This window comes from Aphelocoma coerulescens, chromosome 20 (genome assembly GCF_041296385.1).
Source record: "Aphelocoma coerulescens isolate FSJ_1873_10779 chromosome 20, UR_Acoe_1.0, whole genome shotgun sequence".
Classification (NCBI taxonomy): domain Eukaryota; kingdom Metazoa; phylum Chordata; class Aves; order Passeriformes; family Corvidae; genus Aphelocoma; species Aphelocoma coerulescens.
In genome coordinates this window covers 11266952-11730233 of record NC_091033.1, presented here as the reverse complement: position 1 = coordinate 11730233, position 463282 = coordinate 11266952, and the positions used below count along the sequence as shown (strand labels likewise).

Here is a 463282-nt window from a genome sequence, read left to right as displayed (position 1 = left end):
CCTCGAGTTGTGGGTAAATAAACAGGTGCTCTGCTGGCTGTTATGCTCAATATCAACACAATGACCAGAAAACAGGAGAGTATGGCAAAGAAGGCTGAGGATGTTCCCTGCTTTCAGGAGCCAGAGCATATCCAAACAATTTGGACAGGTATTTTATTCTGCAGGACATTGAAGTCAGGGATGTTTATCACATCATACTGAAAGAACTTGTTCTCTGTATTGAATTTTAACAATGTTAGCATGAACTTTCTAACTTTGGGGGTATAAAGAGAACTAATCTGTGTTTAGAGATAACAGAACTTATAATAACATCAATGCCTGGAAAATTAAAACAGACAGATAGACACCCCTTTTCTCACCAAAACTCCCTGAACCTTCCAGAGGGATATTGTGCTGTCATACTACAAAGCCTGCTTGGATGAGACAAAAGGGAGCTTGATCAAGACACATAAAGTAAAATTTGCTGTTTGTTTTCAAAACACATACTGGACAGGCAACAGCAGGCTACAGACTTTAATTTTAATGGCACCATCTCTTGTGCCATCACACTGGTTTTATTTTTCTGACTGTTTTTTACAGATATGACTCTCTTCAAGCCACAGATTAGCACAGGATGGCTGTAAGTGAATACAAAAGCAGTAACAGCAGAGATGGCAAATTCTGTTCTTACTGTAAAGCTCCTCACCAGCTTTTGCAGTTTCTTCCCAAAGCCCCCTCAGCTGTCCTACTTCTGGCCGTGTGCTCCACATCAGTTATTCCAACAGAGTACTGAGAAACAATTTTTTCAATCAGTTACGTGTCCAAATTGCAAAGGCAATGGCTCACAGAGTTGTGTGTACAATTACTGAGATTCCATGCGTGCATTGGGTAATTTCTCACATAAATGCACTTAATTAGTCATCTGTGCATGAGTTTTCCTATTTGCATACATACTTAGGGCAATTTTGCATGCAAATTAAGCACTTTATATATATATATGTAAAAGTTTGACTCTCATCATGTTTACTAAACAGAAGCTTATGTTAGATCTGGAAGAAAATAATTGAGTTGTCTGACAGCACACAATACAATGTGGTAGCTTGCATATGGATTATTACGGTGTCTGCATCCTGCTGAGGTTTTCCCAGAAAGGTTATTAGATTTATCTTTCATAAAGTACTTAAGGATCAGCTTGCAAATGACTCTTCTGGTGAAATATCTGCATAGGTGAAGTCCAGGTTACCACATTCAGCCCACAACTCGCACCAGACATAATTTGTAGTAACTATTAAAACCTTAAGAACGTCCCAGTTAATCCTGTGCTGCTTCTGGCCTACAATCAAACCTGTTCCATGATCCTGCCATTTCCTGTTGATGGATTAGCACAATCAGAATCAGTTAAAATGAGCTTTAGTAGAACACGAGTCTGCCTGTAGCTCATACCAAAAGATTGTGCAGGAATATCTCCCATAGATTTCTCTCTCAAAGAGACCAAAACCACTCTTTAGCTGGGGGTTACCCAGTCTTGGATATACCAACATTTTTAGCACCTGTTTGTGTGTCCTGGACACGGTTCCAGTCTGACTTGAAAGCCTGTGTGCAGCTGGGAATGGATTAGGGGATGTGAGGCCACAGGATCTGCTGGTCAGAGTTAATAGGATAAATGCAGATAATCTCGTTAGATGAATGCATGAACTTGAAAAATTAATCTTTGGAGTTCAGGCATTTCTAGACACTGGCAAAAGCAGCAGTTACTTCATGTACAGAACTCCACCAACATCAAAAACAGCCTTTATCAGCTGAGCAGGAGTCAGGTGGTGACTACCAATGGTAGCTAATAAAACTTTAACCCCTATGACTCTACACTTTCTCTTCCTTTCTGTTTATGCATGTGTGGAACACTTTGGTCTTTATTATTCTTGGCTGGCAGTCAGTCCATATTATTCACGGATATGGTGTTCCTATATAGTTCCCTTTCTTTTATTTCTAGGCTTTATTTCACTTAGGAATGTAATTTGTTAGTAGAACATCATATTATTATCCTCATTTGTAGCTAAATCATGGATTCAGACATTTAAATAAATTTCATATACATCTTTAACTTGACAGGAGCTGCAAGGAGGCAAACACTGTAAATTTCTCACTATTTTTTCTAATTGGAAATACGTTGCATTACTTTGAGTGTGAGATATTTTATCACAAAGTAATCTCTTACAAGAGCACATCTCTCCCTCTCTCCCCTCTCTTCAAGTTTTCTTTTCTTATCCTTTCAATTCCACTATTAAAATCCATAGCTTGTCAAAGCTGTCCCTTGCAAAGTGCTTTGTCTTCCAGGTGGTTTTTGACCAAAAATGCTGACAGCCCCAGAAAATTACTTCGTATTAAACAGGTAGCTGGGGCTTTCTCTGAGGAGTTCTGCCTCAGCATTTACCAGGCACACACACACACAGTTTAGAGTATCTGCTGCAGTGCTAAAACTGTTGTTGGATATATTTGTGAGGAAAAATATTTGTGAGGAATACCAACAAGCTGGTTGCCACAAAAGGCTGAGAGAGCTGAGAGCATCATTTCTATTTATGCTTTACCAATCTGTGCAGAGGAAAACGTATTTTTTTACTGATCAAGAAGAAAAGAATGTAGTGTCAGTGATATTAGAAAGGCTGATCTGGACCTCAGGTTTCTGCTAGGTAAAAGAGTGATAGTTTATTAGTATTGCTGCTTGTAGCAGGGTAACTTAGTTTGAGGTTTGGGCTGGAATAAGTTCTATTACTGTGAACATTTCAATGTATATGGGGCCATGTCTATCAGAAGGCGGCAATGGTGATGAGATTTGCTGCTATAAACAATAACTACAGCACAAGCTGCACATTTGAAAAATTCTAATTTTCCTTCAGCAATCACTTTAAAAAGATATTATTTATGTTGATATTAATTCAGAGTTTTCTGGTGTGTGATGAGTAAAAATTACAATCCTGTAGAGTTTCACAGGTCAGATGCTGGATCACAGATCCTGCCCCCTTCCCCTGGTATCTCACTGAATGTGTGAGAGTGAGCATTCCAGTGGCACAGGAAATCACAGGCACAGGACTTTTTAGGAAAGGCTTCTCCTGAGCTGGTGAGAAGCATGCACAGAGAGGGTGGGGAGGAATCCCTGGGTTTATATTGTATTATATTATAGTGCTTGATAATGTTCCCTTCTCTCATTGCTGTTCCAGGTAAAGCAGATGATCACCCTTCAGGTAACTCTCTGTTCCTGAGGTGATGGCACAATATTGCTTAAACAGGTGCTCATATGAGGAGAGCCTTAAAATCAGTAAGTTTTTGAAGGCTTTGGGGAAACTGGGAATCTGTGGCCTTCCTCCTGCTTTTAAAATCACAGACTGGCTATTCATCTCTTTTCTGTACTATATCTGGTGAGATTTCATTGCTTCCATGAATATCAAGCACTGCCTCATGGAGCAGCCTGGGAGCTGCCTGCCTGCTGTGTCAGGGAGCTGTTGCAGTTTATTCTCCTTGGTGACTCTGAAAATAAACCTAATTCTATTTTTCTGCTTTTTTTTAATACCTGTTCTTTAAACTGCCATCCACTGCAAAGATACAGATCTATTAAGCCTCTCAGTCTGCTTTTCTCTTTTTCCTTTATTTTTGCAAGAATACAAAAAAAACAAAAAGACAAAAAAAAAGAAGAATAGAACTGTTACTTGTTTTGCATAGGTCACTTTTGTTTTACAATATTTTACAAAGAGTTCCATCAGTATAAGGTGTGTTACCTCACCTCAGGTGAAAGAGACATAGAATTGGGAGTCTCAAATTGCTTTTAATATAGCCATTGCTGGCATGCTGCCACTAATGCCTGCACAGCTCAGTGAGGAGACCACAGTGTGCCTCATAATTGGAGGTCAGAGTGCACCAAAGTTGGCCTCCCTTGGCCAGTGTAATTAAGTGAGCAGGAAGGGTTTGTACAGGGCCTCTGAAGTTGTGTTTTCCTCATTGCCATTCGCATGACCAGCTGGGAAGAAGAATCCCTTGGATCCACAATGTGCGGATGAGTAGGTTGTGTAAAAGAAAGAAGGTTAAAATTCCTTGGCATTGCAGCCCGTCTGGCAGGACTGAAAATGTGATTTCAAAAGAGCTGTTTAACCAGGGAGATAGCTGTGTCATTCCCACCATTCCAGCACACAGGGAGCACGTGCAGGGATGGAATCAGCTTGGGCTAAAGCATATCCCATTCCTGTTCAGTGCAGCCTTTTCTTGTGGATTCTTTCTTCAAGTCACTTCTCCTCTGTGATTCATCATTTTGTCTTTAGATTTTGTACTGGAGCCAGATCATAAGCAATCCAGAATGTTGAGCTGTGCCCAACCATTCATGTAGTTCCAGTTGCTGTTACTTTAAAAACTTACATTAATGTATCAAACTCTGGCTTTTAGCATTAGTTATTTTCCTTCTGTGGTTGTGGTCTTCCCACTCAGGAGCATCCTTTTTTTCTTCTATTGGTTTCCATCAAGATCTGGTAGAAGTTTTTCTTTTCCTGATCATTAATTTCTCCATAGCTTCAATTTACATTTCACTTCACTGTTCAGTTTCATCTTGTCCCCTCTTCCCTACACATCCCTAAAAGATCCCAAATGCAGATTAAATCTGAAGGCCTTTCTCATACATCTTATTTTTGAACTGTTGTCACAAACACATAATTTGCCATTATCTATCAAACTAGAATCATCATTATTTCCTGTTGTGTCCTTTGTTACTGCTTCTGACACAAACCCAAATTAGTAATAATGACTCTGAACCACTGGTCATCCAGCTCTCTCCTGCTTGAAAAGCAAGAATCATCAGATCACACAGAAGAAACCTACAGTAAGGCCTGCACACTGTATTAATTTAATTTCTTCTTGTTTTTTAATAAAACCCCTTTTTATCCTTGGCATCTGGGCCACAACTATTTACTCGAGTTCAGAGAAATATTTACTTGTCAGAGAATTAAACGGGTTAAGCCAGCAGGAATATTTCCCAGATAAGGAATTCAGATATCAGCCCTAAGCTAGGAAGGCAAAAGCCTCTTGAGACCCTGTTTTCTCACCTCCTGTCCATTTAATTTGTTATTCCCATGCTTTCACATACTTGATGACTGCTTGACAATTTTATTGTATGTTGTACCGTCCCTCAGTGATCACACCTCCCTCTCCCTGGTTCCCTCTCCGTGGTCACACAGCTCACATCCGATACTCATCTCCACCACTAAGGGTTCTATTGTCCCCTTGGTGTGGATGTGCAACTCCCACTGCTGTCAATAGGAATTACATGTGTGCACCAAGGAGGGAAAAATCCCTCGTGTGCTCTGCGCTCCTCATTATCCTGGCACAGTCAGCTCTGGAGATGTCTCATCTATGAGCCTTTTATTCTCTTGAGTGTTGTGCAGTACAGAAAGTTGCCTCCTAGGATCAGCAGTTTTGCTCTTGAGGTGTTTAGCAAGCTGATTTACAGTGCATGTGTACACCCTTAAATGTCTTCATCCCGCCAAACCCACATCTTGTAGCATTCCTGTGTTAGATGGTGGAGCTTCCTATTTCCTTTTTGTGCCAGAGCACCAATTCCTAATCAGTCTCCCAGCAGACTCCAAGTGAAGCAAACCCTCCCAAATAACATATGTTCAGGCCCAGCTCAGGCCTGCAATCTTAAAGTTTGGGAAAAATTCAGTAGGTACAAAAATGTAAATGGCATATTTTAATTTTCCTTAAAGATCTGAAGGAAGACATTTTATGAGCATTTCATGTGACGTGCCACCAAACAAGGAGGTAGTTCAAATAGTAGTTAATCAGTTAGAAAAACTGTAATTCCTTCCAAAATTAATTGGAGTGTCAAGAGTTGAAGGAAAATGGTAGAGTGAAAGCAACCACACACATAAACCAGAAATTTCCACTGTCTGAACATGGATCTGGATTCTCCTCTGCTCCTTCTGGAAACACCTCAGTTTGGGAGGCACCTGCTGTCTCACACCGGGCACTGTTACTGGAAACACAACTGAGAATTCACTCCATTTGCAGCCTCATTCCTTGAGCACAGAGTTTGTTACCACAGCTTAGAAAAGCAGGATGGCAAACTAGTTTGGGAAAAAAATCAATTTGCCATCAGATTAGAAATCAACTGTAAACATGTTGAAGAATTCTATTTTTTTTTCACTACTGCTCTGCCTTTTCTTCACAATCTGTTGTGGTGTCAGACTTATTTTGACAATACTTGTAGAACTTGTCATATTAACAAAGTTATCAAGCAGAGCGAGCACTTGCACAGCAACAGCTGTAGTCCAGCAAGAGGCAAAATAACTGGCCATAGGTATTCAAAAAGGAACATCCACAGTGTATTTTGCTCAAATCCAAAATATCCTCAGTAGTCTCCAGAGAGTACTTGTAGTTTTATTTAAATAGCAACTGCCCTTAAACCTGGAACAATCTGCTTCAAGCTTTGAAACTGAGGATAAAGATAAAAGGAAAAAAATTTAGGTTTTTTTAGATATATAGGGATTTATTTTTGCTGTGATAGTGTCACTCAATTATTTCTGCCTCTGTGGAAGTGCTTCGTAAGAAAGGGTCTACATTAAATTCAATACAATGATGGGATTTATTTCCTGTTATATAATAAACTCAGAAATACTTATTTAAAAACAAAATAAACCCCATAATCCACTAAGACTGTAAATTGGTGGGGTTGGAACAATCTTTTCATTATTCTTGTCTACAGAGCTCAGTACAATGAGGCCTCAGTTCTTTGCAAACGTCTCTAGGTGTTAACACAATGCCATTAAATCTACTCAATAGCCAAAGATGCAGCCAGTGGATTGATGGGTCTCATTCCTTGGGAAACGTGCAAATCCAACAGAATAATTTAATGGCTGGATTTTTCAGCTGCAATGTCAGATTTTGCACGTACATCAGATAATATGCATCTATTTATGCAAATTGCTGTTGGATTTATATGCACAAAACACTCGTGCTTGGGAATTCCTATCTGTGGCGTTGAGCTGGAGAGGCAGAGGATGGGGTTTGGGTGCCAGGGTCGTGCTGTAGGAAAAGAGCAGGAGCCACACTCTGCTTGAAACCGCTGCTTTCAGTTTTCTCTGAGACTGATGAAGTTTCACTTTCTGCCCCTGCACTGATCTGCCTTTATTTTTGCACCAGAAATTTGCTAGTTTAGTGGAGTTAGCTTTCTCTGCTACTAATGTGGATGTGGATTAGGCCTGACAAGCCTATTTTCCTCTAAAAAAAGCAGGGCCAGGCTCAGGCTGGTTCACAGATACAGTAGAGGAGGTAATTCTGGCACTACCCATTTCTCTACCCTATCCTGAGATTTTTGTCTCTGGATAGATCATTTTTTTCCTCCCCAATATGTAATTTTTTGTAGATTTGCTACTACTCCCTCACGCCACCCTTCCCTCACAGCCTGGGCTCTGCTCTCCTCAAGTGATATGCTCATCAACCACTGGACAAAGATCTTTTCTGTTGACACACTTATTTTTCCTCACGGGCTACACTTGATTTTCACCTGGGCATGTTGTTTTTTTGCCCACTAAGCACATCTTTCCAGGGCTGTACCAATTTTCCCCTGGAAATGTACTTATACCCTTGTGGGCACACATAGAGGGCACTAGAGGAAATGACCTTAAACTGAGACATGGCAGATTGAGATTAGATATTAGAAATTAGATATTAGAAAAAATATTCACTGGTGGTCAGGCATTGGAATAGGTTGCCCAGGGAGGCAGTGGAATCACCATCTCTGGAGGTGTTTCAGAGGTGTCTGGATGTGCCACTGGGTGATGGTTTGGGGGTGACAGTGGCAGTGCTGGGTTAATGGTCAGGGAGTCAGAATCTGAGCTGGAAGGAACACAGAGGATCTTCAAGTCTAAAAGTCCAATCCTTAAGTGAATGGCGGGGATCAAACCACAACCTTGGCATCATCACCACCATGCCCTAACCAGCCTTAAAGGTCTTTTCCAACCCTGATGATTCTGTGATCTCCCTCCAACACCTCTGGATGCGCTGGCTGGTTGGTTTGTTTGTTTTTTCTCCCCACGAATGTATCAGCTTTTCGCGACAATTCACACATGTAAGTTTCTTCTCCGGACTGACGAGGCTCCCGCGGGCCGCGGAGCTCGGCACGGCGCGGAGCTCAGAAGCGGCGGCGGCGACACCGCCGAACCCCTTTCCCCCATCCCCACCACCACCATCATCACCATCATCATCATCATCATCATCACCATCACCACCACCACCACCACCATCATCATCATCACCACCACCATCATCATCACCACCACCACCTTCCTCCCCCCGCCCCGCTCCCCTCCCGCGGGGGGCGGTGCCTGTCGCTTTAAGCGGCGCGTGCCCGCGCGCGCGGGGCGGGGCGTGGCGGCGGCGCGCGCTTCACCTGCAGCCCGGAGCGGGCAGCGAGCGGCGGGCGCGGGGCGGCTGCGGGACCCGGCCCGGCTCGGCGCCCTCCGCACCGCATCGCACTGCCCGCCGGGGACATGAGGCCCGGCCCGAGCCGGCGGCTGCTGCTGCTGCTCTTCCTTCCCGTCTGGGGCTCGGCGGCGGTAAGTGGGGCGCCCCGGGGAAGCGGGCGAGGAGCATCCCCGCCGCGGCTCCTCCGCGCTCGCCGCGGCAACTTCGGGCTCGGGTGTGAGGATGGCGGTGGCTGCGCGCAGCTCCTGCCGCTGCTCCGCCGTTTCGGCTCCTTTTTAAATTCTAAATCGCCGCTGTGCAGTTTTAAATTGTTGTTTTTTTGAGCCGGGGCTCAGGTGCCGCCGCGGTACCGGCACAAGTTGCCCTCCGCGCTGCGCCTCGCCGGAGAAACTTCGGGGGCAGCGGCGCGTCCCGGAGCGGAGCCGCTCCGAGCCCCGCGGTGCCCCCGCGGCCGCGCCGCGCTCCCCGCCGAGCCCCGCGGAGCCTGCGCCGCGCTGCAGCGCGTAACTTTTTATTTTGACAAGCCCTAGACCCACCGAGCGGACCCGGATCGTGCTGGGGGGTGATGCTCTGAAAAGTTCGCGATTTTTAGGGTTTTATTCCCACGCCGCCTGAAATTGAGAGGTTTCTGTAGAACATCAACAAGCGCCTGAACGCGTGGCTGCAGTGTTACAGAGCGAGCCGGGTGGCTGCTGGGTTTCGGGCTTGGTTGGCTGCAGGAACAAGAGCCGCTTATTCCTCTGCCTCAATCCCCCGGTGCCAAGTTGAATCTGTGAGGATGTCCCGAGCCCTGGGGAGGCTGGTGGGTGCGCAGGAATAGCCCCGATGCCCTCTCGTCTAGCGAGCATCGCTCTAATAACGGGGCGATCTCAGATTCAAAGCCCGCTATCCTCGGTGAGACCCTTTGAAATGTTTCCTAATGGCAACATCTTGCCAGCCACGGTCAGAGTCCAACAGAGCCGCCGCTTCCTTGCGCTTCCCATGCAGTAGCTGGCATCCGTCTCCCGAGCGTGATTTTAAGCCGAGTGCATTGGCTTGTGTTCTGCTTACTAAGCTCATCCGAAAGGACCCTTCTCTCCGCTTCCCTTCCGTCTGTCTAATGCAGCGCTGTCTGTGTGCAGGAGTGTTTCGGGGGACCCAGGGGGGCTGCGATGCTCCCCCGGGGAGGCAGGTGCACGCTTGGAGTTGCACTTTGCCGGGGAAGCGCCGCTCCCGGTCCCCCGGCTTCAGTCGGCGCTGCCGGGTCTGGAGGCGTCGGAGGTGCCGCCAGCATCGCTAAGCGATGCTCTGGCTGGCTCTGCCGACAGCCCGGGCGCGTTAGAAATCCCCTGCCACCAGCACTTGTTAGTGCGTAAATCACCTGGCACTCGCTAGGCATAAATCACGGGCTTGTGTGCTGTCAGCGAGTTCCTTTAGAGCTGGGGTCTGGGACCTTCCCTGCCGGGGAATCCCAAGGAACCTGGGCTGCTGTGACTGGACTGCCCTGTCCCTGTGGCGGGGGCTGGATCCTCTGCACAGTCCAAAGTTGCAGCTGAGTGTTTAGTTGGCTGCTTCCCTCTGGGTGCTGGCACGTTGTGTGCGAGACTGTGCATGGTTACGTTTTTAATTGGGATCCCCTCCATCCCCGCCCACTGCCGGGGCAAGTGCAGAGCCTGGAGGGTCCCAGAGGCAGCAGCAGGCAGAGCCTGGGATGCTGCTGCAGGGTGAAGGGGAAGGAAGGGTGTCCTCACCGGCTCGCAGGATCCTGTGTTTCTCCCTCTCCCATCCTGGGGTCTGCCCAGTTTCTCAGTAGCAAACCTCAGTGATTTGGATGTTGCAACATCAGGCCTTTGCGTGTCTCCAGTTCGAGCACAGCGCCTTGATGAATTGCTGCTCTTTGTTTCCTCCCCTATTCTGACAGTGCCCAGTATTCCAGCCTTCCTACAAACAATGCTCTCTTGTAGTCAGGCAACTATTGCTGGCCCATTTTATTTTTTGCAGCTACAGTGTGGATCCCCTCCAACAGATAGGCACTCTAACACAAGCAACTTCTACGTGCACACTGCTTTACTGTTCAGGTTTGCTCATGCCTAAACACTTCATCATTGGGTGCAAAACGTTTTCCCAAATGACAAAAGTCATGGTGTGCATTTTCCTTGTTTTGTTTTTGCAGGCACACAATGGGGATCTTACAGTTAGACCCACATGCAAGCCTGGCTTCTCAGAACAAGACTACACAGCATTCATCTCCCAGAACATCAATGAAGGGCAGAAGTTACTCAAAGGTAAGTGGAATAAAAAGCTTAATAGCTTCTGCAATAACTGTATTTTCAGGAGGTGAAAGGAGGCTTAAAGATGCTGGTTTTGATGGTGAAATTGTCTGCAGAATTATGTTTGTAGGAGGATGAAACACTAAGTGGTTTACCTGAGCACAGTTTTGAATACAGATGAATCATTCCAAGTCCGCGTGCTGTCTGCTTCAGGTGGATTGTTTGTTATACTATGCGAGGTCATCACTTCACTCTTGAGTCTCCCACTCCCACCCTGTCTGAAGGAACTCTGCATCTGATATTTTAGAAAGTATTTTTATGTATGAAATTCAAAGATCCTTAAATTATCTCTGCTTTGAAATGGATGATAAAGCAGACGTTGTTGTTGGAAATGTGGTAAACAAGCCTACAGACATTCTGTTCACAAATGTGGCATTCATTTTCATTACTGCCCCACTGACAACATGAAAACACAGGCAAAAAGAAACTACCAATTAGCTTTATAGTAATTGCAGGATTATAACCACTTTTGTGATTGTAAACTCTAAGATGTCTTCGTAATCCAAATAACAATAGATTATCCTGTGTATTGATCTGTCTCCCTTTCAAGTTAAAAATAATTAAACTTTATATTTGCATGATACAGAAAAATATTTTATTCCAAGAGAGTTTTTGAAGATCAGAATCCCCTCCCAGCACCCCAGGAAGTTGGGAGCACATCAGGACTTGGTGCTCCTCTCCAGGCTTTATAAACCCTTTGCAGTGTTTTCCTGAGCACATTTTGCTCACATGCATGTCTCTCTGCCAGAAAGCTGGGATTTCTGTGTTCCTCCAGAGCAAACACCTGCTCCGTTACTTTGATTTTTCTCAGAAGAGGGGGAGAGTTGTCAGTGCTCTCTCTGGCTTCAGCAGAATCCAGGACTGGACATTTTTGCTCTGCATGAGCTGGCAATCACTTTTCTTTCTGTGCCCAGTTTTCTTAGTGTTGCTGTTCAGGAATTCTCTTGACTGGCCTGGCATTAATTAATAGACCTTGGGGAGTTTATTTTTAGTTTGAAGGGTAACCAAAGAGGGAATTGAGATGGACAAGCCCAAGAATATGCAACTCTAAAGAGACCAAATAGCAGTAGCTTACACACTTTGTAGCAATTTTTCCCAAACGTGAAGGCGGCCTTACAGGTCAGTCTGGAAACTGAGTAGATTTCATGCTCTTTTAGCTTTGCAAATTATTTGATAAAAAAATGTTCTCTGAGTACTGTAGAAAGCCACATCATAAATACATTTGCTCAGAAGAGTGTTTTTCAAGTTCAGTGCTTGATATATTGTGCTGTGTTTATGGAGGTGGACAACAGGGATGGAGCAGAAGGGTCTGTTTTGAGGCATTAGATGGCCGGGACTTTCAAAACAGCACACTGGCTGTCATTTCATTTCTGGTTTAACTGATAATTTTTAAATATGAAATTATATTTACACAGGCTGTCAAGTTGATTTGAATGAAAATATATTTCTATTTGATTTTATCCTTTAGGGACCAGTTGTAGTTCTACATTAGTCATGGCAAACCTGCCTCTGATTTAAGGCTGAACTCACCCTGGGGACATTACGTATCCATGCCCCACTTGTAAGATTCATGTCCTGGTAACATTGTTACAAGTTCTATGATTTATAAGCATTTTCTCAACAAAAGGAGGAAGAAAAAAGTGCAAGCACTGTGTTTGCTAATAAGCAAACTATCATCTTTGCACCTTTTAATCTACAGTCAAATACATGCTGTTGTTTATCATAGGAAGCAAATATATGTAATTAATTTATACAATAATGGGCGAGAAAATTCTTCTTCATGCCTGTGTTGTTCTTTATATATACTCTAGCATGTAAAATTGGTAGTTTTCCAGTTTAGGTTTAATTTTACTTCCTAGCACTTGATGTGTCTGAAGCATAAAATGTTTATCTCTTTCTTCCATCTGGGTGAAGTATTGTACAATAGTTCAGACCAAAAATGGGTTCAGATTGCTTACATTATCATGTTTGATAGATTGACATATGTACTATTTCACACCATCTTACCACGCAAAGCTTTGCTGCCAGCTACCACCATCTTATTCATCAGCATTCAGTAATTCATCTGCAGGCCAAATGGGACTGTTTGCCTGAGCAAAAAAAAAAAAATTAAAAAAAAATGTAGGCAGGAATTCACCTGTCAGTGCTTTCATGGAATTTGGGGGGCGGAAAAAGCGTGTGTGTAGTTGGGATGGCTCTCGGGGGATTTCATGGAGCAAACATGAGATTTTTATGGATAATACTCACCTTGTCCTTAGAAGGAGAGGTGGGCAGTCCTGGGCCAGTTTATACCTAAAGGTTTGTCCGTCAGAAATCAGGGAGCATGCAGACCTCAGCATGGTGGTGAAATTCCTCCACACAGGGAAGTTTGGATGTTGCATGGCTCGGGATGAGCTGCGTGGCAATAAACTCAGCATTTCCCCTTTAAGCTTTGCAACATCCAGCTCTCAAATGTATGCACTGTTATGAATGCATCAAAATGAAAGTGTTTATAGTATTCTAGGTTTGAATCAAGTTAAACAGATAATGACTGCTTATAATTGGTTTATTCCAATGGAAATAGCTTAGCCTTAATTTGACAACAAGAGCTTTTACAGAGTCATTGTTTTATTATAAGTATGCCGTAAGCTATTAGCTACTACTTTGTGGTTCATCTTATTTGCCTGAGTCAGCTCTCTAACATGCTCAAAAACATACAGATTCTAGCAGGAGCTATTTGTTACACAGTAATTAACTTGTTTATGATAAATGGATGGGAGAAATGTCACGGCATTTTGTTTTATGTATAAATGAAAAGCATCTGCATTCTAAAAATTTCATGTTAATTAGACTTAAAATAGTTTTCCCCAGTAGTGCCACAAATACCACACACTGCACATCACTGCCAACACTGTGGCCTGATGATGGGGTGTGAGCTGAGGTGATTTGTGGAGCCATTGCCTCCCTTAGAAATGCCATCACTGCATCTCTTAATGAAAGTTACTGGGGTGTAATCTGTTCTACTTTTTTTTTCTTGGTCTTTGTTTTTGTTTGCAGGATAATAAACTTAATCTTGATCACTGATGCATGATAATGTTTAAGATATGTTCACTATGAATTTTCTTCTTTAGCCTAAGGGAAAGATCTCCATGTCTGCAGTATGGCAGAGGATGATTGCGGCACAGGGATCTTTTCCTCTTTGTTAATTATTCATTTTAACTGATCATGGTGAGAACATTGGTCCTGAGGGGTGGGGAGCAGGGACATGTAGGGCTGCACTTCAGTTCAGCAGTGTCCCAGGGGATCTGATTCCTGATGTGAACTCAGTGTTTGGGAGTGATGATCACCAGTGGCCTCTTGGGGAAGGAGGGAAAGAAGGAGTAGGATGCTGAAAGTGGCGTGCAATATGATATTCTTGCTATTGGCTTTATGCCCTTTTTTACTTTTTTTTTGGTAGTGTTTTTTAAGATGATAATTAACAAAAAAAGATGTTTTTCAGAATTAGAAGTTTGGGTTTAATTGGCATGCTGTGGGGCTGTGGCAACTGGGAGTGGGGGGAATGGTATCAGGGTGTTGAAGGTATTATTTCTTCAGTGTAGTCCCACCACAGCTCCAGCGCCTCTCAAACACACCTAAACAAAACAACTCACAGCAGACAACACAAGCAGATGAGAAGTACAGCCACTTTTTCGTTTTCCTGTGCATCTCTTCATCTGCAGTGATTCACATTTCTTTGCCCAGCCCAAGCAGGCCTGTGCTGATGGAGCAGGGTAACTTCACTTGCATAGGCAGCTACATTTGGGGACAAGTGCGTGGCAGCACTGTTTATTTTCATAAGGGAAGATGAATAAACTCTGCCAGCCTGTTCTGCTCTAAGCAAGTGTATGAAACCAAAGGTAGCCAAGCTCATGCAAATGCATAAAAATGTAATTGCTTCCATTCTAGGATTTTTACTAGCATGATTTTTGGTTAAAAACAAACAAAATTCATACAAGCTTTATTGAAGTATCTATTTTTTCTTTTATAAGAGTTCACTATGGAGACCATCTCTTGTAAGTTATTTAGAGGTAGGATGTTATTCACAGTCCAAAGCTTTTTGTTCTCCCCACTGAGGTTTCAAAACCTCCATCCTTTTCAGCCCTCACCACATCCAATATTAAAACTTAGGAAGGCTGTGAATAGTGTTTAGAAAGCATTGACTGCATAGACCAAAGAACCCCAGCATCCACAATCCCCTGGGATAGTTTGGAACAGTGTAGATGGTGTAGGCTTCCCACTTTTCCTGGGTTTAGAGTCCAGAAAATACCCAGGTATCCCTCTGCTGTTAATTTTGACAGGAGCTTGATTCCCACAGGCAGGTCAAGGTCTATCTGTGGAGCGTATGAGGGGATGTGTGAGGCTTCCCCTGCCCACAGTCATGCCTGTGTCTTCCAGGTGCCCTTTTGTGTCTCCTGCGGGTGCTTTTGGAAAGGGAAGAGCCTGAGGAATGTTGTTCTGGTGTTTGGTGGGGTTGTTGAGCACCTCTTGAGGATTCCTCGGTGCTTGCAGCAGCTCTGCTGCAGCCTCCTGGAACAGCCAGTACCTTCTCCAAGCTGCTCAGAGTTGAAAAAAACAGAGAGGTTTTTCCATTCATGTTTTCATTATTTTCTGGTCTGTGATTCTGCATGGAAAGCAGTTACTGAAGTTATTGTACATGTAATTAGCTTCACAGTTCCCTAATAAAATCTGCAAGTAGGAGAACATCTATTGGGAACCCAGGACTCTTTGCCTTATCTTCCTTCCTTCCTTTCTTGGAGGAAGGAGAGGCAGACAGGCATCAGCTCCCTGAGTTCAGCTTGTACATGCTCCAGTGAAACTGCCTCTCAGAAAACACTTCTCGCATTCTGCAGGACAACTTCTTTTAAAAGCAGCTTCTTGTGATGGGCATGTTGCAAATCAAAACCATAATTTCCATCATGAGTTCCAGGGGAGACCCCAGAAAGAGCTGCTGCAGATTGGGGAACTGCTGATGCCTATGTATTTTTAATGTTGTTCTTCAGATCTAACTTCTGACACAAAAATGATGTTTAAGATGACATTTTTATCTAAATAAAATTGCACTTAATGAGACTGGAGTAGTCAATAACACTCTGTAGAGTTAATCCCCTTACACTGTTTAATAACTGTATATATTGCTTTCTAGTTCAGAGCTTTGAACCAAATTCTTCAAACCCAAGCAAAATTACTTTTTTCTGCATTCTGGGGAGTTAACTGATTTTTATCTGAATAAATCTGCTTCTCCAACAACAGATTTGAAGCTTCTCTCTTTTTTCAGGGATTTGTCTGTTAGAGAATTGCACTGCTTCAAATTAGGCACTCTAAATAGGTATTAAGGAAGAAAATGAAACAATAATTTCTGTTGAATAATTTATTCATTTCTTTATTTATGCTTAGGCTTTTAGGAAATAAGCTATGTCTGGAACAGTATCAATTAGTTATTTATTGTGAAATACCTGTTGTTTTGAACTCTAAGCTGATCATTTTAAGTCTTTTAAGGTTAGAAAATGTTAATTTTAAAGTCAGTTCTTTGTACAGGAATTGACTGTCACTGACAGAGCTCATGAGCTCTGATCTCCCTGAGCAGATGCTGAAAGCATTCTGGAAATTACGGTTTTTGCATGTGGCAATTCAAACTTATTTATTCTAGCAGTGAAATATTTTCTTACTTAATTTTCATTGACCTAATGCCAGTTCTCATCACCTAATTTCATTGATATTTATGTGCAGGCCTCCTTCTGCCTTAATTTCTACTCTGGAAATGAGTCTCATGTTTTTTTAGAGGGAGCTTATTTCGTTGCAAACTGAAGGAGGGGAAGTACTTGGTTTGACAGCAGCATGGGCCATGTGCACAGCTCATAGAATATTTTAGCAGTATAGATAATACTTAAAAGTCTTATTTGAAGGGCAAGAAGAGATTAAAACTACAGAGGATAGGATTTCATTGGAAATCTGATGCTTAATGTTTCTCATAGAATGAATTTGAGTAACATAAGGAAAGAAGGGAGTTTCTGTTTGATTTGAGGTTACTGGTATATTCAAAATTAGGGCCATTGCTGTATCAAGTGGAATTTTTTATTTTCAGGCAAATGGAAGTAGTAAGAGCTAAGACTATAAAGTGCTGTTTGAAAAGCAAAGTCCAGTCCTTGCCTCTGGGATCTCCAGCTTTGAGTGCTTTGACAAGGGGGTTGGGATGAACCTGTGCCAGTGATTCCAGACAGATTTCTCCAGGATCCTGATGTGGAGCACTGCAGGAGGAATTGACCTGTGTCCCTTTTTGTGTATGTAAACCTTTTGTGCTCTAGCCAAAGCTTCTGAAGAGGATTTGGCTTCACATTCAGTTTTCCTTTTGGTGCCTACATGAACCCCAGGGTTGCTTTTCCAGGTAAAACCCAGAAGTATCCTTGGCCAGCCCTGCCTGGGCTTACTGCTCAGGATGCCGTGATATATTGATATATTGATATTTTGTTTTAATATTTATTTATTAGTATTTCTGAAAGGAGAGGCTGAGAGTGCTGGGATTGTTTAGCCTGGAGAAGAGAGGTCTCAGGGGGAGACTTTGTCATTGTGTATAAATTCCTTGTGAGAGTGTGTTGAGATGAGGTGCACAGAGCAAGGGCAGAAGAAAATGGGCACTGACACTGCAATGCAGGACATTGCACTTAAATGTGGGAAGAAGCTTTCAGTGTGAGGGTTGTCACACTGGGAGAGGTTTCTCAGAGGCGCTGTGAAGTCTCTGTTCTTGGAGATACTTGGAACCCAAGTGGACATGGTCCTGGAGCCTGCTCTGGCTGGCCTTGTGCTGAGCAGGGACTCGGGCAAGCAGCTCTGCAGCCTCCACTGGGCTTTGACCCTGGCAAGCACTTTGCAGGGGAAGAGATGAGAAGGCAGAGGGATGAACTGAGCTTTTCCGCAAATACAAATCAAACAGCTTTAAATAAAAACATTGCAACAGCCTGCAAAACATGATCCTTACTGGGAAATCATGTTTCTTTAATTTCTTGGAAGCACAACCTCTAAAGAGAGAATAATTGAAACACCAGGGACCAGCATTCAGCTGTTTGCTTCCATTAATGTCCAGACTTAACCTAGGCAGAGTTTGTCTCCTGGCATAAGGAAATGTTACACTTATATTGAAAAAGCACTCAGTTTCCTCTTTAGTTTTAGTAGAAGGAAAGAGAACATGCAGAGTTTCTGTTTTCCCAAAATGTTTGTCTTACAACCGGCTACTTTGTTTCTTTCAGGAGGATGTTTGTTTCCTGAGCAAGTTCTCTGCAACATGAAAAATACTTGGGTTGAACAAGATCTCTTTTTGCCACAGGCTTGCGATTTTTCTTGTTTATGTTCATTATCCCTAATTTATTTATTAATTTTGGATTGCAGTTGCACAGAGGGAGTGGGAAGTGGCAAATGTTCTGGCATATGGGCTGCACTGTCGCTGGGAACAGTCAGCCGTGCTCGCTGCCCTGTGCCTTGTGACCCCAGGCTGCAGCATCCAGATTCCCGTTTCCTGCTCCCTTCCAATACAAAATCCTAATGATTTTTTGCTGTGCCCTCACTACTTTGCTGCTGCTGTTCCTCCCCACTTGCCAGCATTCTGTAACAGAGAGCCAGTGGCAGTAATTCAGCCTGTGCTGGTTGTGCTGCTGCTCGGAGGGGTCTCATCAGCTGCAGCCCATTAACATGAGCGTGGTAATGGCAGCCGCTGTGTGCAACGCACAGTGGGGGTGTTGGAAGCTCCTCTGAGGACCCTGAAGATATGTATGGGCCACCCATGAAGGAGGAAAAAAATAAAATAGATGCCCTTTCTGCTTTGAAAGGAGCCAGTCTGTTTTCATTGATACCCAGAAGCACTGCAGTCATTAAAGGCTATTACTATGCCTATTATAAATCACAATTTCCTAGCAGTTCAGAGGTTAGTCACAAAAATTACTTTTAGTCTAAAATTTTCTTACACTGGGTTTGTCCTGTAGTAATTCCAGTCCTTCTTAAAATAATTATGAATGTAGCAATTATCTAAAGAGAAACAGTCAAGATTCCAAAAACTGTTGCATACAAAGCTGTGTATCAGTGCTCTCTGTCAGTTCATGTCTAGAGAATCATGGAAGGCAGGTCAGTGAAACAAATGTCTGTTACTTCACCATGTAGCAAGAAAAGCATATTGGAACTACTGGTATATGAAAGAAAAACATACAAGCTTGGGAAGATGGTGGAAAATAAAGAAATTGCTCCATGTGATAAAGTGCAAGTCAGGACTAGTTTAAAGTATAAAATTTAATCACCTGTTTGTTCCTGATCTAGTCAGTGGGGGTGAATAGATAATTCCATATAAATGCCACAGTTCTGTCAGTGAGTCTCACAGATGTCACTGAGAGCTGTTTGTGGTGTCTCCTGGGTCTGTGTGTTGATGTTTCCTGGACTCAGAACCAGGGCTGGAGGAGTCCAGGAGGATTCTAGTGCACACTCCTTCCCCAGGGCATGAGCAGCTCCTTTGGAACAGGTTTGTCCCTGATGGGGACTTGAAGATCTGTTGGTGGGGACCAAAGCCACTATATTACATTGCTTCCCTTCCTCTGTGTTTAAGCTGGAGCTCTCTTGATGCAATTTAAACCTGTTTGTATTTGTCATAGGCACAGAGAACAGTTGCTGATTATTCTTCTCCCCCCAACACACTTGATATTTTTTCAGGTTCTGTAGGCTGAACCTCTCATTTGTTCCCTTTTGTGTGTTGTGCTTGGCTCCCTCCTCTGAGCCCTTATCTTTGCTACTAACTTGATGCTCCAGGTTGATGTGACACTGCCAGCCACGTCTCACAGTGCTGAACAGACAGGGAATATTACTTTGCCTGTTTTGCAGGCAATACTCCACTAGATTTATCTAATGTGATGATTGCTTTTTTTCTTACAGTATGATACTGTTGACTCATGTTCAGCTTGTGATCCAGTATAACCTCCCACATCATTTTTTGATGAACTGCTACCTACCCAGTCATTTTCTATATGTGTAGTAGATTAATCCTGCTGAATCGTGTTACCTTGCTCCTCTTCTGTTGAATTACATGTTATTTTCTTTTATCATCAGCCTTATCTAACTGGTTGGGATTGTTTTGAATTCTTGTCTTGCCACCCAACAGCGTTGCAGTTGCATCCTGCTCGTGCATGGCTTGCAGATGTAACAGACATATGCTGCATTCCTTTATCTGTTCTGTTAATAAAGGATTGAACAAACCCAGTTCAAAACAGGCTGTGGCAGAGCCCATGTGACAGAGCCTTCTGCTCTGACCATGCACCATCAGAACATGCTCTGGGTAAAGTTATTTCAATAACTAAAGTTGAAATGGTGCCTTGGTGAACTGAGCCTTTAAAGCCTTCATGTCATCTGTCTGGGATCTGTAGGACCACAATTCCAAATGTCTTCAGTTGTCAGTACTTCTCCTGACTTTTAAGGGAATTACAAACACTGGGACCTTTGAATTTTCACCATCTACATTAAAAGCCTAGGCTAGGTTCATGGAATTTAAGTAAAATGCTGTTGCTCTTGGAGGGGAAGGACTGCTGCAATTCTCTGCCCACTGGGTTGTTTAAATGCCCCAACTCAGCTGCTGGACCAGAGGTGTGTCCAGGCTACAGGACAAAATTTTCAGGTTGGCTTTCCTCTGGATGCTGGAGGTCTGCTAATAAAAGACATTTTTATTGACAGAGCTGTTACTAATCCCAATGTGAGCTGAAAAAATGGGATTAAATTAAAGTTGAAGCAGTAAATGGCACTGTTGTACCTGTATGTGGAGTATGGACTCTGGTATAATCTATTTCCACTGCTGGCTGGGGATTTCCACCTTTCCTGTGTTCCCATTTCCCAGTTCATCTTGGAAGGTGTGGAAAGCAAGGTGTTCACCCTACACAAACCAGCTGGGTGTTGCACTGCCTGTTTTTACAGATCTGTATTATTCACAGACCGTTTTAGGAGGCCTAGCCCACACTTAAATATTTTACAGTTTAGTATCTCTGTTGAATTTTGCCCATCACGCCTGTGTGTTTTGGTAACTGAGGAAAGGCAGATGCCTGCTGCTCCCTGTGCTGGAGGAAGAGATTCTCTCTGCTGAAATCTTCTGGAGCATCTCAATTTAGAGGGGGAAAAGAGCTGGGCTAGAGAATTTCCAGTGGTTTGCTCCCAGTAAAAGTCCTTCCCTGGGGAGGCAGAGAAAGTCATTGTTTCAGACCCCGTGTGCCCTGCTACTTATCTTTTAGGAGCCTGATGTTGCTGGCTGGTTGCTTTGCTCCCTTCAAAACAGGTTTACACAATTACACATGAAAGGCAACTGTTCTGCTCATCTCCATAAGCCTTAAGTATTTTTATATTGTGCCTGAATTATTTTGGAAATTAAACTTTCACTTGTTTACCTTTTTATGGGCTTCGGAACATTTTTCAGTTGATTCATCTTCCTTTTGGCTCTCTGTAGAGGATAAAGCAATGTGGGTAAATGGCATTATATAAAAAAAGGATTTTTCATGTTGTTTGGATTTTTCCTTTGCCTGTGGAGAGAAGGGACAGGTTAAGGATGAAGAAAAATATGTGTATGGTTGATAGGATGAAGGAGAATCAATAGGTCAAGGCAAGATTTGGAGTGATGAAATATTCAAGGATTGCAACTATCAAAAATGTTTGGATTGCACCCAAAGATTTCCCCATCCTCTTTTCAAACTGCACAAAGAGACCCTCATCAGGACAAGTTCAGTGATCTCTGGAACGCTGAACTCTAGATGCCTGTTCAAATAACTGAATAGGAGATTGATTATCTCTGAGCAAAGTTTACTGAAAGATTTTTCTGCTTTTTTTTTGTTTGCCTGGAGTCTCAGATATAAGAGAAATTCAAAGTTGAAAGGCTGGTTGCTAGATCTGCTAACAAGCAAACTACTCCAGTTGTACTGGTGGTTTTGAGACCTCCTGATGAGAAGAAAGGCAGGAGGTTTAGGCTGGGCAGTAGCAGAATTTCATCACCATGGAGGTCGTTAAACACTGGAAGAGGATGCTCAGGACAGTGGTGGAGTCACCATCCCTGGGGGGATTTAAGAACCATGAGGATGTGGCACTTGGGGCTGTGGGTCAGTGAATGGTTGATGATCTCAGAGGGCATTTCCAACCTAAGCAGTTCTGTGAAGCCCCCAAAGAAGGGCTGTGTGGGCAGTTAGAAATGCCTGGGTTGGTGTTAGCAGAGGTTTAACCCTCCCTACTCACTGAGCACACAGGGCATGGCACTGAGGCAATTCCTGTGAGTGCTGAATTAACTGTGGTGTTTTGGCAGAGATGAGGCGTTTGACCAGAATGAATTTTCCTGGTATTTTCAATAAACAAAAGTTTTATTTTCCCTTTCTGCTGGAAATTGAGACATAATGTTGTCTGTATCCTGTTAAAGAGCAGCAGAACCGAGCAATGGTGGCAGAGCCGATTTTACCTGTGCAATAATAGAGCAAGTTTCATTGCCTGGAAGATGTGATGATGAAGCAAAGTTCTGTTAATGCAGCAGTTGTGTCCTTTTGCAATGCACCTGTAGGAGGGAGAGTTCAACATCTGTGGAGTGGGGCTGTTCTGGAAAAAAAAAAATAGAAAATTAAAATAAGGGTGGGAGGGAAAAAGAGATGTGGATGCCTGGAGCCCTGGGGACCCCACAAAACTGCTGGGCCAGGGCTCCTGTTGGGTCTGGACAACACCAGAAATGGTGCATATTATGGAGACTTAAAGCAAAGGCAATATTTCTGCAACAGTTTATTAACAGTCTAAGTGGTTTTTTGACCTTTCATCTGCATCGGGGTCCCTTGTGAGCAGTCTTTTATTGCAGTGTATCTGTCTGCACTTCCAGGAGAAATTTGTAGGGAATCCACTCACTGAGAAATCTGTTCTTAGGAGAGCTGTCCTGAAAAAGGAAAAACAAAAAACCAAACAAACCTGGCAACAAAGAATAAAGAAAAACCTCAAGGTTACATATCAAAACCTGTAACACATGCTCAGAAAGAGTTAATATCTGGTGAATGTCAATTAAGTACTTCCTCAGCTAATAAATAGCTTAGGAGGTATAAAATGTAATACTCCTAAAATTGCAGAAGCCTTTGAAGAACACGTTTAAATTGGACTCGTTGGAAGAAGGAGATTTAAAACTGACCTGTTCAGAGGTGAGTGGTGAAAAAGGTACAATGGAAAGAGGCTGCATTTCTTCAACACAGAGGCATTTGGGCTTCAGTTTTGCTTTCCTGAGGTGGCTTCTTGACCAGTTTATTTTTAAGTTCTTGTGTAACACGTCAGCTGAACTGCACTGGTAACAGTGGCCTGTTTATTTATGGGCCTATTTTCAAGTGTTTCTCAGGGCTCAGCTGGGCTGGGAGTGGGTCACTGTGCCACAGAAGTAGCTTGAAGAGCATCTGTGTAGTTCTGCCCGTGGCCATACCTATGGGTCCTGCTCACTTTCAGTCTTAAAGCATCAATCTGTTCCCCATTTCAGGATCTCAGGCACCAGATTCCCACTTTTCTATTCTCTCCCCATCATGGTCATCTACAGGAAACAAGTGAGATGTATGCACGTTTCTGAGGGTGGTTTTAGGCACATTTTCCAAAGTTTATAATGGATCTTTCTTTGAGGGGTAAGCAGATGAGCAACAGACAGTGCTCTGAGGTCACAAGACACGTTGTACTCGTTCTGAGTTTATTTGGAAATCAGAGCAAACCAAACTTTGCCTAGTTGGCTTGCTTCCTCAGGAGCAGTGCCCCCTGGTTTTTTCCACTTGTGTGTTTTTTCCTAATCCCAGTGGCAGTCATTGTTTTGGCACTTGCAGTTAGGAGAAGAAATTAAGTAATACATGGCATTTATTTTGGCGCTGGTTGTGACTCATAAATAGGGATAACATCTGTGCTGATAGTTTTTTGTGATATATAACCAGACTGACTGAACAAAGTTTTCATTTATTGCTGTTCTTTTGCCATTGTTATATTTAGGGAGCTCCAGTGTAAAGAGTGAAAATATTTGCTTATGTATACTTCTTGTGTATAGATCAGAATTTATATACATCCTGTGAATTTCAATTTGGCCACTGTACCTTTTTAAACTAAAAATGGCTTATTGCCATTCCCTGAGCCTAAAACTTTTTCAGGATCCTTCCCAAATCTCAGTCTCTTGAAGCTCATACTGCCAAGTCTACACCATTCTTTTAATTAAAAGACCAAAAAAGAGAAGTGAATCTTCCAGTGGATGTAAATCCTTATAATCCTGAAATGATGTAAATCGGTGCAGCTCCTTAAGTCATTGGAAGTATTCTGACTTACATCTACTGAAAATCTGGCACATAATATTCCTGCTGGTCCTTTCTTTTGCCCAATAGTTGCTCTACACAGAGTTGGCACCGTGGACAAAGCACTCTCTTACGAGCTGATAGAGGGTGGCACGGCTTCCAGCACTGCTGATTCAGCACAGCAGAGGCCATTTTCCTGATCTCTTTGTGAGTTAGATTAAATTACTCTGCAAGCTGGACTGGAGCCACAGGCCATAGTTTTACAGCCTTATAACATGGTATCCTAGCCCATGGCATCTGAGAGGTCTGGCTGTGTGTAAAGCTCTTCTGCTTCGCTGCAGAGGATTTTTGGATTTGGTGATTGGTCCCTTTGTGAGGCTCACGGCAGCAGGACTGAAAATATTTTGATTGTCTTGTTGAGATACACTAAAGTGGGGCTCTTTTAATGGAAGGAAGGGACATCATGGGGATCAAGTTAGTATGAAAACTCCACTGTGTGTGTTTGTCATGGCAACGTTTCTTTAGATTTGCCTTACAGAAATGCAGGATAATAAATAACGAATGCAGGATTTAATGAATATAACGCAACAGGAGCACCACTGAGGCTGGGGGCTTGTGCCATCAAAGCTGTTCCAGCTTACCAAAAGTGGGGGAAATCCATTTCCCTTCGTGTCTCAGTACAGGTACATTTCTGATCTAATCTGAGCAGGTTTGGAGTTGAACCAAGGGGAGATGCCCTTTGTGGTGAGCTGTGCCCCGTTCACATCCTACAGAGCTGGGATGCCTGTGACTGCTGTAACAGGCGCATGGGCAGAGGCAGAAGCATGTTTTCTGTTCTCTGGCAGCTGCTGGCTTTGTGTATTTCCAAAGCAGAGCCAGCTCTGCTGGGCTCTGCAGTTGGGCTCCACGACTGCTGCTCGCAGTGAAATTGGTCCGACTGTCTTTGGCCAAGTAGTGCTCTCGCTCTGATTTACCCTTTCCCCTCCAGCCCTCATGATTGCAAAAGGGACTCTGGCAAACGGAGAAAGCAGCTGTTAACGAGGAGAGAAAAGGTCAAACGGATCAAGTAAAAGCCACCCTGCTTCCAGGATCTAAGCTGATCCTGTCCAAGCCAGGTGTTGGAGTGAAGTTGAGATCAGGCTTAAAGAATTTTCAGCGTAAGTTTAGAAGCTTCACTCTGTCCCTTCTCCCTCACCTGACTTCTCATCACGTTGTTTTATAGCTTTAAGGGGCTTGCATTATGTCAGGATGGGCACCCCACATGTGGTTATCTTGGAGTTGCATTATTGCCTTTCAGATTTAACTCTGTAGTTTAAAAATAAAAAAGAAAAGCACCACCAGACAAAACCCTCTGATTTTAATACAAAGCTGAATATATTTTTGCAAATAAAAAGTATTCTTGATTCAGAACATCAGGCAGTAATTCTCTGGGTGTGATACAGAGGTGAAGTTCATGTTGCTGGTTTCAGTGCAAAACCAAAAGTGGGCAGATAGGAAATTCGTTTCTGAGTGGTTTGTTCTATTTTCTGAGCCCCAGTTCAGTCTCATGGACTCGGGTAGAGCTGCTGCACAGAGGGTTTATCTATTGATTTCTGAATGTATTGTGCTGTTAATCTAAAACCTCTTTCCCCAGTGGAATTTCTATTCAGAAGGCTCTAGCCAAGCTCAAGAAAGTTATTTGATTTGGGAAGTTTGAAAGAATAATAAAAGAAGGATTGATGCAGTTGGATTTTCATGAGCTCAGTCTTCTAGTAAAATAGACAGGCTGCTTCCTCCTGTGTGTGTCTGTGGTGCTTGGCTCATTATTTAGGAGGAAGGCAGAGTATGGAGATCACTTAAGTTTTACTGTCTGAGAATTTGCAATTATGAAACTTGTTCAGAAGAAAGTAATGAGAACAGTTTTGGTGATATAACAAAATATAAAAATTAATGGGTTAGTGTGGCTTTATCTTTCCATAAATTTGTGTGCTTTATTTCTTAGCAATTGGGCCTTTTCTGCTAATTTTTAAACTACTAAAAAATTTAGTGCCAGTATTTGGGAAATCCAAGTAATTTCCCCATAAGACATATGTGGCAAGGGAATTGCACCATATAAACCAGGGAACTTTGTCCCTTAGATATTTCCTTTATAGGAATACCCTTTAAGCACTGAAGATCAACTAAGCCTTTTAAAAGAGCTGTGACAGGAGAGAAGATGGTGCTTTATGAATTTTCTTGTTATTAAAATATTCATTCCTTTTTCTGAGAACTGAATATGGGAATAAACAGTCTTGTGTTACAATAAAAAAAATCCCAAAAAATACTTTTTGCCTTTGAGTGCACTGGTGTTGTCTGTAGTGCAAGAGTTAGGGAAGCAAACAAATGAGATGAAATTGGTGGTGAAATGAAATGAAATAAAATTGAGAGGTTGTTTTGGCTTTTTGGGACTAAGGTCCTGTCCAGTTGAAGTCAGTTCCCTTTGACTTCCCAGTGCCCATAGCTGGTCCAATAATAGGTTTATTCTGTGTCATTAGGATGTTGTCAAGTTAAGGAAGGTGGACCTGTATCTAAAAAGGGTTTCCTTGTGAGTATTCCATCTCTCTGGAGCACTGTAGTTTATTAGACATGATTATTTCTTCCTTGGGTTTGGAAGCACACTTGTTGCTCTTATTTATGCAAAAAATGCAGCTCTCTGGAGGTATGTGATTAACCTGAGGCATTATTTCATTGCAGACCCAAGTGGGAAGCTGGTAGTTCAGAGTATGCATGAAGAATTACCTGGGTATGAGGCAAAATGCTGTATTAACTGTGCAGTTAGTCTTTGTCAGCAGCATTCAGAGTTTCTTCAGCCCTTGTGGTGAGTAACCTAGCAGAATTTTTTGGTGAATAGTTCAATTTGCTTAAATGGACTGATTTTCTTGAGTAGGCAGAAAGTACATCTTATTTCATGTCTCAGATTTAGTTCAAATGAAAGGCCAAATCCAGATTTGACTTGTGTTTCTTCCCAAATGTCTGTTTAAGCACTGGGTGAATAGGATACCCAGGATTTGGCTGAGGGAGCTGTTCAGAAGGACTTAATTTGCTGGAGCTGGGGTAAAGAGTTGCATTTAAGACCTGTCTAAAAACTCAACTTTGAACCAGATGGCAAACAAGAGATGCTTTTTTTCCCTTTTTTCTTTTCACCCCCATGTAGAAATAAGCGCTTTAGAATATCTGAAACATCTACCAGTATCATTTCACTGCTGAGAATTGGGTAACTGTGTAAAATTATATTGACCTGAGGGGATTGAAATATAGAAGTGGCCATGAGCTTAACTGTGCAGGAATCAAACTGTTTTACTGATAACATTTTATTGATTCATCTTCTCTTGGTGTTACAAGTAGCCTGAAGCCTGGCAAAATGAGCTGGCAATGTTTCTGTGTTGTGGACGTTGCAGTATTGCAGCTCTTCATAGATATTGAAATTTTATATATGGGCTGAGAGCTCACGTAATTATTGTGATTTGTAATGACTGAGACTGCAGATGGGGCTTCCCAGAGGCTTCATTTCAAGCTAGATAACTGGTAATTTCTCTTTTCTGTTTAAGAATCTGTTGTCCCTCCTTTTCTCTGCAGCTGCTGAGGTTTTTCTCTGTGAAAAGCTGAACCGTATCTCTGACTTAATGAAGATGCGTAAAATGACTGAAATTGCCTTAACAAGGCAGTGCTCTATACAGAGCAGCAATGAAAATGTGTCTTGCTGTTTGCAAGGGATACTTTGTCTTTTTCATAAAGGAACTGTGGTTTCCCAACATATTATAAAAATAATAACAATAAAAAATATCCTTCTTATGACAAAGCTTTAAGAAAATGAACGGCTTAAAAGACCACAATGGCAGATTGTGAGTTCAACCTGCATGTGTTGACTAATTAAATTCTTTTGAAGGAGCTAATTTCATGTATTTTATTTAATGAAAGCTTATTTAAGATTTTAATGATGTGGGTCTTTTCTCTTCAGTAGAATGCCATATTGACTCATGACATATTTTTACACAGGCTTCATTCTGCCGTGAACAACAGTGGTTGGAAATGTGAGTGCTTGATAAAGTATCATTAAATTAGCTTGTTGTAGTTGCAGATTTTTATTACGCTCCTTCACCAAGATATGAATTGATCGTGTTGTACTTGCTGGTTTTAAAGGTGCAGCATTGTTATTGATTATGCTACTTTATCTCAAGTGTTTCATCAGCCTGCTGGCAGGCTGGTTCCCTCTACAATTTTAGAAAGTACTGGCTTTGTGCATTTTTTTAAAAAATTATTCTGTGCCTTTTGTCTGTGTGCATGTCTTTTTCTGTTGTAAGTACCCTAAAAGAGATCCCCTTTTGGGGTTGTACCAAGTCCTTGTGCTCAGCAGCTCTGCTCTGTCCTGGGGCTTTGGGTGCTGCTGGGGGGAGGTGAAACAGTGGGTGTCCTGTGTGGAAGCACTGCTGGATGGGCTGTTGTCCTCAGCTGATTTCCAGGGAATTAGTTTAGAGATCTACCAGTGCAAAGGGAAAAATCAATTCTGCTCAAACTTTATCGCATGTACATATGGAACAGGGGTTTCATCTGTTGGTGTAATTGTTTGTAATGTGATGTATTTCACAAATAAAGTCAGAAAAACAAGAGCCTACATCTTGGTTAGTCAAAACTTTCAGATATTTTTCCACGTTAACTTGAGTAGTGGATTTCTTCTACAAATCTTGGAACTCCCAGACCTATTTCAATACTAAGTGTATTGGAAACGGATTGCTGTCAAGGCTTGTCCATCTAATTAAATTCCCTTATTAGCACCAGAGCTGCAGTCTTCCAGAGAAGACATTAGTTGAATAATCTTTCCAACTTATCTAGGTTAAAATGAGATGGCCTTTCGTAAAATGCTGAGTTGAAAGTCCAGCAACAAAATATGTAAGTTCTAGTCCCCCTTTTTGTGTGATCTGTGGTAATTCAGTATATTCTTTAAATATAAATTGGTATTTCAGCTGTTCTGTGAAATGTTTTCAGACTTCAACTATCACAAGCTCTCGATGCCACGAGGACTCTGTCACCTCACGCTTCAGGCTGAGGGCAGTCCAGCAGTGATGGCTTTTATGCATTAATAAAGATTGTCATGATTCATTTTGGCATATGCTTAGCCAAATATAAGAACCTTCTTGTCACAAAGTCCTGATGATCCACAGAGGTTGTTGTATCCTTGCGGAAGAAGGGAATATCAAGATTTTGACAGAGAACCAAAGCACTCGAGGTTTAGTAAGAGCCCTGATGGATTTTCCAACAGGTGGGGGGTCTTGCCCTTGGAGGGAGCTACCAAGTGAAATGAAATATGCTTTGACCTTTGAGCTTTGCGAGTGGGCATTGAGTGACTCCCAGCAGATGTGCCTTAGCCTGGTAGAATCCACTGACCCTCTGGAATGTGAGAGCATCCTGGAGTCCCACTGCCCCTCTGCTCCCACGTGGGAGGGCAGGGATGGTGCTGGTGGGAATGCCTTGTTTCCTCCCAAAAATGGAAGAGAAAAGTGTCTTTGTGTCAGACAAAAGACCCGCAGTAGCTCGGGGTTGGGAGTGGAGAGCTTCGTAGTAACACTGAGCAAGAGATGTTTAAAAATTGCTGGAAGTTTCAGGAAACAAGATATTTGTGCTAATTAGAGTATTTGCCTGTCATCTTTATTCACTATTTAAATAACAAAAAGCCCTTGAGTGAAATCAAAGCGTGGTAGAACATATTTCTTGAGTCTCCTTGATCAAAGCTTATAGAAGGAGGGGAATACTGCTCATAACTATTTCCTCAAATTCAGATGTGAGATACATTCTGTATTGTAGTCCTCTCTGTGGAGGACTTGTGTATAACCTGTGGCAAAGTGGTGAATGTCTGTCAGGTATCAGACATCCTGCTCCTTTCCAGGTGTGCATGCGATGAATTACTATTAGTTCTGTAAGGATGTGACAGAAATAAATGTCTTCAAATTAAAACAACCCGCAAACTAAATGTGTAATTTTTTGTTCTTACTTATTGACTAATCCTGGTTCAGTTGTGCACTTGTCTTCCTCTGTATCTACCTCTTGATCTTTTCATAGATTGCAAATAATCTCTGAGATGGAGATCACCATTTTCCTGGCCTGAGTTTATAAAGCAAATGGCATAGTGGGATCCTGGCCATGTGTGGGGTCTCCCAGCTTTTATCTTGAAGTCAATAATTAATAAAACAAACAGGAGATGCCTTTGGGTGGCTGTTCAGTCTCCTGCTCAGATGATGTTTTAGAGCAGGGTGATACAGAAATCAGTTCAGGTCTTTTTTGGTGTGTTATTTTTTGGTTTTGGCTTGGAGTTTCTGTGTTATTGTTGTCTTTAAGGACGTGGATATTTTCAGAAAGGGCAGGAGAAAGGCACCCGCTAGACCTGAATAATTTGAAAAGAAGATTCTTCAAGCTTGAACATCTATGAATGGGAGGAAGTAACAGAAGAGAAACGGAAGCTTACCCCTCTCTGGAGCCAGGTGGGAGGCAGTGGTCACACACACGGCCTTTAGAGCGGACAGACAACCCGAGCTGGCTGGGACACTGCCCAGGTCAGCACAGCTGCTCCTGAGGCACTGGAAGTCTTCCCTGTCTCGTGCACTCCTGAAGGAGGAGAGGAAAACGCCAAGGAAAATGGAAAAAGCGTGCCAGTATCATGACATGAGATAAGGGGAAATAATATCTGCAGTGGCAGCGCTCATGTGCTGTCAGCCACTGATGTGCCTCTTACTCCATTCTCAACTTCATAATTGGCACCGGAACATTTAGCAGAAACCAGCTGATTTCTTTGTTTCTTTTCATTCTGTGCCTTCTCGATAAGGGAATGAAAGGATTCCTCCCTAGATATGTTATTCAGATGTCGACGTTGAGGCTCATTACAGAACCCAGCACAGCCTGCTGAAGAGAACAAAGCATCAGCGTGATGCCCCATCTGATCACCCACCCAGACACTTTTGTAAGCTCGGGAATACCATCAGCCCGAAGGATTTCCTGCTGTGGGAGTTCCTCACCTGTGCTTGTGTAGCTGACTCCTTCTGAATTTGCAAGCCACAAATTGTGTCACTTCTGCACAGGTGACTTTAAAGGATTTTTTAAAATTCACATCCTTTAGTCCACTACTCCTACATCACGTTTTAAATAAATTGGTCAAATCAGTTGGAAGAACAGTAGTCAGAATGTGTTTATTAATCTGTAAAGAATAAAGATGAAGGTTCAAATTCGGATGCTCTAAGTGGTCTTGGACTGGCCACAACCTGATTTTTAGGTCTGTCTTTTGAAACTTGTCACCATTAAAAACTTTAACTAAATGTCTTTCAAATTTATGGATTTTCTCTTCTTTCTCTTCTTTGCTTAGCTAGATGAATGCTTAGAGAAGGGTGTGCACTCCTGCTCAGAGGCATGCCTAAAACTGGAGATGAAAAGGAGCAGGGGGAACTAGGAGAGTTGTTAAGAGTCTGCTGGGTTTCAGGAATAGTTTAATTTATGGTGATAACTTCTCTTCAGCAGTTGACTTGCTGTGACCTTAAAGAAAGCTCTTGCAGACGGAGCTTTCACTATTTCTGGGAGAAGTTATGTACTTGGTGCATGTGTGTTTTACTGCCACAGATGGGTCCCCCTGAATTTGGAGGCCAAAGGCAGTAGCAGAAGGTTACGAGATGGCACTGCTGCATAGTAAGTTCCTAAAAACAAACACAGCAGTTTTTACCAGCACCCTGTAAGGTCTGGTTCAAAAGATATTTTAAAACTGTAAAAAAAAAAAAAAAAACAAAAAAAAACCACAAACACACAAGAAAAAGGAAAAAAGGATGTGTTTGCTTGCTTGCATGCAAGTATCCCTGAAAAGTTGATGGGTTCATTTTTACTTATTTATGGGCAAATTACAGAGGTGCATCTGTTCCTTCTCTGTATACAGCCAGGCATCTCAAGTTCCTAAGATACTTTTTGACATTCTTTGAAGATTTAATGCCAGGTGGAAGATCAGTTAGAATTACAGATATCCTGAACTTTGAAAATAGTGCTTGTGCTGAAAACTTTTTTACTTTTGCTCCCAACTTTAATGAGGCACAGTCTGAACATCATAGTAACTCAGGCAGCAGAAAGGGGAAAAAAAAGCCAACCCGGCAATTCACAAGAAAATATTTTCACGTGTTTACAGTAGAGCCAAAATATTTGTGCTGTGTTTATTAAATTCAAATGCTTAGAACTATGTCATGTTATAAAAATAGTATTACTGGAATAAAATAGTAGCCTGCAAGTTAGATATCTGAACAGGGAACACTCAGCTGGAGTCCAGTTTTTACAATTTTTACAAGTTGCTTATACTGCTGTCAGTAGAGAGGGCAAATAATTGCAGATAAAGCTCTCTTTGCCTGTTATTAATTGTGAGAGTTAAGAAGGTGTCTTTAGATAGCAAACAGCCTGATTTGCATGTGCAGTCAGGTACCCTGTAGCCCTTCTACATCTTAATTGTGTCTGCTAAGGGGGAGTTTTGGTTTAGAGATCACGCCTCTAAAAGTGGAGAACACCTAGACTGTGCCTCACTGGGATTTTGCTTTGTTTTGTCTTTTTCCCTTAAATTCAGTCACTCGTTCAAGTAAATGTATATATACACTCTCTGAAAGCATGGCCTGAGGAATCTGACTCTGGCCATCAGTTAGTGGATTTTGCTTAGTAATTGTTTCATCTATTCAATACTATTGAAAATACCCTTGAGCAGAACATAGCTGCAGGGGAACAACACTCTAAAGCAGCGACCTAATTAATGAATCTTATTGCCACTTAGATGAGCATTATACAGTTGGCCTTGGCTGTCAGGATGGATCTGTTCTTGTGCCATTATGTGTTTGTCCAGGAAACTGGTGCCATTATTAGAGAAAGGAATGAAGTGGGATTGGGGAGTTTGGGTCTGTGGAGGCAGCAGGTTCACTCCCAGCGTGCAGTTGCCCTCCTGGTGGTACAGGTGTCACCGGCATCTCGTGCCTGCGTGGGACAACAAATGAGTTCTCTTGGCTTTTATCTTGGTAGCCATGACCGAGATTTTTCACTGCATTCAGAGGACATGAAAACAAAGTAATCACAGCCAGAGTCTGAAAGCAGGCAAATTGTTTTCATACAGTAGAAGGGAGAGCAAAACAGAAATAGGAAAGGGTTTTCTTTTACATTTAATATTAAAAAAAATCAGAAGCTGTTGTGTGTGTCCAGAGAGCACCTGGGCTTTTGTGGATGGTGGTGTGGGATGTTTGTCTCCAGTAGAGTAATTCGAGTGGCAATACCTGCTGGTGATGTGCCTTTTCTGAAGATCTTTTGAAGGAAGTTTTTTTATAACTAATTCTAAATTCCTACCTTTAAAAGTATTGAATGCTATGTTTGGGACCTGTATTGCTGAAATCATTCTACCAACAAAAAATGTAGCTCTGGATGCAAGTCAGAGCTTGTGTTTCTCTTTGAAGTGATAGACAATTTACTGAGTGATCAACAAATAAAAATTCCAGGTTGCACCAGCCCATTTTTTGATGTCCTTCCAACCTTGGTTATTCTGTGATGCTGTGGAAAAAGGCAAAAAGACTTCTAAGAACTTTCTGTTCTATCAAGGACTACAATAACTTGCTCTTCTTTCAGAAGATCTTTTCTGAATGATGCTGAGCCTTTTGCAGAGCCCAGTTCTGCAAGTCCCCACTTTCACATGGCTCCTGTGCATATGAGACCCCACGTTAAGGACTCCCATATTGCTTATAAATCCTTTAACTTTCTGTGGTGTTTTAAAATGTAATTTTCTGCTTCTCAGTGGAGACACGGAAACCTGTGATTTGCCTTAGGAGACCTCTTCAGATAAAATAGTTTTCATTAGTAAATTCCTCTGATGGGCTTATGAACTTTTAATGTGAGATCATCACTGAACCTTTTTTGTGTTCTCTGAAGTGACCTTGGCACGTGGTGAGTTTTGATCCTGGAGCACCTTTCCTGGCTTGCATGTTGGTGATTAATGTGGCAGCTTCTCTGCTTCAGCCTGTTCCTGCTGCCCCCAGCTCCTGCCTGAACTGCTTGGCCTGGCACAGATCTGCCTCACTTCTGCCTTCCCTTTATAGCTGCTTCAGGCATTCCTTGTCTATGTTGTGGTGTCAGCTCCTTACTCTTTTTTTTTTTCCCCCTTTTTTTCCATGTAGGGCAACACATGAGCACACCTCAATGTGAAATTTTCTGAAGAATTTTTAATGCCTGCAAGTGGCACTTGAGTGGCTAATTCCAATAACTCCGGCAGTCAGTTGATGAAGCATTCTTTGCCTTATGATTTGAGTAATAGAAGTAGTTGCATCTGTGGTTATATATCAGAAAAATAGCTTATCCAGCTCTTTTCAGTCCCTGTGATTCATTGGATGTGGCCACAACACTCTTTAGTGCTGGTCAGTCGTTTTCAAGTCAGTGAGCATCTGGGTTGGTCATTAGCCAGCAGAGAAATCAATTAGGGCTGGTGGGGTGTGTTTGGAGGAGAGGATTGAAATACAAGGATTCTATTGATCCATTGTCCTGGATAATCAACATCCCCACAAGCAGATCTTAAAGCTGTGTGAGGACTCCATGGAAGTTCTTTTCTGCTCTTGCACCTCTGTTCAACCAAGAGCGAATCCTCCAGTCAACAAAGATGGCAACTCTCTGAGGTTCTGAATTCCAAACTTTGATAAAGCAACAAGCTAATTAATAAAGCATAAATTGTTAGCATTTTTCTGTGGAGCACTGCCGAGGATCCATTATTTTATTTAGTGTATTTGTCTTAAAGTGATTATGTTACTAATTATAAGGCTCACTAGTCTGTTTAACAGGAGTCCAAATAATTATAATTTGTTTGCATTCCCACCCTGTGTATTTTCATGAAATAAGAAAAACATTTTGTTGAATGATTAATCTTGTGCATGCTTCTCTGTATGTTTAGGAAAATTAAATGTCTCATTTTTGTTCTAAATGAAAGATTTCTGGTTTTGCTACTCTTGTTCTCAAGGTGCATTGGTAAATTCTGAAGAAACTTGAGGATGAAGCCACAGGGGGATGATGGGCTCTTAAGGAATGTTCCCAATAAAGTCCATTAAAAAATTCCTTTTGGTGTCAAATTCTTTTGCATAATTTATTTTGTGTTAAAAATAAAAAACAAACTTGAAGTTCTTATTTACAGGCTATCTTGAAGCAAAAGAAACCCTTCAGCCTTGGAAGCAATTTGGCAGCCAAGTTCCATTACTCTTACTGGAGTAATTTGAAGGGCAAAATTCATAACAAGCTTTTCGATAAATGCTCAATTTAGGGCACCTTGGAATCAGCAGCAGCATCAGAAAACCTTGTGTGAACTTGGAACATCCAAAGAATGTGTTATTTAACGTTAGGAAAAAATTTGTCAAGATTTTATAAAAAGCTCAGCAAATTGAGGCAAAAGTACTGAAGTCACTCTCAGAGCTGTACTTCAGAAAATGGCTTAAATGAGAAGTCAGCATTGTGAAGTTAACTGTTTGTTTTATGGCAAAAAAAAAAAAAAAGAGCTGCGTCTAGGAATCTACTTGGAAGTTTGCTGAAGTTTAGGTAGTGAAATGCTTGCTTGGAAAAAAGACACAGCAGAAAAATCACAATTTCAAACTCAGATAATAGTTTCTGAAAATAGCTGGCCTGCCAGAATGTCAGAGTCTGGAATGAGAAGATTGCTAAGGGGAAATGGCAGAGTAACAAGGGGCCTGAGGAGACGTGAGGAGCTCGTGGCTTCATCTTGGTTTGAGGGAGAGAAAATTGCTTAGTGCTACTTAGAGCATCTCTCATTCAAAGATCTCAAAGCTTGCTGAACCAAACATAATCCTTTGAAGCCAGGTACAGACTGATGATCACTGTGCTTGTCATCATGGTGCTGCTGTCCCTGCCCTGGAGCATCCTGATCTCTGGGCAGGATGGCACCGTGGAGCTCAGCACGGAGGGAAAAGTGCAGTTGGGAAGGGGGAGAATGCAGTTGGGAAGAGGCCAGAGTGACAGAACAGACTGAAGTGCCATCACTAAAAGTGTGGACACCACCATGCTTCTAACGAATAAATAAATAAGTCATCAAGTGCAGGTGAAGATATTTCGTTTCTTCTGACATTTGTGTTTGTTATTCTGCCAAATATTTCCTTTACTTGGAAGAAAATTGGAGCAGCCAAGATTCTTAGTATTAAAAGACCTCAGCAGAACTGTTGAAATTCCATTCTGTTCAAAATTTTAATGCCAGTTGGCTGTATTATCTCTTCATAATTTTCTTCTTCAGTGCATACGTAACTGCATTAGTTGGTCATTTACCAACAGACTTGAAAGACCAGTACTATTAGCTGGAAAAATAGATAGATTTTTTTTTTATGTAGGAGAAAAATGGACGTATTACTTGCTTTTTGATGATGGTAGTAGTAGTATTATTTATCTTTTTTCTTTTATTTTTCCCCACACTTCCCCCATAAAGCATGAACTCCAATTTTATCTGCATTAGTGTGAATAAAAACAGTGCATCCTCAAGTGAGATGCATAAATATAACCCCTTTTACTATGCAAGTAATAACTGCACTTGTAACTCTCGTAAGAGCTGTTACAATCCATGAACAGGTCCTGAGAGCACATTTGTCATGGTAATTTCAAACACAGACCTTCCCTCCAGAGTCTGCAGCCTGCAGAAGGACCTGGTGTGTGCAGGGCCCTTCCCAGCACTGCACTTGGGGTGCAGGGAGCAGACGTGGAGAGGGGGAACAGCTGATGAACGCTGGTGTTAGTCTGAATCCTTTTCCCGAGCCTTGGAAAGCCCTGCAAGCAAAACATTATTTGATCAGTGCTGATAATACATTGTCAGGCGTTTAGGCAACATAAAACTGCTTATGCCGAGCTCCCTGAACCAAAAGGAGAAGGAAACTTCCTAATGAACCTCCTGGAGAGCTGAGCCCCAAGCGTTGGGTCTAGCACTGTTTTTTCATCTGATGCCAGACGGCTCTAAATAGGTCTTAAAGCAGCTCCAACAGTTTATGCTATTTAATAAATCTAATCTGTAAAACAGGTCACGTAAAAAAACCTAAAAACTTTTCTTCTAATTACAGTAAGATTTTATTGAATGCACATTATACATATAGATCATAATACTTATTAAAAAAAAGACTATTAAGATTTTACAGTTCAAGATTTTATAGGCAATGGGAACAGTGGAAGCCTAATGCTTTCTGAGAATCATATCTGCATTAGCAAGATAAAGGACAATTTAGGAAGATTACAAAAGCAATGATTTAGAGTACAACATAAAAATCTGCTGAGAACTAATTCGCAATGCCAGCTGCTGCTAAGCTTCTTAATCTTTATCTAGTTCAATTAAAATCTGAATGTTTGGGATTTCATTAACAACTGGGGACTTGGAAATTACATGCACTTTTACACTGTATTCAACTCCTTATACACGTTACTGGAAGTTGCCTGAAATGTCTTCAGGTAGACTTGAGATATAATTAAAACTTAAGTACTTAAAGGATAATGCAGAGGTAAAAGAGGATTATTTTAATTTTTCTGTCAGATCCAATTGACAAAAAAAGAATCTCGCACGAGTTGAAACGAGTTGCAAACCAGTCAGAATTTTAATGCAAGGGATATTTATGGACGATTGTGCAATCAGATGTGCAGATCAAACAGCTTCATTGGAGGGCGGAGTGAATCGGATATTGTAATTGTGCCCTGTGCTGCTTGTGTTTTTTTGTGGAAAAACCACTTCACATCTATCATTCACTTCTGTACTGATGTAACCACGCTGCTATCAATTAATTATGCATTTCAAAGAATCTGCAAGTAGGCCTTTCTAAAATTAAACTAAGCAAAGTGATGAACAAGCTTTTAATCACTTAATACTGTGTATTAAAAAATAGTTTCTTTCCATTAATTCCTCAAGAATAATTCTTCTAAAAGTTTTTCAGAAGTAGAAAAGGGCTTTTTTTTTTTTTTTCCTTTTCCCTTCTTCATTGCTTGTCTCCCATTTTCCGTGAAAAATGTACCCATCATTGGCATACCTGCTGATTTAAAGGAGGGAAGTGAAATAGCATTGAGCAGCTCTGTGTTTTGAAGCAGCTCATTGAAAAGGCTGAAGATTTGGATATTTGTTGGTGTACAAGAACCCTGACTTTTTCTTGCCTGCATGATGGAGTAGATGTCATGCTGGCTGTAGATGTCGTGCTGTATTTCCAAGGAGAGCTGGCTGCTGATGGAAGTGCCCCTGGGCACTTATTTATTTATTTATTCATTAGAAGCATGGTGGTCTCCAGGCTTTAGGGTTTCACGGGGTTGGGGGCAGCACTGTGGGATCTGCTAGTTAAGCTCTGGGTCAGATCCTGAGCTGGTTTACATTTTCAAAGGTTCAAACTGGAATGGATTTCTTTCTCTTTAATTAGTCAGTTCTAATGATCTTAGGTGCCACTATAGGATGTGCAGGTAAGAATATTTCCAGCATGAATGAGGGTATTTAAGGTGGTAATGTTTCTCTTGGAAATGTTGAAGAGGTATAGTGCTGCAGGATAATTGGTGCAAGCCTTAGAGACCGCCTGGACATGTTTAAATGGTGTGTTTTGATCAAATTAACTTTTAAATGGTATGATGATAAGAAGAAATCATTCAGTAGCAAAATTTCTTAACACGTTTGGGGAGTTGGTGTTAACTTCAGTCATGGTGCTGTTCTTAGCAAATGAAGACAGTGAGGTTTTGCCTGCCTGGCTACTTAATGTTTTTTTTTTTCTTTTCCCTTGGGAAAAAAAAATAATAAAAAAATCATGCTTAGAAGGCAAAACCAGTGTGTAGGATTATGGCTATATATATAACTGTAAATAAAAAACCAAACTTTTTTCCCACCTCCCTTCTTCCATCATACTTTTAAGTGGAAACATGTGACCAGGTAACCTAAGGCAGGTGGAGAATGCAGGAAAAGAAAGTGAATTTTGAGTTGGGCATAATTTGGCCACAAGAGTAGTTAATGTGTTCTGCTGTCCTGTGTCCTACTTGTGCCTAGAAACTTCTTCACATGCCAGAAAAAGGGATGCAGATATCCACTGAAAGTTATTTTTCTAAGCAACTTAGTGTCACAAAGTTCTGTGTTTGACATGAAGGGAAACTTATTTCCAGAAATTTCTATTTGGTGGTTTTCTTGCCCCTGCATGTTTGGATGTTCTGTTTTATATAGTGGTGCCTTTTGTATTATTTAATAAGGTAAACTGTGGTTTCAGAATTAAAAATAGGCCTCTTGCATTCTCATTTAAGGACTGAAGCAAAGATATGGAGCTTGCAGGAGTTAAGTACTCCTGAAGCATCACTTAAGTCTGTCCAGGGCTGTGTGCTGGTACTGCAGAGGGAGCCTCGCAGCTGAACCCAGTGAGATAGACAGTATTTCATCTTCAGAGATCTTCATTTGCCCTGCTGCCTGCTGGGAGAGTTGTCCTCAAAGAAACAGAGAATCTGCCCTTTCCTCTTGACTGTAGAGTACATTGAGGCTTTAGAGGCATTTCTTTAGCTCTAGAGTTCATTATGTGCTCTTTACATGGATCAGCCATTATTTAGGGAGCCTGGTATGATGGTCTGGACATGGGCTTTTACTCCTTGGATTTGGGTCCTGTCAGAAATGGAGGGGTTGTTATCAAAGATTAAAATCAGCTTCCTTCTTTTTTTTCTTGTAAAGAGAAAACTGAAATAAATAAAATGAAGGGTACTGATATATCACAAATGGAAATAGTAAATGTGTCACTGGGGAGATGAGTGGGAGTTGAGAGCAAAGATAACTACAGACATGAGAAATATCTGTACGTTTGGCTTCTGGTATTGAAATCTGTGCCACGGATTGATCCTGCAGGAATAGTAAATACACATTATCTGTAATTATTCTCAAACTTCATAAACCTTACTTTAATAACATCCTTTGCATAATTTTTTTTTCTGAGATCTTTTATTTTATGACACTGTCAGACTTTTTAATTTTAACTCCAAGAAAATTGCTCCAGCTGTTGCGGATTTTGTCCCACTTCTGTTCTCTGGAGGCCGGGAGTTCCCTTTGGAGAGTTCAGATAGCAGGTTGGAAGGTTTCTATGTCTGAGATGATTTTGTTTTTTTTTAAAGAAGATCACAGGCAGTGAATTTGCAATTTTTATTACAAATACAGTTTTGGATGTAAAAAATATTTATTTTTTTAACTTACATCCTACAGTTATTATTTTTTTATTTAAAAATATGATGTCAGATAGGAAAAATATTCTCATTGCATGTGTTGTAATTGCCGCGGGTTCGGTTCGTAACCGGGCAGAAACGCCAATTTAGTGTAGTGGTTTGGTCTAAAATACTCATTACTGTTTATCTTCTGTGAGATAAGAGTTAGGAGAATGCAAAGCAGGCACCAAACTTGAAAGAAATATAAAGAAGTTTATTAACAGACCTAAAAGAAGGAAAAAAAAAATTATACCACCTTCAGAACTCTCCTCCCTCCACCTTCTTCCCTTCTCCCACTGACAATGTAAAGACAACCCTTAAGATGTTCAGTCTGTTACCACTTCCATAATAACCTTGTTCAGTCCATTTAGAAAGAGAAGTCTCTTTTTGCTCGTGCTATGAAAACAGTATCACACCGAGACAGCCACCCACTTCCAAATATTGTTCAGTCCATTTAGGAAGAGGAGTCTCTCTGCTTGCATGTGAGTCCCTTCCCCCGACTTGCAGCTTTTCCCGCAACTGCTTTCGAGGGTCCACTCTTGAAGTTTTTTGGGGTACAATTTTAAGGTTGAGCCGTTCAGAAACAAAAAAACAGAGGCCCTTCTCCTTCCCTGGGAGCAAAGAGTCTTCCTCATCTTCATCGTTAGGACTATCTCTGGGAGCATCTCTAGGAACTGAGGTTTCTCCTTTCCTGTATGGAGCAAAAGTCCTCATCGCTTCCATCTCTCCCTGTCCAAACTTCTCATGAAATTACAGCTGTGTCAGCATCTGCCTATCTCAGCGCAGGTGCTTCTGCTTACGAGCTGAACACTCCACCCCCCATATCTTCATGAAATTACAACGGGATACTCTGATATATCATAGCTTCACAACAGAATTTCAGCTTTAAGCATCTCCTCTCTCTTCCCTCAGGTTTTCAGCTCTTCACAGCAATAAAAGGGTTAATCTCACCCAGGCCTTGCAGCTGGAACTTTTCTTATCGCAGTGGAGGGGGCGGTTCCGAGCCTCTCTGGCCGCCCACGGCAAGGCAGTGGGGGGGGTTCCACGGCTGGAACAGGCCCATGGCTACCAGGATGGCCGTGGCCTGGCCCCCGCACGGGGCCTGCAGCCACCTGTCCCAGCGCCGGAAACGAGAGAGAGCTTGGGGGGGAGTTTGTCTATTCTTAAGTGTGGATCACAGAGGCGGTCACAACTTTAAGTGGCTTAAAGAATTGTCCATATTCAAACTGGCCAGCTGATAGGTTCTATCAGGTCCCAGAGGAAGCTGTAAGCACCCCTTAGCGAGGACATCCCTTCTGGGACTATGCTTGCTAACCCATGACAGTAATGTATTCTTTTATCAGTGGACACAACAGAGTGGTGTTCGAGTTCCCAGCCCTCCCATGGTTGCACACTGAGCTGGGATCAGCATGGATATTGAAACTGTTTATTGGGTTTCTTCTGCTGTTATAAGTGTGATCACATTTCATGATGTCCTGAGGTCTTAAAATATCAAGAAACAACAGTAAGCAGAATTTCAAGTTCAGCTTTTCTGAAGAGCAGGAATTAAATATAGGCCAGAGCGCTCTTGTGCATTCCTGGTGATGTGCTGGCCACATGTTGTGAGCTGGGGATGCAGTTGAGTTTTAAACCAAAATTTGAGTGCACATTTTTATTTCCTAATAGCAAAAAAATACTCAAACTTCTCTCGTTTCCATGACTCGGGTCTCTCCCCTCCGTCCCTAACAAGGTGGATATCCAGCTGTGGACTCTGGGCCACATCTGCCCAAGTAAAACTGGCCAGGCTTTTGGCCCTGTGAGGGACTCCCCAGGGAGCAAGAAACAGGAGTTTCAGTGAAAACCTCAGCTATTTCACTTGTCCAGAATAAAAGATTCAGTTTTCCCACTAATGTATGTCTCCATACTGCTCTTTCTTTAACTTGTCTAAAAAAAAAAAAAAAGTTAATTTTTAGAATGAAAATTAAAACCAAACCAATAAAAAAAATTCTCTGTTCTCATTTTATCTTTTATAAAATGAAACCTGAGTGATTCTGAATAACTTCTGAGGAATTTCAGCCCTTGAGTTTTTTTTTCCTCTCCTACAGTTTTAATTTGAAATTTTGCATTTGCTAATGACACAATTTTACTCTATCTGTAGATTGCCATCTACTGGCATATAAGAGCTTTTGGGGTCTGTTATTGTTCGTAAATTTGAAAATTCAATAAAGTTTGTTATTTTCTCAGTTGATTTTGTTGATTGCATTATGCTTTGCAGGGTAGGGGCAATAGCAGAGGAAACATTAGCAGCATTTACTTGATCTTACCAAGTGCTGTGCAATGTCTGCTTAATTAAAAGCACATTATAACAACATACTGATGCTTCCCACATGAATGAGCTCTCTACTCCTCCAAATGAAGCCATATTTCATATTTCTATCCTATAAGAACAGAAGAACGCATTAATAAAAGGTTAAAAATACCCTTTTTTTCTAAGCATTTGAAGTGATTCTGACCTTCTGGCATGTAACAATTAAGTAGCTCAATAAACTTAAAGGGGGTAGAATTTAATAGTGTAATTCCAAAATTATGGGAGACACCTCTTCCTCCTCAAGTAAATTCATAATTAATCCTAAAATTTTTTAAATATTTTGCTCCTGATGCCTCCCAGCATCCTCCCTGCTCAGCAGAGCACAAGGATCTCCAGAGGCATTTAATTTTCCCTCCACCAGCTGCAAACGGGCTGATGCCAACCCCCCACGCAAGCTCTGAGCAGACACGGGGCAGTGACCCCCTGCTCCAAGGCTGAACATTGGCACCTGGAACCAGCACCACCTCCCAAATTGGGGGCAGCTGTGGCTTTATTGGTGATGGATTGCAGGTGTGTGACCTGGCTGTAAGGAGGCCAGTGGGTGCTGGGAGCTAGGGTTTGCTGTGGGTTCAGTCTGCGTGTCTGGCAGGGGTTGTGGCTCTGGAACAGGTGAGAACACCTCCAAGAAATCAGAATTCTGTTTTCTTTGTCTAGGTCTTTGTTAGATTTTGATGGTGAGGTGCTCAGTGTGCTGCCTTGTCTGTATTTTGTTATTTAGATGCCTATTTTCTGCAAGGAAGGACTTGGGTTCCTTGCATGTGGCTTTGCTCTCCTTCCCAGGGTTTTGGCACCTAAAACTCAGCTTTAAGGGAGCTGGCTCATGTCCTGACCTGTCAGTTGTGACCAGTATGGAATTCCAGCTTTGTAAGTGAAGGTTTTGTGGTTGTGTAGAAGGGACTCTGCTGGTTTTTGGTGAAAGTGGTGGGCAGTGTTTTTGCTTGTAGCAATGCTGACCACAAAAGCATCAGCACTGAGCAGGTGAGATTGGAAGTGTGAATGTGCTGCTGCTTTTTCAAGTGCTCTGAAGAGTACAGAAGCCTGTGTTGTTTGGGGAATGTGTTTTTGGGGTGGGGTGTGGGTAGCATGTGATGAGGGAGCTGTTGCTGTACTGGAAAGTAAACAGTTGTGTAAGCCCTGTGTAACTTGCTGAGATGTTAACTAAAGCTGCCCTAGGGCTGCCTTCACACACGTGCACTATGGTTGTTGATTTCCTGTCTGCTATTCTGATCTTATTTGGGAATTTGTTGCATTTATCTAAGTCATCTTGATGGAGTTCACCCCTCTTAGTATCTGTTGTTTCTTTCTTATATAAGAGAGCTGATCTGCAGGGAAGGATGAAAATAATGGTAAAACAACATGTACATTTACATAAAAACATGTCTTCAGGTTCTTCTGTGTGAACTTCATGAAGGGTTTTTTATTTATTCTGGATGTTGTTGGCACTACAGTTTGATTTCTGCTGGATAGAGAGTTGTCAGTTACATGCTGTAGATGCATTTGCTGCTAATTATAAACAGCCTTCTTGGCTCCTGAAGGCAAGCAGGCTTTCCACCATTTGCTCACATAAGCCTGTTTTACAGTTCTTTGGTGTATAAGTATTTGGAGTGTAGAAGAGTGGGGAGATTTATTGAGAGGCCATAAGGCACAAGCCTCCAACCTGCAGCTAAGCTGACTGTGAAGATAGCTGGATGCAAAGAGTGAGAACAGAAAGCTGCCTTATCTGGGGTAGATTGAGGGTGTTTCTGGTGTGCACCAGCTTGTGCAAGTACCAGATCAATGTCATGGTGCTCCTGACTGGAGACCCTTGTGCCTGAGGAATGTGGCAGTGTGAGCCCAGCCATCAAACCAGCTGCTCCTTGTTCCATCTCCCTCCTAGTGAGAAAATTTACCTCAGGTTTTTTTTTTTTACCTCTCATCAGATAAATATTGACTTTCTCAGTTCTTCAAGCAGCACCCTCTGAGAGGCAAATGCTGATTCCCCCCCTCTGTAACAATCTCTACAAAGTAAATGCATGTTTACAGTGGAAAATGGAGCAGCACATTAATGCAGTGATTGATTGACATGAAAATGCAGTTCTGTGATTGACGAGACAAATGCACGTTGCTCACAAAAGCTCCAAGGAAATGTGGTCTATACCATACTTGTTATTACAGATTTTTTAGTGCGGGGATTTTTTAAATTTATTTTTATTATATGCAGTCAATTTACTTCCAATTATAGAATGGGCTGCAGTAAATCTTGCTGTGGTGGTTAATCACAGATCAACAGGCATAAATCATACCAGACAAGTCTTGACTGTTGAGATGGACCATTCATTAACAGAAGCAACTGCATTGTTCTGAACTCCTCCATGGCACACACAAGTCTAATTTCCCTTAAGATATTCACAGTGCTGGTGTTGGCCTGTAATCCATTGCAGTATCATTAGATGTACTGTGGAATGAAAATTCCTTTACCTGTGTGAATTAGAGGAGCAGTTTGAAGTTTCTCTGCTGCTGACTTGCTCCAAAATTCCTGTCAAAATGCAGATCACGAATCATTCAGACATACACCTCTTCTGTGGATAAGTATATTAAAAGGTGGTGGGATGAGAATGTTAAAAATGGAGAGAGACTCTTAACATTTTTTTCTTGGTAGTGATAGAATCTTACCCTTGGTGTGTCCTGAGCTGAATCTTAGCAAAAACTTCACACAGATCATTTCAAACTTGTGGATTACTGTTGCTCTTGTTTAGTTTTTTTTCCTAACAGTTGGGATGATTTTGCATTAAACAAATCCAGTTGTACTCATATCTGCTGGATACTTAGTTCTTCTAAAAAGTCAGTGCACAAGCATGGCTTTTATTTTGAATTAAACTGAATTAAATTAAATCTTTGGCTGGTGTGTAGTGGGGGGAAGAATAGAAAGAGTAAAATACTCATCTCCTCAGCTGCCTGATTTTTAATTTTTTTTTTTTTTTGAGAGGTCCTCTTCTTGTTGAAAAATGCTCTATCTTTTGAGAAAACAAATTCCTGTGCTTGCTAAAGGTACAGCAGGCTGCCTTTGGTGGTGATGATTTAGCAGGGTAGTCACGTTGTTGATGGATTCCAATGTTTGATAGTAAATAAACTTGTTGACAAATGAAATTAAACATGAAACAATAACTGAAGTATTTTCCCTTTGTTCAATGCTGTGAAAAAGCATTGATCAAATGACTGTTGCAATCTGTGGGGGTCTGTGACTCTGAGGGATTTTTGGAACAGGATTAAAGCTATTTACAGCTTTTGGCTGAGTTTATTTACAGGAAGGTGTGCTCACAGATCGCTGTGTGCTTTTCAGGCCCTTCAGGTGTTTGACTGGTGACTGTGCCCATTAAAGTGACCTTTAGTAACAAACAGAAAGGTGGGGGAGCTGCTTGGTCTCCAATGCCTGGCCTCTCAGTAATACCTGCAAGAGCAGGAGCACTTCTCTCAAAAATAGAAGTTTTCTTGCTGTGTGTTGTCTGCCTCAATAGCTCCTTGTCTGTGAGCCCACGAAAAATGAGTCTGTCATGGTTCATTTACCATTTGTGTTTGGATTTGCATTCTGGAATGTGGCTCAGATCTGATAATGGGTTTCTCCTCTAGCATGGCATCTCTCCCTGGCTACACACTATTACCTCCTTGCAGGCTCTTGCTGGGTGGGGATCTTAGGGTTGCCCTGAACACTCCCTTTTTGTGGGTCTAGAAATTACGTGTATGGCCTTGGGAGGTTTTTGTACAGTTCTTCTGTAAGTGGCAGAGGTGATTAAGCTTCCTTTTCTCATTGTGGCATTTCATGGATAAATTCATACATCAAATAACCTCCTTGCTGGTGCTGCTTTGTTAAACAAACCTGGCAATGTCCATCTGTGTGTTTAACTCTGTTCCATGTTTCCTTGGGTGGAGGTTTGTTCAGTGAAAGCAGTTTGTACATCTTCTATGGAACAGACATCTCGTTCTGCACAAACCTGAACAGCTGTGAGTTAAAAAAGGAATAAAAGATTTGCATGACTTGTGTTAAAATTAGGAACTATAGCAAGTTATGCAGCTTTGTTCCTTTTACTGGTAAAATAGAAAAGTTGTCTACAGTGTTTATTTTACCTGTCGATGAACCTTGCATTCCTAGATCTGTAAAATAGTCCTTGCACTGTAGCATGTACCCACAAAAGGGCATCCCAGGTCATGATTTGATAAATCTATATTTATGCAATATATTGTTTATTGTATGAAGATTTGACCTTGTTAGCTGTAGTCCCTTTCCATCTCAGTTGTTATCTGAAGTGTATAATAATGAGGAGAACATCATCTCAATCTATCAGTGCAATCAGACAAAGAGATTCTGTTGCAAACTCAGGGAAGACTGTCCCAGATGGGAACAGCAATTTTAATTACTGACAATGGAATGAGTATGAAATGTTTCTGCACGCACAGTTCTGGACAATGCCCTGCTTCAAACCCAGGCAACTTGGGTTTTGCAACATTAGGCTGGGAAGAGTCAGAGGATGGTAATTCCCTAAACTGAGGCTGAGAGAGTATGTGTGTGACTGGAAAGCTGGGGAAATGCTAATGAATTCATTGAGCCAAGTCAGTGAAATAGCTAAACATCTAAAGAGCAAATATCAAGCACTGATATTTATGTAGAGATAGCACAGGAAAACTTGGCCTTGGAGAGGCCCTGTAAAGAAGGGTTTTTTTTTCTAACAGAGAGCCTTGTTTTGGGTGTCTGCCTTACCCTGAGAGCTCACCTTGGTGGTGGCGCTGTGGTTTTTCCTCTGTAGGAAATGAGTGTGGGTGTGTAAGGTAGGAGTCACTGAATAAATACTGCAGATATAAACCCAAAAATCTTACAGTGCTGCTACTTAAAAGCTGTAGTTGGAGGCCATGTATCCAGGCTACAGCTGTGAAAAAAACCAACTGACCAGAAGTTGATTACAAGCTCTAATTCTTCCAGGACTTGCCAAACAGCTGCCCGTTGGCATCTCTCTTGCAATCCAGGAGATGAATCCCCCTGTGTGCTGGAGGTAACGACCTTCTGGATGCTTTCTAATAAAACAATGAAGAGCTGACTTTATCATCCTTAAAGCAAATTACTTCTGCAAAATGCTTTACAAATACCAAGGGTGCTCTTTAGATAGGGATGTCTTCTATTAAAAAGTCTTGAATATTTTTCTGCCTTTAAGTGGAGAAGCTTTTTCAGTCCAGTGAGGTGTGTAGGAATAGCTCATAGAGAGAAGTCAGGGGTGTTTTCTGCCTGGATCTGTCTGCAGGAGCTGTGCCATAAGATTGGTTTGGTTTACGTTGTCTTGAAGGTGCAGTAAATTAAGATTTATATTTTAACTTTGTCCTCTTCGGCTGATTATATCATTTTCATTTCTGTATATAAGTGATATTGGGTAAAGATGTCGTGGTAAGTCCACCAGTGCCTTAAATAGTAAAATGTTTGTGTCTCTGTGTGATGGGAAGATGATAGTGATAACACTGCAGTGCTGGGGTTTGATGGGATGGAAATGGACGTGTTTCCTCATCAGCTGGAATGCCAGAGCCAGCTGTGTGCCCAGCCCCTGTCTTGGGGTGGATTCTGGTTCTGCTGGTGCTGCAGGCAGCTCTGTTCCCAAGTACTTCACTTATCTGTTTATGTTAATATTGGATAACAAGGAAAACAAGAAGCCTGGCCTCAGTGTACTACCATGGGCTTCCTGCTGGCTTGTTTACGCCTTCTCATCCCACAGGTTTGTCTGTTGTCATAGTTTCCATTTTCTTTCCGTTTTCAAAAGCAGGACAGGAGGTCTCTATGGAGACAGGCATCAGTTCCACTCCGTGCACTAAACTGTAGGGGTTGCTGTAAGAGCAGAGCTGTGAACATGCTCCATCCCCTGTGGAAGCCACGAACATTGCCACGCTGACATCTCCAATCCCCAGAGTCACCGGGAATTAACATTTCAAGGTCGCAGCAGCTTCGCTATAACAGCACTGTCTGCTATTACCTTCATTGGAGCAGCAACATGGTCACAGAAACATCATCTCTGCACAGCACAACTCCAGCTCTCAGGGCTTTTTCATTGACTGCAGAAAAGGCACTGTCCCAGTGTGTTCTTAGAATTAGTACATGTGAATTTCATCTGAAATTAGGAAGTTAAATGGGATTCCAGTGACTGGGTCAGGGGAGAAGGAACTTTCTAGAGATGGCTTTGCCATAGAGGAGGATGTTCATGAGATCTCTTAGCCTGGTGTGTGTATGTAGCCACTCCAGATCTTACCCAGAGGAGCTGGGTTGCTGAGCACTCTTGTATAAAAGATGTGACTTATGTCTCCAAACTCCTCTGAGCAACAAATCATTGGAGACAGGGAGGTATCTGTCTCACCTGCTGTCCTTGTTTGGGGCTGAACATTGTTGTTGTTGTCAGCCCTGTGATGGATGTGATGGGAAATGCTGTCAGGTCTGGCTCCAACACCTTTTATCCCTGTAATGATGTGGTAGGTGTTACAGGTGTAATTTTCAGAAGTACCCAGGCAACTCAGGAACCCAAATCCATCAGCGGTGTAATCACTGAAGTTCAGGTTCCTACATTACATCACTGCTGCTGGTGTTGCTCTGTCACAGTTTTGGTTTGTGCATATCTTCATCTGAAGTAGAACTGAGGACTTAGCAAAGCGTGTGTACGTAAATATACACATATATACACACATATTCCTCCCTCACCACCTTTCGTGTGTGCTTATCTGTAATCACAAATAGCTGCACAGGAAAAGCCTTTGCTTCCAAGGCAGATAAAAAGGGGAAATGATAACTGCAGATGCTGTGAGAACAGAAGGATTGAATTGAGGGGGCTGGGTAGAATCTGAAAACTCCTCCAGACAAGGAATGAGAGTTACCTATTGTTACAGGTTTCATTCTTTGCTCCCAGAGGGAACAGTACTGACCTATGATGTTTACTTTGGGGTCCTGAATGAACTGTTAGTCCTGATGCTGACAGAAATACAATTTCTCGTGAGTTTACTGCATGTGCTGTGCAGTTGAATTTCATATCCAGTTTCTTGGATAGCAGTCATTTGACTACCTTGGTGTAGTTTAAATAGTATTCTGGATAAGTGGAACCCTAAGCAAAGTTTAAAAAAAAAAAAAAAAAAATCAGTGACTGGAAGCTGACATACTATCTTGCTCAGTGTTAAGACTCCAATTAAAAAAAAAATTAAGAGTTCTAGGCTCTGGTGTCACATAAAGCATCCAAAACTTGTAAAAGCAGATGAGTAGTTTCCTGAGATGTCACCTGAAGCTGTCCTCAGCCTGTCCCTGGTACCACAAAGCTTTGTAGCACAGTTCCAGATTCAGAGGTAGAACAGAGAGACTGACTGTACAGGATTGGGTGTGAAGTAAAGGTCAGGTTCTGCTGTCTGATAAATCTGCTTTCTGTTAACCTCCTCGTGGGCTATGAAATTAAGGTTAATTCAGATGAAGTCATCAAGGAATATTTAGGTGGGCAGAGGGTTGGTGTAGTGACTCCAAGCCTGTGCACAGGTCACGAGAGGGAGTCCCTGTGGGCTGCTGGCAAGAGATGAAATCCTCCTTTTACTCCTGGAATCTCAGCCTTGTGCCTGTGCTCGTTGCTGCCCACCAGGCACAGGTTGTTGGGGCTTTCTCAGCGTGGAAGTGGATTGGTTTAATTCCAGGTCCCTGGGAGCTCAGCTTTTTGGTGTGTTGTCACGAGCAGAGACAATTAGGGGGATTAAAACCACCTTTGTGTTGTAATCCAAGTGCTCAAGACTCCTGTAGTGCAGAGAGGGGAAGAGTCTCCAGGGGGATTGGTTTTGTCTCAAGCTGGGTGTCCAGTGTGGGTCATCCTCTGGGAATGTCTGTTGGAAGGGTCCACTGGGAATGGTTTTTATTTTATTTCTTTATACTTTTAGGCTATCACTGTTCCTCTGCTATTGATGAAACATTATTTAAAGTGTAATGGTTGCTTTAGGCAGTGACTTTGGCCTGTGTATGGCATTGAAGGAGTGTCATAAGGTGGGGTGGAAAAAAATGAGCAGAAAACTCTTCTGACTTACTGACATACTTCCATTTTCTACTCATTTTTATAGATATGATCAAATATAAGAGCTGTAGGTAGGAGCAAATAAAAATCGGCACCAAATCAAATAACAAAATTTTGAAAAGGTCAAATTAATATATTTTTACAGCTGTCTCTCCCAGAATGAAGGAGGCATTAAAATTCTGATTATAAGTTCTCGTGAGAATGGATTGTAATGAGAACAGGAACCAGCACATTATAAATCCACTCTCCTGGTAATAATTTAACTAGAACAGTAACTGGTACAAATGTAATTCATTAATTCATTTCTATCACAATTTAAAGGCTGAAATCTGGTTGTTATCATGTGGTCTTCTTATGCCATATCTGGGGTGGGTTATTTCTCGCTAGAGTTGATCCATCATAAATCAGATGGATGCAAACCTCCTTGGAGTTTACCTTGCCACAACTGCTGCCTTCTATGAAGCTCCTATTTCACTTAAGATTGGGTCGAAAGAATATTAAAAAGTAGTTCTGATTTGTGTTTATTTAGGACAGATGGCTAATTTAACTAGGCTGATCTCAGTTTTTTTATTGGACTTCATCCAGCGGTCCTTGATAGTCTCATATCTGAATTCAACATTTCCCAGAGTCATCAGATGCAAATAACAAAAGTAATTAAAAGACTGCCTCGAAGTGTAAATATCCATTAAAAAAGTGTGAAATTTCTGCTAATAACATTTGTGGAGCTTTCGATATTTTGAAGAGTTTTAGTTGCATTGACAGTAAAGACTGACACCAAATATGGTGAGTGGTTTTATTTGTTTATTTGCTTTTTTTTTTCCCCCCTGCTGCTTCCAAAGTATGTTGAAAAAGATGCTGTAATGTGCCTGATGGTCTTAAAACTTCTTGCCCTTGTTTTAGCAGGGCAGTGAAGGGAGGGATGATGGGATTTCTGGAGTCAGAGTTGTTTCAGGATGTAGGACTGATGCTCTCAGCATTGGCTTTTATCCTCTGCAGCTCCTGCTTGTGGCCTTTTGACAGGTCCTTAGAGCTTCCTGTGCTCCCTCTCAGGAGCTGCTGGTGGATGTGGCCTGTGTGACTGTCACAGAAGACATTGAGATGACAAAATTATTGTGATCTGTCAATTTAAGACAGCTAGTTTTGCCTTGTGGATTTTCAGGTTACTTTAGAATGTATGCTTTTTCTGCCTTTGTCAAAACCAAGGAGTATAGCTCATTATCAGTAAATACTTGTGATTGGGGGAAACCCTAAAACAATTAAAATCTATATTTTAATCTGTAGTGCTTGGACATCATGAGCAAAACTTTGGCTCTTAACAGAGCAAGTCAGCAACAGAGCTCCTCATTGATTGGAGCTGGATTGTTACTTATGCTAAAATAGATGGATGGAAGATACAAAATTAGAAATCCCTGTTATTTGATTCTTTTTGTTGTTCAAATTGTCTCTCCCCACCCTGCCTGTGTCAGGTCCTCAGCTTGTATTGGCTGCTGGTTTGCTGTAACTGGATTTTCTGGCATCTTCACCATGGGATGTGTAGCTTAATGTTAATAAAGATGTCCCCAGGAGCTCCTGCACGAGGAAGTGCCCCTGGAGAGCTTCCCTCTAACACCCCTCTCACCTGTACCAAAAAAGCAGGGCTTCCAGAATCTTCATTAATATTATCAATATTCAGAGACATTAGTGATGGTCCTTGTCCTAGGCATGGGCTTAATAAAGATTGTGCAGATAGTGCAAGAGATGTGTGTACATGGGGTGTTTTTACAAGGATTACTTTAAAAATTGATTGGATGATAGTAGATGTAGTTATTAACTGTAGATACTAATAGATCTTCCATGTAAATAAAAAGGTGTTTTCATGAAGTCTCTCTTTATTGTCCTCTTTGGAAGCTTAGGTTCTTCATTGTCTGCTATGTATGCAGTGCTAATTTCATCAGTGAAAGTCTATTTAGACCACAGAATTCCCTAGATTTTATATCCAAACTCTTTTTGTCCTTCCCACTCCTTCAGAGACAGTCTGTGTATTATATTGCAGGTTTTCTATTTGAACGCTCTTTTAAAATATGATAATGCTGAGTTCCAGGGGGAAAAAAAAATTAGAAAGGAAACATTGCAGTAAACAAAGCTGAATCTGAACGTGTGCTGAGGGATGCTGAAGTTCTGAGTGGAAGCAGTAAATATTTCCTATGAGCCACAGACTAATGGAGCAGGGGCTGTAAACGACTTGTGGCTGCAAGAAGCAGCAGTGGCACTCGAGTCAAGAATTGTATGTGCAGGTTTCCAGCAGCAGGGAAGGGTGATTTGCTGGGGGTTTTGTTTTTGCACTGCACTGCCTGTCAACAGAACACTGGTGGTTTTAATTTAGATTTTTGTGGCCCAGGACAATTTTCATTGCTCAGGCATTACCCCAAGGGTAACTCCTTAAGGTGCCTTCCAACACAAACCGTTCCATGCTGGTGCTTCCTAATGCTCAATTTCCTTTCTCCTGTAAGTCAACATAACTTCATTGAAATTCAGGTTTCCAGATGGACAAAGTGGGAAATGGCTTAGAATGATTGATTTTTGGCTTATGGAGAGTTCCAAATTCTGTGAAGGTCACTCAGTTGCTGGGAACTGGTGTCAGCTTGGATGCTCCAGCCAAAGAAGCTGCAGAGCAGAGGACCCTCCAGTAAAACCTCTTGCTTTCAGCTACTTTCACAACTAGAGGAATTTAACTGTGGACTACTTCTGTGCCTCAGAAGAGTGATGGAAGGTTTGTTTCTGTCAGATGCAGAAAAAAAAAATAGGAAATGCTTGAGCTTCCCCTCCAACCTCAAAAGAACTTACAAGGCATTTTTGCCATGGCAGTGTTTTGCCACATCAAATCTCCCACAGTTTTCAACAGGGTACAAGAACCATTTGTATTTTAATAAACATGATGACTGAGATTATTTGCTGAGTGAAACTAATGAGATGAAGGATGTTGACAAGTCATGGATTTGTATTGTTCAGCCTGAGTATAACTTGAAAGCTCAGCAGTACTGGACAAGCACAGCTACTGACAATATGAATATATTTACATGATTTGATATGAAATATTGAAGCCAATTTGTTAATGGGCAACTTCAACGCTTGTTTTTATATATTGAATAAAAAGCAGTAGGTCAATTGTAATGTAAAAATGCACATTTTATTTTGGGTCTCTGTTTTTAGTGCTAAGCCACATATTTAGTATGACAAGAAGAGAGCAATAACCTTTTGATTTGATGATATACAGCACCTTTTATGTAAACCCATGAAAAGTGATTACTGGTATCATGAGGAAACAGCACCTTAGGGAGATTGCCAGGCAAGGCAAACAGCTGGAACCCATAATCTCTTAAAACTCTGATTGTCTGTGGATCACCATGTCTACCCTAGGGGGCTATAAGTAATACTTGTTTTAATTATGCAAAACAATAAATTCTTTGAAAATTTTGAATTTAAAATTTTTTTGTAACCATGAAATTTAACTGTGTGTTAAGCCAGAGGTTCAGCAGAAGCCCTAAGTTTAGGACTCTGCAAAATTTGGTTTTGTGTATAAATGACACTTTTCCTATTGTTTTCTTGACATTTAAGATTAACTATTCTAGCAGTTTACCTGAAGTTTAATTTTACTGGAGGAAAAAAATATTTCTAATCCATTTGAGGGTTTTTTTTTCAACTTGAGTTAAAAGAAATATAATTGCACTTTTACTGAAACAGGCTTAGATTTGTAGGTATTTGTATTGCTGTAATTAGATAAGCTTAAAAAAAAGGGGGACAGCTTGAGTGCAGATAGAGCAATTGTATTTTTTTTCTAGAGTACAAATCTCTTGGGAAATGTTCCTGCCTGTCTGTTGACCTAGTGATTGTGCCCTGCTGTTGCTGCTGTGTGTCAGTGATTGAGAGGCTGCAGTCTGACTTTCCTATGGGCTTTAGTCCATGCAAATTTCCTGAAATTAAGAATCATGATCTTTGCTGTAAAAGAAGTGAGATCATTCCTAAAATCCTACCCCAATCATATTTCAGTCTGTTACTAGGAAGGTAAAATATCCAGATCGCTCCTGGCACATGCAGTGATCCGAATGACGATGTTTTAATCATGACCTGGGGCCTGTGCAGTGCCCTGAGCTGCATCTCTGTCTGTTCCCAGGGATGTGGACGGTGCTGCTTCCGTGGAGGGAGCATTTCCCTCGGTGCTAATCACAGAATATCGAGCTCCTGGGGTGGTGACACAGTGCAATGAAACAAAAGTTACTATTTTCAGCCAGGCATGCTGCTCCCTGTTGACTTGAAAGCCCTGATGTCAGGCTGCATGCTGCTGACTCCAGAAGTGCTTTGGAGAGGGATTATCATAAATTCAGATACCTGCTAGAGATACCTGCACGGTACATTTGTGTCTGTCAGCTCTTTCAGGATGCTAATTTTCCTGGCGGTTTGTATCACTTCTTTGGATCTCTGAGGGAGCTGTCCAAGAGGCACCTGGAAGAAAAAGGTGTTGGAACTTCTATTGTTAAAACTTTTTTCTGACTCTTCCAGGAGGGTGTTCCATTATCTCTGCAGCTAGAGGTGCTACTGAAATCTTCAAAGCCAGCTGTTGGACTTAACAATATAATTTTCACCTGAAACTTTTATTCTAGCAGGTGATAATGATTAGAAGTTGGATATTAAAAATTTTGCCTTTTTTATCCAGGATGAGGTTTTAGCCAGACATCAACACAGACAGAATGACTGTGTAGCTGAGTGCTGCCTTCTCTCATCTCAAGTGCCCTGTTGCAAATAGCTGCATCATTCTTAAAATGTCATCATAAAGCTTGTCAGACAATTTCCATCCCTCAAAGGCAAATTTGAGGTGATCTAAGTGTATAATTTGCATGTTAATTTAAATGTGTGAACTGGTTTGGGGTCAAACCCACAGGTTTGATGAAAGCATTGAGAGAAGGTTATCAAACATTGAAGATGAGTGATGAACAGGCATTGTGTAAGGTAAACATCCACAACTTGTTGTCACTTGTGGGAGTTTGTTAGGAAGCCTCAATTCCAGGCATTTACATTATCTGAGTTGAACTGGCATTTCCTTAAAGACAAGTAAGTATCTAAGCATGTTCTTCAGGAGTAGCTATGGTTGAATTTCCAAGTAGCCATCTCAGTTTATGATCAGTAAGTTTGACAGCTGATGTGTAAATTTAATTTCAAATACAGTTTTGGTGTGTGTGATTCCACCTTTTTCTCACTGGTGGAAGTATCAGTTACTTAAAAAAATTTTTGAGCTTTCTTTGTATCTGAAGTTCCTCTGATTAAGTAGCACTGAGTAGAGAGAACAGTTGAAGTTCTTCATCGTGTCTTTCTGTTGGCAAATTATAACACTGAGAAGTTAAATTTTCACTAAACTGTACTCAGAGGTCAGGGTAAAAGGTATTGCTATTGAATGTTGGGATGCGCTTTTTTTTTTTTTTTAAAGCATTTTAAATCCATCCTGTTTTGGTGGGGGAAGGATCATTTGGCCTGATTATTCTTGCCTGCCTCTAATTTCTCTAGTTTTATCATAGCTAGGACATTGAAAATCATTATGGGCAGAAACTTCACATGCCAGCTGCTGGACTACTCATAAATTCTACTCTGGGACCAATACTTTTCACTTGTCTTACTTTTAGTCTGTAATTTTTGTTAATTCTTCATTATTCTTGCTTTTAAGTGTTTCTCCCTTCTTTTTCAATTTAACATACTGTGTGATGTCCCAGTTGGAATCATTATGGGATGTTAGAGGGATCCTGAGGTAGAGCAGGACAGACACTTAACCTCAGAGGGAGGGATGGGTGGTAATGATGGTTTAATGGCAGTAATACACACTGAATTTTAATCAGTTTGCTCCAGGTTTAGTATGCTGATCTTAAGTAACAATCATTCCTACAGTATTGTGTTGAAATAGCGCTGTAGGGGTGTCATTGCTGGGCACAGAACAAACCCCCAGGAAGATGTGCTGGCTCTGGACTAAGGGAGCACTAATCCAGCTGTGAGATCTCATGGATACCAGCAGAGGGAAGGCATAAGAAAAGGAGCCAAAGCTGGAATGAGTCCATTTCTTTGTTAGGTTTTAAATATTGATAGCTAACTGATACAATCACTTCACAGTAAAATTCAGTTCTTTCTGACGTGACCTGGGGAGCTACAGAATCACCAAGCAAGGTTTCTTTGAGGTTTTGATGCCTGGATTTGTGGGAGAACACTTACAGGAATGGAATTGTGAGTTACAGCTTTTTTAGTACTCCAGTTTTTCTTGCTTTAGAAGGTCTGGAAAAATAAAGCAGAGGTGTGGAAATAACTGTCCCACAGGAGTCCTGAGCAGCTGCACTCCCTTTACAAGGATCTGCAGTCCTTCTGAGATCTGGGATCACAGAATGACTAAAGTTCTGTGGCACCTTGAGGTCATCTCGTGGCACTGCTGCTCAGTAATGCAGGTGGTGATGAAACTAAAGATGTTCCACGTATTTGGGGTTGTTGCTTCTTGACTGGATAAACCAAGAAGGGTCTGCTCTCACAGCCTTTGTGCTCCTTTAAGCTTGTCTGCAAGGTTGAGATTCGTGGTTAATGCAGACAATGGGAATGTGGATTGCAGACATGGATTATGTGCATCTGTTGTATGCACAGTGTCTAAAAATGACTGGGATTACGATGATGAACATCTGTGCTGTTGTGAAAAGCTCCTGAAGCTTTGTGTGACTGCAAGAACTGGGCATTTTCACTCTCATCTTGGAGAGCAAGACCTGGCTGGGAGAAGGAGGGTCAGGTGATGCCATGAGCTCAGTGGTGCAGAGTTGTCACCAGGTTTCCAGTGTGTCACACTGACCTTTGGCTGTGTTGGCAGAGATGTCCTTGCTGCTTACAGCTGCCAGGGCACCAATGTCTCTGTCTGTAAGCTCATCCAAACTCCTCCACATCTCTCTGGAGCCTCTCAGCGTGCTAAGGTGCCCGAGGGCTTCAGATGCACTCGCTCTTGGGTGTTCCTGGTGCTGTGTGGATTTAGGGGTGTCCTGCACCTGCTGCAGGCACAGCAGGGCTGGTATGAAGCTGTGACATTGCTTTCCCTTCAGGAGGGACACTTCAGAGGGTGTTGGGAGCAGTATTGATCTAGTTCAGTCTCACTCACTTGCTTAGTTCATGTGACGAGATTTTAATCTCTTAAAGAAATACTGAGGTTACAAAGCTTGAAAAAAGATGCATAAGGTGTCTGTAAACCACTCTGGAAATTTTCCATCTGGGAGACTACATGATATGGTGCTACTTTTTTTAAATTTTTATTTCTGTATCTATAACCTTATTTAAAAAATCATCTACATACCTGGAGAAATTGTTCCAGAGCACAGTTTTTGTGAAATGTTAATGCGATACTGTCTGTGACTAGGTCTGTATTTCTCCATTCAGGATCACAGCAGAAACTCTCTTTAAAAACTAATGTTTGATTTTTATGACAGCATTTGGAGAAGAAGAATCCTGATTAGGCTGCTCCAGCCTTGCCCTTTTGCTTTACTCTTTGCTTTAGTGACTGAAGGGCAGTGACAAAGATAACTGTAAGGAGCTGCATGCTTCCATATTCTTTGAAAATAAACAAAAAATCATGCCCTTATGCTAAATGGAGCTGAATCAGCTTATTAAAATAACCAATAGTCTGTTAAGTGTTTTTATTTGGAGCAGGGAATTAAGTAATTCTGGAGTCAGGTTGGTAAACACTGCGGCCTGGCAATTAGGAAATTGATTGGGGCGCTAATTCACTATAAAACAGTCCATCTTTTGCTGGCCCTGTAAATATCTCCTTACTGCTTAATTCTACAGTCTCCTTAATGGGAAACCTGGTCATTTGTGAGGAATCAGCTGCACATGTGGTAGGCTCATCTGTTGGCCTTACTCTTTCTCCAGTGCTGATTTGCAACAAAAGCAATTTGGTGCAGATAAAAAAGAGCAAATGGTAATGGGCTCAAAGCTGAAAGCTCTTAGCTTTTAACACTCAAGCACTCAAAGTGGAGGATTTGGGGATAAAGAGACTTTACTTATGGGTTAGAGATCCTTTGTTCTGTGCTTGACTGGTTGTTTCTCTTTGGCTTGGTTTTGCTATAGTATTAGTAGATGGCGGGTTGCTTGCAAAGTAAAGATACTTAATTCTGGGGTCTTGAGCTCATAAAACATTTTTAAAAATGCAAAGGCAGCACTCATTGGAGGCCCTTTGGCACCCATGACACTGTGTCAGGATTATGGATTACTGCCAGTCATGCATTTCAGTCTGAAAAATTGCAGTTTAGCTTTCTGAAAACATGCTGATTTTAAGAGCTACCCATGCTGCTTAAACTGCTTGTACCAGGACCTTGGGCCTCCTGCATTCATGGGAGCTATACCCATTGCCCGAGTTTTGCAGTATAACTTCCAAGTGATTTCATGAGAAAAGGAATAAAATTAAAATGTAATCCTTGAAAAATATATATACACCAAAAAGATCATGTGTTGCTTATATATAATGCTTTCTCATCAGACTTGAAAGTAGCCAATTTCAAGGTTAAGCAAAGCTTATTATTGGATCCAAACAGCATCTCAGTCAATTGTAAAATGAACTTTTAAACCCTTGGCTTTGGAAACCTATATTAAGCAACAAGGAAAAAGTATTAATTGCTATGAAAATGCAAGCATGGGCTTCATTGTTAAGGGGCAGGACTGACATTTACAGCATCTTTTTAGACCTTTAGGAGAATCATTTGTGCCAGCTTCAGGCTCCTGGTGGAGTCAGCTCTGCCTGAGCTGAGGGAAGGGTCAGTAAATGAAGTGGTGGCTCTGTGTTCTTGTGTTGTCTCTCTGCTCCTCTTGATGGCCCTGTGGGCAGCATAAAAAGCTGATACCTGATACAGCCTGAAAGGCTGGCACTTGTGTACTTTACACACACCACACATAAGGAAGAAGTTCTTTGCTGTGAGTGGGGAGGCCCTGGCACAGGTTACCCAGAGGTGATGGCTCCCCATCCCTGGAAGTGTCTAAGGCCAGGTTGGATGGGGCTTGGAGCAACCTGGTCTAGTAGAAGGTGTCCCTGCCCATGGCAGGGGGTTGGAACGAGGTGAGCTTTAGAAGTCAACTCAAATCATTACAGAAGGTGCACCCCTGTCACTCTGTGGAAATACAGAGAGAAGTGGTTTTTGGAGAGGAGTTAAATGTGTAAGGTGTTTTTGTAACACTTGACGCTTACTCTACTTATCCTTAACAGAGGAAGAACAACACAGGATGTGGACTCCTACGATCCATCTCAGCACTGCCTGAATATAAATATCTGTGACAGGCTGCACGAGGATGCTTTAATGGCAGTTGTCAGAGCCATTTAAAATGGATTAGACCTTTCAATTTTTTTCCTCCAATAATGAATATTTAGTGAGACTTTTAAAGCTGTTAGCTATTAATTATAGAACCTAAAAATATGATCGTGTTCAGTCAAGTAGGAATCAGCACATGACTGTATGCAAAAGTATGTTCCCTGTCTAGCTTTTGTGACAGAGCTTACTACTTTACATTTGCTTTATAAATACAAGAAATGATTTTTTTTTAATGATGACAGCTGGTGATGAAGCAGACTTGCCCTTGAAAGTTGTAAGCAGGCTGGGAATATTAACACTAAGGAGGGAGAAGGAGAGATTAATAGGTAAATGTCCTGATACTTAAATAATGTATGATAAAATTAGGTTACCATAAATTTAGTTCCATTGTAGATAATATTGTTCTGAGGCTAGAAATCCAAGTGTGGCAATAGAAGGTTAATGTTTGCATTAATAAAAATGCAGACCATTGTCCTTTGCTGGTGTTGCTGCTGCTTTCTGCAGATAAGAAATCGCCTTTCTCTTTAAATTAGTTTATACTACCAAGGGTTACTTTTGCATATTGGAAATAAATAGGGTTATATTTCTACAGCTAAAATAGATGTTTCTACTGTTGAAATAAATGACTTACTCCAACAGTAGAAAGCTGATTATACCACTGATAAAGAGGCTGTCAGTCAAATAATTCTCATTTATGTATTCAAAAATCTTAACTAATAGTGCAATGAAAAAAGCTCCAGTGGCTTTATTAAATTCTTGCTTTTCAGGGTGATTTTTTTTTTTTTTATTCGTAGCTGGAAATCATCTTGTATTTGTGGCTTGCTGTCATTTCCCTGAGTAAAGTGTTAGAACAGAGTGAGCAAGCTTTGAGTCTGTTTTGGTTTAGTTACTCTGTTTTGTTGGTGTGATTTTTTTTTTTTTTCCACCCAGGTTATTCAAGTGGTTGCAATCTAGCTTGTGGGATCTAGTTTTAGGCTTTGCTGGTCTGTTTCTTTGGAAGAAATTTTATTTTTAGGAAAGAGCTTGGTGGTACCTCTGTACCCCAGTGAGCGCTGGCCCGCTGACCTCCTTTAGTGATCCATCTCAGCCTTGCTGAGATTTCTTGGCCTCCCAGCTCCATGGGGAGCAGGAACTGCTCTTGCCCCATTTTCCAGGCTGAGGGATTGATTTCCCCTGTCACTGCCATGAGAAGTTAGACATGGAGCCAGTGTTAGTGTGGTGAGCTCCCCTTGCTCAGCAGGGACAGGGAGAAATGCCCTTGAATGCTGTTTGTCCTCTTCAAGCTCAGATTGAGATGAGTCTTCATTGAGACTTGCATGAAATCACATCAGAAATGTCTGGTAGACCAGTGTCCTACACTTGATTTTTTTTTCTTTTTTTTTTTTCTTTTCTTTTCTTTTCTTTTCTTTTTTTCTTTTTTTACCTTCCCCTTTCCTATTGTGGTTTGATGTCCTGGCCATGGATCTTCACTTTGCTGTTGCCTGAGCTGGGGCTGTGACTGGAGCAGCCCTTTTGGCACATCTTCACTGAGGGTCAGCATCCAAAGAGTTCAAATTCTCCCTTCCAGCTCTTTTTCTCCATCAGCCTTGCAATTCCTGTCCAGTGCAGTTACACCCTGGGTGTGGGGTGATGACCCAGACTGAGTCCCTTCCCAGAGGTAAAGTCAAGGTTCATGGATGTTGGTGCGAATAGGACTGGAGCCTTGCCTGCCATCCCAGCAGAGCACCCTTTTAACTTCAGGAGAACTATCACAGCTCCAGGGAGGGTGGGGGGTTACAGTTTAAACTTGTCTTACATGGATTTGATTGCTTTTTCTCAAGTAGCTTTTACAGTAAGAAGTGTGAGAAAATGAGAGCAGAGATCCTAGAGGAGAAATTTGATGGCCAAAGGAGGGGAAGATAGCCTGGGGATTCATTCTGAGTCCACCTGTGTGCATGTGCATGCATTTATTTCTGCTTAGGCATTGACATTCCTCAAAGTACTCTCAGTTGATAGCTCTGAGTGCCCTAATGATAATTGCATTTACACTAAATGTGGAGCAGCATCAATACTGATATACAAATAATTTAAATCTGCCAGCCAGCCGTCCTAACTAATCAAATGGAGATTGCCCCCTGTCTCAGTCAGGAAAGACAGGGAAGAATTCATCTTTAAGCAAGAGCTTAAAGAAGGGTGAATGTGGGTGGCCCTCCTGTAAAAGGTGTCCTTCTAGGAGAAGGGATATGAAGAGGAACAAACACTGTCTTGGGTTCTGGAGCATAACTTACAGCACAAATACTTAGCTTTTAAAAATGTAAGCAGTGATTGCATTTTTCAGCTCTCAAACAGAAGCATCTCAGATTCCATCCCTTGATACAGTTATGCTAAAAAAATATTTAATTGCTGTTATTAATTGCTATTATATTTAGAAGGAAAATAGGCTTTAACCTTGAGGTGCTGAAACAGCAAATAAGATACTGTGTTCAGGTAAGGATCTGTGACCTGTAACAGGTGTGAGGGGCTGCAGAAGTGACCTGCTTTTACTTCACAGCATAGAGTAGAGGGAACCTTGCTGAGTGCTAATTAATTGTTGCTTTCATGCAAAATAACTTTTACCTTCAAATAGCCTTGAAAAGAGTTCTCCCAGTTTTCTCGTCTAGGAAAAGTTGATACAGCATCAAAAAATAGGATCTAACCCCAAGAACTGAGCTCTTCAACACTGAGGTTTGAACTGAAACAGGTTTGCTACTTTTTAAGCAAGCCATACACAATTTAAAAGTAATCATGTCTTTTTCAGGGCATTATTGTGAAGGGGTTTGGGGGTTTTGGTTTTTGTTTTTTTTTTTTTTTTTTTTTTAGGGGCTTTGTTTTAACTATGGAAATAAGTATTGCAGGTGATTTTGTGGGTTTTTTCTGCATGCAGTATTTCTGCTGAAATAGGAATATCCCCTGACCTTTTCACTGACTTGCACAGACTTTCCTCGTGGGATGGGATGTGGGATGCAAGCAGTGTTCTGGGGGGAAGCTCATCTGTGCTGGGAAGGTGCACAAACACCTGTAGCACAGGTAGCACCATTGCTCTGGCACCTGGAGGGTCCCAGCTTCCCTCCAGGTGTGTGCCATGAGTAGCTGGGTGGGAGAACCCACGTTTGCATTTGTTCATCCCCCTGCACGGCGCATTCCATCCTGAGAAATGGAAACAGCTTTGTACAAAAGCAACCACCCACTCAAAATACATAAATAAGGCTCTTGGATATGTAACACTTTAAAATACAGCACAGGGGAGATTTCCAGGGAGTGTTTATTACAGTGACAGGTAGAACTGAGTAAGTAAAAGCCTCTCTTGGCTCTCAGTTCTGGAAGGCCCCCATTTGTGATTATAGTTGTGATGATAAAGCAATTAAATGCCAGTGAACATATATCTTCCATGGCTGTGAGGCTTCTGGGATAATTATATAATAAAAAAATGCCATTAAGAGCAATAATGTTATTAGTATATCACTTGGAAGAAGTGCACAGCTTGGATGCTAAGAGCACAAAACAACCAAAGCCCAAAACAAGCCCTGATGTTCCCAGGTATGGAACTCAGAACAGAAACCTGCTCTGTGCCTGTTGGTGTATGTACGAGATACTCTGATGCACCAAAAAAACATTTGCACCTCCAACTGGCCAAATCCTTCTTGCTTTGAATCCTTTTAGCTTAAAAAATCGAAACTTCAGGTTGGATATAATCAATTAAAAACCACAAGACATGTCAAGTGGTAACTCCTGGGTCCTGACTCACATCACCTCCTTCAGTAAAACTTGTGAGATTAAACCTTGCAAAAATGTGGAAATATATTCCTGTGGTGCAAAGCCTATTTTATTAAAAATTCTGTGTGGATGTGTATCTCTGTTTTTAGATTTTATACATCCAGTCACAGGCACAATGCTGTCTTGCATCCACCAAGATGTGCCATGTTGTTAATGAATGACCTAAAGGCTGCTTTGGTCCCATTGGTCCATGGCCTGGCTCATCATTTCTCAGTGCTTTAGGAGTTAGATTAAGGCAGCAGACTTAGGATTCCTGATTCCATTTAATCAAACAGATCAAAGAGTTCTTGTTTCATAACTTGCATTGTATTTCCTGCTTTTAACATTTAGGTAATTAATTTGCTCTAAACAGTATTGAGGAAAATCTTCCAGAGGTAGAAGCATGTCAGTAACAGCTGAAACTAGTTATGTAATAGAACTACGAAATATAAAATGTGTATCAAGATCTATCTGAAGGAAAAATGTTCCAAAATTCATCTTTTCTGGTTTGATACCTGAGACCATGGATTGATCCATGGCCTGGGTCACTGCTTGCTTGGTATCACTGTGCTTTTGTACAAGGGAAGGGTGCTTGGGTATGTCATGGCTGGTAAGTGACTCTGAACAGGCTGTGACTCCTGGCCATAAACTCCAAATCACCTCTGGAAACTTAATAGTAACCTGTGTGAAAAGGGCAGAACGCTTATGAAGGAGGTCAGGCATGCCCTTAAACATAATAGCTTTGCTCACAGTCTTTTTGAAGTTAGGATTTAAAAATCTATTATTAAAAAAAGGCAAGAAACAAATTACAGCTGTAATGTTTTGTTTTCATGGGTGGCAAAGTGCCTTTTCAGAAATACTTATTTTAGGAAGAAACCCACTGCCATCCAAGTGAGTGCATGTGTTTATTTCTTTTGTCTGAAGTGTTTTTGAATGCTTGAGAATAACACAAAATTACAGCACAAAAGGCTGAAAAGAGTTGAGTTAGAACAATCTGCCATTAATCTGTCTCAAAAGTCCAGATAATATTTTTGTGGGAAAGGTGATTTTGCTCAGTTCCTCACTGTATCCCCAGCCCTTCTACTGTGTGTGGAGCCTGGGATTGTTTCACCACTGAGTGGAGAATGTGCTGCCCCTAACCCAGTGGTCTGAGCAAACTCCTTGTCAAGGAAAACCATTACAGACCCATCAGGGACACTCCAGCCCAGCCTTTGGAGAGGATAATGAGCCCTGTGTGGGTTTGGAATAGGGGTGGATGCTCTAGCTTGGGTTTATAACAAGCCCAGGGCAAGCACCAGCTTTATTTAGACAGCACTCACTCTCACATGTAATGAGCCCTTTAATTAGGTTTTCACAATGTGACAAAAAAATGTCTCATCAAAATATTTATAGTTGGGTTTTGATTTAAGTCTTCATTTCATATATAAAACAAAACTTGTCATCTGAGGTAAAGCATCTGGCAAGTCGGTAAGTGTTAGCTCATGAATCGAGCGTGACTATTCTGGGACTGGGGAGTTACTCAGATGTAGTAGGGATGTATCTAAGGAGGGATGTGGATGAAAAGAGGATGTCAAGTTTAGGGTGTGATTTTTCTTTTTTTTTCCCTTTTTATTTTTTTTCCCCCCTTAATGTTTTATTCAGGCCAGCAGGTTTATACACAGCTCATCCTGCTGTGTTTCCAGAGTTTATATCAGTGCCCATGGGAGCATCCTGATAGCTCATGGATGGCATTTATTGAAGTTATACTCATGAGGTGGGCTCTCTTAGGGCAGTGGAGATCACAGGTACACAAACTAGTAATTTGGTTCCTTCCAAATGGGGAAAATGTAGAATTCTTAATTGTTTAGGATTTGAAAACTTGCTTGTTTAAGCTGGTGGCAAAAGTTAGCAGAGGGAGTGGGCAAAGAAATGTGCTGTGAAGTTAAAGCTGAGGAGCAGCATGTGGGGATCAGCTCTGGGCCCCCCAGTCTGTGTCCCCTGCTCCAGCTGCATGGATCTAGCTTGGACATGCAGGTCCCCAGTAAGTGCTGGAAATCCTGGAAAAGCAGAGACCTCCTTGGGCTTGGTGTTTGGGGAGGGAGGGGAAGAGCTTATTTTCCTCTGGAGTTTTCCCACGCTAATTTTGCATTTTGAAATGGAGCAGATACCAACTGCATGGTTCACTTTAATTTTGGTGGAAAAGTTTGCCAGTGTTTCTGCTTTTTAATTTTTTTAGCATTATTTGTAAACCCTTGCCAAAAGCCTCTTTCCTACAGCAACTCTTTTAAGAGAACTTCTTTGATCTGTTGTCTTATCTAAGATTATGGCTAATTACTCAATAAAGAACTTTTTTTCCAAGGTCTTTTTCCCCCCCTTTTAAGTATCATCTCATGGGGTGAAATTTCTTCCTCTTTTGATTTTGTACCACCACAAATGAGCTTTCATCAAGATGTGTCTCAGAATCTGAAGGGAGCAGTTAGTGCGAAACGAAGCCTTTAGATTTTTCCCTTTCCTTTTTATGCTAAAGCTGAAAGATGAAGCATATGGAAAAGAAAATAGCATTAAATCTCCCACTCCAAAAAGAAAAGCACTGAGGATCTGGCCGCTGCAGGAGAGGTTTGAGCTGCATGCTTCATTTACTACTTTGTGCAGACATAACAAAGAATTTACTTTAGTCCCCGTGGTACTCACACAACCTATTGCATGGCAGGCAGAGGGAAAGCAATGAGCCTTGTGTTACAGTACAGCAGCAAACTGGGGATTCAGGTGGTTTAAAGACAAATGTTTCCTTAATAATCTCATTGTACAGACCTAGTTCCTTTTTGGTTTGTTTCCCAGTTCTAAAAAAAGGAGCTTTTGAGCATTGTGCAAATAGTTTTGTTTGAATGAATTGTACAATAGGGCCCATAGCAGAAATTTTATTTAATTCAGAAAAGAAAGAAGAAAAGCAAAACCAATGAAGTCCTGTCAGAAGAGATCTGTCTTTTAGTAAACAAGGCAGAGGGGGAAATGTCAGAGACCTCAAGTCAGATCTCACTTGGTATTTGTGGACTAGTTCTGTTAAGGGCAGAAAAACACTGGTATGTTGCTTAGTCTAAACTAAATTTTGGATTTGAGGTTTTCTAATTTTGATATCTTATGAGCCTCTTGGAAAAATCTCAAAGATGAAAAGTTCCAAAAAGGGCCTTTCCCTATTAAGGACGGGAGGGGAAACCTGTAAAATTCCAATCTAAACCCAACCTTAATACCCCAGAACATGGAAATGCAGAGTGTGGCTCATCATTGCCACGTATTGTAGCACTGTGCTGTTAGGTCACAAAACACAGCACTGCCACTGAGGTAATGGGAGTAGATAAAAAGGCTGCTTAAGAGGCAGAGGTTTTTGTGTGCACACATCTCCTTACACTGACAAGTGGGAAAATATTGAAAAGCGCTGGAGCATTTAATTGAGTTTGTGCAGAATGTCCAGGTATGTATGGCTGGGCTGTGGGGGCAATTTAAGTGTTTGTGCCTGCAAATGGAGTGGGCACAGCTCTGTTTCAGGTTGTCTTTGTGCTGGGTTTTTGGCATTAGAAAGGCCAGGTAAAGAACCTGCTGCTGTCTTGCCCCTGCCCCAAGAACCACAACAGTTTGATTTTTTTTTTTTTTTTTTTTTTTTTTTTAATGAAACATCTATTCAGACTTCAAAAGCAAAAAGGAGGGAAAAATGGATTTGTCTATATCCCCTTGAGAAGAAAGAATGATGGAAATAAGAGAAGCTTAATAAAAAATAAAAGCCAAATGGATTCAGCTTTTCTCCTGCCCAGGCTACAAGTGTATCTTAGGTCAAGGTGGGTTTTGGGGAGGGAACTTAAATTAATTCACACACAGATGAGGTCAATAAATACTGAAGGTAAAAGGGAGTTATTTTAAAAGCTCATGTTTATTGTCTGATCTAGAAATCCTCTGTAAAATAAATAATTAAAGTTTTTTATTCTTTGTATTCTGGCAGTTCTGAGTAGGCAGTGTTGCATCAAGAGCTTTTCAGCCTGTTCTAAGGAGACAAAGCTTGAGTGTCCCTTGTCTCTTTCCCTGACTTCCCAGGAACTTTTCAACCAGCTGGGCAGCTTCACTACCCTGTTACAGATTTTGCTGGCAAGAAGTAGAAGTGTCAAAAATAAGGAAGTACCTGCAAGGGTTATAGGTGGGCATAAGAGGAAAATGCTTCTACCAAAGGGAGAAATCTTTAACAATCTTATACCTTGTTTGACATTGAAGCATTGAGGCAGCAGGCAAAACCTTATTAAAAAAAAAAAAAAAAAAAAAGAAAACCAAAAAAACCCCTTCTCTGACCAGAGGAAATGTTGTTTTAATTCATGTTAAAATAATATATTGGTATTTCATATGTAGGTTTTGCAATGCAGAATATGGAAATGATTGAGTTCAGTGTATTGTCTTGTCACAGCAATGCTGTGATTTTACCAGCAGCTAAATTTACTCCCAGGGCTGCTCTCTGATCTGAAATGGCAACATGCCTCTTAATTTATATGAAGTTCTCTTTTAAATTTTCACACAATTTGATCACCTGAAGAGGTCTCTTTCTCTGAGGGAATTTTGAGGTAGACTTTTGGTCTTGCCCAGTCCTTCATTGTGATATTAGCACTTAATTAGTTGTGTCTGTGTTTCAGTAAGAAAAATTGAAAAGCTGATGAATGAAATGAACAGAAGAAGCAGGTGTGGAATGTCCTTTGTGGGCAGAGAGGTATTCATGGTATTTAAATTGTAAAGGAATTTTTCTGGAATAGAATAATGATTGCTATCAGCTGGCATCACTTCATTATTCAGAGGACTCTGCTATTCTTATCAGGCTTATTTCTTAAAATTTTACTTTTTTCTTGCATATTATTAGAAGCCAGGCCTGTTTACTGAGGTCTCCAGGGTTGCCTGCGATCTTGGAGGTGTTGCTTTATTCAGACTGAAAAAAGCTACAAGTCTGAGCATAAGGATTTGCAAACCTAATTATTGCTTAAGTGTGTGTTTGCAGAGTGAGACCTGGTGAATAAAGGCTCCAACCCCTCAGGGAGTGACTTTGTGACAGGAATGGGGCCAGGATTCAGCTGAGCCTGGGGCTGGGTGGCCACCAAGCCTGGGCCAGGTGGTGTGGCAGGAGAGCATCTGTCCCTGGTGCAGAACTTCTCCTGGTTGAACGTCTTGAAGCACACATTGGTACTAGGCGTGGAAAAATCTGCTTCATTTTTGCACTTAACCAGATTAAAGACAGTGTAAACTTACAGTTGGCTTTGGGGAAAAGATTGCCTCTTTAACTGTACCCATTTTTAGCAAGTGAAATCTCCATTTGCCTGTTTAGCCCAGTTTCAGATGCTTTCACTTTCATTTCTGGAAATGAAGTTGCATCCCAAACAGTTCTGTGGACCTCTGTGTTGTGTTTTCTAGATAAAACACTGAAATTGTTTGGGTTTTTTGGGTTTTTTTATTGGGCAGCAGCTGTTTTTTCCATCCTAGACTGCAGTTTAAATCTTTGTTTCATGATCTTTTGCAACAAGAAGGTTAAATGTCAGAGGCCTGATTTCTTACATAACTTGAAGAACTACTTGCAAAAAATGTGTATGGATTTTAAGCCTCCTATTTCCTCAAGCTTCCCAGAGTGGTCTTTGGCTCTGAGCATTTCTCACTTGTGGCCACCAGAGTTTCCTTCCTCTGCTGTAATACTATTATCAGCTGGTGGGTTAACTCCACTAAAAAATAAAGAGTTGAGCTGTGGTGGCATCAAGACTATGGGTCAAATGTGACAGACTGTGCCAGGAACCTGCCTGAGCTCAGCAAAACCACCTCAATTTGCTTATTCAATTCTCCAAGAAAAAGACTAAATATGGTTATTTCCTCCCAAATCATAACTTGCATCTGACATACAATTTCTTCTGATTTAAAGCTCGAATGTGTGGCCAGAGACAATCCAGGCTGTGGGCTGCTAGAGCAGCAGCATAGATATCTTGAAAAGCACTTAATAAAGCGATTATGGAAAGGAAATGCGAACTCCACCTGAATTCTGATGACACCCCGTGGTTTCTGTTGTGGCGGCCGCGGTGGCAGCCGGCACAGACACTCCTCTGCCTGATTGTGAGCTGCAGGAAGCTGCTGTTCTCATTTATCTGCGTGCCACCAAGTTTCCCACAAACACTCCACACCTGTGCAAGCTTGTTCAATAACTGAAAATTAGTTAAAGCCAGCTGTTGGGGTAAGGAAAGGCACTTTGTCATCCTGCCTTTATTTTTGTCATCTTATGGTGGGAGCTTTCTTCAGGCAGCTACTGAGGAAGTATGTCAAAACCAAAAGATGTTCAGGGCGAGCACTCAGGAGTTTGGGGAGGTTTTTCAAGGAAGGGCAAACACATCACCTCTGTGGAGATGGCCATGTGGCCTGTTTTTAAATAGAGGTGCCTGATTTTATTATACCTGCCAGTGGAGTTACAGTAGCCAGGCACTGCTTATTTGGAGTAGGAATTTCACTTATACATGTGCTTAGGGCACAAGGAATTTCTCAGCAAAAAGAAGCTTGTTCTGATGGTCAGCAGGAGCTTTGTCTCAACCCACTTCTGACAAAACTGCTCTTTGTTTTACTCCCTAATTTTGGCTGCTGATGTCTAAAAAAGGTAACTGTTTAATTTAGATTAAAGTTTGCTAAGAGGAAGGCTTCTCATGCCATTCCTGTTCAGGCATCACTGTGGCATTCCTGAATTTCCTGAAGTATTTCAGACAACCCTATTTACTTGCTCTCAGGAAATTGCTGCTTCACAGACAGAGCAGTTGGTCCTGTGAGTCATCAGAATATTTTTTTGATGACAATTTTTTTTTTTTTTTTTGCTCAGATTTCAAGCGTGGCTGGAGGTTGAAGCAACTCATATTGAGTGGTGACAACCAAGGCCTCAAACAAGCTCCAGAACTGCTGATTGCATTGATTGTTTGGAACCTTTTAACAATGATGTTTTACCACAAATATAATGAAGGCTTTCTTTTTTTACTTCACATTAAGTCTTTTAATTAGAGGACAAAATTTAGTTGCTACGTGTAACTTACTGTACCACAAGCTGTGCTGGAGTTAATACTGTATTAAACCAGTAACCGTTTCATTAACTGTATTAACAGACCCATAATCGGTACGTGGAAGTTTGATGTCTTCCTTTTAATATCCCTGCATTCCAGCTTTGTTTACAGCTTTATTGCCAGAGCTGGTGTGTCAGCAGGTATTCTTACTTTATAGTATGCAGACCTTTTAATTGCCCTCATTGTTGAGAAATTAATTTCTATTGAATTTTGAGAAGTGATAGCTGCTGAAGCGTGTAATCAGGTTGGGAGGTATTTTGCAAGCATGAGCCCACAGCCCCTGTTGTGACAGCTGCTGGGCCACTTTTGTGTCTTGCTGTGTGCTGCAGAGATATGGACATGGTGAACATCAAGAAAAAAGAAATATGTTGGCTGGGTCAGCAAGCTTTGCTCCTGCATTTGATGAGTAATTAGGTGATGTTAATGCTGTTGTGGTAGTTGAGATTACTCTTGCACTGAATGAAAGTAAACACCTATTTATCCTGCAGCAGGGTTGGACTCTGTGGGTTTATCTCCCCCAAAATTACTGTTCTGGAATGAAATTTCTAGTGCTGAGTCATATTTTTTGAGATTTTTTTTTACTTTTCCTTCATATGGATTTGTACATTAAATGGTATTTGGTTTTGTGGAGCATGCAATGTTATATTGCTGTGTGTGCCTTGAAAGTGAATGCCCCACCTGCTGTTGGTCAAGGACAGTTCTCCACCTGAGTCAGGCAGTCAGAGCTGTTGTATTTTACTTTTGAGTCCAAACCCCTTGAATTTGGGTGATTGCTGATACTAGTTGTAGCACTGTGACTGATTAGTGTAATGGCATTTCGTAAAACTGAAAGTGCCTGGAAGATATCCAGCGATTAAGATGTTTGTGTGAATCTTTTGTAGGAAATGACTTAAGAAGGGATCTGAATAATTGGCTATAAATACCTTAAGAATCCAAGAGGCTGGGGAGAGTAGTCATGGGTGACTGGAAAGGCATGCTGATAAGTTTTTCCAGGCGACTTTGTAGCTGATGAATAGGTGTCCTATGGTAAAATTTGCTGGATTTTGAACTTGGTAAAAACCCAAGTTCCCTGGAACACTATAGGGAATATACACTCGGTTAATCTTTATTCCTTCTCTTTTGCATTGAATATGTAGGAGTTCTGGGAGCCAGCGTTCACAGTAATTCACCAGCTTTTCCATTTGATTTCATGCAGCCTGGCTGTGTGACTGTCAGCAGATCCCCTGCCACCCTCTCCCGTGGGGTGACCTGGCTGAGCACTCTGCGCTGGGTCACTTTCCTGCTGCTTCTGGAACTTGTGGGGACTCAGCAGAGGGGATCAGTGACTCTCAGGCACCACTGAGAGAAGGGTTTTTATCTCAACCCACAAATTTTCTCACTGTTACTTGCTGGATTCTCTCCCCCATCCCGCCGGGGGAGTCTGAGCCATGGCCAGGGTTAAACCACACCATGCTGGGAAGATTGTTAATCTCCTTCACCCATTGCTGCTGTTCTGCCTTCTGTCATTGATAAAACCTCACTTTAATACCAGAGACAGGGAAATCACCCCCCAAAATGCTTTACTATCTCTGGAGGAAATAGGGGTTTTATTTTCTGTATAAACATTGAAGAAATGTGTGCACTGCCACAGTGAGCACCACCTGTAGTTAAATGGCTGTTGTTTCTGCAGAGAACCAGGAAAGCTCTATTTTCCAATTACAAATGGGAAAATCCGCAGGGTGATATTGGATTAATTGACAGGCAGCCATGCATGAGTAATCCTGCACTTCCAAATGTAAATAACAAGTGCTTTGGAACAGTTAGAATAAAGATTTTATATTTATTGAAATTAATCCAAAACTCCGAGCTGTGTCTGTACACAGTAAAGAAATAAGTGATCATTAACAAAACCCACAGCCTTGTCTATGCTGCACAGAACCTGTGTACCAGCCTTTTAAAAAATCATTGTTAGAGTAATTGCTTTTCTTTCTGCTTTAGCATAGAACAGCTCCAACATCACAGTTTAAAATGGGAAGAAAAATGTGCTTTAAGTGGTTTTTACTTAACTAATTACATGGTTAGGCACGTAATTTAAATAAAATGGCTTGATTTGTTAATAATTTGTTTAAATTACTGGGGGGGAAAAAGTGCTCCAGCAGTTCATCTTATGCCCCTGCAGTTTCACATGGAATACCATGTTTAATGTGGCAACTGACTTTGAGGGAGTAATACACCACCAGCAACAAAAAAAACAACAAAACAAAGAGATGTTCTAGCCCTGCTAAGATGTATTTCTCTTCCTCACAAAAATAAGCCAAGGGAAGGAAATCACACTACGTGTGCACAGTTTTATTCTGTTTACTTTTATGCAAATCAGGCTGTTGCAGGGAAGTTTGTTGTAAATGCCAAGACAGACTAATTTGATATTGTCCCAGAAAGATGTACACTTGAATATTTAACAAAAGCAACAATTCCAGTGAATAGATGACATTAAAAGTATTACTTTTGCATAATTTATGTTCAGTGGTGCTGATATCAGGCTTCACTTCATCACCTGCTTACACAGAGAGTGCTGGATGTTTCAAATCTCATTAAGCTATTTATTCATTGTAATGAATGATTTTAATGTACTGTATTAAGGTTATGCCACACTGCATTGTTCAAAAATCCATCTTACTGTACATATTTTAATGTTTGCAGTCAAATTAATACCTTTATTACTGCCTCAGTGGTTGAGTGGACACTGTTCATACATTAATCATTGTTGTCTCTGCTTCATCCCATGCCTTTGCTTAAGTTTGTAATGCCCCATTCCTTGATAGAGATGTAATGATCTACCCATCTGTGTGCAAAACCTAATGCCAGAGGCTGGCCATCATGTTACTCAGGTGTTCTTAGATCCACAAAACGTATGGTATTTCCATGCACCTTGTCAGAAATACATTAAATTTTAAGGCAATAAAAAGTGCACATCATCCAGCACCCTCTGCTGACTTCCCCTCCAAAATCCTTCATATTGTTGTCTGTGCACAGCAAAGTCAGGCAATAATACTTCACGGCACCAACAGCAGGCAGTTTAAATTTAAGTTCTTCTAGTCCTACAATAAATCTGATCAGATTTTAGATTTAGATGCATTTTAAAAACATGCCAAGTGCCAATATTAGTGTGGCTGATAGGGATTTTGTACCTTACTGTTAACATAGCAAAGGGCAGGTGTCAGCCTTTACAGCTGAACTTGCAAATTATATATGTTCACTTGATATGCTTTAATAAATAATGTCTTTTGAGTTGATTGTCAGTCTCTTCCCTGGAGTTTTTTCACTCCTGGTTCTTTATCACCCACTCCGTGTTTGAAATTCCAACTGTGTAAAAGGCGATTGAAAACTGCTCATCTGGGAGGGGGGAAAAAAAGAGTTAAAAGTTGTGTTTTACTGGAAAATGATTGTGGAAAATTTGGTTAAATGGGCTTCAGATAACTAAATACTGATTCTGGTCCTAAGACTGTGAATGATTGTGTTGGCAAAGACTTTAAGAAGGCCAGAAATGTCAGAACATGAAAAGCAAAGCCTCAGCTTGGATTGGAGCTAAATTGACTGCCCAAATGTTAATTAACCAAAATCTGAGTTTCTCTCACAGTAGTTAAAATTAGTAGTAGCAGCAGCTTTTAGCCTAAATGAATTCCTTAACTTCATGTAGTGCTTGTGTGTTATAACAATTTGAGAATAATGAAGGTTTTCCCTCAGAAGATTTTTCCCATCATTAGACATCAAAATAATGCTGGAATGGGTGCACTGCCCGTGGGACAGGATATTCCATCCCTATGCAAGAAGTAAATGCTGTTTCTGTCTCAGCTCTTTCCAAGGCAGATTATCAGCACCTGGTTTCTAGGTCGTGGTCTGACATACAAATACACTGCTGTAATTTAACATAAAATACTTCTGAAGAGCACAAGGAAAACCTTGGAGACTGGCAGGTTCCATAGTTTGCATCTCACTTCCCAGTATGTGTAAGTGTTGGTGATGCTCAGCACTGGCAGGTTGAAATTGGATCCATATCTGTGGTGGTGTTGCCCATTTTGGTCCAGGAGGACTGCAAGCCACTCCAGTTGGGGAAGGACAGTGAAATTCCTGTTCTTCTGAGTATGCCAGTAAAGTTTGGAGGCAGGGAGGTGCAGCTGGGCTGGCACTGGTGTTTTCTAGTTCGGCGTTATTTATGCCTTTAAAAGACCAGAGAGAATTAAACCTTCTCTGCCCAAAAGTTTCTCCTAATTTCTAAGCAGTGTGCTGCTAAGAGGCATTAGTGAAGTTCTTGGACTCCTGACAGTTTGCAGGATCAGGCTCTTTGGGAGTTTACCCTGGGCAGATGCACACAGCATTGGCATGCTGCTCAGAAAGCTGAAATAAATCCCAGCGATCCCAAATTTGGGCCAGGTTTTCTCCTAGTTGACAGAATGTCAGCGAGCCAGGGAAGAAATTTAAGGGGGTTATCTTCTCAAGATATTAAGCGCTTCCAAGCTGACAGCTTTGTTGCAGAGGTCAGCTAGGAGGAACAAGTAAGAGGCCCTGTGATCCAAAGATGGACTGACAGATATGATTTCTTTTCACTTTATTGAATTATAATGTCAGTGGTTGTGTCCCATTACTCCTACGAGACTGGAAACCTCCATCTGAAATTGGAAAAAAATGGATTTCACTTGTTAAAGACAGATTTTATTTTTTTTTGTTCACAGCCACTCTTCAAGGTAGCTCAGGTGTGAGGCAGCGTGTGGGCTGGGGCTGGCTGATGAAATCTGAATTAACTTGGCATATGGAACAGAAACAGAGTGAATGCAAACCCTGAGGATGGGGTGTTTTTCCAGTGATGAATCTGCAGAGTCATCCTTGCAGCCCCCAAACAACGGGGTTTGTGTAGCTCAGTTCAGAAAAGGCAAAAGAATAAAGTTTTTGTCTGTTTGGTTGTGACTGTGTTTGAAGGCAAATCAAGTACAGTTTTCCTATGTAAAGTTTCTCCCTGGTTGCATGGTTGATAAAAGTCTTTTCCTAGTCTGGTTTTCTGTCTCATTCTTTCACTTTAGTTGCTGCATGTACAGCAGAAAGGTCATCTTGCCTTTTGTGCTCTGCTTTTGTTGGTGTTGACTCCATTTTGACAAAGCTGCATCATCAGCTATGAACAGCAGCCTTCTAATGTATTAGAGAAGAAAATCCTTGGAAAACTGCACTGAATGTACACAATTACTTTGGGTAGCATTATGTTCATCAAAGATAATTGACAAGTTTGAGGGTGCCTTTTTGAGCTATATATGAAATGTCCAGTACAGTATGGCTAATACAGTAAATATGTGTAGTGTTTAAGCTTTCCCAGTGACAGCTCTGCTCACTGAGTAATGGAATCAGAGAAGAGCGAATAGAACCACCCAATTTCTCTTCTCCAGTCCTAAAGTCTCTTCATAAAACTGGAAAAGCAATTTCAGCCCTCAGAACAAAATGTGTGAATTAACTAGTTATATGTCAGAACCATTTTTTATGACCTCATTTGTTCATATTATGGTGTGCTTTGAGTTGCAAAGGTGCCAGAAGCTTATAAGAGGAGGCTTATCTGGTTGAGTGTGGTGGCAATAATGTGTACAGTGGCTGCCTGGAGCAGCTGAGCTGAAGGCAACCTCATTCTGTAGGGTTCCTTATAAGAGAAGAACTTACTAAAAAGACTAATAAATTCACACCATGTTGTTGTTCTTGAAAGAACCTATATAAATATTTGAACTAATGAAGAATGGAGAAGTTCATTAGAAAAGTAAGTTGTGTGATCTAATTCTGAGACCCAGGATTTGTGGATAGGTGAAAAAGTCCTGACTTTTCATAATTCCCCTACTCTCCCCAAGAACATTTTGTTAATTGTGTAAGTATATGATGTCCCAGCCTTTGAGAGCTCTTTACTCTCCTTTTCAGAGAAAAAACCCTAAGTTTTTTCTGGAATTTTCAGTTATCTGGTCATCTAATGAAGGTAAACATCCCCCAAGAGCTGCAGAGAGAGGCCAAGGTACAACGCGTGTTACAGCATTTTCCATTGCTGTTGGAGCAGCTCGTACAAACAGACAAGAGCCAATGCCATGGAACATGGGAGAAGGTGGGGAGGAGGTTTATTTGAGGGAAAATGGGAAGTGTAAGTGCTTGGCTTTGGCTCCTGGAGGACACTAACTCTGACAATAGCAGGTGATGAAGACAGCCCCGGTGCAGGCGCGTGGCCCCTCTGGATTGTTGGCAGAGCACTGCTGGGAACACCAACAGCTTCCATGGTGACTGATTGGGCACAGGCACTTCTGTCATCCCTGCAGTGGACCAAAATGACAACCTCCTGTGCCCTGTAAAAATGGGGAAAGCTCTTTATCAGAGTAAGAAAAAAAATTAGGAAGGAGTGAAATGAGTCCTGTGTAACCTGGACTGCTTTTCATGGATGCTTTCAGTACAATTTCACCTGTATGGCTTGAGAGACACCACACAGGACTTTTTGAAGGCAAGGCAGTGGATGTTTGTAATTAGATCTCAGACAGATATTCTATAGAAGAAAAATCTTGCTTTTTTTTTTTTTTTTGTGGGGAGGCCAGTAAGTTTGATTTTAGGAAAGATGATATATAATTGTTTCTGATACGTGCAAAGCTAAAGCAGGAAGAACATTATTGCATCTGTGGAGCTCCTTACCATGAGAAGAATTCTTGCATAACTCTCACAGTACATCCTGGCTGCTATTCAAGCTAACAGGGATGTTTTACTAAGGCACGCTTCTGGGAATTGAAAGAAATGTGGCATGAAAGAGGTTAAATCAATACCCAGATTTTCAGAAATGTATTTCAAAAAGAATTGTAGCAGTTGATTTTCTCCGTTTTTCAGGGAGGTAATGAAAAATAAGTAGGAAGACTACTTAGTAGTTCATGTCTGATAACTCAGAGCATTTATACAAAGCTATAGTCAATTTTAAAGGCATTTGAGGAGTGATATATTTATGGATGAAGGCAGCATGGACGGTGTCCTTGGCTGTTCTGTCTGGAGCAGAGTGTGTGGGTGTGGCAGTGTATGCTGAATTCTGGTTTTTTATACTTTCATGCCACTGACCAAACCTTCCTGATGCTTTTTTTATTTTCTCTGATATTCCATCTTGATGCAGGGAGGTATAGACAGAGAATTGGGGGCTACTCTTGAACACTTGCAGGCAGATACTGTTTACAGAGCTAAATAAAAACACTCTGAAGTTAAGAGATGACTGACAACCTACATCCATAACCTCAGTTTTAGTGCTTCCTACTTTTTGAGTGTTTCACTTTGCGATTTTTACATTCTTTTAATGCATCTTCTTCTGGATGTAGGTGGACAGGAATAACAGACCTTACAGGCATTATTTGGGAGTGAAGTTACTCTGAGGATGGCTCTGTTTTATTTTAGTGTTTTTATAGATGTTAGTGTCCTTTTGTTTACTCTAGCATGGATATTAATTGCATATTAATGCACTATATGCACAACATAATACATTACTGTTATGTATGTAATGTTATATTACATATATAATGCATTAATATGCAATAATTAGCTTCACTTTGAGGTCCATCACAAATTCTTTAGCTACATGAATTCAATTCATCAAGTAATTTCACGAAATCTTAACCTCTATAGTGACTAAAGGAAGCCTTGCTGAGAGCTGGAACATTTTATGGATAGGACTATTTATCCAAAGTTCTATTATTAGCCTAGAAAGAAGGGCTCACGATGTATTTTTATTAAAAATGACAACGTACTTAACATCTTTAATGAAAACTAACCATTGTGATATGAATTTAGAAACCCTGACACCTTATTTTATAGAAATGAAGTCCCCTAGTATATTAAAATTAACATTTTTTAATAACAAAAAAGTGATATAGTCCACTGGAGTAGGACTAAATTTATCTTATGATTGTACTTGTCATGGCTTTGAGTATTTATTGAGTAGTTTTAAAAGTTCATTAAACTCAAGAGATTAAATATTGCCCCGAGCAGTGCTCCATAAAAGAAAAAATATAGTGCTATTACTTGGTAAAATGTTGTGCTATGTTGTTAATTTAACTCCCCTGAGTTCTCATCTTCTGAGTCAAAAGACAGTTTTCATTCTCTTGAAGATGACATTTTCCATGAATCTCGGTTGTCCTGGGCTCTTGGTCTGGATGGGCTCCCAGGGCAGCTCCCTCCTGCAGGTGCTGTCCATGGAGCTGCTGGTGGGATCCTGTCTGTGGGGTGGGATGCTGAGCCTGCCCCATTCCCAGAGGAGGACTGTGCTCAGCTGGGCAATGCCAGCCCTGCTCCGTGCTTGTGGGAGCTCTGGCCGAGCTGCAGCTTCTCCAGGACAGCCCTGGGTGAGCCCAGGGGATGCCCGGCTTTCCTCGAGCGCTCCTGAGCCTCCTGCCAAGGACTCTGCTCCTGCCTTGACAGTTTTCTCCAAGAATACACCTTCGAGGCCCTCCACAGGAATCGTGTTGCAGATTCTCAAACTGAGAGTGTATGTGTGGGGAGCTGTGTAAAATGGCTTTAAAGAATGCAGCTGGTTCTGCATGGGATCACTTACACGTCCAGAGCAATCGAGTAGGAGCATGCGGGGACACAACTGACGAGCTCTTCTTTGGCTTTCAAATAAGTTTCAGACAAATTGTAAACTCCTTTATTTCTGAACAAATTAACATCACTTGCAAGAGATGGTTCTGAGTAGAAATCTTGTTTTACTTTCTGTAACTTAAGTAAAATAACTCCAATTTCTAACACATACTGGTTTTTAAAGATAGTCTAGAAATAGAGCATAAGATTTCCTTATTTGCTGATGTGATTTGTATTCTCTGGGCCCTTGAGTTTCTCTTCCCTTTCTCCTTATGCAGGTGGTTGAGGGCTTTCTTTAATCATTGCTTTTAACCCCCAGATCCATGTATGTAGACATGAGGTAGGTGGAAATTGTTCCAGTTCTGTACGTTTGTGCCCCAGTCCTGCCTGGGGATGTGCACATTAAGCATGCACGCCAGGCAGGATGTGTGCGTAAATCACAGATTGATTTGAAAATTAAACTTGCTGGCCCTCTAGCAATATCTAAGTTTACAGTGACAAAACAATAACAGGGAATTAGAGAGAACCTCTCCTAAAATCAAATCAGGCTCTTGTTTTGCAGCAAGTAATTAGATTGCAGTTTGTTTCATTGCAAAACTCACCATGGCCAGTAAATTAAACTATCACTTGTCTTGCAAAAATAGTTGCCTTTGGACTATTTGGCTGTGGCCTTTCTTTTCCCATATTTGCCAGTTTTGTTACCAAACAAAATTAAGTTTTACATTAGAATTGGTAGCAGCTGCTGCTGTTAAATTTGTAGTCTCAGATCTGTTACACAATTTACTCTGGGCTTTATTATGAAATTTAACCTATTACTGATCTGTCTAATAATGTTATGTGTCTTGGGACAACCTGAATGCACCAGAATGAGTCCTGAATGAATTGCCTTATACACGAGGTAATGGTCTAATAGAGTTGCAGGATAGAAAAAACAAGGTACAGCTCATTCTTTGCCATTGTATCCTTTCACCTCCTCTGAGCAAAATTTATATATCAATTAAAGGAGTTACACAGAATATTCCCATTTATCAACCAATTGCCCTTTTCTTGTTACTAATGCATTTGTTTGAGCCTCAAACATGTTTTTCAGTTGTGAGATGTATCTTCTGTCTGTACAAATAAACACAAGCTTTAGCCTTTAGCAAGATACTTGCAAAGGAGATAAATACATGTTTAACTCACTAAGTTATGCAGAAAAATGACAAAACAAAATTGGATGATGTTGTATTGCCTTTATATATGCAGGGGGCATGGGAGATGCAGCTCTTCAATGTGCAGCTAGTAAAAGCTGATGTTTGGCCATTCGATGTTTCAACTCCTGTGCACCTCACAGGCTTTAGATGGCTTATGGAGAGTTTGGGAGATGTGAAAGTACATGATAATTTTTTGAAAATGAAGCATTTCACAGCTGCTTGGTGCTGTGCTGAAGCTTTAACCTCAGCACAGACATATTTAGAGGCTGATCTGACTTCCTTCTCATCCTGTCTTGTTGACCTCCCTTACTGTCCCATCTGCAGAACCATGGGGCTGTTGGTACTCACAGAATGCTCCTCACCAGCACCATCAGATGCTGATCATGACTGAGCATCTTGCAGCCCATGGGTGTGCTGCCAGTAATTAGCCCTGTGCTTTGTAAACGCTGGATAATTCATTCCCGGGTTTTTTATTCTTTTTTTTCATTTTTACTATGTATGGACTTGAGTGTTGGTCAGCCTTTTGAGTGCTGTGCCAGAATCGAGGTCAGTCCTATTTGATGATCACTTCTGGTGTGCAGTTTTACACAGTAGTAGTGTTTTTTCCTTGGAAATGGCTGGGAGAGAATTTATGCTGTGAAGCAGGGGGAAGCTGAGGCTTTTATCAAGGTAGGAGAGTTGTTTGGTTTCACTGCTGGCTTTTTTTATTATGAGATTATATTAGAACCAGATAGCTTTGTGGAAATGGTCAAAGGATCAGTAAAATTGCATAGTAAATTTTGCTGTGGTAAAATCAGTGTGGAACAGTAGTTATGATTTGATGGCATGCTCGTTGCAAAGTACAGAGGTGTTTGTTTCAGCCTGATCAAAATACAAGATTGGAACCCTGTTGGAACAAACTGCAGGTTTATGCTTGTTATTTTATGATTTATAATATAAAATGAAAACTCTACTGCGTAACCTTTCAGGTGAGAATTTATTTTCACAAATAACTCCTCACAATGTAGAGTAAGTTCTGAAATGCCAATGTACTCATTAGTTAAATATTCAACTTTTCAATTGGCTTTGATGTGTTAAGTAGGCAAATTATTTCTGCATGCTTTTTTAATTAATTTAGCTCATGCCAACCCTAGCATTGAGAGTTGTGGTTCCACCCCTGGCAGTGTTAGGTTCAGAAAGACAGGAGCCCCACTTTTGAAGTGGAAGGACTGGTTTAAAATGGGATGCCAGACTGCAGGTCCAAACTTCTGTCAGTTGGTTCTCTCCACTTAAGTAGTGCTTATATGGTCTCAACTATTGGTTTTGCTCTTTAAAGTAAAATATGAATTTTACAGAAAGCGAACTTTAGAAAATATGGAGATCTTCATGTTGTTTTTTTTAAATTATTTTCTTGAAATATATAAATGACAAGCAACCACAGAAAATTAAAATGTTAGGGATAAGTACTGCTTTCACTTACTATTGACCAGAAAGCTTATGGAGTTGTAGCAAATATCAAGCTGGTTTAAATTGGCAGCTTGACAGTGAGAAGATATTTGCTGGCTTATTCTTTTGCCTGATTCCATTCATTTGACTCAATCTTCTGTGTAGCAGTAAGAACAAGAGAATTCCATTTTACTTTGAAAAGTGAGCTTTCCCTTTTTTCCCCTCCATGTAGGCAATAACATTGCAGTGGCTCAGTATCCTTGACAATACCATCTTTGGAAGATTGAGCTAATTTATTTAATTTTCACAGTTAGCACACTCTGTCACAATGGTGGGTTGCTGTCACATTCAACATCAGAAAGATTTTACGCTTCTCAGCATTTTAGAAATGGCCAGTGACATTAAAACTGTAGATAGCACCTGGCTTGGAGGTAATTCTTTGAAACTTAATTGTAATTATGATAGCTGCAAAGAAGCCACATGATGATTCTTGATGAGAATTGCACAGGGAGATGGTAAAGCTGTCAGGTGTGGGATGGCTTGAAGGAGAATTTGCTCCTTTATGGTTTTCCTCCAGTTTTGTGGTTTTACTGTTCCTTTATCATCTCTTTAGTGCCTTATGTGTATATAGCTCACTTGAGAGAAAACTGCAGATGTAGTCAGAGATTAGGGTGCTTCAAAAAGTCCATGGTGTGCAATATGTTGTGGATGCATGAGATTTTTTTTGAGTGGGGACCTTTTGTAGTTGGTTTATGCTGACTTGAAGTCAAAAGACTCAGTGCAGCTCAAGTAAGTGCACTGAGAGAGATCATATATTTATATATGTCTGTATGTGTGTATATATGTGGTACTAAATGAATGGTTATCTTAGGGAAGCACAGCACTAATGATATCTTGGCTTTTATCATTAAATTCCCCTGTTGGAGAGGAGCCTTGGAAGCCCAAATGCGCTGGCTGGGCCGTCTGGCTGATGAAGCAGCCCTGGCACAGGCTGCATGGAGCAGTATGGAAGCAGTGGTGTTTGGAAATGGATTTCAGGGGATTTGGAGGCCAGAACTGAGCATCCAGCACCAGCATCAAGGGTGGTTTTCCCAAGCAGCTGAGGCTGGTGATGCACAGCAGGCGTGGAGAGCAGGAAAGGGCAAGCAGTGCCGAGGATCCCATGGGCAGGATGGGCTCTGCAGCACCCGGAACGCCGGGTCAGAGAGTCCAAACTTTGCTGGGAGTGCAGCTCACACATAGCCAGAGAGGTGGAAGCAGCACGTGGATGGATGCACAGGAGATCAGAGGTGTTAGAGGGCTGCTGAAGGCAGGAAGGAAAACAGGCCTGAAGAATTGCGCCTTGGCATTGCCTGTGGGCAAGATTGAGCACCCGTGTAAACACTTTACACCATCGGGGCCCACGTTTCATTTATTATTTTCTTAAAGGATGGGTTCTAGCAACTTTATGTGGGAAGAAGCAGCATGAGCTGGCAGCACCGTTTTTGCTGCAAAACTGTTAAACAAATAAGTGTTACAGAAGTAAACCTGTGAGAAATGAAACATCTTTGTACTTTACCGAGCCAATTAAAAAAAAATCAGGGAACCCTTCCTACATGTATTAGAAATCTGTTTTAAAATCTGTTAGGTGGATATTTTCAGTTGAGGGAAGTTATGTTGCTGTAATGTTTTCTCATTCGTTTCATCTCAAATATGTGAAACCTGCTGTTTCCTAAATAAGTAAAAGCAGATGGAGCAGCCTCGGTGATAGGTTTTGCTGAACGCTTCAGCTCTGTTAGTTCAATTCTCACTTATTTAATGCCTTTACATTAGAGATCTACTTGAAGTTTGCAGTGTGGAATGTCTCACAAACACAACATTGACTGGGAAAGTTAGTGAAATATATAAAAATAGTGTTTATCTAATCTGTTTTATTCTCCTTAGTATCTTTTACTCCAAAGGATTAATTTGGCCAAATCATAACATCAGAGTTGTGCCAACACCTTGAAATAAAAAAAAAAAAAAAACACGTGCTAAACCAACAACCCAAAACCCCTGAGTCTGTCTCCAGATGTTTGTGAGATTGGCAAAGGGAGATGTTTTCAAGTTCTTTATTTATTTCTTGGTTTCCGGGACTTCAGATATATGCTAATTTTCAGTTTTCTGACATTTTTTGTGTATTTTTTTGTATTGTATATATTTGTTTTAAAGGGAGGCTTTTCTAGTAACCTAATTTCCAGGATTTAGAAGAAAAAATAAATTTTGCAGGGTATTTGATGTCACTGCTGACAGTGGTTCTCAGAACCACAAAGTGAATTTTCCTTGATTTTGTTTATTTGTTTTTACTGCTTTCCAAATGAGGTTGGGTCATCAATTATTGGAGTGTCAAGGTTAGCAGTACATTTTTAGTCACGCACACTATGATTTGTACAAATTAAGGCTTTGACCTTTTGATTTTCTTTGCCTTCAGATGGGGATTGCCAATAAAGGTGTTGGAAAGTCTTGTAGAGGAAATGCTAAAGGTGAGGAGGGAAGGTTTTCAAATAGAAATCAGTCTGGAATCGTGTTCATCAGTCTTTGTAAACACAAAGAATCCAAATGTTTTGATCCTTCCCAGACCAAAGTTATCACATTCCCATTGTTTCCAGTAGGTGAGGATTTCATCCCAGAGTGCTGCTGGAGTATTTTGTGGTTTGATGAAAATAGCTGCCACTGTCTGACGTTGATGATTAGGTGAATAAAGTGAACGTTGTGTAGGTTAATGAATTTTTCCCAGTTATCTCTCCTCTTTCTTCAGGTACAGCAATTAAATTCATTCCTGAATTTTTGTGTGCTGAGAAAATCTCCTCTGAGTTACATAAATTTCCTCACAGTCTTTATTTACTTTATTGAACATGTGTAGTAAAAATATCAACCTTAAAATTCATCTTCCTCTTGGAATTTGTTTTGCCATCTGGTAGTTGTGAATGAGAGAGAAACTTTCATTCCTGCTGGGAGAGCTGTGAAGGCCTCTCTCATCATTTCTTCTCTCTTTTTGTTGAAATCCAACACTTTCCATGCAAAAAAATTTGCAAATGGCCAGGATGGGATTGGGCTTCCATCAGCAGGACCTTGGCTTCGTGTCTGGCCTCACAGCAGGCGTGGAGAGCGTAGTGCTGCTCTTGGTTGTGTTTGCTGTAGGAACTCAGTCTCATTTCTGTGCACAATGCCCATGGAACTCATATATTTAAGGATAGTGGAACAACTTGCATTTCCCTAATGAGGCTCATGGTAGTCGGCGTTGCGGGCCTTTTGGAAGCGTTAGTTCAGTAGTGGGTTTCTGGGATGGGCACTGCATCTTCCTGTCTGCCTTAAAGGCTCTCTGGCAGATGGGCTACGAGGAAAATATTTTAAATGGGGACGTGGGTTCAAAATAACTCGCCGTTTAATTGCTCTCTTTCAAAATCATTGTGTATCCTGAAGGTTTTACCACCAGTTAATGTTGCGTTTACAGTTCTTAAGATGTTCATTATAGAAGCAGAGTCAAGAGCCTTTTCTGAAGGGAGCTGGCATGAACATTCCCAAGATATTGTAGGCTGCGAGGCACAACTTTTTGTTTGGTTTGAAGCAAGGTACCAGTGCTTTGTGATGAATTTTAATTGATTCCAGTTGCAGTTCATTTTCAGGTTGTCATTGTTAAGGCGAGACTTGTTTAGTGTGGGGCAAAATATCTTCGTGTTTTTCATTGTGACGTATAGGACTTTATCCTCTTTTGGTGTAAATGAGCCTAAAGCCACTGATGTAATGAAACTGTGCCGATTTCTGCCACTTGAACTCCTCTTTTTTGCTGCCTGACATGCAGAACACAAAGGGATTACTGACTGTGGAGTGCCTGCAGAATCAGGCCCTTCAAAATAAATTAGTCACATCTCTGTCCAAGCAGATTGCAATAAAACAAGAAATATGAGTAGTGCTCTTAGAATTTTGAACATAAAATTTTTTTACTGTGCTTCTTCTCAAAGGAACTAAAATGTGGTCTCTTACAGATAAATATAAATGAGCAGACCAGTGAATTTGGATGAAATCATACCTTTTTAAAGATGCAAATTGAAAATTAAGCCTCAAAACAATAGAATCCTCCTGGGCCTTTCAGGAAGGATTGTATATTGCTCATCAGACACTGCTGCCAGGTTGCAAATTTTATTTCACAGTGAATTCCATGGGAGAGCTGCTGGAGCTCGCTTTTATGATGAAAAGAGAAGGATCTATTGAAAAGATGTATAGCTTTTTCCACAATCTGGATCATCTCTTTTAGGAAAGATATTCTTTTATAGGAAAGGAGCTGTAATGGGGAGTGTTGTGCTTACCAAGTTTTGCCTGGGCCTTTGCATTAAAACCAGGAGTGTTATGGGGATATTCCTCCTGATAAGGGAGAACCTCTTCTGTTGGCTCCAGTTTGGACCCACAGCTGTAGCAGATTGATTTTTTTTTTTTTTTTTTCCCCCCCTCAAGCCATTTTAGACCCATCTCTTTTCTATCTCTTGCCTCCCTCTATTCCTTTTTTTTTGGTTCCCATTTTTGTTCTTGGGAAGATATTTTCAGGCTTTGTGATGTCTTTTGACCACCATCATTCAATGTGAAAGTCCCCAAACTGAAAATACAGAAGGGGAAGAATCTGTTCAGGAACTGTTCTAAATGAAATATAGTCACGATAGAGGAGGTTAAAATTGAGTTGTTTACTCAGTTGGTAAACTCAAAGCAGAAAAAAGACTAGTTAGATGGGAAATTGTCTCTCTACGAAATTACGGGATTCTAAGTAAGGCAAATTCTGCATTTTGATTCACTCTGATGGGGACAGAGCAGGGCTTTCAGGACGTATTTTGCACTGATGTCATCCTATTTCTGCCTTTGACTGCTGCTTTTTATGGGATATGAATACTGGCCAAAGGTGGGAAAGGTGCCAGAAATGGATTTACAGGCATAAATCCTGAGGGGAACCTGGAAGTGTCTCACAAACCTCCAGTTGGCCATTGGCTATGTTTGAAGTGAATCGTAGTCATGGATTTAAATGTTTGCAGTGATGGATCTTTTGTAGCATAGTTCTGTTAAAATAAGATACAAATAAGAAATATTTTTTGGGTTTGTATAGAATAAAAAGAAATCATGGTTAGTAGTACAAAGCTGCTGATCACAGAAAGTAGCCTAACTTCAAGAGAAGTCTAATTGTGATTATGAAGGAAGTATTTCCATCATTTCCAATACTGCAGTCAGAAAACTCTTCTGCTTGTGGCCAGCTCCTGTTGATGCAGATCAGGTTTAAAATGCCATTTTACTGGGCAACTCTGAAACAAAGTCAATAGTTAATAAGGCAGAGACCTGTTGCTGGCAGGAAAGTGTTCAGGGCAACTTGAATTCAGCTGTTACAGATGTTGTTCATGGGGAGTTTGACAAACTGACCCCTGTATGGGGAGCTTTGGTTTGGGCCTGGTTATAGTAACTCTGGTTGTGCAGCTGCAATATTAATAAGCTCATGAAATAGTAGAAGTGCAGCAGTGAGCTGCCACAGAGAGGAAATCAGGGAGGAAATGGCTTAAAAATGTGGCTTTGCATATGTTTTCAGTGCATTAGAAATGTATTTTAACTTGCAGATTTCCTACTGTGGTGGTGTTAGGAGCTGAGAAGGGCACTGGACCCTGCATTACAAACCAGCTTTTTTTTTTTTTTTTTTCAATAAATGGAGGCTTCAGACCAGCTTTAAAACGTGTTTGTTGGTTGATTTGGGTTTTTCTCCGTTTCCCTTGTAAATCAGTTTGTATTTAACTCCCAGTCCCAATCTGTCTCTGTACCCATGCTGTATGTGGGCAGAAAAAAAGCACATTTGTATGAAACTGTGGTGTTTGCCCTGGCTGTGAGAGTGGGATGAGGAGGTTGATCATCTTCTGAGTCCATCCAGTCAGTCACAGCCAGAGTGAGATGGACAGAACCAGGGACCAGCCATTCTTTGGGAGGATTCATCTCAGCAAGACTGTTTAGCTTTTTTGAATATTACAGTTTAAAAGGCTCAGTTTGATGCAGATAACACCCTGCAATTAGAATTTAATTTCAGAGAAGTACTAGAGAGCATACCCTGACATGCCTCCCCCATAGAAAGTTTATTTCAAATTGTTGGGAAGATAGAGCATTAAGTAAATGAAATGTGAGTAATACCTTGCAGATTGCCAGAGAAGTGTATGCCTAGGCATTTTAAAAGTAAGGGTAATATTTCACCAGCTCCTGAGAAATATATCAAAGATGCATAGATTTTAGGGCCAGGAGGCACTGTTAGATCATCTCTTCTGACAACCTGCATAACAAGCTAAAAACTTTTCCAGTAATTGCATCAAACATACACAAAAAATAGAAACGAAAACAGTTCTGATTAAACAGCAAGAAATGCACATGTTGAAGGTGTCGTTGTTTCTCCAGGCTTCAGTTTGCCCAAGTTTTGTTTGCTTGCATGATGCAAATTGGATCCACTGCCTGACTCATCCAGCAGTACCTCAGTTTTGATTCCTTGTTTTATCATTTATAACCTTTAGGTGGATTAGATGTTCTTAAGACGAAGAACGTGTTTCACACAGAGGTGACTGAGTCCTGAAGGGAAGAATCATGAACTGAGCAGCTGGAGGTACCCAGTAGTGCCAGGTCTGGGGCTATCCAAACTTTGCCTATTTTGTTGGCATGATGTCTCCTCAGTAGCAAAAACTACCCAAAAGGGTTTTTTTTTTCCAGAAAGAAGCAAGTAATGATAATTTAAAAAAAAAAAAAAACACAAATAAAAAAGCCTCTCTACTTTTTGAGTATCAGCGGTCTGTCTGATTTTGGAGCCAATTCTATTATTTCCTGCAGTTTAGGTTCGATTCGAGCTCTTTGTCTGAATTACACTGTGTGCCAGCCTTCCCTTTTTTTGCCCTTCACCGCACCTGCAGTGATTTTATTTTGTTTGCTGTTGAAGTATGGCTTTACACAAACTCTGGGAATGGTATGCATATGGATCACGTACAAATAAATCTGTGTACAGAAAACATAGATTGCCAAGTAGGCAAAACATAAAGATGTCTGTGCACTCATAATTTCCTAGCGTTACTGTGTACTGCACTTAGCAGGATTAAGAGCTGTGTATCGTTGCTGCAGAACATACGTTCAGGCAGGAAAACCACCTGCATTAATTTTTGTTTTCTGGTGTCACTGCATGTGAATCTTCACTGCCTGTCGGGATTCATATAAAGGGCTGATGTAGCATCTGAAGATAACGCATTGTACTTGGAGGAAATATTCTGTATGAACTTAGATGCTCTTAATATCAGTGTTGTTTAGCTTCTCTGGACTCCATCTGCTCAATTATTCTCAGCGCAGGTATCCAAGGCTACTTGGGTACTTGCTTGGCTTTAACAGTAGTTAGAAGGCGAGTTTAATACAGGATAGCTGTCAGATAGGAGCCATATCAAATTTTAGATTTCACACAGGGCACTTCATAAAGTGCTTTTCGTTACCAGTAGTGGTGTGCTGATGGTTATGAAGAGTTTGTACAGTGATAAAATCGTTCAGTGGTGCACTTGTCAACTGTGTCGAGGTAATAGAAATGACTTGAGCATCATCTCTTGCAATTTATGCTTTGAAGGAGCTGAACTGTTCTGTAAGCATACTTGAATTTCAAATAATTATAATATGTAAACAGCAGAGAAACAGCATTTTATTTTGCTGAACATTTAGTAGTTGGTCTCTGCAGCTTCATGTAGGTGCTGTCTTTGTAACTGTCCATCCCATTCAGCTGGTGGGGTTTGCTGTCTCTTCGTCCCCTCCTCCTGCCAGCTTTGTTTCCATGTGCTTGACACAATTGTTCCATCAGATATACTGCAGATGGATCAGGGAAAGCTCACATTAGGATAACATGAACAAAGCTACTCCCTGAAATCACTTACTGATGCGGATGTGGTGAGTGATTTGCTAGAAAATGTTCGTTGCTCCTTGGTTAAGTGAGTGATCGTGGTGAAGTTTTCCTCTGTATTTAATAGTCCATTAAAGACTCTTTAAAATACAGCTTTTCTGAGAAGCTGGAGATGGGAGGATGCTCTTGTGCTTTACGCTGATTGATACCAACTTGACCAACATCCACAACTAAAAAGAAGCTGGAGCAGCAACCACACTATTAACTGTGGTGGAGAAGGGTTATTCACAGATGATATAATCTAAATTTAGTAGAGGCCACTTAATTCTGACCATGGCTTGTTTGGACTCCTGTTCATGAGGAGATCTTCAGGGCTTAATTTTTCTCATTCATCAGTGAAGCTTTCCTGTGGGAGGATGTGTTGTTGTAAACAGCACTGAGGTCTCCTTCACAAGGTTGGACCCACTTCACGTTCAACACATTCAGGGTGGTGTGGCTCTCATTGGTTTGGATTTGGTTTTGGCACTGGTTAGAGAAGTCCCTGTTAAATGGCATTTCATGAGGCTTTTTTAAACAAGTATTTAATTAGTGAGTCCTGATTTGTTTCTTTGCAAATGGATTTTATGCAGAAACAGCTGTTAATACATACAAAATTGGTTCTCCTATTGATAGCAGCATGGTCTTTATTTCACATTGGTGTCCTCCATCTGCATCTTGTCGCAGAATTTCACCCATTTTTTCATCCAAAGAATTCTCTTCTTTGTAGTTCTGAATGGAAGTACCAGCAAATATCTTCAGACTTAAAAAATGACAACAACAACAACAAATTACCAAAAGAGCCTGCCCAGCCACACTTAAGTAATTGCTTATTTTTGGAATTTTGAAGGGGTTTTTCCTATCCTGGATGAGATTTCAATCTGGAGCAGCACTTGAGAATTACAGCAAGTATTGTAGCAGTGCCACCTAAGAGAAGATGCCAAGAAATAAGGAAATAGTCATTTTATTACAAACAGCATGTAGTTAAGTTCGTGTAGCAATCAATGCCAAACATGTCTTTGCAGTGAGTACAAGGAAGTATCTCATCATGGGATGGCAAAGGAGGAGTCAGAGATGCAGGTAGCAGTGATGATAAACGTTCAGGGCAGATGCTGCTCTTGCCAAGGTGTAGATCACCATCAAATAGGTAAATAAATCTTCCCTGTGTTGACTTGAGTTTCCTGCTGTGCCAGCAGTTCCGCTCCCAGTTAGGCCCATTACTGACTTGGTTCACTGCTCTTGTGCTTTACTTACCAACACACGAATATTCAAAGCTTTATTAAGTTTTATTAAGGTGTTGAACACCCTCTTCTGCCCTCCTTGCTGTCTTCTCTCTGCATCCTGGCAGTGAAACTGGTTTGGTTGACAGTGCTGATGTTTTTGGAGTCCTGTGTGTGCTCTCTGTGCATAAGTGGGGGCATCTTGGAGCCGCAAGTGGGATCATCTGAGTAAGGATTTTGCTGCTTTGGATGTGCTGCCTGAAGCTGTTGACTCCCTCCTGAAAGGTCTTTGCTGTTGAGGAAGCTGAAGCCTGTTTTAGAGTGGATGCACTGCAGTGCCCGTTGGAAGGGTTGACATACCTGCATATGCTTTGCTAATTGATTTAATAACAAAATCAGGTGTATGTTAAACATAATTAGTTCAGAATATTTTTTGTCTTTTTTTTTTTTTTTTTTTTAAAGATCCTAAAGCCCATTTTAGGCAACAGTGACAGCTGAGCTTTTCAAAGGTTGGGAATGAATGATAATACACCCTGAGGCATATTATAAAAGGTCCATGTTCTTCACGGATGGGGTCGTTGGAGAGGCACAGGAACAAGCTGTCAGTTATGGTGTGCAAGGAGCTGTTTGTTCCTATTCATTTTCAGTGGCTAAAGCTGCTGCTTCATGTTTTCTCTGACAGTCCTTTTGTCATGCTGTCTCACAGAGGTGGAGGGCACACAAACCACCTATTATTTCAAGCCAGTCTCAGGACTTGTCTCATTGTCATTGCTGCCATTGGGCAAAGGGTGTCATTTGGGTGGCTCAGGTCCCTGCTGTGTGACTCTGGGGGGACAAGCAGGGAAGGAGAACTGTGTTCTGTAGGTGGTGGTGGTTTCTTCTCTCTGTGCTGATACTGCATTAATGGTATCCCAGGGATGGGCTGTGGGAAAAGCCACCAGCATGTCCTACAGCTGGCAACACCTGAAGGAGTTTTGTGTGTTTTTCATGAGTTATGAGTTGCTGGGGTTATGACTTCTGCAGTATCCCTCTTCTCATGGCTGACATGAGAAGTGTGAGTAGGTGAGAGCTGTGATTTCTGGGTGGGATTTGTCCTCTGCCTGAGTCCATGGATGCTACTGCAGTTGTTTGGCTCATCCTGGGATTTGCTGCTTTTATGTGGTTAAATATCTGAATTTGAGCAGATCATAGTGCCAGAATGATTGAGAACAATAACTTTTAACATTGCCTTGTTTCCCTGTTAGTATCAGTGTGAGATACCTACCCCAGAATGTATGAATTGCTTTAAATGGAGCAACAGGAGAAAGATACAGTTCTGGCAGCATTGCTGTAGTGAGAGACAAAGTTTTGAATGTTTGAGAACCAGATTCTTATGCCTCTTGTCACTCTGGAATTCCAGGTAGTCTTGTAGGAAGAAATAGAAGGTGGAGCTAAAGAAAAATCCCATTATGTAGAGACGTAATGCTGTGAGCAGGGTTCTTGTGCAGACGGTGGCTTGCTCTTGTGTATGCATGGCTTTCACCTCCTCTTAGAGGCAGCTCCAGTTAATGTTGATATAAAACTGCCTGTTAATTGGAGTACATGGAGATAATGGTAGGTATAATCTCTAAGTAAACTCTTAAAAGCTCTGGAAAAAGGGTATTTAAAAAAAAAAAATCTCTCTCCCCAAAACCTGAGTTTGCACTCTGCTTTGAAGATAGACTCATCAGTGTGCGGAGCAGACTTCTGCCTTGAGGCCATTTATAGTGCCGAAGCTTGTGAAGCTAAAACAGTTTGATGTGTAATTGCAGGAGGAAATGGAAAACCTGCTGAGCATGGCAGGATATAGTGCCTTATCACCCTTTATGTGCATCCAGTGCTTGCTGAAATTGCCAGCGGATCCGCAACATCGACAGAACGGTGACATTTTTCATGGGCCGCCGTGTTCTGAATCAACACTGCAACAGCGCGATTAGAGTAGGTAAAGTAGGGGGAACAATCAAAGAGTTGCATGTGACAGATCAGGTTTTAGTCATTCCCCGCTCCTTATTGCCTGCTGTCGTGTGTGATATGCAAAACAGCTTCTCCAGACGCATTACACCTTCACATTACCTGAAAATTGAATTTTATTTGGTGGCCTGCATATAATTTATAGCACTCTTCCAATGCACTTCAGTTCTCATTTAGCTAAAAGTGTGTTCTTTATTTCCTACTGGCAGGGAAACAGAAATAAAACTGAATATTCAGCACCACTTACAGTATATAAGAAACCAGGCTATTGAAGTTTTAAGCTGCTTGGATGTGTTATTGACAAGAACTGTCTATTCTGGAGTTTAGCACACGATGTATTTGATTCCCAGAGGTATCATCTCTCCATAGTAATTAATCAGGGAAAAGGCACTGACTCTGAATAGCAGTACTTGAAGTTATGGGGCACTATTAGCACTCGAAAACTAAATGGTAATTGAACATACCATATGGAGGAGAAACAGGGGTCCAGGCTAAGGACTTGGGATCCAGCCTTGCAGGGCAGAGAGGAAAAAGGGTTTTTAAATTATTCAAATAGAAGTACTGCTTCTGCTAAGCACTTCACTCCATGGAAAAATACCCTGTAAATAATTTACTGCTTGTATTGTGTGTGTGGGGCTGTTGGGATCAACTCCTGGACCAGCACGCATTGTCCACCCATACATAATAAAGTAGATAATGCTGCTAGTGCAGTATCTCTGTATCAATATCTTACTTGAATACAGGGAAACTGGCTGTGAAAAATTCATTTGGATTATAAAATGAAGATTTGCAACAAGGATTTAGGGTCTTTTTATTTCTCTTCTACCTTAAAGCACAATGCAATGTTCTGTAAAAGATCCTGGGAAGTTTACTCAGTGAGCAGAAAGTTAACTGACTATCAGGATCTGTGGAAAATCCTGGCCAAAAGGCAAAAGGAGCCATTAGAAGCAAGAGGTAGACAGCAAACTGTGCTAGAGAAGCAACAAAACTTGTGGCTGGCACAAAGTCATGGATGAAAACTAAAATAGCCCTGCTTCCCTTCTGCACCAGCATCCCAAAGCACCAGCACCGCCACGGCTTTTGGAGGGAGGCTTTGGATTTACAGCTCCTTTTGGGGAGTTTATGCAGTTTATGCTGATTTATGCAGCCCTTGGAGAACATTTAAAGGTGCACCCGTTCTCTTGGCATGTCTTTAGGTCAGGTGTAAACTGCTCCTGATAAATACACCAATAATGGGGCTCTGGTGTTGTACCCCTGAAGTTGGCACTGGGGATATCCCTCACTTGCAGCGATCCGTGATATGAATTTTGACTAAGGGAATGTGTTTTAGCTGATGATTTCTCAGCTCTCTGGCAGCCACTTTACTTTTAATCATGCAGGTTCCTTCTTATGGTTTTCATTTTCTTAGGTCAAATCTGAAGAATTGGAGTCTGGGGGTTTTTTTTTGGTGCATATTCTCTGTTTATAATCTTCTTTGAGCTTGATTTATGGAGCAGGTCGTTTGATGCAACCAAACATTTATTTCAATCTTGTCCTTACAGTTTGATCTTTCAAATAAACTCAATTTAGTTTTATTCTTCAAGAAAAATTCATCTCATCTAATAGGCTTTCAAATTTGATAGTTTGAAAAAATGAGAACAGCTTAAATGGTGTTTTCAGGCAAAACTTTTGCCAGCTAATAGCGGTGTGAATTTCAAAGTCTAATTACAGATGTTATCAACTATGAAATTTATGCTGTTTGTGGGGAATTTAACTGTGCAAATGTATGTTTTAAATAAAAAAAAACCCAACAACAAAAAACAAACAAACAAAAAAAACCCCAAACAAAAACAAAAAACAAAAACAAACAAACAAAAAAAAAACCAAACCAACCACCTCTGAAAACACTGAGTGGAATTCATTTGGTAGAGGAATCCTGCTTCCAGTGGGGCATTCCATTAATTTCTCTCACCTGTTAGAGGATGCAGATGGAGCAGCTTTCCCTGCACCTTGCAGACTCCAGACTCAAAGGCTTCCAATTTTGGCAATGTTTTCTGATTATATTTATTTAGCAAAGCTATTGCTCCCACAAGTGCAGATATTGCTGTTCCTTGCATTCTTACTCTGACCTGTTTGGCAGTGCTGCTGGATTGATGCACCCTTGACTTTTAACTTGTTAGAATTAAAGAATTTCTATAGCAGTGTGAATTGCCATGAACAGCAGAGGCTGGACAGACTGGGAGGGGTGGCAGGAGTAACTGGAATTACAGCTTATCCAGAATTCTCAATGTGTCTTCTGGGGCGTTTAACATAAATCAAGAATAATTAAAAGCACTCCCAGTCAGGGCCATATATACCAAGATCTCTACGAGTTCAGGAGTTACACCTTTCTCATCTTGGAATATTCCACCTAAAAATTCCTACAAAAAGTCTTCAGTGTGAGATTTATACCTTATATATTTGCATTTCAAGAAGGTGAGGCTTTGTGGGTGATGTTTCATGTCTTTGAGCCAGAAAGCATGGTCTTCTCTCACATGTAATTATTTTGCTAGTCCTTTACACCACAGTTGTAAACTTAAATAAACTTTCCTTAGGAACTGAGTAGCAGGGCTATTTTATCTGCAGACTCTCTGGCATTGCTCTGGGTTGTTTTACAATAAAAGCCCTTTCTGGTGTGCTGATGTGCTAAACACAGAAACACATTTATATTGTGTTATCATGAGAACAAATGCAGTTACAGTGTAGGCTTGAATAACATCAACACAGATCTCTTCCCAAGGTAGAGATGATTTTTGTTCCTTTGCACACACCTAAACATGGCTTTGATGGAATAATAAGAATGAAAAACATTTTTCCCATACCCATCTTGAACTACTCCTTGCACTTTAGGTCGATAAAACACTTTGTAAACAAAAAATTATCAAAATAGGAGTTGATGTTAAGAGAAGAAAAACAAAAGCAATACTGGAGATGCTCAAGTCTTGATTACAGTCCTGTGAAAATGTGGTAAGTTATTAAAAAAATTCAGTTTCAAGAAGAGCAAACAACTTGGTTTCTTCAAATGCATATTTAAGGTTCACATCCTATTCTGTAACACTTTTAATAAATGTATTTTAACAGCTTCCAGTTTATTAAATAGCAAGCTTTGTTTAAATTGTGTGTTACAGCAGAAGTACTGACTACCTTTAGCACTTATATTTGCATTTTTTGTCCTTTATTTCCTATTTATGTGAACAACGTTAGAGCACAATGTGTCCATCAGAAATTATGAGAATATGTATCCCTGTCACTAATGGTATGGAGTTTCTTTTACTACACTTGTGCTTTCTCCTAAATTTTACTTTTATAGACTAGGTTTTGTTCTCCTTGAGAGTACATTATAAATCAATAAGATGCATTTTTCAGCAAAAGGAAAACATTACGTGTGTGGAGTACTCTTTGGGAGAGTTGTATATTTTATTGAACCCTTGAAAAGTTGCGGAGTGTCATGCTTGGAGTAAGAGAAACTTGGCTTTCCATTGCTGCTGGCTTGTGGTTATGGTTTATCACCTTCAGTGTGAATTTATTGCAGATCTGGGTGTCTGTATTTCACTAACGTGTGGGGAATGTTTATTGGGGTGAGCTCTCCTCTGCAGCACCCATGGCAAACACTGGCCTGAGAACTGATCAATATATGTGGAAAAACAGAGAAATTGGCTTCTGCAGAACCCTTCAGGGTGAAATCTTAACCCATTGAAGGGTGTGGGAGTTGTGGGTTGGGCTCTAATGAGCTGGTGGTATTTCTGTTGTTGGGGAAGCACAGCCACTGCTCAGTGCTCACACCGTGGCAGTGCCTGAGGCCCCTTCCAAAATCCTGCAGGATAACCCAGATCTTTAGAAAAAAACCTTGAGGATGCAGATAAAAAACCCAAAACCCAAAAAGAACCCTGGTTTTGGATGCATCTCCTCTCCCACACAGCTCCCAGCTCTGTCTGCTGCTTTAGTCCTGTCCCCCAGGCTATCCAAGGTCTTACTCTGGTTCTTGTTCAGTTGAGTAGGAAACAAAAGAAGATATTACTCTTCTTACTGTTTTTGAAACACTATGTGCATGCCCTGAAGGGGAGAAGAAATAAATAATTCAGGCACCAGAAAAGTTAAAACATCTAAATGAAGCCAAAATCCCAAATCACAGCAAAATACTTTGATTGGTTATTTCCTCTTCTTACTTCCCTGTGATTTTTTTTTTTTTATTTTTTTAAACCACCAGTAAGTCTGTCAAATCAAAGTGTTTGTTTAAAGGAAATATTTACAGCAGTGTTTTCTTTTAGGAATCATATATTCTAAATTTGGAAAAAGAATCCCTTTTATCTGTGTGGTTAAAGAGAGTTCAGCAGTGGTAGGATGTTTTATTTTGTTTCAGCCAGGTGACACATTGCCTCGCTGGCTGACAAGGTTCAATCTTTGATTGAATCATTGACCTTTCCCTCTGAAACATCTGCTATATTAAAAACCTGTGTTGTTCTGTTTCCTTTTGCTCTCTCATAAAAGGATGCAAGCAGAGAAGCAGGGGAAGCAGGATCCGAAAACTTTTGGAATTGCAACTCTTCCTAGGACACTTGTGTCACTGAAATGTGATCAATTTATGTGTCTTCCATGTTATTTATTCAGTCTGGCTTCTGGGGCAGTGTGGTCATGGGGACTGCTCCTGTGGGTGTTGACTTCTGCATTGCAGTTCGGTGGAAAACACTGGGCATGCACACATTTGTATTTTTTGATGTGGACTTGGAGTTTCTCCATGCAAATAATTGCCACTTTTACTACTGTTTCATTCTATGTTTGTCTCAAAAGAGAGTGGGAAAATGCAGAATCCCTTAATCTGAAGCAGATTCCTGCCTGTGTGGCTCTGGAGCCACCAGCATCAGTGTGGGAGGATGATCCTCCTCAGAAGAAGAGTTGATAGGAGAGGAATTCTGCAACATGTTGGAAACAGTTCAGTAGCAAAGCAGTTCATTTACATCTTGTCCTGGGAAAAAAGCAAGTTCTTTTCTTTAAAATATTTGTGAATCTAGATAAATCAAATTGTTTTCAAGCAGAATCTTCTATAGGAAGGAGAAGTTGGCTTTTAATGGAAAAAAACAAACTTTTAGAAACTTTGGCTGCTGCTTGAGTGGAGCCTTGTGTTTCAATGCCAAACACTTGTTGGGCTGTGCTTGCAAATCTTTTGCTGTTAATGTCACCTGACTCAGAGGTGAATACAGGTACATCCCTATGCCATCCCCACTGCCTTGGAGTCTGTATGACTTCTGGGGTGGTTGTTTGATGGAAGGTGGAGAGTCTGTGTTAGTCCTCTCACACACACAGTGTGCTCAGGGCTCTGCTGTGCAGTACCACCAAGTAGCTGCATGTGAAAAGACACCTAAATTAAATCCAGGCTCGCTGTTTCTCTCACTAGCTTCATTTCCAAGGATGGTTTTTTAGTGGAATAAATGCTTCAAAAGGTTGCAAAGCTGGGTTCATCTCCAGTGCTCTCCTGGAAGCAGTGGTGCTGTTTTAAGGATTATCAGGCATAATCTGCTGTTTGGTGCTCAGACTTGCACAACTGTTACTTAGGGCTGGTTAAGAGATGACAGGCTGTCAGAGCTGGTAGGGAAGGAGCTTCAAGGAGCCATTGTTCTTTCAAATTAAAACATTTAAATCCAAAGCCAGGACTGCAGGCTCATTTTAATTATTCCTTTTGTCTTGTGGAAATACTTTCCTACTGATGATCACACAGCTGTCACATATACATTACCTTTAGTCAGGATACATGACAGTGCTTTGCTATTAGCTGTCATTGTTTTACAAGGAAAACTAAAAACCACTAAGGCAGATATATTAATTCCGAAAGAAGACACTGCTGGTGAAGTTATTAAAATAAAAATACCTGAAGACTCAAATTCATCTGATTTATAGCAAAGGTCTGCTGTGTTGCCTCATGGCAGCTGAGGTGACAGGATTTTTTTGGCTGTGTTACTGCAATGTTGTTGCTGTCTGATCCCACTCCCATCAGGTTGAGGAGCACTAATCAGAGTAGCTGGTCATGTGTTAGTCATTCCTCCTTTGTGAATCAGTTCTGTAACAGATAATTTTATTACTTCTCTGCCACTCTCCTGTATTACTATGATTAACGGATTATTTGGGAAAAATTTCAGGTAGTGTTGTTTTGGCTTAACATCTGTTTAACTCTGGCTTCTGAGCTGCAGAGTTTACTTCTAAGACTTAAAAACCTACCTGTTGCAACAGTTAGGCATGATTCAAAATATTCTGTCTTTTTCTGAGTAGATTAAATAGATGCTTTTTTAATTGTTTCTCTAGGAGATATTTCAGTAGGTAATCCTGGGGTCTGATGCAGCAGGAATGTTGATTTTCATGAATATTTTGTTATTTGTTATGAGACATTACACAAAATAGAAAATCAAGAGTTCTATACGCAAAGGCAGGCTGGAGCTATTTGTCATTTACTGTCCAGCCAGGTACAGTTAATTACATGCGCTTTTTTCATGTCTAATCTCCCAAAATATATAATGTCATTTTATTTTCATTTTTATTTGCTGCATTGGTTTGGAAATAAATGAATACAGTATGTTTTCTGAGAGTTCCAGAGTATTTTAAAAAGGGCAAACAAAATTGATTTAATCACAGATATTGTTAAAAGCTCCATTTTAATGGAATGTGCTGTGATTGCTGCTGCGAACAGCAGAGTTTCATTTTTGAAGTTGTTATTCAAAGAGAATATGCGCGTCCTGAGAATGAACTGCAAAATAAAAATAATAAGCCCAACAACAAACAAGTCATAGGAGTAAAATGTTGTATGGGAATAGTTTTATATAAGAACATTGGAGCATCTGGAACAGCTTTCCTGCCCCATAATTTATGTGATAAAATCATTAGGAAACACGAACCTTCAGACTCCTTTGAGTTTACTTAACTTTAAGTCTAGGGGAGAGGAGATGATGACTTTTCCTGGGAATCACCGAGTTCAAATAGAAACCTTCTGATCCCTCGTAATTTGCTTTTCACTGTGGATGTGACACGTGGAGTGGTTGTCACTAACAGCTTATTAAGAGGCCTGGCAGAGCTGTGGTGGGAGCTGTGTGCTGATGGATTGCTTTATTGCAGTGCAGTGGTCGTGCCTCACATACTCCAGGAGGGAATGTCCCCAGCCCTGGGGTTCCTCGGGAAGCTTCAGCACAGGAGCGGGTGTGTGCCGAGAGGAGGGAGGCATGGGTTTGACAAAGGTCGTGCTTGATGTCTACAGGTAGATGCCATCAGACTGGGGGGAAAGGAAATAATTAAAGCTTTTAATATCCTATATTACAAGTTTCCACGTTAGCCTCATTATCCAGGACAAGCTGCACTATGACAGGGACCATTTTCCACTTCCTTTCTTTTCCCCCATTACATTAGCTGAGTTGGAGAACACGAGCAGCTCTTTATGTAACAACTGTTCTGTCCCACAGTGTTTTCTTGGCCTGGGCTTTGTTTTCCCAGACCAGTCAGTGTGAGTTGTATTTGTTAACCCTAATGCCAGATATTTTTAAAAATTATTTTTATGCACAACACTCCCCCTTGCCCTTCTGTAGGTGAGATTTCTAAGGAACTCTGCTTTGAGCCTGAGAGGCAGCCAGTGAGGACTCTGCTAGGGCTGTGTGCAAGAAGGAGTCATGCTTGTAATCCTAAAAATAGACCCCAGTTCTTTATCCAGCTGGAGCACCCAACCTTGCAACGCCTACAAGCCAGCTCATGTGGTCAAGCTGGAGCCTGTGTTTACAGGGAAGGATTTTGGGATTGGGAGGTTCCCAGTTCAGTTTGACTTTGTTGTCCCCAGCAGGACCCATCAGGGTCTCCAAGCAGGGACCATCATGTTTTGAGCTTGTGCAAAAAACATGGGAGAGAAGGAACAGACAACTTCATGTGCACTGAGATGGTTTTCCTGGGATGACAGAGAGAGCAAAGTATAAACAAATGCTAAGATTCCTTTTCTTAAACGTGAACATTGGGTGGTTTGTGGGTGTAAAGTCAGAGTCAGAAAAAAACACATTTGGAGTATGGCCAACGTTGAAACATTTTTAGCCAAATGTCTGGAGTAAGGGTGCAGCATAGGTGGCTGATAGACCATGATCAAATCCCTGCTGGGCACTCCAGCCCTTACTCAGCATGGACAACAAGGGTGTGACTTAATTGTGTAGGTACTGTTGCTTATCATTGTGACCTCAAGTAGATTCTGATTTCTTTTCATATCTTTTCATAAAAATAAAAAAGATTTAAAGGATAGTGCTGTTAGAGGGATAACATGTATGGCTTGGAGTATCTTCTGCCAACATGAACTTGAGGTGCTTAATGAACAGATATTACAAGGGCGCCTCATTGGTAGGATCATTATTCTTTTTGTGTTGTTCAAGAAAAAAAAATCAAAGAAACTACAGTGTAATGGTAAAGAAACCTTATTTTCTATTCAAGTGAAGGTTTGGAAATCATTGGTTATTTCTCAGGGTTTGATTTTCATAACTGCTGAGATGGGAGCATTAACAGGTGTTGCAGGGCAGAGCAAGCAGAGTGCATTTTCATTTTATGTTCTTATAAAGCATGTGTATCAGAATTGACATCCACTTCTTGCATACAGATGCATTCTCTTTCTTTTCTGGTGGAAGCACTTGCATAAAAAAGGGAAGACTTCTGTCATAATGCATGTTCTGAATTGTCTAATACCAATATACTTGCAAGTGTTGAATCTTCTCTGGGCAGTGCTGGTACGAATTTTAATATGATTTTCTTCTGACACTTGTTTTGGCTTTGTCTTGCTGCTGGGATGCTACTTCTTGTGTTAGGGCACTGACATCTGCATTGGATGTTAAGGTTCTGTCTCCTGTATGTGGAGATGTCTGTGTATCTGCAGATGTTCATCAAATTCTGAGTCTGTATTAAGCAAGGAAATGAAGATATGCAAATGAAACTTTGAGAAATAACCATGTCAATTTATAATAAATGGCTAAATACCACAAAGAAATCAAGAAACACAGTCAACTTAGCTAAAACCTAACCTGAGCATATTAAAATATGCTACGCAATTAAAATGTCACTGTAACATGAGAGAATATTAGTGATTTATATCTTATACACAGGGCAAGATTCTGATTTGGGAGGTAATCCAAGAAGCTCACTTTGAGACCTGACTTTCCACTGAAATACATCTCATGTTTTGCTCTGATAGGGACCCTTTGACATAAAAGAGGGTGGAATGATAAATTCATGTTTTGCTATTTTCTTGTTACATGTTGGTGCAGTTCTTGGCTGCCCCTGACATGCTTCAGGTTCACACAGGCAGGCTACAGGCAGATGCAAATGAGGAAGAAGCTTTCTTAATCTGAGCTAAAACATCTCACTTCTGCATTGAAATCCCTCTGGAATTCCAGCACTGAAGTCTCCTCCCGTGGCTGCCAGTTCTGCTGAGTTGTGCAAAGGCTTTGTGATGTACACAAATGGTCACTGGGGACTACAGTAGATCTTTTGACCTGAGGCAAATAGAATTTAATCTCTGGCCCTTGGAGGTTTTCTTTTTAGTTAGAGTGGCCTCTGTGTTCCATCAGTGCCTCCTGATCGTGGGGAAATGAGCTCACCTTCGCAGTGTGTGCCAAGTGACTTGGAGGGAGCACATCTGGACAGACCCAGGGATGTGTTGTTCTTTTGTTGGTGTTTTACAGCCTGAAGGAAGAAGTACTTAACTGTGCATAATCCTGTCCTTTCAAAATTTCGTGACATTAACTATGGCAGCTACTTTTGCAACTGTTGGCCAAGTCCTGACCAAGTAAAGATTTACACAAATGTTCAGCTTTAATCACTGACTGCTCACATTAACCCACACAGGTAAATTGACAGTTTAAAAAGCTAGTGCTGGTGCCACTTTTGAAGTCATTTGATGCTTGTCTCCAGGTAGTCCAGGGCTGTAAATTGAACTTCTTTTGCTGCACATTTTAGTGACTGGGTCCACAGGAGAGAGATAATGCTCTTGAAAATATATTCCTTTTTAATTGGGATGTAAGAATAGGAAGGGTTTTTTATGTGCATATATAATTTTGTAGAAGATCCAAGCTTAGAGTAGTTAAACTTGTAATACACAGTGAGTATTGTTTATATGCACATATATTGAGCTAAAATCTGATTACCAAAAATATGAAACAAATTGCTTCTATTGCCAGTAAAATATCTGGGAAGATACTGTATGACAAATTCTTTTGTTTTCATACAGGATGCCCTCCTACAAATTGTGTACAGGGTCAGTTCCCATCTTGGCTGTCCCATTTCAGGCTCTGAAGGGGGAAAAGCCCTAAATGAATTGCCCAAAGGCAGAGTTTATATGCTAGTAACCACGGCGGATTCTGCACTAAGCAATTAGTCTTTGCAGCCATTCACTTTTCTGCCTTTAGCTGCGCCTTTCTCACATCTTTCCAGAGGTTAACAGCATCTCCAGATCGTTTCTTTTGTCCCCAACAAGGTGTAAGCCACGGGGAGCTGTCTCCATGGGAAACATTTTTATTCAAATAATCACGCAGCGTTGCACTGCATGAAAGCTGGGGCTTATGCAGGGCTGGGATGTCTCTGGTAATGACTGCTACATAATAGGGCCACCTGGTGATTTGTGTGCTGCATTGCTCGGTAGGAACTGGAGTTCGGGAGCTACTTTGGGCTCTGGCTGACAGGGAACACGCTGGGCAGGTGTTCAGCTCATTTGCTTTGTCTCTGAGTGAGGTCATGCTGACCAAGCACCACTTTGAATCTTCCTTACCTGCTGGCAGATGTAGCAGCTGTGAGGAGGAGGGAGAGTCATTCCACAGGAAACTGTGCAGGGTAGATGGATACTGGAAGCTTTGTGGAAATTAAGAGCCAGCACAAGAGCTGGATGTGTTTTTCCCATGTAGCACTTAACGGGAAGGGTATTTACACCTAATCCCATTTACAATTTCTGTTGGTTGTCCCTTGTATTCCTGCATCCAGGGGAAGGTACAGGAATGAGTGCTGCTGCCTGTGAATAAATGCATTCAAATGGTATAATCTCTTTTCTATTATTATTAGAGGCTGTATTTTGATAACTGTTGATCTGCATACATTTCTTTCCAGAGTTCATAATGCTAAATATGAGTTTTAATTTCTCTGCTTATCTCCCATCATCAATCGTGTGCTCTCTGGTCATGCAGCAAACCCCATAATCGCCTTGTGCCGGGAACACTGCAGAGAGCAGAGCAGACATAAAAAGAACCACATCAGAGCAACATTATCAATTCATACCAGCTGAGAATCACTCAGAAAGCAAACTCGAGAACAGTGGCTTTTCTAGTATTGGAAACATGCTCTTACACCCAAACTAGCTTTGCTTTGTTAAAACTTTTGTCCATTGCATCTGGTCAAATTATGCCAAATAGGTGAAGTTGTCTCAAAAATAGTAATATTTCTGCAGAAGTGAATCTTTTTTTTTTTTTTTCCTGCCTCTCTGCTGCTTGGTCCTTTGAAGATCTGCTGATCAACAAGGAAAGTCTCTTTAAGCTATGGGAATAGTCCCATATGTCTCTTCAGGAGTTTGGGAACAGGATACCAAAATATTTGCCTCCTACTAGGAATGAGCTTGGTTGAGGTCCTGTACCTGTTCACTTACATCTTGTGTCAGCCTGGACACATTCCCTGGGCTCATGAGCATGCTGTGAATGGAAGATAATTTTTCTTTCTATAGGAGTATGTCTAGGAGAAAAACATAAAGTATTTGTGAGTATTCAGCAAGTAAAGTTGTGGGATCTGTGGATTCTCTTAGAATACACACCTACAGCAGTTCCCAAAGTTGTGCTTTCTGATTGCTGTGGGAATAATCCCTAAAGGAGTGAAGCCTTCAGGATTTACCCAACTTGCAGGAACTTTTGAAAAAAAAAATTTTTTAAAGCCGGGGGGGGAAAAAAAAAAAAAAAAACAAAAAAAAACACAAAATCAAGAAAAGAAGTAATTTTCAGCATTCCCTTATGTCATAACCAGAGGATAAAATAGAGCATGCAAAATTCACCACAGCTGAATTAACAGCAGAGGAGGTTGTTATACTTAAGCTGCGCATTTTTCTGTAATTAAGTGGGTTTCATAGAGAGAATGTTCCTTCTCAAGGAAAAAAAAAATCTCTTAATTGGAAGTTATGTGGGGTTAATGAACTGCTTAAAGTACAGAGGGGAAAAAAGTGGGGAGAGGGGGGTGAGGAAACAACCCCAAGTGTCAGAATGCTGAGTGTCAGAACTCAGCAAATCTGTTATCAGAGAGAGCTTTAACCAAGCTCTGATGAGATGAGACTGGCCCTGGAGAAGGCCCTTCCCGGCAGGACTGCTCAGGGAGCGCGGAGGCTGCGGATCAGAGCAGTTGCCTACGAAATGAACGCTCGAGGCAGAGCCAGTCATATTAAGGAGGCTGTAAGAACAAAAATCTTAAATAAATAAAAGGCATGGGGTGCAGATCTGGAAGAGGTGGTAGATCTGATTATTTCTTTTTTTTTTTTTTTTTTTTTTTTTTTTTTTTAAGTGCTACGGTGGGGAAATTGGAACAATCTCAGTTTGTGTTATTTCTGCATTTGTGAGGTTGTTCACTTAACCTGTGCAGTGACCTGGAATACTCAATGCCACTGAGACAGAAAGAGTAACTGAGAGACTTGTGATTTCAAGGAGGAATTTTATTGAACAGCAGCAGATTTACTTTACACTTCAGTAGTAAGTGATAAGAGAGGAATTATTCAACACACTTTCTTATTTCAGCCCTGGGAGGTGGTGTAAATTTTGAGGGCACAGAACATAGTGCCTCATATCATGAAAGTGAAAACTGTTTTAAAATTAAGATGAGAAGTGCCATGTTTCATAGATGTTGCTTAAATTCCTCTAGCGCTCCTCTGAACTTAAAGTTTTTAAGTCATGGTAATGCCTTTTGACAAGACACTTCAACAAGAGCAGAATGCTGAACTGATTAAGAGACTAAAACTGAAATTTACTTAGAAATTTCGGAGGGCAATGGTTTTGGCAATATACATAAACACTAGTTATGATGTGTCAGTCTGTATTAGACCCTGCTTTTCCTATCTTTCCATAGGCAGATGTTGCTTTTTTCACTTTATAGGTTTGTTAGGGATTTTGGTCTGCCTTTTTTGCACCCTCAGGCCTCCCATCAACCCAACCACAAAATGCATGTCATATAGGATTCACCTTTTCTTGTTAGATTAGATACTCCTGAGTGGTCAGCTGGAAGCTTTTTTTTCCCCCCTCTAGTTTGGTTGGTTTTGGGTTTGTTTTTTGAAGATGGGGAGGGGTTTGAAGAGGGGCTGGGAAGCTGAATAGACTCAATGATTGGAATTTTACTTCATAGCTGATAAACATGAAGAAAACAAACAGAACAGACTGTTATAGCAAGATAATCCCTCTGACAATTAAAACAAGGCTGATTTGGGAAAACATACACACCCAAAAGTGCCATTTATGCGCTGGGTACTTCTCCACGTGATGTTCTGTGCCCATATAATTGATGATAGTGCTCTGTGTAGTTCTGTGCAAGCAGGAGATAATTTATATTGAATCTTAAAATTCAAATCAGCTTTCTGCAATTCAACATGGAGTTCATACATGGAGTGCTTTTGGTTTTTCACTCAGAGATGAAGCATGATGAGAACCTTTTTTTTGTTAAGGAAGGGTGACATCCTATATAGACCTTTAGTAAGACACAAAACTATCACTGTGATGTAACCAATTTACTTAAGGGAATAAATTGGCTAATCTCCTTTTGGCAAATCTGCTCTAGGTTGTGTGCTGACACTGCTTTGAGAGCATACACGCTTCAGGTTGTTCAAATGAGCTCTTGGCTCAAATACCCACTTGGTTCATCAGGCTCCAGTCTGCCTTTGCAGGCAGTGTAACTTCTGGGGGAGGTGTGCCATCAGTCGTACCAAATGTGTGCCTCCTGGTCCTGGGGATGTGTGAGCCTCCTGTTTGAACAGCCTGGATGTATTTCAATGTTTTCTAAAGATGTTTACAGAAAGAAAACATTAAGGGTTGATGGTTTTCGTCTTTTGGCTATTAAGTATATTGCATATTTTTTGTCAATACGATGAGATACATACCAATAAGAAATTTTATCTGGCACTGCCAGGTGTCTTTTCTTTCACAGAGAATCCCATGAATGCCTTGCATGCACATCTTTGTATACAAATTCAGAGGCTGAGAATGGCATTTGTTAAACACACATCTTTTCTACCCGCTGTTCTTTCCAGTTTCTGAAAGACTAAAGATACACATTCTTTGTTAATCCAAAAATGAGTAAAGTTTTGAATACATATAAATATATACATGTGCTCAGGGTAGAAGTGAACAATTCTCTAAGATGTAGATTAATTTTTTTTTGAAATTCCATGTACCCTCTGTGCTTATTTGTTGGCTTTATCTGCAGAAGAGTTAGCTAACCTAGGTGAAACAGCTGCCAGGGTTTGGGCATGGTTTTTTGGAGCTGAGGGAGTCTAATTTGAACCTTATAGAGCAACATTGAACATCGTAGTAACATGCTGTGATTCAGTGCATATCATTTCATAACTACCTCTGAGAAACCGCTCTGAGTATGAATTAAACAATACTCTTAAAATGTTTTATTATATTTAGTTCTCTGCAGTGCGTACCGCTGGCAAAGGTTAATTGGTTTGTGTAATGCTAGAAATTATAGTCCTTGATACATCTGCTAGTCTGAGTTAGCACAAGAGCTGCAAGATCGTTGCTAAGGATCTAATAGCTAATTTGAATGCCTCAACCCTCAAAAGAAGTGCAGAACAACTCTGAGTGTAATCAGAGTTCTCTCTAGAGCAGAACTGGACAGTGGATCCAAACTAGGTCGGTTTTCCATGACACAGATTTTCATCCAGTGGAGACAGAGTTGCTACCAAAGTAGTTTTCCTAAGAACAAAGTCCCCAACTTCAGAAACTTGGGAACACAGCAGAAAAGAATGGTACTTTCATCCAGGTCATGCATTTTTACATTTTTCCCTATTTAATAAGCTAAAGCCTGGAGGTGTAAAATTTGGTGCATGTATTAGGCAAGTCTTTGGAGTTACTGTAGGTCTTCAAAACACGAGGGGTTTGGGTTCAGTGGTTTTTATTTTTTATTTTAACACTCCTTTACATCTAAAGGTTGTGCTTCCAAGTCCCCACTGAAATCCAAGAGAAACTTTGATCAGAGACATGGAACACTGGCAGGGTGTATGCTGAGGGAGCAGAGTGGGCGTTCTCTTGCGGGGCACGAAAGTGAATGGCCAAGAAAAATATTCAGGGGACAGGCTTTTTTCTGTCCTGTTTAAGTGGGAAAGCCCAGCATACTGGCCTCTAAATTATAATACCTTTAGGTAAAAGTTAATAAAGTGTATGTATGGAATACACTGGGGTGCTCTCCTGTCTGCTTATCTGATAGAGCTGAGATCACAGTGCTGGCAGGTACCTCTGCTGGTCTGAGGGCCCTTCTAAATTAGGGCAATAACTCTGCTTTTCTTCAAGAAGAGTTTTTAGCTGCTCCTGGGGAGTTGTACTGCTCTAGGTTGAGGGCCACAGTTGTGACCTGGTTACTTTTGCCATCGTGCTTTAACCTTACTGTTGAACACAGCTTTAATCTGCTGTAATAGCTGGTGACTTGCTCTCAATTTAGGACCTGCTTCTTCTAATGGCTCTTTTGGCCAGTTTCAAATGGGATTTCTGAGCTGGGGTAGCACTGGGAATAGGCTTATGGGCAGTTCATTGAGAATGCTCAATTTTTATAGAAGTCTTCTAAATATTGTACATGTCTGCATTCTTCCTTTCCAAATTTAAATGGCACCAAGCTTGGGCTTGCCACCTCCTGTGAGGGAGTAGATGGTCTCTGAGTTTTGTGTGCTTCTCTACCCAACAGAAGGCTTCTTTCAGAACTGAGCGAGGGTGTAAAGCAGCACAATGTGCAGGGCTCATTCAAGTGCTGAGATAGCATCAGAACACAGCTAAAGACTCCCAGTGCTGCCCAGGCATGAATGAAGCTATTAAAGGAAAAGTGTCCAAGTGTGACTGCCTTTGATCCAAGGTTGGTGAGATCTGTGGAACTGACAGCCGTTTAATAGGAAGCAATCATGTTTGATTCTACCTGGCTCTTTCTTGGCTTCCTTTATCTTAAGTAATTTAGAGAAGAATTATATGAGTAACAAGTATGCACTTAGCAGTGGCTAACATAACCTCAAAGGCATGGGTCGCTGCTTGTATCTACAAGCTCAAAATGAAACTTGAACTGTCACTGTGCATTTCAGTACCATATAAAATTTCCTAATATAAGCCAGGAATTAAGACTTAGTGTAATTTAGGCTTTGGTTCACTTTTTGAGCTGTTTGTTTGCCCTGGTCTCAAGAGCCACATCTTTTCAATCAAGGAGTGCCATGAGCATTGAGCTGGTTTTCTGCTCTGGATGGGGTATTTATTCCTAATAACTTTTAGGCAAAGAGTCACCTGCTGCAATTGATGTGACACACACACCTACTTCTGACTCTCTGCAAATCTATACTTAAAGGCACCTTTAGGCAGTACTTTTATAGTGAAAAGAACTTAACTGGGTAAAATGTGCTAATCTTTCCTGAACCAGGGAAATGACTTTATTATTCTCCCCATCCTTATGGCATCATTATGATCTAGTGTTTTCCCTTCATAAATGAGAACAGTAGCCTTGCCTCTGACCTCCATTAATGTGTATCATAAAAGCTGCCTTTATAATATGCTCCTCTGGAAGACCTCATTCCCTTGCAACCTGTTCTTTGGTGACAGTTCAGGGGAATGTTATGAATTCCCATGAAGCTTAGCAAATGGATGTGATAACCCTGTTGTCAGAGGCTGCCTGAGCCATTATCGAGCACATATTGGATAGTCCATTTCTTATTATATAAACTCTTTAAAATAATATTAGTAGGAAAATAGGTAAAGTTAAATGCTGCTGGGTCCTGTTGTAATAGGCAAAACATGCAACTCTCAGATCTGGGATTTGGAGAAAAAAGAAGCTTCGATCGTAAGCAGAACAGGATGAAAATGTTCAGCTGTTGTGGTGTGTTGCAGTAAGTACTGGTCCATCCCTGAGTATCTAAAACACAGGAAATCTGAACAGAAATGCTGCTTGTATGGAGCAGCATTGCTTCATGAGTGCACATCTTTGAAGTGATGGACACAGCTTGTTTCTACTTCCAGCTGCATAATTTTGTAGCTATTTCCATATCATTTAGTGTTGCAGAACTTCATGGAGCAGTGAAACAAGAAGCAAACAGGTACAGAGCAACACCTCACACAGAACATAGACAAAGAGTCTGGACTGTACAGGCATTCAGAATAAGAATCTGAATTTTCACTTCAGCTGTAAGTTGTTGAAGGAGTTGCCAAAGCTAATAAAGTATTTCATGGATGTGTGGAGGGTTTCCTGTTGTTGCCATTTTAGTTTGTTTCCATTAATATGGTGTCAGTTATTACCTAACTACATATAACCTTGGGAAAATAAAATGATAAGCTGTGTCGCCAAGTTTCCATGATTTTTCTAATATGGGAAATATAGTCTTTCTTTCACAGAAATGTTGTGAAATAACTTTATATATATACACACACACACACACACAGAGCAGTTAAAATGGTATAAAACACATGTTCTCTTGGCACAATTTATTTTCTGAAAACAGAAGGAAGCACTGTGAGTAATGAATCAGGGATTGTATTGACCTGACTGTCACTGTGATGACCTATTAAAATCTAGGATGTTTTATCATCCTCTTAAATTGGATTCAAAATCTATATGTAGCTAAGGATACAGTTATTAAATATTGTGCTGGTAATACTCATATATGTGAACAACAAATGTGTTGGACATCACAGAACCATGAAGTTGTTGAGGCTGGAAGTTACCTGTGGAAATTTTGTGGTTTCTTATGTTTAAATTGAGTTTCCTGTGTTTCAGTTTGTGCCTGTCATGGTTTAATGCCGTCCCCTGCAGTGGGATGGGAAAGAGAATGGGAAAGAAAACCTGTGGGTAAAGACAGTTTAATAGGGAAAACAAAAGTTGTGCATACAAGCAAAGCAAGATATTCTTTAACCACTTCCCACAGGCAGGTGCTCCCCAGGAAAGCAGGGCTCCATCTCGTGTGACGGTGGCTGGGGAAGGCAGATGCCCGAACTCTGAACATCCCCTCTTCCCCTCCTTCCCCCAGCTCTGTATGCTGAGCATGAGGCCATCGGGTTTGAAATACCCCTTGGGTCAGTCGGGCTCAGCTGTCCCAGCTGTGTCCCCCCAGACTCTTTGTGTGCCCCCAGCCCCCTCGCTGGTGGGGTGAGGAGCAGAGAAGGTCTCAGTGGTGTAAGCCCAGCTTAGCACTGACTGAAACATCCCTGCGTGATCAACACTGTTTTCAGCACAACTCCAAACCACAGCCCATAGCTTATCTTGAAAAAGATGAACCACCCCAGCCCAAACTGGCACTGTGCCCATCCCCTCCTGCCCTGGCACTGGGCAGGGAGCAGCCTTGGCTGAGGGGACCACAGGGGTGCAGCCTGGGATGCTGAGAGTCCTCGGGTGTACTGAGGACAGCACTCACCTCTTTTAAGCTGTATTTTGCTGTTTCCCCTCTTCTAATCCATTCTTTCCTCCAGACAGTTCTAGTCATAGACCAGTTACATTGGCTGGCCTGGGCTGTCAATATTAAGTATCAAGACACTGGTAATAGTAACTTTTCCACTAAGCTCTGCATTTCTTGGAGGAGATTTTCTATTGTGGCAGAAGTGCCGGGCATGGCAAATCCTGCTTCGGTAAGGCAGAATGAAGTTACTGTGGAGTAAATCTCATTTAATGCTTTGAAACGTAAGAGCACATTCCTATTTTGATACACATGGACAATAAATCAGGTCTCATGAAGCTGTTATCTGTCTAAGAATAGCAAAGTATAAAGAGAAACAAAATGAATTCATATTGCATATAGATTTAAGTGTTAGCCCTCTCTGATATCCGGGATCTTTTTTCTTTCACAGTGAAATGACTTCTCACAATTGCACAATAATCAGTTATTGTTTTAGAAGGTCAGCAATGCTGCTTATAGCTCGTGAAGTACTGACTTGATATGTTCACTTCTATTCCACAGGCCTGTTTTATGCTTTCACTCAGAAAATTTTGGGGGGCAAGAACACTTTCTCCTTGGCTATCTAAAGTACACTGGGCATGGTTTTTTTTAATTTTTATTGATAATACCAGCAACACTTTTTGCTTAGCTCTGCCAAATATCTGTTGCTCATCTAAATAGGAAATTTCTGCTTTATTAAAGCACTTGAAAGAACTCGTCTTGGTTGACTCCAAGCTCAGTAGCAGCCGTGGTGGACTCTGTGGCATATGCTGCCCCAGGATGGTGTGAGGCCCATGTGCTGAGCTTGATTTTAGCACCGTCTGGAATTTGCATCGTGCCCACAATAGCCTTCAGCTGAGGTGCTATTTTCATCCTTGAAAACAGGGATCGAGTTAGATGCTGATTTTTCCAAAGGAGCAAGCTAAATCTAAGTTTATATGTACTTAAATTCCCATTATTTGAGTTGGCTGACTGCTTTACTAAGTATTTAAAAGTCCTGCTAACACAGGGTGCTCGGTGGTTTGTGGTTACAAACACTTGGATGCCAATGCCATGGTAACCAGGCCCGTTTGGGTACCTTGCTTGGCAAGATCTTTGTAGGTCTTTTCTCTTGGGCTCTGCTTTATATAGTTAACATAGAAAGCAGAACACAAAAGAAAAGATTTCACAAAATTAACATCTCCTGTTAACAGTAGGGTAGGGATGCGTTGTCCTCCATGGCATCATCTGCTGCTGACATTCAAGCAGTTCTAATTACTTTAATGACTCCCACTGGTCCCTCTGTAACTGCTGGATGGTGCCTGAGGACACTCTTCAGAGGTGGGAGAATAAAGCCAGGGAGCAACCAGAGAGTGAAACTGCTCTTCTTGCCAGCAAAAAATTGTTCTTGGGGAGGTCTGTGCAGTTAAGGCCAGGCGCTTCCCTCTTTGCCAGTCTCTTCTCTCATCCTGCTTTTAGGGAGTGCTTGTACCTTGGAATTACTTTAGATTCCAGAATCAATGCAAACTCTTTGCTGCCTTCTGTTTGTTTTACATATATATATATATGTATATATATATATATATATATAAAAATTTTAATTTTTTAAAAATTTTTTTTAACCAACTCTAATCTGCTTAGGATATTTTTTTTGTGGAGTGTGGCTGTGAAGTTTTCCATCTGTAAAATGTCTTGATAGTTACCAGTCTCCATTTTTCATCCCATTTTTATACGGTGAGCTACAAACATGCAAGATTATTTGATCCTTGCATGTGGTGGGAGAAGATTGACATGTTTTCTTGGGATCACAGGCTGAGTTTTGACTTTCTCCCTTTTTGTAGTCTTAGACAGTGCTCACTTTCTTGATATGCACTTCCATAATGGACTTGTACGTTATTATTGGTGTTCTTTGATACAAAAGAAATTCAATACCTCTGGGGCTATAAATATCATTGATTCACTCCAAATAGAGAAAGATACTGTAATATTTTTTAGATTATTACGACTTTTCCATTTCTCTCTGATGGGGAAGAGTTATGAATTTGGTAATCATTATGCCCTGGGTAACCGAAGTTACGCAATCAAACCCTCTCTTTAAAACATAATTATGATTGTTTCCAACATTTAATTCTTTTTCTCTTTCAAAATATTATTTTTAATGCCTTGAGTGGATTTTTTGTTTACTGTTTCAAAGAATTGCTCCTGTTGCTTGTGTTACAACAGAGGAGCCTTAGTAGCAGAATAGCAGATTATATTTCTCACCTACAAAGCTTTAATAGAATTATTGAGCATTTCAAGATGTTGCAGTAGGAATCCAAGCTTGAAATAAATTTATGGATTTCTTTTTCCCTACTGAATGACTTGGATGAAAAATCTCAGTCTTTTCTGTGTGGAATTCAGTTTCTTGGCCAGCTTGTTTTAAAAAAAAATGAGAAAAATTTAGAGAAAAGAAGGGAAAAAAAAAGTTTTGTGAAGATGCTGGCTTGAATCTTATTAAAATAGCAGTCACTTGTATAAGTGATGTAAAAGGGTATGAAATCTTATAATTATTCCTTGTGTTTATTCATCAGTCACTAATACATACTGAGATAAAACTAAGGGAGATGTTGTGTATATGCATGCACATAAATTCTATGTAAATTTGAGTTCCAAATGTCAAAATTGCCTCATTTTAAAATTCACTCACACTTCTAGGAATTGTGATTGCAAGGGCCGACCTGTGATGCACCTGCCTTGGTCTGTGCTGCTCAGGGGAAATGCTCAGGGTTGGGGCTGCCCAGGGGATGTGCAGCTGCCTTTGCAGGCAGGGGTAAAGTTCCTTTTGAATTTTATGGGGATAAAGGTACAGATATTAAAAAAGCCCAGTCAGAGTTTGTGTTTTCAGCTGAGCTGCTGTTCACCAGTCCTGTATCCAAGTTAGGTAAAACACAAAAGTTCTGCTGTGTTTTATTTCAGCTAAGGCTTGGGGGGTCTGGGCTGCAGAGAGCTCTCAGGACAGAACTGGTGGAGCTGAAGTGCTTTCCATCACATCTGCTGTGTGCCCAGCAATGCCTCCACAGCCCAATAATCTTCTGTCAGGGCAAACTCGGCTGTGGAGAAAACAAAAATAGCACTTGTGAGATGTGTGCTGCAAAACCACCAGCCTTGCTTGCTTTGAGAAGTTCCAGAAAGTTTTCCTGGGGTGGGTGTGCAGCACAAGTTAAAGCACATTAAATGGCGTGTGGATGTTGATGCTCAGGAGAAAAGCAGCTCTAAAGCTGAAACCCAGGGGGTGTCTGTGCTCTCCCGTGGGAGCGTTCCCACTGGGATTTAATGTGCTGCGACTCCTGCATGGTGACTGCACACCATTAGTGGATTTTCCTCAACTTTCCTGAGTGTCCTTATGTTGTTGATGTGACTTTTGGTCCTGCTCTTGCTGCTGCCTGCAGACCCAAAGCCATGGATTTCCATGGGCAGACCTTACTCTGCAGATCCTGCACCATGTCGCCCTTATGTGTCAGTCATTTAATTAACCTTTCAAATTGTCTCTTCAGTCCCAGTTAGAAAGGGCAAAGTCCTATGGCCTGTTTTAATATTTAAAATGAGAAACTGATGTTCATCACTGACGCTTCATTTCCTGTAGAATGATGTGCCTCAGAGCCCTTTTATCTGCTGGACCTGATGTGCATGATGATGCTTCTGCTACATTAACACACACTTTTCAGCAGGACTGTTCCTACTTTAGGCTGATTAGGTTAAAAGAAGATCATCCAGAATACGATGATGATTCAACATTTATGGTTTTTAGCCATTGCAGGCTAAATATATTCTCAGCAGGATATCTGGGGGTAGGGAGGGACAGCAGAAATGCTCTGCTCAGTTGTATTTCTAACAGGTTTAGTAATGCTCAGTAGAAATGGTATCTTCAGTTTTCTTGGTGCAGACATTTGTAACAGAGTACCCTGTGCTATAAAGGGGCAATTAATTGTCTGTCTGATGTGCCTACTGTACATCAAAATCTGCTTTTTAATTATGAGTATGAAGCTGGCTGCACAAAGGATCAATTTTTAATTTCCTAAGATACCTAATGTGTTATGAATAGGAAAATAAGCTGCAGTCAAATTGAGCATTTTATTCCTATTTTAAAGTAATTGTCAAAGTTATGAAAATATTTATGTGGAAACTAGTGTTTGAGTCGTCTGATTACATAAAAAATTGTGGACCTGTAGAAATTAATGGTAGAGAATGAGGTTTCCCCTCCCAGGAGATCTAGCAGCTGTAGACACTTTCTCCAATTAATCCAATTGAAAACATGAGACACTGACACATCTCAAAACAGGCATCCAATTTAGGAGTCTGTTGGGGACTGAAGTTCTTTAGATAGCCCAGAAAGTTTCCTGAGGACTCTGACTCATCGCTCAGAGTCTGCAGGAGTGAAGTGGAAGCTTGGGTTCCTGTCTGTGCCTCTCAACCTCCCACCCCACAAAAAGGTGTGAACGCTCGCCTGTGTGTCTGAGGCCACATCTTCCAGCTTTGTGTCCATATGAGAATATAAATGATTAATGTTTGGCTGATGGTTGGAGATAAACATTGTTCTAGAGCATGGAAGTGAAATCTGAAAAAAAAAAAATGGCATACGACAGTCTTTTATCAAACTGAAGGCTCTGTTAGTGTGGGATTTTGCGTGAAATTTGCTGGTGGTACACTAAGAATTAATTTGCTGTTAGGTTTGAGGATGGAGTGGCTTCAAAATTATTGATAAACATTGAAGTGATTTTTAAGTGCTTTATGATCTAATTTTGAAGAAGCATGAAATACTTTGTTCGTTTTAGTTTTAGAGTTTATGTTGATATAAATCTGTGGACAATTTGCCAGCATAGAATCAGAAGATGATCAAGTGGGTTTGACCTGGAACAACGTGAGCCAACTGTGGCATAAACTCTGAAAGTACAGAAAAGTGCTCAGCAACACTCATGGCTATCCAGAAAAGAAAATGTATGTGTTTATCCAATTAAAACTCCAGGAATAAATAAGCACTTTAGACACAATCTACTTATCCAGCTGGAATTTGGCCAGGATTCTAGAAGTTGACAGCCCTTGAGGTTGACACCTAGAGGTGTCAACAGGGAATTGATAGTGAGGGTGAGAAGTTGACTTGTGCATCCCTCATGTGGGGTGCTGGGCATTTCTGACAATGCCCACCACAATGAACTGCTCCTTTATCCCTGCCCTTCATTAGTGTGCCCTGAAAAAGCGTGAAATGTAATTAAAATAATCCTGAATTATCATTATTTTAAGTGCCGTTAATGGCACTACTGGAGACAATGAGATGAAATAGTATCTAATTTTTCTCATTAATATTGTCCTTCTAATTCCTCTTGCATCAAAGGCTTTTTCTGCATAAAATTGCTCTTGAGGAGGATGGAGCTGCATTAAGAGGTATCACAGAGTTTTGGGTTCTTCATCTTCAGGTCTTTAAGGAGGAAAGGTTGGTTGGTTTTTTTTTTTTTTGAGCTTCTCTGTGGGGCAATCTTTGCAACAGAAAGTCCTGTTTTTAAGAAATAATAGCAGATGTCTATGCTAATAGTACCATGTTTGTAAATGTTTTTTCTCAGGCTGGTTTTTGTAGTTACAGCTGTCTCCCAAAGAGCAGCTGAGTTATAGAGGGAAAACTGGCAAGATTAATTTTTAATGTGATAACTTTGGCTAGAGTGTTATTCCTTAGCAGTGTACACCTATGAACTCAGGGGTTGTGTGTCTCAGTAACAATTTCAAAACTTCCTTCTCCCTTCCTCCCCCAAAAATAGGGGTAACCAGTGTAATTCAAAGGATCAGAGAGGGTGTATTTTTATTTTTGTGCTTTTCTCTTTTCCCCTCCTGCTGTTTGGTGTGGCTGACATGCATGAGTGTGTGGTTTTTGGGTCCACTTTTGAATTGCAGCGTCAACAGCTGCAGGTGAGTCTGTGGGCTGTGGTCACCAAACACAGTTCCAAGCTGTGGCTTCCAAGTGAACTGGCATATCCTTCACAAGCATTTTTATTTGACAGCTGATGATTGCTCAAAGTTTCAGGTGCCAAATCTAATCTGCATTTTGTTGGGTCCCGAGCTGGCTTCCTGCCTGCTCCAGCCCTTTGGATGCCTGTGGCTTGGTCAGCAATAAAAGCATTTAATTGCTTGCCTTGCTCTTCCTGCTGCCCTGCTGCTGTGTGGTGCTGGTGGAACTGGGAGGAATCCTGAATGCATTGCTGTGAGTCCAGAGCCTCGTATTTAAGGGCTGTTTGCTCCAGGATCTGAGGTGCCAGTGAGGCACTGGTAAAACAAGATGAAGTTGTGCTCACAGTCACTGCTTCAAACACAAAACTGCTCCCGAGGCTCACTTGGCATCTCCCAGAGATGTGAACCAAGTGCTGGAGCATCTCTCTGTCTGATATTCTCAAACCCAGGCTTTTGTGCATCTGTGTGTAATGAACTGAAGTGGTGGAATAGCGGAGACTTTACGGTGGTTGTCTAGACAGGGTGATGCTTATCCATAGAGATAAGTTCCTTTTTACCAATTAGGGGGAAAAAAAGGATTTATTTTGCTTAAGCAGTACCTAAGAGTAATAAGAGTAATGCCATTCTCTCGGTTGGTTGCTCAACTGTTAAGGTGATGTTGGGGATATTATTGAACGAGACCAAAGTAAGTACCAAGGGAGAATTAGCTAATTCAGCTTAATAACTGAGCATTTCCTATTTGGTGGAAGCAGGATTCCACATCTCTTCCAGGAGAAACAACTAAATTAGATTTTCATTAAGAGATTAGTCCATGTCATGACTTATATCCTACAAGATTTTCTGTCATAGCAGAGCCTGATTCTCAGCAGACCCAGTTCTGGAGGCTCTGCCTGCTCTTTCCAGTCTCCTTGTGTTCCCTTAACGTTGGGAAATGGGCTGTGGAGTCTCCAATAGTTGACATGAATACCTGAGTGCCATCCATTTTGTCCTGCCTCAGGCACAGGTGGTTTGGGATGTGCTGCAAATCATGGCTGTGATTGAGGGGCAGACACCACGGGGATGGTGTCAGGGATAACTCAAGGTCCTGACAACAGTCTGTGGGGAGCCAATTTCTGCAGACCCTGATAGTTACCCCAAACTGGAGCGTGGTCACTTCTGGACTACAGGAGTGGCTGCTTTCTCTCTACTCATTATCTCATTTATTAATGAGCTGCTGCAATTCTGCACTGTCCTCCTTCCTATCCATAGGAGAGGGAATCCACTGTGTTCCATGTCAAACATCTGCCCAACAAACCTGTCCTTCATGAAGGGGACCCCTCCTTCAGTTTCCCTCTGTGTGATTAATCCATCCCAGTGCTGCCTGCTTTGGAAGGAGCAAGAAAATGAGTCTTTTCTTTTTCTTCTCTTAAGGAAAACTGTTAAATACTTAAATGCAGGCTATTTTTTTTATCTTCCTGTGAGATGCCTCAGGGCAAGGTTACAGTAATTGTATGTTATGCTGCCCTGCTGTAGAGAGTCCCGTTGTAATTTGGCTCGTTTTTGTATCATCTCTCTCTGGAGAATCAGCTGGAGCAGCTCTTGCAGACTGTCAGTGTGGTTACAAAGGGGTCTGTTTTGTGTGCATGTTCCTTGGGAGGATGTCTGCCAAGGTGTGGTGGTGAAAACTGCTGTGGGGTTTGTGACTGACATGGTTTTTTCCTCCTTTTTTTAAATTTTTTTTTTAATGGGACGTTGAAAAATTAATAATCTTTAAGCAGAAAGGGAATTTTTTTGTAGGTTAGGTAGAACATTGTGGTCTCGTAACTGTGGAGTAGTTTATTCTTCTCTGGAGGAATACACACTCCTCCAGGGAAAAACGGCACTGATTCCCTGTGATGCTGCAGTTCTTCACTCAGCCCTCCTATCCACGTTTCCCTTCCTAACAGTTAATTCTGGTCAACCTGACCCATTTCTGACCAGAAGTCTGATTCAGGGACAAATTAATCAGGCATTACATATAAACTGTCAGTTCTTAACACAGTAGTGAAATTCCCCTGAGCTCATTTTTTATCTTCCACAGAAGACAGAAGTGTATTGCTGCTGGAATGGGGCCCCTTTTTAGACTTAACCATGTCTTGGTACAGGTTGTCCTCTGGGGACTGAAGATCTTTCAGGACAGACAAAAATCCCAAGGTGGTTTTTTTTTTTGTAATGGTTGCTAAGCCTTTACTGTTACTGAAGAGGAATTTAAGGAGTTAGAACAAGATTGGTTTAAAATCTATTTGTTTTCCCTCAAGTCACTGCAGGTTCAGAGAATGGGTTGGTTTGTGCTTTGTTTCCTGGCAGGAACATGTTTTCAATATAATCCAGCCCTCTCTGTAGGTCTTCTTTGTTTGGATTGTGCTCCACAACGTTTCAGACATGAGAGCAGTTAATATGGATTGTTCCTCTTGACCCTGACCACATTCATCCCCAACAATTCATTTCATTCCAGTGGATGATTCCCTTTTGGTTGAGAACGAGGTGCCTGGAAGCTTTGCTTTCCCCCAGTGCTTTTATGACCTATTTGAGATGCCAGAACACCTTTATACCATGTCACACTGTTCTGTCCTTCCTGCCTGTGCTGGATGCTTTAATGGAAGGACAGCTTGAAAAATGTGGGGTACAACCCAAAATGTTAGATTTTTCTCCAGTCAGTAGGGGTTAGTCTCCTTGTATTCAGCTCTCCTGACCTATTTTACCCCAGCAACCAGAAGCCGTCTAACTTTCTTGACGTGCATCACCCAATTCGTTGCAGTTGTTAAAACACAGAGATGGTACATTTCAAGATGTACCAGCAGCAACATTGCCTAGAAGCTCCCTTTTAGCAAAAATAAAAAATTCTGTGAACATTGGGGTGCATTAAAAATTTAAAATGCAACTAGTGTTTTCCATATTGTAGGCACATAAAGGTGTAATAGGAGCTTTTGCTTGGGGATTGTGTCTTTGATACGTGTGTGTGTGTCTTGACTCCCAAAGCTTTCCTGTCTCTGCCTGTTAAACTTGGCCGAGCTGCTTTAGAAATCCACCCCACACTGTGATAGCTCCAGCATCTCCAGGGTAATCTGGGATGCTGCATACAAATCCTTGTGCAAGTTTTCAGTCTGACAGGCTCAAGCCAGACCAGGCATATCTGTGAGGGGTGTTCAGCACCATTTGTACTGCCACTGGACTGGAAACTCAGCTCAGATGTTTATTGCCAGCGTCTCCAGCCCAAGTCCGCTGTGTTCCACACAGCTTCTTCCCCTGATGGGGTTTTTCTCAATAAAACTTCACGCCCAGCAGCTTCCCTGCTGTCTGAGGATGTGTTTGTTTCTTCGCTTCTGAGCCTGTGGTCAAGCTCTGTTGAAGAAGAAAAAGTTCAAATGTGGACTTCAGTCCTTTTTTATAAAACTGTAAAAACACAGAAAAATATTTATTGAGAAGAGAATTTTTCTACAAAATGCAGCAGCTTTTGGCACTTACTTTTGGCTCTGCTGCACTTTCAGTGTTACTTTGCTCTCTTGTCTCACTTCTGACAGGCTGGGTTACCTTAGCGGGGAGCTGAGTCTGTGCTGCCCAGGTTGGCCATCCTTCAGGGAGTGGTTTAACTTCTAGAATCTCAGAATCCTGGAATGGTTTGGGTTGGAAGGGACCTTAAAAAACATCTAGTTCCTACTCACTCCTGCCATTCAGAGAGATCCAGTTCACTCTGCCTTTTTGTTGCTGTTGTTGTACTGCAGAGTGGTTTGTTTTGAATCTCTGTGCTAGGGAGGCACCGATGTTGGAGCTGATGCTCTACAGAAATGCCAGGGGAAACAGGGTCCATGAAAACTGACCCTGGTTGCTCCAAGCCCCATCCAGATGGCCCGAGCTTGCCCTGCAGTGCAGGGTGCTGAGGAGGTGGGCAGGGCTGGCGTGGGTGAAGGAAGCTGAGGCTGGACAAGATCAAGCCAGGCTCCACAGTGAGAGGGGGCTTGGTCTGGTGAGGAGACAGGAGCAGAACAAACTTTTGGGTGCAGAATATGGGAGGAGAGAACAGTCAAAGCCAAGCAAAGCATTAAAATGAATTAAACAGAGAACCATTCTCTGGATTTGCAAGTTTTCAGCTGATTCTGGTCTCTAAGTACTCTGCAGAGTGTGTGAGGCTGTTCCTGAGGGACCCCAGGGCTGCTCCTAATGAATTACAGTCCTGCCTGGCCTCCAAATTTGTTTAATTTGTTTTTCTTTTATAAAGTGAATTTCCTTTGGTTTTGTACAGTGGGTAGAATTTTTTTTTTTTTTTTTTTTTTTTTTTTTTTTTTTTTTTTTTTTTGCAATGTGCAGAGCATTATTTTATAAACTCTCTAAGAGGATTGGAGTATCAAAGCTCTGGATAAGTCTTGCATTTGAATTTTTGTGACTTTGCAAACGGAGCATTATTCATTTTCACCTTTACGGGTGCTGCTTTCTGTATGAAATGCAGAATAACCAGCTGCTAAGTGAGTTTCAAATGGAGCTTTTCATTTTCTTCTGAGGAAATAACATGAGCAGTGGTGGTAATAGATCATCTGTACAGGAGGCAAATCTATTTTTTATGAGCATGGTATTTTGATGGCAAGTGCCAAAATCATATAAAAATAAGAATACATATTGCAGATAATTAGTTCTGAGGGTTTGGGGTTTATTTTATGTTATTGTACTAAATTCAAGCTTTTCTGTGGGCAGAGATGAAGAGCTGCTTGCTGTCTATTGTCTACTGGAGTTTCAGCCAAATTGGGTACAAGCTGAGTGTCAAAGTTCTCAAGGTTTAGCAGGATGGTTGATGTAGAACAGAGGAAATTTGAGCCAGATTTTGGAAGCAAGTCTCCCAACTCCAGCTGGCTTCAGTCTCAGGCTGGGTTGTGTTGGGCACAGCAGGGTGGGCTGTGTCTCATCCCTCGTAGCTGGAAGGAGAACAGACCTTTGCAAATATTCATCCCAGCTGTAAATGCATCCTGTCACTTCAGCTCTTGCTCTGCTCTCCTGGAGGGACAGAGGGGATCCAGCAGCCAGGAGTCCCTGGTAGTGCAGCAGGAAAAGCAGTGAGGATGTCACTGGGCAGAGGTGTCTGTCCGGGCTCTTGTCACTGCCCTGAGTGCAGAGCTGTCACATTCAGGGAAAAAAAGGCTGAAATAACACTTGTTACAACCACTGCAAAATATTAAAAGTTGCTTGGATGCAACACAGAAAAGTACAATCTAGGGGATGCCATTTCACACATGTGCTCCTCTCTAATTTGTTCATTGTAGTGTGTTTTATTTGCCAAATAATGAAAAATATTATTGCAGAAGCTGAAAATGAAAATTAAATTTCTGGTAGGATATACTGGAGTAATGAAGAAAAAGAGAATGTAAAAAGGATTCTTCCATGATAATTAAGAATTATAAAGTCATTACTTAAACTTGCTTTCTGAATTACAGAGAGAATTAAACTGCTTGTTTCGGAGCAGAATCCTTGTAGCATTCCTTCATTAAAATTCTACATTGTCAAAACGGATAAAAATGCATATACAATGACTAATTTTGTTCCAGCCTTGCTCTGCTTTGGGCCTTATCTCTCTTCACAACAAAGCTCACCTTGAAGGGACTGAAGTAATGATATATATTTGCTGAGCTGGAAAAAGAAAGAAAGAAGCATCTACTTTTTGCAATCTGTGTTCTTTCTCCTCCAGATACTGAGAAGGAAAAGACCTGTGGGGTACTAAAGCTCTCATGTACTATAAAGTGGTATTATAATGAAAAGTATTACTTTTTATGGCATCCCTACAGTATTAAGGAAAGGCATTTTTCTATAAATGTTAATCTTTAATCTTTATAAATTGCACTCTGTAAGACTAGAAGGTCTGTAAAGCATTTGTCCCGAAGGCTTAGAAGGATCAAAATAGCATTGCAGACTTTCTACTTTTTCTTTTTTTTTCCCTAAAACTTAGAACTATTACCTTGTTTGGAGGAGGAAGGGTGAAAGTGATGTAAGCCATTAGACTTTCCTTCCAGGTAACCCTTAAGCTGATGTTCAACTTTATGTACCTGCATAAGTCCAGTTGAGTCACTGGGACTTAAGTCTGTGCTAAAATCCTGTCTGGAATGGGAGCATTAAGGACTGGAAGCCCCACACACACTGAGCTCCTCTCCCAGATTTCTGCCAGCTCCCATCACAGGACACTTTGGGTGTGTGAAATGTGCTCTGTAACTGGAGTTTCAGGGAAGCTTTTTACAGGCAGGAATGGAAATGAGCAGGTTTGACAGATAATTAAACCTGGTTTGTGTATTTCCTGCCTACAAGTTTCTTCCCCATTCTTCTTCCCAGTGAATTATTTGTTGTTTTATGCTCTGCCTCGCTGCACTCAGCCTTTGCTCCACGTTCTGTTTCTGAGGGTGCTGATCTTCATTGCTGAGACGAGGTTTCCGGACGTGGAGCTGGTGTTTGAAAATGATTGGATTGGGTTGCACCCTGAATTTGAACCTTAAATATTTAAGTTTTACTTTGATATTAGCTTGCCTCGTGTGTATGGATTTGTACAAGTCTGGGCTTGGGGCTTGTTTTACCAGGTGGTGAGCAAGGGGTTGATTAAACTTAAATGGAGAGTATTAACAAATCCCTGCAGAAAGTTGTGATAAGCATCAGCAATTTCCAGTTTTGTTGAACTTTTTAAAATTGGTTAGCCATTCTGAAAAATATGCATTAATGGTATATTAATACTTGATATCTGTTTATCAATGAAACCTTCTATAATAAAGTATTTATGAGATGTAATTTTAATCTATAATGAAAGTTTGTCCAGCGGACTCTCATAATTTAAAAAGCAAAACTTTCCCAGAAGTTTTAACTCTGCCTAATGTGTCCTTTAATACTTTTTGTTGTTGTTGTTTTTCTCTAGGTAAGTGTCTCCATTCTGAAACTGCAGGAAAGTTCTCTGAATTCGGAAAAGTTGGATGCCTGCTGAGCAAGTAAAGTTCTTATGCTTAAGTTTTTTGTAAAGTCTGTCACAGATTTTCAGTCCTTTCTGAGTTTTTAAGGGCATTTTTACTTCTGAATTTTGTCATGTTTAATAGGTGTTGCAGATACTTGAAGAGGAGGTAGACTTGTGTGCAAAACATTTTTAATTTAGATTCAAGTTTGAGGCTGACTATGGGTAAAGACTGAACAGAGGAAAATCAAGAATATCATACTTTTAATGTTCTTTTTTTTTTCTGATGTTGTTGGGTAAAGTCACATTAATTTAAATTGCCTGTGAGTGTGCAGACAGGCTGAAGCAGTCTGGTGCTTGTTCATCTCAACCCATCTTGATGGTGCTACAGAAATGTTATTGTGTAATAGCTATGATTTTAGCCTCCGTAGTAAAAACCATGGAGAGAGGAATAAGGGCTAGCATATGATTTTTCTTGGACAGAGTTTGGTTTGGAAAGAACTTTGTTTTGATAGTGGCAGAGATTGGTTCCTTTGGAATTCAGCCCTCCCAAAAAGCATCAAGCTGACAGTGTCTGGGTTAGCGAGTGGAGAAAAATATCCTGGTGCAATGCTCTTAGATTTTCTTTCTTTTTTAAGTGGGAATTGCTCCAAATCTGGGAATTCAGTGAAGGTTTTTACTGCATCCAGGTCTCAAAGCCTTAAAGAGCTGATGGTCTGGTTTCACTCCTGAACTCAGATCTCTGAGGTTTCAGAGCAAATCCAGTTGCACTGTGTTGTTTTCTGACTTAATCTGAGGGGCTCAACTACATCTTGTTTCAAGATTGAAATAATGAGGATGCGTGTGTGTGGGAGAAGGAAAAGGAGGTTTTTGTTCTGGGTTTTTTTTTACATAAGGTTAAGAGGTAAATGCACTGCTCGATGCAGATGTAAATTGTAATTGTGGCTTTACAGTGTCTGTATTAGAATATTGACCTGAATTGATACTACAAATATAATTACATTGATTCTTTCCTGATGGCTATAAACAGTGACATTTCCCTTGATCTCTGAACAGAGTTAGTTATAAAACACATGCTCCACTTTTGTATTCACACATTGCATTCTCATCACTTTTGTCTCTTGCTCCCCAAGGGCTTGATTTAGAAGAAGTGTCTGATTTAATGGAAAAAATGATGAAACAACACAGACAGCAATTCGGAGCATTTCTAATATAGAAGAAGGTGTTTCTTTTTGATTATGTTTCTCAGACTTCATTGGTTATATTTGAATATTTGGCTTAAGAAAAATACGATGCCAGGCTATTTTCACTTTTTAAATTATTTTAAACCGTGTATCTGCCTTCATTGATCTCAGAAATGACTGTTACTGAAGTAAGAGCTATTGCTCTGATCTGATGTAACAAATCGTGCTCCCAACTTCCCATCAGGTTCCCAGACTGGAGAGAGCTCTTGTATGAAAGGACAGAAATGAGACACAGAACCTCGGATGCTGCAGTATTTACTAGTGGCAGATATAGGTGTCATAAAAATAAGGACTAAACATTAGGAAAATGGCGTTGGTATTACAGCTTCTAATGTAGCCTGGTGGCTTCATTTCACAAATCATGCAGAGAACCCTCCAACTTCTACCTTATTTTCTTTCAAGTAGATATCAAGAAAAAATGCTCACGGATAAGCATTTAAAAAAATGGATATTTCATTCAAAAATACTGTTCTTTTAAAGTGACTTCTTTTGGCTTTCCTTGTTCTGTATTGCCAAGTTGTGCTTGTATCTCTGGAAACAGTTCCTGAGCATTCTCAGTTCCTCTTAGCATTCTCAGAATCATCATCCCGAGGATATTGTGAAATGAGACCAAGTAATTGTAACTGAGATTGCTAAATGTGCTGTCAGTGCTAAGATTATAAGTGTGATTGTTCTGGCAGTCTGCTGTGATCAAGCCACCATGTTGTTTATCCTTATTTAGAGAGGAGTTTTTCTGGAATGTTATTTTAGTAGGCTACAAAAGGAATGATTATAATGTCTTGTTTAAGGAGACAAATGCTTCTGAGTGCTTAAACACAGAACAGTTTTGTTCATCACTCCTCATGCAGCAAGTCGAGAGACTTTTCCGTCTGAACAAGAAAAATACCTGTACTGGCATCATATTAAAACATTTTTAAACATCTTACCTTTGCAAGAGGTGCCTGTTTGACTCACAGGAAGCAGAGCCAGTAAAGTTGGTGTTTGTGTCAGGCTGTATGTGTAATCCAGTTTATACATAAAGAAGTAAAAAATAATGAAATGTAAAAAATAATGTGCCTTCTCCACAAAATCTGGAATAACATTTGCCAGTGTCTCTCATTAGGAGATAGCAGAGTAAAGCAGAGCTGTCTTGATTATAATAACCATCTTTCAGATAATGCAGTGGTACATCAGCACTTTACACTGGGTTTGTAATTAGATTTGTTTTATTTTCAGTTCCTAGCAGAAGCCAAATGAAAGTGTCTGATGCTTTTGACCAGAGCAAAGAAATTCCACCCAATATTTGCTGCTTCTAGAAAGTGTCAGATAGTTTTGGGGCAGATGGTGTTGGTAAAGGACTGGGTTGGGGAAATAGGAGCCTGGGAAGATGGGGAGCCCTTCCAGACAGGTTTTAGCAAGCTGGGTGGTACCTTGGGCTAGAGTTTACTGTTTTTTCCTGTTCATGCGTGTTCTTCCAGAGCAGCACCTTGTTCTCTCTGGGCACCGACACTCCCTGAAGTCTTTCACTGCTGTTCATCCAGGGCACAGATCCTGCTTTTATCACCCTGGCTGTTCTGTCAGTGGTTGAGCAGCACTTCAGGATTTCTGAGAGTACTTGCAGAGCTGTTCAAAGCAGTGATTGCCCCTCCTTTGGACATTTGGGAACGTTACCCATCCATGGGCCTTGCCTCTGCTTGTGTTTGTGTGGGTCCCTCCTGGTGATGGTGCCCGTGGCCGGAGGCACTGCCAGGGTTTGCCTTGTTGTGCTTCAGCTGCATCCATCCTGTCACCCCCTCCCTGGGAATGCTGTGGGTTTCTCTTTGAACAAATCCACACAACAGCATGTCCTAGCTACTAGAAATAGTGCTGAGTCTCTTCAGACTCAAGTGGCCCATTTTTGTATCTCCTGAGACGCCCCGTTGAAGAATCACACGGGAAACGTGAGGGCAGGTGGCAGCTGGTATGGCACAGAGGGTCTTGTAACTACATTCCTGGTTTAAGTGTAGCATAAATCAGCCACAACTAAAGCTCTTCAGTGCTGGCTGAACCTCAGAAGAGGCAGGAAGTGTGGTGAAATTCATTTTGTCCCTCACCTTGAGAGAAAGAATAAAACATGTCTAGATGGGCCCAGTGCATGTTGATTTGTATCAGTTTGGGCAGAGGGGTTGGGGTGGACAGGCTGCTGAGCTTAATTAAACACATTACTTTTGTCCTCAAAGACTTTGCAGGCACCACCTTGCCTTGGCCTTGAACCCTGCATTTGTCCCGGTTTTGCTCTTTTAAAGCACCAGCTGTGGGAATTACCACTAAGGAAGTGAAAGCAGTTGGAAAGTACAGAGTACATCTATATTCAGTTATAATACCAAATTAGGTGAGAAGAAGTCAGCATGTTTCAGTATAAAGCGCTTAAATCAGGGGAAAAATGCATAGTCTCAGTTTCAGATAGAGCACTGGCTGGGTTACAGCAGCATTTTCTGCACTGCTACTTTAAATACCTGGGGCAGTTATCACTGGGGGTTTAATATTGCCTATGATATTACTTTACTGTGATTAGCTCAGTGATATATTCCACATATATATAACCTCTGGGCTGTTTCTTTGAAATGTATTTCCATTTTAAAAGTATATTACTATGACCATACTAAGAGGAAAATTACCAAGTTCAGAAGTCATTGCTGCTGAGTATCTTTAATGGTACATATAACACTGTGCTGCCACAGTTTGCAAAATGTGCTTTAAACACGCACCTCTCCCTAATTGAATAGACACTGTTGTTTTTCATGTCGTGTAAAAATATTGCCCTTACACTTATGTCAATTCAAAGGGCTCTTGTATAGGTGATTATTTGAATTAGCTGATCAGAAAGCACCAGGAGCGTGCCTGGATGTTTAAAGCGTTGCATCTGTATAAATCATGTGTCAAATACACTTTCCAGTGGCACCGGTGTAGGTGAGGTTAGCAATTGATTTATCTGGGGGAAATATTCAGCCCTTTCAGCGTTCCCAGAGCATGTTTCTCAGCAAGTTGTTACACACAAAAATACCTGCATTAAAGGATATTAGAAAAGAAGCTAAACAGAGCACACAAACCTTAAGAAATCCTTAAATTGAGATTGTCTGTGCAACCTTTATTTGCATCTTACGTGCATCTCCATTACAATGAAGCCTTTATATGCTCTCATGCTATTTCTGCACAGGACCCTGGCCTCATTCAGTGCACAGAAAGTAGGATGCTCAGTTAATGAGAGGCTATTCAATATTTTGTTTTCCTTTCATTAATCAATGTGTCCCCTATGCCTTATTTCTGCTTGTAATTCAAACCATGTTCTGGAGACAGAACTATTAATTTCCTTTTGGGTTCCTCTGTAGTGCTCATCATTTTAGTATTTGACTGGATCATAAGCACCTGGGCGTTTCTTTTTTTTTGAATTAAAACTCCTTGTGAGGTTAAGAGAGTTCCAGTTTTCCCCCACATTGTAGGATTGAATAGACCAACAAGAGATTAAGGTCAAAACTACCCATTAATTTCAGGTGTCCAATCTGAGATGACTTGGACCTGTTTTTTTCAGCTTACTTAGCAATGTACAGCACTTTACACAACCAGATTGCAGCTCCCACTGAGTCCATTTGCAGCTGTGAATATTTAGCCCCTGCACTTAAGATAATGAAATCACAGACAGAGTGGAAAGATTGCCTTCCTCCATCCAGGCTGGCACTGGTGAAGGTGAGGAAGGACTCCATTCTTAATTAGGTATGTCCTGGAGACCATTTGATTGGACTCTGTGATCTTTAACTACCAGCTCCCTGCCTGTTTCATCCTTTTCACCTCTGTGAACATCCTTTGCTACTCCAGCCTCTGCCCTTCCTGGCAGTCTTGCCCTCCTCACCTCTAACCCACCTTTAGCCATTTTTTACCTGACTTCTTGCTTTACTCATTCCTCCTTTCATGGCCGTGATCTGTGTTTTCCTCTGGAGCTCTGACCTGTTCTGTATGAAATATTGAACAGTGAAATACAGATCAGCATTTTGCTGATGGTGTGGGATCCAACATCCCAGTTTTCAGAGGACTGGAGGAAGGGCATCCCTCGTGTTCAAAGCCCCCTCCAGTAAATTCCCAGCCATTGCTCAAAACTGTGCAGATGCAACATCTTTTCAGATAAAAGGTTTGCCCAGATTGTTTTAATGCATACAAATGTTTTACTCACCCTGATCTTGAACCCAGCTGACCTCCTTCAGCTGGAGCTTTCAACCTGGAGCAGGCAAGCGCTTGGAAAGACACATCTTGGCCAGCCAGATACTGCTTTGGTTAAAAACAGCTGAGAAATTGGATTTTACAAAAGAAACATTTAATTCTAGTCAAGTTGAAACACATCTGAAAGGTACCACATGCATGAGACATGAAGTAAAGCTTTGCATGATAAGAGCATTTCTTTTAATTATTTATATTGCACAAGAAAAAGGTACTCTGATAACCTGACATTAAGGGTGACGGCAGATAGTACACATTAGCTTGTATGAAAACTAAATATAATTATTGCATTTGCTTTCTTGTGTCTGTGAAAGAGGCTGCGATGTTTGCTGTCAGAATGACAATATTGGTTGGGTTTCTCAAGGATTCTGGCTGATGAAGAGTTGTGTCTCCACCTCAAAACCCAGCCCAGCATAAAATGCCAGTTTCCATTTCCCTTCCTAATGGAAAACATTCCTGTTTTCTCAATCCTGTCTTGCTGTTATTAAGTAAGAGAGACAGTCACACCTGTAGTAGATTAGAATTGATCATACACGATTCCTGCTCCACTGTGAACCCTTGTGGCATCATTATTTCATGAACTGCCACGTTCTCTGAGATGCATTATTACTGCGTTTTAAAGAACACCTGTAACATCCATTTTTCTTTTGTGTCTGACAATGCAACACTACTAAGGATGTGAAAGGTAAACGAGGCAGCAACCATTGTGAAAAGGTAATTTTGTTAATTGGTGATTGCTGCAGTGAGAACAGTTCTCTTTGTTTTGCCACAGAAAAGCTGTACGTTTTTATCCTGAAAATGGGTTGAAACAGAATGGATTCTTGAAGTTTAGGGCTGGAATTCTTTTTGACTACCTACTAAATGTATATAAATATCCTAATATATACATATTGTATACTAATATAAATGTGTCTATAGTAGTTTATATATAAAAAATGGTGTTTTAAATAAGAAAAAAAAAAAACAAAAGGCCCCCTAAAGACTGAGTGTCTGTGGCGTTTTACATCTCAAGACTCATCTCCTTGCATAGTGAATATAAAGGTTTTTCCCCTCTTCACTGAGTTCTAGAGAGGGGCTCTTGAAGCAGTTTCATAAATGAGAGATAAAATGAGGACATGTAGCATTTCCATGTTCTCAGAATATCTTCTGTGACTGTGGCTATTCCATGCTACTTGGGGACCTGTTCCAGTTTTAACAGTTTCCACAAGTACAACGGGCAGAAGGTATTAAAAAGAATTACAGACTTTTGCAAAGATTGACAAAATAAAGCTGATGGGATTTTCTCTTTCCTTGAAGACTCGGTTGGGTAATAATACCTCTGTGTGGTGTTCAGGGGTAACATTAATTTTAATCAAGTAGGGATAAGTAAACTTTTCCCTTTCTGTCTGTGTTACCAGAAGAGCTGAGAAGTGGCAGAAAGACATTTCCCTTGTGTTCAGGGAAGAGGCTTTGCTGGTCCCTGCACGTGCTTGAGGTGGTGGGAGCGCTCTGGAGGTGCTGCCTTGGGATGGAGAGCAAGAAGATGTGGGAGCAGAGAGGGATGGATGCAAACCTGTTCTGGTAGTGTTTTCAGGAAAGGAGGAAAAGAGGCAGGGAGCCTCATAGGTACAGACCCCCACATCCCTGTTCTTGTGCTGCCTGACCAGCCGGGGTCATGCTGGAGTCTGTGGGGGCTGCATGCTGAGAAAACCTGTATTTCTCAATATTTGTGTTCAGCAAGACTTTGTTGGGTTTCTGGTCTGTAAATCAAGAGGAGACAGACTGGTGGTTACTGTAAAAATGCTGTATTTCCTTCTCATAGGGTGAGCTGTGACTAGGTCTGAAGAAGAAAAGGATCCCATTTTCAGTGCCATGATGGTCCATTATCATCATTGCATAAATACCAAATGCACTGGTACAGCAGCAGCAACTGAGCATTCAATTCATCTAAGCTGAGAGAGCATATTAAATGTAGAGTTAACTTTCAAATACTGCCCTTTAAATTATTATTAGCAGATGAATGTGATCACAAATATTATAAAAATACAAGATACAGCCAATGAAAGATGCTGGAGAATGGCAGTCTCCCAGTGAAGCATCAAGTTGGATGCAAAACTTCAACTTCTCTTAAAGGTCTGATTGTGCAAGGATGCCAGCGTGCTGTGAATGTTATTAGCCCTCTGAAGTGGGTGTGAATTCACCCATGGTGATGAATTTCTATCTGAAATGAAATTCAAGCAACTTCTGATTAGCAGCCTCTATACTTCATCTCCCCTGTACTCATTGGGTTAATTGAGGTGGATCTCACCTGGAAAAAGAAGTCTTCAGAAGGCTCCCTGTGCCAGAATTCTTAATAGTATTCACAAAGACAGAATCTATCACCTAAGGACATTGATACTACAATAAACTGGAAGAAACTATTTCCACATCTTTCATGTATATTGTATATAATGAGTCTCTGGGATGTCTCCACGCTGCTGATAAGCAGCCTGCAGCAACGTAGATACAGCTCGTTTTATCTTGATTTCAGACTGCAGCACTTGACTTCAGGGACTTGGGAACTTAGCAGCAAACCAAATAATGCCCTTCACAGGCACTGATTTTCCTGGGCTTCATCCTCAGTCCAAAGCTGGACGATCCCAGGCTGTTTCCATGCTCAGAGCTTTGCAAGGACACTTGTCACTGGTGGTGGAGACTTTTATGTAGCTGATTCAGTTCCTTGGACTTCTAGCTGCAAAGTCCAGCTTTAGTGCTCCTGCCTCACTGTAGGTTCTGCTCTGAAATTCCCCACTGGGCTTCAAGTGACCTTTTTTTTCCTCTCATTTTCTCCATGTCTTTCCTAAAACCTTCCATCCTGCTGCTGTGGCCACTTTGGTTGTGTCTATGTTCATGCAGGAGCACTGTGGGGCTCCCTTGGTGGGATTGGTTTTGGTGCACTGAATGTCAGGGTTAAGGCTGTAAAAATTAGGTTGAGTCAGTCCAATTGACAGAGCTTTATCCCAGCAGTCCAGGTCCAATTGCTGTAATAGGCTTCATTCGGAACAGAGCAGAGAGGAATGAGAGGTTTAATAACAGGGTTCACCAAAATGTACATTACTCTGCTGTATTACTTACCTTATGACCCAGTTCTGCTATTGTGAGCCTTATAAAAGATAAAATAGGTCATCAGATGGAGATAAATCAATGAAAGTAAAATTGAATGTGTTCATAATCATTTTAAGATTTTTTTATGGGCAAAAGATTAATTAAATAGACAAAAGTAATTTTCGAAGAGCCTTTTTAATACTAAGTCTCACATAAAAGGGCAAATGGAGAATTGTACTGCAAAGCTTGTAAGTGTGGCCTAAAAGTGCTTGTTTGTAGTTGCTCACTTGAACAGGAGGACAATTGCAAAAGGTCAGAGGACTGCTGGGATCTGTGTTCTTGGCTTTGCTCTCAGTTTGGCCCCAAAATATGTGACTTTTCCTTGCCTCTGCTTAACCCAGGTGAACAGGAGAGCTCCTTATCAATGCAGCTGCTTGGGGCTTGTGTACTTGGTGTCCCAACAGTGCTGGACTGATTGCAAGTGCAAGTTTAGCATGAGGGAGGAGCATACTGTAGGACAAAAATGTGTTGGTGCTGATTTTCAGAACTCCACCCTGGGCATCATCATCCTCCTCCTCGGGACGATTTTCCATGTACTGTTCACAAAGTCATTTGAACGTTTGCTTGTTAAAGTACCCAGTGTGCCAAAGGATTGTTCATCCTCAGCTTGTTATCTTGGACATCCTGCCTTGGAATCAAACAGCCCTGCTGTTGTGCTAAAAGTTAAACGGACGCTTAATCTCCAACAACTCTCCATGATGTGATGACATGAAATAGAAAATGTTGTGTACGTAACTAGAAACATGAAATTGAGGATTTTCTGATTGCTTAAAATGGTGCTTCTTTCTGGAGGGAGGAAAGACAAGGTGAATGGTGTTAAAAAGCTGCTTTACAAGTGTTGATGTAAAATTTAAATTAATTCACCTTGGCCACAATTGCATCACTTTGCTTTTTTGCTTTCTGCATGCATTTGGGCAGTCAACTTTCACTGCTGAAATTCAAAGCCAGGCTGCATTTGTCACAGTGTGAAATCAACTGCATAGGCTGTGGAAGAAGAGAGAAAGCATAACTAATTGAATTTAGACGTTTCACAAAATCGAGGTGGGGGCGGGAAGTGGTTCTTTCCTTGATGCTCAGGCCCCACTCTTGTAGTAAACACCCAGGGAAGTCAGTGGGCGCCCGTGCAGGCACTCGCTGTGGGAGCTGCTGTCACAGCATGTTTGATGGTGGCTTGCTAAAAATCCAGCAACTCCCATGCTCAGTAGTGCTGGTTCTCAGCACTCTGTAGGTTTTCCTGAGTCCCAGATCTGCAGCCTTTGGTTGGTCGTCTCCATCTTAGCCCTGGAGACTGTGCTTGTGCCATGGTACAGAGTGAAAAATCTCATTTCCAGCGAATGGGGAAGGACTGTTTCGTGCATAGCATGAACAAAAATGTGATGCATTCAGCTGTGTATGTTGTTGTGTGTAAATAAGGTTAAAGTAATAATGACTTTTCAGGAATAATAAGCTAAATACCCTTCAGCTCAAGCAGCCACATTTATAGTGCCTGCTGTTATTGTTAGACATGAAACTGTTTGTCCCCAGTTAGCATTTACATAATATGAGATCTTACTGTTTTCTACATCTTTGTGACTTCTGCTAATAAAAGAATTCTGACATGGTGCTGGCTATGATGGAAGATGTCAAACTGTTCATAGTGTCTAAACAAAAGGCCCCTTACGTGGCTTTGTGTTTTCATTACAGACACATTATTACAGCACAACTTCTGCTGCAGCAGTGTGTCACTTTGCACACCCAAAGTCTTTCCATTAAGTAGAAGCTGTAGCTCTGGAATCTGGTCAGAAATACTCCTGAGAAACAGTTCCTGGCTTTGGGAACTGGTTTTGGTGTCAGGCCTCTTCCCCTTTGCCACAGGTACATGCAAGGTCGTGGAGAAGCGCAGGAAATGGTATTTATTTGTCTGAGGACGGTTGAAAAGTGAGTTCAGGCAGAAGGAAAGGATATACTTTATAGTCACAAGATGTTGTAAGGGAAAGTGCTGCTCTGTCACCTGCTGTTGCAGTCACAAAAGTTTAATTTGATCTTTTTTAATATCATACCCAGGTGTGCCTGCCTTGCAATGAAGTGGTTAGCATAAATCTGCCATGTGCATTGGTATTTCATTTTTATTGGCTTTTATTTAACTTGGTAAAAGGTAATCTGTTTTTATTAATTGAATTGCTCTCCCTCCTCCTTCTGGCAGGGGCAAAGCTTCCCTTGGAAACTGTATTTAAGGGGGAGGAAAAAAAAATCTAACAAACAAAAACCCAAAACACTGGTAGGACTGAAAGCCAGGGGCTTTCTGTGTGTTCCACCCTTGTCCCTGCTGCTGCCTGCAGCAGCTTTTGTAGGCTCTCTGCTGCTGCTGTGGGCTGCTCCTGTCTCTCCAGGTAGCAAACAGGTAGCCCCCAGCCTGCCATGTGCTGGCCTTTGGGCTTGTTTTGAGCTGACTCTTGAAGAGCCACAGCTGGAAGGATGCTCTGGCCATCAGAGCTCCACGTGGTTGGGATGGAGGTGCCTTTGAGCCAGTTTGTGGTGTCTGGGTGTTTCCTTGAGCCTTGCTAAATACACTGCACAGGTAGCTGGTGATAAATTTAAGAAGAAATGTCTTTCAGAGGGAACTAGCTTTTGGATGATAATCTTCAGGTTTGTCCAGTGCCTGAGCTGAGCTATTTTGAACCCTTCAGGAGTGACTGCTACAGCTGATTGATTTTTTTCTGGGCAACCGAGACCTCTGAAAGGGAGCGAGGAAGATTTGAATTCCAGCAGTGGTTTATTGCCTTGTGCAGAGGGAAGTAAATATTGATAGAGAATGCTTATTTACTGAGCAGGGTTAGTGTCAGCAAAATTAAGGTGTGTACTTCGCTCTTCATTGTGCAGAAGAAATAAAGAAATTGATAGAGTTCAGAGTGATGGATGTGACAGTGTAATTCAACCTTACTGGGTTGCTTTTCTTCTCCTCTATTGAGAGGTGTGACTGGGTGGGGATAGGAAGAGATCTCCCTAAAACATGCTGATTTTTTTTTCTTGTGGGCTAAATGCCGAGTAGTAGCAAGTTGATTGTTTCTAGAATGTGCAGCCTAAAGGGGTGTGGCTACAATAATCCTTCTCCATCCCTCCTTCACCTGCCAGGAGCTTGGGTGTCATCACTTCTTCAAAGGGCTTCACAAGGCAGAAAAACTGGTAAGGATCCAAGTGCATCAGTGGTGTCCTTGCTTATCAAAAGTCCACTGATCTGTCTGAAAGGCTGCTCTGCCTTGGTTTTGGTGCTGATGTGGCCTTTTTACCCCAGTCTGCATCACAGGGGAAGCAGGGGCAGAGCTGGAGCGCAGCCCTGAACCCTCCTGCTCCCGGTGCTGTGCCCGCGGTACCAGGAGCACATCCCTGCTGGCAGTGGGGTCTGCACACATCCCCAGAAACCATCCCACGGCCCCAGAAACAGGTACCCTGTGGCACAGGGAGGAAATTAAGACCAGGAATGTGGAACTTTTCTACCACCCAGCCAGCAATTGCTGCTGGATCAATGCCGTGTATTAGCAGGACTGTGCTACAAGGGGAGTTTCAGCAGCATTGCAGTGTAGGCACTTCCACTGGGAATTAGCACAGTCATAAATGTAGGAGAGCTTAAAAAAGGAGTAGCAGGGGAAAAGTATTGTATATCTGTTAATTATAAACCATAGATTGTACTCGCAGCAGCAGTGTCGGGAATGAATAGCTTATATTGTCCTATTTCCAGCAGCACTTTAGACTATGAAAACTGATTTTATTTTAAATGGTTATTTTATTTTCAGCACTGCTCCGCTCAGTTTGATCAGGGAAGGTTCACCAGCTAGTAATCATGTATAAAACAAAGCTTCTGACTCAGTGCTGGTGGTAGTAACCGTGGTGGTTTTATGATGATAGCCAGTAATTAAGGTCAGGGTTTCATTGTGCTGAGCGCAGTGAAAACACATGCAAACAGACTGATAACCTCAAACTGCTTACATTGTGAAGAGCTGAATGGTGCAATTGTCCTTTTAAAAAAGACAATTCATGTTGCTCAAATTCTGACTTTCTCCATGTAACAACAAGAATCTCAGTGAGAAGAATTCAGTACCAGTGGATGGGGTGGGAAGAACAGCAGTGAAGGTGATACTTGCACTAAAAATAAGGTTTTAATTATGCTAAAAAAATACACCACTCTCCCCCCTCCAAAAAAAAAATTCTGCCTACAGTCAGAATTTCAAAGACACTTCTTTTTCTAACAATTCAGCCTCCGAAATTGGGCTGGCAATTAATTGTATTTGTACATTTTGAGGCTTAAAGGCTGATATTAAGCATCTGCTCCATTACTATTTAGCTACCCAAACAGCTTCATTGTAGAGCTGAACACTTTATTAGTGTTTGTTCGGAGTACGTGCAGAGGAGGTTAGATAGCCTAGAAATTTTAAATGCTAATTTGTCATCACAGATTGTTTATGTACTTTTTTTATTCATGTTAGAAGAGCATTTTATGAAGGCATAAAAAGAGATATTTATCACACATGCCCCTTCTTGGCCATAGCCCATAATCACTCTAGTAGAGTTGAATATCAAGAGCTGGTTAATTCACAAATTGAGATATTGACAGAATTTCATACAACTTTTTTTTTTAATTTCAGTTACATCTTTAATATGATTTTAAATAGTGCTGTCTTTCAAATTTTTCTAAAAATAATTCCCTACCAAATTGTACTACTCCACTAAGAGGACTATTCTGCAAAATTGAAATTACTTACATGCTTATTTCGGTGACTAACTGCAAAATTATCAAATGATGTGATTTAATTCAATTACATTCTTACTGGAGTGAAACTTGCCTAACACTCCCCATGTATACAGCCAGGGCTTTGGATTCTGGCATGAATTCTGTGTTAGGAGCTCAACAGCATTTAAAGGATTGTCAAGTTATCTGTTAATGCTTTTTTCAGGTCTCGAAGTGAGCTCTAAGAAAAAAAAATACTCTGATGGATTTCATATTACACTAAAGGAAATTATTAGCAATACCAAAGTGTTACAAAATTATTCTAATACTCTGAACTTTTCTGGCATCTATGTGAAAATACTCATGAGGGAGGTGTGGACAGGGAGAAAAAAATCATAGTAGTGGCAAGATTTCATATCCTTAAATAAAGTTTTAGAGTAGAGGAAAAATAAAGGTGAAACACTGATTTTTCAGTCTTGTTTGAGAGATGTGCATCTGTCCAGGGTGTACAGTTGCTAAAAATTGTGGGATGCTCTGTGAGGGCTTCTGGTTATAAATCCGTGTGGTCAAAAATCCTCTACAGAAATGTGGATTATTATTATGTCACATTATTTTTTAAATAGGTCAGTGTATGCATGTGCTTTGCCCTTAATTTCAGGGCTTTTAAGGGTTCAAGGTTTCAAGGCTGTTTTTAAAGATTCTTGATACTGTCCACTGGTAACTTTGGCAATTTGAAATCATTCATGTGAGTATTTTGTGTGGTGTATGCCACGTAGTTTTTGGAAAGCTTCAGTAACAGTTGTCCAGTTATACTCAACAATGTGCTTTGCTGAAAAAGTGTCCTGTTTTTCCAAGCTGGTGTCATGAATTTGCCATTTTTAAGGTCTCATGTGACCCTGCTTTGGTGCAGGAACTTGATGTTTGGCACAAGGTTGGAGAAGACAAAAGATCATCTCTTCTCACAGAAGTTGCAACCAAAGTTTCTTAGTCTTTGAAAGAAAAGTGTGTTAACATCATCAGTAGAGATGCGTTAAGCCATGGATTTGGTTGTGAACACAAATTCAGGAGAGATCTTGCTTTTCTTGGATTTTGCTGTCACTTCCTTGGTGCCAATGCAGGGCCTTGTGGAACTGTGGTAAGGAAAAGTAACCCAGCAAAAATGCCCAAACCCACCTGTCAAACCCATCTCTTCCCAGTTTAGGCACAAGGATGTTGCAGGACAGTGGCAGACGCTTTGCATGAGCACAGGTAGATGTCAGTCACTCTTCCCTCACCTACCATGGCAGTAACCCTCTTGCAGAAGGCCCCCAGATTTGTCAGGCACAATTTTCCCTTCATGAAGCCCCGTTGGCTGTCATCAATCACCTCTGTATTTTCCGTGTGCCTTAGCATAGTTTCCAGTATCTGAAAGAATTATAATGAAGAAGAGCTAATTATGAAACAGGTAATAAAATAGCTTATTCAGGTGATGCTGTTTTATTACCATCTCATTATGATTAAATAATTCCTATTAAGTTCTGGATCAAAGAGAAATTTCTCACAGGAGAGTTTACAGAGTAGTTTAATGGAGTCTATTTATTGTGTAATCCCAGGGTGAGTATTGGCTTTTATACTGTCATATTAACTTATTGTGACAATTCTATGCAGTGCTCCCCTACGAACACTGGAGAGTGTAAGGGTGAGATTTTTTCCTTTCCTTTTTTTAAAATACTGCTGTCCAACAGGCTGCAGAACAGTTATTTTGCAGGCATATTTTGATTCTGAGCTTCTCTGGCTTTAAACCGAACTGACAATAGGTTGTCTTAAGGCTCAGATTAAAGAAAAATATCTGGGCAGCTTTTCATGTTGTTTGTGCTGGTATTTGGAAGGATAGAGGCACGGGTTCTGCCTATCAAGGAGACAGAGAGCATTTGACTTTAAATAAAATCCATGAAGAACTCTTCATTCACTTACTTCCTATGCATGATGAGCTTTTGGCACTTTCTTTTTCATTTTGTTTGGAGGGTTGGTGTGGTGTTGTGTTGGGGTTTGGGTGTGAGGCTTTAAGCTTGTGAAAGCTTCTTTTAGGCTGCAATGTAACAATTTTGCTGTTTGACATGTTTAGGCAGCCTGGCTGTCTCTGGCAGTCTGGAGGTGGCACAGCCTGGCAAGGCTGGACAGGAGATGTGGTGGTGATGGCTGCTGAGAAAATGCCATAAGCAAAAGTAACAAGTTAGAATGTTAAAAAGAGAAGTCGGTGCAAAGGCATCACCCAGATTAAGCAGAAATAGGAGCTTGCCCAGGTGTGTTTGCAGCCTGACATGCCACATTCCAGGGATCTGTTCCCCTTGCCAGGAGCATTGTTTACCTGGCAGCTCAATAACTTAGGGTGAAGAGTGTCACATGCAGTGCCAGTGTCATCGTGGGGTGACACTGGTTCACTGCCTGCTGGATTTCAACCCCTGCAACCAAATAAGTTGAGTGGGAGTCTGGAAGGTTTCAAATCAGCTTCACAATCAAGGAGCAGCAAACTGACCTTCAAGATTCCCTCATCATAAATGGTCTTTTAACCCTCCAGTTCATGGAATAACATAAATGTGAGAACATGTCCCTTTTCACATTTAACGTGTTAATTTTTGTAGTAAATTCTGTACCTTCTTAGTGTTGGAAAAAAGCAGCCTGAAAATGAGTGATGTACATTCCTGTAAGATAAAAGGCAGTTTCAAATGAACCCAAGAATTATGTATGTTGTGTCTCATTTTAAGTCACTGAAATGATTTTGAGGGAAACTGACTCATGCTGTTTGAGTACTTCAGGCTGAAACACTGGGCCTGGAACCAATACCCATGTGATGGATATGAACCATCTTCAAACGAGGAAGAGCTATTGAAACACTTGGCACAAACATTTCGCAGTCATCTTGATTATTGTAAATGTTTGCACACATTTTTAATGTAGAATTTCAAATGTATGTGCAATTTGCTCTGTTTGGTTCATAAGCTGAGAAACAAATATGTTTTAATGGAAAAAAACCTTCTAATGTATTTTCCTTGTAGATGAATTTGTTTGGGAATAGATCTTGCCTTGTTGTTTATACTCCCTATTTCTGAAGATCTGGTTTCCCTTATTCCCTGAGGAGGAAAGGAATTATTCATTCATTTCCTTTCATTTTTTTTAATTGAAGATTGCAGCAAGGAGATTGTTTAACTGTACTCAATTTATTTTCAGAACTAATTATTGTCTTTCATCCCCTGTATTACAATTACAGCTAACTGGGTTGGGGCAGAGAGAAGCAGGCAGAGGTTTTCACATGTGAGGTGCTGTGGTGCTGTTCTCCACCCTGAAAACCCTCCAACCACATTTGCACACCTATGAGTGCACTTCTTTTGATGTGGTTGCATTAATTAGGGACACAGCTCCAGGAGCCATGTGAGGACACAATGTGCCACACCATCAGGAGATCCTGCTGCGATCCCACGTCCTGCATTGCTGCTGGATGGCCTCTGCCAGAGCAGAGCCAGCTGGAGTACGGTCCTGTGCTGCACAGTTAATCCTCTAAAAAGGGCACAAAATTAAAACTGAAGCCAGGCAGAGTTTCCACAATGAAAATGTTTTCAAGCTGTAGTTGTGCTCCAGCTCTCATTTGAACAACTGCATTGCCACTGCAGTGACACACTGAAAGCTCTGCAGGTCAGCACATACCTCCACAGAACAATTCAGTCATTTCACAGCTCTCCTGCCTCACCTTAGAAAAGCCCCTGTTTGCTTCCTGTAAAGGACAAGCTGTGTGGTGCCCATTTCCCCCCCTTTCCAAAGGGTAGGTCCCCATGGAGCTGTTAGGATTTCATAAGTCAGATGTGTGAGTGTGGCTGTGCTGCCGTGTCACTGCGCCTGCCTGGACAAATTTGAAGCAGTCAGACACAGCTCAACAGCTGCTTCTTGGGCTCATTTCTGGATTAATAACTTGAGCATTGTGTTATTTGAATTTGTCCTCTGGACTTGGGCTCCAAGACCCACTCTAGCTCCTCCTGTTAGAAGAAGTGCATCACTTGGACTCAGAGTTTGATTGTGGGCTGTGACAGGTTTTGTGTGGATGTTGTTGTAGTTTCCTGGGGATCTTATCATGGAGCAGTTCTCTCATAAGACTGTATTGGGCAGAGATAAAGAAGAAAATGCTTTTCTTTTGTGTGTGTGTCCTACCGTGAGGCGATGCTTGCTGGAGGGTCCTTTGGGGCAATGTTTTGCATTCAGTGAAAGGTTTGGAACATGTTGATTAATTAACAGTCATATTTTGGATAAAGCTTTGCTTCCTTTAAGAATCCTGATCCATTCTCACCTGGTGCAAGTGTGTTAGCCCCAAAATGCCAGGTGGGAAAACGGCCTCTCTGTGAATGGAGGCAAGGGAGACTCAGGGTTTCACGGAATGTTGTGGGGCTTGCTCTGGGTACTCGAAAAAAGAACTTGTTTAGTCAAAGCTCAGGGCCTCAGGGCCTCAAAATAAAAGTGTCTTTGCAAATTTATCTCTTCACCTTCCTTTTCTGCAGCTTCAGAGCCATAAAAGCATAATTGCACTACTTTGCCTCCCAAGGGTGCTGAGAGAATAAGTATTTTGTGATACAGCAGATGGGAGCCTGCATTAGGGCAACCAGTGGGAGTGGGATACCTGGCACCATAGGGAGGCAGCCTGGAGAGAGCTAAACCTCAAATTGTCAGGAGAAGGGATGAGGATGAAACTCCTGGCAGCTGAGATGAGGAGGACCAAAGAGCCCCCGTGGCTCGGCACGAGCTCAGGTTAATACTGGCTGAATAGAGCTGGAAATTGGACGTGGAAACTTCCTTCCCCCAGCATCACTCAGGGAAGCACGATTTTTTAAAGGAGGATTTAGATAAAATTGCTTATTAGTAAAGTGAGGATTATCCAGGATTTTAAAGTTTGTTCTTATCTCTAGTGTTGTTCAAGTGTGCAAACTTGAGGATATTTCAGCCCTTCATCATGGATCTTCAGCTGTAATGAGCCACAGACAGTCTTACTGGACTGAAACCTGTCTGTAGCTTGAGGGCTTTGCAGCTATGGAAGATTCAGGATAGAGCAGGAAGAAAAAGGACTACAGACTTTGTAGAGAAGACAGTACAATTATAAGCCAGAGCATCTTTCTTATTGTTCTTTGATTTTTTTCTTCCTTTCTTCTTTTTGGCATCAAATGGATTATTGCCATTTTAAAGTGCATGAGTAAAATGGGCCTTTTTATAATTGAACATTTTCTTCTCCCTTGAAGTGTCTTTCACTTAAATCATCAAATCCTGACAGCTTCTCCCCACACCCACTTTTGCCATCATCAGTCACTGAGTGTGTGTGACATCAAAAAGACCTGGTGGTTGTGTGAGCCTCTCTGGTGGAAGTCTCTCTGCTGCTGTTGGTGTTGCTTTGCCTTGCAGTCCCTTGGAGCTCTGCCCCACGCTGAAATAAGGGTGGGGTGAAGTGGAGGTGCACTCATTCCCTTCCTGAGTGATTTTGTGGCTGCTTGTGTCTAATGGAGCTGTGGGTCTGTCAGGGAAGGGTTTCTTGTGCCTATCCCTGGAGATGTCAGAGATGGGCACAGCTGGAAGTCACCCCTGATGGAGCCTGGAGTCGGGGTCAGTACCTTTGCCGAAGGGTTTGTTGGACAATGCGGCATTTGTGGTGTCCTATCAGGAAATTCAGCTGACAATCCCTTTCTGCCTACAAGTTTGGCTGTATGAATAACATGAATAATTGATTTTCCAAGTTGGCAAACAGAGCAGATTCTCTGTTTGGACTGACATGCCTTTAAAGTTTTCTCCCTATCTCTGTTTTTCCTTATTTGAAATGGCATGGAAGGAGAGGCCAAAACCAACAAAACTTGCAAAAAAAAATTGTCAGGACAGGACATAAAAAGTTGTGTCAGACAAGACCTTCCATCAGAGCTCATCCAGGACAGCCATTTCAGACATTTGTGAGAGAAGTGGTGAGATGCTAAACGGGAGGAGCAGAGCTGTGGAAGGATGTTGTGCTTGAAGGATCTCTTTGTTTTCTGTGTCACCCACAAGCATAGAGTTCAAAATGTGAAAGTCATTGACACACCTTCCCTTCTGCTTGTGTAAGTCTGGAGCTCAGCTCTCTCATGTCCTAGCAGATCATCCTGATTTCCACGTCCCTGAGGACTGGGGAGGAGCAGAGGGTGCTGGTGGCTTCTCCTGCTGCCGCTGTCTCTGCTCAGATAAAATAATCAAATATACTCGCTCAGGGGTCTGGGTGTGTTTTATTTGGACACATCTCAGTGGGCTCAGCACCTCTCCCTCGGGCTGTTCCTCTCTACCCTGGATACTGAGACAGGAGTTCAGGCATGTTTAAGGGCCAAATTTCCCATTTTGCCAGCCCTTTTCCGAGAGTTGTCCTCACGCCGTGTGCGGGCTCACAGCTCCCGTCTGGCGGGCGAGCGCAGGAGTTCGCAGCTCTCTCTAAAATGATGTGATGCACAGAGGGATGTTATTTTAGCCTTGGCAGCAAAGCAAGCTAGGAAGTTAGGACAGGAAATACTAGGAAAAGAGAAAACAGGGATGTGTCTTTTTTAAGGCTGCAGCTCCTACTGCCACAGCTGCTGTCGCAGCGAAAGCTGTTACTGCTCCTCGCTGGCCATCTTGTGCCTGGAGGGAAGAGTGTGTTGAGTGAGTGTCCTGTAATGAACATCTCCTTGCTCCCACCCTCTCACCTCACACTCCTGCTGCTTGTCTCTCCCTCTGCCTTGAAGAAAAGCAGAGCTGGTGGCAGAGCCATTGCCGTCTGGGCTCTGCTGCTGGTGCGCTTCCACACACGTAGAATTTCTGTGCCATTCCATTCCATTCCAGAGGATGCTTCTTGTGGGGCAGGAAAAAAGAAATCTCCATTTTTCAAGGTAGAAAAGTAAGGGTGAATTTCTTTCTTTCGTGTGGCTTAACCCAACCAAGTGAATGTTGCACTGCCACTGTCAGCTACTGTTCAGACACGGCTGCTCAATACATGACACTTCTAAAACGAGAATTTTTTTAGAAGAGTGATTTGAATTCTGTGTCTCTGCTTCCAAGAGTAAGCTTGAATTTTTGCATTCTTTTTACCTTTTAAAGCTAGCTCAGACTTTGATTGATTTAAATCCAGTCTGCTTCATTTAATGAGATGCACAAGAGAGTGGAGGAAGTTATATTTTTTGTTGGTTTTTAGTTTTTGTTTATTTTGTGTTTCAGCATTGTCATCCTGTTTCTACTTCCAGGTGATAATATTGATATTTTTTTAGGAGTTTATATTTCATGTTACATGTAAGTGCATTGGCACTGTGCTAATGTAATATTAGTGGATAATCTGTGGATTAGAAATATTACTTAGATTGTTATTCAAGGAAATGGTAGATAATGGGAATGAGGGTCCTGTTGTCTCCATTGGCAGAATTAACAGTGCATCTCTAAAGGACACTACAGCATGAATAGAAAGGGAAATGCATAAGCTGAACAGGAAATAAAATAGATATGGAGAAGGACTAGTCTGCTGATGTCACAGGGACAAAGCTTAGCCTCAACAAAGATGAGAAATTAAATAATTTTCTGAGTTCATGAACACAATCTGGTTTTGTAGAGGCAGCTACATAGAATTTTAGGTTGGATTATTTGATGCTGCTCCTACTACTCCTACTGCTATTAAATCTTGCATTTTGCCCTTTACTTGCTTCTCTTGTAGGATCCATTCATAAAAGCAGGGTATCTGCAAACTGCTGTATTCTCTGAAGATGACCTCCAGTATTTCATTATATTAATGAAGTTATATGTAAGCCATGTGTTCATTTCTTTTTGCTGTGCCTTTGTGTCCTGGACACTGAGCAGGATCTTGAAATAGGGATGTTCTCCCCCCATGCTCCAAATCCCAATTTTTCAGCTCTGTCCAGCAGTAGCAATGTTACATAGACACGTGCCTAAATTTGATGGTGTAAAGGCTGGAATTCCTCAAAGCTTAAGCTTATGCTTTACTTAATCATGTTTTTGGCACTGTTTCTGCACAGCTCAATGTTTTGACACATGCTTTTGTCCTGTTAATGCAAATGGGTTTTAGGCATGTGCTTCAAAATACTTTGCATGGACATTCAGCTATCAGAGAAATAGTGATTCAGGGCAAAACCAGTGCCTGGTTAAAAATCCACAAACGAACAGGAAAACTCATGGGTCCTTACATGCTTATCATCACAAAGGTTGGAGTGCATTGCTCTGTCTTTCTCCTTGTAATAGTTATTTAGCCAGTTTATAAATTGGGGGCATGTTGTAATTTAGCAGGGGAAGTGCTGACCATCAGCAGGCACTTGAATTAGGAGCAGATGTTGCCATGCTGATGGGAGAGTTTGCCTTTGGTCCTGCCTGTCAGCACTGGAAATGAGGGGCCTCTCTCCAGGCAGAACCCACCAACAAAATGCAGGTGGTGCCCAGCGAAGGTCGCCAGCCTGCGCAGCAGTGTCCAGCAGCATAACTTTGCTGAACATTCAAAATAGGAAACAATAAATAAAACATTCCCTCGGTGAGGGTGGTCCCATATCTTTCATATTCCTTGGAGGTAACAGTTGCTATGGCAACTCCTCATTTACTTCCCTCTTTTTTTTCCCTCCATATATTGATAATTATATTAAGCGGCGCATAAAGGCTGCTGGCTGGTGCAGAGCTCTGCTGCTGTACACTCTGCACTCTTCCATTTGAAAATCCACCCCTTCACGTGTTTGTGGATCTCTGCTGTCCCCTCATCAGACTGGCTGGTCACGTAGCCCAGAGCAATCCTGGCTGTACAGTAATTGTGTGTCTGGGGTTGTGTTCATGCAGCCCTTCCCAAAGGCTGCCCCAGCACCTGCTTGTTTCTCTCCTGTGCTCACTGCAAGACTTAGAGAGTTGCTTTTGGAGGTGTTCTTGGAGCTGTGCCCTCCATACCCCTGCTTGCTGCCTCTCCATCTGCTGGGCTGGTGAATCCTACACAGCCTCACTGGGAATCAGTGCCTGGGAGGAGAACATGAAGTTTAAACAGGAATCTAAGACAGGTGGAGCTGGGCTGGGAGATATGTAAACTGAGTGTACATTCCTACATCTGCATCCCCAGGTTTGTAAGGCTGTGCCTCAGCATATCTTGGTGCGTGTTCCTTCTGTGGGCATTCCAGTGAATACATGAAAGAAAAATCCTGCCCTGGGCTCCTCAAGACCCAAACACTTCCCTAATTTGGGGCTGCACTGGTTGCAGGGGTTTTACCCTCCCACTTGAGAGCCGTTTGCTCTTGGTAAAAATTCTGTGCATTGACTTAGACCACACTCTACAGTTGTCTCTCCCTCCTCTGTGGGTGCAAGTACCCGTTACCACAGTATGATGGGGTGTAAAATTGTTGTGTGTATGTTCCCAGCTTCGTGGCCAAGTCAGCAACCTTAATTGCTTTGGCAGCATTCCAGCAGCACTGGGATTGAATGGCTCTGGCATTATCACACCGACTTGCAGTTGCATGAAGTCGTAATCAAACAGGATATTCAGTTTAAAGCTTTTTGCCAATCTCTCGAAAACCATTTTGTCTCTGTGCATCGCCTGCCATGACTAACTTCTCCTCCAAAAGGAGGTACTGGGAGTGGGAGTGTAGGAAGGGGATTTGGCCATTTTGCTTCCACAAAATAACATGTTAATTGTGTGTACCCGAATACCTTTATACTTGGAAAAGTTGTGGTTTCAAACTGAAAGCCTGTCAAGGGGGGTATAAAAAGGGAGTGTGTGTGTGTGAATTTTCACCTGCTCATCAGAGGCAGCAAATTACAAGAGGACTATTTATAATCTGTTTGGTTTGTGGGATTTTTAGTATCAAGTTGACAGATATAAAAGTGGATGTTTTAGGTTGTAAAGTTTCTAGCAGTGAGTTTTAATAGGGAAGATGATGCTAATTTCATCGTTTTCGGGTTCTTTTGTTATTTTCTCAGCCATGATACATTACCCTTGTGACAGTGTAAACACAGCACTATTCTCTTTAATTTTAGCAATAAATATAAATTGTAAAACATTTGTGATTTGTTGCTGCTGAGAAAGATGGCTGGGATATTTTAGTGAATGGCCTACTTACAGCTACGTGGCAGAACAATGCTAGACTGAAATAATTTCTTAAACATTGTGTCATTACACATAATCTTGGAAGTGTAAATTGGCCTTTTGTAATGTTTATTTCAGTTGAACTACAGAAATGGTACTTTCTTTTACCCTAATCCTGCTCCATTAGAGATACAAACACTAACCCATTTATCATAGCATGCAGTACTAATTTTTTACAACTGCTTGAATTATGCTAAGTGGTCCTGTGCAGTCTGAGGAACAGCAGCAAAGGTCCTGACCTTGCTTGTTTCCATGATCAGCAAAGTTGAAATTAAAATATCAAGAGAAACAATTTCTGCAGCAAAATTGTAAAAGTTAATAGAGTTTAATCTACTTTTGCATTCATGTTCCCTTTAAGTCAGTTCTATTCACATTATATTTCTGAAGCACACGAAAAAAATAAAGCCACTACTTTTTTGCTATCTTTGATGTAACAGATAAAAGAAAACAGAAAAGCTTTAAATTGAATTTACTAAGTGCATATTTAATTTGCATTTAATGCAGCAGGTATTGTATGTTAATCAAACTGAAGATTACTATTAAAATATGTATTTAAGAATTAGCTGCTTTGTGATCGTGACAGCTGTTGCTCGATGTATTTAGAAGAGCTTTATCATACAGGCCAGGGGACAAATCCTCTGCTGGTTTCTATCCCAGACAAGTTTGATTTAGTAGCAGCATGGTTGAATTTGCTCATTTGCCGTATTTTAGCAGAGTTTCTTTTAATTAAAACCAGTGGGTGGCTCACAGGCTGGTACTTCTCAAAGTGAGCATGGACAGGAAGGGTTTGTTTGGGCTGTGGAAGTGCCTGTGCTCTCTGTAGTCCTTGCACAGGTGGTTTAGGTGCCCTGAGCTGGTCCCAGCTCAGGCTGAGCCCCTCCTGCCTGACCACCCATGGATGATGTTCAGCCCAGTGGGGAGCTCAGCACCACCTCAGAGCATCCCAAAGCGTGGTCTGTTTGGTTTAATAGGGTTAGTTCTGCTGACAGAACACAGGGAATGGGTGTTTAAGACTCTTCTCCGTCCTGTATAGGCTACTGTGTGACCAGATGCAAAAAACAGGCAAAGCTTTGAGTAAAGGACAGTAAATTTTGGCTCGTGGATAACAAACATTATCTTTTCACCTCATGCAATTGGGCTGAAATAATTCTGGGCTATAAGGTATCAGGCTGCTGCTGATCATTGGAGCAGAATATTCCAGGAAAAAACATGTTTTAAGAAGACTTGGTAATCTGATAATATATATTTTTAAGGATATTTGTGAGAAGAGGAAATTGCACTTGTCACCATCTGGATCAATACTTTCAACAAATCATAATAAATGCTACTTACTGCTACTTAGGAGAGCATAATTAGTATTCAGTAAACCAATATTAAAATGTATGCTATGCTTTAAACTGTTTGACTGTATTAGCATTTAAATACCCTATTGTGTATTTGCTATTTCTTCTCTTCTTATAAAACTGTATTCTCCAGAGTTCAAAATGATTAATTTCCTTTAGAATATGTACAATGCAAGGATTTAACAATTCCTTGTATTTAATAATTGCTCAGTAGCCAGGCTTATTATTTCACATAAGCACTTGGGTACAGAGTCATCCAATATTAGGTCAATCATGCTAATAGGGAAATCTGCATAGCACATTCCCTGTGCTCTGGGCTCTGGCTGGGGAGGCTGGGTGGAGGGTGGGAAGGGCTGCACCACGTAGGCACCGTGCGGATCCATCTCACATGCCAGCCTTCATTTGCTGCCTACCAGAACACCTGACAGCTGGATCAGGGGCTTGACATGTCTTCAGAGAGTTTTTCCCTCCTTGGCATTTGCAGACAATTGTACAGTTCTGTCTGACAAACAAAACCTTTTTTTTTTTCCCCCCTATTTTCCTTTTTTTTCCCCCCAGCAAACTGACTTTCCTTTCACTCACTCTGCTTGCAAGCAGCGATTCCCTCCTGTGCCCAAGGGGCATCAAACACCAACATGGTTTTAACTCTGGCTCCAGGTTTAGCCCCTGCAATGTGATGAAGGGGCTTCCTTCCACCATAACACTGTAAAAATTTATGGAAAGTCCTGTATAACTCCTAGAAATTATATTCCCTCTTTGTCTACCCCCCATATAATCTCACCTTTTTTTCCTCCTGCAACTGTGAATAAGTTATTAAATACATGGCAGCTGAGCTGGTAAAGTGATTTACATCCTACTTGCAGGTCTAGCCTTGAATATGATTAGTGTGCCTGTCTGAAAGATGGAACTGAAAAGGAAAGTTCTTCGAAAAAAGGTGATGAGGCAACTTTTTTGTTAGCAGAGGGTGTTGAGAAAATCTGGTAATAAAAATGAATGTTGAGTTTGGCTGGCTTGAGGGCAGATTATTGTACCTACAGGCTATTTTCAGAAGCAGCTTTGTCATCTCCATGTGGCTTTCCATGAGATGGAGACGAAGCAGTTGGAGCTGCCCTGCCACAGGGACCTGGCATCTCTTGATGCTGGAGCACCTGCTGAAGGGAGGGAACAGGAGCCAGGCAGAGGTCAGCAGTGCTGGCATTTTATCCAGACCAATCTGTGCACATGAAGAAGTAATTAACCACAACAGCCTCTACTTGCCATGCAGGCTTTGCTCTGGTGGAAGTTTGGAGATGGGAATGTTTCTCCTCCCTGCTATTTCTAGGGGCAGCAAGGAGACTTGTTTCCAAACTTCAAGAAAAGTGATTCAGTTTTTTAGCTAGATACAGTTAGTAATTTTTAACAACAGTTTCCAAGCTCAGCAGTTTTTAAAATACACTAAAATCCATCTTTTCTTTGATCCAGACATATGAGCTGTTGAAAAGAAAATTAGGGATGGGCTTTAGAAAGAATGGCCAGGCTTAATAAAGCCACAAATTTATTAAGGTCTCCTACCTAGATTTTTTTTATGTGTAAGTTAGGTGCTTCTGCTGTAGCATGACACAGGTAGGTCTCTCTTCCCAAGCCAGGCAATTTATGTGTGTCCTTGAATCCCTCACCCCTTCTGCTGGAGGGAGAGGGCACTGCGGGGGACATCACCACTCCCCTTCTTGCAGACTTTTCTTTTGACCTGGTATCTGCAAAGGCCCCCAGGCAAAAATGATTTTGTATTAATGTTCTCTTGAATGATCGAATAATGAACCTGTGTGTCTGTACCTTTTAAGGTGGTATCATTCCTGGGCAGTTTTCTGGAAAATGGGACTCTGCTTCACCCACACGGGGACTGTGCAGAGCTGGGGTGTCCTGAGGATGCTGTCCAGAGGGGACATCAGAGAATCAGGGCCTCAAAACAGCCTGGTGAACATCAGCAGTGTTGAGGGTTGTAAATTAGTATGGAAATGTTGATCAAATCTCCTGCCCTGCTACAGGATATTCGCTGTTCCTGTGCATCTGTGTGACAGGGATATGAGACTCCCTGCTCAGATAAGCCTCTGATTTTGACTTTGTGGACTGAAAGTGTAGCTAAAAACCACCCACAGCCTTGCAGTAATATTTTGTTTTTCATAAGTTCAGGCTTTCCAGCCTCTGTCAGTGTGTGCTGCTCAGAGATGGAGAGCCTGGGCAAGCCTGCTCTGTGCTGCAGGGGCAGTATTGATAAGTGCTTAAAGAAGCACCACACATCCTTCCTTATCAGGGGGATTGCATCTCCAATAAGGGCAGGAACAATAGGAGTTGGACTGATATTTGATTTGAATGAGAGGGATTTCTTAGATCCCTCGGTCTAGCTGGGAGATGAGAGATAAGCCTTACAGAAGAATCACACACGGTCTCTGAAATACCCGACAAAATTCCCGTCCCTCTCCCTGTAGGCGACTTAGCTGAGAAACTCAGCCCTGCATCTTGTGTAGATAAAATTGCTGTCAAATCTGTCTGAACTCTCTCTGCTTTCAGAAAACATGTCACTGAGGTGCAGGTTTAAATCCAGCTTTTAAACTTCAGCAGGACTGGTGAAATCCCATTTCCCAACACCACATTAATTGGTGAATAACAGTTAATTTCCCATAGAAATGTGTATTATGTTCTCAATAATGCCACATGAAACACCATAATTAGTATTGTTACTATTGTATTGTTAATGCCTTGGGGCCTGTTTTAGTGTGTCTGCTTAGGTCATTTGCATCTCTGTCAGGAAGCTGGGGTTCTGGTCCTGCCACTTTGGCTTGACTTTCATTGTGATTGTATCAACTCTTGGTTGAGGATCTGCTGGAATTGGGTTTAACATTTTCCTTTAGGAAGGAGAAGGTGCCTGCTTGTGGTAATGGACTTTTTAAAGGCAGCGAGACCACCAAGACACTGTCTGCTTTCCATGGTTTATCTGAATTGTTAAGATAGACAGTTGATGGAGGCAAGAAATGGCTGTTATGTATACAGTACTTTGTACTGATTATGATCTTTTGTAATACTTCACACTGTTGTAAAATCCCAGTATCTGATGACATTTACACCTGACAATACCAGTTCTGGTAGTTTTTCAAAGATATTTTAGAGGTAGTGAACTGAAAAAAGTAAAATTTATATTTGATTATTAAGGACATAGATGAAAATGCAAAAAATATTCACCCTGATAATTTATTATTAAATAACAAATATTTAGTTTGATGTCAGGACAGAAATCCATCCTTCTGCCTAAAGACTGGAACTAGACATGGTTTTTGTTTTGCTGCAGCAGCAAGCAGATTTATCAACTTAAAAATCAAGATCCTGTACAGAGTTAGTTCTCAGTGTTCTTAAACTCTGTGTCTTGAGACTCAAAGTCCTCATTACTGTTCTGGTCTTTGATACCAACATCAGCATATAAGACAAGGCCAATATATTTTAATTACATACTCCTCATCATGACAATGTTCTCTGTTCTCCTGTGGTTGAACGTGGCATGAAGCACGAAAATCACATTGTGTGATATGTTCATGCACTGTTAACCCTGAGCAGGATCTCTCATTGAAGGCAGTAATTAGTATCAGCTTTTTTTATAGATCTGTTAAGTATATCTGTGGATATGTGAAAAGGAGAATATAATGTTGACCAAGTATGCATCAGTTTTAAAAGAAATGTTTCTCAGCCTTCATAGTTCACCACGTTGCCTGTTAGGATTGTCAGCCACAATAATTAATTTGGGCTTCAGGTGAATTAATGTTCCATATTTAATGGGCAAAAAACCAAACAGGCAAACCAGAACAAACTCCCAGACTCGGCTATTTCCACCCACTTTCTGTCTTCCCGCGATCCTGGCTGAGCTGGAGAGCCTTGCTGACATTTGGCACTGCAGCTCCTGATTAGCAGGCTCTGCTTGCAGCCCAGTGGGAGCAGGAGGAGCCCTCTGTGGCCAGGCCAGGTTCCTGGGGCCGGGCTCGTGCTGGTGCGGTGCCAGCGCCACGCTCCGCGGGGCTCCTGCGGGCCAGCAGCGCTCCCACTCTCCTCTGGCCCTCAGGAGGTGACCCTGCTGTGGATATTAATCCCTGGCTTTGAGATTGCAGTTCCTAATGGGGAAACCAGTTCCATGTTCTCAGCAGATGGCAAATGTTTTCATCTACTTTTTTTGCTAAGTAGGTTTTAGCCATAACGGGTTTTTTTTTATGTTATTTCTACCAAATTTTCTTGGATGCAAATACTGTGTTTTTATTTCATTTTGGTTCTTACTTGGCTGTAAAATTCATCTTAAATAATATGGGTTATGCTTGTTTTAATTTTCCACTATAATTTCAACACGGCAGCTTAAAATATATTTATGATGCAATCCAGTGTTGGAAAATGAGCTGTAATGTACATTATAGTTGGTTTCCTACAATGTAAAAATATCTTTGCAGTTACATTCTGAAGGAATAACTGTCCTTAGGGGCTAAAAAAGCACACGCAGTTTACTTTGTTTCTTAAAGTTAATCATCAGAGCTCAAATGTAAACTTAAAAAGCATTAAACACTGAGATAAAATGTAAGGAGTATTTTGTGGTTTAAAGCCATGAAAGATAATGCAAAACATTTTATGGTGGAGAGAGCTTCGCATTTCCTTTTGTAGAAATAAACCCTGCAAAATGATGGTCAGACTCTTGTGTTGGCCCCACATTAAACTGCAGTGGCAGAGCACCAGCAGAGATGCAGTGAATGGCACCATTCGGGCTGAGCAGCCAACCAAGGATCAATGTGCTGAATCCCTAATTTTTATCCAAGTGGCTTCTTATTTTTCCAGCTCTTTGCCCTATGTCTTATCCCCAGTCTGTTGAGAATGGAAATTTCACTGTTGTGGCTTTTTTATTCAATTTTTATTTATATTTTAAGTATGTTTTGCAAATAGAGAGGAAACAGCAGAAAGATGGAACAGAGCAGGGATTTCACTTTCATGTTTTCACCCCGTGTGTGCATTTCCAGGGCCGTTTGTAGAAGTCCGCCCATGCAGCACTTCCAATGTTGGGCCTCCTCCTCTGACTTGTTTCCTGCATGCTTTGTGACTCATTCCTTGGTGTGAATAATTTGAATTCTGCTTCTCGCCAAGAGAATTTGGGTGATGCGCCTTCGGAATGGGCTCAATTCTTCAGTGGGGAAATACCAGCTGAAAGAAATGGCCTTTTGGTCAAGACCTGCAACTTGTGTCTCACAAAATGCTTTATTCTTTGAAAGTTCTGCACAGATCAGCTGTAACAAGGGTAAAACAGGATACAGAGGTTGGCTAAAGTATATTTAAAATAGCAAATGAGGAAAGGAAGGGAATAACCTTTCTCACTAGATGAGCCCCGCAAGCAGGATGGCATTGTTAGTGTGGTGAAAGGGATATTTCCCATTATTAACTGCATTTGTATGACATGAAATGTCTGCAGCTAAAAGCAATTTATATGTAACTTAAGGAATAATCGATATTGATTTGGAATGAAGAATGTTATGGTCTTGTTTCTGAAAGATTCAAGCAACTTGCAATTTTATGAAAACTTGCTTCTATTACACCTTCCCTGCAGCAACAGACCATAAAGATTGATTATACATTAAAAGCAATATTTGGGTGAAAAAATATGCTAGGCAGATTTTCAACTGTCTTTTCTCAAGCTGCTTTTGCTGTCTCTGCTCACATGTACAAAAATGAGTGCTTACAAGAGGGTCCACAAGCTTAGACACTGGTAGTATAATAATACCTAACACTTAGGTATTGCATATTTTACATCTTTGTAGCACTACACAAAAGAATGAATTCATTCTCAAAACACCTTTGAAAGAAGAACTCTTTGAATATTGCATATGGCATTAATGAACAATCATATTTGTAACTTATTTTTCATTTTCCAGGAATACTTGTTCAAACACATTCTTGCTTACGAGGTAGCTCATGAATAAGAAAAACATTTGTAAATACTCAAGCAAAATACTCTGTATGCTCAAGAGTTTGCATCAGTAGAATTTGATTGCTTTGAAATCTCTTGGCAATTAAGGAACAAAAGCAAATCCTGTTTTAAAAGGTTACTAGCACACAGTTCAAGGTGTCTATCTAAATGATAGATACTCAGAGTAGTAATTGTGGTAAGTATTATGTCATGGGAGCTTTGGCTGGTATATGGTAGCACATAGACACAGACTTTTTTCTATTTGCTGTAACTTGTGCTTTAGAACCTACATTTTTATTAACTACACTAAAAACCTTCCCCCGACACACAAATAATGATGGGGTTTGGCTTGAAAAACTCACCTTCAGAGTGGGAAAGAGAAATGTGTAATGATTCATTTTTCATTTCTGCAGCCAACAAGAGGTGAAAGTTCTGGGAACAGGGAATTTTGTGTCTCACAGGTTTGGGGGTTCTTGTTCAGGATGAACTGAACCATCAGTGCTGCTTGAGTTGAGTGTCAGTGCAGAGTAACCACAGCAAGGAAAGGCAGTACAGGGATGTCACAAAAAGCTGCAGAATGTGGAGAGTAGCTTTGGTCCACTCAATTTCTAGCTAGTGATGCTGATAGAAAAACACTGTTTGGGGCTTCTCCCACAAACCATGGTCACTGCTTAGGACCATCTGATGAAGCAAAGAGAAAGAATTCCTTTAACATCCCAATGACTCTGAGTGAGCAGCCCAGCCCTGCTTCAATTAGCACACAGCAACGGGGCTTTAATCCCTCCCCTTTGAGTGCACACACCTGCTTTTAGTGCTTCAGTGTGTTTGCCCAAGAAGGTTTTTGATGCCTCCTTTTTTTTTCCCCCCCAATCAGTTTCAAATTTTCTGTGTCTGGCACTTGGTGGGAGTTCCCTGTGCAGCAGCAGTGAGCAGACCTCCCATCCAAAATCCATCCAGCCTTCCCCAGTCAGTTTGTTACAGGAAAACTTTTTCGGGGGAACTTGTGTGTTAAACAATTCATTTGAACATGCATAGTATGGCTGTTGCTTCCTATGAGGTACATACTTGATTTTTGGGGCAGATCTGAACAGAAATATGGCAGCTTTACTGCACAGCAGTCCCTTGGCTGGAGCTGGGGTTTGGGTTATTTGTTGTTGCCGCTGAAGTCAAGCAAGTTTCTGGGTAATTATTGGGACAAAACGTGACATTAGCTATTACCATGTAATGTGACAGGTGGTCTGGGTCACCTGTACCAACAGTGAGTGGGTGGGAACAGAGCTGGTGTGCAGGAGGCATTGCCCATGTGTTGAGGAGGACGAGGGTTATTTAATAACTGACGCAAGAAGAAATGAGAGCCTCAAGTAAGCGTGGAAGGTTTCAGTATCACCAAAATTGAGGGGAGCAAGACATTTGTACAAAGCCTAAATTGAGAATGTACTTGGGAACTGAGCTTGTTCTCAAGTCTTCAAACCACGTGTGCTGCTCCTGCTAGTGCAGCATGTTGTCTAATAAAGTTCATTGGTACTTTTCCAAAGAAATCCTGCTGACCACTTGCTGTAGATTGTGCTGTGCAATTGCTTGAAGCCACAGTACTCAATACTTGAAAACATTTGAAGTCTTAAATGTAGTTAGATGTGTTTGTTTGCAGTGGACAAGGATTTTGCAGCAAACATCAGGGAAGGTTTTTATCAGGAGATGCTGTTTGGCTGGTTTAGGACTCAGAGGCAGCAGGTGTTACCATGGACTCAGAATCCAAACCAATCACTGCTGTGGTAATAGAGTAGGGTATAATATTAAAATGCAGCTTCTCTAGGATGTATAACATCCTTTTTATTCTTGGTTTTGGGAACATACCTGAATATTTTTACCTAATAGAGATGCTGAAGGGTATCCATGCTTAGGTGATAAAAGGATGGAGTTCAGAACCCAAACCTCAGAGATCCATCAGCCACACCAAAACTGCACTGCAAAGACAGGAGCTATGCTGCCATCATGGTAATTCCAAACAGATTTCAAGCTGTGACCGTAAAAGAAATCTCAAGGGAGGTTTTTGTTATTTTTTGGGTTTTAATGTGCTTCTCTGATATAACTTCCCAGAATTCCTCTTTTAGAAGTCCAGATCTTTCATTTTCATTGCCCTAAATTCCTGAAGAGTCTTATCTTTTACATTCAAATGCTGTATTGGTTTGGAAATAAATGCATGAATGTCAAAGCAAATGAACGAAATAAAAGGATAATAGGAATGAATGAGGCAAACATCACTATAAATGGGAAACAATGAAACCATGGTCATTTCAATTTGACATCCATAAATTCATAGTGAGGCTGTGTGTATGTTAAGTTAACCATGCATGTAAGTGTTTATAGGGTTGAGATCTGACTTAGTTCTGTTACAGAATTGCATAATTAAATGCATATAAAAATTAAAGCACATATGAGAAAATAGATTAAAATGGAATCAAGTAAGCAAGACTTAAAAGTGTCCCCAAACTAATATTGTTGTGTAATTTGAGAACAGTTAGGAACCTATTTTTGTATGTGTAGTACTGTATCTAAGCAACATTCTTCATAGGATGCACCCATTCTTTATAGGATGCTGTAATCTGGGAAAATAAGATTGTCTTCTTCAGAAGGGTAAAATGGTTGTTATATTTTCCTTTATTTTTCGACTCCCTGAAACAAGGTGACTGCTGGCAGTCGCTTGCTGTTACGGTGCAGATGGCTTTGAAGGCACTAAAACAGGGGTCAAGAGGCTGTGGTTCTCACTCTGTTAGTGACTTTCCAGGTTACCTTCAGCAACTTACTTCCATCGACTTTTTTTTCTCCCCTTCTCTTTTCCTGTTCTCTGTATAGACAGATTTGGAGGGCAGGGCTCCCTGTGGTTGGTTTGTATGGTATGTACTCTATGCTTGGCTCTTGTCCGTACAATGGTTCTTGCTGTACTGCAGTAGTATCAGAAATGGTGTTCAGTACGAGAGCAAAGCAGCTCAGCTTTGTTCCTTCATCACCTTTCCCAGGGAAAAGTGATTTTGCCCTAGGATCTTACGGCATAATATTATCGTTGTCTTCCTCCTGTGGCAGCAAAACCCTACTGAAACTGGGAAAACACCAGGTCAAAAACAGTACAGACACAGTGCTTGGCAAGAATTGGTCTTCATGTTTTAGTAAAAATGAGCACCATTTAGAGAGTCCACATCTGCAAAGCTGGGGCTCGTTTCTGGGTTTTGTGTGCATAAATTCCATGATAATCAGGTCAATGACAAAACTTACCTTTGAACCACATCAGGAGGAAGAAAATGGATGCTGTGCATAGCCACAGTCCCAGAAGCCTGGCCCTGAAATACCAGCTTGCATTCTATAACTCCACCAGCTTTTTGATGTTTTTAATCTTTCCACTCTCTTTTGTTTTCCCTTTTTTTGGGGAGGGGGGCTAAAAATAAACATATCAAAAGAGGTGCCTGTTGTGATGCTGATCTGGGGCTTGAAAAATGTTAGTTGTGGGGACTGGGCAGAGTCAGGATGGTCTGGGTTTTCATTATTCTCTGCCACCACCTCTATGTGCCCTCCATTTCCTGCAGAAGTCTATACCGAGTGACCTAAAGGCAAGAGTGATATTGTAACACCAGGCAGCAAAGTCGCAGGGTTATAAATTATATATCAGGTGAGCACTTGCTGTACTGCAGAGAGACCTGGACATGTCCAGTAGCATTGCTGAGCGTGTCACCTGTCTGTAGTGGTCAGCAAACTGCTGTCCCCGGGGTGACTGCAATAGGCAGCCCCCGGATGAGGTTTTTTTGGCAGCCTGCTGACCCCCTGCTCCGGCACTAATCTCTGATCAGGACCCATCTGCTCAGTGCAGCCCAAGCGAGTAAGCACTTTTCTAACTGTCAGGGATGACCTGGAGAAACTCATGGGGGAAATAAAACCATCAGCCACTGATTGGAATACTGATAGCCATCATTTGGAGTGGTGCTGCAGGAAACCAAATTATGCCTGTGCTCCCTGCCTCGCTGCTCAGCAATATTGTCAATTTGAAGTTAAATCTTCTTGATCAATCCAGGCTCAATTTTGCCACCTTTTGTTGTATTGAATTATGTTTCCTAATGGGAACAGTCTCCTGTAATCCAGCGGCATGCATCACTTGATAAGAAAGTGCAGTTACAGGATGGGTGTTTTAAAAACAGCTTGTGTGTTTTCTTGCCTGACTTGGAGACAGCTCTGATCTGAGTTCCTCTGCACGTCTGGAGTTACTTCTTCAGAGTGCAAGGAGTGGTGGTAGCTGCACCTGTGCAGCACAGGGAGAGGAAGCTGAGTCACTTCCATTGTATATGGAGGAGAGATTCAGTTTTTACTTTAATTTGCCATGGATGCAAAGCACGGGGGCTTCTGTAGTTCCTCTTCTTGGAGCAGGGAACAGACTTTTTGGCAGTCATGTGTAAACCCATGGAAGCCAAACACCTGAAACAGGGATCCTTTGTCAGTCAGCATCTGCCAGTGTACACAATTTCCTAAACATCTGTTCAGTCATTACCATATTAAATCTGCAGTACCACAAGTGTCTGCATGTTAAATCACAGATCTGTATTTGAGATGCCCTAATTGAGTTTTAAATGTTGTTTTATTACCTAGGTCACAGGACGTGGGCAGAATTAAAGTTGTTTGTGAAAACTCAGAGCCAGATACTGCAATCTTCTCTTGGTGTTTGCTCTGGCAAAGCTCTGGCTGGCTCCTGCTGGGGTTCAGAGTCAGCAACAGAGTGTTTAATCTCATGTGGCAAGGGTTGATGACAGCTGTTGACACCCCTAATGCACTGTCACAGTGGTACCAGCCAACACAATCATGGTTCTTGGTACATATGGGACTGGTTGTCCTCACCCTCCCTCTGCCATCCCAGGAAAGAAAATTTAAGAAGAAATTCCTCTATCTATGTAAAATTTACTTTTCTGTCATCTAATTCTAGGCATGTATCTTGGAAATTTAGTTGGTTCATGGATTTATAGGGTTGACTTATAACCATATTGTTTTACTGTCTCTTGTTGATGCAGTGATTACTGATTGCAGGTGAAATAGTTTCCCTTTCCTGTTAAAAGAGTCTCCTTGCAACTTCTGCAATCACTTGTGCCTTGATGTTTTTTCCAAGATGTACTTAATACCTATTTTTATATATATATGGATCCTCTTATCCTGAATAGTCCTATGAATGCTGAAAAGGGCATGAAAACCTCTTTGAAATGGGAAGAGAGCCAAAAGATGGACTGTGTTTTTCTGGCTGTTTGATGGCCAGTGAGGAAATGCGTGGAGAAGGGATGTGCATTTGACAGAACAAAAAGATGAGGAGAGATGCAGTGAGCTGAAGTGGGGAGAAGTCTGATAGGATTCAGGCACTGAGCTCAAGATTAAAGAGGGTGTATGGTGGGATAAGCAAGAACTAAATTCTAACTGGGAAGGGTTTTCATGCAGGACCCCTCTGTTTCCCAGTTCTGGTGCTGTCTGGTGGCCCTGGTCCATGATTCAGTTCCTGGGTGGGACTGACCCAGCCTGTGCCCTGAGCGAGTCTCAGGCAGCCTGGGCTGAGGATGGGCTCAATCCTGCCTGGGCTGGCAGCCAGGGGTGTTCGGATGCTGGTCAGCAGCACTTCTGCAGGGCAGATGGAGCACAACTCCTGTGCCTTTGTGTTTCCATCACAGTCAGGGCACCATGTACCTGGCTCCAGTTCCCTTGTGTGGAGGTGCAGTCCACTCATTTCTCACTGGGGCTCCGTCTGGAGGCATGACCTGGCTGTGTTCCCTTCTCCAGCAGGCTGGGAGCGATGGGATTTCTCTGGTGTGCCTCAGCCAAGGGCTGGGAGGAGGCTGATGCCAAGTCAGCACGCTGGCAGCTGCAGTTTGAGGATGCTGACCCATATATTGTGCTGTGGCAGCTCCTTCCTTGCCTGCCCTCCTCCGAGGACACCGTGCCCGGCTCGTGTGCCATAGTGCCAGGACCTGACGCTGGGCAGTGAGTTTGCAGCCACAAACTGAGCAGCTGGAATTTAATCACTCCAGCTACCCTTGATTAAGGCCCTGAATGCCCCTCTCTACTGGCCAAGTCAGTGTTAGCCTAGTCCTGCAGATGGTGAAACTGAGACACAGGGAGGTTAAGTAACTTGCCCAAGGCTGTGCAGTGAATGGTGACAGATCTCAGATTAGAGCTGCGAGTTCTTGGCTTGCAGAGGCTCCCACAGGCTGCTGGACAGGGCTGCCCAGCCCAGCAGAGTGGCTGTGCGTGCTGCTTGCAGCAGAGCTCTCCCAGCCAGAAAATCTTGTCTCCCATCTCCAGGGGAAAAGCTGTTGTCCTCTCAGCACAATCAAATCATTGAATGTTTGGGTTTTTTTTTTCATTTATGGGTTTAGTTTTAACTGTTACTTCAGCTTTTCAGGTGGTGCGCCCAATCCTGCCAGGATCACCCAGCTGATCATAAAGGGTACTTTATCATTTATGCACTACCAAGAAAGTCCATAGGTGTGGAATAGCTCTCATTGTTCACATGCTGTCTGAAAGCCTTCTCTGAATTATGCCATTAGTGTGAAATCACAGGCTGGCTGGGGAGCAGTTTTTTCATGCACCTTATGGTCAGTAAACAGGTGCTTTGCAAATGGTGGGTGGTACATTGGTATCACCATAAGAGGCACTGACAAAGAAGCTGTTACTTTTCAGAGATACTTTGTGCCGAAAAGGCCACCCCCTCCGTTACAGGCAGTTTCATTTTTCCTCTGTTAAGTTCCCATCTCTCTCCAGAGATGTGCTCCTCCTGTGCCATCCAGGGCAGGCTCCATCAGCTGGTGTGTGATGCTTTACCCAGCCCATCACTGCTCCCCCGAGTGCAGCAGAGCCTTTCCATCCTCAGTTTTGTGTGGAGATCCTGGTGGCTCCCCACCATCCACCCCTGTTGATGTGGATGACCAGGGATCCAGGACGCCTGTGCCAGCTGCAAAGGCAAGTCAAGGTGCTGCTTGTGAAGCTGCTCCAGCCCTTTTTTCTGCCAGGTACCATACAGGCTCTGCCCCACACTTGCTTTGAGTGCCTTGAGCAGTGTTGTTTGAACACAGTAGGATGCACCCCTCAGATGCTGGAGAGAGGCACCATTTGGCCCTCAGACTTCCCACTGCAAAGCACCTTGTTTATGTGATAATCTCCTCAGGATTAGAAACACTAAAAAAAAAAAGAAAATATTTAAGTGATTTTAACACTATGGGAGGATGACAAAGAGCAGAATGTGGCTCCTGGCTACCAGGCTTTCCCTGCAAACTCTGCTTCAGGTGGTTTAAATGCTTTCCTCTTTCATCCTGCATGTTGTGCATCTCCACGCTTCCAGCCTCCTGCCACTCTGACAATAGGAAATGTCAAAAGAGAAGGATTATTCCTGCAGTATCTCCAGCCCCACTGGAAGCAGTGAGTGCCAGGAATGTTAGGCAGACTCCTGTGCTGATGAGAGTGCCAGCTCCGTTTTGCTGGCCCGAAAGGTTCAGGTGGGTTGAGTAAGCCTTGGATAAGAACCCAAGCTGCTGGGTGCTCGTCTGAACCGACAGCCAAACTGTCTGAGGTCTGCCTGGTGCTTCTTGGGACCAGATGTAAACCCATATTGTGCTTGCAGGGCTGGAGGGAGAGCTGGCCCGCTTGTTGCTGCATACTCAACAGCTATGAGGATATTCCTTCCCATTATTTAGCAAAATTTTACTATTAGAACACAACTTTAAAAGAAGCATTCTGATTACTTGTTTTCATCTGCTTTATTCTCTATTCACTTCCTTGGGGCTGAGTAAATAATTAAAATATTTTTCTTTGAGGAATTCTTTATTAAAGATTTGACCACAAAATCCTTAGAGTGGTTCTGTATTTGAAATTATTTGTACAAGTCTTTGGTGCATCTTTCTGGGGTTTGTTTTCTTTTTGCATCATAATTACTGCAGAATTTTTTAGTACTGAATTTCTGTATTGTCCCGTGTTTAAGTTTCCTTTTCTGTATTTGACTCTTACGCAATAACCCAGAACAGTATAAACTGAAATTTAAAATTGAATGCACAGTTGGAAATTATTTACAAGCTCTAAATCTGTTGCTGTGTTCCTCTATGTTAGCTGCAAACCCTGAATGCTTGCCTGTTTGTAGAAAGTGGGAACAAAATCTTTTTAAATACTGTTAAGCTGAAGCTGAATCTCAGCATTCAGATTTGGAAAACCTTTTTCTCCCCACTCTCTCTCACTCTAATTTCTATTGAAGCCCAGGTTTATAGAGGCCTCGAGTTTATCTGTAAATCTGATTGCATTTACCCTGCTGCAGTTTTCTGTGTTCACAATCCATAAATATATTATTACAGCAGCAATATATAGATACCCATCACTTTGCTGCTGGGGAGCAGAGAGCACAGAGGGGGAAGGACAAGAAGAGAGAGGGATGATTCTGCCCCTCAGCAGGCAAAAATGCAGCTCTTTTCCCACTTTTTATCCACAGCAGCTTCTTCCCCGTGTTATCTCAGCGTGCAGCGGCACAGCCGTGTCAAGGGAACCAATAATGTTTGCTGTCCCCCCAAAAAAATACATAAACAAATAAAAATCCCTATCTAAGAGCTTGAGATGGAAGGAAATACAATATGAAAGAGAATTAAATTTCAAGCCCAGGTATGCTTCAGGCGTTCCAGGGCAAAGAATTGCTTTGTTTTGGATGGGGCTTGAGGGAAGCAGGGGCCACCATTTGTCATCGTCAACACTTGGATTGAAGTTTGGAGAGTGAAAATGTTTGCAGAAGGGAAGTGGTACCATTGCTGGTTTGGCAGAGCAATAAAAAGAATGCTCAAATGTACCAATTAAAAGGTGTGAATGGCATTTTTATGGCCTTGTTCTTGTGCACTCTCAGCACTGGATGCAGCTTGTATGGTAAGCCTGCTCTGGTCTGACATTATTCACTCTGATTTATATTCTTTAATTAAAGGCTTTTAACATTTAATTATATTGGGAAAGTAGCATTGGTGCTTAGGTCAGTTTATGGCACAGGAAATAATCTTATTTTTATTTTCTAGGCTGTGATTGCAAAACAGAACTTCAGAATCTCCCCAAGTGGGCAAACCTCCCAAAACATTAGGTGTGCAAAATTGTGCATGCACTTGCACAGCTTGCACAGCAACCCAATTATTGGACTTACCTGCTTTGAATGCATAATCACATTAATTACTTGGGCAAGCTAGCTATGCATTATGCATATTTTTACAATCAGTGGTTGAACTGTATGCTTGTAAATATAACTGAGCTTTTCCTAACTGTAGTATATAATGTAATGAGAAAATTATCTGTGGAGTGGTAAAATGGTAGCTTCTATGTTGCCAGGAAGGATTTCCAGCATGCAGCAATTCTAGCTGTGAACATATCTGATTAAATTACATGAGTTTAGAATGAAAGTTGAATCAGTAAAAAGTGTTTTCATCTTCTCACTGAAGGCCAGAATTTTCAAGCTGGGTGTTCATGATTCTGTACCAATTTTTCTCTTCATCATAAATCCCCCCAAATAATATAAATAAAAGATCACATAGAATTGATACGAACTTAACAATTAAGAAGAATAATCTAGCTGATGACCCTCCAATTGTACAGTTCATGTTTAGCTTCCAGGAGGTGGATGTATTCTGCAAGTCTGCTTAGCTTTCTATCTTAAATTCTTGGATACCAGCCTACCCTTCCAAAACTCTCAACACAAAACCATCACACAGGTTGTCTCTAACCAAGTGCCAAAAGCTGTTGGAGCAGGAAGGGGGGAAGATGAGGACTGCAAAGTATCCACGCTTCTGTCATTCACTGGGACCAGGGTGATTATCTTTGTTCCTGGCACTGTTATATCTCTTACCTTTGGTGCTGTTCCTCCTTGCTCACCTCTGTATTCCCTCTTGATTAAGTATCCAGTTTGAATATTAGTGCAAGACTTTTTCATTCATGAGATGATGTCATGATTTCCAGGCACTGCATATGCTGCATTGCTAGGTAGCACTTAGCAATGTTTGGATCCCCATCTGTTACCTCAATTTGGCACATTGTGCCTGCGCTTTAGACTCTAAAATGTTATGACACTGCTTCCTCCGTTTCTGGGTGCCAGGTGGATTGGAGCCATTCCTCGAAGGATGTGCATGTGCAGTGTAAAGGAGTAAATAACTTGGAATGGGCATTTGTCCTCACTGTGAGGGTGTCATTGTTCAGTACCCAGCACAGCCCGAGCCGGCTACTTCCCAGAGTAATACTCCAGCTTCCTGCTAATTATTTACTGAAAAGATGACAGCTATTTGGACATTGCTGACTGTGTTGTGGTTATTTCAGTAAACTGCTCACATCTCTTACAGCAGAGGTACTTTCCCACTGCTACACCTTAGCACAGAAGTACATGGTTATATTAACAGTGTAAACTTACCAACACGTATTTGCTGGTTTGATAATCCCCCACAGCCAGTGTGTTATGTCTGTGTTCTCCATGTGGAGTTAGGGAGAGCTACATTCCCCTTTGTGTCCTTTCTGCCAGCTGATGAGTGACAGCTTTGGGACAGCTCTCCTCTCTGCTTCCCGAGGCATCTTTGCCATTCAAGCCATCTTTCTCCTTTTTTCTTCTCCCTTTTTTCCCCTGATCTGAGTGGAGGGTTGGGTCAGATGGCCTCCCAAGGTCTCTTCCGACATCCAGGATTCCATAGTGCTCTTCCTCTTGTGCTCCTCTTGCCTCTCCTCTCCCTGTGAGTACCTCATGGGCACCTTGTCAGCTTTATGGAGCTGTCAGCACTGGAGGGGAAAAGTCAGAAGAAAGTATTTTCATTATTTTACTCAAAAATGATGAAATCCCCTCAAAATAACTTCACTAACAGTGACCTAAATACTCAGTTCTGTCTGTATTTCTCTTAAAATTAATCAGAATTTAACTCCCTGTCGTGTTGGTATACTTGAGAATTGGGTTAAAAGAGCTTGAAACTGGAGGAGATAATAGACCAGTTTGTAGAGTGCAAATATTTCAGTACTGACCCATTTCCAGCACATTATTTTTAGTGTACGACATTTCGCATCACTTTGCATTGAGATTTGATGTGACAGTATTAATAAACTTTAAACAAGGAGAAGAAGATGAGGAAGAAAAAAGCCCTTTTTTTTTTTTTTTTTTTTTTTTTTTTCTGGGCAAATACTACTTAAAATCTGATGGTCTGAAAGAGCCATGGGATAGGGATCAGGAGAGCAGCACCCTCAGGGCTTGGAGTTTCCCTTATCATACCTATAAAAAGCTGTGGTGTAACAAGATGGCACATCTAACCAAAGCTCTCAAAACCATTTCATAATTTAGCAGTCAGTGCCTGCGGACCCCAAGGGATTTAAGCACAAAGAACAGTGGAATAAGCAGAATTCCATTAATGGAGAGATTAACAGGGCTGGAAGAAAGGAGTGTTCTCCATAAGCTGTTTGGGGTGCTCTCTCTCACCTGCATTTCCTGACAGCAGAGTGGTGATTCTGTCCTGAAGGGATGGGCAGTGACAAAACCAGACCTGGCTGCACCAAGCAGGGAGAAGCAGCAGGAAATAAGGGGGAGACATCTGCTCTTGTGCTGTGCTGCCACTGCAGCACCAGGTCCTGGTCCAAAGGCAGGAGGCTTTTCCTTAGGAATTCAGCTCTCATGTTTTCCCCACTGCTGTGCTGGAATCTTATAAAACACAGGTCCTGAGGATGACTTTTTTCCCCATAGTTTTTCTGGGTTTTCTTACTTTTTAATGAGCTGTTGAACAGAGCTTAACGGTGCTGGCTGTAAGTTTGAGAGTTTATGGGTGAGAATCAGGGAAGGCCAACAAGGCAGATGTCCTTGTGGGAGTGTGCTATAGATCACCCAACCAGGATGAATAGGTGGATGAAATATTCTATAAAGAGCTGGGAGAAGTCTCACAATCCCTACCCCTTTTTCTCATGGGGTACTTCAACTTTCCAGATGTCTGCTGAAAGTACAACATAGCAGAGAACAACGGGGTTGGTCTCTTCTCCCAAGTAACAGGCAACAAGTATTTGCTCTTCCTTTTCTTCCAAAGGAAGTAGAGTCTAAATGATGTTTATTCCCTGCATTCCAGGTCATAATTGAAATACAGTTTTGAAAAATTGAAGTGATTTGTCTTTTTCAGTGTTTGGTCTTTTGCATTTCTTTCCAGTTTGTACTATGTAGATGTTCACTCTGCAGAGAAAGTAACAGAGCCCAGAAACTTGACTCTAACAGAATTCTGCCTATAGTAAGTGTTTGGTTTGGAGTTGTTGCCCAATTAACCTTGTTGGGCTTTCTGCCCAACTGTAGCTGACACCAAAACCAGAATGAATGCTTGATTGAATTGAAAATCTTATGATTTGGGCAGCAATTGAATTGCTGTCATCCTGTCCTGTTGTATCTAAACAGTAATTACTTCCTGTAAGTTTGTGACTGGAAACACTTTATGTTTTTAGCTCTATGGAGCTAAAAAGTGGACACACACTTGATGCTAGAAAAACGTGTCATTTTACAGGAAACCATTTTTTTCTAGACGATTACAAAGGAGAAGGGATTTCAGCACTGAGAGAATGCATGTTATTGGCTGAACAAACGCATATTATTAGCTAGAGAACGGGCTGGTGTATCCAGCATTTTAGCATCTTTTTAGTTTGACTCTGAAATACCAATTTCTGTTTTCCTAAATGCTAACACTGTCCGTGAGCAGTATTTAAGTCAAAGAGATGTGTTACTGATCCAAAGCAAATTCCTGCTGTTCCAGAGAGGAACTTTTCCATTTACTCGACTGCTCAGTTGTTTGCTCTAACCTGACCAGCTGTGTGTTTCATGCTCTGTGTGGGGAGGAGCACTCAGACAGGAATGTACAAAGAGATCTGAAGTTGGCCAAAAATATGAGCAGCTTGAAATTATGACTTGCCTTTCCCTTAACTCATTCCTTTTGAGAAAAGAAGTGCTACTTTCTGAACAATGAAACTGCTCAGCCTGAAAAATACATTAGAAGAGAAGAGATTTTGGGGGTACCTGGCTGAGTATATAGTGGAAAATGTTCTGAAAGTCAGCTTCCATTGAAAATATTTTTTTGTTTTTATTTTTTGAAAAAGGCCTCTGAAAATACAGAGCTAGTAAATACAAGCCATTATGAGATGTTTTTATTTGTTAATGGTGGGGTTTTTGTGTAACTGTTGTTGACTTCCCTCTGACCTGCTGTTCTCAGTACAGCTTTTATCTGAGCAATGGTGATACTAAGCTGGTGCAGTTTCTGTCTCGTGTATGTACTGTACATTTAGAAACCACTGAGCCAGATTAAATCCAGGTTCATAATCCAAGTGTCCACATTTCCAAGGATATGCTCAACCTGCCTCTAAATGTATTGTGACTCACGGCTTGTTCCAAGAGGGTTTTTTTCTTGTGGATTGCTTTTCTGTGGCACATAGGCAAATGAATTGTCAAATGCCCAGAAGAGTGCTGTGAGCACCAGCACGTAATTAGTTTTAGGTAGAGCATTGATTAAAGCCCGTCAGTGAGTTCCTTAAAAACCACGTAACTGATCCCCAGGATCCTGGGCTGCTGGAGCATCCTGATGTATCCAGCCTGCGCCTGGGAGAGGAACCAGCTGCAAAAACGGTGTGTGAGCTCTCCTAAAGGCTGCGGGCAATGAAAAGCTCTGCTGAAAAAGGAAAAGGGTTGTCTGAAGTGGTAGAACATCTCAGGGACTGCAAGTGGTTTCAAGCACTCTCTCCCTTACTTAGATCAGGTTAAATTCGTTTTCTACCTTTAAGTAAGTAGGAACTGAGTTTTAATTGTGGCTGCCTACGGGTCAGCTGCAGCTGGGGCTTGTGATTGATTGGGTCCTCCAGAGCAAGCCCAGATGAACACAGGACAGTCAGTGGGAGCAAACTCAGGCCAATTAGTTCCCAGTGCTATCGGCAATGCTACGGGAAATCCATTTTTTTATCAGTAAGACCACAGCTTGCATCAGCAGTCTCCATTCCTCATGATCATTGACTTATAAATTCTTCTGGTATCTTTGGGGTGTTTTTATCCTCCAGCCTATTGCATGTACTAAATTTGAGGGGACGTACCAGTAGCTGTAGCAGTGGCAAAGCTAATATTTTCTTTCGGAGTATTGTGTTATATGTCAGCTGAAACAGCAAATGCATTTTTGCAGTGTGTTTTGCTGTCAGAGAATTGCATATAAAAATCAGCACATGCTCCCACTAGCAGCCAGTATTCCTCCTTCTGATTTAATGGGGTAAATGATCAAGGTTCCTAAAACCAGGCTGAAAACTGTGTTATGTATTGCTGCTCATTTAGAAAGCAGTAAAGCTTAGTAAATCAAGGCAATCGATTAAGCATATATCCTAAATTATAACAGAGCAGATCTTCACGCAGTGTCACTGGTAACATGTTAATGGCATTGAGTATTCATTGCTGCATCCTTCAGCTGAAATACATCCAGCTGCCTGAGGAGTGTGTGTGGGACTCGGTGCTGAAAATTGCCCTGCCAAGCAGGGGGCTGGAATTGGTGTGGGCCCGGACTGTTGAACTTCTGGCAGACCATCCCATGCAGTTAATTCTATTCTTAATGTCTTGTCTCTGCTGGCAAGTTGGCCTCATTCTGCAACTCTTTTCCAGCACTCAGTCATGAGAGGAATACAAGGTAACCCATCACCACTCCCCTTCTCACAGGTGAAAAACATCATGACTCCTGCAAAAGTTTCCCTGTCCTGAGTAACCTTTCTGTTCTTCACTCAAAAGGGTTTTGTTTATTCGACACTTTAAATATCCTAAGTCTCTTAAAAAGTGCTTGTTTGCGTTGTCTTTCTGAAAATTTTGCTAAAAAAAAAATAGCTAGGAAAGAGAGCAAAGAACTGCCAGTTGATGGTTAAGTTTGTAAAGTATGAAAAGAAAACAGGAAAATTAGAACCTCCTTGGTCTAGAGAAGTTTTAGAGCAGAGCTGATTACAGTGTAGAAAAACCATTTCAGCACATCACCACATCTAATAAATGCCCAGAGCCTGTGGATATTGCATGTGCACCACTACACACCAACATTTCTGTGCCAATATGCTTGAGTTATTCCTGCATAAATGATTAATAGGTAAATTAACAAGTGTATTTAATGTGTGGTCATAGAAGGTGCTTAGTGAATGTGCATTTGATGTGTTTTCCAAGAAAGTTGAGACTTAGGGGCCAGCACACCGATGTGACTTTGGACAAGCATCTTGTAAAAGCAGGTCAAATGATAGGAGAAGTTCTGATCCCTTCCTCATCTGCATGTTCAAGTGCATAGGTTGTTATTTTTCTGACAGCCCCATCATTTATTATCTGTGCCATATTTTTTTGACTGTAAGATAGTGCTATTTCCTCATCATCAGCTAATTGTTCTGTAAGGTCTGTCTTTTCATCAAATCCATGTACACTGTCAGACATGGGAGGCCTGATCCAGGTTGGGAGCCAATCGTGTTGCTGCTGGCAATAAGATACACAATGAGATTTACTATTCCAATGAGAAGAAATGAATCCATCAACACTGTAAGAGAAATGAATGCACGTTCTTGCATCATCAAGGGACATTCATATTTTCAATAGTGATAGATGGGCATTTGAAGTACAAAGGTATTTTATCCTTATTATCAGTTGCTGTCAGTTGGGGCTAAATGTCATTTCCCGTGGGTTGGATTAAAGCAAGGACAAGCAGAAAGAGGTTGAGGTTTTCAGTAGATTAGACGTGTTTGCATTCACAGATCCTTTTAAACAAAGTGCTTATTGTTCGAACATTTTCAAGATGCTCTGCAGTTTCATGATTTGCCTCAGGTTACTCAAATTGCACTTTTAGTGCAAGAATTGATGGAAGTAAGCACTGGTTATCCCATATCCCTGGTGGAGGTTCACAGCCACAGCATACATACCCTGATTGTTGCTGGGGTCTTTGCTTTTGGATGAATACAGCTGTGGAGAGTCAGCCCTTCCCTGATACTTTCTGTCCCGTCATGATGAATGTAGGACTGCAGATTATCCACACAGACCCTGGGAGTTAAATAGACTGTATGTATTAAGTATGCAGCTGTTCTATGACTAATTTATGCCTTAATACTTTGCTTTTATCACGAGTGGTAGCATGAAAACAGTGAGTAAGATGTTAACAAGAGGCTCTGCCTTGTGTTTGAAACCTCCTGGTAATGTCTCAATTCAGGCATTTTAATTTGGGTGGTTTTCCTTCACATTACAAAGATAAGGCAGAGGAGGAAGGGCATATTTTTGTCCTCTGGCTGTGAAAAAAGTTTTTCTCAGAAGAGAATTATGTGGGAGCAGGATGCATCTTAGCTCCTGCTTAAGAGCTGCTTTGGGTCAAGTAGTGAGCAGGTCTGTATCAGCTCTCTAAGCACTGGCAGATATTTTATCTCGGTGCTTTTAAAAAGTGCCTGGTTGACATTTGGCTCCAGAGATGAGATGTTTTTGTTTATCCAGATGTCTTAGATATATTTGTGGCCAGGATGTCTTCCCTGGGGTGTTGGTGCTGCTGAACAGCTACAGACACAGGAACGTAATTGCTGTGTTTTCCCTGGCAAAACCCGCACCTTGGATAACCCTTTAACAGCACCGGTGCTTGGAAATGAGAAGTATCATAATCCACATTCTCGGGGAACCAGATAAAATCAGAGGCAGAGGAGCTGCTACAGGAAAGGGCAGGCAGAGTGTGATGAGGAACCAGAGGGCTTTGGGGAGGGAGATGGCTCTGTGATAACGTCCCGGGTGCTGCCGCACGTCGCGGTGGGCTGGGGGTCAGCGGTGCAGATAACCCAGGGCTGAGTGCACTCTGCTTTTCCTGCCTCTTGCTTCCTCAGCCTTTTCATTAAGCTGGAATAATGCTTAGGTACTCCTGCTAGGCATTGTCAGTTTTTTCTCAGCTTGATTTAAACATATTTATAGCACCTGAAATGTTCCAATTGGTGAAGTAATCTCCGTGCAAGTGTAGCTCAGCTCTGCTTCCCCATCCTAATGATTCTGAAATGGAAGCCTAATGCATATTTTCCATGTGCCTGTCTGCCTCCCCCATAAGGAAACCCCTTGCCTTTGAGTTGTTCCAAGTCCAACAGTGCCAAAATGTATTTTTGTGAAATAAAATGGCTAATTAGATCACATAAACTTTCAGAATGTAAAAAATGAAACTGTAAAACAAGCAGCTGTGCACTTGAGGTTCATCCAACCCCTTCTGCACAAGTTGCATTTTGATCAGCCTGAAGACTGGGAGTTCATGGCATTCCCCCTTTGTGTGATCCAGCCTCAGTGATGTTCTTGAGGAACTGTCTTCTTTAAAAAATGGAGCGTTTAATTCTGTTGGGCAGCAGCCCAGTTGTGGGAGTTTTTCTGTAGCACCATCTTGTAAACATCAATACAAATTCACCTCTCTGTGCTATGCAGAAGTGATGTCTCTTTAAAAAATTTTATAGCCATCATGTCTCTAAAGGAACATTCTCCACAAAATGAGAATTCAGAGCTTAGTCTCCTTAACGTGGGAAGGAAGAATGCTGCCACCTTTCTTTGTGCAAGTTTCTTATTAAGAACTGATTTGCAAGAAAGGAAAGGAATGTTTTTCAGAGAGAGGAAGGTGTATATTCCTTACTGCTCTATTCTGGCATGTACTAAATAACTCTTTTCCAGACAGAGAGCATTTATCATTATCCCTGCATTCCCACTAATGCTGCAGAGTGCCTTGACCTCCAAAACTGTATTCTCCAAAGATGGGAGACATCTCCGTGCAATCCCACTGGCCTCACAAGAAGTGTGGGTTGTGGTTGATGTTACATTTTCTACTGGCCCAGACTGTTGAGCCAGGAGGGATTTCATAAATAGGTGTGCTGGCAAGACAGCTTAGACCTCATCCCAAATTCATCTGACCCAGGCTTAGACACAGCTGGGCAGGAGCGTGGAGCTTGGCTGTCCTCAATTCCCAACTTCCCACCTTAAATGCACAGGGAGTTTCTTAAAATGCAGAGAGGCCCCAGCATGTGCTACCCAAGCCCAGATTTCTCTTTTCTTTTCCAGAGGTTTATGTACTTGCTGAAAAATGATTACGGTTCTTAAGAGTTTGCATCATCAATATTTGCATTTGTTTGTAAAAGTATCTTAAAAATTTAAAAAAGGAACTATTAGCACACACAAGCAGTTACTGTACTGAGAGGAGGAAAATAACTAGAAAGATACAGTTATTAGTGTCAGGATTTGATTTTCTTCTTTTTAAACAACTAAGCTTCTGAAATTATGAGGAGATGTCAGCGATAATTAGAGAATTCTTAGATTCACAGTGCAATCAACAAGTCATTTGTGTAGTTTTCCTTTCCATTCTGAACAGTTTTAGAAAGACAGAAAATCATGGGTTTATAGAGATACATGTATAATATTTCATATTTGTGCTTAATGTCTGCTAATCTCCATACTTCATAGAAAAAAAAAAAAAAAAAAAACAAGCTTTTGTGAACAGTTTTCTTCTTTTTCGGATTTTTGCATCTGACACAGAACATCCCCCCATGTTTTGCAGCTGTTATTTTTTACCGTGTATTCATTTCCATTCACTGACAATGTGCTACTCTGAGACCTGTGCATGTAAACTGCTCTTGAAAACACTTAGTGCTCAGAAGTCCTATTGAAATCAATATGAGAATAGAGAACAAATACTTGCCAATTTGAGCTCTGGGTGCTTACAAATGCAGCTGTAGTGTGGTAAAGATTAGAAAAGCTCAAATGTTCCTGCTATTATACTTCTACAGAAATGTGCCATAATAATGTGGAATAAATATGTGAGAATAAAATCCATACTTCAGCTTAACTTCCTCAGGTAATTAATATTATCATCATCATTTTATGGATGGAAAAAAAAAAAGGCAGTAGAGGAACTGTAGTTTCCCTAAGGCAGAATGGTACATTTGGAGCTGATGCTGAAATTCAGGTTGGCTTGATCTCTGCTCCTCTTTGCTGAGGTCTCTGGAGCCGATGCTGAAGCAGATGCTGTACTTAATTTTCATGTTCTCTTTCACTTGAGTGAGGAACACAGTTCCTTCTCAGCTTTCTACCTCGTTAGTGAGAAGTGAGAGAGTTTTCCACTGGGCAGTTCAATCCATTGAAAATTCGAACTGTCGTTTTTCTCTTCCTTGACTTCACAAGCAACCTCAGTGTCCTTCTGCTCTTTTGAAAGTGTTTTAGCCTAAAGTGCATGGAAATTTCAGACTTGGGGAAAAAAAAAAAGGCAGTTTGACTTACTATTACAGATATCTGGAGATGTCAGGTTATAATCTTTCCTGAGCCTTTCATTTCAATTAAAACAAGAGGAATGTGTTATAGTGCAGTTCTCATCGTGGCTGCCCCACTGGCACAGGTATGGCTGTGTGATGTGAGCCTCCCAGGGCTTTGCAATTCCTGATGATTGATCCAGGGAGCATCTCTAGCAGTGTCCTTGGGAGTAGTGGCATCAGCTCCTGGCACATTCCCATGGTGTGTGCCCAGCCCAGTGGAGCCTGCAGAGCAGGTTTTGTCTGCTGATAGACAGAAATGAGTGCAAGGGCTGGATTGTGTGATCACAGAAAAGAACATTGATATCCCAATAAGAGCATAGTCCTTCCCCATTCTTAATACTTGGAGGGATGCTGCTGCTGGAACAGCAGGTGAATAAAAACTAGAGGGAAATATCAGACTCCTATTGAAAAAATAAGGGCAAGAGACAGAAGTTGGTTTGCCATAGGTTTCACACTGAGAAATCTCAAATAGAATGTATTTCTCAGTATGTTAGGACTAATAAGAGCATTTAGTTATTTATACAGAAGAGCTGAGAGTGGTTCACAAAGAAGAATAAACATTAAATTACCATAATTCTTCCTTCTTTCTTTACAATAAAATGATAAAGGAGCTCTAAGAGCCCAGGAGAAAACACCAAGAAAAATTTTTAGCTCAAATGAGAGCAAGGGATTTTTTTTTCTTAAGCAAAGTTTTCAAAGAAAATACTATTTAATATTTAGGCCTTGAAAAGAAGATACATTCCTTTGTCACAGTCAGTGCAGCATAACAGTAGCAGTCAGCTTTTACTGTGAAAATGTCTGCTCTGAGTTACATTAGGGTTTTTGTTTCAGGGTACAGTGTTGTAGGGCCAGAGTGTAACTGGGTTTTGTCTAAGGTGAGGCTCTAATGAAGGAATTTATCTTCAGCCCTAGAGCTCGTCTTATTTCACAGTCAATATTCCAACATTTCTTTCAATCTTTGCCTTCACATCTGTTGCTGACCCAGTGAAAGGGAACTTATAGGCACTGGACACTTGTGCCTGTCAGTGCCATCCTCGCTCCTGTGTCCATATGGATACAGAGAAAGGCTTCCCTGGATGTTAAAGGCAGCAGGCTGCTTGTATTGAGTGCTAGAAGAGAGCAAGGAATAGAGATTACTGGTGAAGGGTCGGAGAGTTCCCTAATGAGCACTTTGGTGGAAGGGATGCTTTGAAGCCAGGAGTGGAGGAGTACAGTCCACATTAACTTATGCAACCTGGTGCTGTTCAAGAGGACACAAACAGCCAGATGAGCCTGCTTTGAAAGGTAGCCAAGATCTTCTCCTCTTTTTTTTCCAGTAATCCCTTGATGTGTTGGAGAAAAAGAGACAGGGGGATGTAATGTGTGTTAATTCAGTGAGTGTTGTGCAGGAAGAACAGACTATGACCTGATTTCACTTAAATACACACAAATGTTCACCATTTCCCTGATAGGCATTAGTCCAACCATTCCACAATATGTTGAGTTGAGGGTGGGAGACTATACTGTGTGAATGCAGGTTAAATAAGAGCATATTCTATCATTATTTTTGTTTGTACAGCTCCTAGCACAATGATTATAGGAGTTACCCTCATTAGTAGCATTGCAATAGGAATAAAAAAAAATTTAATAAAAGAATTTCAAAGTAGAAGGAATAAGGAAACAACAAACTTGCAGAATGTTAAATTACTCTTTTTTTTCATTATATGTTTAAATGCATGATAAGCTGAAGGTATTTGAGTCTTTTAATCATAAAGCATTGTCAAGACAACTGGGTCAATGCATATCTTTGATGACTGCTTTTAATTGAGGAGGGAGGGCAAATCAAGAAACTCTCTCCTTCAGGAGTACAGACAATAGTAGTAGCAGAATAGTCAAAAATATTTTAAATTCTTTTTTTTTCTCTGTTTAAGAGACATTAGACAGGCTTCTTCAGCACTGTGCAGGCTTGAAGAGAATGAGAATAACAGGAACTCATTTATATTCCAAATGCATCCCTGTCTGTGTAACCAGCTTGTTGTTCTACTCTGCAGAATTGTTCGATGTGGATTAATATTGTTGACTAAATTTACAGAGTGCAGGGAGGGGAAGATTGAACTTTGCTGGGGTCTGGATTTTCTCTTGTTTCTTGAAAGGAGGGCAATAGATGCAGATTATTTGTGCATAGAAGGAAAAATTAAAAAAAAAACCAAAACCACTGACTCTTTGCTAAGAGCTGAGAGAGGGCACAATTTACTTTAAGTGGTATCTCCACATTTAGCTACTGGAGGAGCAAGTGCTTGGGAAAAACCACATGGTGCTCAAAGCTCTCTCCTCCTATTAAAATAAAATAAATCTGTCCGTGCTCAGCAGTCAAGATGGAACATTAATTAATGCAATGCTGCAATCACTAGGAACAAAACTGAAATTAATCCCTTAAATATGCTATTTTTATTCCAAGACTTTAGCTTCTCTTCCCAACCTGGACGTATGTGTTTCTCTGTGGAAGTGGAGCAAATGTATAAATGCTGACAGCATGAAGAGCTCCTCATAATGCTCTGTCTCTCCAGGGGACAGGAGGGCACTGAGCCTCCCTTGCTCTCCAAATGAGCCTTCAGGAAGAGCTGTTTCACATGGGCTGGTGATGGAGCACTTGTCCATTGCAGCAGCTCCAGCTGGGTTTTATGGATGAGTTGGGAAACTTCTCCAGGCTTGGCGAGTCAGATGTGGTGAGGCAGGGAAAGCGATGGACCCGGCTGATTCTAAAGTAAATAGACTCCAAAGTGTAGGTGGGGCTTCAGGAGCACTAGGCATATCTGCTAATTATTTTAATTTTTTATTGCTCACTGGAGCCAGATCAATTAAGAGAAGAAGGTGATAGTAATTACTGTCTGAGATGTAGACTATCTAATTCCTTCTGGGTTGCAGGGAAGGGGGGCATAGTCAGTGAAACCCAAGGCACCCCGAAGGAAAAGCCTTTGTGCAGTGTCTAATTAGTCTGTGGAACTCGCTGACACACAACATCATTGAGAAGTTTCCCAAACCTCTTTGGCCAGAGCAGTTGCAATAAGGAAGATTAGCAAATTACCAGCACGTGAATTGCTGGAGCCTGGTTTCCTGTTGGGACATCTCCTGGAGCTCCCTGCTCCAGAGCCTGTGGCAGCAGAGCTGGGCATTCGTGGGGACTCAGTCCCAGGGGATGCCTGAGAATTTGGCAGGAGTTGAGCTCACACTGCAGCTCTCATGGGTGGAGGTACTCACACAGTCTTTTCTGGAACATGTTGAAAAAAGTTGTTGAGATCTCTGTCTTTCTGGCAAGGTCAGCTGAAGTGGGCTCAAACACAGCTTCTGGAGGAGAGTGCGTGAGGGGAGCACAGAGACACAGATTCTTCAATATTGGCTCTTTGAGAAATGAGGCTAAAGCACCAAATAGCCATAAATCCAGGGAAAGGCATCATCTCCTGGCCTGGTAAATCTGCAAATTTTGCTAAGTGGTCATGAGGATGGTTGTTGGATTATTCCGTGACTGCCAACAACAGACTCTTTTGAACTTTGCTTCAAATTGGATGTTTTGGAAGAGTATCACAGATGTGATAAGAAGGGAGATCACTGTAGTGCCCTGTTCCTGTATGACAATTTCTGTTACTCCTTATTATTCCTTGTAATTCCTTGCAAATCAATATCTTCATAAATCAAATATTCCTTGTAAATCAAAAAGAGGAAGAAGAGGCAGTGATGTTCGTATAGGCCATAAAACCAGTGCCCTGATGGACTCTCTGCACCAGGAAAGCCTTCCGTAAAAGAAAAATCCCCAAATACAATTTTTAGCCCTTAACTTCTTTTATTTACTTTTGGAGTGGAAGGTTCTATCCATTTTTTCATTCCTGCAGCTGCAATATTGCTTTTGTGTCTGTGAACTCCAGCTCTCATGTTTTGTGCTGGTAGGAGTGAGAAGTAATTTGTTTTAAAAAGAAGAGCAAAGCAATGTAAATGTGTCACCTCTAGCTTGTCTCAGAGCTGATCTGTACTGTGGAAACCATGAGAACTTGCGAATTGATTTGGGTTTTGGTGCATCCCATGTCAAATCTGATTCTTTCTCATTCTCTCCTTAACTTAGCTGTTTCCACAACTTTTTCTCTTCCTCTGTGGAGCTCAGGCTGTGTCAGTTCTGCAGCCGCCTCCAGTTGCTGCAGATGTGTTCCTTACAGATGGGCCTGGCAAAACTCTGGGGCCAAGCAATGTTTCTTTAGCACCATTACTTTAAGGGCCATTTCAATACCCTAAGCTACCTCTTGACTTGTTGATGGTCCACTGGTCTGTGAATTTGAGGCAAATCTATGTAGATCAGTGGCCAAGGCTGTCCTTGTTTAGTTTTGTGGGTGATTGCGTTGTTCCTCGATGACTGTCACAGTACTTTTTCCTAGTCTTGTTATTCAGCAACATTTTTTCCTGCACTTTTTTCCTTCTATTTCACAGCTGCTTCCAACAAAAAACTTTCTCTGTTATCTGTCTTGCCAAAATGAAATCCTGTCTTGTTGCCACTTCCATGTGTGGTGCCATGGAAGAAGGACAGACTTTCAGCTCCTGCACTGTCTTGGAAGGAGAGGAGAGCAGGCTAATGGTCATTTAATGAGCTCTTCCCAGCAGATGCTAATGTGCCCAGAAATAACGTGGCACAAACACAGCTTTAATGAATGAAGAATGTGGAACAGGCTTTATTATAATTTTCAATTTGCTTTTGAGTTGAGCAAGCTGCATGAATACCCAAAGACATTTCTCTCTATTTGTCAACAGATGAGTGCCCTCCGAATTGTTAAGGGCAACATTTTGTGAGCAGAGAGATGTTAGCCCCAGGCGTCTTGGCTAAATTGCAATTTGGGTAATTCAGTTTCACCTGCCTGAATTCCCCCTGCAGTTTCTGTTGGATGTGGAGCTCTTGCCTGCTCCTGCCCGGCACTGCTGTGCAGTCATACCATCCGCTATTAAACAGCTGCTGCCCATAAGTAGCTGAAACATTTTGGGATCCTCTGGGATGAATAGCTCTGTATAAATATAAAATGATACCATTACCATGTTTGAAGTAAGGTTTAATATAAACAAACGATTGTTTCAGTAGATGGTGCTCAGCTGAGTTACAGCAGCTCAGGGCTCTGGGGAAGCAGTGGAGAACCAGCAGTCCTTCCCTCACAGCCCTCTGTGTATGAGGTTTTTCAAAGGAGGGAGTAAGGAGAGAAAGCTTTTTCTGCTTTCCAGCTGAAGAAGGGAATTATGCCTCTGAGGCAGTGGAAGTGAGCAAGCCAGCTGCTGCTTCCCAAAGCAGAGCCCACAGACTTGGGCAAAACCATCTCTTTCCCGTTGCCAGAAGGGAAGTTGGTAAAGGGATGTATTTTCTGTATCTTTGGGGAGAGATTCATTACCACCTTCTCAGTGTTCAAGGGATAGAAGAGTATGGCCATGAGAGACCATAGCTGGTTAACAGTCTCTATACCAAGTTATAAAGTGCACTTTTCAGGCTGTGCTGTAACTCCTGGGAAGGAACCATTTCCAGGGATGCTCTTGCAGGTCAGTTTTTAGAGCTGCTATTGAGTTATCACCCAGCACAGTGGCAGTAATGACGCTGTGGTTACGTTCCAGACACCAGCTTCTCTGATTTCTTGAAACATGTCTTCCCACAAAAGTTCAAAATGTCACTCACTTCACACTAATGAGAGGAAATTGTGCTGTAATCTCTGGACAGGGATTTGCTTAATGCATACAGCCAGTCAGGCTGGACAGCACCCAAGCTTTGCAAACTAAACATTCTTTTCAATAAACATCCTTTTTGCTCACAGCATACTTGGTTTAATACAGTAGGTGCCATTAAAAATGTGCCATTCAGTGACAGAATCATTAATATTTTCAATGGTATTTTTGATAATTCCACAGTCCAAGCATTAGTGAGGATGCAAATTCCATCACTAATGGCAAAGTTATTAAGGCACTGAGCTGCACGTCAAATAAATAGGTCATTTCTAGGCATTACAGGGAAAAGAGAAAGTGCTGATATAGAGCCAGGTCAGTGGAGATGGAGGAAGCTGTTCTGCAGTGGCACAGCCACATATGCCCTCTGCCCCAGAGATGGGAACTGCTGGAGTCAGACCTCCTGCACCTTCTGTCTGTAGAACAGATGCAGCGTGATCCTGGAGCTCCTGGCTGGAGCTGTGACTGTGGACTCATTACCCAGAGGATTGGAGAGGCTCCCTTGCAAGCATGTAGCCTGTGCAGCCTCACTGAAATATTTTTATTGAATAAATGCAGTATTTAAAAGATTACCCTCTGTGTTTCTGACGGAAACCTCTACTTCAAACAGCTCCTTTTTTGTTGCTTACAGGAGCTCCAGGAGAATCGCTAGATTTGCCATCTCATTATCGCCTTTGTGGGGATGCTTCTTTTCTATTAGTGTTTTCATGTTGCCTGGCTGAAAAATGAGAAATAAGTATATAGAGACCTCTGAACAAAAGAAACCATGAGATGGATCCTCAGCTCAAGTCTAGTGTTTAACTGTGATTGTAATCAGGGGAGCTGTGTTGAGTGACATCACCAGCAATGCTGGGCAGGACTCTGGGTGGCTGCTGTGGCTTATCATTGACTCTCTGAAAAGATTCTGTTTCTGAATGTCTGAATTGAACATTAAGTGCTCTGCAAGGTGCACGCTGCTTCCTGATGTGTCATCTTCTGAGTTGCTGAGAAACCTCTCATAATACTGCATCACTGCAGTTCAGAGCAAAACATTGCAGGTTCAGTGGCATAAAGCACCTTAAGAAGCTTCTGTCATGCAGTCCATGCCCCATTTTCCAGAGGGGAGGGCTTCAATCTCTTAGCATTGGTCTCCAAATGAGGTGATGAAGTCAACCCCATTCTGCCCCCATTCTGTGTGTAGCTGGTGCAGACAGAGATGCTCCTTCTGGGTGACTCACCAGCTTCCAGGTGAGCCTGTCTTTCCCCATTACAGAAGAGCACAGACGTGTCTACAGTGGATGGAAATGCTCCCAGAGGGCAGTAGAATATTTCCATCCATGGATTCTTGCGTTGTCTTTATCACCAGCATGACTTCTGCTGGTGCTGATGCTTTTAAGAATCCTGAATGCTTTATGTACTGGGGTTTTATGTGATTTGTCACTGGGAGGTCACAGTCTTTTTCATCTAATTATTTTCTACTGATAATTACTACTGTTATTTTATGCTTACTGTTTTATGATGCCACATAGGGACAGAGTCCTACTGTGCTAAGCACAATGCAAACCATAATAAGGAAATGTGCCTACATTAAAAAATTCACCAATGTAGTATGAGCTATGTTCCATCATTGGAATAGGCAGGAGGAGGAGGAGAGCTTATGGTGATAATTAAATATGATGGGCAGGATGCAGCCTCCAACTCCCAATTCTGAAACAAGGGCAAGCGTTTACACCCACAATTATCACGACTGGGCAGCAGCAAGCACTGAAACACCTTTTTACCATTTCAACCAAAATGGGACTGTAGTTGTCAGTTTGATGACTCAAGAAAGTAAAAAGCTGTGCTGTGAAAAATGAAAGAGAAAGATTGTTTAGGATTCAGCTTTAAGAATGGCCTGATTTCCTTTTGAACAGTCAGTAGTTAAATAATAGTTAAATAAGGGAGAATATATCAGATTTATTGCAGAGAAAAGCTCATAGTCATCTCTTACATAGTATATTGCTCATACAGAAAGATGGAACTTGGTAAATGAAAAATAAAGAATCCTTATTAGCCTGTTTGTCACAGATTTCCATAAAATGTAAGTCTGGCTGCAGTTCACCACCTTACCCAAGCAACACATTTAATTTCTGCGTCAGGAAGTACAATTTATTTATAAACCAGGAACAGGTTGGTAGGGCGTTCCTTAATCTCGCTTTGGAAGTGGTGATGGTAAATTTACCAAGTGTCTCAAATTGAATCAACATTTTATAGGAGTTACAACTGTCATTTTTATAGTGAATAAAAAACTAGGAGAATGAGGGGGAAAATACCAAGTAATTAGCTGTTGAAATCACCAGCAATGTTTTGCAGACTGAAGGCAGCGCAGTGATTTACGAAAGCGTACAGCTGTAAATATTTTGATGTATATATGTTTGTGTTTATATAGCTATAGATATGTTCCTCACTCAAGCAATGTTGCCTTCTCCTCTTTCCATCACTTCAAAGCACCACAGAATGCATCCAGGATCTGTCCTCACACAGGGTTAGTCCCGCTGTTTGCTAGGTGTGGGGCTGGGGTTCTCCCCTGTTGCTGTTACATCAGCTGTCCCTCTCCAGTCCCCCCAGCTTTATTCTCCTCCAGTGTAATGGAGCTCATTCCTCTGCCCTCTGACGTACCCTGTGCTTCAGGAGGTACCAGGCATGTGACAGTAACCAGTTCTTTGATCTTCAGTCTGATACAAACTAAATGGAGGAAGAAATAGAGGAGCTTTTCAAACAGAGAGAGCAGCTGCTGACTCATTGTCTTCTCGGGGCGTGAGCGGGGCCTTCCTGAGAATTCCTGTGGACTTCAGGAGATCCAGCACTGCTTTAATCTGGCCGTTTGATTACAGTTCCCAAGGCAAGCCTTTCAACTCCACTTTCTGGCAAACAGAACTTTTCTTGGCCTTTCCCTGCAGTGTTCTTTCAGCAGTGTCTTTGCATTGCCTCCTATCAGAGCAGGCTGCTCTAAAGAGCCGGAAACCTCATCCTCAAGTTAAAAGGGAATTTCAGATGATTTTACTGGTGCTAAAATTTGGCAGAGTTTCATGGGCCAGGATAACAAAAGGAATTGATCTGTGTAGTCAATAGGTCGTCTGCCCACTTCTCCCTGTTCAACGGCGCATCCCTCACAGACAGAGCGGTTCTGGAGAGCTCCAGCCTGACATCCTGCTCCCCAGCCACTGTGCTGGAGAATATAAACCAGGTGCACTGGGACACAAATACTGCACTGATCTCGGCAGGATGCCAAATGTCCTCAGAGTTTTTTGCTCTTCTATCACCTTTAAACAAAGAGATCCCCATTATTTTTGCCTCTGAACAGGGCTATCTGTTGACCTTCCACTTGCTACTAACAGGGCTGCTGTTCCTCTCGAGGGATTCAGCCTACCTTCCCTGTTCTGGCTGGAGTAATTCCTCACTGAGTCTCTTTCCTCAAACCCTTTTTGCTTTGAATTGTCCCCTTTAGCTCTGAACTCTGGTATTTCATCACTTGATTCAGCGGTATCAGGGTGATGCCTTTCCTGGTCTTAAAATCAAGAGTGAAACACGGTTAGAAGGGGAAGAAGGGATTTTACCTTGCTATTTATTTTAAGGATCCTTAGGTGCACACATCCAGGTCAAGTGCACCTCCATGCACATCGCAATGCCCACCCCCAAAAGATCTGGTACAACATTAGAGGTCTTACTAATTAGCATATCCACCAAAAATTCCCCAATGAGAGGCTTGAATGAGCCCCCCTCCCCAAGGAACCTTCCCCTGGATGGTTCTATCTTGGTTTACAGAATGTGTTCTGGAGAGGACCTTGGGGTCTGGGGCACACTAACCCCTACCTACGAAGCTTCTAAAATGTTTTGTCTCTTAGCCTGGCAAACAAGTCCAAGAATGTAGGCAAAAAGCACTAGGAATACAGAAGTTGTAAAAAGGTATAACAGGGGTATAAAAGAAAAGGCAAAAAATCTTCAGGGCATCAGGGTGAGTAGTTTAGGTGAGGAACGTGTTGCTGAAAATCATGTCTAGCTGAAAGTTGCTTAAATGTATATTTGCCTTCTGACTGCTTTAGGTTTTGTATTATATCTCCAGAGATAAAGAAATGTTCATAAATTGGTGTTGGGAAATTGTGTGAAACAGGAAATTTTGGGAGGAACCTATAAGGTGGCAGATAGAAAACATTCCTATTTGATTCTGGTCAACAAAAATAGCCTGGTTTTCTGTGATTCTCTTCTTTAATGAAAAGTAGAGCACGGGAAACATGTATTCCTATTTGTCATAGCTAAACAGTTTGCTCTGGTGGTTAAATGTAAAAAGCAGGTATGTCATGTACAATAATAGTCTGCATAATTAATTATGATACTTATGGCTGTAAGCATCAAGAGGAATAGAAGTAAGCAGCATCTAACAGTTTGAGAAAGGAGTCAGGATAAATGATTTATCCAGTTGTTTGTATGGAGGAGGGGTTGGGCTTTGCTCTGGAGCAGCAAGTGAGTGGCATCCAGAGATCCAACCTTGCCCTTGGTATACCTGGAAGATGAAGGCAGTCACAGGTCAGGGCTGTTTGCCCATCTTACCTGGTTTGTTAATTTGTCAGCTCAAAGAATCACTCTAGTATGGCACTTGTCCAAGTTACAGGCTAATATGTGGAATTAGTATGAAACCAGTGGGAATACTGCAGTTAGATTAAGTAGGAGAAGCAATTTTCCTGTTGTAGTATTAAATACAGCAGCAGAGCAGTATTTTCATATTATTTTATTTATTGGTGACTTTTTAAAAAGCCCACTTAAATTTTGTTGGTCATTTTCGTTCTATTAGGTCATCAAGTAGTTAATGGTTTCAAGAATTTTAAGAACCACTCAAAGTTTTTTAGACTAAATATTGCAGAATATCAGTTAACACGTTGCCTTGCTTCAAAAATGTACCGTTTCCAATGCGTGTTTGACATGCTTGGGGCTATTCCAAGTCTTGATACTCAGAAGCAACCAACTGCAATATTAGGCTTTAATATTTTATGATAAGATTCAAGCTGTTTACAAGGTATGTAGGAAAAGTGGATTTTATTTTGTCACAGTGCACGTTTTTACCCAGCGTTAGGTACCTGACTGTAATGGAACAGGTTTAGCTCCTCCCCAAAAAATAAATATAATGTACCTCTCAGAAAATTAAAGAATAGATTGCCTGTGTTGAATAAATTGGATTGAAAAATATAGCTGGGAGAAGCATCAGATTTTCAGTGCTGATCTAGCAGACTGTTACTCTGGCCTGCTCCTCTTGTCCCCCATCCTGGAAATGTGCAGGAATTAGGCCATCAAGGATGAGATTTGTCCAGTGTTACTGCATTAAGAGCACTACATACACGGTGTAAGCTGGATTCCAGAAATGTCAATTCAGTTTATCAAATGCATGTTTTCAAGTCATGTCTGTATGTTTTCTTCAGCCTGCCCTAGAACCTTCCTTTTGTTTCTCCTGAAGAAAATAAATGATTTTAATATTTATCTAGATACACTAATTATGCGTAGTTCTGCTTTTACCATACTATTTCAGATAATTTGCATTTTCTGTAATAGTTTCTTAGATAATTATTTAGTTGGATGCTAATATCTTCATAAAACAGAAGAATGATGGCTTGATTTTTTTCTTTTCTCTTCTATAATGGGTGACCATTCAAAATGGAACAGCTGTAGTGACTGAGAACTGTTATTATCCAGGGTGTGAATTACAGCAAAAGGACTGTAAAATGCTATAGAGTTTCAGACTTTGATAATAAAGATTCATCTCAGATCACCCGAGATTATAAAGGTGTTAAATTACTTCCTTTCTGTGCCTCTCTAATATTTCAGATTTCATAGTAGCATCACTGTCAAGATCTATTTGACATTCTGTAACACTTCCTCAAACAACAGCCTGTCTCTTCTCCTGACAGGGAGCATGCTTTGAATGAAAGTTCATTAGTCTATTGAAACATCTCAGTTAATTGCTAAGCCAATACCCAGAATTGTCAAGTTCATATTTCCATCTGTGCCACAAGCATAGCAATAAAGAATTTTTTTGGACAGGTTAATTTGCCTAAAATACCGTGTAGTCAATCAGAGGAACAAAGTTGTTGATGGGAGCATCTGTCAAACTGGAGCTTTCATCAGAGCTGTCCCTCTCTGCGAGACGAACATCTCTGGCTTCCACGAGTTGGCAGAAATACAGCAAACAATAACAGCAGCTGCACTAGAATAATGTTATTCTGCTGCTAAACACCAAACAGCTGGGTGTTGCATTGGTAAGAATGCTTTATAGTTGAGCTTCTTATGAAAATAAAATCCAGTCATTCAAATATAGCATTGTTTTAATATTTAATTTAGATTGTTTATATTATTTGCATTTTGTTAATTTTACATTTCATATAATTTGCTTGAAAATAGCACTTTCTTGGAAATTGTGTATGTACATGTGCGTGCATAAAGATTCCTAATACGTGGTGTTTTTCTTTAAAAAACAAAACAAAAGCAAATTAAATGTCTGCACAAAGAGCAAATTAAATGTATAAACTGAAATTATTTAAATGAGCTGGGAACTTGCACTGAGATTTCCAAGGCATGCACTACATGGCCCACAGTGTGCCATTAATTTTCTGACAATCTGAAAGATCATTTAACAATTAAGTTCTGATCTTTTACTGATTTCCCTCATCATCAGTGGTGCACACAGTGGCTACGTCCAGTATTTGCTACATGAAACACATCAATGTTAATGGAGAGAAAAATACAATAACTCATTTTACCACAAATAACATTTTCATGCTCTAGGAGATGAGCTTGAAACGCAAGTAATTCCAGCTAAATCAGTGGATTTAGCCCAGATTTACTGCAGTGTGAAAGGGTAAAATTTGACCAGCAACATTTAGAGCTGCAGAGCATAAAGGGCTGAAATGTGATGAGCATTATAGTATCCAAAATAAGGTTTCATCTGTACATTTTAACTGGTTTTGAGAAGAAAAGATGTTCCTTGAAATATTTCCTTGGAAGTGTCTCTTTGTTGTTGATGACTATACATTTGAGGTTCACCCCAAAACAGGACCAGAGAAAGAAGGAAAAAAATAGATCACAATCCTCTGCGTGGGAGAGAGTTTCTTGACTCTTGTAGTTTTTGTCTTTGTGATACAGTGTGAGGCTTGACCTTGAAAATTAAGAGTACTTAACCATCCAAGAGAGATGTTGCAGGCTGTTGATTTGCAAAGCACTTTTAATATCTTCTAAAGGATGGTGGAAGTGTAACCAGCATTAATCCTATTTTGGTCCTTCCTTGAGAAGGTGTCATTCCTCCTTCTGAATAGATTTGCTTTTCCATCATGGCTGGGTTCCCTGGCAACTTCTTCAGTGAAGTCAAACATATGTGTGTTAGAGAGAGAGTCTGCTGAGGCGGGGAGTGTTACAAAGCTCTTCCGTGGGGTACGGAGTCCCTTGTCACTGCCTCGTCCTGATGTTCCACAGTGGGTGGAAGGGAAGAGAGGACCAGGTGGGCAAAGATAAATCTGTGCAACATTTGATTCCATCCCCCCTCCACACTGTCCTGCTTCTCTCCAGGCCTCTTAGATGAGAAAGGAGAGCAGTTGGCAGGGGAAAGACTTGGGAATAAGAAAATCCATCAGTTCTGGAAGAACAGAAGCCTATCAGCTACTCTGTATTCTGTCAGGCTGTGGGGGAGAACTTAGCTTGTCTTATTAATGTCATATCAACATGTCTTATTAATAATGATAGAAGCACTCGATACCATTGAAAAAGAATATAATAAGACCAGCTATGATAAGAGGTCAGGGCACAGAGCAGTTCTTTTCTGAATACAGACATCCATAAAAATGTATAGATAGGTTTTCTGTCTCCTTTTTTGAGTGTTTGTGCTCTTAGCAAAGTCAACAGAGGTTTGCAGAAAGCCTCTACTATTTTCACTATCCTGAAATTGTGACTTTTGCCCTTTGAATTGACCTGAGCACCCAAAGCCACAGATGTTTTCAGGCTGGTAGCCAATGCAATGACTGAAAGTTTATCTGTTTGCCCCAATTACTGTATCTTGTCATTGGAATCAGTCTTGTTCTGAGAACCATTTCCTTATTGAAAATCTTGCCAATAAACCCCTGGTTTCATTTACTAGCAGATGGCAGAGTTGGTTGGTTTTGGTTTGGTTTTTTTTTTTTTCAAATTCACAGCTTAAATGTAGAGCTTTGTAGATGTCCTAGGTTTCTACAGTGCTTTGCAGATGTGACTGCAGTGAATCCAGGCCAGGAATACGGGGCTGGAAACCTGGGTGTTATTAGGAATCAGGGCATGCCCCAGCTAAAATGTCAGTAATGTTTATTCAGAATGTTGCCAGAGAAGACCTCATCCCAACAGTTTTCTCCTTATTTTAGCACCAATCTTCATAAATCCACCGAGTTGGAAGTGGTTACTTTCAATTTGCTGTGTGAACAAGGATGGATCCAGGTCATACCATTTTTTTCTTGTTTGGCTTATTTGAACTTTTTGTTTTAAGAGAAGAATGAATTTGAGGCAGTTATGGAACTTTCTATGTGTCTTGTGTAAATTGAGTTCAGTTATGATTACTCATTTTATTTAAAAGTAGAATAATTGACCATCTGTTAATGGCAAACTTCTGAAGAGAGGTCTTGATCCTGTGTTAACTTTTTACATTCCTGGAGGACAATTTGTCATGAAACCAACATAATGTGCTGCTAATGATTACTTCATCGAGTCCACTGGCTCCCTGGGAACCATTAAGCTGGAGGACCATCTGCTCCTATTAGTCCATGCCTCTGCCATTCCTGTGGTCTGACCTACAGGTGATGTGCAGGGAGTTTGGCCAGCACATGCAGAGCAAGTGTTGAAAGCTGGAGGTTTGGGCAGGTGTTTGCCCTGGTAGACTCTCATCCACAATGATTGAAGCAGTGCTGAAGATCATCAAATCAGGCTAGTTCTGAATTCAAGAGGAATCCGGAAACAGTGATGGAGGCTTAGTGGGGTTGTGAAGTCTATGATCAGAGACACAAGCTAAAGAAAGTTAAATGGAAAACAATTTCCCAGACAACAGGAGTAACAGGAGATGTAGAAATTGCTGGAGTCCCCTCTTTGAACCAGCAGTGCTGTCTTAATTAGCTCCTCTTAGCAGATGAGCTGCATGTGGTGCCTGGACTTGCACAGCCCTGGGTGCTCACAGGACAGGCAGAGGTTAACACAGTCTAAGGCCCTGAGGGACTGAGAAGTCACAGAGTACCTTCTACAGATCACAGGCTGCAGGATTTTACCCCATGACTCCGTTGCTCCTGTAACTTCTGTGCAGTTAAAATGCTCTTTGCAGACAGGCAGCTCATCATGATTTCAAAGCGATGGGATAGGGAACGTGTTCCTCCTTGTGACCCTTTGTTCCATCTCCTAAGTGCCTTTGCTGTAAAGACAGTCTCACCCTACAGCTTACTTTCTGCCTTCAGTTGTGGCCATTAATTCTGGCTGTTTCTTTGGTGGGTGGAGTTCCTTTGTATCTCTATTTTCGCCTTTTGGTGGTACAGAAGCCTTGAAGCGTGCTTGTTTGAAGTTCAGAGATCTCACAAACACATGCCATGCCAGAACGCTTGCCTGCTGCTGTTCTGCTTATCAGCTGATCTAATAAAACACATTAGCTCTTCTATAAACTGTGATAACCCAACCTAGAAACCATCAGGGCTGTGACAACATCCACAGTGTTGAATTATTACATTGCATCTCATATTTGCCCTAACATTTTAGGTGTGCAGGTGTTTTTTCTCCACTTATTTCTGTCTGTGAGCATAAGCACTTTGTGGCATAACTGTAAGTTATGTCATAGAAGAACATCAGTTTTATTTGCTTTATTGTCCACCATGGAAGCATTGCAAGTTTGATTCTAAATTAATCTTTATTGTGTTTTTAAATTTCTTCTTATTCCTTGACATAACCCGCTATCTTTCAGACTTAGCTTTGCTGGCTACAATCAATTTATTATTCATAAATTCCCTGTTTTGACAGCAGTAGTCTGGATTCAATTATGCCAAAAGGCCCAGTCATACCAGGCTGCAGTGCTGAAAATGAATTGTTCAATGACGCGATCTGTCTTAGCGAACGTTAAGTGATGCTTTGATAATTACAGACATACGTGTGCAGCCAAAAAAAATAAAAAGGCTTTGGGAACATTTTTTGTTACCCCCCTGCCCCCCCGTGGAAAGCAGTAGAGAATAGTGGAGGAAGATAAATTGACAGATTATTATCTGAGGCATCTTGTAAAGCCAGCCAGAGCCCACTGCTCCAGCTCCGCTGCCTGCGCCGCTGGAGGCTGGACCGCGGTTGGAAGACTGAAGACTGCAGCAGTACATGGAGCAGCAGATAAAATTAACACCATCATTTAGTTTTATTTGTTAGAGTTTTAAGCGAGCTAGAAGATAAAAATGTTTCAAATAACCCCTCGGAGAGAGGCTGTGCTGGAGAACCCCAGAATCTTCATATTTCCAAGTGACAGAACTGTACCTCTGCTGGTGTTTTTGTGGAGGAAGAGAAGGGAAGAGCACTCCAGGTTATCTTTCAGGCTGACAGGTGAGAGGATTGACTGTAGGAGTTTTGAAGGCTGCACGGGGTGTCTGTCAGGAGACAGCAAGTTTTGCTGACAGCATCAGATTTACACACTTGCATGGGCACGCACGTATCCCGTACACCCAGACAGTGACTAAATGCTGCTTCCTTCCCCAGACTACATTTCCCTTCCAGGGTAAAAACACTTGCTGAAATAAGACCCTGCAGACACTGTGGTTAAAAAAACAAAAAAAAACCAAAAAAAACCCAAAAACACAAAAAACCAAACCAAAAACAAAACACCTTTTTTGTCCCAAGGTCTTCCTTGTGTCTTTTTATGAGAATTAATTTTTGTCGTTCGAGCTTTCCCTGATCAGAGTTGGCCTGTAGGATTAAAACCGGCACAGGAGGAGGACAGCCATTTCCATGCTCATTTGTCATGCGGTCAGGCTTTTCTCTGGAGCAAGAGTGGAGCATTTTGGCATGTGCTGCCTTTTTTCCATGTGGAAATATGCAGGTTCAGATGCAGAAATCAGCTCTGTGGTCCTCACAAGGGATGGAGGGATTCTCAGGAGAAGCCAAGTCCCCGTTCCCAGCAGTGAAGCAGAGTTGGGGGAGTTTAAGAAGAACCTTTGTGCAAATGTTGGGATCCATTGTGGGAGAAGCTGGCCTGGAAATGCAGCTGTTTCTTAGTGTCTAAAATGGGCCAGAAATTGGAACTCTGGGGAGCTTAATTCTTTTGAAGGTGACATCCTAAGTGTTTCAGGTAACAATTTCCTCTAACACCTCAAGGAGGAAACCTGGCTCTTCATTACTGAGTCAGCTGATTCACCTCACCACCTTCCAGAGACAGCTCAGAAACTGATAATTATGCTCAGCTCTTGTAATTGTATTTTTCATGAGTAGGTACTGAGGCAATGAAGCATTTCAGGAAGTCAGTATCGGTGCAGTTATTTTACACTTGGAGAAACTGAGGCAGAAAAGTGTGTGCAAGGTCATTCAGTACCCACTGGTAGGGCTGTGGATACAGCCCAGGACTGTGAGATCCTTTAACTAATAATCATGCTGAAACAATCAGATGTGGGCATTAGATCTTTTTTCTCCAGAAAATGGTCTGGAAAAGTATGAGCCAACCTGTTTTTGCTCCTTTTCCTTGCTTTTATTCCCATTTTCATTTCTTTCTGTGTCTTTCCTTCAGAATCAAATCTTCCACTGGGAAGGAGAAAAATTCTCCTTCTGATTTTGCTTAAAAATAATTCAAGGGAGGAGTTTAGTAACTATTTTTTATGACAGTAGACAAGCTACCTTTGTACTTCTGTGAGAGCCCAGCCTAAACTGAGCTCCATATGGCTCGCTGGGTACCTCTGCAGTCACTGGTGGCTTTTCTTTTTCTGAATGACTTTCATGCTTGGGCATTACAGATAGGGAACATGTGTCATCCTTTCACTGAAACAATACACCCCTCCTGTGATTGGGAAGAAAACAGCAATGCAAAGCTCAGTTCTGTAAGGGTTGAATATTCTTGGAGGTCTTCATATTGCCACCAGATCTGTCTTTAGTATTCCGACAGGAGAACCACTTTTGCAAGCTCAACTTTCCCCTCTCCTGTTCTTCAGCTCACTGTAATTTTGCTTTCCCTACTGCAGCTGCCACTTCCTTTTGTGTGTTCAGTTGTAATCCACATTTCACACTGTCTTTGGTCACCCACTTTGCTACCTGCCAAAGAAGTCTCTCAGACTTCCTGATAAGGAAATCTTCATCAGCATAAAGTTGATTGCAACATCTGCACTCCCCTCTTCTTCCCTCTCCCCATCAGTGACACCATCAAGTCTGGCTCTGCTGATAATGAAACAAAAAAAAAAAAAAAGAAAAAAGAAAAAAAAAAACCAAATCAGCGAGAATGAATATTGGTGTCCAAAAAACTGAAGTACATGCAGTACATACCCAGGTAAAATTATTGCATGTGAGATTTGGAAACCCTTCATGTAGTTATCAAAAGCAGTGGACTAAATATGCTGGCTGAACAATGATTTATTGTCTGTCTACGTGACCCCTAACTGATGGAATCAATATGTTTATGATGCAGACTGCAAAGTGTCTAAATTAGATAGAGCACATCCTGTGACATCCTCCTCTAGCAGGAGCAAAGGCAGTTACTCAACAGGCTATTATAATAACCATTGCCTACATCAACTCACATGGTAATTTACCATCTTCTGTCTCATTGAATTAATTGATTTCCTTTATTGGCTATATAAATAATTTCCTGTGTTTTGCTATTTTTCTCTCCCAGTGAATGCTTTGTGCCTTACCAGCATTCTGTGGTAAAAGAATTTGGTAATTGAAGTGTTTGGGTCCTGAAGGGCAAGGAATGGGATGTTATTTCATAACCAATGATAAATGTAGTAATAAAAAATAATCCTAATGGTCTCTTGTGCATGAAGCAGCCACTGAGGTGGGTGAGCAAACCCAAGGGCTCTGTTTTCCAACCTCCCTGTGCTGCAGGTTGAGAACCTGCAAACTACAAAGGGATGCTGCTCCTCCCATGTGATGGAGCAGTGCCCATCCACAGGGTTTTTCTCCATAGGGTGGTCAGTGGGACTTTGCCAGGTAAAGAGGTGGTGGAACACGTGCATTAGGTTATATCTGCTAACTGCATATAATTCCATCCCTTAACCTCCACCCCCAAAGCTCCCATGCCATCCTAGCAGGATTTTTTTTAATAGAATTCATTGGAGAAAATAATGTTTTCAAAACACATCTTTTAAATAGTGTTCAAAACCACCCAAACCTGGTTTGTGGGTCTTTTCATCTTCAAAGCAATTTGTAGCACTAGCTGATAAATATTATGTTACAGTTAATATATCAAAGCATAATGTGGTCTGTGACAGAATTGGTAGGTCATCCATCTGTGTCACATGAAAGGAACTGTTTTTCTGGTTTGGTCTGCTAGTTACCTCTTTACCCAACTAAAGGAAATAGCTTTGTAGTGAATCTTCAAAGAGACGTTAGATTGCTTTCTCCTTTTCTTCTCTTCATAGGGATTTGGAATAGTTTTAAAGCATCAAAATCCTGATGTGTTTGAAAAGGGTTTCACATGCTGACCATAACCTTTGTGCTGTTTCAGCTGTTGGGTCAGCTGTCTCACCAAAGCTGATGTCAGTCTCTTGGGAAACAACTGCCTTTCTGGAAAAAAGGGGTGATATTTTATTGGGTTATCCAGATTAGGTGCAGGTGCTGGCTGAAGAGGCCTCTATTTTTCAATTTCACAAAACTTCAGCTCTGTCTCTTTCAACATTTGTTGAATATTGTTAAAAGAATGTTAACTTATATGTGAAAATTGAGGAATGGCAAGGTCACAGTGTAAGCAGTTCATCTGAAAGAGCAGCATTCCTCATTCATGGTTTTGCACCCCATTAGATCTGTGGCTCTAATCAGTCACATGAAAAAGCTCTAAAGGCACCTGGTGATTGCAGGCACCTTTTCAAAGGTGGCCTCTAAAAAATATACACAGCAATTAGCCCACTAAATTGCCTTGCTTCCTGAAACATATTAATTCTCTCTGAATTCGTTAAAGTGACTCCTTTTTAGTTCATAAACTTAAAGATTTATTGGTGATTGCATGCTCTGTGTCCTCAGACTCTGGATTAAGAATAAAATTAAAGACATAAAGCCCATGGTGAAATGGGAACAGCTTCCAGCCAGGGCTGTGAGAGGTTTGTACAAATGGAGGCAATACAGTGCCTGCACCCACTCTGTCAGCCTGGAGTTCACTGTGACCCAAACTCTTATCTCTGTTTACATCTGTAATCTGATATTCTTGAAATGTGATAAGGAGTTCTGAAAGAAAAACACTGCTTCCATCTTCAATTACCATCCTAAAGAAAGCTTCCAAATTTCAGCTACAATAATCTTCTTGAACCATCCTACTGCTAAGGATACTTTAAAAAAATCCTTAATTCGTTTTGAAGCCTTTAGTTTGAAGAATAAAAAGGAGTGTAAACAAGAAGGTTCAGCTGTAAGCACAGAGCATATATGAGAAGTGAGAGCTTGAGAACAAATCCTTGGGAAACAGATGGGGCTTGTGCTGTTTCTCTTTCTTCTAAAACCTCAGTTCTCAGCAGATCATCTCGTGGTCTGTTAACTCCAAACATTTGAAGGGCAGGTGCTTCTTGGCTTTTCAGAAAACACAAGCAGTGCTAGTGAAGGAGTTGCCATTATAATAGAAACAACTTTATCTCCAGCCAAGTATTTTGTGTTTCTTAGCAGCATTTTTTTGCTGTTGTGAGGGAGCAAGGAAAATGGATTTGATAGCCAGGTATCTTGTCTTGGACTCATTCTTGTTTCCACTGTTGCCTTACACACATTTCTCTTCTATCTGATGAAAAGTGTTGTACTCATTTTTATTTCCTTATTATGCTAAGAATTAAACTTTGAGAACAGCGGCTGTTGCATTCACTAGGAACTGAATTCTTTAACTATAAAATTATGTTCTGTGTATTCATGAAAATGGATCAATTAAAGTCAAGGGGACTACTCACATGAGCAAATGCTAATTAACAAAACGGATGCTCTAATGAAGAGAACACGATAATGTTGCAGATAGGTTCTGAATATTAAACATACTTTGCTCGGCAGCAGTAGAGATGTTTACTCCATAGTATATGAGCAGTTTATTAAATTTCTGGTTGGAAATAAATGCTTTGGGTTGGTTCTCTAATTGGTAAATGTTCTGTACTTTTAGACTCAAGTGCTGTCTGGAGCAGTTACGATGCATCCTCAGTGTTCTCCTAAGTCAGTGCTGATCCACAGATTGCTGATACCATCTAACTAAACCAGACAGGTGGCTTTGCTGCAATAAGAGCTTAAGATATTTCTTGCCCAGCTGGTGGGGGAAAAAAAAAGACCTGTCTTTTTTTTCCCCTCTAAAAAATAAAATTAAAAAAAGCTCAAAAAGCCTAATAATATAAAGAAGGGACATCTATTATCACATGTAAGTCAGTGGGAGAGAGTCTTTAGAACAGCCTGGTAGCTGGATTTTCGCATTAATTTATTTTCCTATTCATGGAAATTCTACTTTCATCACCAAGTGAACTTGGTGCTAATTAATTAAATATGAACTATTGATTAATGTATGAAGAACAGTGAAAGCTGTGGCTACAGGACTGGTCTATTTTCAGAGACTTTTCTGTATTCTCCCTAATATCATCTTAATATTTCATAGTCCAGGTCTGAATTAGGAGACGTAAACAACTACTCCAAGGGAGATGGGAGGTGGTCCCAGCGGTGCTTTTGCAGCCGGGCTGGGAACAGCCCAGAGCTGAAATGGTGCCAAGGCTTGGAGGCCCTGGGGTGCCCTGGCTGTGGTTCCTGCCCAGCCCCACCTCTGGACACTCCTGCATCGATGGCTGGGTGCCTCAGCTCAGCGGGCAGGGGGTGGCACCAGGGAGAGCAGGACATCCAGGAATAATGCCTGCGGTGGGAGGAGGAGCTGGAACAGATGTGTCTCATCATCTCTTGGGTCTTTTGGGGCAGGATTGGGGTAGGTGAAGGCAGGACAGGCAGCAGAGACAAGAAGCACTCAGGAGGGATGAGGTGGGTGCTCTCTCATCTTGCTGCTTCCCCTCCTCTATTCCTCCACCATCCTTTACTTCGGATTTCCACAGGTTTTTTTCAAAGAGGGAGGTGGGAGGGGAAGAAACCCAGGCAGTCTTGTTGACCAAGCCTTCCATGTGCTGCTGACATCACCTAAATCCACGCTTGTCCTTCCGACCTAAAGCCTGGTTGAACATGGAATTTTGAAACCATGAGGGAAGTGCCTGTGGCAGGGGTTTCTCTCCCGTGCATCAGGCAGGGGAGATGGGATATGTTACAAGAGGACATTCAGCTGTGGCAGACACTGAAAATTGGGATCCTGGAAAGAAATTCTCTCCATATGTATTTAGAACAGCAGATTTGTTTCAAAGGACTGCTAACTTTGGGATATTACAGGCATGTATTATTTGGGCACCAAATCCATGGAAAATGTGACATGTACTGTTGCTGAGGAACCAGCCACAACATGTTTCATGTTGCTTCTCACACAAGTAGGTTGTTATTTCTGATTTCTAAAATAACTTTTTTATGGTAATCCAAGTCTTTTACAGCCTGAGCACTGAACAGAGAGACAGAATGGGCCATAATGAAATAAATTGTGAGACAAGATTTTTTAAAAAGCAAAAGGAAAAAAAAATACCCAAACTCCTTGAAAAGCTAGGTTTTGTTGGTAGGTAATGTGTTCCTATAAGTTTAGGTATTGTCTTTACATTTTCTTAAGAAAATAAAATATTATAACACCATGCAATATCAAGCAAAACTAAATTATCCCATGGCATGCACAGTTAAAAGTGTATCCTGGCTGCTGTCCTGGCACATCCACATTCTTGCAAGCCCGTTCCCAAGATATTCAAAACATTCAAAACACTAAAGAACTACGATTCCATTGATGTCTAATGAAGTTCACCACACAAAGGCTTTCCTTAAAGAAGTTCTTTGAGTCTGAAGTGATAGACAGATGTCAAGGTGATGCTGAGTGTGAGATGAAAAATTGAAAGCAAACAAATTACTTAAGTCATTTATGGGATGTGATCTGGCCCAACCGTGAAGTCTTCTGTGAGTGGGTTGGAGTGCTATCAATCACCCCTGACACAAGTTATTTGTGCATAATTATGAGTTATTGACCCATACTCAGTAAGAAGGGCTCTGTGCATGCTTAGCATTGTTTGATCCCAGCCTCATCTGTCATTGAGACATAATGTACCAAATATTGCATACTTCTGTTCTCCATGCAGATAGGACTTACAGGTATCTCTAATTGCCCTAATACCAATCCACAGAAGGCTAAACCTCTCTCTCCAAGCTAATCCATCCTAGCACTGTCAGGAAACAACAGCCTTTGGTCCAGGAGGAGAAATATCCAGCTTTGAGCAGGGATTTCCAAGGTGATACATGGGGGTGTTCGGCTGGTGCTGGCTCTCATGGTAGCATGCCTTTGATGCATGGTCTGTCACAGAGCTGCCCACATCCAGGGTTTCAGATCTTCATAAGCCTGGGAGATGAAAGGTAATTTCAGGGCTGTGATGAACAGCAGAACCTCAGCTGGCCAGCTCCAAGGGCCCTGCGGTGCTAATTAAGATCTCAGATGTCTTGGTGACCTTGGCTCTGCTTCCACATGTGTGAAGGGACACAGGTGGGGCAGACAGAGGGGTTGTAATCTGACATACTGAGTGTCAGCTCGTTAAGAAAAAAGGCACTGGAAGGAGTTGGATGACCAAAAAAAAGGGATTTGTAAGTAAAGTTACTGAATGAAGTAAGGACACAGGGTCTGAGCCATGATCTACTGAAGTCAAGGCAACCTTGACCTAAGGAGGGTTTTATTATGGTTAAAGATAGAAAAATGAAATCGCTGCTGACAGTGATGGTGGTGCCTGTTTTTCCAGTGATGGCGTTTTGTGTTTTACAGCAAAGCCTGTGTGCCTCTTTTCAAGGAAATCTCAATAGGAGTTGAACTTTTAATATATTTTACATAGTTTTGGGGGATAAAAATACCAACTTTTTTCATTTGCTGGGAATGCTCTGTCTAACAAGTACCCTTTTCCATTTTTTATTATTTTTACAGTAACGTCTATAAAAAAAGCAAATTAAAATATTTAAACACAACACTGAAAACATTTGTTCATGCCTGCTGGCCGGCTTCCAACTTGTATAATTAAATCTTGCAGTCTGTTACCTAAATACTTCCCGCAGCTCCTAGTCAGTGCAGTCCCTTCCCTGAGTTTCTGGCCCCAGCCAGTTTTCCTCCTGCTTTGCACTGCAGCACAGCTGCCACTTTGGATCACAGGGATGGCTGCATTTCTTTGGGAAAACTGACTCTCATATATAAATAATTGTTAAAGTGCTTTGGAAACCTCCCTGGGGTGAAGAGCACCATTGAAAAATAATAAGCCTTTCAAATACATTATTAATATTGATCCTGTTGCTGGTCACATTCCAGCCCAGGGACAGGGAGAAGGTTACTCTGCAGTCTGTGTCATATCCTGGCACCTGGGGAACCTGGCTGTGATATCAAGCCCTACCCCAGTGTTCTCCATGAGACTGGACAGATCATTTATTTATCCCTTTGTGCCTCACCACCCCCCACCTTGGACTTTCTTGCTCCATGGCTTATTTAATGTATATTTTTATTCTTTTCAGAACAAGGGGGTTTTGTTAGTGTGGGTGGCTCATTCTCTGATTGTGCTATCAAGGTGGAAACTGTGAAGTCAGATTGAAGTGAACAACCAGAAAGTCCTGATACCTGGGCTTGGTTAATGATACCCTCCTTGTCACTGCACTTTGCAGGTGAACACAGATATTTTTCTAAATTAGAAATGACAAAGTATTTCTCACGTTGAACACAGAGGATCACCCAGCAGACTTGTTTGTTCTGCACTCATTTTCTGTTGCACAATGTAGGCCTTTAAGCTGTGCTCACTTCCAGGTTTTTTATCCTTCTTCACCCCCTTAGATACTCTTTTGTAACCTTGGAAAGCAATTTGTAACGCATGTGAATGTGCAGAAAATACTCAGTGCTGATTCCTATACAGCAGAGCAGTTACTTATAGCTGTCCTTTAGTTTGAGTGAAGTCCTTCACTTTATGCTCAGATTAACCAATGTTCCAACTGAATTTGATGTTATCTCTCTTTTATTGATGTGAATTATTTATAGCAGAACTGTTGAATCATCAAAACGCAATTCCTGAGACTATTATTTATGCTAAGATATTAATCCCATGTTCCTATTAAGATTTATCCCTCTGTTCCTCGTACTGGATTCCTGAATTAAATTTAATTATTCCATCTTTCTCTTTTGCAGTTGAAGTGCAGTTAGGTTCGTAAAGTAGAAGTATTAGCTTGTGGGTGACTGTGTTGAGGTCAAACACAAAATCTGTCTTCCCTGCTTTCCCGTAGGTGTGGACTTGAATTTATATCACAACCAGAGGCAGCTCATGGGTAGCACCAGGGTTAAACTTCTTTTATACATGGGGTTTTTCTGGACATTTGGATGCAATATTTGGATTGCTCCAGACGGAGACACTTATATTCATTCTCTCCAAAGGGGACTTCTGGTCATTGTTGGGAGAGAGCTCAGGTGATACTACAGGTGTAGCCCTGCAGTTTTGCTTCTTTCTGAACATCCTACTTGTGCTCTTTTCTTTTCCCGTCCTCCTCCTGCAGGATGAAGCTTCAGGAGATCAGTGCAAGTGACAGTTTTTTCTCCCCAGCACATAGTTCCATGGTTATTTTGTAAGTAGCTTCTTGGAATAAGTGTTTCCTTTCTCCCTTCTGTTTTTCTCCTGCTCAGCACCAAGGAAGAAAGTGGCATTGGGTTTAGTGTGCAGAAATCCCCATGCAGCCTGGAGAGAGCATCCACAGCCTGTGTGGTGTCAGCTGTGACAAAAGGTGTTTGAAGATCTACCTGAGGCAGAACACATCCTGAGTGTGTCTCTGGGAGTCCCTGCAGCCAGGAGGAGCTGTGTTGGATGAATGAGTTTGGGTATTATGGGACCACTTTATTGGGAGGTGCCAAGCTGGTTCTCTGGTAGCCTGAAAGATTTTGCAACTTCAGGGTGAAATGTGCCAGCTTTTGTTTTCCCACATTCACTTCCCATGAGCAGAGGCCAGTAGAAGTGAGAGCTCCACAGGGAGCTGTGGCTTCTCTCCCTCGCTTCGGGAAGGAAGAGGGGTGAAACACAAATCAGAACATACTGAAATAACCAGATAAATCAGAACTCTTTGAGAAGGTAATTTGTCTTTCCAAGTTTTTCAGGCTGGACCAGGCAGCTCAGCAGCACTGGGAATTGCCCCCAGCCCAGTTCCCCATCTCCATGCATCCTCCTGCCTTTGCTCTGCTCCTTTGAAGTCAGATCCTGCACTCGGAGCTGCTGCAGCTTATGGCAGCACATTTCATTTTTGTGCAGCTACAGCTACTTGCCACAAGCACTCCTGCAGTTGAATTTAAGACCTTTTATAATAATTACTGTTATTCTTGCAGGCATTTCTCCATCTTTGTATTCCAGTCAAGCCCCCCGTCTCTTGTGCTGATAGTAATGATGTCATGGCAGAGAGATCCCCCTGGCTGTATTAAACTCAGATTTATACAGTGCTTCTGTCTTGAATAATTCAAGACAAGGCCCAAAACAGGGCTCCAGATAAAGGCCACCCATAAATGTAGGGCAATTCAGGTGTAAAGTTTGCAGCCAGGGTTCTAGTTCATCTCTGGCCTTTCTTTGTATTTGTGATAAAAAACCCACCAAAAAAAAAGTAGAAAAAATTGTGATTTCAATATAAACCAATTCTCTCAAGGATTCTTCCTTCAGCATATGTGTATGTTAATGTACCAGGATTTGGAAAACCTTTTTGCTTTAGACACCTACAGGTGGTTCCTCAGAAAGCACACATCCAAAGCAGGGGTAGGGCCTTTTGTTTGTGTATGAATGTCCTCTAACCTCTGGTGTTTGCCTTTCATTTGTTCTGAGAGCAGAACTTATCTCATCCTCCTCCAGGGTGACAGGGTTAAACAGCTTCTGATACCACTCGATGGAATAGCAATAGTGGCAGCCAATAAAGTGCAGCCCATTTTAAACCATTCCTAATGATTTAAAGAAGGAGGGATGTCACCCAGAAGAACCATTTCTGCATTTTAAAAGATTTTTCTACAATATTTTCCTGTGACTGATGTGCTAGATGCAAGCCCTTGATCTTCAAATCATTGTTGTCTTTTCAGTGATAAATGGCAGAGTTCTGCTGCCTTTGTGAGTGCAAGTGTTCAGGGGTGGTGTTTGGGATTGCTGGAGTGGCAGATTCCCTGCACTTACAGAAAAAACTTAAGGAGTCATTTAAATAATTAGGCAGAATATGGAGGTAGTCATATCTACTCTTTTTGAAGAATTTACTCGACCATTTGAAGTGTGATGCAGCACCTCATTTGGATTAACGTTCCTGTTGTTAGTGGGGCTTCCTTCAATTACAGGGTTGGGTTTTCATGTGCCTCGTTTTGATTGAGATCCGGGATACACCTTGTTTGCATAGTCATGCAAATAAGAATAATATTTAAAATATACAATACTTTACATATTCAAAACACTGTGGAAACGTTTGCAGTCATTCTCACAACCCCCGTGTGGAGTAGGTAAATAGTGGTGTAGGTAAATATGGAGTTATGACTTTAAGGCAGTTTTGCATGGGAAAAAGCGTGTCATAGTATTGCTGATGGAAAACAGGCATCAGACCTCCAAACCCAAGAGTGATGTGAAGGCACCTGACACATTTAACGTTGTTTATATTTGTATCTCAGTTTCAGAGCTTTCAGAGATGACTTTTTCAAGTTTTCTTGACAGGGAGGAATAGTAAAATCCACTTTGCTTTTAATGAGTAATGAAATGATGTCACATCTTTCCCGAGGCTGGAGCCCCTCAAAAAGCTAAGAGAATTTTCACAAGACTTACAGTCACAGGCTGGGTTGTGCATCCCTGAAGTTGGCAGAGATACTGTCACTGAACTGGGGAGGATTTGTGTAACACCTCTGTCTCCTGGGTAGAGCTGACAGCATTTCAGGGGCTGGTCATGGCAGAAATACCAGGTTTCATGATTTGCCATAGGTTCTTAAAAGAATCCTATTAAAACCATGTGTGTACATTAAAATTTATGGAAAAATGAAGGCGATAAGCTGTTATCATTCTGCTTACTGCAGGGGTATTTGCAAGCCTTTCTCTGGCCCCAGGCTGTTGTCTGCTCACCTGTTGGTCCATCTGGTTGTATCGAGTGAGGAGGAACCACACATCCAGTCATTCTTTATATTTCTGTACCTGACAAACCTGTCAGTGTAAACTTATTTGGGTGGAAAGGATGAATCATGCTGGAATTAACATGCTGATTGAGTGGGAATTACATTTACAAATGTGCAGCACCGTGTGATGGAGTGTTTATGCCCTTGTGAAAAGGCATCTGGTGGCTGGAGTGGCAGCTCTTGAGCTCTCTGCAACTGCTTCTCAGCTCGAGCTGCTCCGTGCCAGCTTTCCTTGTCTGCATAGAAGGAAGGATAACCTCATTGTAGAAAATTACCCTGAGATTCCCAGCAAAAGATGGGGATTTTGACAGCGTCACCCTCACACTCTAACTGGATTCCCATTTCTACCAGGAAAGAATAAATGAAACAACAGTTGTTCCGTTTTTGCACTGCTGTCAGGGAGGGAGCACAGAAGGAAACCAGACATCCTGAAATCTGTGGTCCTTAGGAGCTCTTTATTAAATGAAGAAGGAAGATACTTATCCATGATGTTGCCCTCCTGTATTTACAGGGATTTGAATGCATATATCTAGTCATTGGTACTAATGAGCTTATCAGAGTCTTTAAAGTGTTTTCTAAATCAGCTAGGCAGAGCTTACCCAGGCTGTCCTTGAGGCACCCTTTTTTTTTTTCTTTTTTGAAACAGATTATTATATTTCTCTCTCTAAGGTATTTACGTGATCTCAAATACAGAGCACTGATCTTCAGTGCATCTCCAGGAATACAGATGGCACAGGGAGGAAATGACTGATTGGAAGAATGGGGAATTGAGACCTGCTCTGATATACTGAATCCTAAGCAAGTATCCATCCTGCTGCAGTTATTGCTGTCTCCTAATGTTCATGTGACTGTTCAGAGGCAGATGGGCCTTCCCTCCTGTGCAACACTCTAAAAGTAATTTAAGCTTATGAAACAAAACAAGTATTCCACAATTATTAAGAATTTATCATTTACTTTTTGTAATTCCACCTGTCACAGGGAAGGATTTCAGCAGCTCTACAGAACTGCAGCAGTTTGAAGGATGCCACACTCTTAATACCAGTTTTAGCAGACTTAATATTTTGCTTCTCTAATTCCTAAGTGAGTCTGTAAGTGCGAGGTGCGCATTTCTGCAGATTTTGTTCATCACTAAAATAAATAAATGAAAAAATTGCCTTAGTCCTCAAGGACTTTCAGCTCCATCTACAGCAGAGAGCATAATTATGCCCATATCATTGATCAGGGGACTCCTCCCCTTCTCCAGTCTGTATAGCACCAGGATTTAGCATTTAAACTATATTTAAGTAACTGATGTATTAGACAAAGGAAACCATGCAGTAAGTGGATTGCCATCTACTTTTAGCTCAGCACGCTTGTTGAACGTGGGCCAAACTTCTTCGTTTCCTGGCGTTTCCTTTATTGTAGCCTGAGGAGCAGCGAATATCTGTGTGCAATTGGAGGTTTCTAGCATTTCACTTCACTGAATTCTCTGTTCCCTGTTGTCTCGTACAGACTGTCAACCATTTGTATTTCTGGGTTGGAACTAATCAGACCCATCTGGTCTTGCTGACAGTGAGAGCCAGGAGGATAGCTCTGTATCATGATACAGGATCCTGGAACTTGGGGCACGGAGAAATTTACTGCCTCACCTAGTCCTGCTTTTTAATAAACTCAACAGTGCCATAGCATAGCTCATTTTCTCCTTTGCTTGTTTTAAATCAAAGGCAGCAGTTGTCTGTCAGACCACAAATGTATAAACACTAAGCAATCCATAGATTAAAACATTTCCTTCTAGCTTAACCTGTAAGTAGTTCTTTGCATCCATGCTGGATGGAAGATTTTGTGCTGGAATGAGTTTTTCAGCTACAGAATAAATTAGAAACCAGACAAAGAATAATGATTGTCTTTTCAGTGTTTCTTAATATCAGCTGCTAAATGAAGGTGAGGTAGTGTAAGAGCTCCTGTTGCCTAGTCTGCTTTGGAAAGAGCATCCAGGCAGCTCCTAGGTTGCTAAAAGAATGCCAAATCAAAGGCCATGTGAGGCAGTAATGCTGCATATTGTATGAAGTGTGCATACCTGGGAGTATTTGAATTACATCTTCATTGTACGTTAGGGAGAGAATTCAAGTGAAATCAAAGTTTGTATTGATTTTGGGACCAGGGGAGGGGTTGTGGAGGATTATCTGAATAATTCTATTATTCACCTTTCTGTTGGAAAATTAAAGTGGATAGTGCAAAGAGCACTACTGAGAGAGATAAATGAGCTGCTTCACTTCAGAATGAACTCTCGTCTCTGCAAACTGTTGACATTATGTGCCTAAATTCCTTATGTACTTAGTAGAGTTATCTGCATAAAATATCCTTTAAATTCAAGAATGACTTCCATCAGCCCTGTAATGATATCAGGGGATGATTGTGCTCCCATTTTATTTCAGTGGGTGTACACAAATACTGCTATTCTACAAGATTATTAAATCTCAAAGGGTGCGTTTTGTGATTATTTAGGACGGATTCCATTTCAGCAGTTCCAAACCTTGCAACCTTGTTCAGAGCAGTAAAATAAACCTGTAAAATGAAGAAAGACATTGTTGTCCTTTGAGCAAACATACTGAACAAGGGATTCTGTAATTGAACTTCTATCAGCACCTTTTCCAGTGTAGTATCAAAGGTACAGAATTTGATATAGCCAGTTACAAGCCTTCTCACACATCATGAGGCAGAAATGCTGTGCTGGAGGATTTAGGGACGGTACCTAAAATGTGGGAGCTGGATCACAGCTCTGCAGGATCCATGGGTGCTTTCGTGTCCCTACTCCATCCTGGCCCTGCCAGAAAGCTTAGAAGTAGTTTTAGTACCAGTGAATTTAGTTTGGCCGTGTTGGTGATTATTACTGACAAGCTTGAAAAAAGATGAATTTAAAAAGTCCAAAATCTCAGTCACCAACAGACAGAAATTCTAACATACAGAGGGGAAGGAGAGGAGAGGTTGCAGGGAATGCAACTAGACAGAACCCTCACAATATCGTGCACCATACAATTCACAGGCACAAAGGGTAAATGAGGCAGAGCATGGTTTGCTAATCTGGCATGGAAATCAGAAACGAGAGCATCAGTTGCAGCTATAAATCTGCCTCACCAGGAGTTTCTCAGCCTTTCTGTTCCTACCCCAAAAATGAGTTAGGGAACGTGAAGAATATTTGTTCATGCTGTAGGAAGGGGTGAAAAGAAGGTGTTATATGGGTGAGCAACAGCACTGGTGGAAGCAGCACTGAAGGAAGAACTAAGGCTTTTGCAAAAGTTTTTTGGCAAGAGCACATCTCTAAAGGTTTTCTGTGATGCAAATATGCCATTTTCCTCATCTTAGAGAGGAAAAGGTATTGGGGATAAAACTTCAAATTACTTCTGAGCCATCTCACGGGGTTTTCACTCTGTTTCTTGAGTCTTGTCTTGAATAAGCTCCTACTCAATTGAAATTTACTTTAGTCCTAACACTGTAAAAACCGAGTAAGCGCTTTAAGATTTGCCCCATTGATTTTGCCAAGTTTTGGTTGAGTGAGAACTTAATAAAGCTTTTGGATTGTGAAGATAAAGAACTGACTTCTGACATCCTGATTCAATTTCTAACCAGTCATTTTACGGATTAACTCCCATTGAGTTCAGCAGGAACGTGTCAGTGCAAGGGCTGAGTCAGGATCCAGCCCTGGCTCCCCTGCCAGGAGTCAATGTCTGCCTCCTTTAACCTGCCCATCGATCCAGGAGTTCAGAACTTCAGGGAAGAAACAAACACAGCTTCTGTGATGAGTTTGATCACAGGGCAGGGGTTAGGCTGGCTCCAGCACACAGAAAGTTAAAATGAGTCCAAGCAGAGGGAGAGGAGGGGAGGACATTTGGTCCCAAGAGGAGAAGAGGGTTTTTTTGGGCCATGGGGCAAGCTGTGTTTGTCAGCAGAGGAGAGCAGTGAATTAGACCCTGCAGCTCCAGGCATGGTGATTGGCTGGTGTTGGATTAAATCCCAGAAGGCAGAAGGAGAAGGAAAATTTGGGGCTTGTGCCTTATGCTGGTGATGATGGAAAAGCACCAGTAAGGTGAGTTGAGTTCCTTGCCATGGTAAGGAGCATTTACCACACAAAACTGCACCACCAGCTGCAAAAATGGGTCCACATTAGGAGACTGGTGGGCTGAGAATATTTCATGTCTCTCCAATGCAAGCATTGCAATTTCAGAGGGTTCCAGACCCCAAAGCTCCTTTCTGGATGTGCTCCCTGCAGTGAGGGGCAGTGGTGTCTGTGAGCTGTACACGGCTGCTGTGGCTCTCCTGCCTCAGAGGTGCCATCCATGGACACCCCCACAGCAACGCAGCAAACTCCACTCCCCTCTACTGCACAATTTACACATTTTGAAAGTCCCACTCAGTCTTCTCCAAAGGTGAGGAAGCAGCCACTCATGCTGTAAATATCCCTTCTTCCTTCAACAGCAGAAATCAGATGGCTTTCATATGATATCCTGAGTTGCTGTCATCATTATTCTTCCTTTTCTATTATTTTCTTTTATGTGTTTTTTAAATCACTTATGTCTACCCATTTGAGCACTGTCTTGATGTATCCGGGATATTTCCCGTGAGATGCCTGCCTGAGTTTGTTGGGAAATATGTAGCATTTCTACAAATTCTCATTAATAGAGAATACATTTGGGAAGGGTGTAAGATTTCTGATTTTGAGGGGAGTACATTAACTTTAAAAGCAAGTCTGCTTGATTTATGGTGAAGATTAATAAACTAGCAAGATTTTGTTTGGAAACATGAAGTTTCTTTTTTTGGGTTGCATAAGCACGGCACAGTTGCTTAAACATTTTAAATCAATTTTCTTTGCACTCTTAGAATTCAAAAACCACAAAATGGATTTCTTTCAAGTTTCTTGTATTCCAAGGTTCAGCCCAGAGGGATTTTTTTTTTTTTTTGTGGCTTAGAATAGGGTTTTGTAATGAAAAGCCTGACAGATCCTTTACTATACTGTCACTAGGTACAATGCTCTAATATATAGTGCGAGATTAACTTGTATTTTAATAAAGTATCTTGAACAGAATAAAGGGAGCATTTTAAAAGTATTAGTTGAAATCTGTGTTAGTTTGGTTTGAACCTGTGTTAAGAGAATACACCTTCTTTAGTTTCCCTGGTTCAGTCAAGAGTATAAGCAGCAAAACTGTGATGTAGGGAGCCTTTCAAATGGTTAAACATTTCAGTCCTCTGTTCCTTACAAAAGTTGATGCCTTTTGAAAATGTAGCTGCTCTGTCAGCTTCTCAGAATGAAAAAAATGTGCTGAATTCCTTTGTGTAACACATCCCTTCTTCCCAATTTCTTGCTAAAAGAAAAGAAATAATAAAGGGCATCATGGCCTTTCTCTCTGTCCATTCCAAACCCTGGCCATTATTTGCTCCCTGCCCCTCAACACACGTGGCTCTGGAGCGTGGCCATTCCTGGACAGGGCTTAAGGGGCACTGCTGACACAGCAGCCTGGGGTGCCATTGCCACAGGAGCAATAACCAACCTGCAAAACTATGTAGGTTCATTTGCTCAGGTTCTGCTTTTACTTGTTTTTCCCTGCAGACATGTGTGATGGCAGCTTTTCATGTGTGCTGGATTACTTGAAGGAGTTAAAGTTGTCCATTTTTTAAAAGTTTGTTTTATATGCATTATGTACATTCTAGTTGTATGCACTGGCACACTCACATGGATGTATATATAAATATATGTATGTTTATTTATGTAATAAAGTATCTCCAATATCTCATACTGACTGTTGGCAAGGATAGGATGTAATTCATAGCAGGACCTTTGATCCTGTGTCCCCTGTGTTACGTCTTACAGGACATAAAGCTTGATAAGATTTGGGAGAGCCCTGATTACTTAGGTAGGAAAGATGGCCAGAGTTGGATTAGTACAGACTATAAACCTTTGTTCTTCGGAGTAAGCTCTAATTAAGGGGATAATGAGCAACGTCCTTGTGCTGCTAGCACCTCCTGTACTGACTGCTGAGAGGCTGTGGGATGAACTGCAACTGAGGAGGAGGTTCTAGACCATTGGCCTCATCTCAAAGGGCCATTTCTGTGTTACAGTTCACATGATGCACTCAAATAGAAACTGCATTAACATGTCTGTGGAATAGCTTCCTGCAGAGTTATTTCAGCTCAGCCCAAACCAGAGTCTCGTCCGTGCCCAGTAGAACAGGAGCTTGGGTGCAAAACACTGTACACCATGTCCTGAGTGTCACAGATGTGTCACATCTGTGGGCACCAAAGTGATTACACGTGCACAAATTGATCTTCAAATTCTTATGGGTGCTTTCAAAAGAAGAGCCCCTTTTCCATGTGTCTGCTGGGGTAGTTGTATACCACGGACGTCTGATCCCTGTTGCACATCCACATTGACTTTGAAAGTGGAAACTATAATATTATGTAATCTTGGCTTGAAGGCAAATATTAGCTAATTTAACCAGATATAATCTACCCCCAAATGTCTACACTACTCACCACTGAAGCAGTGCTTTTAAAAGGTTTCTTAAAATAAGCACAAATTTAAAATTGTATGTTTAGCTCTCAGGGAAATAACTAGTATTTAACTGGAGCATTGGTTTCCCTGTGCCATGCACTGCTGATTTACTGAAGCTGGACAAAGTAATTCCCATCAGCATTGATTGAGAATGTCCAGGTTTTGCCTTTCAATTAATTATGAAACAATCTGTTGTCAGCATTCCCAACAGATAGTGAGACTTTGCCATTCAGAGTTAATGTGGATGAATGTGGATGTAGTGAGGCACTGGAAAGAAAGGCTGTAATGAAATTCAGACTGAGCTGAACTGGAGAAAAAGGGCAGAAAGGAGAAGATGAGCACATGGAGATCCTGGACAAATAGAGGGACTGATGAACCTTTCAGTTCCAGCAGGCAGGGTGGATGCTGGGCTCCAAGGGACTGGGCATGAGGAGTGGATAACACAGCATCTCTCATGGAGGAAAGTCCATCTGGGCCCCATAAATGAGCTGGGCTGGGGATGGCAAACTGAGAGCTGCTTTCCTGAGCTGTCACCAGGACACTGGGGTGTTCACACGTTCTTCAGCTGCAGGTGCTCATCTGTGGTAAGGACACAGCAGCAGCAAAAACATTCAAAGCTGGGAGTGTTTACGTAGCTCTGTCCTCACCATCCTTTTGTTAATGTTTGTGACTGCTCTTCCCTCAGAGTATGGAGGAATTTACATGACTGCAGGTGTGTGAAAAGACTCACTGATTGGCAATTCCTGATCTGCTCAAATGTGTGAGGTCCAGAAAGGGGTGTGTGTGCCATGGGCACTTCTGTCCCCACCGTGTGCATGCACGTGTGTCCCTGTCTGAGTGACACTGCTGTGTGGACACATTCAGTGTTCATCCAGCTGTCTGGAGGGATTCAGTTCCCCAAGGATGTAGGCAGATGTCTGGTGGGATTTGCTAAATGCTTAAACCAGTTGGCTTTTTAACACCCAGTGAAATGAGTCTGATTGGATGCATAATTCACTGAAGCAAAGCACTGGGAGAAATCTTTGCACCAGCAAAATCATCTTTGAAAACCCCCCAAAAACCTCATCTGATATATGGCTACAGGAAATGTCAAAGATTCAGCCTGTGACACAGCACATAAGTTCACTTTTTGGTAGTTTTCCCTCAGTAACTTTAGAAGTCATTTTTCGTCTGTATTTTGAATGCCACAGGGGTTGTGCCTGCTGAGAAATTAGCAGAAAGCCATTCAGTCCATCCATCATTGTTGGTGTGTTTGTTGGTTTTTCCCTTCCCACGTTGTATCTTGAAACCCATAATTAAGACTAATCTTTTAAATGCCTTTGTAGAAAGAGAACACAGCAGGCACGGAGTGGACTTTTTTGTTAAAATTAACAAAAGAAGCAAGATTTGTACGTAACATATAACTGCTGAACATAGACTTAATAATTAAAATTACTTCTGTAAGCCTGTTCTTACAGATACTGAGTAAATAAAATTGTTCTTGCTGACAGATTGGTATTTCTGTTCACAATAAAAATTTAGAATTTAGGATAAACAGTTCTTCCATTTTAGGCTGTGGAATTCATTGGAATACATCCAGCATGTTAACAGCAACAAAAGTAATTAAGAATCACCAACAGTTGTCAAGAACTGTATATTTATAGTTATCTCAAGACAGAAGAAATTCTCTTCTGAAGTAGAGGATACTATTCAAACACTAAGATGTTACTGTATACAGTGGCCAGGTTTTGGGAGTTAGACACACCCTTTTTTAAAGCATGTGCTTATCTGCTGTCCTGGATCTAACTAATGACCTGTGCTGAATGAATCAGAGCACATGCCAGTGCATTTTATAACTGTGAAAATGATGCTATTTACAGCTACCAAGGGAATGATGCTATAAATAAGCACTGATTTGGGGTTTTTTAGCCTCTCCAATTCAGCATTTAACAGTCCAGTTTTTCATAACCAATAAAACTTCTTTGGGTTCTTATTGATATTCATCATTCCAGATTGTGTTTTAATATTCTGGAAGAATTAAAAAATATTTTTATCCCTCTTTGTCTGTAGCTTTACTTAATAATCAACTGGAGATTTTAATCTCCTTAAGAATACATGAATGTTCAGAAGAGGGATTGGGTGATTTCTCTCCTGGGTGGTACAAGTTGATTATCTTCCTGATTGCCATTTCTCCCTGTTAAATGGTTTTAGTGACTACCTAGGAGCTGGAATGTCCCAGATGTAGCTTCTTAGCAGATGATAAATGCCTTTTATAACATGCCCTTCATAGGGGCTTAGACAGTCTGGAAGGATTCACAATAATACCTCAAGATTACTCTGAGCACACAAACACAATAACACAGCAGCTGATGTTTATTCATCCTTCATGAGGCTTGTGTAGGCAAAGAGAGCAAGGTTGCTTCCTGATTTACTGGGGTCATTTGGCATCAAACGCGTCCCAGACCTTTGAGTGTGTCATGTTAAGGCTGTGCTGAACTATGTGCAAAGATTACATTTTTAACTGATGCTGTCTGCTTCCATTTTTCCTTTTTCCCTTTCACCATCTCTTTTTCTTTCTCCGTCCTTCCTTCCTTTTTATCCTCCAAGATGATTCTAGTTTACAATGAGCTTTATTTTTGAATGGGAAAGGTAGTGTTGACAGAGGGTCGATGTGATGAGGACAGGAACACCTTCCACTAGCCCAGGTTGCTCCAAGCCCCATCCAGCCTGGCCTTGGACACTTCCAGGGATGGGGCAGTCACAGCTTCTCCAAGCAAACAGTTCCAGAGCCTCCATATCCTCACAGGGGAGAATTTCTTCCTAATATCGAATCTAGACCTTTCAAAGCCATGCCTGCTCTGTCCTGTCACTACATGCCCTTGTCCAAAGTCCCTCTCCAGCTCTCTCATAGGGCTGCCCATGTTTCAGAATTTCCCTTCAAGGGTGAGGAGAAGAAAGAACATAGCCCATAATTGCAGATCTATTAACTAAGTTACTAAAATTAAACACGTTGTTATCCCTGTGACTGGGCTGGGCCATTGTGCACAGTGATTTTGGAGATGAAGCCTCAAGAATGATTTTGGAGCTCCGTGGAGACCCTCAGGGCTAATTGCTATAGTCTGGCTATGGATTGGGAACAGATCCAGCTGTGAGGACATCTCACCACCTTTTTCTACACCCTTTACAGTGGGGGACCCTTGCTTGTACTGGGATAAAGCCTCAGAGTCAGTGAAGTTACTATTATTACTGCTTTACAACTCTTGTCATCTCTTGCTAAGAATAAATAGGTGAATTGGAACTTTTTGCTTGAATGTCTCTTTTATCTTCCTGGGGTGAATATCTGCCATGGCGTTCCCTTGTTCTGCGGTATTGTCTGGGAATCTTTTCCTTTCTTCTGCATTCTTATATTTTCTCTTCTCTTCTAATAAAAAAACCCCAGCAAAATGCAAGCAAACAAAAAAGAAGGCATCTCAGAACCTGACCTCCTTCCCCTCCCAACACATTGAAAGGCTTTAATGAAAATAACTTTTGGCAGCTGTGTTTGAGTGACCAATGTGGAATGGGATGTGACATCGGAGCATAAACAAAACGTATAAATGTATGCAGGACGCAATACTACAGCTGGAATAAAAGATTCAGATGCCTCTTCTTTTTGACACATCGCATTGTAAGGTCACAGACTGAGCTGAAGATGCAGCTTGAGGAATGGAAATGTCTAGGTTGATGTAAACCAGTTTTAACCCCCTCAGTATTTTGAGATAAATAGCGTTGACTTGGAGAAGGCACATTCTCACTTTACATTCAACCTCTCTGCTTCCTAGAGAGCATTTTAAATCTTAGGGGCCTGAGCCAGCCACAAATTAGGGAATAATGGGGGTATCAGTGAGGTTGTTTCATGACTTTTAAAATTAAAGGAATTCTTAGTGAGTTACCAGCAGCTTGCTCTGCTTTCTTTTTTTTTTTCCTTCCTATCTTTTCATTGTATTCACTTTAAAATTCTTCAATGAAGATTGGCATGATAAGATCAAAATCAGTGCTGTGTAAAAAGCAAGTTTTTACAGTTCCGTCCTTTTTTTCCTTGTACCTGGTAAGAAAAGATGTCATTAGGAGCACTGGCGATTTTCACCTCAAATGAAACGTCAGATCTAATATTCCCTATGAGTCTCCGTGTCTTTGTTAAGGTCTCATTATCTTGTGAACATGTGGACCAAGTCCAAAAGAATTATATCTTTAATATTTGTCGATCAGTCTTATGTCCTTTTTGCTTCTAACAGAGCTGAGACAGGGAGGGTTTGTTAGTGCAGGGATTACTTCATTAGTTTGATTCGGCATGTCTTGGATTCACAGTGCTTTCAGGAGACATCACGAAATAAATTCAGAATGTGTTATGAGGATGCCCACAGAGCAAATAGCATGGGCAAATTACCTCACTGCTAAAGGGAAAATAAAAATCACATATCTACTGCAGACAATATGACAAAATAGAGCAGCATGCAGGGGGGAAATCTCCTGTAAATACTGCACATTCATATTCATGTGTTTTACATTAAAGCAGTAGAATCCATATAAAACTGCACTTATTAAAAGAAAACATTTCTCAGAAACAAAACAAATAGCTAAGTGCTGGGGAAGCAAACTGAAGCTTTTAAAGTACTGTTTCCTAAAAAAATAATCTTCTTATGTAACTTAGAGTGGCTTTTAATTATCTGCACAGCTCCAGCAAGCAGAGCAGTGGTGAACTTGGGAATGTGTGGCACCATTTAGGTTTTAAGTGTTACTCATTTTGTAGCCACAGTGGTTTAAGGGAGACAGCACCTTTGTGAATTTTACTACAAGGAATTAATTTGGATATTCTCCTGTGCACTGGTAGCTATTCTGAAAACGTATCCATATGGATTAGTACTGGGTGTTGCCTTGGATAGAGCAGCCTCCAAAATCAGTTGTTTTAAATAACATTTATGTGTCTGTGTGTGTGCGTTTTGAAAGGAATTGATGAAATCATCATTTCTGAAAGGATGGATTTGGGTATCCATACCTTGGAGAAACTGACAGTGAGTTTGGAGTTTGAGAAATGCTATCCTGCAATGATAAAACTGTAGTATTTTATTATGGGTCTGACAAATTCAGAGCATAATGAGGTTTATAGAGATGCTGCTGTTGACTTCAGTGACTGCAAGATTAGGTCTTCACAAGTTTCTGTGGGAATAATCTCTATGGATAGCTCATTTACAAACATGAGTGGATCATTTAGACTCATGGGACATGTTTATTATTCACATATAAGTAATTAATACTCAAGCACGAGGGAATTTATTCCTCTTACTTATCTGTCTTACAGGAACTGACCTTTTTCTCCATCCAAAAGACTCCCTTCCCACATGACCTGACGAAAGTGGCACATGTGGTGCAGTGGGCTAGAGGGGTTCATATGGTAAAGGGAAGGGGTTTTGACAGGATGCAACTTGCAAATTTCATTTAGACCAATTATGCACATTAGTTCCTGCCTAAACAGTTTCATTTGATGAGTTTTCATGCAAGTTAGATACAGGCCTTCTCAATTATATATGAGTAAACATGGCAAAACACATTCCTTTGGTTATTTTATCATTGAAATAAACTCCAAACCACAGCAGGACACAATCTTCTATAGCAAGGTTACCTCCTCCTATTGCAGGCACTGAGCATTCGTGTATTAGAAAGCATTTATTTAAATATTCAATTAAAACCAGGCAGCATTGTACTGTAAATAACATTTAAATTGACAGAAAATGGAAAGTGTTTAACTTCATGCAAATTATGAAGGATGGTTTTAGGGGCAGAAATTTCATTTGGGGCCTTGCTTTGGGAAAGAGCATTTTTATACCTATCTTCTAAGTGACAGAATCTCAGGAGGAAGAACATCAGGCACCCCAACTGCTGGTGTTTTTGAAAAGCTCTCCAAAGACTTGAATTCTTCGAATTAAGACGTTAAAATCCTGCACTCGTTAATATGGGGATTAGTTAAGTGTGAGCCAGCATGTACACACATACTGTAATTAGGGGCTTTATTTGATCTTTACGTATTTGATGAAAGCAGTGTGAGGAAAAGAGTCATCTCAAAAAAATACTCCAGTTTTGCAGTAATTGTTCCTCTGACAGTGCTCACAGGGCTTTCTGGAAACCTTTGCTGCACCTGGGGGCAGCGATGGCCATTGCTGAGCTCTTACAGGCACGTGGGCCCACTTCTGCCAGGGGTGTGAGGGGGCTGATGGCAATGTTCCTCCTCACGTTCCCACTGGGATCCTGCTTTCTTCCTCCTTCTCACCAGGGAGATAGAAAGAACCAGGAATTCCTTTGCAGCAGAGTCCCCAGTGTGGATGTGATGAGGCGGGTGCCACCCACCCGGGGGTGGATGTCTCTCATTTGCTTTTCTAGACCAAATATTCCTCAGAGAAAAATTGTTGGAATGGCTGAGGGCTTTGCTGTTCATGCTGGGAAGGGCTGTTCCACTGCTCTGGATTTTCTGCTTCTGTCTTGTTGTGCTTTGGGTCTCTATAAAATCCTTCTGATAAGATACCATTCTGCTTTTTTTTTGCCTTCATATAAGGAGAGGAACAAAAAGTCAATGTTTTCCCCAGCTCAGAATGTACCTGTGCCTCAACTCTGCCTCCACATGTGCTGAAAACTGGGTATTTGCAAACCCTCACTTAGCAGGTGCAAGAAGAAATCTGCTAACGTTTTGACATTTTTTGGCAATCCTTTAAATAACCTCACACCTACATGGCCCAGAATTTCCTCCTGGATTAGTATGGCACACAGTTTCTGCAGCTTTTTGTGCTTATTTTGGGGTTCCTCCACAGGTTGGTGCTATTGGATGTGGGAACACAGGTGCAGGTGCGTGCACACTGAGGCTGAGGAGAGAAAATCTGTCCCTTCTGCAGAATAAAGTCTCTCATTTCCTCCAGACCACATTTGAGTGTAATACAAAACATAATGGGACTTTGCACTTCTGGAATCCAGTCCATACCACCCACTTGGCTTTTTGTTACAGTGTCAAGGAAACACAAGCAAAATCGTATTTCATGAGGTGCAGAAGAAGCTGCAATGCCCTGACACCCACATATCAGGAGAAGAAAAAAATAGTCCACATCTGTAATTTTGCCCTCCTAAAAATGTAAAGAAAGAAGAACAACTCCACCACCCTTCTTTCCCATGTATTTTGTGGGTTTATATTCAGTGTAATTGGGACAGAAATTCATCTTTTGTGCTTTTTGGTGGCAATGTCCCATTGACATAAGTGGTGTCAAAGTGTGACCCTGGATTTAGGTCACCCACATTTCCACAAGTGCTGTGTGGGAAGAATGTGCCTTATTGTCCCATACTCACAGATTCTCTGTGCAGATGTTCTGTTGTCACTTTTACTGGCACATCTTTTGTTCTTGTACCACGCAGTGGAATGGGAGATACAATTTAATGTGAATTACCTACAAATCACATACAGTGCCACTAAGTAGCTTTTTGCAGCACCTGGTGTGGGTTTTCTCTCGCTGGCAAACTGAATAATGAGTCTTTTCTGAAATTCTAAAAAAATAATAATAAATTACAAATCTGGTGCGATGGAATATACTTAGATTGTGAGGCAGCAAAATAGATTAGAGACTCTATCTATAAGATAGATTAGAGACTGTGTCTGTCTATATATTTCTTCCTCCCTCCCTGTGTTTTTATATATATATAGACTTCTGATGTTAATTGGACACAATCAATAAAAAGACATCTGAGCATCTTTTAAAATTTGGGTACAGATGCCCCTAAATTGAGAACTCCCATCTGCAAACGTCCCCTAACTGCTGCCTGACAGACACTGGGCACACAGCTGAGGGTTTTGCCAAGAGGACTGTTGTCCATGAATATACAGGAGCTGACTGCTCGGTGTACATGGCACTGCACGCATGGAAGGGCTGAATCCATTAGAATTGAAACAATAGTTACCTAAAAAAAGGCAGGTTGTTCTTCCATTAAAGCATACGGTGAACTTGTAAATTCCAAAGAGCTGGGTGAAAGAAGGGACGTTAATATAATCAGATTTGTCATCTTGTCCCTCCTGCAGTGTAAGAGGGTTACTGGAGCTGAAAGTGTTCCTGCCGTGGGTACAACCGGCTGCGAAACGGCTCCGGAGCCGCTGCTCCCCCCGGGATGCCCCTGGGACACGGCTGGGGAGCTCAAGCTGTGGCTCCATCCTGGACCCACCAAGGAGGGCCAGAGCTGGGGGTGCTGTGCTGGTGGTAGGACAGGGATCTGGGGATTCCCCAGCACACAGAGCTGAGCTGCTGTGAGGGCTGTGCCTGTGCCGGTGCACAGAGGGGCAAAAGGCACCACCGGGCTCCCAGGATCTTGTGGTGTGATGTGAAGTCATCCACCACACTCCAGTGTGGTGGCACTGGGAAGTCCAGAGTTCAAAGGGGTCTGTCTAAAGAGTGAGTTCTGCACTCTCAGGGCACAGTGTGGCCCTGTGGACAGAGGAGAGCCCCTTAGGATGTGCTAACACTGGTGTCCCTCCTGCACCATGCACCTAGCCTGGACACGAGTTCACATCCCAGCCCTTGCAGGCCAGTTAAATGTGCTGCTGCCGTGGCTGCAGCACTTCCATGTGTCCAGATGTTATCTGAGGCTGCCAAAACGGTGCTGACAAAGGGAGAGAACAAAATGGAGATTTTCGAATCATTACCCCTCAAATCTGAAACAAATTTCATGGACCAAGGAAAAGCCTTCAGGGCATTTTCTGAGTTTCCAAGGCTAGCTGCAAAAAAATACAGTGTTAAGAACTCAAAAAAGGTCACAATAATATTTTATAATAGCAAGTGTTGGCCTAAATGCAAAGGTTGGAGCCAGTGCTCCCCATAAATAATACATACAAACAGAAAAGAGGGAGGTGCAAGAGGTCTCTGTTATTCCTGTTAACATGCAGCTGTATCATTTTACAGGGGAAAAATACATCTAGAAATTACAGAAAATGTTGAATACTTTTTCAAGCTGCTTTTGAGAAACTGTGTGTCTTTGTATAAAGATGGGAATGACAGCTCATAGTACGTTAAAGTGAATAGAGTTCCCAAGTCATTCAGCAGTTGCAGAAATTCACTTAATCTCAGCTTTATACAGGGCAATTTTTTTCCCCCACCAGAATGATTGTCTGGGTTTGTATGTCTGCTGTTTTTCTCTCTGCTTCCGTCCCCAGCTCAGGTGGGAACATGCAAGATTCTAGGAAATGTTACAGTTAATTTCACTTGTTCTATTCAAATTTACATGTTTTAAACACCTTTCAAAAATAACACAAGTAGACATTTATGAAAGGCTCATGTTTATTACCCAAACTAAAAAAAGTAAGAAGATGACACTGCCTCAGTTCCTTAGTTCGATTTTATTAAATCCCTGATGGAATCATAGAATGATTTGGGTTGGAAGGGACCTTAAAGATCATCTAGTCCAGCCCCCTGCCTTGGGCAGGGTCACCTTCCACTACCCCAGGATGCTCCTGGCCTTGGCACCTATTGCTGATAAAAGTAGCTGATAGAAACAGCATAGCTAAGACATGGTTAATGGTTGAAGTGAGTGTTCAGAATGGTTATGAAGCCTGACAGATAGCATGAGCCTGAAAAATCTTTTCCTTCTAGCTCTAGGACCAGGAAAGCTCCTGGGAAGAATGGACATTTTGTAGATTCTTCATTATTTTTTCAACCATAGCAAGAGATGTGGAACCTCATGAGATGCTGTTGTAGGCAGACACACTTTCTGCCTTTCAAATTCTGCTTAATCTTGAATGTAGAATCTTTGGCTGCCCTATTTGCATTTGTAGAAAGCCAGCTGGAATAAATTCAACTCCGTTACAATAAAAACTTGTAGGCAAGGCTCCTCTCTGATAATGTTCTTGCTGTACTTCCCTAAATAAAACCTTGGCAATCCATAAAGCTGGAGAGGGGCTAAACCTGGATGTAGGATTTGGGGCCTGGGGTGTTAAATGACTTTGGATCACGAGCTGACCTCTGTAATTACCCCTGCCCAGGTTTGTGTGTGCTGGGTATCCAGGTGTGGGGTTTTGCCCACTGGACCCACAGCAACCATTGGCAGGTTGTAGGAACAGGTGCAAGTACAAAGCACACGATGACTAATTTGTAGGATGCCCCTATAATTTCATGCATATTAAGCCAGTTATGCAGAACAGTTTCAGTGCATTTGGAAGCACAGATCTTGCACATTCACGTTGATCAGTGAAAATGAAGCTCGTAGCTGTTTGCGCCGATTAGCATTTGAATACCAACCTTCCCAGTTTTGGGGCAGAAAGGAAACTATCCTGTGGGATTAGTCATAAAAGTAATTCTTGGTGGTTATTTATAAAACTCCAGTGTCAGTAAGTTATTTCAGAAACAAAGTATTTCTGTTTTAATGGTTAACAAAACTGCATTCACGTTCTGTTGCTCAGTTTTCAGTATCCTGCAGAATTCATTTGCCAATTGCTTTTAAATATCAGCAACTCTTATCCATTCCAACATCAGAGGAATTTGAAAGAGAGCTCCATGCAGAATTGATCTGATCCAGCAACATCAGGATTATGTTTTGTGTGAGGGGTTTTTTTCAGGTGTAAGTAGACCAGAATGTTCCCAAATTGTAATTTTTTTTTTTTTTTCTTTGCCAAGATCAAGGAGAGCTTGCCAGTTTTTACTGGAAGAATAAGAATCTTCAGAAAACTCCTGTAGATCTCCAAACTGTTCATAAATTTATTGACAGTTGGCAGCCCTACTGTGTGTGCTGTACTGTTATATATCTGCCTTCTTCACATCTGCTTTGTCGAGGTATGAGACAGCAAGGCAAAAGTAGCTTAAGCAGGCTTAGCAGTGTCTGTAAATAAAATGGGGGGAAAAGATTTATTTTTTTCCCTTCCTCAAAAGATTTTCCATTTTTTAACGTGAAAGGATTTTAATGAAATCCTTGAGTTTAAGAACAGCAAGTGCAAAACAAAGAGGTCTAGCTCTTGTGTTTCCTGTGAGTAATTCCCTCAGACAGGAGATGAGGGAGAGGAAAACATCCTCCAAATGGAAAAAGCAAAGTCTCCATTACTTTTACTGCTGATTAAAATCTTAGTGCAATATTAGTGCTCAGATCCCTCTGTTCACAGGTGATGTTTAGTTTGTAACACCATCCTGGCTATTTTTTTGCCTTTTTCCATAAAAAGGCTCCCAGTCACAGTATGACAGCTCAGGGTTCCAATGCACTTCCAAATCTTTCATTTTGCAAGGAAAACAGGCTGCTCTGGTTTATCCCCTCCGAAGTTGTCCCTTGCAGAGCCAGGCCCAGGGCTGCTCCTGGCACTGCTCACCTGTGATGCATCGCGCTGTGTTTTGTGCTGACCACGCTGTATAAATTGCACCCCTCCTGCCCAGTCCTGCAAAGTCAAATTTAACTGGGAAAATGGAAGTACAGTGTCTAGGGCTTAGTGAAGCACAGCAAATCCTTTCTATAAGCTATAGAGGTGACCTTTTAAACCACCTCCCACACCAAGCCTCCTACTTTTATTTTTGACAGTGAATATAAACCATAGGAAAGGCTAGTGAGAGGGCTCTAATACTTGTGCTCTGCTTGTGACTTTTAAAAGAATTTCAGAGGACCTACAAATCTCTCCTGTTTGTGATTTGACACAGTTAGAGGGACTTCAGTGCCATGAAAAATGACAGTATTAACTCAACACCCTAATTCAGGTGAACAGAGCCATTGGCCAGATTTGATCCTTCCATAGGCAGTGGATAAGTACAGTGACAGAGCTGCTGAATCAGACAGTGGTTTAAACATCTACTTCACTTTAATTGAGCCTAAGAAGTATTTTTAGGGAATGTTTTAAGTACAAAGGAAAATTTTGTTTAAAAATAGATTTTTGACAATGTAAAATAGGTTAGTGCTTCCTTTGAGGCAAACAAACAACCCACTTAAGAATTAAAAATTTCCAAGCAAATGATTTGGAAATCCTTCCTTCTTGAAGCATGATCAAAGTAAAGTCTTGACAGGTAGCATTTATCACAGGTAGTACCTTCTGCTCAGTAAGTACTTGATGAGGCAAAAAGAAAAATTAAAATGGTGGTTCATGGTTACATGAGTATCTATTGTACTTAAAGCATAAAAATCCTCCCTTTAGGAAAAACTTCAATTTCCACAGAAGCCGCAGCTCTGTTTTGAAACTATGGGTTTGTCATTACATAATGGGGTTTTGGGATAGAAGAAGCAGAAAGGGAGCAGAGGGGCTGGATTGCTCTTTGCAGGCTGCCCTGAAGAGCAGGATTGGCTGGGCACCCTGGTGCCTTTATCAGGATCCTGTCCTTTGAAATGTTTCACATGGTGGAACTTCAGCCTTGCCATAATCCTATGCAAAGCACTTGAGTGCTTAATTTTCAGCCTGGAAATGGACCAAGTGAAGTGAATAAGGATTAGTTAGGGTCTGAGGAGAAAACTTCCAAAGGCGTAGAGGACAGTTAGAGCATCTAATTCTTTTCAAAAGCCAGAGGAAGTCAAGCACCTAGTACACACGTTCAGAGATGGTAAATCTTTTCATGAGGCAAAGCATGCCTTGAAGTGATGTGCTGCATTAAGAAGCCCCTCTATGACAAATTTCCCTTCCATCTCAATGTTCAGTCCCAATTTCCCTTCATTACTTGAATCCCTTCTCTCCTAGGTATAGCAGCCGACACCCCTCTCTGCATTCACTTTCTTCTTTTTCACTTTCCTTCAGGTCAGGCTTTGAACCAGTGCGTTGTGCTGTAGGTGATGAAATTATTATGGTTTTCCCCCAAAAATAAGATTTTTAAAAGAGAAATTTTTGTATCCTTCTTCTTTAGCTTGGTTTAGATGTCACGACATTCCCTGTTCACAGAACAATTCTTCCTCGTTTGAACGGTTAAGAAGCAGAAACATTGACACTGATCAGGGAGATAACATGGCAACTGAGATCTTGATGGGAATGCAAAGAAGGGGTCCAGGTTGTGTTTTTAAATATTTCTGAACTGCTATCATGCCTAGAACTTTAAACTCTCTTTCCATAAGAGTTCCAGTGCAGTAGCAACAGATTTCAGATCTTGCTTGTAGTGCACTCAGCCTGATACCTCTTGAGTGGGTAGAAGGTGCACAGCTAATTATTCCCCCCATGAGAAGTGTGTTTTCAAGAGCAGCCATGTCAAAATTTACTGAGCACTGCAAGCAGTTATGAAATATAGCTGCAGTGAGTGGAAGGCATCCAAATATATCCTATTTCAGCTTCTCAGATCCACCATTCTGGATTTATGGGCACTCTTTCTGTGCGTGAAGGACAGGATCTCAGAGCAAGGAATGCTGATTCTGTTTTCCTGGGGAGAAGTGATCCTTCTCTGTATTTTACTGAGCAGCTGATTCTTAAAATAAATGGACTAAATGGGGGGAAGATTTATTAAGCCTATCTGACAGCTCACAGCCCCACCCCAAATACAGTAAAAATACACAGCCTAAGTGAGCTCCAGCCTAATGGATCCAACATAAAAGAATTTATTTAAAGAAATTTTTAGTTTCTTCTCTGTCCTGCACAGCAAATGGCCCTCAGTCAGCAGTATTCCCTGCAGGGTAAGTACAGAGCTGCCTGGTGCCGGGATCCCGTGGGACCCCGCAGTGCGGAAGGCACGCGTTCCTTGGGTACCTGTGCCTACAGCTGATGTCAAACCTTTAAAATATTTAGGAAGGTACAACTGCAAATTGCAAATAGGAGCATTACCCGTGCAAGGCTTTTAGTATTTTTTGCTGGAGGCTGCAAGTCTTTGCAAGGAAGGCGTTAGGCTGTTGTCTGCACTCAAATACCCCAGCTTGCACTTGCAGTGAAAATGAAGCCTGTGAGCCAGCTGTTTTCTTTTGCAGATGTAGACACTTAACTACAAGCCACCTGATTGTCAGCAGTGGTGAGCAATCACAGCTCCCATTCTTCTTTTTTGAGAGCCTTGGTGCTTGCTGCTGTTGGAAATAAGACCACTTGTGCTCAGGTGCCTGACAGAAAGTGAGTTCAAAATTGTTTTGCCTTGAACAGGAATTACAATGATTTGCCTTCTTGAGGATGACTGAGCCAGGCTAACACACTTGCCTTGACTCTGGAATCTGAGTTTTTCCTGAAAGGCTTTGTGGGTGGCTTCATAGGATTTGGCATTCTTTAGGAAATGATGCTGCTTTTCTCTTTGTCACGTGTTTACTTTGTGTTTCTCTTTGACGCTGATGCTCTGGTCAAATCTTGGCTGTTGTCTGAGCAGATGAAATGTCACCCTTGTTGTGTCCCTCTGGATCAGGCAACACGTTCACAGTGTTCTCCAGGCAGGCAGTGTCTACTTGTTCCTGGCTCAGGCACATCCCTGCAGCTGCTGTGGTTCCTGCTGCATGCAGGCACCCAAACCTCTCACTCTGGAGGTGTCTGGCTTTTCCAGCTGGTGCCCTGGTGTTTAAGGATGAACACATGCAAAACAGACATGATCTGGCATGGAAATGAGAGAAAAGCATCCACAGAGTTTTGGCTTTCTGAAGGCATGGGACTTCCAGGTTTGTGGTACCAACATTTCATCTTCAGCCTTTTGTGAGCTAGGAACCCTTCCAGGGATGGATTACATTCCTTCATGATTTCTGATAAGTGCAGTTCAGACACTTCCCTCAGCACTCAGAAACCCTTCCTTATCTAGTTCAGATATCTGCACCTCATAGCAAAAGTCCCATTTTTAAGAGGGTTTTTTTTCAACAAGAGACTTTACTAAAGCTGTATTTTACAACTGTTTAGTATAAAACCTTCTCTGAGTCAGATGAAGGACTGAGCACTTTGAATTCTGCAGGGAAGTTCTGGATCAGGTTATGGATAGATATATATATTTTTTTTTAGGAAGTTGCTATCTCTGTTTATGACATAAATCATCAGCAACCTGGCTTTAAATCCAGTCAGTGAACTAATGTTGACTGAAACCATGTATAGAAGTGATGCCCCAGCTCAGGGACCCTTTGGCTGACCTAGTCCCTCAGGGATAAGAGTGTTTAAAAGGTCCCTTCCAACTCAATCTCTTCTGTGATTCTGTGGTTTTGAACAAGTTGCTTGCACAGGGGCCCACACTCACATGGCTTTAGGGTTTTTTGGCTCCTGATTTCTGGGTCTGCAGAAACACCTCTCTAACAGGAAACATTAGGTGTGGAGACTCAGGTGGAACTTTGGGTGTCTAAATCCAGGCTCAAGTGCCTTCATTTTGCGGCTTTTCAGATATGCAGTAGAAAAGCAAATTGGTGATAACACGTGTAAAATAGCACAATTGCTTTTTAATTACTTGTCTAAATGGGAAACAATTATCAGGAGGGCAGGCAGGAGGCTGAACAAATGTTTAAATAGTAATTGACAAAAATTTTTGGTTTTGTCCAGTGCTTTTTCCAGAACGTTCCGTGTTCTTTGAGACGAGACTGCAGTTAGAAATGAACATCTCTGTTTCTCTGCAGCACACAGCAGTGGGATTTCCAGAGCCCAAAATCTGTGTTAGACACTGAGCCAGACCATTCAGACAGTTTTTCAAATGAGAGATACTGAGAGGTACTGTCAGTTATCTAAAGCTGTGCCATTTGCCTGTTAACATTTCTTCCTCTCCTACCTTTTTTCTCATCAGGCTGTAAAAGGCTGGTTGTTGTCTGTCTTTTGTACTTTACAGCACCAGTCTGTGCATTCACTAGGATGAAATCACCCAGGTATTTCAGAGACAAGTCATTTACTGTGACCTTTAGCAACCTGAACACACCTAATTACCTTGTTCTAGTTTGCTGGGCTTCTCTTGCGTCTCTCTGGCCAGGATCCTTCTTTTCCCCAACTTTTAAAATCCCAGGCAAGTAACCTGGATTAGCAGTGCTGAGATACAGAATTCCCACCGACAGCAAAGTGCTGACATGTGCAAAGATGTGTAAATAAGCTGAATGTTGTGTTTGAGAAACAACCATCATGCAAAAAAAAAAAAAAATACCCATCTGGTTAAGGCTATCAAAGGGCTTGGCCTCAGATTTGCTGAGAGTAAAGAAGAGTCCCACTTGCTTGAGCAGGCTGTGGAGCAGCTATAGGCTTTTCAGTGGGTTTTTTAAGACTCACTAGACCAACGACATGAAATGAGAGAAGAAAGTCTAAAAGAGAAAGTATTAGAACAGAAGGAAATAAAATGCAGCTAAAGAAAATTGATTTTGCTTCATCAAATACTTTTTGAAGTTATGAAGTTGCGGTATTTATCTCAGAAGTACTTATTTTCTGCATGGATTTCAGAGCTATAAAAATATACATTCTCCTTTGTCAACATTTTTTCCTAAAAAAACCTCAGTTTAGATAGCTGGACATGCACTAATCCCTTTTTATTCTACAAAAGAAAGAACGAGAAAAAGAGAAAACAAAATTATTTGAGTCCTTATGAACTCAAACAATTTGTTTAAATGTATTTTATGCCCAATTTGCATTCTGAGCTGGGAAGCTTTTGGAATGATTCATATGGACTTCAGAAGCCCAAGCATTCAAGCGGCACAAAGGACAAGAAATGTGAAAAATCATGTCTGGTTCCAGGGGTTGGTATAATTCCTTCTATAATTTTCACTTGGATTGCCCTTTGTATAAAGGGTTGTAGCCTGAGCAGGGTTAGAAACTTGGATTGCTGGGGGCTGAGCTTTGCCTGGGACAAACAGGGACACAAGGGGACATTCCAGTCCGGAATCCTGCCTGTCCCTGTCTGCCTCTCCCTCGTGCTGGCATTTCCCATATGCTGTAGCAAAGAGTTCATTGCCACAAGATGTCACTGACACTAAGAATTTAGTGAGCATCTTCAACGGGAAATATGGCATTGAAGTGGCTGCAAAGCATTCACAGCTTCCAAATACCACACTTGCTAAATAAAAGACAGCTTGAAACTGCTTGGAACTGAGCTGATCTGCAGTTCCTGGGGTCAGGATGAATTCCCCACTTTTCCCACTGTTTTCCCATTGTCTTCCTCTGCCCCAGGTAGGGAACAGCGTGCTGGGAGAGATTCCTGCCAGGCTTGATCCTGTGCAGCAACTCCCAACATCTCATTCCCAGCTCACTTTAGTCAGCAACTGGTTTTTGCCAGATCCTCAGTCTGTTAGATGGAAGTGACAATAATTACTTGTTTCCCAGGCGTGGTAAAATGTTTAATTATCTGAAATTGTAGTCTTGAGATGAAAATACTTGGAAACAAAAGCATTATTGCAATACTGAATTGCTGTTAAAACAGCTTTTCCCATCATTAATATATCCACCATATTCTGGAAGGAAATTCATATGAAACACAACAGAAATGACAAATAATGCCAAACATTCTAAATAGCGTGTCTGTGCTGTGTTCAGTGCTAGATTTGTGGTGAGTCATAGTGGAAAATAAGGCAGTAGCTGCTCTAGTTGGAGCACAGCAGATTTAGGGAGGGATAAATGTCCCAGCCTTCTGTGCTGAGGGTCCCCATTGCCTCTGGCTAAACCCTCACAGCTGCTGGCGTGGGCTAGTGAAATTGTTACCAAGGTGTTTTTAAAACTGCTTTTCAGTCAGCAGGGTTTTGGAATTTCACTCCCAGAAAAGGAACGGAAATGTCTTGTGTGATTGCATGTCTGAAAAATTTAGACTGGAAAATGTCTACATATTCCCTCTGTAAGGTTTTATTTCTATGAAGTCAAAATGTTTCATGGCAGCTTGGTCACACAAACATTTATTCTTCAGGTTCTTTCAGAATTTTTCAAGCCAGCTTTACCTGTTGTGGTAGTTTGCAGCTGAATCTCCTCTGTAACATGTTGTGATGGCAGCCACTGGAAAGTTAATAGGAAACTCTATGGCACTTGCAGCAAGTTACAACTTTTTGATTGGAATTTGGGATGTGTCAGAAGAGAGCCTTCCCTGTGAGTTAAATTTCAGAGAGGAAACTCTAACACTTCCGAATGTTTCTGGTAAGTAAAAGAGTAGTGAGTCAAAAACATGAGGCAGGATCAAGTGCAGCTTGATGCAATGTTCCCCAGCATCCAGAGATTGCTCCAACATCCCTGCCTGCAGGGTTCTTCCTCTCAAAAGCACTGCCAGGAGTGTTTTATGGTCTTCACAGAGACTTTTCCTCTGGAGCCAAACCTTCTGCACTGGGTTTCTCCAGGTGTGTGGTGGGTCAAGCAAAATGTGCAGAATCCCATTGAAGTTGCAGCCAGGTCTCCCTGTGATTGCCAGCTGGCCTCTGTTGAGAAATGTCTCTAATTCCCATAATAGTGTGCCTATTTCATGGTACTTTAAAGTGAGAACTCTCGAGTGGCTGGCCACATAAGCAGCTTTCACATAAACTCTTCAGTTCTACTCCACCGCAAATGGCTTAGGTGCTGATAACACGCCCGAACATGGCAGAGAGCTCGGGGTTTGTGTGGTACAATTAAATTGTCTCAGGCACGTTAGACCCACCTGGTGTGCACAGTCCCATACAGGTGCCTTTCCAAAGAACTCTTCAATCATCTTCTGGTGCTCTGTCCTCTCTATTTAACCATCCATGTAGGTAGATACACAACTAGACACCACAAAAAAAGCGCTGAGGGCGTTTATTTAAGCTCTGCCTTTTTGTAAGGTGTGTGTGCAAATTTGCAGTTGGAAGTCTCTGCACAGTGTGCATCCATAGGCTGTGATCATTCCAGGGGATCACTGTGTGCAAATGCCAGTTTGATGCCCAGAACAATTGTTCTGGCACAAACACACTGAGCCTACAAGAGCATCTGTCATTAAATTTATACATCAGTCAAATTCTTGCTTGGTTGTTTGACCTTTGTAAGATGGAGTTTGTGAAGATTTATTATAGAGGTCTGAGGCTTCAAGAGATTTTGCTTAAAAGCCTTTTTATACAAGTTTGTTACTACTTTTTCTAGGGCTAAGTGGCAATTGTTCCAAACTCCAGTTCCAGACATTCTGTGAACTTAGTAAGGAGGTACATCAGGAGCAGTTGTACTGTGAGGTCTCACTCTTTTCTTCCCATGTACCACTCACAGGCTGGTCTGAGCCTCTTGCACATGGCAGAATACAAAAATATTGTCATTGGGTGATAATGAGACATGGATTTAGCAGATGTTTTCTGTCACTTAAAGTGTTCTTTCAAACTGATGTGGTCCTGTCTGCTGATATTCCTGAAATGCTGTGCTTCCTTCCCTGTGATCCCAGCTAGGTGATAAGTATGGCAAAGCTCCATCCTGAAGAGTTTGGCTGAGCAGGTGATCACCTTCAGAACTTGTGTCCCTTCTTTCTCAAGCTCATGGTGAGCAAAGGGCTCAGGGGCTTGGTGGCTCAATACCAGATTCCCTGCAGTGGGATTCCCAAGGGAGGTGTGGTTTTAGCATGCCCTTTTATTCGTGCACATTAGACACCTGTGGTAGCCCAATGATTATTCTTGCCAGATGGTCTTGGGACCTGGAAATTAGGAAGGGAAGAAGGGAATGAAAGTGGAACATTTTTCAGTGAAAACTTAGAGATGGTTTTTTTCCTGGTAGAGCCTCAGAAGAGCTACAGGGCTTGAGCTGTCAGTCAGCTGGCACAGGGGGACAGGACGGTTTTGCTGGAGAGCCTGCTGTCCATGGATTATTCCCAGTATCCCGTGTGTGCCGTAGGGCACAGCTCACAGGCACTGCCAGAGCTTCTCCTCGGCCAGATTTCTCCAAAGCAGATGGGTTGTGAAGGGTACATGTGTTAAGGTATGGGCAGAGGGGAGTTAACACCAGGCTGTGAGAGGTGGTGGCTGAATGCTAGTGCTGAGAGAGGTCCCCTGGTACAGTGTACATGGTTTAGGGTTTTCCGTTCATATGAAATCATGACGGAGATATTTTTGCATGTTAATAAGTGCAAAAAGCCAAATGTAGACCAAAACTTGCTTTATCATGGGAAAAAAAGGTATGGGCACTACTGAGAGTGGGATGCTGCTGTTTCACTAATGGAGTCTGAGGAACATTTCGGGGTAAGTTCTTTGATTCATTCATACTTCTCTGTGAATGAATCACAGAACATCTCTCCACATCTCTCCTTGGGACCTCAGGTAGACTCAGAGTTGGTGCAGCCACTTTCCTTCCAGCCTGATTTGAAATTAAGAGATTTTGAGGCTTCAGCGGGCTCTGCTGTGGCTGATCATTGCAGGTTTATGTGACTGTGTAGTGTAGTGATTGGTAAGTGGGCATGCCAGGATTTAACCAGCATAGCTACCTAGAGTGGGGGTATTTGAAGAGTAAAATGATGAATAATGCTAAAATAAGTGACACTCAATTCTTTTATTATGCATATTGCTTACAGGATAAGTCTGTCTTGAGAGAGAGTGGTTGGTCTCTTTGAGATTTTATTTTCTTCTTTGGCTTTTTATTCCTGATAGAATTAAGCTGGAAGACTGGAAGATTTAATCCAAAACATGGGTTTGGCTTTATTTTGAAATGCAGCTTTTCAGCTATTTAGTGTGTTGCACTAGGAAGCCAGACTCTCTTATATGAGCGCCAATATAAGCATAAAATAGTTTAGCAGTAATAACAAATTGAAGGAAGTGATTGATAGTCCCTTGTCAAAATAAATTTCATATCATACATTTTCTGTTCAGGGAAGCTGGGTGGGGGCAGGGTATTATTCTGTTTCATTTTATTGTTTTCCTGTTGCTGTTGGCAAATGCCTCACCTACTGCCTGCTTCTGCTGTATAAGGTTGCAGAGGGAGAAAAATAAATAGTGAATCTTTAAAAAACCCAATCTTTTATTAATAGGGAAGGGATTAAAAACAAGCAAAAATCCATATTTTCATTAAATGTTTCATGAAGTGTCCCTGTTTTGTGGAAGCATTTTTAAAATATTTGTCAGAGAACCAGGTTCTTGCAGACTGAACAGTTCCTGTTAAACACCAAAATATTCAAGCATGGGGGGAAGAGAAGTTGTAAAATCACCCCATGCATGCATTTCTTGAGGCGGTTCAAAAGTGTTCTTTCAAAATGCACCTCCACTGTGCCTGCGAGAGGATTATTTCTGTTTGTTGTGAGACAGGGTTGTACCCTGAGGCTGGTGACCAGCCACAGGTGCCACCACTGCAGGGGGATGTGGGAGGGGGCAAAACCTTTCCCTGGCTGGTAGCCGGCGGGGCTGGCACTCTGCAGCATGGCCCGTGTGCCAGTGGGGCGGCAACACAAAACCCACTGGGAGGCAGGAGATTTTCCATGAGGAAAAACAATGTACCTAAAGCAAACAAACAGAGCTGAAACCGCTTCAGAATTGGCTTTTTGAAGGCTCCCTTTGCTGGCTGGGAAATACAGCGAGAACATCCACTCCATGCGGGAGCCGGGCGCGTTCTCTTAAGGATTTACCACCCAACTTCTCAGTTCTTTAAAGGCAAGATTAATGAGCACTTTATCCAGCGCATATGAGCTGCCTATCAAGAATATTTTCAACAGTGCACCAGTGATACACTGCAGATAGTGCTGACAGAAGCTAAAGTGAAATGTCATACTTTGAGATCTGACGCCGTGTGCAGTTGGAAGAGGGCCTGTACTGCCTTCAGAGACTGACAGCTAAATCCTTCATTCTTTCAGCTTCCAACATATGGCATGAAGTAGGGTGTGAAAGATAAATTTCTTTGGATAGGTACAGAAAATATGTGCAACATTTTTACTGGTTGGCTGCATAGAAAGATCAAAACAGACATGTTTTCCAAGAGCAGGAATTTCAGGCTTTGAAATCGTACCTCCAGACTGCCCATATTAATGATGGGTACCTGCCTGGAGGAATTAATGGCTCCATAAGTCTGGCAGAGACTGCTTGAGAGAAAATGGGTCAGTGAGGCCATGAGAGTTCCCTGTCTGCCCTCAGCTGCCTTGCGCCATATTTATTGTTAAAACAGAGAGTTGGAAGAAAAGTTCCAAATATGACTCAACTTTCCTTTACATCACTGGAAGGTGTCCATGAAGCCACGCTGTCTGTCTGTATAAGCATCCCCTGTATGGCTGTGAGTGCCTTTCATAGATTCCGAGTTATTTCAGGATGTTGGGATGGGATTGGCTATGAAGCAAAGCACTCAGTCTTCATCATCCATTACCCTGATACAACCCTGTCAGAAATTTGGTATGTGCTTAATATTATGTTGCTTGCAGATTTCATCCTTACAGCTGAAGCAAGTCGCTTCACATAGGTGGGTGTTTCAGCCAGACAGAAGATAAAATATTAATCTTGATTAACTCAAAGTAAACAGATGTTCTCTGATGCCAATATTGCTAAAAAGTATATTCATAACTGTATATTTTAGGATCAATGCAGTTTATTCTCTCAGGAGATCTGTACTATTGTAAGTTTAGAGGCAAAGTAACTGGGCAGACGTGGAAACCAGTACATAAATATGCAATGAAAGCCTAGAGAACATAAAAATGTGGAATTTAGGAATGGAAAAAAAAAAAGCACTTTTATATTGTCATTTTGTAAGAACTAAGGGGATAAAAAGACATACTGATAAAATATATCCTCTTTTTCAAGCCTCTTCCCTTACCCCTCTCCTTGCCCATCTGCAGTCTGTTCTCTTAATTTTGTGCTCAGTAGGACAGGACTGACCTTTTGCTCTACCTTCAAACCATCCCCCAGGTAACAGTTCCCCTCACCCAGCACTGTGCAGTGTGAGAGTGGGACAAAGGATATTGTTTGTTTCTGGCACAGGGTTTAAGGACAGTTCTCTGACACAGATAGTCAAGTCTTCCATTTTAACTCTTCAAATCCTTATCCAGAACAAGTTAAATATGTAATGTTCCCTTGTTACCTGCAAGTTGGTGACAGAAGCACCCAGTGGGAAAATTCCCAATAGGAAATGCAAATGTGAAAAGCCTCATTTCAGTGAGTGTGGAAATCAGATGCCTCTGGAAGTAGGATTGCTATTTAAAATGTCATATTCTGAAAGTATGGCCAGAAGATTTTACATTTCACAGAATACTGGAAAATTATTGTATTTATACCTACATTTTGCATGTCCTCACTGCAATACATAAGAGTGAGGTATTTGGATTTTAATGTGTAATGTGGTCATCTGGGACACGTTTTGGCCCGCTCAGTATTTCCCCTGTTAACTGACTGACTGTTCCACACTTCCAGAAAGGTTACTCAGGCTCCCAGCAGAGGAGCACGTGGCCCAGCCAAAGGAATGAGAGGAATAAGAGAATGTGGAGAAGCTCAGATTCAGAAAATGTATAGAGCATTCAAAACCTGATGTCCTCCTCCACTGATACATATTGTAATGGCAACAAATCTGGCCCCCCACACTAACAGTTGTGCCATGGATAGTGATAAGGCTGGAAAGAGGCAGGAAGTTAACTTGCTTTCATTACAGCTTGAAGATTCATTCTGCTTTTCTTCTGGGCTCACACATTCCACCCAACTGTTTACATTTTAAAACAATCTTCAGATTTATTAAGGTGGCATCTCTGCAAGATGAAATCTAATTCAGAGGCTAATAATAATAGCAATAATCTATACACAGAGATGGTTTCTGACACAGACCTTCCCCACATGCATTTCTCCTTGGTCTTGTAGCACTGCTTGTACAAAATGATAGACCATCTATCAACAGAGAGACTGCTTTAAATTGCCAGCTTTAGGGACAAATGTGTTCTTTCCTCTCCTCCCTTCTGTGAAAGCAGCTCTGCCCTGGGGCCGTGGTACATATGGATCATATGGATCACAGCCTGTGCTTTAGGCAAGCATCCATTTTCCCAGGTGTGGAGCCAGGACTGACCCAAGAAGTGCAGCCTCTGCAGGGATTTTAGGAGCCCCAGACCTGTAGTAACTCTGCTCCTGGAGGGAGGCAGGGAATGGAGGTGGTACAATTTACTGGGATGTAAATTGGGAGAAATGCCAGTGAAATCTGTGAATGTGCTATTATTTAAAACAAGACTGAAATTAGATTCCAGCTGCATTTATGGATATGTGCCCTGGCTATTTGCTGTAATAACCCAAAGGCACAGGCACCTTTGAGTGAATTCTTCTTTTTATTCCTCTTTTTTGCTTAAAACCCATCTCATTTATGTATGGTTGATTCAAATTATTTCTCTGCTTAGCATGTTATGAGCAAATGAAACTGCCTGCAAAGTTGCCAGTTAGCTCCAGCCGAGCCTGGCTGCCCGCCCGTCGGAGCCAGCTGTAATTCCACATTGGCAGCCACCATCAAAGGGGACTCGCCCAGCTCCAGCTTTCAGCCCCTGCTGATCCAGCCTGGCTCTCACTGGGCAGATAAAGCAGGAAAATGTTTTATCCCCATACCAATTTTTGCAACCTGATCCCTAGCTTAATGTTTAGTTTAACAAATCAGGTGTAAGCCACATTAGCATTCTATATCCACTTCTTACCTGTGATAAAACCTTCCCAACTTTCAGCCTACATCCCATCTGTTTGGAAATGGTTTAACCTAGAGCTTTCTGCTTCTGAAAAAAAAAAAAAAAAAAACAGAGGCAACCCCATAATGTTTCTTAAAAACCTTTTATGACGTGCCTGCACCTTACTCTGGGATCCAGTCTCATTTTGATTCTTTTCGAAACTGTGGTCAGGTGAAGGAGTAGAAAAATCAATATTGGATAAAAGTGAATTACAGCCTGATCCTGGTGTCCTGTAACAGTGATAAATAAATGCCAGTCTTTTTTGTGTGGCAGGAGGGGCGTGGTGGTGGCAAATCTGAAGTCACACCTGCCTAGGGAAGTTTGTAGGCAGTAGGGGAAATGGGAATCTGGTAAACTTAAGGCATCTCCGCAGCAGCACTGGATTAGCTTCATTCTGGTCATGGCTCCAAGCATCTGGCAACCTGGAGAAACTGGAGTGCTGCTCCAAAAGAGGATCAGATGATGTGCTTGCAAGGTTGTTACCCTGCCTAGAAAGTGGGATAAGCAGCTTTTCATTCACTTTCCTTACTCGGCTGTAACTTCAAGAACTAATGTAACCAATAATTAAAACTAGAATTTTCAAAAGATGCTAAGCCAATTAGACTCAAAATACAATGGAAAGTCAAGGTGAGTTAGGCTTCTAATTCCCTTAGGGTCTAATTTCCAACAAAGTCTAAGAGATTATGTTAAGCCTATTAATGCAATATGAAATTATGAATGTTTTATAAAAAATTATCTTGTGGAGCTATCAGTTTACTTCAAATCAGCAGTGCTGATTCTTTTAAATAAGGGGAAAAGATGAGCAAAAGAAAGGAGCAGAAATTGTCTGTTTGTCAGACCTGTTTGGCAATAGAGGGGAGATTTAGTCATCTTTCTTTGGAAGACAGGTTTTGTGTGGAAGAAGTTTATTATGGCTGTAATGGCTCAAAGTAATTTGTAGTTTTTCAGTCCTGTGTTGCTCTGGGGCTTGAGAGCATCTCAGCCTACATTATATGGCCCCAGTATCTCTTTGTTATACAGTATTCTGTGTTTCTAAAATTCATGGGGTTTTTTATTTAAATACTGAACTCTGAAATCATCTCTCCATATTTTATCATAGCATGGAGAGCTGCATTTGAGCATAATCACTTCTAATGTCAAAGCTTCAATTGCATGATTTACTCTTCTAAAATTAAACATGCAAGTACCAACAATAATAAAAAGTGTTCTGCTTAATTCTAAAATTACTTCAGCTACCAAACAGATTAGTGTCCTCTTTCTTCAAATTTGGGAAATATTTTGCATAGAGCAGCTAAGGGTGAAGAATGTCATCCGTAATTTTGTTCCTAAATTGTCTGTAGTGTCCATGTGTATTTAAACATCCTGTGACTTTAGTCTTAAAATGATGCATAATTGTGCATTAATTAGAGGTACTAATGCATTTATTCCAACACATGGATGCAGACATGAGCTGCATATGAGATGCAGCAAGTCTTGCACTGTTGTAGCTCTGGGTGTAGATTCAGCATCTGTTTTGCAGATGCTGACGAGCTGAATTCCTCTTTGATAGGGAAGCACAGAGTGGAGCACAGGGTGTGATCTGCACTGCAGCATCCCTGCTGTCTCCTCATCACTCAGGCAACCTGTTTGTGCAACATGGGTGCATATGGGAAGGTGAATTTGCTTTCCAAAATCTCCTTTAGAACTCTCCCTCAGAAAAGAGGGTTGGGGATTTGTGGGAAACTGGTGATACTTCCCAAAGATCCTGTGGCTGGAAATGACCTGGATTGGTTCTGCAGACTTGAGAGACCCTGCTGCAGGTGCAGAGCCTGAGTACCTGGAAGGGCTCTGTGCAAGCTCTTCATCTGGGTGAAATTGCAGGATTAAGGGCTTTTGTTTGTTTTTCTCTGTGATGAGAAAAGCAAAGATGAGAATTTAATGAATCTGGATATAGATTATATGAGAGGTGTAGACACCACAATCCTTGCCTTGAGTTGGCCAGCAAAACAGCTTCATCAGGTGCTTATGACTATTTTCCATTTTTGTCTTTTTAACTTTGTAGACATTCAGATTTTGCAGTTATTTATTCCAATGTACGCAAAACTCTAGCGCTGAGTGGATTTGTGCTGCTGAAATTAAACAGGGAAACAAAACAACTGTGGGTAATTAGGCACATTTCATGTATCTGTGTACGCATCTTAAAACAACAGAAACTGTCTATATTTGCACTGGAGCCTCGGATTTGATGGCTTTCAGTAAATCTAATTATAGGCTACAGGAATTTGCAAAAGTCCCTGAATGTTTATGTAGAGTTTACTACTTTTCCCCACAGTACTTTGATGGATTTTGCAATTAATCTTCAGATTCATTTGATTGGAATTTAGAATTCTTGTGTTGCATCTGTTGCTGGTTGTGTGGTGTGGGTTTACCCTATACCAGTTAGTGTAGGGTGTTCTTTGCATGCTGTTGTACATATGGTTTTTCTTACATACAAATAATATTGCTCATATAAGTTTCAAATGAGAATGGAATCAAAGAAATGGAGCTTTCTTAAGTCCCAGAAGATTTTAAGTACTGCAGGCATTGTTGAGGTGATGAAGATAACAAAAGAACAAAAAAATCCAATTAAAATAACATTTCTTTTCAGCCTCCTCTATTACCTGTTTTCTGTGAAATACACAATCTTGTTAATTTTCTACTGCATCATCAGGACCTATAAAATCTGAGTCACTTCACTTCTGGCATGTCCCCTAGTTCAGAGGAAATTTTTTTTCTGGAAAAACTCTTATCTTTGTATTTGCTCTCAACAATCAGTTTATCAGTCACTGCTGGCTGGTGCTGCTGACGCTGTGCTCCAGAGCTACTTCTGGAAGGAGGAATTGCAAAAGGAAAAAAATATGCTCTGAGGCAAATAAGCCTGGAAATTCCTCTGGCTTCTGCTGCAGGATACAGGTGGATGGGGGAACTTGACCTCTCTCTGTCCTGGTTTGTTATGCTCAGTTCTTCCCAAGATGCAGCACATTCCGTGTTCTGGTGCCGGGAGCTGGAGGGATCTGTGCTTCAGCTGGGCATCCTGAAGCCCCAAGGACACCTCTCCCATCCCAACTCTGCCTCCCACACGTGTATTTTCTTGTTTCACATGTTTCTGGATCTGGCAGCATCTCTTTACTGATTTTTCACAAAGGTCTATCCCGTTGGCTCCGGGCAGATAAAGTTTTTCCCCCACTCCTTTACCTGGCTCCAGCTGCATCCCCGGCCCCCGGGGAGCTGCGAGCGGTCAAGGGGGTCACTGCACAATTTGCTCTGATGGCAAATTTCTGAGCATGACAGAACTTCAGACCACAGATTCCCGACAGGCTGGCACAGTGAGCCACCAGGGCAGTTCCCGGAGACCGCCTTTGCTGCTGGCACCGGTAACTCCTGGGATGACCTCCTGCATTTGATCCCGGTGTAGAAAGGCACTTGTGAGTGTCTGTACAAACCTCGGCAGCGCATGCCAGCCTGCACTTAGCAGGAACAGCAGGCACTGAGTGGCCTTTGAGACACTGCAAAGGGATACTCTGACACCTTATCCGTCAGCCCGGGGAAGTCGCTTGGGAGATGCTTTTGTATCACTGCAGGGGAGTACAGGGAGCTGCAGAATAAAAAGGGGGTTTAATCAGACTTACTTGGTGATATCCTCTCACCTCACCCTCCTGATTGTATCTGCGCATGAGGAGCTAGTTAATTTTAATGACAAAAACGGAGAATCTCCTTATTGAAATTTAAATTAGGTTAATGACTAGTGATATGGCTAAAGGGTATAATTTACAAAACACAAATCCCTAATGCAAAAGTGTGTGTTCAGTATCACACATGGAAATCCCTTCATTTTGATTTGACTGATGTAAAGGCAAAAATCAAACAGAAAAATTTTGTTAGCATTTCCAAGCCTGAAAAGCAGCCCACTTGAGCATGTCTTTCCCTCTTCCAAAGGGGAGTCTGCCTCTGAGCAAGCTGAACTCCTGCCAGAACACTTCCTCCCCCCTTTTCTCCCCAGGATAATTCCTGGATAGTGAGAAGGGATCAACCTCCATTTCCAAAGGTCCCTGGGGTCGGCTGCTCCGTTGTAGCCGTCTCATAGCTGAAACCAGATTTTTAAGGGTGGAAGCGCCTTTGAATCACCTGATGAAGTTACCCGGTCTACTGCAAGGTTTGAGTCACTGGGGGATGACTGTGTCTGTGTGTGTTGTAATGGGAATGGAGCACCTCTGATACCATGCCCTTAGGGGTTTTTAACCCATGTTTCAGCAGGAGCTGCTGAGATGCTGGTCTCTCTTGGCAGTCTGGCCCGGTGTGTTTGCACTGGGCTTTTACAGCATTGCTGGTACCAGGAGATACTGAAAAAATGTGATATATCCTTGTTGTGCTGGCAGTATCCAGCTTAAATCACAGTACAGGGTAGTTGCACTCAGCCAAGCTCGTCTAAGTACAATTGGTACACCCCAAAATTTCAGGAACGAGTGGAGCAGTGAAGGAATAATGAATCACTGGCCTCAGCCTCCTTTTCTCTTCTACTTGCAGTACCCCAAATGTGTTTCCTATCTCTCCTCACCTCCCAGCTGTCTGTACATTCCAAGTTACACTTCTGTCAAGTAGACAGGAATGAAATGAAGGATGTGGAGGCGAGGGAAGGAAGTTGGGGGACTCAGGGCTGTGTGTGGGAATACAGTGAGTAGGGGTTTGTCTGACTGATGGAGTAACAGCATGAAGGGACACAAGACTTTACACACAGTGTTTTTGAGAAGTAAGTGAATTTCTCTTCCCTTGGCAGTTGAAACAACGCAGAACTGAAGGGGGGGTGTGTGTGTGTGCTGTCCTGGTCAGCTGGTGTGTGGGGCTGCTCAGACTGGCAGCAGAACATCGCTCAGACAGGTACTAATGGGCGCCACGGTACTGAAAGGAACATCAGTTTCCCATTAGAACCAAATGTTTCCTGTGTCTCTACAAGCTGTGGTGTGCATGAAATAAAAACCTCTGACGTTTATGAGGTTCTTTACAACATAGGAGCAAACATTTATTTTAGTGTCTTAATTTCATATGAGCATTTTGCTTGCCTGGTGCATTCGGTGACATCCACGAAGAATAGGAATGACATTAAAGCACCACACTGAATTGCTGGTAATTTGTAGAACAGAACTCATTCTTTTCTTATCATTTCCCGTTTTGTGAACATGACTTTGTGAATTGATTTGACTTCAGAGTGCACTTAGGAGATGGCAATGCATGCAGGCTCTTCCAAGTCATCTCAGAGTAGAGTTATGCTGCTTTCTATCCAATAGGAGCCTAGAAAAAACATTTTTAAATAAATTAATTAGGAGATGCTGCAGCTTAAATGAGTACAACAGCAGAAGTAAAGGCAGGTACTCTCCAACCTTCAGCAGATAATTGCTGTATAAATAAATGTCATCAGAGGAGGGAAAATTGGAGGTATTTCAGAAATACAAATGGAAATGGGTCAGTTGAAGAAAAGGTTTAAAAGATGAAACATCAAGTCCTTGGACTGAGAGCAAAGACTGACTAACTCACCCATGCCCCTAGGAAAGTTAAAAAGTGAGTAAGAAAGAGTTGGTGTTATAAGATGGTCTAGTCACACTTTTAATCTGAACCATCTGTACTAGGTAAATCTATGAGTGTTTTAAAGACAGTAGGTGAGTCAGTATTGCAGTAGCTCAAATCAGAAAGTACAAATTAAAAAAAAAAAAAACCTAGAAAGTGCAGGGTGTTTTGTTAAATGAGTTACACCACAAAATTTTGTTGGGAATGGAGACTTCTCAATTGAAAATGTTTGAAATTGCTGCTGTCTCTTCCCTCACTTACCTGTCCTGGTTTCAAGCCACGTATGAGTAGTGAGAGGGGGTTTGCAGGTATTAAAACACAAAACAGATAAGAGAGCAAGGGCTGTGCATCTGTATATTTGCAGCTACAGGTGTCCATGCTAGGATTACAAGGTGAGCACAGGATGTATTTCGTATTTTAATCTTCTCTAGGTGTCAGGCTGTTTGGGGCACATCCTGGATCTTGCATTGTACCTTGAGGTCTGTTACCAGCATCTAACAAAGTAATGATAAACCATTAAATAATAACAAAACGTGGCATTTGTTGACCCACTGCTCAGGGGTGTTTTGGAGCTCTGTGTACAAAATGCTGTTGAGAAAAGTACTAGGTTTCCCTAGCAGCTTGGAGGCTGAAAGCTGGCTGCCTTTTTATCTGTGGGAATAATGTAAGACAAGTCCATGAGTGGAAGGGCACTAGGAATGGCAGTGGCAGCAGTGCAAACTCTGCTTGGCTCTGAGGCAACAGCGTGCCAGCTCTCAGCCCTCCATGGAATCAGCAGCTGCCCATTGAACATTTTTTGCTTTCACTTAATATGAAATGAAACCCATTGATAGGAGAGTGCATGCCTCAGAGAGAGTGGCACGTGGAGGATATTTCACACCAGTGCCTGTTGTGGGAGAGAAGAGAATGAACTTGGGGGAGCAGCTTCTCCGAGCATATCTGGTCCTGGTGTCCAGCAAATATCTGTGTAATGTGGACTCCACTCAGCCCTCCTGGCTGGGTTTCCTCTTCCTTAGCCAGGCTCCAGCCTGGGGACAGCTTGTGCAGTGCTGTTTAACCTGCTCTTCATTCTGTGTGCAAATGACCCTTTTGCAGCAATAATGACAATCTCTCCCCGTGCCGTGGGAGTGCTGTGAAAACAAGTGAGGACAGCCTGCAAGTCCAGCCTGCCTAGTCACTTCTCATTTTTATGGAAGCTGAGGGATAGAAGTTCTGCACCCTCAGCATGTTTAAATCCCTCCAGGGGATGTTATACAAAATCAGGTGAAATCCAGTCCTGGATGCTGATCATTTTTCCTGTTTTCCCTCTAAGGCACTCATCTGTATTGGCTGTTCCTCGTTGGATGCTAAGGGCATCCATTCCCAGGCTGCTGCAGTGCTGTGCCCGTGGTGCCAGAGAGCCCAGACAAGCAGCACTGCATGTGCAAGGACAAAGCTCAGCTCACTGCTAAATTCGGATTAGAAAGACCTGGGAAGTGTGACCCTGTCATCAAGCCATGTAACACTGAGGGGTACTATTCCTGCTGCCATCAGGTGTGAGTGAGCTGTGAGACTCCATCATGCACCAACACTCGTTAGCAGGGCTGAAAACTGAGTAAAATTGATGCTTTAGCTAAGTATGTTCCAACGTACTTCAAAATCTTAAGAATTAATCAGTGAGTTGTCAGAGAGCTTCAGACTTATTACTTTTTAATAGCATTTTTTATTACTTGCTAATTATAAGGTGAAAAAGGTGTAAGGCACAGCTAGTATTATAGTTCCTTAAGTAAATTGGAGCAGAAGGTCACAATAAATTGAAAAGTTATTAAGTATGTACTTTGCTGAAGACATAATGCTTATCGTTATAAAACACAGGAATACAGACACACTGGGTTTTTTTAATGTCCACAGATGGCACAAGCTAATTATTCTCATTTGTATAGCACCTTACACCTCTGTAGATTTTTTTCAGAATGTTGAAAAACAGATGATCACGTCTGTTTTTGTAGCTGTGTGAGAGTTTTTCATTAACAAGATCAGGCAGGACCATCTGTGTGTTCTAGTAAAAAGTTTACCACCAACAGTGAATTCAAAACTTTCAAACAATGGATGAATTCATAATTTGTCATGTGTAGATACAGAGCCTTGGCTAACAGCCTGTGCAGCTTAGGCACAGGTTCCTGAATGTGTTTCTTGGGGAAAAAATGCCAGTCATGTTCTGCTTTGCATTATTGACCAAAGGAGGATTTTAGGTTTGTGCCTTTTATGTCAGTGCAGGTCCTTGCCTGCTCCACCCACAGGCACCTCATTCAGCATTGTCACTGCCGGGGAGTGACCCCAAAGGATGCTGGTGGAGCATCTTTCCCTCCCCTCCATACACAGAAATGTGGGAAGTAGCCAGGGAATCTCAGGGAAGGTACAAAGGTAGGTTTTACATGGATTGTGTGGTATCTCCTCTCCCACAGAACCCAGCAGGACAGGCAGGTCCACGCCCCCCTGCACTGCACAGTGTAACTTCAGCCTTAAGATAAAACTGATGGAATACATAAATGCTGGATACAGCTGATGGTGGAATACAATAGAGTGTGGAATTGTCTGCTATCTGTGACTTTTTGAGTGTTGCACTTTCACGCTTCCCATGCAATTTCATTCTGCCCCAGCCTTCTTACAGTGCCTGGCTGCCTCTCCCAGTTCCCTTCCCTTGGGGACAGTGCTTGGAGGCAGCCTTATAACTGCATGCAGGGCCTTGTGCAATGCAGATCCCAGCTGCTCTCCATTCTGTGCCAGGGCAGCTGCCCCCCAGAATGTGGCAAATGCCCTAAAAACAAGGCACTAGTGAGGCAAACCCCTTGCATCCCTGGTCCAGAGTTGGTTCTGCAGAAGGGATGGTTCTGTGGAACACAGCCAGGCTGGGGAGATGGAGCTCAACACAAGAAGTTGTTTGGCAAGTACAAAAAATGTTGAAAACAGATGGGGGCAGAGATGTCTGGGTATTTTAATTTTATTTTGTCACTTGTAATTTCTGTTGGACACAGCCTGCAGCGTTGAATGGGTGCTTGACGAGTACTCAGGAAATCAGTGATTTCTAACCCTGAGCACTATCAACTTTTCCAGTGTAATCTCTGGCTCGTGTGCCTCCCATGTGAAGTTGTCAGCGCTCGCTCGGAGGTTGTGTGGCTCGTTAGCTATGGATGGATATCGCTCGTTAGAGGTAGAAATGCGTCTTGTCTTTCCAAGGGAAACATTAACAATTCCACTCTGCAAATTAAGGTCTTCATTTAAGTCTCTTCCAGCATTCCCATGAAAAATTGTGGCTCGTACACGTGTCCTCAGCCAGTCCTGTTTTCGCTGGAGTACACCAATCAGAGAGGGCTTCATCTCAGAGTGTGGCTCTTTTAATGAGACATTGCCTTTGTGTCTGACATAATTCATGTAATTGGGAGGCTGCTCAGGTGGGATTTTCAAAAGTTAGTGCATGGGCTAATTTCAGGTTTAGTTTTACTGAGAGGCTTAAAACCTACCCCAGTCTAAAGTGGGGAGCTGCCGACATCCCTACAGCCAGTGTGAGAACAAGCAGCTGATGTTGCTTGCAGTGTTTTTCAGTTTATCGGCTGGATTTTCTTGGATGAAGCATTAAACTTTTCCCTTTCTCAGGTTCCCAGTTTTGCAGAGAAGGAATGGTGATGCTTTTGTATCACAGAATAGCTTTTCTGAGTTGTAATTAATGACTGACATGTTTGGGTGTTCAGGGAGGAAGTCTCCCTTGAATTATTGCTTTGTGAGATTATTGTTTTTAGAATGGCATGTGAAGAATTTCTTCAGATGTATTTCATCTTCTCTTGGTATCCTTCATCTTCCTTGTTCGTATGTCCAAAATGTAATTATAAAAAGTTCCCTTAGGAAATAAAAATTTTAAGTGGACTCTTTCAAGCCATACTTGAAATTTGGGGAGGAGGGGTAGGGGCTGCAATTGTTGCTTCTTTTATTTCTTGATTTGTGCTGCAGTGGTATTGAGCAGCTGCAGTTGTAGACACCAGAGAAGTAGAAGCTGTACAAAATAAACATTTTAAATATAGGTAGATTGTAATACATTTTGCTATTCCAGCACCCAACCCAAAAAGAATGATGAAATGATTCATTTCTTGGCTGGCACATGATTTTATTTTAAAAAATAAAGCCTCTAAAAATAATAACCAAAACATAGGTGCATTATTCTCACTCATGAAGGATGCAAGAGTTCATTTTCAGATTCTGCCATATTTGAAAAAAAAACCAACCAGCAAAACTTCAGGATATAATAATGCTTCCTACAACTTGGGATTTTGCGATCCATATACAAAAGGTGATTGCTACACATTTTTGTCTTGCCCTGTGTCTGCATTTTTAATGATAGGTGTGCTTCCAGCTAGCACTCAGCTTCCTGCTTTCTCATTAAAAGCAAACAGCAAGGAGGACCAAGGGTTATGGTGAGAAGACGTGTCACAGGAAGAAAAGTAACTGAGAGAAACCCATCCCAGTTTGACACTTCTCTGTTACAGCCTGAAAGGTGTTTTTAGCCAAACTATCATTCCTGTAGTTATCCAGAGGCATAATTGAGGATTATTTTGTGGACTATGGTCTTTGGTATTTTAAATTAATTAAATAAGAGCTGTTTATCTGTGCCTTTACCCTCACTGGACAAAAGACCTCTGGTTTTTTCTAGCCAAGGTTCCCAGCCTCATAGTTGTGCTGTAAATGATCAATAGCCTGGTAATGAGGGAGTTCTGTGCCTTCATGAGAGCTGAGAACATTGCCATGGGTGGGATCACTTTAACTCAGTACTGTGGGATGATAAACTACCTTTTAATAGAACATTAACATTAATCTAAACAAGATTAGTGGAGCAAAGCATTGCACGAATAAGCTTGCTCAATTAAAACAGATGGTCTTCCATGCTGAATCCCATTATGCTCCTGAAGCCTCCCTTGCATTCCCACACACTCAGGCATGAGCTCCCTCCTTCCAGTGGCAAGGAGTGTGGCACATACAAATGTGCTCAGCTTTGTGCCACAGCACTCGTTCCATCATCTTTTACTCCAAGAGCTTTTCAGGATTTCATATTTATCAAATTATTTCTGAATTATTAACACAAGATCTTTACATTTTCTTCTAATTACACATCTGTCATTAATCTTCACTATTTCTTTTGCCCTGAGCGTTTTAGAGAAGGTGGAGAGTGATAGGATTCAGCAATTAGGATCAGCTGTAAGCATGATTAAGGCTGTCTAAAACCAGGGGAGAAGGAGAAAATCTAAGACTGCAGCAACACCAGTGTGTAGTGTTAGCCAAAATTAATGATCAAACATTGCATCTTAGTATCTTAATATTGTCTCAGGCAAAATGGCTTTACGTTTGGAAGTAACACACATTCACAATCTAATCACTGGTTTTTCCCCCAGACACGCTTTTACTGTTCATTACTAGAAGAAACAGAGTTTTTGCTTCAATAATTTTTTTTTCCAGGGCAGAAGCACAGAAAAGTAGTCACGTGTATTAGGAGGCCTTAAGCTTTTCAAAATTTTTTAAAATCTGCTGCTTTAAAGAAACCTCTTAAGGAGTAATTCATCTCCAGAGCAAACCTTTCAGTTCAAATCAGCTAAATTAAAAGGTGGCGTAAACAGGCATGATTTGACCTTGTGTACCCACACCCTGCCTTGCTGCTAAGAGAATGTTTTAGTAATCTAGCTAGAACTAAGCAGAATAAATCTCTAAATAACGTGTAGCTTCAGTGTTAAGGCTTGGAGCAAGCAGGATGTAACAATAGAGTTACTGTTTTGTTCTTCACTTATCCTGGAGTATTCTTTGTAGACTTGATCATCTTTTGGCCCTCGTTTGCCAGGTGAACAGTGCCAGAAAAACTGCCCAAATTCCAATAATGGAGATAAACCCTGCTTAGGAGGCTGTGGTGTAGTTGCCTATGAGTCCTCTGGATGTTCATGATTTAGAGTGGCCCTGAATTGGCCAGGGCTGGGTTGGCTCTTCCCTGTTCCCTGGTAGACCAGATAGAGTTTCAAAAGATGAAGTGATGCTTTGTTTGCCAAGTGATGTGAGTCCATACCAAGTATGATTTAGGCCAGCCCAGGACCTTCATCCTTCAGTCTCCCCTTTAAACATTGAGTTGAAATCCAGACAATGGATAATGCCCAGTGGAACCAGGATTTTCAAGACAGTCACCACCAAGCACTGGGATGAGAGGCTGGAGAGGGCACAAGCACTTTCTGTGGCTCTTCTGTGGGGTGCTGAGTAGTAGGTGAATCAAATTCATTAATCCTTTAGTGATTCCCTGCCTTGTTTGAGGTACTTGGCACTGCTTATTTTGAATCTCCCTTTCAAATCAAAACCGCAGGGTTTTTCCTGTGCCCAGAAACAGAGGTGACTTTTGGAAAGGAACTAAACAGTCACTGAAGGAAAGGCTGTCTGTGCTGGGTTTCAGGTGCAAATTGGTTTTTGTGGAAATACTGTCTGGAGAGCCAGTCTGCCTGGTGGATGTCAATCTGGATTTGGAAAACACCCCCATAGGGTGAACAGAGGCTGTTAATTATTGGTGGGCACTGGAAACTGGTTGATGGATATGTACACCACTGCTCAGTCCACTGTGACTTAAATGTAAATGAAATTTAATGTGAAATTATTATTGACAAGCCATTAACTGTAGTCTTAAACCAGCTAATATGCTGGTGGGAGTGTTAGCTTTTCATTTCTCAGGTCTCCATGACTGGCTTTTCCAGAAACAAGAGCCTCAGATATCTCTAGCCTGTACACCAGCTTCCCAGTAAAGATAAATGAACATCCAATCACAGGAGAAAGGAGGAGGTGTTTTAGACGGGAACGTCTGTTCCAGAGGATAAGCTTTCTACCCTAAAAGCTCATGAAGTTTGTGTGATAACGGGCCGCTCATGAAGAAAAACCCATTTGGTTCCTGGTAACAGGGCCTTGGTACCAGCCATCAATCACTGCCAAAAACCAGCAGCTCCAGGTGAGGACGAGGTGTGGGAAGTGAGCGGCAGAGCCATCGCTCACTGATTTCTCTTGCACCAACTGAGCACAGCTGAACAGGATATTGGTCCTTTGCTGCTTAAGCAGCCAGAAATAACAGGGTAGGGAGCGAACATATAATATCCCCCTCCACAGGGGCGGTGTGTGGCACAGATACCCAACTGGCTGCCTGAGCAAAGGACAGTGTTTTAAACAAGAAAGCCTGTATTTTTCATTCTGAAGCTGCTGGTAGGATGGATCTTGCCCAGGTGGCTGCATTGCTCCCCTGTACCTTTCCATTTCACAGCTTCAGTCCCTTCGGTGCTGGAGGAAAGGAGTGGTTTTCAAGCCAAGGGAGCTGCAGGTGGGTGCCAGGCAGGTGTCCTGGCCACAGGCACACAGAAGGAGCACATCAGCATGGTACCTATCCCAACCTCCACCCCAGCCTCCATCCCTGTGCACTGCTGGAGGCTCCTGGGGCGCTCCCATGACCTCATCTTCACCACATGGGATCAATGTCCATGGTGTTTTGGGAGGTGCATTTACAGGGAGAGACCTACAGAGACAAAGGACTTGCCTGTGGCAGGCAGATTTAACAAAAAGGGTTGCTCATTTGTGTTTGATTTTTTTATAGACATTCAGAAAAACATTGAGGTAACAGATACAGATCAGGATTGGTGTGGCTGGCTGGGGTTCACTGGAGCTCAGTGTCTGTCCCCTCCTCTGTGTAATGACCTGATTTGAGATGGGTTGAGATTGGCTGGTGAAGTTTTGATGGCATTTTATTTTTTACCAGAGTAGAAATGTTGTTGTTTTGGAGCTGCAGAGGATTCCTCTTGGGTAGTTTCTCTTTTCTTTGCTGGCTTTTCTTGTTATTTCTTCTATTTGCCCAGTGGTCTGGGTGAGCTGTTCGTGCTTTTTGTTTTAAAGGTCAGAAATACCACTAAAACTCTATGAATTATGGACTGAATAATATTTTTTGTTTCTTACTTCAACTTTTTGCAAGATTTCTGTTGAAAAAAGGTAGTAGATGGTTAATTTTAGCAGACATTTGGGGTGTTGGAAGCTTTGGTTTTGATTAATTCAGGTATAGCACCAGTTCATAGACATGAAATTGCTGCTTGATGTACCATTTATTACCACTGCCCACATGGAACAAGAGGGAAATTTAGGACAATTTCATGTTTCCAGGACAATTTCAGGAAACTTGTGCCAGTCTCCATCATATAATCTGTTATTAGGTCAATTCACTGGTAATACTGTAGACATTAAAGGCAAAAAAGAAGAAAAATTTCCCTTGTAGGCTGAGTCAATAATATGAGCCATCCCTAAAAATGAGTATTTTAATTGGTTTATTGGAGTCTATTCATGCAAGTAAATTTTGTAGAATATCCTGCTTTTTGTATAAAGGGAATCTTTTTTTGTTATTTGGATGGTTGCTAGTTGTTTTTTTCCTTCCTTATCACATTGTAGAAAAGTAATGTGATTACTGAACAACTTGAATTAATTGGCAAAAACTGAGATAAACAAGTGCCCCTTCTCCCTCATGTTTGCATATTAGCTTAAATTGAGACCTGATCCAGGATGAATAATTAAATAGTAAAAATTAAAACTTGTGGTCATAGCACTGCAGTGCAAATGAGTGCATTCTTGTTCTGTGCAAAGATTTATTTTAGTATTTAGAATAAACCTGAGGGTGTAATCTCATCACGTTCCTAACGAAGTGTTTACGCTGAGCTAGACATCACTGACAGTGGTAGCTGACAGTCCTTACTGAGGCCTGCTCTGGAAAAAACTGCAAATGTGTGACTGCAGAGTGTTGAAGGGCTGCTCCCTGTGTTGGTAACAGGACACAAGAGCCAGTGCAGTGTCCTCGTGGGGTTGGTGCCAGCAGCGCCCTTCACATCTGCACAGGCATTTTCAGAATCACCTCATTCTAATCCCACTGCCCTGAGCAGCCACCTCCCAGACCAGCTTGCTCAAAAAACCCCATCCAACCCAGCCTTGAGATCTGTGAAGCTGATAAAAGAACTGGGGATCAAAGTTTGGTAGGACTCCCCTTGATACCATTCATCACAATTCTTTAACCATTAAAAGATACCAGCCAGACAATGTTTCTTTCTCAACCCCTCAATCAATAATTAAAAAATAAAATTACAGCCCTCATAACTGACTTTTATGTCTTCAAATGGCCTGACATTTTGTTTTCAGCTTAAAGCTCTCACAGTTGAGCTGGTGTGAAAGGGGACCAGACGGCCCGATGACGGGCAGTTCTGAGATCACTTCCACGGAATATGGTATTTTTTTAATCGTGTTTCCTCTAGCAGTTGCCTCAGAATGATGAGTAGTGGATGTCAGTGTGGATTTGGAAGAAGATAAGGTATCTGTTTACATGCAAAACTTTTTAATTAAACAACAGATACAGAGCCAAGATATTTCTTGCATTCCTATTGCTCTACCTGGAGGGTTTGTTGGTCTGCAGCTGCTTCAGCACACGAGTCGTGCTCTGTGCTGACACTGGGGGAGGGAAAACGCAGCTATCGGCCCTTTTTGCCTTCCAATTTCAGCAGTTCAGACATCTGGGGCAATTTCTGTTTTTCATCATATTCCCAAAACTTCTGTGCCATGAGTAGGACAGGATTCTGCCTAAATGCTTGGACCTGAGCTGCCCAGTGGGTGTCTTAGGCTGGCAGAGATGAGATCTGCTGGTCCTCATGGAGGGTCTGTGTAGGACCACTGAACATTTTCAGAAGGCTCAGTCATTCAATAGAAACATTAGGACATTTCCAGAAATAGTTTCCAGCCTTTTTTAAGATGGGGAGAAAGGTTGGTTGGGTTTTTCACATCCTTTTTTTATTTTTTTTACAGATTTAGTTTTGATGGATGATGTGGAGGCAGAGAAATCTGAAGTTTGCAAGTGGTATTTATTTATTGCACTGTATGTTCTGTTGTGGGGGTAGTTGTTCAACCACAGAAATTAAAAAGTCATTTCTGAATCAACTTATTCCCGGAAAGATCAAGAGTTTTATCTGGAAAAAAACCAAAAAAAAACCAAAAAACCCACCAACAGAAAATTTAGCCCAAAAAAAGTCTCAGTAGGAAGGCTTCCAACAATTGCATTCCTGACTGTGTTACCCTTACCCAGGGGATCTGTCCCATCTGCTGGGGACGTGCCACCCCATGGAGGTGCTTTGAAATGAGGACACCTGACCACTGGAAGTGGCTCAACAGCCCCAAAGAGGCCCTGGGGGCAGAGTGGTGCAGTAAGGAGGGATTTTTACCTGCCACCACACTGCATTAATAGCAGCACTTAGTTTTGTACTCTTATTTTCTTTAGGATTTTATTGTTATAAAAAGAAACTTCTTAATCTCATACTGTTCAGGAAATCAGGTGCAGGCTTGCCTGCTAATCAGTGGTTTCAGTGGTGCTTTTACTTCATCTAAAAATTCATTATAGGGATTTCCTTAATAAAGGCCATATGCATATTTTAAGTATGTTTTTGTACTATTTTTAGAAAGAGCTTTGAGTTTATAGTTAATAGTGTAGAAAAATATCTAGATGGATAAAACAAATACAAATATAATAGTTACAAGATCTACTCATAATTAAAACCCAAGGGGAGTGAAGACAAGCAATAAATCAGAGTTTGTACGAACCAGATGTTGTCTATTTTGGGCAGTGGTGGAACACCACGTGGCTCTCAGAGGTGAGGCTGAGACTTTGTGGACAGTAAAATATGCTTTTCTAGCAGCAGCTGTTTGCCTTTGTGTCTTGTGCCAGAACTCAGACACTTCTGTCGTTTGCTGCTCTCCAGCCTAAAGGTGGGCTCGGTTCAGCTCTCTGCAGTTCGATATTTTATGGAGCTTGGGTGTTTTAGAAGGTTTTAAAGGGAGAAAGAAAGAGGGAATCTGTGGAGGTAGTGGAATGCTGCTGAAGAATCACATCCTGTGTCAAAGCAGTGTGTGTTGTAAGCATTTTGCAAAACCAAGTATGTTTTAAAAGCAAAGTGAAAAAAAATCTGATATATCCAAGCTGATGCTATCTGCTCTCAGGAGCAATTTGATCATAACCCTCTTTATATCCGTCTCTTCCGCTGCTGAAGTTCCCTACCTTAAAATGAATTTGTTCTGAGGCTACCCACTGGGGAAATCTAAACCAGTCTTCTCTATCAGTGACACGTGTTTAATGACATTTTACTGCTTGTCTTACCCAGCACGTCTGAGGAATCCTACTGCTAATTGTTGTACTATTACTACTACTCCTACTACTACTGTTGTTGTTATTATTATTATTATTATTATTATTATTACTGTCTGCCCCTGCAGCCCTGGAGGGAGAAGTGTCATTGCCACTGCCAGGGCTGGAGCTGGGCTTGTACTGGGTGCATGGGAGACTCATTCCTCCCACATCAGCTCCCAACTCACCATTCCCTTTCAAAATATGGGAGGAAGGCAGGGCAAGGTGGGCTCTGCCCGACCGTGGGCTCCTGCCCATAGGTGTTAAAATGCAAATTTTATTGCGGCAAGACAATATTTTCCTTTTGGATTCTGGGTTTTGTGTGCTTTTGGAAAGCATTTGGCAGCCACAGCAAGTATGTTTACAAAAAGAGCAGAACTGGTAAAGTTCAGGTTCGTGTTTGGATTCAGCCCCAGCAAACTGAAGCTGAAGCTGTGCCAGACGTTTGAAGCTGCCAGACGACAGTTCATCTCAAACAGAAAGCTGAAGAGGGGGAAAGAAATTTGTCAAATGTATTCCATGTGGAATTTCAGGCAATTTAATTTGATTCACTACACTCTGAAATGTCTTGGACTTCCCTATTGTTTCTTTACTTTAACACTAAATTTTATACCTTCTGGGATCTTCAGTGCTTTGTGCTGCATTTGTCACGTTCTCTAATTTACTGGCTTCAGTCTCTCTTGGTTTTAATTGAAGGGACTGAGCCCTGCAAAATTTTAAGGTTGCTAGTTTAATCCTGAGGTTGTTCTTCAGGTGAGGGGACAGCCTTTCTTTTGGACACCACTGTAGTAAGAAGGGGCAGAGGGGATGAGTGTAAAAGAGGAAAGGGGAAATTACAGTAAACCTCATCCCTGTGACTCCATCGGTGGCGGCAGCAGCAGCCAAGCTCTGTGGCTGCAGGGATGCTGTGGTCAGGATATGTTCCTGGGTGGCTGCAGAGGCCGGGAGCTTCTGTTTGGGTCAGTGATGACCACCATCAGACTGCCTGGATCTGTGTTTTATTGTGGTTTTGCTTTTCCAGTTAATTTCCTGCTCTGTGGGTGAATTTCCTGTGGAGGCAGTGGACACTGGAGCCCAGCCCCGGGGCAGGATCCTCTGGCTCTCTGCAGCCTGGCAGCTCTGATGCTGGCCAGAGTTTGTTACCCCCACAAGTGCAGTTTGGGCTTCAAGGCCACTTGTTCTCCTCCTGCTCCCTCTGATCAACTGCCAGAAACAGAGCCCAGAGCCTCTGTCTGTAAATAAAACTCTCTGAATTTGTCCAAATGTCAAAGCACTTGAGCCCACCAGGTAGCAAACAGTGCTTTATTCTACATAATATTAATTTCTCTTGAAACGTGCAGCCTTGTGTAGGTTAGAGCTGAAGGTAAAGGACTGCTGCTGCTTTTTGTGCAGGCAGAAGAGCAGAGGTGCACAGCAGCTGCAAGTTAAATATAGCTACCCAGCCTTGACTCTTCCAGGTAACAAAGTCTTCCATTTCTAATATTCTTGCCTGAAACATCTATTCATTTACTGCACTGGGATCTGACTCCCTGGATCAGCGTGCGTTCACACCTGAGCCAGGCTGAGGAAGATGAGAACACTCAGCCCCAAAGTTGTCAGTGTTTACACACAAGTCAAGTCCGTAAGGAGTTCAGTGTCTTTACTGGTGTGTCTGATTTTTTTTTTCCCCTGACATGTGCAGCCTCTGTTTCTAGGTGTTGAGAGTTTGTTTGTTTGAAGAGTGTGAGGAGAGAGAAGCCCGAGGCTGTCTGACACAGCTGCAGTTGGAGCATCTCTTTCAACTTCTTTTCCTAGGCTGCAAATGCCCTCCGTTCACTTTTCTTTTTTCCTTGCTAAAAATCTTCCTACAGCTCCCCATGTCTTCCAAACACTCTTCTGGCAAGTTGAAAAGAGATCTGTGACAGAAAGGAAAACCCCCCAAGGCCAGCAGGTTCTGTCAGTGGGGCAGGTGGGAGCTGGCAGGAGTGGCTGTGCAGGAGCTGTGTCCTTGCCCATTTCCCATCACTGCTCCCAGTGTCAGGATGTTCCTGATACCAGCAGGGCTGAGCTCTCTGCTCTGCCCAGGAGGGCTCCATGCCTCCTCACATGGGGTTTGTCTCAGTACAGTCCCAGCCTCCCAATAGCTCCCTCCAGGGATGCTGCTGCCCACAGGCGTTATGGGAGAGCAGCTGTTACAATAGAGATTACCCTACCATTACACAGGCTCCACCCTTTATAATGATCACACCAAGCTTCCATAAAACCTGCAGTTCTTCCTCGAGAAATGCATAGTGGTGTTTAAAGTCTTTTCCCACATTGGTAGTTTGACAAACATGAGAGTGTTGTGGAGATCATTAGTGCTAAGAGTAAAACCTCCAAATAAAGTGCCCTGGGATTTATGTACTCTGTGCCGGTAATAATAATTAGAACATATCCTACTGCAGGTAACTCCCACAACTTGCACTTTGATCTGAAGCTGGGAAACTCATTGATTAATCCATGGGGTCAATCAGTCCATCTTGTTTGGAGAGTTACTCTCTGGTGTACACCAGGACCAAGAGTGAAACAGGTTTATTTACTGCCGCTTAATCAGAGAACCCAAACTCTCCTGTAGAGTGGTGAGAGGTTTGTTTCTACTTAGCCTTTAATTGCAAAATGATCTCATTAGTGCTGTAGTGAATCTCAGTACTATCCTACAGACACGTGGAATTTAAAGAGCAAAGAACAAAAATGGTTGCTTGTAAAAACTCGGCATCTGCCACAAAAGTGTGGTGCAGTTGGTATTTGCAGGATTACCCAAACCAGGCTTCTCTTTATTACCCTTTTAATCTCAAACTGGAGCATCAGCTGCACATCCCAGTGGCTTTCTGTCTACACTGCTGTTAGAAACAGAGGGGCACTGTCATGCTGAAACTGCTAGGAAAGGTTTTTATCCAAAGATAAAGATGCTGAGAACAACACGGAAACCAACAGCAGAGTTGCTGTGGCATTTACCAAAGAAAAGGGCAATCCCTCTGAGTTATCCCAGCAGAGAACTTCAGACCTTGTAAGTGTCCTTCTTACCTCTGTCATCAGTCCCTGGCTCATGTATTAATTAACCGTTCCTGAGATGCCTCAGTAAGGCTGAGGGAGAGTGAGTGGATCTCAAATGGGCAGTGAAATCCCAAATAAAGCAATCCTGTAGAGCAGGTGCTGGAAACCCAGAAGTGAGGTTGCATATTCACAGTAAAGCCCTGAGCATAAAAATGTGGAAAGCAGTGAAAAATTTCTTTAACATGAGCACCAATAGATGCAGGTTCATGTTTCTGTGCTGAAGAAAATGCTTGAATGTGAGTCCACATCCTGCAAATCCAATTCAAACTCACTGCCCTTTGAAATCTGGGTAGTATCTCTGTGCCTTTGTGGCAGGAATCTTCTGGCTTGAATGTAGAAAATCAGGGATAAGAAACCTGATTAAAAAAAAAACCTCTTAAACCAATGCTAAAGACCAGGAAGAGAATAGAGGGGAATATTCCCTTCACTAATACTTGTTTCTAATCAGATAAAAATAAGTTGCAGTGTAGGAAGAATCCCTCTACTAACTGCCAGAACATGTCGATTTATCAAATTTTTCTACCGTTGCTCTTTTTTTGAGCTCGCCTCGGAGCTGACAGTGTATGTTTTACAGTGCAGCAAGGTAGATTGATTGATCCTAAATAGAAAAGCCTTTGGGGTCTCGAGCTGATGTTTTAGCTTTAGAAAAAAACTGAGTAAAGCATGTTAATGTAGAGAAAGGAGCCTGGCTTAATTGGACCAACTCCTGGCTTGCTGAAAATTAATGGCTGGCTGGCTGTTGCCAGAGTGATTCATCTTTTCTATCATGTTCTATAGTCCTTCTCTCCAGGGGTCTGTACTCCCCTCCAATTCCAAACCAAAAGTGAAATATACTTCTTCATTTTTTCTTCCTTAAAAACATGTATTTTAGTTGAATTGGCTTCCAGTAAATGAAAAATGGCACAGGTGGGAATTTGAAGGAGGCACTCAGTGTCTGGGATTTAGATTTTTGTTTTGTTTGAATGGGATTTAGATTTTTTTTTTTATGTACTCGTGACTCCTCATTGCTACTGGCTGACTGCACACGTGACAGAGTGACTTTTTAAAGGATCCCTATTTGTCTGTTGAAATGTATTGTTCCTTTTCTTTTTATCTGGCCATGGAAACAGAAATTCTGTGCAAGCAAGAGCTGATAAAAGTTAATATAAAGCTGGAAAAGGTGTTGAAAGCATTTAGGTGGCTCAGGAAGTGAAAAGATGACTTTTCCATGTAGTCCCATCAAGCCCACAGAAGTATTTTATGTTTTTAAAATAAATGACTTGTGCACAAAAAAGTCTTGCCATTTTCCCCATAAGACCTACAGTCCTGGCTTTGTGGAAGCAAAACAGCTGCAAATGAGCATGAGGTAGTCAGGAATTCACTGGTGTGTGCCTAAACCCCACATGGATAATCTGATCGTGGAGGGGGTTGAGCTTTGGAACTTAAAGAGGGCAAATTCAAAATGTGCCTTTAAATATAAAATGCTTCTGTGTCCCTTTTGAAATCTATCTGAGTTTCTGCTGGAGGCAGATTGCTACTCATTTGCTGATTCTGAGGTGTCACCAGTTGAGTGGGACATGGAATCACTTCTAACAAGCATGTAATAGGTTGGGAACGTCATGAATGTTGTATTATTGCATATTCTGAATAAGAGGATTCGCTGTAACTGAAGATTACAAGAAGATAAATAAAGATAGATTTTGTTTAACATAATTACATATGGTAAATTGTTATGATAATTTACTATTGTTTCAGTAAGGCAAATATTAGCAGTCATAGCTCAGAGATCGTAAATAATGCACTGGAAAATTAGATATAATGTTTCACATTGACCTGAGATTTGGGAAATGGGTAGAAATGCCACAGATTTCTGTTCCATTAATTGCAAGAAAATAACATTAAGAACACGCTAAATCATGCTAAATGTTTTCAGCAGATGATAGACTGTGGGATAGTTCATTAATTCTCCAAACCATTCATTATATTTGTTTTTTACTCCAAGAACACTTAATGAATAATCAATGCTTTGTGCAGCTGAGGGTGTGAGCATGCACATTTTTATATACATTCATATACCAACCAACATCCTTCCATTTATTTCCTACAGTTTTTTGTACCAAAGCATTTTTTTAAACTGTATACTCTTAAGCTCAATCACTAGGGATGTGTTTATTAGTCTTTGAAGCAGCTGTTTTTACCTTTTACCAGAAGAGTTTGGTTCTCCCATGATGCTATAAATATTAAATAAAGACACTAGGAGTTTATTAGTCTGATATCTTTTATGGGGACATGGTGGAAAATGTAACCATTAAAATTAGTAATGAGAGGATGAAAATTACACATTGTCTCCATCAGGTTTTACAGCCATCATTTTTTCCTATATATGTGTTGTTTTTCTTGTAGAGAAGGAGAAGGGCTCTGAGCATTTAACAAACTGCAGGAAGCAAATCTGGTTGTGTATTGTATGATAGTGTGGGATTTACTATAAGTGGGAGTGGGATAAAACAGGAGTCCAGGCTTAGATGTAGCACTGTGTGTGTGCGATGGCTCAAGTCAGTTTTAATTTCCACAAAACACTGAAACACCATCTCTGAATGGTCAAAATGCCTGTGGTACCTGGAGACATCCATCCTTTTAATACAGAGAAAAAAACCAGGACAAGATAGGACAAGAGAGAATGGCCTCACGTTGCACCAGGGGAGGGATAGGTTGGATATGAGAAAAAATTTCTTCATTGAAAGGGTTGTCAAGAAGTAGAACAGGGTTAAGTGGTGGAATCACCATCCCTGGAAGTGCTCAGATAACGTGTAGTTGTGGCACTTGGGGGCATGGTTTAGGGGTGGACTGGGCAGGGTTAGGTTAATGGCTGGACTTAGTGATCTTAGAGGTCTTTTCCAACCTTCATGACTCTATAATTCTGTTAAAATCCTCTTGCCTCCATTTCAGCATTTGCCTTTTTAGACAAGATATTTCAGTCCCAGAATAATTCCACCATGTATTTACATGTGCTCATGGGACTCCATTTCACACAACAATTGCAATAATTTGTGTGACATCCCTTAAATTTTTCACCCTGCACAAATTTGGAAATGCCCAGTAGTTTGTAGGGAGAAGGATCTGCCTCTGTTAGCTTTCTCAAAGTTGATCTTTCTATTTTTTCTGTCTTCCATCACTTGTATCTGGGTGATGGAGGCAGTGGCCTGGCTGTTTGAATTTCAGGACTCAGATCCCAGCTTTGCTCCAGGTTGCCAGAGTGGCTGTGGGGAATTCACTCCACTGCAGTTGCTTCCCACTGCTATAAAACAGTTTTCTCACAGAATCACAGAGGTATTGCACGAACATAAAGAGGATGCCTCGAAAACGTGGCCATGTAAAATTTTATGCTACATACTTACTTTGCCAAATAAATGCAGCTTCCCAACAAGGCACAGCACGCTCTGCTTCACATTAGCATTTAATGGAGAAATCACTTTGTGAGGCTGTAATGTGCCTGTGCATTTTTGTGGTTAACTGAATGGTTTCATGCCTGTTCTTAGGCAACAGGAGCCTCTCCACACAGGATATGTTTGGGATTTTTTAATTTCTGGTGTGGTGACATGCAGGGAATGCTGGCCAGGACTGAACCCCCTGCAAAAAGCCAGAGGAGATGGATTAGTGCAGACATTTGGGAGCGTTGGGCCAGAAGTGCCAGGGTAGGAATACAAGTGATTTGCTGATGATCACACAAGAGGGACATTTCCGTGCATGCTGAGGACTCTGCAGGTTACCCAGACATCAGAAATTCCCAAAGGCTGCAGTTAAGCCGTCCTCACCTTAATGATGTTCACAGAAGGGGTGTGAGGGGTGGATTTGGCAGCTTAGATTTATCACAGTGCATGGGGTGTAAGGGAGCTGGTCAAGAGACACAACTCGAAAAGCAGATGGATCCTGCTGCAAATAGTGCTGTGTGTTTGCTGCTTTAAAGTTCATCATGAAAGAAACATCTTTTGCAGAGATAATCCTCAAAACCGTGGTGAAAAACAGAGTCCTGAAGGGACCCATGTCCTGAACTGTGGGATGATGTCCTGCCAGGGGGTTTATCCTAATAAACGAGTATTATCCCTCCTGCTTTTCCAGCCCTATGCAGCTTGCCAGAGGGGGCACTTTTTAATGGACTAGGAGAAGTTAAAGGAAAATCCAGAAGGATATGGCTAAAAGTGAATTCTTTGGTTTATACCATTTATAGTCCTATTAAATTCAGTATTTCTCTCAGGCATTTGGGGGGCAAGAAGTTCAGTGTATTCCTACATCTTTCAAGATCCTGGCTTGATCATTTGACTCTGTCCAGCCAGCCTAACAAGCTAAATAATAAAAGAGAACAATGCAAAACTTGTTGAATTTTTTTTCACCCTCTGTCTTTTTTGAAGTAAAATACCTTTTTTTTCTCAGATGCCCAGCAGTTTGCTGCAGACTCCTGCAGCTTCTCTGCCCATCACTCAGTACCTGTTTCAGCTTATCAAATTGTTGTACTTCCTCCTTTCATAGAGAAGCAATTAAAAATGATGAGGGTAAAGGGTTAAACCTAAAAGCCTGTTAATGAGGGTGCCTTCTTGGTCTTCCTTTCATCAGGCATTAGATGCTGGTTTCAGCGTAAGTTTTCGATAAGCATCAGTGAGCATTTTTCCAGCGTATTTTTTAAAAAGTTGGGTTTTTTTTTTTACCATCCTGTAAAAATGATAGATGTGTGACTCTGCTGTTTATCTGAAATCCTAATTACTGATGCTGCAGCTTTTGAATGTTAAATTCATGCAGTGTGTTTTAGGCTTCAAACTGGTCAAAGAAAGATTGATTTGTGTCCACAGAGAGTTCTAAGTCTAGTAAACACAGCCAATGTTTGTTTATTTATTTATTTATTGCATTATTTGAAAGTCAAGAGTTGCATCAACTGCAAATTACGTAGACTTGGAGATTTCTAAAGGAGAAAAAGGGGAAAAAAAGCAGAAGTTGTCTGCCGCTGAATGAAATTTTAATTTCTGCCTTCACAAGAGCAAAGAGTAGGTGTAAGAGATGGAATTTGAAAATATGGGTGAGATTTCCTTTCCTTGATCTATGCTGTTTTTCATAGAACAATAGCTTGATTTTTTTCTCCCCTAAACTTATATATTTGGGGAAAATATTTTATGTATAAATATATCTAAATGAGATTTATAGATTATGTGGATTTTTTGTGTATATGTGTGCGTGTATATATATATATATATATATATATGTATATGTATAAAACAGTGCAGCTCAGTAGTCATGTAAACATCCCAAGGTCTTGTTTTCAAATGCCAGCAAAGAGGATAATTTAGGATTTTTGATCACAGACTCATTTAGATTAGAAAACACCTCCAAGATCATTGGGTCTGACTGTTCACCCAGCACTGCCAACCCCACCACTAAGCCATGCCCTTCCCCGTGAAGGAAGCTCAGCTCTCCTGCATTTCCAGTGTGTTTCCTATGCTGTGTATGAACAGTACCTGGAGCCAGAGCAGCTCCTCTGCCTGACAGAGCTGAGCAGGGTCATCCCTGTGTGGCTGAAATCTCCTGCAGAGCCGCCCAGGTGAGGCAGGGCCCATTGCTGCTGTGCTGAGTGACTGAAAACTGAGGAATCTTTGTGTCCTTGAAGCCTTTCTTGCAGTTCCTAAAGGCTCTTAGGAGAGGAGCTGCTTGTGCTAATCCCTTGCTGAGCATTCACCTACCTGTGCTACCTGAGAGGAGCAATGTGGAGCAGAGACAGTGCTTGTTAAAAAAAAGAAATCAGACGATTTCTCTCAGGATTTTCTCCGTCTCTAGTTAAGTTTGTTTTAAACTAATGGAAGTAATTAGCAAGTCACAGAGGGACTTTGTCTACGAGGTAGCCATTTTTAGATAATGGAGCATAAAAGTCGACACAGTGACATATGACACCAGAGCAGCATCTTGGAGCCACGAGCTGGGTCTTAAGCAGATGTTTAAGTACTTTGAATACTGAAATCGCTATTTACACATATAGAAAGGGTTTGGGGTTTTTTTTCTCCCAGACTACTGGTACACTGTAGGGCTTTCTTTTAATCTCAATAAAATCAAAGTAAGCTCTGAGTTTTTTAATGTGCAGTCATTATCACTCCTTTCTCTCTTCTTTAAATGTCTCTCAGTATATGATTCGTGGGTACTTGGGGAGTAGGGTTGGAACTTGGGTTCTGCATGGCCATTACACAGCAGAGGGGTGCAGCAATACAGCAGCTGATGTGCCATGTTTCTAACGGTGCCCAGGGTGCTGAGCTGAAAATAAATAACATTTAGAAGTGAAGATGCACTTGATATGTTCACACGTATCTATTGTAGCTGTGAATGCAGGGGTGATTTGCAGAAATTCCAGAGAGATGAAGGTGGTCTCCCAGCAGGGTGGTCCCAGAGGTCCGGGGTATCTCCCCTCACAGGTCTCAGGGATTGTCCCGGTTCTTGTAGGTGCCACAAAACCGTGTGTGTGCTTACCCTCATCCAGGGTTTTCAGGTTTTTTATATACTAGATAACTTTATCCATCTTATTTTTTATAAATCAATGTGTGGCATTCGCTGTTTGTGCCCAGCAATTGCTGCAGCATTTGGTAACACTTCCCACCACACACATAAAAACGTACCAGTGTGGTCTAAATAAATACACAGCACAGAAAGCCTCTGTAGATGCACAGTTGTGACACGATCACAGCACCCCAGTTATTGTGGGGTGCAGTTTGGGGAAGGAGGGGAAGGATTTTCCCTTCCTCTGCCACAGCCTGCTCCTTATTTCTCTGTACTTTGATGTGGCCAGGGGCTTTGACTGCCAGATGGGTTGAGCCATTTCCTGGCTGCTTTTTTCTTTCACCTATGCCATGGTTGTTTTTTTCTTTATTTAGATCCAAATTCATCCCTGATTCAGCTCAGGGCAGCGCTGCAGAGCTGTGGTTGGTACAGGGGAAAGGGACTGTTGGGGTACAGCTGTCCCAGAAGCTCCTCCTGGAGTGCCCTGCATCCCTTGTCCCACCACAGCCAGTCTAGGTAGGATCCATCTGACCCAGCCCTTCTTCTGCAGGAATTAAGTGCCTGCTGAAGCCCACCAGAGCTGGCCGAGCAGGTTCTCCTCATTTCAGGGCAGGCTGGAGCATCTCAGCATGAGAACCCACCTAACAATCCGAGCTGGAGCGCTGTGCATCCATTCTCACTCACTTGAGATGTTTTTACGGGTGCAATATGTTTTCCTTCACCACGTGTGTTCCGCCCCGTGGATTACTCGAATGGCAGAAAGTGTTTTGTTTCCTGTGTTATTAGCTGCAGGTTCAATTTCTATCAGATTTGTCAATTCTGTCATATAATAGGGTTGGTTTTTTTCTGGTCTAATGTATGTGACATGTATCATAATGCCAATAAAAATAGTTTTCAAACTAGACTGTGAAAGACTTTGACCAAAAAAAAAGGCGAAAATAAAAATATCAGCGAGTGGGGAGCTTTGATCTGACAAAGTAGGCTTTCAGATGACATGTTATGGTTTATGACACACAGTTTAACAGTTCCTTTTTGCAGTAGCTGTAACATGTGAGGGATTGGCCAGGGTGGGAATGCAGCTCAGGATGGGGGGTCCACTTCCAGCAGCAGATGCGTGCTCCAGAATGGTTTAAACTTTTATTCCTGCGTTTAATTTTTTTGTTGTTTTTTTTAATATTTCTGCTAATGGAATTGTTATGGGCTTTTGAATTTCAGTTAAGAATGTGCAAATAGGCTATCTGGTAAGTAGGTTATTGAAGGGTTAGGGAAATGGAGAACATTTCCTGAAAAAAAATACCCACAGCGTGGGTAATAGACTCCAGTTGAATTTAAAAGATAATGGCGACAAGGGAGAAATCCACTTGTAGAAATGGGGAACAGCTGTGTTTGAGATCTAATGAAACTGTATCAAATACTTTAAAAATGGCTTACAACTTCTTCCCTGGGGAACAGAGATAAAGCACAAGAGCACTCCTGAAAGGTCGAAGAAACAGTTAAATCATTTCCTTGATGGTTATTAGAGATATAGAAGACATCAGTGAAAATTAAATGTCTGAAACTTGTATTTGATTGCTTTCCTTATCATGCCAATCTCACACATTTCTCCCATCTCTTCCTCTCTGTTCTAGTAAAATTTAATAACTGTGCTGGTAACAAGGGTGTGCGGTATGAAACCAACAGCCTGGACTTCAAGGTGAGGGCGGACGGGACCCTGTATGCTGCCCACCACCTGCAGGTGCCCTCCAAGCAGCTGATCCTGATGGTGACCGCCTGGGACCCCCAGACCCTGGGCAGATGGGAGGCCATGGTCAGGTTTCTGGTGGCAGAGAAGTCCCAACACAATGGACACAAGGTAAGAGTTTTTCAAAGCTCTTTTTCCTACTTTGTTCTTCCTTTGCCTCAAACCATCGGAAGGTTCACGCGGCGTCGGAGTGTCCATGTTGCCTGGTCTGTGCTTCATAAGGAAGTGTCCAGGTAGGAGATACCATGAGCAGCATCAAATTCCTTGCAAATGATCCTTGAACCTCTCTGACAGAAATGCTTTTGGGTCACCAGTGAAGGAAGTGTTCTCTAAGTTCATACTTCTGTATTTTTAAAGCGACCTTGTCTGTTATACACTGCAGGTCATGTGCATCATGTTTGCACTTCACTGCTGATAATCTCTCGACTGCTAATAAAACCAGCAGATGAAGGGTGCAGACTCAAAGTCAACCATCTTGTAGATGGCTGTAAGTTCAGATGCCTTTTGTGACAGCACAGGCCTGGAGTCATGCACTGGCAGCTCTGCCCTGCTGCTCATCTCTCTGGTTTTCACAGTTACTCTTGCGAGCAATCTGCATGGCCCTGCAGCTTCCAGAGGGGAGATTTGAGCTTGTTCCTTCCCTTGCAAGGACAGGGAGCATTGCTGCTGCCTGATAAGGGACACGTGCTCATGCGCGATGCGGGCAGCGAAGCACAGCGTGGCACTGCGGTGCCAAACGTCCCCTCTGCTCAGTGCCAGCATCTCCCCTCGCCCACCCCGACAGAGAGAAGCCAGAGCCAGCGTTTCAGTCAGAAGGGTACAGATGGTTTCTTTCTGCTTTAGTTCCATATGCACAGCTGAAAAGCAGGAGGGCTCTGTCCCTGCGCGGCAGCCTGAGAGCAGCGTTCCTTCAGAGAAACGCGGCCGAGGGCTGCACAGAGCCCCTGGAACTGGGGGCTGCCCCATGAAACACATTTCTTCTGGTCTGCCCCTGGTGTAGCTGTCACTTTCCTGCCTCGTCCATATAATTTTTGGCAGCAGCAGTTCACCTTTTCATTTTCAGTGTTAGTCTGGGCTGAAGATCGTTTACTACACGGAGTAAATGCAGTTATCTCATCTGGTGCTGACTCAAACAACGCAATGCTGGGCTGGTTGGGTGGTGACATTTGGGCAGGATTTGGCAGGGAATTGGTTCAAGACCTTGATTTATTGCTGGATCTTGAAGACCTGCAGAGTAAGGATGAAGGTATGAGTCCTGGGAGCAGCCATGGCTTCTTCGGGGGCAGGTGGGGTCTCTTGGCTGTGCCTGTAACTTGGATTAATGCACGGCAGTAATGGTCCAGACAGCAAGACTGGCCTCTCCTCTCCTCAGTTCTGCAGTGCTTGGACAGAGAGTGCAGGGCAGGATGGGGAAAGAAGGAGAGACTTTCTGTGTCAAATTTTTAGAATTCCACCATGTGACTCTGTGCCGTTTGGGAGAATTTTTGCCACGTGTGAGAGAAAAAGGATAGGACTTGGACAGACTTAAATCTCTCACTTGCCCAGTGGACTGACCCCTAAGGTTTTGCAGGGCTTAAAGTCATATAAATACACTTCTGCTGCTCTTCAGTAAGGCTTGGGCTTGTGCAAGATGTAATTAAGCCCTGTGTGTTATGTCAACTCTATTTGCCATTTCTAACCAAAGAAATATTGCTTCCTTCTAAAAGTAATTAAATATTGAAGGAACAAAGTAAGATGTCTTATATACTGCTTTAAATTTCTTCTCAATGTAGCAGAAAAAGAAAACCTGAATAAGCACACATTTCTGTTTCAGTAGAATATTTGGTTGGAAATTCATCTAATGTTAATGTAATCTGAACTCTGGTTGAAAAGAGAGAGCTAAGCTTCTTAAAATTCATATCCCTCCTTTCTAAAAGCCTTATTAGAGTGTAGTTTGAGGCTGGAAAAATACGGAAAACAAGACTAATGACAAGGTCATAAGCAGTGTTATTGTACGTCCCTGTAGCAGGCATCCGACTTGTGTTTTATTTAAATGCCTGTGGTTTTTGCAAGCAGAATAATCCTTTGTTTACTAAAGAAATAAATATGATTATGAGATTATTTTAAAAAATAATAGTGTTTGTCCTGAAAAAAAGAACCCCGAACCTTACAATAACCAGTTCAATATGTTTCAGGCCATGACCCTTATATGTTTTATGGCTTTTACTAGAAGCAGATTTCACATTTGGTTTAGTGTAGTATAATATGACTCAAGCAGACTATATATATATTTTTTAAAGACATTTCAGACTGTTTTGTTATATTTGGGATATAGAGATGGCAAATATGGGAGAGAAAGGAGGTGACCTGAGAGAGACCAGTTTTCTTCTACTGCATCCATTCATTTCCATTTTACTTTGTAAATTTGTGACTGATTTTGCAAAAAAGCTGAACAGTTTCCAGACATTATAAATAATTGGCGTGAAATTCAGTTACTGCACCTGCTGATCACTGTTTGTTGGCACCTACAGCACAAAAAAAGTCCTTTTGCCATGTTCCTCCTCCTCTCCATGAGCAACAGCCCTCAGTGAGAGCAGCCCCTCGTGATGGGGGGCTTGGTGCCCCTCAGAACCCCCTCTGAAAGGATAAATCAGAATTTAGTTCATGAATATCCAGGGATTAAAGCTGCATCAAAACCAGCCCTCCTGGAATGGCCATTATTAGATATTTGGTTTATATTTGGTTTATTGTGGAGGTTATAATACAGAATAAATGTTATAGGAGATATCGATGTTTTTGGGATACTGGCTGAGGTTTTGGGGGTCCAGGAGTGAGCCTGCCTGCACAGTGGGGGCAGTGGGCTGCTTTCCAGGAGAGCACAGAGGATTAATCCATCAATAAATGATCCTTTGTGTCTGTGATCCTTTCTTGTCAGAATATGTAAGACGGAAAAACTGTGGAACAGGCTGAGAGCGCTTGAGTGGTGGCCAAGGGCTTCCAAGGCAGCAGATCATTTCTTGTTGGGACAGTCCTCCCCTTGTGTGCTTTCACTGCAAAATCAGGTTTGGTGTCCATTCCTGTGCCCCAGATTCCCCAGCTGAGCCTTGCTCTTGATGCAGCTGGCATTTTAACGGGGAGGGTCCTAATACAGTGACAATTTCCCCTCTTTCACAGTGTCAGCCTTATAAATGTGCTGATTGCTTTAGATGACTGAATAACCTGGGCAAACCTGCCAGTTTTCAGTGAAAACCACTGTAATGAAAGAGTTCTAACTACTACGTTAAAGTGTCATGCTAGTAGGATGAAATGATAGGAAAGAAAGCAAATACTTTAAAAATGGATTTTATGATACACGAGCATACATTTCCCCTCCTCCCCCAGCAAACACTTGAATGTAAACTTTTTTTTCTCGTTAATACAAGCGATGTTAGTAACTCAAGGAACTTTTTTGTTCAGTCTTGCAGGGAACCTGATAGCAATTCAATTAGAAAATGCAAATGAGGTCACATATTTCCCACAAGAGTGCTGAATTACCCCAGAGGAAACTGAGTGATATTCCAGCATAACAATAAATACTTAAGATAAAGTTTCTTCTACTGTACTTGTCTGGCTGCCTGTTCTTCCAATTGAAAGTATCAGTCTGGGCTATGGGTGATGTTTGGGAAGAAGGAAAGAGAAAAGAAAAGAGAAAAGAAAAGGGGAAAGAAAAGAGAAAAGAAAAGAGAAAAGAGAAAAGAGAAGAAAAGGAAAAAGAAAAAAGAAAAGATAAAAAATGCTGTTTTGTTAAATAATATAAAGTCTTTGTGGCTTGTGTCAGCATTTGCGAAAGATGAACTGGAGTGGGATAATGCTCCAGAAGAAAACAAAGTAAAGCCAGGCTTTACTTATCTGGAATTAGCTGTGTAGTCTTCTTTTCAAAGAGTGCATGCTGTTATTTTGAAAAATTGGATATTGATTCAACCAAAAGTCTAAAAATGAAGATTCTGATTGTGAACAGTGACATTGCTGAGGACTGCAGTCTTCAGAGTGTCCCGTTTTTTAGTCACAGAAACTCGAGTCCTTCCATGTGCACAAGTAGAAATACTGTACCATTTGTCCTTCTCACCCCACCCCTGCCCTCTGTGTCCATCAGTCCAAGCTCCTCCTCATGATTCCTTGAAAATCAACTTCCTCCAGTCCCTATGTTGGCTCATCCCATCTGAAGTTCTGACCCTCTCATTTATATTGATTGTTTTCTTTAATTTGCAGTCCTTTCATGTGTCTAAGGCACATCTGGCAGATTTTCTTGTGTATTTATTTAGCCATCTATTTTTCTGTAGTTCTCACCTCAAAAGTTAAAATCCAGATCATAGAAATACAGCATAGAGAGGAATTCACAGCAGAAGAGCTTAGAGGTACAGGATATATTCAGCACATGTAGGATGTCAGTCATCTGCTGCCAGTGACTTAGTTTGGAAAAACAAAATACTGTTTTCTTTGAATCATGTTTATGTCAACCAAAGTTTCTCGTTGTCTGAGCTTTTCAAATTCTGAGCATGGAAATATGTAAATTTTTGTAATGTTAAATCACTGGGAATTGTGCAATTAAACTTGGAAGTATATGAGGTCTGCAGCTAGTGTTTAAAACATTGAGAACTGCTGTCAGAAATCAATTCTTTCTTAAGCCCAGCTTGCGTTTTATTATGTCTCATCTTGTTTTGGGCTGCTTTCATAACCCAGCTATGAGTCCACAGCCATACAATGTGAATGTGAAAAGCTGATTCTTACAGACAGAGGGTTTCTTTTATTTAAAGCCTTTAAATAATCATCTGTGGTATTTTACCTGGCTGAGGTTTTAAATTCCGAGTACTGCTGATCACAAGCGCAAAGGTCTCTGGGCAAGGAAAGGCTTATTCAGCACTGCTCTCATTCATGACCTGGGTTATTGTGCAGCCAAGATGCTCTGCACAAGGCTGGGGAGCCTTCCCTTGAGGAAGAAAATCAGAGTTTCAGTGGGAGCTGTGCTTCCAATGACTCCAGTCTCCCTGATGCTCTGGAGCAGGTGCACCTGGAGGAAACAAGAAAAAATGTGTTCCCTTCCTTTTTTCCTTCTTTTTCCTGCATTGAGATGTTATCTATGGTATCAGGGTGATGGAAGTTTGCCCCATCAAACTGTTTTATCCCTAGAGAAGGCCTGAAAAAAGGAGGTTTTAGTTGTCATCCTGCCTTTTCTGATAATACTGATGCATATTTCAAGTACTGGGTCATTACTCTGACACTGTCCTCTTTCACTACCTCTGTGGGGAATCGAAGGCAGTAACTAAATCCAGCAAAATGGCAGCTGGAATGATTTTTATTTCTGTATCTCATCAGTGAAGCAAGACCTGGATTTATCTGTCAGGGAGGGTACATACAGAGATTTCTGTTTCCTTCAGATAACTTGTGAGACACTGTTTGGGGTTTTAACAAATCAGATCAGTGGAAAAGATGAGAAAGAGGATGACTAATAAATTAGTATCATATAATTGTTACCAGTGAGACTGCTCATGATAATTGTGCAAGTCTAATGAAGATGCATCTGCTGAACTTGCCTGACCTCATACTGACGTGAATTTGAACATCTCACATGTAATCATTGCGGGAAGTGAGAGTGGTGTTTGTGAAAACACGTGAGCTTCCCTGGCCTGATTTTCAGGTGTGCTGAATCCCATTGCCTTGTGCTGAAGCCGAGAGAGGCTTTGACACACAGGTGCTCATTGCCTTGGAAAATCAGCCCACTACGGGAAGTTTCCAAGCACTGCACTTGCCGCATTTAGTTCTTAAGCAGTCAGCATCATACCAAGGGTCAGGCTCAAAGCCATGCTCGAAAGACCATCTGTAAGTGAAATTCACTCCAGATCTGTCTTCCTTCAAACATAAAGAAGTCCTAAGGATTGAACTGCCTATGCGGAAATAAGTTTTTCTGATAAAACAAACCCCGTGGACTGCTGCGTGCTCCTGCCTGTGATGTGTGCCTTGCCCTTGCCAGATCAAAGCTTTTGACCTCCCATTTCATGTTCTTTGTTGGTAACTGCTGAAGTCTGACTGCCACTTGAAAAAAAGTATTTTGGACTGGATATCCTAAAAATACCTTCAATACCTTCACCGGTGTGATAATCTGCTGACAGCTGCTTGTAAACATGAGTTTGAGTACAGACAAAAATTGCTTCATGCAGGCACGTCCATAAAAATAAACTTTTTTTAGGGGTTTTGGGTGTCCAGGATCTTTCCTTTGGCCCAGCAAGCTGAGACAGATTGGTAGAAACAAGCTCAGTGTGAAGGAGAGTTTTGCTTCCTCCCAGCCTCTGGAGGCCAGGTCTGGATTGTTGGATGAGGTAGTGACCCTGTGGCATGTCCAGCTGGAAGAGAGGAGCCAGGGATGGGTGTCCAGCAGGGCAGGGTGGCCTGAGGGCCTGGCAAGGAGTGGGATCTCAAACATTGTCCCCACCCAGCAAAGCATTTAAACTCAGGCTTAAGTTTCATCTTGCAAATGGAGATAAATTAAATGTGTCCTCATGGTCAAATTTGAGCATTTCTTAGGTGCACTCTGGAATTGGAGAAAAAAAAAAGAAGAACAGTCTTTTCTCAAGAGCCTCTTGAAATAACCAAAGGATAACTTGAAAGGGCAAATTCTCACGCTAGCACTGAGGAGAAGTACCAGACTGAATTACTTTGCTTTGTGCTAAAGTAGCAGCGGTGCCTGTGATCTTTTAAATCTCTTGTGATCTTTTTACTTGCAAACATCATGAAGAGGAGGAGTATTGTTACATTTAATTCATTATGATTATTTTAATTCATGTATCTTTTGAACCTCATGGCTTTAGAAAAATAAAATGGGATTAAAATTTTTCACAGGCTTTTTAAGGGGTAGACTTGCTTCTGGTTCTTTCTGTGATGAAGAGCACTTGTAGTAGTCTGAGTTTTAGAAGCAAAAGAAATGTGTTTTGGAACCATGTTTTCAATTATTAGTTGGAAGTTTTAGGGGGGGGGGAAGAACTCAGCTTTCTAGCCCAGATATTTCCTACATTTTTCTCAAGATTAGGTGCAGAATGAGAGAGGTAATTCCAAGCTGCAATAGTGGTTTTCACTGTATAGTATGTGGCAAGATCTACCACCTTTATTCCCAACCTACAGGTAACAAGTATGAGTATTTTGTGATTTAATAGCCCTGCTCTTGAGAAGTACTTGTGGTTCTGAAGCCATTGTGTATGGCTTCTCCAAATTATGAGAATGACATTAACTTGAAGATAGAAGTGTCTCTTTGTAAACACTAGAAGGTAGAGTACAACAGTAATTTAGATGTTTCTTAAACAATCCTACCTGAGAAGTACTGTGAGATTAGATCTTACAAAGGGAGTGTGAAAAGGTCAAGTTGATGTGGGGAGCTTTGCAAGGAAACAACCTCATCAGAACTTTTCTAGTTGGGATAAGATATTCAAGCCTTAAACTGAGGAGGAAAAATACATCAAGAGCTGTGCTTTGTGGATGATGTCATCTTCTTCTGTCCATTGAAGGCTCTTGCAATATTCAAAGCCTGACAGTGACAAGGAGAGTATCACAGGTGCTGGAAACCTGTGGGAGCCATGAAAGATTCCACCAAAGGCAGATGGATTTCTAATGTACCTGCTTTGATACGTGATTCTTCCAGAGAATGGAAGAGGAAGATCATTTGAAACCCTGCCAGCAGTGTACTGGCCAGGAGGTGCCTCTAATCATCCGTGTGGTACCACAGAATAAGTCTGAGCACAGCTCTGCCTCTCCTTCCCAGCTGAAACTCCCATCCCTTAGAGATCCCGTGGGCATTTTGTGTCTGCTTAGTAACGAAGTGAGCGTGCTGCCCGTGCCCATCCTGACTCTGCAGCACAAAAGCAAAGCCTATTGAAGTGCTCTGGTGACTGGGCTACATTTCAGCTTAAATTGGTGATAACTTACCCAACAGAAGGTGTGGGTGAGTTCAGGAGATTTCTGAATTTCAGTTAAATTCTACTGGAAAACCAACACTTCCTGTCCCAGCCTGCTCAGCAGGCACCCGAAAAGCCCCGTTCTGGCCCCAGGGACATTAGCTGCAGCCTGTGTCCATGGGACCCTCACCAACCTTGTTAGGTTTTCTGATAATAGAGAATAACATGTATTTGTTGAGTTTTTTAAACAAGAGCCTTCCGTGGTAACCACATGGGCTATGCCCAGAGCTGATGCATCTCTTTTCTCCCGAGTCCAGACTTAACTCAGCATTTAATTACAGTTACCCACAAAGGGCCCTGCTGCACCTTTTGCAGAGAAAGGATCTTCTCCTGCCTGACTCACAAGCCACTGTGTCATGTTCTCCCTATTTAAAAATTCCCTGGTTTTACCTGCTACTCTTCTTCAGCTTTTTTCTTGCTTTGCAGCCCTGCAACACCAAGGAACATTTTGATTCCTCGGTCACGCTGATCACATTTTATTACTTCTATTGGGTAAAATTTTCCAAAGCCTGCAAAGCCAGCCAGATACCTAACAACCTTAAATTTGCATGCATGCCTCATTTTTCAGCTCTCAAGGAACACGGCATGTAGAGCTTTGACACTGACTCCTTGGGAACAAGAGGTTTTGGCATGGCTGATGCATTTGTGTGTGTTACGTGGCTCATTCTCCTCCTCTGAGGGCAGTAACTTGGTTAGCTTTTAGTCAGACTTTTTCTTCTCTGTCAGCTGATGTGTTCTGGAAGCTCATGCACTTGCCAAATCTGACAATTTTTCTTACTAATTGACTCTAATGTGAACTACTCTATGCAGCCCCACTGCTAGCTGATAAAAACAAAAAGTAATGAATTTTTGCTTAACTAGCTGATTTAATTAAAATGTTTTATACTGTACTTGTATGGTTTCTATAAATAGAGAGGTAATTTTGTTTAATGAGTTCCTAACCAAACATAACATTCTTGACTGTACGTAGCCAGATTTGATAAAGGTCACAAAAGCTGCAATTCCACTGTTTGCTTTTGGAAGTCGTGATGATCAAACAGCTTGCTTGGGTACTGGAAATATCCTGTCAGGATTGGTTCCCTCTATTCTTGTTTATACCAGAAATTACTTGTATAGTTTTAGGAGCAGAGGGGGTTCTTCTCTGCGTCTGAACACTGTTCATTATCTTTAAAGTGGAAGTGTACTGCCAAAATCCCATCTCATTGTCAATTAGTGGCTTCTCTGCAAACACATTAATTTAATGCCCCTGCTGAAGAGCTGTACATGTTGGAACATCTTGTTGCTAAAACAATAGTTTTCAGAGCTCTTTGACACAAATCATTCATGAATGGCAATTTATGCCATGATGGCAATGGGATGTGACATGAAGCTATCTTTGATTAAATTTACCACAGCTTACAACTATTAGTAAATAAAGCTAATACACACAGTCATCACACAGTTCTAGAGGGTGGATAAGGAGAAAAACAGATTATGGATTCCTTACCTGTGCACTTCCTAAATAATAGCTTCACATAGCACAACTATAATAAATTAAAGTCTAAAATAAAAAGTCTGATCTTTTTGAAACTACTTTTTTTCCTGTCTCCAACTTCAGCGAATTCAGCAGTGACCTAAATAAAAAAGGAATCAATTACCGTAAAATAAATAAATTTGCTGTTTGTTCTGCAACCCTTTCATTCTACTGTATGAGAACACAAAATGGAATATCTTTCTATACTGAAAGATCAAAAACTGGAGAAATGGTGCATTTTGGGAAAAAAGGGTTCATTCGTCCTCCACTGCCATCCCTGATGTCAGCAAAATGTTGTTTCCTTCGAACAGAACTCATGCAAATGTTTATTCTGCAGTGCTCTCATGTTCCCTTTGTTAAAGAACTAAGCTCTATTTTCATTGTCTTATTTTCTGTTTGGTAAATATCGTTTTCTCCTGTCCTTTCCGCAGCTACCATGGAAACAAGCAAAAATGCTTCAGATTAAATATTTTTAAATAGATTCTTTTTTTTCCCTGGTAGAAAATCAGACCAGTTTTCAAAATGTATATTGATATAGGAGATGAAGGGAAGTATGTTTGAACAATGGACTAAAGGTGGCTTTGTATCCCCTTGTATTGGTAAAAATATATTAAAAACACATTGCTTCAGTTAAACCCTACAAGGGACATAGAAACAAAGTAACCCAAGTATTATTTATTTTCTGAAAAATGTGTAGTGTGAAGTGTTAAAGATCCTATGAAAATAATAAGACTGGCATATAAATAAAACAGGTTAAATCATAAATAATTTTGATACCTGGGAAATAGAGGCATTATTTCCTCTACTCAATTGCAGGTACTTTTTATTGCGAGTGCAAGAATAATATATTTTAGGGCTGAATCTGGAGCATTTCATTTTTCGGGTTGAACCCTATGAAATTATTAATCTCCACCAAACGTACCCTAAGACTCACTTGTTATTTCTATGCAGGGAATGGTGGCTTATTTACCCAAACATTAGAGTGATCCAAAATGCTCAGCTAAGCAGGAACACAAAATATGATACTATATTATGTAAATGGGTTTGTGATACGCTCTGCTGGATAATAACTTCCAGATGTCTCCGTAGCCAGAGGCTGACGGATATCAAAGGCAGGTTGGCTGGGAGGGGAGACAAGCCAGCTGGCGAGACTGGCTACTGCTAAGTGTAGCGGAAGGTGGAAGCTGGTGTTTCTTCACACTCTCTGGTTTTATTTGTGGACTAGTGAAAAGTCAGTGGCTCGTAGCCTTCTTGTCACGAGTAGGATAGAGCTGGAGGGGCTGCTGGCATCCCACGTGTCCTGTTCTTTCAGGGGATTATTTTTTGACCTCTTTTACGAGCAGAGGTTGGGTTTAGTCTGAGTCTCCCAACAACTGAAAGGCTGATGAGTCCAAGACCAACACTGACAGGAGCTTATAGACTCGCTAGATGGCTTTTCCAACTCATCCTTTATTCTCAGTGCCAAGTGCAGACAAGGAATGTCCCTGAGCTCTCAACATCAGTGTAAGTGGAGTTAGCTGAAGCACCCTACAGCCACACCAGTTTGGAGTAAGGTGTCCTAAATCTGGTTTTGAAGTCTGACAGTCCCTTTGGGGTTCAGCTCCGTGTCCTCTTCCGAATGCAGCAGGTTGTGTTCCCCATCCTTAAAGGCAATTCTAGACTGAAAAGGCACTGGAAATGGCTCCTGGAAGAGGCCATTGAAGCTGCTGACATGGACTCCCAAGACACCCCTACACCTTCTGTGAAGCAGCCTGGGAGAAGAAAGTTCTTCTCACAATATTTAGAGGTGAGGCTGCACCTCCTCCAACCTCCCATTGCTTTCTGAGAGCTTGATCTGCCATCTCAGTGAAAGGTTTCTGATTGACTTCAGTAGGTTTTTAATTGATTTCAGCTAATAGCCAAAAAAAAACCAAACCAAAAAAGTAGCAAGGGGAATTGCAGGGCGGATTCTGCCACACTGTGCTGCAGTGAATCCTCAGCTCTTCAGCATGACTGCCTTATCAAACACAGGAAGGATGGTCTCCAAGAGGCTCATCCCCTGCCCTACAACTGCTCATAACAAATATTAGTTGCACATTCCAAAGAAGCATTTATCAGCAGAAGATGCAAGGGCTGCGTTATGATTTGCCAGCATTGGTGTTGTCCATGTGTGTCACAGTTATGGGCCAGAAGCCCACTGGAAGAGACATGGGATAACTCAGAGCCAAGTGTCAATCCCAGGCTTGCAGAATTTGGGCTTTAAATATTGCAGCCAGCACAGGACTGCTCAGCTTCATGAGCAAGCTCCGAAAGATTCAGCCCCAATACAAATAATAAGGCATTAGATCCTACTGAATCCAAACTCTCCTAACAAGTTTACATGCCAGCATGGGCTCTTCTCCCATTGTTTTTCTTCATCCCACACTTTGTAATTACTTTTTCACCTTGATCTTGAAGGTTTTCATCTGTTTTGGCTTGGCTGTTTTTCTCTAGCTTGTCAGTGTCCTAAAGTGATAGACAGGCATAATTGCTGAATTATCTGACTATTTTATGTGCTCCTTTAGTTATCTTTGTATTACCAAAGACTGTGCTCACGTGTTCTGTGTTTATAATGCCATGAAGATTTTTTTGCCTTTTCTTTTATACCCCTGTTATACCTTTTTACAACTTCTGTATTCCTAGTGCTTTTTCCCTACATTCTTGGACTTGTTTGTCAGGCTGAGAGACTCAACATTTTAGAAGCTTCGTAGGTAGGGGTTAGTGTGCCCCAGACCCCAAGGTCCTCTCCAGAACACATTCTGTAAACCAAGATAGAACCATCCAGGGGAAGGTTCCTTGGGGAGGGGGCTCATTCGAGCCTCTCACTGGAGAATTTTGGTGGATATGCTAATTTGTAAGACCTCTAATGTTGTACCAGATCTTTTAGGGGTGTGCATTGTAATGTGCATTTCAGTGCATTCAACCTAGATGTAGTGCACCTAAAGATCCTTAAAATAAATAGCAAGGTAAAATCCCTTTTTCCCCTTCTAACCGTGTTTGACTCTTGATTTTAAGACCAAGAAAAGGCATCAGTTGCTGGCGACCATGAAGGGGCTCTAAAGACCTTGGGACTCACAGTCTTAGGTTAGAACACATCTTGCTTTGCCCCTCTCTCTCTGCCAGCAAATTATAGAGGGGACGGAGCAAGAATCCAAGTCTGTGACCAGGACTTTAGGACCCAGCACAGAAAGGCAGAAGCACGGAAAAGAAAGTGAGTTAAAAAGAAACCGATATTGTGCTAGCACTAGGGAAAGAGCTCTCCGAAAGAAGTAGAAAAGTTTGGAGTTTGATCCTGTTGTAACAAGTAATAAATGTCACCATGTAGTTTTTGGAATGGAGAGTGGATTTCACTTTCCACTGGGCACGTGTTTCATGCATTGCCTTCCCTTGTGCTGCACACCATCACCCTTGTGCCATACATAAAAGAGTCACAAAAACAATGGGAGGGAAACCACCCTAAAGCAGCAGCACTAGAGGTGCTTGAGTTGATTTTTTTGAAGGATTATGGACAGTTTGTGTTCTGGTGGCACTACAAAAGATAGAGGAATACTTTATCTTTCAAAAATGTTTCTGAGATTCCAGAAAGCATATGGCCAGTGAGGCCATGAGAGAAGGAGCAGTTGTAATCTCAGTAAAAACTGTTATTCAGCAAAACCAGAATTTGAAGCTGTATTTTAGAATTAATTGAATTTGGTGTCACATTCTGCTTTTGAGCTGAACTTTAGATTCTTGTAAATTCAAAAACACAGGAGAGTTTTCTGGGGCTCACAGTTAGACGATGCTGTTATTCCAGATATGTTCTTGGATGTTTCAGTCAGAGATCTGAATAGTTCTGGCATTTATACTCACCAGACTTTGTTACTGCATTTGTCTCACAGCTTTTAAACAGCAGAAAACATGTACAACATATTTAAACAACACCAGAGAAATTAAGGTCATGAGAATGCATTGTCAACAAATGAAGATAAAAGAGAACTGTTGTTTAAAAAAGGAAAAAAAAACTGTTGTTGCAAGATGCTTTTGAAATTCTACATATCAAATTCAGAGTCATGTTGATGATTTATTCTAATATAGGAAAACATCATCAAGAGTGACAAGCAAGCTAGTCACTGTCTAGTCACCTGCCAGCAAGTATTTCATACAGACTAAAAAGGCTGGTATTGCCTTGCTGAGCTGACACTAATTATTTCGGTATACACGGAGCTCTGGGATTCATGTTAATTCTCAAGTCTGTCTTTAGTTCAGACTCATTCCACTGTGTAAACTCAGCAGAGCACAAATTATTTGACCATCCTTTCATAATCTGTCCCCATGCTCACTTGCCAATTACATAAACTGATCCAAATACCTGCTCTCAAAGGATTTCCATTTGGGAATCACAAGCCAATTAAAAAAATAGGGGATATCCACTTTTCTGTGGCTCATGTCTCATAGTCTTATTTCATGTTGTCATGCATTTCTGGGTGTCTTCTTTAGATAACATTGTTTTCATCAGTGTTCAGAAAAGATATCTTTCTTGGCAATAAAACCCTTTTTAAATGGATTGGATATAGCAGATTGCATCCCATAGGAAGGAGGAGGTCAGCAGTGCCTACCAATATCCTGACTATCCCAAGAAAGTCTCCCACTGCCACACCACGATTCTGTTTCTTTGTTCATTACACACTTCAGTGAGCATTTCAAGAGCAACATCTAAATATTGAGCATGGTGCTGTGATCTCATTGAAGGTGTGTAAACAGCACTTAGGTGAACACAACCCACATCATGAGTGTGAGACAGGACCTGAGGAATGTGCCTCTATGTGTGACTGAAAAGACTATACTTGTCTGTTCTGTGAAAATTCAGCTCTGGAACAGGCTTGTTTTTAAGGCTTGCAGTAAAAATAGTTGCATTTTGGCACAAATGCTTCCAATCCTTGTAGCCAGCTGATGTCTGCCCTCCACAGGTAACAGAGATCAGAGCCATGATCAAACAGTGAGAATGGGCTCCTTGCTGCTGTGCCCAGCTCTCAGCATCTCCAGCCTTTGTGGAGAAGGTCCACATAGCTCTGGAGCCACATCTCAGTGTAACTTTCATACACCGTTCAGTTTATATACACTGCCTAGTCTTGAGGTGACTGCCTGTTTCTTTACCTCCCAATCAGGAACTGAAATGTGCTAATAGATGGATTTACATCAAACTAGAAGCAATGATTCCCACTGAAATCAGTGCCTACAGGTATCTGCTTGGAGGGTGTTTGGGTTTTAATGTTTGGAGTAAGACAAACGGTGAATGTGGCTTAAAATGGCAGGAGCCTCAGAAAATGCTTTCATAGCTTTTCCTGCAGTGTTCTTGTGTATGGGGGCATTGGTTTTGAGGTGAGAGGGGGTTTTTTTGAGAAAAAAAGCTGAAAATTGTAAAATTCAGAGAACAGTATTCCCACTGGATCTTACCTCAAATGAAGAGAATGTCTCTTGCAGTCTTTGTGATTTATGAAAGTTTAAACATTTTCTGGTGGGAGTGCAGGTCACCATATGGTAACAAAAGCCCTTGCTAGTTATCTTTTCTGCAGACTTTCAAAAGTAATTGCTGGAATCCTAGAAGACCACAGAGTATTTAAGTATTGGGACTGCATAACCTCTGAAGAGCATTCCCAAATCTACATTTCATTGATTCATCATTCTATAAGGCATACATTTTCTAATAGTGAGCCAGTTGCTCTAAGTCAAAACCATGATCCCACCATTTCCATTTTTATCCATAGCACTGTAACATTTCCGACACAAAAGTATGCTATGCAGTGAATCCATAGTTTAAAAAAATACCACAAAGAAGGACTCAAAGTCACATCAAATAATGAAAATTTATTTACTGTGCCTGCGATGCATTACACTTCCCAGGCAGTGTGGGGTGTATATTTTGGGATTTGTGTTTAAAACCCAGCTCTCATAAAAAGATCATTTGTTATGAAGCACTAAGAATCTGAACTAATGCACCCTTACAGCCATGGGGCTGACTCTCCCTCTGGCTGGCATTGGGTTGGTGTGGCAGAATACTTTTGCCAAACCACAGACTGCAGGTTCTTGTAGCCCTGCTTGTGCTCAGTACCAGACTATAAATCTGGACCCATGACATGAGCTGTAAAGGAATCCTCTCCCATTTTTTGTGTTCTGGTAAATTGTACTTATAGGAAATTTGCAGCAACTTCTTTACTCCAGTGTTCTGCTGCCTGCCCTGCAGCTGGTGTAATGAAGACGATACATTCTGGGAGGCATCTTGACTTGGGAGTGACAGCTCCATATATTTGTGAATGGTTTAGTTAATAAGGTGGTGTAAGGCCATAGGCTGGACTTAATGATCTCCGAGGTCTTTTCCAACCTAGCTGATTCTGTGGTTCTGTGAAAACAAAGTGGCAGCAGAGCTGCCCATAAAGCACGTTGTGTCTTTGTTCCACATGACCATTTACATCACTGTTGGGACACGTCCTAAGAAGCAAGGAAGAATCTAACTGGCCTTACTTTCTTGTTTCCAAAACAGCCCAAAGGAAGGAAGGCACTGCCTGGAGAGCTGGCTCAGCAGCAGAGTGACACCCTGCTGCCGTGGCGGCAGCACCAGAGTGCCAACGGGCTGCGGCGGCAGAAGCGGGACTGGGTCATCCCACCCATCAACGTGCCAGAAAACTCCAGAGGGCCCTTCCCGCAGCAGCTGGTTCGGGTAAGTTAAAATAAGAAATAGTGATAATAGTGCTAATAACAATGATGATCTTGTAGCAGGTCTGCTGAAGCCTGGCTCAAAGCACAGGCTCTCTGTTCTGCCTCCGCCTGCAGGAATAGTTGCCTTTTCCATGCTGCTCCAAAGCGCCTCGCCCCAGTTTCCCTCCCCAGCTGACAGCAGCCTAATCACCTCCTTCCAGCCAGTCCCTCCCGAGACACTGGCGCTGCTGCCAGGATGGCACTTTGCCCACGCTCTCATCCAAAAAACGGCTGCAGGTGTAAAAGCTGGGCTCGATGGCACCCAGCGACGAGGGAGCCGCATCCTTGCCTGGCCTTCCCTCCCTCCCTCCCTCCCTGCGCTCCCGGTACAGATGCGCGGCGGCCCGGGGGAGGTTGGCTGCCTGCCGCCGCTGCAGATGGATCCCGCGGCCTCCCTGGGTTGCTACTTTCTTTCTTCACGAGGATAATCTCTGAGATCAAGTTTACCCATGTGGTTTTTTGTGATGATTATGGGATGAGAGGAAAAGAAAAGGAAGGGAAAAGGAGTATTTTACAGAGACATTTGGTTGATTTATTGTTGCTGTTGATAAATGTTAGTGAAATACAAATACGTGTTGCTATTCCTCTTGTGGGTGCTGGTTTCAGTTTTTTAGAGCAGCCGAATGATTAGCTGTAAAAAAAAAAAAAAAAACAAAACCAAAAAACTCCTTGGCAGACATTTGCAGCTCTTCCCTTGGAAGAAAATGGCAACAATTATAGAATTTCAGAAGTTATTTTGAGTAGCAGTGCTGTGTCCTTGGCATCCCTTCTCAGCAAGTTCATTTAGTCCTCTTGAAGCAGTGCCTGAACTCTCATGAGTTGCATCATTACCTGTTTCACATTGATACTCTTGTGCAATGTGCCTGTGTCTGGGAGGAAGGAAGGGGCATGGTTCCCAATTCACCAAAGACTGGATAAGCTTGGATTGTTGGTGTCATTTCTCTGTGCAATTAGGGAAGTACAGTAAGGACTAAAAAAAGTACAAGGTGGCAAGTGTTTTTATGTCTGCCCTGGAAAAACAGGGAGGGAAGCCAAGGAGTCTTTGTGTGGTCAGCAGTGCTGGGTATGGAGTGACCCATTAATGTGTTATCCTACTAAGCTGAAGAAATGTCTGAAGAGGAGAATAACCTGATGTGTCAAAAATGCCTTTCTAAATTAATAATTTAGAATAAATCTTGAATTCCTGTGAAAAATAAGGGTAGTACTTGCAAAATGAACTTGTGCTCTCTTCTATTCCCTACTGGGTTTTTTTGATTTTTGACTAGACAGCGAGAGGACAACTTGGCACCAGCTTACCATGGCAAATTTGTTGATTTATAAGGACTGAAATCTCTGTGGCACTTTTTACCCTACAGTCTGGAGATGAAACAGAAGGACTCAACTATGCAAAATTCTAATATTAATGGGAATGACAAATAATAAATTTTATATAGGTACAGAAGAATTTATATTCATCACTTAGACTACCAGTAACCTTGGAAAGATAACCTGGCTTATGGAAATGCAGAACTCCCAGATTTTCAGCAATATATTCCATTGCAGTTTTTGAATACAGATGTTAGAGGAAACACTGAAAATGAAGTAAAAATGGGATGGGAAATAAAAAAAAACAAACTGGCTTACAAAGGGCTGTTTTCCTCTTCACCTGACATACAGAAAGCATTGTAATGACAGGGAAGATCATACAAAGAGTGCAACTTGATTAAGCGTGAGACCCCTGATGTTTCAGCCTTGGGTTGAGTTTTCTGCTCCTCTGCAGCATCTGGCCTTTCTCCTGGTGCCTGAATGTGAAGCTTGGGTGATTCCTATCAGGAGTTACAGCTCCCTCCGTTAGACTTTGCTCTTTAATTATCCAGAATAGGACAAATCAACATCTTCAAAGACCAGCACTATCTGATTATTTCTATCCACATAATCTTCAGATTGCCCTGGAGCATTCTGCTGTCTCCTAGATCTAGGTAACAGTTTTGATCTGATTTCCCATGCTTTTGCTCACTGGGCACTGAATATTTTTGTGTCCATCTGCTCACAAACTGGAACCAGAAGTGCACATGTGAAGTTGCAGCTCAGATCCCATTTGTACAGAAGCAGGTCTGTCACAGTTTTCTCTGCAATTTTATATAAGACCTTCAAACCTACCGCTGGTTCTTGGACACTGAACTTTTTTTGGTCCAGAAAGCCCTGCCTGAGCTTGCATTTTGTAGAAATAACTAATGGAAACCAGTCCCTCCATAGTGCTGCCTTTGGTTTTGGCTTCCTCCAAGGAGAGGAAGGGATGGCATGAAAAATTTCAAAATTAAAAAACCAAAAAACCCTACCAGAAGTACATTTTCATAGAACCACTTGCTGTTTGCGTTTTTATAGGTCAGACTAATTTAAAATGCATAGGCAAATCTTTTGGGTTCCCTCCTACTCCTGCTTCCTATTGTGAAGGTAAAAATTCCATTTTATGGAAGTTGATTAGTTACTTGTCAGTATTTTTAGCATGGCTGTGCCTGAATGAAGTTTAAATCATAGCAAAGGTGAATGCTGCTTGATGGGAGCCACATACCTCGAAAGGCAGCTCTATCTGGTTCAGCTGGGATCAACTATAATTCTCTGCTCATTAAACCATTTCATTCTGATAAAATATGTTAAATGAAAAAGTTTTTAGAGAAAAAAAAAAGAAACATTATCCCTGCCAAACAATCCCTTCTGTTAATTACAGGGTTTTTTCTTTCAGAGGAACATCCGTGTCTGTTCATATACATCAACCACGCTAACTAGGAAATGTGTTTCAGAAAAATAATAGCTGAAAAAATAATAATAGGAATTTCTAATTAGTTTTGGCTGCTGAAAAGATTTACTTACTCTTCGAAGAGTTTAAATAAACATCTGACATTTATAAGCTAAAAATAATTTGTTAGTATAAAAAAATGTTTTGTAAATTCTGCTTTTGTCTTTGAGCTGAGAAAACAGTTATCAAAATTTATTGATATATGCTTATTTATTTTGGAAACATTTATGACAATCTAGGGTTTAATTTCCTTCTGCTTCACTTCCACCTTTGTACTAGGAATAATATTGTACATGCTGTGAAATATTTCACAGTAGTGAGGCTAATTTCATTACTAATTGTCAGGTACTCTCATTATTATAACTGAAGTCCATAAAAATGCCTATTAAAAATACAAAAACAATATGAAATCCCCCTCCTTCTCCAAGCAAATGACTCATGCAGGCACACTGATCAGCTAAGATAATATATTAAATAGTTGCACCCTTGCTGAGCACTGTCTATTTTCTCACTGACTCATCCTTTTTAGCTACACGCGTAGCTAATTCTTAATTATCTATTATCTAATTATCTATTAGCTTATCTTGTATTTCATCCTCTTTTGAACTTCAAGAAGAATCTCAGTTTTGGATCCACAAGTCAGTCTCCAGCTGCTTCTAATGGGAATCTCGACTCAGTTTTCAAGGCAAGTCTTGTGCAGAATTGGCCTTTGGTCATCTTTGACATGCTTAGATAATGGGCTCCTCTATCAACCAGTGCACCTTTGTTCTGCTTTGTGAGGGCTCCAAACTTTCAGTTCATCTCCAGGACCTTTCCAGAGCTCTTAGAGCCTCCCATCTTGCACTTCATAGACCCTAATTTTTCCAGCTTGCCTTTAGTAAACAAGGAACTGAAAAATGTATTATTTTCCTGTTAGATCTCTTATAATAAACAACTTGTTCTCATTACACCAGCATGAAAATCCCCTGAGGATGACCAAGACAGGATCTTGGTGCTCTCACAAACTGCCTTGATTGCATGCTACAGGCACAGCATGGGCTCCCGTATCCGAGGGCTGGTGATCTCAGCCACAAGAATACTAGAAATAACCTGATGTGTGTAACGGGGAATAAGAGGGAAGGATGAATTTTATGTAAATTTAATCAGAAAGTCGTGAAGTGGCTTGGAAAGTTGGCAGAATATAATGTATCTGAAGACTCTTGTGTTTCTGCTCAGTGGAGGTGTCGTTGTCAGGTCGGGTTTCCAGCGGCACAGGGAACGTTTAGGGAGCAGAGAGCTCCTCTTGATGCACTGCAAAACTGTGTGCTGGACTCCTAGGTGGGTTTAGCACATCTTAAGCTATCCAATGACATTGAATATTTAATATGAAAAAAAGTTGATAGCACACTCTCCAGCTATCTGTGAGCCACAGCCCATCCTGGTGCAGGAAATGGGTGAGACATCTCTCCCAAAGTCTGAAATCCTGGTGCTGGAGACACAGAAGGCACACTGAGCTGTGAAATCCCTGCCAGCTTGGACCACGAGCCCTCAATGTTGCCACCTCCTTTGCTCCTCATGGCTGTTTCAGCGTGTGCCTTTGCACAGTTTTAAATAGTTTTATTGTAGGAAATCCCTCTTGCCTCCTCTATCACAGCGTTGCTCACTGCTGTGAAATTGGCAGTGCAGAATCCATTAGCTCCCAGCTGCAAGACAGATGGCATCTGTCTGTGGTGAGAGAAGGTTTGTTGAGAAAAGGCCTTGCAAATGCTTCCCAAAGGACATCAGACCTTACTTTTCCTGAGAGAGACGCAGACAGCCTTGATTACAAATAGACCTAGACCTTCCTTGTTCTCCACAGGAACAGGTGTTTCTTTTGCCTTACCAACCACACACACACTCAAAGAAAAAAATGGCTGGTTCTGGCTCTCAGTGCACCTCGCTTTTGTGATGCCCTGTGAGCATCATCAGCTGAAATTCAGGAATGAGGGGATTTGGCCTTACTGTGACAGTCAGACCAAGATAAGAAGGAGCAAGCCCGGAGGGGTGGAGAGGAAATGGGATGTTGTGCAGGTTGTGGTGCTCTAGAGAGGTACAGCCTTTCTTTGAAAGCTGGTTCGAGGATGTAGATTGCCACAGCTCTTGGCTTGACTGCAGTTTCACACCACAAACAAAAGAGAGAAAGATGAGCAGGAAAATGGTTCATTAAATGTTAGTGTTGCCACAGTCTTGGCTCTGGTATTGATCTCTCCTCTGTGTGTGTGAGTTACCAAACCAGGACTCGCACATGACTCACGGAATGAGTGGAGAAAGGGAAATACCACACAGCGCTACTTTCTTGACATGTCCATTTGAAATTCCTTTAAAACCTGCAGTCTGCAGGAAGTTCCTAAACCTACTCCACGCTATATGTACTCCTCAAAGGACATCCCTTTGTTTGCATTCTCCCTGATGATGCCTTTCTCAGTTTCCAGCATTCACAAAAACAGAAGGGCAGATCCTGATGCAAATCACACATCTCTGCCAGAGCTGGTGGGGCTACCCCAGCGTGGGCCATTTGGGAATCTAGGTCGAAGGAAGCAGATGCCCAGTGCTTTATGGGCTTTCCATGCACATGCACTTCCAGCATTATGGATTGAAAAGTGCAGCTACAGCATAAATGCTCCATTTAAAATTCTCTTACAACAGCATTCAAGCCTATACTGTAATTATACATATTGTATTTCCTTGTATTCAGACCCATAGGGAATTTATATTGTCCTTGCTAAAGCCAGAGGGACTGAAGGAAAGCAGTCATTTAATGATTCAGCTGTCTTGGGCTCTATGATTTAATCAATCATATGAAAGAAATTTTTAGATTCTTTGTGTTTAGAGTTCTCTTGTCTGAGCAGAAAATGTTCCCTTTTTGAATTGCTTTAATAGCTGTATTTATGCAGCTGAAAGTTCCTTAAGAAATGAAAGTAAAATCAAATTGCTGAGAATGCCTAGATAATTTATCGGAGAATATTCAATTAGAATATATTAATATTTTAGATTTCCATCATTAATTTAATATTCAGAGATTTAATTTAGTCGTTGAATTGCTGTAGTGCCATGCGTGGGTAGATTGTTAGGCTGAGTGCTTAAAACACCTGCCACAAATGGGTGAATCTCACTTTGATTCCCAAGAGCACAAACGCCTTTCTACTGACACAAGTCTTGCAGCAAAAACTCAGACACTAAATCTTGCCTGTGCTCTGCATTTTTCCATAATTGCAGAAAGGAATAATACAATCTTCTGGCAGAAATAAATGCAAGAGCCTTATTTATTTATGCATTCAAATCCAGACTGAGGGGAATTTGGTGCTCTGTGGTTCTGAGTTTGTCAATGTATTACTGAAGAATTTCATTTTGCCAGACTGGCCTTGTCACTTACTCAAGGAGAACCGTCGTAAGTGAGGTTCGGATTTAAAGGTGATTGACACTTTGCAGACAGATATCAAGGACTCCTATTGCCCAGTTCAGCTAAAAAAGCTGCCCTTGAGTTTTTGCCATTTTCTAGGATGCTTTGGGAATAGTAACGTGAGTAGAAAAATGCCCCACTAAATCATAAAATGCCATGTGATTGGGAGTGATAAATCTCCTTTGAATACGGCATCCCAGTTGCATGAAGGAAATGGAACCATTTTTAATTTCCCACATAACATAAAAACTGAGCTTCTCAGAAGCCATTGGCAGCAGTGAGACTGCTCCCACTGATCAGGAAGTATCAGCATGCCATTTCAGAAGTCTCAAAAATCATTGATAATACTTCTGATTAACTTCAAGTCATTAATTTGGGGTACACCATGTCAGACTGGGAGGAGATTGGGATAACAGAGATGTGGTCTGACCTTGTGGTTGATGTTTCAAACTGTTTTGCAGTCACTCAGCATCCCCTGCAGCAGAGGGGTGGGATATACTAGCAGGGATTTGGGACCCTACTACCAATGACTGCTGGTTAAATACAAACTGTAAGTGAGAGACATGGAATGATAGAATTTTTTAGGTTGGGAAAGACCTTCAAGATCCTGAAGTCCAGCTGTGATCCATATAGCATTTGCTTAGGTATTTTTCTGTGCGGGATCTGACTTTTTCAGCCTGCTTGCATCACTGAGGATGGTCTTTCTCTCACAGATAGAAGGCCGAGGCAGGGAAGCTGAGTGGCTTTGTTTGAGACCACAGAGCTGTTGCCATGGCCATGGGCAGCACTCTTCAGTTATCAGCATCAGGGCGTGTCCTTGGGTTATTTGAAGAATCTCATAATGGACTCGGGTTTTAATGGAGTGATCAGAATTTTTTTGCTGATGGTTATATTCAGTCACATTACTCCATGTCTGAGTTCACTGCTACACCTATGCATTGGGTCTGTTAATGTGCAGGTCTGTTTTCACAGCCATGCAAAGGTGCTTCTCTGCTCTCTGCTGGCTCTCCAGCAATTCCTCCACCACCACCACCCCCATCCAGCCCACACCTTTTAGCTCCAGCTTCACATCAGGAGCAAGAGATTCAGGAAGCACAGAAGGATAACTACCCCTTGAATTGTCATACCAGGCATACTGCAAAAGAGTTCATCAGTCACTCCAAAGAGTATTTAGCTATAATACCCCATTGCACATATTGCAACATATCATTACCTCCCATCCCCTCCAGAAAGTGAGATAACTGTAATAGCCATCCGGGCTGGCTGTCATTACGTGAACAGGCAAAGGCAGGAAGGCACAGTCAGAGCTAATGCACACAGCTCATGAAGCTATTGGAAATCTGTAAAGACTGTACACAAAAACAGTGGGTTAATTTGCTTAGAAAAGAGCTTTGGTTTTGCTCATGCCTTTTCCAAAGTAAAACACTAATAATGAAAAAAGCTGAGACAGGAACAGACAAAGAACTTGCAATCTGCCTCTTTGCTGCAGGAGTTCATTCTTTAACACTCATCACCCACATTAGGTGACTGTAGGACTTGGCTTCCTTGATGAGTTGAAATGGAGTCCCGAAGACAGAGTGGTGCTGTGTGGGTGTGAGTTTGGATTTGCAGAATGATGGTGCAGATATAACCTTGACAGCTAGGCTGTTGCTGAAATTCACTGTAGCAGGCTGGGATGAGATAGAAAAAAAAAAAAAATTTACACTTTTTATTCCCTTACTATTGCATATGTTCTTGATAGTCTGCACAAATGAAGAATTAAATACAGCACCCTGGAATTTCAGATGTCAGCTTTTAAGATTTTAGAGAATTTACTCTTGGGCTAATTTTAGGCTCTCACTGCTGTGGTTAATTGTTTTATTTATAACAGCTGAGATTTTCAGTGATAAAGGTGTCACCGTCCAAATCCTTTCTCAGCTGTCTCTAATGCAGGCTGATGAAAGATGTAAGCCATGGCTACACGACAGGGTAGCAAAGAGTGGATATACAGTAGTTTACCAGTTTCATTAAAGGCCCCATTTCTTTGCAGTTTGTCCTTTCCCACAATTCTTACCATATTTTTAATAATTACCATATTTATAATAACATTCATATTTGTTGCTAATTTCCTTAATTTAAAGGACATTTTTCTCCTATGTGAACAGTTAGACAACTTAAAAAGCAAACAAACAAAACCTTGGATCATATTAAGGGAAACATTTTGCCCAAGGCAATTTGGATATCTGCAGATGGTGGTACTGAACATTTTGGCCCTTGTTCAGCAGAGATTTTAAGTATGTGCCTAAATTTGAGCCTTTAAGTAACTCTGGTGGCTCTTCAGAATTTATTTGGTGACTGGAAACTAAGGACATTAAGAATGCCTTACTGGATTAATGTATCCAGCACTGTGCAGTACTAACCTCTTTGGCCACATTTATAGTTTTTATTAGATTCCCAATTTTAATTACACTTCTCTGAGTGTACTGGTAGTGTACAGACAGCACACTTTCAGATGTGCACACACATCAGCCTTTGCATATGTCTTTTTTTTCCTAGTAGACATTAGAACCTGCCCTGAAAAGCCACCCAGTAGTGGTTGCATATTTTTGGCACTGGGTAAAGAGAGCTGAATTCTTTCCCCTCCATGAACCAACTCATGCATCCCCTAAGAGCCCCTGCAGCTGCTGGGCAGGTGAGCTCACCTGGGAGAAGAAACAGGGCCTAGCCACAGGGGAGGGAGGTTTTGTCTTCCTCTCCGTGGACAAATGAGGTGGGTTTGACTACAGCTGACCCTGGCTGTGGGTGCGTGGAGAAAAGGCTTTAGGGGAGAGCAGGAGCTGTTTATGCTTCATGAAGGATGAGGGATATGTGCTGGTGAAGGACCTGAAGGCGAGTGACTCTTGGAGCATGGTACAGGGTTCAGCTAGAGGTGGCTGGAGGGGACAACCAAGGACTTGACCAAAGCTTAGGTGTCCTGTGGAAGAGAGCAAGCCAGCAAAAGAGTGAAGAGAGGGTTTGGTGTTGCTTGTGGTGGTGTTTCATGTGGCTGGAGGGGTCACCCACCCTTCCAGGACTGTTGTATGGTTGTGCTTCCTCCCTGCTCTGCCCCTGGACATCAGGAGGCAAAGTGGGGAGGTGGCAGCAGGGGGATGATGGCTCAGCACAGGCTGTTATTCCAGCAGGATCATGTCTTAGAAAAGTTTCACCTAATGTTCCTCTGCCTCAGGTCTGTGCACAGTTTCTGAGATGTGTGTGTATGTAGATACATAGATATATAAATACAGCCAAAAAACAAGTCATGCCATGTACACACCCTTCTCATAACAAGCCACCTGGCCATGCCTTCACCTTGCAAAGTTTTACCTGAGTAATTCCCCTTTGGGAATAAGGTTTTGGAAACCAGGACTTACCCTCTGTGACTCAAGTTGTAAACTCCTAAACCTAAAAGTTTCTCATGGAAATATCAACAGACACCTAAATGCCATAGTGCTGGTGGCATCGCTGGGACAGTCGCCTTCCTGACTCCTCCTTCCACTTGTGATCTCTGCTCATTTTAATCAAAACATCATGACCTGAGGAGGGTTTTGCATCTGTGCTTGTGTTTGTAGCCCTTTTGGGCTGTTTTACAGCTGACTTTTTTTTTAATTTGTGCTTTGAGGCTTTGTGAGTTGTAACATTTATTTAGGCAAAGAAGCTCATTTTCTTGTTAAAAAGGGGACAGTTTAAGGAAGAAGAAAAGCTATGTGGGCTTGTTTCTTCGGTCTAAAAAATGAAAGCCATGCATTGTGTTGTGAAAAGATTGGACATGGAGCCTGTGGTTTGAACTTTAGGGGAACTTGCAGTCCATGTGCCCCTGTGCTAGTTAAACTCCTCTGTGGAAAAGGCAGAGCTGCAGTGCCCCCATTACTGCAGGACTATGAAAAATTCAGTGGGAATGGCAAATTTTCCATATTTTCAAGTCACTGAAAAAAGACACAGCAGCTAAAAGGCAGAGTTTCTGACCACACTGTGAGTTATTTGGAGTTATTTCTGAAGTAACATCATTGGAAGGGAGCATATTAATATAGAGAGAGGAGAGGAAACTAAGATTAAGGATCTGCACTTAAAAGTGTTGCTAGTTAATCCAAGCCCTCGGAAGGGATTTGTGTGAGTTGGAAAACAAAAATAAATGTTTGGCCAGCTTAAATTTTCGGTGGTGTGGTTTGCAGTGAAGTGATGACACAATTTACTTACCAGTAAATGGCATTCAACTGCCTCTAACAAAAAGAAATTACAGTAGAAGAATCAGACATTATCAGAGCATAAGTCTTTTATGGAAGATTATAGCAGTTATTTATTATTTGAAAGCAAAGAATTGAGAAGCAAGGTGGCAGTTTTCTTTCAGTCATGGGAAATGCACCCTGTAATGTCTCCATGGAAAAAAGGAAAATGCTGCACCAAAGTGTTCCCATTCAGCTCAATGGCAAAAGCACTGTTCGTTAGCATCTGTTTTTGCAGGGAAACTCCTGTTAAGAGAGGAATTTAAATATCGGAGGAAGCATTTCAAACAACTGTCTGGGTTTACCGAATATTTTTCAGACAGTGTTATGTTTATGGCACAGGTTTTTGTATGCTAAAGGAAAAGGCAATTCAGAATTTATGAAGCAGCTGCTGTGTCTTCTGAGCACCTAAGGGACCGAATGACACAACATATATGTATTTCTGAAGTCATTGGGAAAAAACAACCCAACAACTTTCCATACTTCCTTTTGAACCATAACCCGTGGTATCTGCAAGCATTAATACATTTTCTTTTAATTTTTTAATTAGACATGAATACAAAATTTAACATTCAGGTATAACATACTATTAGGAAATCAGCTCTTTTTCTCCTCGTTCTGTATCCATTCAGTTGTTAAATGTCCCCCTCCCTTCCTTTTTTTTTAACCTCTTGTTCTTAATGAGACTTCCTCCTTCTCCCCATGAATCTTTATGTAGGCAACCTTAGCTCTTGATTAATCAGTAATTAGGGAAGGAGTCATACTGATTTCAAGTCTCTAGTATCATACTCTCCAGCTGATATTCAAAACTAAAATCTGAAGGAAAGCCATAGTGTCAATATTATGCTATGTCTAACCATATGATGACAAAAATCACATCAGAGTCAGACCAGGCATATCTATTTATATAGGCACAAATCTGTCCTGCTTGGTATCGAGTGTAACACAATCATAATTCTCTCCCACGGCTGCTTTCTCACACATTCCCTGCTATTGCCTGCCTTTGTCACCATCAGCATTCAATATTTCGCCTTAAAGTTTACTACACCCTCTGTCATCTCATCTGACACGTACTGTTTCACTTCACTCCGTGTTTGCTGAGCAGTTAGGGCTCAATTCAAAGTTTAATGAGCCCTCATTAACCTCCATGAGCTTTGGATCAAACCCTTGTAGTCTAATATGGAAATAATGCCAGGGTATTATGGAGTTAAAAGCTGCCATACAGTGGTCTGAGGATAAAGTCACCGCGGGCGGGCGGCTTAATGGGGTATTAATTAGATAGAGGGTATTCATAAGTACTGAGCACCAAGTGTGGATGTTGTTGAAAGAAGGGAGTACATGCTGAATGGTCTGATCCTAAACTAAGGAAAACTTGAGGTTCCCTTTGCGCCTGTGCTGTAACTCTGCATCAGGCATTTGGGGAGTTAATGCTGATGGGGGAGATTTTTCTGGCCCAGGTTGATGGGTGCTGTCACTCACAGGTCATCTTCTCTCTCAGCATCCTCCTCTGAAGTCCTGTCTGCCTTGGCCACATCAAAATCAGTTTTCCAGAAGCTAAGTATTCGCAAAAAGGTAGTGTTATTGGAAAGGAGATGCTAATTCCACACCACAGCTTTTTCATTTCTTCTTTTTTTCTTCTCTGTGATAAGGCACTTTCAGCATTTAATCAACCCAAAATGTTGTGTCGCCTGAGCTCTTGGTGCCAGTCAGCCCCCCAGCAAGGCTGGCTCTCTATTCCCACGGGCTGCTTGGAATATTCCCTTGGGGCTCTGCTAACAGAAGACCTCCACCAAGTCACATCAAAGCAGCTCATATTCAGTATTTTAGTCTGTTTCCTTTTTGTACCCAAAATACTGTTAGTTCTTGGAGGAGCTCCATTGCTTCCTCCAGCAGTGTGCAGAGGATGATCAGGCACAGCGAAGAATTCGTCCTTGTTAATAGAGATTCCCTCAAGGTCTGAGGGATAGCTGGGTGCCTTAGCAGATCCTGCCACATGCCCAGGGCCACCATGGCATGGACACCAGACTGCTGCTGCCCCTTCTGAGCTGATACTGCCTGTGTAGTGTGGAGGGCCTGGGAACTGTGACATCATATTTTCCCCAGAGAAGTGGGACTGATTCCTTTCATTTATTTATCTTGGATATTCTCTGTGCTTCTTGCATTTTTTGAAGAGCTGTTCCTTTCCTTCTGTGAAGCCACAGATGCAACACATCCTGTCTTCATCCATGCAGCCAAGTGCTTTTCCCTTTGGGCTGGTGACAAGTCACTTTTTCCTCCATACAGCTAGGAAGAAAAAGAACAATCACATATGTAACCATTACAGAAATGTTTTTCTGGAAACTCCCAATCCATGATAGCTCCAGAAGACATATCCCCATTCTGTCTTATTCTTAAGCAAAAGGCTGTGTAATATCTGTCTCTGTACTGTCTGTGCCAGCCTGCAATTCCTGCCTATCCTAATCCCATATGGGAATGAGGCTTGAACATATATGCTAGGAAGGGCTAGGAAATTCTCCTTGATTTAGTGCTCTCCTTTTCATTCAATTGATTAAGCAGCTGCTAAAATAAGCCTTCTATTGGAGGAGTTCCATAGTGCCCTCCCCTCCAGGGCAATTCTGCAGCCTGTATACCTCCCTTTTTGTGTCTTCTCATTTCCAGTTCTTGTCTCTTGTTCTACCTTTTTGGGTCTTGCTTTCATGTTTTCTTTTTTGCTGTAGTGTGTTCCCAGGGAGATCTTTCCATGTGTTTCCTTTATCTCATGTGGTCCCTGCACTGCTGCTCAGCCATTCGGGATCAGGAGTCAGTCACAATCCCTGAAAACTGTGAGGTTGGCTGAAGTCTTGTCTGTCTCTAGCTCCTGTGCCTTCAGTTTCAAACCTTTTTTCTCAGTTAGAAATATTTTTTAAGAAAATAAAAAACCCACAAACACCTAGACTTGTGGTGTCTCCAGAAACTGAGAATGTAAATGCAGAGCAATCTGTGGTGAAACCTGGAGCATTCCCACTGTTGTCTCTCCATGGATTTGTGTACCAGTTAAATGTCACCACTCCAGTTTTCTTGAAAGGCTGCTGTGCTCTCCTACAGGACAGTGTGGGTGGAAGTGTAGACATTTCACAACCAAGGGTGTTGCTTTAAGGGCTGAATCAAAGTGTGGGAGATTTCATTAATCTTTTCCATTCAGTCTTTCTGATTGAGCTTTTTTTATTTATAATTATATGTCTGTCTGATTGAGAAAGCTATTTATCCATTCAATTTGATGATGAATGATCAAGAAGGATGGACAGGATGCTTTTAAAGGCTTTCAGCCCCATAGTTGTAGCCACTTATACTGATAGCTTGCACTGGAAAATGGAATGTGAATCAGAGAAAACATGGGAAATAATAGGAGGAAAATTCAGAATCCATTTCTGATGAGTTATATTAAACCCAAAGATCTTCCACTTCATAGAGAAATTATTTAAGTTTTATGCAGCTTTTGAGATTATGACAAGCTGAACAACTTGTTCTGGCTTGGTGCTCAAGCACCATATGGTACTACTTCAGCAATTTGATGTGATATTATGAATAAGAGTGCATGAGTAGTGAAATGTTTGGGGTTTTTATATCATATTGGCCTTCTGCAATAGACATTAAAAATGAATTCTGTTTAGAGTAAGGGAAGGGAAAAGAAACCCAGACCTGCAGGTTTCAATAGCATAATTGCAGCAAGCAAATGGAAAATGAATCTATGGTGATTACAAAACCAGTTGCTGACAGGATCTCTTGTACAGGTGGGGATAACCCATGTTCTACAGGCCCTGTTCTCCTATTAGGTTTTCTCTGGTGCAATGCTTGTATTATCTTTAAGGAAAAGTCTTTATATGCTGTTTTCTGTGTTCAGGGCTAGTGGTTTGCACATAATAATTGTTATGCAAGTGGAAATTGACTCTGTGTGTAAAAATAAAATCTTAGGCTAAGCTTGTCATCTCAGACAAGTGTATGAAAGCAATAGTCAGCAAAAGACAATGATAAAATCTCAGTGTCCCTGTCTGGAGAAGGGCCATCACTCTTCCTTGTGTTACTTTTCTTCTAGTTACAGGAAGTTGCTTCCTTACATTTTGTTGCTAAAAACAGTTTATGGGTAGCAGGATATGACTGCCAAATTTTGGAGGATGAAGTAATGTGGAGATGGGAGGTCTGGTATAATTCTCAGGCAGTGGTCTCTCTTAGTGTGTCACTGTGTACTGAATTCTAAAGATAAAACAAATCCCACCCCTAAAAATGTATATTTATATATATGTGATAGATTTGAACTAATGGTGTGTGTAAATACATCTAGTGTGCCTAGAGAGGATGGGACTGGTCCACCAGTACAGATCTCATGGGAGGAATCTCTGGGAGGCAGAGGGTGGCACAGGCTCTGTCTGAGGATTTGCTGGAATAACTAGTGGGACTGAACACCTGCCTGGAAAATTTGGCTCAGTTTCTTGCTCTGAATTACAGCTACATTAGTAGAGTTTTAAGGGACAAATGCTGCTTTGAACACAAACTGTTCATATGGAAAAATGTCTGATTTTTATAGTGATTTTGGGATTTGTCTTGTCTGGATGTTTCCCTAAATTTGTTTTTCAAATGGCTTTTGGTTCCGAATGGAGCTTTAGTTTGTAGTGTGGATACTGCCTCCATTCCACAGAGCTGACTGGTTTTCACTTGCTGTTTTATGCTGGGTTTTTTTACCCTGAGAATTTATTTCTTCTTGTTCTTAATGTATTCCCAGTTGGAATTTAGTTTCTGAAATAAAAATTCTTCATCGCTGCAGTGATTTTTAGCGGTTGTATCCTTTTATGCATTATTCTCAGACAGTGTGAACATTTTAACCTTTTCTTAATTATTAGCATTTCCATTCCTGCTGTTCATTAATCTGTACTGGCCGAGGACCATGATGTGTTGCCCAAGGATGCAGCTGTGGAGCTGCTCAGCTCCTGCTCTGTGGAAACCTCAGCCTACAGAGATTTTCGTGGAGCATCTACCATTTCGCTTTTGAAGTCTGATCTTAGGACTGATTTATTTGTTTTGTAATGGGTAGGTTGGCTCGCTGTCCTGCTGAGTTATCTGCTTTAGTTAGAAACGTGAAAATGTTGTATAAATCCAAGCTGCTGTTAACTGCACTCGGATAGTAAACAGTGCATAACGCATTCTTACCACAAGTACACAAAACCAATTATTCCTGACACCTGGTAAAGTCTAAAACAAGAAACTGATAGAAATTAAGCAGTAAATTACCCAGCAAGGTTAAGGTCCAGCCTCTCTTTCTCTGGCTCCAGTTCTCACTTAAAAACGGAATTGTGGCTGAATCTGCAGCTCTAGCTACCTGGATTTTCTCATCAGATATTTAGTAGTATGTGCTTTCAGGCTTCAGCTCACAACTGAGTTGCAGGCATGCAAATGCTGCTGATGCCGGGGGAGCCTAAATGACTCTGCAAAAGTCAGGAAGGAAATCCAGGGTATATTTGAGAACTGAGCAGACTCTCCCAAATCTCCCAAGTAATCCCTCCACATTAGGTTTCTTGCATTTGCTTTGGGGTTGTTAAGATGTTGCTGGTGGTAACTTGGGCTGATAGAGTTTCTACAAAATCTAGTTTTAAAAATAACATCCAGCCAAACTGAAACTTACTTCGAGTGTTCACATTCTGTACTGTTATCAGTAGTATTATACTTCTCATAATCAAAGGTCCTAGTTTTCAAAAGGTGACTCTATTTTGGCAAAATTAAGATTCTTAATATTTATGTAGGTTTTGTTCTTCATTAATTTTCTGCAGATAAAGAAAAATCCCACTTTCTGAATAGCTTTTATTTAGAATACAGTTCAGTGGTGCTTCTGGAATGTTGGTTTGTAATTCTCATATTCATTCAACCCTGGGTTTCCAAGCTATATGTAGTGAAAATATAACCACTTTCTTCTTGGTTAGAGTACAGTACTTAGTGTTTTTTAAGTCTAGTACTGGGCAAACTGTGCTGGGTTTTATGTTGATGATAAAGCTTTAATTGCGCTTCTGAAATCCTCATCATGTGTAAAACAGTACCACTAAACTAAATGGGAATAGCATCCCATAAAAACCAGGCAGCCTGGAGTATGATTAAGAGACAGTAATTTTTCCTTATTCGGACCAGCATGGTTTCAGTTTTCATGCTTTGCTTTCCAACACTTCACCACTGCTCAGACACATGTATTCCCTACCGCCGTCCAAAGATTTCCGTACGGCCTCCTAAATTTGTCCTGCTCGCTCCTGCGTGGAAACAGTGAAAACTCTAGAAGAATCCAAGCAGTCTTTAATTTCCCCAAGATTCCTCTGCAGCCAAGCCGTGTCTGAACAGCTTGTTGGCTTCGCGGCTCCGCTGTGTTTTGAGCGCGTTGCCGTGCACGGATGGCAGGAGGTGACGAGAAGGTGGCACCACGTGTCCCTTTCAGAGTAACAGTTTGACCCTCAGCTCCTTGTTTCCATGCCTGATGTGGGGAGCTGTTGCACATACAGAATATCAGCTGCATGGCAGCAAAGCAAAACCGTCTCGAGAATTCTTAGTAAGTGGAAAATGGGAAGAGAAAAAATGTGAATATTGCAAAAAATCCACTTTCTTCAGCAGGTGCTAAAGCTGCACCTGCCAGCGAGCTTTAATAGGGCTTAGTTCACTTGATTGAGCATTACTCAGGGGAAATTTTGGGCCAAGTTTCCATCCTTGTCAACAGTTTCTTTCTCCACTGTAATTCATTAATTAGCAGCTATACCTGTTTACATAATGAAGTGTCGGAGAGCTTTTATCAGTGTGTTGCCATATGAAATGTCACAGCGTTCTCTTGATCAGATTAGAAATGTCTGACCAGAAAGTCCCCAGCATTTCAGGGCATTGCGTGTGACTCATGAAAGGGAGCGGTTAATGATGGTGCCAGTGAAAAAGTCAGTCCAGGCACATTTTCTACAGTGTAATTTCCCAATGCTCAAATATTTGAAAGTCAAAAAACATTAATACTTTCGTGCATGCAATGCATAAGTTTAAACTTGCGTTATCAAATGAGATGTTTTAGTTGTGTTGCTCAGTCATGCTTAGAATTAAAAAACTAGCCCAGAATCCAGCCCTGCTAGATCTCTAACCAGTTTATAATAAATGGGGAGATGCCAGGTTTACCATCCCCAGATGTGGGGCACAGCATATGGTACCTATGTAGCAAAATCACAGCTTTCACTGGGATTCTGGTGATAAGTTTGTATAGGTATGTAAGTATCGATTTCTGTAACACTGGTTGGAGAAAGAGGTAGGGCTACCATCATGGAGAATATTTAGGTGGGGTTTTTTCTTGCTTTTTTTGTCGAGGGCCTGTCTCTGTTGTGATGTGATTGGAGATTAATTTCAGTGAATATTACTATTTAAAAGGATTTTCCCCTCATCTTTCCTTTAATCCCTTTTTGCTGAATGTATGCTTCATTTCATTCTGTTCTATGCTGAGATTTGTTGAAAGGGATGGAGAAGAGTTTGTATTTCCCTTTTTAGCAGCCTGAGCTCTATGTGGTTTGTGTGAATTCTTCTTTCAGGAGAGAACATTTAAAGGCAAGAACTCCTCTTTGTGTCTGTGGAAGGGTAAAATCAAGCTTCTCCTACAGCGCGTTTCAAAGTGTTTCACTAGGAAACAAGAGCATTTTGCATTCACATATCCTAACCAGGATTCGTTTTGAAGAGGCTTGAAGGCAGTGACAAATAGAGGGATTTTATAATGTGTAACTCGGCTGAACTGCCAGGGTTCTGCAGAGAGGCATCCTTTGTGCAAAGCTAAAAATGTCATAGGCTAGAATGAAGTAATAGCATAAAGTAAATTTCTGAGATTTTCCTTTAAAAATATGCTTCAAGTATTCACAATAGAGCTGTGCTTTTAAATCAGTCAGACCTATCCCCTACAGATTAATTAGTAGTGCAATGCTTGATTTTGAAAAGGAGAAGATGGTAAAGGTGGCTGCATTGAAAAACTTGTCCAATGTCTTGAAAATATGTGGAGAGAATCAGCAGCAAGAACAGTCTGCAAGGGAGCAGAAGGATGGTCCAGAGACACATGAACTGGCTCTGGAGAAGGTGGCATCACCCAGTTGGTTTAGCACAGGTTCTCTTTGGCACACAGCCTCTGCTCAGCCCCTCCATATCCACTTTGTGACTCTCAAATCAGTGACTGCTTTGCTTTTCAGTCTGGGGATTGTAGCATCCCTAGGCCATCACAGCTGAGCTGTGAGGGCGAGACACCAAATCCTCCCTGTGCTCCAACCTCTGCCATCCTGAGAAAACAGGTCATGGTCTGATCCCAAAACATGTTACTGTTGAAATTTACAGTTAGACTGGAAGCAGGAAACAATATCTAAGCAAATAGCTCAGCCTTGTGAAGGGTTTAACATGCTCTTACAGTGACCTCATGTGGAACAGAGCAGACACCTTGGTGCCCTGCACTGGGGCAGTGACACTTTTCATAAAGTCCGTGGCCCCTCACCTCCTGCATGGCTCTGCCAAAGACTCCAACACATTTCCTTACGCTTCTCAGGGAAGATGTGGATTTCTTTCTAGCTGAATGAACTCTCACCTTTAGAAAAGACATCTCTGATTAGTGTTTTGGAGCCACAGGCTGCTTAGTGTGTGCACATCTGCGAGGCCAGAGCCGGCACTTGCCTTCAGCAGTTAAACTACCCAACCTTGTTCTTTGCATAATGGTTTTAATAAATGTTATATCAGTTTTAATATAATGAGTATTTTATTTACAAGGTGATGATGTGTTTGTAGAGCATGCGATGCATTTCACTTAGCAGTTACATGCACTGAGGGATGCATTGAATAAAATATTACTTTAAAATTAGATGATTTCTTTAATTCTATACACAGGCTCTCTGGGTTAATACATACTGCATCTAACTCAAGCGGTGATGTAGCTTCTGTAATGTAGTTCCTCATGCATTGTAGTTCTTTCCATTGTGTTGTCCAGTGAATTTTATGAGTATTATTTGTTAATATGTTCATTTTATTTGAATAAGAAAGCAAGTCGTTCCAATGCAGTAACTGATCATGCTGTGAAATTAGATTTTGAGAGCAGCCTGTAAAGGGAAATTGTCTGTTTGCTTTTAGGGAACTGTTGCCCCTGTGGTGTTAGCTTTGCCTTTGTGAGAGCATCTGTAGTGCTAGAGCCATTCCTCGGGAGATGGTGCAGCAGCAGCAGCTCCTCAAAAGCAATTCCCAGCTGTGGCTGGGAACATGGGGTCTGAGGAAAAACAGAAACCCCTGTGCAAGAACCCCTTCATTCAGCAGAGCCACTGGCCCAAGAGTGAGGCGTGGAGACAAGGCAGGGGACACCTCAGATCACCCAAGACAGACGAGTTCTTCGAGCAGCGCTGGCCAGAGGCAGGGCAGGGGCAGGCACAGGTTCCCCTCTCCATATGAGGTACTGAGGACATGTCCTCCTGCTGCCAGAGGCTACAAGGACTCTTCCAGAGGGGCTCCAGCCTTCCCACAGCGTGGCATACACGCCAGTAGGCTTGCACACAGGATGCACTAAACGGTATTAGATTGTCAGCCAGCTGAGGGCTTCCCTTTTACCTTCTATCTTCTGCCTTGTTTGAGAGTGTAGAAAGACAAATTAAGGCATTCAGCCGCTGTGCTACATGAGTCACTGGTTTTGAGTCACTTATGGAGGAAAAAACCCATCCCGGGCTTTTTTGGGCTGTGCTGCTGAAGAAGTCCACAAGACCTCTCAAGTACCTCCAGTCAGTTTCTAAGCTCTTGAAAGTTTCATTGCAATGTTGTTTGATACGTTATCCAACAGAATAAAATATTTCCAGTTAATGTTTTAAACATGTGCAGCTCTAACCAGCTAGTGCAGAGAGGCCAGCAGTGAGCAGAGATGAGAGCCTGCATTTTAGCCTGCTCTTGCATCACACTTACCAGTAAGGAACTATTGGAAATTGCAGTTCCCTTGTTTGCTGCTTTCATGGAGGGTGAGAAGAAGAAAGGGGAGGGAAGGAAAAGCTTTTTGGGAGCTGGAGCTGCCTGCCTCGTGCATATTTCTGTGTACAAAAGGGAAAGAGATGATTCAGCTGCCGTGCAATGAATATTTTGCTGGCATGAAGTCGAGATGATCAGAAGAGTGAATTCATCCTGCAGGTTCTATTTCATCAGTTTCACAACCAGAAAATGTCCTTCTCTCTGTAAAATCCTGATTATTGTGCAGAGAGGTGAGACCCAAGCCCAGCATGGACCCTGGGAGGCAAACGACTGTGGGTGGGGTAGGGCATTAGATCTGAAGGCAGAGTCTGTGTCCCTCTCCTGTCTGTGCTAGAGCCAGAACTGAAACTGGGAGGGAGGTTCTCAGGACTGTGGTCTGGCTGAGTGTCCAGCTAAGCCTCACAGATTTTCATGTTTTTGTTATAATTCATCGGGGGAATCCAGAAGAACTCCACAAACTGAAGCCATCCCCACTGTGTCCTGGAACTCCTTCTGTGCCCCAGAAGGTGCCTAAAGGCTCATCTTGGCAAGGTGACGACATCTCAGATTTCAAACACAAACCTTCATCTGAATAGCAGGAGATTGGTGTGAGCAGCTGATGCTTCTTCATGTCCTTGTAGTGCGATTTCTGCTGCAGTGTGAATGTGCCCATGAACAGCAGCAGGTGTTCAGCAAGTGCCAAGCAGATCCTTGGTTTCTTTGTGAATCAGCCTTGGCTGATGGAGTGGAGGGAGCGAAGAGGGTGTTTAACCCAGTAGCTGTAAAGTTGACCTCAATGAAGCTGTAGAGAAGTTGCATCTTCTGATAATTACATTAATTATATTCTGAAGGATTTCTCATTTTCCTTGTATTTAAATGAGGTAGAACTTGACTTTTCTTCCCCCATTCCATTTTCACCCATTTTTTTCCAGGCAGGACTGCTTATCTAATCAGCCACTAGTGTTTTCTCTGACAGTCTCACAGCTGTAGTGACACTCAGTCTCAGTCACATCAAACAAGTAAATGACTTTCATTCACAGCACCTTTTGTCTGATCAAATAGGTAATTACTACGTGAAATTAAAGGCTTTAACAAAAAAGTTCTTTATTGTTCCTGACTGACAGAAGCAATACAAAGAGAAAATGCTGTGATTCAAATGCCATGGTGACACCAGCCCCATCGTGGAAGCAATCAAAGGCATTACTTATACACTCGAGTGAGAATACAAACCAGGCAGAGGCAGACTGACAGACTGCCTTTAATCTTTCTACCCCCCACAATTCTTTCCTTTTTTTTTTTTTTTTTTTTGAAAGGAGAATATCATTTTATGCAAATAGTAAATATGACAGGAAGATCTAGATATTTGAAATATATTTGGAGGATCAGTGCAGTTCCCACCATCAGTAAGTAGGGTACTGTCTTTGATTGCTGAGTGACATCAGGCTAATTCATGCTGTGGCTTTTGGGAGTAGTGATCTAGATTTCCTTGAAGCAGGAAACAAAACAAAGGCACTTCTTTGAAAATGAAGAATTTCAATATTTATCCTCAGCATCTCCTGTTAGAGCCAGCATTTCATCCTCCGTTCTCCTGATCTGTCCTTTAATCACTTCCTCTCTCCACTGGTGAGCATCATTCTCTGCTCTTTGCATTTTACCTCTGGGAGAGGTAGATTTACAACCAAGGTGCTTTCAATCCAGTTTTCACAAAGGACTGATGGTAGAAAATGGGATGGATAGAGTTTCTCAAAAAGCTTTTCTTTAATGAGGGCCACAGGGTTACTGCGGTGAGCAGAACTAATCGGGTAGCCTGGTTCTGAGCATCAGCCTGTGCAGGGGAGGTAAAGAGAAAGGTAAACATCAAGTAAATATGCCTGTTTGTCTATCAGTTATTAGTGGCACAGAGCTGCCAGGAACCAAGTCAAGGTCGTGTTTGAGCAGGTATCTGTGACAAGAGATTGCAGGTCTGAATTACGCCAGCAGGGAGATACAGTATATTTGCTCTCACCTTCCCTGGGTCATAGGCCAGGTGGGTAAACTTTTAGGGTAATCTGCTTGTTTTTTACCTTAGTGCATTCCAGGAAAACTTAAATTTATGGAGTTGGTTTTATGTTGGAGTAGGTGATGTGCTGAGGTCAGTACCCCACACAGATGTTCCCATGAGGGCATCCCATGGGTTCTGTGCAGCTACTCTGGTACCTGTGCTGACTCAGACTGTAATCACAGAGCTGCTCCAGTGAAATTAGTCAGGGGGCTGTGTATTAAACTGACACACTCCCTGAACCCAGACATTTACAAATATGTAAGGAATACTAATAGCAGTGTGCTGCAAGAGTGTAATCTCTCCCTGCTCTATGTGCCAAGGCAGAAGATGTGCTTCTGGGTGTGCCTGATCAAGTTCTAGGGGTGAGGTGGCAGCACAGCCAAAGTTTGTCAGCAGCAATCACAGATATTGTAAAGAACAGATTCCCCTCATCTGCAGGAGTAGCACAGAGAGAGCTGAAAGCATCTGCAGGAATTGCTGGCCACAGACCACTTTGGATCAAACTGTGGGTCATAAATCCAGCTGGTTTGCAGACTCATTTGCCATTCTCCAAGCCTGCATCTTCCATGCCCTCCGCTCTTCAGCACGGTGTCCCCACTGAGCGTGGTTGAGTGGAGTTTTATTAGAAGCAGGACTGCTTGTGGAAGATCAAACAGCAATTGTAGCCAAAAATAGGATTTTTCCTCATCTGCCTCTAGCTAGGAATAGGAGACAAATCCTTTCTCTGTGGCCTGTGCTGTACATGAGGTTATTCATTAGGACTAGTCAGGAGCTAAATTAGAACACAGCTGCCACTCGTTGGGTAGTTCATCATGCAGAGCAGACCACTTTGTGGCTCCCACCACTGCGGGGGAGTCAAATGAACCTCGAGAGGCTGTTTTTAACCTACACATCACCGAACGGTTTGAGCACAGATTGCTTGTGGGGTGGAGAGCAATCTCCTTGCTCTTGGGGCTGCTGTACCCCAGGAATCCAGCAGCCTGCTCCTGCTGTTCCCAGCAGTCCTGCAGAGCAGCCCGGTCTCACTGGGTGAGAGCAGGGTTGAGCAGAGGAGGCAAAGTGGGATGTCATTATATGGTGATACAGGGTTTCTTAAGCTTTTGACAGTCAATTCAATCGTCTTGAAAGAACATATGCAAAATACGTGCTTGGCATTGAAATACCTCCAAAGTCTGGAAAGAATTGCAGGATGAGGCTATCTCTATTCTTGCATGAGGTTTATTGTAAGTGAGGTTTAGCAGCTTGGGGTATTTCTACCTGTAAACTGAAGCTGCTGCTTTTGCTGATTGACAAAGGCACCGCCGCTGTTTGCTGGTCTATAGGAGAATGTAGGTTAAAAAGCTTAAGGAAAAGATGTCTGGCACACTTCTGAATGGGTATTAGAGGAAAAAAATGGTAAGTACACAAAGCAGAAAACTACAAAAAATGACTTTATAATGTCCATTTAACGATGGTTTGGGAGTGAAATGAATAGATGCAGAGGCCATAGGGAATACAGTCAGCAACATACTTAGAAGTGGCAGAGCTCCTGTTTGCATAGCTGCTGGTGTCAGAGCCCAGCCCATTACCAGCAAATGTGCACTCCAGCAAGGGAAAGTTTGATTTCTAACCTTAAAGATACAATCTGTTTTCTTGGATTTGTTTCAAACTCTGCAGTGCCAGCTGCATAAAATACCACTAAGCTTTTGCACAGAGACATTTATAATCACTTTACCCTGTAGCAGAAAAAAATGTCTCCATTTAGACACTCATTCTGAGTTCATACACACATTAAGGACAAACTTTAGATCTTAATGAGGTGTGGGAGGGTTTTTTCCCCCCTTTAGTTCTGTTTTCTGTTCTCTTATAGATCATACTATATTTCAGAGCATTAGGAAGAGAGATGCTGAATCTTTAATGTGATGTGAAACAAAAGAAAAAGTCTGAACTGCAACAGAGATGAACTTCAGAATTGTAATCTCTTTAAATCCTGATCCAGCGCTCACTGAAGTCAATGGAAAGGCTTCAATTGATTTCAGCTTCTAAAGCTCAGTGGGTTATGTTGGTTTTTGTCTTGTTAGTTTAACAACTTCCACTTCCTTCTTTGGAATTCTCTTCTGGTACATTTATAAATATAAAAGCCTTCCAAAAGCCACTTAAATAATACAATCAAATTCTGGTGGTTGTGCTTAGTGCTGGCTGGAGGTAGTGGCTTACAAAGAAAGGGTTAAATGGAGACCTTGTCTGCCTTTCCAAGTCCCTCCTGGATCATTTTATCCCAGCACTCAGTTTTCCATCCATCTTTGAGGGTGTGGCTGTGGCAAGAGCACTCCCAGTCTCAGCACAGGTGGTTCAGAAATCTCCACAGGATGTGCCATGGTTCCTGTGCACAGCCCCTTCTGAGGGCTGAACCTGTTCCATGCGTTCTGCTCCAGCAAGAGATTCCCAAGCTTCTGAATTTGTGTTTGCTTCACAATGGGAAGATAACAAACCACCTTGAAATTATTTTAGTTTGGGGAAGCCAAGCTGGGTGCCAGTATTCATTTTTTCAGTCAAAAAGTCAAGTTGTTCAGGAATTTTTTTCTTGGATTGAATTTTCTTGTCGCTCTGGCAAGAAGTGACCAAAGAGCTCAAAACTGTGGACACCTTCCTGTAAGCAAAATGCTGTAGCTGTGGAATACTTTCATTTCACTAAACCTCACCTTTCAGCAGAGAGATGAGTTGTGAAAAGTATGCTCATATTTTTTTGTCTTAAAGTGGAGATCTGATCAGTTCTATTAGACTATCTGGAGCATGAACATAAATATTAACAAAAGGCTCTGTATAATTCAATATTTACTTGTCAGCCTGTGCCCCCTTGCCCAACATTCATAGCTAGACACCAAAGATTTTGGTTTTTTTTCTTCTAGAACTTTTTACTTCAGACCCAAGAAGTTTGCTTTGATTATTAAAAAATACATATCTCAAACCTTTATTTGCATCTGAGCATTTTGGCTGTTTCTTTGTGTGTCTGGTTGGCTTTGATTCTTGTTAAGTGTTTGCAAGTAAGAAGAGAATAAAGAGTGTGAACAAAAGGCTTTTAAGGATATATCCTGCTGGAAAGCAACCTAGAAGTCATGACCATGAAGAAAAAAATCTAGTGCAGTAGCTTTTATGTATGCTGCCTTTTGCTTCTGCAGATCTTCTTATCTTAAATGTGATTTTTTTCATTGTGCTTCACGACAGATTTTACCATTGATGGTGGAAATAGAAAAGTTACAGACCTGACACTTGTGTGCAGAAGTTAAGATCTGAATGAAAAGGGTGTTCTCCCCTAACGCTGTGCCATGGCAATCTTACTGGGTATGAATATATCTAGTTTATTTAACAATGAGCCTTTTCAAATAAAAACAGTTCCTTCTGATATTCATAAGACAATTTGTTTCAAATAATATCCAGTTAGAACCATTTGAACATTGCTACTGATTTCAGTAGTCTTAGAGCAGTTGTAGAATTGGAAAATCTTTGGAATTTGCTATTAGGGTTGTATAAAAACGATATGTTATTCTTTTTGAACATAAGGGAACATTTGGTAAATAAATAGGTTATGAAGATGTGTTAGTGTGCTGTGGAATGCTAAATAGTCGACATTAACTTCTCAGCTACCATGTGGACTTGTATTTTTTGTTCTTGTGTACCCCCACATACAGGGAGGTGTAACTGGTGGATGAACTTGGTTGCCTGAGCATGAAATGAAGTGCTGCTGTTTGTGATGCACACCAGTAGAGTGAAGGGTCACAGAGAGCAAATGGAGAGCATGGAAAACCACATGGCCACTTTTTATTCCTGCACCAGTTAAAGTGCACAAAGCACAAGGCTGTAAAAATGTATCATCTTAATCTCTGTCACTCTGCCACTTATTTCTATTTGGAAATAAGTGACTCTGCCACTTATTTCTATTTGGTTTTTCATCCAGATGACTTCAAGCTTTTGGTCAGTTTCCCCCATGGACGGAGAATTCATCCTATCGGAAAATAATTTTACATTTGGGTAAAGAATAACTCTCTTAAGCATTTTTTTTCCTTCCCAAACAAATTGCTGCTAATTCCTGTAAGGAGGATAGTAAACCAGAGCCAGCTCAGGGCTTCCCAAGACTGTGGATGGATTCAAGTGGCTGGTTGCTCCCACCACAGGAGAGAGGATGGAGCTGGGATGAGGATGGAGAGCCCAAGAGGCATTGAGCTGTGTCCCTGCAGGGAGAGATGGATGTGCATGGAAGTGGTTGTCCTGGGCTTTGGCACTACCATTTTGCAATTCTGTTTTTTCAGTCTCTGTTAGGGTAGCAGTGACAGCAGCCAGGCTGGTTTTCCAGGGCTTAGAAATCCCTGAATGAGGCCAGAGGGAGCGGAGTTGATTTTGTCACAGCCCCCAAACCACTTCCCCACACCACAGCCTTTGCTCAGAGCCAGCCCTGTGTAAAACTGTTGCAGAAATTTCATCTCCTTGCTTGTAATGCAAATACAGAGCAGCTCAGCTGCCCAAAGTGGATCTTTTTTAGATTGCCCAGGTGTTGCAGAGAGGGAAACATGGATTGTTATGTGCACTTGGCATTACCACCAGTTCCAGCAAACCTGGCCTGTGTGGAATCTGTACCAAGTGCTGTGTTTTGCAGTGTTGTGGGCCATGCTCAGATGTCCAGCTTGGACCTGAGCCTTGAACAATCCCAGCACCACAGAGAGGGGTTCAGCTGAACAGGTAGTGCCAGGAAGGGACCCAGGAACACCAAGGTCAGCTCAGACCTGAGCATTCTGCCTGAAACATCAAGAGCTCAGTGGTAATCCTGGAGCAACATCCTTAGTTTAGACCTGGGCAGAGAAGCTGTTTCCCTATCAAAGAAAGAAAATGGGATAAAAAAGCGTTACCTCCTGAGAGAGAGGAAGGCTTGCTGGGGTTGTGCTGTGGCCACCAAGTCTGCCACAGTGCTGGTGTGGGGATGCTGGAGTTGCACTTACGGGTAATCAGTCCTTATATCCTGGGAAATGATCTCCTGCCCAACTAATTATTCACATGTGAAATGGCTGAACTAAATAAGGATTTGAACACACTACTTCTCCCATTTCATGAGAGAGGAGGGTTGTTCCTCTGTGCCTGCTTGTTGGGGGAAGTGGCAGTGGTGGTTTTGGGGTGAGCTCCTGGCCATGGGACATTTCTGTCCAAGTGGGAATCTTGAAGAAAGGGGAACAGTCTGCTTCTTGCAAGGCACATGAAAAGCAAAACCCTGTAACTCTGAATGTGGGCTGTAGTCGCTCAAATCTTGTTTAGAAAGGGCATAATATCTTTGCCAAACACATTTGCAGTGTTGAAGCCACTCATAATTACGACCTTCATGAATTTATAACACTGTATGCTCCAGCAATGGAAAAGGCTCCTACACTTGAGTGATGAGATTTTGATAAAATAGGATTTAAATATTCTATTAGCAGAAATGTTATATTAAATGATGAGGAGGCATTCAAATACTGCCTGACTTTCACCATGTGACTGTGAACTACATTATGCCTGGGTCAATTAGGCTATTTTAAACCCGTGGCTTTCTTGCATTAATCCTTTTCACAGAAAGCAGTGTTCCCTCTGAATTTCACCATTTCTCTCCTCTGGCCTCCCCCTAATACACAGCACTGTCTCCTGCTACCACATCCAGCAGGCTCTGCTGCTTTCCCTCCTTCTCTGCTATGATATGAGCTACAGTGTGTGAGCACTGGGAACTGGATTAACTTTGATCCAATTTGAAATATGTTCCTCCAGGTAGACTCCCAGCTCCTGCTTGGATCTCCCTCCTCACTCTAGCTGCCCCAAAATCAAGTTGTGTCACATTTGTCATAACCCATCCCCAGCTCACGTGTAGCAGTGCAGGGCCCCAGGGAGCTTGGATACAGGATGGTGCTCTTGGGGATGCGCAGAGGAGCTGGCACAGCTGAACACCTGGGCACATCTTGTAGCAGGCTGGTCATTTCCCACAGGGGATGGGGTGGCTGTTCTGGGTATTTTCTGTGTTGTGTCTAAAAGCTTAACAGAGATCAAATGGGAGTGTGTGGTGAGATGGGGTGGGAGTTTACTGCACCCTCATTATTTGCACACAGACACTCCTCAAGGAGTATTTCACTGGGAAAGTGGAATAAGCTGTCGCCTGCAGTGACAGTTCTAATGCAAACATCACCCCTGGGAGAGATAGCAGGAAATAGCCATGGAGGGAGTGGGACATGTCTGTGGACTGGCTCAGGGTGGAGGAGAAGTTTGCCCCAGAATTTATGGCTGATGAGTAGATTGTTGCATTTGAGTTGACTAACAGCTCTCTGTGCGTGCTTTCCCCCCCCTCTAGTGTTAATGGTCTTTTTCTTTTCTTTTTGTACTCCAGTGGTTTCCAAAGCAAAGCTGGCACAGCTGTAAGTCACAGGCATGCTGCAGTAATTGACGTGCTATTGTCAGTCTCTCTGCTCTCTCATGACCAAGATTTGACCCAGTCCCCCTCATATACCAGGTGTTTTCAGGGATTCAGTATTAAGACACAATCGCTTTAGTGGATCTAAGAGATAAATCCTGTAATATTAAACTCTTAGTCAAATATTTTGGAATGTGCTGAGGCCACATAATTATTTCTTTTTTTTTCCATTTTTCAACAAGAAAAAAAAACCTGCAGGACCTAAAAGATCACTCAATGATCCTCTTCTCAGTGATGTTGTATGGCACAGTTGGTGAGTGTACAAAGGCATTGGATCAGAACCAAGCCAGAATTAAATTTAGGCTCAAGAAACTTTGTTCTCCGATTTGATTCTCAAAGCTGCTAATCCTAAATTATCATGAGAAAACATGTGAAAAAAAAAAGAGACATAAAGACATCAGAGCAGCTGAGCTTTCAGATGGAAAGTCAAGTCAGACCTGGTGCCTGCACCCCTTTACTCACTGGAAACGGGATGCTGTAATTGCCTTGTGATCAGGCGTAATTGTGTTTACCTAAACCTGCAGCGCTTTTCCCCATTTACAGAAGTCTTAAGAAAGCTTTTTCTGTGAGCCATTGCAAGCAAACAAACAGAAAATAGAATAAATCATCCCAGAAAATCAATTATTGGGGCAACAATTATTTCTGACTGGTTTTTCACATCTGATTGTGGTTTGTGGTGTTTTTCAGTGTGAATACCAAAGACTGTAACCATCCCACAGAAACTGAGTCTGGATACCAACATTGAAAAGCAGAGTTGTGGCTCACCAGTGAGATCCAGACAAACAGAAGGGAGGAAGGTGCAAATAACAAAAAGGAGGTGAAAAAGCATGAAAAAATTAGGAAACATTTTCATTATTCTTTCACCTTTCTTATTGACATCTCAAGTAATTGTCTGGGACGGGCTTTCTGTAGCTCCCACTTAAGAAATAGTTAAAGGTCATGCTGTTTGGCCAGGCAAGATTAGCCATCCTTACAGGCTAATGAAATCAATGCTCAGACAACATCACAGCCTGCATTTAGATGTAGCATATTCCAAATACATGTTTTAGAACAGCCACACTGCACCAAGTGCAAATTGATGATGAAAACTTTTCAAATGTTGTTCCATTCTTACAGGAATGAAAAGAACATTGAGTTCTCCAGTTTGTAGAGCAGCCTGCTTCATTTGAGCAGCCTGTTTGCTTGTCTGTCACTGCTTCTAGTCTAAACTTCAAAATCCCATGCAGGACAAAAATAATAATTAAGTAAATAAATTATATATCCAAGCAACAACAACAAAGCCTTCTGAAATTACTAATCCTGGACTGTGTGTGAGTGGTCATGAACAGACAGCAGCACTAAATATTAGGTTTTGTCCCCATTAACATCTCAATGTGTAATTATTATTGTTTGTATTGCAGCAAACAACACGTCAGCCTCATTGCTGAAAATAAGAAGGTTACCAATAGGTCTCCTGAAAGTTCAAACATTTCATTAAATGGTTTTATGTTAGGTATGTAACTATGCTGGTGATAATATAGTGTAATGGTAATATAATAGAAGCTACAAATAACATTTTATGACTGTTTTGTTCTCTATACTACAAGTCTAAATGGTTTCCCTTACAAGCCAAGCAGAAGGTGTTTTATAACAGTGTCTTAAAACCTCCTAATTAGCAGCAGTTTTAAGATACACACTTCTTGGCAATCTTTTGGGGATCGATCGAGAATAACTGTAGCAGACTTTAAATCTTCTGCCTGGAAAGATTATCCTAATTCTTTTTCTAATTCCTTTGTCCCAAGGCACCATGACTGGAGATTTCTGAACAAAACAGTGTCGTTCTGGCTCTGCTGGCATGTAGGTCAGGCACTCCAGGACCACTGTATAGCCTGTGCTCTGCTTTGAGGGGGAAAATTTCATAAAGCCATTTTCTTATTACACCCCAGAAGCTGTTCAACCTCCACATTTAACCACACAATTTAAAAAATCTTTACAATAAGTGGTACCCCAGTTCTTTGGCAATACCTTTTTTCCTCCAGAAGAAGAATCTCCCCATGTATTCACATTCCATAGGGTCTTTTGGCTCTCTAATTTATCCTGTGTCCTCAACATAAATCATTACGATGATCACATGCATTTAGAGAGGCAGCAGAGCTATAGATGGAATTCATTTTAGGATGACATTTTAGGCATTGTTTTCTAAGGCACTGTTTTGCCATGATTTAGTACTCGTGTGTATCAGGTATAGAAGTGTCATATTTGATGTCCTCAGTGTTTCTTTTCCTCCTTTCTGTGCTGATTGGTATAATTTATATGAATGCTTTAACACCCCACCCCCCCATGTGTAGTCTACTTGTAATGCACATATAATTACCAGCCATCTTCCAGCTTCTTTTGGTTATGTGGAAGTATTTTTAAACCTATTTCTGACCTGCCAGTGGATATATACCCACACACATTTTGGGAGCATGGTTATTTGGGCTTTCTAACATACTGTGCCTCCCTGATAAGGCCTTCTCAAGAAGTGAACAAAATGTCTCAGAGATAACAGCATTCTGCAGCACAACGTACAGAAGGGAAAGTTGTTTTTTATTCTTGCTAGGCTGGCAGGCTGTCTCAAAGGAGACAGGCTAATTTGAATGGGATTCAGGTTGCTGTAGCCTAAGTTTTTCTGTAGTTTCCCAAATTATGTTTTTAAGCTTACTGGCAGCTACAAGTTCTCATCGTGATGTGCAGGTGAGCCATCCTTAGTAAAGAACAAACACTCAAGATTCAGGCAACTCCATCACTTAAGGATGCAGAGATGGAGGAGTCTCTGCAAATGCATCACATTGTGTCATGAATCAGTCCTCTAAAGCAAGCAGCAAAATGTAAATAAAATGCTGAATTTTTGAGGGGGCCTCGAAGACTCCCATTGGCTTCGGTAGATTTGGTTTTGGTACATATTAACAGTGTCATTGGGAGCCTGTGTGCTACAGGCTGTGCTTCTAAAACTCAGGGTCTGCTTGTGAAAATCGGATTCACAACATGCAGGCAGTCAAATCTCTTCAGCTTCCTCCTACTTAGAAAGAAAAAAAAAAAAAGTCTTAAAAATGAAGGAATTGGTGTCCTTCAGAATCTACTTTCAGCACTAGCTTTTAGAGGATCAATATACAAATGTTGGAGCTCTATTTCTGTGTTTCAGGGCTACTCATTTCCTCAGCTGATAGTACATCAGCCTTTAATCCCCCCAAGTGGCTTTCACTGCTGCATAAACTGCCAAATTTGCATTTGTTTTGAAGAGTTTGTTTGCGCACAGAGGTTTCAAAAGCTCGGAAATCAAAATGTAGCCACTGGTCTCTAGATATTATGAATCCTGTACTTTGTTATTCCACTATGGAGACTAATAAGAAGCTGATTTTGTGTGCAGTGTAGTGAGCAGTTCCCATAAAGACCCCAAGCTCCGAGGAGCGATGCCACAGCCAGCACATCCGCATCGCCCGGTGGGGCTCTCCGGGACAGAGAGCAGTCCGAGCTTCTGAGCTGCTCCAGTGGGCTCTCCCCCTCCCTCCTGTTATTTTCTTTCCTTTAAAAAGGCATTTGCAAGCAACATCTGTCCTCCAAGCACGGCTGAGAAACGTGCACCTGTACGGAAACAGGAGACAGATGAATGGTCATGTCTTGCTTCTTCTGCATAAAGATACAAAACAAATGTTGGCCATCAGGACCATCACGTTGCTACGGACACTCCCTGGAGTACACGTTCTCTAAAACCACACAAAATCTGCTTGGCAGTTTGTGAAATATGTCATCTGCTTTCCATATGTTTCCTTTCCAAATTCATGGCGATGTCAGAAAATATAAAGTTGCTTCCCCGTGCAAAGGGCCCAGGTCCCCCGGTGAAATTCCCTTCCCAACATAAAATTGCCCTTTTCCCCAGAAGTCTCGGGATTTAAATGGATACGGAGCTGTGGACTGTTGTTTTAATGTACATTGTACATTGCTGCTGCAGAGAGAACTTGTTGTACATCCCTGCATTGCTTCTTGATGTGGTCTAATTTTCATCCCATGCTTGATTTTTTAATGAAAAAACCAAAACACATTAGGAGGGGAACTCTGTGTTCTCCCTGCTGAAGCTCTCCCTGCTTTATTTTGTTTTCCTGTGTTGTTTTCTCCCTATTGGACTGGAGTCACTGGTGACTTCAGACACCTCAGACACACTTATTTGGGTTTGTTCATCTCCTGCAGGCACAGACTGTCAGCAGTTCTTGGTGGCAATGGATGGAAATCCATTGGAGTTAGAGAAGAAGAGGAAATAAAATCCTCCAACTGTCTCTTGGCAAGTCAGATATTCCAGGTTGTGTTACCTGATTCAGAATTACCTTATAAAAAACTTGGAGGGTGTATAATAGTATATATAGAACCTTGACAATGTGTTCAAGCAACAGCCTGATGTAGCTCTGGCCTGTGCACATGGGTTTATGCTCCTGCTTGCAGACATAGCTGGGAAGGTGCCTTGGATAACTGAATGATCCCTGTAATATTTTCTGTTGGATAAAATGCTGTGTGGGGTGGGAAGATGCTGGGGATGTGATAATGTGACATTATTTTCCTCCTTTTTAATGGGAAAGTTGTCAGCGTTGCTTTAAATCCTCATTAGAATTCAAAGAGCCCTAACATCACCAACACTGTTTCAGGATTAGAATTTGTTAATTAATTTAATCCTCTCCCCTTCTTCATCTTCACGGATTCTACAGCGACAGATGGTAAATCTTTAAGACTTCAGTAGGAATAAAGGGTTAAAATCCAAAGGCCTGGATTAGATGGGATTGCAAAAAGTGCATGAACAATTCTCAGTGTCTGTTTTATGATTTGCCAGCTTCTCGGGGACAGGGTGCTGAAGTGCAGAGCAGGCAGAGTCCCTGGCTATTAGCACTATTTAGTTACAGTAGAGAAGATTTGGGGCTGTGTTTCCTGAGCATGTCACTGTAATAACTTACTTGTTTGTTGCAACTGTTTTCCAAAATCACAGGATTGTTCCCTAATGTGTCGGTGAATAATGTTTTTATTATTCCTGTCTGCAGTAAAGGGCATCTCAGTGCCTCCAAAATCACTCATGTAATAAAACCACTGCCATTTTATCATTTTAATAGAATAACAATTTTGTATAATGTTGCAAGTATTACCCTCCAATATACGATGGTGACAGTAACAGCAGAAGACAGGCACTTTTATAGCACAAAATTATTACCTTGTTTAGATTATCAGATAAAAATTTTACCATCACATTAAAATGAAAATGAAATGAAGGCCAATAAAACACAGAAGGGCCCTGTCCAAGCAGGAGCCCTGGGAGGTTGGCTGCTGGCCACAGGGGCTGCCAACCTGCCTGGAGGGCACTTGGCCAAGGAAGCCATGCTGAGAGGTCGCCAGCTGATTTTACACGGAGAAATTCAGCCCAAAATGCTGCTGCCAACCAAGGATCGCCTCTTGGAAGGTTTTTGAGGTGTAGTAGTAAAAGGGAGGAATACAGAGGAAGCCTCGAGCTCTCTCCTATTGCGTCCTTGGGAATAAACGTGAAAAATAAGGAGGATCAGGTCTTTTGAAAATGTTCTTCCAATGTAAGAGTCAAACCCTTGGGGGGATCAATACAGCTCTCACTGATTTGAATCAATACTAGCACAACCTGTTAATAAGAGGAATATGCCATGAAACCACTGGGCTGTAGGAGAGCAAGCCAGCCGTGGCACATCCCTGTAACACATCCCTGCCTCCTGCAGTGCCCTGGGCTTTATCACTTGGCCCTGGCTCTGCCAGGAACGGCAGAAAACTCAGGAGGAGGTTGTCCCCTCGATCCCTTATCTCCAGCGCTGCTGAGAGGGGATGAGCAGGATTCTGCTCTGTGAATGAGCACCAGCACTGCAGCCTGCTTATCTAAAATCAGATTTGTGGCTGCTTCTAGAAGGTTAGTGCTAATTAAATTTTTACTTGGTGGCCAAGAGATTCAAAACCTGTTTCAGTCTCGTTATTCTCTTACTGTGTGTTTTTTCACTCTTTCATTATTTGCATCTTTGGTATCTGCTTTTGATACCTCCTGTTAGATTTGTCTGATGCTCATTAATATCTTCCCTACTGGCTCGCACAGGTTTTATACCCCAGTCTGCAGATACTGTGAGATCTTTCTCCTTTATCACACGGCTGCAACTGATTTCTTTCCCATCTCTTCTCCCTAATTTTTCCCTGCCACACTATCACAGAGATGGATAACCAGGTTCAGTATTGGGCTCATGCCAGGGTTTTGTTCCTTCTTTTCTTACCCTTGGGGAATATCATGCGATGCCCATTCACCAGGAGCAGAGCACTTCTGGTTTTGAAATGCTGGATTCTACAGTTCAATTCTTAATGTGTCACCTAAATCCTAAAACATTTCAAGTCTAAAAAACAGTTTATTTCTTTGGCTGATATCCCCCAGTGCTTTGGATATCACAGTGAGCTCATCAGTCTGTTGAGAACAGTATTTGTGTCTTTAACCTGTGTTGGCATCAGTGATATTGCAGGTAACATTCTAAGCTGGAGCTTTATTAATAGTTCTCCAAAGAATAGGACAGGTGAGTTTTCCTTGCTGAAAGGCACTGGTAAGTTCAAGGTAAAGGTTTCCAAGTACATTGTGATACTCTGTGCTAACAACGTGTGGCATGTCTCCCAGCACATCCCAATCAATGCAGAATAAGATCTACCCAACATTGGTGAGAGCTGCAGGTATAATATATATGCAGATATACTCTGAATAAATCAGTGTAAACAATTCTGGAACAGTGGGACAATCCATTACCAGAAATAAATTGGCAGGGACCTGCTGCAGAGCTCCCGCATTGCCAGCTCTGCCTTCATCAAAGAGCCGTGCCCTGCCTCCTCCAGGGGAGCTTGCAAAAGGTGTAGTGCAAGCTGGTAGCTCTGGGATGTGGTCAGTGGATGCAGCTTTGGAATAATGAAGCTCCTTTATCCTTTATCTTTTGTACCTTCACAGGGGGCAGAGCTCGCTTCAGCACAGTTGGGAATATGTCAGCACAGGTGAGGCAGCTGTGGTACTGTGAGCAGCCTGGCCAGCCCAGGCCAGTGCCCTGCAGAGCTGCAGCCCTGCTCCAGCAGCCACACAGCTCCATTAGCCTGGCACTGTGCCCTGGAGAACACCCCCAAACCCTCAGCAGGACCAATTAGCCAGGGCAGGCTCAGCCATGCAGCCTCTGGCGCTGGCACTGCTCGCTGTGCCCTGCAGCCCCTGCAGCCCCTGTGCCACGCTGAGTGGCCAAGCTCTGCCCCCATATACCTGATCCCTCAGTGCTTCCTTGGATGCAAGGAAACATTTTTTTGTTTCCTGAACATTAGCTCCCTTTTTTCCTGTTTTGCTCCTCATACCAAGCGATCCTGCAAGGGCAGGGAGCAGTACCAACACCTCTGGCCGCACCCCAGTGGAAATTCCCCATCTTCAAATGTCCCAGCTTCCAGAGTAAGACACAATTTGCCTATCCCAGCACAAATGGAACAATATGGTCTCTTATTTCTACCCTCTCTTTCCATGGCTTTGCTCTGCTAATTTCTTAAATTAGGAATTTTTCACATGAAAGGTTTCTTTCTGACTTCCATCGGCATTTGTCAGATTCTTAGGGCAGAGGGCAAAACTCAGAACCTGTGTTGGGGAGTGCAGTTCCATTGATGTCAGCAGAAATTTGCCTGCTTACATCAGTCCGGAATTTAGCCCATAGTGGTTCTTTTGTAGCATCAGAAAGCTCTGTGTGCACCTGAGCTGAATGTCCACGCTGTAAGATCAGAGTGTGGCTGGGACAATTGGCATGTGGGTAATTGGTACATTTCTGTAGGAGAAAATGGTTCATGATCTTTATAAAGGAAAATAAAATAAAGTAATGTGATTCCCCACTGACATATTAAGTGAATTGATAGTGTTTGAAAAGGCAGGTATTAAATCTGGAAGCAGCATGAGTGTTATGAAGTAGCTAGCAGTTTTATCCCAGCAGTTTAAAATTCCTATCATTCAGCTCTCGCTGATTTGAAAGTCACACATTTATTTTAGATTGTAGCCATGAATTTCTTGGGAATTACCTGACATGAAAGCATGGAAGAGTCACTTGATATGAACTGACAAGACAATATCAAAGAAAACATCTTGATACACTTAATCCAGTTGTAAGTGACTTTATAAAAAGTTTTTTCATCCAGCCCTGTTATTCATTAGGAGCATCTTGGTATTAGGAAAGCCATTAAGTTGGCTACAAACTCTGGTCGTCCTGTAGGGCAATAATCTAAAGCATCTCTGGAGATCTGATTTCAGATTCCAAATGGATTGGGGCTTTTTCTCTCTTTGTGTACATCGTTTACTCCTGAATGTGAATTGTCTGCCTCTTTATTTCCTCGCTGTGCCGTTAATGTGGAAAATGCTACATAAACATTCAGCATGTCAGGATAAGAAACTCTTACTGGGAGAGCCTGGGACTGCCCTGGTAGGTGTATTAGAAGATAGGACTGAAGTTTTTTGCATTTGGACTCTATCTGTCCTGTTCTGCTGTGTTTGTTTAATGCTGCCAGCTTTCATGATCACTAAAAATTCACCAGCTGATCTGTGCTTTGAATTAGTTCAGATTGAAGGTGTGGGAGATGAAGCAAACAAGAAGCCCAGATGCTTTTGGCACAATCTGACACCACCCCTGGTCTGATGGAGAAGACCAGATGTTGCAGGACACGGGAGATCACTGCTTTGCCTGTGCCTGTCCCACTGCCCTGACGCGATGTCAGAGCACGGAGATGTTCTGGCTCGTGCTGCTGGGGAGCTGTCTCCTCCCATTACTCCACCAGATGATTTGGAAACCATGACCCTTTTCCCATGTGTGTGGTATCCAGACCATCAAACACACAGGCTGTCACAGCCAGCTGTTGCCCCGAGGAAAGGGCAGCGTGGTACCAGAGGAGGGGGCACACGCTGCCCAAGCACCTGCAGATTCTCCTGAGGATGCAGGATGTTCTCCTGGGCTTCTCTTAGCACTACCTGATGGGACAGGCATTCTGCTCCAGGTCAGATAGTGATTAATAAAGAGTTCATTCCCCCATATTCTTAGGTAAAATAAGGCATCAAGCTCGGTTCTGGCTCTGGGGTTGCTCTCTGGTAGGAAGCTGGGAGGAGCAGGATAGGGAAGGATGGATGTGTTTGCCTTCCCTCCCCTGAGAGGAGAAAAAAGAAATCTGTGTTGGGCTTTTCTTTTGTGTTGACTTTAACTTTATGGTCGGCATCTGTCGCTGACGAGCAGTGGGAGCTCTGAAGTGCTGACCAGCTCTTTTCACAACCCTTTAAATAACCAGAAAGACACACAAAGTAATAAAAAGAGGAGATGAGAATCCATATTAAAGGCATTAATAACTTGAACAGAAGTCTCTATTTAAATAATGTTTTGAAACACACTGTCAAATATTTTTCCAGTGTATGGGCTTTGCAATGCAGCCTTTTTTTCCCCCTAAAGACCTGAGGACTGAAGTGTGCCAAGTCACACAAGGGAAGTTCTGCATTCAATAATTTTTATTAAAATTCTCATTAGATGGTGGTGCTCTTCTGTCATGACTGTCAGTGGAAAGAAACATCAAGACCCTTGTACAAGGAAGGATTTAATTGCTAGCATCGTGTTTATTCTCTTGCAAAACTTCCAGTGGATGTGTTTTTGTCGGGACTAAGTGGAAATAGGACTGAAAAGTCAGTGATGTTCTCCGGAAAGATCCTGAATGTTTATGCAGCTCATACCCTTTTTTGAAAATTACACTGTATCTGCAAAAAGATACTGCTTAAAGAATGAGCAATCAGATGTTTCCAAGGCATCTTCTAACTTCTTGCTTGTAAACAGAATTCTTTATTAAGTGAACCATTTTTAACAGCATTTTCTGGGAAAACAAATTGGAATTGCTCTGTGCTCTGGGTATGTGGCATCTCATAGACCTCAATGGGCAAAGCAGTGTTCTGAAAGAATGTGCTTGTTAAAAGCAGGAGCCTGTGACTTCGTAAGTGGTAATTGTATATTGTCTGTACCACTGCAGTATCTCTGTGTGTGCCTGCGCACCACGCCTGTCTCTGCAGTATCCAGGAACCTCATGAGAACCTAACATGGAAGTACACTTTCCTTAATCAAATCCAGCTACCAGCTTCCAAGAAAAACAAACAATTTCCCCCCATGTTTACTGTCATACTTTCACACATCATATACACAAAAACCCGTTTCTGCTAATTTAAGAATTATGACAGTTCACCCCTTCTTTCCTTCACACTACAGCAGCAATACATTTTGAGTCGCATCAGGAGCATTCCCGCTGACCAAGATTATAGCTCAGCAGGAAAACAAGTCATTCCAAATTGTCTCCTGGCGTAAACATTTTGGATCATTTTTATATTACAGCTGAAAGGGGAAAAATCTTGGGTTTCAGACTTTTTTGTGCTCTTGTCATGGGAAAAATGACAGGGCTTTTATTTCTACAATGAGCATTACTTTTGCTTCTTTTTACAGCTTTAGCAGTAACAACTTTAAAAAAAAAAAAAAAACAAAAAACTGTGGTTTTAGTCTGCTGATTTTACACGTGTCTGCAGATTAAAGGCTCCCTGGGTACCTATTGACACAATAGACTGTAACAGCTCCTCTGGAGCCATGTCAAACTGTTATAATCAACCCTGTCAGTGATCCACAGATAATAGGACATTAAGAGGGGCTTGAACCATGTCTTTCAATCCCAGCTGTGGGTTTTTGAAGGGATGGGGAGGGTGCAGCTCTTCAGCCCATGCTCCAGTCACACACTTGAGGTGACCACTGAGGTGACGCTTGGTTGGGAGCAACATGAAGGGAAGGATGAACAGCATCTCACCTGGTTGAACATTGTGGTTTGACATGGCAGCATGGCTGGAAAAAGGGTCCCATCAGCTACTGCTGTGCTCTGCACCTGTTCTTCCCCACAGGGTTTTTATGAATGAAAGGTTTGTCTGGAAAGCCTCGGGACTGGGGCCTTGGGTGGACAATCTTCTGTGTGTTTTCTAGCAAAAGAGCTGTTGATCAGGGCTCTGCTAGCTGGATATTTGTTGGCTGTTTGTACTCTTCTCTCATTGGTAACAGTGGTGCTGGAATTGTCATCCATCCATATATATATGTACACACACATATATACATACATATATACACACATATATGTAGGCAGATTCTGGTACTTACTCTGATACACTTTGAGAAAAACATCCCATTGAATGTTGATGGAAGAGGGAGCTAGGCAGGGTGAAGTATTTAAACCCAAAATCTTCCTTTAATACTGCCCCAAGTTTTCTCAAGTACCAGGTGGTCAAGAAAGCCACTGCAGCCTCCACTGCCATCCCAGCATGGCACAAGTGACCTCAAGTGGAATTTATCTGTTTACCTCCTAAGGCTCCTGGATGAATAAAAGCTCGAGAAGGGTAATGCTGGAGTTGACAACAATATGTTGCTACTGGTCCTAACATGCTATTTAAAATGCCATCTCAATTTAGCTTCTTAAATATGAAAAAAAAACCCTTATTTCTTCCACTGACTCAACACTTAATTACAGCAGCTCTGGGAAGAACCAAATATTGTGAAGGTCAGTAAAGTTATGACCTCCCAGTATTCAGGCCTGATTTTTTTCCCCTTACAAAATTTAAAAGAAGAAATCCCTTTTTTACCTCATAGGCCTTAAGGTTTGTGGGTTTTAATGGCTGTCTGGCTGTCACATAAATATATAGCTTTAAAGACAACGAAATGTTCTAGGCAGTAAAAGAGGCTACTTTAAACAAATTGCTTGTGTCATGATTTCATATTCATCCCTCAGAGAAGATGATTAGGTCCTGCGAAGACAAAAGGACAAATGTTACATTTGTAGTGTGGAATTAAACACTGACATTTCCAGGGAAAAAGAAGAAAAAAACCTCTTCCTTCAGAGAGAAAATAAATTTGAGTGGAAAGTAAAACTAAATTAGTGTGTACATCTGAACATGCACAGAGTTGCCGAGATTTTTTTCCTACATGAGTTGGTGAAGGTCTTCCAGAAGTGTCTGTACAGCTGATACATCTGTCTGTGTGTCTCTGGTACCCTCAGCCGGCCACGCTTGCTGCTGTCAGGCTCTCCTTATTCCTGGTAGCTTTGCGGAATTTTTGACCATTTGAGGTGTTTGACATCTGTCTCGAGCAGAACAGTTTCAAAAAGTTCCAGCTGAAACAGTTCTTTCATCTCATGCAATTAGAGTGAGACTCAGATGCATTTCCTCATTTTGGTACTTGCTTGTTTTCGGTTACAGGCTGTTTCAGAGCCCTTTGAAGTCGATGGAAATGTATCCATTAACTTCAGTAGACTCTAGTTTGTCCCTAATCGATAGTAATTTGATTAAAATAGCTCTGAATGTTCTGGATCCCAGTGGATGTTGCAGTTGTTCTTTAGGTTGCAATAGCCCCCAGCTCTTCTGTGCACTGTCAGTTCTGTTTGCCAGGGTAAGGGAAAGCACGAGGAGACTTGGGAATCTCACGTTTCTCAGCTTGCCAAGAGCATCTTTTTCTCCTTGTAGCTACCTCTGAATGAATGCTCACAGCCTCCCATGGCTGCTTACCCCAGACCTGTGCATCAGTCTCTTCTCTCAACTCCTGTGTCTTTTAAACTCAATATTGAGGGGAGAGAGTGGAAAAACAGTGACAGAGCTCTGCATTGAAATTGAAGTTCTGACACAGATGCAGAGTTTTTCAAATCAAAGAGAATTGATGAGCCTTGCACTGGCAGGTGCCCCAGCTTAATCACAACCTGAATAATCCTGGTAAGATTAGAGTCCATCACTGCTGCCAGGTGTAGCCACTGCCCAGTTCTGCCTCCTGTGCTGTTTTGGAGAGCCCTGGCATGGAGGGGCTGGAGCACCACTCCTTTAGTGGGGGAGGCACATCTTGGAGTCCTGGAGACTCAGGATCAAAGAGGCACGGAGATGATGAGTGTGGCATGTCACCGTGCACCCCCTGCTAGGTGATTCAGGTCACAGCAGGGACAACCCCACACGCCACCTCCTAATTAGAGGCAAAATGCCATCCCCCAGTCATGGCCTCAAACCAAAAGGGATGAGCTAAGGGGGGTTTTCAACCTTCAGATAAAGAGATGGGCAAGGGCACAAATGCCTGGGAACACGGCCATGGAGGAAATGAATAAGATGCCCTTCCAAAGCAACTCTTTCTTTGTTAGTCTTATTAAAAATATATATAAAAAGTAAGCTGTAACTAGTATGCTCAACACAACATTTTAAAAGTTCACATCGTTTTCAACCATACCCTGCTAAGCACAAACCATGATTCATTTGGAATTTGCTAATTAATACTGGCATGGTGTTGTCCCCTGCTGTTGCCCAAGTTCTTGCTTGAGAGAACTTTTTCTCTTTAAAGAAAAAAGAAATATTTTATCTTGGAACAGTAAGGTGCCTCTTCAGATGTGAAGTCTGCCAAGATAGAAAAGGGGGAGAAAAAGGGGATTTTCCCTTTGCTTTTACTGAGTTACTTTATCATTAGTAGCACAACCAAGTCTTTAGCAAGGTGATGACCAGAAATACATTGCAAGAAATGCTAGTCCTTTTCTCATCCACATCTTTAAGTACTAAAAGCTGGGGAAGAGTAAATTGTCATTTAAACTGTGGGTATTGCAGCAGGAGAAATGATTTTGCCTCTTTTCTCTCTATGAACTAATGGATGTGGAATCCTTCAAAAAGTAAACCAACTCCTCTTAATAAAGCTCTGCATATAGATATCTAGCAGCTAAGCACTAAATCCATGGAATAGGGGGAAAGTGCAGAAGTAGTGGATTAATATAAAAAGGATGCTTTTTCCCCCCTTCAAAGCCTCCTTAAGTGCTGACTGATGGAATGAATCCTGAAAACTTTCTCTGTGCTAATTGTCATGTTCCTTGGCTTGCATCCTATTTGCTGTCCGTCATCCTCTGCAGTTTAAGAAGTTTCACACAAGAGCTTTCTTCTTGTGTTTACAGGCATGCCGTGTAGCGTATTCAAACCCAGGGATAGTTCAGAGGGTCAGGAAATCTTCCTCCTGCTTCTGATTAAAAAGAAAAAAAAAAAAAAAAAGCCCTGAAGATTTAGAATTTGAAGAAACATCATTTCCTCACATACATCCAGCTCCTCAAAGGCACAAGAGCCAACTTTGAGCTTTCCTAGAAATAAACATGAAGCAATATCCCACTCTAATCTCCACAGAAATACTGGGTCAGCCTGGCACCCACTGGAAATGGGTGTAAAGCTGAATTAAGAGAAGCTGTGCTGGTTTACACCAGCTCAGAGAGCAAGGCACTGCTTATAAAGTAGCTGCATGATTTGGGTATGTGGCAGAATGTTTTCCTTTCATTTCCTCTGATTAAAAAAAGAAAAGATACTCTATGAAATAATAATAATCTGTTCCTTTTTAGTATCACCTTTGGAGTGTGCACAGGACTGATGGAGGGAGATGACCTGTAATTCCATCCCAATTAAATGCCCAAAGTCAGCAGTTCACAATTCTTTCGCTGGTGGATTATTTTCAACCTTTCTGGTTCCCACAGGACCTATTCCCTGCGTCATTACCAACTTTTTTTAAATTGAAAGTATTATGAAGGCAATTTCCTGCTACCAGCAACTTTCACATCACTTTCTCAGGGCCCTGCAGCCTGAGAACAACCGCTGCAACTAAATCTATCAGCAGCCGGGTATTGGATGGAGTGACCTGAATTACCAAAAATCAAAATGCTCAAAAAATGTGCTATAAGAAGTGGGTTTTGCTTACTCACTGCTGATGGTTTTAAAGGTTGTTGGGGACCACTGTGTTTCAGGTCCATTCTTGCTGTCACCAGGCTCCAACAAGGCTTTGGAAGGTGTCTGTGCCAGATGGGATGGATCTGTAAGACCCAGAGAACGTATTTCTGACTCACAACTGAACTATAAAATCTGACATGACTGTGAATGTAGTGAAGAGATCAAAGAGCAGGAGAAAACACTGAGATGTTGTAAGAGCTCAGATTTCGTTAGTGCTTCAAAAAAAGAAACTGGAGCAGGGCTTCCCAGCCCTATTCCTGGAGGGCTGCTCATGGGAGCGAGGAGCAGGCTGGGTGCTGCTCAGCAAAGCCATCTGCAGTGCAACACCTTTTCTTTCAGTTGATGTTAAGGAAAAATCATTTCCAGGGCTCACGTAAGCGCTACAGGATCCTGTGGCTGCACCACAGGAGCCCATGGTCAGATATTCTGCATATCCATAGTAAGATGCGCAGGAAAACAATGTAGGAGTAATTTGATTAGGTTTCAGGTGTTTTGACAGGAAATGCAGTTGAACTGGAGATCTGGTCCTGATTTCCTAGTGTTGAGTATCTTGAAATGTGTCATCAATGCTGTCAAATGCACAGAGGAAACAACATCTTTTCCAATCTGTTTTACTTGCTGGAGTAGCATGTGTTTGTTGTAGCTGTGCTTGACTGAAAGTAAAAGTGGCAGAAGCAGCACGATCTGGGGTGGGTAGTACCCCTCTAAATAAGCCCAGTGTGCAGATTTCTGCACTTCCTACCTGATTTGGCTGTTACCAGCTAGTCCTGATCCTCAATATTGCCAGAGATATCTCTATTACACAGCTTGGAAAACAAGCAGCAGGTCAGATGGGTTCTCCATGCTCACAGTCGTTCTCCATTTCATTCCTCTGGCTGCAATTGATAGACCCAGCGGCATAGAACAAATATTGCTGCTCTAATTACCTGCTGCCTGTTAGATCCACAGGGAAAACAGGGTCAGGGGGGCTTTGGTGGCAACCAGAAGAGCACAGAACAGAGCAATAGGTATGTGATGACCAGACACTGCCATTTCCTCACACAGGTCCTCTCACTGGAGGTATTGATGTACTTATTGGGCATCACTAGCTAAGACAATGCAGTTTGTTGTCCTTGCCAGCTGCATTTACAGTACTTTGCTAATCTGTTCTTTTTGACACCACAAATGGTGTATTTCATTGGGCTGCATTATTGATCGAAAGAAAGATTTGATTTGACAGCAATTTCAGAAAAACCTTCAAGTTGTCCAAGATGCAGTAGAATTATTAACCACCCTAAGATGGCATATGGTAATTTAGCATTTAATGTTTGCCCTGACATGCTGAGGAGTCATCATACCAAGTTACCAGCTGAGGCCCACAAGTTTATGAGTACATCAAGAATAGCTGAAATAGTCTTCTGGAGCCATGTTTGAACACCCAGCCCTTTATTCACTGAGTGTTAAACTTCTTTCAGCAGGGAGGTGGGGGCTGGATCCCCCCTGCACTACCCACTACAGTTGGCACAAATTAATAGGATTTTGCAGCTTTTTGCAGCTGTATTTGTACAACTTCATCTTGAAATAATTTTAATTTCTGTGCCTAGGCTTATAATTTTTTCAAGCGCGTTACACAGTTGGCTGTACATAATTATGTCTTACAGCCATAAGCACTGACAATCTGCTTACCTAAACTATTCTGCTCTAAACTTGTCATTTCACTGATGGTGAATTCATGTAATGCATGTAATTCACCAGATCAAAAATTAAATTATCAATTAATAATACTGAAAAAAAAAATTAAACAAGAAATTCTGTATGTCTGTCAGAGCATCTTCAATTAAAATGGGAGTTGAGAATAAGCCTCCCAAACTAGGCTGGACTCTAAAATCCTTGATGACTTGAATGCAGTTGTTGTTGTTGGGGTTTTTGGAGGGTGAAAAGCTTGTGTTTGTGATCTTTCAGTACTGTTACTGAGTTTGGAGAGTTAAATCCAAAACCAGGATGTGCCATAAATGGAAGTGAGATATGAAAAGTCTGTGTAACATGTCAGAAATTACTGGTGTGTTTGTTGTTTTTTTTTCATTTATGGTTCCATGTCCTCAAGCTGGCCTGGCTGCCTCTTGCATTAAAAGTGTGGGGATGTGAAATACATCAATAAGTCGCATGAATAAGTCTAACATGAATTCAAGTCAAAGCAAGCAGGGGTCTCAGATCAAACCCACACAGAAATAGAGTTAACAAAAGCAAAAAACTTGCCAAAAATCCAGCCCTGTGAATTCATTCCAAATGAGCAGAGTTCAGCCAGGTTTGAAATTTCCTCGAAGGCAATCTCCCATCCCTAATGCATGAGGCACATCTGCACAGACTATGGGTGTTGGAGTTGAGGGCACCCACACCAGAGGGAAAGGTACCCTTGGAACTCAGGGTGTGGGTGCAGGAGCTGCAGCTGCTGGGGGACCCTCAGGGTGGGCAGGGGCTGTGGGAAGGTGATGGGAGGGCACAGGAGAGCTGGCTTGGAGAGGGGGTGCTGGCATGAGCCTGGCAGTGTGTCCTGTAGCTGCTGAGTCCTGCATGCAGCTGTGTACCTGCATGCCACATGTGGGCAAGGGCTGGGTCCAGGTGTGCAGGCTGGGTGTGCCAGCCTGATGTCAGCCTGTTTGCTGTTACCTTACTGGACATTCTTGACCACAGAGTTCTTGTGGTGTCTTGCTCTGCAAGTTTATTGAAGGAAGAGTACAGCTCTTGGATGTCCAGCATAGCTCTTGTGGAAGGAAACGTATGTGTGCATCCGTGTGCAGAATTTGGCCATCAGGGAAAAGCTATGGAGGATTCAGTATTTTGTCTGTGTTATAAAAGAGGATGAGTTCTAGGGCCAAAGACATCTCACACTGTTCACTGGGCAATAAAACACAGAATCATAGAATGTCTCAGGTTAGACAGGACCCTTCAGGATCATCAAATCTAGACCTGCACTGATGTCTTTTAGCATTGCTCCCGTGTGCACAGAGAGCTTCATTTCCTGCCTCCTCATGTTGGTGTTTCCTTTTACTGACCATTGAAATAACTTCTGCATACGCTGTGCCATGTAATCCACCCTACAGAACAGACAAATGGGTTTGCTTTTCCTATAATTAAACATTTTAGAGAGACTTTGAGAGCTGCAGAGCTTTAAATCCTGCTCTGCAAGCATCCCAAAGTAGCATCTCAAACATGAGCCTCAGCAGATTTTGTTCTCCAAAATAGACACACTGGAGGGTTTTATTGTTGTTTCCCATTGTTAGCTATTTGCAGGCAGGTCCAAAAGCTTTATTTTATGCTGAGACCAGCACTCACAATCATGCCACAGCATCTCTTCTCCATGATCAGTAATATCTGGAGGCATTGTGCCACTGGGAGTTCAATGCATGCCTCTGGGAAAGCCAGAGCTCACTACAAAAGCAAAGGTCACACACACTAAGACCAATTACATCCCTTGAGTCTGGGAAAAACTTCCTTCCTGAGAACACAAGTGTGTTTGTTCTCCCCTGAATGCTTGTTCCCTGTGTCCAAGCTCACCATCCTACCAAGAGGAATGTTGCCTGTGGTAAATTGCTGTGTGTCGTGTGAAGATCATTCTTCACTTGTTCTTCTGCTGTTCAGCTAAATTTTTTAATGCCATGGGCTGGATTTTCAGCTGAAATAAATTAGCATGCCTCTGTTTGAAGCCACTGAGTTTACACTGATTTATACCAGCTGAGGGCCTCAATCATTAGTTACAGTGATCAGGTTACTCCTGTGTAGGTCAATATTTGCTACCCTTATTTATCTTCTGCACTGAGCACTCAGGTTTTCTGCTCATTTTTACCCAGACAGGTGCTGGATTCTCTTTTCCAGGCTGGCTTTGTGGCAGACATGATGTAATAACATAAGGCTTCGGGAGAGATGCACTTCAAAAAGAAATGAGGACAAATTCCCACTGCCATGATTTGTTTTTCTTGACTTTGTCTTCATTTAGGCACAGCCATCACATGCAGCAGTGGGGCCAGCTGCAAGAAGGTGCTGCAGGATGGTACCCTCTGCAAAGAAACAGTGCATAGCCCTTCTTAAATAGATTATGAAGGATGATCTTCTCTTGCCTGTCACAACTCCTCTGTCACAGGAGTAAGAACAGTGTGTTTTGAACTCTCAGAGGTTATTTCCTCTCACCTTTTGTCATGGAGCATCCTCTACAGCAGAGGAGGGTTTGTGCATCTGCTTCAAATCCCGGTCAGGCAGTATCAGTCCCTTGCATCTTGCACAGTATGAACCAGCCTCAGTTCTTCAGGGCCAAAATTCACCTGATAGCAGCACATCAGCTCCACTGGGATGCCTTCAGTCACTGCAGTGAAGAATCTGCTCTCTTGTAAGAGAGATAAGGGAAAGAGTAGTAAAAATTAGTTTTGTTGCTTCTGCTATCAAGGTTCTGGCAGTGGTAAGATGTTGGTCACGTGGAGGTGTTCTGTAATCTTCCCATCAGAGCTTCTCTCCTCCCTCTCTCTTGCCTTGCTACAGTCTGAGGCATTTCCACAGTGGAGTTTTCAGGCTGCAAAAGGCCCGAAAAAGGGCACGTATTGCTTGAGAAATGACTGTGCCATATCAATTACCATGAGATGTGGAAGATCCACATTGGCCAGTTCCTGATACAGGCACCTTGGCTTCTTGACCTTCATAATAGCGAGTAATGAAAATTACTTAATTATTTAATCACAAAGACCATGCAAAAAAATTGCAGTTTACTGAGTTTTTCACTGGTAAAGACAGACCTGACAGGAGCTGCTGGCAGTCCCAAGTCACCACTCAGAAACTTTGACCAGCTGCAGAGTAACACAGAACAGACTGGCCCCATGAGCCCTGCAGACCTCAGTCTTGTCGTGTCAGGACAACTCAAGCTAAAACATAAATTTGCAGTTTCAGCAGGTTGGAAGCAGAGTTAAGCTGCAGCAGATCCTTGGCCTGGATGCACTGCTGCACCCCAGGTACTCTGTGCTTGTAGTGTGTTAGCTCATCATGTACAAAATTTGGTTTCCTAGGCAAAAGGATTGTTATTTCACTTTTATCCCAAGCAGAATAATGGTAGTTTTGAATTAGACCATGATTCTGACAAGTTCAATTTCATCCTGTGCTTATGTGTGGGGTCACACAGTTACTGGCCAGAGTTTCAGGCAGAAATTCACTCCCACTGCATTACCAGCTCCTTATTGAGCCTGATTTATATGCTGTTCTCCATCTGCTCAGTGTTACATTTTCATCCAGGTAGAGGAGAAAAATCCTGGTAAACAATTCAAAACACTTGGAAGCAAGAGAAGAGTGAAAACTATCAAAGCTACCCGTGGGCATAGGGAAGGTTCCAGAGGAGTGTGTCCACATGGATGTAATTGGCCTGAAGGGAGCCACAGGGTTGGAGAGGAGCCCTTGGACAGAGGGAGCTGTGTGGAAGCCAAATGACCTGTGAAATGCTGGAAGCTGTCAGCAGCTGAACATTTGGTGCAGCACCTTAGCCAAGCACTTGCAGGGTGCGTGCAGAGGAAGCAAATCCTCGTGGTAAGGAGCAGGAGAGCTGGATGGGAATGGCTGGATGGGAACGGGCTCCTCTGCAGGTACCACACAACAAGCCGGGCACACAGGGGAGGTTCTTCTCTTTTGGGTTCAGACATCTCATAGCTTCGTTTCTTTCATGCAGGCTGCATCATCAGTTACATTAATGGCTTAAAATGACAGCTTTAATCTCTCTGGAGCACTGCTTGTGTTCTGTCTTATCGTCAAAATAAATACGTTAGAAATCACTTTGCACAGATTTCAGCTGGAGCACAGGAAGATCTAACCTGACATGGGAGAGATCCAGCCACTGGGGCAAAGGGAACATTTTATAGTTTGGCTTTGGAATTGTATTTTAAGGAAGAGGAAGAAACTTCAGCTCCCAGCAGTGAATCTCAACCATGGGAAAACTTGATCTCTAGTCTAGGTGTAGTCCTTGGTTCTCTCTTTCTCTTGGTGGAAAGAGAAAACCACTTCTTCCAGGAAATGTGATGTATACTTAAGCCTTCAGGAGGATGGATTTCACCCTTGCTTCTCTTCTGTTTATCTGAGACAAGATGCAAAGCCTTTAAAAAATCATCTGTGAGATGAAACCAGTCCCACTTGAGGAAAGAAAGAAACCCCCAAGTCCAAATGGGCGATTCCATCCCTTCTTTCTTTGTCAGTAGAGGTCTTTCCCTACTTAACCTTGTTTGCAAACACCACCACCATGGACACTTAGCTCAGACAATGGTCATTTTGTCCAGGGATGGATGAAGACTTCAGGGCAGGCTGCTGTTAAACCCAGGGCTGCAGTTAGTGAAAATGCTCAGTTTATACAAACTGCCCTTGCCTTGTCCAAGCATCCTCTTTGCAAGGCACAGAAGAGACTGTTTTCTCTGAAGACCAGAAATGTTTTAGAGGATCTTCTGGTTTGGATTTTTTTTTTTTTCATTTCCATCTAGGACATACCTTGTGATCATTGGAAAGTGTGATAAAAGGAGACAGAAGTTAATAAATGTTACCTTTACCTGGTTGGGTCTCCAAATCTATCTTCATTTTTCTCTGCTTCACTTTTCCATCTTTTTATTGAAACCATATGTGATTCTTTCAGCAACATACAGTAATTTGTTTGGAAATACAAGGCTAGAGATGTGTCTCTTTACTGGCTTCTAAAACAACTGTGAAATAAGAGTTAAGAACTTTTATACAAATGAGTCCTAAACATATTGCAAATTCAGTTAAAAATAAATAAGTAAGTCCTTAGCAAAGATTTCAATAAGCAGTAAGAGTAGTTGAATTAAAATATTTCCACTAAAATTAATGAGCCAATCCTGGAATGCTTAGACTGACTCTTAAGTGTGCTCTTTTAAAGGCTTTGAATATGTTTGCCTGTCTGAATTTCTATGGAGCATTTTGAATGCATGACAGATTATAATCTTCAATTATTTTAATTTGGTTTTCTTAATGGGCAAAATAGCTAAGAGCTTAATAATAAAAGACACTTACTGCTTATCATTTACATTATTTTATGTGTTCATTAATAATTATAATGGGTTTTATAAAACAAAAAAATCAAGTCTAAGTATCCCCAGGTCATTTTAGTGCAAATGTTGCATAGTATTCTATGGGAGATTTGGGAAACTAAGTGGTTTTTGAAGGGCATTTTTTTACTCCATATGTTGTAGAGCAAGACAAAGAACTTTGAATGAAATTTATTTTCTGGTTTATTCTGTGGAAGGAAAATGTAACAGAGAATAAATGTCCTGCTCTGCTTTCTCCAGATACATTCCTAGAGACAGTGCAAGGAAAGGCAGAACCCAGACCATGGACACTTTGTGAAATTCTCTCAGTATAGGTTATTAGGTCCTGTTGTTACGGTCACATCTCTTCTCTAGGCTCAGTTGTCCTTGTTCGTTCAGCTTTTCCTTACACACCCCATTTCCTGGGCCTCCAGGCATTTTCTTTACTGCTCTCTAAACAGTCTCCATTGCAACACTTTTTTCTGGCAATGTCGTGCTCCAAGAACTGTATAATTTATAGTCTCACTGGTGCCCTCCAATCTGCTGACCACACAGCTTTCCATACTCTGTACCACCCCTGCTCCTGGCTTTGGAGCATTGCAGGGATCTCTGGTGGTTCCTGCCACTGCCAGGATGAGAGAGAGGGCTTGTGAATTCAAACCCCTGCAGCAAGAAAGGGCAGTCCTGAGAGCACGTGGGTGTGGATGAACAGGAGAAGAACAGTGATCAAATCTGGTAGCTTAGAGGAGCTCATCACCTGAAATTCTGTTCACCAGTAAAGCTTGTGGGAATGGTTTAGCTACCCTTTAGTAAATCCTGATGGAGATGCACGAACCATCAGATGTTATCTGTAAAAGCAGGATGCAATCCTGTGCCACAAACACTGCTCTTCTGTCTAAATGAGACATTGCTGCAGAGGAAAAGCCCTTGGAAGGGCTTAGCCCTGTATTATCTCAAGAGTTGCAAATCATTTTCAAACATTTTAGTTATTAGATCAGAACCTGCAGTGGAAAATACCCATCTGTGAAAATGCACCGTTTCTCCTCTTTCTGGGATTGCTTTATAGAAACAAGGGCTGAGTCAGAGTCCTGATGTTCTGGTTCTGAGTTGTAACCATTGCTGGGTTTTGGATGATGCCTCAATGATTTGAGCTCCAACCACTCTCTGCTGGGCTGCAAGGCCACCCTGTCCTTGCTGGCCACAGCCAAGCAGAGGGATGGCAATGGCAGTGCGGTGCCTGGCTCTGCTGCAGGTCCCCTCTGGGGCTTTGGTGGCTGATCCCACAGTGTCCAGATGGTCCATTTGTATCTGTCAGAGTTGGTGAGGGTTCCTGCATGGAAAATGCTACCTGTGTTCGTGAGGTAGGATAGGAACAAGAGATTGTGTCTTCCAACATAAATTGCATTTTGATCTGGGACATTTTCCCTCACCAGTGTATCATTCCACTCCAAGCTCCATCCCAGAGGGGTTTTTTAGAGCATAAAAGCTGCTTTGCAAGCAAATTCCTTTTATGACAGTCATCAGCCATCATCATTCATCCTGCTCACATCATCATATGCAGAGTTGAATCATGCCAGGCACTGGAGAAGCTCAAAGCTCCAAGGGTTCTCCAAGTAAAAAATGTATAAATGCAGCTAAGGAAAACCATCCCTGTGCCATCTGTTCTGTAACCCAGAGCCCTGCATACCTCTTGACTGCATTATAAAAGGAGAGATAAATGAAAGGAAAATTCATGTGTATGTTCTCCAGTCAGAAGATTATCATATGGATCTGTTACCATCTTCTCACTTCCCAGGCTAAATGAAGGAAAAAGTATAACTCCCTTCTGAACAAGTAAATTCCCCCAACCATTAATTTTTACTCCTGATCTATTGAGCTCCTTGGGAATAGAGAGGGGATTATTATTATTATTATTATTATTATTATTATTATTATTATTATTATTATATTACTATGGTAAACTGCTCCAGGAACAGTTTCAACAAAAGAAGTAAACCTTGCATTGTGTTCAGATAATGCTCTTCTCAACAAGATTTAATAAATTGCACCCTGGGAATTAGGCAAATGAAACCTTTGGTCAAAATATTACAGGATTACTGAAAAATCTTTTTTTTTTTAATCTCATTAAGAGTGCTAAAATTGTATGTTCCAATATAAAAAACATGTGTGTGATAAATATCTCCCCGGTAGTAAAATGTACTATGCTTCATTGTCAGTGGTCTTTGCAACTTTCTGTGACAAGTGCTACTTCTTACATGATTTTTTTCTGAACACTTCACACCCTTGTATTTTTCCTGGAGATGGATTTAAGTACAGGTAGCAGGCAGACCCTTGTGCTATGATTGCAATTAACAGCAAGTAAGGAGTCATTGCTGAATATTTGCAATATATTTCCCCCATCTTTGTTTTGCTCAGTGCAGTATAATTAGGTCATGGATTTCTCTCAGTATAATTGGGTAAGTCGTGTGGGTCTTATGATATATTTCATCTCCTACATCTGCAAGGATTTACATACAGACAGCTTAGACCCTATTAATGCTAATAAAAGTGCTGCAAGGACATCCTATAGCGTGCACTTTATTAAACTGTACATAGCTTTCTTCGAGAGCTTCTGTTTATCTGCGTTTCCCAAAAATAAAATATAGTGCCTTTAGCACTGAATATTTAAATCCAGGCTCCTTTTCCCTGTTTCTGGCTCCCTCTATGCATTTCTAATGCCTCTATCACAATGGGATCTGGGTACTATATGCAACAGGAAATAGAGCAGAAAAATGTCCACTAACAGGCTCTCCCCTTATGTGATTCAGGTTAAAACTGCTCCCATTTTGGTTCCCTGGAGTGACTGCCAAGCTTTTTGGTGTTTGTGCTCAAGCACAGCCATAGCTGAGCCAGGCTGAGGCTGGGGAGAAGTGCAGATGCCTTGATTGGATTGCTATGGGGTTTTCCCACCTTTGTTAAGGGAAAATTTACATTACAGGTTGTTTGGAGCTGTGCAGACACACACTGATAAAGACACACAACTATGTGTCTTTAATTTGTAAGATGGGATCCCCACTCTGGCTCAAAGCTGGAGGTCCAGCAGTGTCTTCCTGTTTTCACTTACCTTAAGCCTGGCTCCAGGTGGGGATGCAGTGAGTTGGAGCTTGAACTCCCTGACTTGAGCTGTGCATTTGCACAGACGTTGCCACCAGCTCCATTTCCAGCCCTTCCCTGTGGCAGGGCAGAGCCGACCTTCTGAAAAGGGGGGCTGTGGTCTTCAACTGTTGATCTGGTGGGTCATCTGCTGTCACCAAAACCACAGTTGTGCAAACAAGGCTTGATTTTAATATACCCTTCCTCACTCCCAGATTTGCTAATGAAAGTTTGATTCGTGGCTGTCTTCTTGGGTCTCTCTTCCAAATACCCACTAGCCCCACATAAACCTGGAAAAATCAGCCTGTGCAGCATGAGGGCACTTTCAGTGTCCCCAGGCCCTCTTTTAAGTGACTATACCAGTGTAAGTCCAATCAGTTTTCCTCAATACTAACAGCGTAACAAGCAGTGAATCCTTGGAGAGAAGACAAATGGAATTGTCTCTATTCCCTGACCTGCAGCTCCAGCGGCGCAGGTGCCACACGGATCAATCCTGGCGGTGTCTGTAATAACTGACATGATTAGCCATTAGCAGGAGCAGATCTGGACAAAGCTATCAAAGGAGATTCTGGGGGCCAGGGATCTGATATTGCCCTGCACTGACACGTTCAGCATCTTGTCGGCCTCCTGTGTCAGGAGAGGAAGGAATAGCAGTAGGTCACATATGGGAGGAGTGTGGAGCAGCCCACAGCCCCATCTCAGTTCCTTTGCCTGACAAGCAAAGCCTCCTCTTCCCTTGGGAAATGACCTTCTCTCCCCAGATCGAGGCTGTTTGGGGGACACAGCACCCCACCAAGTTTGCTCAGGCCCCTCCAAGGGTGCAGGTGCCGTAGCAGAGATGCCAGCGTGTGCTCAGCTACGAGGGCTCTATTATCTTCCCACTACTTCGTTGTATTCATAGACCTGTTAGGGAAAAATTTATGCACATCGCTTTTTACAGTGCCAAGACACTTTGTGATGGTGCAGGGGGTGGTAATTTATTTGTACCTTGCACTTTCTTTTGGGAATAGTCATGCTGTTGCAAGAACTTCTTTCAGCATTTGATCAGAAAATTAAATTTGTGTTTAAAGAGATAGTCAGGGTTGCTAGGACAACATATTAACCTCCCTTATTTTTTTCCTCGGCTCTGTAGCCAAGGTTCATGGAACTCGCTGTGCTGTACTCGGCTTGCAGTGTTGTTCTCAAGGTGAGGGAGGGAAGGGCTTTCAGAAACAGTGTCCAAAACATGCTTTTCCTCAACAAATAATCACGTAAAATGGTAACATCCCACTGGGCGTTCCCAGCTCGTCCTTGTCAAGCCAGCAGGGTTGGACAAAGAGGAGCAAACAGCCCCATTCTTTGAATTTCACGGGAGCATTTGTGTGCAGAGTCACCAGGTTTGAGAATACGATGTGGGAGCTTGCAGACAGCGTTTTCAGAAGTGATTAATGGCCGGGAGACTCTGGGTATGGCTGAAAAATTTGAACACTTTAAGGAGACTGGGGTTTCAGTAATATGTAAACAGTAGGTTTTGTGCATTTTAGGCTCTTCCACATCTCAGTCAAAAAGTCACAATTTCAACGATTTCTCAGAAATTAAAGAGGAGTAAAACAGCTGAAACTATGTGGAATATACTTTTCATGGCTTTTCGCCAAATCTTTGGCATTCAGCTCCCTTGTCAGGATTGACAGTGGTATTACACCTCTGCAGCCTTCAGGCTCAGATCTTTAAAGGTGCTTAAACATCCTTATGGCTTTTGTCCAGACCTTATGGATTCTTGTCTCTGTTATTTCCTCCAGATCCGTTCCGATAAGGACAAAGAGATCCATATCAGATACAGCATCACCGGAGTGGGAGCCGACCAGCCGCCCATGGAGGTCTTCAACATTGACCCTGTGTCTGGCAGGATGTACGTGACACGCCCGATGGACAGGGAAGAAAGAGCTTCCTACCATGTGAGCATCAAACATCCTGACTTTTAGCTGGGCTCACCAGCTCAAAGCAGAATTGCTGGGTTCAACAAAGGACATGCTAAATCAGCCAAACCAGTGCAGTGCTGGTTGGTGGCAGCTGAACGTGGGCCAGCATGTGCCCAGGTGGCCAAGAAGGACAATGGCACCTGGCCTCTGTCAGCAATAGTGTGGCCAGCAGGACCAGGGCAGTGATTGTCCCCCTGTGCTGGGTGCTGGTGAGGCCACACCTCAAATCCTGGGGTTGGTTTTGGCCCCCTGACCATAAGAAGAACACTGAGCATGTCCAGGGAAGGGCAGCAGTGCTGGGAAAGGGTAGAGAGAGTGAGTTTGATGAGGAGCACCTGAAGGAGCTGGGAGGGCTCAGCCTGGAGAAAAGGAGGCTCAGGGGAGACCTCATCACTCTCTGTGACTACCTGGAAGGAGGTTGTAGCCACCTAGGGGTTGGTCTCTTCTGTCAGGTAACAAGTGACAGAACAAGAAGGAATGGCCTCAAGTTGTGCCAGGAGAGGTTTATGTTGGAGATCAGGAAAAGTTTCATCACCAAAAGGGTTGTCCAGCCCTTGCACAGGCTGCCCAGGGAAGTGGTGAAGTCGCCATCCCTGCAGAGAGTTAAAAGCCATGTAGATGTGGCACTTGGGGACATGGTTGAGTGATGGGCTTGGTAGTGCTGGAGGAACAGTTGGACTTGATCTGAGAGGACCTTTCCAACCTAAACAATTCTGTGATTCTGTAAAAGTGGAGATAAACTGATGTCTTTTTCAGACACAAAGTTAGAGTCATTTGTTTAAAATGGTGGAACTTCACACTGCTTGTTAAATCCATGCAAATTTATGGGTAGACTGAACCACCCAAAACCATGAGAAGCCAGTCACTACATTAGCATGTCTTGGGAAATTACTAATTTAAGAATCATTACTGCATCTAAACATGCAGTAATTGCTATAGTCATTTTTCACTTTAATTCACCAGGAGATGTTCAGGCAGTATGATGGGGGTGTGTCAGATAGGTTTTTAAATACGCATATAGGCTAATATTAAATATCAGGGAATTAATTAAGATTAATTACACTCAAAAGGGATGGTGCCTCATGCTATCCTAGTTCATAAAGTGTTCTACCTTCAGAATGCTCACAGTGTAATTGGTTGCTATGTTTTGATATAAATCCCAGCCTCTTTATTGCACAATGTAATTGCACATCAGATCCAGTCCCACAAGCGGCTAAAAGAATCGGTTGCCCCTTGCATGATAGCCCAGCAAAATTTCAAACATTTTCTGCATCTGCGCTTTAGTTGTCTCCTGGAGTGGTTGTGAAAGGTTGTTTCATGGATTGCTATCAGCCTTAGCCCCATCTCCTGGCATGGTAATAGCCCTTCACAGGGATGCTCTAATGTCAGCGGAGCACACGGGTCACTTCCACTGACACCTCATCCCGAACTGCGCCGTCGGAGATGCACATTCTGTCAGCTTTATCAGGTATCCAGTTAACCATGTTGACACAGCTTCTGGGCTGGGGTGGAAGGATAAAGAAAATAGATTACCTCTTTAGTTGGGTGGAAAAAGAGATTTCCCCTGGGTAGAAGGAGATCTGAAGAAAAATTATTTTATCCTCTGTGAACAAGAACAATTATTTTGTTTGTTGTGCCTAGGAAAATATGAAGAGAGGTTGTTTTGGAGAGGAAATATTTGAGATAAAGTGCGTGTCATCTCAGCATTGTTGATATTGTTTCAGCTGTGCCAGGTTATTATAACAGTCTAGTCAATAATAAAAAAGTTAAGACTTTTGATGGAGCCGCTGTGATGTCTGCGATCAGACACTCTCAGTCAAAAACATGAGATGAAACAGATTTTGTCCTCCATCATAACAAACCCTGTGCCCCTTAAAAATGAACTGAACCTACCAGTCACGGTGAATTCAGTAAATTGAATTCTTGCCTTGTCAAAGGTGACAGGATGAGTCTGCCTTATACATACCACAGGATTTCTAGCCCTTTCTGTTCCTCACAGAAAGCTTGAACTAGTGGCATCCATATGTAAATAAGTATATTCGTACTCTGAAGGTTACAGGAAGATGTATTTTACAGAGAGAATAACTGATAAGTATGTTATGAGACCTTAGAGACAGTAATACTGAATGATAGAAAAATCTTTGTTAGCAGAACAGTGGAAGGTGATGGAGAACATTTTAAGTTGTGGCTGTAAATGACCTTTAGATCCTTCAGCCTCAGTAGCAATGGATTGATGGTTTCTTGAACCATCAGTTGTTCATTTACTAACCCTTTACAAAGCATTTATAAATACACCATGCACAAAGCAATGACCCAAACAGTGGAGCAAAAACTTACAGTAGGAATGAACAATGATGGAAACTGGAAAAGAATTGGCCAGCTTCCAGACAGAAGATAAAGTCCAAAGTCTTGGCTGGTGGAAGGTTTGAAGAAGTCAATGAATTTATGCCACTTCATAGAGCCCAGTCCCTAACTGATAGGAAAGGCAACATGGAGCCAGGTTTGAAGGGAGTGTTGGAAGAGCAGTGACTGAGGTGTAGACTTGGATCTGAACTGGAGAGCTTGGCCACCTTTAAACTGGTTTGACATCTGCTGTAGTTTCCTTTAGCTTGAATTAGTACCTTTGCTCTTCAGCTGGAGTAGAGAATGTCAGTGGAGCTGCAAGGCACCACTGGTCCCTCTGACCCAGCAGGACATGGGCTCTGTGTCTAATGCAGCCTTCAGGTTTTCTGCAGACCCAAACAGAACCAAATCTTCTAAGCATCTCTGTCACTGTCGAGTGTTGTCCTTGCTGCTTTTGTTCCCAGGTAATCTAAAAACTAATTATAAAAGAAAGAACAATAATTTGCAAGTGTTTGTGAGGCTACATATCAAGAGTTCTGTTTCATTAACTCCCACATTTTCAACACATATTTTCTTATGCATAATTATCTGTATTGCTTCAGGACTACCATTTTTAAAATACTAGTGTTTTAACTCTCCTTGCATTCAGCAAGCCATTTGGCTGATGAAACCTGCCTTGCTCCCTAAGGTGAAACAGATTTTTTCTAATTAGATCAGGAGTTCTGCAGCAGAACTTCCCCTGTTTTTGTGATCATTCGTGAACTTTTAGGGAGGATCATTCCAAGCTTGAGGTATGCAGAGATGTATGTGCCTCTGGCACTCACAGCCCCTGCCCAGGTGTTGTGTGTGCTGGCACAGTGATCGCAAGTTCAGCCGCATTTTGGCCTCATCTGTTTTTGTCTGCACTCCAAACCAGAGCACAAACTCTCCAGGGACCTCGCAGGCATCCCAGACACGGAGTCAGCTGAAAACACGAGCAGAGAAAAGCGAAATGGGCTCTGCATCCACTTAACCAACACCATGTTGTGGTGTGGAGCTGCACCGGGGGCATTGAGTGATGCCCTGGAGCCACCCCAGCATCATTAGTGCCATGGGACACGCAGCCAAAGGACACACAGCCATGGGATGGACACACAGCCATGGGGCACATTCCCCACATCTCTCTGCTATCTCACTGCAGCAGGTGTGTGCTGCATCTTCCCTTGCAGTCAGCCCTTAAAATGTTCACTGCATGCCAAATAAGTTTCAGCAGGTAGTGCCATTTAATATGCATGGGTTCTCTTGGCCTTATTTAACTGCGCTCCCCAAGTCCCGTTTGTGCTGCTGACAGAGTCAGTGGCTCTGAATGTCTTTTCTGATCCAGACACCGGTTTCATATTAAGCTGCACTTAGGCCTGGCAGGTACAAGGGATAGAAAATTGATACATTAGTTTTCCAAGATGTTTTTCAAGCTCTGTTTTCAAAAGACATCGGCATAAACATGTCAGTAAGTAATCATTGCTTATGATACTCAAGTAATACGCATTATAGGGAAACTTTGAAGCAAGTTCTAATCCAGTTACGGACATATGTGTTCACTGTCAGCATCAGGCTGATGAAATACTCCCTCAGAAATGGCTCGAGCAGAGCAGGTGGGTTATAGACTGACAAAGAGTTGTTTTAAATGCAAAGGAACAAAACAATTTTACTACAAATTAAGGGATGCAAGAGCTAATTCCAGTATTTTGAACCATGTTGAATAATGCCAGCCATTTGTGTCACAATGCTCTAAATTGGACTTTTAATCACAATTAAGAGCACACAAATTAGGCATGACATTGTATGCTTATTGCTTAAAGGCTCTGTCACTGATTGATAATGTATATTTGTATTAGTAGTATTAGTGCCTAAGTAATATTCATATTTAACACAATTCACTGTGTTGACTTTGACTAACTACCTTCAGATACCAGCAGCCTCCAGTGTAATCAATAATCATGATACCAAATCATTTGTATGCCAACAGCTACATTTACACTGGAAACTGTCAGTAGGAAAACCTCAGAGACCTGTGGTAGCTGCTGCTGAATATGATAGCAATAATTGTCATACTTTTAAGCAATATTTGTTAAAGAATATTGAGCCAGCTCCTTGGCTGGTACAGCAGAGTGATGCATCAGCTAGAGATTAGTTGGCCACATGTATTAATTTTTCAGAATCCTTTGCAAGGTATTTCATTTGATTTTATTCCTTCTTCACTCCTGTCATGTTCTCCCTCTTGGGGAAAATGTAAATATTTCAAAATAACTTTATAAATGTTTCTTAACTGTCTCTTCAGCCACCCACCAGCTCCCATTTGAATCCTTGTGCATGCCCCATGTCTGGCATGCGTCCTGTGGCCCAGGTGATGCTCACTGACCTTTCACTGGTGTGTTTTCCAGCTCAAAATGATGTGTGTGTCTGACAGAGCTCAACCATCACCTTTTGTTTCTTGCCCAGTGTTACACAGCACTCCCATGCATCTGCTTTTCATCCCCTCCATCACTCTACCACCAAAATAGGGGTGGCAGAGGTGGCTTGGTCACAGGTGGGCGCAGATGGCAGTCTGAGCCACGGAGCACCACATGGACTCAGACTGTGCCTTGCAGAAATGAGCCCCATCTCAGCAACTGAAGAACGACTCCAGAACAAAGTGTGTTGTCCAGCTTGAGAATGCCTCATGAATACCAAAAGTAGGACAAGAGAACGAGGGAGAAGATGAATTAAGGAAGGGAAATGTAGTATAGATCTGCCTTAGAGACCCAGCTAGTTTCCCAGCAGACAGATTGCCCCCCTGGAGTTCCTCCTTCCTTGGCTCTCTCTGCTGAGGATGGTCTCTAATGAGGAATTGTCTCTTAACAAGGAATGTTTTTTAACAAGAAGAGCTCCCATTGAGCTGAGTTGAAATTCAACCCTCTGGCTCAGGACTCCCTTCTCCCTCAGCCACGGCTGGCACTGACCACAGAGAAGCAACGTGTTGTGGAAGATATGGAGGCGTTGGCACATGAGAGTTGTTCACATAAATGCAAACGAGCACTAAAGGAAAAAAGTAGAAATGTTCACTGAAGCCAGGCCAAAAAAAGGAGCAGGAGAGAGGATGCCATCCTCCTGGAACCCCAGATGCTGTGAGTCAGGACACCAGTGACCACACCAGTGTGCCCAGCACTGCCCTGCCTCCCATAGCTCAGCCGAGTGCTGGAGTTGGGCTCAGGACAGGGGTGACACTTGAGCATGTCACCACAGGTTTGATGAGATTCCTGCAGTCTTGCTTGTTGAATTGTTTTTGCCTTGAGTGCAGGCAGTAACGCGCTGATGGGTACATGTGCTCAGTGAGTGCAACAAGCAGATAGATGTGCATTGCTGAGAAATCCCTTACTCCTGGAGATTTCAAACAAAAGCTATCAAATGTAATTAAAAATTTGCAGGGGGAGAGTCAGATCTGAGGGGGGAGATACCAGCTTTGCTCTCTGCTTTATCTCTGAATGGAACCATTTCCGCTGCTGGAAATGCTGTAAGAGAGAGCCCAATGCTGCCTCAGTTTGAAGATAATAACTTTAATTTTAGCTCCGAATTACTTTTTTTCAAAGACAGTCTGACCTCTGACTGTAAAGTTATTGAATTGCTCCATCTGACATGATGAAGGATAGTTCAACAGGTGGTAGCCAAAGCAGTTACTATGCAGGAAAGAAATGCAGATATTAAGAGCATTGCAAGTCATGAAATAAAAATGGTACATCCTGTATTGAAGGCAAAGCTGGACTTCTTCAGGCTTTAAAGAAAACGTGCTGCTTAACTTCCTTTTAAAAAAAAATGTTTTTCTCCCAGCTCATTTCACATGGCAGTTTGTTCTCTTTGCTTGATTAATTGTTAATCCAGCCTATCTTAATGGTGTGCAGTTCCTTTTGTTAAGCTCTGGACTTCTGAGCACCATACATGAAGGGGAAAGTTGCATCAATCACCAGCACAGCAAGAGTGAAAGACAGGAACCAGTGCTAATGCAATTAGCACATTTATTTGTCATGCATCAGAGGAGCTGGAGACCTCCCTGGCATGTCAGCTCTGACTCCCAGCAGCAGCCCAATGGTGTAAGGAACTGCTGGGAGGGACCAGAGGCCTCCATCTCTCTGGATGGCACCAGCAGGTGTGTTCCCTGTCCTTCAACCCCATTGTCCCAGCCATCCCTGGCACAAACAAGCTACCCAGGGAAGCTGTGGCTGCCCCATCCCTGCAAGTGTTCAAGGACAGCTTGGATGGAGCTTCGAGCAACCTGCTCTAGAGTCCCTGCGTGTGACAGAGGGTTAGAACTAGATGAGCTTTAATGTCCTTTCCAGCCCAGCCCATTGTGTGATTCTGTGACTCCGTGAAGCTGACGTCCTCTGAAGCCTTGGTTCCTCAGCCCAGCAGCCCCATGGGATGTCACTCGGCCATCCTGAGTGCTGTCCCCAGCTCTCGTGGCAGGGTGGAGGTTCAGCAGTGCTCACAGGGGCTGAAATGAAGAGGGATGATGGCCAAAATCTGCAGCACTCACAACCAGCCAATGCCTCCCCACTGGCAGCCGTGGTCAGGGGCGGTGCAGCTCTTCCCTCGCTGTCGGGAGTTCTCCTGGAGCCGGCATCGGCAGCACGTTCAGCCACACACCATTTAGAGTAGCCATCTGTTCCCTTTAATGAGAAAGCTATCCATTTTTTTCACCTGGTTACTGATTGTTCCAGACTATTGTTGATTGCTTTGTTTTATTAATTACTCATTTTGACATGCTGTATCTGTCTCTTTTGTTCGGAAAACAGATGCTCTTGTTTCTGGGCATTATTACTGATGGTTATTGCTAATAAGATGAAGCTGCAGTTCCAGTTTAACTGAGGGCTTAGCCCTGTGGCTCTGGTTATTGAAATGTCTCAGCACTGGATATTTTATTCAAGCCTAAGGAAATTTCATTCTTAGTGCCATGGGGGCTCCCATTATTTGAAGGAAAGGGACTTTTTAAATGTCTTTTAGTGTGCAGAGCAATGGGGTTGGGAGCTGTTGCTGTTCCTGGAGACCATGATTAAACAAAGAATAAACATTACTAATGTCATCCTGAAATCTCTTCACTTATAAATCCCTCTTAGTATGGGTGTGAAAGGCTGCAGGTTCTCGTAAGACACTTCTCACTCAAAAACATTTCCTCACTTTATTTGGAACTAAGCAAAAATTTGCTTTTCAGATCGTCAGACAAGGTTCAATATGTCTTAAAAATTAAAATAGAGTGGTCTGTGAGCTGTGAAGGAGATAGTATCACTACACCACAGTTAAAGTGTTTCCACTGACAATCACTGTTTTAAAATATTATTTTGTTATTATATTAAGCTCCGAAAAACTGTCTGTGAGTCGAGTGTAGATGGAAACCATGTCAGAGCTTTCTGCTGGAATTGAGCCAGATACTGGCTCCATTCAGTTTTGAGAAAGTATTTATGATGTAAAGTCAATCCTTGCAAAACAGTCTCTCATTCTGCAACAAATCCAGTTGCTGATACTGTGCTTTCATTGTGCTTATTCCCAGCTCCGGGCTCATGCGGTGGATATGAATGGAAACAAGGTGGAGAATCCTATTGACCTTTACATCTATGTGATTGATATGAATGACAACAGGCCAGAGTTCATCAACCAAGTCTATAATGGATCTGTTGATGAAGGCTCCAAACCAGGTACAGTTGAAAAAAAGTCTCCAAGTTTCACAGGTTTTCAGCCATTCCTCTGGTGTGGTGGCTTGGCCTCTGCTGGGAACACAGGGGATGAGGGACAGGTTTGCTCTTGCTGCTCTTACTGGAAGACTGATGGAGGTGAGAACAATCTGGTATCTCTTTTTCTGGATGAAGAGAAAGTGCAGACTTGGGCTGGAGGGAACCTGGATCCTAGTGGTCCCTTCCTGGCTGTGAAATTTGTAAAAGCAGCAGTTTTGCAGAGTAATGCTCTGTAGCACCATTCTCATACACTCATTGCACACATACAGGGCTGTTATGCTAATTACAGAGCCCTGAAAGCAAGTCTGGCAGTGGCCTTTCACTGACCCTGTGTTTCAAATGCTCAATATCCTCCTCCTTGATATTTAATTCAGTCATTTGCCAACTCAATATCTGGCATCCAGTCAGACTCCAAAGGCTCTGTCTCAAGAAAACACTGTTATTTGGGACCTGATGCAAACCTGCAGAAGCGGGATTATTCCCACTGAAATCGCAGACTCATCCTCTGTCCCACAGACTTTTCTAACAGAGGGTAAAATGGGGAAAAACCTGAGGTAGAATTTCAGAAAATTTGTGGGTGAAAAATGAGTGAGGATGTAAGCAGTATAGGGAAAAGTGATAACTTTTACATGAGCACATTTATATGCTTGGAAAAAACAGAGCTGTAAAGGTCTTTAATAGTCTGTTTCTAACTCTATTGTTGTTTTGTTATTTAAGTGTGGTGTAACTCTGCAGTTTCCAATATGGGAGCAGGGTTGGTTTAGCTCACTGCTGAGCGTAACTAAAATGAGTCTTTCCATTCTTTGAACATAAACTGTTCTGTATCACCAGTACAATTGGAAGTCTGAAATCAGAGGGAGATTTTTCCTTGATTCTCTCCTCAGTTGTTTGCCAGCTGAGGGGTGAAATACCCCGTGACTTTGGTTTGTGTCAGCAAACATTTATCACGGCAGCTCTGCTGCCAGAGGTGTGACAGGGAAGTCTCCAGTGGGCACTGTTTTTAACAAGGTGATTCACAGTCGTGATTGATTGTCTTCCAGCACTGTGAGGGATGGGCAGCTGTGGGGGACACGTGGTGGGGAGAGAACGTGACATTATTCCTGAGCAAAGAATAGGTACAGCTCCCTTCCTGATTCCTTTGGGTGGTGATGTCCCAGCTTCAAAGTCCTAATCCCGGTCCTGTTTGGAGGAGGGAACATGAGAAGTCCCTGAGCTGATGGTTCTAATGGCATCTTCCCAGAGAATTTTTCCAGTTTTCATTTGAAGGCCACTTTGGGGCATATCAAGGTTTGAAGATTGATACAACATTTCCATAGCAAATCAAATTTCTTACATCTTATTCGAGGACAGATCAATATTCAAAGTGTTCCCAAATGTTTTAACTAGCTCTGTTCATCTGTCAAAGAAGGAGCAAATTGCATCCTCTTCTTGTCTGAAATCCAGATAAGCCTTTGAGCTATTAAATCAGAAAAGGATAATTTTGCCTACAAAATACTCATGCCTCTGCTTCTAGCAGTGATTTTTAGTATTCTCTATCCCAGGCTGGAGTGCTTGCCTTTAAGGCAGGAAGGTAGAAAGCAATCTGTTTTTATTCAAAAGCAATTACATTTGTCTTTGATGTATTTGTCGGGGTTTTTTTTCTCTCTTTCCTGTTTAATCGGTATTCTTTTAAAGGTTTATTTTAGTATTGAATTTCTCTTCCTTGCTTTTGTAGAGCCTCCTAGGAATTTGGGTATCGGAGGCCCTCATTCCGTGTGCTTGGCAAGAAACATGATCTTGTGCCTTTGAGAAAGTGATAGAGAGGTCGTGGAGTTAAAGGGAATATCTGCGTACTCCTCCTTTGCCTCAGAGTTGTGTGTCCCTCTTTTGTACAGAGACAAGCATGTATTTAGCTAAGGGTAGATCTTGCAAAGATTTAGGAACTTTTTTTATAATTCAAGATGCCTCAGAATATTATAACAACTAAGGAGGTACCACACCAGCCATTGCAAGAGAAGAATTATGTGACTGGAATTCATGATTATTTCTGGCAGCGGTTGACAAATGAAAGACACTGCATATTCTTTGAGGTAACAGCAAAATGTGTTCAGTACTGATTCAACAGTAAGTTAGATATGTATATGCATCTATAAAAATATCTGCATATGTGTGAATATCCATGCTTCAAGCAAACTAAAAAATCTTGTTATATGTTACAGGAGTTCAGCATTCATTTTTCTCTGCTCAGTGCTGCTGAACTATGCCTGAGGACTGAAAATGCTTCCCTGGATATCCTGTGCAATTGTTATTTCTCACATCTTCCATATGCCCATTTATAATGGCTGTGATTAAAAATGCAGGATTACTTGATTATGACAGTATCTGCAATGTTCTTAATAATTTTGCACACCTCTAATGAGAAGAGTATTAGAGTATCCCAAATAAATGCTGACTCTGAGGGCAGATAGAATGAGCAGCCAATGGCTGTTTGAAGTCAGTCGGAATTTTGCCCAGATTTAATAAAAAAAAAACCCAGATAAAAAAGGACATATGGAGCTCGAGCTCTACCAATGGAAATTCTGCAGAGCAAGACCATCAAAAATGTGCTGTTGAGCAGAGGCTGAGCAGGGCACCGTGACCTTGAGCGGTGGGGAAAGCCCTGGGTAAGGCTTCAGCAGGATCAATTGGGCAGATCCCGTTCCGGTGAGCAGGAAAGGACCCTGTGGTGCTGTCCCAGCACTCCTGGGGTCCAGGGTGGAGCAAAGGCAGGGCTATGTGTGTGCAGCAGGCAGGGCTGTCCCTCCGCAGGATCCTGTGCCACCAAGTGCAGCCTGGTCCCCGCTTGGGGCTGGGATGTGGTGACCTGGAACAGAGTGCAGGGCCTCATCTCTGAGCCTGGTAGGGAGCTGCAGTTTGTGCCAGGCCAGGCCAGGGCATGGAGGGTGGCCAAGTAAGATGTGACCTACTGACTCAACAGTGAACAAGCCAGAAGAGGGTAGAGTGAACCAAGGAAACGGGAATGCAGAAGGAGGCTCTAGCCTGCGGCACGGTGTGACACTGCTGGGCACTCAGCCTCCCACAGAAGCAAGTTTGCTTTAGCCTGAAATACAGATGTACAGAATTGTCCAGGAGCTGGAAAAATTGGCAGCAATGTGAAGAGACTCATTAGACAGTCTGATGGGGTTTAAGTGAAGGGGCTTCCCAGCCTGCAGAGCACTCAGCCTGGGTTCCTGAGGAGCGTGCTCTCTATGAGTCACCTTGAAGCAACCCTTGACGGGAATAGAAAAGAAATCATCAAGTATTATTAATTATAATAGGTTGTTGTTGCTGGTTAAGATTATAATAACTTAATTGAAATGCTGTCTTGAGCCGTAGCATAGTGTTCTTGAAATTAGGAGCTCACTCTTGGTGAAGTTCTGTGTAGTGAGAACTGGCCCCTGGACACCCTCAGATGTGCTGGCTCTTAAACTGAATTGCATCTTTCCTTTTCTGATACTCTCTGGCAAAACAGTTTAATGCATTTCTAGCTTATCTAGCCTCAGGTCAAGTAGCTGGGCAATTGAAATGTGTAAATGCAGGCCCTTCCAAAAATGCAGAACAGGAGTAGTGATGCAGGACTTCCTTTTCCACAGCACCATCTTTCTTCCTCACTCTCCCCCTTCACGAGTTGTTTTGATTTAACGCGCCACTGTTTGAAAGTGTATCTTAAAAGACCATGTTTTACTCATGTTGAATAATGTTCTGCCTCTTTGAACTTTGCCTCTATGTGAAGAACACAGCCAAGTTTTAAAAATGCAGCTGCAAGCTGGAGCTGAAATTCCCCTGCTCCCTCTGGCAGCCTTAATCAGCAGAGCTCTCCCAGAGCTGCACGTTGCCTTTCAAGCACTGACAAAGCGGGACAGGTTGCAGAGCTCAGCTGCCCAGCGCTCCCTGCCCTGCGAGGATTCTGCTGCCTTTTCCAAGCCTACATTTCCGAGCTGCATCACACCAGCTCCTTACAGCAGGAAGGACCTGGGGCTTGGAGTGGGATTTTCCACCCTGTACAGCACCAGTTGCTGCCTGCTGTGAGCACAGCCCCTGAACTTGTACTGCCGGCCAGTGCGGGATCCCAGCGGTGTCGCTGGGGAGGGCTCTTTCAGGAGAAACTCTACAGTCTCCAGAAAAAAATTGCCCAATAAGATAGCATGAAAATGCTTAAATATAAAAGAAGAAAGGGAATTTAATCACAAAACAACAGTGTGATGGAGAAAGATTATTTCCATCTCTGTAGAAGCTTAGTTTTGCTATAACCACCGCAAACCCTTCCTCACGGAAGGATGTGGATGTCTTACTTAACTGAAGCGTTCAGTTCTGAAAAGGTCAATGTGAAATGCTCTGCAGCGGCTTGAGTGCTTTGCTCTGGGTTGTATCTATTTTGTTTTAACAGAAAGATTGTCAAAAATTAACTCATCTCTCCAAAACAATTTGTTCTTGTCAGACTGGCCTTTTCCATTCCCATTCATCCTTTCCACTTCACTAACTCTCTGAATACATCTTGGTCCCTTTCAAGTCAATAGCACAAGTCCAAGTGACTTCTTTTAAACTCCAGCCCCTTCATTCTCCTGGAGTTCTGTAGGATAGTTAATTCCTACCACCTTCCTTGGGAGTGGTGTGAAAGAGTGCTGAGTATAGAGAGTCCTCCAAAATAAAGGAATATTAGTATTTCTTACCTGAGAAATGTTAAATGTTGTAATTTAAAATTTCTCCATCTCCTCCTGAGTCCATGGAACTCTGATAGAATAATTGTTGATAACATGCCACGTGAAAAATGAAATAGCTGGGAGCCAAATCTATATGTGGCAAATTGAGTTAAAGAAATCTCATGAAAAATAAGCAGTATATAAAAAAACCTAAGGATTTTAAAAGCTGATTATTCTCCTGGTGTCCCAGTTTGTTTATTTTATTTCTATGCCAGCAGAGATTCCCTCAGAGATTAACACCATGGACTAACGCACAGATGGGGCCAGAAACTCGAAAGTCATCTGAATATTAAGAATTTAAATCTTTAGCCTCAGTGATTTGAACAGAAAGCCAATTATGAGGCTGAATTAGTTTTCAAATTAAACTGCAATTTAAGGTTTGTGAAGTTAATCTTTTAAGGCATATAGTTGCATTCATATATATATTCATGGGGAGAATTTGGATTCTGCAGTTCTGGCTTGTTCCTCTTCTCCAACCTGACAGTGTAATTCATGAAGAGATGCCGGGTGTGCTGCAGGTTGTTTGTTCAGTGAAGGAACAGAGCAGTTGTTGCTGGGTGGCAGGGCCTGAGATCTGAAGAGAAGATGTTTCATTTTTAAAAATTAATAGGACACGGAGCGAATCCCTCTTCCTGCCACTGCAACCCATTCCAAAAATGCCATAGTGCTGCTCATAGTCAAAACATTCATTATGTTTTTTCCAGCTTGGAGGGAAGTTAATTTTAGAATTCTTCATTTAGGAAGGTCCTAGTTCAAGAGAGCACCTTGGACCTGGAGGTGCATGGATGGGGCTGACACATGTTCTGGTTTTTAGCACTAAAAGCTAAAATAATGCAAATGCTGAATGTGTCAGAGCGATCATGCACAGGTGAAATATTCCAGAGGGCCAGAGTAGGACTCAACAGATTCTTCCATTCATCCCAGAGCTCTTTGCAGGTTAGATGCATTACTTCTGGATCCATCCCAAGATTGAATGTATTCATCTATGGCAGTGCCATCTTCTGCACTCTGGGCAGGTGCTGCTCTTACCCTTGCACTTCATATGCTATTAAAAATGGCTTCATACAACCTGATTCCATTCTCTCACATATTACACACAAATTTAGGATATATAATATTCTTTTTCAAGTTCTTTTGCTTAGCAGAGCACAATTTTAAGATAAGAAATTGTTTTTCTGCAGACTCACATGGTAGTGCTTTCCATTTTCTTTCGAGGTGAGTGGTTATGAAATCTGTGCTCTTAATTTCCTTTTCAGAAGCATCCAGTCCCAAGAGAAAGGAGGTGAATTATAGGAGTGTGAGAAAAAAATGCAAATCCCCAGACTTGTGGGTTTTCCCTCTAAAAAAAAAACACGGCCAAGTTGATGGAAAGGAAAAAAATAGGGAAATCGTGGTCTGAGACCACTCTAGGAGGGAGTTACAACTGAACACTGTAATAGTCTATTCTCTGCCTCCTTTTAACTACAAATAGCATAGTATGATATACATAATAGTGTTTATATTATATTACACCACTTTATATTATATTGTATTACCTTGCAGTGTCAAAATTCAGGGATTGGATTGAATCCAATGTGGAGGATGTGTTCAGTGTCAGGTTCTGTGCAGCTGGGACTGCATTTTGTCTGGAGTCACACGTGCCTTCAGTTCAGCACGAAACCTGGCTGTGCTGTTCACACAATTCAGTTGGAATGTTCAGGATATCTTGTCCTAAGTAGTCATGCTTTCCCCCTTCCTTGAATTAGCCCTGGAAATCGAGAGGATTCATGTGCAGGAACTCAGCCGAGCTGAGCCTCGTGAATTTATGCAGCTGGAACCATTTGCTCAGAGGCTGGATGCGCTTTTGCCCATCCTGATGTTTGACTGGTGGGATTTCTCTTGGGTAAGTGGGTCTCAGTAGGCTGCAGGCTGCTGGAAGGGAGTGATCTTCAGATCTGGCAAGGGCCATGTGTGTGCTGCAGTCAGTGCATCTGCTCGTTGGCTCTCCGGAGGTATTTATTCCATTTTTAACAGTAAGGAGGTCTTATTTCCGTTCTGGGTGACAGCAGCATCTTCCTCTCTCTCTGTTGTCTCTCCAGACCTGCTTGCTCTCTTTATTCTCATTAGGTTGGCTCTTGCCCTGTCTGAAGCTGAGAATCCAATGTCTCTGCTAATTAGGAAGTGACATCCGTTATGAATTAGGTTAGCTGCTTGAAAGGTCAAAATTTGCCAATGATTACAAAAATTACGTTGAAGAGAATGACAGTAGCTATCAGTTATGATGGAAGGAATATCATTCGGAAGGAAAGTGCTGCTTCTATTTAGTTTTTTATCCAGAGCATGTGAGATGCAGTTTAATTTAAGTACATTTGCAATTTATTACATCTGCAGTACTCGCACTCACTTCTGTCATCTTGATTTCTTGTTCATGTTCCTGTTCACCTCTGTGACTCCACTCAGCACCATTGCTGGGTCAGCTACCCAATTTCATTTGAAACCCTTAACAATGAGCGTGTGAAATTGTTTCACGTCACCCATTGAATACATTAAATTTTTTTGACTTGAGGGTGCAGGTTTGTTAGATGAAATGCTTTAGTCTTTAACACTACAGCAAGTTCAGTTGTACTCTGAGGACTTTTTCAGGATCCCATTATACTTGTCACTGGAACTTGGTTTTGATGCCTTTACTTTTCTAGTGTGTCTTTCTGTCCCCGAGACCTCCTTGCAATGAGTGAAATCACCTAAAGGCTGAAGCGTGCCTGCCATGAGTTAGAAGCATGAGATTCCCATCCTCTGTGGAGAAGGAAACTAATATCAGGAAACTCTTCTGAGTGAAAAATTTTGGGTTTAGGAAATGTTGTAAATTTTGCACTGTTCTTCAGTAGTTAATCTTCCCACAACAACTCTTATTGTCTTCTCTATCTAGCATCAGATGCAGAGGATTCACTAAGTGAGCTTTCCAATTTGGGGGGAAAAAATGAGGAGTAAGGGGAAGTTTCCATTAGTACAAAGCCATTATTAACTTGGGTTAATGAAGATCTAATGTAATATGGCCATCACCACATGTCTGCACATAATGATTCCGTCCTTTTCTATGGGGAATGATTAAATTAAGTATCTTGTAGGTCAAAATTAGACTGAGAAGGTTAACCAACCTTTAATGATTCTGCAGCCATTTACCAGCCATTTAAAAACATAAACTGTGAGATAAAGCTGGATAGAGAAACAGCATCATCAGTAAAAACTGGGTGAAGTTTTAGTGTTTTCTGTTTATATCATAGGAGAAGACAGAGAGGAATATGTGGTTTTGCAGTGACGTGTGGGATAAAGGGCAAAATGAAAGGAGTTCTTATTTTTCTTTTTTGTTGGCTTCCTGAAAAGTGCCCATTAGCTCTTTATTTTAACATGCATTAAATCTAACTAATGGATATCAAACCAGCTTAGAAAAATGTTAATTATAAAGCAGTTGTAACAAAGACTTTGGGAGCACAACTGTGCCAAAATACTGTTTGTGTGCCTTAAACTCTTGGAAGCTCCATCTTTATGGAGAAATGAAGTTGCATAGATGGGAGAGCAGAGATTGCAGACAACGTGAGGGGAATTAGCAGCCCTCAGGATGCTTTGGGATTGTCTGAGCTACAAAGAACTGAGCTGATTCTCAGATTCCACAGTGATTTGGAGGGGGGGGGTGGGCATTTGTTTATGACTGTGCTTATCTGCTTACACATGCTCAGGGCAGCTATCTCTCTTGTTTTGCTTTTCTTTTTCCTTAACGTGTACAGATGGAATGAGATATGGTGAACCTAGCAAAATCTCTTTGTATTCTTTTCAAGGAGATGCAATTCATTTTAAAATTGACAAACAAAACTGAATATACAGGTATAAATTATCTCCCTTTGCTTCCATCCTCCCAGCTTCTGTAAGGCATTTTTTTGCCTATCCTGTGGAAACCTTAATTAATCCAATGGGAATATTTTCCATAAGGGTTGCTTTCAAGCATTTCTCTCATGTGTCTTATCCATGGTTAGAAACAAAACCATCTCATTTGACAAAATAACATCTGGGAGGTTATGGGCTCTGGGAGAATCAAAGGGAATGCATTGGGAAGTTACAGATTCTGGAGGTCTTGCCTTTTATTGATAGATCTCCTTCGTCATGCCATCCATTAATTTTAACTCAGGTGATATATGGACTCTGCACATTAGTTAATGAAGGCTAATGCACAGTAATCTTGTCATCACTAGCTGTGCATGGTAATTCAATCTGCTGCTCGGAAGAGCTGTTCAACATGCAGCAAATTTGATTTAATATTGACATGATGTACTAGGTTTGGTATTTTATTTAACATACCATGTGCCTTATTTGATGAGAAATGGTTTTCTTTCAGCAGGTTACCTACCTGAGTTAGGCAAGGTGTGTAGTTTAATGCAGTTATATCAGGTATATGTCTGTTATATCTGCACAGGGTATTCATCCTGTGATACACTGCACAGGCTGGGGCAAATTTCTGAATTTGGCACTTCACGCATTCGTTTAATATTGTTGGTGTGCTTGAGAGCAAGCCCTGAAGAGCAGAAAAAATAAAGGTGATGCTTTTCTCAGACACTGAAAGCCTAAAGTCCCTCTTGTCCTGTTTACACTCGTTCAGCCTACTCTTGTAGCTTCATCACCACCAGCAGGTCTGATGCAGAATTGGCAGAGTCCAGTTTGGGGGTCCTGAGTGTGACTTGGAGGAGTTTGCTCAGTGTTTCTGGTCTGTAGTAACTGCTACTACAAACTACTATCTCTGTTTGGGTAGGATATAGGGCTGTAAACATGGTGTGGTAAATACATTGATTTCCACAAAACACACACACCCCATGGGCCAGATTGGGTAATCAGTGCTTTCTCACTCAAACCCAAACAATACCAGCTTCAATCCTTGAGTGCATTAGAGCTGTTCTCTCTGCCACTGTATATTTGCCAAAACTGTGTGGTATGAGGGGCTGGATATGGGGATATATTGCCTTTATTTTAATATAAAATACATGAAGATGTATCTCCATGCAAAGGACATCGAAGCATGACATTATTTACTTTTATTGCAGGTAAATCATCACCAACCATCTGAGTATAGTGCAGGAGTTTATACAGCACCCAGAGGATGTTAGACACTATCTGTGTATATCCACATCGCTCTGCTGAATACTCTTGTGCACAGATCTATGTTTATGTCATTCACTGCAGCACGCAGGCATCTGGAGGATACATCTTTCTTAAAGACAGGCTAAATGCAAAGCAAACCAGTGGAACAAAGACAGTGGTGTAGGTTACCCCAGCTGATCCCTCGGGAGCTGTCCCTAGGGATGGTGCCCTCAGCATGGGGAACAGGGGATGCTGTCAGTCAACACTGCCAGGTGGGAAAAGTGTGTACACAGGAAAGGGAGAGGAGATACCAGCCACTGTCCAGACTGTGGAGAGGGAGAAGCAATTTGCAGCCAGTTTACAGCAGACTGTGGTCAGACAGGCAGCCCCAGGGAGAGCCAGGAAGGAAGCGGCTGCTGCAACTCCATCAAGTGCTGCAAAGTGCTGCAGCCACACAGGGCCCTTTGCAGAGGGCATTTTATTAAGTTACAAGATAGTAATTAATGCCAAGTTCCTCTCTTTATTTTCTCTGTGGCTGGGTTTCATAATCGAAATTAAAGATAGGAGATAGGGAGCAGATTGCCTCTTGAAATACAGCTCCGTGGTACTCAGTTCATGACTTTAGAGACATTTGTCCAGTCCCATCTCCCTTTATGGAGATGTAGGTCAAATGCTGTTGAAATAGTCCTTTTCTGCTAGAGCAGATGTGTTCAGTCCAGTGCTACACTGCAGGAAAGAAGCCAAAAGGTCAGGGAAAGAGTGAAGGAGACCTTCTGTGCTCTCCATCCATGGTATAGCTGCTGTCCCCCACCCCCTCCCTCCACAGTTACAGCCCGGCAGGTTCCCCGACCGAGTTGGGAACCCACCATCTCACACATGTGCTGGTTAGTTTTGGAATCTACAGTACAGTCTGAGACATCCCACATGAGGAGGGACCACAATTGTGGGGCACCCTTGTCTAAACCTGGAAGTCCAAATGACTTTCAAAGCTGGTTTTTTGAGCTAGAAGCGCATCATGAAATACCACCTGTTTGGAATACATCCTCAGACTGCACACGTCCTAAAATAGATCCTGTTTTCCTCTTCCGCTTCTGTTTTCATTAGCCCTAGGTTTTGACATTCTGTTCAGAGATATTTTCAGTATTGAATGCATTAAGATAACATAAATTCCAAATCAAACATCTCATTCAGCATATTTCCTATTTAAATTTCTCCCGTACATTTTCCCTGTAGTTATCTAAGGGTTGGTTTCATTATTTGTATCAGCTGTCTAGTGATAACTGGTTTTGCAAAAGAGCAAAAAACGAATGCTTGTAGAGAAAATAGAGAAAATTTGTTGCTTGCACAGCCTTGTTTCAATTCAGTGTTTCTTCCGTCTTCTGAAGTTTATTGATCGGGAGAATGTTAAAGCTGTTGAATAGTTTGTTTTCATTTCACAAATGTGAATCAGGATTATTGCAGAAAAACAGGAATGTATTCATCATTAAGATTTGCTTTACACATTCATTTATTTTTCAATCTATAATTCTTATTGAACTAAGAAAACTCACAGGAATATATGTATCACCACCGAGAACAAAAAGAGCCTGATTGAGGCAGATGGAAGATCAGCAAAGCACTTCACACAAGTGCAAAAATACAAACTTCTTGCTAATACTGAGAAATGTTGGTTTCCCAGAGTTGGGAAAGGTCCTGGGGGGATTTCCTATGTGTTGAGTGGCTTAAAGACACTTGGCTAAGGTACAAAATGCTGCAGCCATTTCTAGATCTGCCCATTTAGAGCACAGGGTACTTTTAAAGTCTTTTGCAAACAGATGCAAGCTCTCCAGCTCTCTGGTATTCCTGAACTGGGAGTGTGGTAGCTCCTAGTGTGACCAGGCTGGGGACCTGGGCATACCAGAGGAGACAGGGCATGATGCTGATGTGGCCACATGTCCTCAGGTCTGCCAGTGGCTCACATCTAAGCCAGAGAGAAGAACAAACTCAGCCCTTTTTGTAAAGCCATGTGTGGCTCCATCTCATGTCAGCTCAGGTTCTTGCTGGGACCTCATTGCATCTCTCCAGCATGGCAGGCTCATAAATTGACCCGTTGGCTCAGAGTTCCCAAATGCGCGCTGTTGGAGCTGCACCTTCCCTCTTTTCCTGGATGCTGTTGGGTTTGGTGATCACAAAATGAGGTTATGCCTGGTTTCGCTGTCTCTCTTTGCCTCCCACTCCTCCTCTCAGGTCTCATATCATCAGATTCATCCTCCGTTGCAGATTGCCTTGTGTGAGCAGTGTGTGCCTGCCCTGCTACTCATTCCCTCCTACCAGTATAACAAGTGTAAAGCTGGGCCCTACGAGCTCTGGGGGGTCACAGGACCATGCAGCTGCAGGAGTTCATCCAATCAAGTAACATCTTTTACCCTCATAATGATAATTTCCCACTTTAGCAAAACACCCTGCTGCCAAACTCCAGCGCTAATGAGCCTGTCAGTGCATCAGTGCACTCCCGACAGTATCGAGAAAGTAGGGATTGTTTTTTGCAAGACAAATGAAGATACTGATGATTAGCAAGAAACAAACCAACAATTCAATACATCACTGGCCACACATACCAAATCATTGATTTTCTGTCCTGCTGGGCAGCAGCTGTTGTATTTGCTCTGCAGAAATGGATTTTTTAATCCAGGAGGGACCAGAAAGGTGGATGTTTCTCCAAGAACTGGAAGCAGCAGGCAGTTGCTCCCTGCACTGGGCACGGGCATGTTGATGGTGTCCTTCTGAAGCTGCTGAGAAGTCTGATGGGCTTTCCACTATTAAACTCTACTTCTGAATGCATGTGAATGCAGTGATTGGATGGAAAAAGAAAATCTCCTGTGAAAATCTGTGAAATTGCAGGACAAAAAATGCTGCCCTAAAACTTACAATCACTGAAAGAATTAGAAGTTAATCATAGATACCCTCACATGACTTCTCTCTGTCTACCAGTTATGTGTAATCAGCATCCTTCCAGATCATCTGTCTCAGCAGTGTTGCTATTTCCATAATCCTCGCCTTGCCTGGCTGGCTGGATTGAAGTGGGATGTCTATTCCATAGCATTTCCGAACAAAATGCATGACCCCAGGTCAATGGGACCACAATCTGCTCTGCAATGAGATAACACTGATAATTCCTCTTCTCCTGTTCCCAGGGACCTACGTGATGACGGTGACGGCGAACGACGCAGACGACGGCACCACGGCCAACGGGATGGTGAGGTACCGCATCGTCACCCAGACCCCACAGAGCCCCTCACAAAACATGTTCACTATTAACAGCGAGACAGGCGACATTGTCACCGTGGCTGCTGGACTCGACAGGGAGGTGAGTTTGAAACCCTCTTACCAGGTGTTGTTGAGGGTTGCTGGCGTGAAAAGCCCCAAACCCTGTCTTTAATCCCAAGCCTCTAAAAGCTTGAGTTGAGGTATGGAGATCACAGTCTTTGCTTCTGCAGCAACTGTGGGGCATCGTGGCTTTGATGTGATATTTTTGTCTTAATCCATATCAGTCAATGAAACCCTGAGAGAATCTTCAAACTCCTGGAGCTGATATTTTCCTTTCATAAGTTTGTGAAGCTCAAAGATGTAGAAAATACTCCAGGAGGTGAAGGGGGATAAATAAATGGTCATTTGTCCCCCTTCTGTTGGGGTACAATAAAGTGCCAAGCATCTATAGCCCTTTCTAGACCTGTCTTGCTTAGTTCTTTGCATGTTATCCCTGAAAAAAGGAACACATCCTGCACTCAGCACACTTTGTGTCCTTGTGTCATTTCCAAACTAGTAGAACGTCTTCCAATGATTTTGGGTTTGTGTGATGTTCTGCCTTTAGTGCCCCTTCTTTCTGGCATTTTACAATGCGCAGCTTTACCAAATGCAGGAGAAATTTCACCTTTACTAACAAAAAAATACTCTGTCAGTGTAAACTATATAATGTGATTCTCAAAGCTCTGCTTCCTTTGGTTGTGGGTGTAGCTTAAGGACAAAGCATTTATACCTCATATATTAAACAAAAATCAATGCAAGTGCCAGTGGTGGGATGGAGTGAGTGGGAAGGAGGGGATGAGGTCAATGGGTGTAAAGGGAGAGAACCCCAGAACTTCAGTTCTGTTTTTAATCCCCATTGTACTGTGCAGGTCATGGAGTGTCACCTGCTCAATACAACTGGGGGAGCTCGGTCGATTACATGTTAGAAACGATCATTTGTTCATGGAGCAATGACCACAGAGACTATGGAAAGAAGGACTTGCACAGTCTGAGGCTCTGATATTTATATTCAGGCAGTCTCCAGAGGTCACACGTCCAGTGGGAGAGTTCATTTTGAGAGAGCCCAGTGTGCTGCGTTTCTGGGAGAAGGCACCAGGAACCGGTTTTGTTCTTCTTTCTCTCCTTTCCTCCCCTGCGACAATGGCAGGGACAGAGCAAGCAGGGGTCCCCACATATGGGCCTGGGACCTAAGATCTGAGGGCTGAAGCCTCCAGCACCTTGGAGATTTTTGCCCTGCCCCTCAGGCCAGCAGCACACTTTTGGCCCCACTGCTGGGTGCTGTGCCAGGCTCCAGTCAGGAGATATTCCTGCCAGGGATTGTGCTGTTTCCTTCCCAGGTCTGGGGCTGCTTTTTTGCTTCAGAGCAGCTCGGGGAGGAATCCCAAAGGCAGCTGCCGAGAGCAGATAAAAGCCCCGGCAGCAGCTCAGCACACGTGTGGAGCCCCGGGGCAGCCGCCAGAACACTCAGGATGGGATGGGAACGCTGGCTGGGAATGCTGGCTGGGAATGCTGGCTGGGAGCAGTGCAGGGCTTGCCCTCGGCACCGTTTCAGGGCGAGCTGGCCCAGGGGGGACACACTGTGTGAAACAGCTTTCCAAGGAGAAGGTCAGGAGAGCAGAGAGCTCTCCAGGTGTGAAGCCAGGAAGCAGAGCTGGGGGAGCAGGAGGAGCTCCAGCGCCTGCTCCTTCCCACCTGACGTTGCAGACTCTGCAAGCACAGCCTAGGGCAGATTTGACCTTTCCCTACTCCTTTTATTCCTAGAGCTGGGAAGTTGGCTGAATCTTAAGCAGGTAAATTATCCCAGGCAGTGCTGGAGCCTGCAGCAGGCTTGCAGTGGAAGCAGAGAAACAAGTGCCGGAGAGATTGCTGGCATCGCCTGGGGGGACAGTGGCCATGTACTCGGAGGAGAAATTGGAATTCTGGCAGGAAAATGCTGATTTTATGGGAATTAAAGAACTGTTATTGCCCCCTGACGTCAGTGAGGCCCAGCATTTTAATGTAGGGCTTTATGGGCAGAGAAAGGTCCTCGGTTTATATTAATTTCAGAAACACAGATTGGGATAACTTGGTGGGAGAGAGGTTTTAATCTCAGCAAATTGGCTGAAAAAAGAGGCAGGTAATAATTAAGGGGAAAGCATAAGGCAGAATGATTGTCTTTTTTCCTGTTTCTCTCATTGCATCTGAAGTATTTTAAAAAGTTGCAGGGGAACCATGTGCTTCATGTGAGTTCCCCTGTGCACAGGGTCCAGGAAGTCACAGCTGGCACAGTGTACATGAAAATCTGGTGTTGAGTGTCCCAAGCTGAGTACAAGACTGGGCAAGGGACACTTGGATCGAGGCAGAACAACCAGCTCTGGGCATAATCCTGGGGCTGCCCTGAAGCTACAGGGCATGCTTATTCCCAGCTCTCTCTCCTATTTTCAGGATTATATCTGGAATTGGCAAAACTTTCTGGTTTATTAACATAAAGTTGTATTGCATCTAAATTGAAAATTGTGTTTAAACACCCCCATTAGTGTACCACAGATTGTTTTCTTGGTTTTGTTTGTTTTTCCTGAAAACTTGAGGAAGCTATTAGAGAAGTGAATTTGGGGTTGCTGCTGACATTTCCTTGTCATTAGGAAAAGGAGACAAAGAGCAATATTTGGAATGCATATTTGTGTAAATTAAAATGTTAACAAATCTGACCTATTCAGCTGAAACTACTATAACCAAGATAAATTCCCTGGATACCAGTTATTTCTCAAAATGCTTATTGACACATTTATCAGTGCCTGAGACATGATTAAGTTAAGCTGTGGTGATACAGAACTAGGTTTTCAGTCTCCATTGGACCCTTCTCCCTTGCTTCTGCAATGCAAAGCAGGAGTAAAAATAACTTCCAGAGCTATTCCATATCTGAGCGACAGATCCATGTTCCAGATCCAGCATTTGTCTTTCAGAAGGGAGAAAAGTCACTTCGGAACTGGTGTTCCTAGCTCAGCATTTCTGTTGCATGCTCATTAAATGAGATTTCCTGATGTTCTCAGCATCTCCACTTCAATATTGTTTTTTTGCTGTTTTCCTACATTACCTTCAACCCATGAAAGAATGAACTGGATGAAGTTTTAGCTTGTTTTGTGTCGTGAGAAGTGTTTTGTTTGACCTGCGAGAAACCTATTTTAAGACAAAGTCATGTATTTTTGCTGCTGTTTCTAAACCCCCATTTCCACAAACCATGGAGGCAATTAAACACTCAGCCTCTCAGATTGTGCTGGTCTCTCCTAAATGTGGCCAGCACTGAAGATAGCACACTCAAAAGTCAAAGTATTAAAATATTGATGGCTTTAAAGTTATCTTACCTGGTTCCCATTAATCTGGATGTAAATATGGTGACAATGCTGTGTGTCCACTTGCTCATTATGACTGCACTTAATTGAATGGATCCCCAAGGAAGAGAAAGTTAATTGGACCGCACTTCATAAAATTATTAAAGGAAGACAGTTTAGCACCAGCCTGATGTAAGCCTGGATGCGTGAGGGTGAGAAATGCCAAGGGTGGAACAAAGGAACACCTATCCCTTGAACTAAGAGGGAAAATGATAGGGATTTAGGGTCGTCAGAGGTTCAGAAGTACATTCGGACAGCCAGGTTTTGATGAGAAGGTTAAAAGCAGATGCTTGCTGTAATGCAGGAAAACATCAGAGTAACATAGGAACTCTGTAGCTGGTTTCATAAAATTAGGAGGAAAGGATCATGTGGTGGTGGGAGCACAAAATGTGTGGATTATAGGCTTTGAATGCATGAGGTGAACAGGTTGTGGCAAAGTTCAGGGGTAGGATGGGACCATTGCTGCTGATTTAATTTATGGCAGGCTGCTGCAGAAGTGGGTGGTACTGCAGGAGATGCTGCCCAACTGACGGCTCTGTTTAGCAGCACATCTGAATTCCTCATTTCATTGAGCTGGGGTTTTTTTTTCCACTGGGAAGAAAATTGAAAGAGGTAAGAAAGGGTCAGCTGGGTCTCAGAAACATTCAGAAAGCAAAACATTCATATTTTTGTTTTCCATCCTGAAAAGTAGCATTTGTCTGTATAACCTTGCAAAAGTGACCGACTCTGTTCCATGCGTTACTTCGTTCTTTCCACTCAGCCCAGCGTCCCAGGTGGGATCAAGCCCAGACTGTCAGTCTGATGGTGCTCCTGGTGCAGTAATTCAACCCCATCACCAATTTTGCTTTCTCTGGTGGCAGAATATCTGTCTCAGTAGCACAGTAAACCTGCACTGGGGGTATAGTATAGGCAATATCATCCTCTGAAGAGCTTCCCCTAAATATTTTATGAACACCAACTTTGAGCAAGCAGGAGGGAAAAAAAAAAGGGAATGAGAGAAAAGGAGGTGGCTGATCCCAGGCTCTGCTGGCAGGCCAGTAAATGTTGAGGCATCTCAAATGTCATCCAGGTTTATTTGAGATAATAAGTATTTCAGCACTGCGGTGCTTGTAGTGTAATGTTGCTAACTTTTTAAGATGTCCCTTAGAAAGGAGTCCCTTCCCAGCACAATCATCTGGTGTTGGAGAAATGAAGGCAGTCAGGAGCACTGAGTTACTTCTTCCAAATTTCTGTATGTTTGTATTTCTTTTAAAAATGATTGGATCTCTGCTGCTGCAAATGCTTTTAAAAATACATGAAATCCGATTCTATGATTACTGCACTTGGCTTTCCAAAAACGTGATGTTGCTGGTCCTTCTCAAGTGAGTGAAAGATAAAAGGGAGAGCCTGCCAACAACTGAGTTAGAGGTTTATTTTATTTATGAATGAAATGGCAGGATTTTTGTGGGGAAGAGGAGAAGTTCTTCTTATTAGCAGAGACAGTTGATTTCTTCTCCAACACTCTGGTTTTGGTTCAACTAGACATTTCTGATAGTGCAGAATTTGAAATGTTATGTTAAAGAAAAAAACAACTGTACACTGCTCCAAACACTGAGCAGGGATGGTTTTTACCATCTGCAGTAACTATTTGGGGTACATTTATCTGCAGGTCACTGCAATAGCTTTTCAAATCCTCCTTGTTCATTCAAGTGCTGGCTGGGAGTAAACAAGGCATTGCCCTGGTACAGGGATGACTTTAGCCATTGAGTCTGCTGTGAAACATTCCCACAGATGGACACCCACTGGTCTGAGGTTACCCAAATACAGTGGGCTTAATCTGGGTTTGTCTCTTCCAGCCAGACAATTATCTAAGTGTAACCAACAGGTAACTCAGACTAAGCCTGGCTTTTTGTACCAGGAAACGTCCCTCTGACAGTGGAGTTCAGCAGCTTTTGATCCTTCATCCACTCCTGGAATACAGCAAAGGGATTATTCTGTTCTAAATTACCATGGCCCATGTTAATTATTTCCCTCACTGCTTATCAGTGTGATGCTCTGCAAAGCTGCTGCTCCTCCTCTGGGCAGGGCTGGAGGAGTGTCTGTTGCAGTGTGAGGCTGAAGGATCCCACACCATATGAGTGATAGATGAGTTTACCTGGGCAGATTGTCATTCGTGTGTGTGTACTGACAGAATACAAAAAACAAGGGAAAGTGACATCTAAATGGCTTGACTGCATCCTGAGAGCATCTGTTCCTATTTTCCTCAGTCAGATTAGCCTTCTCCAAGGAGCAGGGGGGAGTAATGCAGAATTGCTACAAGCATGTCACCTTCTGACGAGCACCATCAAGCATTCACCCTGTTTGCTATTTGTATCTAGTACAGGAGTTCTTTAAAGTGAGAGGGATTCTGGTTTTCATGTTCCTTTCATTACTTTTTCCAGAGAAGAACTAAAACAAGGTTGTTAGACTCTGTGGAGCGACGAGTATCTTGCTTTTCAAGATGAACTTCCCATATCACTGCATTAAAACGTTCAGAAAAATGCCTCCACAGCTGCACTCACAAGAGGAGAACCAGAGTGAGGGATCAGTAATTATTTTGCCCGTGAGGCACATCCATTTCTATGAATTTGGACCCCAAGTCCTTGTATTTAGCTTCCAGACTTGCAGGCTCGCAAAGTGTTTTCCAGTGACTGAGATGATGAAGGACTGTAACAGATTTCCAGGGTTAAGTGGCTTTTCCACTTCTCACAGCATTCAAATGGTGATTGGGAGTCCTTGTGGAACATGTCTTCAAGCCAGACATAAACTACTGGAGTCTTAGCAGGGATAAGCAGGTAAAATGCTTCAGCATCTTCTGTCAGACTGTGTTTTACTTGTCCCGCCCAGCCTTGGCCCTAATGTGTTTCTGACACATTAGGAAACAGTTCCCCTCTGCCACTGAGGAGCAGTTTGCCCCCGTGCTGTCACACCACAGGCTCTGCCCTCGCTGTCTGCCTGTCAGCCACGTGCCATCCCAGGGATTTGTGGAGCACAAAGTCACTCTGAGGGATGAAATCCACTCTGTGCCCATCGTTTATCACTGAATACTACGTTATCCCTGATACCTTGTAATTTTTCAGGGCCATGTAACGAAAATGTAAATACTAAAGCTTTATGTATTAATATGCCTGAAATCATTACTTAAAGATAAAACTGGTTAAATTATTCAGTTATAAAATTATCCCATTTCCACAGCAGCATATCCTGTCAGAGGAAGAGCTGATTAGCCATAAGCTGAATTTAGCCAGCAGATTTATGCTGGATTCTGGTTTATGTTTCTACATTGTACATAGGACTGATTTGAGTTTGCTCCATCATTCCAGTGCATTTCATTTTCTCATTACAGACAAGAATGACCTTTTTCAGCAAATTATGGTGAGGAGCACTACCACTCATCAATGAAGAAGATTCATTTTATTAACCCTGTTTAGTGCTTTGGAAGTGTGTTGCACACTCAGTGGAGGGCCACTTGCAGTAATTTGAGATACCAGAAGTTAGCAGAGGGGGAAAGCTCAAATCTGCTCTGAGCACTGTTGGTCCTGCACTGCTTAAGGGATCCCTCATAGCCTTTTGTTGCAGGGTGGGAGAGATGTGAGCAAAGCCTTGTCACAGAAATCACACCATTTGTTTTAAATAAGAAGGAAATAATTCCAGGGGTTCTGAAGCCTTGTCACAATTCCCAGAAGGAATATGTCTCCCTGATCGGGCTCCTCAAATTGCAGTGCCTGTGTGTCTTTCTGATGGGTGCTTTTGGAATGTTCTGTACCTTTTGGTCTTCTGTATGATTGCTGCAACTCTCTAAATGAGAAGCTGACAATCAGTTTTAGAGCTGCAGTGTATGGAAAGGGTTTTTTGATTACTTTTCCTTTAAAAAAGCCTGATGGCTAGATAAACTAGTAAAACTGATAGAGGAAGAGCTCTGAGCCATGGCCTTGGAAGAAAATAGCATGTGCAGGAAAAAAAAAAAAAAACCTGGATATAATAGGATACACTTTTAAAGAATGAAAGAGCTTTCCAAAGAAAGAGGCTGGTATATAGCTTGGAACCTGTGAGAGTCCTATGAGCAGACAGCAAAACAGCCGTGGTATTTATCTCCCAAAAAGGTACACCAGGAGGATGATCAGGACACAGGTGTAAATGGGCTGGAGATCATCTGGCTGTACAAACTGAGAGTATGTTGGCACAGTTTGGCTGGGAGTTAGTGTGAGCTCAGCCTGGCTGTGTGATCTGCTTGTGCTCGTCTTGGCCCTGTCCTGTCCTAAGGCCTTTCGTTCCCTATCAGATTACATTTTTAATAAAGAAAATCAAACAGAGCAGTAGGGCTGCTTTTATTGGTCTGGTTGTTCTGTGCAGTTTTTCAGCTCTGGTCCCAGTGCACTGTGTGTCCTTCCTGAAGATGTGCACAGGAGGATGCTCCAGCTTCAGAGTTGGACTGTGAATGGAAACCTGCAGCCAGTTTACATCTCCCATGGAGCCGATTCCACCAAGAGTGAGTCCTGCCCTTTGGCTGAAGTGAGGAGTTTCCTCCCACTCAGGCAGTGTCTATGACACTATTTACTGCCTGCCAGAGTAGCTTCCAATTTGTTTTTTTAATTCTTTCTCCCATCTGGCTTAGACTCTCTTTATACACCTGGCTTGCTTTTGTTATCACCAGCATTTAGATGCTGGAGCCTCTGGAGGAGGTTGTACTAGCTCACATGTGGAACTATAATGACTTTTTATTCCTATTTGGGTGAGCTATTGAAGAGATGTTGCCAAATTGAAAAGCTGTGTGATTTGGGGTTGAACTATTCAGATAAAACAAAGCTTTGAGTTTAACTGGATCCAATCACAGACTCTGAGGAAGAACAGGACTGATACCCTACCTAATCAGTTCCCTTCCTTTAAATATGGAAATCTTCAGAGCCTCTCCTATAAGAAAATTCCACATCTACTAATAGTCTATAGATCCTTTTCTTTCTTCACACACATTTTAATATGTTCAGAGAGTTCTGGTACAGTCTGGTTGCACTTTTTTCAAGTTGCTCATGAAATCCCACCTCTGACTACAGTGGGTTGGTTTATACATTATTCAGTAGTAAAATCCCAGCTGAATAGGGAGGAGGGGAAAAAAGTTGAGTATAGGAGTGGAAAGCTCACCAGGTCCTTAGCATAATCTCTCTGGTTCAGACCTGCATTTCTTTTTCTATTTGAGCTTGTCTTACAGTGGAGAAGAGCATATCATTCCAATTTTAGATAGAAGACTACCTGCTCAGCTCACGCAGATTTTAAGTTTTTCTTTTGGTACATCACATACTTTCCAACAGCCCCTTCCCCTCTCTAAAGGGATTATTGTCTAAATCTGCACCAGGTCAAGTGAAATAATTAAACACAAGCTGGCTCCACTAATTAACTTATCCACAGACCATTGTCTGTTATTAGCATTTTAAAGAGAGGCTTTGTTAACTCCTTCTTTCTAGACCTAGCACTATTTTTTAACAACAATATTCATTCCTATGAGCATCTTTGGCTACATTTTTTTACTTAAATATTATCTTCAAAACATTTGCCAGAGCATGAGTGAGTTTATGGGATGTTTCACCCTGCATCAGTGACTTTCCTTAACTGGGCATAAGAAGAAGGCAGCTTGAATGCAAAGGACTGTGATTGTCAGAAGACCAGATACAGAGTCTTGTATTCTGAAATATTCTTAAAATAGAAAGGTCTCAGTGTAAACAGCAGAGAGGCTGTTATATGCTTTGTAAAGTATCATTTAAATTGTGATGTATCTAGTGGTTTTATAGTACATCTCATCTGGAACAGTGTCAGGATCATGGAGTTTGTATTTGCAGAGGATGGAGTACTTCCAAAAATACAAAAATGTGTGCACAGGGACCAAAATATGGGCGTTTGCTGTTCTGCACCATGAATACTGTCTGTTTCCTTGAGTTCTGTACTAATTAGTATCCAGAAAGGTGGCAGAAGGTGGCTCTTTGAAGGGGAGGACTGTTCTTGTTAGACACTTGCAAGCATTGCTAGGCTGGCTATAAATAATCACAACATCAGGTACCGAGGTTTGGGCTATTCTCCCTTCACTGCAGGCTGAGAGAGGGCTTGTGGATAAGGCCAGCGAGGTGTCATGTGCAGGCAGGATGGAGCTGTGTGCTATTCTTCCCAGAACTGCACATTAAAACATCTAGGAGCCTGTAGTAGCAGAGCCGAAGCAGTGAGGCAGTTTGTTCTTTTGTCATGGTAACCTCACCATTTTTCTTCCAATTTTTAGGCTAAATATTTTCCTTTCATTGTTGTTCTATTATTCCAGTTTTTAAAAAATTCGGAAGACTTTGTGTAAGAAATCCTCATAAAATAGAGTACATGTCAGTACAATCATGTTTTATTCAAGCTATTAATTTTTTGCACTTAAAATGCTTTCTGCTCCAAAGGCCTTTCTAGAAAAATAAATGTGGTTTTCAGTTAAAGGGAACAGGTCACTGAGTGACCTTAAATCTGATGGCTCAAATTGAGAAGGGGAACTAATTGCATAAAAATGCAGGCACTCATATTATCCAGATGTTCAATTAGTTGCTCTTTCCAGTCTTATTTATACATCTGTCTGAAAAATAAGTAGACTGTAGTTTCATATTCATCCTGACATGGAATTCACCTCAGTTTATGGGGAAGAATCTTGTTTTATTGGTTAAAGGTTTGGGCAGATGCCCAAAGAGAGGTAGACTGGCCAGACTGATTTCTGCTGCCTGAGGATGGGAATCAGGATTTGTAAGTCAACAGCAAGTGACTTGTAGAAGTGGGAAGCTTTTCTGCCAGGTATCTGCTGTTCTGAAGGGAGGGTTTGATGCCACCCAAGCAGGCACAAGTCAGATAAAATGCCTTCTTAGGAGGCACTGTAGTCGGTCACCTTCTGAAGGTGAATTTCAGAGTGATCCGAAGAGCAGCATCCTCCTCTCTTGAACTGAGGGCAAACCCTGTGGTTTGGTTGCAGCAGAGCAGAGCTGGCCCAACCACAGAGATCTGCTGTGATTGAAATACCCTACCCTATATTGTGTGTATTCGCTCACAGGGGAGCCTGTGCTGATGTGAAGTAGTAGATGAGAGGATACTCCACGCATTTTTCATTCTGGAAGTGGTTTGTTTTGAAGATGTGTATGTTTCTGCAATTATTTTAGCCATTAAACTTCAGCCCTGAAAATGCTTTCATCTTGGCTGATTCCATCTTTTTGTGGCCATGGCAATGCAGAGGAGTGTGATGGGAAATGCATTACTAGATTTCTAAATTATGTGCAGTTCTCTCCCCCCATATGTTTGATTTCAGAAGACGCTGTTTGACAGAGAAGGTAATGAGCAGTATTTGCTGGGAAATCAGCAGCTAGATGTGGTTTGAAAGAAAGCATATTTGAGCATAAAGAGACAATCTGGAAGCCTTACCAGTGCTCTGCACTATCAGAAAATCTGCCCTACAGATGAGCAGCAGAGGAGCTTCCACCAGTGAGAGCTGGAGAGGCACTGGCTGCCTTAATGACTTCAGGGTATCAGCTCTTGGCAAAGCAGTTGAGCAAAATACCCTAGAAAAAGAGCCTGCAGGGAAACCTGCAGGACATTTGATGGTTCTTTGGACAGGTAGCCCACCCCTAGCTCCTTTGGCCGTGGTCACATGTCTGAAAACCCCTAAAGCAGAAAGCAGGAGAATCTCTCAGCTATCCATCAGATCAGAAATTGAAGCATCAGCAGTCATTTATGTAAATTATCCTGATTAAGCAGGAAACGCCCCACGATATATTCCCCACCCCCCGATTAGGACAAAATATTGATTTTTTTTAATTGTAATTACCAGTCAGAAAAAAAAAATCTGGAGAGATTCAGTATTTCTGTTTTAATAGATGCAAAAATGTCACATTGATATTGGTCTTTTAAAATGATGTTTGACATTTTAGAAGATCAATTTTTGTCAAAGCTAGCTCAGACCATTAAAACCATTTTAAAAAGGACTGCTTTGCAATGTAAAAATAAATTCCAAGTGAGGGAGAGCTTTCAAGTGCCTGTCCTTGGGAGCAGTTTCACTCTTAGAATCTCGTGATGAAAAACCACTTTGTCATAATATTCTCCACCAGTTTTCATCCTCAGGCCCCTTCAGCTCTCTATATGGTCTCTGCCACTACTGTCATCCAACCATATCAAAATGGGTATTTAGGGATGTTCTTCTGAAAACTAATTCCAGTGTTTGCAGGAAGAGCTGTTAATGTAACTCAGAGTGACCATTGCCTGCAGTATCAGCATCTTCAAAGGCTGACTGACACATTTGAGAAATGGATTTTGTGTTACTCTGCTGACCCCAGACGCTGTGCCTGGGCAGTTCAGAGAGGGGCACAGGCACAGTCCTTTCCATACAACTTCCATAGGGAATAAGGAAAGCTAAATTACAGACTTCATATCCAGATGTGCAGGGGAGCATTCAAGGAAAATGCATCAAAACATCTTGCAAAAACTCATTTAAAGTTACATAAATTATTGTTTGCATTTTCACATGCAGTTATTTTCAAGTCTAACCAGCTGTATCTGATTGAAGCGGCCCTAAATAAATACATCATTACATAAACACAACATTTGTTTGGGGATTTTTTCCCAATAAGGTCCGGGCCCTGTTTGCTTCGCAGTGTTGCACAGACTGTGAGAAGGAGGTGTCTGAATTTCAATGGGACATTTTGACACAGAAAATCCCATTCTTAGTATGTTTGGAGTTTCTAAGTCGTATGGTGACAGCTACCTTAAAAGAAGACACAGTAAATAATATGGCACATATTTTGCAGAGAAATTAGAATGCAAGCAGAATGTCCAAAGAGGTGACCACATTGCATTTCACGTTTTTCAACCCATTTTGGTACATCAAGCCAATGACTGGTGCATGCTGATGCACTGAGCAGGCGTTCTGCTGACAGGCTTCCCAGCAGCATCTTGGGTTGCTGTTTGTTGGGAAGGGCTGGTGTTTGCTATTCCAGGAGAGCCCTTTGTCACCATCCAAGGTGATAACTCCGAGGCCTCACTCTCTTTGCCTGCGTTATCATCTCACAGATCAGTTACCTGATAAAGGGTGATGCTAGCCAGAGCCAGCCGTTGGTTACTCACTGCTGCAAATCAGTCCACGAAGTCCAAAAGTCCTTGAGCACCCCTGAAGTGCTCTCTAGCAGGTCCCCAGGTTTTATAAATGAGGAAATAAACCGAGTGACTCAAGGCGCAGAGATGCTCCTCTGTTCTGTCTCTGTTCCAAACCAGAATAAAACATGAAAGAATAATCTGAAAGACGTGACGGTTTTTATTGAAGAAATAATCAGAGAGTCACTTATCAGAATCTGGAAACCTGCTTTATCCTTTGTTGCATTATAAATAAGAATTATATTTGTTCTTGCGAAACAAGCCTGAAGTACACTGCAAGATGTTATTATGAGTGACGCACCCCGAGCAACTGAATAAATACTGCCTGTCTGCCCCATTAGGTGGCTTTGTTTCTTACATTTCTCTGATTCCTTTACCAGGAATGAGTTGTTTTATCATTTCAGAGGTGCACTCAGAGGTGAGCCATGATTGGTTTGCTCATGACTGGGCCTGAATTCCAAGCTGACAGAAGGGAGGATGCCAGGCAAGGAGCGTCGTGGTGGGGAGGAGGCAGGGGCTGGGGTCTCCAGGTATACCACAGCTGCTCACTGTCCAGGTGGGCTCTCCTGCTGCAGGGAGAGCACTGTTGGCCAAAGGAGCCCATGGTAGTGTGGAGGAAGCAAGAAGAAACAGGGAAAAACAGAAATGAAAGGGAGAGATATTTGCAGGGATAGAAGATTAAGGAGGGTGGAAGAGAGGAGTTTCCTTTTTCCACTCTTGTAAACTCTTGCAAAGGCTGTTAGCTCTGGATTTGAAGGGTTGTAGAGAATGCCATTGTAGATGGAACAGCACACATAGTGCAGCATCCTCTGATGATCCAGGCATCTGTCAGAGCTGCAGGCACGAGCTCTTGGAGCTGTGTGTGCCGGTTATGTCTCGCGCTAGGTGATTAGATGTAAAATTACACAGTATCATCCGAACTTGGAACATAAAACCACTTCCATGCTCTGTCTTGACTGTTCATAATGTTTCTTGGCAGAAGTTGCTGCAGACGCCAGCTTTCAATCCTTCCAAATTAAATGTCAGTTGATGGCAGCACCATCGTCAGCGGGAGCGTCCTGCTCATCCCACTTCCCCCGGCGCTGGGAGCGGCTCTGCACCTCCTCAGCTGGCTGATGAGCAGCTCAGCTGGGAGCAGTTTCGAAGGAGATCTTTGACTTTCTTTGGCTTCCCAGAGGAATTCATAATTATTTCCTCCTTTATCATGGAGTGCAGCTGGAGGCTTCAGCTCCATTAGAACTGCCCTGGTAATTTCACAGTGTGAAATTTACAGCAAACTAGGGACATTAACGTTAAATAAATTTATGCAACAGCAACCCTCACCCAAGTCATTAAAAGTGTGTGCAGTTTTTAATGGATGCTTCAGCATGGCATTTGATAAGTTTGTTCATTTCTTTTCCCAATCTGTTAAATATACGTACACACACACATTCTTCTGCCAGAGGTATCGGTGGAAGCTGGCTGTGGCCTCAGATGTCACCTCCTTGCAAACACTTTACACATGGCTGTAATCCCATCCTCAGTGGCGTGAGGAGAGGCTGTCACTGAGAGCAGATTTGGGGGGGGTATGAGTGTGGGTCTGTGTGTGACTCCAATAATTCAATTGAACTATGTAGTGATTCTGAATCACGTCTATTTGAAAAGACAGGATATCATAAAGGCTGCTAATATGGTGGAAAATTGTATTAAACTGAGACAAGACTAAGTTGATTATGTGCACGACTAGTGCAGATGTGCCTGGCACTGGTCGTTTATGCATATTGATTGATCTTAAATACAGCAGAGCAGGGGATGGGATGGGGTTTCTATGGTTATTGATTTTGTTTCAGCTCCTTGGTCTGTCATCAGAGGCTCACAGATCTGACTGCCTTGACCGATACAAGCCCTGATCAGAAAGCTTGATAAGAAAGCAGGCATGGGGCTGATGTCCTGGCCAAAGAAAACGTGCTGGGTATGTCCTTTGAGAAGCAGATACTCAGGAACACCCCCACTCTTCAGCTCCATGGAGCTGGAGCATGGAATTCACTGGGAGGCTGCACTTGGGCTTTTGGGCTGCCTTGCTGGATGTTCCCAGTGTGGGCTGTGCAGGAACAGCCTGGAGAGCTCACAAGGGTCAGTTTGCTGCGTGATCTGCTTCTCTTCAGTTTGCTGAAGGAGGAGACTTGGTTTCCTAATTGTTTAATTTTGGCTTCTATAAACCTGCTGGAGCAGAACTGTTGTTTTTCCACCTCTCCCACGCAGTGAAGCTGGAAACAGGAGGTTTTCCTCCTGTTCTCTGGTTGTTTTCTCATTCCTCAGGAGTCTTTAAGACAGTTTTCTTTAGTGCTGCTCTGCCTGGAGCAACTGACCTCTGCCACCAGGCAGCCTGGCTTCCAAGGGCTGTGTGACTCTGCTGGCATGAGTCATTTAATGCCTTCCAACTGAAAAAGCAGGTTTGGATGAGATATTCAGAAAAAATTCTTTACTGTGAGGGTGGGGAGGCCCTGGCACAGGTTGCCCAGGGAAGCTGTGGCTTCTCCATCCCTGGAAGTGTCCAAGTCCGGGTTGAACGGGGTTTGGAGCAACCTGGGTCAGTGGAAGGTGTCCCTGCCCAGGGCAGGGGGTGGAACAAGATGAGCTATAGGGTCCTTTCCAAACCAGGCTGTTCCATAATTCCGTGATTCTCTGATCTTTGGCACAGAGCTAGAAACATGATATGGGAGTCAAAGAAGATGCTGGTTTTCTAATAAACAAAGTATTTAGGAGTAGAGATAATTATACATCTAGCAGTCAGTAGAAAGGTTTTGTGGATGTTTGCCCTGGGAATTCCCTAATATTCCAGTCCTGAGGATTTATATATATGGGCATCTCCAGCCACCTTGGATGCAGCCTGAGCTCTGTGCAGGTGAGTTTTCATGGTTATGGTTTAGTACTGAAAGAGGAATTTGTAAGCACATTGAATTGAGTGCATATAACTTACTTAGATTTATATTTGAGTTGAGGTGAAAGAACTCTATCTGTGATTATGGACATCAAAGACAATATATTGAAATTCAGTTTTATAATGTACACATCATTTATCAAATCTCTGCCCAATAATGCCAACATTTGCTGCACAGAAATACAACGTGATGGATTACCTGCTTCCCACCAGCTTTCTGAAGGCCAAGGAAGATAAACACAGGATTCTTGTAGAAATGTCAAGTTCAGGCAGGGAAGAGGGACTGAAACAAGAAACCCCAGGGCAGTTAGCAAAATTCATAAGCAGGATGAGAATTTCAGGGACCTTACAGTTTTCAAAGGAAACAAGTTTCTTTGTTTCTTCCTCTCACCAAGAGCATGAGCAACCCACCTGCTGCAGGCAGAACGTGTCACCTTTTGCAGAATTTGGCCCAGTTTAGTGCCTGCTTTTGAGATGCTGATGATCTAAAAAGAGCACATTTTTTACATCTAAAGCAACAGTGATCTGGACTTGGATCCATAACAGCCAGAACTTGCCTGGAATCGGGGAAAAAAAAAAAATCTTAGAAATATGAATTTCAAATTAAAACCAGGAAAAAATAAATAGCAGAAAACACTTTTATTTCTTGCTGAGCTTCTATTCAGTTCCTGCTTCCTGTGTCTACAGTGTAAGTTATACTTGGGCAGGAAAAAAAGGAAGCCCGCAAACATAATTGCAACCATGTCTAATTAGGCAGAACTATGTAAATTTAGCGTTTCTACATGATTATAAATGTCAGGAGAGCCTTAGATAAGACATGAGAGTTTTGAGTATCTCTTGTGTACCTAGTCTAAAATGTCCTTATTGCTAATCCTATTCATCTGGAGTTGCTTCCTAATTAGAATATTTATAGGCTAATAAGGAGGTGAACAAGACACTCCAGTTCAGTTCCAAAGGTGAGAGTAGGGATTCATTAGACTCGGCGTCTCTGTTTTGATTGCTGTACAATGTAATTAACATTGTGCTAGACAATCATTTTAGATTTACCTTAACAACAAATGTTTAAGAAGATTCCTGTTGTCCTGAAACCAAAAGCAGTGATGTCAGCAGCTTTGAGAGATTAGGGGGTTCCTGGATGGTTTTTTTTTCTTGTTTTATTTTGTGAACTGTTTTGACCTCAGTCTGTCAGTTACTGATGTTTCTGAGTTTTGGCCATGCCGGCTAAAAGTGAATCTGGTTTGCATATTTTATGAATTCATGTTTTATAAATTTTGTATCACTAGGACCTGTTTTACAGGAAATGCTTATTTTGATATTTTGGTGGGTTTTTTCAGAATTTTCACTCACATGTCTATAGCCAGTGACCTGATATAAAACAGAATTTTTGAAGTCAGAGTTTAGCTGGTTTTATGTTACACTACCATGAAAGCACTGTGAAAGCACTGTGAGTGCCTCATGTTCAGTGTCTGACTCTCTAACTTTTCTTCTGGAAGCTTCTTCCCCACCAGGATCCCCACTGTCTGTCCCCTGTGCTCAGCCTGCCCCACGCAGCCAAGGGCAGAGGGCTTCTGCTTGATGCACACAGGAGAGCAGGTGGGAAAACTGCCTGAAGAGATGCTCCTGCATCACTGAGCCCAGGCACAGCAGCAGCAGCAGCAGGAAAAATGCCTCCTGCATCCAGATTGAGAGCCAGGCAATCCTGAGTTCTACCCCACAGGGTTATAGACCTTACTGATCCACCACTGTGTGAGGATTTGGATGCTTCCTTACTGTGATCATCCCCTCTCTTCCTCCTTGAGGGAGAGTCCAGTCCTTGCCCACCCATCCAGCCCAAGACTTTGCAGAAGCCATCTTCCAGATTTCTTCCTGCTGCCTCCTCTGGCCTTTGCAAGATGCTTCTTGCTTCTCGCTGCCAAAGTTCCCATTGTGAAGGGCCCCTCAGCACTGCCTAAGGGGAGATGCTCTTTCTCTGAGTCCAAGGGGGAGCTGGGAGGATTTCCAGCCCCAAACCCCTGGGGCATTGCTGCTCAGGATAGGGAAGCTGGGGGGCAGTTCCTGAGGAATTTTAGAAAGGACAAGATGCAGAGTTTCTGTTTTCCCTCCCACATCTCTCTTTACTTTAAGCCCTGCTTCTGTCTGCAGCCCACATCTGAGTTCTGCAAAGCAATGTCCATAATAAATACAAATGCTAAATTGTCCCTTTATTTTTGCCAGTGCTGTGGCCAGTCTCAAAGTCTACTCCTTATCGAGGGCAAGCTGATCACAGCAAAACCTGGGGGGCTTGATCTCCTCTCTTTACTTTCCTTTCCATACTGAGAAATGATCTGGTTGTCCAAGAAAACAATGTTCTGTGGCTTTAAAGGTGTGATCAGGAAAGTTGTTAAGATGTCAAGTCACATTAGTTCAAGTCTTCTCTGTATAAATTACGGTGAGCTACGGTGATCTCATAAATAATGATAAATATAGCAACATTCTACTGCTGATGGAAATCATTATCAGCTATTATCAACTTTAATTAATATATTCACATTATTCAAATCCGGGTAGAAAATGTTCTTTGGCATCAAGTCTAGAGGAATATGGATTATGGCTTTTGTGCAGCTTGAAAAGCAGCACAGGCAACAGGGAAGCAGGTCTGGGGAAATACTTTGTTTAGACTTAGGGTCCAGCCCATTGATTGTCCCATAGATGTCCCCCCTTTTCCCTGTTTGTGTGCAAGGGCTGGTACACAGCTTGTTTTCCAGGGTTATTTCTTTCCTTGGAGCACTGCTCCTGCAGCAGAAGAGCTTTCTGTTGTTTGTGGCATCTCAGTTGTCTCTGTAGCAACCAGGGTAATGCTGGGGAATACACAATTGAAGATGCTGGAGATGAGTACTGGTAGCAAATGTTCTTTAACATGAAAAATTAGTGAAAACAAGCAGAAAATATGGGCTAAATAAACCTCTGCTAGTTCTAAATGGAATGGGTCTCAAAAATTTCCATTAGGACTTAACAGCTCTTTAAATAAATAACCATTATGTCCCCTTCCATCTGAGGGTTTCCATCTGTTGATTGTGTTTGTTTGCTTTTCTCCCTTTTGGTGAAAATCCCGAGGCCCAGTCCTGCTGCACACTCAGCCCCTGGGTACGGGGCTGAACATTCCCTTCCCCTTGGAAAGGGATCTGAAAAGCAACATCAGACAAATGTACCCCACCTGCCATTCCAGGAGCAAACCTATAAAACCCTGCATCCCTGCAGCTCCTTCTGCCCCTGGAGCTTGGCCAGAGGCCTGTTTGCAGCTTTCCAGGAGAGGGAGGAGGAATGTTAGAGCAGGAATTCCCCACTGTCTGTCCCCTGTGCTCAGCCTGCCCCACACAGCCAAGGGCAGAGGGCTTCTGCTTGATGCACGCAGGAGAGCAGGTGGGAAAACTGCCTGAAGAGATGCTCCTGCATCCAGGTTTTCCCTCTGTGCCCACCCCTGCCCTCTCATCGTGCCAGGAGCCCAGCTCATGGCATCTCTCCACAGGCAATGCAAAATATCTGGGATAATTCCCGTCCCTCAGACATGCACCTTCTAATGTTTAGACCAAAGAAGGTGCCAGCCCAGGATGGTATTTTCTGTTCCAAACAGAGTGGTGAAAATGGGACCTCTGTGGTGTGTGTTGTGTTTTCCATGGGAAAGGCTCCCATCAGTGATTCTGTGGGCTAATGGCTTAGTTAGAGACCTTAGAGGCTCAAAGTAAGGACCTGTTACAGCTGGTGTGAGACAGCACTTGGTTTCTGCTGTCAGATAATACATCTCTAAATCTGGACTGTTCTGACGTTTCCTATGAGAAAAAAAGAAATAAAAAATCCATACAGTTCCCATTAACCAAGAGAGAGAGGTAAACACTGCCGTTAGTGGGGTGAGATAAAACCTTTTCACTCTGGGACACAAATGTGAGTTCAACTTATGATAAAATTAAGTACATTTTATGACTTCAGCTTACTTCCCACAGGGAATTAATCCATCTCACAAAATTCTTGACACACACTTATCAGAGCCTCCAGCTTCTGGGAGACACCAAGGACCAGAGTCCTCAATCCCTTTGCATTATGCCTGAAGAGGGTGGTCTCACCATGCCCACATGGAGCCTGGTGTTACAGCCCTGCTTCTTTCTTGCAGTGAAGTACCTCAGCCTCTGGTTCTTCTACTTTCCCAGCATGGTTTTATCTGAGAAGTGGAGGAAATACAGCATCACACATACAACATTTACTTAGTGTAAGTTCATACACCTGAACCTGAGGTGAGCGGCTCCACAGAAACTTAACATCGCACACTGTGGTAGGAGTAGGAGAAATACTAATTTGCTTTTCCAAAAGTATACATCTCACCAGTATTTTGGAGAGTATTAAACTTAGAATCTCATCAGCTCCTTCTAAATCTCCTACAGGGGTAAGATGTTAAACTGGATTCTGAAGAAAATGCCAGTGCAGTTTTGGGGATGTTGCCCTTGAGTTGTACAGGCAGCTGAGATTTTGGAGCATGAACCACAGATGAGATGGTTTCATTTGAATTCCACATCACAACCAAAGCAAAAATAGGGTTTTTTTGAGGGAGTTCTTTATCCCACAGTGTCCCTTTTCCTTTGTAATTGCCAGAAATTGTCAGTACTGGAATAAGGACTATTGCTTGCAACTAACATAGCCTGAACAAATTCCAACTCACACGTGGTACCCTGAAGTGAGATAAGACACCTCAGGTTTATGGCAGGTGATTGGTAGCATGAAGCAGATCCTATGGATGGAAAAAAGCACTGTAAATCCACACCCCAGCTTGTCCCACAACAACTTTTTCATGTACCTAAATCCTAAGTCTGCAGTTACATTTTTGGACTGGTTCTGTCACTGAGCATAAAGCAATGAATTGCTGCCCAGAACTTACAGTCAGTTTATTTACAGATGCAAAAGGTTTCTTTTTGGAATAATGCTGCTCAGGGAGCTGGTGCAACTCAGCAAAAGGACTGTCTTGTACATAGAAACAGGTCTGAGCTGAGGGTGGGGGGAAAGGAAGTAACATTGTGAGGGTGGATTTAATCTAGACAGTTTTACTTTTGTGCATAAAAAAGGCTTAAAACTGCATTCAGCATCTCCAACCAGACTATCCAAATGGATGAATCCCTCTGGAAAAAGAGCTTGAATTCCTCTGCCTTTTCCCCATTTGAGAAACAGGAATAATTCTCAGCTTGCAGAAGTTTAATGAGTATGAATTTGTCAATATTTATGCCTACAAAGAAAATAAAATATGCTGGCATTATTTGTACCATTTCAGTAAGCTCGTCAGAGCAGCATCATATATGATCAGGTCATGGGTTAACAAGGATTAATTATCTTGTCAGAATTATGCTTTGCAATTTTTCATTTCAGTCTGTTACTTTTGAGTATTTGATAATGTAGCCTACTAAATTCAGGGTCATTTTGCTTCTTGTATGAAATTCAGCACTTCCCTACATAAATGTTTTTTAAGAGGAAATGTAGCCAGCATTGGAGAGAGCTGAAGTGCTGAAATTCCCTCTTGCAGGTAATAGCCAAGAAAATGCTACATTCCTCCAATTTTGTAACTTCAAGAATTGCATTTCATCACGTAAAGGTGGTTGGCAAGTTCCTCTTTCATACCTCGTGGCAATGTGAAGTTAATTCCATATTACAGGAACCTGGGAGGTTGTCAAGGGGGTCTCTACAGTGCCAATTCCTTTATAAAATTTCCCCTGCTACTATGGAACCTGCTCCTGGTCACCTAAAGGCCTTTGACACTTTGCAAAGATCCTGCACATCCCTTAGATGACAAAAAGCATAGAAATTAAATGCTGTTTGATTAAGGCCCTGATCTGGGAAAATTAAATTTTGCCTTCAATTATTACAGTGGCTCGTGGCTGCTGCTCCATGCTCTTGTCATACACAGTCACCAGAAAAGGCCCAAGGTACCCTTCCAAAGGTCTCCCTATACAGCTGGGACAATTTATGATTATCAAAAATCCTTCTTGGTCTACTCCCTTCTCTTTCAAATTAATAAACAGGGCATTTAATTTCACACTCCATATATCAATCTGATTTTTCTGGAGTTCTGCTCCGACCAGACCCTTTCCAGCCGCTGACATGGAGCAGTTTTCCTCCGGATGGCAGTGACTGCTCTCTTTGGAGTCTCACCTGGATGAACAGAGACTCTGCTAAGGCAGATCTGATTAAGGTTGACAGGCTCAGTATGGGTAGGAAAACATCTCTGCTCATCACAGCAGCTCTTGCAGTGGCACTCTGCCAGCCCGGCGTCTCAATCATTTCATTTATCAGCAGTTTTGCAGTTTATCATTAAGTCATTTGTTCCTGTTCCTCACTTGCCCAGTTTCATCTCTTGTCTGAAGCCCTCTGAGCAGGCAGTGTAGTGAGTTGTACTCTCCAAAGCAGAGAGCAGGTGCCTGGAGGGCAGTGAAGCCCCACTGGAGCTGGACCATGGCACCCTTCAAAAGGCATCTGCAAAACCTCTGAGTCACCAGAGGCTGGGGTTCAGACCTCACTGTGCTGCTTCTCTGCTTGGTCTTTGGGTATAATGAAACCCAAAAGTAAGTTTGCCCAAATATCCTGCAGCCACTTCCTATTGCAAACCCATGATGGGTCAATGTAACAGTCAATATTTTCCTGGGATCACAGTTTCTCATTCCCCAAATGCTGTACTCCAGAGAGCAGTGAGTGCTGACAACCATCAGGAAGCTGCACGGGAAGCCCTGTGCTGTTAATAATGCTCTCTGCAAATACTTCTTCATTTTGGTGGCCTTTCTTTTGTAAGAGTACTCATAATTACCCATTTGTGACTTCACTCAAATCCATTAATACAATGTTTAATAAAAAATCTTTCTTTTCTATTTGTCTAATACAACTAGATATAAACATCAGGATCATTAGCTTGTAAAAAAAGCTGAGATGCCTTCTCCAGAAAAGTATAGCACTTTATCCTCCATTAATCCTAGATCCTGCTCAGTGAGTGATTTGTACCGTTGAAGTAATTGTAGCTGTGTAGCATTTGATAAGTTATCACAAACTTTATTACTGTATTTTGCTCTGGACCTAAGTGTTTTTTCCATCAGATTCAGTCTGAATTGTAGCCCTTCTACACCAAGGCATAGTACAACAGTCAAGTATTGAATCAACTGCCTGTCTTTGTGTTACATCTTTAACATTATTAATATATACAAAATTAGCAAGATCAAATATTGCTCATGCTCAAATGCCTTTGTTTCTTGTCATGGGTCAGAATTTCCAGCCAGAAAAAAAAAAAATCCTTCACTCACAGGCTAAGCTTTCAGTTGATTTTCCCACAGCGTTGGAGATCTTTTCCTTTGCACCTGTTTTCATGTAGCCCTTTTCCAAGTCAGGGAAACAAAGCCTTATGCAGGCAGAGCTGGTTTTGACAAAAGCCCCCTTTACTATTTCCAACTTCAGAACCAAACTGAATTTCTTTTCCAGAAGCTGTCAATCACATTCTCCCTCAGCAAATCGACACAACGTGACCCTGCCCACACTGGGTGAAACAGCTCTTAAGAGAAATACAATAGGGAGCATCTCACATTAATCTCTCCTCTGTTATTTGACTGTTTCCCACTAACCTTTCCTTCTGCCAAATTTAATAAATCAGCTGCTTTTGTGGCTATAACCTGTTCCTTCACTGTTTGGACATTCCCTTCAATTCATAAGGCACAGATGATATGCAGCCAGCAGGAACTTAGCCAAGCTATTTTCTTAAAATAATTCTCAGCAATGAATAACGAATGCCACCAAATGAGTTTATTTTATCCAGACCATAAGGAGTCAACACAGTACAGATGCCCCAGACTTGTGTTGTGCTCCTGACTGCCAATAATTTTAAAATCCACGATCTTAGTGTTGTACATGCCACATGTATCCATACAGGATTAGACAAAATGGTTTGAATATATTACATTGATTTTATTTTTTTAGTTGCTGCACTGATAGGTTCTAAAAAACCTCATGTTCCTCAGAATAAAAAGGTCTGGCTACAGCAGTGGTGTCACAAGTGCGGAATTTCAAGCTTATCTTCAAAAATGAGACCAAGTATAAATAATGAGCAATATTATGAATATTTATTCACCTACACTGATCCTCCTGATGATCTTTTCAAAGCTTCCAGCCTGACAGAGCTTAAAGAAGAAGGCAGTTATACCTGAATTGTGAAAGGTTTTTCTTCCTCTTTCTAATCAAGCGTGATATACCAGAAAACAAATCAGGCTGATAAAAACAGAAGTCAGGCTTACAAGAAAAACAGCTGTAGCAGCTAAATGGCTTAAAGCAGAGAAAGTAGGAAAACAGCATGTGGGGCTAATGATGGGTGGTTTTCAGGTTTCGGAATACATTAAGGCATTCTCCCTGTTTATTAAATTGCTCTGGCAGCATTTGACAGCAAAGGTTTTGTGGATTATAAGAGTGCAATGGACATAACTAGGATATTTTTTTATCCTAAAGCCTGGCCTTTGGGTAATCACCAAGAAGTTACACGCTGTAGGAGGAATTTGCTTTGCACAAGTCCAAAGAAGGTTGTTTTTTACTTAAAAAAAAAAAAATGTTTCTGAGATTGTTGTTTACTTTCCCATCTCTGCCTTGAGATTTTGAGTTTTTTCTGTCTCAGCACTCACTTCTTTTGTCAGTGTGTGGCAGAAACCACCTGGAAGCAGCATCAATTTACTGCTGGCATATTTACCAAAGGGCACCTCTCTGAGGCACCAATTGCCGTGTGACCACCCAGACTTTGAACTATTGCTCACCTCCCTGCCCAAGAAAAGCCAAATGTAATTTCATGGTTTTACAGAAATTGCCTCAGCCAAAAGTTAGAAGGCTTATTATTCCTCAGGTCTGCTTTTAAGTGCTCTTTGTGAGATGACATGGAATCTCTGAGGCATAAAGGCTGGAAAGTGTTGATGGGGGTTCCTGTTCTGAGAGATGCAGATGGACACCAGCTCTGTGCTAGTGCCCATGCAGAGGGAAGGGGCTGGAGATGGGAGCTCTGCAGCCTCCCTCATCCCAGTGGCCAAGTGCTTCAGCCAACAAATGGATTTCTATTCTCACAGTATCACTGTTAGATGAGAAAGAGTTTTAATTTCATTTTGAAGTGTTATTTTCAATGTCTTTAACGCACAGAAAAATTAAATCACCTGCTAAAGGTCACTTGGGGAGTGTTTGGGAAAATGCTAAAGAAATCCAGGTCTTCCAAGCTGCAGCCTGCAGCCTTAATCACAACCCTCCTCTGTTCTGGCACAGTGGCTGTAGTCAGAATCGAAATACATTATCCAAGATATTCATCACATCTCTTTTTTTTTAATGAAATGTATCTGTAGCTCATGCCGGCTCACTGCCATCCCCTTGCATGCTGTCAGAAGCAGGTAACTCAGTCTCCTTATTTCTCTCCTGCTTCCTTGTGGACTTACATCTGATCTGGAGATCGGTTCACTGAAAAGAGAGATGCCCATTTCTAGTGATTCTGTGATTCTAATGTTGGTATTAGAATGAGAGAATGAGAGAATTAGAATATTCTAATGAATAGTAGAATATTCTAATGAGAGAACCATGTGAGAAACTCATTAACTGACAGTCTTTCTAAACAGAAAAGTTGATATTATCCAAGGACAGAGATACTGTAATAACAGAATTTCTGACAATAATTTTGATAATAATTCTAATAATGGTTTTGAAGTCAGCTCATAGCACTTGAGTAACTTCATTCAAGTTTTGACAAATGCCTGTGCTGAAATATGTGATAAGAAATGCTGTGGCCTCTGTTGCCCACCCTCTGCAAGTCGAAATCTAGAACAAGTATCAGGTAAATAACAAACCCTACCTTGCTGTTAATCCTGGACACAGCACATTTCTAAACATGCTGCTGCCACCAGAGGTGGCCAGCTGGGGTCAGAGCCTGGCAAACCCTCTGCAAGGTGTGTTTGGGTCACTTTACGGTTTTGGTGGATGTATTTTCCTTGTAGGCCCCTTTCTTTGGGCAAAAGTTGTGTCATTGAAATTTCACATTTTCCACTGCAGCTTGGGTATTTTTTCAAAACCTTGATAGCCCAGGCTTGATGTCTAATCCCTTAGGGATAAAACTCCAAAAAAAAGAATAAAGTATCTATCTCAGATGAGTGTGATTGCAGCATATTGCACTCAAAGCACCTCTGCTGCAGTTTAATACAGCCCTTCCTATGCACAGTATTGCTGGCACCAGGCATTGTTAAAAGAATCATTAAAATGATCCATCAGGATCCCCAGTCTATGTTACCATTTCCAGTTATTTATCGGCTGTGGGTAGGTTTTGTTTCCTTTTTTATTTTTTTTATTTTTTTCTGGTTTTGTTTCAGGGCTTTTCAGTGCTTGGAGTTGCTATTTCTGAGCTTCCCTGTGTATCCCTGACAACTGGCAGATCTCTCTTGGAGCTGAGATGCTCAGTCAGTAGCCCTGCTCCTGGAGCTGTTCAGCAGCATCCTGGCACTCACCATGAGATGAGGCGGATGAGCAATTCTGCTTGGTTCACAGACCTTCTGTCTGGGAGGCTCCAGGGAGACGTGGCCAGGATGCTGGAAGGCTTTTGGGATGCCTGCTGGGGTCTGCTCTGTACCTAGTGCAGGAAAGGTTTCCACTTCACCACTTTCCCTGTCTGAATGACACCAGAAAAGGCAGCCCTGGGCAGCAGCCACTGAACTGTTTGGTCTCACGCTACTAAAAGGCCAAACAGAGTAGACTCCTGAAAGGCTTTGTGGCATTCTTTGATGATGTAACCTCTGTGTGATAAAAAGATCATATTCGCTTCCTTTCAGGTAACTTTTAAAGCACTTCCTCATGCTTTCATAGGAAAGCTCAGCTCACTGTTGCTGGGTGTTGTACCCACCACCAGAGGCTGTTTTGCTTTCAGAAGCTGCCACACAAAAGAGGAGATAGCTGCTAAAAGCAGGAGCAAGTCCCATTTGCACTTACGTGGGAGATTCAACACCCGCCCCGAGAGAAGCTGGAAAAGTTAATGGTGTGTCTGGTGGTTCCAAATGGGTTAAAAGGTGTAAATTGTAACACATTAATATACTGTCATAAAGTGCAGTAGTTAAAGAGAGGATGAGTCCTTAAGGTGTGAGATCCCCCAGGTTACGGGTGCAGAGAGGGAAAGTGTTAAAAAGAAGTTTAATTGCTGGTTGCTAATCAGGCCGCCAGGAGAAACCTGTTAAAGGTGGATGTCAATATAGCTCCAGTGCCATGTGAAAATCTTGAGCTTGGCTATGGACCTTCATTTGTATCAGAAAAAATGGTTTTTGAAGGTGAGTGGAACAGCTCCTCCACATGGGAGGTGTGGATGAAACTGCTGTGAGTGTTGGGACTGAGGCTCTTCCTGACACAGAGGAGTTTATTGGTATTTGGGTGGTGGCTGGTTTGGTCAGAGGGTCACAGGAATACACAGGGTCTGACCAGCACATCGCAGGCCAGGCTGTCACACCAACACCTTTGCTAGGAAGAAAGGCAGCCTGGTGAGCACAGGGCTGTTCCCAGCAGAGTAAACTGTGCCTTGCTGGACAGGGACAGACCAGCACTGCCTGAGCCTGGGGCTCTGCCATCACAGGTAGCTCATAAAATCAAATACCCCAGAGGCTTGTGGGGGAGTTTGTTTATTTGTTTTTAAATTGGCTTTCCACGCTCTGGTGCAGTATTTATTAATGGTGTGTTTGCCATCTCTGATACCAAAAATGTGAACATCAAGTCTTCACTAGCCTGCAAAAAAACTGATTTAGAAAACAAGTCACAAGAACATCTCATATTCATCTCATTGGTGTTGCAAAATTAAGGGGAGATGAAAAATCACATCGATATAAAGAAGATGTGAGGATAACCATGGGAGGAAATAGAATTCAGATTTTCTATCTCCTTCACCAATAGATTCCTGCTAATACATCCTAAATCCTGGTAACCTTGTTTGCTTTACCAGACGTGGTGCTAAAATTAGCTAGTCGTACATTTCTCAGGAAGTAGTAATTAATTGGACAATATTTGTACAGAGCTTTGAAAATGTAGGTCCTAATTTTGCAAACCCTTTGTCCATAATGCAGATTAATTTAATCACATAATTACTGCATTTCTGGACTTTGGTATACACAGTTCCCCAGCTCGTGTATGATGTATAATAATTGCCTGTGTAAACTGGCAATAGCCACATTTCTCGAATACTGTGCGTGCACATTTGAAAATTGGGATCACAGGTAGCACTCCATTACTAGGACTGGATTTTAAAATACTTTGTTCTTTTCTACTCTGTCTCTGAATATGATTTACTCTTGTTTATACCCTCTCTCAGCAAGACTGTGCTCAGCTCAGCCAGGGATTTGAGCCGGTGCTTTCCATGCCAGCCTCTGTCTCGACGGGGAGAGCGACTTGCAAGAACTGTAATTTTGTTTGGGGTACTTGGTCCTTTGTGTGTGCCAACAGCATGGGCTGGTTCAGTGACAATGATCAGTGTTAGGCCTTAAACCATTTTCACATGAACACTCCATGCTCTTTGGACTGAAAGGGGTTTTCTTCTTTTTCTTTTTAGAAAGTTGTTTGTACACAGAGAATGCTGAGAGATCTGCCTTCTGCTTTAGCTCAATTTGTCATAATTCCTACCTAGGCCAAGGAGATTTAGCCCTAATTTAATACATTCTTTTGAATGTTTTTGCTCACCAGACCCTGTATTAGATTGTTCCAGCATCTCACTCCTTTAGTGGTGAAGGACCTACTAATTTCCAGCCTAAATTTATTCATGGCCAGTTTATACCCATTTGTTCTAGTGTCAACAGTGTCCTTTAATTTAAATTGCTTCTTTGCCTTCCTAGTGTTTATCCTCCTGATGTTATTTATAGACGGCAATCATATCTGCTATCAGCCTTCATTTTGCTAGACTAAACAAGCCAGGCTCTTCCAGGCTCTTCTCCAGTGATGGGCTCTTCAGTGCCGGCACCTGGTTGGATCCAGGGGGCTCAGCAGTGAGCCTGGATTGTGCTCAGCATCCCGATGAGCTCTGGGTGCTTGGCACAGGGAATCAGGATTGCCAGATGTGCAGTGCTGAGAGCACACAGGGTGTTTGCCAGCGGCGTTCGTGCCTTGCTCGGCAGCAGGGAGCTGGTCAGACGTGGGGACAGCCCTCCTTCCTTACACCCAATAAAACAACTTCCAGGAAAGTTTTATTTTTTTGGTGCCTTGCTGCATTATCCTGTATTTTGTGCTATTAAGTCAAATCTTTCTGTTATCTAGTTGCCCTTCCTCCAAGCTGCCATTCCTCCTGCACTGCTACCTTTTTAACCAGGCCCTTGACTAATTTCCCATTAACCAGCTAAACAAATTTCTTCAACTAATTCCCATCTTATGGAATTTAGCTGATGTGTTTCTTTGGGGCACTGTATCAGATGATTGACAGAAGAAAAGCAGACAGATTAGATCTGCCACAGTTCCTTTAATTATTCCTTCCTTCATAATTTTTTCCTTCAAAAGCCCTTCTTAGTTTTTAAGTCAGACTAAAAGCTCTGCACTTACCAAGAAGAGGTTTTTTCCTTGGCTGAAGTAGAAGCAGCACATTTGCTTTTCTGTAGCATGAAAGTTTGTTAGATTTATTAAAAATATTTGCTACGGGACCTCCCACAGGCTTCATTGGGGCTGGGTTTTTAGTCTAGACCCCCTTGATCCACGGGCTCATTTCTTGAGTTCCACAGCATCACCGTCAGAGCAAACATATAATAAATGTTAGGACCATTCTGATTTACCTCTACGCTGTAGCTTCTGCCCTGTGCTATTTAAAATGTCATTTTTGTAAAGAAAGAGAATAGGAGAATTATTCTGTATGATCAAAATGCCATCGAAAAAATGTCTCTTGTGCTTGGGGGCATGAGGCTGCCTTTTTTTTTTTTTTAATAGTGGTAACAGTAATAATACTATTAGGATAACAAACTGAGATGCCCCTGGAGATGATGTGACAAATTGGAAGGACATGCTTAAATTGAAATTGATTGAATGGTTCAATAAAATCAGCTTAATGCACAAAAGCAAAAATATTAGCTAGAGAAAAACAAAAAATCAGTAATTTGTTATCTGCTGGGGCCAATCTCACTGGAGATTGAATTAGTTATAAACTAAAACTAGGCACTTGAAAGGAGAACCCTTATATGCCCACAGTGCTGGAGGCTTTCGGATGGAACTGGATGTGGATGGCAGCCATGTGCCTGAAGGTTTGGCAGATCAGATCTCAGACTGTTTCCATTTTGTGGACTTGGCAATGTTGGCTTTATGGCTGGACTTGATCTTAAAAGTCTTTTCCAACCTAGATGGTTCTATGGTTTCATATTTCTGAGTTCTGTACAACTTCCCACCCCATTCTCCATGTCAGAATCCACTTTTGCTCCAAACACAATAGTTCTGTGTTTAGTTGATGGAAAACAGTGCAACTTTGGGGATGTCTGTAGGATTCCCCCAGCAGCTCACTTGTGGTGTGTACCTGATGGCTGCAGCTGCCTCTGGTGTCCTGAGATACCATCCTTTCCTTCTTCCTATCCTTCTACAGCAGCTCTTTGTGGCTGGTACATTGGCACATTACTAAATTCTGGCCATTTTCCTTCTCTCTCTTTTTTTTTTTTCTTCTTTTTTCTTTTTTTTTTTTTGGTCTCATGATCTGATCGATATCTTTCTTTTAAATTTCTTTCATTTAGTGTTCTGAATTCGTGCAGGTTTTTTGGTTTGTTATTAACACTGTGCTACAGAGCTCAGTGAATGGTGCTTTGTTAAATAAAACAAGTCTGTTGTAAACCTGGGGTCTGTGAGTACACACACACATGCACACACTCACATGTTTTTCTCATTTATGTGAAATCTAATTGCTGCTACTTTTTTAAGTATCCTCCCCACTTCTGTGATTTAAACCTTCTGTGATTTAAACCAAAGTATTTGGCCTGTTAGGAAATAATTCATCAGCCTCCCAGGTTGTAACAGAGAATAAGGAAGGAAAAGCTAAGTATGAAATAGAAATTACATTCACTAATAAGGACATTTCAGCTTTGTGCAGTCCTTTACAAATGGAGTAATGAACAGCACCTTCTTGCATGAGGCAAAACAAGGGCTAACAATAGTTTCTCCCTCATGTTTTATTATACAAGATAGAAAGAGATAATGAAAGTGCATTTCCATAATATATTCCAGTTGCAAGGTGCTGATGGATCCCTGAGTGTGATGTCTTGTCAATTTAGCAGGTCAATTAAAAGCCCTGGAATCAAGATAAAGCTAAAATGCAGATCTCTTATTCTGGCAATTCAGAAGAATTAAAGAATTGAGCCAATTACAGCGCTTCAAGGATATTTATATGGGAATAAAGAGACCTAATTGACCTAATTCTTGCCCTTTGAAATTTCAGAGGACATTTGACATTTTATGCACACTTGTAGCATTGGTACCTCGAAGGAGCAGCCCTGGGTACCTGAGCTGTGTTCTGGGAGTAGTTAGTCTTTCCTTGCATCAAAGTCCCTCCACTTGACTTCACAAAAAAGCTTTTCCTGCATGAAGTTCTGCCTCCACTTGGTTTACACACCTTTTGGGCTCTCTGGTGTGCCACCTGCAGCTTTAAGGAACATGCTCATGTTGAGCTTTTGGCTGGGTCCTTCCCTGGTTCTTGTGCATCCCTTTGCCCACATTTCAGGAGAGGAGATTTGCTTTCCTATCTGCCTGTAAAGTGCTCTGTGAGCATGACACGTAATCAATAGTAAATTCTGCAGATCTAAATGAAAATTTATTATTGAGGCCGGTTGTAAAGATAAGGAGACTTTTCTTGGTGCAGGCAGATATTCCTAAATAAAGAGACGTCCCAGGGAGATGTGTACACATGCAACATCAGATGGCCTCTCCTATTTTATTCAGGTTTATTTTCCAGTTGCATTGACTTGCAGCATCCCTTAGAACTTCACTGTGTGATTTTTATGGCTGGCTCTGTGAGCTTTTTCCTTTGAGAGCTGTGTTTTAGGGGTACTCAGGAATTTAAATTAGTTCTGCTGAACTGCTGTTTATTGCATTGAATTATTTTTTCTTACATACTGGACTTAAATTCTCCTTATTTACCAAGATTGTGTTAAGAATTGAAACATGGAGAGCATTTTAATGCTTTGTGGGTATCAAACTGTGTGAGCAGAATGAGCTGGAGGGCTGCCAGGCAGTGTTGATGTCAATTTGGGGGGTATAATGTTGTTAGCAATGTTTTCAGTGAAAACACATGAACAAAACTTTTACTGGTTTTCAGAAGACAGAAACTAATGTTGCATAAAATGCTTAAAAGTTAATAAAGATGTCAGCTTCAACCAGGGAATTTTGCCCATAAGACTTTTATTCCCCCATGAGACAGGTGATGTCCACCAATCTATGCAAAAATCACTTCAAAAACACTGTAGAAAATTTTATTGATCTTTTTTTTACTAACATTTTTGATCCAATTAACTTTTTAGTCTGCTTAAAGATCGCACTTGTACATGGAAAATAAATCAAGGCATTTTACAGGGTACATTTTTGTTTCTCATCTTTTCCTTTTCTTATTTTTTTCTTTCCAGAAAGTTCAGCAGTACATAGTCATTGTTCAAGCAACAGATATGGAAGGAAATCTTAACTATGGTCTCTCAAACACGGCCACAGCGATCATTACAGTGACAGATGTGAATGACAACCCCCCTGAATTCACGACCAGCACTGTGAGTATTGACACATCAGCAGGGTGATGCATGGCCACAGTGTTTGGAATTCATGGATGGTGCTATCTGCTGTCTCTCCGAGCTGGTTGGGCAGATAGAAGGAACTTTGATGGATAGCTGTGGAATAAAGACTTTCAGGGGAGAAAAAGAAAAAAGGGAAAAGACTGATCCATGAAGCAGCAAAACCATTTGATGACCGATTTGGCCAAGGTGCTGAAGGAGCTGAAATAATGTGGCAAACAGCCCGTGTCTGATTGCACTAAAGAGGATGCAGTTGTTTCATGGCAATTGGCTGTAGACATCTCAGAGTTATTAATACTTATGAGTGAAATCCTGAGCAGTGAGAGATATTTGGGGTTTATAGCTCAGATATGATTTCAAGAGGGCTGTAAGTACTCTAAATGGTAACAGGTAGCTGGTAAAATTTGTATTTCGCTGTTAGCTCTAACAGATGTATTTGTGTGTGCTGGCAGTAAATGTGTAGACATTCTTCAGTACATCTGGTTTTAATCAGTTAAACATTTTTCTTATATTTTATTAGCACAGTCTTCTGTTCTCATGTGTTCCAAGGTATTACTGGAGAGCAAGGGGGAAAAAACAGAGATTGCAAATGAAAAATTTTTAGAGCTGGTTAAGGTAAAAATGAAGAATTGGAAGGTGAAATGATGTAGACTGAAATGTGCATAGTAAATTTAGAAACCACAGAGCAGTGCAGAGGTCTATATGCTAATGAATGAGAAATGCTTGTGTACCCCCTGTCTGTATTCATACGAGGGTCAACAAGAAGCAGTAAGTGATGTATCTTAAATGGACATCAAATCTTTCCAAATACAGAAGGTCTAACTTCTTTGTGCTCAAGTCACTGAACATCCTTGGAGGAATGGTTTTATTATTTATATTATTCTGAATTTTCATTCCATCCCAAAGGGTCTCTAAATATTTATTAGCATAGGACCAAAGTTTACCCTTAGTTATACTCTTGCAAACTGCAGATATGTCGCAGAACTCAAGGAAGTCATGCAGAGTCATCCACTTTATGCCCCTGTGGACCCAGATTGGATTCATGTCAGTTATGGTGTCTGGGTCCTTCCTTCCCATCTCCATCAGGAGCTGGTCTTGGGGCTGTGATATGCTCAATTCCCAAACACTGCCCACATTTTCTAATGAAGTGACTTGGACCTAGCTTCTAAGGAGAAAAAAGGCACTAATTTCCTCCTGAGTCCCAGCAAAATGGGCACCCAACACGTGTTCAGGTCTGGGCATCAGTGCCCAGGCTGTGCTGCTGCTCCAGCAGATGTAACAGCACACGTGTGCTTTGTGTCCATCATGGATGCTCCAAGCTTTGTGTTGTAAAGTTGTGGTTAAATATCTCCTTCAGTATGGTACAATTATGAAGAACCATAAAAATACAGCACAGGTCTTGGGCTCTGTGGTCCTTTCTCCTGCCAGGACAGGATTATTCTCTCTGGAAGGAGGTTTGTGTCTGTGGGGCCATGGGACCTTGCACCACAACACTGCCGCTGCTCCCTGGTGTGTGGGGGGGACTTTATTCTGCCAGGTAAATACTTCTCTGCCCTCCATTTGAGTGAAAAAGGAATGACATCTAGTGGCCATGTCACTTCAGCACAGGTTGTTCACATGACCCAGGTTGCGGGGTCCTTGTCTCCAGATGCAGGTTGGGAGGTGAGGTTTTGGGGAGCAGGGTGAGCAGGGTCAGGGTTACTTGCATGAGCACATTGGTGCCTTCAGCAGAGCAGCATCCCTCCAGATGTGATGTATTTTAATGGCTTTCCAAAACACTTCTCAAAGCTGATGGAAGGTGGGATAATGGAAATCTGCTTTCAGGTGAATTCTGAGTATTTAATGTCTCGGTATGTGTTAAACCTGGAAAGAATAAAAGCCATCAAGAGAATTACCCACAGAATTGTGTTAAATGGATTAGAAAGTGCTACTCTTCCTCTAAGCAGAGTTGATGTGTACCATTATTTCTCTAATTTCAATCACCGAAGAAAGAGTTTTGCAAGGGCCAAAGGGCTTTACACAGTGGCACATGGGACTTCTCTATAAAGAGTTGAAAACCAAGGGTGTTTTACAATAATACTTTCTGATTCTATGGAAACAAATATCTTTGATATACTCCTGGGTATAGCCAGGCTGAATTTCATGTGAGTATGAAAGTATAATATGTTTTTTCCCTTACTGGCAGAGAGAACAGCATCAGGCTGATGAGTTTCTTTAAGCCTGAGCTGAATCTCCTCGCTGTCCTCAAATAGTCTAATCTGCATTTTAACGCCTTTAAAAAAATAACAAAAATCACTTTCCAGGAAATCTACAGCTCCTCAGAGAGTAAGAAAGCCCATGGTCTCTTTTAAGTCTGCGGACTGTTTGGAGAGATATTGTATATTTTTATTTTAAATAGTTGTATTGAGATGCTGCTGTAAAAACAAAAATAGGCTGAATAACTGAAACTGTGGCTTGCTCTTGGCAAGCTGCCAGATGAGAGGAACTCAGGAGCTGTATTCATCCCAGACAGATACGAAGGCCCACCCTATAGCACTCCTAAATTACCTGTCATTCAGCCAGGGTGGTTTTAGACTTAATCGTTTCTGGATGGGAATGTAGCTCAGGAGGACACTGCACCACGCTGGTGTCACAGCTCATGTATTCAGCAGCAGGAATTAATGTTGCTGTGTAAAATTTAACAACGGGATGGGAGAGAGGAAAACAGCCACTGCAATGGTCGAGAGAGTCAGGGCACGTCTGTAGCTGAGCACAGGGCAGGGGGGAGAGGCTGCGTGTATGGACCATGTGGAAGTTCAGGCACAGGAATGCCAAAATGACATGTCCAGCAGAGTAGGTGACCTGCAGAGGTGTGTTGGTGAATGGACATCCAAAATACCTGATGGGCTGGCATCAAAGTGTAGTGCTGGATGAGAAGTCGTAAAAGAGCAATAAAATCACAGAGAAGATCCTTAAAGGTACAAAAATGAAGATATCTCAGTAAAACTCCAAAATGCCTGGGTGCTTCCATGCAAATTGGTGTCAGTGGGTTTCACATCCTTTGGCCCATGACCTGAAAGGCAGGAGACGCAGCAGCCCCACCTTCTCAAACAAAGGGTTCTGAAATTACATGGCAGGAAGGAAATCAGAGTCTCTGGATGAAACAATTTGGAACTCAAGTCTGCTGTTAACTCTAAAGCCAGTCCCCATCAGCATAGCCAGTCCTGATAGTTGTGACCAGTCCTACCTGCATCGAGCTGCAGGGCACTGGAGTACAGCGAGGACAAGGTGCCTCTTCTGGTCCTTTCCAGCTCTTTTTTGTGAATGTTTCCTTGATCTGCAACGCTACCTGTGCCTGTGCTGAGAAGCATCAGAGAGCAGCCAGCAGTGGGGAAGTGTCTCCTAGAGAGACACTGCAAGAGTGGAGCATCCCCTGAAATGCTGTAAACATCACAGGCAGCTGTTTGGGGCATTTTTAATGATTTAATGCAGGACTGTGACCCAGGGAATAATCTTCTGTCTGGATAAGGGACTTCAGCCTGTCCACAGTGTCGTGTTCTTCATGTGACATTGTTGCTTGCAAAAATAAATGAAGGGAGGCAGCTCTTCCCTCTGACCAAGAGGAGAGGTAGCACTGACTCCTCAGTGTGCCCAGCCAGCCCATGCCCACAGGCTCTGGGTCAGATGCCATAGAAAAAGGTATTTTAAACCTCCCATGCCCAAGTTTTCCATGGCTCTTTGAGAGTTTTTAGCTGTGCTCATTCAATTCTGTGGAACTTTTGGTGGGTTTTGAATCTGCCAAGTCACCAGCTATTGTAAAATATCGAGACTTTAACTGGACTGTGTTACAAAGGCTCTGTAGGAAGTTTTACTGGAAAACTGGCTCTCTACTGTTGTAAGATAAAGGTATCACTGTGCCCTCCGTTATCCAGAGTCCTTGTTACTTATAACAGGGTCATGTCCTCTGACATGTCTTAATTATGGGGAAATTCCTCAGTCTCCCTTCAAATATTTATCTCCCGTGTGCAAGTGAGTTGTGGTTTTTCCATATTAATATAGATCCGTGGCCTCTGGCCAGATGCTCACCTCAGATACAGGGGGTGCAGTGAAATTAGTGTTGGTATTTCAGAGATTAAAAGTCAGCTGAGACAGAACAGTGCTGGATAGTCTCAGGTGAGGTTTTATGTAAGATTGAAGCATCTTTCTTGCTCACAGAAGGAGCACCTCTAATTCCAGTGGAATCTTTAACTCCTCTCAGGCAGGATGCCCTTTCCAGTCTGACCCATGATACTGTTAATAGCCATCCAAGGATTTCCACTTTATCTGAGAAAATGCATAATCAGAGGGGAGGAGAAGTGAAAGAAATCCATGCCTACACTTGACTCATACAAAGTCTATTTTTATCATATTCAATCAGGAACAATCAGGCGCAGAGAGGAGACGCAGATGAATTTGCATGATCAGACTTCTGTGTCTGAAATGTTAATTAAAAGTTATTTTAAATTTGCCTACTGTGCAGAACTTGTTTTTATAGTAGCCCATGGAAGGGAAATATTATTTCACAGGGCTAAAGTGCTCATGATTGCTTGAGCTTGTGGATTCTTGGGAAAACCTGCCTGGCAATCAACCTCTCAAAAAAGAAAAAAAAAAATTAGAGGGGGTGCAGAAAGAAAGGGAAGAAAGAAACTGGGCTATTCAAGTTCTTTAATCTCCTGAGCCTTAGGACGTCTTATTTAAAGCTACTTTAAAATTTGCCCTTTGGCACTGCTTTGAGAATCTCCTCTTCCAAAGCTGAATTCCAGTGGAGTCTGTAAAGAGGCAGCTCTAGGACAGCATCCCCTTCCCTGCCTCGCTCGCTAAGCCTGACACTGACACCAGTTAGAACAGCTCCAAAGGTTTAGGGCTGGACTATCAGGATGGGTGTGTGCTTCCCAGCTCACAGGGCACTGGTGGCATTTGCTGGCCTGGGAGAGGCTGCCTGACCAAAGACTGGCTGAACTCAAAGCAGAATTGCTGGTCTGGAGTAACCTGAATTCAGAGAGGCTGTGCTGGAGCAGGAGGGATGGGTTTCTGGGTAAGGTTAATCTGCTTACAACACAGACTTGGCTGATCAGTGAAGGAGCAAGTCCTTGTTGCAAGCACATTGGGAAAAGCAGTTTGTTCCAGTTTTTAACTGGCCTATTTAATTAATATTGTCAGACCAGGCTCACCCCTGGCTGCTGCAGTGAGGCTGAGTTAACGTGGCTCGTGCTGGGCTGGATCAGGCAGCGCTGGAATCTTCAGAGAAGAGCTCGGCGCTTCCTGAACAAAAGAACACAGAGAGAGACCCGAGTTAAAAGGGCTTCTTGGTTTTGGCACCACACTACCAAAAATGTCTCTGACCTTTGTCTGTGCAGGTGTCCTGGTTCCTCGAGTACTGTGGGAGATATTAACGAGCCCACTCTGAGAAGTGCTTTGGAATTTGAGAGTGAAGATGTTCTCGGAGCATCGCTGCCATGGTCCTTTACCAGAAATAGTTCTTCCTTCTCCCGTTCTGATGTTTCCTTCCCATTTTCTCTCCCCTCTCCCCCATGATTTACTAGTGTACATCCTTCTGTGAAGCAGAACAAGCCAAGATCCTCCAGCCCCTTCTACTTTTCAGCTTGCCTTCCCTGGTTCTCTTGCTAACCCTGCTGTGCTCCACACTCTGCTAAGTTTTCATTCTTCTGACCCAATTTGGATATAGTAATCCAGTTTCAGTGCCTTGAACAAGGGCACTAGTATTTCCTTTTTCACAGCCATGGTGTAGCTCTCACTTAGCCTCCTGCTCTGTAAACTTGCCAAAATTGCAGAAACAAAGCATACAAGCATAACCCAAAATTGTATTCCCTGTTCCGTATGCGTTTGTTCTCACGTTCGTTGTTTGTTTGAGGAGAGAATATAGCTGTGCAGCAACCTGTGCAAGAGCAACACTGCACAGAAATACCTGATGTGAACTGTAAAAATGTGACTTTTTTGCAAGTGGGGTGAATGCTTTGCGTGGGCTCCAGCCCCCTCAGTGAAATCCTGCTGAGCTCCGTTTTCAATGGTGAGTTTCAAAATAGCAAAGTAGCAGGGAAAACCCTCAGCTTTTCCTTCAGGCTGAGAGATTGTGACTTCCAAGTGACTGGGATGCAAAGATGCAAATAGGTCTGCTTTGGAGAAATGATATTTAATGGTCATAGGAAATCAAAATTGGTATCCACATCAGGCTGCCTTGGGGTTTCCTAAACACATTGATAGGCAGATGTACCCGGAAGCGTTCAGAACATGGGAGTGTTATGAGAAATCCCTTTTACATGCATGCTCATGTTTTACAAATTAATCTTACACTGTGGAGGGAGAACCCAGCAGGAGTGGGATGTCACTGGGATTTCCTGCAGACAGAAATTTGCACCAGGATACCTACGAGGGCTTCCTAAAAAGAGATCTTAAGAGGCTGATCCAAGAAAAACTAGTGAAAGTGGGTAGCTTACTATCTCCCAGGACCTTGGCACATGTCCATCTGTCTCCTCCCTCTTCCTAAACCCTGGAAAAGATCAAGAGCTTAAATCTTGAGCACTGTGTACATGATTTGCCAGTGTACAGACTAAAGCTGCATATGTAATGTCCATTCAGATCTCACTGGCCCCGTCACTACACCTGTGCCATTCAGAAAGTCTGCAGTGACATTTGAATGTAGATTAGCCCGGATCATACAGAATTTTTAAATCATCAAAACTGTGCCTGTGGCATAATTTAGAGGCAGTTGTCACAAGAGGCAGAAATCAAGTAGATTGCACAGGTCAGAGCTGGCAAGGGGAAAGACCAGGTGCTGTGGTAAGGGAATGTACAGGACTGTGGTGTTTTACAGCTGAAGACAAACCCAGGGGTTCTGTACAGTCTTGCAGACAGGCTTTATTGTTAAAAATCAATTATGCTTTCATGGAAATTCCCAGATGACTGTGTTCACTTGCAATTTTCCAGTCAAAACGAGGCTCAGCCAAACTACCCAGCAAAGCCTGGGCTGTTATAGAGCTGTCATCCTCTAACTGAAATAAATTATCATATTCAAGTGAATCGAATATGCCCAGTAGCATTTGGGTACATGAACATCTACCTAATTCTGTGTGCATTTCCATTAAATATATAGTCAGTGAAGTCTTAAAAACCACAAATCAGTCTAGTTTTCCTAAATAAGACCCCAGTGCTTATAAATTGAAATGGGCTTTCTGCCTCTCGTTGCATGTCCCGATGAAAACCTTTGCCGTGAACAATGAATTAGATTAAGGATGTTAGGTTGGGAGGCAGCAGTAACAGAGCACAAGGAGAAACAATATTCATTCTTCCCATCCTGTTTCAGCCCTGTACTGAACTCACCACAGTAATTCCAGGGGCTTTGCACCTGCAGACACACAGATTAACCATGGTTATGAAATTATTTACATCTGGATCTGCCTTTGGAGTCAAAATAACCTTTGGGGATGGATCCCTACCTCGGTGCAAAGCCTGTCTAAGGGAGCTGAGGAAGGGTGAAGCCCACACAGTCTCATTCTGTTAGAGAATGAGGGTGATCCCCAGCTCCAAGTGCAGATTCCCTGGGAGTTCTGTGTCTTTCTCAGGCACAGCATCTCTGAGTGCCTGGATCCCTTTCAGTGCAGTGCTAGGGAACACAGGACACGCTTCCTGCTCTCTCGTGCATGCTCAACTTTTGTTCTTTATTTTATCACCTCTTTCATCTAAAATGAAAGATACTTCTCACTTTATGAGAAAACAATAATTCCTCATGTCTTAATGAAAGAAGCATCAGCCTCTTCTGTGATGTCTGTTGAGCATTTACACCAGTGTAACATATGACAGAAAGGATGAGATACCTTTGAGACTGCTTAGTGGAGTCTGCAAAACAGATACAGAGATGTAAATGTATAAATACAGAATATAGATGTGCATATAGCTGGATCCAAAGCATAGATAGATGCTGATACAAGGCAAACAGTCATCAATCATATCCAAGTCTCTACTCCCAGATAAACTGTGGTTTATATGAATTATTCCATTATATTGTGTGGGTATATATGCATTGATTTTTTTTTTAAAAATGTGATTCCCTTGATAGAAGTCTCTTCCTAATAGACCCCATTAATCAAAACCTAAATTTACAGTGCCTTTTGTTTTGTTTATTTCCTTTCAGTACATTCATTTTCAAATTATCACCAAATTAATCATATACAGAGCTTTAAACTGGCTGCCACGTGGTAAAGCAGTTCTGGTTCCTCTCCTTTACACTGAGCATTAAGGCACAGTTCAAGACTCTGTTTAGCCTGATTCTGCCCTGAACCTAATTGGAATCAGCTACATTCTTTCTTGTAAATGGGTCAATCACACAGAAAAAGCATCAAATGTAATCTTGAGATTGTGAAATAAAGCAGAGGAAAAGAAAAAAGAAGATAATTTTATTTCTCGTCATTGATACCTGCCTGGTGGTTAAAAGAAGGATTAAAATGAGGTCATTAAACTTTCCTTGGAGACAAAACCCAGACCTCAGTGGTAATATGATTAATCAAATATAAAAGTGAAGCTATTCTGAATGAATAACTCATTTTTATAGAATATCTAATTACTGAAATGTCGTCTGCTGCAGAAAAAGAAAGGGGGGGGAAATTAATTGCAATAACAATTCAAGAAGATAAAGTTTTTCTGAATTAGGTCTACACAAGAAGCTAAATTGAGTTGATTAAGTAATTTTGGTTTCAGGAACACCCTTGATGGAAGTTAGTGGTAATGAATTTTTCAGACCTCAGAGTTTAAAATTGCCAGAGACCAGTGATTAAAAAAAAAAAAAAAAAAAACTGGGAATGATAGTTTCATTACAAATTTCAATTTTCTGTCACAAAAAAAAAGGGGGGGGGGGGATATAAAAAAATATTCTATTGGTCTCTCTCAGATTGGACACATGTACTACTTGGTGTAAAATCAAGAATAATACAACCTCCTCTCCATGCTGGAGAGTGTAATCTCAGTCAGTCGGAGCTGCAGCACCACACGGGAGGCAGAGCCAGGAGGAGCAACACAGATTCCATGTGCTTCCTGCATATGTTCCACCTGGAACATACAGCACGAGGCCCTGCTGTCTCTGCAGTGCTTTCAGCAGCTGTCACTCAGGGGGTGAGTGGCACATCCATCCTCAGCACCGTGGGCATAAGTCACAATGCATGTGTGTGACACATCAATTGATTTTACATTTGGTTTTCCTAACCTGCTGGTTTGCAGGTTTGTGCAGCTGGGTTAATCTTATAATTAATATTATAATTATATTAATAGTATCATTATAAAGTTTTAATTAATATTATAATATCATGTAATGTTATCAAAGCACGGACAACCCCTGGCCCACGCCAGCGCCCATCAGCCATCACTCACTGTCCCCCATTTGTCATGAGCCCTCTCATTTGCAGCTTCTGGCAGAGCTGTCTCCTGGTTCAATGTCTCATTTAGCAGGGATTTCTCTCCTCCTTCTCCTCCCCTGTTCAATCTGTGCAGGATCTAGAGGGAGAAGCCGTAGACCACATCCCCATCCCATGCTTTCCATGGAATTGTCCAGGGAGAAGGAGGTTCCGGGGAGGTGTGAGCTACCTGTGTGCAGTGAGGTGTGACAGGGACATGTGCCACTGACAGAATCTCTGGAGCTAAAGGAAACCTCAGAGGGAAATGTCCTTGTGACTCTGTGCTGTGCTGCCATGGAAATCGCCGAGGGCTCCGCCACCAGATCAGGGTGTGTGGATCAGAAGCTGTTCTCATCATCTCTGGTGCATCAGTCAGGCTAAAATTTCAAGGAGAAATCAGACATTGATGCTCCTATATCACATATCTACCCACATTTCTTGTCTGACATTTTTCCACCTGTAGCATTTCCCTCAGATTTGAATGGTTTCTTGTAGATTTTGTGCCTCTTTCTGCTTTTGGTTACATATGAAACATCCTAATTCTCCTCCACACCTGGCCTTGGAGAGCCCAGTTCAGTTCTCTGAATGTAGATACCCAGCAGAATCCTGGTTAAGCTGGATGTCCACACAGCCATGGCATGTCCATGTCTATGTCTGCCAGGTGTCCCAGGCAAGCACCCATTTGTGCTGGATTACTTCATGATCTTAAAAGTCCACAGTATCTCAGGCACTGGTGTGAGGCTGAGAAATTTAAATACATTCTGTAACTCCATTATTGCAAGGCACTGAAATAAATCTCCTCCTGAGGCTGGCTGACTTCCTTGGGTCGGCAGGTTTTTAATTCTTCAATATTCTGTTGCCTTAAAAACAGTTGCTTCTGAGGGCTGTCATTTTAAGAGGATATATATCTGGAATTTCATTAAGTACATTTCACTTATGAAATCTTTAGTGACATGCTGGGGGGGAAAAAAAGGGAGATTTAGCAAAGGATTTGGGAGTGTTGTGAGTGAGTTTTTTCTTATCAAAACTTTCTAACTGTCCAGGATGTCTCAGAGCTTCTCAGCTGTAGGAGAAAGGGTCACAACACAGAGAACAGCCAGTTAAAATCAGAGAATGGTTGAAAGGTTTCGCAAAGTTTTCTTGAGCATGGTAGAGTTTTTCCTACTGCTCAGCATAGTGCAATAACAGGTTTTAATTAAAAAAAAAATAAAGGAGAAATAATATTGTTTTCTTTCCTAAATTGAGAAATAGGGAGTGACTCCATGTTTTCTCTGACCCAATGTCCTGCATTTCTCACTGAATTTCTCTGCTCCATTCCACAGGAAATGTTGAAAACAAAATTGCAGCGAGAAGCCTCTTTTTCATGGCAAGGCTGATTAATTACACAGCATTGAATTTAGTCTTTTCTGTGCTCTGAGTTACTGTAAACAGGCAGGCGTTTCTCTAGAGTGCCAGATTCTCACCTAGCATTTTGTAATGCTGAGATTTTAGGGACTCCCTCCCTTCCTGTAGAAACCCTGGCACAAATCTCCTGTGAGTGCAAGTTCTCACCCCACTGGCAGACATTGCCATTATATTTTAAACATCAGTAAGGACATAAAAAATTGGCCGTTGTGGCACCAGTGCAGAAGATCACATCTTTAAACCACAGAATAAACCACACTTTTAGAACAAAACACCTGCTTCAGTGGCTTTCTCCTTACAAGAGTGCTCTGTCCAGTCAGGAACCCTTTTTATGGCCAGACTAGAGGATCTTCCAGTGCCTGATGATGGAGTTCCAATCTACTCATTAAAAAAAAAAAAAAATGCAAAAACCCCCTGTGTGCTAATTCTGAGACTAATCTGGAAATAACAGAGATTTCAATTGCAGTGCAGAGGAGGTTTGAGAGGAGGTTTGAGCAGGAGTCAGTGTGCAGAAGGGCTGAGCTGTGCTGCACGGGAAACTTGTTAAAAATCTCAATACCAGGATTATAGCATATGTAAAAAATCAGTCTCAGTACTCTCAAAATTCTTCCTTTCCCAAATACCCATCTTGAGATCCCAGAGGCACATGAGCAGCTTTTATATGCCTTAAAATATGAAAAAAAAATTAAATTAAAAACTCATTATGAGGAATGGGCAGTTAATAAGAAAATCCTAAACCAGATTTATCAGCTTAAGGCCCTTCCTTATGAAACTTTATTACAGGTGCCTGAATTGAAACATCCCCTTCTAGACACATTTCACCAAGAGATACAGAGCCAGACCTGTGCAGTACGTTTTGCTCACTTAGGAGCTGAGCTCTCTCACACAACTTTTGCTGCTCTCGTTTACATGCAAATCAGGAAAAACATGTTTTCAAAGTGTTGTTCAAAGCAGCGTGGTTATTTGCTGCTTTGCAGTTTGCAGAAGGAGAAGGAAATGCAAGGATTGATGTGCCAACAAATGAATTAATTGCATCCTCTTTTTAGGGAGCTGGTTATTTTAGAGAGTAAAAGTACATTGGAAGCTGCCCCGTGCCGTGGTGGGGGATGCAGGGGGCATTGCTTTGGCAATTTGAGGTCAGGGTATCCAGAGCAGTGGTGGTTTGATTTGAGGTGGTAGAGCTTCTGGTTGTTCTTTTGCCCTGTTTTTCCCCAGCCCATACAAACGTGTTTGGGTTCCCCAGTGGAACTCAGAGCCTGGGAAGAGCCGTGCTGTGATCCAGCTCATCCCAGTTCCCCGCCAGCCTTCCCGGCTGGGGCCTTTTCCATCCTGGCAGCTCAGCAAGGATCACAGGGCTCTGTGACAATGCACTGGGGAGATCGATAGGTTAATCCAGGCTGACCTAATGGATTTATCAAGTAACACATGAATTAATGATGTTCCCAGGATTCTGCCCCAGTGCAGGGCGCGGCTCCAGCGCGTTCTGTGGCTGCCTCAGGAGACAGGCAAGTCACTTTAGCCTTTGGTTCTGCAGCTGAAGGGAAGCATAGGGCTGTCAAGCACTGTAAAGCCATGATGTGTCTGTGCAAAAAGGTTCTGTTATATAAATGTATGTATATAAGGAGTTTTTTTTAAGATTAGGCTTTGTAGGCTGTTCCAGCTGTTTTAAAATCTATGTCTCTATTTAAGAGCATTACTAATTATACCTGACAATCAAATAGTCTGCAGAAAAGTATCAGCCACCTTTTCCTGCTGTTCATTCCGTAGGCAAAAAACAAAGGTATGTTAGACAAGAGAGCAAATGAAATGTTCAAAGGATCCTTGTCTAAAACTGGAAAATAAAGGGCTGTGCTATCAGATCAGAATTTTAATGTATATTGTTTCCACTGGCTCCTGACATAAAATCTTTCATTGTTGGGTATAACCATTGTTAAAGGTCACTGTTGCAAAGGCTACATCATTTAGACGAGATGAGATCCCATTTTGGATAAATTCACAATTTTAGTTCCTAACAAGGAGATAGTATCAGGATTTGAATGTACAAGAGTGTCGGTTTACGGATTAAAGGCTTTTGTGTTCTGGAAACCACACTATGCCAGATTTCATGAGTTTCAGTGAGATGTGCAAGTCCCCAAAGTCAAGCAGGTTGATTAAAGTGGTTCTTTATAGCCTTTGAAATAGAGATAAAGTATGACTTTCCTACACAGGGTTAATGTAGAATTTTTTTTTCTTGACAAGGCTATGTGCCTTCCAAGGACATAATTTTAATCTCTTTTTAAACCTTTCATATGAACGTTGTAAAAAGCTCCTTTGTGTTGTAATGCATTTTTATAAAATATCTAAATTTCTATGCAAACTTCAAACCTCATTTCTTAAGATGTATTTATTTGGAAATGGTTATCTTGCAGCAGAATGGTGTCTTGTGTCATCATTTCTGCGGCATCTTTTCATACTATCAAAAGAATGTAACATCTGATAATGAAAAAAAAAATTGTGCTCTTTGTTAGACATGCAAACTACTTTTTTTTTTTTTAATATCCTTTTACTATTATGTGCTCTGAACTCCTGGCAAGTACTCAAAGAGTCTTTGAACCAAGGTGAAACCTACACGTTCCTTCCTCACACCAGAGTCTGAAGTGAGAGGATTTTCTTTTGCTGCATCTGAAAGAGAGGGTATTGCTTTATTCTCCTCTGCTCCAGCTTTGTCTTCACATTCAAAGAGTAAAACTCGTATATTGATCCAGAATTAGTCATTATTTGAGATTTTGAAAAAATAACACCAGCAAAGACAAAGTGTAAAGCCAGTGGCTGTCACCTGTGGCAGGAACACGACAGAGATTGTCTGTGCTCCAGCCTGGGATCAGCTTCAGAAGTGCTAAACTTTAAGCCTTGCTGTTGTTTTTCAAACTTGCCCAAAGAAAAAGAAACCAGCACACAGAGACCACGCTGAGCATCACTCAAACTTCCTGCACAAACTCCCTGTGAACCAGTGGGTGCCTTGTCTCCACCACACCATGCTCAGAGCTGAGAGGGCTCCTTTGCAGGCAGGTGAGGTGCTTTAACAGCACAAACTGCTGAGGACAAAGGCAAAACTTCCAAAGCATCTTTTCAAAGCTGGTGAGCTCGTTGTTATGCACTTCCTTGACTGGGCTGGGCAAGGCTGACTCCTGCCTGACCACCATGAGGCAGTGCCTGCCGCCTGGGCAGCTCCTTTGTGAAGGAGCACCAATGCATACATGGATGGACTGTGGAGCAGATCCACGTGGATGTGAAGATGAAGCAGGGACACTGCAGTGCAGGGGATATTGTGGTCATGAGTCTGGAAAAACAACAGCCAAGAGGTTTATGGAGAGACTGCTAGCTGGTGTCATGCAGAGCAGCCTCAAAAAGGAGTGAGGACATCGGTGCTCATCACTCGAGACCTCACAGGAGTGAGTTGTTTAATAAAACCAGAAATGAGCATCTCAAAGCCTGACTTGCTGAAAAAGGCTGACTTTACAGGGGTTTTGTGGGGATTTGAGCCAGCTCATGGGCTCCTTTGCACACAGTGGAGGGAGAACCTCGCAGTCAGTCCCTGTGTGACTGTCACAGCAGCCGAGAGCTGGGGCGGCGTAGAGGGGCTGGGATAGCTCACAGCCCCAGCATAGTCATCCCTACAGCAAACAATATTGGAAATTAAAGGTCACAGAATTGATAGTAAGGCTTAAGAAACAGCAATTAGTCTGCTAGGAAGAAAAGCTAAATTACCAGTAGTAGGAATGGTGGGGGGGGAGGGGAAGAGCATTATTGATCTAAATATCAAGTTGGCAGATACGCTGAGTACAATCTAGAGGTTTTTTACACCTCTGGGCTTATTCAACCCCCACAATAAAAAATGCAGACCTATAAAGATGGAATGAGAAGCAATCAATTAGGATGGCATTTGCTTGTTTCCGTGCTGCAGTTGGGCAAGCACATCACAATTAATGATTTATTAGGAGATTTTCATCTTTTTTTTTTTTTTTTTTTTTCTCCATTTTACACAGATTGCTGCAACCAGACCGCAGTTGTTTATTAATTTCTCTACTTTTCAAGCATCTTTGTTAGATATCAGGCAGGAAAGGTAAACGCTTGCCTGGGATGCCAGCAGGGGTTGGGTGGATGCCCTGAAGCATGAGGAGCTGCGGGTTTTATTCAGGCTGCGTGCCTGCTCCCACAGCTTGCGTGGGCCAGTGGAGCCCCCCGAGTGCTGGGATCCCTGGCTGCACATCCCTTCATCTCCAGAGCCCAATGGCAGACTGGCAGCAGGAACTGGGGAGGGATGGGACTCCCCACCACCACATGCACTCACTCTCATTTCGGTTTCTCCCAGCCTAAGGGACCCAGAGAGAAGATTCAGCACTCTGCAGCAGCCACAGCTGTCAGGGGAAGGGCTTAGAGTCTAATAAGAGGACTGAAATGCCCTTATTGTTCTGTGTTAATCCATAGCTATAGGTCATGAAACACTATTTCTCCAGGCAATTCAGCCTTCATAAACCACTGCTGCCTGGAACAAATATTGTGTCATCATTAGCAAATCTTGGAGACAACAGAAAGATCTTTCCTGCAGACATTCATGCGAACAAGTCTCTGCCTTCACAGCTTTTTAGCAAAACCAGCCAGGGAAAAAAGTAAGAACATTGGAAAAAAGGAACTCCCTTTAGAAGGAAGCCTGAATAATTATCTTTGTGTTCATCTGTCTCAATCCCACACCTCCCTAGGAGTGGCTGCAGTAGCTAATTGGTTTTACTCAGATGTGCATGGCTTCACTGCCCAGACTCCAGATTTATTGCACAAAGTCAAGTCATGGTCTGAATTCATCATTTGTCCCCTACATCAACCCCTTTCTTCTCCAGAATGATATTTGTCCGCATGTTTATGTGCTGTCAGGTCCAAATGAGATGAAAGACAAATTCTGGGATTAACCAATTTTAGTACCAGCCCAAAAATCAGAATGAATTATTTCCTTTTCAGCAAGGCATGATTTCAGAGAGGCCAGCTCCAGAGGAGTGGGAGAAGGAGTTTTGCCAGCACAGGCTTTTATGGGAGGGGAAGAATAAAAGACCCTACAGAATTTAAGGATTTAAGAACATGCCAGTTTCAGAAGGAATCCTTATCTGAGAAGGGAAGCAAAGTGTGTAACAATCAACCATAGAAATCCTTGTGAATGGTCTTTAAAAAAGCACTCTGGAAATAAAGGACTTCAAATGCAACAGTTGAAAGTGAAGCTAAATGAAATACAGGGGAATATGAGTAAATGCTACAGGTATAGGTCAAGCACTGCTTTATCAATCTTGTGTTTACTCCAGCAGCTCCTCCGTTGCCCATTGTTTTACATTGTTTGAATAGATATGCTTCTCTTTATTTGAAAATCAATTGTAATCTTATGAAAGAGAACTTAGAGCAGAGGGAATGCTGGAAAGCAGCATAGTGAAAGATGTTCATTATCCTGAATTACTCCAGGGTGGGGAGGAAATGACATTAAAGAAGTGTGGGTAGCTTTGAGCTGCCATCCTTCCTTTAGCAGGTGTAATTTAATGTCATTACTTAATTTTATTAAAGGTAAAGACAATTGTGGACAATACACATTACAGCATTTACCTATAATAATGATAGTGGGGGAGTGTGAGAGGGAGGAAAGGCAGACTGCAGTTTGAATTCCCAGTAGCTGATGATCTGTAGCTGATGAAAATTATTCTTTTCTTCATGGCACATCTCTCCAAGATTTGCTTCTTACCCTGAATAGCTTTGGATGGCTCCTTTGATTCCAGTGAAGGTGCTCTGTTCTCATCAGAAAAACATTTTGCTTTATAAGCACAGTAGGCAATAGCCACTCTCAGTGCTGCTTAGGACTGATAATTTCCTAACTGGACCTAACAGAGGTCAACAACAAGTGGATGAACTCCTGGATTGCCCAGGATGTGCTGAGCATTGTGGTATTTACCCCAATGGAAAAGCTTTATAGGCTGCTGTGATCTTCCTCCAGGCTTTATATTGGCATGTGCTTGTGTATTTATAATTTTTAACATAACCTCATATTTTAAAATGTGTAAGCTCTGTCACTATGGGCTGAAAACAGATGTGATGGCTGTTGGAAGAGCTGCTGTAAAATCCATTATGTGGGACTTCCATGTAACCCAAATTCGTTGGCAGCCCCTGGGTTATGACCTGCTAAAGGTGTTCAGGGATCATATAGGACTGGCCCTCTTAAATGGGTTAAATACAGCTGATGGTTTGTTCTTGATGATTTAATTCTGTTTGGTTCTGCAGGGCATAAGCCTGGGAGTGACAGAAAAAATCTGTGGTCCTGGGTTGAAGATCTGAGATGGTTTCAGGGAGTGTTTAACTTCTTTGGAATTACAATATGATACCTTGTTGTTGGCAGTGCAGCCTAAAAGAGGCTGGGGGCTCATGAGCTTGTCACTGCTGCTGTGCCATACAACATTAATTTAATGTAATGGGCAATAACTAGTGTGGATTTAGGAAGAGATGATCCTGTTTAACTAATCTCCTTCAGTTCAGACAAGGGTGATAGTAGAGTGTACATATGACATAATCTAATGGATTTTTCAAGAGGCTTTTGATAAATTTCCATATATTTCCCTTGCTTAAGCTGTGTGCTGCAGAGACTACAAATTGGGCAAGAGAATGGGTAAAGAAAAAGTGCAATCAGGGGAAATAAAGAGCAAAGAAGAGCTGTAGCATGTAGTGGAATAAGAATTATCCTGCAGCTTCCCACTGTTCTTCCCCACCACTCAGCATGGCTGGAAAGAGATGCCATCTGCATTCACTAATGAAAACTTGTTTAGGACAGGTGCATAGCAGAAAAGAGGGCAAGATGCCATTCAGGATACCACTAAAGGGCAAATTTAAGTTTACATTAGCATAAGGCAGACTGAATATTTTTGCTGTCAGCAGTGAAATAATATATCCTAAATATAAGCATCCGTAATGGAGAGATGCCAAAGGATGGGGATGGGTTAGGAGGGGAAACGGACTCTTGTGCTAACAAAGGCATGATTTATTATCATTTACACAACCTGGCATTTGTGCACACCAAAGGCCAGATTTTAGAAGTGCTCTGCTCCTGCAGTTTGGGGCCAGGATTTCAGTTGCAGACACCGAGCCAGCCGCTCCCGGCATTTCCCCAGTGTTTAATTTGCCATATGTCACTCAGAGTGTTGATTTGCGAGTGCTGCTAATAGGCAATGCTGAGACATGAGGACAGTTGAAAATTTGGGAATGTGTCTTACTGGCAGCTTTTGAGCCCCAAACACTGGAAGTATTCACAGGCCAGGATCCCTGATCAGCCATGTGATAAATCAGGGACTGGAAAGCAGAAAAGAATGCAGTTAATGTGTCAGGATGTGCCTGAATGGGACATGCTCCATGGAAATCAGTGCTAAATGAGAGAATTAAACACCAGGAAAGGCTGTGGCAAAATCACAAGAAACACTTCAAATAATGAGACAGAATCAAATCAAGGGCAAGAAAGAAATAAAATGAAGTAAAATCACTGAAGAAGCAATAAAATGGCATCACTGAAATCTGAGTGAGGCAAAATACCTTGGGATAAATGGAGATAGTCATCCTAAAAAATTTAGACATTTTATTCTGCCATTTTCCCATGCTGTTGACAATTAACTCTCTGGTTGATGTAACTGAGCAAGAATACCAGGAATGGTTTTTGTTGGTTTCCTTGGAGCATTTGCTGAATCTTGTGCAGCAGCCGTGTGATAGTGGGTTTGTTCTCCTTTGGGCTGAGAGGTGAAGTTAGGCTTTGGGAAAATACTCAAAGGAGAAAAATAGGAAAATCAGAATTTAGAAAGAGATGTGTTGCTCATTACAAATAACTGCATGGTCCTGTTAATGGGACTGGTTTCCCAGTGGGCACGATGATGGAAGGGAGAGGGGAGGGAGGTGTGAGGATGGACAGAAAGCTCCCACCGTGACCACTGCTGTCTTTCTTTTGCAGTATTCAGGAGAAGTGCCTGAGAACAGAGTGGAGGTTGTGGTGGCAAACCTGACAGTGATGGACCGGGACCAGCCCCACTCTCCCAACTGGAATGCCATCTACCGCATCATCAGCGGGGACCCCTCTGGCCACTTCACCATCCGGACAGACCCCATCACCAACGAGGGCATGGTCACCGTGGTGAAGGTAAGGGGGAGGCCAAAGCACACCATGTTTGTCACCCTTACAGCTGCAGGGATTGCCAGGAGCCAGCAGTTCTTTCATGCCTTCTCTGCCTGGAAATACTGGGATCTGTTGTTTCCCGTCTCTCTCCATGTAGGAGTCCTGAATACTCTCACCTCCAGCGTATGGCACTGGTTCTGGGTTTCCCAGCTCAGCCCAGCCCACCCATGAGCTTTCAAAAAGCCTCACATCCTGAAGGGGCTCCCAGCACCCGAGCCTGACCTCCACCTCCTGCATCTCCTTGGCTCTTTGAGCTCTGTAAGAGGGAACAGGCCTGGGCTTGGCAGCCCTGCCCTTCCTGAGCCAGAAAAGCCCCTGTTTGCTGTGAATCAAGGGCAGTGTTTCACTGCCTGGGTCAGTCAAGTGAGCCTCTGTGAAAGCAGGGAATGCAGGAGAGATGTCAGGACAAGTGAATTTTCTGGTAACAGAAGGAAAGGAAATCTTCCCTTTGACTGAGTTGTTTGGCAGGGAAACTGCTGGAGAAATTTTCCTTTTATAAGGAAATTAAGCAATATAAGGTATTAAGTGATAAACACACCGAGTGGGACAGATCCTCAGTTCAGGACAGCTCCACTCAAGTGAAAGCCACCCTGCAGGTTGGATCAGCCAAGGATCTTGTCTAAAGACTCCAAGAAATCAGACTGTAAATATCCACCATCCTGTCTTCCCTCCATGTGCTGGGAGAGCTGGAAGCCTCAAGATACCCACAGCAAGTATCAAATTGTGTTTCCTTCCTTGCCTCCAAAGAACATGGCTTTATCTTCATTGGAGCATTCGCTTCCTTTTTCAGTTTTGAGGCCAGTGAGTGTTTCTGCAGTCATTACACACAGCCAGGACATCACTGGATCCCTTCAGGATTCACTGAAGCTCTTCCCAGATAAGATGCCTGTGGATGCTCCCTCTGACTACAAAAAACAGTGAAGACATCACGCATAGGCTGTTGAGATGTGTAGGAGCTGCACAGCACACACCAGGCACTGCACATGGGAAGGATTAATACCTGCTGGGGTGGATAAAGCCAGCACCTTCTGATAAGTCTGGCCTTCCCTTACAAAAAGTTTTAATCAACAACATAGGTAGAAATACTAATGTTTAAAGAGCAGCATGATTCAAGAATAGCTCTGTGCTGAGCCCTGTTTCCTTGTTATTAGCTAAACAAGTTGCAGTCATTCCTAATGTGCTCAGTTTGGGTCTTAGGAAAAATGGCATCAGTGAAATGCCAATGAGGTCACGCTGGCAGGAATGTGTGAGCCTGTCCTGTTCCCTGACCCTTGGGCTATGTGTGTGTGTCTGCAGATGCTGCTCTGCTGAAACTTCAAGGGAGACATCATCCTACCTGCCAGATGGTATTTCAGCAGGGTCCTCTTATTTATCACTTTTTGCTGCTCTGTGATGATGGTTGACAGCCTTACCTGGTACAACATTATGAAACCTCTTCAAGCTTAGACATGTGTATATGGTTGCATATATGTGTGTAAGTACACACATATCCATATCTGTATATTTTCTGCTTAAACAGAAAATATTCAATTAAGTAAAGTGCAAAAATTTAACTTCCACTGACATCAGCAGCCAGTCTGAAATCGAAATGCCAACGTTTTCACTGCAAGCAGGGGAGGACCCCTTGTTCTAAATCTTGCAAAGTGTCAGGACTGTAGTTTAAAGGCACATCAAAGTGAACAACAGGGGATTTGCATGATCAACACTTCTGCACAAGGACTTGTGCATAATGAGCCATCCCTTATTCACAACTTGCAGGCAAAAAGCAGGGCAGATTTGTCAAGACACCATTGATGCTGGTGTTGACTTTCCACTGCTGTGTAACCCACAGTGATCACAAAGCAGAGAACCACATGAAAATCCAATCTCATCGAGCTGAGCCCAGAGCTTGAAATTGCATTGGATGTCTTCAGTACATCACCTCACCTGATCCCCCTGGGCACCGGGGTTCCCTACCCTTATCAGGCTGGGAGGCTTTTTGGTGTATTTGCAGCAAGGAGAATGAGTGAAATTGCTTGTGATTAAATTTTCATGGTGAAGAAGGGAAGACTCTTAGGATTCCACCTTCTTCTTTGAAATATGTCGTTCTCAGTTAATAAGTGAATATGCTTAAAGATTTGGGGGATGTACTCTCATCAGACTGGGTGGCCAGTCAGAGCTTGTTCTTTGTGGTGTGGGAGCAGTCTCTTGCTGGTTTGATCACTGATGTGGGTTGAAAACACAGGTAAAAAATTAAGTCAAGTAATGAACCGTTTATTTACAGACCCTACATGGCTGAATTTTCACGTGGCTCTTCAAAGCCGCTTATACGTAACTCCTGCTGCAAGCAAAAGAGTCACAGAAACAGCACAGGGTGTGGGGCTCTGTGCAGAATCCCACCACTTCACCAGCATTTTAGGGGCCTGAAACAGAGGGCCAGAAATCCATCCAAACCAGATTTCCCTTTGGAGTTCAGATTATGCTCATGGGGACCATTTTGGAGCTGCCCTCACAAAACCCCATCTGTAGCTCCAGTCTGATCACCAGAGGTATAACATTTCCCTTTTCTGTTCTTGCCTTTACAAACCATTTCCATAACTGTGCAAGACCCTAATCTTCAAAGAAAGCCTTGATCAAGGGGAGAGAGAAACTTCCCACTCAGATGAGACACCACAGAGTCTGAAGACAATCTCCCAGAGCAGCAGTGGCTGCCCTGTGGCAGCCAGCTAAGTAAAATGTTATTATAAACTCTGCATGGATCAGAGCTGTGAATTTATAATGGAGATGCTGCTGAATCTTCAGTTATTATTTGCATCAACTATAACACCAGGCAAATTTGTTCACTTCAGTTAAAAGTACCCCGAGACAAGGAGGACACGTGGCAAGCCCTCGGCATCGCTCTGCTGCACCCAGGTCGGAGGTGCTCGTGAAGGAGGAGGATGTGCAGCATCTCCAGGGGGATATTTCCCAGCCAGATCAGACTCCAAACATCCAGCAAGGAGTATCTGCAAAAGTGCTGCTTTTTAATTTCATGTCAAGTGCTTCTTGGACATAAAAGTGAAAAAGTAGGCAACAGTCCCATGTGTCCTTGTCCCAAATGTAGCAGCTCTGTGGGCTTTTTCAGGAGCCTGCTGTCATAGAATGAAAGAATCATTTTGGTTGGAAAATACTTCTAGGATCATCAAGTCCAGCTGTTAACCTAGCAATGCCAAGCCCACTGTGTCCCTAGAACCACGTCAGATGACCAATATACAGCATTTTCAGTGAGATGCAGGGAGGTGGAAGGGATGAGTGTGGTGTGAGGAACACAGAGTGCTCTGTGCACCATTATCCTCAGAGGGAGGCAGCTCTAGGGAGCAGAGGTATGAATTGTTCTGGTATAAATTGCTTATTAAGGTGTGAAAGAAGTTCTGCCTTAGGGCTGGACGGTGTCTGGCTGCAAGGGGCTGCTGTCCCATGGGGTTCAATAGCCCAAACACTGCGGAGACAGCACAGGCTGTTGATTTTACCTTTTTTTTTCCCAACAAAATTGTGTGAAATACAACTCAGTGGACACAGGAGAGATGGGGGCAGATGACCTCTGTCTTGCAGACTGAAGTGTGGTGGACACTGTATGGGGACACTGATGCCTCCTGGACAGCCTTTGGGGTGGCTGATCCTGGTCCAGCCCTGCTCCTTACACGATTTTTCTGCAAACCTGGTTTTGTTGCTCCCAGAAGAAAGAGGAAGAAGCTGAGAGAATGGCCCTACATTCTGGGGGGAAAAAAAAAACCCCACTACTTTGCATCAGGCCACATCCTAGCAGAGTTGTGTGTGGTCAGTGTGTCCTGAGCATCAGCAGCAGGGAGTTTCCCACATCATTCCCCATGAGCTGCTCAGCTCAGCCCCCAGCTGCCTCAGCCCCTGTGGGGAGGGAGGTGCACAGTGGCTGCAGGCAGGTTAGCAAACAGACCAGCATGAATAAAAGAAAAAAGAAGAAAGTTGGGGGAATATAAATGTAAGGGGTGTGAAAAGAAATTGAGGAAATGCATTAGTCAAATTGTTTCAAGGCCTTGAATAGTGCTTAAATGGGAACTTTTACCATGCATCAGTTTTGAATGCAGCACAAGTCCGTGAGTCAGCACGGGTGGGTGTACTGGGAATCTTTATGCTTCCTTTTATTTATTAAATGTTGGCCCTGCCTGTCAGGAAGCCATTTAGCATCGGGAACATTTGCACTTCAATTGAGTAGAGATTCCGCTGTTTTACCTTTTGCCCCTGAAATTTGTTTCTCTCGTGTAGCCTCCTATGATTTGATTTCCCTCCTGACAATACTGGGTTTTAAACAGGACATGGCAGCCAGCTTTTGCTGCTGTAAATCCCTGCCCAAGTCAGTGTAGCTGTGGCGTTTTACACCTTGAGTGAGCGCTTTGCAGACTCAGCTCTGGAGAAGGTATTAGGGAGGATGGATACGCTTCTAAATTTATAAATCACCGCAAAGCAGTTTTTAACAAGCAGAGGTGTGATCCTGCATAACTCAAGCCTCTCTGGCAGATGATTAGCGACTTCCCTCATAATAATTAGTGGGATGGTTTGGAAATTATTATTATACTGGGCTCAGTCAGTCGTGCCAGCAGAGGCTTTTCACTCTGTCTGGCTCCTGAGACACATTGTCTTCATGAGTGTGTTGAGAAGAGATCTGTGGCCTCTCAGCAGCAAAACCCAGCTTTAAGAGTTGTAGGCAACCTCCAGAGACCACGAGGTGCCTTGCAGGAGGATGAGAGGTCCCACTGGAAGGACCACCCTCTTAACCTGACCAGGGATTTTTTCCTGGCCGCTCCACCTTTGCTTATAAGCTCATTTAAGAGGGAAAATAAAGAGCCCTTCAGGCTCATGAGTCTGCAGAGACCGTCCTGGTTCCATAGTCAGCAGTTTTCAGTGCTAATAGCACTGCTAAGTGCCTGTCCCATCCCTCTTAACAGGCTCCACCTGTTGCATTAGAGCAGCCCTGGGTGGGTGATGCTCAACTCTCACAGGCAGGTTGTCTTTTGGAAACCACTTAGCACTGGAATGAAACACAGGGAAAATGCTCCCTGCTGTTTGCAGTTTTTCCTTTGTGGAATTTTTTTAACTATTTGCACTGGAAGGCCAAACCCTCCACTAGGTTGAAGTTGCTCTGGATTTACACCTTCAAAAGTACTGAGCTCAGGAGGAAACAAGATGAGGCAATGACTTTGATATCATCTGCCTTCTAATCTTGCAGCTTCCATCCAGAACGTAGAATTTATTCTCTGCTTGGCTCTATACTTGCTTGTTTGTTTGTTTTAGGCAGTCGATTACGAGATGAACAGAGCTTTCATGCTGACAGTGATGGTATCAAACCAAGCTCCCCTGGCCAGTGGCATCCAGATGTCCTTCCAGTCGACAGCAGGAGTCACCATTTCAGTCACAGATGTCAATGAAGCACCGTATTTCCCAACGAACCACAAGTTAATCAGGCTGGAGGAAGGGGTGCCAACGGGGACCGTCCTGACAACGTTTTCGGCTGTGGATCCCGATCGCTTCATGCAGCAGGCAGTAAGGTGGGACACCAGGCAGCCAAGGGGCTCCCCTACAGCTGAGGGGTTCAGCTGCACAAGTTTGGGGAGCCAAGCAGCTGAAAGCCAATTTCCAAACTGACTGGTGGGATATGAATGAAATGCTTGGCAGGGAGTGGCACCTGCAGTCGAGTGCTCGCACAGTGTCCTGCACGCCTGTAAACTCACAATCCCCCTGCTCCAGGTAAGCCAGGCTCTGAGCAGCTGGGCCAAGGAGAGCAGAGATGGATCCCGTGTTACTGGCTTGCAGTGGTGCAGGTCACACCTTCAAATGAAGCAGGTTTCTGCATTGTTACAGAGGTCAGGGCTGCCTTGCCCAGCGTGCTCTGGCCTGTGTGGTTCGTGCACTTCATAAACACAGAGGTTTGGAAAAAGGCAGCGTTAGTATTTCTGTTTTATGGGGGGAAACTGAGGCACAGAAAGGGCTAGGCCTGGTTTTTCAAAGGGAATGGCTGGGATTTTTAATCATGCCTTGTGTTGCTTCCAGAGGATTTAGGTTCAACCTGGCTTAAAAGCGCAGTGCAAGAGGAGCTGTCAGCTAGTTCAGAGCAAGGCTGGTGGGGTTACAAACAACTGCTGGGCAGGCTTTTAAAGTGTCATGTAGTTCAGTATTACCTGAGCAGTCAAACATCCATTCACAGGCCATTGGCACTTGGTCTGTATCTCACTAATGCTCCCCTTGCCTGCTAGTAGGCAAGTAGGTGCAATTTGTTCCAACCTTCCCTTTCTCTTCAGAGCAGCTGCCAAACATAAGCTCCTCCTTAGCTGCTTTCCCTGTGAATGGGATTCAGCTGGCAAAATGTTAACCTTGTAAAAGTGAGATTTTGATCCAAGCAGCTTAAAATGACTTTTAATTCATGCTGTGACCAAGAAGGTGTCACTCACTCTGTTTTGTCCCACCTGGGCAGACTGGGGACTGAATCCACAGTCCAGGATCCCAGCTCACGCACCTTCCCACCAGGAAATAATTGGCAGGAAAGTGTAGGTGAAAATGAGAGCCCTTGTGACACTTTCACAACTATTTCAGCTCCATCTGTGCAGACAGGAAATGCATTTCCTGCTCTTGGATGCTTCTACATCCACAGAAATTGGTTTCTTTTTTAAGAAAGTCTGTAAGGGCTAATAGCACTGCTAAGTCTGTGAGGGCTGCAGTATTTTTGGCAAAACCTGAGTATACAACGTGACCACAGCTGAGACCACTTAAACTTGCATCAGTTGTGACATTTTGTGTCAGGAAGAGTTTGAAATATTTCACCTGGCACGGAGCTGTCTGGTCTAGAAAATGATCGTTTATTCACTGCCTCATCTTGTTGTCTTTAGACAGCTATTGGGACTTTGGAGGAAAGAGACCATTCTAACTAACAAGCTCATTTTTCTTACATTCTTTTTGAAATATTGGCCTTTGAAGGGTCTTTATTTCCCTGATGTCTGTACCAAGGCTGGTTTTCAGAGGAGAGAACAACTCATTTCTGATGGAGTACTCCCTCTAACCTGGAGGGGGGTGATCTGTAATCCAAACGAGCGCCTGCTGTTCCTGTCATTGCACAGGGCACGTGTAGGGTCTTGTAAGGCTTCCTGTGAATATGAACAGCCAGTTACTTGAGTTGTTTCTTTCTAGGGCTTCCAGGACACACATTTTGTGCATCCACCAGCACTTAATTTCCAAACCCCAGTACAGTCTCTCTCCCTTTGCATCAGGACAGCCAGTGCCCAGGTGTTGCAAGAAGCAGTGGGGTGTTTTTGGGGTCCTGTCTTTGTGAGATGTAAAAACAGATATTTTAGTTTTTACTTCACAGTTGGCATTGGTGAGTTAGGAGCAAAGATACCCAAAAGGCTAAGCCTACAGATCCATGATAAACACTTTGCAGAGCTGATCCAGCTGCTAGAGCCTTGCATACAATTTTCAGTCTCTAAATAGTCTTTGATGAAACAGAGTTTTTACAAACAGAAGATGAGGAAGCAGGAGCATCTCCAGTAATGCACGGCTTGGCATGGCCAGTGTCACACCTCAAGTTATCCTCATTAGCCACAGACACATTCACAAAGCCAGCTTTAAAACTGGATCCCTGGCCATTTAACAGAGAAAGGGTAGGAGCCTCACAGCAGTGATATTGAAATGAAAACATCCCAAAGAGTCTAGCTCCATGAAATGTAATTCTATCCTTTGGCAGTGGTTTGTGCCAGCTGTGTGTTGCTTTCCTCTTCACATGGATTGATGCAGCTCAAGTTTCCCTTTGAGTTTCTGCTTCAAACAGCCCAATTCTGGAAAGGGAAATTCACCAGAAGCCAGTAGTGCTCTCACCTGTGTATCTAATGATAATCATATAAAATTATCAGCAGGTCTGAGTTACCCATGAAATAAGCTCAGCTTCTGTTTGCTTATTTCAGCAGTTTATAGTCTGGCCATTTATTAGCTTCCAGTCAGATAGTTATGGTCCATCTCAGTTCAAACAGTACAAAACTGAGAAGTAGAAATCAAAAGCAATGAATTAAATAAAAGCAAGAAAACATGCAAGTGAGAAAGATTAACTGAACACACTGATCTGGAGAACACAGGAAAAGTTTGCCCAAAACAAACCATGTTCTCAGCTGGTTGCATGGGACATGAATAGACAACAACTGTGAGTTGACTGAGTATTTGGAAGGAGACTCTGGTGGTGTGGTATTCCCAAACTGTTGTTTATTCGTGGTGGGCAGAAAACAGGGATAGTCTTGGCTTTAAAAACCTGTTTTCAGAAGGGCAAAGTCAGGAGCAGGAGAGAGCAGGAATCCATCCTCTAATTCAGGCATACGAATGCAGTGGTCATTGCAGACCCCATTTCTCCTCATCTGCAAGACATCAGGAAATGTCCTCTCCTAGCAGCAGGAAACAGGCATGTAAGTGCCACTTAGTGGAAAGAAAAATCTTTAAAACTAAAGAAATTGAAAAATTGAATAATTGTAAAGGTCAAAAACCGGAACTCAATTAGCATTGTGTTTGTCAACAAAACCAGTTATCCAAAGGTCCTTTGAATCATGGGTCAGGAGTCCAGAAAAAAACGTATTTCAAGCAATATTAAGGATATGTCAGTGAAAAGACTGCCATGTATTTATTTCCTTTCTCTGTAGATACTCTAAGCTGTCAGATCCTGCAAACTGGCTGAACATTAATGCCACAAATGGTCAGATCACTACTGCTGCTGTCCTTGATCGAGAGTCAGACTACATTAAGAATAATGTCTACGAGGCCACATTCTTGGCGGCTGACAACGGTGAGCCCAGGCTTCACATTGTTCATGCTTCAATAAGACTCTAATGTGATGCATTAAGAGAAATGATGCCCTGACAGAGTTGTCAGTATAAGTTATCTTTTTCCCAGGTTTTTATGGTCAAAAATGTGAAAGTGGGATGGGAAATTGCTGGAGTAAATTAAATGTGCGCAGTATACGGAGAGCGTTATTAAGGGAAAGGGAGGACAAATGGAAAATTGATTTGGGGAGCTCAGTGTAGCAGTGTAGCCTGAACTTAAAAAAGTGTCAAAGTGATGTGCTCTTCAAGGGGTGCCAAGCACACCGGTCCTGGTAATCCTCCCAAAGGCACTGATCACAGCATTCAGGAAGCCTTCCATCAGGAAACCAGAAATAATTTTATGGGATGTCAGGAGGGTATTAAAAATAAGTCCATCTGTTGAACTGTGGTGGCTTTCATAAAGGTGTGTCTGTCACTGGAGCCGGGCGCTTTCTGGCCACTGCCTTCCTGAGAGGCGCAGCCGTCATCCCATCATCTCAGTGCTGGTGTGCTTATTACCAAAGCCACTGAGGCCACCCAGGCCTCTTGGAGAAGTCCTGTTTGCTCTTCTCTCCTCATTAAGGATCACTCAGTGCTTTTGGTCCAGTCAGCGCTGAGAACTCCTGCACTGGCCTCACTCAAGGGTGAGCAGCCCAGTGCTGCTGCCCCGCTTTTCTCTTTCTAATCCTGGTTAGGAGGAGTTGATTAATTTTGCTAACCACACCCAAATGTGGCCATTCTGGTATTTCATTCCTCAATTCCTGCAGATGGAAAAAGCTCAGGAGTTTCCCAGGACAAGGAGAAGGCCTTCCTCCCCCTCACCCACCCTCACCTCCAGGGTGCTGAGCACTCAAACCAGAGCCCTGCTTCAGCAGCACAATTAAGTCTGGGCTTGGCTGTGAGCACCTAAGTATATTGCTCATACTCTGCAGGTGCTTTCAGGGCAGTGTTTGTGTGATCCCTCAGGCTGGAGGTGCCATGGCCATTATGAGCAGATTCAGTGGTGCTTGCAGGGCTAATGAAAACTTCCTCCCGCTGGGGCTCCATGCATCACTTCAATCATTGCATCCCGGGTCACAGGGGCAAGGGAAACTCATGGAAGAGTTTCAGTGCTGAGGAGTTGTACCAAGAAGAGCATTTTACCCTTCCTTGTGCCTTGAATGGCAGGACTCACCCCACAGCCCCATCCTAAGCTTCCCCTCCATGAAGGCAGCCAGGACAGTGAAATTCAAAATATTCCTGAAAGGGTCTAGTGGTCTTCATCTGCAAAAGCCACAGGGCAGAACAGGTCAAATGAGTTGGCCAGGCTGTTCACAGGTGCAGTGGTAGAGTTTGAACCCACCAACCTACTCATCACCATCTGACCTTGCAAATCCCAGGCACTCGGTGCCACATGATGTGGAGTTAACCCCTTTCCTTGGCTGTGGTGCTGATGCTGCAGTGCATCAGTGCCTCCACATCCATCATTTCAGCAGCTCAGAAAGTGAGGGCCTAGATAAATCTCTTTATTCTGAAAAATTAATCTATCACCGGTATATTGCAGCCATCAAAATGCACATAAAGCAACACCTTATTTAAAATTCTGTCTTGAGTGCTTAGGATAACAGCTAAAGTTTCATCTAGGCTAATAGACTCTTACCACATTTCTCTCAAGTTACAGGTTCTCTGGCATCACGTACTCATCAAAGAAAAGCTTTGGGTCAAGGGTTTTGGGGGGGATTTTTCTCTCTTTCTTGAAGAAGCAGCAGCATCTTCTTTCCTTGAAGTTCTTTTTGCTGCTCTCAGTACATGATAAAGGAGAAGTTTAGCCAAATACTCCTTGGACGTGCTCTCTTTCTCTCCCTGGGCTACAGTGCAGAGGTACTGTCTTTAAAAAGAGTCTTGGCTGCAATGTAAGGAGGGCAAAAGGGGAATCCTAATCAACAGCATAGTTTTAACCTGGTTTCCGAGGAGAGAGTCCCTTGGATCACACAAGTGTGGAGCCTGGCAGTGTTTGAACCCCGCAGCCAATTTCAGCCAATCTCCCAGGGAAGCTGAGAACTTAAATATATCATATTCCAATAGGTTTCATGAAGCAGAGGGCTGAGCATGAAAACCTTGGCTTATGCCTTGCTGTGGGAATGCAGACGCTGGCCCTGTGAAAAAGGCAGTGATAGAGAATGCAACAGTTACATGTAGATGGGGAGGCTATATATTCCTCTTCCTTTTGTCATTAGTATTTCAGTCTTAATTTCAGGGATCAGACCAGCTTCTCCACTGGAGTCAGTGATGCTATTGCAGTCCTCATCTCCTGAGGATAAAGTCCAAGGATCCTTCATCATACATCAGTACCTGCTTTATGTCCTTGCTCTCTCCGTATTAGACAGCTGAAATAATGTGAAATGTGCCATAGTTTGTAATATTTCACCATTTAAAGAATTGTTTACTGTTCATTTCTCCTGAAACTGCCCCAGAACTGCACTCAGGAACACTAAGAAACAAAAATACCAGGACTCGGAGCCCAACAACACTCAATGGCCCAACAAAAGTGCATTTGTATGTGCAGCAATTGCAGGTTATGTCAGCCACGTGCCAGTTAGTGTCTCTCAGGACTGAGGGTTTGTGTTCAGTCTGTCTCAGAGGTTACAGTGGGAGCCTTGCTTTTATCCCAGAAGATATTCTGGGTAACATGGATGCAGTAAAATCACTTCGCTTGGTCCCAAAAGTCAGTTTTCATGTTCAGCCCCAGTATCCTGGTGGGCTGTCTGCCTCTCCAGAAGCTTTCAAGGCTGATCAAAAGACATTGTTTTAGAAGGAGACCTACCCCATGCTTCCAAGATGAAAGATGAGAGTCCATGATTGAAGAGCTTGTGTGGAAACCATGAAAAAAAGGATTTCCAGAGTTCCTTCAGAATTTTTGAGGCTCCCTTGAGAAATGGAGGAAGGAATGGAGGAAGGAAAGTCCGAGGAAGCAGAAGCCTGGTGGGGAAGTGGTTTGTGTAGTTTTGTATCTAGCACTGGGAGGAAGGGCCAGAACTGAAAATACAAACTTAAAAAAGAATTGCTGAAGCCATGCTGCCAGAGGAGAGAGGCAGGAAGAGGGCAGGCCAACACAGAGCTGCCAGATAAATGTGTGGGGAGAGAAATGGAAAACACTGCACCCTTTCTGGGAAGGCTGTTCTCCCCTGCCAGGGCAGATACTACTTTGTGTAAGTGGTCATTAGTCAGACAAATGTGCCTGTCCATCAAGAAGGGGCTGGAGGACCAGGACTGCCGTGCTGTGGCATCCCTGCTGGTTGGGGCAGATGTGGAGAGGATGGGGAACTGTGTATTGGGACATAACACTGCTGCTGGGGGTTAGTGGCATCACCCAATGTGTCTGGTGGTGGCTCATACCATGGGCTTTGAGCAGGACCTCTCACCACTAAAGCTGGGGCTGGGTGTGGGACATACTGGAGAGGTGGGCTTTCTTTGAAGCAGAGTAATGGTCTCAAAGCTGGAAACTGGCCAGCAAGTGCTACAGTAAATGCTGACCCATGGGTTACACTATATGGGTTTTTCTCCCCTCCAAGCCCTCGTCTTCCTCTTGTCAGCTCTCTTTCTAATGGTTTTTCTTCTTCCAAACAGCCATTACCAAGATTTGCAGGAGCAACTTGGCATCACCTGCTTGTAGTTTCAGGGTCTAGGGGCATTGCTGCAGGCTACAGATCTGCAGAACTTAACCTCGTGTTCTGCAGGAGCGAAAAACAGCAACATTAGGAGGCTTGGGGAAATTTTAATAAAAGCACGTAAAGCAAGGGACCGTGAAAGTGCAGCATGTCCCTGATGAGGTCCAGGGAGGCAGGGTGAAAATCCTGGTTTACTGGAAGTGGAAGGCAGAGAAGGGGCTGGTCCGTGGTGTTGCCAGTCCCTGGTGGTGGTCACAGGTCCGTGTCTCCCGAGCAGGAATTCCCCCCGCCAGCGGCACCGGCACGCTGCAGATCTACCTAATCGACATCAACGACAACGCTCCGGAGCTGCTGCCAAAGGAGGCGCAGATCTGCGAGAAGCCAAACCTGAATGTCATCAACATCACAGCCGCGGACGCTGACATCGATCCAAACGTGGGGCCCTTCGTCTTCGAGCTGCCAAGTGTGCCATCTGCGGTGAGGAAGAACTGGACCATCACACGGCTCAATGGTAAATGGGGCAGGCAATCCTGAGCACATTTGGGCTCTGGTTCACTAATGAGCCCACGTGCGGCTTCCAACTTTTAAACTTTCTCGCTTTTTTTATCCGATTTTTATTTTTTAAAGCACATTACGGCTGACATTATAGACAAGATAGTTAATCAGAAATGATTTGTATCAGACCTGCAGCATAACTCTAAGAGCCTTGGCACTTGGCTTTTTTTAATGCAGTTCATAATTATGAACAGTTATCAGTAGTGAACAGAGTATAAATCATCCATAATGGCCAAGGGGAAAAAAGCTATTATCAGTCTTCCTTATGTTCCTCCAGTGTAATTGTCATAAGCCACAATCAGGATCAATGTTCATTTCTCTGACCATAATTGCATAAAGGCAGCCTTTTAATTTACCATGGAACCAGGAGGGCTAGGTAAGTGTGAAGATTACCAGTATGTGAAGGATTTTTATATTGCAGAGTGCAACCACAAATGGCCCTAATTGCTCTGCTTATTGGTAGTTTCAGCAGAGGATGGAAAATATTGTGGAGTTGTGGGCTGGTTTTGGCTTCAAAGCTGGTCCCTCTCACTGAGGTCTGGCAGAGGGTGCCAGACCAGGGGCAGCAACCTGTGCCCTCACAGCTCAGGGCTCAATCCCAATGGGTTTACCTAGCTGTGCCTATCATCAGTGGATTCCCAAAATCCTGAGGTGGGAGCGTGGGTGAGTGTAGAACCTGCACAGTGGCCAGGGACAGCCCAGCCTCAGGAAACATTATCCATGTGTTCCTATTTGTGTTTGATGCCATTTTGAACACATACAACTGGATTTGCAAATGGCATCCATGTAGGTTAGTGCAGCAGTGAGAACACACAGTATTTTACAAAGCACGGGCTGGTTGTTGGCCAGACTGTTTGCCAGAGGTCTGAAGCTGTCCTGGCCAGGTGTGTTGTTGATAACCTCTTCTGCAGGGCTCAGAAGAGGGCTCTAGCAGAGAAACCCTGCACAAGTGCAGCTGCAAGGCTCTACCAGTGTCTTTCATCGGTCTGTCTGTCTGTCTGGGTGTGCAGGGGACTATGCCCAGCTCAGTTTGCGGATCATGTACCTGGAAGCAGGAGTGTACGATGTGCCCATCATCGTGACGGACTCAGGAAACCCCCCCTTGTACAACACCTCTGTCATCAAGGTGAAGGTGTGCCCGTGTGACGAGAACGGCGACTGCACCACCATCGGGGCCGTGGCTGCTGCAGGGCTGGGCACGGGGGCCATCATTGCCATCCTGATCTGCATCATTATCTTACTGAGTGAGTACCACAGGACCTGCCCTAAAATCACACACTAGTTTGGGTTGGAAGGGACCTTAAAGCTCATCTCGTTCCAATCTTCCTGCCATGGGCAGGGACGCCTTCCACTATGCCAGGATGCTCCAAGGCTTGTGCAACCTGGCCTTGAACACTTCCAGGGATGGGGCAGCCATGGCTTCTCTGGACAAGCTGGGCCACACCCTCACAGTAAAGACTTTCTTCCCAATATCTGCTCTAAATCTATCCTCCTTCATGTTTCCCTGTTCCCTGTTCTGTTTCTGTAGCTGGCAATATTTACGCTCCATGCAGAGGGCAGACCCCTGAGCTTGGGCTGTGGGGGTGGTTTACACATCTGCATTCAAACCTCCTTCACTGCAGCATCAGCAAAATGTCTCTGCCTGCATCAGACCTGTCTTTCTAAGACTTCCAGTAGCTTTGCAAACATTATTACACCTGACAACAACTTGTAAGTAGTGAGTGTGATAGGATCCTCCATATTTTGCAGGAAAAGATTGAAGGCCCCTTCCAAATCCCTGTGTCAGGATCTCCCATAGCTCTCATGTCCCTGGCTGGCTGTGGATATACAGGTTCCCAGTACCAGATACACTGGTTATTAGAGTCTGGCTAGTCCCTTTCAGAGCCAGTGCATAACTGTGTTTTTCTGGTTGTTCCAAGGAAAAGAAGAATGGTAGTTATTCCCGTTGCTTTTTGAATGACCTCAGATTGGAGGATCATGGGGGATTATGTGTGTTTTTAGAGGAAGGATCCCCAATTTCTCAGGGACGCTGGAGGACTGGGGATACATCACAGGGAAAGACTGTCCATCCCTTTACTCAAGGCAAAACTATCCCTTTTGCCCAGGAATGCTGTCAGTCCCAAGCTTCCATGAGCATTACCAATAACCATGTGTGCGCACACTTAAAAATAAAAATTATATCATTATAACTTCAAGCAGGAGTTGGCACAGTAGGAATAGATAAAAACAAGCGCTGAATGAACAGTGAGGTAAATATTCATCAAGAAACACAGGGTGAATCTGTGGGACTCTCATTAAAGCTAATGGGAGTTATGGTGCTAAATCACATTTAATATTTACCCCCAGTGCATCTAAACAGAGAGCAGACAGAGCGACGTATGCTCCAAATGTCACCTAATGGGGACATGACATGGTACATTAGGAGAATGGGTCATCCCTGGACAGACATCCACATCCCGAGCCAGTGGTGGGAATGTATTGATCTGCTGTGTAATTGATCTGCTGGATCAGGATGGAGAGTGAGCAAGGAACTGGGTGTTTGTGCTGACCCTGCTCCTCTCCTAGCCCAGCCAAGCTGCTGGAGCATCCCTGTGCCCAGCCATGATGCCCATTTCCTGCCCTTCATGCCCAGTTTTGGCTGCTCCTCTCAGCCAGGGTGGATTTTGGAGCACTGTGGTCGCACACCCCGATGAAGATGAAGATGTAGATGTTCATCAGCCCCACCTTCTTTTGCTGTGCAAGTTTGCTGTTTCCCCTGGGCTCAAAGTTTGCGTTGGAGCCGCAGAGGTGATTAAACACAGGTCTTCTTTTTGCTGCTCTTGAATAAATCCAGTGCTAAAATACAATTTTAAACGGTTGAAAATCCTATTGACTGAAATTAACTTCAGCTGAAGGACATTTGATTTAAGAGATTCCTCTTTCCATTTTCAGATACATTATCCCATTTTAAATTACGGGTTTTATTACAAAAGCTTATTTTTACATTCATTGTAATTCTAATTGACTTTTTTTTTTTATCTTGGAGAGCTGCAAAGCACTGTATCAGTGATGAAAAATGTAATTTGCAATGATCAGTTTTACAGTTACATCCTTCCAGTGTTTTGCCTCCTTTGTATCTGTTTCATATCATGACCTCTAAACAATAGCCTAGAAAAAGGCAGATGGGGTATTTTCTTGTGCTATTAGAGTCAGTAGGTCAAAGTTGGATGACTCTAAAAGGAAGAAGAAGCAAGGGGAGAGATCCAAGATTGCTCCTGTGAAGGAAGTTTATGCCTTTACCTTTGCTCAGAGGGGTTTTTTTCTTCTTCTTGCTACCTGATGTATTAGCTGCACAAATAACACATTTAGAAGAGCAATGCAGTAAAAAATTGTGAAGGGTGAAGACAATAGATTTCAAGGAAAACTACATGCAGAGCGAAAATGGTTCTAACAGCAGTAATAGCACTTCCCATTCTGCAGAGTGAATAAAAGGAAGGAGAGTGCACTACATCCACCACTGACACTTTGAAGGTCTTTTTTTTTTTTTCCAAGGTAGCTCTAAAGGCATTAATGACACAGTTTTTTTCCACAAGTGCATGAAAAAGTATCATTAAAAAAAAAAAAAAGAAGGAAATAAAAAGATAAACCCCGGTAACCATTATAATATTGTCTTTGTGGACCAGTCAGGTATCTTGTTGTGAGAGACTTGAAAATGAACAATGAGAAAAGGAGTTCAAATAGTCTGCTAAATAGCTGAGGTTTTATATCGCAGATAAGAGTTACATATTCTTTCCTTTTCTTTTTTTCTTTCTTGAATAGATCTGGGATAAGCATTAAAGAAATGCTGAACTATCTGAAAACAATTCTGTTAGCTGGCAGGCAGGGATGGCCGCCAGTTGGCACACAATGGCGGTAATTAGCTGTCTGGTCCTCTTCGCTCACTTCACTGAATGCCTGTTGGGTATAAACACTTTGGTGCTGGGAGGAAGAGTCTGGATCCTCCTTACCACCTCCTCCTGCAAGCTGGATGGCCCATCCATGTGCCCGGGGTCTGGTCTCAGCTAAAACCTGTGAACTTTGGGATGTCACATCCTGCCTGGGTTTGGTTGTGTTGGCTGCGTTGCTTTGGCACAGTTGAGGGTTGACCCAGGTGAAATGAACCTGGGACACTTGTTCCCACCTCCACTGTCCATCCACTGATCTCTTCTCCTGCAAATTGCCACCATGGCAGCTCAGGATGGGGCTTGCATGGAGAATGGGGGGGAGGGCAGACAGTGGGAGGTGTAACTGCATCAGCTGCCCAGGCTTAACTTCATCCTTCATGGTAGTATTTGCAGCTACTGAGTACAAGAATGAAAACAAACATGTTAACACATTCTTGAAGAAGACAAGATCTGGCTGCCTTATGTTAGTGGAGACTTGAGTTTCCAGGTCATCTTCCATGCAATAATTCACAGGGATCACACAGCCCCTGGAACGAGGGTGTCTCTTTGGAGGGTGAGGTTGTGGAGCAGTGACGCAGTGTTCCCTGTGGGTAAAGTTAGGAAGGGAAAAATTTCTCCTGATTCAAGAACTGCTCATCTCTCTCTGTTACTGTACTGAGAGAGATTAGCCAAGCCTGGCATGTGAATGCTGATGCCCGAGGAGCTTGGCTGTGTGCTACCAGATATGCTCTCCCTCGTTCTGCAAAGCTAGCCCTGCTTTTTGAAAGGATTTCAGATGATCTGAGATTTGCTTTCCAAGTCGATGGCCAAATGCATGTGCTAATGTCCTGGCTAATCTGATCTCAGAAGTCTAAAGAGCCTCCTTCATGGACCAAAGAAGAATATGAGGGAGGCCAAATTGGATTACAGGACCCAATGTTGTGCAGCCTCCCCAGATCAGTCTTGCCTGGCCAACTGCAGTAAACAGCAGAGACTGTCACAGTCAGGGCTTGTGACCTGAATGGGCTGAACCTGTGCCACGCTGCTGGAACAGCCCCTTGTGTACAAATTTGGGGTATCTACCCATTTCCTTCTCTGCAACTCTCTTCCCTCCATCTTTACTTTATGCCCCTGAATAAAATAAAGGTGGAAATCTAATCCTGAAACTCAGCATTTAGATCAAATATTTTCAGAAAGCTGCAGTTTTCACACTTTCTGGTTTCTTCTCCTTTGATTTTGTGTTTTACCCCTGATATATATCAGCTCAATCAGCCTCGGTGATGGATCTTAAAGAAACTTTTGTAGTGGGATTTTGTCACAGTATTTACAGCTCTCACTGATCTGTCCTTTAAAAATTAGACCATGCAATAGGTTAACATTTTATTCCTCCTGCCAGCAGCCGGTGAGGTTCTCTGCAGTGGGCAGGGGCAGGTGAGATGTTAGGACACTCTCAGCCTGGCCTCGTGCTGCAGGAGGTCCCAGCTGACCCAGCTTCCTCCCCATTGCAGCCATGGTTCTGCTCTTTGTGGTGTGGATGAAGCGCCGGGAGAAGGAGCGCCACACCAAGCAGCTCCTCATCGACCCCGAGGACGACGTCAGAGACAACATCCTCAAGTACGACGAAGAAGGAGGTGGAGAGGAGGATCAGGTGAGAAGAGCCCGTGAGTTATGGCCAAGGAGCAGCTGTGCAATCTGTACTCTCAAACAGGCAGAAACCACATTATCTTCAGTAAAATTCATGCAAAGGATCGTGTTCCTTTATTTATGACCAGGCAGCTTTGTTGGCTTCCCTGGTGTGGTGAGAGCCAGCAGGTCCAGGAGATTCAGGTTATTACTGGGACACTCTCCTGTGCAAGCAGGACCATGCCAGCAGGCCAGTGCCATGTGGATTTTTCTACCCCCTAGGCAGTTTCCTGGGGAAGAACTATAAATCACTCCATTGACACTCATGTTCAAACTGTTATTTCTGTTATTTAAGTCATTAAAATTGTGTATTTTACCAGAGGTCTTCATAAAACCAGCCAGCAGCTACTGCCCTGCCTAGCCCTGTGGCTGCAGGCTCTTGCCTTGACTTGCCTGAGCCTTGAGCTTCTGTGGGCTTTCCCTGCATTTACTTAATCGTCTCTAATGTGCTTTTAATTTCTTTTAATTTCTGGACATGGTTTGTGAGAAGTGTCTAAAGAGATTTGGGGATTTTCTCTTTCACCACGAAGCGCACAGTGGCAAAGCTTTGCTGGGTGACAGAGCCCTGAGCCACAGGCTGCCTGAACACGTCAGATTTCCTCCAGTGGTTCTTCCTACAGACACCGATGCTGGTGTTGCATGAAAACTTCCCTGGCCTGAGATATGCTTTTCCACTGCTACCTGTCCAATTCCTCAGCTAAAATAGCAAAGTTTGCTCACTCACATTGAAGTCACCTGTTTTTTACTCCTACCAAATGCGAGTAAATAGCCCAGGATACACTCAGATGTGATCTTCATGCAAATTGTGTGACTGTACACTGTGTAATGGCTTTATTTTTGCTTGTTGAATTGGACTGTGTGGTTCCAGGTCAGCGCTCAGGGATCCCACAAAACCACTACAGCACATCCTGCCCTGGAGGTCCCGGCGGCCTCCAAAGACGAGCGGGCGAGCCCGGTGAGAGCTGCCATGGCAAACTTTGAGGCAGGAGTTTACCAAAATCTTGAAAAGTTCTTATTCCACAGAAAAATCCTCACAATTAGCATTTCTTTTTTTCTTGTTGCTGTCAAGTTATTTATAAATGTTGCTTCTGGAGATTCAATCATCCCCGTCTGAGCACAAGGATAGTTTTCCTGGTAAAACATGAAGTATCTGGTTTCAGGCAACTACACTTTAGGCTTAAATATTTTAGAAAGAATTCATTAAAAATAACAGCAAAGGAAGAGCAGCAAAACACCATTACCTACATGAATACATTTTTAATGAAATATTACCTGGTTCTCATTTTGTGATAGAAACCTATTCTCTTGGGATTTTTCACAAGCAAAACGAGCATAATTACTTTGAAAGGCCTACATGCATAAATACAATACACATTTTAATGTTTTTACTTCTGTAGAAATGTAATTGCAATAACATGTCTACCAACACTGTGTCTCTAGATTATATTACGTCTTTTGTCAAAAAAGTTATGCATACACCTGTGCACACACAAACAAAAGCCAGGGTTTTATCCCAAATATTTCGAGGCTGTATGAAATATTCAGAAAATATTTAAATACTTGATCTGATTTATAAGATACACTCTTAGGAGGTCAGTTTTATGAGTTACTCAGAGGTCAAGTTCATCTGTAATTTAGATAGAGGTGCTACATATCCAGGGATAAGATTTGCCATCAAACTTCAGCTGGAACAGAATTAGAGCTCTCAGCTTGTTTGCACATTGAGTGAGTAGGTGATCTGAACGAAAAGCTCTGGGTTTCACACTGTGTCTTCCCATTTGTCACAGGATTACGATTTAAGCCAGCTCCAGCAGCCAGAGACCATGGATCACGTGCTGAACAAGACACCCGGAGTCAGAAGGGTGGATGAAAGACCTATTGGTGCTGAACCGCAGTATCCTATAAGACCAGTAATCCCACATCCGGGGGATATTGGTGATTTTATTAATGAGGTATGTTCTATAGGGGGTCCTGTGTCACATCTTCAAAGCTTGAGCAGCCAGCTGAAGTCAGGTTTCCCTGACTGCGCAGACCAAGTGGTATTACTGCTCACACCAGAAGTCTGATGCCAGCCAGGGAAAGGATTGGCATGAGCAAAGTATGCAGGGCTTGGCTTAATGAGGGCATTGAACCAGCAAAAAGCCCAAGATTTCTGTCTTGTGGGTGTCACAAACACCATGCTTTCAGCACCCGGGCAGATTGAGCCATTTGTGGCTCCTGGACTTGTAATTATTTCAGCGGTCTGTGCCTTCCTCATAAGCTCTGTTTGGTGTAAAGCCTCAAAGAGTTTGCAGCACAGAGAGACTCAGATCAGAGAGGGCTGCTTTATTTTATGTTAGATTACTGCTCCTTTATCTGCCTGTACAAATATCTATCCATTTGGTATTTCTTATCTCAGTTTTAGTTTTGAGTGATTGAGTGGTTACAAACCAATCAATGCATTATTTCCTCCGAGACAAAGCATGCTATCCATTTCCTAAGCCAGAAAAATAAATGTTACAGCCATTTAATTCTATTATTACATGCATTTCCTGCTGTGCTTTTCTCATTTTTATCATTAAAATCCCTTCTTCCTTTGTCCCTTTGCCCATCCTTCATTCACATTTACACACATCCATGCTTGTGAAGACTCGCTCTTCTTACACACGCCTCTGCTGCTGAAACCAGCTCCCATCTCCCCACGCTAAGGCCAGGGCTTCTGAAGGTGGGAATGTGGAACATTTGCTTTATTGCAGGGCTATTCCACCAGGCTTTTCCTGACGCTGGGCTCTGCAGCAAAGCAATTTTTTTTCTCCATATCCCGAGGCCATTTCCATGGCCTGCCTACACTGCTGCCCACACCGCACAGGAGCAGCAACGCTCCCCAGCCCTCAGCCCAGGATTCTGCACCCCACACTTGCCCTAATTGCAGAATTTTGCTGGGAGTGGCTTTTTTTATTTTGTTTTCCTAAAGGAATGAAAATCATCAGAATTAAAATATTGGTGGGAGAAGAAGGGTGCTGGTTTTTGTTTCATTGGCTAAGCTGGAAATCTCAACAGGCAACCCCAGAAAAGGCACGCTGGCCGGAACAGAAAGCTTTCCAGATCCAGAAATGGATCAACAATGGAAATAACTCCCCTGCCACTCAATACAACTCCTTTTCAGGGACGCTGGGAGTTATTGGGTTTTCTGCTGGGGGCAGCTGAAAGGTCTCTACCCAGAGGTGCATCTGGGAAGCCCTGGGACCCTCATTTTTCTCTTTTAGCTTTGCTGCAGGGATCCCAAACATCCTCCCAGCCCAGACCCCCTCAAACCCCGTGGTGGGCATTAACACCATGTGTTCACCCCCCCAGGGCCTGCGTGCGGCCGACAATGACCCCACAGCCCCCCCCTACGATTCCCTGCTCGTCTTTGACTACGAGGGCAGCGGCTCCACCGCCGGCTCCGTCAGCTCCCTCAACTCCTCCAGCTCCGGGGACCAGGACTACGACTACCTGAACGACTGGGGACCCAGGTTCAAGAAGCTGGCGGACATGTACGGGGGAGGAGAGGAAGATTAAACTGACCTCATCTTATTAAAAAAAAAAAAAAATTAAAAAAAAAAAGAAGAAGAAAAAAAATTTAGGAATAATAAAAAAAAAAAAACAAAACAACAAACCCACAGACAACGTTAACAAAAAGAGCCGATGCAGGAGCAAGAACTGTACAGATGTGGCAGCTTTTTTAATTAATATCCCCTGCTGACTGTATTGTTATTTTTAGTGGTGATATAGGAGGTTTCTTTTTTTCCTTTTTTTCCTTTCTTTTTTTTTTCTTAGAATATTGAGCTGTCTCGCATGAACACTTGTCTCTGCTGCAGGTTTCTTTTTGGGTTTTTTTTGTTTTTTTAATGTCAGCTGGGATATTGCTCGTTTACCTGCTTTATGACTAAAGAGAGTGAAAGGCACTCTGTCTTAACTTGAATTTCTTAGAACAGAAGCACTGTTTTTAAAATATATATATATATATATATTTGAAAGTGCCTTTTGGTGCATGTGTCAGATTCCCTTCAATCTCAGGAGTGATGAAAACAAACATACAACCATCCTGGGCAGCACTCCCTGTGACCCTAAGCCAGTTCTAGCTGGGAAGGAGTTAACAAAAAGGAACTGTGGAGATTGTTTCTTTTTTGCCTTTTTTTGTTTCGTTTTGTTTTGTTGGTTTTTTTAAGGGGGTGATTCATTCTGGGGTGGAAGAGGATTGGGGTGGGGGGGGGAAAGATGTTTTGAGTCAAAATCTTAACAGCCATCTTTAAGCCTCAGCAGGTGGTGAACTAGTCATCATGTTGTATATAATTCAGTGTTATCAGATGCAAAATACTGACCAGGGGGCTCTGCTGGCCCCTGGTCACACTCAATGTAGCTGCATAGAACTATAGCATTGATAAAGCCTTTGGTTATTGCAACAGGAATCTCCGACAGCCCTTGCCTAAACCCTACAAAGTAAATCGTGACATGACCAAAGGCCCATCTGTTTGTTTTTCTGCTATCGCCGTGTTTTGGCTCCCACGACCTCGTGAGCGACGGACCCAGCGGCGGGGTGAGGTGGTGGTGGTGGTGTCCCACATCCCTGAGGATGCCCAGCACCGGTGCTGCTCTCCTGGGCTGAGGCAGGGCTTGTGCGGCGGCTCCGCTCGCGGCCGAGGCAGTGCGAAGGACAGGGACAGGTTACCCACACTCTTCCCATCCGTAAGTATGGAGTTAGTCTAGTACCACATTAATGCCTTGGAGCATTAGTAGCCAAAGCTCAACAACATCGTGTAACTCAGCTAATGTGTGTCCTTTCTATTTGATGGGTAGGCGCTGCTATCTGTAGTAAATGTGTTTTTTTGGAGAAGAAGTGCAACGAGGGCCTGTTAAGTATCTTGTGGTTAATATGCTCAAGCATTGCCAAGTAAGCAAGAGGTTTCACAGCATCCAGGCATAATTCAACATCAGTATTATAAATGGTAGCAAACTACCTAGTTTATATGTAGGGTCAGTTTAACCAATAACAAATAGTTATTAGCATTTTTTATTACATTTTTCCTTTACTGATTTGGACTAGTGGGTTTATGTCTAATGTTTGTAAAATGATTTAGACTGCATGGATGTGTAATATAAACCACATTTAATGGATTATGAGCCACTTAATTAATGTGCTATGAAATCTTGGATTACCTGTGTTTTATATTCTGCAGACGATTTTGCAGTGGGTTCGCTAAAACTTGTAAAAGTGCTTAGATATATTTTCCTTTAAATCCAAGAATGTGCACAGTATTGGAAGGTGATTATCCGGGGGATAATCATGCTTTTTTTGATATCTCTATTAATTCTCAAGTTGAATGCTAAGAGTTAAAGGGGGGGAGGCGGGGGGAGCGAGCGCGTGCACATGAGAGCGAGAATGAGAGGACGAGAGCTTGTGGTGATGAGTGGGCACCTTTCAGAGGGTAAACTGGGCTGCAAGATCGTCTCTATAGATTTTTGAAATGCTCCTAGTGCATTTTATATTTCATTGTATCATATTTTCTATAAAATGCAATTTCTGTAAATTAATGAGCATTTGAAATGTGTCTTGTATGAAGTGGAATGTGGTAAAAGTCTGCCCAAGGGGACTTCAGCATTACCAGGATGTTATTAATTACTGAGGGTGAGATCTTTCTTTTTGTCTTGGTCAGTCAGTTGGTCAGTCAATGGGTCAGTTTTTCATGGCTTGGAGAGCAAACTCACTCTCACCCAGGGTTCTTGAGGAAACCAGGAGGCAAAAGTGTGGACCTCAGAGGAGGGGGACGGCGCTGATGGCAGCAGCAAGGTGAGGATGTCACACCACAGGCATGGGCTGGCAGCACGTGACACTTTTCCAGGTTCCTATTTTGTAGTTGTGATCTCAGTCTTCTCGTGTGACCACCATGAAAGTCTTGGTTTGCTTCTGCCGTGTGCCGTCCCCCTCCTCTTGACCACTCTTGGCAAACCTCACAGCCTGTCCCCAGCCGCCTGGCACAGAGGCTGCATGGTCCCGCAGCCTCTGTTCCTTACCCATGGCACTCTTGATTCTTCTCCTTTTCTTTTGGAAAAGCCATGGGCTGGAGTATTTCAGCACCGGGGCTTTGCACCTCTGCAGAAACTGCCCAGGCACAGGCATAGTGAATAATAAAAATGCACTTGGTGTTTCTTGCTGCTGGTGTCCGTCGCCGTAACCTCATCACCGACACAGGAGAAGGATTCAGCTCGAGGGCTGGGTGATGCTGACGGTTCTCTGTCCATTGGGTTGGTGCCACTGCCTCCCAGCTCCGTGCAGCTGCTGGAACGCTCGTGTGGATCCCGCAATGCCAGGTCTCTGCTGTGAGCTGTGCCCTGCCATCCACCTGGCACCACTTACCTGGGAGCAACAGCTCAATCCCTTCTCCAGAGTGCTTGGTGCTTGACATCCTCTGTGGCTTTGGCTGGGATGAGGATTTCAGGTAGGGAAAGGGCTGGCAGCGGTGTGGGTCGGCGGCTCCGGGCCATCGGCAGCGCACACAGTCCCCAGCGGTGAAAGGAGCGACTTAGCCATGAAGGGGATGTTGTCTGACTTCAGCTTGCCTAAACATTTCAGGTTTTTAAGAACATTGATGCAACCTAAGTCAAACAAAACTGTTTGAGCGATTAAAAGTAAGCCAACCTGTTTCCATTGGCGACTTTTTTTAAAATCAGCGGATATTTTTTCTGCAGCATTTGCAATCCAGCCATTCCAATCCCATGAGCCTATAAATCAAACCAACCAGGTTATTGTGTTTTGACCCAGTTCTGCTCAGTCTCCTTCTGCAGGACCTCTCCCTCCTCTTCCTTATTTTCCTCTTCCCCTTTCTCCTCCCTGCATCCTGACCCCCTGAGTCTTACAGCCCCACAAGCATCAGCAGCATCAGGCCCCTTTTGTCACAGTGGGACCAGTGTAAGGTAAGCACGGGGCACATCCAGCAATGAAAACAGATCACTTTTTACAAACCTCTCTGCTTCCTAATATTACTGATGGTTTGTAATCCAGCTAAGGAAATTTACGTTAATCCAAGGGGTCCCATTGACAAGATTGCCATCACTCTGTACCCCTCTGATCCTCATCGATGTGACATGGTGACAGCCAGCTGCAGCTGGAGGTGATGGTGACTCAGAAGGAGCTGTGGTGAGCAAAGAACCCTTTGGCTGAGCCTGCAGTTGCTGTTTATTCTGAGAGGCCACAGGAGGCGTTAGTGCATTGAGACCAGAGTCCCTGTTCCCTGACTAATCTAAACTAAAACATTAAACTGATTGAAGAAGTGATCCCCACTCTTTGTACACTACAAGGCAGTGGGGAAGGACTTGATTTCAGGCAGGTGGAGGGGATCCTGTCCCTAAAACACCACTGTCCCACCCTATTACCCCACAGCACTGCCAGGGGACCCCACCACAGCTCTCCCTGCTGTCTAAGGGATGGGGACAGTGAGTTCCCAGGGCACTGGGGCCAGACACGTCTGGTGGTCTCCCTACCTCCTAAGGATGAGGATTGCACATCCCCAAGCCAGGGACCGTGCAGATCCAATGTCACTGCTGTACCCATAGCCACCCCTGGCAGAACATGACCCACAGCCCTGGTGGTCTGTTTATCGTGTAGCCTAAAACTGGGAGCCACATCAGTCGCAGAAATGCTTTGCAGGGCAAGGGGGAGATTCAGCAGGTAATAATGACAGTAAATAGGCAACTCTGTTCTAGGTGTCCCACGTTCTAGTCATGGTTTCGCTTCTGGTTTTGTATTTTTTTTTTCCATTTTATTCCCTTCTTCGTTGGACCAGGCGACGCCGTTGGCAGTTCTACAGTGGTGATGGGAGTTTGCTCCCTGTGGGTTTTTAGGGATAGTCAGGTCCAAATCCAGCCTTTAGAAGTGGGATTTCAGAGGTGGCTGTATCGCCTGTAACTGCTCCGCGTAGGGTGGACGCTCAGGCATTGAAGAATGGTAATGGTCAGTGCAGCGTCTGTACCACACAATATGCCAAGATTGCAACTTTGTTTAATCTAAAAAAAGAAAAACATTAATTAAAGGTAAAATACAGAACGTTTATTTGTGATGTCTTTTGGAGCTCTTCATTGTAAGTGTGAAAAAAAAATATTGGGGGAGGGGGAAAATGCTGTGTCACAATGAATGCAAGTGTATAAAACAGCAGCCAGACAACGTAGGTGTCTCCCACGCAAATTAACTCGGTTTCATGGGAAAATAAAAGTTCTTTCCAGTCCACTCCAACCCCACATACAACTGTTCACACACAGTGTACATAACGTAGTTAGTGCTTGAAGCTACAAATCTAATAGGGGAAAAAACAACAGCAACATATAGATGTATAATTGGAGCACTTTCTTTTTATTTTTTTTTTTATTTTAATGATGATTTTGCATGTTTCCTTTCCGATGGAGAAGCTGTGTAGCAGCCCGCATGAGTGTGGTTGTTCTCAAGGAAGACTTCTGCTGTTCTGCTGTATTCACGCTGAAGCGCAAAAGCAAAAGTTTGCGTCCGTTAACCCAGTTCAGAAACCTTTTTTTGTAACCGTCAACAGCACAAATATTTTGTATTGTTGTTTGTACCATTTTTGTACCAAAAACAAAAGAGGAAAAAAAAAAAAAAGGGAAGAAAGTAAATGTTTTCAATGTGTTTTTAGTGCCACTGCAATCTTGGTTTCCAAACTGAGTGACAGGTTTGCTGATTTATTGTGTATCAAAGCTGAACTGGCGCACTGACGCCTGGCTCCAGTGTAATAAAAATAAAGTCCCCCTTTTGAATAGTCTCACTTGCTTTTTTATTATTTTTTTTTTAATTTTATTTTTTTATTTCATTTTCCTTCCCCGCATGTCCACCCCAAGCTCAGTCACTGCTCATGGCTCTTACACTCACAGTGAGACAGCAAGGGGCGGTCTGGCTGCAGGTGTGGGTCCAGGTGCACAGACACCAGTGGGGTTTTTGGAGATCCTGCATGCTCCTGCAGGAATTTGCATTCATTCATTAAAGGCAGGAGCGTGGCTCTCCTCTGGCCCATGTCATTGTTTGGATTATGGATGAGGTGGTGCAGGTTCCTCACACATCCCAAAGCAACCCATTTCTGCTGCACTAAAATGTTGGTACAAATAGTTGGGTGGTGATTTCACTCCTGCAGCACCAGATCTTTGTGCTTCACTGCAATTCCAGCATATTCAGGGATCTTTACTTGCTGCTAACACATTGGTCACCCCTGACTGCTACATCAGGACATCCAGCCCCTCCACCTGCCCACTGCCCTTTGACTGCCAGGGAACAGGAATGCTCCAAAAAGGTCTTAAGGAATGACTGAGCACCCTGGGCCAGCTGATAGCCTGCAGAGGAAACCCGAGCTTCCTTCTCCCAGTTGTATTTCTCCACTTTCTCTGCAAGTGTAGGAGCAAAGTCACGACTGGAGATGCTGCTGTAGGTGAGTGTGCAAACCCTTCATGTCAGCGTTGCTGTGCACAGCAGCACTTCTCCTTCAGGACCATCATTTCTGCTTTTCTTCAGCTGCTCCTCCCTGGCAGTTTCACCCCTAAGAGGGGGCACAAACACTGTGCTGCTGGGCTGAGCAGCAAGTGCTGGGCACACAATTATCAATTAGCAATTAGTGCTGGCAGCCATCACTCACGGTGCCCTGGGGACATGTCCAGGCCCTGGGTGGACAGCTGGGTCCACCCCAGCTCTAACCCCAACACCAGTGCACACATGCCATGAGTTGGTGAGGCCTCAGCAGATCCTGGGGCTCAGTGGGGCCAGGAGGACACACAGTTCCAGCGATCCGTGGAGCTGTTCTGGCCAAGCGTGTGGAAAGCAGCGCTGTCTCATTTTTAATAAACATTAAGATGAATGCAAATCCTGTACATGGCAATTTACTTCCCCCCGGAGTCAGCTAAGAATATTTTATTGATAGTTTTGCTAATTCTCTAGCTGTTCTGTTTCTTAGAATTATCTTTAACTACTGAATAATGCAAGACTGTTGCATCACAAATATTAGTTTCTGCTATCAGTGGAAGGCTGGGCTCTCATCATCATGTTATTAGGCTCTTATCTGCCTGCAGAAAGTCTTGTTCCTCAAATGATTTAGCTGTGTGCTTAACTTTGACCATGTGAATAGTTTTCCTAAGCTGATGGAAACAGCTGCCCTCCCCTAAATCCAGGGACTTTTGTATCAAAATTAAAAATAACAACAATTACTATTACAGTTATAATTGTAGGCTCTTGGGTTGGGGTTTTTTCTCCCAAGTCAGATTTGAAATAGAATTTGGTTCAGATCAAACTGAAGCACACAGGGATTATGATTTTTTTCAATAAATGAAATAACTGAACTTTTCTTTGTTCTCCAGACTAAAACCTTTGCATTACCAAGGCCTTTTCCTTCCCATCCCCACCGCCCACCCCCACATCTCTTTTTAAATACAGAGCAGGTTTCTTAGCCAAGAAGATCCACCCTCACTCTGTATGCCATACTGCACTATGTTCAAAACAGCCCCTGGGTGAGGGCAGGAGAGGCAATTTGGGAAGGTGAAATGTTTTATTAATCACTGGCCAAGATGTTTACTAGGCTCAAAAAATATATATATTAAAAAGTAAAAGAACCCAAAGGCCTCTTTTCTGGGAAATTCATTCCATGTGTAAAGAAAAATGTGCTCAGCTGTACTGATGCCATGGTGAGGTCCTGTGTGCAGCTGAGCACCATCACAGTCCCTCGGTGTGCACATCCCTTCTGCCCAGCACTACCATGTACTGGTGCTGACACCGAGCTTTGGCCTCTTTCCCTGCATTTATTATTTATCAGTAGGGTCAAAAATGCTTCAAAAGACCAGGATGGGACAGACAGGGACATGTGGACACCTGTGGGAAGCCCAAGCCCAGCTAAGTAGCTCCCTGAACTAGTTCACTTGAAAATACCCCCGGTGCTTCTGCAGCACCACGCCAGGAGCACTCAGGACTTCCAGGAGCAGCATTCCTCTTAATGTGGGATAAACTGAAAAGACAGGGACAAGCAAGGGCACCCAAAGAGGACTGGCTTCAGCAGGCACTGCCCTCTGCTCAGATGGACCTAGCAGTGCTCCAGTTATTATTTATGGTGTCCTCTGCTCCTGTTCAGGGCCGATCTGCATGGGGAAAGAGAGTTCATGAGACATTAAGGATCTGGATGTCAGTGCGAAGCGGAGAGGGGAGGGGAGCTGGGTGCTCCCAGCCTGAGAGTCTGGGAACTGGGGATCCCCCACCAGCAGCGGGGCTGGAGCAGCTCCTGAGCAGAGGGTGAGGCACAGGTACCCTGGGACACAGGCAGCAGCACCGTTTCACAACAGCAAACCCTTCCTCCCGAGAGAGCTGTAGGATTTTCCCCCACTCCCCTCTTGCCATGGTTGATGTACGGCTGCTCCGCACTCAGTGCCCCAGCACAATCCATCTCTCCTGCTCCTTGCCTCACCCTCCCCTCCCCGCTTTCTTTTTTTAATGAGAACAGATTTTTGTTCTCTTTTTTTTGCTGCAGTCCTCTGTGCAAGCAGGGCCTCAGCAGTGGGGGGTGTCTGTGATAAGGGCAGTGTCCCCCGCATGGGTACACCAGTACAAGGTTACAGTATAGCACAGCACAGACTAGAAGGTGAGAAGGGCTCTGTGCCATGGCCAGGACTTAAAGATACAAATTTAATAGACTCTCCTGGCTATCCCTGGGGTTTTGTAAAAAGCCAGGGCTTGCTGGCAGGTTTGCCCTCCCTGCTGCTGCCCTCATCCATCCCCTTCTCTATGGAGATCAGAGGACTGGGGAGGAGAGACGTCTCCATCAACACCTTTCATCAACCTCCTTGCAAAGGTGGTTTTTAAGCCAGCCTAACCCAAATGACCCCAAACCTTTGCTAAAATACCTGGAGGCTTTGGTGAGCTGCACTCAGTTGACAGGGCTGGAAGGGAAACCTTACTTCAAGGTTTTGCGTTAATTAGCAATCAGTGGCTTTAGGAAGGGTCATTTCCACCTGCAGCTAAAGGAAAGCGGTCCCCCCACCAGCTAATTGGGAATTCACAACCTGGGGCCTGGTTCTCACTATGTGCAGGGCTGTGAACCCCAAACCACACACACTAACCCTACAAGAAGCACATTTAGAGCAGCAGCTGCCATTCGAGGCATTTTTAGCCATTAGATCGCTGTGTAAGCAGCTCCTGGTTTGCCTTGGTGAGCAAGATCCAGTGCCATGGACTTCCCTGGTGTGGTGCTGGCCTGTCACTGGCACTTTTAAAAATCTGTCTTTAGGTCTGGCAATAAAAATGCAAAAGAATCATCATCTAACACTCAGCAGCTGCTGAAGTGAGCTGGGCAGCCAGGCACAATGATTAGCTGGGAGGTGGGATGGGAAGGATGGATAGCTGGGCTGGGTATGTCCAGTCAGTGTCATTCAAAATAGTTCAAACCTACCTTGGTTTGGAGAATTAGCACAGCCCCTCTGCTTTGTACTTATCCTGGCTCTGTTTTAGCCTCCAAACACTCACAAATGTTGGCAAATATAAAACAACAAGTTAGTGTTCACCCAGCAGATTTCCTCAGGGAGACAAAGTATCTCACTACCTGTGCTGAAAGGTGCTAAAAGTGGATTGTCAAAAATCTCTGGCAGGCTGCAGAAGGAATAAGGCAGAATTGGGTCTCTGTCAATACTCCCAATCTTCATAAACCAGACGTATATCTAAGGCCACATGGAAGCTTTATAACCAAGTACATAATGACCATGCCATTAACCTGTGCTATCTATAGCCAAACTCATTACTTTATGAAGTAGTTAGAGTTACCTCAGAGTACAAAGGGCAACCCAACTAATCCTGGTCTGTGAAAACCATATTGATTGGGATGGAGTGCAAATCAGACATACAGATATTTTCATTCGTGTGAGGACTCCCTGGCCTGTGTCTCCTTGCTGCTCCCCAGCTGAGGTCCTGGCACCCAGCTCACAGACTGACGTACATTTATCATCACAAATCTTCTCTCACGCTGTGCCTTGAGAAGGAGTGAGTACCTTGCTTTAACATAGTGCTATCGATCCTGAGAGCTCAAACAATAACCACCGGATAATCAGAATTCACCTTTTACCAGGAACTGGGATTGAGTTGCTCTTAGCATTTTGTAGGGACGGAAAGGAATTTAGCACCCTGTGAAAAAGGCACATGAGGCACCACAGAGGAGAGGATGCAGGAATCCAGCCCCACAGATTACCCCAAATTCCAGACCTCAGGCAAAAAGCAGTGTCAGGAAGGCGATACATCACATCCCTATAGTACTCTATAAAATATTTAACTTCCAAGTACATTACCAATGTGGTTTTTTTTGACATTACATTTGTGCTCTTGTAAAAGGCATGAAGCCAAGAGCAAACATCCATCCCAGAACAACCAAACATCGCTGCAGTGCCACGGCCATGACAGCTCAGGGGACCTGGGACAAGTCTGACAAGAAATTCTCATTACCTCCTGCCCCAGTGAGGGATGCCACCACAGCCATGTGCTGTGCAAAGCCCCCAAGCCCTGGCTAAGACACACTCCTGAGTACATCAGGTCAGGGAAACATGTTTGTACATGAGAATCCTGCTATTTAAGAGCCTCTGATCAAAAGGATTTTATCATCTTCCCTGCCTTAATGCAAGGAAACATGCAAATGGAGAGCAGGGCTTTGCTGCAGGTACCCAGCCCCCTGCAAGCAGGCAGTGCCTTGCTTCCAGGGCATATAACAAATAGAAAAGGAACAACCTTTTCCTTGCTTAAAATGCTTCTCTAAATTTTTCACTGAGCATCTTAGCTTTCCATTTGTTCTGCTTCTGTTCATGCTTGTCCCTCCCATTTGTTCTTATACTTGTGCAGCTGCAGAAGGACCCTGGTGGCACTGAGGCAACTGCACATGCAGGGGGGTGGAGGGGTGGACCTGCTTAACTTGACATTTTACAAAGAAAACTATTTCAGCACAGAAAACTCTTCCCCCCCAAAAAATTAACACAAAACAGCCCTAAAAACAAACAAGCCAACAAAAATCAAAATATTTTCATCTCAACTTATCAAAGAAACAAGTGAGGCTTCAGCCAAATTGGAAATTATGTCCAATCATTGGGAAGTCCCTGGCTGTGCCACCTCTTTTCAGATGGAAGCTCAGTCCCAATCATTCAGGCTCCCTCCTTCTGGGGGGAGATTGCAGTAAGCCTGTAGACTTCAGCCCAACTAGAAGAGGGCTTTTTTTAAGAGAAACTCCACATTTCATGCCTAAAAAAACTTAGGTGAATGAACAAAAGGTCAAGTCCAGGCTGAGCCTACCTTCTGCAGGGGAGTACCAGGGCAGGGTCCTCAAGGACCACTTTTCTCAAAGCATCCTAATGAGCACAGCCCACAACACAGAGGCTCCCAGCAGGCTGAGCATGGAGCAGAGGGCAACACTGGGTTATTTCCAAATAGATGTCTTTTTAGCAGGGTTTCTTAAGCAAAAGCAGCTATACTCTACCTGCATCCCCCTTGCCTGCTTCCCCCTGCTCCTCACAGACAGCTGAACTCGTTGACAAAGAGAAGCTAAACTGGACAAAGCCAGAAAGAAAATTAAGCCCCTGTTACCTTTGTTCAGGCAGGAAAAGAGGTCTTAAACCTGCCCTGAAGAGGGATAAAACCTCCAAGAGGCCTTGCAGCCAGCTACAAGGAACCATGAGGACCTCTACATCTATTGCACTGGCACTTGTGGGATGCCTTGTTTGCTGTAAGGTCGCTGCCCAGCATCCCACGAGGTGCTCAGAGTCCCAAAATAAGCCCTGTTCCTCCTGCCAGTGAGACGTGTTGGCATGGGGCATCTGGAGGAGCAGCATGTCACCCGCTGGGGTGAGGGCTCAGCAGAGTGGGGGCCAGGCCAGGACCCAGCAGGGTTGGAGCAGCCAGGCAGCTCCTGCTTTCCCAGCTGCTCCCCGAGCTGTGCAAGGGCTGCCAGGCCATGGCCCAGGGTATTTCAAATGTCTGAAAATCATCCCATGGGCTCCATCCTAGTTATTTATGGGAGCTTATTCTCAAAAATCTCAGTGGGGATTGGAGCCCTGCTATGCTAAATCCTCTCCAAACACATATTAACAGACTCCAGACTGGGCTCTCTGCTCAAGTTACAATTTAAAGTCTGCATGGAGATGGCAGGTCAGAAGCAATCCTTCCCCAGGAATATGCTGCAGACCTCAAAATATTCATTGCCATCTGTCCTTTTTATGTCGTAGGTTTATAGAGCCCTTCTCAGAGTGAGTCCTGCCCTGGGCAGGGTGATGCCAGGGCTCCTGAGGAGCATTCAGCAGATGATAATGGAATTGCACTGCCCAGGAAAAGCAGTTTCCTGGTGGAGACAAAGGCAGAGTGGGCTGGGTAATCCTGACAGGCTGCCTGCTCTGGGACAGCCTAATGCTGCTCCTTGCAGACAGAAGGTCTTTTGGACTGATTGCAGTATAATTTAATCCATCCTTCAGCGATTTTAGCTCTCAAGATTGTTGTTATTTTACACCTCAGCAGAAGTTCACGAGGAACAAAATGAGGTTGCGATCCTCTAGGGGAAGCTGGCAAGAGTCACAAATCCATCTTTGTGGATACAGATTTAAGCTTAGGTCCAAATAATTAGTTCTTTACCCAGGCCTTAAGCTAAGGAGACCATGAGTTCATCTGCAGAGGCTGCAGAACAACTTCCTAGGAAGCTGCAACACGCTCACATTCCTTTTCCACCCTCATTTATAAAGCAAAGGTTCCAAGCAGTGCTGAATGTGGCTCATAGTCAGGAGCCCCAGAACAGTGAGGGCAGCATGACCCAGAGCTCCTGGCTGTAATGCCAGGAGGGGCTTTCCCCATGGACCAGAGTGACACAGACAATGTCTGTGGCTGTTGGTTCACCATCAGAAAGTCCAGCAAGATGGGAGGAGGGAGGGTGCACCCACCTGGGACGTCCAAGGGCATTCCCAGCAGCAGGTCTCTGCCTTAGGAAATTCATGATGAACCTCTAATCAGAGACACAGCTAAGAAAAGCCTGTTGTCAGTGCAAACAGAATGAAAGCCTTGGGAGATAGGAAGTGGCATCGTCCCTGTCCTCCCAGGAGCTGCTCCTTGCTCTCCCTGCCCTGTGGATAACATCTTTGTGGGGGTGTCCACGATGAAGAGCTGCTGTGGACCAGTGAAATGCTGGGCTTTAACTGGGCTTCAGCTCATTGCCAAAACACCCTCATTCCAGACACAGCCAAACCAAAGGCAGGGCTGAAGGATCCCCCATATACCAGCCTTAGTAACAGGTATGTGCTCAGACAATAACATTTTTCATCATTGCTCTCCTCTGTCATAGCAGTGACCAAATCTTTTCAGGGCAGGAGGGTGCAGTGAAATGGTGCTGGGGAAGGAAATGAGGGAAACAGTCTCCTGAAGGCAGGCAAAGGAGGAGTCAGCCCAAAGATCAGAAAGTTAGCTACACAAATTTCTCCAGCTCACAAGGCAGGATAAAGCTCAAACCTCCCCTAGGCCAAGAGGATATAAACAGCCCCATTACCCTGAGCCACTTAAAACCTTTTGGAAGATAACAGTGGTTCCTACCATCAGCTGCACACACGTGGGAATTCCCCTCACATTTGGTGAACCTTATTCCAGGAGCAGGTGCTGCAGCATTTGAGCTCATGGGATTTTGATGCCTGACCATACACACATTTCTCCCTCTGCACAGGAATCCTGCCCGGCTTTTCAGGTGATCCCTGCACAAGAGGAAGAGCTGGATCTATGGAGAACACCTGAAATGCTGCACACACCTTAATCTTGGACCAATTTTGGACTTAACCCAACCAACCTGGACTCAACCTTTGAGCATCAAGCCCTGCACTACTGCACCAGACATGGGCTGAATTTGCCTCTCCACAAGCCAAATCCCAGGGAAGACCCTGCTGCCCTACAACTGGGGAACTGCTGTCCTGGCATCACCAGGACAGGAGGTGTTTGCACCCATGGGGATATGGGGATATGGGGATATGGGAATGGGGCCACCTGACAGCCTCTGCTACCCCTCTGCAGAGCACCCTGCAGCCCCCCCCGGGCTCCCAGCCCTGGCTGAGCCCTTTCCCTCCATCCAAGAGCAGAAAAATCATGAGACCCCAGAATCTCCTGTTTGCTTCTCACCTTTCCTCAAATTCAAGTGGGATGTGTCCCTCCTGCACCCCCCTTCTGAAAGGGTGGTCAGTAAGGCCTCACACAGGTCAGTAAGGTCAGTAAGCCCACACACAGGCTACAATTCCCCCTTGCCAGGCTGCCAGGGAACATAAACCCACCCTGCAAGCTGCATGCCAAAGAGACCTGGCAAATTCAGCTCATGCTTCATCCCTCCTGCTCCCCATAGGATAGCCCAAACCCATCAGGAGGCATTAGGACACGCCAAGCCTCCACTTCTGCACTCCTTCCCCTCAGTGGCTATGGGGACACCATGGGGACATATTTCTCAGGCTACCACTGAGGAGTGATGGCTCTATCAGCCTCCCTCTGCCTGCCTGCACCTTCCCTTATTTATTCCCCGCTCTGAGCTGCGGCGTGTGGCTGCTGAAGCATTTGGAAGTTTGTGTAAAGGTTTTATTGCTTCATTTTTAACCTCTGCACAAATGTCTACATCATTAGCTTGGGTTTTTTCACCCTTGATCACATCCCCTCTGTGCTTTTCTCCTCCTGGGCATCCCCATGCCCCTGTCCCTGTCAGGCAAAGTGGGATGGGGCCATGGAGGGGGAGATTTATTAGTGCTGAGATTGTTTTTCTCAAGGAGGGAGTTAGTCCAGATTTTTTCCATGCCATACACAAAGGTGTGCACACACAAGGTCTGGCTCTCCATCACTCACTTCATTCCCATGTCTTGACTCCTCAACTGAGAACAAACCCATCCCATTTCCTCTCCCACAGCCAGTGAGTTGTTGTGAGGGTGGTAATGCAAAGCCAATGCACACACAGCAGTATCCAACACCTGCCCATTGAGTGATACCTGGCACACACAGCCCACTTTCACCATGAGAGCACCAAAGCCTGGCCTGGAAAACCAAAGCTGTGACCAAGATCACAGCCACCACTTCCCTCAGCCCACTGGGACATCTGCTGGAGAGCAGACTTGTGGCAGGCCATGGCTCATTGCCAAGGCTGACAAACTGCACATTATCACTCATTTGTGATGCCCTGTTTTAAATTCCCACCAGCATGAGCCTATCCACCCCATGCCACTTTGGTAATGACCATGCCAAACCCTACAGGGCAGGAAGCTGGAGCTGGGCTGTGTCACCAACAGCCCCAAGTCCCCGTCCCTGAGGAGGAGCTGCGAGAGATGCAGCCCCATCTCGGCAGCAGGGACCCTTCACCACCTTCACTTCACATCTAAACCCACCACAGCAAAACACCTGATCACATCCCATGCAACCAAGGGGTTAAAAAAGTGAAGATGTTGCAAAATTTATCATGCCCTGGCATTCCTGTCTGATCTCTGTGCTTTTCCACAGGTGATAAAGAAGCAGCACAGATTCTCTTTTTCATTTTGAAGATGTGCTCCTGCAGCCCTGGGTACAAACATTTGCCATTTTGCTCTCACCCTGGCTGGACTTGGCATCATTTTCCCGGTTTGAAAAGACCCCTTGTCCTTGTCAGCAGGTCTAACCCACACCAGGCACACAGCACCTAGGGACACACAGGCAGTGACCTGGCATTCCAATAATCTCTTGATTCCTTGGACTTCAGAGGCCAGTTTGCTGCCACCAGTGGCAAAACTCAACCCCCAGGAACAGCGTGTTCAGCCTTTCCGATCATCTCAGACCACATCTTCAAGGTGGGGGATAAGATATGCAGAGCAAAATTCTCCCAAAGTAGGAATTCTGCCCCTGCAAATATTAGCAATGCAGGCGTCGTATGGGGGATTATCCACCGTCATGGCGTGTAGAGGGAAGATGGATTTCGAGATGATAATAGGAATGACACACGTTGCTTTTTCCCCTTTCTGCTGACACACAATTTAGCAGTCACTGCAGAATTTTCTTCCCATTTCTGTTTAATAGCCAAGGAGCTCATGTTAATTCAGATAATCTTTCCCGCAGCACGACAAGGAAGAGTGCCTCTTCAGAAGCTTCTTCTCCTGTCTCAGTGGCTGTGGCTAATAAAAAAATATCTCCTGTGACTTCACAAAGACCATGAAGAGTGTGGTCCTTACCACGCTAGCAAGCTCCACTTGACCCAACATTGGGCAGAGTCAACAGGATTTAAAAATTAGGCCCTCCTAATAGCATCTCCTCCTAGGAGGGGTCCATGGAGGTTTCCCAATGCATTTTCAGGACTGAAGGAGATGCAGTGAGTGTCCTCCTGCCTGCCATCCCATTCCTGAGGCAGGATCCCCCTGGCAGGCAGGCCAGGCACTGGTGGGGACCCCGTGGTGACAGCGTGATGGGATACAGGGACATGGGGCAGCAGGGCTGGAACACCAACAGCCATCCCCAGCTCAGCATGTGCTCCCCTATCCTCCCCTGCAAACCTCACCCTCAGAGGGCTGGGCAAGACAGGGGGCATTTTACATGTGCTTCTTGGTTTTATTCCAATTTTCCCATTTCCCCTACCCCTGAGCATGCCCCAACCCAAAGCCATGCTGACCACTGGATGTGGGCTAACCCTGGCCCTGCCAGCAGGAGATGGGAGCAGGGCTATGGCTTCCCTGATGTCCGTCTCTCCCCACGTGCCAGTGAAGGCACTGTCTTGGCAGCTCACCCCAGATGGGAAATTGCATCCTGCTTTTATTTATGTATTTCTCCAACCAAGTGTAGCTGGCCGTCAGGCGAACCCACCGAGCAAACTTCCTCCTCACTTAAACAAACAGCAAAATCATTACAAAATTCTCTCCTGTGCATTGGAGTTGCATATATTCACTTATCCTATAGAGCAGAAACATGTGGCATTGCTTAATTAAGGATGTGGGTGTAGAGGCTCCAGGAGCAGAGATTTCACATGCAAATCTCCCGGCTGTGAGCACAGCCAGGGTACATAGGGAGCATATTAATGCTTTTTGCAGCCAGCCCCCCTGCTTAAATCAGTGGCCAAACCCTTTCTGAGGGAAGGAACTCCTGTCCTGCGGAATCCTGGGCTCTCTGCTCTTGCTGAACTTTATTTATTTACCCAAAAGCATCCCATGGATGGAGCTAGAGAAGTGAGGGCATCTCCACACAGACCTCAGTGAATGCCAGCCCATCAGAAGTCCCTCCCTCATTCCTCTCCCTGCCCTGAAATAATGATATAAACCCAGCATTTTCAACTTCCTTTTTTTTTTTTTGTGGGATATAATTCAGGTTATTGCCAAGAACTGCAAATTGTTTACCAGCCTTGTGCAAACAAAGACTCCGATCAGCCACAGAAGCACAGCCCTGGGGCTTTCCAGCAACCCAGAATTCTTTAATTACTTAACAAAAACTCAGTCTTACTTTTTTTCTTTTTCTTTTTTCATTTTTTTTTTCTTTCCTTCAGTTGTTACCTTGGAAAACCACAATCCTGGATGCCTTCCATACCACACACTGCTAAAAACATTGTTTAGCTATGATTTTGCCAAAGTAGTTCCCCAGCTGGGATTGAAGCGGGGCTGAAGCCGTGCTCTGTCAGGAAGAGCTGCCTGGAACCAGCAAAGCAGCCTTGGCATGAACTTTCCTGGTGGTGAAAGTTTCTCCTGAACACACACGTGTGCTCGTGGACGCACAGAATGAGCATCTCCTACAGAGCCTGGCAGCTTGCAGTGAGCATCCTCTAATTCCTCTCTGATTTCATACCTTGGTCTTTGCTCAGGTCTGGTTTTGGCCAAGAAATGTTTTGGAGACAAGCAGACAAATGAGTTTTCACAAATGTCATAGGAAAGAAGAGCAGGCACTGGGAATGCACAGCAAGGCTCTCACAGGCAAAACCCATCTTTTCTCCAGCAGCAAGAGGAGGGAGAAAGGATTCACCACCCTTTAGCTCTCACCTAACACAGGCACCACCCCACCATAGTCAGGGAGCAGCAAGGCAGGTGGAAGGTAGAGTTCACTAAAATTTGTAAGATGCCTTATTTTTACCATCTCGTAAAAGCCTCCAGCCCCATTGCTTTGAAAAAATAATCTGCACATTTGGAAAAAAAAAAAAACCGAAACTTTTAAACAAAGGAGCTAAATTTGCATTGCATTAACTGAGGAGCAGTTCAAGGTGCAGAATAATTCACTGTCAGGCTCGGGGAGGCATGTGTGGAGGGTAAATAAGGCTCGTGCACAGCCGGCTCGGTGTAAGCTGTCATTGCAGCCAAGGCATCAGTCAGGAGAAAAACACAATGCTGGCGGATCTTGGAATACATAAATAAAACATGCTTACCACTTGCCATCAGCGAAAAGTTTTAAAAAATAAAAAAAAGCTGCCTTTCGAGCTCCTCCCTCACCCCCCTCCCCTTACCTCTACTGCTCCTCCTTGTAGCATAAATTCAGTTTTCTACATCTCTGTTTTCTGACATCCAAATGGACTGCAAGGAAAAGGAGGAGGGGTGGAAAACAAACCCAAAAGTTTGGCGAAGCTATGAAAATGCCAGCTCAGCACAGAAGGATAGCATCAGCCTCATCACAGTGTCCCGTGGGGATTCCCAGGGTTTGGGAAGAGCAGGAAGGGCATGGCAGGGTGGGCCAGGATGGGTTGATCTCTCAGCATGCTGCAAGAACCACGATTTTCCAGCCTGGGCCCTGGACAGCCGTGACGCCGATGGCATCTCCCAGCCCTCTGGCAAATAACCCCATCAATTCCCAATCAAATCCCTGGCAGCGCCCATGTTGCAGTCAAATGCAGTAAACTGATTTGCCATAAGTCATATTTACCATCTCAGCCATAAATGTGTCAAACCCAATCTCTTTAACTGTAAATAATGCCAGAAATTCTGCTTTTTTTAGAAGCCTCCACTACAGAACCTCCAGCAGAGAGCAGGAAGTGTTGTATTAAAGTGTGGGGGTGTCAGGGCTGTGTTCACAAAAAGATCTGATCCAGACAAGCTTTGCTTCATCCTCTGGGATCCACCATGGATGGGGAGGGCAAGTGGGAGGTGGGATAGTGGCAGCTGCAGGATAACCCTGGGCTTTGTGCTGGAGGAAGGTGCTGGTGAGACCCCACACACAGCGCTCCCCAGCAAAGAGAGCAAGGTCAGGAGGGAGGGCTGATATTGCCTTGCACTGGGCTTGTTTATCCTCCAGTTCCCAGAGGAATTGCACACCTAGAGCTACTTGACAGTGCCTTTTTGGATGATTTGATAAAGCACAAGGCGAGTGGCTCTGAGATGGAGACTGCCCACTGCCAGCCCTGCCTGTTCTGTCCCCACATCCTGAGTGCTGCAGTCGTGACTTCCAGAGCTCCCCGAAGCCGTGTGGATCTCCGCCCCACAAACAGGGATTTGGGCGGTGCATTGCTCACTGAAGCCATCCAGCTTGTCCAAGGTCTTGGTTTCCACTAAAACAGCAGCAGCACCAAACTCAATGCACTGCCTAATACTCTGCTCTGCATCACGTCTGTGAGTCAAACACATCTGTCTCCAAAGTGCACTCCCCGGGCTGCTGCCAGGCCAGGGAGAGACAGGACTGCAGTAATTGATGTCAAACTGCCCTTCCTGCCAATGTTTTGGGGCTGATCTGACAGTACCAATGGAAATCACAGCTTAGGTTTAAGAGAAAGCTCTCCCCGAAAAGGAGCCTGAGCTCCTCTCCTCCCCCTGCCTATTTGAGCAGCGGTGGGAAACATCTCCTGCCACATCCCTCACCTCCTCCCCGTCTGTCAAGACCATCTTGGCGGTGTTTCCCTCCTCCCCTCTCCTTTCTTTGCACTCATTTCTCTTTCTGTCATTCTCCTGTCTCTGCTGACAGGATCAAAGCTAAACCCAAACCCATCTAATCACAATCGTTCCCATTTCTGTGGAGTTACACAAGAAAATCAAGGTGTGAAGCTGTGAGAGTGGCCCTTTGGCACATGGATAAGAGCACCAGTCCCTTCCTCCAGCCCTCCCCAGCCTCTCACTGTTACACGATCACCAAAGCTCCATGTCCAAATCCACCCCACCAAATGAGACCCACAGCTGCAGAAAGCAGTGGGTCATGAAGGCGAGTTCTCCTCCAGCCCTCTCCAGCAGAAAGCTCAGCCCTGAGCTGAGGAGCCCTGTGCCTCCATCCAGAGTGCCTGGCTGGTCCCTGTGGAGCCCACAGAGACATCCATCAGAATCCTGTCCCAGCCATGGCCCACAGCCATCCCTGCTGGCTGTCTCACTGGGCAATCCCAACAGAAGTCATGTTCTCATTGCCAAAGACCACCTTGGTGACCTTGCTCCCACCTGGCTCAAAACAAACTTTTTTGGGCACAGGACCCATTCTCAGAGGATTTGGGTTGCTCCTGCTGTTACATAAAAGCTGAAGCAAAACCAAGCCTCTGCAGCAAGTGGAGGAGCTGCTGGAGGCCTGGTGCTTGTGGAGGAGCAAAAGGCTCAGGGAATCATAGAACATCCTGAGTTGGAAGGGACCCACAGGAATGGAGTCCAGCTCCTGTCCAGTCCTTGCTGTAGACATCAGCATTCACTTCATGATATGGCTTAGTGGGCATGGTGGTGCCCATTCAAAGGTTGGGCTTGGGGGTCTTTTCCAACCATAATAGTTCTATGGGTCGATAATTTCCATGTCTGCCTGACTCTCCCACCTGCCCTGGTACAAGTGAACCACCTCCCACCCTGAAACCTCTCTGCCCAGCTCTGGGTTCCCCTCAGTATTAAATTGCAGGAGCCGCAGACGGGAGAAGTTCACACTGGAAATCAGAAATAAGGGCACTGCTTTGTGAACTTCCAGCTCAGTGATGCTCTCCCTGATCATTAAAGCCAGCATCCTTTCAAGATGAGCACAAATCTCCCATTAAAAATGCTCCAAACCAGAAGGCACACAATGGAGGCAGCAATTAGGAGCAATTGCTGCATAAACAGAAAAATAATTGATCGGTGTTTCTTTGGAAAAGCAACTGGGAAAGCAAATGAACAGGGGTGGAACAGGCTCCCTGGCCATCCCTGTGATTTGGATGTTTTTCACAGTTTTATATGGGAATAGAAGCAAACAAAAAAGGGTCTGTTGAATTTTGCTTGCTAAATGTTGAAAGGTGGAATCATCAGAAAGCCTTGGGAAAAGACACTCTAGGTGGGAAGGACAGGATGACTCCGTGCTGAGTGAGGACAATTTCAGTGTCTACCTCTATAAATGCTGTGGTGGGGGAAGCCATGGCCTGATGCATCACTTCTTTATTTTTGTAACAGGTTTTCCAATTTGTCATGCCCAGCATCTCCTGGGCTTTGTCCTGGAGCTGTTGGTAGCACAGGAACCCTGGGATCTGTTCCTCCTGGTGGCATCTGTCAGGGGGGGATGTCCCCCACCAGAGCAGGCTGGACACACAAATTCACTGTTGCATATTCAACAGCACCAGTTTGCCTCCTGAACTCTAATTACTCAGGGTCTCTGTGGGATCCTAAATGGACTTTGAGATATTTAATGAATGGACCATTAGTATTCCCTTGGTTTTCCATGTTCAGCAGTGTCAACACGTTTCTAATGCAAACCCTATGGCAGAGCTTCCCAAACGAGCCAGGCCCAGGGCTCCCTCCCAGTATCTCAAACTAAGCTTCCTGCTTTCCTCTGCTGCATCAGACCAAAGCCAATCTGACACAGCCATGGCAGTGGATATGGACCCCCCAAAAAGCTTATGCATTAGATCCTCGCAGCAGCAAAGCCTTTCTCTAAATCAAATAAAGAAGATATCCCCTTCCTTCCATCCGCTAGCAAAGTTTAAACTCCAAGGATAAAGTCTGCCACCAATTATAAGGAAAAATGTGCTGTGCTAAAGGATGCAGAGGGGAGGTGGTGGTGGTGGATGAAGCACAGCAGTGAGGGAAGAGCATGCTTGGACGCTTGATTTAATTTGGGCTGAGAATTACACGCTTATCTACATTTTTTTCCAGGCTAATTGGAAATTTCACAGCTTTTCACGAGTGGCCCACGGATGATTACCAAGGTACCTGGTTCTGCCGACCCCAACAGTGCTGTGAGCAGAGTGGCAGCTGGGCAAAGTGTGGGATTGCTCCGTTCCAGCTCACTGTGGACAGGGATGTAGGATGGCTCAGGCCACCGTGGAGCCAGAGCACAAGGACAAGGGCAGGTGGTCATCCTGCCTTGGTGTCACCTCCTGGGGGAAAGAGAAGAGCAGCGCTTCCTGCCTCCCTGCCGTGGAACCGGTTGTAGGGCTGAGAAACAGCCTAATGCAAACACTAATTACCCTAATTCTGATACAGTCTAAACTTCCTACGCTCGGCTTTGTAACAGTAGCGTTTCTTTCCCGTCATCCGGTCGGGTGTGATTATATTTAGGAGAGAGGAAGCACAAGAAAGCAGAGCCGAGCTGGGCTCGAGCCACGGCACGTGTGAAGGAGTTAATGCTTTGGAGGCTGCTTTCCTATTATCTCACACCTTAGTCACCATATAATCAGACATTAATCCAATATGCAAAGGAGACACTACTTTAAAAAAAGCACTTGAAAGTTGCTTATAGTTTTGTTCCATACAGACAGCATTGATCTCCCAAAACATTGGCATTTCAAGGTGCAAATGAGTCTTTCCTGCCTCTTGCAGGCTTTTCTAATGCTTCGACTCCTTGTAAGCGAGGTTAAAGAAGGTGTGAGAGGCACTTAATTACAAACACACCGAACTCCTTTGACAAGTCCAAATGAGAGTTTGCCTAAGCAAGAATCGTTTCAGTCCCAGCACAGAGCCACCACAGGCTCTGAACTATGCATGGGGAGGTGAAGGCAGAATAATTTAAATAAAAGTCAGGGAAAACAAATCCTTTGACTGCAAAGTTCATCAAGGAGAGTTGCTGTTTTTATACAAAGCTACAGATCTCGAGGGAGGGAAGAGTTTGCAGATCCAGTGAGGGAAAAACACAGAAAATTTGCTCAGAAGTCTGAAACACAGGCTGAAATTAATAGTATAGGAGCTAACGCTTGGGTGAGTGCTGCAAGAAATAGCCACTGAATTTGGAAGCTGAATTTTTAAACGAACTCACCTCATTTAGGCTGTTCCTCTCCTCACATTCGCTTCCCATGAATATTCAAGCAGAGCAGAGAATTCGCTGGCAGGAATATTAGTGAGAGCAATGCCAATATCAGAGCATATATTAGCTGGGCCTGGAAGGGATTCACAGGAAAGTGCATTCCAGAGCCGTAATTGCACTCGGCAGTGCCCGTTCGGAGGGGCCTGGCAGTGCCCTGCCAGCGCTGGAGCCGGGGCTGAGCACGGGGCTGAGCACGGAGCCAGGCAGCTCCTGGGGCCATTCTGGGGTCTGGCACCTCCCCAGACACCGAGCATCCCCAAATGCACTGGCAGCCCCAGCCAAAGGTGCAAAACCCAAGGTGGGATAAAGGAGGCTGTGAAACAGAACCTGGGAGAGCCTCAGCCCTAAAGCTCCTTCCAACCCAAGCTGTTCTATGTCCATCCCAGGATGGGGACACCAGGAGAAGAGCAGGATGCACCATGGGGACAGGGAACTGATGGTCCCTCTGAGTCTGTTCATATTGATGAAGGTGAAACCAGTGCTTTAGCCGATCCCATTCTCCTCAGGTGGGAATGGACTGTATTTGTCCCCCCCACGGCAGCAAAAATGTATTGATGCTCTTGATGCCTTTTGCTCAACACACTCCAACTTCTTTATCCAGCAGAGTGTTACATGGAAATGCAGACTGAAAGCCATGAAAAATCCTGGGTGGGACAGGGCTGAAGGATTTTCCTCACAGCACTCACAGGATGGGGTCTGCAGAACAAAATTTAAGGGATTTTCCTGTGTGTAGTCACACCTAAAGCCCACTCCCACTCTCCTTCTCCCCCAGCCAGCTGAAAGCACATTTTTGCTGAAGGGGGAGGAGGTCTGGTCCGACATTCCCTTTTTTTGGCAACGTCCATATATCTTGGGGAGCCTATAGCTGATGAATTACATGACACGCCGAGGGAAGTGGCACTGAACATATGGCTCTGCGGTGTAATATATTCAGAGAAGTTTGATTTAAAGGTAGCAGGGAGGTAGGTGCAGGTCCCACAATCTGTTTAGGAGAAGCTGTGCCTTTCAAAGAATTTTGAGGCTATTTGCAGTGAAATCAGATGTGACACAGAGCCAAGCTCCATGAAACCAGTGCTGGGAGTGTGGGGACGATATCAAAGAAAACTGCAGGAGATGAACCACAGTTCAGGTGTGTCTGGACTGGGCTCAGGGGGGACTTTCCCACTGCTCAGAGGTCACACCACAGCAAGAGGCCCTGGTGCTGCTCATGCTAAAAGTCTGGGTCAATGTCAAGCACTTTTCAGGGCTTTTTTTGAGCTCCCAAATCTTAAAACAAACAAACAAACAAATTACTAAAACAAACAAAAAAATAAGCATCAGAGACCATGTGCAATGTCCCCACACGTGCTGACTCCTGCCCAGGAGCAGGAGGGAGCCAATGCTGAGCCTCCAGCCTGCAGCAGGGACCTGCTGGTCAGACACAGGCTACTCCATGCAAGGTTTAAAAGAAATAATTGGGTACAGTAGTTTAAAACACACACAGCAGCATTCTGCTGGGCGGATGACCTTAATTAGACTGTAAAGTGTGGAAAACGTTAATAGGAAACAGTGCCTGCCTGGAGATGATAAATAAAATGCATTGATCTCTAAGTACCGAGCTGGCAATTCTTTGTTTGGAGGAAAACATATGATTAAAAGTAATCCAGCAGTAAATATAGCACAGCTGCCCTGCCCTCTGCTGTGGGACAGGTTAGTCAGGCACATCCCTGCCTCTGGTGCGGGACCAGCTGCATGGAGGTACAGGTCAGTTCTATGTAGGAGCTTGTGATTGTCCTTCCCAGCCTCAAAGCTGGGGTCTGTGAGGTCACTGATGTGCTGCTAGTGAGAAAGAGGGAGATTTCCTTGGAAAACTCCACTTGAACTCACAGATGCCAAAGTGGGGAGGTCTTCACTCACTGCCTGTATCACCTCCATCTTTCACCTTGTGTCACCAGCAGCCCCTGGAAAACTCACGTGGTTCCTCCAAGGCACAGCCCCTATTTCCTCAGTGCTTCCATTCCAGCAGCCCCAAAGCCTAGAGGGTCAGTGCACGGTGCCAACACACCCCAAGGGCACCTGGGGCCAGGTGGAGCCAGGTTTTTAACACCTGCTCATGGCCAGCCTGGCTATAAACTGATTCTCTGCAGACCAGGAGTTCATTACTGGAGTTGATCAATGCAATTACATTTTCTAGGACTCATCTGGGACAGCGAAGGTGAATGAAGGAAGGATTTTGGCACTGGTGTATCCCAGGGCTTTGCAGGTGGTTTCCCCAGCAAGGGATGCTGGCAGCATATGCATCATCTCCTTCCCATCACACAGCTGGGGAATGGATTTTTCCCCTCACAAAGCCCCTTTGCTCCCTCTTAAAATGTGTTCCCCAGTGTTATTCCATGGCAGTTAATGGGGCCACAATGTCTGGCACATCCACTCACCGCTGCCCCTCACCTGGGGAACAGAGGGGAAAGCAAACAGGGAATTTATTTTGTTGGTTTTGCCATCAAGGGATTTCCACACAGCTGAGGAATTCAGAATGTCTTGGTGAAGGAGCCCTCAGTGAGCAGGGCTCAGTATTTCTCCTTCCCACCATTCCCACATCCACAGGGCGTTTTGGTGGCCCCTTCCCCTCTCAACCATCAGTCTCCAGTGCTTCTGTGCCTGCCCTTTTCACCCCTATATCTCTCTCAAAGCTAAAGAAAATCTGGAATCATCCCACACCTCTGTTCCCAGGAATACACACTAAATGCTGGGAGATCAGCAAACACAGCACCAACGTTGGATTTGCAGGCTACAGGCAAGAAACCTGGAGCAGTGTCTGCCTGGGTGTACTTCTAATTGCTCACAACCCTCCCTTTCACCCAGAAGTGCTTTCTCTGTCCAAACTGCAGTGTTGGTTTTGCATGACACGTGCTTGGTTTAGGATATGTTTTAAGGGACTTCTCTGCAGAGCTATGTATTAAATTCCTTTCCAATTCATGCTTGTTTTGGCACCAGAAGCGTGTTATCATACACCAGGTGGAGCTAAATAAAAATACCACGAGTGCTGCAGTATATTGATGTGATAGATATATAATAATTAGATGTGCTGTAAAGCTATTAAGGCTGGAAATCTGAAGTATCTATTATATTTTCTCCATTTCTATTTCCACAACATCCCTCATAGCATGGTGACAACTGGCAATGTTAACATCCACACACATCTTTTTTTCAGGCACACACAGACTGTAATATCTGCAGGATTTATCTCAGTGTGACTCAGTCCATCTGATAATAACAGAATGAAAGCAAAGCCCTCTCCCTGCACAGGAGAACTCGCCGGACTCCAGGTGATTCCTCCCAGTCCGTGGGTGTGGGAGCAGCAAAGCACCCACGCCGTGAGGATGGGCAGGGACAGAGGGACAGTGGTCAGAGCACCCAGGGACAGCATTTCTGATGGGGACGTGTCACCACACACCAGCCAAAGGTTTGCAGGGAAACCAGCGTGGGGACACTGCTCCCTGCTTGCAGGCAGCAGGAAGACAAGCTCCGAGCTCTGCCTCGAAGGGGATGCCAGCGGCTCCTCACGGATTCCTCACGGTTGTAGGGCCCCGTTCCAGCAGCAGACTTAGCTTGAAGGAAGTGGAGCATGTCTGAGCCAGCAAAGGGGAATATGAGCCACCTGCCTCTGGCAGTTCTACTGGAAAAACATCCCTGAAACAAACAACACGCCTCTCCTGTGTTTCCCCCTCCAGTATCCCTTAAATTAAGGGACCAGCACCCTCAGGCTTGCACCCGATGGCTCAGGCAGCATCAGCAGCCAAATGTGCAGGGGGATGAGCTGCCAAAGCATTCACTCTACTTTTGTGGAGAGATGGAAGCTGGCAGGGGGTGTCCTGGCTGGGGCATCAGCCCTGGAGCATCCCTACAAGGCTTTGGTGGACACCCACCCGCCCCTCATGCTTCTCCTCTGCTCCCAGTCCACATCCCACACACCCGCCCTGGGCAGCCAAAGGCACCTGGACTCACTTCCCTGTGCCAGAAATGCCATCCCCCACCCTGCTGCCCCTATTCCCTGGCAGGGGGAAGCAGCTTCCCAGCTCTGGATGGTGCCAGGCACCAGCTCCAGCACAGCCACCCACCCTTTATCCATTGGTTTTTCCAAGTGCCTCCGGGCTGTTGTGTTGGCATTTCTCTCCTGAAACACTGGATTTTGTAACTACCCTGTCATCTGTGATGAGTAGGCTCTATTTTAAAACACTCTTTATGTTATTAAAAAAAAAAAAAACATGCCACTTCCAAGAAAAACATCATGAAAATCCCACAAAAAGCCACCTCAGGAGCCCTGTGCCAGCTCCACACGGAGCAGCAGCAGATGCATTCATAGAGTCACAGAATCATTAAACCTGGAAAATATCCCCAAGATCATTAAGTCCAACCAAACACCACCTTGCCCACTAAACCATGGTGTGAAGTGCCACATTAACTCATTTTGTGAGCATTTCCAGGGCTGGTGACTCCACCATTTCCCTGTTCCAAAGTTTAACCTGATGCACCCTGGGCGATACACAAGACATGCAGATGATGCCCAGGGTGTGCATGGCCTCATTTCCCAGGCGTTCACACACAGCCTCCCTCACCTTGGAAAATGACATTTTAAGGATGTTTTGACCAGTTCATTCAGTCTTTCCCCCTTTCCTGGGTTGTTTTTCACTGGCTGCAGAGGTGGAAAAGCCAGAGCCAAGCCCCTGCAGTCACAGCAATGCCAGGGAGCCACTGAGCTTTGCCAGCAAATGCCAGCCCAGTCCATCCACCACAAGAGCTGCTGGAATTCCGCCAAGGCACTGCCAGCTCCGGCCCCCCAGCAGGACCTCTCCCAGGACTAGGTTTGGCCCCATGAGGTGCATACAGGGAGAGATGTGGTGAATTTTTTCCTTTGGTCTACACAGGGGATGAGTCCATTTCTCTGCAGTATCAGTGCCAGGCATGCAGGAAAAACTTCACATGAGCAAGGTTGGCAGCGACCCTTGCACTCCACAGGCAGAAGCTCTTGGAGCCCTCTGCTCTGCACCCCAAACCCCTCCCCAGCCCCACTGGAAATCCTGAGGAGCCTTGTCCCACAGGCAGGGGATATGCTGATGCTTTCTGGTCTGGAAGCAGTGCATGGAGGGGCTTTTCCTACCTGATTAATTAAACATGTTCCCAAACAGCAATGGGGAGTTTATTGGACTTATCCCACTCCCACCTCAATTCACTAGAGCCTAAAACTAAGATTAACTGTAAACTCACTACCATGGGTTTCCAGATCAGAAATGTGTAGGAGCAGCAACTTTGGGGCCTTGCCACGATCATCTTGGCAGACCTTTTCCAGCCCCAGTGTTCTTGGAGCTGCAGGCTCTTTGGCTCTCTCAAGCCTAACCCTAAGCCTTACCTTAACTCCAACTCTTTAAAAACTAAAGGGGAGGGTGGGTGTTTGCTGCAAACACAGCTTTCAAATAAGTCTTAATTTAAGTAATTTAACAGGCAGCATTTATTTTTCCTGATGTTCTTATTTTCCTACCGGCTTCCTTGTCAGTTTAACTCACAGGTAATATGTTTTTTCATTGGTGGGTTGGGAGCATGTCTGTGTGATGCCATGGGCTCTGGACCCCTAAAGATGTTTCAGAATCTTGGCACATCTGTCCAAGGCCCATGGGAATGGTCCCATCCTGCCTGTCTTGAATGATGTTTCTGCCCTGGTGGGAAACATCACTGTCCCCCCTCACTGTCAGTCTGCAGGGGCTGCTTTCACCTAAGCAGCCCTCTCCTTCCCCTGACCTGCAGCCAAAGCCCCAGAGTTTCTGCTTTCAGCTTTTAAAGAGCTTTGGGATACATTAGACAGGATAAAAATTTTATAAGGAAAATATTATATACACTTTTATACATATAACCCTCATGTTTCAGGTTAAAGGCACCTTCTAACTGCCTGGGGCAAGGGGGAAACTCCTCCACTGGGTGCATTAGACCCTAATTCTTTGTTATGGATGTTATGTGGTAAGTTTCTAATAAAACCTCCAAACTTTCCTGAAGGCACGAACACTAAAAAAAGTCTCATGGGACAGGACACATGGGCTTGGTGCGTGGCAGGGTCCACCATCAGCCACAGAAGATTGGAGGGAACTGCCTGCCCACAAGCCTGGGAAAGGGCCTCGGCACTCACACGGAGATGGTGGGATGGGGAGCTGAGGAGGGGCTCAGGCACAGCCCATCCCTGACACCCCGAGCAGAGGGGGTCCCCCTGCTCCCCACACAACCCCCTCTGCCAGCCCCGCTAGGACACAGCGTGCTCTTCCTGTGAGCAAACACAGCCAACAAACCTGTTTACATTTGAGTTGTGAACGGTGTCACATCCCCTAAGTGTCTTAAAGTAATACTTGATGATATTCTCTCCTTCAGTAAACATATTGATTAGATTACAAATAAGATTACAACTAAACACGGCCCTTACGGAGCGCGAGGCAGCACCGCGGCTTCCTCCCGTCAACCAGGTTCGAGTTCATTTGTTGCAGAAGCTCTTGATTATTGTGATTTAATGTGACTCTGCTCTTCCTCCCCCACGGGGACACCAAACAATTAGTGGCTGCATTTTGGGGTGATTATAACGTACCTTGGGGGTGTTCAGGAGGCTAAGAATTAAAGAGCAAAGGATTTAACAACCTAGAAAACAGCGATTCCCTGACACCGTGCTGCCCGTGGGGTGGTTTGACCTGGAATCCATGCAGCAGCCAGGGCTGGGATGTGACAGGGCTGGCAGCCAGGGCCAAGCCAGCCCTTGAGCCACAGGGTGACATTAGAGTGTGGCTTTGGGAGCATCTTGGAGGTTTACAGTGGCTTGGGCACACAGAGAGATGGGAAAAGGGGCAGATTCAACCCTCTGATTGCTGCCAGCGGCGTGGATGGGTGGGTAGATGGATGGATGGATGGGTGGATGGGATGGAAGCAGGGTCACCCCACTGCTGTCCCCACAGCCTGGCCCTGCACCCGTCTCTCTCCATCACTGCATCCCTCGCTGATGGATGAGGGGAGGGAAATCACACTGATGCACAGCTCAACACAGATTAACTGGGATTTAGGGCCAAGAGCCACAGGGATCCTGGCTGGATTCAGGCAGCTGGGAAGCCCTCACCAGCCTGCTCCTCCATGTGCAGGAGTTAGGGTTAGGGTAAGGGCAGGAAGCAGCAGTGAAGTTGGCTGGGACAAGAACCCGGACAGACCCTGCTCTGCAGCCCTGCTCCCACAGACCCGCACTCCCAAAGCACATTCCTTGGATAGTTGGGATTTTTTACCTCCAGCATCCACAGCTCCTGGCTCAGCTTGCCTCCACCCTCTCCAAAAACATCTCACATGGAGCCTCATGCATTTGCAACTTGCAGGAATTGCAACAGTTGAAAAAAGGGGGGAAATAAAGAGGCCGTGGTTAAAAGGGTGATTCTGTGTGAACTGTGCTTCTTGACACTGATTTTCTTACATCTTGCCATCACCAGAAGTTCCCTTTGAACATCTCTGTCCTGTTTGTAAATGTTTCTAATCAACAGTTTCATTTTCTTCTGCACTTTCTCCCTCAGCTTGTACCTGTCTTTGCTCTTGTAGCTCACAGACATTTGCTCCACTCAGTGACTGTGCCCTCAAAAAAGACTTAAATACATAAATAAATAGTCTGGGGCAGCCATTCTGATCAAAGCCTACTGAAGCACACCGTGCTCTCTCTTCATTCCTTTCCTTTAAATTAATTTATTTAATTGGAGTTTTGGGGGTTTTTTTCCTGCCACATCATCTAAGCTACATCCCCATTTCTCCCCCTCCCACTTTCTATTATTTAGCAGTCAGCAAATGAATAATTCATACTTCGCATTAAGCAGAAGAGCATTGCCCCCACCGCAGGCCGTGGTTTGGGCAGGGCTGTGTTTCCCTGAGGGGGGACAGAGTGGGGACGGAGCTGGGACGGAGCGGAGATGGAGCGGGGATGGAACGGGGATGGAGAGGGGACGGAGCGGGGATAGAGCGGGGATGGAGAGGGGATGGAGCTGAGATGGAGAGGGGATAGAGCGGGGATGGAGAGGGGACGGAGAGGGGACGGAGCGGGGATGGAGAGGGGACGGAGCGGGGATAGAGCGGGGACGGAGCGGGGATGGAGCGGGGATGGAGCGGGGATGGAGCGGGGACGGAGCGGGGACGGAGCGGGGATGGAGAGGGGATGGAGCGGGGATAGAGCGGGGACGGAGCGGGGATGGAGAGGGGATGGAGCGGGGATGGAGCTGGGATGGAGCGGGGATGGAGCGGGGATGGAGCGGGGATGGAGAGGGGACGGAGCGGGGACGGAGCGGGGATGGAGCGGGGATGGAGCTGGGATGGAGCGGGGACGGAGCGGGGATGGAGCGGGAACGGAGCGGGGACGGAGCTGGGATGGAGCGGGGATGGAGCGGGGATGGAGCGGGGATGGAGCGGGGATGGAGCGGGGACGGAGCGGGGATGGAGCGGGGACGGAGCTGGGATGGAGCGGGGATGGAGCTGGGACGGAGCTGGGATGGAGCTGGGATGGAGCTGGGATGGAGCGGGGATGGAGCTGGGATGGAGCGGGGATGGAGCTGGGATAGAGCGGGGCCGGAGCGCTCGGGCGCGGCGTAGCCGGGCTCAGAGCACCCTCTGCCGCCTGGCGAGGCGAGCCGGCCGCCCGTGCGGGCTCCCAGCCTTTCCCCGCGCCGGGAGAAACGGATACGGCTCCTTCCTAATCAAATAACAGCAATTACAGAGCGTTTCCCAGCTGAGGGTTTCCATGCCCTCCCTCAGCGGGAATTGAGCTGAGGCAGGGATGGGATGCAGTCGGTGTTAATCCCCTCTGACAGGTGAAAGCACGGGAAAACAAGGACCAGCTGCCTTCACGATTCTCACCTCTTTATATTATTTTTCCCAGGAGTCATTATTGCCTTCTCCCTCACCTCCAGGGCAGGGAGAGCCCAGCACTGACCTCTTTCCTCCCCCCACCCGGCTCCACACTGCCCCGGCTCTCTGCCATTAAACTCCTGCCGAGTGTTGAACTACTTTGTCAACACTTTGATTCCTTTCTTTCTCTCAGCTTCTCACACTTTCTCACCCCACTCCCTTTCCAAATCCAGACACAAAATGCAGCCAGAGTGTTCACTGAATATAAGGGGAAAAAGACCCAGGAGCTTTCCTTGAAAATTTTCCTTAGCATCCCCATCCTCAGAGGGAGCATCCCCCTGCAGTTTCCATGTACAGGATGAAACATCCAAGAGGCTCCTTGCTGGACAATTGCAAAATGACTCCCTTTTACACCTTTAAGCAGCTTTGAGTGACATCTGTACTCCCCAGTTCTGCAAAATCAGCTTTTGTCAGGATCAGGGATACAGGAGACCTGGTGGGTCACAGAGTCAGCCCCACTGTGTACATCAAAAACATGCATCTTTTATATGTATAAAGCAGACTTCTATAAATAGCTATGTGTGCACATAGTTATACACAAATATGTATAAAATATATATACAGACACATATTACCTGTGTGTATATATATATATATATATCTGCCCATAAGTTAGGTGGGCTGGGAGCAGGGGCAGCCCATGCCAGGGCGAGCCTGGGGGATCCCACACCTCCTGACCTTCTGCTACACTTGCAAAGCAACTCCATAAACTCACAGAAGAATCCATCCAAGCCTACAAACCCTCCAAGACAGCAGTTCCCATCTCAGGAGTGTGATGTTGGCACTGGGAGGATGAGCCCTCGCCTCCTCCAGGGCCACTGCTGACCACACTCCCCCACCACACTCAACCTTCCCTTCTCCCTGCCTGCTTCCGTTGCCAAGGAGATGGGGGATGCTCACACAGACCTGCTTTGTGTTGTGTAGGTACCAGGTTTAGCTATTTTTAGGGTTTGTTGTGGTTTTTTTTTAAATTTATGGGCCGCCCCAGGCACATTCCCACAGGATGAGTGTGCTCAGAGCTTCCAGCTCACCCACCCTGCACTGCTTCACACCTCCGCTGTCCAGGTCTCTCATTCCCTCCTTCCCAGCCATCAGCTCCTGCCCTCACGCTGCCCACGTGAGCTCCTGGGCATTTTTCCATTTAGGGAACTTAAGTTTTGGGGAGTTTTTCAGGGATCAAGCTGGAGGGACAGGAGGGACAGGCCCCCCCTGAGTTTGGGGAGGAGAGAGCTGGATGGGAATGGTGCCCATCTCCACTGGCACACTCAGCTCCACCAGCACAACTCATTTAAGGCTGTGCTCTAAATGGGGACCTTGAAGTATCTGTATCAAGAACAAGCAAGTACACACAAAATATATTCCCACCACTTGAGTAGGAGTAAGTATGAAAAGTAGGAATTTGCATCACACAAGTAGAATAAAAAGGACAAACAAAAGCTACTATATGAGGAAACCCCCCCACAACTTCAAATCACACACCACTGCTGTGGATCAGCATGAAAAGTGAGAATATATATCTATTTTTTTAAGGAACTTAACTCTTATTTCTCAAATATAAATGATCAATCCCATCAATTCCACCTCAAGGTGAAGGGCCTTACCTATAACTTACCCAGATTTTACTCTTGTCCCTCTCAAAGTGGAGCAAAGGAGCTGAACAGTGGCACACTCGACATGAGGATTTTCATTTTCATTGAAAGAGGCTGTGCCTAAACATCAGCATGTTGCTCTCCTGGGAAGTTAGATATATTGTTCTTCATATTCCAGTCTGCCATAAATGGGCAACACTCCAACGTGTTTGCTCAAAATCAGAGCACCAAATGCATCACAGCAAACTAGAAAGCACTCGCAACTTTTTTTTTTTGGCAACTTGATTTTGTTATTGGATTGAAAAAGTACCTAAGTGCTCAAGTTAAACCATGCAGTACTTTTACAGAGCAGTAAAAGCCAGATTTGTTATGCATTTATTCAGCACTTTCACAGCAGTGTGGTTACATATCACAGCCCAAACGCTGCTCGTGTTGTTTGTACAAGTCCTCTGTTGACTTCGGAACAGGGAAACTCCCAGGAGGAAACCAAACAGGGTGCAATCCAGCTGCTTCCAGAGAATAACAGTAAATAAGCTGAGCAGGAAAACAAAGGGAAAATAAACTGTTTCACAGGAAAGTTATTTCTGAAGGGGCTGAACAAAGTAAAATCAGGCAGTGGCTAACAAGGCCTCCCTGCAATGTGCCCAGATCTCCTGCTCGCCTGCCCACATCTGCAGCAGCATTGAGCAAGTTTCTCTCAGCTGACACAGGAAAACATGACTGAATTCCTAAAAGCAAGTTTTAAAGAATGTATTCCCTTTCTGTCACAGCTCTATGGCATCTAGTACCACCACCACCACACAAAATGCAGGAGCTCTGGCTTGTCCCTGCTGGTCTCTGGTACAACCATTCCCAGGACTCCTGTGGGAGAGGGGAGAGTGCAGGGTTTGGCCACAGATTTGCAGGGGGAGGACAGATCTGAGCTATTAAAATGCAGCTTTAATCCCACCAGTTGTCATCATCCTGTGGAATATCCTAACTCGGGGAGCTTTTGTGATGGGCAAATAAAAGGCAGGTCAGCATGGCAGAGCAGCCCTTAACGTGCTCCCTCCCTATTCATCCCTCCAACAAACATCTCCCAAATTCATCAGCCTGGCAACTTCCATAGACAGGGAAACGTCACTTGCTAAAAAGCCTCCCCAAATACTGAGGAGAAAGCCTTACACATGGCACTTTTGCATGACACACCCAAAAATCTAAATATTAGGATCAACCCACACTACCTAAACCTTCTCCTCCTGGCACTTTACATCACATTTTAAGACATGACGTTGGCCTGTCCTTGCCTAAAGCTCTGCTGTGCAAAAATCCTGGCACAAGCACACCCAAGCACAGGGCTCTGCACTCACCTGCATAGGTGGATCCACAGTCCCACACTGCAGGGAAATGGCACTGCTGAAAGTGCCACCGCCCCAGCCCAGCTGATACCCTCCCTCACTTACCCCAAAGGTCAGGACTCCTCTCTGCAGATGGACAAACAGCTGTAAACCTAAGAAAACGGTTAAAATTATCACTGGAGTTCTTGTATCATTATTTGTAATTTAGACAATCTCAGAAATGTGGGGAAACTTCTTGGATCACAGGGAAGCCTCCAATAAAATCTTGA

General features: G+C 42.7%; 1 protein-coding gene and 2 long non-coding RNA genes across 4 annotated transcripts; all 3 read left to right on the top strand.

Annotated features, from left to right (window-relative positions):
* The first annotated feature begins 8388 nt into the window (after nt 1–8388).
* Nucleotides 8389–428991, top strand: CDH4 (cadherin 4). 2 transcript variants are annotated; one of them, XM_069034053.1, is made up of 16 exons: nt 8389–8570; nt 10592–10703; nt 261753–261976; nt 277872–278048; nt 333766–333921; nt 341846–341990; nt 355021–355193; nt 387184–387321; nt 406159–406344; nt 411667–411920; nt 415044–415186; nt 419127–419360; nt 420415–420648; nt 424815–424954; nt 426777–426941; nt 428323–428991. In XM_069034053.1, the coding sequence occupies exons 1-16, from the start codon at nt 8505–8507 to the stop codon at nt 428527–428529; spliced, it is 2754 nt and encodes a 917-aa protein (XP_068890154.1). In that variant the 5' UTR covers nt 8389–8504; the 3' UTR covers nt 428530–428991. The 2 variants fall into 2 exon arrangements, with proteins under 2 accessions (XP_068890154.1, XP_068890155.1); XM_069034054.1 differs by lacking the exons at nt 424815–424954; nt 426777–426941; nt 428323–428991 and adding an exon at nt 421751–422344.
* Nucleotides 43140–126849, top strand: LOC138120934 (uncharacterized). Its single transcript, XR_011155993.1, has 2 exons — nt 43140–43211; nt 125814–126849. It is a non-coding gene; the product is annotated as an uncharacterized lncRNA (long non-coding RNA).
* LOC138120933 (uncharacterized) lies at nt 301443–304405 on the top strand. Its single transcript, XR_011155992.1, has 4 exons — nt 301443–301935; nt 302390–302571; nt 303745–303861; nt 304209–304405. It is a non-coding gene; the product is annotated as an uncharacterized lncRNA (long non-coding RNA).
* Nucleotides 428992–463282: the final 34291 nt, after the last annotated feature.

Coding starts and splice junctions, on each gene's coding strand:
- CDH4 (XM_069034053.1), top strand. CDS start 8,505: ATGAGGCCCGGCCCGAGCCGGCGGCTGCTGCTGCTGCTCTTCCTTCCC. Junction 333,922..341,845: donor AAGAAAGAGCTTCCTACCAT/GTGAGCATCAAA, acceptor GCTTATTCCCAG/CTCCGGGCTCATGCGGTGGA. Junction 420,649..424,814: donor CTGCATCATTATCTTACTGA/GTGAGTACCACA, acceptor TCCCCATTGCAG/CCATGGTTCTGCTCTTTGTG.